This window comes from Chelonia mydas, chromosome 9, assembly GCF_015237465.2.
Source record: "Chelonia mydas isolate rCheMyd1 chromosome 9, rCheMyd1.pri.v2, whole genome shotgun sequence".
NCBI lineage: Eukaryota > Metazoa > Chordata > Testudines > Cheloniidae > Chelonia > Chelonia mydas.
Window position 1 is genome coordinate 47,368,311 of NC_057855.1, and position 564,088 is coordinate 47,932,398.

General features: G+C 43.1%; 4 protein-coding genes and 4 long non-coding RNA genes across 16 annotated transcripts; 3 read left to right on the forward strand and 5 right to left on the reverse strand.

The window, feature by feature from the left end:
* Positions 1-1,493: 1,493 nt before the first annotated feature.
* Positions 1,494-40,139, reverse strand: EFHD1 (EF-hand domain family member D1). The gene is made up of 4 exons (XM_037909253.2): positions 39,667-40,139; positions 18,251-18,398; positions 5,007-5,141; positions 1,494-3,231 (listed from the first exon to the last, which is right to left on the reverse strand). Exons 1-4 carry the CDS (start codon positions 39,975-39,977, stop codon positions 3,097-3,099), a joined length of 729 nt encoding a protein of 242 aa, XP_037765181.1. The 5' UTR covers positions 39,978-40,139; the 3' UTR covers positions 1,494-3,096.
* On the forward strand, positions 14,525-75,393 carry LOC122461692. The gene is made up of 3 exons (XR_006283796.1): positions 14,525-14,571; positions 58,105-58,261; positions 73,866-75,393. It is a non-coding gene; the product is annotated as an uncharacterized LOC122461692 (long non-coding RNA).
* On the reverse strand, positions 63,648-77,691 carry SLC35G2 (solute carrier family 35 member G2). 3 transcript variants are annotated; one of them, XM_007052599.4, is made up of 2 exons: positions 77,141-77,690; positions 63,648-67,207 (listed from the first exon to the last, which is right to left on the reverse strand). In XM_007052599.4, the coding sequence occupies exon 2, from the start codon at positions 67,182-67,184 to the stop codon at positions 65,949-65,951; it is 1,236 nt and encodes a 411-aa protein (XP_007052661.1). In that variant the 5' UTR covers positions 67,185-67,207; positions 77,141-77,690; the 3' UTR covers positions 63,648-65,948. The 3 variants fall into 3 exon arrangements, with proteins under 3 accessions (XP_007052661.1, XP_043378481.1, XP_037765425.1); XM_043522546.1 differs by having other exon boundaries at positions 63,729-67,207; positions 76,036-77,691; XM_037909497.2 differs by lacking the exon at positions 77,141-77,690 and adding an exon at positions 70,270-70,430 and having other exon boundaries at positions 63,729-67,207.
* A 22,048-nt stretch (positions 77,692-99,739) lies between these two features.
* Positions 99,740-464,941, forward strand: STAG1 (stromal antigen 1). 4 transcript variants are annotated; one of them, XM_043521994.1, is made up of 36 exons: positions 99,816-100,003; positions 112,019-112,080; positions 138,235-138,286; positions 168,659-168,799; positions 176,172-176,274; positions 190,110-190,277; positions 207,993-208,089; positions 242,123-242,199; positions 249,542-249,746; positions 254,983-255,134; positions 267,985-268,058; positions 278,192-278,315; positions 293,595-293,693; positions 300,686-300,765; positions 307,406-307,513; positions 316,406-316,520; positions 320,946-321,063; positions 329,059-329,162; positions 343,661-343,753; positions 343,862-343,951; positions 344,137-344,340; positions 350,764-350,834; positions 364,230-364,317; positions 366,482-366,562; positions 379,388-379,480; positions 401,175-401,349; positions 404,260-404,399; positions 415,567-415,668; positions 424,148-424,296; positions 425,943-426,071; positions 438,919-439,124; positions 446,475-446,646; positions 447,643-447,753; positions 460,729-460,843; positions 462,519-462,599; positions 462,691-464,941. In XM_043521994.1, the coding sequence occupies exons 4-36, from the start codon at positions 168,771-168,773 to the stop codon at positions 462,712-462,714; spliced, it is 3,777 nt and encodes a 1,258-aa protein (XP_043377929.1). In that variant the 5' UTR covers positions 99,816-100,003; positions 112,019-112,080; positions 138,235-138,286; positions 168,659-168,770; the 3' UTR covers positions 462,715-464,941. The 4 variants fall into 4 exon arrangements, with proteins under 4 accessions (XP_037765076.1, XP_037765074.1, XP_043377929.1 ...); XM_037909146.2 differs by lacking the exon at positions 112,019-112,080 and having other exon boundaries at positions 99,747-100,003; XM_037909148.2 differs by lacking the exons at positions 112,019-112,080; positions 138,235-138,286 and having other exon boundaries at positions 99,740-100,003.
* On the reverse strand, positions 207,978-211,626 carry LOC122461603. The gene is made up of 3 exons (XR_006283605.1): positions 211,566-211,626; positions 209,173-209,265; positions 207,978-208,093 (listed from the first exon to the last, which is right to left on the reverse strand). It is a non-coding gene; the product is annotated as an uncharacterized LOC122461603 (long non-coding RNA).
* On the reverse strand, positions 404,393-411,030 carry LOC119567088. The gene is made up of 4 exons (XR_005226804.1): positions 410,800-411,030; positions 408,749-409,615; positions 406,276-406,451; positions 404,393-404,880 (listed from the first exon to the last, which is right to left on the reverse strand). It is a non-coding gene; the product is annotated as an uncharacterized LOC119567088 (long non-coding RNA).
* A 20,617-nt stretch (positions 464,942-485,558) lies between the features above and the next one.
* Positions 485,559-492,378, reverse strand: LOC119567140. Its single transcript, XR_005226928.2, has 3 exons — positions 492,246-492,378; positions 489,112-489,251; positions 485,559-488,360 (listed from the first exon to the last, which is right to left on the reverse strand). It is a non-coding gene; the product is annotated as an uncharacterized LOC119567140 (long non-coding RNA).
* On the forward strand, positions 492,261-541,933 carry PCCB (propionyl-CoA carboxylase subunit beta). 4 transcript variants are annotated; one of them, XM_037909731.2, is made up of 15 exons: positions 492,261-492,770; positions 499,385-499,504; positions 502,556-502,624; positions 506,715-506,771; positions 507,549-507,662; positions 511,545-511,655; positions 516,438-516,546; positions 518,457-518,577; positions 521,772-521,853; positions 524,515-524,638; positions 530,366-530,473; positions 533,902-534,002; positions 538,451-538,549; positions 538,784-538,877; positions 540,201-541,933. In XM_037909731.2, exons 1-15 carry the CDS (start codon positions 492,603-492,605, stop codon positions 540,320-540,322), a joined length of 1,599 nt encoding a protein of 532 aa, XP_037765659.1. In that variant the 5' UTR covers positions 492,261-492,602; the 3' UTR covers positions 540,323-541,933. The 4 variants fall into 4 exon arrangements, 3 of the variants coding, with proteins under 3 accessions (XP_037765659.1, XP_043377930.1, XP_043377931.1); XR_006283604.1 differs by lacking the exon at positions 540,201-541,933 and adding an exon at positions 535,356-535,512 and having other exon boundaries at positions 492,565-492,770; positions 524,467-524,638; positions 538,784-538,820; XM_043521995.1 differs by having other exon boundaries at positions 492,567-492,770; positions 524,467-524,638.
* The last annotated feature ends 22,155 nt before the right edge of the window (positions 541,934-564,088 follow it).

Consider the following 564,088-nt stretch of genomic DNA (forward strand, 5'->3'; position numbering starts at 1 on the left):
CCTTCACCAGTAGAAACAGGTAGGTGGTAGAAGGACCGTGCGACCCAAACACAGGCTGCCTCCTGGGTGGACAGCAACCTGTCACACTGCGTCAGTCCCTTATGTCATCCCGTTACCAAGCAGATTAGCTTGTGGTCATGTGACCCTTTCCCATTCTTGCCCTTTGAAACTTCCTGCCTTTGTTCTGTTACTGGGCAGGATTACTTAGGCATTAACTAATCAAAACTGGACACCACAAAAAGGGCACCAAACTGAACAAGAAGATGGTGCACAAAAATGGAGGGTAAAAGACAACAAGAAAAACAAAATGGCTAAAATCCCCAACATGCTGATGGACCCTCCCTGCGTGGCTCATCGCTGCCTGTGACCTTCCCGAGGCTCCCCACCACCTCCCAGGCTGGGGAAGGGCCTCCTCTCCCCTCAAACCATGTTGAGTCCAGATGCAGTGCTCTTTCGGGTCAGTAACTGTCAACCACAGGAGTATAATTGAAGCTTTTTGAGGAAAGTGGATGTGGGAAGTTGTTCTGGAGACTTCTTCTGGTTCTCTTCTTGAACTCTTCATTCTGATTTCTTGTTGCTTGTCTCTGACTTTGTAGTGTGAGACAGCAACACTTAATGTATTGTGGAAGCTAATGTTTGTGAAGTGCTGTTATCTTCTGATGGAACGTGTTAATATACAGCAAAGATTAAAGGGAAAAAAAATGGTTCCCAGTTTACATAACAACCTGGGAGATTGGAGGACTAAAAGATTTTAGGAAAATGCACTCTAACCAGTAGTCAGGGCCATGGCTATAGAGAAGACCTATGCTGTTACACTGTTGGATATGCTATTAATACCATGCCACGTTTCACCATGTCAGCCTTCAGTAAGGACTGTTAGTCCTCTCCTTCCCCCTCCTCAGCCATGCTGGCAATCAGCATACATGAACAGAAACACAGTAGGTTCTCTGAGGCACTCCATCCTCAGTATGATGCTTTTATCTACCACCTACACAAGGTTAGGCCTCTTTACATGTCCTAAAACAAAAAGGAACCTTTTTAGCTGTAAGTACCACCATGTCAAGATTTCCTTACAGAAGCATTGTGCATCAGGGAATTCAACTCAGACTGCCAAGGGTGAAAACCAATCAAGTCTCCCTCCCCCCATCTGTCAGCATCTTCAACTTTTTGCTGAGGCACTGGTGTGGGAGAGAGAGGACACAGCCTCCATTTTAAGATTTGAAGCAACTGACAAGGACCAAATGTGAACATTTTTCAATAGACAGCATTTCACATATTTATACAATACTGTCCCTTGGAAATTAACATCATTAGCCTTTGCATAGCCACAGTACTGTGCTGTAGTGGAAATATCAGGAGGGGGGCTGAGCACATGACAGCTGTTCTGGGCTTTAGAGTAGCGAATAGGCACATTTTAAGAGTGGGATCTGTGCTGAGAATTCTTAGACAAAATAGTATGTTCGAGGACTTAAAATAAACCCATTGACAAGATCTGAGGTATTAAAGAAAGTTTTATTTGTACATTTTAGCAACAGGAGAAATAATTGAAGATAGAGTTATCTGCTTTGTTGTAAAGAATAAAAACATTTAATTATAAATATTTAGCTAAAAAAAGCGTGATTTATAAAATATAATCTGGGGAGATATATACACAGTTTAATTGTTTAGCAATTCTCCCACCTGACATTAAAGATTAGAGGTTTTTCTATTTAATATTCCACACTCACAGTTTAGTGCTCACAGTTTAAGAAGCAAAACAGACAGGTGAAGACACAGAGGGTCAATCAGATAGACCACTGGTGTGAGTCTTATCTTGGAAGGAATTTGGACAACAATAGAGAGGCAGAACATTAATGCATCCAGAGAGGCTTTGCAAAGAGGGATTGTTCCCCTTTTTGGCAGCCTTCAGAATATAGAGACATGTACCTGCAAGTTTTTAAAACTTGTGGGCAAGTCTCTTGTGCTCATAAGAAATGGATACCATTGGCTAAGGTAAGGTATCATGCAAGCTTACTAAATTCAACTCTGCCAAATGCACCTCAGTCTTGATTTGTAACCCATCTGCTATTCCCTTTCTGAGCAGAAACTGCTCATTGTACCAGATTGGTTTCATAGAGTAATGACTTTAAGGACTTCATGAAAGTCACTTTTGCACTTACAACCTCAGCATGTGAACAGATTTCCAGAGGTGAGAGGCTAATGCATCATCCAATTGTACTGCCCAGCTGGCAATATTTCTTAGACATAGATACACCTACTTGCTTCTTCTAAATTTAAGGGCCTAAAAAAGTCTAGTGAGGCTATGGAGTGGATTAATAAAATGTAACGTGACAGGTCAAAAACCCCATCAGTTTTCTATTCCATCTCTAAAGTAGTGCTAATTTTTCTCCTGCCAAAGTCGAGGGTAAGGTGTTCCTTGAGGAAGTCCAGCTTCTTTTACTGAAAGCATTATCAATATGGCATTTCAGAGGGTAAAAGCTGGAAGGCTCCAATTATACTCTTGGCTAATAGAAAAGGTATGTGACTGTCCATTTCATTCACAGCCCTGCTGACTATCCTCCGTGTTCACAGTGCTGCCTCTAAAACCTGTGTATTTGGACTCTGAGGGGGGGAGAGAGGGGAGAAAAGAGAAAAGTAAAGGACGTATGATATTCCTACTAATGTTCAGTGGAGGGTAACATACAAGAAAGTAATCTGTATTTTGTACCTCCTGATTTGCATAAAGACATCATGGGAACTAAACAGGAGGAGAGGGGTTATGAAAAACAGAAACCAAGGAAAAAATATAGTCAAGAAACATGGTCATTCTTTTTGGGTTAAGGAAAGCTGATTGGCTACCTGGTTCTTCAGCATTAGGATGAACTTTAATTTCCCTAAGCACTACCTGACAGTTCAGAGTGATGAGTATGTACACAGTTCTTATTGTTCATACCATATGAAGACATGGTAGTTGTAAGAGCTGTACCCTTTGGAATTGAGTTAGAAGCTTCTGTCTGAAAGGATGGTGAAGTTCTAGCAGGAGATACTCTCCAGGCACAGTCGTGATTCATGGAAATGTACCAAGTTTAGAGAAGTCTCTGGTGGTAGAATGGATGGTTACTGGCTGAATGCAGACTTTAGCTCCCTGAATGCTGCCCGACGGTGTTTCTTCTCTTCCTCCTCCCGCTTTCGTTCATCCTGCTCTGCCTTGATCTCTGCTTCAAACTTACTGGCTGAAGAAAGGGCTTGAACCTGTAAAGGAAAAGAGCAGACATGAGCTATGGGAAGCATTAAGAATTTGAACTACCTAGCAGCACATCTGTCTGCCACATCTTCCTCCAGTTACCATATTCAGTGGTGCCAAAATTGATTAAGGGTTAACAATACTACAGTAGCTGGATATTTACACTGAAGACCTGTTGGTTCAGTTTTATTCTCAAATCAAGAGGATAGTTTCATTTACCAAGTCACTTTCCACTGGAACTGAGCCAGACAGAAGGAAAATTGTGTGGATATATTTATTCCAACTCATAGGAAATATTATTGCAACTTCTTTATGACCTTTTGGGTGAAATACAAAATGAAGCTAAATGCAGCTAAATGCATGAATTGACTTTCAAGATTTATAGCACAACTGTGTTGACAAGTTCCGTATCTCCCTTCCCTAATCACAGGAACTATGTAACTAGCCATTACAGCATGAGTCATGAAAACACAATGAACTTTCTGCAGTGATAAAAATTCTTGCAGAAAATTTGATAATTCCAAATTGGGACCAAATAAGAGGACCTCAGTCTGTGGCCCATTTACAGACCAAAGAAAGAGGCATAGTTTGAGAGTTGTTTTTTCAGCTCTACTTTCCAACCTTTGTTTTAACAGCTCTGCTATGCTATTCCCAATGAGTATAACAAACATCTATTTTTGTCCATAGAATTCCTTTCCGACAGTGTTTTACCAGCTCAAAAAACCCAGTCCAACCAAACATGAAGATAGAGCTTTGTCGTGTTATTCAAATCTAATGCTTTATGATGTTATTCCAACCTAGAAAACTGAACAGACAAGGAGAGCAATCTCAAATATTGTATTCAGAACTAAGCTCTGTGTGCTGGTGCAGGAGAAGAGGAAATTCCTTGCAGTGAATATTAAAAGTTGGTCCAGGAGTCCTGGTCTGTGTGGTATTCAGTGATCACCCAAAGCTTAAGGTGCTTGTAAAAGCTCTGCTTTATTCTGTGACCAGTTCCAACTGACTGTGTTTAAGAACAAAAGCTTCACAGCACCCTGGCCCAGACTCTATGGGTATGTCTACACAGCCATCAGGAGGTGTGACTGCAGCATGTGTAGACATACCCAAAGCTAGCTCAATTAACAATAGGAATGAAGCCACAGCAGCACAGACAGCTGCATGGGCTAGTCTTGCCTGACCAGGATCCCAGGTAAATAGTCAAGCAGCCACCGCCCATGCTGCCACAGCTTCACTGCTGCTATTACTTGAGCATGCTGCAGTCACACCTCCTGACTGCACTACAGACACGCCCTTTCTCTGGGAAGCTTAGCCCCTAATATCTCAGTCTCCAAGATATTTTGTGAACTATTTTTGGATGACGACTTATTTAAATGGCTATTTCAGCCACTGAGATGATGGGCAGGAGCACAAACGGAATGGATTAAGTAAGACATCTACAGGGTGCTTGAAGGGGAAGGAACCACCACTTGAGCAAACCCTGGCAAAATAAGCCATTTTATGGTTCATTTATCAGCAATGAGTAATGCTCAGTGGGGCACAGCATACAAGTCTGAACAAGAAGTGGCATAACCCAGCACGACAGTGAGGCTGTGTACTCTGTGTTGAGGAGGAAAATTCACAGCTTCTTAAACTGGTGGAATAAGTGGATATAATCCCTGGTGACACTGGCATACTGTCCAGCAGTCAAGCATAATGTCCATTCCAGGGGACACATTAAGAAGAGAGAACCAGGACTTGCATAGCAAGCTTTTTCAGCTTCCCCAACTCCACTGCACCACCATACCTTAGCTTCAAAGAAGTTCTTGGCTCCTTTAACTCCCTCAGTGGAAACATCTATCTCAGAGAGTTTTGCCAGAGTCATCAGCCCACTGTCTTCCTCAAGCTCTCCAGCTGCAGCTTTATGGAAAATCAGCAGGAACTAGCAAGGAAACAAAAAATAGACTCACCAAAATTCATCACTGAGGCTCAAGCTTTCAAAGAGGTTTATAACTATTCCAAGCACTTGAACTACAAAAGCAGCAACTGATGTACGAACCCCAGGGTAGGAATTTGCAGTTACCACCACAGAAAAACATTTTATAAACAGAAAGGAAAAACGTATTTACAATAAGCTGCCTCCAACACTTTGGCTCCAGTACTGCACGCTCTCAGGCTGGAGAGAGAGGGGCCTTTAGGGAAAGGAGAAGGGGCTTCCCACAGACCAGAGCTTTGGCAGCAGTGTGGTTCATGCATTGCCTAATCACGGACACCACCAGGGCCCAGAGGAGAGGATGGTCTCTTCTCTCCCCTCCCCCAGCTGAGCGAGTAGTACAGCTGCACGTTGCGATTCTCTGGAGGGTGCAGCTGCCTCAGTGTGTGCCATAAAGCTGCCACATGTGCTGTCACCCCAAGCCATTCTGGTGGCCCTTATGTCAGAGTTCACCACGCTATGCATTATAGGGTCTCAGATCACACTGCATAATACGTAACACACGGAATAAAAGCATGAGAACAGAAGGCTGTCCCCACCCTCAAATGAATCCCCACCTACTGTCCACAGTTGTCCAGATAGGCTCAATGGAACCTACATCACACAGGACTCAACTCCATAGACAGGACTGTGCATTGTACGCTAGTGCTTGGAAGGGATCAGGGAGAGCTTTTGACTCCCACGAAGATTCCCTTTAGCTGTGCAGGCCAGTCCAACTTCACTGTACTATATACAGTAGTATAAAGACCATCTCAGGTCAAATGTACCTGAACACTGGAGTATGAGTGTGGACACTTCAATCTTTACTCTTGTGTAGGATCAGGGAGAAATTATGGAACCCAGGACACCCATCCTTTACTTGAGGAACTACCAAGTAGTTCAAGCTCTTAATATAATGCCCTTCTGCCATTGTAGAGAGGGCTGGAGCACTGGATCATTTTTTAAGAGCATGTTAGACAAACACTTGTCAGGGATGGTCTAGATAATACTTAGTCCTGCCATAAATGCAGGGGACTGGATTAGGTGACCTCTCGAGGTCCCTTCCAGTCCTATGATTCTATGATCATGGATCAAAGCCAAATTCCCAAGAGAAAAAATGGTTACTGACCTTCTGTAACTGTTGTTCTTTGGTGATCTTCCAAGAGAGAAGTAGTAGAGGACATGACACTAGAGGTTCAAATGGAGGGCCTGTGAGCCTTGACAGGACCAGGTTTAAGTCCCATGTAAGGATTGGCTCATGGACCTGAGGATAGAGTCTCTCCAAACCCTTGAGAAATTGGACCATCATCTGATGAGAGAACACTGACCAGCTGTTCACTGGTGGGTGGAAGATAGAGATTGCTGCCAAGTGCACCTTGATAGAAGCAAGGGCCAAATCTTGCTGCTTTAGATAGAGCAAGTAGTCCAAGATAGCCTGCAGGGAAGAATGAACCAGAGAGAGACCTCGTTGAGACGCCCATCTCAAGAAGCACTTCCATTTGGCCACATACATAGCCCTAGTTGACTGTTTCCTACTACCTAGCCAGACCTCTCGAACCAGCTCTGAAATGTCTGCTCCTCCAGATTCAGCCATGTAACATCCATGTTGTCAGGTGAAGGGAGGTGAGATTCAGGTGGAGCACAGGTTCAGCACAGCTTCAGTGGCTATAGTCTTGTGTGATCAGGTCCAGACGGAGCTGAAGTGGAAGCGTGTGCCAAACCAGTGTTGATGTGGCCACGCCAGAGCTACAACTCTCCGCTCGATTTTCAGGAGGTCTTTGTGAACCAGAGGGACGGGGGAAAAGCACAGGCCAGGGGCCCTGACCGTGGGAGCAGGAAGGCATCAGAGATGGAGCCAGGACGGTGCCTGCACAGCAAGAAAAACTGATGGCGCTTCCTGTTCTGCTTGCTCTCAAACAGATCTACCTGGAGAGATCCCCACCTTTGGAAGATTAACCTGGTGATCTCTGAGTGAAGGGACCACTCGTGGTGAGAGGAAAAGGATCGGCTGAGGTGATCCGCCAGTGCATCCTGGGAGATGTGATGCCTTGAGGTGAATGGAGTGCTTCACGCAGAATTTCCACAGACAGATGGCCTCCTGACAGGACTGAGGATCGAGCACTTCCCTGTTTGTTGATATAGAACATGGCCACGGTATTGTGGGGGAGATCTGAGATCTGGGGGAGGAACACTTGGCAGGCTAAGCATACAGACCTGAATTCCCTGACGTTTATGTGCAGGGAGAGTTCCTCTTGGGACCATAGACCCTGAGTCCTGAGGCAGTCGAGGTGGGCTCCTCAACCTAGGTCTGACACATCCAAGACCAGGGACACTGACGGCTGAGGGGCGACAAAGGGTACCCCCATCATTACCAACTTCGGGTCCTTCCACCAATCCAGGGAGGTGAGGCCTAAGGGAGGAACAGTGAGCACCGGGTCCAAGTGGTGTCTGTTTGGGAAGTAGCCACATCTGTAGGGGTCTGAGGCGGAACCTTGCATGCTGAACCACATAAGTACATGTGGCCATGTACCCCAGAAGCTTCAGGCAAACTCAGCAGTTGTAATTGGGTGTACCTTGACCTTAGATATCAGGTCCAACATAGTCTGGAATTGGGCCTCTGGAAGGAAGGCTCTGGCCTGGGTTGAAATGAGCACCACCCCAATGAATTCTATTCTCTGAATTGGAACAAGAGTCGACTTTTGCTCCTTTAGTCAATAGGCCCAGCACCCGGAAGGTGACTTGGACCATGCTGATGCTGTTCAACATGTGAGTCTCTGACCGACCTTTGCTCAGCCACTTGTCAAGGTATGGGTAGACCTGGATGCCTCACCATCCAAGGAAGGCTGCTACTACTGCCATACGCTTCATAAAACCCAAGGGGCTGCAGACAGGCTGAAGGGAAGAGCAGTGAACTGGTAGTGTCATTGATGCACAATAAATCTGAGAAATCTTATGTGGCCAAGAGTGAGAAATGTGAAAGTATGCATCCTTTAAGTCGAGGGCGGCTTACCAGTCCCCTTGGTCCAGGGAGGGAATGATGGAGGCCAGAGAGACCGAGCGGAACCTCAGTTTCTTGAGAGATCTGTTGAGACAATGCAGGTCCAGAATGGGCCAGAGGCCCCCCTGGGCCTTTGGGATTAGGAAATATCGGGAGTAGAGCCCCTTTCCTCTCAAGTCTTGAGGAACTTCCTCCACAGCCCCCATGCATTAGAGGGATCGCAACTCCTGGGTGAGGAGTTGCTTCTGAGAAGGGTCCCTGAAGAGGGATGGAGATGCAGGGTGGGAGGGAGGGGATGGATAAAAACTGAAGGGTATTGCCCATTGTCACTGTATTTAGCACGCAGCGGTCTGATGTTATGCGGAACCATGCTGGGCTGAAGTGCAATAGACGGTCCAAAAATAAAAGGGAGGCAGGAACTGGTATAGCACCCTGGGGCACACCTTCAAAAGGCCTGCTTGAATCCACTGGAGGACCTGTGAGACCATAGCTGGGAGTTTGAGGTGAACAGGAGTGGCTGATGCCATTTGTAACCTCTCCCTTTCCTTTTGTAGGGCTCCTGTCTCAGAGATGGTGCCGATAAATGAGGTGGCTGTTGGAGCTTGAAGTGCTTCCTGGAAGCAGACAGAGCGTAGAGACCCAGTGACCTGAAGGTGGGTCTAGAGTCCTTCAGGCCAGTCATGTCTTGTCTGCTCTGAAAATACTGAGGCGCTTTCAAAGGCAGGGTCCTGGATGGATTGTTGGACCTTGTGAGGTACTCCTGAGGACTAGAGCCAAGAACAATGCCTCATGGTGACAGCATAGGCCGTTGTCCTCTCTGTCACATCAGCTGCATACAGAGCTGCCTGGAGAGAGGTCCTGGCCACATTCTGACTCTCCTCTAAGAGGGCAATGAGTTCTGCCTCCAATCCTGAGGCAGAGAGAGTCTGAACTTGGACAAGGAGTCCCACAGATTATAATCATATCTCCACAGCAAAACTTGCTGATTAGATATGCAGTTGAAAGCTACTCATTGAATAAACTTCTCCCCCAACAGATAACAGGTTTTTTTGCATCGTTTGTTTGTCGTGCTCATCTGGCCCTGCATGTCCCTTTTGTTAGCTGCTGACACAATGAGGGACCCGGGGTGAGTGTGCATGCGCGAGTACAGGTATTCAAATCCACTTGCTGACACAATGTTTTTTTTCTGCCCTCTTTGAGGTGGGGTGCAGAGGAGTTGCCGCCACAGGGCCTTGATCAGACCTATTACAGCCTCATTAATGGGTAAGGCCACTTTGGAGGGAGCTGCTGTAGACAGAAGGCTGTGGGATGTTTCCTTAAGCGCCTCAATTTCCAGCCACAGGTTAGCTGCTATCCATGTCAGAAGGTCCTGATGGGCCCTGGAATCGTCTTGCAGAAGTGAGCTACTAGGCCCTGAGATGGCCTCGTCTGGAGCACGAGGAGGTGATGGGAGCCACATCCTGAAAGTCGGTATCAGGGTTGGTACCGGAGTCAGGGCCTGACGCTGAGCGGGAAGGGGCGATACCCCACCTCTTGGAAACTTCCAAGTAGGATCAATGGGAGGAAGGGCCCGATACTGGGGGAAAGCCCCAAAGGTTCCAGTACGGCCATTGCATAGGCCTCTGACCCATTGCTCAGGTGCTGGTGGGGCAATCTGCACCGAGGTCCGGTGGCACATAGGCTGCGTACCTTAGGCTGCATGTAGGGTTCCCCTTCAGATTCAGATGAAGAGTCCTCTCCCGGTGACTACAGTGGAGCTGTACCCCTCTCTGCCCCCACATGCTGCCAAGGGTCCAGGGACCAGCGGTAGACTGGAGATGGTTGTGATGATGGGGATCAGGGCTGGCTTGCCCCTAGAAGGTGCTGTTGGGGCCGGTGCCGGCAAGGAGTTCGACGCTCTCTGCTCCTAGTCATTGGAGCCGGCAGTTGTCTCATCAGCATCGGGGGGACTGAGAGTGATAGTAAACCTCTGAGAGTTTGCTGAGAGTGTCTCTGGGGTCAAAGACAGTCAGGCTGCTGGTACCGCAGTGGTTTCCGGGTGTTGGCAGAGGGTGCAGCACCAGACAACACTCTGGGTGGAGTTGATGGTGCCACCATGGGACCAGGGGTGGAGGAGTGGCCCTGAACCAGTCGCACTGTACTGCCTTCCCACTGCTTGTCATTTTTCTGCACCAGTGAGTGCCCTCTGCCGGTGCGCTGCTTTTTGTGTTTCTTTCTCAGCATCGGAGATGATGAACGGTGCCAGGAAAAAAACAGTACCAGAGGAGCACCTCACACTGAAGCTCTTGGTGCAGAATCAGAGTGGCTTGGCTCTGAGGCTGGTTGAGAGTGGCTTCCGTTGGGATAACCTTGAGCCTTATATTATGGTCCTTTTTAGCACAGGGTCCTGGCAATTCTGGCACTTGTGCGTCATGTGAGTTTCTCCCAAGCACTTTAAGCAACTGGAGTGTGGGTCACTCACGGGCATAGGTTTGCTGCAGGAGGCACAAGGTTTGAAGCCCAGGGACCAGGGCATGCCTGGCTCCTGGGGCAAAGAGAGTCCCTCGATGATAGTCCTTAATGCTAGCTACAATATCTATCTACTCTAAAACTATGTTTAAAAACAACAAAGAATTAGAGTCCAAAACCCACTGGGAAGAAGCCTTGCCAAAGCAAGAGTGGTCATTCCAGCAACTGTCACAGGTGGTAAGAAGGAACTGAGAGGGTGCGTGGCCGGTGGTGCCCCTTATACCTGTGCATAAGCATGTGGCGCCAGAAGGCACTAGCGCTGGCCTGACAGATACCAGTGAGGGAAAAATCTCCAGCAATGGTGCACACACCCCTAACATGGAATGGACAAGAGCAAGCACTCGAAGATGAACTGTTATCCATATTAGAAAAGAGAATGCCTTCTGACATTTCATAGACTGATAGTGGGAAGCAAAACGATTAGGGATTTTTTTGGTTGTTCTGGGGGAGGGGAGTTAATTTTGTCCAGCTCTAGTGTTAAATCACTACTCAGCATTCTCCAGAACACAGAGAAGATGTAGGACTGCATCACAGCTTTAAGACTATCACCTTGCTAGGCTATTATTTGGACAGAAGGAGGTTTTCTTCTATTGTGTCCATTAAGAATATAGGAGATTTGCTATAGCAAAGGTCCTTCAGTGGTCATAATACAGCTATACCCTGTCACACTCAAGGACAGTTTAAAAAGTGATAGAAGTGCCTATGCAACAACTCATTTTACAACCCTTACAAGAGCACTTAACTAGAAATGTTTAAGGTACCAAGAGGTACCTGACCAGAGTGCCTGCCAGGTTATTTAAACTGTAAAAATCAGCTTTTTTGCAACATCTGAGAAGCACATTTTTCTTCCCCCAAAAGGAATTCAATGATCTTCTACAAGGCCTCAAACTTCCCGATGGTGCACCAAGTTTCAGTTGAGGAAAATCACATTTATGTTGCAATCCTCTGAAGCCAGGATTTATGATGCAAACACTAATACATGCAACATTAGTCTTGTTGAAGTACTGCTGTAATTATGTCTCACCATTGTGCTCTCAGCTATTTTGTAGCCTACACACTGGCTTTCACACAGATTCACCCCTGTGGAGAGGAACTTCACCAGACCTTATTGTACCACTAAAGTCCAGCATGGAGGGGTTAAGTAACATGTAGGAGCATGTGTGCTCCCTTCATAAGGAGAGATTTCAAACCATACCAAATGTTAAAGGAGGTTCAGTTCTGTATTTCCTCAATCGGACAGGATTTATGACTGTTCCAGTGCAGAGATCACACTCTTCCACTAGAGGACAGCAGCATCTCAGCAATCTCAGCCAGTTCCTTTTCCTTTCATCACTAATGCATCAGGAAAAACAGAATTGTTTATTATTTCAAGGACAGTTACTGAGCAGCCGATGGAGGTGCAGCAGTTTGAGAGTAGGGTGGGCAGCATAACTACAGTCCTGGCTACTCTCTACCACAGCATCCAAGTTTAGCAGAAGAAGATTTACGCAATAGCCCTGTAAGCTTGGTGTGCTTATTAAGGTAGAGCACACAGAAGGCAAGCTGTTTTATGGGGAAGCTTCCTACCTTCTCCAAACAAAATTTAAAATTAGGTGAGGTTTAGCTAAATGAGTAGATCAGCCCACTCAAAAACTTGAGAAGACCTCCTTCCATTCTATTCAAGTCTGTTTTGTCCTCTCTTCCCTCTGCTAAACAACCCAGATATCGCTTTGGATCTTTGATTCACCCTGAACCTCTGGTTGTACTAGTATTAGTCAGCTGTTCCTCCTCACTGTTCCAACCCCACCCTTGAAAGCCAAATTTCCTGGCATCCAAAAAGTCTACTAGAAACAAAACAGCCCAGAGGTCTGTTGCAAATGCAGTCCAGGGAAGGGTAGGTCAGTGCCTGGAAACACCCAGCCATGACCAATCACAAGAACGTGTGCGCATGAATCACTCTGGTACAGGGGAATCAGGCAGCATTCCTCTTATGGAAGATGGGCTGTTACAGCTGGGAAAATATGCTGCTTTACTAGCTACTTCAGCCAATAAAAGGCATGTGAGACTTACTCACCCAGACAGAAAAAGTTGGAAACATAGATTAGGGTGGCCATTTACCAGCTGGTGATGTAGAGGAGAAGCAAAGTGCATAATTCCAGAAATTTTAAAGACTCCGCTGAGAAGCACAGAGAGCAGGGCACACACTTCCAACCCCATGATCTTGACACCAACGCTCTCCATGATTCTTAGTGACCCAGCACACACACTCCTCCTCTGTCAAAAAGCCATATTACAGTTACACAAACCCAGACAGAGTGCCTGCTGATCTGCAAAATGACAGCAACATGGCTACTGTAATCCTTGCCTGGTGTGTACAGCATGAACCTTGAGACATGAGGAGAGGTATTTAATAAACTGAAGTGGAGAGGCACTGGGCCTTGAAGCAATCTATGCACAGCTGAACACAAACAGTACCCCGGGGAATCTGTAATTTACATTAACCCAGATTTCAGAGTAGCAGCCGTGTTAGTCTGTAGTCGCAAAAAGAAAAGGAGTACTTGTGGCACCTTAGAGACTAACCAATTTATTTGAGCATAAGCTTTCGTGAGCTACAGCTCACTTCATCGGATGCATACTGTGGAAACTGCAGCAGACATTATATACACAGAGACCATGAAACAATACCTCCTCCCACCCCACTCTCCTGCTGGTAATAGCTTATCTAACGTGACCACTCTCCTTACAATGTGTATGAAAATCAAGGTGGGCCATTTCCAGCACAAATCCAGGTTTTCTCACCCCCCCACCCCCATACACACACAAACTCACTCTCCTGCTGGTAATAGCTCATCCAAAGTGACCACTCTCCCTACAATCAAGGTGGGCCATTTCCAGCACAAATCCAGGTTTTCTCCCCCCCCCCCACACAAACTCACTCTGCTGCTGGTAATAGCTCATCCAAACTGACCACTCTCCTTACAATGTGTATGATAATCAAGGTGGGCCATTTCCAGCATAAATCCAAGTTTAACCAGAACGTCGGGGGGGGGGGGGGGGGGTGGGAAAAAACAAGGGGAAATAGGCTACCTTGCATAATGACTTAGCCACTCCCAGTCTCTATTTAAGCCTAAATTAATAGTATCCAATTTGCAATTTGCAATTTCCAATTCAGCAGTTTCTCGCTGGAGTCTGGATTTGCAGTTTTTTTGTTGTAAGATAGCGACCTTCATGTCTGTAATTGCGTGACCAGAGAGATTGAAGTGTTCTCCGACTGGTTTATGAATGTTATAATTCTTGACATCTGATTTGTGTCCATTTATTCTTTTACGTAGAGACTGTCCAGTTTGACCAATGTACATGGCAGAGGGGCATTGCTGGCACATGATGGCATATATCACACTGGTGGATGTGCAGGTGAACGAGCCTCTGATAGTGTGGCTGATGTTATTAGGCCCTGTTATGGTGTCCCCTGAATAGATATGTGGGCACAGTTGGCAACGGGCTTTGTTGCAAGGATAGGTTCCTGGGTTAGTGGTTCTGTTGTGTGGTATGCACTCATGCAAGTTGGGTCAGAGATTGAACATTTTACTAGTACAGGCACAATGATCCTAAAATGGATTTTACTGATGCTAGATATGGACAGAGTTAAGTATTGCTGTTACAGCTATTATCTGTTCTTTTCTTTGGTGGGTGGGAGTTTGAGCCTAGGCATTGTAGAGTAGTTATGCTTCTCTTTTTAAGCATAAGCTGTTTAACCTGAGTCTTAAAGAGGAACTTTGTGGAGTTAATTGATGACATATTTATGGACTCATGACAAAGGTCATAGTACAAGTCAATTTTATAAAAGAACATGCCAGTCAGGTGCAATAGGAATCCAGTGTAATACAAGAAGAGAGTCGTTTACAGGCTATCGAGGTAAGCAATTCACATCATGCGATTTACAGTTTCTTCTGCTCTGATGCAGGAGTTGAGCACTGTGGGGACACATAGGAGGGAGCAGATACTAGCAGCTATGGACTCCCGCATAACGTCCTGTGACATGCTGTTGTCCAGTGCAAGTGGTACACAGTGAATAGATGCAGGGGTCTGCTGCTGAAATCACTGCGAGTTGGCTTTGCTCTAAATATGTTCTCATGGAACTTCTGCTCCTGTAGCCTCTCCTGCTCTGGAATTGCCTTGGTACAGCAATAGTCACTGAATTAGAAATAATAAATCAACAACTGCTGTTCAGTTTCCAGTTCTAATACCTTCCCACTCCCCAGTATCAGCACCCTGTAAGGACATAAGCCACTTTCTTCCAAGAGAAAGTGGGGAGAAATTGGATTTTTTGGGCGGGATAGGTGCAATTTGCAGCAGCTGCTAAAGGTTACCTGTTGCAGACTAATGGGACCTTAGGAACTGTGTCCTGAGGGTTTTCAGCAAGAGCAAGGAAAGCCTTAGTCAAGAGGGGCCGGTGAAGGCGTAGCAAGGCTGAGAAAATGTGTATTTGTTATTCTCAATTATCTGAGGATGCTCTGAGGCTGGAAAGGCACAGGGACCCTCCATGTTGGCACAGCTAAATTAGACACACACACACACGCACGCACGTGCACCTCCCACCCCAAACTGTTAAAACTAGAACACTGGTTTTAACCAAGGCTTGCCAAGATTACTCCAAAGAACCAAGAGAAAATTATGGCTAACATATTAACATGGTTCCTATTTGTTGACTGTCAGCAGAAGGGAAGCAGAGTTGGACAAAGCAACAACTGATTCCACCTCACTTGCCAGTGGGAGATGTAGAGAAATTTGCTACCAGATAATGCTTGTGAGTTATACAGAAAGGCAGAATCAAGTGCATTTGCAGCTAGGTAAGGGCAGATAGCGAAGCATGGACAGGAAGTGTAGCATACATACTGAGACTCATTTTCCAAATGTGTAGTTTATTACAGTAAGATTTAAGAGTGCCTCTTATTTAAGAATTTCATTGCTTAGCCATCATTTTGCATCTGGCTACATGACACAACAGAGCCAGCTGCTGTGCACAGTATTTCAAGTGTTGACAGAAATCTCCCAAAACAGTCTTTATGACTGAACACAGAGGGGGCTGCTGAAGCCAGCAGGGTTTGGGGAAGCTGGAACAAGTGGGTGGAGCAGGGAGTAGGCAGTTGCCATTTTTGCTATGGCAACAGCACAAGGAGGGAGCTTACTGACTCAAGGAGGAAGAAGGGACACGCACCCTCATGGGAAGCTGCATCTGTCCATTTTAATAATGGCAGTGGTATCTACATGACACCAGAAGTGTTCTCTAGTCCACACATATGCAAAACCAGGCCGCCAACTGAAAACCAAAAAAGTAACATATACCTGTTGTAGAGGGACCCTGGCCCCTCAAGCAGTCGCTTTTGTGAACCTGGAACTATCTTAAGAGGTCTTGTCATCCCAGCAAAGCATCCATGCAGTTTCCATTTCTTGTCTTCACCCCTAGTCTCACCTGGGGCCACAGACGTGGTGTTCTGCTCCACCAGATTCCTTGGTACCATCCAGAATTCTCTCAGGCTCCATTGATAGAGCCCTCAAAGAGAGTCCAGTTTATTGTAAAATGGGTAGGCTTTGTTCCCTGCCCCAGAGCCACTGCTGACCTAGACTCAGAGACAGACTTTCAGTTCTTCTATTTTTCTTGCCAGAACCAGTAATACCCTGCTCTCTAACATGTTTGTATCCTTGTTCTGACATCACTGTGTTCTTAAAAAGTTAAGCTGCAGCTGGTACCCCCTCCTGCTCACAAGTGTCCAGCCATCTGCTTTGGGTCAGCTGGCAGCAGACTTGCCAAGTCCATTGTTCCAAGACATGATCACTGTTCCAACAAGCCACTTTTCAGTGTGCACAAGTGGATGCTGGTGAGAAAGTAGCATGCAGTGGGATGTGTTTAGGTGAGGGGCTTCCAGAAAACCTGACCTCCTATGCCACATAGACAGAGTACTTAAGCAGTGACTGGTGAGAGGACAGTTTACATAGCTGAAATTAAAACAGCACTTCCCACCTATACTGGGATTTCATCTGGTGTAACTGACACAGTGGTTACCCTCATTCTGAGTAAGTCTGTTCCATCAGATGATGGTAGGAACACTCGTGCAACATAGAAAATAGTGTGTGCATACATGGTGCAATAGGCATGTGCTATAAGTATGTGGCTAGGGACATGCTGAAACAGAGTCTAAGCCAAACAGAAAAGTAGACAGGCAGTATTTACATTTTTCTGCATTTAAAAAAAAATTGATTCCCTGCTTCTACCACATTAGATTTCCCTGTAGTTTCACAATACAGTCAGCCTTTTTCAACAATGCACTGACTGAGACATCATCAGGCTGCTCTACATCTCAGCCATTGCCACAGGAGGAATTGATGTTTTACACTAATTAGTGACCAACTAGTTTACAATGTAAACTATCAGCAATGAATTTTTCACAATAGATGTGGGGGCAAACAAACCCAACTGGATACAGAGACTGCGTTTAGAGTTGCTGAGAAAGCTGACTTTTCAGAAGCAGTATCCTCAGAGGTGCTAGCATTGAGACCCTACAATGTGACTGTAACAGCTGCTGGTTTCCTCATCTTCACTCATCTCTGTTCATGTCCTTTGCCAGCCAAGCAAGCAGCTGTCTGCACTCAGTTGCTGCTGTCCTAGTCTACTCATGCCCCTTCCTACCCAACATACTGCATCTGTTAGTGTCCAGCTGCTGCCTACCCTTTGTTCACACCCTCTTGCACAGCAGCTGCCAGAATTCCCTGGCACTTTTGAATTGAAAGTTACAGGTCCAAACAGTTCAGGGTTCAGAGTCTTGGTTGTGGAGACAACAGAAATCCCCTTTGATAAGTTATGGAGCCCTGCTCTGCCTGCTTGAGGCAGGAGGATAAGCATTACCCCTTTTAGGGGCAGAGAGGGCAGAAGAAAGCTCCCAGAAACAACACAACTCCCTTCAATTGATCAACACTTGCCACGGCATCCTAAAAAAGGGATGGCTATAAGTATATTGGATGACACTGTTGCTCAAGTCAACACTAATTATTTAACTGCTAAATCATTAGGCTTCAGTTATCCTCAGTCAGAAGTAAAAACTGTTCCCATCCAGCTCAGAGCTGTGATAAGTGCATTAAACTGCATTATACACAGGGCTTGAGATAGAGATCAACAAGTTTGCAGACATACTTGTTGACAAGTATTTCAAAATAAATTACCAAAATAATTGAAACTGGCATGATTATATTGTGTTATTTTGACAAATAAAATATGCAGAATTATAAAATATTGTGTGCAGAATTAATTTTTTGGCAGAGAATTCCCCAGGAATAAAGAGTTGCATCTTGTCATTCAGTTACACAGTGCTTCATGCAACGGAGTCTGCCTACTTCTCTCCCCTGCTGATTGCACCTTCACCACTGCATAGCCTATCAAGCTCTCTCAGGCTTAGAAGAATCTTGGCCAGGTTAGAAGAAGGAAGGAAGATCTAGCACAGTCCAATTCAGAGAAAGGATGCACCGGCAGTGTTCCAGATTGCTACTGCCTTGGCTATGCAGCTCCCCGCCCATTAGATACTTCTTTGCTAACCCTTACCTCACGGAAGCTGAGCTTGCCATCAAAATCCTCATCCACTTCCTTGATCATGTTTTTCAGGCCCAGATGGGTCTGAGGTGCTCCCAGCTTCTCCATCATCAGTTTCAGCTCCATTAGGTCTATATACCCATCTTTTCCAGAGTCATACCTGAGGGGACAGGGGGTAAAGGTCAGTATTTGTCACACCCCCTGCTACACTGACAACACAGGGAATTTTCAAAGCTTGGTTTCACAACATAGGTAAGCGGTAGTCTAATTACTGACATGCTAGGCAATGTGTTCTTAGGACATTCCTCCAGAGAATGAAGTGTGAAGACAGAAATCCACCATCGATCCACACTCAGAGACATGGTGACCAAACCAGCTGTTAAATCTGTTAAGTTTGGGGAAGTCACATGAGGCCTTTGAAATTAGCTTCCTAGGATAAAAGCAGATTAGTCTGTAGGGAAAAATGCACAAGTGACTTCAGAGCAACTGTGCCAGAAATATGAAGGGAGGGAGTAGGGAGGAACCCACACCACCACCACCACCAGACTTTAGGCCCTTGCCCATTGGTAATGTAAATACACATGCCTTGCAGTCCTAGTGAAGTGTTTATCAATCCATGCATTCCTACAACTCTACACCATGCACAAATGTACTAGAGGATTCAAGTCAACATTGTATGCCAGGCACATACCAGAGAGCTACCCAATGCCACACCTAGAAATATCTATTCCAGCCAAGGTCTTTCACACTACTTTAGAATTTAAAAAAAGATGGGATTGTCACTCAACCAACAGGAAGCCAAAATACTCTGACACAAGTATTTTACTATTTGAAGGGCTCCCTGTAACAGACAGAGATGCTATATAATCTAAGAATACTGATTCTGTAATAAATTTTATGAATACCGTGTGTGACCTGGTCAATAATGTTACTGTATAGTAATTACTGAGTTAAGACTTTTCTGCATGAATGTACTGAGCCAGCTTACTAGGTGACTATTGGGAAGACCATCAGAGAAACAAGAGGATAGCTATAGCTAAACAACCTCTCAAATACTTGGGGGGCAATTATAGGACAGTGGCCTACTTCCAGGCTCCAACTTGAAGTTATACAGCTGTTTTGCCAGCATTGGGAACTAACAGATCAAAGGGCTATGAAGAGTTATGAAGTGGACTTGTTCTCTGAGAAGAGAGGTCAAAGGACAGGACAAGATTTAAAGTGACACTCTGGTGCAGGGGAAGGAGAGAATTGTTTTGTCAGTTAAGGGAAGAGACTGGTCACCCAGACCCTAACAGTTTTGGGGGTCCATAAGAAGCTTAAACCTACCAGAAGCCCGATGTGGGAGATGGGGAGGCACCTGGTAAGGTAAACGTGTGTACACTGTTTATCTTTTACAAGATCTTTTCTCTGAAACACTGTTGTTCAAAATACATACATTGGTCATTGTCTTAACCACTGATCACTGCTCCTGGAGCGAACAGAACTGCAGGTATTGAAGAAAAGTCAGGCCTACTGAGATAATCGTGGTTACCGCCCAGGGAGTGCAACTCAAGGCTTGATCTGAGAGTTGAAGAATCACAGGATTCCTCCTCTAAAAAGGAGCTAGTTAGAGCCCCTGGATCTGAGAGAAGGTATACCCCAAAGAGACCAGGAGGGAGGAGAGGAGTGGATAGCCCACTAACTGTGACACTCACTAATGGGGGGCTAGTAGGAATTTTTAGATTGAGGAGAAAGGTGAGAGTCTGCTCCTTATGCAAAATAAAGGATCACTTTAGGAATGCACAAGGATCCAGAAATGGGAGTCTGCTGCAGGGTATCTGGCAAGTTAAAGGAGAGAAGTATGGAGCAATCTACTGACTTTCAAACAAAAGGTTTGTGATAAACAGATTGAAGGTAGCCGCTGGGTGCAATAAACTGAAGACAAGCAGCTCTTGGTGCAGACACAGACTGCTGTTGGCTAGACTGTTACTTCCCTAGATTCTGAAAGAGAAGAGAGCTCTTCACTGGTAAATTTCATGTCAGCAAAACTGCTGTTTCTCATAAGTCAGCAGAGATCCCAGTTCAGAAGGAAGCAGCAAGATGAAAGCTAAGACATTAAATGGACATACTATGCTGGTCTGATCTTTAAATTAAATAAAAAAATAAGTTCCTTGATTTTCTAGCAGCATGTGCCATGCCAACTCTTTTACAGTAGTGCCTTTTCGTGCTTTGCTGTGGGCTTTAGGCACGTGCTCATAAGGCTTTTACTCTTCCTTTAGAGGGGAACAGCAATACCTGCTGGGTCTTCAGTGGTAGAAGCCAATGGATTTAAAGTGTTAATACATGAACATGAGACTTTTGATAATTGAGGAGACTTAGGACCACACAGATTCCCCACTGGTCTTCTTCCTTATACCTAGAGAACCACATTGACTCCAGGAGAGATGGAGAGGAGAAGGAAGTGCATTGTAATTAAGGCAATAGGGGTGATGAGTGAATTGGAGCTGAGAAAGCAGAGAAAGGAGCTCTAATGCTGAATGAATAAGGAAGGGATCTCTGCCAGTTGCAGCACTGGCTAGCTGACAAGAGCACAGCATCACTCTGGATAGGGATTCAGTGCGTAACTTAGATAAGAAACCACTGCAGAATGGCCGGAGCTGGGTGAGTTTCCTAAGTGGAAGGAAGAGGGGGGAGGAATCTGACTGCAGGCAAACAACACTACTGTATATCCCATTTTTTCCCTTTACCCTATACTCTTCTCCCTAATCCATTCTCAGCTTCATTCCCTTCCAACATTTCAGAATTCTTAAGTTTGTTCAATACTTTTGATGGCTTCAGAAAGAAAGTCCCAGTCACAGCTTTTAAGCTTTCCTCTTTGGCCAGAGCAAGTCAAATCTTCCCATCCTTCATGTTTCACTCACCAGGAGTTACGTTACAACAAAAACTAGCCTTCCCAGACTTTAAGAGCAACATCATCACAGTTCCCTTGAAAGAAGCTCAGTCCAGTTAAGAAGCTTACACAGTCAGAAAAAAAGCTGCATTAAAAACAAGCATGAACAAAGCTGCTGGTCTCTTAGCTGTTGCATGGAGTGAGCAGAGTGAGGTGGGGGTATAACCAGGACTGTCCCCCATCTATAAGAATGAATACTTTTCCCATTGTGGATCCACGGATGGCACCCTAAAAGGAATCCCCAGCACCCTCCCCTTTTCCAGCAGCTTGAAGGGAGGAGGAGGAGAGTTGGCTTGGCTTCTTGCTTGACCATCACTCTTGGCTAGTGCCTCTTCCACCAAAAAAAGCTTTTAGATTCGTCTATGGTCAGTAGATTTAAGGTAAAATTTTCAGAAGCACTTAGTTACTTAGGAGCCTAAGTCACTTTTAAAAGCTTTATGCATAGTCTCCTGGCTATTATATACTTGATAAAGTTTCTAGCTGCATGGTAGCGGGTGCATGGATTGGAGCATATGATTGGTGGTGAGCGGATGCACTGGGTGGTTGAAGGAAGGAGGCATGAAGGAAAATGCTGATGGGGAAGTATAGGGCTTGTCACTTTCTTCCAATGCTGAAAAAGGAATTGATTGGAATAAAGGAAAGGGTACGATCCCTGAAGCCCTCCCGTGTTCGCTTCACCGCAGAACCCTCCTCAAGCTTCCCCACCCCCCCGTTTCCTGTTCACACCTTTTTACAAGAGTATATGAATCCACAGCGGTATACAGAGCTTTTGGGGAAAGGCGGCGGAAACAGAAGAAAAATAGGGAAATTGCTATAGGGACCGAGGAGTGGGGGGGAGGAGAGAGAGTAAACAGACATGACAACTCAGGAAAAAAGCTACAGTATGGTTCGATACAGAAAAAATTGAGTGAGGCCAGGAAGTTTACCAATTTACCTAGATAAATATTTTCTAGTGTATTACCTGCCTTAGTATTAAGTTGCATTTTAAAAAGTGTCACAGCAATTTGATTGATATGGTAACAAAATATAGTATCCAATGGTTATTCTTTTTTAAGTGCAGGGAAAGGAGGCGCATTAAGTGGCAAGAGGTCTGGTATTTCTCTGTGGCTAGAAAGAAGCATGGTGTGTTTTTCAAGCCCTGACCAGAGCATCCAGTGCTGTCTCCATGACATGTATATCTGAGGCCTGACTAGAAATACGATTGGAATGAATATTCACCATCTGGATTTCTGACATAGGACACATCACCTTTTAAAGATGTGTCCATTAATTCAAAGCTGAAGCAGAAGGATGACAAATGCCTGGAGTTCCTCCACTCCTCATAAAAGCGATGGACTGTGCGCAGACTCCCTAAAAGGCAGGGGATGATCTCACTCTTCAAACAACTCATTTAGCATTAGCAAGTTCATCTGCTGTTAGACAACATGCAAGACTTTACAATGTCCATCCTGCCAGGCTTGTAAATATCACTATAACAGGGAGTCCACATGTCACACCCAGCAATCTTTGCTACTGAATGAAACATTTGTTTCCAGATTGGGGTCTTTATCCTTAGCTGGAAGGCATTTCCCAGTTTGATTAGTGCACCTGTGGTGATGGGGAATAAAGCAAGGCAGCATTGGCATCCCTGATTATCGTTCACACATGACTCCTTAAAATGTGGGTTATATAGTTCCAAAAGAAACTGATGTACTGTACATCGTGTACTGTATGCTCACTTTAGCATCATTTTAGTCTAAAAATTAGACATCCCACTGCCAAAAACTCAGTTTGACTCTGGCTTCTTATTCCATGATATCAGGAGGCTAGTTTGTCAGCTATGACAGCACTCATTTGACCCCTCAGCGTGCTAAGCCAGCCTTACAGTAGAAGGGCTGGCCCTGGAAGGGTTAACCAACTGTACTTGGGTCCTGGAACCATCAGGCACAGTTTCATGGCTGCCAGCAAACAGGCAGCACAAAGCTGGGATTGTGAGAAATTAGGTCTTGTCAGTAGTGGGCTGAGATGGCAAAACGACATTGTACCAGTAGCACAATAGGTGTTCAGTTCGCAGAGCCAGGTCCAGCCTTCAGAGCAGGGCTTTCCAAAACAGTTTAACCTCTGGATTTTCTGTAACCACTCTGCTCTCATTTCAAGAGAGAGGCAGGGGATAAGAACAGCTCAGGAATACAGTATCAGAAAGCATTCCTGCTTACAGAGCCCTCAAAGCCAACTCTGAAACACAGGAATAGTTATGAACTGTACAGTGTATTCGATAGCTGGCAAGACCTCTTCCCCAGATGGATGGGGGGGTGGGATGGGGAGGAGGGGAAGAGGACTTGTTCTTCCAGACTCGAAAACTCATTACAGATCCTGCAGAATTAAAATTGCATCCTGTGAATCTTGGATTACAAGCATACCACCACCCCAAACAGGCTTAAGATATAATAATATAATCTTGGTAAGGTTACTCCGGTACTTCAGAGCCACAGGACCATGCTATTTAAGAGAGATACACTTGTATGATTCAACAGAGATACATGCATCCTCGTGTTTCACTGAGGCCTCTGGTTCTGCAGCTAGCCTTGTGGGCACAAGTACTCAAAGTGTTAACAGGAAATACAACCCACACAGCCACAGATACATCTCTATTCAACCTGATGAAATCAACCCTTTGATCCTGATAGTTAGAGCCCTGCTTGCTCCTTGGCCCTGCGGCAGCACCATTTTGTATGCCACCTGCCCTTGTGGAATCTCCTCTTTAGGGACTTCATTGAAGCTCCTTCCAGATCCCTAAAAAGCTCTCATGCTTATTTTATTGCAAATTGAGTGGTGGTGCAGCCATCCACCATCTACAGAGCGTTGGAGGAAGCTAGTCAATTGAGTGCCATATTGAGGAGCAGCAAAGAGGAGAACAGGAGAACCTTAGAGGTAAGTGGATTTACTTGGGCATATGGGGGGAGGGGAGAAGCTATATCAGCTAGAGCGCCTGTTTTCAGAGCTCATGTTTGTGGGAGATGGTGGGGAGGCAGCGCCCAGATACTCAGGGCAACCCCCACTAAAACAAGTATTTTTGGAGGAGGAGGGGTGCCATGGAGGGACATATTTCAAAAGTCACTTGTATACAGAATTGTATTTTTCATTATAGGTTGGGCCCTTTGTTAATCTTGCAGGTCCTGCTGGGAGCACTCAAACCTGCAGGCAGCTGAGAAGAAAATCCTACATAGTCTGCATTTGTACTGTACCCGTAGAGAGTCACAGCAGTGGAATGCACAGTAGATAGCCTTGCTCAGAGCAAGTGCCATCCCACTGGTGTGCTTGACACTCATGCACTTCCACAAGCCCTTGTGTTGACTGTTACAAATGTGGGAGGTTTGTGACAAAGGCAGCAGTGTTGGAGTTCCATACTGTAGATAAGGTGTGGGATAGGAGCAATGACAAGTTATGTATCTGATTTTTGCCAATGTAGATGCACCCGTATGGCTACACTACTCTTGCCACTTCCTCTGCTAGTCCCAGCAGGGAGACTGTAGTTCAGGCAAAGCAACCAGTAGAGTCAGAGTAGAGGCCTATCAGAAAGAGCAGCAGATAGCAGGGTATGAGTGCTACTCCCATGTGGGCAATTTGATGGTGGCAAAGGGAAGGAAAAGGAGGAAGGAGGAAGAGTTGAGGTGCGAGAAGAGATGAGAGAAGTCTCCTACACTGAGTAAGTTTCTTATTTAGTATTGGGAAGGCCAAGAGGTACGCTACAGAGCCATGAAGTACTTCCCACTGCAGGGCTGAGTGTTTCTATTTACAACACGCAAGGAGAGTTTAAAACTAATTCCTTATCAGTTTAGCACTCAAGGAGCAGGTTTAATTGATATGTGGTAAGAACACTGGAGCCTTACTGACATTTTCCGCTCCTATTAGGGTTAAGATGAAACAATGGGCATTCTCCCCACAAATTCCCCTGAAGGAGACATGGCATGGAGGACAGAGGATGAAGTTCAATTCTCAGATTCACGTCTCTACCCTGTAGCACTGGGCTGCCATTTACGCAGGCTAGAAGATTGTGCCAAGGTGAGCTGTAAGGCTTAGACTCTCCAGAGAGTTTGTAAGAGTCCAAGAGGAATTGATTATAATGGTTAAAATAGTATTCTCATATTGTTAAAATAAAGAGCTAATTAGGTTACAGATTATAATTAGTCTGAGCTGCAGACTTCCTGGTCCCTCTGCCAGAAGAGCATACATTAGTTCTTGCACTCACCAGAGGCCTGTCTACACTAGCACTGATTGTTAAGGGGTAAGTTTACTGTAGACAAGCCCTGTAGCTCCCACTGCTAAAATGGCTATGAACAGTGTTGGATGACGTAGAGTTCCCACCACTGCTACCCTCAGCAGCAGGAAATTATAGGGGGGAAAATTCAGCATTGACAACCCAGGGGAAAGGGAGGGAAATGGGTGTTTGGTATTATATAACATGCAACTGTGAGTTTCCTCCCAAGGGACATGAGAGTCTGAACAAAACTGAGTCATAACTGGGCAAGCATTAAAGACAATTCTCTCTAGACTAGAACCCCACAAAAAACAGAATCATTTTGCACCTAAGCTCAGGTCAGTGTAGACCAGTGATACTCAGACTGAGGCTCTTGAGCCACAAGTGGCTCTTTAATGCGTCTCCTGTGGCTCTTTGTAGCCCATGATATTAAAACACTAAATTTAATTAGCAGCCAATCAGGATGCTTTTACTATATAATTAACCAATTGTAGTTGATAACATAATACTCGGGCAGTCATTTTGCTGTGAAAATAATACATAAACTAAATATTTCCCCCGCCATACTGTTTAAATATGAATACACAGTACAATAGTAAATAGAACAATGAATTCACACTACTGTGGCTCTTTTGGGTAATGTTGCTCGCTAATTTGGCTCCTGAACCACTGAGGTTTCAGTATCACTAGTATAGACCCTCTTCCCTTCACTTCCAGGGTCTTCTACCGCCTGGGTTTAACTCAGAGCTCCTGTCTGTCCCACAGTGAACCTGCACTTGAGCCACACAAGTCATAGGAGCAGGGCCTTGAAGTTTAGGAGAATTTGCTTTTAACTACCTTTTTTTTTTTTTTTTTTTTTACTGAGTTTTAACTGCCAGAGGCAGTAACAGAAGCCACAGTGATGGGTGAATTCCACACAAACAAAGTTGCAGAGTGAAGCATTAAGAAGTTAGGAAATCCCAGAATTAAGGTACTCATTGTTGACATTAATAGCGTTTGCTACAACTAAAATCTGGGGAAATCATAACTAGAGGAAACACCATTATGTCAATACTGCAAGTGCCCTTAACATGACTCAATATGGACTAGATGGACTATAGGTCTGATCTACTATGTCAGTCCCATGTTCCTATATTAGAATTAAAATAAAAGCAGGGGAGAACCTCCTGGGCTTCTTTATATACACCAAAAAAGCCAACCCATTTTCCCCACTTTGCAGGACACATTTGAGATGGGAGACCATGCAGCCTAACTTCTACTAGGGTTCTGGCAAAGAGAAATTAACATTCAGCTGGGACGGTCTTCATGATGCAAGAAATGTTTTCCACCTAAGTTTAACAGATAATTAGCATTCAAATACAAATTCTACATTTCACACTTATACCGGATCTGTATTTAATGGACTCATTGTTTTAAACAGCCTGTATTTCAGTTCTCCAAGTTTAAACTTTTTAACATTGTTCCTTTGCTTAGCCTTACATAGGAAGTACCCATGTACATTTCAGGTAGAGAAAGTTACAGCTGCTGGTTATCCCTATCTTGGATTCTCCAGTTCATGTGGATAGCAGGGCAGTTAAAACATGAACATTGACGTTAAAGTTGTTTAGTTGTATGGGCTGCCTTCCCTCATTTCTAGGAGATCAAGGTACTCAGATTTTCCATAGAGTGGATCACATCTTAAAGGGCAGTTTGGTGCCCAACTTCCATTTGCATCTTTGAGAGTCTCCTGCAGACCAGCTCCCTCCCCATTTATAATTAGTAATGGGAGAGGGAGGGCAGCCAATCCATATAATCAAACATTCCTGTTGCGACTACAGCAGTTGCTTATGCAGGATACATAGGTCTTGTCGACACTCAGCAATCAGTGGCCAATTAACTGTGCAGCTGCACTAGGGCTGACCCTAAACATACACAAGATCAAGCCAGAGTTTGCACCAGCTGAGCCTGTCTTGCTCCTGTCCATACTTAGGCATCAACTACTGTACAGCTACACAAAGAGTTGACAGATTGCTAATGACGGCTATTCCCCGAAAACAGACAAGGCAGGGACATCAGTGGTCCAGTGGACAGGGCACTGAGTGGGATGCAGGAAACCTGGGTTCCATTCCCAGCTATGCCTCTAACCTGTAGTGTGACCTTAGGTAAGTCATGTCACATCTGAGTCTTCCCCTCATCTTTACTACTTGGCCTTTACATTTTTCATGGCAAGGACAGACCTCACAACGTGTTTGGTAAAGCACCCAGCACAATGGAGGTCATATTCTTGGTTAAGACCTGTAGTACCTATTGTAACACAAATACGAGAAAGCTAAAGAGCTTCCTTTTATGTATTTTAGAAGTTCAAAGCAAGGAGGCAGCCCAGCAACGTGTGACCAGCCAGCTATCCACAGGTCACTGGTGGAGCACGGGCCACAGTTTGGGAACCCATATTTTGTGAGAACATCTAGGTAGAGGAATGCCGTTCTTTTAGCAGAAGAGGCAACGCACCTCCCCCTTTTTCAATCTACTTTAGCCACTGGATATAGCTCCGTAGAGAGTTTCAGGAAGGAGGGGGATTATATAGCTGAAGATTACCTCTATTTATTGCCACCCTATGGGGCAAAGGAAGTCAGTTTTGTAGTTACAGACCTGGAAAAGAACACGAAAGTCGTACACACCTGATTGTCTCCCCCTTCCTATGTAGTCTGTTTTTTTAAAATCATGGATTGTAAGCTCTTTGAGATGGACAATGTCTGCTTGTGTACGTGGCTAGTGCTTAATAAAGCTTACAGAGTAGGCCTGGAGACTGAACTTCCCTCTCATGGCCTGCCCCCTCTTGAAACAGGCTGGAGCACCTGGGTAACAGCCACATGGAGATCCTTGCATTGCCTATGGTGTGCCTCTGATTACAGTTAAAAGGAGTCAGGTCTCCAGGGTTGCATGTTAATAATATCATACACCCTAGAGGCTTTGTGTGTTCACAGAAGAGGAAGTTTAATGGAGCGTCGTATCACAAAGGCCAACAGCCCAATCTCATCCTTCAGACATGATACATTGTGCCCTATCATTCTCACCTCATTCGGGCTAAAATCCAACTGAAGGAGCACAAGATGGGGCCTATGGTGAACACAGGTGATTCAGAGACAACTTTTATAAATTCCACCAATATTCCTAATACAGCTTCTCTGGTAAAAAAGAGTTTCTGTTTATACTAGTTGTTTTTAAGTGTTGCCCATGGCAGTTTAAAATTTAGACTAAATCTTCATATTGGAAGGGGAACTCTCCTTGTTACTTTTTCGTTTCCTCTTTCTTCAAGGCCAGATTAGAACAGCAGTAAGAGAAACTTCATTACATGGTGTGTGAAAGTATACAAAGCTTATCTGAAAACCAAGGGAAGCCACAGAGCAATTGACTATCTTGCAGCTAAGAAAAGAACCAGAAGACCAGCTGTAGTTGCAAGAATAAGTACCGTATATACATGATCATAAGCCAGTTCGTTTATAAGCCGACCCCCCCCTCAAATGGATAGGTAAAAATAGTAAAAACTGTATGACCCTTTCATAAGCTGACCCTATATTTCAGGGGTTGGCAAACTCTGGCTCCCAGCCCGTCAGAATAAGCCGCTGGCGGGTCGGGACGTTTTGTTTACCTGGAGTGTTCGCAGGCACAGAGCCCCTCAGCTCCCAGTGGCCGCGGTTCGCCATTCCCAGCCAATGGGAGCTGCGGGAAGTGGCACCACTTCCTGCAGCTCCCATTGGCTGGGAATGGCAAACCACAGCCACTGGGAACTGAGGGGGTCCATGCCTGCAGATGCTCCAGGTAAACAAAATGACAATGTATTAGATATTCAATTCCATGATTTCACAGAGTTTAAAATCATCAAATTTTGGTGTAGACCTGTTTATAAGCTGACCCCCGCTCTTTGATGCGTCACTTTTTTATCAAAAATATTCGGCTTATGAATGAGTATATACGGTACTAGGGAAACTGTGAGAAAAATATGTTTGAAGTCCCCATGTGGCTCATGAAAGCCAGTTTGCCGATTGCACACCTGGCAATGGAAAGTGGGTACTGATGATACAACATTTCTGAGATTGAATTCCATAAAACCTTTTGCAAGTTGATAACAAGCAAGTGGAGGGAGATGATCTTTCCTACCAAATGGCTAACCAATGCTCAGGTATGGCTCCAGGACCTCACAGCACTCTCAATGCACACAGTCACATGGAAGTTTCTCCAAGATATCTTTCCTAGTTCCTATTCTAGGGATCCATTTACTTCTGTTTTTCACTTTGAAAGTGGATTAAACTAAAACTCAGATAAAAAGGCACTCATTCTGGAGAAAGAGTGTCCATGTGTGGGGTCATACTAAAGTAACTGTTCTGGAATAATTACTCTGGAATGGCTATTTTGGTAAATTTCCAAGTGTACACAAGCCCTAAACCTAAAGGAGATTTTCAGTTTTCATTTTCATTGACTTCTGACACTTTCCCTTATGAAGGCCACCCAAGAGCACAAAAACTTATCTCCAGGACTTTTCCTGAAGATCGTAGGTCATTCACACACCGATATGTGAATATCACCCAAGGTCAATCTTTAGGACCCATAGACTTGCAGTCATATCCCCCTTTATATGTGGCAGGAGCAGACCAATTCAGAGTTGTGAGGTAGTTCCACTCGGAGTGTTACTGATGGTGCTAGGGCCACCACATGTTCCCTCCTGGCTGCCTGCCTTGAAGCAAACTCCTCTGATGAGGCGTTATTGTGATCTCCAGTCGTTATGAAGGGTAGCTCAACAGCACAAGAAACAACCCAAGATAATGAATTAAGCACAGGAATGGAGTTCTAATCCTAGGTCTGATACCATCTCAATAAATGCTCTAGTCAAGTCACTTAACCCTTGTGTTCCTCCCCCTCCTTTACTCTGCCTCAGAGGTGCTGGACCTAGGGGTGCTGGGGTTCTGCCACACTGCCTAGCTTGAAGTAGTAACAACCACCCAAATACATTGTTTCCAGCTTCAGTACCCCGCTATAAAAATTGTTCCAGCACCACTGCTCTGCCTACTTCATGGAGGTGTTGCATAGATTATAAAGACTAATAGATCATTGCAAGTGTTAAAATTCACCAGAATGCAAACAAAATTCTAATGGCTGAGAGCTAGTGGATCCCAGATCTGAGAGCTCATTTGGAGAAATGTCCACGGAAATGCTTAAGTGTTTGGCAACACATGGAGCTCAACACAAAGTCATGCTTCACTTTTGCAGCAGGAGACTGAGTGAGCCGTTCCCGATGCCTTGTTTTTAAAATAAAGTAAGGGGTGCCATAGATTTTCATATTACAGATTCTTCCCAAAATCCCAGGGCTGCCCCTTTGCATGCACGTATGATCATACTGAACAGTTCGGGGAGGGGGAAGGGAGTGGACTGAGAAATTGTTTCACAGGTCCTCCTTAGAAGGACAGCTCTGTGGGAGAAGAACAAAACCAACCAACCAGCAGGAAGCAAGAAACAGCAGAATGATCAGAGCGGTCAATAGGCAGCCTTGGACAGTACTAGCACAGAATGTCAATCAGTAGTCCTTGTACAGACCCACATACCAAGACACTGGCTACTTTAAGTGACACCTTAAAAGTACAGCACTACTCACCAACTAGTGAGAGCCCTTAGTGCCAGACTATGTACTTGAATACACAATTCTCATTTTAGTCAAAGCATGTTGCTTCTGTTGGGGGTCTAATTTGGCTCCAACGATCACTTCAACACTACCCATTATACCCTCTCCTCTGAGAGTCTGTCCTTTCAGTCACTGCTCTGAGGCCATCTGTCCAAATAGTCTCTCTAGCCAATCTCCTTCTGGAAGTTACATGCCCCATTTTTATTTATGCACTTGCACTTGTTTACGAGATAGACTCCTGTTTGCACAGACTCCAACATGCCTAAACTCTGTAATTCAGATTCTAATCTTCCTTCACTTGGCTCTTGCTGCTGCTAAGACTCTTCATGATACTGTTGGGTTGCTTTTTGGCCATCTTCCCAGTTTCTCTGGTTTGCAGAATTCTAATCTAGTTTGCCATTAGTTCCTGGAGGTGCCTCAAGTTTTCTCAGCTGGTACCCAAGAGCAAACAAACTAAATGAAACTGACTCACCATATTAGCTAGATGTTAAATTCCCTTCAGTGCTATCTCACTTCCATAATGAAGAAGATCTACTCCGCGCTTATGGTGAGTAGGAGCATATTCCAGGGTGCCTCAATTTGACACCTCACTCCTTACATTCTCAGTTCAGTCTACCCTACAACATTTTGCTGGCATAGCTATGTCAGGCAGGAATGTGGAAAAACCTCACCACACTTGACACAGCTGTGCTGGCACAACCCCCATTGTAGACAACTATGCTGACCTAAGTGCTTCTGTTGCTATAACTAATGCAGTTTGAGGAGATGGTGTGGCATATGCCAGCAGAAGAAGTTTTTCTGTTGGCACAGTAACATCTACGCTAGGGGGCTAAGCCAGTATAACTATACCAGCAATGCATTTGTAGTACAGACAAGGCTCAGTCTTGTGAGCTTTCATTGCCTAGATCATCATCCCCAATGTTGGTCTTACTGGTCTTCAAAACAACCTTTCCAAATTTTCAAAAGATGAGCCTTCTCTAGGAAGATGGAGGCAAACTGTGCCACCTCTTCAACTTGTGTTGAAGGCCTACGCAAAGTGAGCACTTGAAGAATATGTAGATCCTTTATAGTGGATTTCATTCTCTCTTTCATGCTTTGATAAGCAGTGTGATAGGCCATCGTCATAGCTTATTGCTCCAAAACCGCAGCCACAATCTGGTGTCATCACTTATTGTGAATAGTTCCTTGGGAGAACAGGATGTTGACAGAAGGCACCATATCAGGCAGTGTCCAAGTGTTTGCTTCGGCTCTCCACAATCACATTTGGGGTCATTTCTCAGCTTCCACCTCAGTCATATTGTCACCAGTCTTTACCAGCCCAGCTCCTGCCCCAATTTAGAATATACCAGTGTTTTCATTTAAGGTCAGTGCCTGGAGGGAGTTGTTTTAAAGGAACCAGGTTCTCCAAGACCAGCAGCATTTTGCATCATTTTGTTATTCTATAGCCTTCCATCTTGGTATTTTGGGGAAGGGATTTTCAGGGGCAAAGCTCTTTCTGGACTTCAGCCTCTTGAGTGGTGGAATGTATCTATGCAGTGTGTGTCTTGGATCATATACCTGTTTTTGTCTCTCCTTTTTACTGAAGACATTCCACCTCACTAATAGTGGTGCAACTGCTGCGAGGCAGGATAGTGACAGTGTGAGAGTCCATTTCAAAGTCCCTGTGAAAAACCTACAGTACTGATAAAAAGTTCAGTATCAATTCTGTGTGCGTGGCTTGAGCATGACCATAGTGGCATGCTGTATTCTGGAGTTGAACAACACAGGATGAGACTAGTTGCTCTGAGTGTTTTGGGGTCAGCTCCCCAGTTTGTGTTGACCAGTTTCCCAGAGTTCACTTTCTTTTTCAACTTCATGTGCTCTTTGAATGTCAGAATTTGGTCTAATGCAACCCCAGTGTACACCGGATGTTTATAGTACTCAAGGGACTGTACCATCCCAGAGTGACTGGACTTTTTGCTTGGCCTGTCTGTGTTTTAGGTGGAAGGTATACACTTATGTCTTACTTGGGATGGCAGTCAGGAACAACATGTGATAGTATTCTCCAAGTACACTCAGGGGGCCAGTTAGAATGCACTCAAAGTTCTCAAATCTTTTGACTGCATGGCAATGTAAAGGTCATCTGTATAAGTTAATTTTCACACACAGGGAATTCTGACTGTTTATTTCTGTAGACAATAAACAGCAAGGGTGATAGTACTGAACCTTAGGGCAATCCATTCCACTGAGTATGCCATCTGCTTTTCTGACCATCTGTCTTGATGAAGTAACATCAATTCTTGAGCAGAGAGCACATGACCTGGACCATTTTGCCATTTCTCAAAATTGCCAGTTTCAGTTCATAGTGTCATAAGCAGCCAATAGATCAACAAATAGCTTCAAAACCTGCAAAATGACAGGGGCTATCTTCAATGTATTGAGTTAGGTTTACAACTTAACCACAGAATGAATGTCTTGTGTGGAAACCAACTTGGTCATCAGTCAGCTGCCCTTCCACTATTATGCAATTATACCCATTTTCATTCAGTCATATGCTTGTAAGTTGAGCAGAGTAAGGATATTGGTCAGTAAGTCTTTGCAAGTTCAGTTCTATATGTGGTTTATGTGCAACCACTTTAGCTTGTCTCCACAGCCTGGGTATTTGCATTGTCTCCATGTTTGATAAATGAAAGGGGTGGGGGTAGCTCCCTTTTATGAACGCCCAGCCAGCCAGCTAGCTATAAAATCCCTCTTAGTAGTTGTTCTCTACTTGCTTTACCTGTAAAAGGTTACAAAGTCTCCCTGCATAGGTAAAAGGAAGTGAGTGGGCACCTGGCCAAAAGAGCCAATAGGAAGGCTAGAACTTTTTAAACGTGAAACAAGACTCCCCTTTTGTCTGTCTGTTGTTGCTCTCTGGAGAGAGGGGACAGAGCAGCGGTGCTGTAAGAAGTTTTGGGCCAGGTATGAAAAAAATCATCAGATCATACCTAGAAACTACTCATTTGAAAGCCCAGATATGTAAGTAGATCAGGGAATGTCTAGGAAGACACGATTAGGTTTATTTCTTTTTTATTTCTTTATGGCTTGTGGACTCCTCTGTGCTAACCCCAAATGCTTTTGTTTTGCTTGTAACCTTTAAGCTGGACCTCAAGAAACTATTTTTGATGCTTAATCCTTGTATTTGCTCTTTTAAAATCTAGCAATAGCCTGAGTTTCCAGATGTATTTTCTCTTTTTGTTTTAATAAAATTTACCTTTTCTAAGAACAGGATTGGATTTTTGTGTCCTAAGGGGTTTGTGCACATGTTGTTTAATTAGCTGGTGGCAACAGCTGATTTCCTTTGTTTTTCTTTTTCAGCTTTTCCCGGAGAGGGTGTGAAAGGGCTTGAGGGTACCCCACAGGAAGGAAATCCCAAGTCAACCTTCCTGGGTTCTCAAAGGGGTTTTTGCACTTGGTTGGTGGCAGCATCTACCCATCCAAGGTCAGAGAAAAGCTGTAACCTTGGGAGTTTAATACAAGCCTGGAGTGGCCAGTATTAATTTTTAGAATCCTTGTGGGCTCAGAGTGCCAGAGTATGGAATCAGCCTTGACACCATGCAAGAATTCAAGAAATCAAGTGGCCACTTCTTTGCTCTCATCCCAAAGTGTAGAAGTAGTTCAAATAGATACACCATTGCATCCAGCACCCTTTCCACACTTCAGGATTTTCATGGCTACTGCCAGCTCCACAGTGTTGACCTGCTCATTGAGGAATCTACAATCTCTCAAGTGACAGCAGAGTTCCTGCTTAGCCTGTTTTGTTTTGCACTTTGCTTTGTGGGCTGGTTTACCATTTAGGATGAGTTGGTGTGCAACTTGGTTGGGAGAGACTATGACGATAGGCTTTGGTTGATGTCCATCAGGGTTAAGTTTGCAAATGGTGACCCATGCTTTTTGCTATTATGGCACAGGCTTGTTGTTTCAATCAGCTCCCCCGGAGGTTGTGCCACTCCTTATTTCCCTGAACCTGATGGTTTCTTCACTGAAGGGATCCAAGTCAAACAGTTCTGAATCTCTCTTATATTGTTGGCTGGTTTGTTCTGAAAGTCCAGGCACATCTAGTGTCTGACATCTCCTGGAGATGGGCTTTTGGGCAATCTTCCACACTAGGAAGACAAGTTTGCCAGAGTGCTTGTGGGTTGGAGTATTACTACCGACAGATCCATCCCATTCAGAGGGAAAGCCTTCCCAGGTCAGCTTTTTGGAAGTTGAATCTCATCAGGTGCCTTGTTTTCCTGGATTATACTGCAGCCTCTATTGTCACTTACACTAGTCTGTGCTGCCATCTTGGGAACACCTCCCTTCTGAAGCTCCCTATATTTTCAGAGGTGACAAAAGCTATGTCGGAATGAGGGGTGCAATCCCTACATGAGCTTTGAAAGGTACATTTATCCTTGAAATTGTACAACAAGGTCTAGTTTGTTGCCTCCCACTTCACAACTTCTTCCCCATTGTAGTAGTATCCTCAGATGGTTGTGTGACTAGGGAAGTCGCCTATGACAAGGCACGATTTTTCTGACAGGGGAACGTCAGTTGGCCATGCAAATTGTTCACTAAGTGGTTTGCAAACAAACTACTGCTATTTGGTCAAGCTCAATGACAAGAGTCCCACTGTAGATTGATGTTTCACAGCAGTATTTTTCATCTATCTTTTGTCACATACAAGTAGTGTGCTACTATAGGTGTTGCTTTTGATGTTCACTGCTTTATGCATACCAGGGACGTTTGGTGCTGTTGTCTCTGTCTTGCAGGCACAGGAGGTCCGCTTTCTTGCCAGATATGTCAGCTTTCTCTGTAGAGAATCCCTCCACACTGGAGTTACTCAATAGACTCAGACTTTAAGGCCAGAAAGAACCATCATGATCATCTAGTCTGACCTCCTGAAACATTGCTGCCCACAGAACCTCACCAGTCCCCTTCACTAATAGACCCATAACCTCTGGCTGAGTTACTGAAGTCCTCAAATCATGATGTAAAGATTTCAAGTTACAGAGAATCCACCATTTACACCAGTTTAAACCTGCAAGTGACCTGTACCCCATGCTGCAGGGAAGGTGCAAAAACCAAAACCAAAACAACACAGGTCTCTGACAATCTGATTCAGGGAAAATTCCTTCCCGACTCCAAATCCAGCGATCAGTTAGACACTGAGCAGGTGGACAAGACCCAGCAGCCGTACATCAGGGAGAGAATTCTCTGTAGTAACTCAGAGCTTTCGCACCTAGTGTTCCATCCCTGGCCACTAGAGATATTTGCTACTAGCAGTCGCAGATCAACTACATGCCATCACAGGCAGTCTCATCATACCATCCCCTCCATAAATGTATCAAGCTCGGCCTTGAAGCCAGTTAAGTTTTTCAGCCCTCCCCTTGGAGTTTTTCAGTACTCCCCTTGGAGGGCTGTTCCAGAACTTCACTCCTCTGAGGGTTAGAAACTTTCATCTAATTTCAGGCCTAAACTTGCTAATGGCCAGTTTATATCCATTTGTTCTTGCGTCAACACTGGTGCCTAACTTAAGTAACTCTTCCCCCTCCCCAATATTTATCCTTTGACAACTGCAATTAGGGTCATATTTTGAAAATTGTTTGCAACAATAACAGCTTTTTTTTGTTTTAAAACTGAAGTAGAGACTCAGAGAAACTGAGAAGCCAACCCATCCATATCTCCACCTGAGCCAGTCCTTCAGGGAAACGGCCTACTTAGGTAAATGCTGCTTTAGAGAATGTGCAAGAATTGCCAAGTGGATGCCAGCTGAGACTTGATTTATTGCCACCACTCAAAGCTCAGAAACTTTTGTCACCAAGGGACATCATTACTCAAGAAAGGTCATTAGTTGGCCTTTCATTTCCAATTGCTGCACGAAATCAAAAGTTGGTCTTAACCTAATAAAAGTTGAAGAGGTCATGCACTTCTCCTGCATAATACGAGAAGAAGCACAATGACTTGCACTGAGTACACACAACTCTCCTGTGTATTAGGTTGAAAATTCTTCTATCCCATCCTCTTCATATGTACAAAAAAAACCCTAAGAGGGCCACTATGCAATGCAATTAAACAATGGACAGGAGTTCGTCCTTTTCCAAAGTCATCACATTAAACAGAGCTACCAGCAGCTGCTGAACTTTGCAGCCAGATAAGTTTTATAGGCAAGAGCGCTGTTCAGATTTCCAAAACTGAATGCAGTCCTCTTGCTGAATCTCTCATGTTTTATATTTTAATTGTTTTGTTTGTCTGTGTTATTTGAGCTGGAAGAGACTCATTATCATTCATTTCCACCTGGATTTGCTCTCTTCTTCCCCCTCCCCCAGATTAATTGGTTTAATTAGCAAAGCATCTCATTCGACTGGCAAAGGGTCTTGTTCCAAAACAATGGTGACAAAAATAACCATTGTTTTACTCAAATTAAAGATGAACTGCAAAAAAAGTTTCAGCAGCAGCAGCATGGTTTGAAAGCCCCACACCCCGCACTAATCCGTCTTGGAGGAGCATACAGCACGCACGCAAGCGCTAACCCTAACACACACATCATTTTAAATTCTCTAGAGTCACCCTAGCTAGCGCCTACTCAGCTACAACACCCCTTTGTAATGTCACAACTGATAATTATTGGTTTATAGACATAGGGCCATCACTAATTGGATAATTTCTTATAGGCATGATGCTAGAGCTGAATGCAAAGATATTTAAAACAAAACAGAAAATCCAACTGAAAATCCAAGCGGGGAAACTCAGGACTAGCAGCGTAGGCATTCTGAGTTCAGAGTAGCAGCAAGTGGAGCTTCTGAGGGTGGGCAACGCCAAGGAATGTTTGTATTTTGAGAGGAAGATGCATACAAGAAAGAGGGAGGAGTTGAGAATGAGGGCAAGAAAGATCTGTAGTAAAAGTCTGTCTCCACACTGCCAATTTCAGCGCTAAACTTTAGTCATTCAGGGGTGTGAAAAAACACATCCTTGAGCAACAAACGTTTAAGCGCTGAAAAGCGCCAGTATAGACAGCTCCAGGCGATAAAGCTACCACCACTCGTTCAGGGTGGTTTTATTTATTTATTTTAATCACTGGGAGAGTGATTAAAAAAATTGCATGAGAAGCCCCACTGATAAAGCACGTTTACATGGGCAGTGTAGACATCAACCTGTACCTGTTACTCTGGGTAAGAGCCAGAGGTAGACAACAAACAGGCACCAATGGAAATCAGGGAAGGATCTGCATGGGGATTGTGGGAGGATCTTGTTGAAAAAGTTGGTGCAGTCTTCCACAAAGAGAAAAAGAGGGGCTATGGCAGGTGAGTGGAGAGAAGTAAGGAGGGAGTCACCAGGTAGTAGATAAACAGCTGGAATTGTGGGTGAGATCAACAGGAAGATTAAAGTTAGGAGAGGGAAAAATAGATGGGGAAGACAGGCTGTGTTAATAGCCACTCAGAGAAGGAGCAGAGTTAGTGCTCTTTGAGGCTCAGCTTTCCCATTTTGTGCACACAACAGTTTACAAAGTGTATTTAAAAGTTTTTTTGCAGTGTTTTAAAAGCTTTTAGAATAGAAAAACCCAGCACAGCTTCCAAGAACTGCACTATATCAGTGATTCAGTGGGAGAGACACTACAGCAGAACTGGCAATTGTGACATCACAGACACTAAAAAGAGGTTCGTTTTGTGTGCAGAATACTCCACTTAGCCTGCTTTAAAGGTGAACTTAAAAGGAAAGTATCAAGGAAGCCCTTTATTTCAATAGTAAACTTCTATTATTGCTTCCAGGCAACTCAAGATTCAGGCTCACCACCCAGTTATGAAATAAGATAAAGCATTCTACAGGAATGAGGTTTATATTTTTACAGAGCCAAGCTTTGGAGGAATGCCATGGAATATTTTTCAGGAATCTGCAAAACAGCATGTTAACAAACATAAAAAGCCTGTTTTCAAAGAGTGTTTGAGTTACTAAAACAAATGGCAAACAGTCACTTTTAGAGGAACATGCTAAATATAACTGCGGTTTGATGCTAGAGGCAGGGAAAGTAGTGAAGAGTCAAGTGTTTCTGCTGCAATGTGACTTTTCTGGAATGACAAAGTGGCAAACACTTGCCAAATCAGACATGATTCAGAGAGGAAGAAGCAACGGGTGGTACGGAGGGGTGGGGGGAGAGGAGAAAAGTTTTCGTCTCCGATGCAAATACATTAGGTTCTGCAGTCGGAGTCTCATGCACAGTCAGCAGCAGCCCAATTAAGCCTATCAATTCCCGGAGTCAGAGCAACCTAACCTCATTCATTCGCACCCGTAAAGTGTGTTAAGGGCTGCAATGCAAGAACCCACATTTTAAATGCTAGTTTCGTCTCAGCTCGGTCAGAGCTCGAGCAGGACTCAGCAGGGCCTGTCTGCAGAGGATTCCCGAAGTCACCCTCTCCCTTGTGTCTCTCGCCAGCCACACTGGGGCTGGAGGACCGCTCCCCAAAACTCAGCCAGCCAGCCAGCCCGCCCGCCCGCTCACCGGCGCCAGCCAAAGGCACCCCGCGTCCTGGGCACAACAGGGGCACGGGGCTAGCCCCCTGAGCACTCGCACGGCCGGCGGCTAGGGTAGGGGGCAGGCGCGGAGATCTGCTTACAGTCGGAACATCTGCTCCATGTCCTTGATCTGCCGCCGGCTGAACTCCTTGAATTCGGTGTAGGGGTTGAAGACCTTGGCCTGGCGGGGCCGGGCTGTGCCATCGTTGATGTCCTGCCTGCGGCTCAGCTTGGCGCCCAGCTCCGAGTCGGCGCTGGCGAGCATGGAGCTCCTGCTCTCCTCCTCCTCCTGGCCGGCCGGGCCGGCCCCCCAGCCCGCCGCTGCCTCCTCCCCGCCGGGCGCGGGCTCCGGGCCGCTCTCTTCTAGCAGCAGCCGGCGCTGCAGCTTCTGGGCCAGCTCGTCAGTGGCCATGGCGAGGCGCGCTGGGGACAGGCGGGAGCCGCCCTGCGCTCACACGGCGAGTTCCCAGCCCGCGCCCGGCGGCCGCCGCTGAACTTTATTCCCAGGCTCCAGGAGCAGGGCGGGGCGGAGAGTTAAGGACGCGCCGGAAAGTTCCCTCGCGTGCCTGGCACTGGGGGCCCCAGAAACAGCCCCGAAAGCCAGGCTCTCCAGACACGCCCCACTTACCCCTCTCCTAGTCGAGCCCCCCACTCCTAGCCAACCCCTTCCATACCCAGCTCCACTACCTCACACACCCTGACCCAGCCCAGCTCACCCCACTCCTAGCCCAGCCCCTCCCACCCCCAGTCCACCTCACTCACCCCAATACCCTATCCCTTGCCCCGCTCCGACCCAGCCCCCCAACCTCATTCCCCCTACACCCAGCTCTGTCCCAGTCCCCCTGCACTTACCCTGCACAGCTCTCCCACCCCACTCAGCCCCCACCCCCTGTCCAGCTCACCCCACTCTCCCCAAAACCAGCCTACCTCACACCTTGCCCTTCCCAGCTCTCCCACCCCACTTCCCCCACACACACACCCAGTCTGCACCACAGGCTGCCCAGCTCTCCCACCCCACTCCTCCCCCTGCCCTGCTCCACTCCCCTCACACCCTGCCCTGCCCTCTTGCCCTAGTCCCCCTATCCTCCTCCCCCCACACCCTGCCCACCCCACTCCCCCACATCCATTTCAGATCAGCCTTCTCCACCCCACCCTGAGCAGACACTGCTGCGCAGGCCAGCACTGTGGGCAACGCAGGGGTCAGCTCATCTCTGGAGGACCTTGATAAACGTACAGCAGCTGGCTCTGCTTTGAGCTGCGGGCACCTCCCAGCCCTGCTCTAGCATCAGCCCAGCCTATGCTTGGGGCTGCCCACCCTGAGGGAGCAGGCCCATTCCTCTGCAGGGCCCAGGATAGCACCTGTATGTGCGCCCTGTCCTGGGTGCCTGCTGAATGGACTCTCCTTCCTGTGCCAGGCACGGCTCAGCAACCTGCACAGCATGAGGAATGTCATTTCCATGGAGCTGAGATACTTACCCTGCCACGCCAGCATGAGGACACACAAGTGTAGGAAGCCATACCAGTCCAGCAGCTGGTTCCTCTTGCCATCTGGAAGCTGGCTACCCTAATCTGCTGCAGGCAGGTCAACTATCAGTACTGTGGTGGAGGCTGGTGAAGCAAATATTGCTGTGGTTTACCAACAGGTAGTAGACATAGCTAATATACCCAAAATAGAATCATAGATGTGTAGGACTGGAAGGGACCTCAACAGGTTATCTAGTCCAGTCCCCTGCACTAAAGGCAGGACTATTATCTAGACCATCCCTCACAGGTGTTTGTCTAACCAGTTCTTAAAAACCTCAAAAGACAGGGATTCCACAACCTCCATGGGCAATTTGTTCCAGTGCTTAACTAGCCTGACAGGAAGTTTTTCCTGATGTCCAACACTTGCTGTAGTTTAAGGCCACTGCTTGTCCTATGCTCAGAGGTTAAGGAAAACAATTTTTTACCCTTCTTGTTATAATAACCTTTTATGTACTTGAAAACAGTTATGTCCAGTTTGTTTTTCAATCTTCCCTCATGCTTCACGTGTTCTAGACATGTAATCATTTTTTTGCTGTCCTCTGGACTTTCTCCAATTTGTCCACATCTTTCCTGAAATGTGGTGCCGAGAATTGGACACAATACTCCAGCTGAGGCCTTATCAGCACAGAGTAGAGCGGAAGAATTACTTCTTGTGTCTTTCTTACAACACTCCTGCTAATACAGCCCAGAACATAGGTGCCAACTTGCCCTCTGCCCTGTGGGTGCTCCACCCCCCCGTCCACCCGTGCACCACCCTCGCCCTGCCCCAGTTCCACCCCGTTCCCCCAAGTCCCCACCCACACCCCGCCTCTTTACCGCCTCCTCCCACAAGCGCGCCACATCCCTACTCCTCCCTACACCTCCCGGAAAGTCCTAAGCGCTGCCAAACAGCTGTTAGGTAGCGGGCGGGAAGTCCTGAGAGGAGGAGGAGTGGGGACTCCATGCTCGGGGATGGGGGGGGGAGATCTTGGATGCCAGTGGGTGTGGAGCACCTGCTAATTTTTCCCCGTGGGTGTTCCAGCCCCGCAGCACCCACAGAGTCAGCGCCTATGGCCCAGAATGATATTTGGTTTTTTTGCAACAGCGTTACACTGTTGACTCATATTTATCTTGTGATCCACAATAACCTCCAGATCCCTTTCCTCAGTACTCCTTCCTAGGCAATCATTTCCCATTTTGTATGTGTGCAATTGATTGTTTTTTCCTCAGTGGCGTACTTTTCATTTGTCCTTATTGAATTTCACCCTATGTACTTCAGACCATTTCTCCAGTTTGTCCAGCTCTTTTTGAATTTGAATCCTATCCTTCAAAGCACTTGTAACCTGTCCCAGCTTGGTATTGTCCTCAAACATCATGTACTCTCTATGCTATTATCTAAATCATTTATGAAGATATTGAACAGAACTGGACCCAAGACCGATCCCTGTGGGACCCGATTTGATATGCCCTTCCAGCCTGACTGTGAACCACTGATAACTACTCTCTAGGAATGCTTTTCCAACCAGTTATGCACCCACATTTTTCATAGCTCCATCTAGGCTGCATTTCCCTAGTTTGTTTATGAGGGACAGTATCAAAAGCCTTACTAAAGTCAAGATATACCACATCTACCACAAGGCTTGTTACCCTGTCAAAGGAAGCTATTAGGTTGGTTTGATACGATTTGTTCTTGACAGACAAATCCATGTTGATTGTTATATATAACCTTATTATCTTCTAGGTGTTTGCAAATGTATTGATTATTTGCTCCATTATCTTTCTGGGTACTGAAGTTAAGTTGACTGGTTCGTAATTCCGCAGGTTATCCTTATTTTCCTCTTTATAGATTGGCACTATATTTGCCCTAGTAGATTAGCTGGATTTGAAAGAATAGTTTCCTGAATGGTGCTGAGTCATCAGTGGCACATGCGCCTATAGTTTGCCCACTACAAGGAGTGCATGATTGTCAAATGGAAAGGCTACTGCTCCATCATTCTGCAGATCTTGGTCAGTATCACTGTTACTTTTAGGGGTCTCCACTTAGTTTTTACAGTCCGGGCTTATAAAACCCAATCCTGATGACAGAAGACTGTTTAGAGACACTGAGCCATTACAGGATGGTGGAAGAATGTACAGTAGAACCTGAGATACCTTGGGAATGGGGATTGTTCTTAACTCTAACACTTAACAAAACATTGTTTTTTTCAAAAGTTTACAATTGAACATTGCCTTATACAGTTTTGAAACTTTACTATGCAGAAGAAAAATGTTGCTTTCCCTTTTTTTTAGTAGTTTACATTTATCACAGTACTGTACTGTATTTGCTTTTTTTTTTTTTTTTTTTTTGGGTCTCTGCTGCTGCTGCCCGATTGCATACTTCTGGTTCCAAATATGGTGTGTGGTTCACTGGTCAGTTCATAAATCTGGTGTTTGTAACTCTGAGGTTCTACTGTATAGGCAAGATAGCACTGCCTACAAAACTATGGGGCTCCCCTATGCCCAATCCCATAGTAGTGTGGTATGCAGTACAACATCTGCAAGGATAAAGGGAGAGAGTTTTTGCCAGGAATAGGCTCAAGCCATGACTGGTTAGCAGGCCTAATATAGGAAAACAGAAAGTGCACTTGTCATCACTGGAGCTGGATGTGGGTAAGTAAGAGACATAAGCGATGGTAGGTGTACCTGTAGCTTCACATCACCTGGTGACATTATTGCAGAAATATGATAAACTATGTATTTCTGCAGTATGCAGATCACTGTATTTGCTATTGCTTGTAAGCAATTATAAGAGTTTGATTCTTTATTAAAAACTTTGGATAAGCCTCCTGCCTCCTCTTTTCCCAAGCACTCACACTAGTTTAGTGTACAACAAAATCTTTATTAAAAAATAAAAATTAATACCAACCCCTCTATTTAGAATTATTATAGGCATCCCAGCAGGAAATAACTAGAAGTCAAACATGCATAGGTGCCAACTTCATGAGTGCTCCAGGGCTCATGAGCCACAATGTTTTGTTTTTTTATGTGATAAGTTTATTAAAGATGTCAGTTGGAAGTTACTTTGTCTTAAACTGACATTTTACAATGGCACCAGTAGGTGGCAAGAGCGTGTACATGGCACGCAGTGAAACTGGAAGACGAAATTATTAGACCCTGTATATAGTATACTGTAGTATACTGTTATTCACGGTTAAGTAATGGATGTGAGTAGGGCCAGGTTGAAAGATGGATAAATTTGTGTTGAAAAACCAACAGCGGGGAACCTTCAGGAACTCAAAGTGCTTCAGCAAATACGGTAGAATCTGCTACAACAGTGGACGATCTGACTGCTGAATCTGCTACCAGTAGTTTTGATAACAATGAGAGCAAACAAAACACCAAAGAAAAACGAGGCAAAGGGAGATCTTTTCTAGAGAGTTGGGGAGGATGTGCGCAGTATAAATGGACAGAATATGGTAGTGTGAAGGATTGTGTTTCCTGCTCTGTTTGCTGCAAAGCAGCTATGGCTAGACATTTTCTCCCATTTACAAGTAGAGACAAAGAATCATTAGCAGCTTTTGTGAATAATGGGTTTTGCTCATGGAACAAAGCATTAGAAAGGTTTTCATCCCATGAAAAGTCTTGTGTACACTAAGCTGCTGCTCAGAACGTATCTGCGTCTGAAAAAGAAGAATATGTAGATAGCCTTATGTTGGCAGGCAAAAAACCTGATATGCAGCATACAAGGATTTCACTGCTGAAAATTATAAATTTGTTGCAGGTTTTAGCAGCACAGGTAGTGGCCTTTCACACAGATGAAAATCTGAATTTCATTCAATTGTTACATTTGCATGCTGAGAATGTACCCGAGCTTAAGAGATGGCTACAGCGAACATCTTATAAATGGATGTTTCACGAAATCATCAACAAAATACCCTGATGTCAAATGATGTGCTGCAAAAGCTATGCACATTTGTTCAAGAAAGTCTTTACTACACACTTATAATTGAGGAAACAGCAGACAGTTCTGTTAAAGAGCAAGTGTCCATATGTTTAATAAGAACATAAGAATGGCCATACTGGGTCAGACCAAAGGTCCATCCAGCCCAGTATCCTGTCTACTGACAATGGCCAATGCCAGGTACCCCAGAGGGAGTGAACCTAACAGGTAATGATCATAGAATCATAGAATATCAGGGTTGGAAGGGACCTCGGGAGGTCATCTAGTCCAACCCCCTGCTCAAAGCAGGACCAATCCCCAATTTCTGCCCCAGATCCCTAAATGGCCCCCTCAAGGATTGAACTCACAACCCTGGGTTTAGCAGGTGATCTCTTTCCTGCCATCCATCTCCACCCTCTGACAAACAGAGGCTAGGGACACCATTCCTTACCCATCCTGGCTAATAGCTATTAATGAACTTAACCTCCATGAATTTATCCAGTTCTCTTCTAAATCCTGTTATAGTCCTAGTCTTCACAACCTCCTCAGGCATGGTGTTCCACAGGTTGACTGTGCACTGAGTGAAGAACTTCCTTTTATTTGTTTTAAACCTGCTACCCACTAATTTCATTTGGTGGCCCCTAGTTCTTATATTATGGGAACAAGTAAATAACTTTTCCTTATTCACTTTCTCCACACCACTCATGATTTTATATACATCTATCATATCCGCCCTTAGTCTCCTCTTTTCCAAGCTGAAAAGTCCTAGCCTCTTTAATCTCTCCTCATATGGGACCCGTTCCAAACCCCTAATCATTTTAGTTGCCCTTCTTTGAACCTTTTCTAATGCCAGTATATCTTTTTTTGAGATGATAGTTAAAGATGATTTTTCTGTCGATGAGCTTTTCTTTGGATTTTATGAAACACCTCTGTCTGATGCTAATACGCTGTTTACTATAGTGAAGGATGCACTGCTCTGGTTCAGTTTTGACATTAGAAAATGTTGAGAACAGAGTTATAATGGGGCCACAAATATCAGCACAGTGGTGTATTGACTGGCATACAAGTTAGGACCAAGCACGAAGAACCAAGAGCTGTGTATGTACACTGTATGGCACACTCATTAAACCCGGCTGTGCAAGATGTGATGCAACAAATACAGCCTGTTCAGAACTTCTTATCTCTAATGTGTGAGTTGATTGGTTTTATCAGAAGCTCTCCAAAAAAAAAAAAAAAAAAAGGTGGCCAGCTTTGAGACCTTACAAGAAGCAGAAGCTCCTGCTGCTCAATGTCTTTGCTCTTTCTGCCCCACAAGGTGGTGTCTACATGCTACATGCCTGAGATCAGTGGCTTCGAACTACGGTATGCTGCTGACCTTGTTGGAGGAAATTGACAGCACTTGTTTCTCTGATACTGGAGGAAAAGCTCATGGATTTGTTACTCAACTTCATAAGTTTGAGACATTTTTCAATCTGCAACTGGTTCTACTTATTCTCGACCAAGGAGAATTAGTTAACACGAATCTACAGAAAATCAGCCTGAAGTTTCAGGAAGCACAAAGAATGATTTTTCCTCTGAGATGCTTCAGCTATTGAGAAACAATGGTTTTGAGGATCTGTGGAAAGAAGCTTCTGCAAAGGCTGAACAGTTGAATCTTGAGGAGCCCTGCCTGCCTAATGTAACGAAAGCATCAAGGCGAACTGATGAAGGAAGGAGTGTGCATATTTTTGCTACACCTATGGATGTGCACGGAAAATTACTTAATGAAGTTTTCAATCCGGTAACGGGGAGTCTTGACTTAAGATTTGAATCTGACATTCAAGAGCATTTGACACAAATGGAACAGTTTGTGAAAATACAGTTTGCGACTGGCAGTGAGATGGTTAAATCAAACAAGTAACAGACTTTTATGCAGACAATGTATATAAACAGAGATTGAAAGTACACCGTGACATGTTCTTGGACATAGCTCTGCAGAAAAATATAACAGTCTCCAGTGCTGAGGATGTTGTCATTTTTAAAAACGGAAGGGAATGAACATTTGAGCACTATACTTCCAGAGTACTGCAAATTTTATAAGAATCCTTCTCACTGTGCCAGTATCATCCTGCACTGCATTCTCCAGCCTCCGAAGACTTAAAAATTATCTCCAGTCATCAATGGGACAGACGTGACTGAATAATGTAGCTGTCCTTAACATGCATCAAGACCGTACCAGGGAACGAGATTAAATAAGATTGCTGACAGTTTCATCCAGAAAGTTACAGTGAGATGCAATGTCTTTAAACTGGGACGTTAGTGAAGACAGCTTGTAGGTGAGTGCAATGATTTTTATATATTGTAATTCATGATAATGTAATTATGTAGTTCATTACTATTTTAATAATGATTACATTAAGATACCAATGATAGACACACATTCAATAATTAGAATATGAAAGAAGTGTATAAATATGCTGAAAATAGCCTCCTCCCAAAACCGGCAGAGCCACCCTCTGCCCGCAAACACACACACCTCTTCAAAAGCATTCGCCAGCAAAAACAAAAGTCAGTGCCTGTGCACACATGGTAAGAAAAATTGTCAAGGGTTGCATGCACTGTTCCCTCTAAACTGTACGCGTGTGCGTATGCACACAGATCCTAAACCCTGCACACACTGCAAAACACCATACGCACAAAAATTTGTACAGAAGCACAAAAATTTGCACAGAAGAAATTTTTTGCACACACGGCCTGTCAAAAATTAGAGGGAACATTGTTTTGCCTTGTAAATTGAACAGTGATCCCAAGCAGCATTGGCTCACTGGTAATGGAATTGGCAATCTCCAGTGTAACAGTTCTTCTTACCCCCTGGTTGTACAGGAGTAGAGCAAACCAGGTACAGTTCTCTGTGCACACTGCCATGCCAGAAGTTCTAACTGATGCCCTCCCAGGTCCCAGTCTGTCCAGTGGCTGCAGGACATGGGAGTGTGAAGGTGTCTGCAGGTGATGGTGCCAGGGGTGGAGCGGGATCTGGTGCTGGAGCAGGTGCCACAGCTGTTGGTCAACAGGCTGCAGACCACAAAGTGAGCAATAAAGATAGTGGGGGCCTTTTACCCAGCTGTGGCTCTGGCACCACTGCCCCCTTCTCTCCAATCTGTTCCCACCCCTAAACAGATCTTCTGAATATGGCCTCAGGACATCCCTTAGCCCAACTGGCTGCACTTTCTGTTTTGGGGTCTGTACCTGCTCCTTCATCCCCTCTGCCACTGGGTCTCCTCCACTGTGGTTCCTGGCCTCTTTGGCCCCCTTGAGGTTTAATTCTGACACAGGACTGCCATCTCCACTCTTCCACCAGGCTCTTTGAGATGCTCCTGTAGAGATGCTGATTTGGGCACATCTGCCAAAAGTCACATTCCTTGCTGTATTGAAACCAGAGGATAACCAGAAACCTGTTGTGATCCTCTAGCCAGCTAGCTTCACAGTGTATGGGGGTTTTACCAGCTGGCATCTCCTCATGCTGTTTGGCTGGGCAGAAGTAGAGTAGGCCACATGGAATGAGGGGTAAATGCTGACCATGTATATAAAAGTCAGCAGATAGTTTCCTGTGGATATGTGGTGAGTAGGTAGAAGGGCTGAAAAATACATTGCCTACCACCTCATAGGGAATTGTGGGAATGGATTAGAACAGTGCTTTTCAACCTTGTTGATACCTGGGACCTTCTTAAACTGTGTGAGGGAGATCCCAGGGACCTGTGCCAGTCCACAGACTGGTCGTTGAGGAAACACTGGATTAGAAGACTATCACAAACCCAAGCTCCATAACCCAGGCTTCACGTGAAGCCTCATTGCAAAGTAGATGGGTTAGAGCTACACATAAACCTGGGTTTAAGATTTGTCTGGCGATAGTAGGGTGGTTTGGGGTCATCCTTGGGTAACAGCCTGGGGTTAAGGCTGCAGTGAAGACATACCCTTACTGTCCCCTCCAGCTAAGGTTCATTAAAGTGTCCTCAGCATCAAACATTCCCCCCCAACTCTTGTCCTGAGTCTTATCACAGCTCAGACATCATTTAGCCATGACCCTCCAAGTACCCTTCACCCCTGACAGCAGTAAAGAGCAACCCAGGTGATCCAGGTAATAAGCTTTTGTGTGTCACATTTGACATCCCAAATCACTAGTCCTTTCTGAAGACTTAGGTCATTAGCATTTATCACCTAGATCACAAAGCACTAAGATAAGGAAGTAGCTGTGAGCTGGTAGTAGTGTTTTCAGCAGACGCCCCTGGACTCTAGTACTCACTTCCCCTGCTAGTACTGTACTAAGGAGCCCCATTTTTAGGCTTCCAGGGCACAGTACTAGCACCACAGATTGAGGCTTTTGCTCAAGGGTGATGTTGAAGTATCTATCTGGAAAGCATGTTTGCTAGTTTGGTATTAGTATTTTGGGGCACATTTTAAACACTAACAAATTTATTTGAGCATAAGCTTTCGTGAGCTACAGCTCACTTCATTGGATGCAAGTAGCTCACGAAAGCTTATGCTCAAATAAATTTGTTAGTCTCTAAGGTGCCACAAGTACTCCTTTTCTTTTTGCGAATACAGACTAACACGGCTGCTACTCTGAAACCTGTCATTTTAAACACTGAAGATTAACTATTAACTATGATTTGTAACCTGTCCTTTAAATCAACTTTTGTACCCAGTGACTGGAAGATAGGTAATGTTATGCCAATATTTAAAAAGGGCTCTAGAGGTGATCCTGGCAATTACAGACCGGTAAGTCTAACGTCAGTACCAGGCAAATTAGTTGAAAAAATAGTAAAGAATAAAATTGTCAGAAACATAGAAGAACATAAATTGTTGGGCAAAAGTCAACATGGTTTCTGTAAAGGGAAATCATGTCTTACTAATCTATTAGAGTTCTTTGAAGGGGTCAACAAACATGTGGACAAGAGGGATCCAGTGGACATAGTGTATTTAGATTTCCAGAAGGCCTTTGATAAGGTCCCTCACCAAAGGCTCTTACGTAAATTAAGTTGTCATGGGATAAGAGGGAAGATCCTTTCATGGATTGAGAACTGGTTAAAAGACAGGGAACAAACGGTAGGAATAAAAGGTAAATTTTCAGAATGGAGAGGGGTAATTAGTGGTGTTCCTCAAGGGTCTGTCCTAGGACCAATCCTATTCAACTTATTCATAAATGATCTGGAGAAAGGGGTAAACAGTGACGTGGCAAAGTTTGCAGACGATACTAAACTGCTCAAGATAGTTACGACCAAAGCAGACTCTGAAGAACTTCAAAAAGATCTCACAAAATTAAGTGATTGGGCAACAAAATGGCAAATGAAATTTAATGTGGATAAATGTAAAGTAATGCATATTGGAAAAAAAACCCCAACTATACATACAGTATGATGGGGGCTAATTTAGCTACAACTAATCAGGAAAGAGATCTTGGAGACATCGTGGATAGTTCTCTGAAGACGTCCACGCAGTGTTCAGCAGCGGTCAAAAAAGCGAACAGGATGTTAGGAATCATTAAAAAAGGGATAGAGAATAAGATGGAGAATATCTTATTGCCCTTATATAAATCCATGATACTCCTACATCTTGAATACTTCATACAGATGTGGTCTCCTCATCTCAAAAAAGGTATACCTTCATTAGAAAAGGTTCAAAGAAGGGCAACTAAAATGATTTGGGGTTTGGAACGGGTCCCATATGAGGAGAGATTAAAGAGACTAGGACTTTTCAGCTTGGAAAAGAGTAGACTAAGGGGGGATATGATAGAAGTATATAAAATCATGAGTGGTGTGGAAACAGTGAATAAGGAAAAGTTATTTACTTGTTCCCATAATATAAGAACTAGGGGCCACCAAATGAAATTAGTGGGTAGCAGGTTTAAAACAAATAAAAGGAAGTTCTTCTTAACACAGCGCACAGTCAACCTGTGGAACACCTTGCCTGAGGAGGTTGTGAAGGCTCGGACTTTAACATTGTTTAAAAGAGAACTAGATAAATTCATGGAGGTTAAGTCCATTAATGGCTATTAGCCAGGATGGGTAAGGAATGGTGTCCCTAGCCTCTGTTTGTCAGAGGGTGGAGAAAAATGGCAGGAGAGAGATCACTAGATCATTACCTGTTAGGTTCACTCCCTCTGGAGCAGCTGGCATTGGCCACTGTCAGTAGACAGGATACTGGGCTGGATAGACCTTTGGTCTGACACAGTATGGCTGTTCTTATGTTCTTAAGATTAAACCTCTAAAATATCTGCATCAATAGAGTTCAGCATATTGGTCTTGTAATGAGTCAGTCCCAAGGCCTGACTAACCCCCGCCCACCCACCCCTCCTTTGAGAGCTCTTGCCTGTTTGACCACTGAACAGGGAGGGAAGACTCCCCTGGGTTGGAAAACGTGGAGAATATTTTAGCAGAACTATTGTATGCATGGAAGAGCCCCACTGCTGCAGACTCTGTGGTCTCAGATATTCTCTTGCAGGGTGAAAAGTAGTCTGTCCTAGGAAATACAGGCAGTCAAATGACACCCAGTGCTTAATCTCAGATTAGTTACCAGTTACATGGACACAGCTGGTGACCCTGAATGTTTGTAAGTGAAACATAATATGTTACAAATAGGATAATGCAATTGTAGTACAAACTTTCCCTTTGTTTTAGTGTTGTTATCAGGACGACAAGTTTTACGCAGTCTGAAGGGGTAGGGAAGAGAAGGCTGGATATGTCACACACTTTCCCCTGATTTAGGGTTACACAGCAATCGGAATCCAGCTCTTGATGTAAGGACTTTTTCAATTGCTCACTGAAAGCAAGTCACTATTTTTACTAGTGATATTGACACCTATGTGAGTTCATTAGCATGGGACAAGGGTGCCCTCTGGTGTATGTGCACCAAACTGACTCACGAGCAGGGATAATAAAGTGTAGATCAGTGGTTCTCAAACTTTTGTACTGGTGACCCCTTTCACATAGGAAGACTCTGAGTGCAACCCCCCCCTTATAAATTAAAAACACTTTTTAATATATTTAACACCATTATAAATGCTGGAGGCAAAGCAGGGTTTGCAGTGGAGGCTGACAGCTCGTGACCCCGCATTTAAGAACCTCACTGCTCCCTGAGGGGTCCCGACCCCCAGTTTGAGAACACCTGGTGTGGATTGTCCTACTTTCATCTCTTCAACCTGTGATGATCTTTCTATTTCCCTGCTCCTATAAATTGTGGAAGATACCCCATATTATTCTGAAAATAAGATTCCGACATCTAAGAGAGAAAGTGCTGTTCTAGACAGTTTTCTTTCAGTTTCCAAACATGCCATATTGGGGTAGTCAAGGTCCAAATTTCTTGATCAAAGTATAGTCAAAGTTCAGACTCCAGAAATTTTTTTAAAAAACTACTATGATAATAAGTAGTAAATAAAAAGATTTTGGGGTCCATTCAAAAGCATCTGGCAGTCCAGATTTGGCCCATGGTCTGCTTGTTGACTATTCCTGTATATGATTGCATAGCCCATAAGCCTACACATCACTGACATCATATCACATGGTTTACAGGATGGGATAATCTTTTCAAGTGTTTTACTTGTAAATTAAGAGATTTTCATTTTGCAGACTTACATAACCATTAATACTATTACACACGCTTTAAATATTTATACACCAATTAAAGGGTTACAGAAGTACAGAATGTTTCAGGGGACTGGAAGTGGGATAGAGATGCTCATTTTTAAGTGACCAGTTCAACTCCAGTTCTTTCTGGTAGTGACTGAAGTTGTAGCCATCTGACCACTCTTCAGTAATCATTTCCTATCTTCATGGTCAAGTGTTCACATTCTACACAAACCCACCATATATGCCAAAGTCATATAGCAGACTGTGAGCTCAGATCTGGATTTAAGATTCTACAGCCCCAGACCTTGCATTTCAAGTCCTTTTTACAGAATCAGAAGAAACCAGTAAAGTAAGAAGTAGGTCTTATCACCTCTCATGCTTATGTCAGGTGGAACCATAAGACTCTTATGCCCTTTCTGTGGTATGAGGTGATGTGCCATAACACTGTTACTTACAGGCAGATTGAACAAGGTAAATTGCACTATCAGGTGTACTTGTCCCTCCATTTCCCCTCACTGCTCCACAGTCTCCCACTCCTGTATGATACTTTTCATCTCAGTTTCTTCTTTGAGTGGTTGGGTGACACTGCCTTCTGGCCATGTAGTGTTCCCTTTGAGACAGGGGAATGAAACCATGAGGCTTCTTTGACACCCTCAGACTACACAGGTGGTCTTTCTGGGCTTCAAGCTCATACTGTACCAATTGTCACAGCAGTTTCCTTCATCTGCATTCATCACAAAGCCACCGTCTTCATCCCTCCATCCAGGGCTCACATGGTCCTTTATCCAAAGCACCCATGCACACACACACACAGGGTTCCATTGCCGCCTTGTCACCTCTAGGCTGCCTCCCCAGCTATTTCTAAGCTCTGGTCCACAGACCTTTCAGACTTCTGGACCAGCTGAGAGTGGTATTGCTGCACCCAGATTCTTATTGGGGGTGGGACCTTTCAGCAGTCTTTCCTCTTCCCTGGCTTCTCCAAGGAGAAACTGCCAGGTACTCCCTAGGTCTATAGTCCCAGCCCCTTGCCCAGCAAGCCTTGCTTCCAACCTGCAATCCCCCATTCCCTGAATTCTAGGGCCAGCGGACCATGTGACAGACAAATAACTGTGAATCCACAGAAGATAGCATGAAGAGAAAAGAGATGCTCAAGTCTCCTTTCAGCATAGGAAGCCTGACAAAGCCCTGTTGGAAAGAATAGGTGGGGCATAACCCAGAAAAGTGAGAAGGGTAACACAGACACAGGTTTAGAGTTTTGAATGTAAGTGACTAAAGTCAAGCTGCTAATTGAAAGCTACCTATTTTTAAAAAAAGAGAAATGCTGAAGTGAAGAAACAAATCGACAGAGCCAGAAGAGTACCCAGAAGTCACCTACTACAGGATAGGCCCAACAAAGAAAATAACAGAACGCCACTAGCCATCACCTTCAGCCCCCAACTAAAACCTCTCCAACGCATCATCAAGGATTGACAACCTATCCTGAAGGACGACCCATCACTCTCACAGATCTTGGGAGACAGGCCAGTCCTTGCTTACAGACAGCCCCCCAACCTGAAGCAAATACTCACCAGCAACCACACACCACACAACGGAAACACTAACCCAGGAACCTATCCTTGCAACAAAGCCCGTTGCCAACTGTGTCCACATATCTATTCAGGGGACACCATCACAGAGTCTAATCACATCAGCCACACTATCAGAGGCTCGTTCACCTGCACATCTACCAATGTGATATATGCCATCATGTGCCAGCAATGCCCCTCTGCCACGTACATTGGTCAAACTGGACAGTCTCTACGTAAAAGAATAAATGGACACAAATCAGACGTCAAGAATTATAACATTCAAAAACCAGTCGGAGAACACTTCAATCTCTTTGGTCACTCGATTACAGACCTAAAAGTTGCAATTCTTCAACAAAAAAACTTCAGAAACAGACTCCAACGAGAGACTGCTGAATTGGAATTAATTTGCAAACTGGATACAATTAACTTAGGCTTGAATAAAGACTGGGAGTAGATGGGTCATTACACAAAGTAAAATTATTTCCCTATGTTTATTCCCTCCCCCCACCCCCACTGTTCCTCAGTCGTTCTTGTCAACTGCTAGACATGGCCCGCCTTGATTATCACTACACAAGGTTTTTTCCCCGCTCTCCTGCTGGTAATAGCTCACCATACCTGATCACTCTTGTTACAGTGTGTATGGTAACACCCATTGTTTCGTGTTCTCTATGTATATAAATCTCCGCACTGTATTTTCCACTGAATGCATCTGATGAAGTAAGCTGTAGCTCACGAAAGCTTATGCTCAGATAAATGTGTTAGTCTCTAAGGTGCCACAAGTACTCCCTTTCTTTTTAGTGGTAAGTGTGTAGCTTAAGGAAAGATACATCACAGCAGGTGGTTAGTACGCTCACTGATCAACCACCTTAACTACACTGTGAAAAGACGGTCAGCCCAAAGTTAGCAGATACTACAGAGGAGGAGGATACACAGTCTTCAGGATGAGTTTTGCCATTAAATATGTCTCCCTCCCACTACATTCCCAAAGAGCATGATTTATGTCATGCAAAGTCACAGCAAAAACAGAGGTTTAATCTTCAAGGCTGCTTCCCAACCACCTAAGAACATCACACAGCACCCAATAAACAGTACAGAAAACCAATCCTCTATGCCAATTCAGCCTTACAATCCTCTGAAGACTTTTAAAAAAAGAGCCAACTAAACTCATATATAGAGAGAGAGGAGACAGACCCTCCCTTCTACACAGCTGTCTGCACCCTCTCTTGAGTGGCTGCCAAAAGGCAGACATCTCTGGCTCTATTTAAGGAAAAGTGGTTAACTGTTTCTCTGCCAACCCAGGGCCAGGGTCTGCACAGCCTGTCCCTCTCCAAGACTGGGATTACATGCAGCTATTTAAATTAACTCATTTAAAAAGTGAGTGTAGTTTCCCCCCGCTTGCCGGGTGAAGAACCCCCATGTCTCTGCTGGTGAGCACAAAAGTTTTCCGTCTATTTTGCTAGGGATCCCTCTCATCCCTGACCATTCCCTTACCTCCTCCAAGGTCCTACATTTTTCTGGCAAGCAGGAAGGGACAAGACTTCCCTTGTAATCTGTCAGTAACAGGCCATTGCATGCTGTTCCATTCAGCCTCACAGATCATAAAGGTTACACAGACTCTTTATTGATAAGAACAGGCAAAAATATAAGAACACATCATCTACTTTGACCTACACCAACTGTTTGCACCTTTCTCCATTCCATTCATGTTCCAGAAATCCCCACAGCACTTTAAGCCTAAAAAGCTGAGCAAACCTGCTGAACTAAATATGTCAGAAACCCCAACAAATCGTTTTCTTCCCCTTCACAAAAGTCCTGAGAAGTCACATCACAAAGTCATTTAAAGGCTGCACCTTTCATCAGATGTGCATCCCAATCCTGAAAACACTTCCGTATGTGTAACTTCACTATCATGAGCAATGCATTGATTTTAGTGGAACTACTCATGGTAGCAATAAACATGCACATAAGTGTTTGCAGGATTGGGGCTGGAGATCTGAAAGAAAGGATGAAGGATTGATGGAGTTTCCACAAACGTAAATTCAGAAATTTGGTACAACTCTCATTTCTCATGGGCCCTGCGGTTATAATGGGCTCACCTTCACGGCCTGCTCACATGCAACTTCTAGTCTATTGTAGGTTTAATGCCCTATGATAATTTAAGCTCTTTCCCAGGATTCCATCACTGCAAACCCAATTAAACCTTAAATCTATATTATTAGAACAGGAGGCTTTGGAGTCAGATTGTTGTCATGTGGCCACTTTGTAGATCTTGTGACTGGGGCCAGGCTACAAAGGGGAGGCTCACGGGTGCTCTTCTGTTTGCCATATCATTTTTATACTTTCATTACATGCCAAATATTGCTCCTACAGTGTGGAACGGAGAAAGTACTATGTTCTTTGTCTTCTGTGGTGAAAATATGTAATTTAAGGTGTACCTTGCCTCACCTGGGGACAGTGCTCTATCCTATCCCAGCTGTGTGCCCCCTGCATTAATTAGAGTTAATGGAAACTGCTGGAAAGTATACTGGTGGGTGGAATGAAATATTTCATATAGCCCTCTGGGTTTCATGTGGTCCCTTTTGTTATTGTAGATACGTTATTCTGTTGTACTTAAAAGCTAGAAACTGTATAATAGATCTAGGTAGGGAAGCCAGGGGAGAGACTCATCATGTGTATTTTTCAGGTCCATCTTGGTAACCCTAACCCTAGCACGGGGAGCCCTAGTGACCCCAGGTGCAACACTAGCATGGAAGCACCTTGTCTTAGTAACCTAACCCTGGAGTGAGGATACCTACTGGACACAAGCCTAACCCTAGTGTGGAGACCCCAACCCTTGGTAACACCAGTGGAGAGGCGTACTTTTAATAAACATATTTCTAATCCAGAGAGGCCTAGGGACCCCAGGGTAACACAAGATGGATACAAGTTCAGAGTGACTGCTGAGAATTCAGATATGATCAGTTTCAGAAAATTGCTGATTACAAAATACTTTAGAGTGACTGATGACCAGTCAGGGATGAAAAGTTCACAAACACTGATTGCAAACAAGTTAGGAATAACTGCTGACCATTTCGGCATGATCAGTTCTCCAAATTTGTTGATCCATGGTGAGCCCTTTGCCTCTTGAGCTAATGGACTTACTGATAGCAGTAGGAAATTGTAATCCTATATATAGAGTAGCACTAGAGGGGGATGGGACAGTTTCCCAGAGGTTTTTGCTGACAGCAGCGGCATGGTGAAACTCAGGGGTGTTGGGTTCCATTCCTGGCATTGGAGGAGAGTGTGCTCTAGTGAGGACAGACTCTTCTGCCTGTTTCTCCCACTCTTGGCCCCTTAGGCAACTTCCCATCCAACCTGTCCCTGTTCTAGCCCTGTGTCTTTCCCACCCCTAGTCCCAGTCTCCATTTAGGTTTCTCATCCCAGTCCCAGTCTCTTTGCCCTGCCTGTACTAGTGTCCCTCTCTGGACTTCCCATCCCAGGTTCCCCAAACATCATCCCCCAACCAGTCCCAGGTCCCTGCTCCTGGCTCCTCATCTGATCTGTCCTTTTCCACCCACCCACTGACTTCCACTCATCCCCACACCCTCTCTCTCCATCCCCACTGTCTCCAACTCAGTCTCTCCCCGGGCTTCTTATCCAATCTTACTGCCCTCCTAACACCCATCTCCTTGACAAGGAGTCCTTGTCTGTCCCCTTGCTTGGCTAGTCCCTGTCTTCCACCCAACCCCCCATCTGATTTTAGTCTCCCTCTCTACCCTCTGGTTACTAGTCTCCCAGCATTTTCCTCCCTGGCTCCCAGGCCTCCCTTTCCCAACTTCCAGTCCTAATTCCCACTTCACTAGCTTTCCCAATCTCCCCAGGCACCTGCAATGTTTCTTGTCCCAATCTGCTCCCCTACCCATTCCCTCCCCCTCAGCCTGACTCTTGTCCCTTCTGCATTCTATTCAGACAGCTTCCTCCCACATACTACCAAGACCTAGCAGGGAGACAAGTGAGTGCAGAAGTGAGGCATTTTCCCTGCTCTTTGTACGAGACCGGTGCCCAGACTTGGCATGGCCTAGAGGAGCCAAAGTCACAGCTTTCCAGGACAGATTTCCCTCATGCTGTAAGTATAGCCTACAGACTTTGTTCCTAAAAGTATACATTTACATTTTGCCATTACAAAGCATAATGTTTACTTACATCCAGCTTTCCTGCACACTTGACTAAGAATTTATTTTATGATCTCAGGAGCAGGAGGTCAAAACTACCTCTGGTTGGCATGGAGCATACTTCTGCTCAGCAGTAGCAGATGTTGTGGACTTACAGGTTGGTTTCCTGTTGCAAGAGAAATCAGTGCTGTGGAGTCTTGGTATTCTTAGTGTAATTTGTTTATTTATACTATGTACAAAAGTCCTGGAAAATAATTGGCTGCAACCAGCATTCAGGAAATCCCCTACTTAGGAAATTTTGGCCCAGACCACCATTGTCCAGCTCCCTTGGAGCAGCGCCACCCTGATAATTGCTCTGCTTCAAGAGATCAAGGCAGAAAGCAAACTCTCCTGCCTTAATGACAGGTTTCAGAGTAGCAGCCGTGTTAGTCTGTATCCGCAAAAAGAAAAGGAGGACTTGTGACACCGTAGAGACTAACAAATTCATTTGAGCATAAGCTTTCGTGAGCTACAGCTCACTTCATCGGACGCATTTGGTGGAAAATACAGTGGGGAGATTTATATACACAGAGAACATGAAACAATGGGTGTTACCATACACACTGTAACGAGAGTGATCAGGTAAGGTGAGCTATAACCAGCAGGAGAGCCGGGGGGGAAAAACCTTTTGTAGTGATAATCAAGGTGGGCCATGTCCAGCAGTTGACAAGAACGTCTGAGGAACAGTGGGGGAGGGGGGTAAATACAGGGAAATAGTTTTACTTTGTGTAATGACCCATCCACTCCCAGTCTTTATTCAAGCCTAAGTTAATTGTATCCAGTTTGCAAATTAATTCCAATTCAGCAGTCTCTCGTTGTAGTCTGTTTTTGAAGTATTTTTATTGAAGAATTGCAACTTTTAGGTCTTGTGACAAAGCTCTTTCCTTGCCTCCATGGGTCCCGCATTTCCTGGCAGATTTCGCTAGCCTCAGAGACTCACTGTGACCCTCCATGTAACCCTTCTCTCTCTAGAGACAAGGGTCACAGTCTACTGAGCCATTTTCATCATAAGCCAGTGAGGGGAGGTGAGGAGAAGTTATCCTTCCTTGCACAGTCTCTGTTGTCTCCCAGTCTCAGTGATTAATCAGGGGGCAAAGGTTGGGGGGGAGCCCAGGCCCACCCTCTACTCCGGGCTCCAGCCCAGGGACCCTATTAGTATCAGCTATGGTAGCTGACCTTTTAGAAACATGACATGTACAATTCCCTGGGCTATTTCCCCCACACAGCAGCCCTCACTTCCGCAAGCTCCACTTCACCCTTACCTCAGGGCCTCCTTCCTTATGCCTGGTATGGTGTGTACTATTCAGTCTCTCCAACAGTGCAACTTCCTCCCACAGCTCCTGACATGCACACCCACCTGACTAACTGGGAGGCTTTTAACTAGTTTCAGCCAGCCCCTGATTGGCTTCAGGTGTCCCAATCAACCTAGCATTCTCCCTGCCTTCTGGAAAGTTCTTAATTGGCCCCAGGTGTCTTAATTGACCTAGAGCAGCTTCCATTTCACTTATCCTGGTACCAAGGATTTGTTTAGCCTGGAGCTAATATATCTGTCTCCCACTACTTTTCTATAGCCATCTGGCCTTGCCCCGTCACAGTCTGTAATCGAGTGACCAAAGAGATTGAAGTGTTCTCCGACTGGTTTTTGAACGTTATAATTCTTGACGTCTGATTTGTGTCCATTTATTCTTTTACGTAGAGACTGTCCAGTTTGACCAATGTACGTGGCAGAGGGGCATTGCTGGCACATGATGGCATATATCACATTGGTAGATGTGCAGGTGAACGAGCCTCTGACAGTGTGGCTGATGTGATTAGGCCCTATGATGGTGTCCCCTGAATAGATATGTGGACACAGTTGGCAACGGGCTTTGTTGCAAGGATAGGTTCCTGGGTTAGTGTTTCTGTTGTGTGGTTGCTGGTGAATATTTGCTTCAGGTTGGGGGGCTGTCTGTAAGCAAGGACTGGCCTGTCTCCCAAGATCTGTGAGAGTGATGGGTCGTCCTTCAGGATAGGTTGTAGATCCTTGATGATGCGTTGGAGAGGTTTTAGTTGGGGGCTGAAGGTGATGGCTAGTGGCGTTCTGTTATTTTCTTTGTTGGGCCTGTCCTGGAGTAGGTTACTTCTGGGTACTCTTCTGGCTCTGTCAATCTGTTTCTTCACTTCAGCAGGTGGGAATTGTAGTTTTAAGAATGCTTGATAGAGATCTTGTAGGTGTTTGTCTCTGTCTGAGGGGTTGGAGCAAATGAGGTTGTATCGTAGAGCTTGGCTGTAGACAATGGATCGTGTGGTGTGGTCTGGATGAAAGCTGGAGGCATGTAGGTAGGAATCGCGGTCAGTAGGTTTTCGGTATAGGGTGGTGTTTATGTGACCATCGCTTATTAGCACCGTAGTGTCCAGGAAGTGAATCTCTTGTGTGGACTGGTCCAGGCTGAGGTTGATGGTGGGATGGAAATTGTTGAAATCATGGTGGAATTCCTCAAGGGCTTCTTTTCCATGTGTCCAGATGATGAAGATGTCATCAATGTAGCGCAAGTAGAGTAGAGGCATTAGGGGACAAGAGCTGAGGAAGCGTTGTTTAAGTCAGCGATAAAAATGTTGGCATACTGTGGGGCCATGCGGGTACCCATAGCAGTCCCGCTGATTTGAAGGTATACATTGTCCCCAAATATGAAATATTTATAGGTGAGGACAAAGTCACAAAGTTCAGCCACACAGGTTTGCCATGACATTATCGGGGATACTGTTCCTGATAGCTTGTAGTCCATCTTTGTGTGGAATGTTGGTGTAGAGGGCAACATTCCACACAACGATGGAAAAAACCTTTTGTAGTGATAATCAAGGTGGGCCATTTCCAGCAGCTGACTAAAACGTCTGAGCACAGCGCAGGGGGGGGGGGGGAGGGGAGAGGGGGGAATAAACATGGGAAAAACACCATCCTAGCCACTATGGATGTAGAAGCCCTCTACACCAACATTCCACACAATACTCCTCCCCCGCTGTTCCTCAGACGTTCTTGTCAGCTGCTGAAATGGCCCACCTTGATTATCACTACAAAAGGTTTTTCCCCCCCGGCTCTCCTGCAGGTAATAGCTCACCTTACCTGATCACTCTCGTTACAGTGTGTATGGTAACACCCATTGTTTCGTGTTCTGTGTATATAAATCTCCCCACTGTATTTTCCACTGAATGCATCCAATGAAATGAGCTGTAGCTCACGAAAGCTTATGCTCAAATAAATTTGTTAGTCTCTAAGGTGCCACAAGTACTCCTTTTCTCCTGCCTTAGTAGAAGCTCCCCTGAGAGAACCTGAATCAAAAAACTAACAATACATTTTCTCAAAGACTGTACTGCTCAAACACTGAGTCTTACAAATTCTTTTTCTATGTGTAACAGTGCACTCTGGTGACTCCTGCCAGAACACCATGCAAATTACACTGCTCTAACTTGGCCTGCTGGGCTACATTTCCTGGGCAAAGGGCCCCTATGTGTCCAGCCATTCCACCATCTGGAGGACATACCAAAATTAGTTGGTACCAAAATTAGTCGCATCCGATGAAGTGAGCTGTAGCTCACGAAAGTTTATGCTCTAATAAATTTGTTAGTCTCTAAGGTGTCAAAAGTACTCCTTTTCTTTTTACAAAATTAGTTGGTTATGTGAAAGGGTTAGTCTTACCACTGTTGTCTTATGAGATCCAGATTTGCTGAAGGCTGAAACTCATATAAAAGTACTAGTATCAACTGGGAGATGGTCCCCCTGCTTTTAATTCCTCCCCCACTTTAATGATTATATTCTCCTCTTCTTGCTCATCATCCATGGTGGGAACTCTAGGACTTCTTGTTCTGGATCAAAGTCACAAATTATTTTGTTTGTGTTTAAAAAAAGAGAAAGGAAAAACCCAAACAAACCTTTTATAACATTTTCATTTCACAGAAGTGTTTGACATTTTATTCCAATTTGGACCTCACCTAATTTTAAAATGTGAAAATTTCCCATGGAACAAATATTCGGTTTCCAACCAGCTCTGCTTATAACTCAGCCAATTTGGGTGACTTTTCACAGAAACAGCAAACAGCAACTCCCTGATCCCAGGGCTACCATTCTGCAAAATTTCAAGGGCATAGAGTTTCTCAGAGCAATGATTGTAAAAGTTATTTAACATGAGCAAAAACCCCACCTATTTTCATCCTAACTCATTCTCTGAAATGGATGAACCATTTTTGCTGAAACTTTCACAAAACAATTATTCTCAAACAGAGACTCAGCATGGAAAAAATTCAGCCCAAACAGATTTTGAAAAAAACTGTAAACTAAGTCTTATAATGAAATATGTTAGATTTAACTAAAGACATCACTATGTTGACCATTGATCACTGTCCTGACTTTGGAGGGTTTATAGTTTAGGGTAAATATAAGCTATCTGCTAAGCATCCTTATAGAAATAATAATGAAAGTTATTGAAGCTGTAACAGGAAGTAGAAGAATCAAAATATCCCTATTAAAAGTAGGCTTGGCCATAGGTGGTGGAACTAAGGGTGCTGCCACTCCCCCTGGCTTGAAGTGGTTTCCGTTTGGTTTACAGTTTACAGTGGTTTACAGTTTGGTTCCATGACTCTCAGCATCCCTAATATAAAAATTGTTCCAGCACCCCTGGTTTGGCTATAGCTCTTAAGCATTACGTTTCTATGACTTAGATGAGGCTTAGAAGTTGACAGTTGGTGTAACATAGTATGAGTATTATATAATTGACCAAAGATTATGGAATGCTTGACCTGATGTTACAGAATCTATCAATAAGCATGTTGTGATAGTTTACCAGTGAATTTGGTGATAAACAGATATACCCCAAACAAACAGATAGTCGTGTCTCAAGGGCTTTTTGCGGTAAGAGCTAACTGCATTGACATATCAAAACTATTGGGAAAGGGACTGATGCAAATGGTTGGGTTAACTGCTGGAAATGTAATTATGGTTAACTGGAACGCCAAATATGAACAACTGGAACCCTAAAATTGGTCTCCTGGAATACTAAATATTAATATGGGCTGAGAATTGACTTGATCATATATGGTCCCAGATGTACATGGATGGAACAGGAAAAAGTGTAGAAAATTTTGTCAACCCCATCCCTAGCTGGGACACTGGGATGATAACATGGGATAATAGGGTAGGAAGCATGTCCCAGCGCCTTCCTCGTTGCGTGATCTCCATTTACCTTTTCTTCTCTCTTTGTTTCTAATGGTCTCCATAAGGTTGCAACTATGCACACTGTAAGATTGGAAGCATGAACAATGCACAAAACCACTTTATTGTACTTATTTTATTCTTATGTATATTGATTTTTCTATTATTTCAATTATATTTGTCTGTATTAACTAAAGATCTTAAAGATTTTGTGTATGCTTCACCAGTTTCATCTTTTTAATTAACTAGAAGTAGCTGCATGAATAAAGAACGTGAACCCTAAATCTAGGGTGCACTTTGGGCCCTAGATTAATTGCAGGCACAACTGTCAGCTCCAACTTATATTTTATAATACTATTTTTGTATTTATTAATTTAGCAGTGAACAAGTAAACCCTAAGATCTGGACCATTGCTCTGTTAGATGACTGCAAGCACTGCGCATGTGATGTGAATGATATCATCAACTCGTGTAAATCAATACAGTTCTATCATTATCATCTTACAGCAAGTGAAGCCAATGTAAACTTCGTTATTAGCTTCAATAAGAGCAGAAATAAGCCTTTAAAACGCCTGGATTGCTGCTAGCTCAGCAGACTGAAAATAGGTTATGGAACCATTCACTTCAACTTTCAATTTTAGCACAGTTTGGCAAAAAACACAAGTAATCATTACTGGCAAATTTTCATACTTGGGTAACATTTTGGCACCTAAATATTTATTTCGAGACCACACATTAAAAAAGCCATACCAACTTTTACCTTAACAAGTGTGTGACAGAAGATCTGCCAATGATTTATATTTCATGGCAAGGAAAAACAGAGATAAAAGGTTTTAAACAGAGGCCTGGATAGACTAGATACAACCGCACTCAGTGATCTGTGGAAGGCTGTACTTGAATTTGGCATGAGAGAGGCTGCATTACTCATTGTTTAAATATATCTCCTCTGCTGGCCATCTCTGGCAGGATGGATCATGCATTTGTTCACCAAGCTTTACTGCGTGTGGATGTCTTGAGAAAATTGGTTTGGAAAACAAAGAGAGCTGCCTTGGACTGAAATGGGAGGGAACATAATGAGCGTATGCAAGGCAGTGGGATAGGAAAGACCTCTCTGGGCACAGCAGCAAGGTGTCATTCTGGCCAGGGACGTCAGAGACTGGGCTTGCTCTTTATACCTGTGAGAGCTTCCTTTTTATTCTGTAGCTAAGCAACCAGAGCCTGCCTCTCTGGGTTTGGGAAATTACCCAGATAAGGCATGTGATGCAAACCGCTGCTTTTAATTTAATCTGATTCTCTGTCTCGCTCTGTCTATTTTTAACAAATCTGTTTTCCCCAGAAACTACTGTCAGGGAAGGGGGGTGTTTCATACCATGCAACCCAGACATGAGTGAATTTCTTCAGCCTCTAGGGACAAAGAAGGCAAATCTGTGTCTAGGAGTAGGTCTCTGCTCCAGACTTGGGTAAGAGGCATGGACAGAGGTGTCCTATCTGAGGGAGGCACATTGCCTGGGGCTACAGTGGGCATACACAAGGGAAGAAACCGAAGATTCAAGGAGAAGGTGTGAGTCAATAGAGGGAAAGATAGCTAGGTGGATTTTCTGCTTATTGAAGTGATGCAATAATGGTCATGGCTAGAAACATTTCTGAGTTAAAAACATCTGAAACTAGCTTCTAAGTGCATTTCACTCTGACAATTCCAAAATTGCCTCACATCTTTCTTTTCATTTTTGCCCGTGAATATCTTTTTCTAGTTTCATGTGTTCCAGCTTTCAGCTAACAGGGAGTTTTAGGACCAAGTCAAGGATTATTATGGAGATTCTGACAGCACCTTTACTATTAGAACACAGAGAACATCACTTTATTTATTACTCTTCTCCCAGCAGATATTTAAAGAATTATAACCATATACATGTTAAAATTCTTACTTATAAAATATTACATGCTTCAACCAAGTGATGTATACTGTTACTGTGGAACATGAATTTCCTCCTTCAATGGTGAATGTCAACATATGACTTTCTTGTTGCCATAAAATATTCTACAACTGCAATGCCCAGAATGACTAACAATAGTGAATCCTTCTGTCTCAATATTATGTTATACAAGGAGGACTATGACAGAAAGACTCCTATGACAGAATTCGCTATATCTAATCTTAGCAGCTACTGCATACCAGCTGAGAGTAAAGCTAAGTTCACATAATGAAACATTTAAAATTATTTAACACATTGGGACAAATTCGTCTCTGGTGCAACTCTACTGATTTCAACATCATTATGTCAGGTATGAATCTGGCCCATTTCTGAACAAGAAAGTTAGTACTCTGTCCACTCTACTAGACAAAGGACATTGGTAAATGAACATTCATATTGACATGGTGGTGCAGAAACTGTTACAATAAAGACTAAAACAAACTGACACTCATTTAATGGAAGAATCCAGTATCTCCTGATAATCTTGCCTTCCTAATTTCTTCCAGGACAGCTTATAACATGCAAGGAAAACAACAGTAATCATAATAATGGTCCCTCCAATGAGGTCATAGATGCTGGGAAAGATGCGTAGCACTGCGAGCTGCAGAATCATGGCTATCACAATCTCTAAATGTTGCACTGTGCTGACCAGAGCTGGGTGAAATTTATTCAAGGCATAATAGACACCCAGGAAAGCCACAGTCGAACATATGCAGATGGCAATGAGATAGCTCCAGGTTTCTCCATCGAGTGGGATAATTGGTTCTTGAAGAAAAAACATGGTGGAGGCTCCCCACACAGTTCCAGTCCAACCAAAAGTAAACAGTGCAGTCCACATACTGACCCTATCTTTGATTGACTTGTAGACTATCATGGAAAGAGCTGTAGTTAAGCCTGCCATAACTGTCATGGTGTAGCCAAAGGCTTCTTTCCAGACACTGAGCAAAGAGTTTTCTTCATTAACAATGTTGGGGAACATGACCAGGCAAACACCAAAGACACTACTAACTACTGTCATTATGTCTATATAAGCCATTCGTTCATCTATTAGTAAAAAAGCCAAAATGGCACTAAAGACAGTGGTGGTTGCTCTCCACATAATGGTCCCATTGGTTGGGGGTACGATAGAGAAGGAGGTGTAAGCACAGGTAATGGAGATAACATTGCAGACACCGTAGAAGAAGAGCTGCATTCTGTATCCTTTTGGTCCAAAGGGGTCCTCGTGGTAGTAACACACAACAACAACAGACAACACCTGTATGACTGAACGAATGAAAATTAGTTCTAGAGATGGCACTTTGGAACGATCAGAAACAAGTCTAGTTATCAGAGCAACACAGCCATGAGTCAAGGCAGAGGCAAACAGCACTATCCAAGTCTTTCTGGACTGAAATATGCTTCCTTCTGTAAAATTCTGGTGTTGTCCAGTCTCATTGGCTTTCATCTCTTGGGCTGGCTGAGGTTGGATATCCATAGTCCCAAAGAAGGCTCTTCCTTTCCTTTTTCTGTCACTCAGCAATCTTTTCTTTGGATTGTCCTCCATAAAGCTTCCGATATCTTCACTGGTTTCATCAGAGCCCTCTTCTCCAGGTTGGGGATAATGGGATGTATATTTCACTGTCACTGTGTTGGGATGGATTTTCACTCGTTTTTTGACTGGACATTGTTTGGAAGAAGTATCCATTTCCTCAGAGAACTAGGTCTGGTCTTAAAAAAAAAAAAAGTTATTTTTATTCAACCAATATTGTAAAATTCATTTGCATTGCAGTCTTTTGACCATTTAGAAATTATTGGCATGAACCTAACCAAGTTGCTCTTGTCCTCCATGAATTCTCTCTATTTTTATTTCATAATGGAAGTTGCTCAGTATCTTTGGAAACCAGGTCATTTTTATTTAAGTGCCTAAATATAACTTTAGGGCCTAACTTAGGCACTCACTTTTGAAAATGATGCCTATTATTACATTGCTTCTTAAAAAGAGACATGCAAATTAATAACAATTCTCATTACACTGAGAATAATTTCCTCTTTGGACCCTTCAGGTCAGTTAGTCATTCTGTAATCATTAATGGTTTTTATTCTTTACCAAGTGCTAAGGGGCAAAGAGAAATACAGACCGAAAATGAAATTTAGGTTAGAGAAGACTAGAGCGATTTTTATCAATTCAAAGTGAAGCAACTCAGAGACAGACAGATGGCATCACTGAGCACGTCAGTGAACTAAGCACCTGGTGGACCAGAAAAGTGTAAAAAGTACTACAGTAAATTTTCAAATTCTCTGAAGCTCTTTTTGCATATTATTATTTCCAAAAACTGTTGACTATCAATTTGTTTTCCAAAGGAACTTCAGTTGGAAAAAAAGACTAAGAAATGTTATGAAAAGAAGCTATCCACTCCTTGGCAGTGTAGAGAACAAGTGGATTTTGCTACTGTTATGAAATGACAGAGATATCAAACTTATATTCAGGCTGCCTAAAGTGAACATTTGCACATTGTTCTATTCTACCTCACCTGGATGCCTCATTTTTCATCCAACATGGTTGAATTGTTACATTTACTCTATAAACAAGAAAATTAATATATTAACAGATTTTCAAGGCCTTGAAGAAACCATTATGATTTCTATTGAATCTGATTTCCTGCATGACACAGGCCAGAGAATTCCAACCAGTGATTCCTTCAGTGTAGGAAACATTTATTTCTTTTTATAAGTAAACATATCAAACCCAATAACTCATGTTGGCAGTACAGCATGTCTTTTAAAGTCACACATTCCAAGGCCTGAAGAGACAGACCATTGTGGCCATCTAGTATGACCTCCTGAACAACACAGGCCAGAGAACTTCGCCATATTAATTCCTACAGCAGATCTTTTAGAAACCCAATTTGATTTAAAAATACTCAGTGATGGATAATCCACAACAACCCTTAGTAAATTGTTCCAGTGGTTAATAACTGTTCATTTATGCTTTATTTTTAATCTGAATTAATCTACCTTCAACTTCCAGCCACTGGATTGTGTTAGATCTTTCTTTGCTAGACAGAAGAGCCCATTAATAAGTATTTGTTCCCCATGCAGGTATTACAGATAAGGCTGGCAGGATTTGATAAATGGTTAGTCTTCAGTAAATGTTGATTTCTCATGACACACAGAAATAGACAAAGACATCCACCTATAATAGTCAGCAAGCACAGCCTCCCTCTCCCTTAGCATACACAGGAATCCAGTGTCCCTGGCTCCACAGCCATGCAGTGAGCCCTATGAAGCCCCACTGTCATGGCCCATTTTATTCAATCACTGGCCAGAAGGGCCGTCCCTACCCATATGGAAACTACGCAACTGCGTAGGGCACCAGGAAATTTGGGGCACCAAAACTGCCCCAAATTTCCTGGTGCCCTATGCAGCTGCGTGCTGCATCCAGCTCCAGCAGCCAGCCCGATTCCCCCGGACGGCAGGGCCCAGGAAAGCTGCCTCCGCCACACCACTTTCCCCCAGCCCCTGCCCCTGCTCCGCCCCCACCCATCCTCTTCCCACCCCCGCTCCGCCCCAGCCCTGCCCCCACTCCGCCCCTTGCCCCAAAAACCCCATCCTGTAAGCTATGCGTCCCAGGGGACCGCAGCAGGGGTCGGGCCTGCCCTGCGCTCACTGGGCGGCGGGAAGTGGAGTGACCCAGCCCCAGGCCGCTCCACTATGCCAACTCCCAGCTGTGCCACTGGTGAGTGCTGGGGGGTGGTTCCCCCCGTTCCCGCAAGCCTGGGAGCCAGAGCGGAGCAGGCTGGAGCCGGGTCGCTCCACTTCCCGCCACCAGCCCGACCCCTGCTGCCTTCCTGCACTGGCTGCTCCTGCCTTCCAAAGCCCTTGGGTGCAGCCCCTTCCCACCCCCTAGCAGAGGCCTGGTATGCCTCCTTCCCCCTCCCCCCCCCGCAGAGGCCTGGGGCCAGTCCCCCTGCAGGGGGGCTGCGTAGGGCACCACAATCTCTATGGATGGGCCTGCTGGCCAGGAGTGTGGGGCTCTTCCCCGGGCATGAGCCATTCAGCAGCAGGGAGTCCTCTCATGCAGTCAGGGGCTCATCCTGCTCCTTGCAGTCCTGGCCAGGTGTCTCTGCTCCACCAGGCCAGAACCACAGTCTTCCCCACACCTTGTGCCTCAGTATCTGCAGCCTTATTGTCAGTGCTGGGAGCCCCTGGAGCCCTGCTGTCAGTGCTGCACTAACTCTAACACCAAGAGATAACCCCTCCCCCCCCGCACACACACCTTAATTTCATGCAACTGAGAAAATCAAAATAGTTAAAAATGAAAAAGCTTTAAAATAAACATTGACGTTAATCATTTGAAGTTACAAAAATAAATAAATACACTGAATTCTTCCAGGCCTATTTATAAAGACAAGGTGGGTGAGCTAATATCTCAGGAAGCACTGAATTCTGTTGGTGAGAAAGACAAGCTTTTGAACTTTCTGTGTGTCTCTCTAATATCCTGGGACCAACACAGCTACAACAATATTGCATACAAGCCTACTTAATTACAGTCTGTAAGTCACCCCTTAACCTTCTCTTTGAAAAGCAAAACACATTGAGCTCCTCACATCTATCACTAGGAGGTATGTTTTCTAAACCTTTAATCATTCTTGTGGCTCTTCTCTGAACCCTCTACAACTTAACATCCTTCTTGAATTGAAGGTACCAAAACAGGACCCAGTACTCCAGAAGCTGTTGCACCAATGCCAAATATAGAGGTACAATAACCTCTACTCCTTCTTGAGACTCACCTCTTTATGCATCCAAGGATTGTTGTCCCCCTTTTGGGCACCGCATTGCACTGGGAGTTCATGTTCAGCTGATTATCCACCACAACCCCCAAATCTTTTTCAGTCATTGCTTCCCAGAATAGAGTCCCCCATCCTGTACGTATGGCCTGCAGTCTTTGTTCCTAAATGTATACATTTACATTTAGCCATATTAAAACACATTATTTGCTTGCACTCAGCTTACCAAGTGATCCAGATCACTCTGAATGAGTGACCTGTCCTCTTCAGTATTTACCACTCCCCCAATTTTTGTGTCATCTGCAATGATGATTTTATGTTTCTTCTAAGACATTGATAAAAATATTTAATATCCTAGGGCCAAGAATCCATCTCTGCGATACCCCATGGGAAACACATACGCTCAATGATTATTCCCCATTTACAATTACATTTTGAGACCTATCAGTTAGCCAGCTTTTAATCCGTGTAAAGTGTACCATGTTCATTTTATGGCATCCTAGTTTTTTAATCAAAATGTTGTGTGGTACCAAGTCAAATGCCTTACAGAAATCTAACTATATTACACCAATACTATTAGGTTTATCAGCCAAATTTGTAATCTCATAAAAAAAAAATCAAGTTAGTCTGACAGGATCTGTTTTCCATAAACTCATGCTGACTTGCATTAAATTATGTTACCCTCCTTTTAATTCTCCATTAATTGAGTCCCCTAACAGCTGCTCCATTATCTTTCCTGGAATCTATGTCAGACTGAGTGGCCCATAATTACCCCAGTCATCTTGTTTACCCCTTTTAAATACTGGCACACCATTAGCTTTCGTCCAGTTTTCTGGAGTCCCCATTGTTCCAAGATGTATTGAAAATCAACATTAACAGTCCAGTGTGCTCCGCGGCCTGCTCTTCTAAAACTCTTGGATTCAATTTACCTGGATCTGCTGATTTAAACATGTCTAACTTTAGTAGCTGTGTTTAACATCCTCTTGAGATACTGGCATGGACCAGGGCATGGATGGTCAGAGCAGTGGCAGTCAAGCCTAGTGGTCAGAACTGGGGTCAGCATCTGGGAACAGTGCCAAGGGACAGAGATGGAGTCAGCAACCAGGGGTCAGAGCCAAGGATCAGAATCGGAGGCAGGAACTGAGCAGGGCTGGAGAAAGGCTGGGAACAAGGCAAGCACAGGAGCTTAGTTGGGTCAGAGCCAGGCTAGGAGGCAGACATCTCTAGCTTGCTGCAGGACTCTGGACCAGACTCAGGACTCTGGACCAGACTCTAAGCTGCCCCCAGAGGAGACCAAGAGTGGGGAAGAGCTGCTGGGACTGCTGTCCGCCACTTACCCTGAGCAAGCTGAGGACCTGCCGACTACAGAGCCACACCAATGGACTGTGATAGAAAGTAGCCCAGGGGAGCCAGACATCAGTCAGGTTGTACTGTCACCATATGATTCAGCATGTTTCAGCAGGATTCCCACTGACCCAGTGGCGGGATCCCCTGGCACTTTTAGGGATCTGGGTTGGAACCTAGTAGAATAGGGATAGCCTGGGTCCCCCCAACCCTCTGCTGAAGCCTTCTCATCCTAGGCCAGAAGACCTGTGCCTTGTTTGTGATTTGTCCCAGCCAGAAGGCTGCAAGCCCCTAGACTGTGTTTGCTGTCTGCCTTATCCAGGAGGCTACGCTAACGATTCCTTATTGTTCTGCCCTGCCCAGGGAGTCAGAGCCTAGACTGTGTTTACTGCCTGCCTGTGACAGGATGGACTAGGTCCAGAGGCCCCCCCCGCTGGAGGCCAATTGGTCCTGCTTCACCATGCCCCAGAAAAGAGCAGAGAAGTCCTTCAGGCAGCCTAGAGTGGCTGCAGAGAAGCAGCCAATCAGAGGCGATGTTGGAGCAACCAATTGGGGCTAGAAGGGCCATATGTAAGGAATCAGCAGAGGCAGAGCAGTCAGGTGCTGCCTGGAGATTGAAGAGGGAGAACTGGGAGCCTGGTTGGTAGAAAGAGCAGCAGGACTGCGGACAGCTCACTGCAGGTGGGACAGAGCCCAAGGAAGGCTGCTGAAGATGGGGTGCCTGTCTGGCTGGAAGATCACCAGGACTATGGAAAGGTTAGAGCGGGCAGGCTGAGCCCAGGGGACTGAGCCCAGAACCTAGCCAGACCAGGTGCGGGTACCGTGATGGACTCTGCTGTTCTGGTTGAAGACTGAGTCCAGTGAGGGCTGCTGAAAGGACACCAACTGAGGGTACTCAGACGGGCCCCTGTTGCACTACTACAGAAAGCAGTGCCTCTGGGGAGGGAGCCTTGGTACTATGACCCCATACCAGGGCTGTGAGAAAGAACTAGAGACTGTATACCTGGGAAGTGGGGGATAGTGTGTGTGTGTGTGACTTGGGCTAAGTCGCTGAAGACCTGCCAAACTACCATTGGCCAGCGGGGCACTTGCAAAAGGCAGGTGCCACCCCATCGTAAGAACTGAAAGAAAAACAGGCTCCCACCCAACCAGAAAGGGGGTGCCTGCAAGAAGTAAGAGCCACCCTGTTCAAAAACGGAGTGATTGCAGGTACATAGTGGCTAAAACAGGGGCGCTCATGAGAGGTGGGTGCTGACCCCATTACACTGCCTTAGCCAGAAGCCTTAGGCTAAAGACTGCTTATTGCTCTGCCCAGCCCAGAGAGTCACAGCCTAGCTGTGTTTATTGTCTGCCTTAGCCAGGAGGCTTGAGCTAGAGTGCGCTGATTAGCTTTTGTTCATTGCCTGATGCAGCAAATCAGAGTGGCCTCCCTCAGAGCCTGAGACAGAGGGACCACCACAGATGCAATGAGCCCAGTTCCTCTGCGTGCAGAGGGAACTGCAGGCCAGATGAAGGCATGGGGGCGGGGCTAGACTTAGCCCATGTTTGACATGTCTGCTCTACCTCAACCACAGGCAACTGTGCTGAATGCAAGAATCACTAGTGACGCTGGCTGGCCAGGGTGTCAGCATACATCATCACAACGCTCCCTTCTGGCCTGAACCTGTGACTATAGGATTGCTGGGAAGGAAGAAAAGGGGTTTCTAAACAGTGTGCACCCAGACACCCTCTCAGGATGAAGGTGTGTGACTGTGTGTGGTGAATGGACTGTGGTACCCACCCTGACACGTGGCAGAATGGGATTGTGTGACTAGCCCATTAAGAGGAATTTGACTGAGTCTGGGCACCCACACAAAAAGAACTAATGGGGAACTCACAGCCTTCCCAGAGGGAACAGCTTTGAGTCTTGTATTATGGTTTTAGTGTCTATTACAGTTTAAAGGTCTACTAGTCTGTGTGGGTTTTTTTGTTTGTTTTGTCTGTTTTGTTTTTTATGGGTTAGTGAGTTTAGTTTAACAGAAAGTTTTAACACAACAGGAGTAAATCCTAAAGTCCATCAAGGTTTCTGCCACAGATGAAGTTGGTGATGTACTCTGGCTCAGATTTCTTCAGTCAGAAGCCCATTTTCATTCTTGGTAACTGGTATCAGGCAACTGATGAGTTTGCACAAGGGGTACAGGCACCCCTGCATGGCTCCTGCAGCTCTCACTTCACTTTTTTTGTCTCTCATATTTGTGCTTGATGTGTTTCCACAGTTTCCCATGGTTGAGACGCTCGTAGAATGCGTCCACACCCTGGTCGAAGGTGCGTTCAAAGACCAGGGCCCCCAGAACGATGGTGAGGGCAAAGGTGGAGGTGCGGCAGAAGAGCACACTGTACAGCCGGGAGCACAGCGGTACGGTGGCCTCCTCCGGCAACACCAGATGTACTGTAGCATAACTGGTACTGCACAGGCCTACTGTACAAGCTGCAGAGAACCCAGCCACCAGATGCATCCAATGGTAGTAAAAGTCTTATGGGGGCCTCTGCAGTCCCCACACCACTCCTGTAGTGGAGCTCAGTTACTGTGGTGAGCCAAGGGGAATGCAGATCCCAGTCTGAGTTTGCATGTAGGAAAAGTATCATCTTAATCCTAAACTGAGAACATCTGATACAGAATTGATGTAAGCAGAGAGATGCAACCGACAGGGTGAAATTCACACCCCATCAGCCCCTCCACCTCAGTTACACAGATACAGTGGTCCCAATACCCTGTGAAAAAGTGGATCCACAGCCCCTCCCCAGATTGCCATGGACCATTTGCAGTTTGTCCCAAACTGACCTTCTATGCCAATCCTGTGTGGGCCATTCCAGAGGGCATCTCCATGGTGTAGGCACCCCTGCATGGCCACACAGCCAGCTGACCCCCAACTCCGTCTATTAGGCTTACATGGTATGGAGTGCCTCACACTCACTCCTGCACCTAGCACACATTAGGGTGACCAGACAGCAAATGTGAAAGATGGGGGTGGGGGTAATAGGAGCCTATATAAGAGACCCAAAAATTGGGACTGTCCCTATAAAATTGGGACATCTGGTCACCTAGCACAGATCTTGCCCATATTGCATATTATATACAAAATAGAGTTTTAAATTATTTCAAATGGGTTGCACTAGGATAGAAAATACAGTGTTAGAGCCACGGAGATTACACGTAAAAAAGAAAAAGAGAGATTACGTCTGAGTAAAAAAATAAGTTCTGTTTTCTAAAAATGGTAACTCTCCTACATATCCCTTGCAAACTGGACACCATGAAATTAGGCCTGAATAAAGACTGGGAGTGGATGGGTCACTCCACAAACTAATTTCCCCATGCTAATATTTCCCCCTACTGTCACTCACATCTTCTTGCCAACTGTTTGAAATGGGCCACCCTGATTACACTGGCCTCATTACCACTACAAAAGTGATTTTTTTCCCTCCCTTGGTATTCTACTGTTGAGAATAGCCCAATTCCACTTTAACTGAATTGTCTCGTTAGCACTGACACCCCCCGACAACTTGGGAAGGCAACTCCCCCGTCTTTTCATGTACTGTGTATATATACCTGCCTACTGTATTTTCCACTCCATGCATCTGATGAAGTGGGTTTTAGCCCACAAAAGCTTATGCCCAACTAAATGTTAGTCTCTAAGGTGTCACAAGTACTCCTCATTGTTTTTGCTGATAGACTAACATGGCTACCACTCTGAAAAATTAAAGATTGTGTCTGGAGGGTGAAATAATGCGAGTGGCATGATAGTTTAGTAAAGAGCCTTTCTCTGATTTTTCTATTGAAAAATTTGTTGGAACAAGAGCAACAAAAATATTGTCCAGTAAAATAAAACAAACATGAAGGCCTAATGGCAAACTGTTTTGTTTAATTATAGGAATATAGAAAATAATTAATTTAAAAGCATAGATTAATTACTTTTTAAAGGAACTTATGCCTTTAGCTCTAATTTTTTACTTTATACACTTCATAAAATATATGCTGTATTTGCTGCAGTGATGTGTTCCATATTAAATGTCATCTTTTTAATCACATAATCATACATTTAATTTTGTTCTTTTTAAGAAGTAGTGACTTACTTTTTCTTCCATTACTTTACATTAAAATGACCTAGCCAACAAATGAAAGAGAGACCAGAAAAGAAAACTACCAGATAAATACTCCCCAAAGAAACAGATCCTGAGCATTCTGTTATGGGGACTCTATACAAATTATTGCATAACAACAGTTTAATTGAAATGACGGGAATGTTCACACTGGTAATTTGCATAAAATCCCAGACTTTATATTACAGTCAATGTATCTTGTGGGGAAAAGCAGGCAGATATATTACTAGACTTAACAGTATTTCAAGTTTCTAAAATAGTGGTAACGGAATGGAATTTTACTCATACCTTGGGGGCAAGTAGGCATTTATTTAGCTAAACTCAGATGGATTCAAGAAGAGTCCAAACTTCATAAGTTAAAAATCTGTTGTGGAAAGTTGATTCTGTGAGAAAATTTACACTACACCGTTTCAGCAGCAGCACTATGTGCCTTTTTGTCGCATATTCTAAATCTCCCCCGGAAAGAAAACTGGATATTTGGCTCCTCCGCCAAAAAAAAAAAAAAAAAAAAAAAAAAAAAATCAGCATCTGTGCTTTAAAGCCTCCTTTTTCTTACAATTCATAGGAGTCTTTATTTTGAATGCGTCAGCCTTTCTCATTGAAATATAAATACATCTTTGTCCCAGAATTAAAATATCAAGTGGCTTAATCATAGTCTGTGCCGACGAGAGAAATACCGTGTGTGGCAAAACAAACAAAAACATAGTAAAGTAAAACTATTAGATCTTACGGGCTGTTCGGGAACTCTTCCACCCTGCTAATTAAAAACGCTACGTTGACTGATAAACTCAGCCCTACTGTGAAATTCTCTACAGCTTCCTCCAGCTGCGCCCATTGGTCACACCAGCTTTAGGAGGAACATTTCCTTGCCTTGTGATCTCCTGGAATGAGCCGTATTTCTTTGAAGGGCGGGTTAGTAAATCCTAGAGCCTGGGAGAGAAATGAAAGGGCTTCGATCTCCCTGAACGCCGCAAAGCTAAACTGGAGAGGTGAAAAGGGAGAGTAAATGCAGCCCACAAGCCCCTCTGAGCTGCTGAATGACGACGAGAGAGATTTCAGTACCTTGGACACACAGCAAATGAGTTTAGCGCTGTTCCCTAATGATACATAAAGCGGCGTTACCAGTCCTGGACTCTGCTCTTTACCCATTTACCATTTTTGTCTATATTTATGGAACCGGATCAATTGAAGTCACTTTGAGAATCCATATCTGGTCTGAACAAACGACAGCCTCCAAATCTCCGGCCTTGTAAAGCGCAGTGAGCGTTAATAACAGAGGCCGGAGGTTGTTACTTGAATGAACTGAGCCTGTATACCAGCTGGGATGTCTGCCTTATCATGCAATAGACCAGTAAATACCAGAACGGAAAAGGGGGAAGAAATCTCTATTTACCTCTCGCTTAGAAGGAGCTGGTCAAGTCCAAACAATGATGCCTTTAAACAATGAGGAGGCTGCGTGATGTTAAAGGAAAAGAAGGGAGGAAATCTGCTCTCCGGAGTTTGTCAATCCTTCCATCTTTCTCACGCTGTAAACGCCCAGAAGGCAGGACAACGCCGTTAATCCCAGTGTAATGTGCAACACTCAGCCTGGCGTACTCCAGAAAAGGGCGTTTGCAGAACTAGCCTTGGTTCTCCTTTCTCCACTCGCCCTCTTCTCTCTGCAAAGAGGGGCCTGGAGGAAAAGACTGAGGCGACAGCAAAAGACTCAGGCGAGAGCGTCAGAGCAGGAGCAAGTGAGCATGCCCAGTAAGCATAAGGGCCTCTGACGGTAGTACTGTACCAACATTCATTTGTATTTAATGTATAGAGAGAGAATATTACTTGCAGTAGCTTTCTTTTTCCTGGATTTTAAATATCTTTTCATGGATATAATGCTTATTGGGATTAAGCAACTGGGTTCAGTCAGGGAGAAAAACAAAAACAAAAAAATAAGCATATAAATACAACTAGGTGTATCATCAGAAGTCAAAATGCATCTAATTTATTTCCAGTGTCCAGGGCTGAAAAGATTATGGTGTGCTGTTCTCCACTTACAAAATCTGGGTTGTTGTTTTTTTTAAAATAATTTATATAGGCATGTTTTGGCAGATGTATAAACAGCAAGAGGTCTAATAATAACCTGCTGTTTGTATAATGCCTGTTCTGTTCATTACCACAAGTCTGTCTGATAAAGGAAATGTATTTTGATATGATAAACTTCTGTAAGACAGTTAGTACCACACAACATTCTGATTAAAGAGATTAGCACAAAAGAACCTCAGTATGGTGCACATATAAAAGGGATTAAAAACTATCTGACTGATGAAATATGGAATTGTTAATTAGGAATCATTATTGATTAGCAGTGTTTCTAGAGGGATTAATTTTCAGCCTAACACCCTTTAATATTGATGCTTCAGAAGGAAATATTAAAGTTTACAGATGATACCAAGATGGGTCATATGGTAAATAATGATGAGGCCATCCAGAGAAATCAAGATCACTTTGTAAACTGGGGAGTGGGGAGAAACAACCATCGTATGTTTTAATACAGCGAAATGCAAGACCATGAATCTAGGAAGAAAGGAGGCCACATTTACAGGATGGGGTGGGGGTGGGGGTTGTATACTGGAAAGCAATAACTCCGTAAATAACTTGGTGTCCTGTTGGAAAGCAACAGAACGTGAGCTCTCAGTGAATCTGATGGCTAAGAGGGTGAATGTGATCCTTGGATCCATGGGAAGGGGAATATCAATTAGGAGTAGGGAGGTGGTATAACCTCTGTATACAGCATGGGTGAAGCCATTACTGGGATACTGTGTCAATTTTTTTTGCCCACTGTTCAAAAAGCATGTTGAAAAATTAGAGCAGATTCAGCAAAGACCTCAGATCATTCTTGTGGATATCAAATGCCTGCCCCACAGTGAGTCTAAGTTAACTCAGTCTGTTTAGCTTATTGAAGAGAAGGTTTAGAGATGACTTGACTGTGATCTATAAGCGCCTTTATGGGGACAAGATTTCTGATAATCTAGGAGACAAAGGCTTAACAGGATCCAACAACTTGGTAAAGCCAGACATTCAAACCAGAAAAAAGATGCACATTGTTAACACTGAAGGTAACTAACAGTTAGAACAGCTCACAAAGGAATGTGATGTATTCATCACTTGAAATCTTTACATTGAGATTGGATGTGTTTTTTAACAAATATGTTGTAGCTCAACCAGAAGTTATGGACTTGATTCAGGGATTGCTGAGTGAAATTCTCTGGCTTGTGCTATACAGGAGGTCAGACTACATCAGGGGTCTCAAACCCGCAGGGTTATTTTCTGCAGCCCGCCAGCTCCCCGCAGCCCCCCCGACCGTCCCAAGCATTTACCTAGAGCGGCTCCGGTCTGGTGTGCACCAGGGGCAGGGAAGGGGTTGGAATGGGGGCAAGGAAGGGGTGGGAAGAGGCGGAGCAGCGGTGGGGCCTCACGGAAGGGGTGGAGTGGGGGCAGGGCCAGGGCAGCGGGGGGTGGTGGTCAGTGGTGCAGCCCTCGGGCCAATGTACTAGTCCTCATGTGGCCCTCGTGGTCATTTGAGTTTGAGACCCCTGGACTACATGATCATAACAGTCCCTTCTGGCCTTAATGTCTATTAATTTTATAGAAAAGGTGCTATATACCACATACATGCTTCTGCAGCCTTATGACAAACTACAGAACCAAGAAGTCGGTGTGAGCTGCCAGGTGCTCACTGTTTAGGAAAGAACAATGATGAATCTCATATTGATCAATTTGCATAGATTGGGATTTGACTACACAAGACAACATCAGGATAAAGCAGGTCCCAACAGGAACACAAAGACCACTTCAAGAAAAGAATTGCAGCTGACTCCTGGGTAGTAGCGTGTGGTGCGTTCCTGAAGGCAAGCAAGAAATTGGACAATTTCTTCTGCTTAGTCAAAGTAGACTCATTGGCAATTAAGGCATGCTTAAGTATCCGTATGAAGCAGTCTGCTAGTTCATTTGTCACAGGATGGTATGGTGCAGAACATATGTGCTAAATTCTATTTGAAGCTCAACTTCTGAAATTCTTTAGAACAGCATTGAGGTCCATTGCCACTCACCATCTGTAACAATAAGCCAAATTGGCTAAACAAGGCACAAAGATGCCCAATATTTTGTCTGGGTGTCACAGTTAACGGTGAGCTTCACTGACATGGTGCTCAACTGTCCAAATTCTGTTTCAAAAGCTTTGGAGTGTCTGCCCAGTATTTCTTGAAGATTTCAAGGTGTTTTTCATGATCACCTTGATCTCAGTCCAATTCGCCTTGAGCTTCTCAAGCCAAGGTTTGCCAAATAATAGTGGATACTTTCCTTCAATCACATACAAGAGTAAAAGGACTGATGGTCCATCTGGTTGAACCTGGAGTATCCCTTTTGGGACTAACTTTCCCTTTCTAACCCTGGAGACGATGTTGGAAGGACTGGGACGTGGGTAGGAAGCAACCCATTACTACCCTATGATGTCCTTATTGTCTGTCAACCATTCTTGGCCAGTCTTGTCCAGCATCTGTGTCTCCACAGGGTGCAGCACCGGTGTCTGTCTGATGTTTGACCAACCATCACTCCTGACAGAGGGTGCAGGACCACTATCGCCCCTTCCTGAGGAAAATGTGGAAGGCAGTCCATGAGTTGCTAAAGGTGATAGCCTTAGGGGTTGTGGGGGAATCCCAGAGCAATCAGAGGAGCCCCATTATTGAATCTAGGATCTAAACCAGAGAGTTTGAGGTTTTGCATTGTCTTTAGGAGGGCTCTAGCTTTGACACCTACCCCATGTAGATGAGCTACTAGAAAGGCTGGGGAATGCTGAGTGTATATATCCACCCTAGACTTGACTTGATAAAAGGGTACTGGCATATTCCCCTGGCAAGGGCATCCAGGGAGAACACAGCCTTTTCCACTCCCTATGGTCTTAACCAGTTAGTGACCATGCCATTCGGCCTGCATGGAGCCTCAGCCACCTTCCAGCAGCTAAAGGATTGACTATTGTGACCACATAAGCAGTATGCTGCCACCTATATTGACAATATAGTTGTTTACAGTGTCAACGGGGAGGACCACCTATACCACCTCACCGGTATTTCAAGCCCTTGAGGAGGCAGGTTTAACTGCTAATCTGGCTAAGTGCCACATGGGGGAAAAGAAGTGACCTAGCTCAGGTACTCTATTGGGTGGGGATGGCTACATCTCCATGTGGCTGAGGTCCAAGCATTGAGGGACTGTCCAGCCCCCACGACCAAGAAACAAGTATGACAGTTTCTCAGATTAGCAGCCTTTATAGATTATTTGTGCCCAATTTAGAAATGATAGCCACCCCTCTCCCCATGGACCTCATAAAAGGCCCCAGGCCATGGAAGATGCAATGGTCAGAAGACTGTGAATGAGCCTTCCAGTCCTTGAAGGATAGGCTGAATTGGGGGCCTGTCCTCTTCCACCCCAACTTTACAAAGTAGTTCATCCTCCAAACAGATGCCTCCAGAATGGGCCTCAGGGCTGTATTATTCCAGGAAGTGGATGGTGAGGAATATCCAATACTGTACTTGAGCTGGAAATTATTCCCTTGAGAGACTAAGTACTCGACAATTGAAAAGGAAGCGCTGGTGATAAAGTGGGCAGTCAAGGCTTTGAGTTACTCCCTATTGGGAAACCACTTCCAGCTCATTGTAGACCAGGCCTCTCTCCACAGGATCAATTCCATGAAAGACACATGCCCAGATCATGAGTTGCTACCTCTCCCTCCAGCCCTATGATGTCAAAGTGCTCCACCATCTGGTGAAGGTGCATGCTAACACTGGTTTCTTCTCATGGGTGGGGAGGAATAGGGGGAAGAACCACCGACAGGCCCTAACCTGAAGGGAAGGGTGTGTGATGGAATACCAACTCTGCTTTGAAGAGGTAAGAGTTTAAAAACAAAACAAAACTGCTCTGTACCCAAGAGGCCCTCTTGTCTTTGCTGGACATTCTCCCAGTGAAGGGACCATTCAAAAGGGAGCAGTTCAGCTCAGTCTGGGCTGACTGAGGAGAGCAGTTGTGTGCAGCAGCCTCCTGCCTCCAAGCCACCATGATCAAGCCTCCTAGCTGCACTGCAGGAAGCCAGCTGATTGCAGGAACTGAAGGGAATGACTTGCTGTTGCCAACAGAGGAGCTACCAGAGACGAAGCAAAAGGACCACAAGAGGGATCCCACTTCCAGCTCAGGAGACAATGCTAGAGGAAGTAGGATGAAGGTAGGAAGTGACCTAGGGAATGCACTTGGGGGTATTGGGACCTGAACCCTATGTCAGGGCAACTTGTTTTGAAGGGCCCTGGATCAGAACCTGGTGGAGTAGGATGCACCCGGGTTCCTCTACCCTCCCCACTCTTGCCACTGGGTGATACTATGCCTGTGATATTGTCGCTAGGTAAAGTGACCCCTTGGACTCTCACCGCTAGAAGACACTACCCCTGGGATCCCACTATTGGGTGTTGTATCCCTGAGTGTCACCATTAGGTGGTGCTGTTGGCCCAGAGCACACTGCCAGCCCCCAAATAGAGAGAGATGGGTACTTCAACCAAGGGGGTTGAAGGATCTTGGAACTGAATATAGGTGAGAAACCTGCTTAGGCAAAGCTATTTCACCTACGAAGACCATGAAAACAAGCATTTTGTACTTCTGTGGAAGATCTTGACTGATGAAAGGACAGACATGGCTGGAAAGAAAAAAGATTGGTAAGAAATATACCTCGAACCAAGGCTGTAGCTCTAAGTCTTAGACATCAGAAGCATATTTTACTTTTATTTGCTTGTAACCATTTTGTTTTTATCCCTTCTACTTGCACTCACTTAAACCCCATCTTTTTGAATAAATAAACTTTTTACTTTTATTCTAAATCAACCCAGTGCTGAGTTTGATCTGAAGTAATTATTAACTCCAGTTAAAGCAACAAGCTGCTGTGCTTTTATCTCTTTAAAGGAGTAACAGATCTTACTACTACTCTGAACGTTCCAGTAGAGGGCTGGACATTTCAGGGCAGACAGTTTTGGGGAAATTCGGGACTTGGGGATGTGCTGGAGTCACTTGTCTAGAAGTAACCAAGACTGGTAGAGACCAGAGTGTGGCTGTGGTATAACAAGCAGGCTGCTGGAGTCAGAGTTGCTGAACCAGGTCTACTCAACACACAGACATTCAGTGCATGCTTGTGTGCTGGCTGGGAGCATCTAGACAAGGATGCAATAGCAGAGCATTTTAATGGACTCAGGATTACAGGACAAGCCTCATGATACAGTCTCTCACTGGTCTGGGTTGAACCCCAAAAAGTGGCAGACTGCTTTCTTCTGAAAGAGGAAATGCTCACCCTTTACTGAAGTTAGGGCTGAGGAGATGTGTGTTTGCAGTGCCTCTGGCTGGCTCACGAGATCATAGGCGGAAGAGGATTCTGACATAGCAGCTTCTTGTTCAGCCAAGCCAGTCCTTCAACACAACCACCATTCCTTCTTCTCAATGAGCTCCTTCCAACCCATATATTGGCAGGCACTTGGGAATCAGAGCTACTCATGGGTCTTCTAAGTGTGAGGAAATGAGAGACGGCAAATTAGTAAGGTGACCAGACTTCCAAAGTGAAATAACAGGACATCTACTCGGTGGTGGCAGTGGCACTGGGGTATGATAGGACAGAGGTTAAAGCAATAATTTTTCAACTAACAGCTTGTCTACACACAAGCTGTACTGCTTTGATTGTACTGGTATAGATAAAGCAGTAGAACCCTTGTTTCCTCTGTAATATGGTTGCAATTATACCAAAATAAAGGTGCTTATGTCAGTATAGTTATTCCTATGTAGGGTGACCAGATGTCCCAATTTTTATAGGGACAGTCCAGATATTTGGGGCTTTCTCTTACATAGGTGCCTATTACTCCCAACCCTCTGTCCTGATTTTTCACACTTGCTATCTGGTCACCCTATTCCCATACAGAAATGGGAATAAGTTATATCAATATAAGGCACCTTTTTTTACCTGTATAATTCTGTCTATAACTAGGGGGTTTACTTGTGTAACCCCTTAAAATTAAAAAAGAATCATACCCTATCCAAAAATAACTATACCAGTACAAAATCTGTGTTGAACAGACCTTAGGCCTTAAGTACCTTAGTCACCGCAACAACTGAACAGAAGAAATACAAAAGACTGCTCCAAAATTTCCCCCATATCAATATATTATTTTTAAAGACCTATTCTTTCACATAGCAGTATTAGTGAGCACTGTGCATTAAATTAATTTTGCAAATATCACCATGTACATAAGAACTAGAAAACCCAGAAAAGTATTTGATTAAAAATGGGATGATAGTCCAAAATTAATGTAATCATAAACATACCTCCCAACATTCCCACGAGTTTACAAATGCGGTATAATTGCCCATTTGGGGTTTCTCCTTTAGTAGGATACTGACGGACCAGTCTCTGTAGCAGGGATGCTGGTTATTGGTGTGGTGGGATAAGAAATGTGGGCAGCCTGTGGCATGAGAGATCAAGAGTGTATTTTTCTTTTTGAGTCTTCAAATTTTAATTAGGGTAGATGAAAGAGAAGGATCTTGAGGTGTGTGTGTTGTTTTTTTTGTTTTTGTTTTTGTTTTCTCTTTGCTAATTCCATGACAGTGGCAATGGCAAGGTTGAGATGAAGTGACCCTAAGAGAGGGTGACTGTGTTTATGATCCTCTCTGTGTTTATAGCCTCTGGCCCTCATAGTAGCAGCGTGTGGACCTGGTTTTCTTGGACTAGATAGATTTTAGGCAATTGGATCTTCAACCTGTGTCATGGATTGACCATTACCTTCTGCATTTTGAGGTTGTGGCTCATCTTTCCATTTGGGGTTAGGGATCCATTTTGATGGTCCACCCTCTGAGATTAATGGAATCCAAAAGGTTCCACTGAAGACCCTTCTCTTAATGGCTTTGTAGGACATTATGATACAACCTTGTCCTTCAGTGAGCACTCAAGTAGTCCTCTTCACTGGCTTCATTCTCACAGGTCACCCTGGTTTATGAATGATCTGCAACAACTGAAGTGTCAGAGAAGATGGCTGGAGTGACAGTGGCAGAAGTCTCATACCAACGCTGATTGGTTGTGGCATAAAGATTTTTTAAAAAAACAACCCACCTCTCATGCTGTGGCTGTGTGGGAAGAAAGAAAGTTTTCTTCCTCCACCACAACACCCGCAAAATCTCAGACACCAGATTTATTTTTTGGGGAGGGCAGCAGACACTCTAGTAAATCCAGATTCTCTCAACTCAGTAGCTAGTCTGAGTCCTGCCTGTTGTGAAATATTTGCTCATTAATTTGCAGATAAAAGTGATCAGATTAGGGTTTGGCTGTCTGCTTCTGTGCTGGCAGAGCAACGTCTTGAGGGAACAAGAGCCTCACCTCCTCTGCAAGAGTTCCAGCCAGTGATGCTCACTGAAGTACTGGAGGTGAGAGTGTTTCCTCCCACAGCTTGCACTTTAGATCCATGTCCTTCCTGAGAGGTGAAGGCCAATGGGAAGTATTGGGTCCCCTCCTTGTGAAAACTCTCAGTGCCTTTCTTAGAAAGGTCAGACTTCATATCAATCTGAAGGAAGTACTAGTGTGCCTTTACTCAACTCATCACTTGACACTGACAGTCTAGCTAACAATCATCCAGTATCATATCTTTCCCTTTCTGGGTAAGATTGTGGGGAAGGTTGTGGAGAGACAACTCTTAGTATCTAGATGCCTTTGATCACTTTGACTCTCATCAATCTAGGTAATAGACCTGCCTTTGGCAAAGACCCTTGTCAGGGTTCCCTCCCTACTCTGAACTCTAGGGTACAGATGTGGGAACCCGCATGAAAGACCCCCTAAGCTTATTCTTACCAGCTTAGGTTAAAAACTTCCCCAAGGCACAAATTCTTCCTTGTCCTTGGAATGGTATTGCTGCCACCACCAAGTGAGTTAGACAAAGATTTAGGAAAAGGACCACTTGGAGTTCCTGTTTCCCCAAAATATCCCCCCAAACCCCTTCACCCCCTTTCCTGGGGAGGCTTGAGAGTAAACAAGGTGAGCACAGACCAGCCCCTTGGGTTTTGAGGACACTAAAAACCTATCAGGTTCTTAAAAGCAGAACTTTATTATAAAGAAAAAGTAAAAGAAGCACCTCTGTAAAATCAGGATGGAAGGTAATTTTACAGGGTAATCAGATTCAAAACACAGAGGATTCCCCTCTAGGCAAAACTTTAAAGTTACAAAAAAACCCAAGAATAAACCTTCCTCTTAGCCTAGGGAAAATTCACAAGCTAAAACAAAAGATAATCTAATGCATTTCCTTCCTATTACTTACAGTTTGTAAACTTAGATGCTTAGTTCAGGTATGGCGTTAGGAGATGTATTTTCCCTGCCCTGGTTCCTTGCTGCCCCGGAAGAGAACACAAAGAAACACAAACAAAAACCTTCACCCACAGATTAGAAAGTATCTTCTCCCCTTATTGGTCCTTTTGGTCAAGTGCCAGCCAGGTTATCTGAGCTTCTTTACCCTTAATCACACACTCAGGGTGCAACCTGCATGCTGGCAGACTGTTTGTAAGCAGCCCTGGAATGAGCTACAGCAGTAAAGCATTGGGAGGAACCCCAGGTTGTAGGGCAAGGGTGACACAGCCCCTCACCGTCATGCACCCTAGAAAGTCATAGTTAACTTACTAATTTTAATGCTGGGTTCTTTTCAGGTCAACTTTAAGTTAAACAGTATTTTTCAAATCAGGACACTTGCTTATTCTTAACCAACAATTTACTAATTAATCCAGAACCACATTAGTATACAATCAACAGTTCACCATTCAAATGTAGACAACCAATGTTGGCAGCTATGTACTACACACACACTACAATCTTGCAAGCAATTATCACAGACGAGAGTTGAGGCTTATCACAGATGAGAGTTGAGCCGGTATATCAAGGAATAATTCAAATTACCAAGATTTCCTATTACATTTACTCACTATCATTAATTTTCAAGTCTTTAGTACCTAACATGTTTAATACACAACCCAAGGATGCACTTAACTTTAAGACACTTTTAACAGTATGGTTACTACTACTGTTTGAATGAATTGGTCCAAAAGGAAGAAATTTTCAATATTAAAAGCAACTGCTTAAAGTTATTGTTTTCAATCTCTTAGGCCAATTTGTCTGGACTTATAAAGGAATTAAAATATAAAATATGGGTACTTGAGGTCTCACCAGCGTGGAGACTTAGCAAGATAACCTACACTTACTTATATTAAAAAATAGAAGAAGAAATACAATCTCTGAAATCTCCCCATTTCTTATTCTACTAACTATGGGATGGGAGAGAGTCTTTTCCACACTGCTAGTCTAGGCATTAGGTGCACTTAGACTCAGAGACTTTTAAAGGGACCATCATGATCATCTAGTCTGACCTCCTGCACATTGCAGGCCACAGAACGTCACCCACCTACTCCTGTAATAGACCCCTAATCTCTGGCTGAGTTACTGAAATCCTCAAATCATGGTTTAAAAAATGTCAAGTTACAGAGAATCCACCATTTACACTAGCTTAAATCTACAAGTGACCTGTGCCCCATGCTGCAGTGGAAGGCAAAAAGCCCCAGGGTCTCTGCCAAATCCAATCTGACTTGGGCAGGGGCAGTGAGTTATATGGGCCTGTGGTGCCTATGCTCCAGCAATATTCAGGGCCAGGTCTCTCCCCCAGCCCCGCCTGCCACCCTCGCACGCCTCCCTCGCATGTCCCTTCCTGTGCCCTGGGGCAGTGGGCGACTGTCCCCTGCAGATCCAAGCTGTGCTCAGCTCTGCCGGCTCCCGGCATCAACTGCACCCCCCCAACCATTAGTGCCAGGGCTGGCTGACCCTGACCTCCTGCCACGGACAGACCCTTCCCTTTTCCGGCTGGACCTTCCACCAGCACTGGGGGGGCCCCCCTGCCTGCAGTCACTGGTCCTGCCCCACACTGGGCCAGGGGCAGCCCCATCCCTCCCCTACCCCAGGGGGGGAAATTCCTTCCCAACCCCAAATATGGTGGCCAGTTGGACCCTGAGTATGTGCCAAGTGAGTGCTTGGATTTCAACACTTACTTTCTCTGCTGTTTCCGTCAGCTTCCAATAGATGGGGTTTGTGCTCAACAATTTTCTTTGATTCTCTTATGGGAGGCTTTTTCGATTTGATTCATTTTAAGGATTCTATTTCATTATCAGCCCCTAATATCAGTTGGGACTTCACCCTTTTAAGAAATTGCTCTTAATAGTCCAGACTTATACTCTGGCTTCTCTTTTAACATTCCTTCTTCCTTGTGGCAGACAACTTCTACTAATTCTGGAGTGCAACAATTATTTACAATGAAAACCAACAAAATCCCTAAATCGTCTAAATTTGGAAGATGTACTCCAAACATTCTTTGACTGTAAACTGATAATAGGCATTGTTGACCAGAAATCTTAGGAATCTCCTGTGGTTTTGATGGACATGGAAATATGCATCTGTCAAGTTGAGGGCAATGCACCACTTGCAGGGATCGAGGGAGGGGATAATGAAGGCTAGAGTGAGAATACAAAATCTTATTTTATTATACATTTGTTTAGCCCTCATACGTCCAGTATGGGTCAGAGACCTCCTTTTGCCTTTGGAACCAGGATGTAGCATGAATAAAACCCTTTCTCCAGGTGGAGAAGAGGAACCTCCCCAATATCTTCCCAAATGGAGAAGAGACTGGACCTCCTTGAGGAGGACAATCTTGTGAGAGTGGTCCCTGAAGAGGGAAAGAGAATGGGGTGGGAGGGATTGAAACAAACAAAAGGGTGTATCCCAGTTCCACTGTACTTCCCACCAATTGATTCGTGGTAACATGGTCCAAGCATATGGACTATGGGCTAGACTTTTGGAAAACAGGGGTAGGAGAAGCTGGAGTAAGCAAAACCAGTAAACTGCCCTCAACATGGCAGTCAGACTGCTTAGCACTTCTGGGCTGCCTAGAAACAGTTTCCAAAGGAGAGCACAGAGGTAGAAGTCTCCTCCTATGATTCTTCCTGGACTGGCCAGATTGTCTAAGCATAAAACAGTGGTATCATTGAGATGACTGAGGGTGGAATTGTTTCTCTTTAGGGAATGGTTTGTAAATCCCCATTGATCTCAATGTAGCCCTTGAGTCTGTGAGATTCTGAAGTTTCTCATCAGTTTGCTGGGAGAAGAGGATTCAATTCTCGAAAGGGAGATCCTGTATAGTGTCCTGGACCTCATGTGGAAGACCTGAAGTTTGAAGCCAGGAACGCCTGTGCATCATTACTGAAGATGCCATGGCTCTGGCTGCTGGATATGCCCCATTCAACACAGCCTGGAGAGAGGTACTAGCCATGAGTTTACCTTCCTCCAATATGGCCTGAAACTCCTGCCTGGCATTCTTCAGTAACTTGTCTATGAATACAAGAACATTATCCTAGATGGAGAAGTAATATCTGGCCAGCAAGCCTTGCTGATTTGAGATAAGAAACTAAGACAGAAGTAGAATAAATCTTTCTACTGAACAGGCTGCATCTCTTTGCCTCTTTTGCCTTTGGAGTAGAAGGATGCGTCCTTCATGCTCCCTTTTGTTTGCTGCCAAAGCAGCCAAGGATCCTGAGGGTGGAAGGGATGCAGAAATGTTCGTATCCTGCAAGGAGGAATATGGTATCTCCACACCATCCTCTTGGCTGATGGCAGCAGAAATGATGGCATTTGCCACAATATTTTTGTGGGTTACAGTAGTGCTTTGTTTATAGGCAGACCCACACAGGAAGATTCAGCTAACCCCAGTATATAGATTCCAAGGCCAGAAGGGACCACTGAGATAATCTAATCTGACCTCCTGTATAACACAGGCCATAGAACTTCCCCAAAATAATTCCCACAGCATATCTTTTAGAAAAACATCCAATCTTGATTATCAATTATGGAGAATCCATCACCGTGCTTGGTAAATTGTTCCAGTGGTTAATGACTCTGTTTAAAATGTATGCCTTACTTCCAGTCTGAAATTGTCTAACTTCAACTTCCAGGCATTGGATTGTGTTATCCCTTTCTATTAGATTGAAGAGCCCATTACAAAACATCTGTTCCCCATATAGATACTTACTGACTGCAAATCACTCAACCTTCTCTTTGTTATACTAAATGCACTGAAGGTGCTCAATCTATCTCTACAAGGCATTTTTTCTAATCCTTTACTCATTCCTGTGGCTCTTCTCTGAATAATCTCCAATTGAGTAACATTCTTCTTGAATTGAGGGCACCAGAACTGGACACAGTATTCCAGCAACAGTAGCACCAGTGCCAAATACAGAGGTAAAATACATGCTAACTCCTACTTGATATTTCCATTTATGCACCCCAAGACTGCATTAGCTCTTTTGGCCACAGCATCACAGTGAGAACTTATGTTCAGCTGATTATCCACCATGACCCACAAATCTCTTCAGTCACTGCTTCCCTGGATAGAGTCCTCCAGCCTGTAAGTATGGTCTGGTCTTTGTTCCTAGACATATACATTTTCCTATACATACATTTAGACATATTAAAATGCATATTGTTTGCTTATTCCTAGTTTACCAAGTGATCCAGATCATTCTGGAGCATTGATCTGTCCTCTTCATGATTTACCACTTCTCCAATGTGTGTGTGTGTGTGTGATCTGCAATCTTTATCAGTGATTATTTTATGTTTTCTTCCAGGTCATAGCATAGGGCCAAGAACCAATTCCTGCAGGACTCCACTGGAAACACTCTAGCTCAGTGACCATTCCCCATTTACAATTACAGTTTGAGGCCTATCAGTTAACCAGTTTTTAATCCATTTAATGTATGCTATGTTAATTTTATCATTCTATTTTAATCAAAATGTAATGTGGTACCAGGTCAAATATCTTACCTCAGCACTATTACATTTATCAAACTTGTAATCTCCCCAAAAAGAGTTAGTTTGACAGCATCTATCTTCCATAAACCCATCTTTTTAACATTAATTAGATTATCCTTCTTTAATTCTTTATTAATTAAACCACATATCAGCCCCTCCATTATCTTGCCTGGAGAATTGATCTCAGGCTGACAGGTCTATCCTTACCCAGGTAATCCGATCAGTCTATGGGAGTTTTCTTGTACTACCTTAATCTAGATAGCCAAAAAGGAAAAAACCCAGCTAAATCCTGGTAAACCCTGTGGTCATCCTGAAGAGGGGAAGACCACCCAATGAGGCAGTGGTGTCTGTGGTAAGAGGAAGAGCATCATAAAGGAGGCTGAGATGGAGTCTTCTGTACTTTCGCACCCCCAAGGGAGGTTCTGGTGGGCAAGTTTGCCTATGCTCAGTACTCAGTACCTGATACTGGGGGAAATGTCCTGAGCCTTTTCCCAAAAAGTACACCAACATGTGGGGGATCTGGAGGAAGTAAGAAGGACTTTGTGGTGAGAGGAAACTCCTATGTGTTCCAGTATGGTTATTGATAGGACACAAGGCCCCCACTCCTACACATCGAAATACCAGGACTCTTGATCATCATGGGACCTCTGCTGGGTACCAAGAGCGGAATTCCCCTTCTATCCTGGGAATAAGGGTATAGGAGCATATTTCCAACTCCGAGGAAGAGCCCAAATTGCCCAACCATGAAGGCATGGTATGCTGCACTGAAAGGGACCAGTGATGCATCCCCGGAGACACCAGTACCAAAGGCAGCATGCTGGACTTGCCTCTTGACAGCACCAAGTGAGAAGGCATTGGATGGTCCAAAGCTGGCCACAGTACTGAGAGTTGGATGCTACTCACAGGTAAGCTGAATGAGGTTTGAGGATCAATCAGTACTGGATGACTTGACTCTTGTACCACTGGAGAATCCAGTACCGAGAAGCATAGTAGATACCATGCTGCAGCAGATGCCTCTGGTGTTGTCAGTACTGAGATGCTGCTGCTGTTGCATCAAAGAGGTCTGTACCGCAGTATGGGTTGGCCTCAATGGCACAAGCACAGATGCCAGTGTTGGCGACCTGGTACCAACTTCATCTCATATGAGGGAGTGGTTCTCCTCTGCAGACACTCTACCTAGCCTTCCAGCTTTTTTAATAGTAGCTGGTATAGGAGACCTTGATCTCTTGGTAGAGGCTGGCTTCTTGGAAGCATACTGTGTATTTCTTCTTTGGTACTGGGGAAGGGGAGCTGTGCAGAGTCTCCAACAATGTCTGGAGGGACACTTCTGAGGCAGAAGTGCTTGGTGTCTCCCCAAATGGGAAGGCTGTGAGGGTGGACACAAGGCTGCCTCCATGAGGAGATGGTACAATCTCATCTCTCTATCATTCTTAGTCTGAGGTTTGAAGTCTCTACAAATTTGACACCTGTTCTGGATGTGACTCTCACTGAGGCATTTCAGACACCTTGAATGATGGTCACTCACTGGCATCGACTTCTTGCAGCCAGTACAATACTTGACGCCTGGCGCCCAAGGCATTCCTCACTACTGAGAGTCAGTACACAGAAAACACAGAAAACAATTGTCTAAATACAAATAAATAAAATAATGAATTAAACTTATCCTAAACTACTAACTATATACAGGAGAAAAAAAAATTCCTGAAAGGGAGAACAGTTGCAAAGCAAGCCACTACACTCGGACTACAGATCACGGGCCGTAAAATGGAATTGAGGGGCGTCAGGGGCAGCTCCGCTCTTCATAACATTGCACAGCAGCATGAGGTGGCAGAGGGCACATGTGCCACCCTGCTAGGTACCGCTAAGCAAAATATCTGTGCTGCTCATGCACTGGGCATGCAAACACCTCAAATGGAATGGACATGTGAGAAATTTCAAAGAAGAACATCTGCAAACATGCCTCATTCTGTATGTTCCTTCTGAGGGTATCCAAGATGATCCTAAATAAGAAAGGACGCAATGCTGATTCCTGATGCACTCCCAGCCTTTACCAACAATTTGTCTGTTAAACCACTAGAAGTTCCAACTATTGACATTGCACCTACATTCATGGCTTGGACAAGCTTCACATAATATTTTTCCCTCAAACATCACCAGGTTACTTCCCTTCTAACTTGATCAAAGGTCTATTCCGAATCAATAAGCATCATGTGAATATCTTTTTTTCCTCTAAGTTTTTCCATTTGCTGCCTCAGTGGAAACCCCCCAGCATTTGTTGATTTTTTCCTAGAATAAAGCCATAGCGACTTGCAGTAATACCTACTCCACTTCTCAGTCTCCTATCACTGATTCTTGCCCACAATTTTATTTTACGACTCATCAACTCTTTACCTCTATAATTTATAGAGGTGCCAGTGTCACCTTTTCTATTATACATTGGCACCACTATGCTTTTCCTCCATCGCTCTCATCCAGAACCAGGAATTGAACTCAAGATTCCTCTGTGCTTTAGTAAATAGTGGTGAAATACATTAGCAAAATGTCTCTCATTCCTGACAAGTGAAGATCAAAAACATGCTACTGCTATAATTGTTTCAATAGCTCAAGAGGTAAGGGACAGCACTGCGGATCTGAAGGTCCTAATATCATATAGTGGTCAATATGATTTCACATGAGAGCATTTCCTACATTTTTAAAAAATAAATCAGAAGTTGCATTTAAAGAAACCTACCTGGGAAGAATGTTAAGGATGCAAAAATAGTATTCTAAAGTTAGAAGACAACAGAATTAAGAAAAGGAGTACTTGTGGCACCTTAGAGACTAACCAATTTATTTGAGCATAAGCTTTCGTGAGCTACAGTGAGCTCACTGTAGCTCACGAAAGCTTATGCTCAAATAAATTGGTTAGTCTCTAAGGTGCCACAAGTACTCCTTTTCTTTTTGCGAATACAGACTTACACGGCTGTTACTCTGAAACGTAACAGAATTAAGGTTGCCTGCACAACATTAATTCAGTCTCCTTCTGCATATGCTTTTGACAGTCTTTAACTATATGATCACATACTATTTATTTCATAGGACCCCTATGACAAAAATGTAGAAAGTGTATTATTGTAATTATAACTTTCCCTCCATTTTTTTTCTTTACTTAGGATTATTGTAAGAACAGATCTTCTGTTCTGTGGAGACTTTACAGTCACAGTATTGAAGCTCCTCTCTTGAGAAGGTATTAAGGCAACTGTATGCTAGGAGTCCCAATCTAAACAGGCCACACGTAGGGTATGTTTGCGCAGCAAATAAAAACCTGTGGCTGGCCCATGCCAGCTGACTCAAGCTTGCAGGGCTCAGGTTGCCGGGCTGTTTCGTTGCTGTGTAGATTTCTGAGCTCAGTCTGGAGCCCAGGCTCCAGGACTCAGCAGCCCGAATCCCACAAGCCTGAGTTGGCTGGCATAAGCCAGCAGTAGGTTTTTCTTTGCAGTGTAGACGTTCCTATAGGCTACCTGGAGGCTCAGTCTAGACCAATTGACAACTGGGGTCAGGGAAAACTGCCTTCTTCTCTTTTAAAGTTATCTAGATGTCAGGTCATAGTCATAGAGTATAAGGCCAGAAGGGATTACCAGATCATTTAGTCCAACCTCCTGTACACCATAGGCCACTTAACAACACCCCGCCACTGCCACACCAAATCCAACAACCAGAACTAGACCAAAGTATTACAGCTCTCAGGAGACTAAATTATTCTGTGCCACAGGCAGAGAACAGGAGCGACTGAGGGGTACCAATGCCCGAGGTCCCTGCAATGGCAGGCAACTGATTCAGTCAGATATACCCAGAAGATCCTAGCAAGTGACCCACACCCCATGCTGCATAGGAAGGTGACCTGCTCTTTCTCTCCCCCTCCCTCCCGAGATCCTTGCCACTCTGACCTGGGAGAAAATTCCTTCCAATGCTGCACATGCACATCAGTTAGAGCCTGAGCATGTGAACAACACTCACCAGCCAAGCATCTAAGAAAGATAATTTTCAGTATCGCCTCAGAGCACTGACCCACCCCATCCAGTGTCCCATCTCCAGCTGTGGCCATTTCTGATGCTTCAAAGGAAGGAGGGGAAAACCCCCCCAAACCTCCAGAATATATATATATATATATATATACATACATCTACCTTTCTGATCCCTACAGATGACCAACTGAAGCCTTGAAGCATAACATTTTAGACCTCTAAGATGTAAACCAGAGGGGACCGCCAAGACTGCCAAGCCTCCCACCACTGCAGGCAACCACATCATACACTTTACTGAAACGTACCAAGCTCTGTCTTAAAGCTAATGTAGGCTGCCTGCACCTACAACTCCTATTGGAAAGCTGTTCCTGAACCTCAAACCTCTGAAGGCAAGAAACCTTCTAATTTCCAGTCTAAGTTTATTCATGGCTAATTTATACCCATTTGTTCTTGAGCCAATATTGTCCTTTAACTTAAATAGCTCTTCTCCCTCTCTGGTGTTTACCCGCTCCCCGCACCGACGTATTTATAGAGAACAATCCTACCCCTTTCAACCTTCATTTTGCTAGATTAAACAAGCCAAACCCTTTTAGTCTCCTCTTGTAAAATAGGCTCTCCACTCCTCTGAACATCCGAGTAGCTCTTCTCTGCATCTGTTCCACTTCCTCTTTCTTGAGCATAGGTGACCAGAATTGTGCAGAGTAGTCTGTATGAGGTCTTACCAGTGCCTTCTATGGTGGAATGACTACTTCCCTATTTCTACTGCAAATACCTTGACTGATATATCCTAGGATTCCATTTGCCTTTTTTTACAGCTGCATCACATTTATGGCTCATAGATATCCTGTGATTGACCAACATGCTTAGGTCTGTCTCTTCCTTTGTCACTTTCAACAGTTTAGCCCCTGGCTTATACCAGAAATTCTTATTAGTCCCTAAGTGCATGACTTTGTACTATTAAATCCCATCCATTTCTATGACTCCCCACCTTAAGGTCATCCAGTTCTTCTTGTATAATGCAATCTTTCTCTGTATTGACAATGCCTCCCAATTTGGTGTCATCAGAATATTTCATTAGCACACTCCTACCTTTTGTTCCTAGATAATTGATAAAAGTATTAATGAAGTTCAGTCCCAAGACGGACCCTTGAGGCACTGCACTAGTAATCTCCTTCCAGCTTGACAGTTCTCCTTTCAACACAACCTATCATCTTCCCTTTAGCCAGTTCCTTACCCACCCTACAATTCTTGAACCAATCCCCATATTCTCCATCTTAACTAACAATTTCCCATGTGATTTCGTAGCAAATGATGTACTAAAGTCCAAATACATTAGATCCACTGCATTTCTCTTACCTAAAAAAAAAAATTATCTTCTCAAAGAAAGATATCAGTTTAGTCTGGCACAACCTACCTTTGGTAAACCTTCGTTACATTACATTCCCTTTTCCTAATGAATTTAGTTATTCTTTCCCTCAAAATTTTTTGTAAGCTTTGCATACTACTGAAGTCAAACTAATGGACGTGTAGTTGCCTGGATCACTTCTCCCCCATCTGCTCCCTTCTTAAATATAGCTAAAGAGTTATTCATTCTCTAGTCATAAAGTAGCACCCTCCACAATGATAGATTTATTAAAATTCCTTGCTACTGATTTAACCATTTCATGTGCCAGTTTTCAGTAGTTTGGAGTGGAAACTATCTGATCTCCACAATTTGAGTGTCTTAAGCTCTTTAAGTTTTGCTTTCATCTCAGATGTGGTAATACACCCCGACCCCCCTCCCTTCCCCCCCCCCCCCCAAAAAACCAGGGTGAGCTGAGATCAAGTATACTCAGTGAATGTCAGAGAGATCCGAAGAGAACACTCAGTGAGATAAGTGGGGCAATTCACACCTTTGGGGGCCTCCTATGTTGCAGATTGGCGTGCCAAGTCCGTTCACTGCTCCCTACACTAGCCTCAGAGTAGGAACATTTGGGCCACTTCCTGCCTCCAGTTGGTAGATGCACTCCTCACAGCCCATTGGCTACCACCTTCTCTCCAGCCCTACCAGGGAGACATGGAGGGGCTGTGAGGAAGGCAGAGCTGGTAACCAGGTAACCCAGGAAGCCCCCTTGTGCCCTTAAACTGTACCTTCCTCCAAAAATGAAGGGAATTTGCTGCAAAAACGTGGCCCCCCCCATACAATCTTAACTTTGCTCCTTTTGAGCGATACCCCAACCAATACCTCAGCAATCATAGGCCTGTATCCTTCTGGAGCATGTGGAGAAAGTGGACAAGAGTAGACCTTGTCTTGACTAAGATAAAAGTCAATTTTAGGACAGGCTTAGCAAACGTGAGCTAGCTAAAACCAATCTACACTCAACAAATGGCCTACTGCCAAATGGCCTGGCAAACCACCAAAAACTTGCCAGATGTTAGCAGCTATACATCCTTGTCCTAAAGATTCCTGCTGAAACATCACTCCCATAGAAGCCCCAGGAGCAATAGCATGGAGAGCAGAGAGGTGCACACATGGCGTTCTGGTGGGTACTGAAAATATTTAAGTGTTAAAATAGGGGGAAACACTCATTCTCTTATCTTCATGGATTCCAAGGCCAGAAAGGAACATTACGATCACCCACTATAACCTCCTGTATAACATAGGCCAAAGATCTTCCCCAAAATAATTTCTTTTGAACCAGAGCATATCTAAAAAATAAAATTCAGTCTTGATTTTTGAAATTGCCATTGAAGGAGAATCTACCATGATCCTTGGTAACCTGTTTCAATGGTTAATCACCCTCACTGTTAAAAAATTTATTCCTTATTTTTAGCCTGAATTTGTCTTGTTTCAACTTCCAGGCACTGGATCTTGCTATACCTTTGTCTGTTAGACTGAAGAGTCCATTATCAAGTCATACCTTAACCTTCTCTTTGTTAAGCTAAACAGATTTGTGCTCCTATCTATCACTATAACACATATTTTCTAATCCTTTAATCATTCTTGTGGCTCTTCTCAGAATTCACTCAAGTACCAAATACAGAGGTAAAATCACCTCCCCACTCCTACTCAACACTGTCATTTATGCATCCAAGGATCACATTAATACTTTGGGCCAAAGAGTCGCACTGGAAGCTCATGTTCAGGTGATCATCCATCATGACTCCCTTATTTTTTCCAGTCACTGCTTCCCATGATAGAGTTCCCCATCACTGTAAGTATAGCCTATAATGTTTGTTCCCACATATATACACATGGCTGTATTAAAACACGTATTGTTTGTTGCTTGTCATACTTCCTAGCCCTTAGATTTTAGAGCAAGGGGGTCATTGTGATCTTCTGTTTGGATCTCCTGCATAACACAGGCAGAAAATAGGAGCTGCAGCTACATCTCTTCGCAAATGGCAGGGCAAGCTCTACCAATTTTCTGCAACTCATCCCTAGATCAATTCAGCTACATCTAACATAGTGAGAGTGTATGAAAATGAATGACAGAATAAAACTGTGTTGAACACAACATGCACATAGATTTTTTTATTAAGGATAGGTGAAGTTTTGGTTTTGTCTCAATGCTTACTGCCAGCTCCAAGCAATGCTAAGGGAGTGTGCAAGACATTACCTTAACTCCGCATTTCTTGGTTTTCAGAGGTTAAGGTTAATTCTGGAATGGCCCAAGGTAGCGTTAGACAACCCGAACTCTAGATTAACAAAGTTTTTGGTAGTGAATTATAGGTCTATTGCAAGTACCAGCATGACACTTGGTTAGATAACGTCACTTTTTTTCTCCCCTTTCTGTCCACTGGACCCAGAAAAGACAGAATAGGAGAGCCAGGGATGTCTGTCTTGAAACTGGAAGCCAACCCCAGAGCCTAGGGGGAGATGAAAGCCTTGTTACTAGCTTGACCACACATCCATTGAGTGAAAGAAGTCAGAGCTGCTTTGGTGTGGGGGGAAATCTTCTTCCTCTGCTGGAGTCTGCACTTAGATAGATGTCCCCCCATTAATTACATTTGGTTCATATCTAAAAGCTTCCCACATCAGCCAACAACCATAAAGGCTAGAAACACAGCTTTTCTTCATGAAAGCTAAGATTCTGACTCATCACAAGACTGGGAGGCAAAGCCCAAGGTACATGCCTATGGGGCCTCAATTCTGCTGACGGGCATACCTCAACACCACTGAAAGAGACCAACAAGGGCGGTGGGATCTTATTTGAAGATCTACACAACCTGTGGCGACAACTATTTCATTCTCAGGTCTCCAGTGGCTTGTGGGAGGACCAGAGAAGAAAAACACCACTTTCCCCCCTCCTAATTCAAGCCACGGTTCTGGCTGGTTGGGTCAGAGGCAGCACAGGATGGCATACCAGAATCAGTTCACGCCAGGATACCAGTGCTATGCTGTACAACAACCTGAAAGTAGGCCTGGGGTCAGATGCAAACGAAACCCTGCCAGGTCTGCCTTAGAAGGCAGCTTGGAGCATCCCGACAGCCCAAGTACCGTCCCTAGGCAGAACAGGCGCCAAGAGGAGCAGGGGACGAGGCAGCACATTAGGGACCACGAGCTCCAGACTCGCTTCCACCCCCAGGGGCGATTCCGTCCTTCACACAGCAAGGTCCAGCGGGAGACAACCCAGCTCCCCGGGACGCCGCTTGCTGCGGGCACTACGGGCCTCAGGTGAGTGCGGGGCTCGGAGGAAGCGGGGCGCGCGGAAGGAAGGCGCGAGCCCTACGCCCCACCCCACGCACGCGGCCCGGCAGGCGCCACCATGGCCCCTCGCACACGCTCCGCCCACCAGCTGGCGCCCTGGAAGAGGAATTCAGGCGGAGGGGCACGGGAAGAGCGAGCTGAAGGGCCCCCGGGTTCTTTCCTGTCTCCCAGCCCCAAGGGCAGGCCCCGCCCACCGCTAAGCCGAGACAAACACCGGCAAACCGTGACGCTTTACGCTCGTCAGGATAGCGTGCGCGCACACGGCTAGTGTCCATGAGGGTGAACCGGCACAGAGCGCTCTGCGCATGTCCACGGTTTTCGCGCGAAAGTGGTTTGCGGCGCCCCGCCCCCGAGTGCCGCGCTCAGACGGAGGCGGGGCCGATCGGCTAGTTCGGGAGCGGGTAGTGGCGGCGGTCGGTCGGCAGGGGGCGCTCGGGCTCCGGCGCGCGGCGGCGGCTGCGCCATTGGCGGGTCGGAAATGCCGCCAGATGGCGGTTTAGGATTGCAGCTCCGCTGAGCGCGGCCCCCGCGAACGCCACCGCCCCGGCCCCGGCCTGGCTCCGGCCCGCACCCACCTAGACCCCACGCGCCAGTCGTAGCGCAGGCTCCAGGGGCGCTGCCCGGCCCGAGGTGAGCGGGGCGCGCGGGGGGGGGACACAACTCTAAGGCGCCGATCCAAGATGGAGGCGCGGGGGGCGGGGGCAGCGGGTTGGGGCCGCTCGCTCGGTCTCCGCGGCGGCTGGGCCGGGAGCTGGCGCTGCCCGTGCGGGGAGGGGAGGAGAGAGCAGAGGAGGCGGGGCGGCGCGGCTCCTGCCGGAGCAGCGGGTCCCCCGGGCGGGGCGATCGCCGCCATCTCATTGTCTCCGGCGGGGCTGCCGGGGGCGTCGGGCGGGCAGAGCGGCCTCTCCTGCCGCTGGGCCTGGGCCTCAGCGGCGGCGCGGGGCTAAGGTCCCCCTGTCTTGCGTTGGGCCAGGCCCGCTGTTTCCTCAGCAACCCCTGGAGCTGCGACCCGCTGCGGGTGGTGGGAGCGCGAGCGGGGTTGGCTGCTCTGTCATCGTAGAGGGGGCGGCCGAGGGGTCGGCGGCTTCTGTTAGGGGGTGGGGGCACGGCGTTGTGGACTGAGGGAGGGGGCAGCAGGGGACGACGGTCCTGTGACCTGGGGTGGGCGGTGGGAGTGGGGTTGGTAGGGCTCTGACCTGGGGTAAGGCTGAAGAGTGCGAGGGGGGTGTTTGGCGGTGCTGTGCCTTGGGGCAGGCTGTGGGGTCAACAGCGCTGTGACCTAGGCTGGGCTGTGTGGAGCAGGGGGTGCAGAGCTGTCACTTGGCTGGGGCGGGTGGTGAGGGCTGTAATGCTTTCAGATGGGGCAGGCTGCGGGCAGTGGGAGCACAGGCAGTAGTCCTGTTATCTGTGCTGGGTGATGGGAGTGGGGTTAGTGGCACTGGGCGATGGCAGTGGGATTGGGGTTGGTGGTAGTGCTGGGATCTGGGTGAGAGGTGGGCAGTGGGATAATTGGCTGCACTGTGAGTTGCAGAGGGAGCTGGGCAATATGAGTGGGGTTGAGCAGTGCTGTGACCTGTGAAGCAGTGTGGGCAGCAGGGGTGGGATTGAAGGTGCTATGACATGGATTGGGGGATGCGTAGCAGTAGTGGGTTGGTGGTTCTGTGACTGGAAGGGTGATGTGGGTGGGTAGCAGGAGCAGGGTGTTCGGCAGTGCTGTAACCAGGGGATGAAGGGGCAGGTGGTTAGTAGGGGTGGGAGGTGTGCAATGGAAGCAAGATTGGCAGCAACCCTGGGCAGGGATGTGGGCCATGGTAGCAATGGTGGTGTGATATTTGGGAGGTGGACAGCAGCAGCAGTGGCTGGAGGAGGACATAGGAAGCAATAATCTGGGGTTGTTGGGGTTAAGGATCATTGGCAGCCTCACTGTGACTTGGAGGGGGCAAGTGGGGAGATATTTCTGACAGGGTTGTCACTTGGGAGGGACATAGTGGGTAGGAGTGTCATCAGAGCTTTGACCTTTGTGGATTGGGTGGAGGTGTAGTGATTTCCATGTCTGGGAAGTGGCAGCAATGGCACTGTAACTTGGTGGCACTGTGACCTGTGTGAAGAATTGATTGGCAGTGGTGGTGGCGGCAATACTGTGAGCTGGGCAGGGAAGGGGGAGGTGGACAACAGGGCATGCCCTGGGACCTGGGGGTGAAGTGGGCAGGAATGGCACTGATGCTGTAGCCTTATGGGGTGGTGGGCAGAAGCGCACTGGTGGTACTGTGACCCATAGTGGTAGGAGGGATATTGGCAGTAGCAGTGGTATGGTGGTGGGGTGAGCAGTGGTGCTGTGACTGGGCTTGGGTTATGGTCTATTGTGGCTTTGTGACTTGGGAAGCAGGGTGCCATCATCAGCATTACTAGCACAGTACCTAGTGAGGTGGGGTAGTGGCAGCATCAGCAGCTTTGTGGCCTGGGAACAAAAGAAAACACTGGGACTGGGAGCACTGAGATCTGAAGGTGAGGAAGGGGCAGGAGCAAGGTGACATGGTGTTAGCAGGGGGAAGAGGTGATGCTGTGATCTGGCAGAAAGGATAAAAGCAGCATGAGGGGTGGGAGCAACAGCAGCAGCAGTGTATTGACCTGTGGATGAGAAGATAGGGGCTGCTGAGACAGGGTAACTCGCTGTGTTTCCAGGAATTGTTTTTATTTCTCTTTGATGGCCTTGTACCACTCAAATGCCCCTCGTTCCCTGGTAATCTGCAGGGATTCCCCCTCCCCACCCCTGCTTGTTTTAGTGGATGGGAGACCTTTGGCTTCTCACAAGGGGAATGTAAAGTAGTTTGCATTATAACTGAAATATACATATTTATGGTTTGAATTCGGTTCTTCAGGTAGGTTCGGTCTCTGAGATTAGGGGAGGCAGGGATAGGTGAAGGCCTGAGTACATAGGTAATAGGTCTTGCTATTTCTACTTTCCAAGACTGCCGAAAGGTAGCTGTTGGAGGTAAAGCCTTGTCTAGAATAGAGTTACCTGGGTTTTTCTTAATTTGAGTTGGGTATCTCAGTTACAATAACATAATGGATCACATCTACACACAGTAGTCATGTGTCTAAAATTTTAGTCTCCTTCTATGTACATTGTTGCATCATTCATTCATGTTAGGGTCAATGATTTATGCATTCCAGAGTTCCTGGGCCAAGCTGATTTTGTGTGCTCTTTTGAGAGGTCTCATTTGTTCATTTGTGGATTGTAGATAACTAGATGACTTTAATAAATGATCTCAGGAATTCCCCGGGGCTGGAAGGCTGTACCCTTATCTGCTACCTGGTTGTGAGCACCTTTCCTTGCCTGAGAACCTGGATTCCTCACTTGAGTGCCTCTTGCTGCACTTCACTGCAATCTTATTTTTTCTCCAGCCAATGAGAGTTCCCAGTGAGGGTGTCCTGGGTAGATTGCTGATCCAGGAATGGCAATCCAAACAAATGTGAATTATAGGTGAACAAGCTGCAGGAGATACTTATCAGTTATTTTGATTTCTTTATTGGTTAATGAAATGCAGTAGATTGAGTGGTGGTCTGGGCCTAGCCCTCAAACATAGTGTTGGGACTATTGGTTCTGGTGACCTTGGATGACCAGTAGTGAGTGCAGACTTTCAGATGAACAAGGGCACGTTTTTGAAGTTGTCTGAGGATCCATCAGGCTCAGATGACAAGGCCTCAATATCAGGTCAGATGGGTGTATGTTACCCTCTAGTAAGTGTCAGATGTTGCCAGTTTCCTGTCTGTTGGGAATAAGTTTAGTGTTGGTAGGTTCATTGTGAGTGCCCTAGTCTGTGGTGCTTTGTTTGGCCATAAAAGTGCTGGGCTGTAGACATGTTGTGAAGGCGACTACTGTCCCTGAAATCATTGAGGTGTTCTTGCAGCTGGGATTCCAAACTGTACAGGAGTTATACATGCCCATAATCTGCTCTCCACAGAGTGCAAATGAGTATATTAATAAAAAGGGCTGTGACTCAATCATGATTCAGGTGTTTTAGACCATTGGGAGTGGTTTATGGGTATAAATACTGCAAGTACTAGCAAAGTGTAGGACACCAGGATGTTTAGGAACTCTGCAGTATTTGTTTGTGAGCAGGCAGGAGCGCTTTTCTGTAGAACAACATATACGTCAATGTTCCCGCTACTATTCTTGGGGACTTTGCTACCCACGGTTTCCCTGGGTCATCACGAGACTTACCCTGACTCAAGGCACTCAGATAGAAGACGTTGTAACTACCACCTTGGCAGATGGATTGAAAGTGCTTCTGGATGGCTCAAAACATGATGGAGAAGCTTACTTAATCATAATGACTGGTCACTACAAAATGTTCTTGCGGTGATAGGAACGTGTTTCTTTCTGCATATTTGATTTTTCTATCACAGTAGTTGGGAAACACAAATGCCTTGCAAGCAGCTTTCAGCCAGCCGGAAAGCAGACAACTGACTCATGGGTTTAGCACCAGGTGAGCTTTGGAAATTCGTATGGAGACTGTCAACGCACTTTATGATTGGGAATGCATTTGCAATTACCATGGATTTTGTTGGGAGTTGTGTCTGTCTCATGTTTCTAGCAGTAATGGCAATTCATTCTGTGTGATATTACCTGTACATTGTCAATAAATGTATTTGTGCAGAGGCCCCTCAAAGAATAATCTGGGGATGCACCAACTGTGCATCTTGCAGTGGTGGAATCTTTTAGTAGCAATGACGGTTGGAGCATTCTTGTTTTTCCTTTCCCTTACAGTTCTGAACATTTGGAACTGAGTGCCTCTGTTCCTTCCAACTGTGGTGGTAGACAGACTAGAAACCTCATCATGTCCTTCAGAATGCATTGTTCCCAGGCCTGCTGCCATGTTTCTAGTATGCTCAATTTTTAAATTTTATTTGTTTGTTGTTTTTTACCAAGGATTTTTGGTAGATTTTGGTTGCAATGCCTAACTGTTTTTTAGGAGCCTAAATCTCATTTTCAAAAGAGATTCAGGCACTTAGGAGCCTAAATCCAAAGTGCCTAAAATCACTTTGGAAAAAGAGATTTAGGCTCTGAAATCACATGTTATAATTGAAAACTAAGGAACAAGAGTTCAAGGTGTTCTTCTTGCCCTGGCACTTTGCTTGATTCATATCCACAGGTGCATGGTTTGGCCTGCTTACGGAAGGTCATTCGCCTTCTTGTTGCTCTGTGTGCAGTGCCTTCACCCGAGGACCAGAAAGGAACATCAGAATTGCCTCCAGGCTGTGCCATTGCAGGAAGTATTAGTAGCTAAACCTTCTGGCTCTGATATTCAGGAATCCATAAGTGTTGGGAGACCAGTCTTGGTTCTGACCATTGAAGGAGCTAAGAAGTCTGACAGTGTCTTGCTGCAGATATCTGCTTCCTTGACTGAAGCTACACCAACCGTTCCAGTCACTATGAATCCACAAAGATCAGCTTTGACTGAGCACAAATGCTTGGTCTGCTGAAAAAACCAGTCCACAAGAGCATATCTCAAAGAATCTGCTTTCCCATTTCTGCTCACTGAAGTTCAAAAGCATTCTCATAAGGCTCTGACCTCTAAAGACCTTTGAAACCTCTTTATAAACCTGTAATTAACCTAATGCTTCCTTGGAGATATCAGATTTTACTAATTCCTTGGTTACTATGATGGCTCTGATTCATCACATAGAGTTCCTTGAACTCCTTTGTTTAGATATGCCTTTGGATTGGGGTCCCCCATTACAGCGCTGGATAAGTTTCTATCAGTGTCCAAAGGTAGAGGAAAGAAGCGTAAGGCATTGGAGCCAGTTCTTCCTTCTCTTTCTCCAGGAAGGAAAAAATCTTGCAAGATTAAACCTGTTTCCTTAGCTATGCAAACCTCCCCTTAAGACCTCAACTGGTTCTCCAGGGAAATATGTCTGAGCTTTTCAACTTTGCAGTTACTCGAGCTGCTGTTCTTACCTTTAGAGACTTCTTTGATCTGGGCTTTGGATTCACATTCAGATCCGCAATCAGACCATAACTGGTCTGATACCTTTCCTTGCTTTCTTCCCAGAAAATAGATTAGGGAACCTACAACGCATTATCAAAGCTCTTGTTTCCATCTCTTCAGACTGCAAGATCATCATCTCTCTCCCAGGGATTATGCTGGGGAGTTACCTGTTGGGTGCTGGCAGGACTGGGAGATACCACATGGGCAGTGTGGTCATATGGGTCTTTCCTAGGTATTATCCTAATTTTAAGAGGTCTGAAGAAAAGTAGCTGCAAAGCCTTCTGCCAGGGTTTAATACAAATGTCATGCACCAGATCTGTTCTTCCCAGATCTATCGCGGTCATTGATATTTAGGGAACCATCTCCTTTTACTAGTCCTACACATACCGTCTGAAGAGGAAGTAGAACATCTTATTGAATGTCTGAATGCAGATACAGCTGCTGATGTTTAAACTTCACTGGATGACTTTTTGGGTGCAACATCATCTTCCTCTCTTTCCAAAGATACGCTCCAATTTCATGAGTTCATAGGAAGGATGACTACCTTAAAAATCCCTTCAGTAGCATCAAAGAAAACTATACATCCAGTTTTTGATGTTCTAGTTTCATCCTCCAGGAGTCTGTCCTTTTAGACAGTTTATTACAGCCAGTGAAAAATACTCACTTAAACCCTGCATCTTGGCAACTTCTAAAAAAGGAGACAGGTTGTACCAACTCTCTCCTAAGGGCTTTCCACACCCATCCTTCTCAAAATTCATTAGTGGTGGATCTGCAGCTCAAAGAGGTAATGGGACTCAAGTCCACTCTGCAGTCTCTGACAGAGAAAGTAAGAAGCTAGATGCTCTGGACATTAAAATAGCTAGTTATCAGGCTGTGATGTCCTATTACTAATATCATTTATAGGAGGAAAATAGCACTTCTGATCTAGCATCTAAAGCTGTAGCACCCTCGGTTACTTTGATGTGCTACTTGTGGCTATGCTCATCTGGACTACTCCTGGAAGGAAGAACCTGGATAGAGACTTACTATTTGATAGTGAAGGGCTGCTTAACTGTAAAAGAGAAACTCCTAGAGAAATTAAAAGATACAAGTCTACAACAAGGTCTAGGGGTACCAGTGTTTTGTTACTAGGGATAGTCTCTGCTTTCTGTTCCTTTCAGGGAAATAACACCTCAACTTCAATAGACACACAAATCCTACAAACTTTTAAGTTGAAAGGTAGATCTGCTGCTTCATCTACCTCTGCACTGGCCTCTTGGTTTGACAGGATTCATGAAAACACCAAACGGGGTTTAAACCTGCAAACAGCCTCTCTTTCATTTGGAAACGGTCTCCCATTTATTACAGCCTTGGAGTACTGTCACCACAGATCGTGAATCTTGGAGATTAACAGGATTATTCCATTCAGTTTGACACTAGCATTCTTCCCAACTCCTGCTTCCTCATACCTCTTCAGGGATCCTTCTCATGAGAACTTGCTAAGATCAGAAGTTGGTTCACTACTAGAGTTAGTTCCTGAAGAGTTTTGGGGAAGGAATTTTATTGCAGGTACCTTTTGATCCCCAAGGAGGCTCCAACTCATTGTAGACCTTTGGAAGCTCAGTTCTGTCATAAGAAGATTCATAGAATCATGGAATCATAGAATCATGGAATCATAGAATATCAGGGTTGGAAGGGACCTCAGGAGGTCATCTAGTCCAACCCCCTGCTCAAAGCAGGACCAATCCCCAATTAAATCATCCCAGCCAGGGCTTTGTCAAGCCTGACCTTAAAAACTTCTAAGGAAGGAGATTCTACCACCTCCCTAGGTAACACATTCCAGTGTTTCACAGTGTTTTCAGTGATTCAGATTTCTCATGCTTACTATAGCTTCACATCCTTATCCACCCAAGATTGGGTTTGGGTTCTCGATTTGCAAGATGCTTATTTACACATCTCAGTCAGATATTTGCATTGAAAATACTTGAAGCTTGTTGTGGGGGAGATGATCAACACAAGGTCCTATCATTTCGTATGTTTATGGCACCTCAAGTGTTCATAAAACCTTTTTCAGCAGTACAGGCACAATTAAGACGTCAGGATACCCATATCCTGACTTGAATGTTTGGCACCTCATGGTATCCTAATAGAAGGATCTGGAGCAAAAGCTATATTATAAATACATACCTCATTCAAAATAAATTGGACAAAATCACACCATTCAGAATTGCCAATAAAAGTCATGATCTGGGTTGGAGCTCTCAAAAGGCAGTGCTTTCCTTCTGGAAGAAAGGTACTTAGAAGTGGAACAGGAGAACTCATGTTATACGGTGATTGATGTTCTTCCTTACACAATTTGCCTTATGGTGATGTACGTAACTCTGTGCGTATCTAAAGATGAGCTCTCTTCATTGGCTAGCAAGACACTATATATCATGTACAGATGGCATGTTTATGAAATTGATATTGCATTATTGAGAGATGCATCCTTCATATGTTGGGCTCTTGAGCCCTTTCTACCTCAGCTGCAGGGCGGAGTGGTTTAGGTATTGATTATAATGTTAATGTATAATCTCATTAATGTTAATGTACATGTTAATGTATAATGTCAACAGACAGGTGGAGCACATTCCTGTCAACTGTGCAGAGTTGTATAGCCCTGTGGGAGTTGTGCATAGTCTACCAAACTAATCTTATAGCTCTACACCTTGCAGGCATGGACAGTATATTGGCAGACAAGCTGGGCAGACATTTACACAGTCAGCATGAGTGATCATTCAAGAATTGGTAGTGAACAATATTTCCCTCTGTGGGAATGTTTGGCAAGATGTATTTCCAGATGCCAGAGATTTTGCTTCACAGTACGAGCAGACAATCAGTTCATCTTGGATACATACTTTCTAGACTTTTTGGGTAGATCTCCTCTCTGCATTCTTCCAATTCCTCTAATTCAGAGAGTTCTCAGGAAAATCAAATATCACAAAACCAGGGCTGGTGTTATAGTCCCAGGTTGGGCAAGACAACAGTGATTCTCAGATCTACTGTGACTATCACAAAGGGTTGATCTGTGTCTGCAGCAATTCCCAACCTATTGACTCAACAGAGTTCAAATTTGCTATCAGTACACAGAGTCTCTCCACTTGACAGCATGGACCATTGGACTTTGACAGAAGTAAAAATGTTGTTAAAGTTAATTTTTAAAGTCAAATTTACACAAATTAAGAAGCAAGGTACTGTACATCTGGGGTCAGGCTTGGGTTATGAGGGATTATAAGTGTCGGTTACAAGGTTCATAAAATATATACATAGTACATAACCAGCATAAACCCAGATTGGGAAGCGGGAGTTCTTAAAATGTCAGTGGATAAGTGATCTCGGGTATGCCACCCATAGAATGTATTTAGAGTCCAGGTCTGTATTGGTGTAGTGAATAAGTACATGGGTGGGGTGTATCCCTTGGTTCGTCAGGGAAGGAAGGAAGTGGGTTATTTCTCTGACTGGTGTTCTTGATTACTTGACCTGGTACTCTCGGTGTCCTGTGATGTGCTCCGTGTATTACTACTTACAAACTCTTCCCAGAGACCAGTGTAGTGTGCAAAGAGCACTTATAAAATGGCTGTGGTGTATACTGTGGGGATGAGGATGTGAGTGCAGGCATAGAACCAAAGTGGTCAGGCTAGTTGTCTACTCGTTTGCATCATTAGAACTGGAAAGATCTGCCTGTCCTGCACTTCCATTTCCTGATCATGTATGTATTCTGCATTTGTTGTCCTCAGTCCTGGCTTTGGTCTCTTCCATCAGCTCTTCAAGCATCTTTGTCTTTTTTAGCTCCAGCTGATAACACTGGTCATATTGACCAGCAGTTTCCCTTTGGAACTCTTGTAGCACGTCTGTCCTGATTCTTCATTGCTTGATGAGGCGGTCGCTCAATGTTTCTGAGGCATTCATGGGTCTCTCTCTCTCTCTCTCTCTCTTTTTTTTTTAAAGCGTAACCCTGGAGATGTCCTGGGAGGAAGTAGAGGGAACTTTTTTTTTTCTTTTTAAAAAGGGTGGCTCGGGGAAAGGAGTAAATAAGCATAATTTCTATAGTTTATCACATTTTTCTTACTTTCCAGCAACATGGGTGCTTTTATCTATGGTTTCACATGCCAAACTTAACTTGAGGCATTTTTCTCACCTTCTCCAGTGTTAGGGTGGTAGACACCCTTTTGTTACTAGTTTACTTTTCTAAATTTAGATGAAGTAATTTTTTAAAAATTTAATACTAATGATCAGGTGGTGGGGTCAAGGGAGAAGCTCAAAAGCCGAGGGGAACAATGGCAGTAAATATTCCACATCATTTTAGGTAGTGGCTACTGTGAACTATAGCAGTATTCTGGAGTTGCCAAAGTGGAAAAGGGAACAAATGTTGCAGGGAGTTGGACAAAATTCAGCACCATTTGCAGTTGAATTTTTCATCTCTTAGATAACACCAGACTACTGGAGGAAAGGTATAGGCAAGAGTTCTGTTTGAGATGAGATGTGGGGGAGGAGGCGGCAGAGGCTGGCTTAGCTTTCCACACAATTTACTTGATCCCTTGGAGAATTTGCTTAGTGAAAAGTTTTCTCACATTTTTTCACAGGCATAGGCAAAGATAAGATCTAAAATTAACAAGCTTTTAAGGTAAAGTCTGTTACTGGTACTTGCAGAATGCAATACCTCCTCTTCCCCATCACCACCACTCTCCGTAACTGCAGGTGTGTGTTCGACACCTTTTTTTTGTGTTTTTGGTTTTTTAGGTGTGTGGCTTATGCTTTGCTTTATGGAGGAAAACTGTTTCCCTGTATTGCTTTTTTCCAGCATATGCCGTAACTACCATTTACTGGCACAGTGGCACATGTGAGCTGTATATGGATTAGCATTTCCTTATATGGCTAATGAATTATGACTTGCTGTTTGCATGTATGTCAGTTGAAATCTGCCCATTACTGTTGTAACAATAAAAATACACTTGGTTAAGCATCAGACCTTTTGTGTGTGCACTTTTCTGTTCCCCCCCACTTCCTTGTCATTTATCAGGAATATGTCTATGTGCAAGGATTGGGGGTGGGGAAAGCAGGGAGGGATGAGGGTGAAGGGACACGTTACATTTTACAGCAAAAATGTTACATCTGCAGTAGTAAAGCTTTTAACAGTGGTCACCATTACTCCCAGACCACATCTTTACAAATATAAAATTATAAAGGTTATTTACAAGCCTGAGAAGATGTGTTCTCATCATTGTTGAAGTCTGGATCTACCTCCAGTGGTGTGTGTGTTTGAAAGTTACTAGAAGTTCTGGGATTCTGGCAGCGTTTTCCCAGGCCATGAAGTTTCAGCTGTGGTGGGCCCTATTTCAGTGGTATCAGCCACAGTGTTCTGTGACTTGAAGCTTGGGGTCATTATTGTCCCATTTTAGTAGAATGACAGGCCTTACTGTCCATAGTATATTCTGGGATTGTGTTAGGGCATATGCTAATTATATAGTCCATTTCATCGTAAGATTGAAAGTAAGGCCCCTTCCATATTTGGCGTTATCCTTAGCTTTTTGGCAGGTATCTTTCAGGCACCTTATCCCCTCCCTGAATTGGTTTCCTGTCTAGTGTATCTCCATCTGGACGAGCTTCTTTGCAATGCCATTGTAATAGGCTTTTATTCCTATTACTGGAACCAAAGTCATGCACTGAGGGCACCTCACTCCAAAAGTTTACTGGCACTTTTTATGAGTGCCTCTGGCCAGAAGGCAACCTGTAATGCCTTTTGCTAGCCATGTATTTGAATCCAGGACCTTGTGGAAAGAAAGGTTGACTGATGTAAACAGCTCACGAGGAAAGGCCATAACAATGTGCTGGACAATATGTACCGATTTGTATCTTCTAAACCAGGGGTGGGCAAATCTGAGTATGGAAATTGTATGGCAGGCCATGAATGCCCAGTGGGGGAGGAAGACTCTATGGGGTGTAGCATGGGGGGGCTCTATAAGAGGGGGGAGTGGGGACTCATGGGGTGTGTGTGTGTGGGGGCTCTGCAGGATGATACTGGGGACTCCTAGTTTGCCCACTCCTGTTCTAGACCCTGTGACCTCTTGACCAAGGAGAACTTGGTGGGGAGCAGATGGTCAGGCATCCTCACTGGTCATTTTGAGGGACTGATTTAGGTTTGTTTTAATCCTGCATTGACCTGGAGGTACACTGACACACTGAGCCTAAAACAGGGCTAAAGCCTAGGCCTTGACCTGGATTAGCTGACACAATTTGTAATTTATCAAGCTCACAATTTAGAGATTTGGGAATATGGACAGAGGGTGAATTATAGTTGAGGGAATCACTGAGCTATAACAACCATAAATCCTAGTCTAGATGAGGCCCAGGTGTCAAAGAGAAATGAACCTGAAGGTTGCCAGATCCTTTTCCCATGTCATGCGTCAAGCTCCATGCAATGGGGTAGCTGTGTCAATCCAAAACTCAATCTTCCCACTCCTTTCAACTGTATCTTTCAACAGCTTGCTTGTGGTGCATACCCCCATCCTTTCTCCAAATCAGCAGAAATACTGTGGGCTCCCCATTAAGTCAAAGCTTTAACAAAGGATGCAGAAGGAGGGTGACACCACTATCCCAACTTAGTTTAACTAGAATACCACTGTTTTCCTAACAGGTCTTTGTGTCTAACCTTATCAGCAGAATGCAGCAGCCCCTCCCTTCTAACAGGAAATTAAGGTAAAGGGGCTGAGATGTTAAAACAAAAAGAACCAAAAAAGAGATTAAAATGAAGGGTTAAAAAATGGACATCTGAATATCTTGTGAAATTTTAAGTCACTTCTTCTGTGTATGCATTATACATTTTAATTATAAGAGTCCTTTTTGCCACAGGATTCCGAAGGCCCGATATTTAATTCCTTTCCTACTATCTGCACTTTTTTTTAACCAGTTTAAGTGTATGTTCTTTGAATGTTACCTCTAAATATGTTTGCTTTTATATACTTGTAAACTACAGGATGGCTTACTTGATATTCAGAGTTCATAGTGTCACTGAGATTTAATCTTGAAAGTGTCATATCTTGCTACATTCTATTACTCTTTTATATATATATATATATATATATATATATATATATATATATATATATATAGTGTTTTGCCAGGAGAGTAAACTAACATTAATTTTTATCCATTACCTCAAGTAGATGAGATGAGTAGATTTTGTGCATAAGTAGCTAAAATTTCATGAGAACTAGTGATGACCAATGGCTTTGCTGCTCAAATTTATGGTTTTATTGTAAGTATGAGTGAGGGTGGGTGGTGAGTGTGTTGTTCTGAGACACATTGATTTGTGCAGGTGGAAAATGAGAGGTGTGTGCACTGCAGGGGTTTTTGTGTGTGCTGGTTATAGTGTTGTGCAGGTGGTTCTGTTGATTTGTGTTGGGGGAGGATTATGCTGGGTGATTTTGGGTTGTGGGGAGTTTGTTTCACCAACCGCATAACTCAATACACTCTTTGAAGAACTGTGGCAGTTGGGCCAAGTAATCCACCATCTGTGCAATCTCTCATATTACTGACTCATTACCTCCATTATAATTGTTGCATGTACATTAGCTGTAGCTTAAAGGTAGTGAGTGTTATATTTGGTATTACAGTGGTTTAGGACTGTTGGCATAGGTAGATGCATGCCATACTGTTTTATTATATATAGACATTGTGTGCACTAACTTTAATGCTTTGTGACTCTCTTACAGTGCTGTAAGATGAGACTTTTCTGTAGTAAATGACATCATTTGTAAATATGTGAGAATTGGTTTAAATTAAACTCAAATCCTGAACTTATTTAAACAAAATTCCTTTTATACTGTGTATTTGCTTCCTGGAGAAGTTTTCGTTTTCTTTTATTACTGAAAAAATCTACCCCCTGGATGCTAATGTCACTGTCATATTGATTTGCAGTCTCCTGTAAAGGGAATTTGCGAAGATGGTGATAGGTTTCATAGCAGTACTTATTTCTGCAGTGTCATAGTTGTATGTTGAGCTTGATATCCATAAGACAGGGTCCTACAATGCATGAGGTTATCACTCAGTAAGACAGGAGAGACACAAGCGGAAAACACATGGGGAAAACAGTGCAAGGGAAGGTGCCAAAACCCTGCAATAGACTGCTGCATGGGAAGTGTGGCTGTGAATGTGCATATAGATTCTGTTTAGCATTTGGAAAAAGTACAGAGTTTGTAAGTGTAATCACTTTGTCTGACAATACAGACAAAAGAAAACTGTAAATTGAGTGAAGGAACTCTGTTCCAGTGATAAACCATTGTGCACTGATTCCATACAATAGTAGTCACGGTAGACAAACTAAACTATTACATTGAACACCAGTGGCACATTGTGTACAAGTTGGATACAGATGCTGAAATCGTATATTACCACATGATCGTTGTGCAGACTGAAAAACAGACCTCCACTGATTCAGCAAGCGATGGATTCCTTATTTCTGTGGCGGTAAGCTGCTGCTTCACTCCAGTATGCGGAAAACAGAGAAGTTAGGCACACCTGTGTCACTGTCACAGTGGGGACAGAACACCTATTTTACATCTGGAATCAGGCCAGCAATTGGGTCTTGTGAAAATACAAGCTACCCTGTGAATGGTCAGGGCAAAACAAAAAGAGACTTTATAAGTGATCATGAGCGTATTAACTTTGTTGGGAAAGTTCATAGATAATCTAATTGATAAAACTGTGCATATGAGAAGATTGCTGAGGCTCCTGAAACAGTGAAAATAAAAAAAATATTACAGTACTCGTCTCTGAATTTGCATGGCAATATTTTAATGTTTTTTGACATATAAAAAGTTCTTTGCATGCCTCTAAAAACGGACTAGGTGTAGTACTGCTGCAAAGGAAAGACTGACTCGGGACCTGTAGTATAGGCATTCAGAACCTTCACAAACACAGAACGCAGATACATGCAATTTGGAAAGGATACTCTAATCACCTTTGGTTGCAAAGCTTTCCACAGCTATGTCTGTTGATTGTGACTGAAACTGATTGCGAGCTGTTGCTACTTGTTTCTTTCAAAGAATCTGTTGCAAGCATCACATAAGTTTCAAAGTGTCTTACTGAACTTCAAAAATATGATTGATTTCAATCAAGGAAATCTATTTAATTGTCCAATATTTGGGAGGAATAATTCCATCAAGATCAAGAGCCAGAAACTGAATCTGATGTCGTCCACGTCAACTGGGTAGAGTACTCAGGTGCTGTCTAACCTCACGTGGGAAAAGTAACAAGGTGATAGAGCACAGGATGAGACACTGCAGTCTGTGATATATGTTGTACTTCTCAGATGGAAAAAAGCGTCTAACTACTATGTACCTCACAGGCATAATTTCTCTGTGGTAGATGGTGTTCTCCTTAAAGGAAGGTAAGTGGTGTAAAGTAGAGGTGGTGTGGTTTTGTGCAATGTTGGTCCATCTTCTTTGGGGAGAGGGGACTGTATAGTTTGGATGGCTTCCACCTCCATAGAAGGGGTACCAATCTCCATTGGGACAGGCTGGCTAGAGTAGTCAGGAGGGGGTCAAACTAGTAGCAAAAGGAGAGGATAAAAAGAGGGATGATATGAGCACTTGAGATGATACCAAAATTAATCAAAACACATGAAGAGAAGAAATTCTTGAATTACCTTACACCAATGGCAGAAGCTTGAGTAACAGACCAGAGAAATTAGTATTGCTCATTTATCAGCATACATTTGATCTAGTTGGTATTACTGAAACCTGATGGGATGATCCACACAATTGGAATGTTAAAATCAATGGTTCTAACCTATTTTAGAAGATCGAGTAGGCAAAAAGGGAGATGGAGTGGCACTCTGTCAAAAATGGCATTACCTGTTTCTGAGTCACTGATAATTTGGAAGAAAATAACCTTTGAATAGTTATGGATCAGTCTCCTAACAGATACAGCACTAGATGGGATACTAGCTGGTGTCTGCTACAGACCATCAAATCACACTCAGAACCAGGATGACTGTCTCCTTAGGCACCTCTTTCTAATGTATCGGGGGAAAAAGCCTTGCACTTCATTGGGGGATTTCAATTTGAATGACATATGCCTGAGATCTCATGTGGACAGTATTAAAGCATCCTTGGAATTTCTAATCATTATAGATGACAATTTCCTAATTCAAAAAGAGTTGCAGTCAACACCAGGGAATTCTTTATTAGCTATGCCTTGTCCTAACAGATAAAGAGGAATTGATAACAAAACTAAAAATTAATGGTAGCTTAGGTGCAAGTGATCATGAATTGATCAGATCTATAATATGAAGAATAAATCCAGACCAGTCTTTATATATTCTTGATGCTTTAATAGGTCCAGTTTCACAAAACTGAAAACAATTATGAGCTAAATCAGTCAGGAGGAAGAATTTAATCAGAAAAATGAATGATAATTGAGAATCATTTAAGAAAATCTTACTAAGATGCTCAAGAAGCTAGAATCCCACAATCAAGGAAGAAGGCCGTACTAGTTAAAAACTGACTTGGTTTACAGGGGAAGTGAAAGCAGCTATTTAAAAAAAAAAAGAGGTGGGGGAAGAAAGGGGAAATTATTATTAATGAATATAAATCAGAAGCTAGGAATCGTAGAAAATTCATAAGGGAAGCAAAAAGACACCAAGAAAAATCTGTGGCCAGCAGAGTTCAGGACAATAAAGAGGAGTTCTCAAAATATATTAAGAACAAAAAGAATCCTGACAGTGGTGTTGGTCCTTCTACTAGATGGAAATGGTAGAATTGTCAATAATAACGCAGAAAAGGCAGAAATATTCAGCAAATATTTCTGTTCCGTATTGGAGGGAAAACAGATTATGTAGTCTCATCATATGATGATAACTTTATAGATAACTGAATCTTTCCATTCCACTCGTATCTCAGGAGGATGTTAAACAGCTTCTATTAAAGATAGACATTTTTAGTTCAGCAGGTCCAGATGACTTGCACCAAGAGTTTTAAAAGAGCTGGCTGAACAATTAATTCCAATTTTCAGTAAGTCTTGGAGCAGTGGGGAAGTTCCAGAAGAGTGAAAGAAAGCTAATGTTGGGTCAGTTTTTAAAAAGGGTAAATGGGATGACCAGGATAATTATAGGCACATCAATATAGATATAGATCCTGGGCAAGATAATGGAGCGGTTGATATGGGACTCCTTTAATAAATAATTAAAGGAGAACGCTATTCAGCATGAGTTTATGGAAAATAGAATCTGTCAGACTACCTTAATACCCTTTTTAATGAGATTACAAATTTGGTTGATAAGGGTAATAATGTTGACATAATATATTTAGACTTCTCTAAGGTGTTTGACTTGGTGAAGCATGATATTTTGATTAAAATCTAGAACCGTATAAAATTAAAATGCACGTTAACTGGACTATAAACTGGCTGATAGGTCTCAAACATAATTGTAAACAGGGAGTTGTCATGGAGTAGGTGCATTTCCAGTGGAGTCCCACCGTGATCAGTTCTTGTCCTTATGCTATTTAAGATTTTTATCAGTGACCTGGAAGAAACATAAAATCATCACTGATAAAATTTGCAGCTGACCCAAAATTGCGGGTGTGGAAAATAATGAAAAGGAAAGGCCACTGATCCAGAACGATCTGGATCACTGGATAAATTGGGTGCATGCAAATAATGTTCATTTTAGTATGGCTAAAAGTAAATGTATACATCTAGGAACAAAGAGTGTAGGCCATATTTACAGGATAGAGGACTCTATCCTGGGAAGCAGTGACTCTGAAAGATTTAGGGAGCTATGGTGAATAATCAGCTGATCATGTACTCCCATTGTGACATTATAGCCAAAAAGAGTTAAGGCTATACTAGGATGCATAAACAGGGAAATCTAGAGGAGGAATAGAGGTGACTTTATTTGTCACTAGTGTGACCTCTGCTGACCACTATGTCCAGTTCTGGTGCCCTCTATTCAAGAAGGATGTTGATATATTGGAGAGGGTTCATAGAAGAGCCACAAGAATGATTAAAGCTATAGGAAACATACCTTCTAGTGATAGACTGAGCTCTTTGAGTCTATTTTAGGTGAACAAAGAGAAGTCTAAAAAGTGATTTGATTATAGTCTGTAAGTATTTACCTGGGGAACAAATATTGAGTAATGGGCTCTTCAGTCTAGCAGAGAAAGGTATAACATGAACCAATGATTGGAAGTTGAAGCTAGACAAATTCAGACGGCAAATAAGCTATCATTTTATTACAGTGATCTTATTTAACCAGTGGAACAACATACCAAGGTTTGTGGTGGATTGACCATCACTGATCATTTTGAAATCAAGATTGGATATTTTTCTAAAAGATATGCTGTGGGAATTATTTTGGAGAAGTTCGATGGCCTGTGTTAAACAGAGGTTAGCCGAGATGATCAAAATGGTCCCTTCTGGTCTTGGACTCTGAATCTATGTAGGCATTTCGTGACACAGTTAAACTAGGGGAAAAAAGAGGACTAGCAGTAATATATTCAGCAGGTATGAACAAAGATATCATTGTTAAGGTAAATGTTTCTACCACATGCCAAATGTATAGAACACTGGTAGGTAGGGAACCATATTCAAGTTACAGACACATCAGTTAGAGTCTGGGATACAGATGAGGTGGACATTTTTGCTCTAGAGGCCAGAAATTATTGTGCTGTTATTGATGCGTATTCAAACTATCCAGAGGTGGCTCAACTAAAGAAACCCACACTGGCTTTCAGAGAAATAGTACAGCTTGGTTATATTATAGTTTGAGTAAAAACTCTTCCCCCCCCCCCCCCCCCCATGGAGATTCATTAGACTTGCTTGATAATGATGTGTCAGACACAGCAATGCCAAAACAACAAGAAGCAGTTGCATCTCTGGGTCCATCAGCTGACTGGCCTGCTGCAACTTCCAGAAAAACAGTGACAGAATGATTTAGTGGCCTCTCCTCCCCCTCCGTTCCACCAGCGACTTAAATTGATTTGTAGAATTAATTTGTTCATATAGATGATAGAGAATTTTTAATTATTTTTTTTATAAAAGTGTGGCACAGGTGCTATTGTTATGTACAGGTGTTGAGTGTGCCTGAATAATTCTGAGAGTTACTCTTCACATACCATCCTTGCCCATACATCCTTAATTTGGGTCCCCTGTGTGTATACATTGATAGTCTTTAATGATGACATTACATATTTTTTTCCACAGGATCCCTAACTTACTCAGCTCATAGGATGGCTTAGGGTGTGAATCTGAGTGATATTGTGAATGAGGCTGTGGTCTGTAGGACGCCTGCTTTGTTGTTTGTTGTGAAGAGTCAGGAGACTGCGGGAAGAGACTGGATGGTGGTCTAGTTAAGGCAGATGGCCTGTCTTATATTCTGGTTGATTAACTGGGGCCAGATGTGGAGAAGTGCTGAAAGGCTCATGATTTTGCCCGGGGGCGAGGGCGGGGATCGACAGCACAAGAGAGACAGTCTTCCTGCTCCCAGTTCTGGCACTACAGTGGAAAATTGTAGCTCAGCCCTTGTAGCCCTACAGTGGAAGATGCTCATTCACTTTGTTGGGGTAGTGCATGTACAATCTGGGCTCATAAAAGCTGTGTGGGGATGGAGCATGCACAATACACATGAAAACTTGAAGCCTCTCCTCAGCACAAACTGACTTTCAGAGGTTTTAGAACTCAGCCAGATCACAGTGGATTTTCACAAGGATAGCAAAAGGCACATCCCTGACACAAGGGCAGTCATCACCCTCTCTATCCCTGCTGCATTTAAAGTCCACACACCAAATTTTGGAGGCACTAGAACTTAATTGTAAGAACATTTTAACATGTGCAAAACAATATAGTTTCCCCCTAACTTCAGTCTGAGAAACAGCTGAACTGTTTTTTAATTGAAACTTTTCAAAACAGTTCAGCCCTGGGCAGGCACCCCGCAGGGAAAGTTTCACCCCAAACAGTTACAGCTTGTAAAGTTATAAGCAAATTAAAACATGAGTTTACAATGGGAAGTGTTTGGCACTGGCAGCCTCTTATAACATCAGGGTGGAGTGGAGTGATTTAAATCAAGGAACAATATAAGCTGCCTTTACCTGACTAAGAGCTTTGACAAACCTCTAGTCAACAGTGTTTAGGTCAGAATTGTTAATACCAACAGACCAAAATGTTTAAAATCAGAGGACGTGTGCATGTATGGACCTTTATTATTACTTATCAGTTTTCATGGGAGAAGGTTGCTATCTGTTGCTTTTCTGGGGAGCATTTGGTAATTTGCTTATGCATGGCATCAGTATCATGGCCAGCACCATCACCAATAGGTGAAACCCAGAGCTATACTGTCATACCATTGTCTTTTTTTTTCCTGATTCTGAAACATGCTCTGACCAGATGTGTTGAGGAATCAAATCAAATGATACTCCATCCTCTGTAGTGTCAATTTCTTCCCCTATCTTATTCCTCCTACCTTCTTTTCTCATCTTTTCTTCCATCTAATAAGAGTCAGCTTGTCTAGGACAGAGTGAACCTTGCAACACTTTCCGATGACCAAAGAGGCAAGCTAAACGATGCTTTAGCCCAGCTCTAGTTAAGTTTCCCAAGTCCTTGGGTGGGTAATAAGGTAGGACTGTCAATCGATTAAAAAAATTAATCACACGATTACAAAAATAGAATACCATTTATTTCAATATTTTTGGAAGTTTTCTATATTTTCAAATACATTGATTTCAGTTACAACACATAACAGTGTACACTGCTCATGTTATATTTATATTTGATTATAAATATTTGTGCCGTAAAGAACAAAAGAAATAGCATTTTTCAGTTCCTCATACAAGTACTGTAGTGCAATTTATCATGAAAGTTGAATTTACAAATGTAGAATTATGTCCAAAAAAATCTGCATTCAAAAATAAAACTGTAAAACTTCAGAGCCTACAAGTCCATTCAGTCCTACTTCTTCAACCATTCACTCAGACAAACAAGTTTGTTTACATTTGTAGGAGATAATGCTGCCCGCTTCTTGTTTACAATGTCACCTGGAAGTGAGAACAGGCGGTTGCATGGCACGGTTATAGCCCGTGTTGCAAGATGCGCTAAAGAGTCATATGTCCCTTCATGCTTCAGCCACCATTCCAGAGGACATACGTCTATGCTGATGTGGGGTTCTGCTCAATAACAGTGCAAAGCCGTGCAGACCGACGCATGTTCACTTTCATCATCATGAGTCAGATGCCACCAGCTTGAAGGTTGATTTTCTTTTTTGGTGGTTCGGGCTCTGTAGTTTCCAGATCCGAGTGTTGCTCTAAGACTTCTGAAAGCATGCTCCACACCTCATCCCTCTCAGATTTTGGAAAGCACTTCAGATTCTTAAATTTAGGGTCGAGTGCTGTAGCTCTAGAAATTTCACATTGGTACCTTCTTTGTGTTTTGTCAAATCTGCAGTGAAAGTGTTCTTAAAATGAACAACGTGCTGGGTCATCATCCGAGACAGCTATAACAGGAAATATATGGCAGAATGCGGGTAAAACAGAGCAGGAGACGTACTATTCTCCCCCAAGAAGTTCAGTCAAAATGTAGTTAACGCATTATTTTTTTAACAAGCGTCATCAGCATGGAAGCATGTTCTCTGGAATGGTGGCTGAAGCATGAAGGGGCATACGAATGTTTAGCATATCTGGCACATAAATACCTTGCAATGTCAGCTACAGAAGTGCCATGCAAACGCCTGCTCTCACTTTCAGGTGACATTGTAAATAAGAAGGCAGCAGCATTATCTCCCGTAAATGTAAACAAACTTGTTGCCTTAGCGACTGGCTGAACAAGAAGTAGGACTGAGTGGACTTGTAGGCTCTAAAGTTTTAATTTATTTTGTTTTTGAGTGCAGTGATGTAACACAAATAAAATCTACATTTGTAAATTGCACTTTCACGATAAAGTGATCGCATTACGGTACTTGTATGAGGTGAACTGAAAAATACTATTTCTTCATTTTTACAGTGCAAATATTTGTAATAAAATTAATACAAAGTGTGCACTGTATACTTTGTATTCTGTGTTGTAATTAAAATCAATATATTTGAAAATGTAGAAAAATATCCAAAAATATTTAATAAATTTCAATTGGTATTCTATTATTTAAAAGTGTGATTAAGATTGCGATTAATCATGATTAATTTTTTTAATCCCGATTAAATTTTTGAGTTAATTGCATGAGTTAACTGTGATTAATCGACAGCCCTTTAATAAGGTAATGTAATGTGTACTTTGCCAGTGATTTTCCAACAACTGAATTGCAAGTATCAGACAATTTTTTTCTCTTTTTCTGTTTCCCCTTTTTATTTGTTTTAAGAAGAAATGGAATTGGATTTTAACAAATAACCCAACGATTTACTACAGAGGGTATGTATACACTGCAGCTGGGAGCTTACTACTGCGTCGAGTAGTGTCTCTGTTTGTGCTTTACGTTAGGTATGCATGCACTTCTCAAGCCCTTGATTGAAGATTTCTAGCTAGCAGGGTCCGTTCTGTCACTGCATGTGCCCTATGCCTCCTTGTGGCAGATACCATGGTTACCTGGGCGACCTGCTATCAGTTCCTTCTCTACCACCTCAGTCTGAGATGGAGCCCTAGCGTGTCCGAATAGAGTGTACTTGGCCTTCTCTCTCTTTTTCCCAAAGTTAGTTTATTGTTGTATTTTAGTGTTTTGGTATAGTTAGTTTTAGGCGGGAGGGTTATTTTTTGTCCCCCCTTTCTTTTACCCTCCAGGAGATTTGTCTTCTCCTGGTGGAGTATGCCTGGTTTGCCAGGCTTCACATGTTGCCTTTTGCCTAGAGTCTGTACTCGTCAGCGACTGGCACTCTGTGTGTCCATTGCTTGGGGGAGTCTCAGGTCTCCTAGAAGCGTTCCTTCTGTTTGGCCCTTAAGTCCAGGGCAATGAAGAACAGGGAAATAAAGCTCACCCTCTGAGCAAGGTCGGGAGATCCCCTTGTATGTCTGTCCCTGGACAGATCGAGTGCCCTGTCAACCTCAGGACATGTGTCCGCTAAGAAAGAGAAGTCTTTGGCGCCTGCTGGGAAGACTCTCAGAAAGAGGAGCATAAACTCTATGAGGAGCCAGCTCCAAAAAAGACCATGTCCCTGTTGAGATCTGTCTCGGAGTGTACTGCTGAGGCATAGGACTCTTCCTTGGCTATGGGTAGGCCCACAAAGCCCTGGAGCTCCAAGGACAGGAAGCATGGCTCCGAAAGGGCATCTATACCCTCCACCAGTAAGGAGGGTGAGCACAGGGTACCATCGAGTTCAGCCCTGCCACTGTCACTGAAGGATACTACTGCATTGATGCCATCATGCGCTTTAACCAGCCATCTTGGTACTGATGCAAGCAGCTCATTCGGGGGTACCACTGCAAGTATTGGCACCTGAGATCTAAAATACCTGTACTATACCCATTATTGTAGGTGCCATGGGCCCAGTTATGGTAATGTCCTTACCAGAACCACAGGAGTTCTGATAATTGAGGGACATCTTGGTGTTGGATGAACCAGAGTCCCTGTTGTTGTTGGGTACCGAGTGTCTTGAGATATTTTTGTAGCTGGCAACGCTCTCGAGAGTGGTGATACCTATTAATGAGGCTCTCCTGGAACTGGCTAAGACGATGTGGCAAATGCCTGCCTATTCCACCAACGTGCGGCAGGCAGATAAGAAGTACCACGTGCCCCTTAAGAATTCCACCTCTTTATTTTCCCATCCCCCACCTAACTCCCTAGTGGTGAATGCAGTGAATCAACAGTATAGGCTGGAGATCTACCCTCACCACAAGAACCAAAAGTGGCTGGATGTCTGGCTGAAAATCTTTCACCTTTTGTGACCAATCACACAAGGATACTCCTCCACTGCTTCCATGATTGGCTCAGAACTGCCTATTTTTTGAATGGGGGCACCTTGTACAGGTGGATGATGGTCCCCTTGCACCTAAAGAACTCCCTAAACTAGAGGAAGGAGCAACTTAATGTCCGTGTGGATGTCCCTTTGTGTTGCCCAACCCCATCAGTAACTCTAACAACCCACACATCCCTGTTGGATGGGGAGCTCACCTCAACAACCTGGTAGTTTAGAGCAGATGGACAATTTACAAAACCAGTCTCTACAACAACCTGTTGGAGATCAACCAGGTTAGTCAGGAACTCTTGCCTCTATTTCCTGCCCCACATCTGGGGCAAAGCAATCAGGGTCAAGATGGAAAACATGTCCTGAATGTTTTACATCAACATGTAGGGAGGAGTAAGATCCGCCTCTTTGTGCATCAAAGCTATAAAGCTCTGGAATGGTGTATACCCTACCATATCCAGATTTCAGCAGTCTACTTCCTAAGCGTCCAGAATGCCCTTGGCAGGCACTTCTCCCAGGACTACGAATGTCAGCTGGACACTCAGGTTCTTCACAGCATATTCCAGAGATGCCAGAAATTGATCTTTTTGTCACCTCTGTGAACAGCAAGCCACCTGTCTTCTGTTCAGGGGGGCATGGATCACCATTCCCTTGGGGATGCCTTCCTTCTACCATGGCAGAAGAGTCTGTTCTATGCCTTCCCTTCAACAGCCCTAATTCTAAGGGTGCTGAACAAGATCAGGCAGAACAAGGCCAGTTATTCTCATAATACCTACCTGGCTGAGGCAAACTTGGTACTCTTACCTGCTTCAGCTGTGTCCAACTGCTGATCAAGCTCCTGACCATTCCTCATATCTTCTCGAAAGTGGGTTGCTCGCATTACCCCAGCATGGTGGTTCTGCGCCTCAGGATGTGGCTCCTGGATGGTTCTTGGGAACGGAGGTTTCCTGATCTATAGAGGTGCACCAGGTGTTATTAAACAGTAGAAAAACATAAACCTGCACTACTTAGCTGAGGAAATGGAAGAGATTTGTCCATCGTCGCTACCTCTGGTCTGAATTCATTCCCCTTTCCCTCATCCAAGATTACCTGCTGGATCTGAAGACATCCAGATTATTTATCATTTTGGTCAAGGTATGCCTTGCTGCCATATCAGTCTTTCATCCCCTGTCAAGGAATCCTCCATTTTTGCTCACCCCGTATAGTCTAGATTTATTAAGGATTTGAGTAATCTCTTCCCCCGCATTAGGCACCTCAACCTGGTTCTCAGCCACCACATGAAACCTCTATTTGAACCAAAGGCTTTCCATCATGTTGCCTGGAGAGTTGGAGAGATTGGAGCCTTGATGGTAGATATCCCCTGTGCCATGTTTTTTAATAATAAGGTCTGTTTATGTCCACACCAAAGGTTACATTGTGTTTTCATCTTAACCAATCTTACCAGCCTACCAGTATTTTTTCCGAAAGCTCACGGTTCACAGTAGGAATCCTCTTTCTATAGAACGGCCTTATCCTTCCACCTGGATAGGATTCCATTTCAGAATCGCCCGGACTCTTCCTGTCCTTTTCAGATAGATCTAAGGGTGCTCCTGTTTCTTCTCAGAGACTTTCAAAATAGGTATCAGGTTGTATCTTTACCTGTTATGAGTTTGCAGGTGCTTGGTCCTCCTCCGCCTCCTGGGTGAGTGCACATTCAGACAGATTGCAGGCAACATCTGCAGCATTTTTGAAGAATGTTCCAGTATCTGAGATATGTAGAGCTGCTACTTAGACTTCAGTCCATACATTTTCAAAGCATTACGCACCGCTCCATGCTGTCAGATCTGATGCTCCACATCTACTCTCCTTCCCCTCTGCTTTGGTTATTGCCTTGGAGATGATTGAATAGAGAAGGAATTAAGGGTGATGTTTCCCTGAATGACCCTATATCACCTCGGTGTCTGCCACAAGGAGGTATAGGGCACATGTGCAGGCTGAGCAGACACTGCTAGCTGGAAATCTCTGATCAAGGGCTCGAGAGGCACATGCCCACCTGAGCGGGAGCACCTATAGGCATACACATCTCGAACTACAGTAACTGTACAGGGCAAGTAATGTTTCGTTCTCAGCACGAGTAGACACACGCATGGTAGCTCTGCTCGAGCTAGTGGGCAAAAAGTAGCAGTGTAGTCAGGGTAGCATGAGTGGTGGTTTGGGTTAGCTGCCCACATACATACCCAGGATTTCCGGGTGGGTTTGTACTACTTTCATTGGACCAGTATTGTGCAGTCTCATCTTCCCCAGTGTGTGGTTGCGATAGGGGAGCCAAATGAGGTCTAAGACTCAGTATGTGCAAGATGGTTGATGCTGGTTGGCTGGGGTAACAGAGATTGATGCAATTTTGTCTTTTATCAAGATGTGTGTGATTTAGACATTTCATTAGTTCGTAGGCTGCTATTATATGATCAGGCAGTAACACTGGCTTTTTCCACTGGAACTTTTCCAGAAGAACTTACTTTTGCTTTTTGATATGGACTTGACCACAGTTGTCCATGTTTTGTCACTTGATTAGATTCCTATGATGCACTGTACATGAGATGACACCTGATACTATTTGAAAACTTCAACTAATGAGCTATGTGTCGTCTTGCTCACCCAGTGGTGGCTCTTGGAGGGAGAATGTAATGTTTGTGCTTCCTCATATATTTTATAGCTGTAAAATGTTAGTAACTTTGTGAATAAAACTAATAGAATATAGAAATACATTTTCTTTTGTTCAAACAGTAAAGTTCAATACTAATAATTTAGTGGTGAGAAAGGAAAGAATGAGAAGGTGGAAAAAGAAAACATAAATAGGATAAAAGTAGATGAGAGAGGTAAACTCATCCCTTTTATTTTAGGTGTTTGCACAGTCGTTTTTGTGGAAATAATTTGCTAAAAACTAGCATATGGGCACAAAATTATGCCTCCTTTTAGATTTGTATAGTTGTGTGGTTATAGGCCTAATGAATTCATTCCTTCCGGGTACAATTTGTGTTAATGACAGGGTGGGTAAAAATCAATGATTTAAAAAATAAATAAAAAAATCTGATTTTTTTTATTTAAATTGGATTTTTTTGATAAAATGCTTGTTGAGGAAAACCTACCTAAAGATAGCTTTAATTAAGATACAATATAGCTCAAAGATATCTCATCATGGAATAGGGATTATAAATTCTAATTCTATAGTATGAAACAATATATTCATGTAATGTTTAAGAAAAAGTTTGTGAGTTCCAATAGCTCATGGATTAGAGACCCAATCTTATGGGGCTCCAAGGGCTTCTGTACAGATTATTTAGGTTAATCTTTCTATCTACCCAATGTGGCTCAGTCTAGAAGATACCATCAGAGATGCCTAGTTTTGCAGTTCTCAAACTGTGGATTTGTGTGTCCAGAGATAATATGCTTGTTAACAGCAAAATTATTTTTAAATAAATAATATATAGAGGTGAGAAATAATAGACCTCAACCCTATTGTCCCTCTGCAAATTTGTGTACACAGAGTCAATCCCTTACCTCTCTCTAGAAGTGCAAAGTTTCAAAAAGTTCAATGAATAGAAAGATTGTTGGGGGCGGAATAGATCTGGACAAGGAGAAGAAGTCTGGAGATAAATGTGAGAAGGGAGGGACAGGCAGTAGAAACAAAAGTGAAACTGTTTGAGCAGCATATTCCAGAAGTCTTGAGGTCTTTCTGAGTGTAGCCTTCATTGATTTGAGATCTACCATACCATTCTCTCAGTAGAAGGGAAAACCTATAATGGCAGCAGGCTGTAAAAGAGACCCAGTTTGGGAATATTTTAATGAAGTTCCTCTACCTGTGGGTAAGAGAGGCACGCGTGCAAAATGCAAACAGTGCAACAAAGAAATGCAAGGTCTGGTTTCCCAAATGAAACAACATCATGAGAAGTGTTCCTTCTCAGGAGGAGGCTGTGTTGAAGATGATGAAAGGAACATGTCTGAACATGCAGGATCTTCAGGTTGGTAAACTTTATGGCATACTTTTTCTTAAGGACTGCCTGTCTTTGTTCTGGACTAGTCTTGAATTCTCATGTTTGAGCGAAAAATATAGTTATTACTCTACAATAAATTACTAAATTACTAAAAAAAAAAAAAAAAAAAATAGCTGAAATATTCAGATCTTCCTTTTACAATTTCAGCTTTAAAGTAGTACTGAGTGTCAGTGAATGCAATGAGTGATACTAAATGAGCAGTATAGTAATATTAATTAAATACCTGCATTGACTGACTTTGTTTAGGAGAATCCACCCTCAGCATACAGGATTCAGAAGACTATCCACCTTCAAGATCACCATCATTTTCTATAGTTTCAGAGTTAGCTGCCAATGATAGTGTGTCAGTCACATCATGTATGTCACATAGCCACAGTATATCACATGTAGCAAAAAGAAAAAAAAAATCTCCATCATCCAGAAACAACCGTAGATAGGTTTGTGATAAGAACTAGCAGATTACAAAATGGGGTAATTGATGAAAAAATTGCCCGGTTTGTTTCTGCAACAAACTCTACTTTCTGTTTGATTGAGAACCCACACTTCATTAATATGGTCCAGTCATTAAGACCAGGATACAGTCCACCCAACAGAGCAGATGTCGCAGGCAAATTGCTGGATAAAGTGCACGAAAGAGAAATTGAGCAGTGTGCGAAAGGTTTTGGGGGTGAAATTGTTAACCTGAGTCTTGATGGGTGGAGCAGTGTCCATAATGATCCTGCTGTAGATGCTTGTGTGACAACAGAAGAAGGGAATGTCTTCCTTACAGAACCAATTGATACATCAGGAAATGCACACAACACAGAATACTTACAAGAAGAAGCAGTAAAAGTTATAACAAACTGTGGGGAAAAAAAATTCAAATATTTAGTACACAGCTTGGTCACAGACAGTGCTGCAAACGTATCCAAGATGAGAAGAAATTATTTAGAAGAAAGTGAAGAGAGTCCCAAGCTAATAACATGTGGTTGCAGTGCTGATTTGATGCACCTCCTAGCCAAAGACTTCAGTGTTCCAGTAATAAAGGCTGATGATGTTGAAATTACAAAATACTTCCATAACAACCGCTTTGCAGCAGCTGCTCTGAAAAAAGTGGGAGGAACCAAGCTAACTCTCCCACAAGACGTGCGATGGAACTCAGTAGTGGATTGTTTTGAGCACTGTATCAAGAACTGGCCTAATCTGATGACAGTTTGTGAACACAATTGTGAAAAAATAATGGCACCGTTACAGCCCAAGTTCTCAACATTGGGCTTAAGAGAAATGTTGAACACATGCTGAGTACCCTGAAGCCTGTTTCTGTAGCCTTGAACAAAATGCAGGAAAATAGCTGTTTTATTGCTGGCGCTGTTGAAATTTGGAAGGAGCTGAGTGAGATCTTAAAAAGAGAAATAAGCAATGACAGAGTTAAATTACAATAATTAAAAAAACGAATGGGACAAGCACTATTTTCAGCTCATTTTCTTGCAAATAATTTCAATACTCGGTACCAGGGTCAAACTTTAACCGCTGAAGAAGAGGAGTTGGCTATGACATGGACATCCAGCAATCATCCCTCCATAATGTTAACTATAATAAACTTCAGAGCTAATGGTGAACCATTGAAGAAATGTGTTTGATGATGATGTTTTAAAGAAAGTCACAGCAGTGAACGAATGGAAGTCACTTAAGCACTTGGATTCAGAGACTGTTGAAGTGATGATCCCACTTTTAACAGAAGTAGCTTCTTCTGCCGGTGTAGAAAGAATATTTTTTTCCTTTGGATTAGTTCATTCCAAATTGAGAAATCTTTTGGGACCTGAAAAAGTAGGAAAGCTTGTTTTTCTTTTCCAGATTATGAACAAACAGGAAAATGAAGGTGAAGATGACTGAATCAGCTGCAGAAGCCAATATTTTAAGTTTCTCATGTTGGCCTGGCTGACATCGTCTATTTAATTTTTTTTAAAAATTCATTTAACTATTTTAGTTTAAAACAATTTTAAAAAAAGAAACCTGATTTTTAAAAACTTGAATGTTTAACTAAATTCAAAACTTCATATGCTTGTTTTGTTAAAATATTACATGTTTGCTGTTGAAGAAAAAAATCCAGAATACATAACATTGTTTTAGCTAAATAAAACAATTTAAATGTCTGTCTGGTGATGTTCTCCTCCTAATATAGCATGGCAAGAAATACCTCAAAATATTAATGATAGTTCACTTCCCAATGACTTCATAAATATCTGCTTCAGTTACCTTTGGTAAATGAAATAACCAAACAATCATTCATTTTCTGATATAGCTGTAAAACTAACCTGAAAAGTTTTCAAAATAAATCACTTAAAAATGTATAGTGTGTACCTTCTAAAAATGAACCCTTCATCTATCTCTGAGTTGCGAAGAATATGTCTTAAGGTTATAACAACCGACAAGAATGCACTTTTATGTAGAAATCCATGATTAAATCGAGTCTTCCTGACTAGTGATTTAAATCATGATTCAAATCAATTTGATTTAAATCCGATCTACCCTGGTTAATGATTTGGGTCCCTAGCTACCACAGAGATCGTCTCTATGCAGGATTTTCCCTGATGAAAAAGATAAGTCAGTACTCTTCAAAAAACCCAGCTTCAGATATAAATGTTGGGTCCAATGGCATGATTTTCTCAGTGAGTGATCCATGACTCCTGGATTTCCCTCCTTCTGATAATCTGGCAGAGGCTGAGTTCAACGTCTTTTTTTCCCTCAAGGCTTTTGTGTGGAGAGGCAGGCTGGAAAGATTGGGGATTATTTCTCAGGGAGTTTGCTGATGCTTTTAGAGTAGGCTGAGTTTTAACTTTGTCTGCTTAATTGGTTTGTATTATTTAACTGTGTTGTATTTTAGGTTTTAAAAGAGTTTATCTTACTCTGTAAAGCTACATGAATAAAATAAGATACTTGTAAACTTCATTGGATGTTATAGCAGTACCTACATTTGTCCAATCACATTTGGCAATTGACTCACAAGTCCTGTTTGTAAACTCGAGTACAGGTACTGGATGGTGTGTGCTGTTCAGGAGGAATTTAAATCAAGTAAAGGTGGTGTAGTGTTGTATATCTGTCAGTAGTGTGCTAGGCTGTTTTATCCATTCTATCACTTATTTCTGTACAGTCTGTTGAAGTTAAAATTGCCTTGGGAAAGGATAGAAAAATGTTCTATTGGGGTAGCATTAGTGGCCTTCTATAGGCCTCTGAGTTTTGATTTGAGTATGTATAAAGATCTCTTTAATATTACTAGAGAAATTCTTTCATTATGGGACACTAACTTCCCAGATATGGATTGGAGAGCAAATGTTAATAATGGTAGAGTCCAGTTATTCCTGGATGAAATAGATTTCTTTAACCAGTGAACCATCAGAGGTGGTCTGTTTTTTACTTGATTTTGATAAGTAGTAAGAACATTATAGAAAGCTGGTCATAGAAAATAAACTTGAATTGAGTGATCATGAGTTGATTCAGTTTAAATTAAATGGAAAAATAGTGTAAAAAAAAAAAAAGTGTTTGATTTCTAAAAGGGGCCATTTTGGGAAACTAAGAGAATGAAATCATCTGGACTGAAGAGCTGAGGGACTTAAATGTGAAGGATGCTTGGAATTTAAGTCAAAGATACAAAAACTGTTCGGAATATGCAACCGAAGCAAGAGGGAGGAATTTGTAGGGAAGGGCTCCAGACCTGATGTACTGAATAACCCCTCAGAAAAGATATTAGGGGTAAGCAGAGAGACCAAAAAAAAATGGAAGAAGAGATTGAGTTTAAAAAAAAAAAAAAAGAGGGGTGGGGAAGCTAATAGATATTGGAGGTCAAAAACTGTAGGGACAAAGTGAGAATTGTCAAAAGTGAAACTGAATAAGGCTTTGCATAGGAAATTAAAGCAATAGTAAAAGGTTCTTTAGCCATATAAATAAAAAGAGAGCAAGAAGAGAAGTGGGATTGCTGTGTAGCTGGGATGGCTAGGTAGGATGGGGTAGAGATTAAGGACAGTGCAGGTGTGGCCCAAAAACTAACAAATACTTTGCCTCAGTATTTAATAAGGATGATAATGTAGAACATGGAAGCAAAGGCAGGATGGCTAAATAGGAATGAGTATATAGAAATGTAAATTACCACCTTGAGGTGGAAACAAACTCAAAAAGCTTAACATTCAAGTCTGGGGGATTGGATAAATGTCCGTCCCAGTATGCTGAAAAAATTGGCACCAAATTTGTAATTTTTTTACATTAGCAGATCCAGATAACTTGCATCCAGGAGTTTTAAAAGAGTTGGTTGGGGAGCTCACTGGACCATTAATGTTGATTTTCAGTAATGCTTAGAGTAGCGGAGAAATTGCAGAAAACCAGAAGAAAGTTAATGGTGGACCAATTTTTTAAATGGTAAATGGGATGTGACCTGGATAATTATAGGCCTGTTAGCCTGATGTCAATCTCAGGCAAGATAATGATGCAGTAAATACGGGACTTGAGTAATAAAGAATTAAATTAGGGTAATGTAATGAACAAAAATCAACATGGGTTTATGGAAAATAGATCCTGTCAAACTAACCTGATTTCTTTTGAGATAAGTTTGGTTGATAAAGGTAATAGCATTCATGTAATAAACTTTTCTCAGTCATTTGGCTTGGTGCCACACGAAATTTTGATTAAAAAACTAGAACAATAAAATTAACATGGCATATATTAAATGGATTAAAAACTGGCTAACTGCGGAGAGGTTTTAGAGTGTGTCTATAAATGAGGAATTATCATCACGTGGGTGTTTCCAGCGGAGTCCCATAGGGATTCGTTCTTAGCCCAATGTTATGTAACATTCTTATCAAATACTTGGAAGAAAACGTAATATTGTCACTGATGATAGTGGATGACACGCAAACTGAGGAATGGTAAATAATAATGAAGAAGAAAGATCACTGATTCAGAATGATCTGGATTGCTGGGTAGATGGGGTGCAAGCAAACAATATGCTTGCATGTAAATGTATACATCTAGGAACAAACAATATAGGCCATACTTACAGGATGGGGGACTCTATCCTAGGAAGCAGTGACTCTGAAGATGATTTCGGTGGCTGTGATGGATAATCAGTGGAACTTGAGCTCCCAAAGTAATGCTGTGCCAAAAGAGCTAAGGCTGTTCTGGAATGTATAAATAATGGAATCTTGAGTAGGAATAGAGAAGTTATTTTACCTGTGTATTTGGCAGTAATGCAATTGCTGCTGGAGTACTGTGTCCAGTTCTGGTGTCCTTAATTCAAGAAGGATGTTGATAAATTGGAGAGGGTTCATAGAAGAGTACCAATTTGAACAAAGAAGGCTAAAAAGTGACTTGATTACAGTTTATAAATATTTACCTGAGGAACAAATATTTAATAATGGGCTCTTCAATCTAGCAGAGAAAGACATAATATTATCCAATGGCTGGAAGTTGAAGCTAGACAACTTCAGACTGGAAGCAAAGCATACGTTTTTCACAGCGAGGGTATTTAACCATTGGAAAAATTTACCAAGCATCGTGGTGGATTTTCCATCACTGACCATTTTTAAACCAAGATTGGATGTTTTTCTAAAAGATAGGCTGTGGGAATTATTTTGGGGAAGTTCTGCATTATACAGAGGTCAGACTGGATGATCAAAATGGTCCCTTCTGGCCTTGGAATCTATGAATTTGCAAGTCCAGTAGCAAAGTTTTTAAATAAATCTATCAAAACTGGAGTGGAGAATAACTAACATTGTAGCTGTATTTAAGAAGGGGAAAAAGGTGATTCAGGCAACTAGTGACCTGTTAGTCTGATTTCAATAGAATGCAAGACTTTTGAACCAAATTTTGAAGGAAAGAATAATTAGAAATATGGAGTTAAGTGAAAAATGGGACAAAATGCAACAAAGGTCTGCACAGGTAGACTGTGCCAGACTAACATGATACTTTTCTTTAAGAAGATGAATGATTTTTTTAGATAAGGGAAATATAGTAGGTCTAGTCTGTTTGCATTTTAATAAAGCACTTGGCCTGGTACCACAAGGGAAATTATCAGTTTTGTTGGAGAAGATGGGGATTAGTACAAGAATAATAAAATGAGTAAGGAATAGGCTAAATGGGAGATAACAGGTTATGCTGGAGGGAAGTTACTAGTCAAGTTCCTCAAGTATTTGGACCAATCTTATTTTAATGTTTTTATTAATTATCTTACCACAAAAGGTAGGAATGTGCTAATGCAATTTTCTGATGACACAAAGGTGGGAGGCATTGTCAATACCGAAGAGGATCAGAATATTATACAGGAAGAATTGGATGACCTAGAGTACTGGATGAAATTAGACAAAATTTAATAGTACAAAGTGCAAGATCGTGTACTTGGTAGCTATAGCAAGAATTACTGCTATAAGTTGCCGGTTCATCAGTTGGAAGCAGCAGAGGAGAAAAAAGACCTGGATGTATTAGTTTACAGGATAATTATGAGCCACCAAAGAAATGCGTTTGTAAAAAAAAAAGTAAATGTGATCCTAGGATATGTGAGGTGAGTTGGTAGATATAAGGAAGTATTAATGCTGTTGTACAAGGCACTGATGAGACCTCATCTGGAATACTGTGCACAATTCTAGTCATTAAAGGACAATGTTGGAACAAGAGCAAATGGGTGTGAGCTAACCATGAAAAAATTTAGGTTGGAAATTAGAAGAAGGTTTCTGACCATGAGAGGAGTGAGATTCTGGGATAGCCTTCCAATAGAAATAGTGAGAAAAAAATCTAACTTGTTCTAAGATGGAGTTTGATAAATTTATGAATGGGAGTATGACATGGTTGCTTGCAATATTGGGACTGGACTCGAAGATCCAGGAGGTCCCTTTGAGTCCTATGTAAGCACTAGGATATGATGGAATTATAATTAATAAGCAGCATGAATTTTCTAAAAACATCTGATTCCAATGATGAAGGCCGAGGGCCATTCTGGCTGAAGAAATGGACACAACAAACTACCTCCCAGCCTGTTCTTCTGCGCACATTCCCTTCATCAAGTTGTTGTTATTTCGGCATGTTTAATATAGTAGTTTGTGCTTCGTGGTGGTAGTTAATGAAGGCTTTACATGGATGGCATCACTAAAAGGCTGAAATTTACAGCTGTGGTCTTTGACGTACGGTCGTGGCAATGGTGAGGTCTGTCTGGGTGGAAGAATATAGCTTATATGCTGATAATTGTCTGAACTTCTAATTTCTGTACTTTTTGCAGTAATTAATATTTGTTTTCTTTGCACCCCATGATTCATGATGTTTGTGACTCCTTTAGTTCGCATTGCATAGCATTTGTACTGTGTTTACCACATTACTGTTGGTTATTAAATGGCTTCCAAATAATCTAACTAGTCTATTCCACAAGATTGATTTCTGTGCCATTATGATGAAGGCCGTCCAAACTCTCTAGATCTCTCTTCCATGTAACGTGGCTAACATTCCATGAAAACAAATCCCTCTACTCTATATCACTTACCTAGCCCAGAGGTTCACCTCCCCTTTGCTCATGGGATAAGAGGGATCTCCAAAAATATCACCTGGCCTTGCCTCCCTTCCAAGATCCCTGAAGTGTTCAATAATCTTTGAAGCATAATGTCATGTCACTCGTGCCAATTTGTTAAATTGCCAGCGGAGTTTTGTGCATCAACTTCAGAATGCCATCTTATCATATCTCTTCTCTTAATTCCGGGAAGACGGCACACAATTCTTCTGTCCTTTTGTCTCTTGCAGAATTTTTTACCCATTTTTCTTAACATGGAGTCCCTGAAAACAGGGACTGTTCTCATCTTCTCTTGAGCAGGTGTGGTGTCCTTCTGGATTGAGCTGAGCAGCCATCCTCATATATGTCCCTTGCAGCTCTTATTTTGTTCGTCTAGTGAAATTTCAAAGAGAGATTTTTCTGCAGATGCCTTGTAGACTACATAAGAACAGCCATGCTGGGTCAGGCCAAAGGTCCATCTAGCCCAGTATCCTATTCTCTGACAGTGGCCAATGCCAGGTGCCCCAGAGGGAATGAACAGAACAGGTTATCATCAAGTGATCCATCCCTTGTCACCCATTCCCAGCTTCTGACAAACAGAGGCTAGGGACACCATCCCTGCCCATCCTGGCTAATCGCCAGTGATGGACCTATCCTCCATGAGCTTCTCTTTTTTAAACCCTACCTGATGATGTATTCTGCTATGTAGAATGCCTTCTGGTTCACTTTCCTCTAGTGATCATAAACTGCCAATCCTCTTTTTCTGATTTCTACTTTCGACTCCTTCATTGCTAATTCCTTCCCTTGTTGAATCTGTGGCAATGATTTCTAGATCTTGTTGTTCAAGAAATCATCATTCTCTTTGGTGCTGTCAGGTAGATGGTTCTTCAAGACCACAAACCTTTTCTTCCCATCAGCTTGCATTTCACATTCAGGAAAACTCTTCTTGTGCCTTCAGTCAGGAAGGAAAACATGTACATCTTCTCCCAGGCTGCAAATACTGTTCCAGCGTTGTCCATTATTACTCATGTAGAAATGTACCTAGGTAGAAGATAAGCAAATTCCCTGCTGCAAATTCCTTCAAACACTCCTGTTAGTGTTTGCTTGTTCATAGAATCATAGAATATCAGGGTTGGAAGGGACCTCAGGAGGTCATCTAGTCCAACCCCCTGCTCAAAGCAGGACCAATCCCCAACTAAATCATCCCAGCCAGGGCTTTGTCAAGCCTGACCTTAAAAATATCTAAGGAAGGAGATTCCACCACCTCCCTAGGTATGCATTCCAGTGTTTCACCACCCTTCTAATGAAATAGTTTTTCCTAATATCCAACCTAAACCTTCCCCACTGCAACTTGAGACCATTACTCCTTGTTCTGTCATCTGCTACCACTGAGAACAGTCTAGATCCATCCTCTTTGGAACCCCCTTTCAGGTAGTTGAAAGCAGCTATCAAATCCCCCCTCATTCTTCTCTTCTGCAGACTAAACAATCCCAGTTCCCTCAGCCTCTCCCCATAAGTCATGTGTTCCAGCCCCCGAATCATTTTTGTTGCCCTCCGCTGGACATTTTCCAATTTTTCCAAATCCTTCTTGTAGTGTGGGGCCCAAAACTGGACACAGTACTCCAGATGAGGCCTCACCAATGTCGAATAGAGGGGAACAATCACGTCCCTCGATCCGCTGGCAATGCCCCTACTTATACAGCCCAAAATGCCATTGGCCTTCTTGGCAACAAGGGCACACTGTTGACTCATATCCCCTAGGTCCTTTTCTGCAGAACTGCTGCCTAGCCACTCGGTCCCTAGTCTGTAGCGGTGCATGGGATTCTTCCTTCCTCAGTGTAGGACTCTGCAGTTGTCCTTGTTGAACCTCATCAGATTTCTTTTGGCCCAATCCTCTAATTTGTCTAGGGCCCTCTGTATCCTATCCCTACCCTCCCGCGTATCTACCTCTTCTCCAGTTTAGTGTCATCTGCAAACTTGCTGAGGGTGCAATCCACGCCATCCTCCAGATCATTTATGAAGATATTGAAAAAACCGGCCCCAGGACCGACCCTTGGGGCACTCCACTTGATACCGGCTGCCAACTAGACATGGAACCATTGATCACTACCCATTGAGCCCGACAATCTAGCCAACTTTCTCTCCAGCTTATAGTCCATTCATCCAGCCCATACTTCTTTAACTTGCTGGCAAGAATACTGTCGGAGACCGTGTCAAAAGCTTGGCTAAAGTCAAGGAACAACACATCCACAGCTTTCCCCTCATCCACAGAGCCAGTTATCTCATCATAGAAGGTAATTAGATTAGTCAGGCATGACTTGCCCTTGGTGAATCCATGCTGACTGTTCCTGATCACTTTCCTCTCCTCTAAGTGCTTCAGAATTGATTCACTGTTCTCTGATTCAAAGTTCCCTTTGCAGCTGGCATATATAGGTTGTATAATTGGGTCAGCACAACTCCTTTGTTAGCAAGAAGAATTTTAAAAACACCTGGAGAGATCACACACATGGCCTGGAGAGGCTTGAAAACCCAATCACAAGGCCCTTACAGAAACATACCAAACTCACAAATTAGCCAAGGCTGTTACCTCTGAGCACAGGATATGCAATTACTCCTCAGAAACTCCCCTCTTACCCTGATATGGACATTCTAATCTATTGTACAGGCTGTAGGGAAATGGTGACCATTTTAACTTAAAGTAGCCTATAGCCTCAGTCCTACTGCAAGTAATTAAAATTTGCTTGAGCACACAAGATGTTTATTCCTTATCTCTACAGAACTGAAAGATTAACACCTGTGGGTGAATTCTTGCGTTAAACAGAAGAATTTGTCATCTTCAGAATCTGAAGATTGGTGGAAGATCCTTAGGTTCCTTTCAGAAAATTCCTCATAACTAACCTTTGGCTCATTTTACATTCTGTTATTCTGTCCACCACATCTGAAAATGGAGGATGGCTGTATTGGCAGTGATTAAACTATGAACCCAAAACAGGTACCAACCTGTGGAAGTCCTTGCCTGAGGAGGTTGTGAAGGCTAGGACTATAACAGAGTTTAAGAGAACTGGATAAATTCATGGAGGTTAAGTCCATTAATGGCTATTAGCCAGGATGGGTAAGGAATAGTGTCCCTAGCCTCTGTTTGTCAGAGGGTGGAGATGGATGGCAGGAGAGACATCACTACATCATTACCTGTTAGGTTCACTCCCTCTGGAGCAGCTGGCATTGGCCACTGTCGGTAGACAGGATACTGGGCTGGATGGACCTTTGGTCTGACCCAGTATGGCCGTTCTTATGTTCAAATGTTTGTTTGGAGAGCTCCTAAATTTCCATCTGGAAGTGGTGGTTCAGATTTGAGGTCATGCTTTATACCTCAAGCTTTGTTGGCACTGTGGAAATGGTTGGCAGGAGAAACCTAATACACGCTTGATTTTTGCTTTTCTAGGTATCAGGAGTGCCAGCCAGAGGCTCCATTGCATGTTAATACATTCTTAAAGGTAAGCTCCACTGATCAATCTTCCAGCTTCAAATAGCTAATGCCTTAGGGATACATAGTCTTGGTACAGATGCAAAACATGAATTATACCTGGTGACATTACAGAGGAGTTAATGTTGTGGTGTGGGATTTGTGATGTTGGGTAATTGTGATAATGGTAAAGTGTATGGTTGTGGCTAGAGCATCGAAGGGTATGTGCTGTAATGGCTTAACCTTTTTCTTTCCTCGCTTTTTCATGTTTGTTTCAGGTGTATTGTATGTAGTACAACTTAACTTGACTATTTTACAATTAATTTTTTTGTATATTAATGTGGTTTTTTCATGCTTAAAGGTAGATGATTAAATAAGAGGGGCAAATCTGTTGGGGATAGAGAAGTGTACACTTCACATCAGTGCTGTGTGCCAGACCCCCATATAGAAAATCTTCTGCCTAGTAGCATAGAATCTGACTGAAAAATGTAACTATATTGATGGAGTCTGTTTTTTATCTATAAAACAGAGAAGAAAATATTTGATAAAAATTTGTCATACATAGTTTCAACTATTATGAATAATTCTTAAAAATAACCCAAAATGGAATTATACGTAAATATTACATCAGATGTAAAGCAGAGGGATAAATCTCTCTACCTAATTATGTAGTAAATAGTTTCACTGTTAACAGTGAAAGGTTGGACTGCCAAGGACAAAGTTAATAAAAAGCCCAATTTCAGATATTCATTATTTAATTCAGCAAGAGAAAATGTGTAAAAACTAACCATGTGTGAAATTCATTCTAAAAGGACTTCTATATTTAGGAGAGAAAAAAAGATTTTAAATTCATTTTAGAACACAACCCTAACTAAGGTATAGCTACAAGGCTCCACTGTAATCATAATAATGGTAGCCATGGGAAGATGTGACAAGTAGATGAGAAAAGTGAGCTGGGTGTGAGGGAAGGAGGCTGGAGTGTCAAAAATAGGATATTTCAGCATAGTCTGAGACGATCCTCTTACTCTTTCCTCCTGGTCTAATGCTCAGAAGGGAATGGTACGTTACTGAACTAGAAATATCTTAACAAGCTTTTGTGCAAAGCAAATTAGACATGATCTGGTCGTTCAATATTAATGACAAAAACAGCCAATAGCACTTTGTGTAGTATAATACAGAGAAATTTCTTCACTGATCAAAAAAGTGACAGTTCTGTGTCTGACCCATGTCATATCACATCTAGGGTACTATTTAGAGTTCTAGGTCTCGGTATCCAAAAAATGCTGCTGAACTGGGGAAAAATATTTTAGCACCTGGAAGAATATATTTAGAGCTACTAAAGGTTTAAAAAACCTAAAATATGTACGGTGCAGTAACTAACAGGGATATAACCATATGTATGGTCAGTATTTAAAGGGAATGAAATACTCTAAGGAGGAGTAATTGTTTAGGGTTTAACAATGGCATGTCAATAGATGTAAGTTGATTAAAATTGACCAAAGGTATACTTAATAACAGAGAGGTCAGTTAGACTGGAGTAATCTCCTGCCACTTTAATCACTTAAAATTAGACTGGACAAATCATTTGAATATTCAGCACAATCCTTTATTGGCAGGTAGATGGGTGGATAAAATAACCTAGTAGGTCTTTGTTTCTAAATACAGCCGGGGGAAAATCTGTGCTCTTTGATATTCCTTACACTCACTGTTCATTGGTTTTAAATGAATAATTCCCCATTAAACGTGATAAACTACACTATCCCCATCCCATATGTAATGTGCGATGTGACTAGTATGATCAGTAGTTAGAGTTGGGGTTAATTTTTCTTGGCATGTTCTCTTGCTGCTGTTTATATTTCAGTTAATGGAGGAATATAAGATATTCTGTAAATTGCCTCATCATATCGCCTTTGGTGTTTGTAGTAAGATGGTTCCATATTAATGCTGTTAAATGAGTGTAGAAATTACTTGTAAACTATCTCCTATTTGTGGATGTGATATATCTTGACTTTAGCAAAGCTTTTGATATGGTCTCCCACAGTATTCTTGCCAGCAAGTTAAAAAAGTATGGATTGGATGAATGGACTGTAAGGTGGATAGAAAGCTGGCTAGATTGTCAGACTCAACGGGTAGTGTTTGACGGCTCAATGTGTAGTTGGCAGCCAGTATGAAGTGGAGTGCCCCAGGGGTCGGTCCTGGGGCCGGTTTTGTTCAACATTTTATTAATGATCTGGATAATGGGATGATTTGCACCCTCAGCAAGTTCGCAGATGACACTAAGCTGTGGGGAGAAATAGATACGCTGGAGGGTAGGGATAGGGTCCAGAGTCACCTAGACAAATTGGAGGATTGGGCCAAAAGAAATCTGATGAGGTTCAACAAGGACAAGTGCAGAGTTCTGTACTTAGAAAGGAAGAATCCCATGCACCGCTGCAGGCTGGGGACTGACTGGCTAAGCAGCAGTTCTGCGGAAAAGGACCTGGGGATGACAGTGGACAAGAAGCTGGATATGAGTCAGCAGTGTGCCCTTGTTGCCAAGAAGGCCAACGGCATATTGGGCTGTATTAGTAGGAGCATTGCCAGCAGATTGAGGGAAGTGATTATTCCCCTCTATTCGGCACTGGTGAGGCCACACCTGGAGTATTGTGTCCAGTTTTGGTCCCCCCACTACAGAAGGGATGTGGACAAATTGGAGAGAGTCCAGCGGAGGGCAACGAAAATGATTAGGGGGCTGGGGCACATGACTTATGAGGAGAGGCTGAGGGAACTGGGGTTATTTAGTCTGCAGAAGAGAAGAGTGAGGGGAGATTTGATAGCAGCCTTCAATTACCTGGAGGAGGGTTCCAAAGAGGTTGGAGCTAGACTGTTCTCAGTGGTGGCAGATGACAGAACAAGAAGCAGTGGTCTCAAGTTGCAGTGGGGGAGGTCTAGGTTGGATATTAGGAAACAGTATTTCAGTAGGAGGGTGGTGAAGCACTGGAATGGGTTACCTAGGGAGGTGGTGGAATCTCCATCCTTAGAGGTTTTTAAAGCCCGGCTTGACAAAGCCTTGGCTGGGATGATTTAGTTGGTGTTGGTCCTTCTTTGAGCAGGGGATTGGACTAGATGACCTCCTGAGGTCTCTTCCAACCCTAATATTCTGTGATTCTAAGGATCATGTCAGATGAAATGTTTGGATTACTTTAGTAAAATAGTTGTCTGCTGATGTAGGGGCTCGAATAGTATAGAAACTGGGTTGCTCAACCGCTGTATTATCTTGCCTGGGATCCAGGTCAAGCTCTGACAGGCTTATAATTACCTAGGTCATCTTGTTTACTCTTTTTAAAAGTTGCAGCAATACTAGCTTTCTTCCAGTCTTCTGGAACTTCCTTGCTGCTCCAAGATTTTTTTGAAATTCAACATTAATGGCTCAGTAAGTGTCTTTGGTAACCTGTCTAATCAAGGAGCTTCATCAGTTTGGACAAGGAAAGATTTTGGTACCCAGTTCTCCATCCAGGAACTGCTCTCGCTTTCCCCACCCTCTGTTCTGGCTTTGCAGGGATTACACTACTATCAGCGACTGACCTTAGATAATGGCAGCTTCTCTGCAGAGAGCAAGGATCTTGGTTCTATTCTTGGAGCCTGATTGTAGCTAGCCTTTTTGTGCCCTTTGTACTGCCTTGGAACACTTTCTCATCCAGTAGCAAAGAAGTCTAAGGCCAGCCCCGCTCCAAGGTAGTCACTGGGGCCTTGGCTGCTGCTAGAACCTGCCAGGGAGGCTATTAGGGGACCAAGTTGGGTTTTTGTTTCTGAAATTTTTTGATAATAGAGAATTTATCTGCAAAACCTATTGCTCCCTTAGAGCCTGTAGAGACTACTTATGAATTCTAAATCCAGAAGGGACCACTGTTCTGACCAATCTATTCTGACCTGTATAACACAGACCATAGAACTTGCCTGAAATAATTCTGTTTTATACTAGAACAGCTCTTTTAGAAAAAAGTCCTATCTTGATTTAAAAATTACCAGTGATGAAGAATCCACCATGACTGTCGCTAAATTGTTCTAGTAGTTAAATACCCTCACTGTAAAAAATTTATGCCTTGCTTCCAGTCTGAATTTGTCTAGCTTCAACTTCCAGCCATTGGATCATGTTAGACCTTTTTCTGCTACATTGGAGGAACCCATTATTAAATATTTGTTCCCCAGGTAGATAGACTATAATCAAGTCACACCTTCACCTTCACTTTAAGGTAAATAGATTGACCTCTTTGAGTCTTACCATTATAAGGCATGTTTTCTAATCTTTTAATTGGTCTCGTGGCTCTTCTACGTACCATCTCCAATTTATCAACATCCTTCTTCAATTGTGGACATCAGAACTGGACACAGTATTCCAGCAGTGGTTGCATTAGTGTCTAATACAGAGGTAAAATAACTTCTCTATTCCTACTCGACCTTCCCCTAATTATGCATTCTACGATAGCCGTAGCTCTTCTGGTCACAACATCACATTGGGAGCTCATGTTCTTCTGATTATCCACCACAGCCCGCCATATCTTCTTCAGGATAGAGTCCCCCATCCTGCAAGTATGGCCTACATTCTTTGTTCCTAGATGTAAACGTTGACTTTTACTACTTGTATTAAAACACACACATTATTTGTTTGCACTAGTTTACCAAGTGACCAAGATCGCTCTGGGTCACGCCTTTGCTCATGGGACAGGAAAAACCTCAGAGAAGGTTGCTTGACAATTTTTTTTTCTTAGAATGCTTCCGAGTGTCCTTAAGTAATCTGTTATCTGTGTGATATTCTGTTAGGCAGTGTCATTAGTGCTGATATGAACCATCACCAATGGAACCTTTCCAGTTGACTTCAGAAGCCTATCCAGTCTTGGAGTGACATCTTGTGTTTTGGCTCTGTGCAGGCAGCACACTGTCCTGTTGTCCACCTGTGACTTGAATCATAGAATATCAGGGTTGGAAGGGACCTCAGGAGGTCATCTAGTCCAACCCCCGCTCAAAGCAGGACCAATCCCCAATTAAATCATCCCAGCCAGGGCTTTGTCAAGCCTGACCTTAAAAACTTCTAAGGAAGGAGATTCTACCACCTCCCTAGGTAGCGCATTCCAGTGTTTCACCACCCTCCTAGTGAAAAAGATTTTCCTAATATCCAACCTAAACCTCCCCCACTGCAACTTGAGACCATTACTCCTTGTCCTGTCCTTCTCTACCACTGAGAATAGTCTAGAACCATCCTCTTTGGAACCACCTCTCAGGTAGTTGAAAGCAGCTATCAAATCCCCCCTCATTCTTCTCTTCTGCAGACTAAACAATCCCAGTTCCCTCAGCCTCTCCCCATAAGTCATGTGTTCCAGACCCCTAATCATTTTTGTTGCCCTTCGCTGGACTCTCTCCAATTTATCCACATCCTTCTTGTAGTGCGGGGCCGAAAACTGGACACAGTACTCCAGATGAGGCCTCACCAATGTCGAATAGAGGGGAACGGTCACGTCCCTCGATCTGCTGGCTATGCCCCTACTTATGCATCCCAAAATGCCATTGGCTGGGAGTATGGACAACACAATTAAAAACTACACTGCTCCAGGGAAGACAGCAAAAATTACATTCCACTGTCTCAATGGTTCCTGTCCAACAATCAGTCAAATTTAGAGTATCTGTTGAGATTGTTGATGGTGTGCACTGCAGTTGTATTAAATATTACTTTAAACATTTTTATAAGGGTTTTTCTGTGCCCTCACATTCAGAAATAGCAAAAGAAGTTTTTAAAAAATTAGGGAATGTGCCTCTTCTTTCTGATGATGCATGAAGCTTATTTAAAGCAAAATTTGCTCTTTTTTTACCCTTAAAAATAATAAATTTAAGTCTGTTTTTCCCTGTTTTTGTTGGAGGATTTCAGGTGAGGATTTATTGTAAGCTCTAATACTTAATTGAAGGGATTTGTGTGTATTGAGTCATTATTGAAAGCTTCCTTTAACTGAAGTTAATTAGCTGCTGATGTTAAACGGCCGTTAACAAAAACTAAGCTTTAAACGATCTGACTAAAAATCCCGTGTCTCAGTTGCCCACCTTTCACTCTCTTTGATATCGTGATTTCACCATTTTACTAGCTTCCAGTGCATCTTCAAGCCCAGATGAGCTTGAATTTTTTATGTGAAAAGCAAGGAAGGGAAATCTCTGAAAAACACAAGCAAACCGATCCCCACCTTCCATACACAGGCCTTTATGCATCTTTTTTTTTCCTTTGCAACCTTGTGTTTATGTATTACAGTAACCTATTACATGACCACATACATACTTTTTCAAATATTAGGTTTATTTCTGCATCCTTAGGAGATGTGTGTGTGCAATGACCCTGCATTGGTAATCAGCAGAGATGAAGCTGGGTTTAAGATCAGTCTTACTACAGTGCTGAATGATAAGGCCCTGATCCAGCAAAGTTCTTAAGTATGTGCTTAACTTTAAATATGAGAGCAATCCCATTGAAATCATTGGGGCTGTGCTTATTTATGTTCTTTGCTGGTTTAGGGCAAGACTTTTTAGTTCCTTGTAGAATCAAGCCCTGAAAGCTTAAGTCTCTACCACTTGAGCTAAAAGAATTGGCTGTGAGATGTAGGCTGTTACCCTCAATGTGAACCAGTCACTACAGGGAGGTATGGTTGCATATACTTAATCAGTGCACTACACTCAGTAGCAGAGCACAGCTAATTTACCTACTTATTGAAGATGCATGTGGGCCGAGGCAATTTCTCATACCCCTTAGATTTGCCTTTCTGATAGACATAGTATCTTTCAGAAGGATTTCAATGAACACCAATACTTTGCTGTTCAGAAAGATATAGCGCTCATAAATGGTGTGTCCTTTCTCCTGAAATTGAACACCTTTCATATCTTAGCAAGTTACTTTGTTACCTTTTGTGATGTATATTTAATCATAAAAAAGTGGTGGTTGAACTGCACTCTCAGTCTGCAAGAGGGACACTTTTCTAGGGAATTCAGAAACTAGGGCCCTGTTTATTTTGTACTATTCAGTGGCAAGGGACTTCCAAAGTTCTCATAAGCACACTGGCTTAGAGTTTGCGTTAATGAAGTGTAGGAAGTAAGAGGATCTCCTCATCTTCAGCTGCAAGTACCAACTGCTGTTTCATGGGTAAGAGCTCATGTGTCGCAGTTAAGGGGATAGTAAGGAGGTGCTTGGTACTCAATTCATACGTTTCATGGAACTACAATTTAACTTACTAGCATCACGGAGTAATGTCTTAGACTCTCAAGCCTTTAAATTTGCACAATTTAATATTTTTACGTTTCCCTGATGATGATGTTCCCTCGCTAGGATTACTAATTTACTATTTGTCATGGTTGTACATATCCTTTTACTAATATTAGACTCTAAGCTTAATATCTTTATTTTCTGTGTCAGAGAAGACTTGCTAATTTAAAGGGACACTGATTTTATAGATTGGTAGCTATTAATGTCAGAAGAGGCACCATTATAATCATATAGTCTGACCTCCAGCTTAACACAAGCCATAGGTTTCACCCAGTGATTCCCTGAAGTCTAGTGAGACTGGGTCAACCATATTTTCCTATTTTAAAAAATTCTCTCCCTTGTTGTGGAGGTATTTTGCACAAAACAAACAGCAGAAGCCTAAATTATTGTACCCTCCGATATTCACCAAATTCTTGGCTGATCATACAGAGGATTTCACACACTGGTCAGGCCTGTTGGTTATAAATTTCTGTCATTCCCTGTCAAAAATCATCCAGAGTATTTTTCATACTTTATGAATTTTGTGTGTGTGTTTCAGTAGACGTGTAAGTTTTACAGCCTGGTATTAAAGAAACCAGCAATTGTTTTTATCAATCAGGAGTCTAAATATAGAATGTATACCAACATACATCTCATTTTGTGTATATGGTGGACATAATGTTTTTCATATTTTGTTTTCTTCAGTGTCTCACTTTGATACTGTGCTATTCTGAACGTTGCTTATTAATTGACAAGACATGCTACACTGTACGATGGCACTTAAAATGCATAATATGTACTGCAGAAAGAAATCGTTGCTATAGCAACTTTCTAGTAGGTCACACACAATGTTGTGTATATATGATTTGGCTGTTAACGCAGACCAGTATGCCTGATGGAAAAATGGGAAATGTGGAGTCAGGGAAAAGGCAGCAAAAACCACTTAAAATCAGCTGACACAATAACACTGTTTCGAGTTAAAATGAGAATTATTTTTTTAAATTTAATTGAGTTATGGCACAAACTGGTAAGAAATGGAATTCCAGGAACTATAGTTAAATTTTATCTACTTTTACAAAAACTGCATAAACAAGCTATTTAATAATCTTCCCTTCTGATTTTTCCCTTTGAAACTGTGGCAGTTTAATTGAAAACTGCATTCCTTTTCGAAATAATTTTCAGAAGAAAATGTCAGTGCAATGGCTAACAAAGGTGATTTTCTAGAGGCATAGCAGATGTTACGTACTAGAATTATGGGATTTAAAAATAAACTGAGGGGCCATGCACTTTTCCCTGTTTCCGGGTATTGCTATTACATTGCAATAAGAAAAACAGTAGAAGCAATTTAGTAACTACGAGTAGCATTTTCAAAGGGGCTGAAGGGAGTGAAACGCCCATTTCCTATTGATATTTGCTTCTTTCGGCCTTTTTGAAAATTTCAATCTATATTGTGTAGCTGATTTTTCCCGTATTCTTTGTATGTAAATACAGACATTTCATCAAGTACAGTAGAACCTCAGTTACAAACACCTTGGGAATGCAGGTTGTTCTTAACTCTGAAATGTTGATAACTGAACAATACACTGGGCAGCACAGCATGGGGAGGAGGTGACCAGCCCTCTGTGGAGAAAGAAGTGGTTCGGGACTATTTAGAAAAGCTGGACAAGCACAAGTCCATGGGGCCGGATGCGCCGCATCCGAGAGTGCTCAAGGAGTTGGCAGATGTGATTGCAGAGCCATTGGCCATTATCTTTTAAAACTCATGGCGATCGGAGCAGGTCCTCAAGGAATCAATTCTGAAGCACTTAGAGGAGAGGAAAGTGATCAGGAACAGTCAGCATGGATTCACCAAGGGCAAGTCATGCCTGACTAATCTAATTACCTTCTATGATGAGATAACTGGCTCTGTGGATGAGAAGGTGATGAGGAGTGGATGTGTTGTTCCTTGACTTTAGCAAAGCTTTTGACACGATCTCCGACAGTATTCTTGCCAGCAAGTTAAAGAAGTATGGGCTGGATGAATGGACTATAAGGTGGAGAGAAAGTTGGCTAGATTGTCGGGCTCAACGGGTAGTAATCAATGGCTCCATGTCTAGTTGGCAGCCGGTATCAAGTGGAGTGCCCCAAGGGTCGGTCCTGGGGCCGGTTTTTTCAATATCTTCATAAATGATCTGGAGGATGGCGTGGACTGCACCCTCAGCAAGTTTGCAGATGACACTAAATTGGGAGGAGAGGTAGATAGATATGCTGGAGGGTAGGGATAGGATACAGAGGGCCCTAGACAAATTAGAGGATTGGGCCAAAAGAAATCTGATGAGGTTCAACAAGGACAACTGCAGAGTCCTGCACTTAGGACGGAAGAACCCCATGCACGGCTACAGACTAGGGACCGAATGGCTCGGCAGCAGTTCTGCAGAAAAGGACCTAGGGGTTACAGTGGACGAGAAGCTGGATATGAGTCAACAGTGTGCCCTTGTTGCCAAGAAGGCCAATGGCATTTTGGGCTGTATGAGTAGGGGCATTGCCAGCAGATCGAGGGACGTGATCGTTCCCCTCTATTCGACATTGGTGAGGCCGCATCTGGAGTACTGTGTCCAGTTTTGGGCCCCACACTACAAGAAGGATGTGGATAAATTGGAGAGAGTCCAGCGAAGGGCAACAAAATTGATTAGGGGTCTGGAACACATGACTTATGAGGAGAGGCTGAGGGAACTGGGATTGTTTAGTCTGCAGAAGAGAAGAATGAGGGGGGATTTGATAGCTGCTTTCAACTACCTGAAAGGGGGTTCCAAAGAGGATGGTTCTAGACTATTCTCAGTGGTAGAGGAGGACAGGACAAGGAGTAATGGTCTCAAGTTGCAGTGGGGGAGGTTTAGGTTGGATATTAGGAAAAACTTTTTCACTAGGAGGGTGGTGGAATCTCCTTCCTTAAAAGTTTTTAAGGTCAGGCTTGATAAAGCTCTGGCTGGGATGATTTAGTTGGGGATTGGTCCTGCTTTGAGCAGGGGGTTGGACTAGATCTCCTGAGGTCGCTTCCAACCCTGATATTCTGTCATTCTATAATTGATTTAATACAGCTTTGAAACTTTACTACACAGAAGGAAAACGCTGCTTTTAGCCATCTTAATTTAAATTAAACACAGAAACAGTTTCCTTATCTTGTCAAATCTTTTATTTAACTTCCCTGTATTTTTTTTAGTAGTTTACATTTAACACAGTACTGTATAGTACCTCCTTTTTTTTTTCTTTTTGTTCTCTGCTGCTGTGCTGCCTGATTGTGTATTTTCTGTTCCGAATGAGATGTGTGATTGACTGGTTGGTTCGTAATTTTGGTGTTTGTAATCTGAAGTTCTACACTATTGCAGGGGTGGGCAAACTTTTTGGCCTGAGGGCCACATCGGGTTTCTGAAATTGCATGGAGGGCCGGTTAGGGGAGGCTGTGCCTCCATGAACAGCCAGGCATGGCCCGGCCCCTGCCCCCTATCTGACCCCCCCCCCCCGCTTCTCGCCCCATGACGCCCCCCCCCCCCCCCCCCCGGGGACTCCTGCCCCATCCAACTCCCCCTGTTCCCTTACGGCCTGCCGGCGACCCCCTCTCCATCTAACCACCCCTTCTCCCTGACTGGCCGCGGACCCCGCCGCCCCTAACTGCCCCCCACTGCCCCATCCAACCCCCCCCTACTTACTGAATGCCCCCCCCCCCGGATCCCTGTCCCATCCACCCCCCCCCCCCCCGCTCCCTGTCCCCTGACCACCCCCAGAACCCATGCCTCTGACTGCCCCCCGCCCCATCCAACCTCTCCTCTCATTCCTGACTGTCCTCCTGGGACCCCTGCCCCATTCAACCCCCCTGTTTCCCGTCCTCTGACCGCCTCACCCCTATCCACACCACTAGCCCTGACCACCCCCCGAATTCCCCTGCCCTCTATCCAACACCTTACTGAATGAGGGAGGCAACCTAGTGACAGAGGATGTGGAAAAAGCTAATGTACTCAATGCTTTTTTTGCCTCTGTTTTCACAAACAAGGTCAGCTCCCAGACTGCTGCGCTGGGCATCACAAAATGGGGAAGAGATGGCCAGCCTTCTGTGGAGATAGAGGTGGTTAGGGACTATTTAGAAAAGCTGGACGTGCACAAGTCCATGGGGCCGGACGAGTTGCATCCGAGAGTGCTGAAGGAATTGGCGGCTGTGATTGCAGAGCCCTTGGTCATTATCTTTGAAAACTCGTGGCGAACGGGGGAAGTCCCGGATGACTGGAAAAAGGCTAATGTAGTGCCAATCTTTAAAAAAGGGAAGAAGAAGGATCCTGGGAACTACAGGCCAGTCAGCCTCACCTCAGTCCCTGGAAAAATCATGGAGCAGGTCCTCAAAGAATCAATCCTGAAGCACTTACATGAGAGGAAAGTGATCAGGAACAGTCAGCATGGATTCACCAAGGGAAGGTCATGCCTGACTAATCTAATCGCCTTTTATGATGAGATTACTGGTTCTGTGGATGAAGGGAAAGCAGTGGATGTATTGTTTCTTGACTTTAGCAAAGCTTTTGACACGGTCTCCTACAGTATTCTTGTCAGCAAGTTAAGGAAGTATGGGCTGGATGAATGCACTATAAGGTGGGTAGAAAGCTGGCTAGATTGTCGGGCTCAACGGGTAGTGATCAATGGCTCCGTGTCTAGTTGGCAGCCGGTGTCAAGTGGAGTGCCCCAGGGGTCGGTCCTGGGGCCGGTTTTGTTCAATATCTTCATAAATGATCTGGAGGATGGTGTGGATTGCACTCTCAGCAAATTTGCGGATGATACTAAACTGGGAGGAGTGGTAGATACGCTGGAGGGGAGGGATAGGATACAGAAGGACCTAGACAAATTGGAGGATTGGGCCAAAAGAAATCTGATGAGGTTCAATAAGGATAAGTGCAGGGTCCTGCACTTAGGACGGAAGAATCCAATGCACCGCTACAGACTAGGGACCGAATGGCTAGGCAGCAGTTCTGCAGAAAAGGACCTAGGGGTGACAGTGGACGAGAAGCTGGATATGAGTCAACAGTGTGCCCTTGTTGCCAAGAAGGCCAATGGCATTTTGGGATGTATAAGTAGGGGCATAGCGAGCAGATCGAGGGACGTGATCGTTCCCCTCTATTCGACACTGGTGAGGCCTCATCTGGAGTACTGTGTCCAGTTTTGGGCCCCACACTACAAGAAGGATGTGGATAAATTGGAGAGAGTCCAGCGAAGGGCAACAAAAATGATTAGGGGTCTAGAGCACATGACTTATGAGGAGAGGCTGAGGGAGCTGGGATTGTTTAGTCTGCAGAAGAGAAGGATGAGGGGGGATTTGATAGCTGCTTTCAACTACCTGAAAGGGGGTTCCAAAGAGGATGGCTCTAGACTGTTCTCAATGGTAGCAGATGACAGAACGAGGAGTAATGGTCTCAAGTTGCAATGGGGGAGGTTTAGATTGGATATTAGGAAAAACTTTTTCACTAAGAGGGTGGTGAAACACTGGAATGCGTTACCTAGGGAGGTGGTAGAATCTCCTTCCTTAGAGGTTTTTAAGGTCAGGCTTGACAAAGCCCTGGCTGGGATGATTTAACTGGGAATTGGTCCTGCTTCGAGCAGGGGGTTGGACTAGATGACCTTCTGGGGTCCCTTCCAACCCTGATATTCTATGATTCTATGAACACCACCCCCTCCTCCCCCCTGTTGCCTGCCCCCTTACCGTGCTGTTGGGAGTACCGATGGCTGGCAGCGCGGTTGCACCAGGACAGGCAGCCACGCAGCACAGAGCACCTGGTCAGGCCAGGCTCTGCAGCCACACTGCCCAGAGCATTGTGCTGGTGGCGCAGCAAGGTAAGGCTGCTGGGGAGGGGGAACAGTAGGGGTGGGGCCTCCCATGCCCGGAGGTCGGGGGCCAGGCAGGATGGTCCCGTGGGCTGGATGTGGCCCGCGGGCCTTAGTTTGCCCACTTCTGCTGTATCGCTGTGTAGTTTTATGCAAGTTAGTAGATATCAAGCCATTTGGATTGTTAAATGGAAAATTCAAAATAGATATAATAGTTTCAGACTTGAACACAATAAATGCAAAATCGTAGATTTCAATAGCATAAATTCTCTCACTGAACACATATACAGTGTTTTAACTGACTGGTTACTGTTAATTGTAAGCTTCTAATATGATACATTGTGTGGCAGAGTTATCACAAAACTTAATGTTTACGTTTCCTGACTTGTGTTCAGTTTTTGCTCTTTCATTGCATGTAGTTCTTCTTGAGCGACTTTTTTTTTCAAATTTTTAGACTAGTACATTCTTGTGTCAGACAGTTGAATATGGGACTTGAAAGGAATTTTTTAAAATTAAAAACTTTTTTTCTGGAGGCAGCCATATTACTGTTAAAAAACTGACCTGGGATGGAATGACTTTGTCCCACTGATTTCAACAAGAAAAATCAAGTCTAAGCTCTGTGTGGTGTTGTCTCTGTATTTCTGGGGCCAGATTTTTGAAAGTGCTCAGTATTAGCAGCTTCTGAAAATCTGTTCACTTCATTTAGGTGTCTAAACAAGAGCTGATTGCTTTTTAAAAGCCAGCCCCGTTGCGGGTGCTGAGCACACTTGAAAAGCACTAATTCTGCTTCAGTGGCAGGGATAGTAAATAAAGTTTAGAGTTTAAATTAATTTGTTAATTTCACAGGGAGATGGAATTTAGGCCATGTGCAAGAAAATATGTAAACTGTACACTTCCACATACTGAGAGTGGTCTCTGAAGGAGCCTTTCCCCTAACTTATGGTTTCCCACTATGTGGAAGGATGGGAGATTTCTCTGGCAGTTCTAATTGAAAGCTATATAATAATGGCTTAAAGAAAGTCAGTCTGCATTTAACAGGGAAGTACTTCAAGAATACTCTTACTGTAGCTACCTGGCAAGATCAAGTACAAACGACTGTCAATTTGTGCTGTTTTTTATTATTCAGTTTCATAAAGTGAAAACACTGTCAAGACATCTTCATCCCTGCTCAGAAGGTAGAGAAAAAGAGGAGACGGGCACAATCTCCCTTGTGGTTAAAGCATCACTTTCTCATCCCTTTCCTGCTTTCAAAACCATTAGTTTCTCCAACAGCTGCTAGCAAAGTAGCTATTGTCAATATAAAAAAATCTGTGGCACACAGAAAATAAAATTTATCTTTGTGGGCACCTGGTGCTCCATGATCCATTACAACTGGTTGTTCCTCCACATATTCCAAACACAGAGGCTGTTCTTTGAACATTTCTATCTAGTTGCACAATGTACCTCTAGCAGGTGAGCAGTTTGGAAAACTGACAGCTTTTCTAGCTCCCAATGTCTTGCCTCTGGTTGAAGAAGCAGGAGGTTCTCTTGGCCTCTTCCCTTTTAATCTCCAGGCAAAGAAGCTTTTTCCATTGGATTTTTTTTATTTTTGTCTTTTTTTCCTTACTAGGACAGTAGCGAGGAGGCTATTTTTGAGGGAACTGGTATTTGAGGAGGAAACATGGCAGCGTAGTAGGCTCAGCTAAGATCAAAGGGCCTCCTGCCACAGCCCGGCTTTGCAGTAACGCACTGCCTCCCTCACTGTGCAGCAATGTGGCAGGCAAGCCTTAAACTGATGGGCGGAAATTCATAACAGGAGCTGGCTTTGGAGAGCTCAGTCACTAGACTCTTGCTACTCAGAGCTCCAGACCAAGGTGAAGAATGACAGTAAGTGCTCACTCCAACAGGAGCAATATGTCAGGCAAGCCTTAAGCAGGAAATTCATCAGCAGGATTTGGCATTTTGGAAGTAATATGCCAGAGAGCCTTGGCTGTTTTTTCCTCTTCTGACTGCGGTGAAATACGTTGTCTTGGAGGCTGGTAAATCAGAGGGGCAGAAAAATCTCAGGTGCAGGACCCCATCCCTGAAACACCACCACTCCTTTCAGACTCCCCTTGTAACCAGGTATTTTTGCCCTGATTGCTCTAGGAAGGGCCTTAGCCAGTCTTGGTTGTAGTCATTATCCTGAACCTGTGGTGTCTCATGTAAAGTGCTTTGCATGTATTGGAGAAGGGCACTTTCTGTCCATATGCACCATCTGCTGAATCTTTATTCCAAGAGTCTGTAAGGACAGATGAAATAGGTTACAAGCAGTCTTGCTCCAAGAGTCTTTATCAGCAAAGCCTTATAGGATTGGGTGGGTCTAATATCATGGAACACAGAATGAAAAGATGTGTTGGCTCTGGGCTCAATACCGACTAAGACAAAGTTGCCTACAAAGATTCTAATATCAACACCAGAATTATCTGCAGAGCCTGCAGTGTGCACGGCACATAAGAGACTGGATTAGATGAAACTGAAACCCCTTTAGTACCCACTGTGCTCAGACTCATCAAAGTCAGAGCCATGTGTAAGACCATGGTCTGGTGTGGTTCCAAGGAAGGCAGGTAAGGAAAGAATGGCCACTATTGGCAGGGCTGGACTCCAGATGGGAGATTCTTCAGATCAATGGCTTCAGCGTGGCAGTACATGGAGCTACTTCAGTTGTCAGAGGGGATATACGGGATGTGGCCATTGTTACGGGATCTATTATTGCAACAACAAAGCAAGATCTTTTGTCCAGAACCTGTGTATTTCATAGAGTAGAATATCAGGGTTGGAAGGGAGGTCAGGAGGTCATCTAGTCCAACCCCCTGCTCAAAGCAGGATCAATCCCCAATTTTTGCCCCAGATCCCTAAATAGCCCCCTCAAGGATTGAACTCACAACCCTGGGTTTAGTAGGCCAATGCTCAAACTACTGAGCTACTGTGTAATAAGACTTGAACAAACCTTGAAAGATCTTGTTCATTGGATGTTCAGCAAATGTTACTAGCTTAAGTGGTCGAGATTTATGACATGGATGGACAACAAACCAGAGCAATCAAAACTGGCTTCTACTCAATATATTCTAGAATATTTACTGCATATGAAGACTGAGGATCTGTGAGATTATTTGCCGAAGGTTCATTTAATGGGTATATCTGCATACTACAAGTTGATAATAAATTGGTATTTACTCATGAGTCAGTTAAAAGGCTCCTGAAGGGACTTGGAAATCTTTATCCACTAGTGAAAGACCCTGTATCTGTTGGGGACCTCAGTTTAATGTTAGCACAGCTGATAAAATGCCATTTAAATCTTTGGTGGAGTGTACATTATTTCATTTATCTTTTAAGGTTGCCTGTATTATTATAACTGCAACGAGGCAGTTCAATGAAGTAAATGCCCTTCTGACATATCCTCCTTTCTCTATGCTTTACAGAGACCTGACTCAAGATTTCTAACCCATATTGTGTCAGATTTCAGTGGCAATCAAACTACAGCTGCCATTCCCCCCCACCCCCCAAATCACACAGTAACGGGGAATCCACGATTTGTAATTTTGATGCTAAAAGAGCCCTTGCTTATTATCTTAATAGAACTCAAGAATTTTACAAATCTAATAAATGGTTTTTCATATCTAGACACTCATAAAGGTCAGCCAATATCCTTTTTAACCATTTCTAGATGGATCAAATGTCAGGAAAGTTTATAAAATAGCAGCTCTCTCTTCCCACATGGGTATTAGGTTGCATTCTACCAGACCAGTGACCACCCCCATAGCTTGATTTAGATGTGCGTGTGTTGAAGGAATATGTAAGGCTGCCACCTGAGATGAGACTCTGTACCATGCGTTCGTGAAACTTTACATTTTAGATCTGGCTGCTAGAGCTGTACTTCAGTCTTCATTTTATTAGAACACTGAATCCCTTCTCCTGGTTGGGGTAGTGCTTGCCAAATTTATCCCATGAGTGGGAATATGCAGTGGACACTCAAAGAGGAAATGGAGGTTACTTGTAACCAGAGTTCATCCAGATGGACTTCGGATATTCATATTCCCCTCTTCTTGACATTGTAATAAACAATTTCTCTGAGGCAGAGTTGGAAAGAACTGAAGTGGTGGAGGTCACTAATGCCCCCTTTTGTAGCTGCCGACCCACATATACACAGCTATAGTTCTCTCCCCTCCCCACAAAGAACAGTTTTCTTTCAAAGCTTTCAGGCTTTCCAAATCAAATTTTAAAAAAATCCACATCCTGTTGGCCATTCTTCCTTTGGATCAGTAAATGGGCAATGAAGGACAGTGTTGCAGACTTCATTTTGCTGGAAACTATTATTCCTTTTCCCGAGGATATTTTTGAGGTGTTCATTCAAGATTATTCCTAATAGGAAGGAGAGTGGAGGGGTTTTCTGATAGAGATTGTACCTCAGGATTTTTCACTGTCCTACAGGAAGCTGTCAGTTTCTCTGCCACCATTGCTACTAGCACTTTGCAACATTGCAGACTCGTATCCAATTCCATGCAAAGCTCCTTGATTTCTCTCATGTTCCATGGTGTATCTGATGACCATTATATGACAGGAAATTCATGGATGACCTGTTGATAACCCACCCATATGAAATTAACCAAATCTTTCAACTGCTCAAGTCGCTTGGCTTCATCTATCTTCAGAGGAGCTGCTTAGTGCCCCCTCATGGTCTGGCCCGTCACTATCAGACTTTTCTTGTTCTAGTCCAGTTGCCCAAGGAAAGATTTCACAAGTTGTATTTTTTGCTAGGAGCTTCTCATGTATTTGCCCTCCAAGTAGTCTGTCCAATTTGTTTGAGTGGTAGCTTTGTAAGTCTATATCAGCAAAAAGAATGAGGAGTACTTGTGGCACCATAGAGACTAACAAATTTATTTGAGCATAAGCTTTCGTGAGCTAAAGCCCACTTCATCAGATGCATCCAGTGGAAAATACAGTAGGAAGGTATATATACACAGAGAACATGAAAAAATGGGAGTTGCCATACCAATTCTAACGAGACTAATTGATTAAGGTGGGCTGTTATCAGCAGGAGAAAAAAAAGTTTGTAATGATCAGGATGGCCCATTTCAAACAGTTGACAAGAAGGTGTGAGTAACAGTAGGGGGAAAATTAGCATGGGGAAATAGTTTTTAGTTTGTGTAATGACTCATCCACTCCGTCTTTATTCAAGCCTGATTTAATGGTGTCCAGTTTGCAAATTAATTCCAGTTCTGCAGTTTCTCATTGGAGTCTGTTTTTGAAGTTTTTTTGTTGAAGAATTGTGACTTTTAGGTTTGTAAGTGAGTGTCCAGGGAGGTTGAAGTGTTCTCCAACTGGTTTTTGAATGTTATAATTCTTGACGTCTGATTTGTGTCCATTTATTCTTTTGTGTAGAGACTGTCCAGTTTGGCCAATGTACATGGCAGAGAGGCATTGCTGGCGCATGATGGCATATATCACATTGGTAGATATGCAGGTGAACAAGCCTCTGATAGTGTGGCTGATGTGATTAGGTCCTATGATGGTGTCCCTTGAATAGATATGTGGACAGAGTTGGCAATGGGCTTTGTTGCAAGGCTAGGTTCCTGGGTTAGTGTTTTTGTTGTGTGGTGTGTGGTTGCTGGTATTTGCTTCAGGTTGGGGGGCTGTCTGTAAGCGAGGACTGGCCTGTCTCCCAAGATTTGTCAGAGTGAGGGATTGTCCTTCAGGATAGGTTGTAGATCCTTGATGATGCGCTGGAGAAGTTTTCGTTTGGGGCTGAAGGTGACGGCTAGTGGCGTTCTGTTACTTTCTTTGTTGGGCCTGTCCTGTAGTAGGTGACTTCTGGGTACTCTTCTGGCTCTGTAATTCTGTTTCTTCACTTCAGCAGGTGGGTATTGTAGTTGTAAGAATGCTTGATAGAGCTCTTATAGGTGTTTGTCTCTGTCTGAGGGGTTGGAGCAAATGAGGTTGTATCGTAGAGCTTGGCTGTAGACAATGGATCGTGTGGTGTGGTCTGGATGAAAGCTGGAGGCATGTAGGTAGTAATAGCGGTCAGTAGGTTTCCCATATAGGATGGTGTTTATGTGACCATCGCTTATTAGCACCGTAGTGTCCAGGAAGTGAATCTCTTGTGTGGACTGGTCCAGGCTGAGGATGATGGTGGGATGGAAATTGTTGAAATCATGGTGGAATTCCTCAAGGGCTTCTTTTCCATGGGCCCAGATGATGAAGATGTCATCAATGTAGTACGAGTAGGGGCATTAGGGGATGAGAGCTGAGGAAGCGTTGTTCTAAGTCAGCCATAAAAATGTTTTTCAGTCTCCCAGACCTATGTTACCAGAGGCTCTTGCTTTGAAACCTAAGAATTTTTACCTTCTGGAGCATAAGTATTCAGGAGAGTTAACTAACTTCCTGCTCACATCTAGAAACAAATCTAGTCTTTTCAAGAGATTCAGAGAACTTCATGATGCTTTAGAAAGGACAAGAATCTTATTTTGTCTCCCGGCTTGGACCCATTCAAGAGCCCTAGCCTTCTGTTAAGAGCTTGGTAGCACATCCTTTCCACTTCTAGGCCTTTTTTGCAGTACTTTCACACTTTCTAATGTTTTATTCATCTGGAATTCTTATTTGCATTGTTTTCCCAGATGAGGTGATTCTCATGTATGAGAATTTTCTTTCCTCCAAAATTGTTTTTCATTTCAACCAATCTACATATTTTCCTTCCTTGTGTTTCAATCCCATTCACAACTAGGAGAATCAGTTGCATACTTCAGATGTGGTCAGGTCATTCAAATTCTGTTTATGCAAAATTAATAATTTGAGGAAAATCAGATGCAACCTCAGGATTAGTTGTGTGATCTAGGAGAGGGTGCAAGACATCCATATTCACTATTTTCAGATGGACAGATTCAATAGTTTGTCAGGTCTATGAACTTCTGTATTAAAGATCCACCCTCTTTCTGAGAGGGCTTCCTCAATCAGGTACATGGTCATTTCCTGAGTAGAACAGCTTAGTAGTGCTTTTGGGTAATTTTGCCATATATTTGCCTTGTCTTTAATGAATTCTCTTATTTATCACTTTTAAAATAGATTGTCTGATATGACTTTTGAACATGGGGTTCTGGTGTGTATCTTCGTTTGTATTTATTAAAACCCTTCATATGGTAGGGAAAGGAAGAAGAAGAAAGACCAAAACAACCCAAAACCCACCAAACAAACCCCAAACATCCTCAAATAAGAGGTGTTTATTATCTTGATTCATTTTTAAGTTACATTCCTGTTTGTGGAGATTGGTTTTACAGCTAACCGCTTCCTTGTTGTAATGGATCACAGAGCACCAGGTATCCGTGAAGGAGAATGGTAAAACTTACTTACCTATCTGTAATTCTTCCTTCTCTGAGGCCATGTCTACACTACAAAACTAAGTTGATTTTATGTAAGTCGACATCGAGCCTCCGATTTAAGGAAGTCGATCTTGTGTGTCCCCTCTATTCTCATTGTGTCGGTGGAGTGCATCCTCCCTAGCAGGGTTTGCGTTGACACACGGAGCACTGCACTGTGGGTAGCTATCCCACAGTGCATGTAGCCGAGTGGATTTTTGGGTTGGGCTTGCAATGCCTTATGGGACCAAAACATTTGTGTGGGTGGTTATGGAAACATGGTGTTAGCCTCCCATGATGCACTTACCTCCCTTCCTCCCTCCCTGAAATCAATGGCAAACAAACCAAGCCTTTTTCTAAAGCCTGGGTTACCTGCGCAGAAGCCATAGCACAATAAGCATGGACGCTGCTCAGCTGTACACTGTTGTTGTGAGCATTACAAACACCTCGTGCAGTATTTACACAGCCAATACAGGAGTTGCCGTGCAGAACAATGTGATGCCACGCAAGCGGCCCTGCTGGAAGACAGAGCGGAGCAATTTACAGTTGCTGGCGACAGTCACGCATCACCTTGACGACACAGTTGAGTGCTGCTTCTGGGCTCAGGGAACAAGTGCTGAGCCACAGTAATGTGATGCTTATCTGTTTTGTTCCTTACCAAACTGTCCCCTTCATTGCGTTATCGCCCCTGTAACCTCCACCCCCACTAACTGCCGTGTGTTGAATGAATAAAGAGTCTTTTCTCCTCAATATGTTAAGTTTTATTATGCACACAAACACACAGAGACAGCAAAGAAAAGTAAGATAACCTGAGTCAAAAGGGCTGATAATGCCGGAGGGGGGTGGGGGGGGAGAAAAAAGGACAGCTTGCTTACAGATGCACTGCAATAACGATCAAAGGTGTGGGAATGGGTGCCTTCTGGTCCTTGTACCCTCCTCTGGAGGTGGTTGGGGGAGGAGTATGTGGAACTTGGCAATGATGGCAGTAGGTTCAGTATAGGCTGCAGAGCTACTCTAGCATCCAGGTGCCATTCTTGAACCTCAACCAGACGCCTCAATGTGTCTGATTGCTCCTTCATAATCCGCAGCATCTCTTCCTGTGTGGCATACTCTTTGTTCCCTGCATGCTCTCCTGTCCTCCCTGTCCATGTCCAGGTTCTCGGACAGTGTAATCCTCCATGCTCTGAGCTCTGTCTTGTCACTCTCGGAGGCGCGCATTAACTCATTGAACATGTCCTCCCGAATCGTCTTTTTCCACCTTCTAATCTGGGAAAGTCTCTGTCCCGGTGTGGAGGATGCACCGACTGATAAGGTTTCAGATGCAATACAAAGCACAAGGGTAGCATTGACAGTGTATACATTGCTTCTGGTGCAAGGTTAATCCTTTTTATAAAAAAAACGTACCCCTCAATGCACTTCACTGCAAGCTGTAGCGTAATCACAACTGCTGGCTACTGCAAGAGTCGGATTGCTGCTCCAGCCATGGTGAGTAAGACCACGAGGCATGGGTGAGAGGTCTTGTGCTACAGCTTTTGTGAAGGCATCCTTGGGATCACTGGTTGGAACTTCCAAAAAGCACCCTTTCCCCTAGCAACCTGTATGGTGCTTGAGGACAGGCACTAGTGTAAAGCCCCCCCAAATAGTTCGTTTTTTACAAAAGCGACATGGGTTTGGGGAGGGAAGGGAGACAAACAGGAAGCCACCCCTCTTTTTTTAAAAAGCTGGTTGCAATGCTCAGTGATCCTTTCCAACCACAACCATGGCACGTTTGGGAAAGCGTGGTTGTGAGACTCAAATTTCACAAAACAGGGGCAGATTACTTGTTGAATTGTTTGTGGTTTAAGGGTTAGCATTGAAAACTTCCCCTCTTTCCCCTAGGTGACCATATGCGATATCACTCTCCTTGGGGTAACAGAGGTGGCAAGGGAGCAGATGCTGCAAGTGTTTGGGTACAGACCTCGTCCTTATACTGCAATGCTATGTGCTGCAATGATGCCAGCAGAGTTAATACTGGAGTGGCGCGGGAAAGTGTCCTGCCGTGGTGGATGAAATAAGGCAGCCCTTCCCAAAAACCTTCTGCAAAGGATTGCAGAGTACCTCCATGAAAGCTTCCTAGAGATCTCCATGGAGAACTTCAGGGTCACTCACATGCACATAAACAGTCTTTTTCAGAGAGCACCCTCTGCAGAGCTGGAGTGGCCACCGATACCCACTGCACCTACTTTTTTGTTCAGAATAAACATTAAAAATAACAGCATGTAACCCCTACGGTTTGATTGGAAGTGTAAACTCACCAGAGCTGCCTTTCCTGGCATCACGCTCTGCCGCCAGCTGGTCCTGTGAAGGCGTGGGCTCCAGGGTTAAAGATAGTTCTTGGCTGTTGGGTAGAATGGATCATCTGATTACTTGCCACACATTCTGCTCCTCCTCTTCCTCATCAACAATGTGATCCTCATTGCTCGCCGTCGCCTGGTGCTCCTGGGGGTATCTACGGAGCACTTTGGGGTAGTGGTGGGGTCGCTGCCGAGAATTTAATGCAGCTCGCCATAAAAGTGCTATGTCTGTGGGGAAGAATGATTGTTCGCCTCCCTTGTCTTCTAATACACTTGCTGAAGCTCCTTTATTTTCATGTGACACTGCAGTGTATCCCTGGTGTAGCCCTTCTCCTTCATGCCCTGCATGATTTTGGCATAGATGTCAGTGTTTCTTCTGCTGAATCGGAGCTCTGCCTGCACAGACTGTTCTCCCCACACAGCAATAAGATCCACCACCTGCTGCGTATTCCATGCTGGAGTGCGTTTGTGGCCTTGTGTCTCCATGATCATGTGTTGGTGAGCTCTCCACGGTGAGCAAACAGGAAATGAAAATTCAAAAGTACCTGGGGCTTTCACAAGGGAGTGGCTGTTTCCTGTGTACCTGGCTGACGTGCAGTGGAATTGAAAGCACTCTCCAGAGCGGTCACAGCAGAGTGCTGTGGGACACCTTCTGGAGGCCAATTCATTCGAATTACCCAATGCAGTGTCTACACTAGCCCCATGTTGACCTGTGGATGTCAAATCAAATGCTACGCCTCTCGCGGAGGTCGAGTACAGAAGTCGACTTTACAAGCCTCTTAAGTCGGTGGAAAGGACTCAGTAGTGTAGACACATCCGTTATTCAGTCGAACTAACACAGCTTATGTCGACCTAACTTTCTAGTGTAGACCAAGCCTGAGACACTACCCAGGACATTGCCAATTTTTGCATTAAGTGCCAGTTGGAGGGGAAATATCTCATTTTGTTTTTCCTTATGGAGCATTTTTACAGGGAGGGAAAAACCTTAGAATTCTTTCCTATTGGGATCTAACTTTACTGTATAAGAAATGAATAAGTAGGTAGCTAATCTTTTAATGTTTATTAATCAAAATTGATAATTCCCCTTCTCAGCTTGGACTGGTGACGGGCTTCAGTTCTCTGAACAGCTCCCCTTGCTGGGAGCACATTATGAAACTTGAAAGGAATGTTTAAAATAAAAAAGGGGGCTGGAGTCTCTGGCTTGGAAGTTGAGGAGGAATAAATGAGTTGTAATGGATCACAGAGCATCAGATACCACTTCAGAGAAGAAAAAATTATGGTTAGATAAATCATTTTTTTACTGCTTTGGAGCAGCATAAAAAATGTATTGTTAGTAGTACTGTTTCAGTAGTGCCTCATGACCAACGGAGATCAGGGCCCATTGTGCTAGGTGTGATACAAACTCAAAATCTAAAAGTTTCCTGCTGCCAGCTGAATATCTGGCTGGCTCCTCCTAGGAGTTTTTCATTTCCAAACCCATGTGGCTGAAAGGGGAGGGGTGGGAATGCGTGGGCCCTGGTGACCCTGGTTGGGGAGGGCTCACTCCTGCATGGTTCTGAGTCCCAGAGTGGAGGGAAAAGGCCTATCAAAATAACAAAATGCATGCTGTGTCAGTTGTATTGTTCATTTTCATACTTAATCCTGTAAAACTGTCCGTTCTTTTTTGAGTGTCCTCTGCATATTCCCATTCAGGGGATGCACCAGTTGGTTCAGGCTAGAGAGTGGAAACATTCTAGTAGAAGTGCCTGTTAGATGCCCCTCCTAGCCCTTCTTTCTGTGTTTGTTAATCTACTGAATGTAAGGCTGTAAATGGGGTGTGACTCTCCCACCTCAGTTCTTTTCAACTGCACCAGAAGACAGAGGTGAACCTCTCCAGGTCCTTTGGCTCCACATTTGTTTTCAAAGCAGGTTTAGAGATCTTAGTACTAGTTTTATTGCTAATCATAGTTAGGAGAGCTTAATAGTTATAACTTAATTCCTTCGTTATAATTAATAATAGTTAGCTCTTCTGTTCCATCTCCAGTTCCATGTTGGAGTTGAAGAATTTAAAAAAGTGTGTATCCTGTCAAGTGATCTTCCTGGTGTCTGATGCTCAACCTAGTGTCTCGTGTGCCTGGATGAGGGCCATTCTCTATTAAGGCGTTCAGTTTGCTCAACATTCCCTCCACAAACTCAGAAAGATCTACAGAACAGGCTGCAAGGCTTGCTACTTCAAGAACTGTTGGCTGTGTTGTGTTGGTTACAAATTTGAAAAAGTGCCCAATGCTAAGGACAGGAGTCCTGGCTTGGCTCCTGGCAAGTTCAGATTCAAGGAGAGAGAAGTTCTGTATAAGACATTGGTCTCTGTACCAGGCTCTGGATCCAAGGCAGTATCTGAATGGAAGGAAACCTTTCAAGCCATGAATGAAAGTAAAGCGTTCTTCAACTTTGTCATCTCTGTCAAATATCAAGTCACAAGTTGGACATGGGTTTGCAGCTCTTAATCCTCATCAACAGTGTATCCACTTCCCCGCCATTTGGAAGCCGGCTTTCTCAATTCCTCCAGACCTGAACCTCAGTCACATTGGACAGTTGTGTTTTGGAAGTAATAGAGAAAGTCTCTGCCTTTGAATTAGAAAACCTTTATCAGTCCCCTTCCTCTCCCTTTTCAGGGATCTGTCCCACGAGAACACATTAAGAAATCCAGTCTCTGATTCTATTAGGAGCAATAAAGGAGGTTCCAAGGGGGTCCAGAAAGGGGTGTATTGCACAAGATATTTCCTAATATTAAAGGAAGTTGGAGGTCTCCATCCGCTATTAGACATGAGAAAGCTTAACACACATAGCAGGAAGTTCTAGAGTCATGTGTTTCCTCTGGTGTCTATTAACCATTCCCTTTTGACTCTAAGTTGGTTTTCAACTTTTGAGGTAAAGGAGGATGCATATTTCCATATCTCTATAAGACTAAATCTCCACACACATCTACACTTCGCTATCTGCCAGGATAATTTTCAATACAAGGTTCTATCTTTTGGCCTTTTCTGCTGCACAACCATTTTAATGTTAGTTGTGTTAGCAGCTTGTCTGAGATGGTATTGTTACGATATTTTTGTCTGTCTATATTTGGATGATTGGCTTCTCAAAGTTTCAACAAAAGAAGGCCTTATGAAGAACATCTGCCTTACGTGTACTCTTTTGTGGAAAATTTAGGACTTGATGAATATGAAAAAAATCTCCTCTTTCCTACACAAAGAATTGCATTCATAGGGGGCAGATCTTGACTTTCAAGAAGGCAAAGTCTTTCTTCCAATGGCGAGATTTCTAAAATTTCAGTCTATCATACAGATATTGATACAAAATCTCCTCTCAAAAGATAATTTTCTTTCAGGGGCTTTGGCAATTTATGTCACATTTTATGCCAGACTCAGAATGAGACCTTTTCAGCATTAGTGGCACAGAATTTCAACCCAAGCAAAAGGCTAGCCTGTTCAGAATTGTCTCTCGCAAAAGCAATTCTAGTGTCCTTGTCGTGGTGGACTCAACCAGAGAATGTTCTCAAAGGAGTATCTTTCAGTCCTCTCACTCCTTTGTTGATGATCACTTTGGATACTTCCAAGAAACGATGGAGAACGCATGGAGACTATATATTGATTTGGAAATGTTGGAGCTATGGAGAAAAGGCATTACATATAACTAGGGCCCTACCAAAATCATGGTCCATTTTGTTCAATTTCGTGGTCATAAGATTTAAAATTTTTAAAATTTAATGATTTCAGCTATTTAAATCTTAAATTTCACAGTATTGTGATTGTAGGGGTCCTGACCCAAAAAGGAGTTGGGGTGGGGGGTGTCGCAACATTATTGTGTGTGTGTGGGGGGGGGGGTTGCAGTACTGCTATCCTTACTCCTGTGCTGCTGCTGGCAGCTGTGCTGCATTTAGAGAAGGGCAGCTGGAGAGCGGCGGCTGCAGGCTGGGAGCCCAGCTCTAAAGGCAGAGCTGTCTCCAGTAGCAGCACAGAAGTAAGGATGGCATGGTATGGTATTTCCACCCTTACTTTTGCGCTGCTGTCTGCAGAGCTGGGCCCTCAGTCAGCAGCTGCCACTATCCGGCCACCCAGCTCTGAAGGCAGCAGCACAAGTAAGGATGGCATGGTATGGTATTGCTACCCTTACTTCTGTGCTGCTGCTGGCAGGGTGCTGCCTTCAGAGCTGGGCACCTGGCCAACAGCCGCCCAGCTCTGAAGTCAGCGCAGAAGTAAGAGCAATTGTGGCAATACTGTGACATCCCCGAAAATAATCTGGTGACCCCCCCCCGCAACTCCCTTATGAGTCAAGACCCCCCATTTGAGAAACGCTGGTCTCTCCAGTGAAATCTGTGTAGTATAGGGTAAAAACATACAAAAGACCAGATTGCATGGGGGGGCGACCAGATTTCATTGTCCGTGACACGTTATTCATGACTGTGTATTTGGTAGGGCCCTACATATAAATATGCTAGAACTGAGGGCTATCAGTGTAGCTCTGAAATAATTTTCTACGCCATATCCACAACGAGGTAATACAAGTCGTCATGGAAAATACAGCAGCTGTGTCATTACCTGAACATGTAGGAAGGAGTTCACGCATCTCAACTATACAAGGAGGCAATCAAACAGTCGTGGGACTGGTGTATGTGCAACAATTGCTCTTAACTTAGCAGGCAAGGACAATGACAAAGCAGACCAACTCAGCAGAGACCTTACACAGCTGCATGAAAGTTCTGTAAAGGATTCACTAATTCAAAACATATTCAGCTTTTGAAGGTTTCCAGAGAGAGTTCTCTTCACCGACATGCAGTGCCCTATTTCCAGACAGAAACATTCTATCCATTGTCCTCATGTTTCTTCTGAATTGGGGGAGGGGACTGTTGTTTGTATGCTTTGCACTGATACAAAAGGTACTGGGAGAGAGAAGACATGATAGGACCAAGGTAATCTTAGTAGCTCCTCCATGGTCAAGGCAACAGTGGCGGGTGTTTGCCTACTACTGAAATCTATGAAAGGCTCTATCTTTAAGGATTTAGAGAATTTCAGGCCAGAAGGGATCATTAGATCATCTCGTCGGATCTCCTACATATCATAGGCCATTAAAATTCACCCAGTTGCTTCTGTATTGAGCCCAGTAATTTGTGTTTGACTAAAGCGTAACTTGTGTTTTGACTAAAGCACATGATCCAGAAAGAGGTTATAGATCTTTTGATTTGAAGACACCAAAAGATGAAGAATCCACCACGTCCCTTGGCAGTTTGTTCCAATGGTTAATCGCCTTTGCTGTGAAAAACCATGAATGTGTGCCAATTCAGAGTTTCATAAGGATAAATGTTATATTTAATCCACACAAACTGCAGAGGCTGAAAGAAAATGTTGTAAGTATTTTGTTATTGGTTACCCATTTTGTTTGCTGGTGTTGCACATTTGTAGGTTTGAAGGTTGAGAGATGTGCTTCGCACTGACAGGAATGGGGAAGCACACTAGGCAGAGCTGCTGCTGCAGCCACTTCTGACTGTATCCATTTTCCAGAAGTGGGAAAGGTTATGGCATGTTGTCGTCGCTATTAAATATGATGTGTTGCTCCTGGTATATCTACTTTCAGTAACTTTTAAATGGTGATAAAATGACACGGAGACAAAAACCTTCCTAATGCATGTTGCAGCTTCTCATGCTGTTGAAGAAGTTTGACACAAATCATAGAAGCAGCTTCATCAATGCAGTTTCTACCTTTGTTTCCCAGGCAGGTGCAGCTCCCCGTGTCATTAATCTTGTGGAACCCACTTAAGTACATCAGCCAAGTATAAAAGTTAGGAAATTAATGCAAAAAATCGCTTTATTTTATTGACTCTTTAGGGCGCATCCTGATGGATCCTTATCAACCCAAAGCTTTAAAGGCATGGAATGAAGATATTTAAGGGAAAGTTCCTAGCATTCATTTCCCCCTGCACAGTGACTGCTAGATTTTCTGTAACACACTGCAGCACTCCATAATTAAGGCTACGTTTTAGTCATGAGTAGTTTTAGTAAAAGTCATCGACAGGTCACGAGCAGTAAACAAAAAATCACGGCCCGTGACCTGTCCATGACTTATACTATATCCCTGATAAAATCTTGAGAGGGCTGTGGGTGCTTGTGGGGGCCCCACAAATGCTCCGGGGATGGCAGCCCAGGGGGACTCCAGTGGTGCTCAGGTGGGAGCAACCCAGGGGGTGCCGCAGGTGCTGGGCGGGGTTGGTGGGACTTGCAGGCTCCCTACCTGGCTTCTCAGAAGCGGCAACATGTCCCTCCCTAAGGTCCTAACTCCGCAGCTCCTATTGGCCGGGTACCGTGGCCAATGGGAGATGCGAGGGTGTTGCCAGGAGCTGAGGGAGGGACATGTTGCTGCTTCTGGGGAGACCCCCAAGGTAAGCACTGCCCAGAGTCCTCACCCCCTTTCGCGCCCCAGCCCTGAGCCCCGTCCCACACCCAAACTGTTGGTGTTTGGGGGGTGGCCCGAGACTGCCCCAGCAGCAGCCAGTGTGGCTGGCCCAGGGGCTGCAGCAGCCGCTACAGAAGTCACGGAGGTCACAGAAAGTCATGAAATCCATGATCTCCGTGACAAACTTGCAGTCTTATCCAGAATGCATTCACTTTCATTTCCCACAGATACTAAAAAACAGCACACACGCTTTATTTATCAAACTCACATCTAATGCAACAACTTTACAGCAATCCCTCATATTCTGCTGTATCAACAGATCAGCCCATCTGAGTTTCACACAGTCCATTAATTTGGAAAGTTGTTCCGTAGAAGTCGCCTTTGTGATGTGATTATCTCCCTAGTCTCCAGACTAGAGGGTACCTCTTGTGAGAATGCATACTTGTCTCTTTTATTTCAAGTTCTGCCTTTCTGTGTAAAGTGGATGATTTTAGCCCTGTTTTTGGAATCTTCATGGTTAAAATCCTTTTCAGTACAGTTAGACATTCTTGTATCTGCTGTTTGGATTGCATAGAGGGAACAATCATCTAAAATGCTCTCATCCTGCATTTTATTAGCTAGTCTAATCAGGCAGCTGGAGTTCTAGGAAGGGAATGTTAACAAGAAGAGTTTTGTCTTAAGGCCTTCTTCAGCTCAGGATTAACTTTTGGTTGAAGTTAAACCCTATTGAATAGGTTCCGTTTTTCCTGGGTTGAATAGAAAGTGCGTTCACTAGTCCCTCACACTCTATGCTCTTATATTTACATTTATTTTGTATTGTTTGTATCTTTAGTTTTTTGTTTTCTTCGAATATTATGTAACACAAAACTATGTTAATGTGACTTCAGCATGAATATATATCTAGGAATACAAAATGCCATACATGTAAATTCTTAATGTCATATTGTCTAGTGTTCAGATGCATGTTGCTGGGCCCAGTTGTAATGATATAATGTAATATATGATAATGCAAGGATATTGCCAAGTTGCCATGGTGTATTCATTCTGAATTTTTGGAGTTTCATATGATTGAAATAGTCAACTTAATACAGAGCTAACAGATTTTAGTCTATAACAATGTTTCATTTAATATATTGAACGTCCGTTTTGAAATCATGACTTTAACAAGTTTTCACCTTTTTATTTTATAGGTTGGACTTTGAGATTAATGAAAATAGTTACCAGGAAGTTGTCTTGTAACGTCACCACTAGAAGAAATTCTATGTAGTTCTAATATTTCATAGAGGGTGCTGTGCTACAAAAATGATTACTTCAGATTTGCCGGTGTTACAGTGAGTAGTTTAAATTTATTTTTCTTTTTTATTTGAATTCTTCACATTACCAAAAATATGAAGAAGAATACTTCTTGGGGAGGAAGGGATGGCTTTGTGCTTAAGGTTGAGACTGAGATTAAGGTGCATATTTATGTTTTTGGTACAGACTTCCTGTGTGGACTGTAAGTCACCTGAAGTAGTAGTCTACTTTGAAAAGTGACTATGTAAAAGTGGCACCATCTCACTGAACAGATATGTTTCTTCCTTTTCTTCCTGCATCAATAATCAAAATAATTTTTCACCATTTCTTATTTCTGATAGCACTGCAGAGCCAGCAGAGCTGTGGAAGTACGAGCTGGATTCTAGTCCTCACTTGTTTTCAACAAAATTGTTAATTATTCCAATTGTACATTCTCCTTTATAGCCAGGTCTACATATCTCACAAAAGATCTTCAGCGTCTGCTTTAGATAATAGGCTGGCTGTGTTTGCCTATAAGCACCCCACAATGTTTGCTGGGGAATGTAAGCTGGTTGTGAAGAAGAAATGAGTCAAATGGATCTCCACCTACATAAGGTGCAGAGCAGTAGAGTGGATTGAATGGAGTGGCTGTCCAGAGTGTGAGCTGAGCAGATTGAAGGATGCAATTCTGGGAGTATCCAAGTCTGGGTAAAAGTTGGGGCAGAACTTTGTTGCCTTGTTAATATTTTTAATAAAAATCAAACCCTATGGAGGGGTCAACTTAGATTTTATGTAGTGTGGACTGTGTGTGAGAGCAGGTTAGGAAAGGCACCTGCTTACATGCTGCTTGGAAGCAGAAACTAAGCTCTTCAGTCATTTCCTGAGGTCTGGGCTCCAGCCTTGGATTGCCTACCAGTTCTCTCCTATCTTTAAATGGCAGGAGGACAACATATTTCCTTCTCCAAAGCAAGAGCAGTTTTTTAAAAGTATATTCTAGAATTTTAATTTTTTCTATTTCATTTGGGACATATTTGTGCTTGGCTGTCTAACTTTTCTAAGCAGGACTACTCTTCAAGATTTGCTGAAACCTTGAACCATCTTTCTCTCCCGCAGCTCAGTGTGCAGACAGCACACTTGGGATAAAGAAGCCACGATCTTTCTCTTCCTAAAGTGACTAGACGGGAATTTTTGCCGCTGATGTTCCCAGGTGCCTTCTGCCCAAGTAGAAGAGAGAAGTAACTGTTCAGGCTTCCTTGCCCTGCTGGCAAATTCCCTTCCCCCAGCATTCAAGCAGACTGTCAAGAAGCAGTCAAAAAAGATCACTTCAGCCTACCAACCTGAACTGTGGTCCTGGGGAAACTCAAACAAAGCTCAGCATAGCAGGAACAGACTGCTGCACCTCCTGAGAAGCAGATCCTTCATAACAAGGCAGACATTGGCTCAGGAATGAAAGCCTCATTAATAAAGGGAGGTACTTTCAGCAGCTTTTTAGGGATCAATGGCCACAATAATGTCCAAATGACTATTTCCTTCTTTGTGTCTCAAGAAATGAGCCATCCATTCTGTCGTGTAGGAACCTCTTTTAGATTTTCTGCCCTGCAGCTTGGGAGTGGGAGAACCCAGATAGTTTTGCTGGCATTAAGACCCCATAGGCTCAATTTCATCTAGTCCATCGTACCCAGCCATCTCACCCTGTGACCTTTCATCATGGGGTTAATACCTGTATTTTTGCTGGCACTCCCTGTTTCAGAAGGATTCCTTCCAAAGAGAAGTCTCTTTCTTCAGAATGCAAAACACCTGTGCCTCAGAGTACTCCAAGGCCAAAAGCAAGGTCTTCTGCAGGTGCTCTTGTGAATCCTACAGAGAAGATGCTACACAACAACCTGAATTCCTAGTCTGTTTCTGAGGTGCTGCAGAACAGCCCCAAAGAGAAGCAGAGTTCATTTCTCTTTCTTTGACCTGTCTGACCCTTCCAGAGATTCCAGGCAGTGTCTCAGGCATTCGAGGAAGGGCACACCCTCCTTTAGTGCTTTTCCAGGTGACTTGGTCTGATGGTAGCAAGTACCGCATTTACCCCTGGCAAAACTTTAACAACCTCAGCAACATTAGCAAAAGTCCATTATTGACGTAGATGCACAAGTTAAGGGTGTGGTGTGTGTTCACAGCAAAAATGTGAGGTTATCGCTAAGGTTTGGTTTGCAGTGTAAAGTGTTGTGTAGTATGTTTTTTTATCTGTTTGAGGCAGAAGGGAGTTTCTTGATGATTTGTGTAGTCTGTTGTTCTTAGTAGAAACCTGCTGTGTGAGGAGTCTGATACAGTTAAGAGCTGTCCAATAACCTGGCATTTCCTTATGACCATTAACTTGTCACCAAGGGTTTGCACTTACCCAACCTTAACTGGCTTAAAATTAAGTTTCTGTTTATGCTAATGTGGCATTTCTAATAGAGGAGGTGTAGGAGGCTATTGGGGACACATGGAAAAGTGGAGAAGGGATGGCTCTCCTCACTTTTCCTTATGGTGTGAGGAAAATGACTGGAGCACAGATGTTTATGATAGTGGAGAAAGCAGAGAGTCAAGTGAGGAGGGTAGGAATGGGTTGAGGAGGGCAGGAATGGGTACAGAAATATCTCTGTGTATCAGTTGTCACATCATTATTGCAGGGCTAATGAGGTAGGTAATGTTCACCTGAGAAAAGACTTTTCCCTGTGAATCTGCAGGACCTGTTGTGGGATGGAGGAGGTGAATGCCCTCCAGTTCCCCTACTTATCCCATCCCAATTTTATGGAAAGATGTAGGTAAGGGTGAGGTTATAGAAGATGCCCCACTTCTTGTTTGACTTATGAGATGGCAGGTTAAGGCACTTTGTGCATTCTTCTCTCGTGGCCTAAATCTTACTCCAGCTCAACAATGCCTGTACCATTATGGGAGAACCTGTCCTATGTAGCATCTGCTCTGCCAAGCCATTCAAGGCTCTTCAGAGTAGAGGAGCCTCTCTTGAAGCCACAGAGCTTTGAAAGAAGCTAGGGAACCTCTAGCACTGGAGCTCATAGCTCCTGTACCCTGGGAATCCTGGCTGCTGCTTCCCATGAGTGGGCCTGGGTTCACAGCATACAGGAGCTAGGGACCTCAGTGCTGGGGGCTCTCCTGCTCTTGTGGGAGGTCTGTGGCTTTGACAGAGACTCCCAGGCTCTGAGGTGCTATGTATGTTACATATGACAGGCTGCCCTTGCCAAGGAGTGGAGGCTGTTCTTTATGTCATGTCCCCACTACATCAGATGGAAGGGAGGCTGTGGGGAGCACATCTTCCCACCTGACCATGTGCACCATTGGAGTCCTCCTTGAGCCCTCACTGCTGCCCCCTTTGCAGGAGGACTCACCTGCCTCATTAGACTGACAGTGTCATGTGGTGAACTTCTTCTGATGAGGATCCCTGCAAACCAAAAGTATCTTGCTATCCAAGAAAGGTGATTGAGGAGTGGGTCTATCAGACAGATTAAGAGAGTGCTTTGCTTCCTATAAAGAGTAGAGGGGGGAGGATTGTAAATTATTCAGTTGTTCCTTCCACACCCACCATACTAATGTGATGGTCTCTATCTTGTCTGACATATCAGGGATTGAACAGAGACTCTCCAGATCTTCAGCAAAGAGCCAAGCATTTGGTTTAGGGCTGTAGCAGACTTACACCTCCTGTTGATTGGGTAAAAAGGGGACATGTAACACTTATTGACTAGTGGAGTTACGCTTATGCTTTATATGTCAAAAAATGTGACCATGCACCCTAGAGCTAGGAGTGCTATAGGATTTGTTGAGGCTAGGGGAAATTTTTGGAGATTAGGAGATCTGGAGGCATGCTGTGGCAAAGGTAAGGGGAAACTACTGGGGACCTTCCTTCCTTCCTCCCACAGTCTCCTGGACCCCATCTCCTAATAGTTTTCTGTCCATTTTTGTGAGCACCGGGCTGGTCATCTTCTCTGAGGCCATCCTGGCTTTAGTCCTATTGGAAACAATATTAGATGGTAGGCATCTTTACAAAGGGCAGCGTCACTTCCACATGCAAATGGTGGTTCCCTTAGGCGGTGTATGGCTTCAGTCACGTTTGGTCACAGCAAATGGTGGCTGCTTTGAATAAGTCAGTTAGCTACATAATAACCATTGCCAGTATTATAGACATAAAGAAAAGGAGTACTAGTGGCACCTTAGAGACTAACCAATTTATTTGAGCATAAGCTTTCGTGAGCTACAGCTCACTTCAGCTTATGCTCAAATAAATTGGTTAGTCTCTAAGGTGCCACTAGTACTCCTTTTCTTTTTGCGAATACAGACTAACACGCTGCTACTCTGAAACCTGTTATTATAGACATAATCATCAATGCCACTTTTGCTGTACTGCTGCAAACTGGTTTGACACCACTCAATTAAGTAAAGTAGTTAATTGTTAATCATTTTTTCTTTGCATGGTTTTTCTTTTTCTGAGAATAAAGAATTCTTTCTGCGTGTATTTTCACAACAACAAAAGTGTTCCAAAAAAAAAAGTGACACCCTTTCAGAAAATCACTTTTTTCAGATTTTTAAATACTCTGATATTTGACAACTACAAAATCTTGGAACTCAAATACACTTTAGAAAATTCAGACATATTCAGATTTATAATATCCATTACTTTTCTCCAAAAATATTTAGGTGAGAACAGAATTACAAAAGTCTCAAGGGGAGATTCTGACACAACCGTAACTATGATGTTCATATAGTTAAATGTTTGTTCTATTTTATTAGTGATGTTCCCACCCAAATTTACGGAACATTTTTGATAAAATCACATTGGAGGATCTGTGGACCTGGCCCTGAAGGAGGATGGTGCCAGATCCACAGAACTGATCCACACTTGTTTGTGTTTAAGACTGTATAATCTTAGCTAAATTGGCCTGATTTTCCCTTCACACCTAATTTATACCAGTGTAACTCCCTTGACTTCAGAGGAGTTACCCATGATTTTCATTAATGTGAGATAAAAATGAGATCCTGATAATTCTGAAAGGTGGATCTGGTGCTCTGCCACAAGTGGTCTTTGACCCATAGAGATATTGTTGAATTAGTTTATTGGTAATACAAGTGAAAGTTAAAATAAATTCATTCATGTCATCTTGAGAAATAATCTCATTTATGAGATCTTCAGGGGCAGAACCCAGTACTCCAGGGGATGAGTGACTGGTCTGGGGTTCTTCAAGTAGCAATCCTCTGGTTGAAGAGCCATTGTAGGACCCGTGGACCTGACTTCCAGAAGAAAGGACATTTTTGGGTAGCAATTTTACTATTTAAAGTGTGGTCCTGCTCTAAAAAGTGACACTGTGGGCTTCCACACTTAGGGCTGGTCTCCACTAATTAACTAGGTTGACATAAGGCAGTTTATGTCAACCTAATTATGTCAGTGTCTACACTACAGCCTTCTTCCAGCTGATGTACATTCCCTATGTGGCAGGACACCTCCTTCATCTCTCCGGACTTAGCACTTCTTCCTCTGGTGATGGTGGGCCTGGGGTAATCAGCCTCATTTAGGGCAGAGTTTGCCTTCCCTCTTCTGTGCTCCTTTGGTTGTATTTTCAGGGTCGGCCTATGGGGTGATCCTCCACCAAACAAAAAGGAAACTGCCTCATAAACACAAACACCCCAGGGGTATACCTTTCGCCGCCTCCTTGCTGGTGCAGGGTGTCGTCCTGTTGATTGCCCTGGGGTGTCAGTCTTTCCTCTAGCAGGCGCTCAGGTTTGTCTGTTTCCCCTATAGGAAGGAGCACAGCCTCTCACCCTGGCGTAGGTTATTTTCCTGCTGCCACTAGCCTGACAGGAGCTTGTCTCTCTCTCTTCCCCCTTTCTCTCACCAGAGGAGAGGGTTTTAAAAGATCTCAGGCAGCCCTTAATTGGATTCAGGTGTCTCTAATTGACCTAAGGTAGCCCCTTCTCAGCTAGTAGGGAAGAGGGCCTTTAACATTCTAGGGTTAACATATCTGCCTTCCAGCACCCTCTTGCAGCCTGTCCGGCTTGACTTTGTCATACCTACTACATTGACATAATAACTCCACCTCCACAAGAGGTGTTAGGCTCATGTTGGTGTAGCTAGGGTGACCCAGGGTCTGTGTAGACACTGCGTCCCTTCCGTCGACTGTTGGCTGTCTTGTCAATTTCATGGAAGGAGCCCAGCTGCTTCCTGGAGAGCTGGGCAGCTGGACCCTGCTCCCAGCTGAGAGCCGAGGTGAGAAGCCCTGGCGGCTTTGGAGCTGCCGGGAGTCAGGGTGAGAAGCTTCAGACCCTGCTGGGCGCTGGGCAGTCTTGTTAATTTCATGGCTGGATGAGATGTGAAATTGATAAGGCTGCCCAGCTCTTGGAGCGGGAGTGGAGCCAAGAAACAGAGGCAACTGAACCTCAGTCTATGGGGGTGAGAAAGCTCCGGGCGGCTTCCCCCATTCTTCCTGGGGATCGGTGTGTGTGTGTGTGGGGGGGGGGGGGCAGCCCACTGAGAGCCTGTGGGGCAGCTGGACTCCCGGCAGGGAGTTGCCGGTGGAGTGGAGAGACTGGGCTCTCAGTGCCCCATGCTGCCCTTCTTAGGTCAGTGGAAGCACTCCTCAATGAGGATGCGCATCACCGACCTAAGGAGACGGTAGTGTGGACATGCAGTAATTACTGTGGTTGCTCTATGTTGACCTACTGTAGGTTGACTTCTACTTCTAGAGTAGACATACCCTTAGTGTCTCAGTGACTTACAGATCAGATTTGCTCATTGTACAAGTGAAATGGTTTTCCTAAGTCCCAGAATCACAATCTCAACCTGGGATGAGAAAATCAATCTGACTGTCTCTCTGATTTGTGCATCATCACCTGCAATAAAGATTCTTCAGGATAAATCCTGCCCTTATTTGCACTGTGCAATCCCATTGTCTTTGAGTGCAGTTGAGGTTAGAATTTGGTCTTTAGTTGGAATTTACATAACCACTTTAATGAAGTGAGAGCTAGAATAGAATCCAGCTTGCTTACCTGATATCTGTATTGGCTCTCAGGGCTAACGAGTAAATAGTAGTAAAATCTTATTTTGGTCATGAGCACAAGCTGATACTACTGAGTACACACATGAATGGATCTGTTAAGAAGGTGCTGTTTAATGTAGTCAATTTTCAAAGTAGAATTTCACTTTAAAAGAGCCAGTTATTTAAATGAGTCTTCAGGTCTGAGAGGATACAGTGTAATTTCTAACTTCATAAAACTTACATAGTTTAGCATTCCTCCATACATAGCAGTGTTTGAATTTGCAGAGTGAATGCTGCACAAAGCTTTTAAAGGATAATTTGTTTTATTCTATACTATACCTAAATATTTAATCAGTGTCAATTATAAATTAATAACTTGTTTTAAATAATTTTAATTTAACTAGTATTTTTTCCCTAGGGATTCAACAAATGAAACTACTGCACATTCAGATGCTGGCAGTGAGCTTGAAGAAACAGAAGTCAAAGGAAAGAGAAAAAGGGGCCGTCCTGGCAGGCCTCCAGTATGTGGTGTTTAGTTTTGTGTTGTTGTGCATCAATTTAAACTTGACTGCAGATTGTTCTCCCATCCTGTCCTCTTAGTGATCACATTGTAGGTTTGCAATGAACAATTTGTCAAACTATATGAAGATTTATAGTGCATAATACATGTCAGACTGATTTGAAAAAATTGTTTGCTGAAATAGAAGTATAGCATCTAATTTAAAAGATAAGCTGGTAATAGCCATTAATATTTTTTCCTTTACATACATACATATTAAAATTTTACATTTTGTTATTTGTCCTATAATATTCTTCCCAGGCATGAGAGTAGTTTTATTAACCATAACTTCTTTCTACTATTAAAATTTGTAATGGATACTTCACTTAAATGTTGTGAAACGATACTTGAGTCATCTTTAAGTGGCTTTTAATTTCTTGTGAACTGGAAAGTATGCTCACGCTTTTAATATAATGTTTAGTTGTTCCCTAGGAAGATCTGTTCATGTAGGTTAAAAGATTAAGATAAATGAACATATTTTGTGTCCTGAATCCAGATAAGGAGCTTTGTTCTTTAGTATAATATAGTTATCGCTAGATTTGGTATCTGCTGTATAGGTATTTACTAACAGAAGGTTCTTCTTCAGGGGCCTTTGTACATTACCACATCATGAATGGGAATGTACCTAGGCAATTCAAAAACTTACAGTAACTAGTAAGTAACCCTTTTTATGTTTATAAGATATTTATTCATAAGAGAAGTAACTTCCTCAGCAGGCATATATAACTGTGGAGGCTATGTTTTATCAAGCTGTTCACTCTAGGTAGATTGTCAGTCATCACACGTATTAATATTAATGTTTGATTGTATAATCAGAATTACACAGTATGTAATAAGATTTTTTGTAAGAGTTTTACATAATTTTTTGTGAGCTTTTAATATTTTTGTCTATTTGCCAATTTGTTTCTTCCTCATGACTGTTCTGGTATCAGCTCAGCTAGAGTAGGTTAATGGAATATATGTTATAAGCGATCATGTAAGTATATAGAACATATCTGGTGTTTTAGAATATCTGGTTCTAAAAGATGATTATAAAGATTTGAAAATCCACCCAAGTACATGTACAGTAGGAAAATTACATTGTTTTCCTGTAGAATTTTAATCCTTAATTATCTATTGGTATGTTAGGTTTGTAGTTAACAGCTCTATCCACTGAAGGACTTCCAGCTTACCAGATCCGTTTTGCAAATGTTTCAGAATCTGTTGGAAGCATAGGACTGGAATGGACCTCCTGAGTCATTGAGTTCAGTCCCTTGCTATCGCAGGCAACCCTGTCATAAATTTATGAACAGCAGTTTATCAAGATCCATCTTAAAACCAGTTAGGTTGTATGCTACCACTATGCCTATTGAAGAATGTTCCAGAACCTGACTTCTCTCATGGGTACAGGGAGCTTCTCACACTGGTCTGGTCATGAATGCTGAGTATCTGTCTTGCATCCAGAAACCACTTCAATTATTTTTTGTCTTAAGCTTTCCAGCTGATCTTGCTGTCACATTTGTATTGTTTCCTTGTGAGTCCTCAGCTGAGTGTCCATGTGCTAGAAAGCAGCAGTTTCCTCTCAGTGCTCTTTCTGAGAGCGTTTTTTGTAGGTTTTTTATTTCTTCTCTCCTTCCCATAATTCCTAAAAATATATATGGAACTCTTTAGAAGGGATTCTAAGGGCAGCCTGGGGGAAAATCCTTGATCCAGTGGCATTTCCTTCTTGTGGTCAGCACAGCAGAGGCTCAGCTGCACTTCAGAAGACTGCTCTCTATAGCAGTTTTCCTGCTCACTGAAGTCTGGAAGTATGGCCTCTTCATAGTGGCCCAGGAGAGCTTTTTTTTAAACACACACAGGCAGCCTCCTACCTCAGTGAGATGTAGAAAATTTCTCAGATGGCCAATGACAGAAGGAGAAAATGCTTTAAATGTACTGGTGAGACAACACCCCGTTTTCAGTGGTGATCCTTAGGACCAGCACCTGCAAGCCAAGAGACTTTCTACTCTTTATCTCTCCAAACTCCTGTGTTTTTTCCCTCTGATTGCCACCTAAGGGCAAGTTCCATTGATCCTCCATGGCTTCTCTCTTAAGTTTGAGATGGAAATAGTTGAATTTCTCTTTTGAGAGGCTGAACAAGAACTCTCCTGTCCAAGGGCACCATCCAAATCAGACGTGGAAGGTTCCCTTCATTGTCCCTTCCCAAAACCACTGCCTGCAGATCTTCCTTGTATTTGTCAGAGCGCTCATCTGTTTCGGTGGCCTCTTCCTACCCAAACCAAAAGACCCAAGCTGCTGCTGCAGCTGCTGCTGCTCCTCCTCATCTGAGGAGTATACCACAAAGAAGGTCAACATCAAAAAGCAATAAGCCCGATTCATTTTTCTGGGTTTATCACAACAACTAAGTCAATTGTTTTATAAATCGACAGTCCAGCCTACTGTAATATTATCTGTTCTACTGGTCGCCTCTCAGAAAGGATATTTAAGAATTAGAGAAGGTTCAGAAAAAAAAACGTGATTTATTAGAGGCATGGAAAAACTCTGACATGAAGAGAGATTGAAGAGATAGGGATTGTTTACGTTAGAAAAAGGCAAGTAACGGGACATGAAAAAAAGAATAAAGGTAGATTGGGAGTATTTCTTCTTTCCTGTCTCGTGACACAAGAACAAGGGGACAGTGAATGAAACTGAAAGGAGGAAATTCAGAACTAAGAAAAGGAAATACTTTTTCACACAACACCTAATTACACTGTGGAACTCCTTGCTACAGGATTCCATTAAGGCAAAGAATCTTGCAAGTTTCAAAGAAGGATTGATCATTTACATAAATAACAAAAATATCCACGGTTGTTATGGTTAATGCTTAAAGTTTTGAAAAGGATATGAAACGACATACTTCGGAGTTCAACCACACTCCATTTGGGGTTAGGGTGAGACCTTCATGGGTGACAGATTATCCCACATCTGCCGAATGCAAAGTTTCATAGATTCCAAGGCCAAAAGGGACAATTATGATCATCTAGTCTAATCTCTTGTATAAAACAGGCCATAGAACTTCCCCAAAATAATTCATAGCTTATCTTTTTAGAAAAACATCCAGTCTTGATTTAAAAATTGTGTTGTTCCAATGGTTAATTATTCTCATTGTTAAAACTTTATGCCTTATTTTCAGTCTGAATGTCCAGCAAATGCATTTACACATTTCTCTGCTAGAATGAAGAGCTCGTTATTAAATATTTGTTTGCCATGTAGATACTTGTAATCAAGTCATCCTTTAATCTTCTCTTTGTTACGCTAAATAGCTTGAGCTCCTTAAGTCTATTGTAATCCTTTAATCATTCTTGTGGCTCTTCTCTGAACCGTCTTCAGTTTATCAACGTCTTTCCTGAATTGTGGGCACCAGAGCTGGAAACGGTATTCCAGCAGTGGTTGCACCAGTGCCAAATAGAGAGGTAAAATAACCTTCCTACTTGAGATTCATCTGTTTAAGCACCTTCCTCTGAAAAAGCTGGTGCTGGCCACTGACCGAGACAGGATACCGGACTAGATGGGCCACAGACCTGATCCAGTATAGCAATTCCTATGTTCTTGAATTTTGGCTGCAGGGACATATTTTTTTCTTTTCCAATTAATCTGAATCAGATATAGAAATCTCCTTTGGAGGGAGATGACCTGGATGGCTGAGCTGTTACATACCAATCTGGAGATCAAATAATAATCTTTTATTCATTCAGTTCAAGAAAGACCTCCCTCTAAATGCAGTTGAAAGAAATGAAAAAGTAGTTTTTCTGATCCTTAAAAGGCTTGAGAAAAAAAGTGGACCCTGTATGGTTCTATCCAGCTAAGAGGCCCTCAACATAGTATTTTTAACAATGCATCAGTTACAACAGGATCTGTGATCTCCCCATTAATTCTCTATGCTCTTCTTGATTCAAATACAGAAGGGAATAACTAGTTGAGAACTAAAGGCAAAATCAAATTAAAAACTCAAATCTTATAAAATAGCTTTTCATAAATTAATAGATTTTAAGCCCAGAGTGAACCATGACCATATAATGGGATTCCGTGAATATCACAAGCCACAGGAAAGCTTCACCCAGTGTTTACTGCATGAGACCCAATAACCTGTGGTTGAGCTAGTGTGTATTTCCTAGAAAGACTTCAGATCTTCATTTAAATACTCCAAGTGATGGAGAATCTACCCTATTCCGTGGTAATCTGTTCCTGTGGGTAAATACTGTCACAGTTAAAAATTTGCACCTTATTTTCAGTTTGAATTTTTTAACTTCTGTTTTTGCCATTGGATTATCTTATGCTTTTGTCTGCTAGATTAGAATGCTCTAATAATAAATAACTTCTCTTCATATAAATATTCGTATACCATGATCAAAATCCCTCTTAATGTTTTCTCTGATAAACTAAATATGTTGTACTCCTTAAGTCTCTCATTGTAAGGCATGTTTTCCAGACCTCATGTTGTTAGCTATCTTGTACATTAAAGCCTGTGGCGGCATTGTATTTTTGGACAGAGTTGTCTTCGCTCTAGATCACAGAAATATATAGCTGATAATTTGGGATACAGATATCTCCCCTAGAGAAAACTTCATCCCAGCAATACTGATGGCACAAAACTACTCTGCTAATCCCTCATTAAAACCTTGAAGGATTCCTCAATGAAGTAAGTCCAGAAAACTCAGCCAGAGAACCTAGGAGCAGTTACAGAACAACCCGCCTTAATTCCATGTGCTTCTAATGCAGACAGAGCTGCATGTTCTTTAATCCCTCTATTCCTGTGGCACTGAAAGTGTTTCTCCAGCAGTCGTGAAAAGGGCTCTTCTTGTGGGAGGGTGGTGGTGAGGATGCTGAGCCAGCTGGCCCAAGATTTTCAGGGGTCAGGGTGAAAAAAAATGTTCATGCTTGGACAAGTACAGCCACGTAGGCTTTAGAAATGATCAAAAAGGGATATCATAAAGATTTTCAGTGTTCTCCTCCTATTGCATTCCTTTTTCCCCACCCAGAGAAGTAGTAAGTCATACTGGACTCAATTCAGAACTTACTATATCCATCAGCAGAAGAGAGAGGAGCAGGTTTATACTTCAAATTCTGTGTTATCACTAAAAACAAACAAAACAAAACTGGAGGCTTCCACCCATTACTCATTTTCTTGTCTTTGGATCTGCAGATATGGAAAGCACAATTTGGATGGAAATGTTAGCTCTCCATATTTTGGAAATTGCCCCCTCGTGATATCCATTGTTCAGCTGATCTAAGAGAAGTCTTTCTCTGTGTCCCCATTAACTCCTGCCAATCAATATTTTCTCCAGTTTGCTATCCAGAATCAATGTTTGCAAATTAAGACTTTGCCACTGAGTCTCTCACTTGCCGCTCGGATGTTTCTGAAACTGATGAAGATCCTAGTACCAAGTCGCACATAGGAGGGACTCATATCTTTCATTACCTATTTAACCTCTTGGTAAAAGCTTTGTCCACAGAATCAGCAGTCCAGCACAAATCCAGGACAACTCAGGTTCATAGTTTAACTTACAGTGTAACTCCTTAATGCCACTTCAAAACACCCGCCACTTGGGGACCAAATAAAGTCCATCTTGGGCCTTGTCTAATTGTTTTGTGAAAAAAGCCTCAAGACACATAGTACGCAATAGATCAGTTTCTCAGTACTCCACAGTCTTGACATGGAGCTGCTTTTGGTTAACTAGCTTGGTAGTCTAATATGCAAACATAGTCCCATTGGCAGTGCTTTTTCTGTATATGTCTGAATAATGTTCTCATAAGAAATGGGAGGAACTTCCTTCCTATCTCTTGTAGGGTCGGGGCTGGCATCTCGAGTCCATATGCTCGCAACTTCCTGATCCTATGCCGCCTAGCCTCAATTTAAGTTAGAGTTCTGAGGAACAAACAGCCCTAATGTATGCCACTGGTGTAAGGTCCCTCAGTGACCTTAAACCATGGGGTATGAGGCACAGTTGTGCTCTACTCTGCCTTGCTCCTCCTCCTTTCTCCTAGCCCACCCGCTGGCACGCATCTGACTCACCGTTTCTTCCTCTTATGCCAGGGGTATGGAGAAGGCTGGCACAGAAGTCAGTTCTTCAGCCTGCCCAGGCTTTTTTCCAGGTGAGAGTTTCCCTGTGCAGAGGGAATTCTCTGCTGGGCATATCTGGCCATTTGAAGTCCACATGTTGCTGCTATGTTCAACCATGCCAAATGGATTTAACAAACCATAGACTATGACCCTTAATGCTTCATTCTATGCTTTGTGGAAGTCTAGGCACAACCTACTCAGCATCAGTAAACCCCTGGTGGAGCCTCTATCGAGGCCTGGATGAACAGAATGTTTTTCTATGTTTCAAGGCAAATAGTCACACCAGGAGACTTTCTACAGAATAAATCTTCTTCTTTGAGTGCTTCCTCATATCAATTCCAGTTAGATGTGCGCACGCTGCATACACAGCCGTTGGAGAGTTTTACCCCAGCAATACCTTATGGGTCGGCTGTAGAGCTCCCTGGAGTGGCACCTTCATGGCGCTCGATATATACCCCAGCCTACCCAGTGCCTCCTCAGTTCCTTCTTACCACCCTTGACAGTTGCTGGAACTGTGGAGTCCTGCTTCACTTGCTCTCCACTCTCCCTAGTGTTTATCTAATAGTTAATAGTTTATAGTTGTTGTTGTTAGTTGTAGTTGGTTTACTTCGTGTTAGTGGGGTTGGGGGGAGGGGGTTGCCCTTCCTCCCCGATTCTTCTCTTGGTCTCATGCCCAAAGCTCAAGGATTCAAGCCCTGCGGTTCCTGCTCTAAGCCCATGCCAATGGGTGACCCCCATGACTCTTGAAGTGTTTCGGGGAGGCTCATCAAGCAGAGAAGTGCAGGATCTGTAAAGGGTTTCGTCCCCAGACTAAGGAGGAGCGGGATTTTTGTTTAAAGCAGCTCGTCATGGAGGTGGCTCTCAGCCCTCAGCATCCTGCGGCGTGCCAAGAACCAGCACCGAGCGCCTCGGTGAGCAGCAACCTGGCAGCAGCAGCAGGAGTGGCACCGCAGTTCGACTCTAATCGAGACCCACAGCACTGATGCTCCCCGGCACCGCAACTGGCAGCATCGGCCTGGCACCGCTCCCATTCTCCTGGCCAGAAGCAGCACTGGAAGCAGGAAAAGGGTGGCCCGCTTCTGCAGAGACCAGTCTCCCTGGAACCGCCGGTGAAGATGCGTCCTGGAGGGGAGCGTCTTGGGGCACAGGCTACGACCCTGGCACTGTTGACAGTGGCTCTCTCCTCAGGGCCATTGAGTCCGGTACCGCTGGACTCCCTGGCATGCAGCATGGTTGAGACCCAGTTGCCGTCTACCCCAGATACTTTTGCGTCTGCAAGGGATCTTATTGCCATGACGGCATCGGCATCCCTCCCGTGGCACCATCCCAGGGCAAGCCGACCCTGAATCACCCATCGGCACCATTGATGGAGCTACGTCACTGATCCCGCTCTTGGCACCATTCCCAGTCCCGCCGCTTGCAGTCCCAGCACCGCTCTCCTTTGTGGCGCCGGTTGTACTCGCGGCGGTACTGCTCTTGCTCCTGTCGCCAGTCCAGATACCGCTCTTCCCGCTGGTTGTTGTCAAGGAGCAGATCCTGGACTTGCCACCATTCAACATCTCTGCCCAGATCCAGGCGCTGTTCCAGGTCTCGGTACCGGTCCAGGTCCTGGAACTGCTCCCCAGCCTCGCAGCACTGTTCCCCATCGCCGTAAACCGGCGCAGATCTGCTTGGCACCGGCTTGGCCATCACACTCTGCTTCTCACTCTTTGGGATCAGAGGTGGGGTCGTGTTTTTCGGACCTTAGCTTCCTGGAGGGAGGGGTAGGATCTTGGCGGGCGCAGGGGCCCAGTCAGTGGCCGTTCTGGATGCCATGGGCATACCGCCAGGCCCAGGGTTCTCCGTCTAGGGCTTCAGTCCCATCCGAGCTGCGAGTGCCAGAGGCTACTGCCAGCCGGCCTGCCCCGGGGGGCACGGAGACTGTGGTGGCTTCTCTCCCCGCTTCAGGACCTCCTCAGACACCAATTCCTGGACTGGCCCCCAAGGTCAGTGGCACAGAACAACTAGCCCCAGCTCTGCAAGGAACCCTACACCACCCTCTCCCCCGCGTGGCCGCCTCCTTACCCGACGAGGCAGTAGCAGGCACTGCTGTCTCGGGTCCCACTCCGATAGACCTCCGTGCCCACCAGGACCTCCTGTGCTTGGTGGCACGGAATATGAACCTTCGGGCGGAGGAGGTGGTAGAGGTGGAGGACCCCACTGTGGACATTCGGACTGCAGAAGCTCCATCGGGGTGGCCCTGTCCCTTATTCAGACCATCCAAGATAATGTCAGGACAATCTGGCAGACTCCTGCGTCCATCCCCCTGACTGCTAAGGGGGTGGAGCGGAAATACTTTGTCCCCTTGAAGGGGTATGATTATCTGTTCACCCACCCACAGCCCTGTTCGCTCGTGGTTGCATCCGTGAATGAAAAGGAATGACATGGCCAGCCGTCCCCAGCGACCATATCAAAGGACACCAATCGCCTTGATTTGTTTGGACACAAAGTTTACTCTTCGGGGGGACTTCAGCTCAGGATTGCTAATCAGCAGGCGCTCCTGAGTCATTACAATTTTAACTCCTGGAACTTCATGCTGAAGTTTTAAGGAGTTGGTACCTCCTGAGTCCAGAGAGGAGTTTGGGACTCTGGTTGATGAAGGCAAAACAGTGGCACGGACCTCTTTGCAGGCCTCGCCGGACCCTGTGGACTCTGCCGCATGTACTTGGTCTTCAGGGATCGCGATGAGGCGTATCTCCTAGCTACAAGCCTCCGGCCTGCCCCCAGAGCTTTAGCAAACACTGCAGGACCTCCGCTTTGATGGCGAGGGCCTGTTCTCGGAAAAGACTGACTCAAGGCTACATAGCCTTAAGGATTCAAGGGCGACAATGAAGTCCCTGGACCTGCACACACCAGCTACCCAGCAGAAACCCTTCAAGCCTCAACAGCCACAACAATGCGCATATCGTCCTCAGCTGAGATAGGACTTCTATAGGAGGTGGGGGCATAATGGCAGGAGGAAACCCTCCAACCCCCCATCAGGACAAGGCCAGGGCCCGACCCAGCCTTCGTCGGGCTCAAAACAGGCCTTCTGAAGGGACGCCCGAGGATGGTGTACCGGACCTCGCTCAGGATCCTTTCTTGAGGCGTTTATCCAATTTCCACCATGCTTGGTCTCAAATAACCACGGATCGCTGGGTCCTCCGCATGGTGGAAGTGGGATACTCTCTCCAATTTTCTTCCTCCCCACCCTCCTTCCCCATCCCTCTTCAGGGACCCTTCTCATGAGCAACTCCTTATTCAGGAGGTTCAGACGCTCCTTGCCATGGGGGCAATCGAGGAGGTTCAGAGGGAACTAAGGGGCAGGGGTTTTTACTCCCGATACTTCCTAATCCTCAAGACAAAGAGCGGGCTTTGGCCCATTATGGACCTGCGCAGACTCAACAAGTTCATGGTAAAGTTGAAGTTCTGCATGGTCGTCTTGGGCACGATCATACCTTTCCTGGAGACTGGTACGCCACCCTCGACGGGAAGGATGCGTATTTCCACATAGCTATTAATCCGGCACAGAGATGCTTCCTCTGCTTTGTGGTCAACCACGAACACTATGAGTTCATGGCCCTCCTCTTCTGTCTCTCAGCGACCCCCGAGTGTTCATCAAATGTATGTCAGTCGTGGCGGCCTTCCTTCGTCAACGGTGGGTGCAGGTATACCCTTACCTCGATGGCTGGCTAATCCGAGGATGCACTAGGGAACAGGTGCAGTCCCACCTGTTGGTCATGGACACGTTTTTTCGGCTGGACCTCCTCCTCAACGTGGCAAAGTCGATTCTAGAACCGACCCAGAGATTAGAATTCACTGGGGCGGTTCTGGATTCCATGCAGGCACAAGCCCTCCTGCTGGACGCTCGTTTCCAGGCTATAGTGGGCCTCGTCTGGAGCCTTTAGAGCTTCCTGACCTCGTCGGCAAGAAATTGCCTGAGTCTTCTCAGCCACATGACTTCCTGCACATATGTAACCAGGCGTGCCAGACTTCGACTCCGCCTGTTGCAAGCCTGGTTAGCATCAGTCTATCTCCAGGTCGAGACAGCCTGAACTTGGTGGTCACCATCCCGGAGTGGGTCCTGGCCTCCCTCTGCTGGTGGCTAGATTGCCGGGTGGCATGCAAAGGAGTCCCATTTCAGAGCCTGCAGCCCTCCTTGTCTCTGGTCATGGATGCATCAGCCCTGGGATGGGGCGCCCACCTCGGGGACCATCAGACGCGGGGCCCTATGGCCTCCGTCCGCGCTCTTCCTTCATATCAACTTCCGAGAGCTGATGACGGTTCGCTTTCCCTGTCAAGCTTTCCAGGAGCGGCTGCAGGGTTGTTGTGTGGTGGTCCTCACAGACAACACCATGGCCATGTTCTACATCAACAAACAAGGGGGGCCCACTCCTTCCTCCTCTGTCAGGAGGCCGTTGGACTGTGGGAATTCTTCATAGCCCACTCTTATTCACCTGGTGGCATCCTTTCTACCTGGGGTCCAGAACACGCTGGTGGACCGCCTGAGGAGGTCCTTCTGCTCCCACGAGTGATCGCTTCAACCGGATGTCATCCACCCCATCTTCCGAAGGTGGGGGTTTCCCCAGATCGACCTGTTTGCCTCCTGCAGCAATCAGAAATGCCTGGCTTTCTGCTCCCCGGGCTCTCTCACAGACGCCTCCTGCTCCCATGGACTGGTCGTCTATTTTACGCCTATCCCCCATTCCCCCTTGTGTACAAGGTCCTGCTCAAGCCGACTCTGGGGCTGGAGCACAGGGACAGGGCGCGAGTGATTCTGGTGGCTCCAGTGTGGCCCAGACAGTGTTGGTACACCACGCTATTGGAGCCGTCTGTGGACGCTCCAGTCCCATTGCCTCTTCTTCCTGACCTGCTTACTCAGGATCATGGTCACCTCTACCATCCTGACCTACAGTCTCTCCACCTCACGGCATGGATGCTGCATGGCTGAACCTTCAGAGCATCTTGTTTGGAATCCATACAGCAAGTACTGATGGGCAGCAGGAAATCCTCCACTTGGGCCACATATATGGCTAAGTGGAAGAGGTTTTTGTGCTGGTGCACCCAATGCAGCTTGCCCCCTCTCCAGGCGTCCATGCCTCTCGTTTTGAACTACCTCCTGGATCTGAAGCAGCAAGCCCTGTTGGCATCCTCTGTCAGAGTTCATCTTGTGGCCATCTCGGCGTTTCACCTGAGTGTGGATGACCGCCCTGTCTTTGCCAATCCCATGGTTGGCAGTTTTCTCAAGGGCCTGGACCACCTCTACCCTCAGGTTCGGCAGCTGGTCCCCACATGGGACCTTAACCTCGTCCTTTCCAGACTCATGGGGTCCCCGTTTGAGCCACAGGCCACCTGCTCCCTCCTCTGTCTCTCCTGGAAGACGGCTTTCCTTGTCACTATCACGTCAGCGTGGAGTGTCTCCAAGCTGAGAGCCCTCACCTCGGAACCCCCTTACAGTTTTCCGTAAAGATAAGGTGGAGCTTCAGCCTCACCCAGCCTTTCTCCCAAAGATGATGTCGGCCTTCCATACCAGCCAGGACACTTTTCTCATGGTTTTTTATCCAAAACCACACGCCGGTCCCTGGAAACAGTGGCTGCACTTCCTTGATATCTGTAGGGCCCTTGCCTTCTACATTAAGCGCATGAAGCCGGTTAGGAAGATGACCCAGCTCTTCATTGTGGTGGCGGACCGGATGAAAGGCCTCCTGGTCTCCTCTCAGCAGATCTCTTCATGGATCACTTCCTGCATCCGCGCTTGCTATGATCTGGCTGGTGTACCGACCCCAGCCCTCACCGCTCACTCCACAAGGGCTCAGGCCTCGTCTGTGGCGTTTCTGGCCCAGGTACCGATCCAGGAGATCTGCAGAGCAGCAACTTTGTCCTCAGTGCACACTTTTGCCTTGCACTGTGCCATTGTCCGGCACGCCAGAGACGATGCGGTATTTGGTAGAGCGGTACTGCAATCCATGTTACTTCACTCCGACCCCACCGCCTAGGTAAGGCTTGGGGGTCACCTAATTGGAATTGATATGAGCAAGCACTCAAAGCAGAAAAAATGGTTACTCACCTTTGTAACTGTCATTCTTCGAGATGTGTTGCTCATATCCATTCCAAACCTGCCCCAGTTCCCTTCTGTCGGAGTAGCCGGCAAGAAGGAACTGAGGAGGTGGTGGGTCGGCTCGGGTATATATCGAGCGCCATGAAGGCGCCACTCCAGGGTGCTCCACAGCCGACCCACTGGGTGTTACTAGGGTAAAACTCCGTGCATGCGGCGTGCGTACACCTAATTGGAATGGATATGAGCAACACATCTTGAAGAACACCTGTTACAAAGGTGAGTAACCGTTTTTTCTGGAGCTTTGAGCAGCAGTAAGCTCAGTAGAGAACTTTCTTCACAAAATTCCCCAAAACAGTTTTACCATTCACATGGCAAGTGATAACAGAACGAGAGTGGCCTGTGTACAATTATGCCATCAGAAGATTAACTCTTTATAAGGGACTAACTGTCTTGAGCAAAATGATTTACATACATGGCAAGGCTGATCTCCAAGCTGTTTGGATCAGGTAGACCACACAAAGGGGAGCTATAGGTATGAAGGAACTAAAGAAATCTTATATTAAATGACATAGATTCATAGGTAGAACTCCTGTTGACTTCAGGAGGGCCAGGATTTCCACCACAAATTTAGTGGCAAGAAGTGACCATATCATCAATTGTATTTGTCCGTATAAATCCAATTATTGATTAATTTTAGTGGTGTGGAAAGAGAACAGCTAAGCCAGGGGTGGCCAACATGCGGCTCTTCAGAAGTTAATATATGGCTCCTTGTATAGGCACCGACTCCAGGACTGGAGCTACAGGCGCCAGCTTTCCAATGTGCTGGGGGGTGCTCAACCCCAGGCTCTGCCACAGGCCCTGTGCCCACTCCACCCCTTCCCGCACCCTCCCCTGAGGCACTGCCCTCGTTCCTTCCCCTCTCCCCCAAAGCTTCCTTCACACAGCGAAACAGCTGATCAAGAAGTGCAGGGAGGGAGGAGGAGGCGCTGATCAGTGGGACTGCTGGTTGGCGGGAGGCACTGGGAGCAAGGGGTTGGGGGGAGCTGATGGGGGGCTGCTGATGTATTACTGTGGCTCTTTGGTGATGTACATTGGTAAATTCTGGCTCCTTCTTAGGCTCAGGTTGGCCACCACTGAGCTAAGCCTTTCTTATGGGCAAATAAGGAGCTAATAACAAGCTGTAGTTGGATGGTGATGAAGGGGAAGAACACATTTTCAGAAAAACAACATGCGGTTGGTCCCTGTGAACTTGGTAATTGTGTCCTGAGGTAAATAGGATGCAGTAATTCTGTAAATAAGATTCACTAGTTATTGTGTAAGTGAGTATATGACAGATATTTTTGTTACATTGACCATAATTTTTAATTTTCTTGACTTTTATGCATAATTGCAAGCATGACATTGCATTGTTTTATGTATTTATTGTATTGGTTAAGACTGGTATTATGGAATATGTCCTGTTAACTCTTTGGTGCTAGGAATTCATACTTCGTAACTTGACATTACACATAAAATGCCTACCAAGTACTTATCACAACAGTTGTTTATTGATATGTATAAATGGTTTACAAGACATTTTGAATTAATTCATTCAAATGTTATAACTACACCCAATTTTCATTATGCTGTTCCCTTTATCTAGTCTGCCAATAAGAAACCTCGAAAGTCTCCAGGAGATAAGAGCCGTTCTGAACCTGGAACTAGAGGAATAGGTCGTGGAAGAGCTAATGGTCACCCTCAACAGAATGGAGAAGGCGGGGACCCTGTCACTTTGTTTGAGGTGGTGAAACTGGGGAAAAGTGCGATGCAGGTAAAATAACTAATGTGGTGTTTGTTCATCTTTGTTACAGCTTGATCACTCAATATTTTCACTAAACTGTAACAAACAACTTTTGTAAACTAGTGTATAGTAGTTGTCTTTTGATGATCTGTATCAGACTGATGGAATCTCTGGGTATTATGTTAAGATTTTCCCATCAGCTTGTATGTTGAAGTAAATAAAGAAATATGGAATGTGATCAAGCTGGAGATTATATGTGGAATAACCATAGTCCTAGAAGAAGTCTTCTACTTCAGTTAATTTCTTCACTATTTTGTTATTTTAAAATGGAAAAACAAGTGAGTACGAATATTAGGGAATATATTAAAGCAGCTTTTTATGAAGGTTATCATGTATTAAGTATAGCAAGGCAGAAAAGATGTGAGATGTTTAATCACAGCAGGTAAACTTTTCAAAAGTACTGAAATGGCTTAGAGCCCAAGTCCCATTTTCAATTCTAGGGAAAAGGATTCACAGCCTTCACCTCCAGGATTACAGGCTTTTGGCTAGTGGAATCATTCCACTAGAATGGGCTAGTCAATTATTTTTTGTCAAGATCCAGACTCCAGAGAAAATAATTAAATTATAATAATATAAGTAAATAAAAAGATCTTGGGGTCCATTCAAAAGTGTCTGGATTTGGTCTGCCATCCATCTGTTGACTACCCCTGCACTAGAGCGTTGATTTTCACTGTGGACCCCTAGGACTGCAGTGACCTTCCTGGTTCAGTGTAGGAATGAAGTATTTTGACAACTGAGTAGTAGAGGATTCAGATATTGGGAAGGAAGGTAAGTTTATGAGAGAAAGCTGTGCTTGGTCTGATGCTTATATACGTATGATCATCTCTTAGGGAGGTTTAGGCTAAGCCACTTAGGTGGTTTTGAAAATTTTATTCTAAATGACTTAGGTGAAGTCCTAATTTCAAAAATCACTTAATGAATTTAGGACTCTAAGACTCATTGACTTTTAATAGCACTTAGGCTCCTAAGTGCCTGCGTCACTTTTGAAAAAGAGACCATCTGAAGTCACTTAAGCCCTTTTGAAAATTTTACGCACCAGACATTAATCCATGATGGGACTGGATTGTGGATTAAAGTAGAGAATGTAGCAGTAAACCTGAAGAAAATCAGAATTCTAAAATCTTCTACATTTTGTGAATTTGGGGATGTAGGTTTTACCCTTCTTATCTAGTAGGTGAAAACAGAACAAATTTTCTCATAACAGAACTATGGAAATCTTCCTGGTTCATTTTCTTCATTTTGTTTTACTGCATCAGAGCTATCACTTCTGTTCATTTTCAACACATTTTCAGTTTTGTTTTGGCAGGTTATTCCAAGGTTATTTTGGAATTTGTTTTCAGTTTTATTATGAGGTAGGAAATATGATATGATCTGTGTTGGGTGTTTATCTGAGAGCCATTGATATAAATGGAAGCCAGAGAAAAGGTACAAATGACTGCTTTGCTGGTGGAGATTTTTTTGATTTTTTTTGTGAGTGCCTTTGTGAGTGGAACTCAGTTGTTTAAGAATAGTTGCATTGCTTCTGTTCTGAATAGGATCCATAAATATAGCAAAACATAAAGGTGGTAGGAACACAGACTCCAACGGTACAACCTGTTCTTGGCAAATTTCAAAGGAGAAATTTGTGTGTTTTGTGACACTTTGGGATTCAATTCAGAAGAAACTGAGATAGGGAAAGTAGCAGTTCGTTCTCTCTCTCTCTCTCTCATGAAGGACGTGTGCTGTGCTTGTAGGAAGAGGGGACTTGTTAGAGGGCAGGAGCCCTGGGCACATGAAGAAAGTAGTAGTGTGAGCGAGGTTGCTCTCATGCCTGCGATAAAATTTTCAGAAATGCCTAAGTCCCATTTTCAATAGTAGCTTAGGCACTTAGGTGAAATTTTACTCTGGTCAACAGTAAAAAATGACTCATTACTGACAATGGGTGTTAGTACACATAGATCTGAAATTATGCATAACACTTGTTTAGTTGCAAGTGTAGACAGAGAAAAACCACGTTCACCAGTGTTTCAGAAACCAAGGTTAAAAACTGGTCAGACTTGGATATATATATATGCCTTTTCTCCCCTTTCATTCCTTCTGAGGGCCTCCATGCTGACTTGTAGAGATTGTTGTATGCAGTGTTGTTGTAGCTATGGTGTTCCTGGGATATTAGAGAGACAAGGTGGATAAGGTAATACATTTTATTGGACCACTTCTGTTGGTGGGAGAGACAAGCTTTCAAGCTGACACAGACCTGAAGAAGAGCTCTATGTAAGCTTGAAAGCTTCTCTCTCACCAACAGAAATTGGTTCAATAAAAGATATTACTTCACCCACCTTGTCTCTCTTATAGAGCTCGTGACACGATCATTTGGAATGGACAGAGTTGTTGTTAGTGGCTCTTTCTGTGCAGATCTTTGCAGTGCACAACAGTAACATTATTGAACCTACCAACTTTCAGAAAACGCCATATATTCTTGTGTTGGTAAGATGGCACTCTGTCTACATATACATGTGCACAGATGTGTTTTTTTTTTAAATGAGTGCTGGGTAATATCTCTCTTCCTATAATGGAAACTGAATCTTTTCAATCAATAACATAGTCTTTGAAATTACAAAGCAACTTTACTGCTCTTCTGCTTCATGTAGTTTTATTTTCAGGCCGTCGTCCTGTTACTGTTTACCCTCAGGAGATCTCTGTGCTCCTAGATTTTTCTGGCATTGTCTTTGCGAACTCATCAAGCTCAAGTGAACTCACTTCACATTCATTGCAGACCTTCCCTGTATCTTGATCTGTGGTAGGATTCTGTTGTGTCTTCTGTTCAGGATAAGGTTCTTCTAAGGGAATTGTAATTGCAGACGTAGAGTTGTTTGTATTTCTACGATGTGCTACTCTTAGCAAATATTCCCTGCCCCTGTCTGTTGTCTTTTTTGTTAGGTGCTGTCTATACTCATATTGACTGTTCTATGTGGAATTCAAAGAGCCTTTTGGTATCTGTGTCATAGTAGTATTTGGCTTGTTGTCATTGCTGTTTAATTTGTTCTCTCAACCTTTCCACTGCAGCTTGGTCAAAAGTTGTTCTGTAAGTAACAGTCTGTATGTGGTGTGACGTGAGATGCCATGCTGGCCTGCTCTCCACGCCTTCTGTTGGTGTATTTTCCCAGTCAGGTGATGCTGTCAGTGGGTCTTTGTCATGCCTGTGCGCCTTTTTTAGCAACTACTTGGCAATCTTGAGAGCTGCTTCTGCTTTACCATTAGACTGGCTGTGATGCAGAAAGGATGTGATATGTTCAAATCCTGCTTATGCTGCAAACTAAAAATTTACTTACAGGTCTACTGAGATCCATTATCTGTAGCTACAGTTTATGGGATTCTATGCTGATTCTTCATAGCATTAAGTGGTAGAAACTGCTCTTGTGTGCATGGGATTTTTTCCTAATAAAATCAGAAATTATAATCAAGCATTCGGAGGGATACTTGATTTCCTAATAAACATAGATCCATGCCTGACTTGCTCTGCGGTAGACCAAATATTTAGTGTATCATGAGAGATTTGCTAGGAATTCATGGCAGATACTTCACTGGTGTATGAAATCTTTGACTTCACTGCTTATGTTTGGCCAACACAGGACATCTTAACCTAATGTAAACATGCTTCAACACCAGCAGGCTTCAGTGAATGAAAGCTAGCATTTCAGGATTTCAGAACTTTAGATCTTTACCCTACTGTCTTTATATAGAATACCATTTTGTAGTGTCAGTATATTTGAAGTGAATATTGGCTAGACAAAGAAAATCTAAGTGGCTGAGCAGATGTCTTCCTGTCTGGTCATCCTGACATAAAGACTGTTCCAAATGCTTAAAATTGACTGTGCATTTGGGTATGTCGGTATCTGGGTCACTTGCTTAACTGTCGCACAATAGAAATCTGCTTGGTTGATGTTCCTGATGAAACTCCGCCTCCTGGTGCATGTAGAAGATTTCATAATCTTCTACATGCAAGGGCTGTCAAGCTGTCTTTTGGCATTCGTGCTGTGGACAAAAGGTATGCACAGTCAGAACATCAGGATGAACATTGAAGACGGTCTTTTGCATTATACATCCAAGTGATATTTTTGATGATATTTCAAGATACTTTGGAGCTGTTAACAATAGCTTTTTGAATATTGATTCCAAAGGTTTGTTGTCTGTTTCTGCATGGATATGATCATGGCCCAGGAGATACTGGTCAAACTTGGTGTATGAAAAAGTAGTGAGTAGGAATTCTCTCTGTATTTGAGCATGGGTTTGCTTTGTTGGAAAGTGTGTCCTGGAAGCAAGTGATGACTTGCTCTGACTGATCATTTTGTAATATTGCTGCACCCATTCCACATTCAGTAGCATTATATTAAATTATACCATAATATTTCAGGATCAGATGGTTAATTGCTCACTTTTGGACCTGTTTGAAACTATTTAGCTTATGGATTTCCCAACACCATCCTACATCTTTTTTAGTCAGTCTTTTAAGGGGTTTACCGATCTGTGAGAAGTATGGAAGAATTAATAAATCTCAAAAAGGACTATATTTTTTGCACATTTTTGTTGACTGGGCATGTCCAAAGTTACTCAAACCTTTTTGTGGTCTGGTTTTCATAGATTTTTGAATCCAAAAGTGACCATTGTTATAGGAGAGCAAAAGAACGTTGAGACTGGTTTTCTGTTTCAACTTCACTTTTCTAAGTGCTCTAAAATCTACAGTTACTTGGATTGTATTAATATCTGGTGTGCCTCATAGGGATGCGGGGTTCTGATAGTGATCCAAATTTGGGCTGACTGGAAAACTGCCTCTTTATCACAGGTCCAGGGTTGGTTGTTAGGGAATGTCCTGATCATTGAATCCAAGTTCACCCCTGGCATTGAGAGCTGAAGTCCAACCCAGGGCAGAAATCTGAATTAAAAAAAAGAAGCAGGCATATTGCGCCAGTGATCCTCTAGCAAAGACAATTTTTATTTTGAGGAAGTGCAATCCAAGAAAAGCATAACATTCAGAAGGTACGAAAACTTTTAAAAAAGAAAAAATAAACTATACAGGCAAATGCTCTCTGGGAGGGGAGGATGATTAGGAGTGGAAGAGTAGACAGAGGGAGGGGTTGGTTGGTCAGGTGATGGGGCAGGGAAGAGGACTAGAGGGAGTGGGAAGAGGATGTGTGGGACATTGGCAATGGAAACGTGGGGGTGTTGAATTCTCTTATTTAATTTGTTTCTCTCGTCGACAAACCTACATGCATTTGGTTGGAGGCATTCTTCTTTCTTATATGTTCTCACCATTACTGTAATCCTGGCTGCATCCACACTTGCTTCTTTGAAAAGCTTCCATTGTTCTTCTATGCAGCGTTGTTGTAGCCATGTTGGTCCCAGGATATTAGACGAGGTGGACGAGGTAATATTTTTGTTGGACCAACTTCTGTTAGTGAGAGAAACAAGCGTTCGAGCTTACACAGAGGTCTTCTTCAGACTCTAGTTTTTCTATGTCATCTGTCAGTGTTTTTAACTCTACAAATCTACTGGGGAGTTGCACCTTGAAACGCACCTTTGCTGACACATCTGCTAAATTTCTCCTATTATGCTTACTGTCTTGAGTGAATATGTCATCTTTAGTTTTATTTTGATTGTCCCAGTGACAAGATGGTCACTTCCAACATCAGAGCTTGTACACACCCTGGTGTGCAACAGTTATCTTCACCAACACCTACTAATGACAACGTGTTCAAGCTACTTCTGGATGAAGACGACATTTGATCTTCATGTCAGTTTGTCTGTTCTTGTGTGAGAATAGTGTTTCCCCAAATGCAAAGATGATCTTGTCCACAGAGTTCAACAAAACATTCACCATTTTCATTCTGCCTTAGGATGCCATATCTGCTCATAATGTGTTCATATCCAGTATTATCAACAACAACCTGTGCATTTAGATCTCCCATCAGGATAAGGATGTCATATTCCTTGGTATTGCCAAGGATACTCTGCTGTCTCTCATAAAAACAGTCTTTGATCAGTTTGTCATTATTTGTTAGTACTGAACAACTGTGTCTTTTGCATGGATCGTCAGTGAGCAGTCTGTATTCTTAAATTAACAGGTTCCCATTCTTTCAGTAGCTTCCTTACTCAATAATAAGCCTTCTTATTCCTGATGTTTATCATCCGAATAGGAAACAGTCACACTGATGATAATTTGCCTTTTCCAGTCCATCTCATCTCACTCAGTTCAAGTATAATTAGGTCAAAGATTTTTATTTCTCTGATAACTCATGGCAGTCTGCATGTGCTCCAAAGCGATCTAACATTCTAACATCCAATTCTTTTCTTAACCTTACTTGTGAAGATACTCTGTTTAAGATGGAGAGCTTCCTTGTGGCTTTGATTCTCCATCATCACAGTGTTGGCTAGATTTACTGGTTGGTGAGAACTATCTTGTCTTCTGTCCAGTGGATTGTAGTTCTCCACAGTTGGTGTTTGTATTTGCAAGTCTGACACTTGCCTATGATTTTTGTTTCTGTAACAGCATTTTTTACATTTGTTAGCCTGACTCTCAACAACCTACCAGGAAGGTATGTTTAATCTGGCTTCTACCCTTTGACCTATCTGTCTTTGGTGACCCTACAAAGAATTACACTCCGTCCAGCATAGCTTTCAGGGTCTTCAGAGCTCTCAAGCCTTCCCATCATGTCAAGGTACTGTCCCAGCTATTCTAGAACAAAAATATGCCAATAAAGACAAGGAAGTTAAAAGATCAGCCAGAAGAGATGAGAGAATAGATGGAAAGCAAAGCAAGAGAGGCTGAGAAGGTGTACAAGAGAGGGGATTATAAAAAGCTTTTTCTAGTATCCAAATACCTGACATCACAGTTCTCAAATTGTGGAGGCATTGTGAAGGCTTTAGACGGTACACTTTTAACATAGTAGAAGCCTGTTGGATGAAACATGTCAAGGCTGTGCTCAACCAGCCAGAACCATTAACACACATTCAGTGATGCGAAGAAATAGCAAACTTACCTGTATTCCCTGAGAAGATTTATTGAGAAAAGCTTGGAATACCTGCAGAAGATTATTTTTAACTTCACTGATGTTACAAAAGCATTTGTTAGTGTTCACAGAGAAGCATCTTGACACACTACGGAATTCTAGCAAAGATTGTTGTTTTGATATGTCTTGTATGACAAGTCTGCATGCTGCATTAGGCTAGAGAGCAGACACAAAGAATAGTTTTAAGATTTTCTGGTTTAAGTCAAGGTTGCCATACTATCCCCGCTTCTGTTCTGCATTGTCATAGACTTTGGGATGAGAACAGCGATGGTTGTTGCCGAAGATACCGCTATTGTTTGGGCAAGAGGTAAACTGCCTTCAAGTGTATGTGTTTAACTACCAGGCATTACTTTCAAAATATGACCTTTTAAACTGGGATTTCATTACAGTATTTGACAATCTCCCAGAGGATGTTTGAGAAGAGTTTAATTCCTTGGTTATGGAGGGCCATTTTGTTGCAAGGACTTCTTTTCAGGCAGCACTTTTTGCTGCTGACACAGCTTCTGGGGCAGTGGTGACATCTGTCACAAAGCGTAGAGCCTCATGGCTTTAGTTGTCTGGGATCCCTATAGAAATACAACAGACTCTTGAGGAACTATCTTTTGGGGGATGCAGTCTCTTCTCTGACAAGACTGATGAAGCGTTGCATTTTCTCAAGGATTCTCAAGCATCACTACTTGGCTTGTTGTCTTGGGTTTTGTACAGCAGCCTTACAGAGGAGGCAATACACATCTCTGTATAGACAGCTTTAGTACGCTTCCAGACAGGCTGATAAGTCTCAGGGGCATCTTAAAACTCAGAAGGCCACCAGATCCTACTACTCTAGACACATCACACCAACACTCATCTGTTCCAAAGCAGTCTGTGACTGCTTTCCTCCCAATCACTTCCCTTGGAAACAAGTTGTGCCATTTTTTTTGGATCAGTGAATTCTGAGAACTGTGTAGATAGGTTACATGATTTAATTTGTCTGTCTTATCTGCTATCCGCCATCCCCGTCACTTTTCAGCGACCCCTCTCATGGGTCTGCACTTTGGGAGGTGCAGATTCCTCTGTATCTGAGCTAGAGAGGGAGTGCTCTTTCAATATAGGGGGAGGGATTTCTACTCTCAGTACTTTTTTATGCCTCAGGTATGAGGACTGTCCTAGATTTGCAAAAGCTAAACACGTTTATCAGCAAAATGAAATTTCGGATGGTATCCCTTGCTTCCATTATTCCTTCCTTGGATCCTGATGACTGATGTGCTGCTCTTGATTTGCAGGGTTGCAAATCATGTGGGCATCTAACCGAGCCATAGAGAGTATCTGAGGTATATAGTGACAGGTCTCCACTACCAATATACTGTCCTCCCCTTTGGTCTGCCCTTGGCTCCAAGGGTCTTCATCAAGTGCATGTCAGTTATAAGTGGCTCACCTCAGGAGAATTGGCAGGTATTTCTGTATCTGGAAATACAGAAATACCCACTATCTGTTTGATCTACGGCCAGTTCAGTCAAGAAATGGAGGATAGTGTGCAATAAACTCACTCCCTTTTGTTCAGTTGGGTTGATTAATAAACTAGGACAAATCAGTTCTGTTAACTGCCATCTTATGCTAGGATGTTCCATTTTTTCCACACTGTGGTAGGTTTTTTTAATGGATTATAAGAATTTACCCACCAGTTAGAAGAAAAGGAGTACTTGTGGCACCTTAGAGACTAACAAATTTATTTGAGCATAAGCTTTCGTGAGCTACAGCTCTAAGGTGCCACAAGTACTCCTTTTCTTTCTGCGAATACAGACTAACACGGCTGCTACTCTGAAACCACCAGTTAGAGATTCAGTTCTATCTTGAGACTTAAACCTGGTGGTTCTTGGTTCTTTCTGTTCTTAAACCTATTATGATGTAATTAAAGTATTGCCTTCTCAAAAATTATCGGCTTATTCCGCCAGAGCTCAGTAGCATTTCTAAGACATATATGCCACATGGACATTTGCAAAGAGACAACTTAGTCACAGTACATACCTTTTGTAAAGCATTATACCATCACAACTGGTTTGAGGGCTGATCCAGATATTGGAAAATTTTTATGCAACCTTCAGCTCCCACCATCAGAAGGAATACTATCTGAAAGTCATATCTGTTCCATTTTAGGTGTATACAGGTACTTGAAGAAAAAATGGTTACTTACCTGTACTGTAACTCTAGTAATTTGAGATGTGTTGTGCACATATTCATTCCACAACATGCCTCCCCTCCTTCCTTCTGTGTTAGTCTTATTACCATCATGCTTCTCAGATGAAGGAACTGAAGAATGATTGTGTGGCTCTGCCCCTTTTTACCTTCAGCTGGTGTGATGAGGCAATAAGAGGTTGTATAAACACATTAGAAACAAGAGACAAAGGAAAGTGTAGTTTCGCTATTTAGGAGGGAAGGAGAGCTAATAATGGATGACCTTAAGAAGGTTGAGATGTTTGCTTCAAGAAAAGGAGTACTTTTGGCACCTTAGAGACTAACAAATTTATTTGAACATGAAACAATGTTCTCTATGTATATAAATCTCCCCACTGTATTTTCCACTGAATGCATCTGATGAAGTGGGCTGTAGCTCACGAAAGCTTATGCTTAAATAAATTTGTTAGTCTCTGAGGTGCCACAAGTACTCCTTTTCTTTTTGCGAATACAGACTAACACGGCTGCTACTCTGAAACCTGCTTTGCTTCAGTCTTCACTAAAAAAGTTGTGTGACCAGATACTTAACACAGTATTAACAACAAGGGGGAAGGAACACAAGCCAAAATAGGGAAAGAACTGTTTTAAAAGAATATTTAGATAAGTTAGATGTATCCAAGTCAGTAAGACCTGATGAAATTCATGATAGGGTACTTAAGGAACTAGCTGATGCAGTCGTGGAACAGTTAACAATTATCTCTGAGAACTCATGGAGCACGGGTGCAGTTCTACACAACTGGGGAAGAGCAAGTAGAGTACCCCCCTTTAGCAAGGGGGAAAAAAGAGAACCCGTGGAATTATAGAACAGTCAACCGAACTTCAGTACATGGAAGGATACTAGAACAAATTAATTAAAAAATCATTTTGTAAGCCCGAGAGGATAATAGGGTTATTAGGAATAACCAGCATGGATTTGTTAAGAAAAAATTATGCCAAACCAACCTAATTTTCTTCAACAGGGTTACTAGCGTAGTGGATGGGGAGAAGAAACAGTGATATATTTTGATTTCAGTAAGGCTTTTGACACAGTCCTACATGTGCATAAGCAAACTAGGGAAATGCCATCTAGATGAAATTACTATAAGGAGGGTGCACTGCTGGTTGAAATCTTTTATTTGGAGTGGTTATCAACAGTTTGCTATCAATCTGGGAGTGCATATCTAGTGAGGTCACACAGGGGTCGGTCCTGGGTCCAATACTGTTCAGTATTCTCATTAATGACCTGGATCATGGAGTGGAGAGTATGCTTATGAAATTTGCAGATGACACCAAGCTGGGAGAAGTTGCAGGCCCTTTGTAGGACTGGATTAGAATTCAAAATCACCTTGACAAATTGGAGAATTGGTCTGAATTCAAAAAGATGAAATTCAATGAACTGGAAAGTACTTCACGTAGGAAGGAAAAATCAATTGCACAGGTACAAAATGGGGAATAACTGGCTAGAGGGTAGTACTGCTGAAAAGGATCTGGATGTTCTAGTGGATCACAAATTGAATACGAGTCAACAATGTGATGCCATTGCAAAAAAGGCTAATATTTTGGGGTGTATTAACAGGAGTATCATATGTAAGACATGAAAGGTAATTGTTCCCCTACTCGGCACTGGTGAGTTCTCCACTGGAGTACTGTGTCCAATTCTGCACGCCACACTTTAGGAAAGATGTAGATAAATTGGAGAAAGTCCAGAGGAAAGCAACACAAATGATAAACAAAATTTAGATAACCTGACCTCTGAAGAAAAGTTTAAAAAAAAATTGGACATGTTTAGTCTTGAGAAGAGAAGACTGAGGGAGGAACCTGATAAGTCTTCAAGTATGTTAAGGGCTGTTCTAAAGAGGACAGTGATAAATAACAGTCTGGTCTCCATGTCCACTGAAGGTAAGCGAAGAAGTAATGGGCTTACTCTTCAGCAATTGAGATTTAGGTTAGATATTAGGAAAAACTTTCTAATTATAAGGATACCAAAGCACTGGAATAGGTTTTCAAGGAAGGTATGGAGTCTGTCACAGGAGGTTTTTGAGAACAGGTTAGACAAACATCTATCAGGGATGGCCCAGGTATACTTGGTTCTGCCTCAGCACAAGGGTTAGCACTAGATGACCCCTCAAGGTCCGTCCAGCCCTATCATTTTTATGATTCTTGATTCTATGAGCAGATGTGGGGCTCAAGAGCCACCTCTTTGGGACTGGTAGTGAAAACTCTCCGACTTGAATACACTGGGCATGCATGCACTTAAAGTGGAATAGATATGTGTACAGCACATCTTGAAGACCAAGAGTTATGCTAATTAACATGTAAGTAACCATTTTCCTGGTCTACAGGGAGTAAAATAGACACCAGAGCACTTAAGTATCAGGGAACTTGCTTCTGCCTCCCAGCCGCCCAGGCAGATTAAGATTTATTGCTGATTTTTGCACAAGGTGTGGACCGTGTAGCAGAAAACCATGTGCTATAGTAAACAAAAATTAAAGCTGCAGAAAGGATAATTATTAGAATGTTATGTGAAGGCCTTTTCCCTCCATCTGTTTAGTGGTGCCTTCATGCTCGGTATGTTTGTTTACTGCTAGCACCAACCCTTTGGTTAGGCTTGCTGGCTACGCACTCATCAGACAGAATGTTTTAATCTTACCTGTAAGTTATTTTCTCTGATAGGCATTCAGTATCCCCCTGCATGAGAAGGAATAGAAGATTTTTTTCCACTGATAATTCTTTGGTGTATGTCTGTGAATAGTGCCATAATAGAGGCTCAAACTAATTGTATACTCCCATATTTAAAAAAAAAAAGTAAGAGAACAAAAAAATGCCACCATGGCTAAACAGAGAGAAAGAGGTAGTTAGAGAGGAAAAAAAAAAATTTAAAAATTGGAGGTCAAATCCAATGAAGGAAAATAGAAATGAGCATAAATTCTAGCAAGTCAAGTATAAAAGGCCAAAAAATAATTTGAAGAGCAACTAGCAAAAGACACAAGAACTAACTGCAAAAAACTTAAGTACACCAGCTGCAGGAAACCTGCCAAACAATCAGTGGGGGCATTGGACAATCAAGGTACTAAAGGAGCACTCAAGGAAGACTAGGCAAGTGCAAAGAAGCTAAATGAGTTCTTTGCATCTGTCTTCACTGCAGAGGATGTGAGGGAGATTCACGCACCTGAGCTATTCTTTTTAGGTGACAAAACTGAGGAATCGTTGCAGATTGAGGTGTCAGTAGAGGAGGTGTTGGAACAAATTTATAAATTAAACTAGTAAGTCATCAGAGCGTATAGCATTTACCCAAGAGTTCTTAAGGTACTCAAATATGAAACTGCAGAACTACTAACTGTGATGTGTAACTTATTACTTAAATCAGTCTCTGTACCAGATGACTGGAGGGTAGCTAATGTGACACCAACTTTTAAAAAAGGCTCTAGAGGAAATCCTGGCGATTACAGGCCAGTAAATCTAACTTCAGTACAAGCCAAATTGGTTGAAACTATAGTAAAGAACAGAATTATCAGACATAGAGATGAACATGTTATATTGGGGAAGAGTCAACTTGGCTTTTGTAAAGGGAAATCATGTCTCATCAACCTATAAGAATTCTTTGAGAAGGTCAACAAACGTGGAGAAGGGTGATCCAGTGGATATAGTGTATTTGGACTTTCAGAAAGCCTTTGATAAGGTCCCTCATCAAGGGCTCTTAAGCAGAGTAAACTGTCATGGGACAAGAAGGATTCTCTCATAGATAAGTAACTGTCTGAACAAAAGGCAGGACTAAATGCTCAGTTTTCACAGTGGAAAGAGGTAAATAGTAATGTCCCCCAAGGATCTGAACTGGTACCAGTACTGTTCAATGTATTCAAAAATTATTTGGGAAAAGGGGTAAACAATTGGGGGGATGCGGGGGGAGAAGGGGCAAAGGCTGCAGATGATACAAAATTACTCAAGATAGTTAAGTCCAAAGCAGATTGTGAAGAGTTACAAAGGGATCTCACAAAACTGGGTGACTGGGGAACAAAATGGCAGATGAAATTCAGTATTGATAAATGCAAAGTAATGCACATTGGAAAACATCCCAACTATACATTCAAAATAATGGGGTCTAAATTAACTGTTATCGCTCAAGAAAAAGATCTTGGAATCATTGTGGATAGTTCTCTGGAAACATCTGCTCAGTCAAGAAAGGTAACAGAAAGTTAGAATGTTTGGGAAGGGATAGAAAATAAGACCAAAAAGATCATAATGCCACTATATAAATCCATGGTAATCCTCATCTGGAATAGTGTGTGCAGTTCTGGTCTCCGCATCTCAAACAAGATATGTTAGAATTTGAAAAAGTATAGAGAGAAATGCAACAAAAAATAATTAGGGGTCGTCATAAATATAAAGGGAAGGGTAACAACCTTTATGTATGCAGTAAAATAAAATCCCTCTGGGCCAGAGGTACAGAATCACTTACCTGTAAGGGGTTAATCAGTTCAATTAACCTAGTTGGCACCTGACCAGAAGGACCAATAGGGAAAGAAGATACTTTCAAATCTGCCGGGGGGGGGGCCAGCGGAAAAGAGGTTTTGTTCGTGCTCTTTATTTTGCTCTCTCTGGAGACAGAGAGAGAGACCAAACAGGTAATCCAACTCCTACTGAAATGATACAACTAAAATTACAGAAATTGTAAGTAATAGCAAGGAAATACGTTAGATTATCTTTTGTTTTAGTTTGTGAATTTTCCCTGTGCCAAGAGGGAGGTTTATTCCTGTTTTGTAACTTTAAAGTTGAGCCAAGAGGGGAATCCTCTGTGTTTTAAATCTTTTTATTACCCCGTAAAATTACCTTCCATCCTGATTTTACAGAAGTGCTTCTTTTACTTTTTTTTATAATAAAATTCTTTTTTTAAGAACCTGATTGGTTTTTAGTGTCCTAAAAACCCAAGGGTCTGGTCTGTGCTCACCTTGTTAACCTATTTGGTTGGTATATTATTCTCAAGCCTTCCCAGGAAAGGGGGTGAAGGGATTTGGGGGGGATATTTTGCCGGGGGAGGGGGGGAATAGGGCTCCAAGTGGCCCCACCCTGAATGTTTGTTTAAATCACTTGGTGGTGGCAGCAATTCTGTCCAAGGACAAGGAAAGGAATTTGTGCCTTGGGGAAGTTTTTAACCTAAGCTGGTGGAATATAAGTTTAGGGGGTCTTTCATGCAGGTCCCCACGTCTGTACCCCAGAGTTCAGAGTGGGGAAGGAACCCTGACAGGGGTATGAAACAGCTTCTGTATGAGGAGACTAAAAAGAATGGGACTGCTCACTTTTTGAAAAGAGAGGATTGGTGCGGTCCTGGGGGGGATATGATAGAGGTCTATAAAATCATGAATGGTGTGGATAAAGTGAATAAGGAAGTATCATTTACTCCTTCACACAGGTGTCTCCCAATGAAATTAATAGGCAGCAGGTTTAAAACAAACATAAGTACTTCTTCACACAAGGCAGTCAACATGTGGAACTCTCCCAGCACTCTTAAAAAAAACAAAACATCTCCATGAGAGGCGTAGCTACCAGTGCTGGTGCACTGTTTACACTGGCAGTTTACAGCGCTGAAACTTGCTGCGTTTTTTCAGTGTAGACAAGCCCTCTGCCTGCAGAAGTTGAAACTGCATGACAGGATGGATCACTCGCTAATTGCCCTGTTCTATTCATTCTCTCTGAAGCATCTGGCATTAGTGAACGTCAGAAGGCAGGATACTGGGCTAGATGGACCATTGGTCTGACCCAGTGCAGCCATTCTTATGTTGTAATGATATAAGACTGGTCTGTTGAACATGGCAATTAGCGAGTGATCCATCCCCTGTGATGCAGTTTCAGCTTCTGGCAATCAGAGGCTCAGGGACACCCAGAACACAGGGTTGCATCTCTGATGTAGAGACAAAATTAGAAAGGCCAAGGCACAAAACAAGATCAAACTAGCTAGAGACATAAAGTGTAACCAGAAAACATTCTACAAATACATTATAAGCAAGAGGAAGACCAAGGGACAGGCCTGTTACTCGGTGGGGGGAACAATAACAGAAAATGTCGAAATGGCAGAGGTGCTTAATGACTTCTTTGGTTCGGCTTTCACCAGGAAGGTTGGTGGTGATTGGCTGTCTAACATAGTGAATGCCAATGAAAATGAGTGGAGGCTAAAATAAATTAAGAGCTTGTTAGACAAACACCTGTCAGGAATGGTCTAGATAATACTTAGTCTTACCATAAGCTCAGGGGACTGGACTAGATGACTTCTTGAGGACCCTTCCAGTCCTGTGATTCTACGTTGATTATTGTGAAACAATGTCACATGGTAAGCTTTAGAAAATTTCATGTGGCTACATGGGTAGAGGAGACGCACATCAGGTCTCAGCCAGTTTCAGTTCTGAAAACAATTTTTAAACTCCAACATATGTGAGTGAGGAATACCTATGTCATCATTAGAGCAGCATTTCCCAAAGTGTGCGACACACTGCTGTGGGAGGGCACAAAATATTAGATGAGAGGAGTGGGAAGAGAGCTTTTAAATGTTCTCTAGAGTTTTAGCTTTCATTTAAAAAAAGCAGTCTCTTGCTCTTATGGTTGCAAAGAAAGCCTAAAAAGTGTGAAGTGGGTATAAGTGATACATAGATATATGCTTGAGTTTGTAGAGAGGCTGAAAGAATAGCTCTCAGGTGTGAACTGCATCATTCATTTTTATGGGTGCTAACTCAGATGCCAGTGATACTTTAAACCTCAACTTTAACTGTTTCACTGCTCATTAAAGAATGTAAGAAGGGCGAGGAAGTATCATATCATGAAGATATACTCAAGCATTTTTCAAAGTATGAGGCAGGTTGTAGGGAAGTTGACCAAATTAAGATGGGTATCCCTTCACCTACACAAATGTGAGGTTAGGGCGGGTACAACTGATTTCATTTTTTTGAACTGAGGACTCAGTTTGAGAAACACTGATGTGGGAAAGTAATACGCTACCAGTTCATAGAACATATTTTTAAATCAAATGGGAATCCACACAGAAAATACCCGCGCAAAATGTAATGATGCAGCGCAAAATGTAATGATGCAGCACAAAACTGATATTTTAGTTTGAGGCCAAACTTTTCTGCCTTGTTTTATTTTGCAAGTAGAAGATCCAATAGTTTATGTAAGACTTCTCAAGGAGTGTGTGTGTCTGAGTGAGTGAGACCGACTAAGTGGCTGATAAACCTCTCAAAGCCAAGGCTTCTCATTATGAAACGTGCCAAAGCACAAAGCCAGAGAGAAACTCTGAGTGCCAAGCGTCTCACTTCTCTCAGAAGACACAGATTTCATGGTAGCGGGGTCTAGAAGAACCTCATACCCTCTTCTTGCTCCTTCAGAGAGGTTGATGCTTTTTCCTAGCTTTTTTCCATTGCCTCCGCGTCTACCATTTTCCTTGCCTGCATCAGCTGCTGTAATACCATGTGACACCTCTGCTTCTGCCCCAGCAGTTATAGAGTACCAGCGTTAGGTTTTTAGGATTAAGTTGGTGCATGGGGAACAGCTGAATACATTTCTAGTGTGTGTCTTTGCACACTTTCTAGCTGGGTTTGTGTCTGTGCCATACACTCTCTTACTCCTTGATTGCCCTCTTCCACTGATGGTCAGTGTTCATTTAGTGCCTTAACTTATCAAGCAGCTGAGCCTGCTCTTCATCCATGGTGACCTAGCATATGATAGATGTCAAACAGCTCTTGTCCTCTGTCTACTTGTCTGTCCCCCTCCCTGCTATCATAACTGTTGATGGCAGACTTTGTACACCTTGTTATGAGTAATGTAAATGTTTCCCCAATACTGTGGTCCACACTTGAGTTCTTTGAGACCATTGCTCAGTTTTTTGTTGCAATGCTATAGGTGGCTCTTTGGTTGTCAGCCACAATCAGCATAAAGACGTTCCACCTATTATATTTTAGTTTAGAATGTTTCCCATCACCAACTGTTTAATCAAATTATGTTATTATATTATCTATTTTAAAATTGTGACCCATGGCTCATTGACCATTATCAACATTAGAAGACTTCCATCTTGCAAAATAAATGAAATGCTTATCCCCAGAGAGTGTTACCCTGCTGAAAATGTTTTCTTGGAGGAGTTCTGAAATAAGACAGAATGTTTCTGTTCTCAACAAACTTGTTAGATTGAATAAATACCTCAAGCACAGTTTTGGTTTTTAAATTATTTTGCCTTTGAACAGCTAACTATTTATCCTAGTATAACACTAGAAAACAATGCATGTAGACCTGCGCTCTAGCGGTATTTATTCTTTCTCCACCGGCTAAGGGAAGGCATGTTGATTTCTGAATTTGTACTCACACAGTTGTGGGAAGTACATTCTCAGTTATAAAATTACTGTCTGAAAAGTCATTTGCATTTATAAATCTTTTTAAGAGTATCTGATACGTTTTCTCTTTTTCTTGACAGTCTGTGGTGGACGACTGGATTGAATCATATAAACAAGACAGGGATATAGCACTTCTGGATTTAATCAACTTCTTTATCCAGTGTTCAGGATGTCGAGGTACCTTGGAAACAAGTGATTTAAAATAAATCTAAACTAGGTGACAGTTATACAATGTATATTTCAGTGTAAGTGCTGCTAAACATGCAGGAGACCTGGGGTCAAAACTCCTCATGCATGATTTAGTTAGGCAGTTGTTGTATTCTTTGTATTTCATGGAATGATTCCAGCTAAAGTTTGTTTGTCGAGAGCGTTCTCTCTCTCTTTCCCCGTCCCCATTCTAAAGAGTACAGATCCTCAGAGACTGGTATGACTCCATCAACTAGCAAAAAAGGAGACAGGATTTATTAATCAAGGTAGGTATGTATTTATATATCCCTGACTCCCCATTTCTGTTACCTCCCAAATCTTTTTTTTTTAAACCAGAAGCCCTGTGTGCAGCTGTATCTTAACTTTTTCCTTATTTCTTTCCCTCTAGGAGTTAAGTTTTGAAAATTGAAGAGAGAGGATTCTTGCTTATGCTTCAATTACCATCACATTAACAGCAAAGACCACTCATTTGGGGATAGGGCACCAATCATGTCTGTCTCAAATTCCCTTTCAAGCTATCAGGGATAAGGCAATTATCCTGTCCCACCCTCAGACTTTATCCATTGCTGTGGGAGTGGCAGCCCTTGTAGGATCTCACCTGCCACCCCATCTTCTTTGTGAGCATACACTAGGTCCATGGTTCTCAACCCAGGGTCTGGGGCCCCCTAGGGTGGCTGCAAGCAGTTTTCAGAGAGACTGCCGAGCATGACCAGTGTAAGACTCACTAGGACCCAGGACAGAAAGCCTAAGCCCCGCCGCGCGGGACTGCACCCTGGGGCCCCGAGCCCTACCACCTGGGGCTGAAGCCAAAGCCTGAGTATCTTAGCTTCGCAGTGCCCCCTGTGGCGTGGGATCTTGGGCATTTGCCCTGCTTGCTATCCCCTAATGTTAGCCCTGGCTTTTATATACAGAAAAACAGCATTGTGGCACAGCTAGGCTGTGGAGTTTTTATAGCATGTTGCAGGGGCCTCAAGGTTGAGAATCCCTGTGCTAGGTGTCTTTGTTCTTTCACTTATCCTAAATAAATAAATAAATAAAAAAGGTCCTAGTTACCTGTTAGTAGATAGCAGCAGGAGAGAGTGGGTTACCCTTTGCAGGCTCTGGAGGACTCCAAGGACTCAGGATCTCACTTTCTGCTTGTTTTGGCTGGAATGGAATAGTTAAACCAGTGATACTTAGACTGAGGCTTGAGAGCCACAAGTGGATCTTTAATGTGTTGCTTGTGGCTTTTTGCAGCACATGATATTAAAACACTGTGTGATTTAATTGTTAACCAATCTAAGTTATTAACCAATTGTAGTTGATAAAATAATATTACTGGGTCAGTCATTTTGCTGTGAGAATAATATATATAAAAATAGTAACTGGAAAAATGAATTCACATTACTGTGGCTCTTTTGGATAATGTTGATTACGAATTTGGCTCCTGAACCACTGAGGTCTGTTTGAATGCAATGGTACTTTATTTTTTTCCCCCAAGCAGTTTGAGAGACAGTTTTAGGTGCAGTCCCCGTGTTCTCTCAACAGTCAGAGGCATCAGACCAACAGCATTCCCTTTCTACTCCTAAGGAGCTTGCCTCAGCAGACCTTTTGGCAGCATGGGAGAAGGGAACTTCTGTTATAGGCTGTACAGCGGGGTTCTCCTGGGATTTGGGGCTCTCTTTTCCGTGGTGATTCAGGTTCAGATCACCACTCTGTGTCAGTGGCTCTAGTACCTCTGGCTGAGGAGATTCCTCAGAGTGTTTTCAAAACTTGTTGGGCAGCTTGCTTCAGAGTGGTTATATTCTGTCTGTTTGATCTCTCCCCCCTCCCTCCTAATTTCCATTTGCTGTTGGGATCCCTTTATATTGATTTTGGGCTGGCATATTAAACGTTAGAACCCTAAGATATGTATATTCATTATTGAAGTTTTAAGGTGGGGGATGGGCACTCATTCTCTGCTGCTCTCCCCTAATCTTCTGAATGGCATTCCATCAAGCTCTCCCTGTCAGGGAAAGCAGCAATTCTAGATCTGAGACACTATTTTTTGATCACTGCCAGAGAGTGATGCAGGTTGAGTGACACCAACACCCACAAGCTGCTGGAAGAGCCCCCACCCCTTGGGAAGGCGTCCTGTCACCACTGACTGGTAATTACAGTGCTACAGGTGCCTGGCAGCAATTTACTCTCCACAGGGGGAGAGAAAAAGTGTTGTCATTGCTCTTGAGATGGCTTTGTCTGTCCATTTCTCTATACTCTTATCCTCTGGTACCCATGGTGACATCAACTTCAGCTCAGTTGCTCTCAGTTTAGTTGCTTATTACACACAATTGGGGAAAAAATGGTGTTCTACTGAGGATAGCAACAGTTGGAAAGAGGGTTCAACCCCCTGGTGGCTCTCCGGCTGACCACACACAGTTCTTTTCCCTTCTTCAATAACCTGCCTAATTTCTAAAAGGGAGAAAGTATTTTCTTCACCTATTAGCTCTGTGCCTTCATATTGATATATAGGCAATATTTAGGATGATATATGAATGGGTGGAAATCTCATACAGAGGAGAGTTAGATTCTTTGTAACCCAGGCTCTTTGATTAACCATCTACTTTGATTAACCAACTGGCCTGTATCCTTAATCTGAAATACTTTTCTTCACAGGCAGATGAGGACTGGGATCATATTCTGAATATACCTAAGATTTTTTTTTGTTAATTTTGCCATTCAGGATGTGCTATGCATGGAATATATTAACACTGAATTTAGGATTTTCACATGACTTTACACCCTTCTTACTGTGGCAAATATTAACAGAGATAAGAAAGAGCAAGGCAGCATTATACTCACAGTGTCTTATTGTGGGTGGAGAAGAACTTCCCATCTATATTGTTGGAATTCTGAACTCTTCAGTTGACTGGCTGTAACATTCATATCCAGGTGTGGAAATCGCAACTGCACTAATTGGCATTCTTCTATGTTCATTTTCATCCTTTAGTCCTTGATAAGGCTACGTTTTAGTTACGGGTATTTTTAGTAAAAGTCACGGACAGGTCACGGGCAGTAAACAAAAATTTTCCCAAAAGCATTTTGGAAGTATACACATGAGGTCAAGATCTTTCAGGAAGTCCTGTTCTTCAGGACCAGTTTTATTAACTCAGAAGAAAATAAAATAATTTCTTTTACCACTATCACAGGGACAAATTCAGTCTTTTCCCAGCCTTTCTGTCTGGGCAAGTTTGATCTCTTTCCTGAGGTCTTCATAAAGTCTACTCTGTTGGGTGTTAAACTAATGAACACAAAATCCAGCTGTCTCAGACCTGAAATTTAATCAGTTCAAAGTCCAGCTGTCTTGGCCCACTGTTCCAAGTCTATTTTCATAAGACTTACCAGTCTACTCCCTTTGTCCAGCAGGAATCCACAAGATTCCCTAAACCCTCCTCTTCAGGGTTTCCCCACAGGAACCAATCTCTCACTTGTTGGGTCTGTCTCAGGCTTGTACTGGGCCCCAGCCTTGTGTGCCTCAGGGCTCTCCTCTCACTCAGCTACTAACTTTTTATTTCTTCTTTTAGTTTCTCCCCACATGTGGTATTAATCACTTCAATTAAGCTCCCTTGTTAGGAAGGTACTCTAATCAAATGCCCTTGCTCTAGGGGCCTAATTAATCAATTTAAGGGGTATGCTGATCTGGCACAGGTGCACTGGCCCTATATTACCCTCAGGAGTCAGTTACCCTGTGACAACATGTGACAAAATTTTGCCCAGTGAGTCTGTATCTAGCCCCAAAAACTTGTGGTTGAACTAGAGTATGAACTCCCCAAGAAAATTAGGCTTCATATCCCTGTGGGGGTTGTCCTGGTTTCAAACAGAGGAAAGTTTTGGATTCTTCAGCTTTTGAATAGCCCTTCTATTAGACATCTGTTTATTCAAGAAAGCGTGTGAATTCAGAATTGCCAACCCCAAGCGTTGAAAAATCATGTCAGGACCCCCAAAATTGAAAAATTAAAAATAATAAATTTTGGATTCTTTCTTTCGTTTTGGTTTTTGAGTCATTTTGGTTCACATGTTCAAGCTTGTTTCCGAAGTTGAATGATCATAGGACTCCAGGAGCTGGGAATTGAAGAAAAACACTAAGTATCACAAGGCTTATGATAAAATCATGAATTGAATTGGCAGCATTGTTTCAAGCTCTGCCAGGGGCCTTCTAGCCACAGACAAACTAAGTAGCTGCCTAAAGTGGCAGATTTCTGGCAGAAGCATTTTTTTTTAATGTTCATGGTCTGTACCTCTCCTGCTGCTGCCAATACTGCTCTCCTGGAGCTATCCCTGTTACGGGCACACCTGTTGCCTTCAACCACCATGCTGTCAGCCCTCTGCCCAGAACTCTGCCCACTGTACCATACAGCCCCCACTCACCTTGCATAGAAACTCTCAGCTCTACCTGCTGTATCATACCACCACACACTGCACCATAGAAGTCTGGCCAGTGTACTACGTAGCCACGTAGTACGCTGTATAGAGCTCCACTTGTTGTACATAGACCCCCTGCCCACTGTATTTAGCTTTGCCCATAGGGGCAGCACTCTGAAGTTTTGCCTAGAGTTACAGATTGTCTTGAGGAGTGTTTGAGCTCTGCCCACTAGGGATTCTTAACTGGAATTTCATTAAGAGAAATTAGTGATTAAGCATGTTCCCAAGGTGATTTCCCTTTTCAATTGGCTCAGGAAGCCTCTCTCTACCTTATTTTGTCCATCTATTCTTGAATGAAAGGAACTTCCATTATCTGTTTTTATCAGGTGTCCCAAAAAAGTCCAAGTGCTTCCAAGGCTTCTACGACTCAGTGGGTGTGGATTACATGAAATAATTTTATACTGCCTGAGAGACGGATGCTCTGCCATCTATCAGTGCTTTTCTCTGAAGGCCAATGACTGAATCAGATTTGTGGGTTGAGAGAGGAGTTGCAACCCTTTGGAACCGAATGAAAGCATCTGTTTTTTTTAAATATCTTTTCATATCAGACTTCACAAGTCAGTTTTGATGGACGCTCTTAGTAGTTTTGTTTAAAAGTGATTAACTAGACATTAGATAACTTGGCTCCATCAATTTATTAAATCAGCCCAAGCATAGAGGTTTATACATTACCAGTCTGCAGAACAGTCTTGCAGTAATTAAAAAATGTAACATGTCCCAAGATATGAGCTCAATTACTTGTTTATTACAAGTAGAAAATTCCACTGTATTATTACAGACCTTACTACTTTTTTCTTATTTAGTTTCATACCCATATTTTAGTGTACAAAAACATCTGTACCGACCATCCCCAGCCTAGGTAATACCTAGCATACTTCATATTTGGCAAGCCTCAACAAAACATATATCTTGTTTCTGATAGATTTTCTATATATGAAGAACAGAGGGTATGGATATACAGTTTAATTACTAGTACATTTCCACAATAATGCTTAGCATGAGTACAAGAGATACTGGAAATATGATAATTGGCTAGCAGTACTTTCTTTGGGAAATGGATCTTGCATTATGAATCCATTTGCCTTTCAAGTTTTCTTTGTGGCTTACTCTGGTTATAGTTAACTCCATCTAGGCTAGAAATGTTTGTTCTAGATCAAAGGAGTGGTAAGTGTCCACAATAGCCTTTATAAATGTGCTAAGTGCCTGAACGAAAGCTTATGCTCAAATTTGTTAGTCTCTAAGGTGCCACAAGTCCTTTTCTTTTTGCGGATACAGACTAACACGGCTGCTACTCTGAAACCTGAAGATAGTTGGCAGTCAACAAACTCATGGTAAAAGTCTAGTGTAGACAGATTCTAAATTTTATAATCCTGAGGGCATTCTGTGCCAATACATTAAAAATTCTGCATGCAATATTTTAAAATTGTGCAAAATTCTGCAAATTTTATTTGTCAAATGTGGAGGCTCCAGTATGGCATTGGGGTGCACAGGCCACTGGCTGCACAGAGGTGGGAGATCACTGTGCGGCTCCTCCCCACCCCAGGACACGGACTCAGCGGTGAGGCTGCAACCAACCCTGTCACAGCGCAAGGACCCAGCCTGCCCCAGAAACACCCCAGGGCCCTGCCCCTCAGTGTGAGCAGGCAGGCTCAGCAAAGCACGATCCAGGTGTGGAGGGGCTTAAGGTGTGGGCATCCAGATGTGGGTTGAGAGGGTTCTGTGTGGGGCAGTCTGGGTGTGGGTAGTTCAGTGGGGGATCTGGTTGCAGGGAGGATCTGGATGCATAGGGGCTTGTTGGAGGTTCTGGGTGCAGTAGTAATGGGACTCTGCAGGGGGGTCCAAGTGAAGATGGTTGGAGCTCAGTGGGGTGGGATTCAGGTGCAACTGGTTGGGGCTCAGTGCTGAGGATCCAGGTGCAGGTGGCTCATAAGGATAGTCCAGGTTCCAGGTGAGTGGGGCTCATTAAGGGTGTTCTGAGTGTGGGGGGTGAGGCTTGGTATATGGGGGTCTGGATGCATGGGGTTTGGGCGGATGGGGGAGCAGCTCCCCCCGCTGCAGCTGAGGAGGAATGGGCACAGGAAGTGGCGGGATGGGGGTTGGGAGGGAGGTTGCAGAGTTTCCTGCATGTGGGAGAGAAATCTGGGGGTGGGTATGAGCCAGCTCCAGATGCTGTGCAGCATAAGAGGAAGTTTTGTCTTTCCTAGCCCAGCTGTGACTAGCAGCTGAGCCTGGCGCAGGGTAGGAGCCACCAGCCAGGTCTTCCTCAGTCCTGCCCCCTCCCGCACAGTTATTTACTTCCCTGCTGGCTGCTCCAAGCACCCGAAACATATTGCTGGGGAGGGTTGCCTGAGTGCTCTTTTGGCTTCCCTTTGCTTCCCCATCAGAAAGTAATTTTTCTGCGGGAAAGCAAAGCAATCTGTGGAGGACATAAATTCTGTGCATGCACAGTGGTGGAAAATTGCTCCAGGAGTATGTTACAGTATTACTAAGTGGATAGTAAAAGGAAGCTTTTTTTGAGTCTGACTCTTCTCATGTGGCCAAGCCCAAAGTCCTGTCTCGATGCAGGTATAATATACCTCATCATACTATACTTATCTTTTCCTTTTGAGACTTAAGTGAATCTGAATTTTCTTGTTTTTCCATAACATCACATATTTTCTGGTTCATATAATCTAGCAGTTACTAGCAGATGAGATCAATACTTCATTTCTTTGATTCTGAGCATTTTTGCTAAGAAGCCCCAGAAGGATTAGTAAAGGATCATTTGGTAGCAGTTTACTAACAGTTTGTAATATTGGGGTATAAACAGCATCCCAATACTCTCTTTAATAATTGGACACTGTCACTGAGTGCAGAAGGTGGGGGCCCGGAAGGATTCTAAAAATTAATACTTGTCACTCCCAAAGTTAAAGCTTTTTTCTGACCGTGGCTTGGTGAACGCTGCCACCACCCAAATGCAAAAAAAAAAAACCCCTTGGACCCAGGAAGTATCACTTGCGAATTCCTTCCTTTGGGTACCCTCAAGCCCTTTTACCCCCCACCCCGGGAAGAGCTGAGAAAGAAAACAAAGGAAATTAGCTGGTGACAACCGCTAATCAAACAGCATATGCGCAAACCTCTTAGGACACCAAAAATCCAATCCTGTTTTTAAAAAAGGTAAATTTTATTAAAAACAAAAAAAGAAGGAAAATACATCTGGAACTTAGGCTTTTGCTAGATTTTAAAAGAGCAGTTATGACAATCAAGCACTCAAAATAGCTTTCTTGGGGGTTCAGCTTAAAGGTTACAAACAAAACCAAACCATTTGGGGTTAGCACAGAGGAGTCCACAAGCCAATAAGAAATAAAAGAAATAACCCTAATTGCGTCTTTAGACATTCCTTAATTTTTCTTACATATCTGAGGCTTCAAAAAAGTAGGTTTGATATGAATTGATAATCTATAATCATAGTTGGCTTAAAGCTGTTTACAGCATTACAGCTGCATATCCCTGCAGCCCAGAGAACAATAGACAAAGTTTCTTTCCCAATTTTAAAAAGTTCTACCTTCCCATTGGCTCTTTTGGTTAGGTGCCCACTCCTTTTCTTTTACCTGTGGGCTTGTTAACCCTTTACAGGTAAAGCAAGCAGAGAACAGACCAAGAGGGATTTTACAGCCAACTGGCTGGTTCACTGTCCATCCAAGGGAGCTACTCCTCCTCCCTTCATGAATCACAGACACATTCACCATATATGCATAAAATCATCTCTTATCACAGTTTCTCAAACAAATATCCCCACTCAATCTATATATCTTTTTTAACTTTGCTATGTTAAACTCCTGAGATTTCTGTCTTTTAGGAGGAAAACATAACCATGAAATCTGCTTTAGGTAATGAAAACCATGAACGCTCGGCTCTGATTTTCAGTGTGAAGTGGCCTATAAAAAGAATTCTCCAATCCCTAGAGATCTGCTCAAAGACCTCTGCCATTATGGTTCACTCTCTAGGAAGAATCTTGTTTTAATGTAGCCAGCCTGCTGTACTGTTAAGGTGCTTCAAATCGCTTGAATCCATGACAATAAACAGGGCCAATACATGTTAAAATCAGTGCCAAGTGGTCATGGTTTTTGCAGCAGGTAACGAGACCCAGCAGTGCTGGCAAGATCATATTTGATTTGCATAAGTCTCTGACTTATACATGTCTTCCTCTTCCACTTGTATGGAGGATCCTAAAGAAGACTGCTTGTCATGAGACTCCTCTAATCCTCATTGTCCTGGACTGTACAAGGTGGGATTTTTACATGGGTCTGCTGATGTTCTCCCAAGGGGTAAGAATCCATTTGCTTTAGGCCACGTTCTCCTTCAGCAAGGCTCAGTAGTGCCTCCAAACTCAGGTGCCCCAAGTCTCTTGGCTTGGTTTGTGAGAGGGAACTACTGAAGTGTGTCAAATGTGTTAGACAAAAAAGAAAGATCAGGGATGGTGTGGGTCTGCTGCTCAATGGAGAATGTGAGCTGGTAATGGAAGATGATAGGAAGACAGAGCTGCTCAATGTCAACTTTGAGTCTTCTCACAAAAAATATTTGACAGATGATTAGCAAAGTTACAATAGAAAATAAAGGGGAAGGGGTGCAGATCGGGATAAGTAAAAAATCCAGAGGTCATCTGACCAATTTGAGTGAATGCAAGTCTACAGAGCCTGATGCTATTCACCCCAGGGTACTGAAGGAATTAGATGAAGAAATCTCAGACGCACTGGCAATAACATTTGCCAACTTGTGGATGACAGGAAAGGTGCTGGTAGACTGGAGAAGGGCACTATATTAGCCTATCTTTAAAAAGAGGGAGCTGGGGAACTATCGACCAGTCAATCTGACTTTGATACCTGAGAAGTTACTGGAGCAATGTATAAAACATTCAATTTGCAAATACCTGGAGGATGAAGCGGTAATTACTAGCAGTCAGCATGGATTCACTAAGAGCAAATCACGCCAAACCAGCTTGATTACCTTGTCTGACAGGATAACTGGTTTGGTGGATAGGGGGAATGCAGTGGACATAATATATTGGACTTCAGCTAGTCTTTTGACGCAGTGCCACATGGCATTCTGATAAGTAAGCTGAAGAAATGTCTGCTCGGCATCCCTACATTAAGTGGATACATTGATGAAACAACTGCAGACAAAGAGTAACTATTAATGGAATGATGTCAGATTGGATGGCGGTCTCAAGTGGGGTTCCACAGGGATCTGTTCTGGGTCCAGTGTTATTTAATAACTTTATTTATGAGTTGGATGTAGGAATAGAGAACATATTGATCAAATTTGCAAATGACACAAAGGAAGGGGGTGTTGCCAACACTTTAGAGGAGAGAGCTAAAATTCAGAGGGATCTTGATAAATTGGAGGACTGGACTATAGACAAAATGAAATTCAACAAAGACAAATAGAAGGTACTGCTCTTAGGGAAGAAAAAACATGCACAGATACAGAACGGGGGAATAACTGGCTTAGCACAACCTCAACAGGAGTCAGGAATGTGATGCTGTTGCAAAAAACACACACATGCAGTTTTAGGTTGAATTAACAAAGGCATAGCATACAAGTCATGGGAGGAGAGAGTACAACCCTACTCGGTGCTGTGTAGGCTAATGGTTCTCAAACTTCATTGCACTGTAACACCTTTCTAAAAACAAAAATTACTACACGACCCCAAGGTGGGGATCCAAAGACTGAGCTTGCCCAAGCCGCTGGTGGGGGGGCCAAAGCAGAAGCCTAAGGAATTCAGCCCTAGGCATGGGGCATGTAACCTGAGCCTCACTGCCCAGGGCTGAAGCCGAAGCCTGAGCTCCACCGCCCTGGGCTGAAGCCCTTGAGTTTCAACCCCAGACCCCACCAAGTCTGCTAGCCCTGGTGACCCCATTAAAATGGAGTCGGGACCCACTTTGAGGTCCCCAACCCACTGTTTGAGAACCGCTGGTCAGTTAGAGGTACTGAATCCAGTTTTGGTCACAGCTATATAGAAAGCATGTAGAGAAACAAAAGGATCCAGAGGCGAGTGACAAAAATGATCTAAAGGATGGAATGCAAGCCATATGAGCACAGGCTGAAGTAATTGGGTATGTTTACTTTGAAAAGAGGAGATTAAGAGGGGGTATGATTGCGTTCTTCAAATACTTGAAAGGCTTCCATAAAAAAGATGGAGAGAAGTTCTCTTGCCACAGAGAGCAGGACAGCAGGCAGTTTCATTTTTCCATTTAGTAGTGGATGCAAACAACCATCTGGTTACATACCAATCTATTATGGGTTAATTGGTTGGCTTGCAAAGTTTCTTTATTGTGGAGGAAATGGGAGGACTTGGGATATTTGTAACTACAGTAGAACCTCAGAGTTACGAACACCTTGGGAATGGAGGTAGTTCGTAACTCTGAAATGTTCATAACTCTGAACGAAACATCATGGTTCTTTCAAAAGTTCACAACTGAGCATTGACTTAATACAGCTTTGAAATTTTGCTATGCAGAAGAAAATTTCTGCTTTTAACCATTTTAATTTAAATGAAACAGTTTCCTTAACTCCCCCCCCCTTTTTAGTACATTTAGTTACATTTAACACAGTACTGTACTGTATTTGCTCTTTTTTTTGTGTGTGTGTCTGCTATGCCATCCGATTGTGTACTTCCAGTTCCAAATGAGAGGTGTGGTTGACCGGTCAGTTCGTAACCCTGAGGTTCTTCGAGTGATTGCTCATATGCATTCCAATAGGTGAAGCATATTCTCACCAGCAACTACACACCGCACCATTGTAACTCTTAACTCAGGAACCAATCCATGCAACAAACCTCGATGCCAACTCTGCCCACATATCTACACCAGCGACACCATCACAGGACTTAACCAGAACAGCCACACCATCACTGGTTCATTCACCTGCATGTCCACCAACGTAATCTACGCCATCATGTGCCAGCAGTGCCCCTCTGCTGTGTACATTGGCCAAACTGGACAGTCTCTACGTCAGGGGTCCCCAGTGCGGTGCCTGCGGGGCAGCTGCGTGCGCCCGTAGGACACTGCTCCACCAAAATGCCGCCGAGACGCATTGCTGTTTCTCGGCGGCAGTTCGGCGGTAATGCTTCTTGCTGCCGCCACATTTCGGCGGCGGGGTGTCAGGTGCCTGCCACAGTCTTCTGGGAATAGGAATATGCTATTCCCACAGAAAGGTTGGGGACCACTGCCCTACGTAAGAGGATAAATGGACACATCAGATATTAGGAACGGCAATATACAAAAACCTGAAGGAGAACACTTCAACTTTCCTGGACACATAATAGCATATTTAAAGGTAGCCATCCTGTAGCAAAAAAACTTCAGGACCAGATTTCAAAGAGAAACTGCTGAGCTTCAGTTCACTTGCAAATTTGACACCATCAGCTCAGGATTAAACAAAGACTCTGAATGGCTAGCCAACTACAAAAGCAGTTTCTCCTCCCTTGGTGTTCACACCTTACCTGCTAGAAGAGGGCCTCATCCTCCCTGATTGAACTAACCTCGTTATCCCTAGCCTGATTCTTGCTTGCATAGTTATACCTGCCTCTGGAAATTTCCACTACATGCATCCGACGAAGTGGGTATTTACTCATGGAAGCTTATGCTCCAATACATCTGTTAGTCTGTAAGGTGCCACAGGACTCTTTACCGCTTTTACAGATCCAGACTAACATGGCTACCCCTCTGATACTTAATCAGAAAAGAAGGTTAGATGCTAAATGATTGTCAACATCAGGTAATGTTTTTTGGGGTGATTATCCATACACCATCCTTCATAGAAGTTGGTAATCTCTCCTACCCAAATAAGGTGTTGATAATCTCCATCAACCCTGACCCTAACTCTTCCCTGATGGCCTTCACCAGAAGAAAAGAGAGAGGTCCATAGCACTCGTGCGATAAAATATCCCTAGTATCTCAACCAACAACAGTGACCTAAACTAGAGAAGAGAAGAATTAATGTTTGTCTCCTCCAAATATTGTTTTGTGTCCATAAAAGCAGGCATTCAGTCTGAATCTGCTTGATTTTATCTGGAAAGTAACAGTTTCTTCACAGTGAAAGGAAGTCATATAGTTTACCGAATGAAGAGAGCTATGTTTAATTAGGCTGTCTGCTATTCAAAGGAAGTCCACTGTCAAATTTATCAGGCATGATTGTAAATGTAAAGAAACTTTACCTTCGCCATAGTCATGGAATAAACTACATAAAAATCTTTTCATGCAACTATTGAGATTTAGGATGTGAATTCAACTATCAGAGCCCTAGTCATATTCCCTCCATCTTCAGTTATTGCATGTCACCTGTAAATCATTGTGACCTGTGAGGACAAAACTATGGAAAAGAATGCCTAAGGGCAACTAAGCAGTAACTGAGGACAAAAGATCACTGTAAGGTCCTATCAGGTATTAAGTAGAATGGTTGATTTTCCTCAGACTCTGAAAATGATCAGTTTTCAATAATCTCAGGTGGAAGACCATCAAAACACTCTGTGCACCAACCTCAGATCACAGGAGATAATGAGTAGCCAATGAGTACAATCAAATTTCCAGTTGCCCCACTTATATTCTCTGCTCCAACACTAGATCAAAAATATGTGGCCAGTATATGAGTTGAGCCAGCAGTCATCCAGGTTTTAGTGGTGGCTACAAAATCTGAAAATGTCTCAGAAGAATGGCAGGTAAAATGGAAATTAGGAGGAGTGGAAGTAAATCTCAAGATCAGATATTGGAAGCCTGAAGCCTGCAAGAGAATGGGTCTGCTAGAACTCCAGGGAGCAAAGAGTACAGCTAAGATAAAGATATTGCAGAGAGGGTAGCTGATTTATTTGCATCAGTGTTCACAATATAGAGCATGTTGGGTAGGGTACACACACTATAATGCAGCAGAAAAAGAGATAATGAGATCCAGAGTTTGTAAGGTGAAGCTAGACAGATTCAGTCTAGATATAAGGCACTTTATTTTTATTTTTTTTTTTTTTTTTAACAGCGAGCGTAATTAACCATTGGAACAATTGACCTAGAGCTGTGGTGAATTTTCTATCATATGAAGTCTTTAAATCAATATTGGATATCTTTCTAAATTATATCATATAGCTCAGGCTGATGATTAGCGTGGGATTCTTTTACCTGTATGGTGGAGGAAGTCAAATTAGATCATCATAATGGTCCCTTCTCACCTTAAAATGTATGAATATATGAATCTGTACCTTGCACCCGATTTTTTCAGTTAATAAAGACATACTGTCCTAGATTGAAGTACCAGAAGAGGAAGTGTGAAACAAACTCTCACATTGAGTATCAACAAATTACTAGGATGAAGCATACTGAAGCACTTTAAGAATGAAGTGGCTGCACTGCTAACAAAAATATGCAATGTCTCATTATAATCAGCTATTATATGAGAGGATTGGAGAGTTGCAGGTGTTTTACTTATATAATTCCCAGTGTTTTTATAAAAGATATCAGCAGTCTTTACTTCAGTATCAAAGTAATTGGTTGGAAATATAATTAATGAATAAAAGAATTAAAAAGACGTAGAGAAATATGATAGTGACAAATCAGCATGGCTTTCGTAAATGAAAATAATGTGATCATAATCTAGTCAAATATTTTGAAGATATGAAGAATGAAGTTTATAAAGGAGAATGAGTTGGCATTTATCTGAACTTTCCACAAGAGGCTATTAAGGAAGCCAGGACATATGGTGAGAGAACTAAAGTGCTGTCATAGATTAAAGACTAAGAGAAAAAGAATAGGAATATATGATCAACTGTTAACATGGCATATGGTTAACAGTGGTTCTTCTTCAAGTGCTTGTTCATGATGATTCCGTTCTAGGTGTGTGCGCGTCCACTTGTAGTCGGAGACTTTTGTCTTAGCGGGATCTGTAGGGTTGGCTGCGGCGCCCCCTTGATTGTTGCGCTCATGCTTCGGTGTATCAGGTGCCACTGACCCTACACCCTCTCAGTTCCTTCTTACCGCCCGTGATGGGTGGTTGGAGTGCCTTGCCTTGTATTGCAAGAGTGCTCATGGTTCTTTCAGCCCATTGTTCTGTCTCTTTTGTAGTTAGTCTTCAGGTACTTGGTATGACCATTAACCTTTAGAGTCCTGGCTGGGACTTCGCCGCAGAGTGGGGCATGCCCCATTCCCCAGGCTTTAAGCCATGTTCATCATGTACCTGGCTGATGCCCATTAGTGACCCACACAATAGCTGTTTGAAGTGTCTGGGGGAATCACTCAGTAAAGACAAGTGCAGAATCTGCAGAACTTTTGCCCTTGAACTCAAAAGAAACGGGATATCCACTTGAGGGCCCTCCTCATGGAGGCTGTGCTTCATCCTGCCTTGGAGCCCTCCCGGTCGGACTCCACGCCTAGTACTTTGGTGTCGGCATGCACCGCACCGCCGGCACTGGAACCTGCCCAGTATTATTCCCCTTTGCCAGTGACAAAAGTGGCTGAAGCCGAAGGGCCTGTCGGCACTGCAGGACAAAGAGGCTATGGGCAAAGGGTCTGTTAGGCCACATGCTCACCCTGGAGCTGGGTATCGCTGTGGTCAGACCCTCTAGCCCAGCCAGGGATCTGCTTCCGACTCCTGGGAATGGCAGGGGATCTCGGCCCTTCGTAGGCCACTTGTGCCAAGGACCAAGTAGGCCGGCCGGCACCGCAGATGCTAAGCCAGGTGATGGACCCAGTTAAGGCCCAGACCTCTAAGGGCAAGATGGTTATGGGACCTCGCTCCAAAGTAACGGAGCATCGCTGGACCGCAGGCGTAGATCCCTGTCATTGCGACCTAGGACCCTGGCACCGCAGCCTTGATCTGCGGATAGAAGACCCAGGTCTCTAACACCAACATCGGCACCTACGAGGCATGGGATGCCTGAGTCATGACACCGATCCCCATATCTGTGGTACTAGCAGGCCTCCTGCCAGAGATCGCCGTGACGCAAATCACCATCACCTAGGCAATCCACCTTGCATCGATCCCCTTCGGTGCGGGAACACTGCACCAGTCTCCATCACCCTGGTACCGCTCTTCAGGCAGACACTGTTCCTTGACCTTTCCTTATCAGTCACCGACAAGAGTCAGCCGACAGACTCAGGCATCTATGGCTCCATCCTGGTCACTGGAAGGCCAGTGGTCTGAGCTGGAGGGAGAGTTCAGCCCCTCACCTAGGAGAGCTGAATTGTCAATGGCCTGTAATGCCTGTCCTGTACTCCCACCATTCCTCCCAGGCCGCATCGGACAAACTGCCTCTGGCCCAGCTGGCACTGGCATTAGAGCATGGTGCAGCGTCTGACCCAGGAGCAGCACAGTGGGACGTGTAAGGAGCCATCCCTGGACAGGCCAGGGGAAGCCGCCCCTCCCCCTGTGGTACAGTCATCTTCATCATCCCTGGACGAGGTGGTGGTGGGCCCCTTGCAAGTGAGCAGTCCCCCATATGATTTCAAAGAGCACCAGGCACTGCTCAAAAGGGTGGCTGCTAACTGGAAGCTGGAGGTCGAGAAGCTAGCGGAGGAGTCCAGCTACCTCTTCAGCGTCATACTCTTCCTCACCCCGGCCCAGGTTGCAACCAAAATCTAAGGGTCATTTCTGCTCCCACTATAATAATAAGACTCAAAAGTGAGAATCAAGTGGAGGGTTTCTTCAGAGAGCAAAAATTACAAGTAAATAATTTCCTTTTTTGTCTACCTAAATTCATGGATATAGCTGTATTTCAGTAGTGGATGAAATCATCCCTGTTTGTAGTTCATATATCTATTTGTGAAGCACTTGAGAAACAGTAAAATAAGACAAGACATAAATGCAAAATATTGTTCCTTTCTCTCTGGATGGTATTAAGATTTTTGAAAAGTTTTTTCACTATCAAGCAGGAGAATTTTACCCTTAATACGAGAGGAGAATCAAAAACATCCCAGTGAAGGATTTTAAGGTCTTTGGTCTAAACCTGCTAGCAGCCTGCCTATGGAAAGGAAACTGTACCAAGTTTACCAAGTACCGGATTTGAACAAGAGATTAATATTTTTGGTGAAACTTGGGGGTTGAAAACAATTTTTTGTGGAAAAATGTTTTTGATTTAAATTTTGAATTTTTTATTTCAAACTTAAAATTTTTGTTGGGAAAACTGAAATTTTTGATCATGGGGGAGAAATGCCTACTATCAGTTTTTTTTTCAACTAGAAAAATAAGAAAATTTAAAAAAGAGTAGCATTTCTTTTACTTTTAACTTTTCTTGCTGTTTAAATCAGAGAAAGTGACACAAAGTAACACTTTTTAAAATTTTTCCCCACAGGAAAAAAAGTCGAGTGTTTTTCCCCATACACACTTTTTACTAATTTAATTGTCCCCCCTTTTTTCTGCTGAAAAATTGTTGGGATGTTTAAAAATTGAGAGAAAGTGTGTGTTCCCCAATTTCTTGCACTTTTTTGCTCCCTCCACTTTTTTACCAGAGGAAAAAGGGGGAGGGTAAAGAATTAACAAGTGGAGAGAGTCTGCATTTTCCTAATCAAAACCAGACCAAAACATTTTTTTAAATTTAATTTTTTTATCAAAAGAAAATTCTCAAAAGTGAAAATGTTTTCTATTTTTAGATTTTTTTTTTTTTTGTGGAGAGAAGAGACCACTTTCTCTAGTTATTGTCTCGTCTGTTTTTAGACCCTGCTCAGAAGATGAATAAATGTAGTCTCAAACAAATTCTCAAAAATAGCAGTAATATTTTCTAGAGGAAGTTCTGCTTTAGTTTAATCAGGGAGATCCAGTTCCCTAAATCTAAGTCATTTCAATAGAATATTCTTAAATCTTCATTCTTTTGTTGTGAAGTGTACCATCCTTTATCAGACTGGTTCAGATCTTATAACTTTCTACTGTAATTCTGTTTACAATGTTTCTGTGTATCTGTTTATTTTAATACCCTTACTCAATATAGCAGATAATTTACTACAGATTAAGCATGTGGATAGAATGAGAATTATTCTGACTTCTTTATGGCTTTCAAAATTGTGTCTTGATTGGCTCCAAATCGCCTTTGGGATTTCTGAAAGTGGCCATCCAACCAGGGAACTAGCATTTTGGCACTATATGGAGACTGCAACTATCAGTGCTCTCCTCCTCCCATCACTACTTCCCTTCCACATGTTGGGATAGTTAGTGACTTTAAGGTTGATAAACTTTTAGAGTACTGGATTTGTCCTTTAGATCACTTTTCAAAGACATATTAAAGCTGCTACTTCTTAGCATTTAAATAAATAAAGATCAGTTGGTTGGAGGGAGAGGAGAACTAAAAGCACCATAGTGTTGTTCCTCAGAGCTGAAAGAGGCTAGCATGTCCAACCCTGCTGAGCTCTGTCAGAGCTTTAGCAACTCCCATGATTCAAGCACAGCAAATGGAAAGGACTGGCCTCATGGGGAAAGGAATTGTAGGTGTCTGAGACCTTATTCATGTGTAGTCTGGGAGCCTATAAGATCCATTGGGAGGCTATAGTTAAATCCTTTTCTTTTTGTAATTTCTTTTTAGGATCTCTCTTTCGTCTTCCCTTCTTCTTTACTACTACTGAGAAACACTGAGAAATAGGGCTAGAAATAAAAGTAACAGAGGACTGAGCAAGGACTCAATACTTCCAGCAGGGGAAGCAAAAAAGACTGAGGGAAAAGAGGGTGGAGCCTGGCTATATATTCCTCCTGTGGTTGTCTTTTGCCTCCTAGCTTTGTGGTAAGTGGAGGTATAATGCTTGCTGTATGGAATCTTGTTTTGTACAATGGGAGAAATGGGAACATATGACAAGAAATTTACTTGTCTGATATTGGGGGGGGGGGGGAGAAAACCTGTTAAAAACAAAATTGGGCCAGCTTATGAAGAAATTTAGGAGTAATAGTATTACTGGCATGAAGCTACTATGCTCACAATAGCTATCTTGTCCAGGCTGCACTGGCAGTTATGGTTTAGTTCAGCCACCATGTGACTGGGATATTGGAGCTGGGGTTTGGTAGAGTTTCCCTTTTCAGGCTGATTCACCTTTGGAACTGGGTTAATACATTACCAAACTTCCTCATGGGGTTGAAATAAATCACTAGACAATGAGACATTTCCCCCCTCTCTACTAGTCTGAGCTAAGTCACGGGGTTGATGCAGAGCAGTAACATTTATTTGTATTTATTTATAGCTCCTGTGCATCTGCCATAAATTATAAAAACCATAAATAAAACTAACTAGCCAGCAGAATACATTGCACCCCTCTTCCCCCAACACATCAGAACCCACCAGCATGTGGAAATAGATTCATCTTCTAGCATGCCCTGCTGGTCAGTTGATCAGAGCTATTTCAGTCTAGTTTAGGAAGCTGTTCCAGACCAGAGGGCTCCTCACAAGGAACATGAATGCTAGCCTCCTCTGTTTGAAATCAAGGGGATCCAGCTTAAGTATTTCTGCTGATTGCAGCTGTGGTAGTATGACCCGGAGAGAAGAGGACTCAAGTATGAAGGTCCCAAAGCCATTTATGGCTGTAATAATCCCAACATCGTAAATTCAGTCAGAAGCTGATAGATCAGGGAGCACTAGCATCATGTGCTGCCACTGAGAAGCTCTGCTTAATTGGTAGGCTGCTGCATTCTGCACCAGCCTACGTAACTGGACTGATTGAGGATGTAGCCCTACATAGAATGCATTGCAGTAATCCACTATAAAGGTGGTAAAGATATGGTCACATTAGCAAGGTCCACTTCCAAAACAAACAGTTGCAATCTCCTAGCCCCAGGCAGAGGTAAGAGAGTTTGGAAAAATCCCAGAAACTTCCTGTTTTTTCTCAAGGCCTGGAATGGAAAAATTAGAAATGTTGGTTTAAAAAAAGGAAGAAACTCACGGGAAATATTTTCTCTCAGAATGAACAGCAAAAGAATTTTTAGATTGTTTAAAATGACATAATTACTGCTGCTGCTCTTTAGTCCTTCAAAATGCTTTCTAATAACTTCATTTGAAATTATTAGCTAAATTTTAAAAATTTATAGTATTAGGCAATTACAATTCCTATATACCATAGGCCTATATACTGTATATAGCGATGTAATCCTCCAGGGCATATTATTACAGTCCACAGTCAGTAGAGGGCGCTTCCATGTTTACTGAAGAACAGGAATGAGTACAGGGCCTTTTCTTATGGATTGCTGCTTACCTGCGTCTGGTGACTTCTGCCCTGGACATGGAGTTTAATGTGGAGACAATGTGAGCAGGAGGGGAGAAGCAGCTGGTAACCTAAAGCTGCTGTCCTCTTGACTAGCCCCAGTGAGAAGCCCACTCATCTCAGACATTGTTTCAACCTCCTGCTGAGGGGAAGCAGTCTGTCCTGCCGGGAAACAAATGTTCTGCTGCTTGCCTGTTTGTGTAGGGTCATTGGGGCAGATAGCAAGAGGCCTATGCTTGTAGGGTCTTGAAGGAAAATCTTGAGGGGCTGGAATGGACCCTGCCTGAGAGTCTTGATCCTGAGATCTACAGGAGGAATCAACCACACCCAACACGGAGGAGGTCTCTCCCCCAGCAAAAATAGTGCATCCATCTTCTAACATATGGAAGTATTCCCACACTGAAAAGTCATTCAGATTAAAAAACAAAAACAAAAGAGACTTGTATTGTGCAAATACTGCCAAATGAAATACCAGATGTTACCAGTATTACCAGACACAGCCTTGTGTATGAAATGTCCTGCAGACATTAAAAAATCCTCCATGAGTGGAAATAAAGGCCAAGAATAAAAAGTGAGGTAAATGGCACTGAAAGTGGTTGCAGTAGCAGCCCATGTTCTCAATCCAGAAGTCCAGCTGGTGATATCAAAGAAACAGAAGGAAGTGTTGTACACTCAATTTCAGCTCTTCAATCATCAGGGAAACAGGCATCTCAACCAACTATATCCAAAAGACTCCCAACAATGACTTCCTTTGTAGACATGACACCTGAATATTAACAAAAAAAATTGACCAGGCCCTCTCAAGAGCAACATATGCTTCCAGTAGTCAGTTATCAGTCATTGAAATGAGTTACTGGCAGGCAGCATTTAAACTATTAAAGCCATCATACTTTTTATCCAGCAGACATTCCAGCTGCAGAAGAGACTTGCTCAAAGAACATGAATGTGATTCAAACTGTGCATAAAAAAAAATAATCACTGAAGCATTTTGTCAGTACTTACAGATGGGTGGACAAATGTACAGGGGGAAGGAATCAATCTTTGTGATAATTACACCTCAGTATTTTTTACAAGAGCATTGGAGCAGGAGAGAACAGGTAGATATACTTCAGAATTTGTTAGTAGTGAAGTATGTGAAATACTAGAGAAGATTGCTAGTGGGAAAAAAATTGGCTCTGCTGCCTGACAGTGCCAGTAATATGAAAGCAGTATGGGACATCATAATGGACAAATACCCACATATTGCAATAGGATGTGCTTCCCATGGCCTAAACCTGTTTCTTAATGATTTCATGAAGTTGGGCACACTGGGAGAGAGAAAAAAAAAATCTATAGCAGAGCAAAGTATGTTATAAAAATATATGAAAACTACTCATACTGAGGTACAATCTTTAGGAAGAAGCAGGAAGTACCGTATATACTCATTCATAAGCCGAATATTTTTGTTAAAAAAAAGTGACGCATCAAAGAGCGGGGGTCAACTTATAAACAGGTCTACACCAAAATTTGATGATTTTAAACTCATGAAATCATTGAATTGAATTGCGAACAGTGAACTGCGACCACAGGGAGCTGAGGGGCTCTGTGCCTGCAGACCCTCGAGGTAAACAAAACTTCCTGACCTGCCAGCAGGTTATCGTGATGGGCCAGGAGCCAAAGTTTGCCAACCCCTGAAATACAGGGTGGGCTTATGAAAGGGTCATACAGTTTTTACTATTTTTACCTATTCATCTTGGCAGAGGGGGGTCAGCTTATAAATGAACGGGCTAATGAACGAGTATATACGGGTATGTTAAGAATAGAATGGTAACACTGAAACTTTCTAGCAAAACAAGATGGGAAGGTGTGGTGGTGATTTGAAAATTAAAAAATTAAACACAAAAGCTCTTCAAGAACCAGTGATAATGTTGCCTAGCTACCTCACAGAAACCTACAGTTCCTTTGTCTTCATTATTGAATGTTAGTTATCTCACTGTAAAATCCCCAACTTTTTGGCAGTGCAGACAGTCTCAGAGAGACTATGTCTACACTGGCCCCTTCTGTCAGCTCGTGTGTATTTACCAGCCTGGCCCCTTCTGTCTCCCATCCAGGCTGGTAAATAGACACAAGCTGCAAAAGAAGATTCTCTGACAATTGGAGACTGAGGGAGAGCCCTTAGAAGGAAATGGGGCAATGTGACCAGCCATTAAGAGCTTCTTTTCACTCTGTCACTCATTTCGGGATGACAGATGCAGTGAGGGATGGGGAGGATTTTGCTGTTTGTATTGCATGTGAAGGAAGTTGGGTGACTGATAGAGAGTGAGTGTTGGGGATGGAATAGAAAATGGTCCCACTTATTGACACTGCTACAGACCTGGCAGAAAGTTCTTCTCACATGCTGTTCCTTTCCCAAAGACTATATTAACAGACAAGTTGTATTTTAATTTGGATAAGACACTAGAAAACTTTGAAGTATGGTAAGAAGCAGGTGTTAGAATAAAAACAAAAAAACCCCCACACACCTTATGAGACAAAAGAATTAAATGATTGGGAAAAAAATTTCAGTGCTCTCTATATTTATTTCATGCACGTGCCTCTAGACAGAATGCCATAAATAGCATCCTAAAAAGAATACAAAGGAGAAGCTAGAGAGCAAAGGGCATTCATTTCTGGAAAGGCATGTGAAAAATAAGAAGGGGCACAGAGCGAGAAATCCAAAAGGAGTTCATTTTTGGAGTAAGAACATAAGAATGTCTATACTGGTCAAACAGATGGTCTATCTAGCCATTTATCTTATCTTCCTACAGTGGCTGCTGCCAGATGCTTCTGAGAGAATGATCAGAAAAGAGCAATTAGTGAGTGATCCATCCAGTCATCCAGTCCCAGCTCCTGGCAGTAAGAGGTTTAGGGACACCCAGAGCATAGGGTTGCATTCGTGACCATCTTGGCTAATAGTCATTGATGGAGCTATCCTCCATGAATTTATCTAATTCTTTTTTGAACCCAGTTATGCTTTTGGCCTTCACAACACCTCCTGGCAATGAGTTCCACAGGTTGACTGTGCATTGTGTGAAGATGTTCTTCCTTATGCTTATTTTAAACCTGTTGCCTCTTAATTTCATTGGGCAATCCCTGATTCTTGTGTCATGTGAAGGAGTGTATAACACTTCCTTATTCACTTTTCCCACACCATTCATGATTTTATAGACCTCTATCATATCCCCTTGTGACAGGGTTGGGACTCACCACCTCCTGTTGGTATCTCTGGTAATTAGCTCAGTCCATGTGGAACACCCTCCAGTGGTAATGTCCCATCCAGCTCTCACCCTCTGTTGGCATCTGGACCTGCGTTGCTCCTTTCTTATGGCATCCTCTTCAGGACACTGCCCTCTAGCAGTGCCCCCTAGTCCACACTCACCCCCTTCTGGGGTGGGGCAGTTAACACCAGTCTTTCCACATTGCCCCAGCAGCCAACCACACCCCCAAAGTCTAACTCCTTTTGTCAGGGGTTGGGTGCAGACTGCTATGACCACTTCTAATAGCCAGGTGTAACTGCAAGGGGGAGGACCCAGGCCCACCCTCTACTCTGGGTCATGACCCAGGGACCCTTTAGTGGCAGCCTTCCTGCCTCCCCTCCTCCTCTCCCTGGGCTGTTTCCCCTTCGGCCGCTTTTCACCTGGCAGGTACCGGGCTGGAGTTCCCTTCTGCTCCCCCCACCGAGTACTGCATTGTCTCTGGTGCTAGTTTCCTCACACAGGAGACAGACCTTCACCATCTGAAGGCCTGGGAGAGACTGCCTGCCTCTTGCCTGGGCAGGCTTTATATAGGGCCTAGCCTGGCCCTGATTGGCTCCCCACAGGCCCTCCCTGATTGGCTGCCTGTCTGCGCAGCTGCTCTGGCCTGCTGTAGCCCATTCTGGCCTGGGGGTGGGGCACCGCCCCACCACACCCCCCTTAGTCCTTTTTTTCCCTAAGATGAACAGTCCCATTCTTTTTAATCTGTTTTCGTATGGAAGCTATTCTATACCCCTTATCATTTTTGTTGCTCTTCTCTCTGCCTTTCCAATTCTAATATATTTTGTTGAGATGGGGCAACCAGAAATGCATGCAGTATTCAAGGTGTGGGCAAACCATGGTTTATATAGTTGCATTATGATATTTCTATCTTATTGTCTATCCCTTTCCTAATGGTTCCGAACATTCTGTTGGCATTTTTGACTGCCTCTGCATGTTGAGTAGATGTTTTTGGAGAGCTATACACAATGATTCCAAGATCTCTTTCTTGAATAACAACAGCTAATTTAGACCCCATCATCTTGTATGTATAGTTGGGATTATGTTTTCCAATGTGCATTACTTTGCATTTATCAATATTGAATTTCTTCTGCCATTTTGTTGCCTAGTCACCCATGTTGTGAGACCCCTTTGTAACTCTTAACAGTCAGCTTTGCACTTAACTATCTTGAGTGATTTTTGTACTGTCTGGAAACTTTGCCACTTCACTATTTTACCCTTTTTTCTAGATCAGTTATGAATATGTTGAATAGTATTGGTCAAAATACAGAACCTGGGGGTGTGGGGCATCCTGCTATTTACCTCTCTCTGCTGTGAATACTGACCATTTATTCCTACCCTTTGTTTCCTATCTTTTAGCCGGTTACTGATCCGTGAGAGGACCTTCCCTCTTATCCCATGACCGATTACTTTGCTTAAGAGCCTTTGGTGAGGGACCTTGTCAAAGACTTTCTGAAAGTCCAAGTACATTACATCCACTGGATCACCCTTAACCACGTGTTTGTTGACATCCTCAGGGAAAGATTTCCCTTTAGAAAAGACATGTTGACTCTTCCCCAACGTATCGTGGTTCATCTATGTGTCTGATAACTCTGTTCTTTAATATTGTTTCAACCAGTTTGCCTGGTACTGAAGTAGAGGACTATCTTCCTGAATCTGAAGTAATAAGAAAAAATTGCTTTGACATTCTGTAATAATGGCATCTCTCTCAAATAAATCTTACATTGATTTATGAAACTGGCAGCACTGTCTCTGGGGAGTGACTATAGTGAGCAAGAACTTTTTTTTTTTCTTTACATGGTGGACTTGCACAAGGATTGCATACTGCTCGTCTATGATGGAGGAACAAATACAGTTGGTAACCAGTAGGTATTCTGCCTATTGATCCATTGTTTGTACTTCTGTTTTCTCAAAAGCTGATGCTGAAGTCTTGGATGAGTACATTAACTAACATTCAAAGCAAGGAATTATTTAAAAAAAAAAACCTAAAATGTTTTGAACATTGATAAAGCAGGCTGGACATGAAACAGAAGAAAATGGGCACTATTGAAGTCTTCAGCCATGTGGGAAATAAAGTCCTGCTAATTAACAGAGAAAAGTGTATTTGTATAAATAGGGCAAAGGGAGATCTTACCAGCTGTGAAGAAACTCTGAAAGCAATACATATCAGACAGAATTATAATCATGATTGGTTCTAGGTAGGTACTTCATAAACTGTTTGTTTTTTTTTTCTCTTTGTACTATACAAATATTTCCATTTGTGAAAACGAATAAAAAGTTTTATAAAAAGTCGTTTTGTGACTGGATTTTGTTTCGGCGTCTTTAGATTATTACAGATTGAGTGATATAACTGTTATTAATAACTTTCATATAATCATTATGAGAACTGATTTGTTTTTAGATTGTGAGGGAGATTTTTAGCTGGAGTCAGGTGCCTGTCAGATCTTTGTGCCTTTGAAAAACTGCCTCTTTAAATCTCTGGGGCAGGGACTGTATTTTTGCATATTGTATAGTGCCAAATGAATTGTTGGCACTAAATAAAGAATTATTGTACTGTTTCATTACAAATAATCAAACCTTTACATTGTAACCTTCCAAAATAATCTGCGCTGATTTTAAGCGTTATTTTTCTGTAGTCTGAAAACTTATTTTGAGCAGGGTGCTGTCCATAAGCAATAATAATGATCATTGTTTCTTTCACGTCTTTGATGAAATGTGTTGAAAAGACTTGTAGTTTAAGGTAGTCACAAAACAGTGTAGCAGTGTTGAATTAAATTAAACACTATTCTGCTTTGAAAAATCTTAGATTCTTCTAAGGCGGAGACCATTATGTTCACCTAATATGACTACATTGTATTTTCACTAGTTATTCCTTTGTCAAGGCTGTAACTTCTGATTGAGTTAAAGAGTATTTCTAGAAAAACATCCAATCCTGATATAAAGACTTTAAGTGATGGAAAATGTATCATATCTCTTGGTAAATTGTTCTAGTGGTTAATTACATTGCCTTAAAAAAAATCCTATTTTTAGCCACAATTTATGTAGCCTCAGCTTCCATGTAAGTTGTTCTGATGGCAGCTAAAGATCATCTGGCAGTCTGATATTTTTCTGTTAAGTACAGAAAATAAGAGATCAGATCTATAGTCTCCACTATTTCCGTCAGCCCCTCAGGTCAGGCCTCTGCCTCTCTTCTGTTTCTAAATAATCATTAATAGCTTTATTCTCAGATCCTCTCAAAGCATCTGTGTGATGGCATCCAGAATTCCCTTCTTTCTCCTAGTCTCTTCTCTCAGTCTTGCAGCACTTGGATCTCCATGCTGTTTAAATTATGCCCCTTAAGACTCTGCTTCCACTTTATAGAGATGCAGCCTCTTCACTGGTCATATCTAATTATGCAAACCTGCATTGCATTTTGCTTCTCCATGGAACTCCACTTCCAAACACCTTACTGCATCTTGGTAGCTCCACAGGTGTCTATTTTCTGGCTCTCTAGTGGCTGTTCCAGTTAATATGAACAGTTCGCAGTTTATTTTAATTTTTTTGCCAGTAACTTAGAACACTACCCTAAAAAACTGGTAGGCTTGAGTACATGAAAGTTTCCCTCTGACTGTGTCCTAGAGTTTCTTCCAAGGTTTTATTCCTTTTTATGGGCTTCACTGCTCTGAAACTCTAAAAGGAGTATGAAGCTGACTGTGTATGTACAAGTCTGTCAGCTTGTTTCTGCTGCACATAGTAGGCCAGATTTTCATAAGTGTAAAGGCTACATCATCATGTTCACAAACCCCAATAACGGCACAAATATCTAGTTTAGCATGTGCAATTTTGAAAGTCTGGCCCTTTGATCAGGTTCTCTGACAACCTCAGCAAGATTTGACTACATTTTATTCTCTTCCTTCTATTCCTCCCATTAATTAACTGGGCAATGATAGTTTTGTTCTCATTCCTTTCTAACCAAGAAATGGCATTTTTCCTTTATTCTTTAAATCCAACTGAGATCATCGCAAAATATCCTGCTTGTCACAAATTCCATATCTTTTGGATTGAAAACTGCATAACTGATGTATCTCAAAAAGTAATTGTTAATAGGTAATCCTCATCAAGTGGGGTTTTTTCTAGTGGGGTCAATAGGGATCTGTTCTTGGCCCAATGCTATTCAATATTTTTATGAATGCTTTAGAATTACATATAAACCCATTGCTAATAAATCTTGCAGATGGCACAAATATTGGTGGAGTGGTAAATGACACAGACAGGTTACTGATACAGAGCGTTCTAGATTGCTTTGTGGTAGCTGGGTTGAAGCAAACAATATACATTTTAATACTGGCAAAGGCAAAAATTCATAAATATAGGAATAAAGAACATAGGCCAAATTTCCAGAATAGGGGACTGTATTCTGGAAACAGTGATTGATGAATCCAGTGAAGTGAGCTGTAGCTCACGAAAGCTTATGCTCAAATAAATTTGTTAGTCTCTAAGGTGCCACAAGTACTCCTTTTCTTTTTGCGAATACAGACTAACATGGCTGCTACTCTGAAACCAGTGATTGAATAGGAGTTAGAGGTCATGATATATAGCTTATGGTCAGATGGTTCCCATTACAATTCTGCTGAGGGTAGGAGTAAAAAGGTGGTGTTACCTCTGCGTATACCATTATTGGAATACTGAGTTCAGTTCTGGTGTCCACACCTAAAAAATTATGTTGAAATGTTGATAAGCATCCAGAAAAGAGTTACATTAATGATTTGAGGTTTGGAGAACTTGCCTTACAGTGACAGACTTAAGAAGCTCAATCTGTTAGTTATAAAGAGGATGGTGATCTGTTGTACTCCATGTCTGCTGAAGGTAGGAGAAGTAATGGGCTTAATCTGCACCAAGGGAGATTTAGGTAAAATGTTGGGGAAAACTTTCTAATTATAAGGGTAGTTAAGCTCTGGAAAAGGCTTTCAAGGGAGGTTGTGGAATCCCCATCATTGGAGGATTTTAAGAACAGGCTAGACACATACTTATGTCGAGGTCAGGGATGGTCAAGGTTTACTTCTTCCTGCCTCAGTACTGGGGGCTGGACTTGATGACTTCTCAAGGTCCCTACCAACCCTATATTTCTATGATTCTGAATTAAAACATTGTTTGCTTGCACCCAACTTACAAGTGATCCAGATTGTTCCATGTCAGTGACTTGTCCTCTTCAATATTTATTACTCCCCCAGTTTTTGTGTCATCTGCATACTTTATCAGCGATGATGTTATATTTTTTCCAGGTCATAGAATCATAGAATATCAGGGTTGGAAGGGACCTCAGGAGGTCATCTAGTCCAACCCCCTGCTCAAAGCAGGACCAATCCCCAACTAAATCATCCCAGCCAGGGCTTTGTCAAGCCTGACGTTAAAAATATCTAAGGAAGGAGATTCCACCACCTCCCTAGGTAACACATTCCAGTGCTTCACCACCCTCCTAGTGAAAAAGTTTTTCCTAATATCCAACCTAAACCTCCCCCACTGCAACTTGAGACCATTACTCCTTGTTCTGTCATCAGCTACCACTGAGAACAGTCTAGATCCATCCTCTTTGGAACCCCCTTTCAGGTAGTTGAAAGCAGCTATCAAATCCCCCCTCATTCTTCTCTTCCGCAGACTAAACAATCCCAGTTCCCTCAGCCTCTCCTCATAAGTCATGTGTTCCAGTCCCCTGATCATTTTTGTTGCCCTCCGCTGGACGTTTTACAATTTTTCCACATCCTTCTTGTAGTGTGGGGCCCAAAACTGGACACAGTACTCCAGATGAGGCCTCACCAATGTCGAATAGAGGGGAACGATCACGTCCCTCGATCTGCTGGCAGTGCCCCTACGTATACATCCCAAAATGCCATTGGCCTTCTTGGCAACAAGGGCACACTGTTGACTCATATCCAGCTTCTCGTCCACTGTAACCCCTAGGTCCTTTTCTGCAGAACTGCTGCCGAGCCATTCTGTCCCTAGTCTGTAGCGGTGCATGGGGTTCTTCCGTCCTAAGTGCAGGACTCTGAAGTTGTCCTTGTTGAACCTCATCAGATTTCTTTTGGCCCAATCCTCTAATTTGTCTAGGGCCCTCTGTATCCTATCCCTACCCTCCAGCGTATCTACCTCTCCTCCCAGTTTAGTGTCATCTGCAAACTTGCTCAGTGTGCAATCCACACCATCCTCCAGATCATTTATGAAGATATTGAACAAAACCGGCCCCAGGACCGACCCTTGGGGCACTCCACTTGACACCAGCTGCCAACTAGACATGGAACCATTGATCGCTACCCGTTGATCCCGACAATCTAGCCAACTTTCTCTCCAGCTTATAGTCCATTCATCCAGCCCATACTTCTTTAACTTGCTGGCAAGAATACTGTGGGAGACCGTGTTAAAAGCTTTGCTAAAGTCAAGGAATAACATGTCCATCACTTTCCCCTCATCCACAGAGCCAGTTATCTCATCATAGAAGGCAATTAGATTAGTCAGGCATGACTTGCCCTTGGTGAATCCATGCTAACTGTTCCTGATCACTTTCTTCTCCGCTAAGTGCTTCAGAATTGATTCCTTGAGGACCTGCTCCATGATTTTTCCAGGGACTGAGGTGAGGCTGACTGGCCTGTAGTTCCCAGGATCCTCCTCCTTCCCTTTTTTAAAGATGGGCACTACATTAGCCTTTTTCCAGTCGTCCGGGACTTCCCCTGATCGCCATGAGTTTTCAAAGATAATGGCCAATGGCTCTGCAATCACATCCGCCAACTCCTTTAGCACTCTCGGACGCAGTGCATCCGGCCCCATGGACTTGTGCTCGTCCAGCTTTTCTAAATAGTCCCGAACCACTTCTTTCTCCACAGAGGGCTGGTCACTTGCTCCGCATGCTGTGCTGCCCAGTGCAGTAGTCTGGGAGCTGACCTTGTTCGTGAAGACAGAGGCCAAAAAAAGCACTGAGTACATTAGCATTTTCCACATCCTCTGTCACTAGGTTGCCTCCCTCATTCAGTAAGGGGTCCACACTTTCCTTGACTTTCTTCTTGTTGCTAACATACCTGAAGAAACCCTTCTTGTTACTCTTAACATCTCTTGCTAGCTGCAACTCCAAGTGTGATTTGGCCTTCCTGATTTTACTCCTGCATCCCTGAGCAATATCTTTATACTCTTCCCTGGTCATTTGTCCAATCTTCCACTTCTTGTAAGCTTCTTTTTTGTGTTTAAGATCAGCAAGGATTTCACTGTTAAGCCAAGCTGGTCGCCTGCCATATTTACTATTCTTTCTACACATTGGGATGGTTTGTCCCTGTAACCTCAATAAAGATTTTTTAAAATACAGCCAGCTCTCCTGGACTCCTTTCCCCCTCATGTTATTCTCCCAGGGGATCATTAATAAATATGTTAAATTAGCATAGAACCAAGAACTTATCCCTGTGGGACCCCACTAGAAACACATTTAATATGTGCTATGTTAATTTTATATCATTCTAGTTTTTTAGTGAAAATGTTATGTGGATATCAAGTCAAGCAGTAAGCTGCTCTTTGCTTCATTGATTGTGCCATTGACTCTGTCTGCTTGAAGCTTAATAGTTGAGATACTGAACTGTTTGTTGCTGGATGACACTTGTACAACAGTTACTTCACAAAGCAGATCCCTTGTTGCTCTGATGGCTCAAAATGAGGTTACCACCATGCACACCATCTTTGTCAGGTACAGCTGCAAAGTTTCCGATTGAACTAAACCACTGAAGCAAGTATCTGCGAAGCATGACTGCTTTGAACAAAGTTAGTAAATGAGGCAGTGCCTTATTCCTATATAGTCTTGGTGCAGCTGCACTTAATGAATCAGAGATATCAGTGCTTGGAAGTCTTCAAAGCGGGTACATTGTGCCCTGAATTATCCCTCAGTTCTTTATAATGAAATTTTTTCAAGAGGCTCATGGCCCTCAGAGCCCATCCTGAGCCAGAGGTGTTGAAATGAATGAGCAGAAAGAAATGGAAGTGTTTGTAGAGACCTCATATGGCGACATGGTGGAGCAGGACCACCTCAGAACTGACTCCCCTGATTTTCTTTTTGAGAAAGGTTGTCTCATGATGGAAAGGCACCAAGGAGGCTTGCAGAGGCACACCCCCTTAGATGAGGCCTACCTTCTCAGTGAGATAGAGGAAGCTGATAATTCTTCGCACAGTGAGAAGTTTGCTCCAGGAGATGGGATTACAGTTGGGACACAAAAGCTAGGCTGTGTTGATGGGCAGTTTGATAAACAGGAATATAAACAGCTACGTGTATAGTGATTGGAAGGTAACTTTCACTTGCTTGCCTGCCAGACGTAAAGATAGCAGATATCAAGGGGAGGAGAGGGTGATGAATTGGAATGTCTGGCAATGGAAGAGGGCCTTGATATAACTGGCATTACAGAAATGTGGTGGAATGACAAAAATCATTTTGGGACACTGGCAGTATGTGGGAAAGACAGACTAGGCTAAAGAGGTGGAGGAAGGTCATTGATAGGATTCCATAGAACATAGTGTGATATAATTCTGAGTGGAGTGAATCACATAGTTGAATCTGTGTGGATACAAATTCCAAACTGTAAAAATACAAATATTCTTGGCAATAGGGTTATACTGCCAGCCTCTAGCTCAAGAAATGGATATTGAGGGTATGTCTGCACTGCAGCTGGGAGGTGTGATTCCCAGCATGGGTAGACAGATTTGCATTCGCTCAGCTTGATGGATGATAGCTGGGTGGATGTTGTGGCACAAGCAAAGGCTTGGGCTAGCTGTCTAAGCCTGCCTAACCCCCTGGGTCTGAGCTTGGGTGCTAGCCTGAGCTGCCTCCCAGGCCACAACATCCACATTGCTATTTTTAGCACATTAGCTCAGCTCGAGGTAGTGTGTGTGTCTCTACCTGTGCTGGGAATCACACCTGCCAACTGCATTGTAGCATACCCTGAGTTCACAATATAGTAAGAGAGATGAGAGGCACCAAAGTCTAACAAAATGTTAGTACTTGGGGTCTGCAACTATTTGCATATGGATTGTTTAGAGAAACAATTTTTCAATGCTTCCAGCAAGTGCTTCTTGGAACAGCTCGTTCTAGAGTGCACACAAGGAGAAGCTATTCTTGACTTGGACTTAAATAACATGCAGGAGTTGGTTCAAAAGTAACAGTAACTGAGCCATTAAGTAATAGTGACCACAATTTAATTATGTTCAACATCCCATTGGGGAGGAAAGATAGCTAAAACTAAAAGTGATGCTGGACTTTGAAAAGGGAAAGTTCAGTAAAATGAAGGAGGCAAAGTAAAAAGCAAGGAAAGTAAAATCCTTAGATATGGCCTGGATGCTACTTTAAGATTACAATAATAGAGTCTCAGAATGCATAAATAGCTCTGAACAAAAAGGGAAACAGGAGGGTAAGAGTAACCCACCATGACTAAATAGCATGGTTTAAGAGGTTATTTGAATTGCCTGGAGTTTCTTCAAACTTTGGAAAATTAACCCTAGTGAAGCCAGTAAGAGGAGCATGAATTACAGTAGGAGAAAATTTAGGAGGGTTAAAATGGATTTCAAAGAGGAAATAGCTAAAAATATAAAAACAAAGCACAAGAAATTATTTGTGTATCACAAGTAAAAAAGTTAAAATAGAAGAATTAAAATATAAAAAATGATTTAACATTGATATTACATTTCTTCAAATTATTAGAAGTATCTCAAGGTAGCATTTTGGGATTCTTGTTTAGTGTTCGTTCATGAGAGTTTTAATAATTTCTTAAATGAAAGGAAATTACTGGACTAAAAAACTGTATTAAGATTGAGTGCATATCGGTAATCTCAGGATATAAAATATTACAGGGATGTTGTGACTATTTCAGAAACAAGTAGTACAAATCCAGGAAAGCTAGAGTTAATGTGAAACTGTATTTCCATATTTTGGATTTCCTGTGTTTGTAATTCTTGTTCTGGGGATAATGTCAACATCCCTGCAACAGTTTATACCCTTAAATTATGGATATGTGCTCTCAACCTTAAGTCTAAACAGATTTTTGTCTGGGACTATAATAGCATTTTTCCCCCAGAAGCTAGGCTTCTATCTCTTTATTTGAATTTTGTGGATGTAAAGATGAGGGCTTTGCAGATCTGGTGGAACTTTTTGCAAAAGTAAGGGTGCTGTTCCTAATGTAATTAACTAATTTGGAATGTGGGTATGATGTGTATAGAATGTGGGCAGGATATGTGGCTCCATAAATATTCCTATATAGTTTGTTTATATTTTTCTTCATTTTTTCTGTTAAAATATTTTCATGCAGTGAATGCAAAGCACAGAGAGGCTGCTGAGTTCCAATCCAGAGTGCACTCCACTTTAGTGGTGGGCACTTAGTCAATTGCACTAAATTGATGTAAAGTTATTTGAGTCACATATATTGATTTTATTTTTCATCAACAAGTTTAATATATAAGTATTACATCATGCTTGTTTTAGTCGTAGTTTTGTTTAGTTCTGACAAGTAATCTTGATGATTAATATGATAATGGACACTGAATCAGAAAGATAATATTCATTTGGTTTTACCATAAAACTTAAAATGTTTTACTCTGAAAACTAATTGAAAAAAAGCATGTGGAGTTCCTTATATATTTATTTTTTTCAATGACTTCCATATCAAATATATTAGTTGTACAAATAAAAAGATGGGGGATATTCTAGCTACCAGTCCGATAGTGTTTCACAGAACAACTGGTGTATAAGCAATTCTTGAAAAATGTTTTGGAATTGTTAACCTCTATATGAACAACCACAAGCAAGCATATTATGGGATATTAACTTCTCATTGAAGGAATAACACCGCCAACTTTACAAAATGCCACCAGTAATGGCTCAGGGGGAGGGCACTCTGGAGTCTTACAACTGTCCGGGATTCTCCCTCTCTTGATGTCAGGTTCTGTCATGTCCTGTTAAGAGTATTCCTGCTAACATTACTGCTAGATAAGCTTTCAAACCAATTTCAAATTGCATAGCAGTGGAAAAACTTTAAAATGGACTGATATTATGAATGATGTATAGAAGTAAAGTGGACTAATTGTAATTGTTCATTCATTACATCACAGGTACTGTAAGAATTGAAATGTTCAGGAACATGCAAAATGCAGAAATCATCAGGAAAATGACTGAGGAATTTGATGAGGTATAGTATATAAATATTTACACTGAAGAGTTTTTGAAAACTGGAAATATAAGAGTGCAATATATTTTCCTTCAAAACTGCATAATTTTGTTTGATGGGCACTGGGGCTTTTCAGAAATCACTGGGCTTTATTGTAATGTATAAGCAATATCTCAGTACAAGAAACTGTACTGACTGAGGGGCTTGTCTACAGCACGCAGCTTTTAGCGACAAGGCTGTGTCGACACAGCCTTGTTGCTAAAAATCAGTTTGTGTACACTCTCTTTTTCGGTACTTTGAGAGTAGAGAGACAGATGAAGTGACCATTTAAACAAGTACATAAGAAGTTAGAAGGTTGCATTGTATGGAAAAAGTATAAGCAGAGACTATCAGAGGAATAGAACGAAAATACTAAAAATGTGTAAATGGTAGTTTCTAGAAACATCAATCAGAGACACAAAAGGACACTTAAAAAAACAATTATCCCACACCACTGAAGTCAGTGGTACTTCTGCAATGGTAGTAGGATCAGGCACTGCTGGTTAAAGGATAGTTACAGCAAGGGGTCACAAAAGGAAAGGATCTTGCCTAAGAAATCTGAAGTTATTTTTGCATCGTGGAGTTCTGCATGGAGTTTGGTGTTTTATTTATTATATATAAAAAACCCTTCTGCCTTGAATTGTTTGAATGTTCAGAGAGTGTGGGGTGGGGTGGGGAATCAAATGGCTAGTGACAGCTGATAGATATCCAGTCAGAGTTCTTGAAACTCAGAAGGAGGAGAATCAGTGTTGGAGAAAGGAAGCTAAAGAGTGTAGGAGGAGGACTGGCAGGGAATGAAGAGGCAGGGCTTTTCAAATGCATTTCTATATATGGTGTGGACACTTAAGGGAAGTGGGATAATAGATCCTTTATGTGGGTCAGATAGTAGCAGCCTTTAATCTTTGCCTCAGTAAGTATCCAGTAACTCAGTTATTTCCAGATCACTCTTTTCTTTGTCCATCATCCTTCCCCTTTCTCTTCCAAACATGACTTGACATGAAATGGTTTCTCATAATCAGGAGATAAGGTGGGTGAAGTAATATCTTTTATTGGACCAACTTACACAGAGTTCTTCTTCATAAACATAGCATTCTGAGGCTTTTAACATGTATCATACGCCAACAAAATGCACATGGTAATATGCACCACAAATGAAATAAGCCTTGTAGGATGACAGACCCAAAGTGCATGAGATCAAATGGAATCTTAGAAGTTAGGCATGCAATAGTCTTATCAGATGACCAAAAGTTGCAAGCAGTGGAGTTTCCACCACTTCTTTTGGGAGACTACTCCACAGTGTAATTCGTTTCACGCTGAGGAGGTATTTCCTGATATTCAACTTACATTTTGTTTCTCTAAATATAGCATCAGTACAGGATGTTTAGTCATGGGACTCACACTTCCAATGTGAGACAGAATCCTTTAGCTGAAGAGTTTTGTGGATTCCTTTGTTTGACTCTTTGAGGTACAGAAGTGCTAGATAGTGTGCAAGGCCATTCTGGCTAACAGTACGTACTTTCACTATTTCTGTCTCGAGAAACATGAGAGTTTCTTGATCTCATGCAGTGAAGGAAGTCCCCAAAGTAACTATAGCTTGACACCACGGACTGCTGCTTTGGCTCTCTCCTGATCATGCAGCCATAGCTTTCTTGCTTTTAGACATGCCTTTTCACTTAGATCCATAATAATGTAATTATTTTTGTTGGCCTGTGATGCTTACTCAACACTCTTGGTCTGTTGATCCTGAGAATAAAGGCCTGTTCAGCCCTGTGACTCATCTGCAGCTCGTCTTGCAGCAGCCACTTCATTTCTCCCGTTGGAGCATTTCCATGTTTTATTAGTTGTTTCATGGTATTCAGAGGCTTATTTTTCCATGCCAGAACTTTGCCATTTGTTTGACCCTTCTTACATGTTTTTCAGCATGTTGGCATATTTTGTCAGAGGTTCAGTGAATGTTGTTGTTGTTTTGCTTCACCACAGACTTTCAGTGCTACTTACTTTCTGCTAGTTGTTTTGGAGCCCTCTCTTGGTCTTTTGCTGTCTTCTTCCTCAGTGCTCCAATGTGTGTTTCTCTCAATGCTTTCTACTTTTTAGGATTTTATCTGCTGTCTCAGTCCCTGTGGAGGAAGGAAAGTAGCTCAGCAGTTCATGAGGTGGAAAGATTTCAGTCATGGATGATGTGCTTGCAGGTGCCACCTAGAGCTATCATGTTTCATAGGGAAGACTCAAATCCCTCCTGGAGGAATTACAAAGAGGCTCTCAAAGTCTGGTTCTTCTTTGAATGATGGTACCTATTGTATTCCACTGAGGGTTACGCATGCATACCATGCGCCCAGAGTCAGAGAATTTGGAAGTACTGTCTGTTGGTCAGCACATGTGCCCTGGCTCACCTCATGTTTCCATCTGAGGGGGTAAAGGGTGGGGTGGACCCTTTGTCTCTCCAGTACCTTCTTATCACCACATGGTCCAGTCAGAACTTTCAGTGTCCTCATCTCTGACACACTTCTAAAAAAGGATATTTGTAAATAGTTTTTAGATATTTTTATAGCAGTTTTACCACTTTTATATTCTTCTTAGTTTAAGCGTTTATAGTTTTAGCAATTGCTTTAGATAGACTTTAGGGTTTTCACTCTTGCCCCTCCCCCCCTTCCCCATATGGGTACTGGAGTATGGCCAGAACTCCAGGCTTCAAACTCTGTGCCTCCTGCCCACAATCCTTCTCAGTCAGTGACAACAGCCAATGCTGCCTCTACTGCCTGGGAGAAACTCACATCGCAGCCAGCTGCAGTGTTTGCCACTCCTTCCCCAGCCACACCCGAGAAGGCCAGGCACTTCACCTCTGGAAGCATCTCATGGCGCTTGCCATGTGACTGCACTTAGACCCAAGCCGGGAACCTCCTCTGTACATCGGTCTGATTCAGGGAGGAGTTCGCCTCCCACTACTACATCCAACTCTCATGCTGGCAGAACCAATCCCACAGATCCCATGGCAGGGCCTATTTGGGAGATAAAGAAGCACTCCCATAAGCATAGGACTTCGCCTTCCTCCAAATCCAAGATGGACACTCCCTTCACGAGCTTGGCCCAAGGAGACAGAGTTTGTTCCAAGTCCCTCAGGCATGAGAAAAAGATCCCATAAACAATGGGATCCAGAGAGATCTGGAGCCGTGGCTGCACCTCAAGATGTCTTTGCCTTGCTGGATCCGGAGTCTCCCCCTCCATCAGGTCCCTCCACTTCCAAGGAGATCATATCCCCACCATGGGATATGCCTGTGACACTGGGTCCCTCACCCTTTGCTCCTATGCTCTACACTCTCCCATTGGCTCTGATAGTACTGTCATTGGAATCAGAGTCTGCCTTTTCCTCTTCTGATGAGTCAGAACTGGGGGAAGAACCACCCTTACCATACTACTCCTGTGCATGATCACGGAGACCAGCATGTCCATGCAACAACTGCTTCCTCATCTATTCCAAAGCCACTGGTATCCCATCCTATGGGGACCCCCACAATCTCAGGCGGATCCAGCCTGTTGGTCATATTGAGTACCATCACCTGCTTTCCCCCTTGAAGTATCATTCCAGCAGGGACATGGATGTTATGGTGGAAGACGAACTTTCTAGCCCAGTCCCAGCGGTTCCACCGGAACTAGCAAGATTCCCTTCTTTTTAATCAAATGAAGCAGTTGCTATATCATCCCCTCCCCACCTGATGACTTCAGACAATTCCAGGAGCTTTTGCGGAGAGTTGCAGGGTGCTCTTGGTCAGTGGCGAACATCAACGCTGCCTCTATTGCTTGGGAGAAGCCCACGTTGCATCCAGGGGCGGTATCTGCCAGTCCTTCCCTAGCCATACCTGAGAAGGCTGGGCTGTTCTCCGGAAGCACATTATAGAAGTCACCATAGGCCTCCCTCGGACCCAAGCTGGCCAGGGGATTCCCTCTGAAACAGCCAGGAGCACGCCTCCTGCTACTGAATCTGGATCTGGTACTAGCGGACTATGGACCCCACGCCAGGACCTAGTTGGGAGGTAAGGAAGCATGCCCATAAACGTGGCTTTAAATCGTCCTTGAAACTGAGAAAGGGGATGCTCCTTCCATGAGTTCGAGTCATGGAGAGGGAACGCTCTCTAAAGCACATAAACACAAGACGAAGTCTCTCAAGCAATGGGATCCGGCGATCCCGCATACCAAACTGCAGGTACTGTAGACATCAGCGTCCCATAAAGTGCGGAACCCATCCACTCTGGGGAAGTCCACTGTTCCGCCACTGGTGCTGTGTAAGGAGAGGGCACCCTTAACACCAGGGAGATCAGGAAAAGCACTTGAATACCAAGACATCTTCAAAGAACCAAGATCGCTACGCTTGCTGGGAACCTGCACTTCTTGGGAGACTTTCTCTCCCACTCATGACATCACCATTACGAGACCCCTTACCTCCTGTTTCGATGGTTTCCACACTTCTGATGGAACCAGAGTCCGCTTTTTCATCCTCGGAAAAGTCAGACAATGGGCAAGGACCATCCATCCCCTACCACCAGTACAGGTACTCCAGAAGACCATCTACATCGTGTCAATATCTTCCATATCCACCACGGGGCCCGCCACAACATCCTGCATCCAGCATACTGGCCCTGTTGGGGGCCCTAGTCCCAATACTCCCCCTCACCCCCCAAACCCGTCCGGTCCCCAAGGGAAATTTAACCTGCCTCCCCATTAAGGGTGCCTTCGAATAGATGATCAGAGCCGATGCTGGAAGAGGAGCCTCTTAGCACAGTTCCAACGGTGCCACGGAACTAGAGAGATTTTCTTCTTCCTCACCAGATGAGGCAGTAACCTCAGCGTCCCCTTCGCCTCCAGATGACTTCAGAAAATTCCAGGACTTCCTCTGTAGAGTGGCAGGGGAGCTTCACATCCCCGTAGAGGAAATCCAGGTTACACAACGTAAACACCTGGATACCATTCATTCATCTGCAGCAGCTTGAGCTGCTTTGCCAATCAATGATGCCATCCTCAAGCAAGCTAGGACAGTATGGCATACATTGGCCACAGGCATGCCTATCCCCAAAGCGGGGTTCCAGCTAAGGGGTCTGAGTGCCCCCCCAATTCAGTTGTGGTCCAGCAACACCCACTTTCCACACCATGCAACAAGAGGGCAAGAAGTTGGACCTTTCAGGCTGCAAGGTCTCTTCCTTGGCCAGCCTTCAATTCAGGATTTCAAAACCATTAGGCTTTACTAGCTAAATATGATTTCCTGAATTATAGCAAACTGGAGTAATTTACTGGAAAACTTCCACAGCAAGACCAAGCTCGCTTCCAGGTGATCATGGAGGAAGGAAAACTGGTGGCAAGAACAACACTTCAGTCAACGGTGGACATGGTGGATACATTTTCCAGGTCTATGGCTTTGGGCATAGTCATGTGGAGGGAGTCATTGCTCCACTCCCTTGGTTTCCCTAGGGAGGTACAGAACACCATCAAAGATCTCCATTTTGATGAATCTTATCTTTTTAATCAGAAAATGGATGATTCACTTCAGACCCTCAAGGATTCCAGAGTTACCCTACATTTGCTGGATATTTATACACCTGACCTGAAGAATAGGTTCCGCTGCCCACACAATGCTACAAGTCCTCCCAGTTTTTCCATCAGAGACCTTGTGAGCCTCCACAGAAGCAGTAGAAGACAGAGATCCTGGCCCCAGGACCACCTTCACAGCCTTCCTCCATACAGGTGCAACCCCCAGCTAAAAGATATTTCTGGAATATTCTCAAGAGCCAGCAACCATGCCTACCACCATGCGACCACCCTTCCGCCTTCCCTTTTCCCCCAAGCTTAAATGCAATAACAATGGACAAATGGGTGCTAAATGTCATCCACCATGGGTATGTGATTGAGTTCATCACACTACCTCATCTGCAGCCCCCCCGATCACTCCTCAGGGATCACACTTATGACAGCAACTTCACCCAAGAGGTGAGCTCCTTATTGCAGTGAAGAGTGATAGAGTGCGTTCCTGTGGAATATCAGGGCAAAAAGTTCTAGTCAGCTTACTTCCTGATATCTAAGAACAATGGCGGATGGAGACCAATTCTGGATCTGCAGTTTCACAAGTCCAAGTTTCTTATGGTCACACTAACAGCGGTCATCCCATCCTAGAAAAAGGCATGTGGTTGTCTCTTGATATGCAAGATGCTTTCACATTGATGTCCATCTGGCCCATAGTCCGTTCCTGAGGTTCATGGTCGGCTCGCCCCATTTACATTATGCTCTTCCATTTGGACTCACTACCATTCCCAGAGTCTTCACCAAGGTCTTCACTGAGGTTTTTCCATTCTGTGCACTGAATAAGGCAGTGTCTTGTGGGAAAAAAACATACACGATGATGTAATTAAAGACTGTATCTTAATGCATGTACCTGGGGAGAGGGGATGAATTAAGGTTGCACAGGCGACCAGAATTGTGGCATTTCACAGCTTTTATCTGCTTGACTTTGCAACCTTAATGTTCTTTTAGGTTTTTGTGTGCATATTTGATTTGTATAGAGAAAATATATTATTTTAGTGTTGGCTGCCAGATAGTAATTGTAGTGTGTGCAGCTTTCTTCTGCAATACTAACAAGTTATATGAAAATAAGAGTTTCACATCTGCTTATTTACATTGCACATTTCAGTCTGCTGTGAGAGAGGAGTCCTAAGGGAATAATAGCATTTTGATCACATAATTAAAGGCTGTATCAAAATGCATATGCACAAGGAAGCAGACTTAAAGCTCCACAGAAACTTTAACTTTGGTATTGCCTGACTTTTGAGCATTTAATTCTGAAACCTTCAAGTTTCATAGGGTTGTTTTGATGGAATACATAATCACAGATATTATGGAGAGACGACAGTCACTCTATAGTTAACGCTGCCACTGAGTTTATATTTTACATGTAGTCCTTTCACCTGTGAGGATAACAAAGCACTTGCAAACTGTATGTGCAGTGCCATTGAAATGCAGTGATGTCTGAGATGATGAGGTTGGGAGGATAGTAAAGGAGAGGTGACTGATCGCACTGAACTGAAGGTTTCACACTCTCACTCCTACCATGTAATGGTGACTAAGAAGTGGGACTAGAAAACTGGTTGCGTGCCCAGTGCAGTCAATAGTAAAGTTCCCATTGCTTCAGTGGTGCAGGATCCAGCCCTAAGAGAAAGGGAAATCCATATGCACAAGAGAAAATCATGTGTGTTTTCCTTTTTGTAGAATACAAATTCTGTGTATAAAATAGGATTGAATGGGAAGCATTTGTAATATAGAGTATAAACGTTTTCTCTTTTTTCAGGACAGTGGTGATTACCCGCTTACCATGCCTGGGCCACAATGGAAAAAATTTCGCTCAAACTTTTGTGAGTTCATTGGAGTGCTCATTCGACAGTGTCAGTATAGCATCATTTATGATGAATATATGATGGATACAGTGATCTCTCTTCTGACTGGTTTGTCGGATTCCCAGGTCCGAGCTTTCAGGCATACCAGTACTCTTGCTGGTAAGTAAGCACAAAGGGGGGAATTTTCCATATACTTATTGGCCTAAGTCTCTCCCCATTGAATTCAAAGGAAGTTTTACCATTGACTTCAATGGAAGCAGAATAAGACATACACGAAATGCTTTTGGAAATTGCACTCAAATTCTAAATATCACACATATTTTAATTGTACTAAAGTTCAGTTTTCCTAATTAAACACATGTACATTAAATATAAAAAGTAGGAATTATTCAGAAGTATGTTTAAATATTAATAGACAATTGAGTTGTTTTCTGTTTCATATTTTTCAATGCAGTGGCTTATATTTATACAGCCTACTGTATAGCTTTCCAATTCTCATGGCATCTTTGATGTTTTAAAACATCATTTTTGTATGAATGTATTGCTTGAGAAAAATCCTTGACTGTCAGTCTGAAAACTGAAATGCTCTGCTTACCTCCCAGCCATATACAGTACAGGCAGTAGTAGTGCAAACTGTTACTGATGGTTCCCCGCAATGTGCCACGAACCGGTCCAGAAAGCTCACTTCGTGTCTCTGAAGGTTGCCACTTACAGTGAAGGCAGCTTTCTGACATAGACTCTTGTCCACAAAGGACTGAACTGAGATGAAGTCATTTCACACACACCATTGACCAACATTCAGTTCTTTTTCGAGTGATGGTCCATATTGTATTAAGAACATAAGAACGGCCATAGTGGGTCAGACCAAAGATCCATCTAGCCCAGTATCCTGTCTTCCAACAGTGGCCAATGCAAGATGCCTCAGAGGGAATGAACAGAACAGGTAATCAAGTGATCCATCCCCTGTCGCCCATTCCCAGCTTCTGGCAAACAGAGGCTAGGGACACCATCCCTGCCCATCCTGGACCTACCCTCCATGAACTTATCTAGTTCTTTTTTGAACCCTGTTATAGTCTTGGTCTTCACAACATCCTCTGGCAAGGAGTTCCACAGGTTGACTGTGTGTTGTGCGAAAAAATACTTTTTTTTGTTTTGTTTTAAACCTGCTGCCCTGTTAATTTCATTTGGTGCCCCCTAGTTCTTATGTTATGAGAAGGAGTAAATAACACTTCCTTATTTACTTTTTCCAAACCAGTCATGATTTTATAGACCTCTGTCATATCCCCCCTTAGTCGTCTCTTTTCCACGCTGAAAAGTCCCAGTTTTATTAATCTCTCCTCATATGGAAGCCATTCCATACCCCTAATAATTTTTGTTGCCCTTTTCTGAACCTTTTCCAATTCCAACATATCTTTTTTGAGATGGGGCAACCATATCTGCACACAGTATTCAAGATGTGGGCATACCATGGATTTATATAGAGGAAATATTATATTTTCTGTCTTCTTATCTATCCCTTTCTTAATGATTCCCAGTGTTCTGTTAGCTTTTTTGACTGCTGCACATTGAGTGGATGTTTTCAAAGAACTATCCACAGTGACTGTAAGATCTTTTTCTTGAGGGGTAACAGCTAATTTAGACGCCATCATTTTATATGTTTAGTTGGGATTATGTTTTCCAATATGCATTGCTTTGCATTTATCAACATTGAATTCATCTGCCATTTTGTTGCTCAGTCACCCAGTTTTGTGAGATTCCTTTGTAACTCTTCGCAGACTGCTTTGGACTTAACTAACATGAGTAGTTTTGTATCATCTGCAAATTTGCCACCTCACTGTTTACCCCTTTTTCCAGATAATTTATGAATATGTTGAACTGTACTGGTCCCAGTACAGACGCTTAGGGGACACCACTATTTACTTCTCTCCATCCTGAAAACTGACCATTTATTCCTACCCTATGTTTCCTATCTTTTAACCAGTTACTGATCCATGAGAGGACCTTCCCTCTTATCCTATGACTGCTTACTTTGCTTAAGAGCCTTTGGTGAGGGACCTTGTCAAAGGCTTTCTGAAAATCTAAGTACACTATATCCACTGGATCACTCTTGTCCACATGGTTGTTGACCCCCTCAAAAGACTCTAGTAGATTAGTGAGGCATGATTTCCCTTTACAAAAAACCATGTTGACTCTTCCTCAATAAATCATGTTCATCTATGTGTCTGATGATTCTGTTCTTTACTATAGTTTCAACCAGTTTGCCCAGTACTAAAGTTAGGCTTACTGGCCTGTAATTGCTGGGATCGCCTCTGGCGCCTTTTTAAAAAATTGGTGTCACATTAGCTATCCTCCAGTCATCTGGTACAGAAGATGATTTAAATGATAGGTTACACATCACACTCAGTAGTTCTTCAATTTCACATTTGAGTACCTTCAGAACTCTTCGGTGAATACCATCTGGTCCTGGTGACTTATTAATGTTAAGTTTATCAATTTTGCTCCAAAACCACCTATAATGACACCTCAATCTGGGAAAGTTCCTCAGAATTCATTTAGTTTCTCCTCAATGGCCTTATCATCCTTGAGTGCTTCTTTAGTATCTTGATTGTCCAGTGTCCCCATTGGTTGTTTAGCAGGCTTCCTGCTTCTGATGTACGTAAATTTTCTTTTTTTGCTGTTACTTATGGAATCCACTGAGGGTTATATGCATGCACCATGCGTCCAGAGCTGGAGGTTTTGAAAGTAGTAGCATCTCTTGGTCCACGCATGTGCCCTTGCTCCACCTCATGGTTTCGTCCAAGGTGATAAAGGCCGGGGTGGACCGACCACCCCTCAGTTCCTTCTCACTGCCTCCCTTCCTCTCCCCCTTCATTCCCCCGGGACTATGGCCAGGATTCCATGCTTCAAAAGCTATGTTTCCTGCCCGTGCTCCTTCTCTATGAGTGAAGAACACCAGCGGTTCCTCTACTGCCTGGGCGAGGCACACATGGTGGCACTTTGCACCATCTGTAAGTCCCTCCTGCCCAGGATCAGGGAAGCCCGTGAGCTCTGCCTTTGCAAATATCTAATGGAGGAAGCAATGAGGCCCTGGGTGCACTAGGATCCAGGCCCAGGAAACCCCCCTGTACAGCAGCCACCACTGGCAGTGAGCACCCCTCTGAGCACCGCACATGCCTTGGAACCAGCGGTACTGAAGACTAAGAACAAGTCCCGATATGAGAGCAGAAGACAGTCTCATGGGCATAAGAGCAGGTCCCCGCAGTGGACTGCTCCCAAGCACAGCGTTTCCTCCCCGAGCTGATCCACGTTGGGTGAGACGTTGCTCACAGAACCGGCTGGACTGGATTCCCCAGATGGAAAGTAAGGCCAGGCGCAAATGGGATCCGATGGGGATCACACCACACAAACAAGCAGAACGCTCACTGGTACATGCACCACCCACTATGCTGGTGCCCATATGCCTGCCATACAGACTGGCCCACCAGACACCCGCCAGGCCCCTTCAGCATCTCCACTGGTGCTCCATGGACCCCTGGCCACTCAGAGACATTCTTGACAGCGGAGGAGTTAATCCTCCCATCCCTGCAATCTCTCCAGCTCTCTGTTCACCTGCAACATTCCTACTCCTAAGGATGAGCTCCTTCTGCTGCTGACAGAGAAGCCCATCTCTCTGACTCATCACAGCACTCTGGTATGAACAGTCTTTCGAATCTGAGGAGTTCTCAGAGCTGGACCAGTCATTTTCCTTGATGTTGCACCAGAGTCTTGGATATATGACCCAGACTTTCCTTCCCTCTGGCATATGACCCTACAAAAGGGGCCTGGTACTGTGTCCCATGGACCCCTCTTTTTGGCTGTACTGGGGACCCTGGGATCCCTGCCACAGACATCATGTACTATCTCAGGCTGCTAGCTCCACCGGTCCCACCTGGCGTATCCTCGTCACCAGATGAGGTGATCATCCTTTTCCTGCTCTCTCTGCCGGATCATCACTGACAATACAGGACTTGTTGCAGAGGGTAGCGGCAGACCTGGGAACCCCATTGGAGGACATTCAGGACCCACAACGTTGACTCCTGGACATACTCCAACCCCACGGTGGCCATCCTGGAACTGGTGTGGGCCGTGTGGCACACACCAGCCACGTGTGCCCCCACACTTATGTGGGTGAAGAGGAGATACTTTGTGCCAGCTAAGGGGGCAGATTTCTTGTTCTCCACCCATTCCCCAGCTCCCTCGTTGTCCAAGTGGCTGCAGAACGAGCAGAGTAGCAACTACAGAAGTCCACTCCTTCAGACAAAACAGCTAAGAGGCTGGATCTGCTGGGCAAGAAAGTCTATTCTTCTGCGGGCCTACAATTCCACATTGCCAATTTCCAGGTCCTTCTAGCCAAGTATGACTAACAACTACAATAGGCTAGCAGAGTTCAAGGACAAGATCCCTCTGGAACACCAGGAGCAATTCCAGGCACTGATGGACAAAGGGAGGTTGGTCCTCCAGGCAGCAGTACTTTGTTGCATGCGGGACTGGGTGGGCAAAAAAACAGACTGTGGTCATTTGCAGGAAAACGCTAAATCTCTCGTCAGTTTGTCATAAATAGAATTTCAGCAATGTAAAGCAAAAAAAATTTTTTTTTAAATAAAGGTTTTAATACTTACATTTAAGTGAGGGATAGAAAGATTTCATGTCTATTATAACAGGAGTTAAAGTGTTTTTTTTTTTACATGGTTTAAGCATGAGTTGTTTTATTCTTTTAGTGGTAAATATTATGTCGATTTCTATTTTTATATATATATATTAACCGATGGTGTTGGGTTTTTTTTAGTATCATGGGGGAATCTCTTTTCCAGGATTTGCAAGATCTTAAGGTTTTTGTGGGTGGTAACAGGATAAAAATGCAAGAAAAAATGCGGGAGTGGGTATTTTGGGGTGGGACGGGAGCGGGATTAAAAAAATAGTCCCGTGCAGGGCTTTACTTCAGCTCTCTTGAACAGAGTTGTTATTCATATTCATTCTCCCTGGTGTGTCAGGATCAACACAGACAGTTTTCAATGGAGAAAGGAAAGTTATTTCCAGTAACTGGACTTCTCCAAGTATATTGATTCTGTAGAGCCACACTCACTTACTCACTTGCTGTCCTTCCGCAGCCGGGAATTTTAATGTTACTCTGAATATTTGGGAAGGAACAATGAGGGTTGTTTCTTATATACTCTCAGTTCTAATGTTTGGATCAGTGAGGGGGATGGGTGTGACCTTGATGGGAACTGTTTTCCAGATGGTTCTGTATCCATGTGTCAAGGGTTGCTCACGTCCCATGAGTGTGAATCTGCAGAGGCAATATGCTTGAGCTTCAGTTACAGGTGAGTAACGTTCCTTTATTTTCCACTCTTTACAGCTATGAAGCTTATGACTGCTCTTGTGAATGTTGCCTTAAACCTGAGTATTCACCAGGATAATACACAGAGGCAGTATGAAGCTGAGAGAAACAAAATGATTGGTAAGAGAGCTAATGAAAGATTGGAGCTGCTGCTTCAAAAAAGGAAAGAGGTAAGTCAAAGAACCAAAGCTATTTTCCTAGTTATATCATTCACTGTTCTGAAAACCTGTAAAAGAATATCTAATTCACAAGTTATTTCCTGACAAAAATGTAGCCTTTTATAGTATTTATAATTTTGAAAATATGAGTGTGTTTTTTGTTCATAGTGCAGATTTTCAAATTAGTGTATAGTCAGCCTCTTGTTTACAAAGGGGAGCAAATCAATCAAGTACACCAAACAGATTTTTGAAATTTAAATTATTCATGCTTTCTTGTGCTGTACTTGGGGAGAGAGTTTGGTTTTGTGGTTCAAGCACAATATTAGGAAGCAAGAGATGAGTTCTGTCAAAGAATTTCTCTGTGGCCTCGAGCATATTACTTAGGGCTGCATCGTCAAGTGTTGGGTTTACACACACAGCTAAGATTGTAAGCAATAGCTCTTCTGCACATACAGAATGATGGCTATTTTCTAAGATTAATGTACGTGATGAGGAAAGCAGAAAATTAGTCCAGAATTGTGCATAGCATGCAGATTTTCGCTAAACATAGAAAAATGAGATTTTGAAGTGGATTCTGTGCTCCATCCAACTGTATTGTCTGCTTCTCCCTTCCCCCCGCACAACTGTAGCTCAGAGAGTGACATTACTTCTTTTTGCAGCTACTTTGAAAGAACACCAAACTAAGGGGATATTAAAGTCACTCGGTAAATGCCAGTCTGGTACTAGGTGAGAAAAAAACATTACAGGGATGACGTAATTATCCAATAATCAAGTATTAGATCCCAGGAAATTCAGAGTTAAGTTTGCACTTAAAAGGAATCAAAATATGATAAGTACGGAAGTGCACAGATAAGTCACCCAAACAACTTTAAATGTACCCTGTAGTGATGCCATGCAAAAATTATATGATTATGATAAAGGCATTTTAGTGTTTGTTGTCTTAGATTAAATAAAATTGATTTAAAAAAATAGTTTTAAAATAATTTCCCCCTCATGATATCACTACAATGCAGAGTTAAGGTTGGTTGGGTGCCTTAACTGTGCATATATTTTGGATTTTTTGAAGTGTAATCTTTAAGCTGAATTTCATTCATTTATAATGCTTGGGTTTGGGATATATATAGCTTCCCTGTGATGTTTTTACCCCTTTTCATAGATTTGAAGATCATAAGGTTCTATTGTGATCATCTAGTCTGAGCTCCTGTATAACATGGGCTATAGAAATTCTCCAAAATAATTCCTACAGCATATCTCAGAAAAACATCCAATCTTGATTTAAAAATTGTCTGTGATGGAGAATCACCACTAACCTTGCAAAGTTCAGTAGTTAATTACTCTCACTATTAAAAATTTACTCCTTATTTCCTGTCTAATTTTGTCTAACTTCAACTTCCAGCCATTGGATGATGTTATACCTTCCTCTGGTAGACTGAAGAGCCCATTATTAAATATCTGTTCCCCATGTAGATCCTGTAATCAAGTCACCCCTTAAACTTCTCTTTGTTAAATTAAATAGATTGAGCTCCTTGCGTCTATCACTATAAAGAATTTTTTCAAATCCTTTAATCATTCTTGTGGCTCTTCTCTTGAATTGTGGACACCAGAACTGGACACCATATTCCAGCACTGATCTCACCAGTGCCAAAATAGAGACAAAATAACGTGTCTACTACTACTTGAGATTCCCCTGTTTATCCATCCAAGGATTACATTAGCTTTTTTGGCCACAGCGTCTCACTGGGAGCTTTTATTCAGCTGATTATCCACTACAACCCCTATATCTTTTTCAGAGTCGTTGTGTTCCATGATACAGTCCCCCATTGTGTAAGTATATGTAGTTGGGATTATTTTTTCCAGTGTGCATAACATTTATAAGTGCAAAGTAGAATTTCATGTGCCATTTTATTGCCCAGTCACCCAGTTTTGTGAGATCCCTCTGTAACTCTTCACAGTCAGCTTTGGACTTTACTATCTTAAATAATTATGTATCCTCTGCAAACTTGTCTTTGCACTGTTCACTTCCTTTTTCCAGATCCTTTATGAATATGTTGAACAGCAAAGGTCCCATTACAGATCGTTGGGAAACCTGGCTGTTTATATTTCTCCATTGAGAAAACTGACCATTTATTTCTACCCTATTTTTCCTATCTTTTAGCCAGTTACTGATCCACGAGAGGAACTTCCCTCTTTTACTTGACTACCTAGTTTTCTTAAGTGCCTATAGCTCTGTCAAAGGCTTTCTGAAAATCCAAGTACACTGTATCCACTGGATCACCCTTATCCACATTTTTATTGACACCCTCGATGAACTCTAATAGATTGGTGATGCATCTTTTCCCTATACAAAAGTGGTATTGACTCTTCCCCAACAAATCGTGTTTGTCTGTGTGTCTGATAATTCTGTTTACTATAGTTTCTACCATTTTGCTTGGTACTGAAATTACGTTCATCAGTCTATAATTGCCAGTATCCCCTTTGGAGCCCTTTAAACAAAATTAGTGTTACGTTAGTTCCCTTCCAGGTATCTGGTATGGAGGCTTGTTTCAGTGATAGGTTGCATACTACAGTTAATAGCTCTGCAATTTTTATATTTGAGTTCCTTCAGAACTCGTGGGTGAATACCATCTGGTCCTGGTGACTTATTACTGTTTAATTTATCAATGTGTTCTAAAATCTCTTCTACTGATACATCAGTGTGGGACTGTACTTCCGATTTGTTGCCCAAAAAGAAGCTGTTTCTGCTTCTCTCTCTCTCTCTTTATCTTCTTGCCAGCTTGTCAGTTCTCACCGATGTCCTGGCCTATTCATTTAACCCCTCTATCCTTTTCTAAATCCAGGGTCCTCTAATATTTAGTATCCTCCTTTTTGGTCCTAGGCTTTAGCCTTGGGAAGCATAAGCTGTTCTTAATCTGACTGGAGCCAAGTAGGGTGTATTTCTCTGTAAACAGATTCCAAGGACTCTTATCTGTGTCATAATTTTACGTTTCCTTCTTAGTTCCTTTAATAAAGTAGCTCTCAACTGTTCCAGACTACTGTACCCCTTTCAGGAATCTGATTTGTCTTGCATACACTCAAGTTTCACCTCACTTAAAAACTACTTTCTTACAAAATCAGACATAAAAATACAAAAGTGTCACAGCGCACTGTTACTGAAAAATTGCTTACTTTCTCATTTTTACTATATAATTATAAAATAAATCAATTGGAATATAAATATTATACTTACATTTCAGTGTACAGTATATAGAGCAGTATAAAGTCCGTATGAAATTTTAGTTTGTACTGACTTCTCTAGTTCTTTTTAATGCAGCCTGTTGTAAGACTAGGCAAATCTCTAGATGAGTTAATGTACTCCCTGGAAGATCTCTGCATACCCCCAGGGGTATGTGTACCCCTGGTTGAGAACCACTGCTTTAACAACCCCTTTTAATCTAATTCCATATCAAACAATCCATGTTAAACAATTACATAGAAGGGCACACTGTACTTCTTAGAAATAATACAGATATTTCCCAGTTCATCAGACTGTTATTTAGATCATTCTGGGCAAAGAAAAGACTGACACAGATGTTAAATTTCTCAAAGGAACCATTTTAAAATTAAATGTAATACATAAATTCATTAATGGATTTACTTGTAAATTCAGAGAAAATGTATTCTGGACTCAAGTTACGGGGAAACTCAACTTAGCCTTAACTATGGAACTGCAACTCCTGCCTCCATAATAGGTATACAAGAAACAGGTAACATTTTACCACTTCTGCAGGAATGCATGACAAACCTGTCAAAAAGATGATGGCCACGTGAGATGCATGACACTTGGCAGGCCTATGAGGTACTAGTGTTCGTTGGTGAAGAGAATAGGGATCTGTACAGGGTTTGTATGGACCACAAACCCGACTATCTGTATTTCTAATAGTTACTATTACCATTACTATTACCTATCTCTTCCTAATAACTGGGATCCCCACCCACACAAGAGGATACTGTGACATCATCTGGACTGAGGGTCCCAACTATAGGATCATTTCCCTCTGCTCCAGCTTGATGTTCTTTTTCCTTGAGACTTTCATCCTCCTCAACAGCACAGAGGCAGTAAAAGTGAGGGTGAGATTGCTCTGCTGTGGCCCTGAAAGTCTCCTCTATATATACCTCTCCAGTTCAGCCACTCAGGTCTCAAGAATCTGTACTTGGTCTCTGAGGGGAATGAGCCAGGAACACAAAAGGCAATAAGAAGAGGCTCTTTAAATGCATTAGGAACAAAAGAAAGACGAAGGAAAGTATAGGTCCTCTACTTAGCAGGGAAGGAAAGCTAATTATTGATGTCATCAAGAAAGTCAAAGTGTTTAATGCCTATTTTGTTTCAGTCTTCACTAAAGAGGCTAACGGTGACTAGATACTCAACGCAATTAATATTAACAACAAGGGGGAAAATAGGGAAAGAACAGGGTAAAGAATATTTAGATAAGTTAGATGTATTCAAGTTGGTAGGGCCTGATGACATTCATTCTAGGGTACTTAAGAAACTAGCTAAAGCAATCTTGGAACTATTAGTAATTATCTTTGAGAACTCCTGGAGGATGGGTGAGGTCTCAGAAGAATGGAGATGGGCAAGCATAGTACCTTTCTTTAAAAAGGAGAACAAAGGAATAAGAGATCAGTCAGCCTAACTTTGATATCTGGAAAGATACTGGAACAAACTATTAATCAGTTTGTAAGCACCTAGAGAATAATAGGGTTATAAGGAATAGCCAGCACGGATTTATCAAGAACAAATCGTGTCAAACTAACCTAATTTCCTTCTTTGACGGGGTTACTGGGCGTGGGGGGGGGGCAATAGATGTGATATATCTTGATTTTATTTCAGAGTAGCAGCCATGTTAGTCTGTATACGCAAAAAGAAAAGGAGTACTTGTGGCACCTTAGAGACTAACCAATTTATTTGAGCTCAAATAAATTTGTTAGTCTCTAAGGTGCCACAAGTACTCCTTTTCTTTTATCTTGATTTTAGTAATGCTTTGGACACAATCCCACATGACATCCTCATAAGCAAACTAGGGAAATTCGGTCTAGATGAAATTGCTATTAGGTGGGTGCAAAATTGATTGAAATACTATGCTCAAAGAGTAAGTATCAATGGTTCACTGTCAGACTGGGTGGGCATATCTAGTGGAGTCCCACAGGGGTCAGTCCTTGGTCCAGTACTATTCAATATTTTCATTAATGCTTGGATAATGGAGTGGAGAGTATGCTTATAAAATTTGCAGATGGCACCAATCTGGGAGGGATTGCAAGGATTTGACAAATTGAAGAATTGGTCTGAATTTAGCAAGATGAAATACAGTAGAGACAAAAGCAAAATGCTACATTTAAGAAGAAAAAAATTAAATGCACAAGTACAAAATTGGAAATAACTCTTTAGGTAGCAGTACTGCTGAAAAGAATCTGGGGTTCCATTGGATCATAAATTGAATATGAGTGAACATTGTGATGTAACTGCAGAACAGGAGTGTTGCATGTAAGATATAGGAGTAATTGTCCTGCTCTACTTGGCATTGGTGAAGCCTCAGCTAGAGTACTGTGCCCAGTAAGGATAGATGTGGATGAAACGAGAGAATACAGAAGACAGCAACAAAAATAAAAGATTTAGAAAACCTGACCTATGAGGAAAGATTAAAAAAACTGTTTATGTTTAATCCTGAGAAAAGAAGACGAGGGGAGGGAGGAGCTTCTCTTCAAATGTATTAAGTTCTGTTAGAAAGAGAACAGTGATCAGTTATTCTCCATGTCACTGAAAGTAGGGCAAAAACTAATAGGTTGGCTCTGCAGCAAGGGCGATTTATGTTAGATATTCGGAAAAATCTTTCTAACTCTAAGGATAGTTAAGCACTGGAATAGGCTCCCAAGGCAGGACATTTAAAAAGAACAAGTTGGACAAATACCTGTCAGGGATGGTCTAGGCCAGGAGTTCTTAACCTTCATTGCACCATGACCCCCTTCCAACAAGAAATTTACTACATGACCGCGGCGGAGGGCCAGAGCCCGAGCCCCAACTGCCTTGGGTGGGGGGAGTGATGCCGTCCTGGATCAGGGGAGTGGGGGCCACAGCCCAAGCCCCACTGCCCTGGATGGGGGTGGAGCTTAGGCTTCAGCTTCAGCTCTGGGTCCCAGTGAAGTCTAATAGTGGCTGTGGTGACCCCATTAAAATGGGGTTGTGATCCACTTTGGGGTCCCGACCTACAGTTTGAGAACCGCTGGTCTAGGTTTATTTGGTGCTGCCACAGCACAGGGGTTTGGAATTAATTCCAGCCCTACATTTCTGTGATTCTATGAATTGGCATGTCATACCTTTTAAAGCTTTTTGGGCTGTCTGCTGAGTCAGGAAGACAACACTGCACTGGTTTGCACTTGATCCATATTTGTAAGGTTTTCTTTGCAACCAAAAGGACTGGAAACCTAAGCCAAAATTTTTAAGCCTCGGTGCCTAAAATTAAGCACTTCAGTCTATATTTAGGAACCTAAATAAAAGTGTCCTGATATCAAAAGACACCCAGCGTCTTCAGCCCAAATTGACTTCAGAGGTGCTCAGCACCTCTGAAAACTGGGCCACTTTAATTTGGGTCTAACTTTAGGCAACCAGGTTTTTAGATGTATGAATATATAGATTCTGGATTACATTTGTGCAACATTGGGTAGATTCTGCATCAAATTCCATGGACTTGAAAACTTAGAATACACAAGGCTCTGAAAATATCTCTGCTGAATAGCCCCCTTCTCTCTTGATGCATCTGCACCAGTGAGATGGTCGTGAGCTCCTGTTAACCCTTACTGCTGTGTTTTGTCCCTGCCAGGCTTGTTGGCTTCTCTCTCTTGTCCGTCTACTTGCTCCCTTGTGATCCGCTAGCCAGAATTTTCAAAGGAGGTGTTTAGTGAACAGGTACGAGGTGGCTAAAGGGACAGCCAGTGATCATATGAATGTCTGTTCACAAGGACATTGTGCTTTAAAGATTCCTGAGAGGAGCCAGAGGTAGTAGGGCACACCAGCATGCCCAAATGATTGACAGATATTCAAAACATGGGTGCCAGTTTGGCAGGCTACTTAGGGATATGTTGCTGTGCCCATACCTGCCAGTGTAGCATGTGCTGATAGATCATTAAGATGCAGATTCACCTGCACATAGAAAATCACCTGCTACAGAGTTGGACATGCTACCAACAAGCCTGACAGTGTTGCCTTATCTGTTTTGGTGATGGTCCCAAAAGATAGCAAAAAGAAGGTTCAGTTCCTCACTGAGAAATGTTGGTGCAGGAACCAAGGCTTCTAGAGATTTGCTCTGTAAGATGAACACTGATCAGAAAAAAATAACTGACAGCGTCAGTGCTATGGATAGGCCCTGGAGGATTATGAGGAGATCAGGGATGACAGAGGGACTTGCATGTACATTCCATATGACCATAAAGAGTTGTGAATGGTGAAGGGCCATCTAGCTAAGTTGAGGGAGAACAGCAGATAACTCAGTAGGTGGTCTAGACCATCATAACAAAGTCATGCAGGAGATTGCTGGTCTGGACACATTAGCAGTGAGCAGCTAGTGACAACATTAGCAGAAATAAACAGGTATTTTTTAATGCATCACTGGCTGGTTTTGTGACCAAAACAAAAAGATTAGAGGCTTCTTTGTTGTCCTGTTGGTGTCCCAGTGTCTGTGTTTGCCAGTTCATTTCTTATTGACCAAGTGATCTTTATTGCTCCTTTGGTTTTCATGTGTTGGCAGTTTCTGCCAGTCCACAACTTGCTATCTTACTAGATCCTTTAGCTAGCTGAGGCGTCTGATGGATGGAGATTCTTACCTGGCCAACACTCCGTCTGGGGGAATTACCCGGGGGTGGAGACTGATCTGGTAATTTATAAGTAGATTCTGTATTTCCTCCTGGATATTAGAGAGGAACATCCAGAACTGGGCCAAGAGAGGTGGCAGGCACAAGGGAGATGCTTTCTTTTACTCGTGCCAGTGTCATGGCTGATGGTGCGGAAGCCCTGACAATGGAAAATAATCTACAAATCTCAAATTTCATCAACGGTTGGCTCAGAACATAGTCTCTCATCAGCTCTTAACCATGTTGAGATGGCAGAGACCAACATGTGGCCTCATGGGGGCATCCCACCTCAGGCTATCCCACCTCTGTGACTCAGCATCAACAGCACTAGCTGTGAAAGGGGCCAGTGCCCTGCTGTGCTTCCACTTGCTACTGCTGCTCAACACAGTGGCCAGCTATTGTGGGTCCATTCTCAGCTAATCTCAGAGCCACTGTGGAAAACACTGAGAAAAAAAGGAGGAGTGAACCCTCCACTCTGTCCCATGACCTACCCCATTGAATCTTATACATTGCAGCTCATTTTCCCATTTGAACAGAATGTCTGTGTATTGCTTTGTGCTCTTTTTCTGTACTCACAAGAACAGCCATACTATCTAGCTCTGTATCCTGTCTTCCAACAGTGGCCAATGCCAGGTGCCCCAGAGGGAATGAACAGAACAGGTAATCATCAAGTGATCCATCCCCTGTTGCCCATTCCCAGCTTCTGGCAAACGGAGGCTAGGGACACCATATCTGCCCATCCTGGTTAGTAGCTATTGATGGACCTATCCTCCATGAACTTATCTAGTTCTTTTTTGAACCCTGTTATAGTCTTGGTCTTCACAACATCCTCTGGCAAGGAGTTCCACAGATTGACTGTGCATTGTGCGAAAAAATACTTTGTTTTGTTTTAAACCTGCTGCCCTGTTAATTTCATTTGGTGCCCCCTAGTTCTTATGTTATGAGAAGGAGCAATAACACTTCCTTATTTACTTTTTCCAAACCAGTCATGATTTTATAGACCTCTGTCATATCCCCCCTTAGTCGTCTCTTTTCCACGCTGAAAAGTCCCAGTTTTATTAATCTCTCCTCATATGGAAGCCATTCCATACCCCTAATAATTTTTGTTGCCCTTTTCTGAACCTTTTCCAATTCCAACATATCTTTTTTGAGATGGGGCAACCACATCTGCACACAGTATTCAAGATGTGGGCATACCATGGATTTATATAGAGGAAATATTATATTTTCTGTCTTCTTATCTATCCCTTTCTTAATGATTCCCAGTGTTCTGTTAGCTTTTTTGACTGCTGCTGCACATTGAGTGGATGTTTTCAAAGAACTATCCACAATGACTGTAAGATCTTTTTCTTGAGGGGTAACAGCTAATTTAGACGCCATCATTTTATATGTTTAGTTGGGATTATGTTTTCCAATATGCATTGCTTTGCATTTATCAACATTGAATTTCATCTGCTATTTTGTTGCTCAGTCACCCAGTTTTGTGAGATTCCTTTGTAACTCTTCGCAGTCTGCTTTGGACTTAACTATCATGAGTAGTCTTGTATCATCTGCAAATTTTGCCACTTCACTGTTCAGCCCTTTTTCCAGATAATTTATGAATATGTTGAACTGTACTGGTCCTAGCACAGACCCCTAGGGGACACCACTATTTACCTCTCTCCATTCTGAGAACTGACCATTTATTCCTACCCTATGTTACTGCCTCCCCCATATTATTTACAAACTTCACTCTTGCATCCTTAAATTTTCTTTGGTACTGTCATGGGGTCCACTTACCGTTGATGGTGCCTCCTCCTGGGGATTAGCTCTGTCAGGTGTCGCCTTCCTCTGGTGGTGTCCCTACCTGTTGTCCTTTCTCACTCCCAGGCCCATCTCCCTCTGGGAACCACAGCCTCCTCTTCATGACTCAGCGTTCCTTCCAGGTCACTATGTAGTTCCCCCTTGCGTGCCCCACAAAGTATTTCCAAAACAAATTTTCCCAGCCAGTCCACTGTCCTTTGCCTGGTCTGTGCCATGTGCTCAGGGGCTGTTAAGGGAACCAGGGCCTGCCTTCTACTCTGGCTTCCAGCTCAGGGGCCCTCCAGTCAACAGCTAAGGCCTGCATTGTCCTACCTTTCTGCTTTCCCCCTGAGCCTTTTCTACCTTCCTGGTTCCCCCCTGGTTTGCCAGCCTCCCAATTCCCTTCTCCAAGGGAGTTACTGCAGCCTACTTCCTACAGCCCCCTTCTGCTTTCAGGGTTTTATACTGTTCCTGTCTAGATAAGCCTCCCTATTTAATCAATTCCCTGTGCCCTGGCTCCTCCTTCAGGTGCAGCCTGGACAGTTAGGTAGGGCCAATAACCCCTTCCAGTCTTGTGTGGGGTGAACATCCCATCACAAATACTTACCTCATTTCTGCATAAATTAACAGTTCATTTCAGAATTCCTCCTTGGGTTCCAATTCTTCCTCAGAGTGGACAGGGCTCTGTGCTCATCTTTATCCTCATTGTCCTTCTCTTCTTCTGCCTCATCTAGGATGACTCCAGCCATATGTTTGTGTTCATGTGGCTGACTATCTGGGTCTTGTGCCTCAGCTGCTGCTTCTTTTGTATAGCATATGAGGTCAGCAAAGGCAGTGCTGATTGAAAACTAGCTCAGCCTATGCCTTTGCGGCTTCATGTGCTTAATCCTCTAATTTGTGTGTCTAAATTGGCTTGAGTTGGAAAATACAGTGTTGCCTATCCTTGAAGCCATGCCCACAATCCTGTCCTTTTGTGTATACTCATCCTTTTGTACAGGGGCTGTACGTGCCCAACTATCCCTTTTGCACTTATCCCTTGCTTGCATTGTGGAATAAAACGTGCCTATGGGGATTTGTGGGCGCATTTTTTTGAAAATTTAGCCCTTAACTCCTGTGTACCTCAGTTTTTCCATGTATAAGGTGGTGTATAATGATTTCTCTCCTCTCAGGGAAGTAGGGCTGCCAACCCTCCAGGATTGTCCTGGAGCCTCCAGGAATTAAATATTAATCTTTAATTAAAGATTATGTCATGATGAAACCTCCGGGAATACGTCCAACCAAAATTGGCAACCCTAAAGTGTGAGGCTTAACTATTCATTTTTACAAATTACATTGAGATTTTCACATGGAAGGTAGTATAGAAATGCTAAGAATTATAAATGAAATCACTTGTTGAAATTATCTGGTCTGTGCTATGCAGGCGGTCAGACTAAATTATCATAATGTTCCCTTCTGGCCTTCGTATGTTGAATCTATGAAAAAAATGTTAATTATTTTATATTTTATATATATATATATATATATATATATATGTGCAATCTGTACTGGCAATCCTATATTGTGGCTTTGTACTGAAGATGTGAAATATTTTCATTCCTGCACTTTGTAGTGTTATACTTTGATATTAAGAAATGCTGTGAATGATAAAAAGGAAGAGTTAATGCCCTCCTTGATGGAACAGTTATGATTTTTGTGTGATAAAGGCAGTTATGCCTTGAAAAAGGATTATGTAAAATGGGCACCTTCTTTCTCAGCAGATCTGTTCTTTTTGTGTAATCTGGATCATATTTACTTAATTTAGTGACAAAAGTAAGATTTTACTGTTTTTTCTTGTTAGGCCTTGTCTACATACAATTTTTGTATTGGTGTAATTCTGTCAATTGAGGAATACTTTTTTAGTTGTGGTTATACGGGAGCAATCCAGAGTGGATGCAGTTATATTGGTATAAATGTGCTTATACAAATGTAGCTTATTCCCCTTTACATATGGGAATAAGATGTAGTGACATAAACATATTTATACCATTATAACTGTATTGACATTTGGGAGAGGGGGAGGTATGCCACTTTATCTGTAGTTTTGTATGTAGAGAAGCCCTAAGTCATGCAAAGCCAACACAGCTAAAACTGAGTGAGCTGGATTTTATTCACTTTTGCACATGATCAGTAGAATTACTTACTAATTTCCAGTTAGTTATACCTGTAAATCCCAATTGGAAACACCAGAGTTATACAGGTGTAATTGGAAGACATAATTTGTCAGTAGATTTAATAGTAGTAATGGTGACATGCAAGATATCAATAATTCATTTGAACTCTTCCCTGGGACAAGTTTTCAGAACAGGAACTCAGAAAAGCAATTTTTTACTTGTAAAATCAGCATATTTGATACAGAAATCAATGAGGGAGAATAAACATGAATCCCCATTATGCCATTTTTTAAAGAGTCTGTTTTTACAGTAGATCTTCACGTTAGGGCACAAGGCTGGGTGTCAGGGGACTAGCCCCAACTTTAAGCACCTAGGTGTCAATTCTAGAAAGTTTCCCTATTCAGTAAAGCAATTAAGCATGTGCATTGAAGTCAGTGGCAGTTAAGCACATACTTAAAGTCAAGCAGATGCTTTAATGCTTTCCTGAATTGGGGCCACAAGTTTGAAAAATTTATTCTTTTAAATTCATAATTAGGCGTTTTAAGTTTTTAAGGCCCGGCTTGACAAAGCCCTGTTTGGGATGATTTAGTTGGTGTTGGTCCTGCTTTGAGCAGAGGATTGGACTAGATGACCTCCTGAGGTCTCTTCTAATCCTAATATTCTGTCATTCTATGATTTCCAGAGATGCTTGAGCACCTGCAGATCCACTTACTTAAATGAAGATTGAAGGTGGTCAGCAGAATTGGGCACTTAATCTCTCCTTGCCTCAATTTTCTTTGCAAAAAAGGGGGCTCATACTTAGTCAAAGGGTTGCTTCTCAGTCTAAATTCATTAATGTTTGTAGAATGTGTTATCTTCCTTCCATGAAGGCACTATATATGTATAAAATGTTTTTATTTATACCTGTTGGGAAGAAGAGAAATGCAAATTATAATACCTTTGAATGAAGCATACTTCTCAAATCAAGTAGTATAATGTTTCAGGATGCTAATACTATAAATTATCAGGATGCCAGTCTGAAATATTAGTGATCTTTTATTTCTTTTTTGCAGCTGCAAGAAAACCAAGATGAAATCGAAAATATGATGAACTCTATTTTTAAGGGCATATTTGTTCATAGATACCGGTAAGAGAATGAGCATTGTAGAGGGCCTTATTTGCTGAATTCAATAAAAATTTATGTTGATTTTTCTTGTGGTGTAACATTCTAGGTCCCACTGAAACAAAACTAAAACCATTATAATCTTTGAAGTTAAGGAAGAGAATTTAGGTGTCTCCCTTTTTACCCAAATAAATAAGATACCCAGACAACCTTAATTTGGTCCTAAGTAACACCATAGGGGAGAAAAAATGAAAAAAGTGAATCCACTGTTAAAAAGCCGTTTCAGCTAAGGTGGGACCACAAAGACTGAAATGCCATAATAATAATAAGCATATGGTTATTTCATGTTGTACGGAGCAAAAAGTTAATTGGGTGCCTTCACTGTCCATTTAAATGCCTTAATGTTTTGGATGTCTTCTAAGTTTAACCTTAACTCTAAATTTCCTGGATTTGTAATTCTTGTTTTAGCTACAATTACAAACATTATTATAGTGATTTTTGTCCTTAAATTACTGATGTGTACTCTCCATCTTAATTCCAATTTAACAATGTTTTTACTTGGGAATTTGGGGGTGGGGGGCTTTAAATAAGTTTTAGAGCCAGATAAACCAGCAGGTTCTGGCAGCTTTGTGCTAATTTGGAGCAGTGCAAATCAATTAATTTACAATGGCCAGTTAAAATTAATTTACGGCTGCTTCACATCACAGATAGTGCAAAGCAGCTGGAGCATACTGGTGAATTTGTTCCTTATTTTACAACTGATTGCTTGGCTTATTTATGTAAGATAAGATAATATTTTAACATTGTAATTAATTGTTTAAAAACATGTAAACTTGCGAAGTAAGCTTCCAGGATATGAAACTGTGGAATTCAACTGTTTTAGTCATAAAGAAACATATGTTGTTCAACTTTAAAATTTTGCAAAAAGAAAAGGAGTACTTGTGGCACCTCAGAGACTAACAAATTTATTTGAGCATAAGCTTTTGTGAGCTACAGCTCACTTCATCGGATGCATTTTGGTCATCTATGAAAGCCTTGAGACAGACTGGGCAAAAAGAGAACAGTGGGTGGGTAACAGTGGGGCTGCCTGGGGGGTGTGAACAGAAATATGTGGGGATGTTAGGAAGTTCATAGAATCATAGAATAACAGAGTTGGAAGGGACCTCTGGAGGCCATCTAGTCCAACCCCCTGCCCAGAGCTAACTAAATCATCCCAGCCAGGGCTTTGTCAAGCCTGACCTTAAAAACTTCTAAGGAAGGGGATTCCACCACCTCCCTAGGTAAAGCATTCCAGTGTTTCACCACCCTCCTAGTGAAAAAGTTTTTCCTAATATCCAACCTAAACCTCCCCCACTGCAACTTGAGACCATTACTCCTTGTCCTGTCATCTGCTATCACTGAGAATAGTCTAGATCCATCCTCTTTGCATCCACCTTTCAGGTAGTTAAAAGCAGCTATCAAATCCCCCCTCATTCTTCTCTTCCGTAGACTAAACAATCCCAGTTCCCTCAGCCTCTCCTCATAAGTCATGTGTTCCAGTCCCCTAATCATTTTTGTTGCCCTTCACTGGACCCTCTCCAATTTCTCCACATCCTTCTTGTAGTGTGGGGCCCAAAACTGGACACAGTACTCCAGATGAGGCCTCACCAATGTCGAACAGAGGGGAACGATCATGTCCCTCGATCTCCTGGCAATGCCCCTACTTATACATCCCAAAATGCCATTGGCCTTCTTGGCAACAAGGGCACACTGTTGACTCATATCCAGTTTCTCGTCCACTGTCACCCCTAGGTCCTTCTCTGCAGAACTGCTGCCTAGCCATTCGGTCCCTAGTCTGTAGCGGTGCACTGGATTCTTCCGTCCTAAGTGCAGGACTCTGCAGTTGTCCTTGTTGAACCTCATCAGATTTCTTTTGGCCCAATCCTCCAATTTGTCTAGGTCCCTCTGTATCCTATCCCTACCCTCCAGCATATCTACCACTCCTCCCAGTTTAGTGTCATCCGCAAACTTGCTCAGTGTGCAATCCACACCATCCTCCAGATCATTAATGAAGATATTGAACAAAACCGGCCCCAGGACCGACCCTTGGGGCACTCCGCTAGATACCGGCTGCCAACTAGACATGGAGCCATTGATCACTACCCATTGAGCCTGACAATCTAGCCAACTTTCTACCCATCTTCTAGTTTATCCATCCAGCCCATACTTCTTTAACTTGCTGACAAGAATACTGTGGGAGACCGTGTCAAAAGCTTTGGTAAAGTCGAGGAATAACATGTCCACTGCTTTCCCTTCATCCACAGAACCAGTTATCTCATCATAGAAGGCAATTAGATTAGTCAGGCATGACTTTTCCTTGGTGAATCCATGCTGACTGTTCCTGATCACTTTCCTCTCCTCTAAGTGCTTCAGAATTGATTCCTTGAGGACATGCTCCATGATTTTTCCGGGGACTGAGGTGAGGCTGACCGGCCTGTAGTTCCCAGGATCCTCCTTCTTCCCTTTTTTAAAGATGGGCACTACATTAGCCTTATTCCAATCTTCCGGGACTTCCCCCGATCGCCATGAGTTTTCAAAGATAATGGCCAATGGCTCTGCAATCACATCCTCCAATTCCTTTAGCACTCTCGGATGCAACGCATCCGGCCCCCTGGACTTGTGCAAGTCCAGTTTTTCTAAATAGTCCCGAACCACTTCTTCCTTCACAGAGGGCTGGCCACCTCCTCCCCATGCTGTGCTGCCCAGTGCAGTAGTCTGGGAGCTGACCTTGTTCGTGAAGACAGAGGCAAAAAAAGCATTGAGTACGTTAGCTTTTTCCACATCCTCTGTCACTAGGTTGCCTCCCTCATTCAGTAAGGGGCCCACACTTTCCTTGACTTTCTTCTTATTGCCAACATACCTGAAGAAACCCTTCTTGTTACTCTTAACATCCCTCGCTAGCTGCAACTCCAGGTGTGATTTAGCCTTCCTGATTCCATTCCTACATGCCCGAGCAATATTTATATACTCATCCCTGGTCATTTGTCCAATCTTCCACTTCTTGTAAGCCTCTTTTTTGTGTTTAAGATCAGCAAGGATTTCACTGTTAAGCCAAGTTGGTCGCCTGCCATATTTACTATTCTTTCTACACATCGGGATGGTTTGTCCCTGTAACCTCAATAAGGATTCTTTAAAATACAGCGAGCTTTCCTGGACTCCTTTCCCCCTCATGTTATTCTCCCAGGGGATCTTGCCCATCAGTTCCCTGAGGGAGTCAAAGTCTGCTTTTCTGAAGTCCAGGGTCCGTATTCTGCTGCTTTCCTTTCTTCCTTGTGTCAGGATCCTGAACTCGACCATCTCATGGTCACTGCCTCCCAGGTTCCCATCCACTTTTGCTTCCTCTACTAATTCTTCCCAGTTTGTGAGCAGCAGGTCAAAAAGAGCTCCGCCCCTAGTTGGTTCCTCCAGCACTTGCACCAGGAAATTGTCTCCTACAGTTTCCAAAAACTTCCTGGATTGTCTGTGCACGGCTGTATTGCTCTCCCAGCAGATATCAGGATGATTGTAGTTGCCCATGAGAACCAGGGCATGCGATCTAGTAGCTTCTGCGACTTGCCGGAAGAAAGCCTCGTCCACGGCATCCCCCTGGTCCGGTGATCTATAGCAGACTCCCACCACGACATCACCCTTGTTGCTCAGGCTTCTAAACTTAATCCAGGTTTCAGAGTAACAGCCGTGTTAGTCTGTATTCGCAAAAAGAAAAGGAGTACTTGTGGCACCTTAGAGACTAACCAATTTATTTGAGCATGAGCTTTCGTGAGCTACAGCTCACTTCATCGGATGCATACTGTGGAAACTGCAGAAGACATTATATACACAGAGACCATGAAACAGTACCTCCTCCCACCCCACTCTCCTGCTGGTAATAGCTTATCTAAAGTGATCATCAAGTTGGGCCATTTCCAGCACAAATCCAGGTTTTCTCACCCTCCGCGCCCCCCCCCCCCCCCCCCCAAACTCACTCTCTTGCTGGTAATAGCCCATCCAAAGTGACCACTCTCTTCACAATGTGTATGATAATCAAGGTGGGCCATTTCCTGCACAAATCCAGGTTCTCTCACCCCCCTCCAAAAACCACACACACAAACTCACTCTCCTGCTGGTAATAGCCTATCCAAAGTGACCACTCTCCTTACAATGTGCATGAAAATCAAGGTGGGCCATTTCTAGCACAAATACAGGTTTTCTCATCCCCCCCCCCTTTTTTTCAAAAAAACACACACACACAAACTCACTCTCCTGCTGGTAATAGCTTATCCAAAGTGACCACGCTCCCTACAATGTGCATGATAATCAAGGTGGGCCATTTCCAGCACAAATCCAGGTTTTCTCACCCCCCCCCCCCCCCCCCATACACACACAAACTCACTCTCCTGCTGGCAATAGCTCATCCAAACTGACCACTCTCCCCACAATGTGCATGACAATCAGGGTGGGCCATTTCCAGCATAAATCCAAGTTTAACCAGAACGTCTGGGGGAGGGGGGGGGTAGGAAAAAACAAGGGGAAATAGGCTACCTTGCATAATGACTTAGCCACTCCCAGTCTCTATTTAAGCCTAAATTAATAGTATCCAATTTGCAAATGAATTCCAATTCAGCAGTTTCTCGCTGGAGTCTGGATTTGAAGTTTTTTTGTTGTAAGATAGCGACCTTCATGTCTGTAATTGCGTGACCAGAGAGATTGAAGTGTTCTCCGACTGGTTTATGGATGTTATAATTCTTGACATCTGATTTGTGTCCATTTATTCTTTTACGTAGAGACTGTCCAGTTTGACCAATGTACATGGCAGAGGGGCATTGCTGGCACATGATGGCATATATCACACTGGTGGATGTGCAGGTGAATGAGCCTCTGATAGTGTGGCTGATGTTATTAGGCCCTGTGATGGTGTCCCGTGAATAGATATGTGGGCACAGTTGGCAACGGGCTTTGTTGCAAGGATAGGTTCCTGGGTTAGTGGTTCTGTTGTGTGGTATGTGGTTGTTGGTGAGAGAGACTCTCAGGTTTTTCTGCAGTTTCATACTTGAGCTCTGAGCAGTCATACTGCTCCCTTACATACAGTGCAACTCCCCCACCTTTTCTGGCCTCCCTGTCCTTCCTGAACAGTTTATACCCATCCATGACAGTACTCCAGTCATGCGAGTTATCCCACCAAGTCTCCGTTATTCCAATCACATCATAATTCCCTGACTTTGCCAGGACCTCCAGTTCTCCCTGCTTGTTTCCCAGGCTTTGTGCAAGTTGGTTGGAGATGACAAGGGGAAGGGGAATCCGAGGTTTCTGCATGGGTAAGGTGGACAGAGGAATTTAGTGGTAATGTTAGATTAGAGGTAGAAGACCAGACATGTGCATGGGTCTTATGGAGGCCTGTTATGTGCAGAGGGGCCTGGGTTAGGAAGAGCAATGCTGTGAACTAGGCAGATGTCGGAGGTAGGCTCTCAGGCCTTTGCTGTCAAGGCATGGTGCTTGAAAGGCTGCCCATGGCAATGTTGCCTCAGCTTGACTGTAGGAAGCTAAGGCAGGAACGTAGGGGGAGCCTTTAAAAGACAGAGGGACTGCGACTCAGGGTCTGGGATCTCCCCACCTCTTTGAATAGCACTGATTTCCCTAATACAGCCCTCTTCTCTACAAACAACCCTTTTGCCCCTAGGCTTTATGCACAACCTTGCTTCTTTTTGCCCCACACATCTACATTCTGTCCCCGTCTCCCACATAGCCTCATTTACTATCTGCTTGGTTCTTTCAACACTAGAAAGCAGCACTATGAAAAACAGGAGAGTTGCCAAGTGCTTGGAGGGCAAGGATGTGTGAATGAAGATGTGAAGGGGCACAAGGGAAAGGACAGCAGGTCTCTGATATGTTGCGAAGTAGAGAAGAGGATGTCCAGGGTCGTGGGTTAAGTGGGGATATGAGCATGATACTGCATTCAAAGGATTTGAGGTGGGTTTTTTTGCATTTGTGTTGTGATGGAAATAGGGTGGCTATCCTGCTTCCATACTTACCTCTCAGGGTCTGGGATTGTGATTTGTCAAGTAGTCTACAGTGAAAGAGATGAGCTGGCACTGGGTCTGTGGCATTGTGTAGCCAGGTTTGATGGTGCAGACTAGAACATGGATCTCTTATTGGTAACCAGATTATGAACGTCAGAATTCCTCTGCCCACTGACATTGAACTGCATAAGCTGAAGCTCTTGAGCTTGATTGTGCTCTGATGCCTCATTGTAAAGACATTAGAGTTATACCATTGAAGTGGGCATAACCCTAACCCTAAAACTGGTCTGAGAGCAGAATCAGACTGTGTTGGTATGTGCCTTTGCATTAGCTCTAAATGAGAACTCCAGATCCATCTAAGTAGGAACGCAAGCTGACGTGTAATGGATTTATTAAGTGTTGGTCTACTGCTGGACCAGATGCCTTGGATGAGAGAGATTTGCTTGACACTCCCTAGCATTATGTTGGTGTCATGATGCGGGAGGAGTCAGAGGTTGCAAATCATCTTCTTTTAGTGCAGAAAGGGGTCACAGAGGTATTTTAGGTTTTGAATTACATAACTAACATGAAGATGGGGGATCGTGGTCTTATCACCAAACAGAGGGAGGAAAAAGCTCTTCTCTCTGCTAGTAGCAGTTTTGAGGGATTTTGCAGCCCTCACCCCCACCCACACATTGTGGTGGTATAGCCTGTAAAAAAACAAAAAAATTCCATACTCCATTGGATGGAAGATTAACACTTAAAGCTGACTTACTGGCCCATTCTCCCACTGGCGATGGTGGTGGGAAATAACTGTAGCTGCCGTTGCTGCTAAGGGATAGCGGAGAGGAGTAGATAGTTTTTCAAAGACTCTCCTGTCAATCCAAGCATCTTCTCATGCTGCTGCCAGCAATGAAAACCCTTGTTTCTGTCAGTGTTGTTTTGGGAAGGAGAAACCTGATGGATGACTTCTTGTCTGCGGACAAGGGGCATATGCCAGTATTTACACAGCTGGCTCTATGAGATGTTTGCCGCCACTGATCATGGGATTGTGCTGTCTCACTATATAGATTTAGCAGAGGTTATGGGAATGTGTTGAGAGGGTGATAATAGGCTGCTCCTGTGCCTGTCTGCAAAACCCTTACCTGTGAAGTTAATCAGGGATCCATCCTCTCTCCAGTTTCTTCAATTTGTATGGAGCCATTTGGAGAGATAGTGAGATGACACAGACTGAAATGCCAGCAGTATGTGGACAACATAATGCATTACATCTAATTCCAGCTGCCCCAGCTCTGCTGGTGCCCAAGGAACATACAAACTTGAATGAAGGGTAGCTGACTGAAGCCAAACCCAGGCAAAAAGAAAGTGATGTTGGTGAGGAGAGGGAAGCACTTCAAAGAACTCTCCACCCCTATAATGGCCTTAAAGCTTTCTTCCCTCAGATGATCAAGATGGTCTGTAGACTTGGGGTCCTTTTAGTCTCCTCCCTCCATGTACAGGTAGTTATGATTGCAAAAAAATGCCTTTTCTATGGACAGTTAGCTAGGACATTCTTCCCCGTCCTGATGGATTCATACTTGGTCACAGTAATCTATGCATTGGTGACTTCCAGGTTTAATTAGGAATTAAACTTTTGACCTTAGAAAGGTTCAGCTGGTTTGGAATACAGCCTGCCTGTGTAGCAACACAGGGTGTTGTCTATTATTCTAGTCCTTTACACTGGCTTCTCTTTTAATATTAAGTGAAATGGAAGATTTCAGTACTGATAACTTATTGGAAAAGGTACAGAGAAAAGCAACAAAAATGATTAAGGGTATGGGACGATTCCATCTGAGTAGAGAGTAAAAAGACTGGAACTTTTCAACTTAGAAAAGAGAAAACTAAGAGGGGATATGATAGAGGTCTATGAAATCATGAACGGTTTGGAGATAGTGAATAAGGAAGTGTTATTTACTAGGTTCAAGGAATTCAGGAAATCACAGAGGCTGTTTGTCTTTTATGGTACTGAGAGTAAAAGACAGGCAATTACATCATAGTGCCTAAGTGAGTTAGGCTTTGTACAGAGGAATGTTACAAAGAAACTAGGGCTGTCGATAAATCACAGTTAACTCACGTGATTAACTAAAAAAAATTAATCGGATAAAAAATAATCACGATTAATCACAGTTTTTATTGCACTGTTAAATAATAGAATACCAATTGAAATTTATTAAAGGGGAGAGAAAAGAATAGCAAAGAGAGAAAGTGCAGCTTCTGTCTCTGATGTTGATTTTCACTTGCATCCTCATTGCTGAAAAAAACAGATGCAGCACATGGTCTAATCAACCACTCTGAGACCTTGCAAACTTTACCAGCATTGAAGTGTTTAGGATATTGTTTTTAGTTGCCTTTTTGGTCACGACTCATACCAGTGTTACAGAATATGCAGTCTTCAATGGGTGAGCCAGACTCTCATTAGACAAAAGAAAAAGGAGAGGGATATAAGAGAATAAATAAGTGGGGAAGGAAAAGAACACACAAAGGTGTTTCAAAGGGGGGAGGGATAGCTCGGTGGTTTGAGCACTGGCCTGCTAAACCCAGGGTTGTGAGCTCAATCCTTGAGGGGGCCACTTAGGGATCTGGGGCAAAAATTGGGGATTGGTCTTGCTTTGAGCAGGGGGTTGGACTAGATGACCTCCAGAGGTCCCTTCCAACCCTGATATTCTATGATTCTAATGTGTCACACTCACACACACACAAAGTCTCACATCTCTTGTGGTATTCAGGATTTAGCCAAAGCTGGTGGAGATGGCAATGTCATCTGGCTCCATCTCTCTGGCCAGGTCTGGTCAGGGCATCTTTCAGGATTATGATGAAGGAGATCTGGATTCCCAGGAGACTGTTGGTGTGGCAACCATTATGGTGAAGCTTACTCCTTTCTCTTCTCTTGCCTTTCCATCAGCCAGCATCGTGTTAACCTCCATCTGTTCATCTATATTAATTTTGTTTAAGGGAATGGTAGGCAGAATGGTCCATCCTCTCATTATTTTGTCCTCCAATAAAACCACTTTTCAACATACCAATTTTGGTTCATTAATTTTTGGTCTCACACTGTTCTTGTTTACCAGATATAACCTTTACGCAGTCCTTGAATTATATCTGTCGGCCTTTTTGTTTGTACTAATACAGTCTTTCTCTCTCCCTTTTGGAACTTTTCCCATCATTGTTTATTATTATAGGCTATTCTGGCACTTTAAGAATGTTCACACACTTTTTATAGTTGAGCTTACAATTAGGGTAAGTTTTTAGACCCAGTTATCACAGCAGATGGGACCCTTAGAACCACCCAAGACCAGTAGGTTGGGCTGCAACCTGGGTGTTCACATCCACAACTTCCCTGACTGCAATGAAGATCTCTGGTCCTCTCTCATGTGATCAGTTTGTATGCAGTCCTGTGGCCTGCCCCTGCATCGGCTCCTTTGGTCTCTCTGCAGGCAATGAATCATAGGACTGGGTCAAACCTGGTGGCTTTGCAACCTTCAGCTTCTCTCCCCACCTTGGAGTCATCCAGCACCTCCAGTTCCTCACGTTCATCTCAGGAATGAAGATCTGAGCAGGGTTCTCTGGCTGAAAAAAACTAGGTTGATTCCTCCTCATTGCTTCCAAGCTTTCAGGCTCCTCTTCACAAAAGGAGCCTGAACACTCATAGAAGTATCCAGACAAAAAAAGAGTCAAGCAACCAGATAGATCTTTGTAGATCACATTTTGGAAACATGGAGTAGACGAAGTCAAGACATTAAGATCGACAGCTACTTATGGAACTTTGAAATAATGGAAGAAAAGAGATGGAGTAATTGAGGAGTGGAGTAGAGTGAAAATCTCTCTTTAGGATGGCAAAAACAGCATACTTAAATACAGAGGGGATGGGATGAAACTGTTAAGTTGGTGTGTTTGAGGATGATAAGTTTAGAGACATCAGAGTTGAACACAAAGATAAAAGAGGAGAAAATCAGAGTATGGATATGGTGGAGAAAGTAAAAACAGACCCATAAATATTGTGGTATTATAAGGTGCTAGTAAATTGTCACTAGACTAATGGGGATGAAGGGAAAATTGTATTTGACTAGAATCTTGTTAAAGAGTATTATTTTTTTTCTTTTTCTCTAGTGATGCTATTGCTGAGATTAGAGCTGTTTGTATTGAGGAAATTGGAGTGTGGATGAAAATGTACAGTGATGCCTTCCTGAATGATAGTTATTTAAAATATGTCGGTTGGACACTACATGACAGGGTAAGTAATATTTTCCAGAGTATGACACCAGGAAAAGTGAATGTTTCCTTTTCTTGTTCAATATATCACCTTTTGATTTTTCTTCCTTTCATTTATTTCTTGACTGATATATTTCTGTAGTCGTCATCTTTTGTGTAGCTTAAAACCAGCAATGTTAGATGTCCAGGTCTAGGCTGGTAATCCAGTTGATTGCTTCAGGTGACATGGAATGGATGACAGAGAAACTACTAAAATATGATTGTTTGGGACATTGGCTGACATGATGTCGCATAGTTTGAAGTTCATTTCCATACTCACAAATAGGTTTGGATCTTAGTTTCCATTTATGGAGGCGGTTAGGTGCCTCTGATTTTCACGGGGGAAAAACCCTGAGTCTTTGAGCTCTTGCACTGCAAGCCAAAAAGGTTTTCTGGATTTAAGTCAGAGTCTTCAGATATTATTTAGGTCTTCCTGTATTGGGAGATCCTTGTTCCCTCAAATATGATGGGATCCCTGCAGGATTCCTCTGTTGCAACAAATTTGGGGTGAGTGCATGTACACCAGTACAGGAAGCTACGGTTGTGGCTTTGATCTGTACTATGCCTGTAATGATATGCATGACTGTGTTAAGTTGAGAGTTGACAAGTGATGTGTGGGAGCTATGTGCCCAGATGGGTGAGCAGTATTCTGCAGTATAGTTGACAAGGGCCACTGCAGAGGTCCGTAGAATTTTTTGCATCAGCTCCCCACGTCATTCCTGCCCATTTTTGGATAAGATTTATACGCATCTTTATTTTATCATGGATATTTTTCAGGTACTAGTGATTTTTGAGATTTTGGTCTATGGTTACACCAAAATATTTTGGGATAGGATCGTATCTTACCTACTGGCCACAGAAGTCCAAGTACAATTCTGGTCTACCTGTTTGATTGTTTAGATTAAATGCTGATACAACTATTTTAGTGGGGTTTGGTTTTAGTCAGAGCAATGTCATCAGCACAGACAAATTTCTGTGATGATGTTTGAGGAAGGTTGCTCGTATAGATATTAAACAGAATTGGTGATAGGGCTGATCCTTGTGGTAGACTATCATTGACAGTGCATGGCCTGCTGACCTGGTCACCAAGGAAAACATGAAATCTATGATTGGTCAGAACTTCTCAGAAGAATTTTATCATTGCATTGCATGGAATAATTTTGCTGGCTTTTAGAAGGAGGCAATAATATCCCTCATACCATATTGTATGCCTCAAATAAGTCTAAGAAAGCTGCCTCAGTTGTGAGTTTTCACTGGAATTCCACCTTTGTGTGGTGTTAAGGCTAATACTTGGTTAGTACAGCTGCAGCCTGGTTATATACCTGCTTGTTTGGTTGGTAGCATTGCTTTTAAAGGCAGTATGATCCTTGCCAGTAATATTCTCTCCATAAGCTTGTATGACATGTAGAGGAGTGAGATAGGCTGGTACTATAAAGGATTACCGGTTAGCTTCCCAGGTTTGGCAGCCTCGCACCGGATTCTCAGGACAAACACTGAGGAATGGATATTGGAGAACAGTATTGCCAGCCATTTTTTGTACTTAGCTCTGAGATTTTTAACACATTCTGGCAAAACACCATCAGGTCCTGCAGCATTCCCAGCTTTCATGAGTGAAAAGGTCTTATTGACCTCCTCAACAGTGAAGGGCAGTGGTAGCAGGGCGGAGGCAAGTAGTAAGATGACTATTTGCCAGAGTATTCTGCGCACATTGCGCTCAATAAACCTGTCCTGTGGTGCTTTTTATGTGCATAAGAAGTATTCCTGCAGTCACATCAGCTGAGACTTTAGTATTTCACTGTTTTACTGGCTTTGCAGGCCCATGCTGGTGCAATAATATCCAAGCTTAGCAACTGGAGTGAGTAAAGTACAGAGCTTCAACCATTTCAGTCCATCCTTGGCGGTGCACTAACTTCAGTGACTCTAGTAAGGATGTTGAATATTTACATAATCAAACACTTGGCACTCCTTTCTGTTTTCTTCATTCCACAATAAGGTATATCCTTTTCAGTGGCCATAAGGGATGTTTTTTCTTATACCTATTTAGATGATTTGGTTGAAACAATCAAAATTTTCAGGTGTTGTTGGAATCACATAGATGGTAGATTCAGTTGTCACAGTGAATCCTGGACAGTTTGCCTTTTGCAACTCCCATTGCAATTTAGGCAATGACATGATTACTGGGAGTCCAGTCCCAATATGGATTATCACCAGTCGATGCTGACTGCATGGAAAGTTGCCAAGAATATTTTTGGAGGGATTCTGACAGATTCTGAACTAGTCTTTGGTGAGGAAACCTAGATCTAGGTTTCAGTGGGTTCCAATGGGAAGAATGAGAAGTGTCTCTCTCTGTCTTTCACACTGAAAAGGAGCTAGACGTCTTCATTTGATGACCATTCCAGAAGTGCCTTGCCTGCAGTATCATAACTAAGATAGCCCCACATTGCGTGGTGGCTATTGAAATCACCAACATATATAACCAGGTGATAGGCTGTAGGTAATGGGGGAGAAAGCTCGTCAACATTCTGTGATTTATACACATTAACTACTGTTATATTGTTGATTCTTATTGAGATGATAAAGATTCCAGAGTTGCTCCTGGCATCTGTTTTGTCATAATCCTTAATGTCCTTCTTGCGTATATAGCAAGACCAAGTTTTGGGTGATAGGAGAGGTGACGAGATTGTAGCTGGCAATATGACAGCGTGATTCTTGGATGTCATCTTTGATATGGGTTTCTTGCAGAGTAATGTCTTTGGCTATGTCTATACTACGGACCTTATATTAGCACAGCTGTACCGCTGCAGCTGCACTGCTGTAAAGTCTCCTGTGTAGCTGCTCTATGCCGGTGGGAGAAAGAACTCCTGCCAGCATAATTCAGTCACCCCCACTGAGCGTCGGTAGGTATGTTGGCAGGAGACACTCTCCCGCCGACATAGCACTGTCCACACTAGCGCTTTTGTCAGTGAAACTTTTATCAGTTGGGGTGGTTTTTTTTTCATACCCTTGACTGACAAAATTGCTAGTGCTGACATAGCCTTTGATCATGCATTGCATACATAATGCAAGCTAGGTAGTTGCTATTAGATTAGGATGCACCTTCAACATTCAACTGGCAAATTTGAAAGGCTGAGGCTTATGATTCTCTTAGAGTGGCTCTGGAAGGAGTCACTTTTTGCAGGATAACTATTTCCTTTGATCAATCCAGGGTTTTGCTGAGTGACATTTGGATGCTGATTTGATAATCTTGGTTATATCTAAGTATGTGACAGGGCAAACCATGAGAAGGTTGTCATCACCTGCACATATCAGTAGTTGAATTAAATAACCGCGTGCTAGCTGATGTCTGAATTTTTTGATGAGTTTTGTCTTCACTAGAGTGTTTATCAGCTGTTCCCTTCCATATTGCTTTTCCTCTGGTCATGGGAAAGGGGACTGGTCTTCCAGGGATACCTCTGAGAATACTTGCTATCTGGAATGGTATGGAAGGAGAGACTTAAATAGTGTTTTGACTTTATTACATGCTGCATTAGTCTTTCAGTCAGCTGGCAATTGAGAGGAATAACCTGGGCCTCCAAGTCATCTTTACTGAACAGGAGGAGACAGTGATCTCTGGTATCCTCCAATCTAGAGAGAGGAAAAGCAAAGCTTCCTATACATCCTGGGAATAGACCATTTACTGGAAGCCAAGAAGAAAGCAGCTAAAGGTTTCATTGAAGAGGGCAAGCTTGTTTCTCAACATTCCCTGAAAGCAGCCTATAATGCTTCCAATGAAACAGCTAGATCTTAGGCTACAAACATCACATTTCGGAGATACTCCTGGCTGTTCTTGTCAGGTATCTGTGGGTGCCCGGATAAGAACTGAAGTCCTTTTCTTAGAAAGACAGCAAGAGAGAAGGTGTGTTCACTCACAAAGTGGATGAACCCTTGCAATAGTAAATGAGACTAAGTTTCATAGATTTTAAGGTCAGAAGAGGCCATTAGGATCATCTAGTCTGACCTCCTGCACATTGCAGGCCATAGAACCTTGCCTTCCCACTCCTCTGATGTGACCTCTGGCTGAGTCCCTGAAGTCCTCAAATCATGATTTAAAGATTTCAAATTACAGAGAATCCAGCATTTACTCTAGTTTAAACCTGCAAATGACCCATGCCCCATGCTGCAGAGGAAGGTGAAAAACCTCCAGAGTCTCTGCCAATCTGACTGGGAAAAAATTCCTTCTCAACTCAGTTGGACCCTAAGCACATCAGCAAGAACCACCAGCCAGGCACCTTTGGGAAAGAATTCTCAGTAATAACTCAGATTCTTCCCCATCTTGTGTCCCATCGTTGGTTATTTGGGATATTTTCTACTAGGGTGGATTTCATTTAAATCGTGATTTAAATCACTAGTCAGGAAGACTTGATTTAATCATGGATTTCTACATAAAAGTGCATTCTTGTTGGTTGTTATAACCTTAATACATATTTTTCACAACGCAGAGATAGATGTAGCATTCATTTTTAGAAGGTACACATGATACATTTTTTAAGTGATTTATTTTGAAAACTTTTCAGATTAGTTTTACAGCTATATCAGAAAATGAATGATTGTTTGGTTATTTCATTTACCAAAGGTAATTGAAGCAGATATTTATGAAGTCATTGGGAGGCAAACTATCTCCAGTTCAACAGGTTAATCATTAATATTTGGAGGATTTTCTTGCTATGCTGTATTAGGAGGAGAACATCATCAGACAGACATTTAAATTGTTTTATTTAACTAAAACAACAACGTTATGTATTCTGGATTTTTTCTTCAACAACAAACATGTAATATTTTAACAAAACAAGCATATGAATTTTTGAATTATTTAAACATTCAAATTTTTTAAAATCAAGTTTGTTTTTGTTAAAATTGTTTTTAACTAAAATAGTTAAATGAAATATTTAAAAAAACAAAAAACAAAAATTAAATCAACTATGTCAGCCAGGTCAACATGAGAAGCTTAAAATATTGGCTTCTGCAGCTAACTCACTCGTCTTCACCTTCATTTTCCTGTTTGTTCATAATCTGGAAAAGAAAAACAAGCTTTCCTGCTATTTCAGGTCCCAAACGATTTCTCAATTTGGAATGAATTAATCCAAAGGAAGAAAATATTCTTTCTACACCGTCAGAAGCAGCTACTGCTGTTAAAAGTGAGATTATCACTTCAACAATCTCTGAATCCAAGTGCTTAAGTGACTTCCACCAGTTCGCTGGTGTGACTTTCTTTAAAACATCATCAGCAAACACACATTTCTTGAATTGAGCAGGGGGCCCTGCTTTGAGCAGGGGTTTGGACTAGATGACCTCCTGAGGTCCCTTCCAACCCTGATATTCTATACTATGATTCTATGAATGGGTCACGCTTAGCTCTGAAGTTTATTATAGTTGGCATTAGGGAGGGATGATTGCTGGGTGTCCATGTCATAACCAACTCCTCTTCTTCAGCAGTTAAGGTTTGACTTTGGTACCAAATATTGAGAGTATGTGCAAGAAAATGAGCTGGAGATAGTTCTTGTCCCATTCGTTTTTTTAATTATTGTAATTTAACTCTGTCATTGCTTATTTCTCTTTTTGAGATCTCACTCAGTTCCTTCCAAATTTCAACAGCGCCAGCAATAAAACAGCGATTTCCCTGCCTTTTGTTCAAGGCTACAGAAACAGGCTTCAGGTACTCAGCATGTGTTCAACATTTCTCTTAAGCTCAATGTTGAGAACTTTGGCTGTGACAGTGCCATCTATTTTTTTCACGATTTTGTTCATAAACTGTCATCAGATTAGGCTAGTTCTTGATACAGTGCTCAAAACAGTCCACTACTGAGTTCCATCGCACGTCTTGTGGGAGAGTTAGCTTGGTTCCTCCCACTTTTTTCAGAGCAGCTGCTGCAAAGTGGTTGATACGGAAGTATTTTGCAATTTCAACAACATTAGCCTTTATTTGTGGAACACTGAAGTCTTTGGCTAGGAGGTGCATCAAATGAGCACTGCAACCGTATGTTGTTAGCTTGGGACTCTCTTCTAAATAATTTCTTCTCATCTTGATTACATTTGCAGCATAGTCTGTGACCAAGCTGCATACTAGACATTTGAATTTTTTTTCATAGTTTGTTATAGCTTTTCCTGCTACTTCTTGTAAGTATTCTGCTGTGTGTGCATCTCCTGATGTATCAATTGTTTCTGTAAGGAAGACATTCCCTTCTTCTGTTGTCACACAAGCAGGTACAACAGGATCATTGTGGACATTGCTCCACCCATCAAGACTCAGGTTAACAATTTCACCCCCTAAACCTTTCACACACTGCTCAATTTCTCTTTCATGCACATTATCCAGCAATTTGCTGCGACATCTGCTCTGTTGGGTGGACTGTATCTTGGTCTTAATGACTGAACCATGTTAATGAAGAGTGGGTTCTCAATCATACGGAAAGTAGAGTTTCTTGCAGAAACAAACCAGGCAGTTTTTTCATCAATTACCTCTTTTTGTCATCTGCTGGTTCTTATCACAAACGTATCTGTGGTTGTTTCTGGATGATGGAGATTTTTTTTTCTTTTTGCTACAGGTGATATACTGTGGCTATGTGACATATATGATGTGACTGAAACACTATCATTGGCAGATAACTCTGAAACTATAGAAAATGATGGTGATCTTCAAGATGGATAGTCTTCAGAATTCTGTATTTTGAGGATGGATTCTCCTAAACAAAATAAGTCAATGCAGTTATTCAATTATTATTACCATACTGCTCAGTTAGTATTACTCATTGCATTCACTGACACTTAGTACTACTTTAAAGGTGAAATTGTAAAAGGAAGATCTGCCTATTTCAGCTATTTATTTTTTAATCACAACTGTATCTAAAATGATAGTACCATAGAGTAACAACTATATTTTTTGCTCAAACATGAGAATTCAAGACTAGTTCAGAATGAAGACAGGCAGTCCTTAAGCAAGAAGTAAGAAATAAAAAAGTTTACCAACCTGAAGATCCTGCATGTTCCTTTCATCATCTTCAACACAGCTTCCTCCTGAGAAGGAACACTTCTCATGATGTTGTTTCATTTGGGAAACCAGACCTTGCACTTCTTTGTTACACTGTTTGTATTTTGCATGCATGCCCATCTTACCCACGGGTAGAGGAACTTCATTAAAATATTCCCAAACTGAGTCTCTCTTACAGCTTGCTGCCATTAAAGGTTTTCCCTTCTGGTGGGAGAATGGTATGGTAGATCTCAAATCAATGAAGGCTACACTGAGAAAGACCTCAAGACTTCTGGAATATGCTGCTCAAACAGTTTCACTTTTGTTTCTACTGCCTGTCCCTCCCTTCTCACATTTATCTCCAGACTTCTTCTCCTTGTCCAGATCTATTCCGCCCCCAACAATCTTCTATTCATTGAACTTTTTGAAACTTTTCACTTTTAGAGCAAGGTAAGGATTGACTCTGTGTACACAAATTTGCAGAGGGACAATAGGGTTGAGGTCTGTTTTTCTCACCTCTATATATTATTTATTTAAAAACATTTTTCCTGTTCACAAGGATGTTATCTCTGGAGACACAAATCCACAGTTTGAGAATGGCAAAACTAAGCATCTCTGATGGTTTCTTCTAGTCTGAGCACTGAGTCCCATTGGGTAGTGTGACAAAGTTCCTACTGTACCTTGGTGGGTCTTGTGCTTATTGGCGGATTTGCTCGCCTTGGAGCTTCACAGCAGCCCTCAGCTTGGCCGTTTTTCTGAACCCACAGTCCAGGTCGACTCTTCCTGTGTCTGTCCAGGAGTTGGGAGGATTTGGGGGGGTCCCGGGCCTGCCCTCTACTCTGGGTTCCAGCCCAGGGCCCTGTGGAATGCAGCTGTCTAGAGTGCCTCCTGGAACAGCTGTGCGACAGCTACAACTCCCTGGGCTACTTCCCCATGTCCTCCTCCCAACACCTTCTTTATCCTCACCATAAGACCTTCCTCCTGGTGTCTGATAATGCTTGTGCACCTCAGTCCTCCAACATTCCACGTTCTCACTCTCAGGTCCAAGTGCCTCTTGCTCCCAGCTCCTCACACGCACACCACAAACTGAAGTGAGCTCCTTTTTAAAACCCAAGTGCCCTGATTAGCCTGCCTTAATTGATTCTAGCAGTTTTTTGATTGGCTGCAGGTGTTCTAATCAGCCTGTCTTAATTCTCTCCAGAAGGTTCCTGATTGTTCTGGAACCTTCCCTGTTACCTTACCCAGGGAAAAGGGACCTACTTAGCCTGGGGCTAATATATCTGCCTTCTATTACTCTCCTATAGCCATCTGGCCTGACCCTGTCACAGTAGACAGAAAGATTAACCTAAATAATCTATACAGAAGCCTCTGGAGCCCCATAAATTTGAGTCCCTAATCCATGAACTATTGGAACTCATTTACAAAACTTTTCTTAAACATTACATGAATATATTGTCTCATACTATAGAATTAGAATTTATAATCCCTATTCCATGATGAGATATCTTTGAGCTATAATATATCTTAATTAAAACTATCTTTAGATAGGTTTTTTTCCCAAAAAGCATTTTATCAAAAAAATCCAATTTTAAATTTAAAAAAATACAATTTTTTAATTTTTTTTTAAATTGATTTTTATCTACCCTGTTTGCTATTAGCAGTTGCAGATTGGCTACATGCCACTTTAGGCAGTCTCATCATACCATCCCGTTCATAAACCTATCAAGCTCAGTCTTGAAGCCAGTTAGGTTTTTTGCCTTCACTGCTCCCTTTGGAACGCTGTTCCAGAACTTCATTCCTCTGATGGATAGAAACCTTTGTCTAATTTGAAGCCTGAACTTGTTGATGGCTAGTTTATATCCATTTGTTCTTGTCAACATTGGTGCTTAACTTAAATAACTCCTCTCCCTCCCTGATATTTATCCCTGTGGTGTACTTATAGAGAGCAGTCATATCTGCCCTCGGCCTTCATTTGGTTAGCTATACAAGCCAAGCTTTTCGAGTCTTCTCTCATAAGGTAGGTTTTGCATTCCTCTGATCAACATAGTAGCCCATCTCTTCACTTGTTGCAGTTTGAACTCATCTTTCTTAAACGTGGAAGACCAGAACTGCACGCAGCATTCCAGATCAAGTCTCACCAGTGCCTTGTATAATGGCACTAACACTTCCCTATCTCTACTGGAAATACCTCACCTGATGCATCCTAGGATTGCATTAGCCTTTTTCACGGCCACATCACGTTGGTGGCTCATAGTCATCATGTGATCAACCAATACAGAGTGTCTTACTCCTCCTCTGTCACTTCCAGCTATACGTCGCCAGTTTATAGCAAAAATTCTTGTTAGTCTCTCAGTGCATGACCTTGCACTTTGCACTATTAAATTTCATCCCAATTCTATCACTCCAGTTTTCATGGTCATCCAGATCTTCTTGTATGATATTCCAGTCCTCCTCCATATTAGCAATACCTCCCAACTTTGTGTCATCCACAGTTTTTTTCAGCACACCCTTGCTTTTTGTACCAAAGTCATAATAAAAATGTTAAATAAGATTGGTCCCAAGACCAATCCATGAGGAACTCCACTAGATACCTCCCTCAGCCTTGACAGTTCACCTTTCAATATGACTTGTTGTAGTCTCCCCTTTAACCAGTTCCTTATCCACCCTTCAATTCTCATATTAATCCCCATCTTTTCCAATTTAACTAATAATTCCCCATGTGGAACTGTATCAGATTCTTTCCTGAAATCAGGTAGATTAGATCTACTGCATTTCCTTTGTCTTAAAAAATCAGTTATCTTCTCAAAGAAAGAGATCAGGTTGGTCTGGCATGATCTACTTTTTGTAAAACCATGTTGTATTTTATCCCAGTTACCATTATTCCTCTATTTTCTTAACTACTTTCTCTTTCAAAATTTGTTCCAAGACCTTACATACAAATGAGGTCAAACTAACAGGCCTGTAGTTACCATGAGTTTGAAACATCGTGCTCAGCTTTTAAAAAGGAATACTCCTTGTCCTCAAGCTCCTGTTATAAAAGGCAATGCAATGTTCCCATGTCAACATTCTGAGACTTTTAGTCATTCTCTCCAGTGTACCAGAAAGCAGTCTAAAAACCAGTCTGCAAGACACCAGTCTCCAGGAGGTCCCTCCCAGTCTTCAGCCTCCTCAGTTTTGATGCATTTGTCAGGAGTACAGAACCAATTTCATTGTGTTCTTTACCTTCCTTTAGGGCCACCAGGCCCACTACCAAACAGCTTGAAATCAGATCGTGCAGAATGGCTACTGCATCCTTTTCAGTTTTCACTGCATCCTTTTCAGCTCTAGGCTGCCTCTAAATCCTGCTTCCACATCTCTTCAGGGATCCTACTGATGAGATATTACTTCTAGGTGAATTCTCTTCTACAGAGGGATCCATAGAACAGGTTCAGACTGTGTACCAAAGGAAAAGCTTCTACAGCAGGCACTTCCTCATCCGAAAGAACCTCTCCCCCATATTATCTTGTGGAAACTGAGGAGTTTCATCAAAAGATAAATTCTGCCTGCTGTCTTTGGGAAACATCACCCCCATCCTCCCGCCCTCTGACTGTCACAGTTCTTTCACCCTAAAGGACACGTACTTCCATGTACTAATACAGTCATTTAGTGTGAGCAACAGACACTTTCAATACAAGGACCTGCCATTTGGACTGTCAGCAGCACACACAGTTTTCACCAAGTGCTTGGCAATGATGGCTGTCCACTTAAGATGAAAAATCAATTTCTGTCCTTACTCACACAACTGGATGACAAGAACTAGATCCAGTAACCTACTCAGGTTATTAATTCAGACAGCCTGCAGTATCTTCAGATCAGCTGGGAAAAGTTTTCCCTGGTTTCCACCCCACATATATCCTTTCTAGATGCAGTTCTGGATTCCATACAAGTCAAAGGAGAGGCCTGCAGCAATCTCGCCGTATCAAAATCATTTTATATCTGCAAGATTTTTCCTGATAGCTTTAGCCATTTATGTCACCTCTTAGGCTTGTCTCAGGAGGAGACCTCTCCAAGATTCGATGGTCTAGAATTACAATAACCTACCTTATGTTTTCTATACCACAGAAATCACATTGCAAGAGTCTGTCATCTCTTAAGCTTCCTCTGCAATAGTAATCACAGAAACATCCAAGCTAGAGGGCACCCGACGAAGGACTGACAATAACCAGCCTCTCATGAGTAGAAGTATGCAAAAGCTCACCAAAAGGAAAGAGGTTACTTAATAGCAACTGGTTTCATAGTGGTAGCCATGTTAGTCTGTATCAGCAAAAATAACAAGGAGTCCTTGTGGCACCTTAGAGACGAACAAGTTTATTTGGGCATAAGCTTTCGTGGGCTAAAACCCACTTCATCAGATGCATGGCATGGAACATACAATAGGGAGGTATAAATACACAGCATATGAAAAGATGGGAGTTGCCTTACCAAGTGGGGGGTCAGTGCTAATGAGCCAATTCAATTAAGGTGGAAGAGGGCTATTCTCAACAGTTGACAAGAAGGGATGGAAATCTCTTTTGTAGTGCTAATGAGGCCAGTGTAAACAAGGTGGCCCATTTCAAACAGTTGACAAGAAGGTGTGAGTATCAGCAGGGGGAAATTAGTTTTTGTAGTGACCCATCCACTCCCAGTCTTTATTCTGGCCTAATTTGATGGTATCCAGTTTGCAAATTAATTCCAGTTCTGCAGTTTCTCGTTGGAGTCTGGTTTTGACATTTTTTTGTTGAAGAATGGCCACTTTTAAGTCTGTTATTGAGTGTCCAGAGAGATTGAAGTGTTCTCCTACTGGTTTTTGAATGTTATAATTCCTGATGTCAGATATGTGTCCATTTATTCTTTTGCTTAGAGACTGTCCGGTTTGGCCAATGTACATGGCAGAGAGGCATTGCTGGTACTGGGAGTGGATGGGTCACTACAAAAACTAATTTCCCCTGCTGATACTCACACCTTCTTGTCAACTGTTTGAAATGTGCCACCTTGTTTACATTGGCCTCATTAGCGCTACAAAAGTGATTTCCACCCCTTCTTGTCAACTGTTGAGAATAGCCCACTTCTACCTTAATGGAACTGGCTCGTTAGCACTGACCCCTCACTTGGTAAGGCAACTCCCATCTTTTCATATGCTGTATATTTATACCTCCCTACTGTATGTTCCACTCCATGCATCTGATGAAGTGGGTTATAGCCCACGAAAGCTTATGCCCAAATAAACTTGTTCGTCTCTAAGATGCCACAAGGACTCCTCGTTGTTTTTAATAATAACTGTAGTTCTTCAAGGGTTGCTTCTGTGTACTTCTGTATATTATTTTGAGCAGCCGTTGAGGTCCAGCAATGAGCACAGCATAGGCAGACACAAGAATCAAACCCTGTCTTTTTCATGAGGTTTCAGGGACTTGTATTATTTTTCTGGGGTGCCTTATGCCTACTTTGATACCTGGAAATATATGGGAACAATTATTAAACAATCAATTTGTAAACACCTGGAGGATAACAGGGTTCTAAGGAATATCTGGCATCGATTTGTCAAGAAGAAATCATGTCAGACCAACATAATTTCCTTTTTTGGGTCACTGGCCTAGTGGATGGAGGGGGAAGCAGTAGATGTGATATATCATGATTTTTAGTAAGGCTTTTGGCAGAGTCCCATGTGGCATTCTCATAAGTAAACTAGGGAAATGTGGTCTAGACAGAATTACTAAAAAGTGGGAGCACAGCTGGTTGAAAGACATACTCAGAGTAGTTATCAATGGTTCACTGTCAAACCGGGAAGGTGTATCTAGTGGGGCCCCCGGGGGCAGTTCTGGGTCTGGTATTAATTAATATTTTCATTAATGACCTGGTTAATGGAGTGGAGAGTATGCTTATAATTTATAGATAACACCAAGATGGGCTGGATTACAAGCACTTCGGAGGACAGGATTAGAATTCAAAATTACTTGACAAATCGGAGTATTGGTCTGAATTAAACAAGATGAAATTCAATGAAGACAAGTGCAAAGTACTTCACTTAGGAAGAAAAAATCAAATGCACAAATATGAAATGGGGAATAACTGGCTAAGTGGTAGTACTGCTGAAAAGAATCTGGGGGTTCTAGTGGATCACAAACTGAATGAGTCACCAGTGTGATGTGGCTGTGAAAAAGGCTAATATCATTCTGGATGTATTAACAGGAGTGTTGTGTGTAAGACATGTGAGGTAATTGTCCCACTCTACTCGGTACTGGTGAGGCCTCAGCTGGAGTACTATGTCCAATTCTGGACACCCCACTTTAGGAAAGATATGGAAAAATTGGCGCAAGTCCAAAGGAGAGCAACAAAAATGATAAAAGATTTAGAAAACCAGGTAAGATTAAAAAAACTGGGCACATTTAGTTTTGAGAAAAGAAGGCGGAGGGCGAACCTGATAGCAGTCTTCTAACATGTTATAAAGAGGACAGTGATCAGTTGTCCCTCATGTCCACTGAAGTTAGGACAAGAAGTAATGGGCTTAATATGCAGCAAGGGAAATTCAGGTTAGATATTAGGATAAACTTTCTAACTTAAAGGATAGTTAAGATCTGGAATAGGCTTTCAAAGGGATGTTGTGGAATCCCCATCATTGGAGCTTTTTAAAAATAGTTTGGAGAAACACCTGTCAGCTATGTTCTAAGTTTAATTGGTCCTGCCACAGCTCTGGGGACTGGACTTGATGACTTCTGGAGGTCCCTTCCAGCCCTACATTTCTATGATTCTATGATATTTTTACTTAGATACACTGTATTATGAATTTTTAAGCAGTAAATTCCCCATTATAACCTTTTCATTGCCTGCACATGGTATTTTTCACCATGGATTCTTAGAGCTTATAAATCTTTGCAGATAACTTTTTTGCCAGAACCTGGTGCATTTGATTAACTGTAGTTTGTTTCCTGATGATAGATAGGTTCACTAGATTGGCACTTATCTACCCCCATCTCCTCAGAGTTAGAGATGATGGGTTTTTCTTTTTTATATTTCTTAGCTTTGTTTACCATACATTGTGTTTGAAAAGGCATTGAGAAGAGATCGGTACTTGTGGAAATTTTGCACAAGCTGACCGATGCCCCCTGCTAATGGCTGTTCTCCAAGATCACAACATGGAGCAAAGTCAAATCAGCCTTTCATATTGTAAAGAGAAAAAATTCACTAGGGGGTCAATCTTTTGCATATTCAGTGTACATCTTCAGAAGACATTGTTAGAGATGGAAAGCAGGAGCAGGAGGACCCAGAGGTGGAGTGAGTAAACGGACTTCTTTATTGCAGTACTTGTTCCCCTCGACCCAATTGTCGAGTAAGCCCCGAACTAATCATATCACACTCTTTTATCTAAGTTAATATGTAAATACCCACATTACTACAATGCCCCCCAAAACCCTTATTTAATAATGTGAATGCCTATATAGTGAATATTAATAGCTATATACTGAATATAATTATACTCACCCCTGTTTACAGCATTAAGCATATTATACAGACATTTTTACCCTGCAGATACATTTCTTTGCAGTAATTGTAGCCACAAGTTCCCTTAACCAGCAGTTCACAGGGGAGGGAGGAAGGGGCCATGACCCTGAGCTCGTTGATGTAGCCAGGAGAGGAAGGGATGGGGGAGATAACACTTCTTCACGCAAAGGGTATCCTTCAGACAACCATATTCCTTATGCAGCTGCAACGCTTATCTATCCTTAACAAGCAGAAGGGAAAGGAAAAGGATGGCAACTTCATCTATCAAGCGAAGAAATAGTGCTTGCCTGTGCCTTACTGCCTGTTACCGTGATAGCAGTTACCCAGGTCTTTACTTAACCCTTAGATACCCCAACAGACAAGAGTTTCAAATTATTTTTATATTTTTTTTCCTGGTTTTCAGTTTTTTTGTTTGTTTGTTTTGTTTTGAACATCAACTGAAAGAACCTTTAGAAGCCAACTTTGCACTCCGTCCTGCCTCCATAAACTTCGGTGGTGCAGGTTGGGTCTTTTCTGTATAGAGAAGCAGAAGAATTATAACACTTGTTTTTGTAGAACATTCCCTATTATTTTTGTACATTTTAATTTAACTGCTAGATTGTTTAACAATGTTGGTTTTGGTAACTTATTTACATAGAATTTTAAATGAACAACAAAACTAGAGATTACTAGGTGGATGCTACTTAATCTTCATGTGCGTTTCATTAGGATATTTTGGCTAATCTTAGTGTGTTTTTTCTTTAGCAAGGTGAAGTGAGGTTGAAGTGTTTGAAAGCTCTACAGAGTCTGTACACCAACAGAGAGTTGTTCCCTAAACTGGAGCTATTCACTAACAGATTCAAGGTAAGAGTAGAAAGAGGAAATGTGCTTTTTGAAAAGACTATAGAACTGTAGAATTGTGTCTCATCTATCTAGTTGTTTCACTTCTCTTAAGTCATGTGCATTAAATTATGTGAAGGAGACTCACCTGCTTCTGCCAGTGATTAAGTACTTTTCATGGGGACTGTCCAGCTACAGTGGTGAAACTATCATGTTTGCTGTTTTCAGTAGGAAAGGGGCTCTTGGTCTTTTAAATTAAAGAAATGTGACTTATTTCAGAAGCAGAAGTATTTCTGAATGAAATTTATGAGGGTGATACGAGCACATTTATTTTTGAAGTTATTTATCAAACATATATCACTAGATCTGGGCATGATTCTTACTTTCCCACTTGTCCTCTCACATTACCAAATAATCCTATGATTTTTATATTTTAATCTCAGTGAATTGTAGGGCTCATTGAAGGTTTTCCCATGTACTATAATATTTACTTTCATATATAAAATACATATATATACTCTCTCTCTCTCTCTCTCTCTCTCTTTCGAAGTGTGTGTGTGTGTGTGTATATATATATATATACACATACACATTTTCTAATATAATATAATTAATAGATTAATATAGAAAGGGATGCTGTGAAGATAACTCTTTAATGAAAATGTGTGAGAGCATGAATGAATGACTGACCGACCTCAGGGCACACCCCAATGAGGCGATATCTACATCATAAATGTCATTATAATTGAAATTAACATGCAGTATGTTAATTAGTAATGTAAAATGTTCATCCAAGGGTACTTCTCTGGAATGATTCCACACTATTCTTTGAAAGGACAACCTAATAGGTTGTTTCTGACTGGGTGATGGAATTGCTGGGATTTACCATGTACCTTATTTAGTTATTAGCTATTATAAAAAGACTATGTGTTTATAGACAGATGGGCTAATTTAATAAAATGTCATGAAAAAATAATTTAAATGAAAAATAACTTTTCTGTAGTGCTCCCCAGAAAACAATTCAAGGCAGAGCCAACACTATAACCAGCCCAAGATGTCATCCTACATGGCATCTGGGGAGGGGAGTGGGAAAGAATTAGAGCACATCATGTGACACAGGCCTAAGCTTTTATGTGCCTGCGGTATTAAGACCCTTTGGAACAATCTGGCTAAAGTTATAGCCATTGACATATTTTTAATTCTGTAGGTACAAAGTCCTTCTGGAACCATCAAAGCATTAATAAATTAACTATGGGAACATTCACACAAACACACATTCACACTCTCCACTGTAGAGATGTATGTGCGTCCAATGCATTCAGGTCAGAGACTTTTGCCTGCAGTATTAGTGACACATGCACCTTTGCTATGCTCACATATGGAGCTGGAGTATAAAAGGGGTGTGGCTGCCACCTCCCGCTCAGTTCCTTCTCACTGTCCATGGTGAGAGTTGATGCTTCCTGTTGCTCTTGAGCTTTGTTTTTCCTTGTTAGCCAGCTTCTACAAAACCTTTATAAATAGTTGTTGATAATGTTTAATGCAGTGTAGTTGTAGCCATGTTGGTCCCAGGATATTAGAGAGGCAAGGTGGGTGAGGTAATATCTTTTATTGTTCGTTTTTGTGTTGGAGACTATCATCAGTTTTTTTGTTTTTTTTTTATATAGTTGTTTTGGATTTCTTGTGTGATTTCCAGGTAGCATTCCTGGGTTTTGTTTTTCCCTCTAGTGTATGGGAGCATGTGATGATTTCTGGTTTGTTTTTGTGTTGGAGGCCGTCATGAGGTTTTTTTGGTCCCTTGAATGATCTTTTACAATATGTGCTAACTACTTATGCTAAGCAATATGTTTCACCTTGTACTTTGCTGTGTTGCTGGGAGTTCCTTTCCTAGACCTGAAGAAGAACTCTGTGTGGCTTGAAAGCTTGTCCCTCTCACCAACAGAAGTTGGTCCAATAAAAGGTATTACCTCACCCACCATGTCTCTCTGATAGTGTTTAGTGTTAGTTTATTTAGGTTGCGCTGGGGGTGTCTTTCCATGCAGAGATCCTCAGGATTTGAGCAGTGTGCCATTTGCAGGACCATGATTCCTGTGAGTAATAAACTTGTGTTGTCTAGTTTGTTCAGATCAGGAACATGTTAAGGACAAATATTCAATATGTACCTCTCTTTTCCAACAACAACAAAAAGCAAAGGAACTTCAACCTTAAGGTACGTTTACTAGAAAAGGCAGGTGCTACATCCCTTTTCAGAGCCTTACCCTGACCATGAGAGGATGGAGGCTTCTTCGATGAGGAGTGCACCTCTGGTTGCTCCAGCCCCCAAACCAAAATCGGGAGAAAAAAGATTCTCCTCTTCTTCTCCCGTGGCCTCCTCAGAATACTGAAAGCCATCATTTTTGGCCATCATTGAGTCTGGTATCACTTTTTCAGTCTGAGGAGCACATACCGCCAATATCAGTAACTTCAATGTTGGTAGGCATTCTTCACAGCAAAAGACCTTTTATGCCTTCTTGTGCCTGACTCTCCAGTATTGCACCATGAGGTATTATTAATAGCACCGGCTTCATCTACATAAATGCTGTTGGCACTGTGTACTTTGTAGCACTGCCTGTAATATTGGCACCATCAACATAGTCTGGATATCAGTCAGCATTTCACCTTCCACAGCTGCTTCCACCAGGGCCAACAAATCCAGCTTCAGCATCAGTACTGCTGGTGCAATAGCATGCATTGCCCATGCTAAGACCTCCACCAAAACAGTTTCAGATTTGGAGCATGACAAGGTGTTTCTCCTAAAAGGCCTGTTAGTTCTCCTGATAGATGACATTTGAAGGACTCCATCTGTGACATGGAGCAAGAGCGTTACCCTTACAGGGATGTTCCTGCCCTCCACCATAGACTGTGCAGAGACTGGACTACCCACTTATGCCATACTGGGCTCCTTGGATTGCTCACAAAGCTTCCAGATACCCATCTGCAATGTGGTCTAAGAGAAAGTCACCTTCTCCTGTACCTGTTCCAGTCAGGGAAGACCTTCTCCTGGTTTGTCACCTATCCCCAACTTAGAACTGACTAATGAAGAGGAACTGAGGGAGAAACCCACACATCTTCTACCATATGTGTCTTTATTTTTGCCTGATGAGACCATTTGCTGGAGTCTTCATCTCCTCCTGAAGCATTTAAGATCTTTTCAGATCTTAGGAGGAGGGTGGCCATATTGCTAGATGTGCCAGCAGGGGTTCTGCTGGACAACCCTCACAAACTTTTTGACATTTTATAGACTGCAGCCCTGGGAAGGGTTGCCCTTCCCATTAATGAGTCCCTGTTAGACTGTGCTAAAACCCTATGGCAGGCCCCAGAATCTGTACCATCCACTGCGAGATATGTGGACAGACTTTATCAAGTTCCTCAGCAGGAATTTGATTATTTTTTCAGCCATCCTGTACCAGAACCCTAGATAGTCACTGTGGCCAATGAGCACTGAAGGCAGACTCAGTCTAGGGCTACCGAAAAGGGCAAAAAAACATAAGATATTAGACTTATATGGTAGAAAGGCCTCTATCACTGCAAGCCTTCAAATGAAGGTGTCTCAATACACGTTTACGAATTGGGTAGCAATGTGAAGGAAGGATACATCATCCAGTTCACTTCCTTCCCTTTCCCCACCATCCCTGTTCCTTTTCAGGGACTCATCTCACGAAGCTGTATAACTTCAGGATGTGCAGTCTCTTTTGGAATTGGGAGCAGTAGAGGAAGTTCCTTACCAGCAGAGAGGGAAAGGTTTCTATTGCCATTACTTCCTGATTCCCAGTATAGGAGGTGGTCTGAGGTCCATTTTGGATTTGAGAAAACTGAATGGATCCATCAAGAAAATGAAATTTCAGGATGGTTACCTTCACATCTATCATTCCTTCTTTGGAGATTGGCAACCGGTGTGCTATATTCAGTTTGCTTAATGCTTACCTTCATGTGACAATACATCCAGGCCACAGAAAATATCTTTGAATCATAGTCGGGAACACACACTAGCAGTACACAGTGCTGCCCTTCAGTCTGTCCTCAGTAGGAGGGTGATGAAGCACTGGAATGGGTTACTTAGGGAGGTAGTGGAATCTCCATCTTTAGAGGTTTTTAAGGTCCAGCTTGACAAAGCCTTGGCTGGGATGATTTAGTTGGTGTTGGCCCTGCTTTGAGCAGGGGATTGGACTAGATGACCTCCTGAGGTCTTTTCCAACCCTAATATTCTATGATTCTATCCCATAGGGTGTTTACAAAGTGTATGACAGTGGTAGCAGGCCACCTTCGTTATACTGGTGTTCAAATACTGGGATAATTGACTAGTCCAAGGAACGTCAAAGGGACAAGTCCAAAACAGCATCTTCATTATCAGAGATCTGTTCTCTTATCTGGGCTGAAATTAAAGGTAGAGAAATCAATATTACTACCAACACAACAAATATATTCCATGGAGGCAGATCTTGATGCCACAACGGCGATAGCTTACTTCCTGACAGATGGGTTCCAGTCCATAGTCACCCTTTGTAAAGTCCTCAGGTTGCACTTGAGGTTAATAGGACATTCTTACCTCCAACTTGTGGGGCACATGACTGAGCATGCCGGACTTCACCTCAGATGCCTGCAGGCCTTTTCTCAGTATACTGTTCAAACAGGCATGTTGATTTGCACACCTATATGAGTGCTTCCAATCCTAGACTGGTGGATGGCTCTCCAGAACATCTGCAAAGGGATTCAATGTTGACTCTTCTAGCAGATTATATGCATCATGGGCTTCGGTGCGCATCTGGGATGCATTCAGGCTCAGGAGTTATGGATGACACGGAAGGTTATTCTCCCTGTAAATATATTGGAACTTTGAGCCATTTATTGGCCTGCGAGACATTCATCACCACCATCAGAAGTTCTTTAGCTCCCCCGACAGTGGCCCATGATATTGTGGTATTTAAAATTTGCTGTTAGAGGTTATGTGAACTTTCATTTGATCCTTTGAGGACAGTAGATTTGAATTTCCCTTTCCCTGAGATTATTTTCTTAGTGGCCATTTCCTTGGCCAGGACTAAGAGGAAACTAGCAGCACTGAGGTCTCTTGCCTTACATCTAACCACTAAGGACAAGATGGTTTATCATATCGATCCCAGTTTCCTACCAAAGATGTCACTGCATTTCCCACTTAATACAAAATGTTTCTTTTCCAAGCTTATGCCCTTAACAGTAGTTCACAAAAAGAAACTCTTACTCAATCTGGACTTCCACAGAACTTTCAAATTGTATTTGGAAAGGAAATCTCCTTTCTGGAAAATCATGCCTCTGTTTTCTTCTCTTTGTAGGCTCCAAACAATCTTTAGGAGCATCTAGATATAACAGAGATACCTTGTCCCATTAGGATCAAGGATCACTCTCCTGAAGCATGATCAGCAAGAGGCAATGCTTCCATTAACAAACTTTTTAGGGTAGCCACTTGACACACCTTAAATATTTTTACCAAGCATCACAGGTTAAATGTGCAGATGTCAGCTTATGCTTTTGGGTACTTAGAGCCATTGTCCCTTGGAATTCTGGAAGGGCGTGGGGACCAGGAATTGATTTGCTCAATTCATGGTCATTCTTAATTTCACTCCCTAGTCCCTCTTTCATTCCTTTTAGTTAGCTCTCTTCTGTTCTTTCTCAGCCCAGGTATTTTAACAGTAGCATTTCACAAAACCCAAGGTCTGTTCTAGAGTAAGCCAAGTCTCAGAAAACCATGTCCCCAGTTTGTTTTCTGTTGCTTGAACAATGTATCAAGACCCAAAAGAAATTGTGTTCCAGGGATCAACAGACATCTCTGCAGACAAGGAGGGTGTTTGTTTCAAGTTGAAAGAAATCAAACTGGGAAAGGAAAGTAAGGAACCAGTAGAGGAACTCCTCAAAAGCGTGAAAATCCTGCCATTGAATTGGCCATTGGTCTGCTGGTGTTCACAGAGAGCGGAGACGGATTAGTGTTTTGTGGGGCCCTGGACCAGAGCAAGTGGGGGCCCCTTCCCACCCCTTCAGCCTGCAGTCCCATCCCCACCCCCTCCCCGCGCTGCTGCTGGGGAAATGTGGTCAGAGTGCAGGAGCTTGCCCTGCCCCCACCCAGCACTGCTGCTGGGGAGCTGTGTCAGGGTGCAGAGGCTTCCTTCCACCCTCCTGGCACTTCTGCCAGGGAGCGGGGTCGTGGCTCAGAGGCTTCCCCCTCATGAGCACCAGGCAGGCAGAGTGGGGCAAGCTCCCCTGCCCTGACTCCACTCCCCGGTAGGAGCGCCGGGTGGTGTGTGTAGGTGCCCATTTTTCTGGGGCCCCCCCAGTTGGCCAGGGCCCCTGAGCATGGGCCCCGTTGGTCCAGTGGCTAATCCACCACTGACAGAGAGAGAGAAGGAAAATCCATAGTTGTACCACCAAATTCCTCACATTTCTTATGGAAGGCATGTGGGATAATTATTGAGGCCAGATGGTGGCTTAAGTCATGGGCATGCAAAGGGCCATGCTGCAGCAGCTGCTTCAGGTGAGATTCTCTGCACAGTGCTCCTTCACATGCATACACCCTGACCCAAATGCACTACTGAAGCTCTATTGGTCATTGTGAAGGAAAGAAATTGGGGCCACAGCCATGCCCTCATCCAGCCCAACCCCATCCCCTTTCAGCAGGCTGGTACTGAGGAGACACTAGCTCAGAGTAGTGCCTCAGTTCCCCAGCCTGAGTTTGCCTGACGTCTGCATGGGATGGTAGGAGGGGAAAGTTCCTTGACACATGTTCCCATTCCTGTTGCATGTACAGTGTTAGATTCAGGACATACAGAACCTGACATATCTATCACCACGAAGGCACATTGTACTAGATGAACTTAGCATGTTCTAGAGAAGTCAAATGGTTATCATGTTTCTGTGGAAAGGTATATCCATCAAAGACTGTTTATTTTGTAACTTAAATATTCATTTTCTGAAAACGTTGTGTGTGTTGTCGTTCTAATACAACTGCTTTTCAGGATCGCATTGTATCAATGACACTTGATAAGGAATATGATGTTGCTGTGGAAGCCATTCGATTAGTCACTCTAATACTTCAGTGAGTATTTTTCAAAGCTAGCATAATTCACTATGAGAAGCACTTTTGCCAGGAATATGTATCAGGTTTAGATTTCTCATGCGTATTATGAAGGACTTGTAGCACTGAAGGTGGATTAAATGTGTCATAATTTCACTGAGCAATTTTTGGAGAAGTTGGAATAGGATAAATGGCTGCATAAAAATACCCTGGTGAAATTCAGAAATTTACTAACTCCTTGATGTCAGTAGTTTCAGTGTGTCCACTGTTACAAACAAATCCAGACTGGCAAAATAGACTGACGGTACAAGCAGATCATTTTAACTATGTTCTCTGTTCTTTTTTTCTTTTAAATGCCAAAAGCTATTTGCGTGCGAAGTTCAACTGAGAATTTAACCACACTAAAGTCAGGATATGCTCTGGTAACCTTAACTTTGCAACTTTAATTCTGTTCTGTTTTCAAGTCAAAGATACAAAAACACAATAGGAAATTTCCAAATTTAAGAATATATTTCATAATATAAAATGCTGCATCTGTACATGCGCATACATGAATGAAGAAAAACTGTAGTGTCGTATTATATTCAGAACTACCAGAAGGATCTTCATTTAAATTGATTAAAAAAAAACACAGTGAAGCATAAAATGGAAGATATGTTTTTGTTAAATACACACTGAAAATCCCTAATTTAAAAAAAAAAAATCATTCAGTATGTAATATTGTTTGTGTGTTCAGGTCTGGCAGAACCTAAAGTTCTCATCCTTGGAAGTGCCCAATATTGAATTGAGACCAATACTTGTTATAATTCAAGAAAAATGACTTTTCAAAATATTATGATGTTTGTGTGCTGTCACTGTAATATCTGAAAAAAATAAAGATCATGATTTACATAAAACAAAATGATGGCACATTATCTAAATTTTTTGAAAACTCAATAAAAAAAAATTAATTCCCCAAAATTGTGATGACAATTCTGGGCACAACTCTACAGTTAAGGTTGAAGCAAGGATTAAGCATCTCTGTTAAATGTTAATGATACAGTGAATTATTTCCAGATTTATGGTACTCAAAGTATAAGTATAGAATGAATTTTCAAAGAAATCTGATAATTAGTTTGTTAATATACCTCAACATGTTTAGATTTCTTTAGTTTAACCTTAACTCTGAAGTAAAGATACTTCATGTTAAATTCCCTGGTTTGTATCTAGGGAAGGAAACATTGCTTGAAAACTGGGATAGGGAGGATTAAGGCAGTATGAGGTAAGCCATGGTCTTGACTGTATGATAACAGGAGAGATCAAGCAGGTTTTTGCTGCTAGGAGGAATGTTTCATGAGGCTTGTCCTTTGGGTCATGATCCAAAGCCCAGTGAATTAAGTAGGAATTTTTCTACTGACTTCATTGAGATTTGGATCAGGTCCTTGATGAAGAATCCAAGTAGGTTTCTAGAGCTAAGAGATGGGGTTCAAAACTTGCAACGTGAGTGGGGATAATGTAGGAGAGTGGTAATAAGTGTCTAGTAAGATTTTCACTGGAGGATAACATTAAGGCTTCCACATCTGTCTGGGTGTGGAGCATGGAAACAGGGTTTGAGAATCATCCAGAATGTATGAAAGCTGTGAGAAGTGTTGCTTGGCTCTCTAGGGCTGGGAAGTAGATAGCAATCAATATAAATTAGAAGTTATGATGTGCAGAAAATACGTAAGGGAAATGAAAGAGGTGAGGGAAAAATCTCTGGCTGGCAGGACTAAGGACAATAAGGAGTTTTAAAAATATATTAGGAAAAAGGGAAATAATAGCAATAGTGTAGGTCCATTATTAGATGGAGAGGGTAGAATTGTTAATGATGCAGAAAAAGCAGAATGTTGAATAAATATTTGTGTTTTCTATTTGGAAAGTAGCAGGATGATGATGTACCCATATCTAGGGGTGGCAAAGCTTGATTTTTACTTTTTTTTTCTGGTTTTAACCATTTTTATCAATTTTTATTTTTACGATTTTTCCCCCCTATTTTTAACTATTTTATTTTAGAGTTGTGGGGGGGTGGGATTGGGGTTAGGGCAGCTCTGCCAGTGGGAGAGTTCCCAGTGCAGCTGTGGGGCATGACACCAGGGCTCCAGGGTAAGGGAGACTGTGGTCCTGGCTCGGAGGAGCAGAGGCCCCTGGTCACGGGGAGGCCACCCAGCTGCTGAACAGTTATGGCTCCGGGACCATTCCCATGCTTTTGGCTGGTGAGTGATGGAGCAGGGCCATGACATCAGAGTTGCAGAGGACTTACCTCTTAATCGGTGACACCTGATCCCTGGAGGCGCAAGATGCGGGGAAGGCTGCAGGGTCAGAGCAGAGCCCTCCCTGCCAGGGCTGTGAAAAGGAAGACAAGTCTCTGTCCATGGAGGCGGGCACAGAGTCATTCAGCAGTGGGTCAGCCACCTCTGCAGCTGGGGACAATGATGACTCTTCTTCCTCGCGGTCCTAGCCAGGATTTTCTGCTCTGCTGGGTCAGGATGTGCACAGTGCCCCACTCACTCACCAGCCTGAAGTGCAAGAGCTATTCCCAGCTGATGAGTGAGAGGGGGCTGAAGAGAGCTCCCTGCCCTATGCCAAGAGCCATTAAGTAGTGGGGTGTCCTTCCCCCTGACCAGTGGCTCATCTTGCTTCCCCTCCTTGCTGTCTTGGCCAGAGGTATCTGCTCTGCCCTACCAGGACTGCAGCCTTTCCCTGCACCTTGTGCCCGCAGGGATCAGGTGTCGCCTGCCCTGCGGCCATGCAGGGAGCCCTCTATAACCCCGCTGTCACAGACCCGCTCACTCATTCTTGTGACAGCTTCTCGCTAGTGAGTGAGCGAGCGAGCAGGCCGTGACATCAGAGTTGTAGAAAGCTTCCTGCATGGCAGGTGACACACAATCCCTGCAGGCACACTGACTGTTACCATTTGATATTTTTTTCATTGATCTCATTGTGTCAGCTGAAATTGACCTTTACCAACAGATATCTATTAAAATTGAAATCTGCCAAGCCTATCCATATCATATGAGGATGATGACATATTTCCCAATCCATTAGTAACTAAGGAAGATATTAGACAATATCTACTAGGGATAAATGTTTTGAATCAGCCTGCCTGGATAACTGCACCTAAGAGTCCTAAAAGAGTTGGCTGAGAGATCTCTGGCCCATGAATGTTAATTTTTAATTAATCTTGGAATTCTGGGGAAATTTCAGAAGATTGGAAGTGAACTGACCTTGTGCAAGCATTCAAAAAGGACAATTGGGGTGACCCAGCTAACTATAGGCCAGTGAACATGACATGAGTCCTGGACAAAATTATGGAAAAATTGATACAGGATTCAAGTGATAAAAAAATTAAAGGCCAGACATATAATTAATGCCAGTCAAGATGGTTTTATGAAAAATAGGTCTTGTCAAACAAACCTGATTTCATTCTTTGATGAGACTGCAAGTTTGGTTGATGAAGTTAATTGTGTAGATGTATTTGACTTAATAACACATGACATTCTAATTAAGAATTAGTACTATGCAGTATCAGTAAAGCACACGTTAGGAACTAGATAACCGATAGATATCAAAAAGTAATTAATGCAGAATCTTCATTTAATGAGGGTGTTTATAGTGGGGTTCCACAGAGATCAGTAGCCTATTCCATGTTTCTTCAGTGATCTGGAAGTAAGCATAGTATTACTGCTGATAAAATATGTAACTGGCACAAAGATTGGTTGATTGGTAAACAATTATGAGGACAGGACAGACATACTGAGGGTACATCTATGCAGCAAAGGAAAACGCACGGCTGCCCCATGCCAGCTGCCTCATGCTTGTGGGGCTTGGGCTGCAGGGTTCTTTCATTGTTTTGTAGACTTCCGAGCTTGGGATGGAGTCCAAGCTCTGGGACCTTCCCACCCCGCAGGGTCGTAGAGCCTGGGCTCCCACCCAAGCCCAGAAGTCTATACAGCAATGAAACAGTCCCACAAGCCAGAGTTAGTTAGCATGGACCAACTGCAGGGTTTTTTTTGCTGTGTAGACACATCCATAGTGATTTGTGTCACTTGGTAAACTGGGCCCACGCAAACAAAATTTGGTTTAATACAGCCAAATGCAAGGTCATACAGCTTGTAGCAAGGAATGCAGGTAATACCTACAGAATGGGAGATTATATGCTCCAAAGCAGTGGCTCTGAAATGTGTTTAGAGGTCATAGTGGACAAGCAACTAAACATGAGCTCCCAGTGTAATGCTGTGGCAAATAGGGCTAATACAATCATGCGATATATAAATAGGGGAGTAATGAGTAGAAGTAGGGAGGTGATTTTACCTCTGTATACAGCATTGGTGAGACAGATATTGGAATAATGCATACAGTTCTGGTGTCCACATTTTAAAATGATGTTGAAAAACTGGAGAGTGTGTAGAAAAGAGCCACCCCCACTCCCCCAAAAATGCTCACAATGAGGGACTTAAAGAAGTTCAATCAGTTCAGCTTATCAAAAAGAAGATTGATAAATGGCTTGATTACAGTGTACAGCTACCTTTACAGAGTGAAAATACTGTGTACTTACAGGCTTTTTATCAGAGAAAGGCATAACAAGACCCAGTGGCTGGAAGCTGAACACAGACAAATTAAAATTAAAAATTAGGCACACCTTTTGAACAATGAAGGTGATGAACCACTGGAATCAAATATCACGGAAGTGATGGATTCTCCATCTCTTGATGCCTACAAATCAAAACTGGGTTATCTATTTGGAAGATACAGTTTAATCAAACACAAATTATTGGATTCAGTACAGATTTGTAGATTCTAAGGCCAGAAAGGACCGTTGTGATCACCTAGTATGATCTCCTATGTAATACAGGCCGTAGGACTTCCCAGAATAATTCCTACAGCATATCTCTTAGAAAAACATCCAATCTTGATTTAAAAATGGTCAGTGATGGAGAATCCACCGTGACCTTGTCTGTGATGGAGAATCTCCCATGACCCTTAGTAAGTTGTTCCAATAGTTAATTACTCTCACTTTTAAACATTTATGCCTTATTTCCAGTCTGAATTTGTCTAGCTTCAACTTCCAGACGTATCACGTTCTACCTTTCTGTGCTAGAATGAAGAGCTCGTTATTAAATATTTGTTCCCCATGTAGAGACTTAGAGACTGTAAACCAGTCACCCGTATTCTTCTCTTTGTGAAACTAAATAGCTTCAGCTCTTTGAGTCTATCACTATAAGGCTGGTTTTCTAATCCTTTCATCGTTCTTATGGTTCTTCTCTGAACACTCTTCAATTTATCAGCATACTTCTTGAATTGTTGACACCAGAACGGGACACAGTATTCCAGCAGTGGTCACACCAATGCCAAATACAATTATAACTTCTCTACTCCTCTCCAGATTCCCCTGTTTATGCATTGCCAGAAGCTGGGAATGAACAACAGGGAATGGATCATTTGATGATTAGCTGTTCATTCCCTCTGGGCCACCTGACATTGGCCACTGTCGGAAGACAGGATACTGGGCTAGATGGACCTTTGGTCTGAACCGGTATGGCCATTCTTAGTTCTTATGATCCCATTAGCCCTTTTGCCACAGCGTCACACTGGGAGCTCATGCTCAGCTGATTATCCATCAGAACGCCCAAATCTTTTTTTATAGTCACTGCTTCCCATGATAGAGTGCCCCAGGGGTGTCTGTGTAGAATGTTTTGTCCTGTGATATACAGATCAGATGATCTACTGGTCCCTTCTAGCCTTACACTCTATGGATCATCAACAATGTTGCCAATCTCAAGAGAGGAAAAATCATGATTTAGACCCCAAATAATCAGTTGAGGATTGACAAAGCAAGAGCTCCGCCCCATCCCTATGCGAGAGTGTTGGGGGGAGGTGCGCATTGCCCTCCCCTCTTCCCGCTGCCAAGGAGTTCTAAGCTGAACATTTACAGCAATCCAGAGCAGTGCAAAGGGGATAGCTGAAAATGGAGATTCTGGCCCCAAGAGTTTTATCTTCGTGCAAAAGGTATTGTGATTAGATCACTCTTTTGGTTTTGATTTTAAGTTCAGGGTTTTTTAATGGTTATCTCAGAAAGGTTAAATGGATTTTGAGCACACTTTCCAAAAATAGTTTATCTTTGGCTGAATCTATGTGTGTGGCATCTCAGCCCAAAAGAAATTTTCTGGGAGAAATTAACGTTCAAGTGTAAATGAACATTTACAGTGCCTTCTCAGTCTGAACTACTGCATTAGCTGTAACTATTTTGGTAAATTCTGAAATGTGTACTCTTCAATAGAAGCAAAATTTTAGATTTTTTCCCCAAAAGAAGCCTCTTAAAATATTGGCAAATTGTTAAATTTGAATGGCAACATTTTTAGTTCTAAGAAAATGTTTAACCATTTCCTAGTGTACTACATTCCTAAGAAGCAGCCACTTTAACTCGAAGGTGGGTTTTTTTTGGTGGTGAAGTGTTTAAAAATTTTGGGGGCCTAATTCAAAGCGCATTGAAGTTAATGTCCCATTAATTTCTGTGGGGTTTAGATGAGGCCCAGGTAACCCTGTATTTATATAGACTGTCTATCATAAAAGTTACTTATGGGAGGTGGTGGAACTGAAATTAAACATTTGTTTTGGTTCAGGTGTTACTTTCTGACTTTTTCAGTGGAAGTGAAGAAGCTCTGTCCAATGAAGACTGTGAGAATGTTTATCACTTGGTGTACTCAGCACACCGGCCGGTTGCAGTAGCAGCTGGAGAGTTCCTTCACAAAAAGTAAGCTACCTCTCATCCTGGAATGAGAAACAGATTCATGATAGCTTCCTGAGACCAGAAATGCCTAGTGAGATCTAGAAGTGACAGGTTGATATATAGTAAGTGTGGCCTGATTCAGCAAAGCACTTAATCACAAGCTTAACTTTTTAAGCACTGACTTTCAATAGGAGTACTTGCATGCTGTGACAGGGTCGGGCCAGATGGCTACAGGAGAGTGATAGAAGGCAGATATCTTAGCCCCAGGTTAAGTAGGTCCCTTTTCCCTGGGTAAGGTAACAGGGAAGGTTCCAGAACAATCAGGAACCTTCTGGAAACAAGACAGGTTGATTAGAACACCTGCAGCCAATCAAGAAGCTGCGAGAATCAATTAAGGCAGGCTAATCAGGGCACCTGGGTTTAAAAAGGAGCTCACTTCAGTTTGTGGGAGCAAGAGGCGCTAGGAGCTGAGAGTGAGAACGTGTACTGTTAGAGGACTGAGGAGTACAAGCATTATCAGACACCAGGAGGAAGGTCCTATGGTGAGGATAAAGAAGGTGTTGGGAGGAGGACATGGGGAAGTAGCCCAGGGAATTGTAGCTGTTGCACAGCTGTTCCAGGAGGCACTCTAGACAGCTGCATTCCACAGGGCCCTGGGCTGGAACCCGGAGTAGAGGGCGGGCCCGGGTTCCCCCAAATCCTCCCAACTCCTGGTCAGACACAGGAGAAGTTGATCTGGACTGGGTTCACGAAAACGGCGAAACTGAGGGCTGCCGTGAATCTCCGAGGCGAGTAAATCTGCCAATAAGCACAAGACCCACCAAGGTAGAGGAGGAACTTTGTCACAATGCTTAAAGTTAAGCATCTACTTAAGTGCTTTGATAAATCAGGATTTATATCATGCTTTTCTTTCTGTACAGTTTAGACAGTAATTTCTATTAATTTAGGACATTAAAGTATAAACAAATATGATTGTATGTACTTGTTTGTAAAGATTTGTTAATTTATGTGCAAATCCCTTGAGTTTGTGTTGGGTTTTTATTGTAGCTTCTGGTACTACAAATTGTGGACATGCCTACATGATTGTATAATATACAGTTATTATTTTAAAGGCATTTATTTTACTCAACTTTGAAATAATAGGATACCAATTTACTTCCAAATTTAGCAATTTTAACAGGATTTTCTTATTTTAAAAACTACCTCTCTGGTCATTTTCTTGCATGTCAAAAAATTGAGTGAATTATTAGTGGTAGCTAGATACCTTTGATGCCAGGTGATCAGAGGTGTTGAAGTTTTTTCCTTCACTCTGCTGTATAGCATGGGAGAGCAGCTAACTCAAATACAAAGGGCCAGATCTCAACTGGTTGTTCCTTTGCAGTTTAGACCAGAACAATATTTTTAACACTCTGAAGTCTTTAATATTAATTTTCCCATCCCCATTTTTAGAATTGTTAAAGATTTTTGCAACTTTTTACAGAAATTTTTTTGTATAAGAATTCATTTTAATGGAATTTTTCAAACCAGAAGACACTTGAAAGAAAAGGCCTTATATACAACCAGCTGTTTATTTCACCAGCGATATTTTGTGTTTCCTTTGTTTGCATTTTGAAAATGAGGGTGTTTTTTTCCCCCAATAATACCCTAGATTTCCTCCTTGATCAGGCACAAAAAACATGATTCTGTGCTTGTGGTATCAGTCTTCTACTATGAAAGTGGATGTGATGCAAATTCAGTAATATGACCTTACTGCATGATAGATAATGGAAAAGAGTTCTTTTATACATTGTAGTAAAATATCTTCAGTAATTAACAAATATGGCAAAACAACTATGAAAAAATCTGAAAGATAAATTAGTTTGTCTAACATGACAATTTCTCCAAGTGTGGAAAGTCTCTTCTGAAAGTCTCTTTTGAAAGTAATGTTATCCTATTTCCTATAAACAGGCCCGCCAAAGTGTGTGGGGGGGGGCAAAGGGAGCAACTGCCCAGGGGCCCGGGTGATTTAAAGGGCCTGGGGGCCTGCGGTGGCAGCAAGGAGCCCTGGGCCCTTTTAAATTGCCCGGGCAGGCTGCAGGGCTCCTAGACGCGCGAGACCACACTGGCCAATCGCACTGGTCCGCGGGGCCCAGAGCGGTCGTCCACACCTAGGAGTGACAGGCGGTCCCAGAAGTGACAGATTCGTCACTTCCGCCATGGGCCCTGTCCCCCTTAGGGATAGCCCTGGCGCCCAGAATTTCTGTTGGTGGGCCTGCCTATAAATGTGTCCTTGAAGGACAAAAGTATTGAAGGAAAAACCATAACTGTGTTGCTCAGTTCTGCAGTTTACAATGTTTGCAAATTAGAAAAAAATTGGTACCATAAATAAAATGTGAAATGTATCTTTCATCACCACCTTGCCCACCCTCAGTTCCTTCTTGCCGCCAGTGACGGTACTGGAACGTCTGCTGCTTCAGCTAGCGTTATCTCGTTCTCTGTTCATACAAACTCTGTAGAACTTGTAGTGTAGTTGTAGATAGTTGTTGTTACAGTTAGTTACCCTTAGATGTAGTTCTTGAAGTTCTCATAGTCCCTTTTGAAATGCACCCCCAGACAAGACTCTTCTCCACCACTGCTTGTTCTTCAGTGTGCCCTCCACTCTTGGTTTCACATCCCCACCCCCATCCCCATCCACCTGTTTTTCCTCCAGACTTCACATGCAAATGGGGCTTCCGTTACGCTGGCTTAATTTACATGTGACATGTTATCTCCTGTCTGGAAAAAAACCTGTTGCAACTTGTCCTGGTTATACAGATTACAACATATTTTTAGTATGTACACATCACTCTCTACATACCAACTTTACATACGTCTCTCAATGTTTATGATGACCAGTTTTATATAAGCTTTCATTTGATACCTCACACAACATTCTAGATAGATAAATTCTATGACAGCAATGTTTTTGTTGTAATGAATGGGGTTGCTGACACAGAATAGTGAACGCTTTGTTAGCTTCTTCTGTGTCACAGCAACACCTAAAATCTGCAGGAAAAATTTGTGGTGATGTGATGAGGAGAGTACCTGAAATCCCTATCAAACCAGGTAGGGTCAGTAAAATTCCTACAGCCAATCCTCACTTCTTAGGCATCTGCCAACACAGAAGAACACAGAAATTGGTATACCAGATAAGGCCAGAGAGTCCATCTGATCCAGGATCTTGTTTCTAATAGTGGTCAGTACCAGGTTTTTTAGAGGAAGTGTAAGAAATGGCATAATGTATAATTATAGATTAGTTTCTTCCTAACCCCAAGCTATTAGTGATTAGCTTGTGCCCTGAAGCTTTAGGTTCTTGTTCGAGTGGTTGCTCATGTTCACTCCATATTAGGTGTGTGTGCTCGCTACATGCACCGGTGCCAGAAGTTTTTCCCTCAGCAGTATCCGTAGGGGACTGGCTCTGGCATCCCCGGAGCGGTGCGTACATGCTGCGGTATAAGGGGTGCTGCCGGCTCCCTCCACCCTCAGTTCCTTCTTGCCGCCAGTGACGGTACTGGAACGTCTGCTGCTTCCGCTAGCGTTACCTTGTTCTCTGTTCATACAAACTCTGTAGAACTTGTAGTGTAGTTGTAGATAGTTGTTGTTACAGTTAGTTACCCTTAGATGTAGATCTTGAAGTTCTCATAGTCCCGAACGGGACTCAGCCAGGGGATGGAGCATGCCCTGATCACCCAGGCTTTAAGCCTGCAATCGCTGCAAATGGCCTGTGCCCCTCAGTGATCCATATACCAGCTGCCTAAGGTGCTTAGGCGAGGGGCCATAAGCGATAAGTGTCATATCTGCAAGTCCTTCAAACCTAGGACAAAGAAGGAGCGCGATATCCGTCTAAAAGTGCTCCTAATGGAGTCAACACTTACTCTGGTACCAGAACAGCAGTTCGAGTGTGCACTGAGCACCATGGCCTCCGTGCGCAGTGCTCCACCGGCGCTGTCCACAAGCCGGCACTTGTCTTCCTCCACAGCTCCAGTCAAGAACCCGAAAAAGACTGTGAGGGGAACATCTCCTACCTCCTGCAAGGGAAAGGAGAGGGCTGGGCATGATCCAAGACCTGTGCCAGGCAGCTCAACGCTCCCTTCAGGAAGTCGGGCCCTAGCGCAAGTCGAGTGGTGCAACCCATCCCATACTTTGCCCGCGACTCCAGATAGCTTTGCAGGCCCTGGCTAGCTTCAGGTGCCATTGACACCCGAAGTCCTTCAAGCAGCTCAAGAGATCCTGATGGTCCCTGTGCCACCCACACTGGCTCTAGTGGTACCCCAGTCTTGGGAAAACCCATGTTGGGACCTATGCATGTGTCGCCGCCGAGGGCCTGGTACTGATCATGGGACCGATCAGGGATCAGAGAGAGCTGATTGCTGGGCCATCATCGCCTGTCTCCAAGAAGGAGGTCGCCTTACTCAGGAAGATCCTCCCAGCAATTGGCTCATAGTAGCTCCCGGTCCCATTTGACGTCCCTGTACCAGTCGAGTAACGTGAGGCATGGATCGTCGGGTGTCCAACGCAGATCCGCCAAACGCCATCGGTCCCTGAGACCCTGACCGGCACCGGTCAGACAAGAGCCACCACTCTGCCGAATCCTGGTCACCTGGTACCGACTGCTCTTCTTATAGCTCCAGCATGGAGCAAGGTTCCCTGACTGCAGGACAAGCCCCGATTCCTGTGGTGCCGCCTATATCATCAGCACCGAAACTTGTCCCATGGCCCCAAGCGCAGTGGCCGGCGCCATGGTACTCGTGAAACCCTTGGGGGTTCACCCATCATTCCCAGGCTGCCCGATCGGTGTCTGGAGCTTCGGAGAGGCCAGTGGTCTCGGTATCTCGTTCCCCTCTGCTGTTTGAGGCTTGGCGGGGTTGGGGGTAAGACTCCACAGGTCCAGAAGGATCCAGGGAAGCAAACTGGTGGACTACCAGTGGAAGTGGAGATTCTCACGGCACCAGCATCGTCCTCGTCATTGCCAGACGAGGCTATCACAGGGCCCCCTCACCCAGTTCCTCAGGATGACACCAAAGCACACTGAGAACTTTTGAAGATGGTCGCTTCCAACCTGGGGCTTCAGGCAGAGGAATTGGAAGAGCCCTCGGACTCTCTGTTTGACGTCTTCGGCTCCTGCCAAAATGGCTCTACCGCTTCATGAAGGGGTTTCTAAAATCACTAATGCCCTGTGGCAGACTCCCTCTTCCCTGGCCCCTATCTCAAAAGGGCTGAACGCAAGTACTTTGTGCCTACCAAAGGGCATGAGTTCTTATACTCCCACCCAGCCCCCAATTCCCTTGTGGTCAAGGTAGTTAACCACAAGGAGAGGCAAGGACAATCTGGAGCGACCCCCAAAACTAAAGCCTTGAGGAAGCTGGATCTCTTTGGACATAAGGTTTATTTGTCTTCCAGCCGTCAGCTGAGAATGGCCAACCACCAAGCCCTCCTTGGCCGATATAACTTCAGACATGGCAAGCCTGTCATGTCGAAGGGTCGCTCCCTGAAGCTTCCAAGAAGGATTTTCAAGTGATCTTTGATGAAGGCATGACTGCGGCCAGGGAGGCCCTCCAGGTGGCATCAGATGCTGCTACTCTGGCTGCCTGCGCCATGGCTTCCGCTATCTCCATGCGGGGAGCCTCTTGGCTGCTCCTCTCTGGGTTGTCCACCGAGGCCCAGCAGTCAATGCAGGACTTTCCCTTCAACGGCCAAGCCATATTTGTGGAGCAAACAAACAGCAAGTTGCATGGCCTCAAGGACTCCTGCACCACCCTGAAAACCCTGGGTCCCTACATCCAGGGGAGCCAGTCTTGGCAGGACCAGCCCCACAAATGAGCCAAGGTCTACAAACACTGCCTGAGCCACCCACATCCACCCTCTGCCCAATCGGGCTTGACCCGTAACAAGCAAGAGGCCAAACGGTCGTTTTGATGGTGCGCCCCAGGGCAACCTACCAGACTATTCCCTGGATCCATTTTTCCCAGTGTTCTCCAACTATCTTTCCTTTTTCCTCCCTGCTTGGACTGCTATAACTTTGGACCGCTGAGTCCTTAGCACAGTGGAGCAGGGTTATACCCTTCAGTTCCTTTCTACCCCCATTCCCACCCACCTTCCAGGTCTCTCTTCAGGGACCTTTCTCACAAGAGTCTCCTCGTGCAGGAGGTAAAAGGGTTACTACAGCTGGGTGCGGTCGAAGAAGTTCCTCTCGAGTACATGTTCTGTTCCCGGTACTTTTCAATCCCAAAGGCCAAGGGCAGTCTACAGCCCATCCTGGACCTGAAAGACCTCAACAGGTATATGAAGAAGCTTACATTCCACATCTCCCTGGCTTCTATCATCCTCTCCCTGGATCCGGGGGACTGGTATGTCGCCCTCGACTTGAATGACGCATACTTTCACATAGCAATCTTTCAAGGATACGGACGCTTCCTCCAGTTTACGGTGGGCCCCCACCGCTACCAGTTTGTCGTCCTCCTGTTCGGCCTGGCGACAGCACCGAGAATATTTATCAAGTGCATGTCGGTGGTAGTGCTGAACTCAGGTGCCAGGGTATCCAGATCTACATGTACCTCGACGGCTGGCTGGTCAAGGGCAGCTCTAGGTCTCAAGTCCAAAGGTATGTCGTGGTGCTTCAAGCCATGTGCTGCTCCCTGGGCCTCCTGGTAAATGACAGAAAGTCGATGTTAGTGCCGGTGCAGAGGATACAGTTCATTGGAGTGGTCTTGAACTCAACCCGCGCCAGAGCGCTCCTGCTGCTGGAAAAGTTCCAGACATTAACAGACCTCATTGTGGAAGTCTCTGCGTTCCCCCTGACTAAGGCCAGGGTCTGTCTGCATCTGCTGGGTCACATGGCAGTGTGCACTTACGTTGTCCGCCATGCCAGGCTCCAGATGCGGCCCACGCAACGATGGCTGGGGATGGTTTATTCCCAGTCCTGGAACACCCTGGAAAAGATTGTTATCATTCCCCGGGCAATACTTACCTCGCTGTGATGGTGGACCGACAACAGGACAGTCCTAGAGGGGGTTCCGTTCGACAACCCCCCTCACTCCATCGAGTTGATGCTGGATGCCTCGGACCTCGGCTGGGGGGCGCATCTTGGCGACTTCTAGACACAGGGGATGTGGTCCCCGGAGGAGGCGAAGTTGCACATAAACGTCAAAGAGCTCAGAGCAGTTTGGCTGGAATGCGGAGTCTTCCTATCCCACCTTTTGGGCAAGGTGGTGCAAGTCCTGACGGACAATACAGCCTTGATGTTCTACATCAGCAGGAAAGGGAGAGCACGCTTGTTGGCTCTCTGTGAAGAGGCACTCCATCTGTGGGACTTCTGCATAAGCCATGAAATCCACCTAGAAGCTTGTCACCTTCCCGGCGCTGGTGGACCAGCTCAGCAGGGACTTCTCCTCCACCACGAGTGGTTGCTCCACCCGGAGGTAGCCTGCATGATCTTCCAGAGGTGGGGAACTCCCCAAGTGGACCTGTTCACCACCAGACAGAACAGGAAGTGTCCCTGGTTCTGTTCTTGGCAAGGTCTGAGCAGGGGATCCATCTCTGACACCTTCTTTCTGTCATGGTTGGGGGGACTGATGTACGCGTTCTTGCCGATTCTGCTCATCAGCTAGGCACTGACAATGATCAAGAGAGACAAAGCACAGGTTATCATAACCCTGGCATGGCCTCGCAAACGCTGGTTTGGCACACTCATGAGCCGGGCACAAGGCCCCTCCCTGGCCCCTGCCCAACCGTCTGGACCTGCTGTCACAGGACCACAGTCGGCTATTGCATCCCAATCTCGCGTCCCTGAACCTCTCAGCCTGGATGCTGCGTGACTGAACCCAGAGGAACGGACCTGTTCGGATGCGGTTCAACAGGTCCTCCTAGAGAATAGGAAGCCCTCAACCAGACTGACTTACCTGGCCAAGTGGACGAGGATTTCCCACTGAGCTTCTGAGCGTGGCATCTCTCCCTCGCGTTCTTCCGTTCAGTCCATCTTGGACTACCTGCTTCACCTGAGGAACCAAGGTCTGGCACACTCCTCCATTATAGTGCCCCTCACAGCCATCTCCGCTTTCCATCCTCCGATCCAGGGCCAGATGGTGTTTTCTCATGACATGGCGGTCAGATTCTTGAGAGGCCTCAAGAGACTCTTCCTGCAGGTGTGGACCCCTGTCTCACAGTGGGATCTTAGCTTGGTCCTCTCCAGGCTAATGGGCCCACCCTTTGAACTGCTGGGCTCCTGCTCCCTTTCCCACCTGTCACAGAAAATCTTTTTCCTGCTGGTGGTGACGTCGGCAAGATGAGTTTCTGAGATTAAAGCCTTGACCTTGACCCGCCGTACACAGTCTTTTACAAGGACAAGGTTCAGTTGCAGCCATACCCAGCCAGTTTGCACAAAACTAAGTAAAAGTGAAGATTAAAAAACATACAAAGGTTGGACTGTAACTCATTTTTATCCTCAATATTTTTATGAAATAAAGGTCAGTGTTGGGGTGGGGGGAAAGCCTCCTTTCATAGTTAGCATTTTGTTTAAATACTTGAGTTCGGTTTATGATTACTGAGCCATGGTTAAAGCAGGCTGCAATCCAGTTTAGAGCCTCCTACATACAGTTAGTTCTTATATTGGTAGTGTCACAATAACATTGTTTTTCAGCAAGATAGCTATACCAGCACAAGACTTAAAAACTTTAAAATACCAGCTATAATATAAACATTTTACACTAGTACATTTCATAATTTTTTCATTGTGTGAAGTGTTTCTGGCCCTGTGGTGCTGAACAAATGCAGTTTGTTTGTTTTTTAGGGGAAGTGGTTTGTTTTTTTTAATAGTATTTTATGAATGAACATGTTAGCCATAATGTTGAGCAAACAAAGCTGTTTAATATAAATATTATAACTCCTGTTACTTATTTCTAGACTGTTTAGCAGGCATGACCCCCAGGCAGAAGAAGCATTAGCGAAGAGGAGAGGACGGAACAGTCCAAATGGAAACCTCATTAGGATGTTGGTTCTTTTCTTTCTTGAAAGTGAGGTAAAAACATTTCTGATACCAATTTTATATATTTAGCAAAACATGAAACTTATTTAAGGTGATTGATCAACTTTTACAAACAGGTTTAATGCGAGTGACACCATATGCATTGGATCCCCTTCTCCTTGTCTGTAAAGTAAACTCAAACCAATATCCTCCCTAGGATTTGTTTTACTCTTGCCTGTCTTCAGTGTAATCAACTCTGCTGTCCCCACTCTGGCTACTATCGTTCACCAGAATGTATATTTTGGTGGTGCCTATTGCAGGACAAACTAAAAGAATGAGTCTGTGGAATGTGCTTTAAAAAAAGGAAGCAATCATATTTTCTGGGTAACTTTATTTTAACCAATCCCAAAAAGGAACAAAATCTAATTAAAGTCTCACTGCTTGAGTGTCTTCCAGATACCCTTTGGAGGCATTTATTTATTTATTTTATGGTCACACCAAATGTGTGCTAGTCACTTTCCGGACATTAAAGAAGTCTGGTGCCTATTCCAGGGAGCTCACAATCTAAAAACAGATAGACAGACTTGTAGGCAGAAGATACTAACAGGGTAACAAAAACAAGGCAATGTATATACAATTTAATGCCATTCACTGTAAGCTGCAGAGCAGAAATTGGTCTTAAAGGGGACTTAAATATAAGTAGGGTAGCAGCCTTCTGATGGGTTCAGGAAGGTTGTACAGTGCATAGGAAGTTGCATGATCAAAAGCATGGAGGTGACTGTAAGAAGTTGACAAACAGACGAGCCTGGGAACATTGGTGGAGTGGAGAGATAGAGGCAGCATAAAATTTGAAAAGGGAGGGACAGAAATGTGGAGAGCTTTGAAGGAAGCTTTATTCAATAGTAAGTAGATAGCAAAGGAAGGATTGGAAGAGGGGAATGACATGATCAAATCTGTGGACAAGGAAGGGCAATGTTTGTGTTTGAGAAGCGAGAAAGGAGGGTGTTTCAGTAGCATAGGCAGGATATAATGAGGGCTTGTACAAGAGGTTTGGTTGTGGGAGTGGAAAGAAACAGATGGATCTTAGCAATATTGAGAAGTAAGAAGGGGAAAGATTTGAATATAGTCCAATGGGTATTAACGTCTCCCAGAAACTCACAAGTAGCTAGTGGGGATCAAGGAGCCATGAGTGCAACCTTTAGTGAGATACTTAACTTATAACGTGGGCCACTGCTGTCTACAATGGTTTCTGCCACTGGAAGGTTTTGAAGCATAGCCCTATGTGGAGTAGATTGCCATATCTAATCTAGGTTTGTGATGGAGAGAGGTATGTATGTGTCCTCAGCATAAAATGATCACTGAAGCAAGATGAGATCTCCCAGAGACAGGGTTTACAGTGAGAAGAGAAAGGTCTAAGGGCAGAATCTTGGGTGACCTGCACACAGAGCAGAAGGGAGGAGGAAGCTCTGCCAGAAGGACACTAACAGAATGCTCAGAGAAACGTGAATATGTGCCTCAAAGTAATTACAGCAAAAATCATTGCAAAATAAAAACATAAGGAAATGGGTTTATTTGTTTGCTTCTTCCAGGAGAGAGGTCTCTAGAGCCTGATTCTTTCTGTGTCTCTCCCTTGGTCTGTCAAAGGTGCTGTTGTTATACATTCCTCACATTCCATCAGACCTTGCTGGAAGCTAGGTCTACTGTTATGGCAGCCATGATGAGCTTCAGTTCCCAATGTGCTTTGCTCCATTGAAACTCAGAGAGATTACCAAGAGCCAGCCTTGTCCCACCCCACTGAGGAGAGCGGAGAATTCAGCTCATGGAACTCTAGCCTTGGTCCCTAAAGCCAGGTTCAGCAAAACGTGCTTTCTTGTGTAAACCATATAGTTTCCCTGAGACCACTTCTTCTGCCTCAGTGCCAGTGTCTGCCTTTGCTGTCAGAGAGATGTTTCTTAAAGACAACCTAGAATAGTGTGGTGCTAGCTTAGCAGGCTACCCTTCATAAGGATTGTGAAGGACATGGGGCTGGTATGTAATAATTTATGAATACTGTATGTGACCTGGTTATTGGGCTCATAATTGTATAGCTATTTTGGCTCACTGGGAATTTTTACTGTACGCATGTGTGTCTTAGTTTAATAGCAGGAGGTTGGGAGATAAGCAGGAAGGCCAGACAATGGCTCCAGCTAAAATACCTCCTGGTAAACACTGCAAGGGCTAAGAGAGAATACCAGAACTATTAACTGTGAAGAACCTAATTCCTTGGCTCCAGCTAAATTACACTGTTTGTTTGCTCTGGCTGGGAGTCAAAAGATGAATAAGACAAAAAGACTCTCAGATTAGAATCAATCACAGAATCTCAGGGTTGGAAGGGACCTCAGGAGGTCATCTAGTCCAACCCCCTGCTCAAAGCAGGATCAATCCCCAATTTTTGCTCCAGATCCCTAAATGGCCCCCTCAAGGATTGAACTCACAACTCTGGGTTTAGCAGGCCAATGCTCAAACCACTAAGCTATCCCTCCCCCCTTAGAGGTGAGGTAGTTATCAGGGAGCTGTTCAGGGGGAACAGGCACACACAGAGACCATCCTTGGGAGTCTGAACAAATTAGGCTTTCCAGGGAGATGGTAAACTTTAGATAAGATATTTGTTTGTGGTGTTGGTTGTAGCTATGTTGGTCCCAGGATCTGAGAGAAACAAGATGGGTGAGGTAATATTTTGGACCAGCTTCTGTTGGTGGAAGATATAAGCTGTCAGGCTACACAGAGGTCTTCTTCCTTCCCCAGACCAGAATAAGAGTTCTGTATAGCTCAAAAGCTTGTACCTTCCACCAACAGAAGTTGGTCCAATAAAAGATATTACCTCACCTACCTTGTCTCTTTAGATAAGATAGACATCCATGTAGCCTTTTTATTGTTTTTAAACCCTTTTCTCTTACATTATGCTTTGTGCCTACTGTTGAAATTAAACAGTACTTTGATTTGAAAGGGCTGTCTGATTGCTTGTGTTTACCACTGGTTGCAAACTCCCCAAGGAAAGAACCAAAGATACCCAAACCCAGTCATACCTGTCCATACGATACTGTAGCCCAGGACCCAGTTTTAGAGTGGGAGAATACAGGGATTCCACTCCAGGAGAGGTAAAGGCACAAGGTCTGAACACCTATGGAGGTGCACTCGGGAGGGTGGGGGGGTGGGGGCAGAGGTACAGCTAGCCCTGTGACCATGACAAGCATCAAAGAGCTTTTATATCCCATTTCAGTTCCTCTTAGAACAGCCCATCAGTACAGAAGTTTATGAAAGCTGGCACTTACATCAGTCTCTAACACCCAAGGTTTCTTTCTTTGGGGGTCAGCACCATACTTGGTAATTAGTCAAATCAGGATGCTGTGGTCTTACTTGTTGATGGTAGCTCATGATTTTCTTACAAGTCAGTGGAAGCGAATGGCTATTCTTTCCAGAATGATTTTTCTCAGTTTAACTGAATGGTGTTATTATAAAGAAACTTCTGATGGGATTTTCAGAAACACTCAACATTGGCTTAATTCTGCACCCATTTAGGTAAATGAGAGTTTTACCATTACTTTTAATGAGACCCGAGTTAGGCCAATGCTGAGCAGTTTTGAAAGTATTGTCCATTATGTGTCCAGATCTCAGAGCTACACTCAATAGGTATTTGGTTCCTGTTCCGTGTGTATGCTGAAAAGTGGATAGGTCTGCACATAAAGTGAAAAATCTTTATAATAATTTCTTGTCCATAAATAATGCCTTTCCTCCTAAAATTTTTAACATTTCTTAGATAAATGTATCCGATCCAGTTGCTGTTGTTGAGCTATGTTATTAAACAGTAATCATTAGTTTCAAACTTTTAGCAGTCTAGTTGTAAAGTGTTATGTTGAATGAACACTATTGTGTAATTTTTCATTATTACAGTAGATATTGTGATGCTTAAGATGTATACTATATTAAAACTAACATGAAATTCCCTATGCCTATTACATACTGTTAATAAAAGAAAAATAAACACCTCGATAGAATGTGTCTCTTCTTCTCCCCCCATCCCCCACTGTCCACTGTTATGACACCTTAACTCTACTGAAAAGTGTGACAAGCATTCTGGTGGGATTGGGGGTTAGACTAGATGACCCTTGCAGTCCCTTTTAACCATATGATTCTATGATTCTTCTCTTGTCATGATACAAGCTGTGACCTGGAAGACACCTGCAAGTAAAGTGTCATATAAGAAAAGAGCCCTCATTTCTTTCTCATACTCCACTCACCCTTTCCATAAAATAAAAGTTTCACCATGGTTATGCAGTTACATGGCTTTTTGTTGGAAAGTGGACCTTCCAACATTAGTTTCAAATTTAGTTTTCCTTCTTAGTGATATAAGAACACTGTCCTCACTCAAACCATTATAATAGTTGATGAAGCCCTGTTTGAACCAGAAAGCTTTATTGACATTTGATTTGTTATTTCTAGTTGCATGAACATGCAGCTTACTTAGTGGATAGTTTGTGGGAGAGCTCTCAAGAACTGCTGAAGGACTGGGAGTGCATGACAGAATTGCTATTGGAAGAACCAGTTCAAGGAGAAGAAGGTATTTGTGTCACTTTGTTAAATACATTAAATTGATGTAATAAAACATGGTTAATTCTTCTTAATAAAAATGCTGTTAATCTTTGGATGATATGAATGTCTGATTCCAATCCTACATTTAGAAGTGATATGCAAAATGGAAATATTATATTTTAATTAATCTGATTTTTGGGAGGGGTTAATGCAGATTTTCAAGTAGAAGGCAGCACATTAAATGGGAACTGCCTTAATTCGTCCTCAAGACACAGTGATCAAAGGGACACTTTTCTTTTTGTTTCCTATTTAATTGAAACAATGGCATTACTAATTGCTCACTAGTTTTCATCTTGCTGTTTTCTTGCCTCCTTATTCTGACATTGTCTACAGTTAGAGGCCAGCACCTTCTTTTCTTATCTGAACAGTGATGTGACTAGCATGTTATTGGGCACTTTAAACTGGGTAATTATAATAATAATATGGCTTTGAATAGAGCCAATACTTCAAGTGATAATTATTGAATTTAAGGGTTTATATAAAACATTGCTTTATCAACAACAAGTTTATTGCTAAAAACAACTATGTCTGCAAAAGTGCCAGTTTATTCAGATGTAAAAACTAAATCTAGAACTATTCAAATGTTGAGAAAAGAGGGGGAAATGGAATCTTGCTGCTGAATTCCTTTGCTGAATCTAGTGTAATGAATGAAATAAAAATAGATGCCTGTGTTTGTGCATACCATCATGGGAATATATGTTAACAATAGACTTATCAAGCCTGAAAGACAATACTTTCCAAATACAGTTCTGTATCTCATATTGAATTCCTCTATTGATTTTTCTGACATTGTAATTAGGAAATCTACTATCTGAACAATCTATTAATGAACGTTAACTCTTTGCTCTTTGGTTAACAACTAAAAGTCGTTGCTAAGTTCAGTTTCTCTCCTGTGATGAACACTCAGGAGAGGCCATCAAGGAGTATGCTCCCTGATTTTGTGGACCATTCTGCACCTGCCCCAGTGCAAGCCAAGGGCCAGATGTATCTTATGCCAGCTGAGAATTGATGCAATAGAGCTGTGCTCCACTCCTTTCTGACTCTCTCTGTGCCTGTGCATCCCAGTGCCAGGGTGGAGAGAACAGTTGCTGCAGAAGCTGATTCTATGAGCTTTATGCCAGATGAGAGATCCTCTCTGCTGGGCCAATTCACAACTGGTCTCCTACAAGGAGATTCCAGCCCCATAGCACCAATCAGGTAGTGCAAAGGAACAGGATTGTTGTAGAGATTTTGGCCCAAATTCAAGTTCTTTAACGTTTCTTTGTAAATCATTGCTGTGATTAGGGAATTATGGTGGGTATTATAGTTGAGGCTCATTACTTTTTGAAACTCTCAACCTTGGGAATGAAATTTTCCATGTTTGGCCTCTGCCTCCAGGTGAATTATTCAGGAAAATTTGAATGTAAACAGTTCAAGTGTTTTTGAATGGGAGGTGAAAGGAAAATATGTATTCCCCCATCCCCATTTTTGGATCTTTCTTGCAGCTGAGGAGCCGTGCATGGCCTCATTTAAAGAAAGTTGGATTTAGTTTGATTACGTGATTATTCAAACATAAATAGCTCACTGAACACACACAGTAGATATTTTTCAATTGTTCTTTGAATGGCTGCAGACTTGTATTCCTCTCAGGTGTGTGCTGGCCCAGCGAGCTGAAGCTGGAGAACTTTGCTTAGCAGTTCCCATCAGGGTAGTCCATGCACTCTCTGGCTCTTCATGGCCCCTCCCGAGTTTATTTAAGGGTAGCATTGTCCCAATGCCCCTCTGTTCCTCCTCATGGCTGTGGCTTGAGTCACACCTTTCGGTGGGGTATGTTACGTTAGGCTTTGGTGTCACAGTGATTTTTCTGTGAATGTGTGTCCATAGTTATTTAATTACAGTTAGTAGTAGTAGTACACTTAGTAATTAGTTATGTTAATTATTTAGTTAAATAGTATTTAGCCCAGTGCAATGCCATCGCCAGATTTCAAACACAGTCCATAATGTGGGGTAACTATCCCTAATAGTGATCCTCACACTCGCTGTTTACTGTGTCTCAGAGAAGGGCAAACATAAAGGAAAAGTGTTCCATTTGTAAGTTGTTCAAAAAGAGAATGCATATAGCCAGAGACATACACCAGAAGCAGCACCTTATGGAGCAAACCAAGAGGCCCGTTTTGATGCTGGGAGCCTCCACAGATCACCTAGTCCCTCAGAGAACCTCAGAGCTGGCATAGGTGTTACCCGGGGTTTTCGGAACCCACAGCAGGGGCACTTAACTATTTCACTCCAGGCAGTGTCAGGAATAAATCAATAGGAACCCAGCAATTCTGTCTGATCAAGATTAAATACAAGTAAGCATGCTCTTATCTAACATGGCAGTTTATTAGATTTAAGCACACACAGACATAAGCAATAGGTTTAAAACATCCCAGATATTTACTTAACATCTGGAATGGTATTGAGTAATTAACAGCAGGATCGCAGTGGCCAGTTACTCACTTGCTGGGGAGAAAGGGTGTCAGGAAAAACGTCTCTCAAGATGGCTTCAGAGGACTGATCCAAAGTACACTCTATTATCTAGACTTTTATAACTAACTTCTACAAAACACATAGGTCATAATGACCCCTACTAAATTATCAATTTTCCTGCTTTCAATAAACTTTTAATATCAGAGGCGTCTAGATTCAACATTTTCCAACCACCAAGATTTTCAGTCTCAGTTGTTTACTTGTCTGTCCCCTGCCCCCATTCTGATTAGCAGAAACTGCCAGCTAGATATGACCTTGTATCTAAAAGCCCACTTCAAATTAACCCTTAACTACGTGGTGTTCTATTTCATTAATTCATGGTGGCTGAATGCACATAATATGGTTGAAATTGGCTTGATCACATTCTGGGGTCTACACACCCCTCAAATCCAGGGTAACACAGGCTGCTGTTGCCCAGCCATACTCTGACTCTTCTCTGAGGAGAAGAGATCATTCTTCCTCTGGTCCTCTGAGGAAGAGGACTTACAAGACTGACTGGAGCCATTCCAGAACATGGAGAGATTCCTCCTCTTCTAAGAAAAGTGCAGGCCATAATCAGGATTGCTTGGGTATGCAGGATAGAGCAGGGCTGTCTGCCTGCTTTCTTGTATTGAGACAAGATCAATTCAGCAGCACACAGTCAACTCTAGTACCATTTGCAGGTCATCCCTCAAGTTCAGTACCAAAAACATCAGTCTCAGTATCAACCATATTGATCCCACAGGCTTATCAGGAAGCATCAGACTTGCTTTACCTCTTTGTTAATTCAGGAGTGTTCAGCTGTGGTGGTTTCTTCTGCACCTTGGGCAAGCAGCCAATTTGATTCTCCTTTCGAGGGCAGCGTACTGCTTGCCAGCTTCCTGATTATATCCCGTCCATTTGGGGACAGGCTATCCTGCTTCTACAGGTCTTGGGAAACAGTAACTATGTACAAATGGATATTAAGCATTGTGGGATAGGGATATGCCATCTAATTCCTGTCCATCCACCTTTTTTCACCTCCTGCCTCATCCCTTTTCAGGGAACCCTGTCATGAGTCTCTGCTTCTTCAGCAGATTCAGACTCTGCTTGCTTTAGGAGCTATAGAAGAAGTTTCCCTTCAGCATCGAGGAAAGGGATTTTACTTACATTATTTCCTGATCTGCAAGTCCAAGGGAGGGGTGAAATCTATTCTAACCTTCAAGGTCTCAACAAGTACTTCAAGTATATGGGATTATGTATGGTAACCTTGCTATAATTATCTCCATATTAGATTAAAACAACTGGTTTTCTGTCCTCCATGTTCAGGATGCCTATTTCCATGTGGTGATTTTTCCCAACCCACAGAAATTTTCTGAGATTTGTACTGGCAGGTCAGCATTATCAATACACATTACTCCTCTTTGGCCTATCCTCAGCCCCATGTGTATTTACCAATGCATACCTGTAGGGGCAGCCTATGTAACATTATGAGGTGCAATCCAGACCAGTGAGAGATTGTGTCATTTCTTGTCCTGTAATCCTGAGTGCCCTAAAATGCACTGATTATGGAGATCCCTGTCTGGACATTCCCAGTCACCATACAAGCATGCACTAAGTATCTGTGTTTTAAGCATCCCTGGTTCAGCATCTCTGACTTCAGCAGCCTGCTTGTTACATCATAGCCAGACACTGATCTCCGTCAGCCTTGGTTACTACTAGCCGAGTGACCCCCAACACACACCCCAGTCCCAGATTTCCCCAAAACCATCTGCCCTGAAATGTCCAGCCTTCTACTGGAACTTTTAGGGAAGTAAAAGTTACCCCATTAAAGAGACAAAAACACAGCAGTTTGTTAACTCCAGTTAAAGCAACAATCACTTCAGTTCAAACAAACACTGGCTTGGTTTAGATTAAATGTAACATGTTTGTTGGCAAAAAGAGATAAGATTCTAAGTGAATTCAGGTGTAAGGGAGAAAGTCAAAAATGGTTACAAGCAAATAAAAGTGAAAAATGCTTTCTAATGACTTCAATCTTGGTTCAAGGTAACATTCTTACTACACTTCCTTCCAGTAAAATGGCTGATCACACCCTGGGTCAGAATCACAGTGGTCCACACTGATCTTAAGTCTATAAAATGTTTAAGAAATTGCCAGAAAATAGACATTATTTTCTGCCAATGAAAATGATGGAGAAAAAAGGATAGCAGAGAATATCATTAACCTCCAGACTTGCTGAGGCTGCTTTTCAAAAGTGAAGGGAAAATCCTACATCAAGTAAAATTGTTCATCCTTGTACATTCCCCATCAAAATATCCACATGGCTTGGTGGAAATATGCAGGGTCAGTTTTCCAGGTGGGGTAGCTGAGGAACAGAGCTAATGACTTGCCAGAGATTATAATTAGTAAATTTGTGGCAAATCTGGCACAAGACACCCTGGTCATTGAGGTGGCAAGATCCATAGAGTTTATACACTAGAGCACAATGACTCTTAGAAATTTGTTCAAAGCTCTGCCCTTGGTTAGTAAAATGTATGTAATAATTCATAACCTCATTTGTAAATTGATTTGATGGCTGCAGGTGAAGAAGCACCAGGTGAGTCCAAAATACGGACATAAAAATCAATGGAGTAATTTGGTGTAGAGTAATTCACTCCCTTTCAACCTAATTTTTCACTGCCATGCACCTTTTGTGGACATTTACATCTGTTTAAAATGAATAAAAGGTGGGTGAAATATGCAAAGGAGTAGAGAATGCAGGCCCAATATTTTCAGTGACATAATTTAATAGGCTAACTACAATGCTGTGGCCTAGTGGGTTTATCAAAGACTTTGGAAGCAGGAGACCTGGCTTCTAGTTTTGGATTTGATGCTTAATTTGCTATGGCTATTTAGTGAGTAGGTGAAAACAGACTTTGCTGTTCACACTTTCATATCTAAGTGACATATGTGAGGAAAGAACAAGAATATCTTGTCAGATGCGCACTGAAAAAGTAAGTGCTTAGCAGGAATCATTGTTAGCTTCACCATTTACATTTTTAATTTAAGTTGTTTATATTTTTAAACTACCTTCATTATCTGAAGAAACCAAAATATAAAACATGGGAAATTCCAAAACCAAAAAATTTTGTTTCAAAAGTCAGTTATGATTTTTAGGTATAGTTATCTATCACATTATTTATAAAATCCAAGCTCTTAAAATCTAATCCTGGTAAACATGATGAGCAAGAAATGTAGAAGTGCTTAAATGACTTAGGCAGACTCGCCTTGTGTCCCACCCTCCCAATTCTTAAGTCATTTAGGTGCCTTTTTAAAATCCCACTCAGTATTTACAAACATCATCATCATTTTAATGTAAAATACATAAAAACTAAAAGAAAAAAAACACATTGATGACTGCATTATTATAAATTTGAAATAAATAATAATATTGATCACTGTTGTAATAGCTTTTTCTAAAAGGGTAAACCAAGGCGCAGTAAAGTTAAGCGACTTGCCTAAAGTTACCCAATTCAATGGCAAAGTCAGGAATAGAAGTTGGGAGTTGTTGTTCTGAGTACACTGCTGTTATCACTAGACTACACAAAGGCCCCATCCAGGCAGACACCTGTTCCAGTGCAGAGCTCCAATGGCTTTAGTATTTCAAAGGCTACCGTGTTGATATTTAAAAGAGTAAAGGTGATGAACAGGTCTGTTACCCTGACATTGATCACAGAAATATGGTACAGCTGCTCTAAAATTCATCCAGGAAGGAAGGAACAGATGATCATAAATCCATGTTGAATGGTATTAATTTTAGTGAAAATGGATCTTGTTAAACAAACTTGATATCACTGTTTGATGAGACTGCAAGCTTTCTTGGTAAAGGTGTTGGACTATGGTGTACTTGTAAGCAATTTCACTTAGTACTGCAAGACATGCTAATTTTAAAAAACTAGCATTATGCAAAATTAGTGTAGTACATACTAAATTGATTAGAGGCTGGCTAACTGATAGATCATAAAATGTAATTGTTAGTGGTGAATTGTTATTGAATGTGTGTGTTTCTAGTGGGTTCGCACAAGGATTAGTCATTGACCTAGTGCTATTTAATTTTTTTATCAATGATCAGGAAGAAAGTATTAAATGATTCTTGCTAAAGTTTGCAAATGACAAAAATTGGTCAGGGGATGAATATGAGGAGGACAGGTCATTGTTACAGAGTAATCTGGGTAAACTGATAAGCTGGGCACAATTAAACAACAGTCATTTCAATACAACCGAATGCAAGGCCATATGTATGTAGGAACAAAGAATGCAGGCCATACTTACAAGGTAGGGAACAATATCCTGAAAAAACGGTGACTCTGAAAAGGACTTAGTGGTGATAGTGGCTAATGAAGTGAACCTGAGCTCTGAGAGCAATGCTGTGGTTAAGGAGGCTAATGCAATCCTTGGACATATAAACAGAAATTTCAAGCAGGAGTAGGAAGATGATTTTATGTATGTGGGACTCATGATTTCTAGCATCCATACTTTTTAAAAGGATGTTGAAAAATTGGAGAGGATTCAGAAAAGGGCCACAAAAATTATTTGAAGGCTGGAAAACCTGCCATAGGGTGAGAGACTTAAGGATCTCAATCTGTTTTGCTTGTAAAAGAGACAGTTAAGAGGTGACTTGATTACAATCTATAAGTGCCTATATGAGGAGAAGATCTCTGATGGTAGAGGGTCTTCTAATCTTGCAGAAAAACACAAATCAGGGTACAATGGGTGGATGGTGAAGTTAGATAAAGTCCAACTGGAAATAATTTATGAATTTTACAGTGAGTTTAATTAACTACTGGAACAATCAATTAAGGGAGTGTGATGGATTCTCCATCACTTGAATTATTTTAATCAAAGCCAGTTGCTTCTCTAAAAGATTTCTAGCTCAACCAGAATTTATGGGCTTAATAGAGGAATCACTGGATAGAACTCTGTAGCCTATGTTCTGTAGGAGTTCAGAGTAAAGGATCATAATGGTCCCTTCTGGCCTTAAAATCTGTTAAACCAGGAATTTCTAATAATGGTGAAATAGATTATTTTGAAAAGCTTATATAATGGTACTGAATAGATTGTATTCTAAACTAACATTTAGCCTCAGGGTAGAATTTTCAGAAGTACCTAAGTCCCATTTTCAACATTGACCTTAGGTCCAGATGCTCAAAGGTATTTAGGTGCCTAATTAGAATTTCACAAGCACCTAGGCACCTAACTCCTAATTAAATCAATGGGTGCTTGTTAAAAATCTCATTAGGCATCTCTCTGCATCTTTAGGATCCTAAATGCCTTTGAAAACCAGGCCCTAGATCACTTTTTGAAAATGGGATTATGGCTTCTAAATCACTTATATACTCTTGAAAGTTTTACCATTGACTAGTTTTCTACATTTTATGCACGCATTCAATAAAATCACCATGTACATGATTACCTTAATACAGATGATCAAATCTACTTTCCTTTTCTTTCTCCACAGCAATGTCTGACCGACAAGAGAGTGCTCTGATTGAGTTGATGGTGTGTACAATTCGACAAGCTGCTGAAGCACATCCGCCAGTGGGCAGGGGGACTGGCAAGAGAGTGAGTTTTATTGAAATAGATGGTTCAGACCTTTGTATTACTGTGAAATGTTTATGTTATAGGTATTAGATATATTGTAATACTTTTGTCTGTCGGGTTCAGTGTGTGGATGGTTGGGTGATGTTGGTGCCTGTGACATTTAGGAGGTCAGACTGGATGATGTGGTGGTCCCTTCTGGCCTTATACTCAATGAGTCTATGATATTATATTGATGTACTGTAGAACCATAGTGACAGATTGTTACAATTGACAAAAAATTTTATGGGACTTTTGTAACCATCTAATTGTGTTCTGACTTGAATTTTTTTTGGAGAAAAGTAATGGAAATGATAAATCTGAATATGTTTGAATTTTTTAAAGTTCTTTTGCATTCCTAAGTAATTAGGTAGTTGTAAAATTATATCTTGAGAAAAATCACTTTCTTCAGATTTTTAGACAAGGCATCTCATTTTTTTTTAATGCTTTTGTTGAAAAATGACAGGCAATACATTTTATTAAAATCATAGAAAAATAATTCTTTATTCTCTGATTTAAAAAAAACCCAGACAAAATTATTTACTGCTTGACTTAGGTAAGTATTGTCAAATCGGTTTGCAGCAGTATAGCAAATATGACAAAGGGTTCATAAATGTTAATTATGTCAATATTCCTCAGCTTCACAGAATAAGATTCAACTAGGGGTCACCAAATGAAATTAATAGGCAGCAGGTTTAAAACATACTAAAGGAAGTATTTCTTCATACAAAGTACAGTCAACCTGTGGAACTCTTTGCCAGAGGATGTTGTGAAGGCCAAGACTATAAAAGGTAAAAGAACTAGATAAATTCATGGAGGATAGGTCCATCAATGGCTATTGGCCAGGATGGGCAGGGATGGTGTCCCTAGCCTCTGTTTGCCAGAAGCTGGGAATGAGTGACAGGGAAAGGATCACTTGATGGTTACCTGTTGTGTTCATTCCCTCTGGGGCACCTTGCATTGGCCACTGTGAGAATACAGGATTCTGGGCTAGATGGACCTTTGGTCTGACCCAGTATGGCTGTTCTTATCGCTGTAGACTGTTGTTGAAATAGATCTTACAGTTCCGTCAAATACTGCAACAAAATTTAAGCACAGTAAGGGTCTCCTAAGGTGATTTCCATCTGCCATAATTGAGTTAGAGAGGAATTTCCCTATTTCACATGGTTTCCATTTCCATTTGATTTTTTTAAAGAAACCGTTTCTGTCTTCTCACAGAATTGATACAAATTACTCACTTAGAAGGGAGCATGCAGACTTTCCATTCCCCTAGCAAATCAACTGTGTTCATCCATAGATACTAGTCACAGCCAGTTAACCTTACTTAACTCTGCTCCGGGTTGAAAAGACGAACCCCATCCCTCAACAACACTCAGTACAAATAACAAGAAAATTAACGCTACCGAAGACTGCTCACCTACCTATGGTACTGAGGGAATCCTATAACAAGTGCTTGGTGCCAGCTGCAACAGTACTGAAGCCATCCTCCATAGGTTCCCACTCAGCCCAATCTTTGATACAGTCAGTATCTCAAGAGTTTACGTACCCTAAGGATCTGATAATACTTTCTGAGCCAGAGTCTCCTCTGTTAACAAGTGCTGGGGATTAGTCAGTTGTCAAGACTCTCTCGGTCACCGATCCCTCTATCATCTAGAACACCACATTGCCCTCATCTGCTCTGCAAGCTCAACAGCTATGAGTATGTGGAAGAGGACTCATCAGACTCTCAAATTTCAGGGCAGGTTTCTAGGACACATTGTTTTCCCTCCTACACTGACGGATTATAGGAGAATAGACCTAAATGACACCCACATGGCAGGAACACAGATGGCTGCCACAACCTATGCCATTTGGACCTCCTCAGTGGCCTTACTAAGATCTGTGGGTGTTCTATCACCAACAGTTTACATTGAGGTCCTCGCACTACCGGAGGGAACAGAGAAGAGTTCATTCTCCTCTCCCCCCTTTACCATCATCTACGCCAGAGAGATCTTTAAGGAGCAAGAGGCAAGGGTCGATAAGGAGGTGACACCTCTTTCTAATATATCCTACTTATGTCCTAATTAAGCTGTCATGTCTTCATCACCTTCTATGGCGGGTGACTTTGGGCAGTTTCATGCACTGATGAAGCAGATTGCTGACATTCTGCAGATTCCCTTAGAGGAGATTCAGGAGTCTCACCATAAACTCTAGTATGTTACAAACTTCAGAAGAGCATCTTGGCTACGGATGTTGGGCTTTACAAGAGAGGTGCAGAGTACTGTCAAAAACCTCACTTTTGATGTTCCAAGCTCTTTGGGGATCTGATGGATATATCTCTCCACACTTTAAAGGACTCGAGCTAAACTGCAACCCCTAGAGATTTACACTCCAGTAAATAAAAGGATATTTATTAGGTCTCAGATGACACAAAGAGCATGCCCATCCGCATTCAACGTATCGTAGACCTTCTGAACCTCTGTCCAAGAGACCAAGATACACAAAAAAGAAACCGCCTTTGGCTACAGCTACATCATCTTAGCCATCCATGTCCTCCAAGTGACAGTTTTGATGGCTTGGTCAAGAGTCTCAACCATCCAACTGACAAAGTCTTACAGTTGCACCATCTTACACCCTTCCTTCCTTTTGGATGCCCTCTCTCCCATTTTCAGGATGCATGGGAACATATAACATCAAACAAATGTGTTTTGGAAACCATAACAGCTGATTACACTATCCATTTCAAATCTATCCCTCCTACCCATTCCCCATCCCCAACCCTCTTCAAGGACTCCTCTCATGATCAGTTGCTAGAGCAAGAGGTGACCTGTCTTCTACATTTAGAAACTATAGAACCAGTTCCTATGCAACATAGGGGATTCTATTCAAAGTACTTCCTGATTCCCAAAAAGAATGGAGGGGGGTGAAGGCTAATTTTAGACCTTAGGTCTCTAAATAAATGTGTAAAGCAACAAAAATTCAGAATGGTGACACTTGCAGAAATAATTCCTTTGTTAGAAGTAAGAGATTGGTTTGCAACTCTCAAACTAGAAGACTCATTTTAATGTCTCTATTTACCGTTCACTACAAGAGATTTCTTTGTTTTCTAATAAACAATGAGCTCTACAAATACAAGGTGCTCCCTTTTGTTCTATCTTCAGCTTCAAGGATATTTTCAAACATTCTGGCAGTAGTTGCTGTTTACCTACGTCGTTTGGGTATAATCATTTTCCCACACATAGACAATTGGTTGATCAGGGACAGAGCATGTCAGGAAGCGCTGACGTCAGTAAAGATCACTTGTTCCCTGTTTCACAGCTTGGGCCTTCAAATTAACCTTAAAGTCCTTTTTGACCCCTCTACAGCGTTTAGATTTCATAGGAGTTTCCCTGGATGCACTGACAGGCAGAGCATAGCTACCATCCAACAGATTTCATGCATGAGCAAATCTCATCTAAAAGATTCTGGGTGGTCCTCAAGTAATAAAAGATTGTCTTCAGCTGCTAGGACACATGTCAGCTTGTGTCTTTGTAGTGTGCGGCATGCCAGATTACACCTCCGAGATCTACAGGGTATTACAAACCAAACAAATGCAGTTTAGGCAGATTAATATCTGTACCTCAATGGGTTCCTCACTCACTCAACTGGTGGAAGGACCAAACCAAAACCTGCACAGGTGTTCCATTCTTGTAGATTTCCCCTACCATACTGATAATATCAGATGCTTCATTTTTGGATTGCGGGTTACATCTGGGACCTCACAAGATTTGAGGAAAAATGGACACTACAAGAGCAGCTTCTGTACATTGATCTTTTGGAATTGAGAGCTGTCAAAAATGCTTGTCCACACTTTCTACTGCTAATCAAATCAAATTCTGTAAAGATAATGACCGACAACGTGGCATGCATGTATTATGTCAACCGTTAGGAAGGTGCATATTCCCCATCTCTCTGTGCTGAAGTGATAAAACTCTGAAGTTGGTGCATAGCCAACCACATATTCATTTCAGCTTCTTGCCTCCCAAAGTATTGAGAACTCTATGGCAGATGACCTCAGCAGACATGTCTTTCAAAATTACGAATGGGAACTGAACTACTGAGTCCTTCACAAGATATTCTCAGCCGGGAGGTTACTCTGTTTGCCATGGCAGCCAACGCAAAACGTATCAGTCTAACAGTCCGTATCCCAACGTCCACCCCTTTTTCAAGACTATGATAAATTTTGTACAAACTATGCATTGTAAGTTATCATCTGAAAACTCATGATTTGCTGATCATTATTGCCCTGGTCAAATGTGTGTGGCAACATTGTATGTAAAGTTATAAGATTATATTGTATGCAGTTAAGACATATTCCAAATCTGGGAAAGTAGCCATAAACCAGTTCCTTGGAGACAAAAGGCAAACTGATACCTCAAGTAGTGTCGTCAAAATCAAATGGACTATCGTCTGTTTAAACAGCCATTCTTTGGCAAGAAAAAGGATGTGAGCAAGAAATTTACAAAGAAACAGCTGAAGGTTCCTGACCCCACAGATTTTCTGTCTCCTAAACCCCAGCTGGAGATGGTTCTCAAAGTAGAGGAAAAAGTATAAAGAATGAAGAACAGATGCCCAAATCATTTTTTCCTTCGACTCTATTCACGGCATCGATAACACTTGAAGGACAAAGGAAGCATCATTGGATTGGGGAGGGATCCTGGCAGAAAGGAATTCGGCCAGTAAGACTGCAAGAACACGTGGTGAGAGAGTTTTGCTTTGAATTCACTTAGCTTGTTAAGTTAGGTGTTAGTTGTGTTTCACCTTTTATTTCTTTGTAACCAATTCTAACTTTTATGCCTCATTACTTGTAATCACTTAAAATCTATCCTTCTCTAGCTAATAAACTTGTTTTATTGTTTTGTCTAAACCAGTGTGCGTGGACTGAAATGTTTGAGAAAATCCATAAAATGCCGGACTTTATATGAGCTTGGATTGCCCAGGAGGGGGCTGTGGAGTACCAGACAGACATTTCTGGGGAAAGTTTGGGACTGAGTGTTGCCTTGCAGTGTAATTCAAGAGTGACTGGCCATAGCACTCGTACAGTGTATCTGAGAATAATTTACATGCTGGAGGCTGTGGGCAGATCAGGAGAGGTTGCTCTCACAGCAAAGCAGTGTAAAAGGCACCCCAGGTTGGAGAATTGAGAGGATACAGCTGTTAAACAGCCCAGATTGTACCCTGGGGAATGTCACAATCAGGTAGTGCTCCATGTGATACAAAACATTCTCTTCATCTCATGGATGAAAGGACTTCTCTATGTGTATCCACTGACACTGTTACTGTTAAAGGTTCTCAACAAGATGAAACAAGATCGAGCCAGAGTCATATTGATTGCACCAATGTGGCCCAGACAGGTCTGGATCCCTATTTGATCAGACTCATTTCTCGCCCTTCCTGGAGGCTTACAATCAGTCCTCACCCACTGACCTAAGATGCTGGTTGAACACTTCACTCCCACCTGCAGATTCTGAGGCGCCAAGCATGGTTCCTTGATGGTTCTTGGCAATAGAGATATCCTATTTGTCAGAGGTGCAACATGTTTTGTTAAATAGTAGAAAAGAATCTACAAGAAATACTTACATCCCAGAAATGGAAACAATATTATCTTTGGTGTAACAGTTGTCAGATTTTGGCTACTCACTCTCCTTTTCCCAGGGTATTGGATTACTTATTGGAACTGAAAAATCGGGGTTTTCTGTGAATTCCATTAAGGTTCACTTAGCCTTCATGACAGATCCCTTATTTATGGTATTCACCAGAGAGAAAGAATCATTATGTGCACATCCAAGATTTTATCTAAGGGGTCTTCAGAATTTCGTATTAAACCATTCATCTCCCAGGGTTTTTTTCCCCAAACCACCGGACTACTCAAGAAGCCATATTCCATAGCCTAGATGTCAGAAGGGCATTGGCATTCTACCTTGATAGGACCAAACCATTTAGAAGATCTTCAAGACTATTTGTCTCCATTGTGGACAGAAACAATGGTTCAGTACTTTAGAAACAGAGGTTATCAAAATGGATCTCCAGTTTTATTAAGATCTGTTATAACAGAATTCATGTTCACACCACTTCCATAGTGATAACACATTCCAGAAGAGCACAGTCTACATCCAAAGCCTTACTTACGGATGTACCTCTGTTAATCTTTTTTTAATCATTAAGCTTTGGTACCCGTGGCAAAATCAGATGCTGCTGTACGCAATGCAGTTCTCTTCTGTATTGAACTCTGTTCTGAACTTCCACCTCCTTAATGGGATGTGATACAGCATGGCCAGAAGGCAGCAGGAGAGTGATATAGGAGAGCTATGTAAGTCCCAGAACGAGGAGAAGCCTTATTCCCTGTAGAGGGAAGAAAAGTTTCTATAGATTAATTAAAAGCACCTGAAGCCAATTAGAGCATCTGAAACTAGTCACCTGATAAAACCCCCCTGCTTCAATCAGCCAGGGGAAAGAGTTGGAGCAGAGAGCAGTTTGGAGGAGTTGGAGCAGAGAGCAGTTTGGAGGAGTTGGAGCAGAGAGCAGTTTGGAGAAGTGCCGTGGCTGGCTAGAAGACCAAGACCGTAGGTAAAGAGACACCCGGCTTGTACAGAGAGAGAGGGCAGGAAGCACCACAAGCTGAAGAGCAGGAGAGGGAAGTAGCCCAGGGGAAGGAAGCACTAGTTCAAGTGGTTTTCCACTATCCCTAGGGCCCCTGGGCTGGGACCCAGAGTAGAGGGCAGGCCCGGGTCCCTCCCTCTGCACTACCCTTCTCTGGGTTACTAGTTGGACAGTAGATTCCCTAGTTCAGGGGCAGGAAACTGCGCCCTGAACCCGCCGCCCCAAGAAGAGGAAGCGCGGGACCCATCATAATCGTACCAGCAATTTGCCACAGGGAGTACTGCATGGGAGTCACCTGAATAGGAGCACTCACAGAGACATTACTCGAAGAAGAAGGAGAGATTACTCACTTTGTGTAGTAACTGCGGTTCTTCAAGATGTTTGTTCCTGCATGTGCTCCACTACCCACCCTACTTTCTCTCTGCTTTGGAGTCTGCCTTGTGGGTCTTTGTGGTGGAGAAGGAACTGAGGGTGGTTAGTCTGCTCAGCCCCATATAGCCTCAGCTTGAGGCACAAGGATATGTGGGGCACATGCATGGGCCAAATGGACACCGCTACCAAAAGATTCTGACTCAAGGGACAGTGCACAGGCGCACCTGAAGTGGAGCACCCATAGGGGGAGACACCTCGAAGAACTCAAATTACTGCACAAGATGAGTAACCTCTTCTGACAGTGAGAGTGGAATCATAGGTGTCTTGGCATGCCATTGGTCTGTTTACTTACAATCCAGATTTGATTTACAACATTTGGTTTCTTTTGCCTAAACACCTTGAAGTTATCCATATTTTTATCAAACTATCACAACCATGGAATGCTATGTAGTACTTCAGTAATAGCCCGCCTAAAATCTGTAAGTATAACCACTTTCCCATCTCTCTTTGGTCGAGGGGAAGGGTCTTATGCTTTCCTATAGCAAATTACATACAACAATATGTAGAAAGAACATTAAAGTTGCAAAGTCGAGCACTCAAAGGTTAGGAAATGCCAGTGTTAAAGTTACCTGTATAACCTCAATTCAGCCCCTTGAGCATATGCATTATGCTACAGTCTTGCACAATGTCATTTACTGATCCTGTGGCAGGGCCAAGGCTAGAACCCATCTCTGCGGATTTCCAGCCCAGTCTCAAACGTAAGAGAACATCTTTCCTCTTCTTGTAACCCTCTGCCTCATTTTACAGTCCATCCTGTGCACTGAATAAGGCAGGGGTCCTGTGGAGCAAAAAGTATGTGATCATGTGATTTAACGCTATCATAATTCAGATGTACAAGAGAGCCAAATTAAGGTTGCCATGCTGCCTGAAAGTGGGGGAGGAGCAGAGTGTCTCAGGCTCACAGCCAGTGGAGGCAGACAGTAGATGAGCTGCACATGTGTACTCTGGTACGCTCCCTCACCGAGGTTGCGATGAGATGTGTAAACTCTGCTCCAGGCAGGAAGAAGTTAAGTTGTTGCTCTGGGCTGGAGTGGCCCCATCCCTTCCATACCTGCAAGTCCTATCAAGAGTGGAGGAGGAGCAAAAGAGGAGGGGAAGCTCAGCTTCACAGAGGGTAACTCTGGGAGCAGAGCACTGAGTTTTCCAGCTCACAGGGAGAGGCCTGGCAGCAAGTAGAGCCTGTTCCCTTGCCTAAAAGAAAACCCCAAGTCCCCTAAGCTGAAGGGGGCTGAATCATATTCCTTATGCTGGTCACCCAGCAGACTATGAACTTGATTGCGCACCATCCAAGGCCCCTCTGAAGGAAGAGAGGCTAGAGGCCCAACTGGGACTGACTGTAAATTCCTTTTCCTTCATTTATTTTCCTGCTCCTAAGTTTTTTTTGTTTGTTGGGTTCCCAGAAGGGGTGAGCATCCAGAGAGATTCAGCTGGAGGGTTGAGACTCTGTCCCCTTCAGAATGCTTCCACTTGAGTGACTGGACCTGGAGTCAGGATAGAACCCCATTAACACCTCAAGGGGACACTGTTGAAACACCAGAACCCTGACAGAGGTCCATAAATTAGCCTGACAGAGCAGGAGGAGGAAAATTGTGGGCAAAGACTGCCTTGTAAGACCCAAGGTCTGAGTCCTTTCCCAAGTGATGTAAGCAGAGAGAGCCCAGTGAGCAGCTTTTGCCAATACAGAATTAGAATACTGGACTTGCGATGCAGTTACCAGGTTTATGCATGGGCAGCTGTTCAGAATTTTAACGTCTTAATTGGAGAATTGTCCCTGTGAGTGCCTGTGGGCATGGTGAACCCCATAGAATGTTCCACACATAGAACTGGAAGGAACCTCCTGCATCATCCATTCCAGTCCCCTAATGTCATTGGCCATACAATCATATAATCTTATCATAAACTTATCAAGATCTATCTTAAAACTAGTTAGGTTGTTTTCCTCACTACTCCTGTTGGAAGGCTGTGTCCAGTTCTGGGGCCCACAATTCAAGAAGAATTTTGATATATAGGAGAGGGTATGTATGAGAATAATAATTAAATTTTTAAACTAAACTTTATCAAACTTCGTCGTGTGCACTAGATAACAGTATGGATTACTTCATAGCACAGGTATGAACTTTTGAAAACAAGAGTGGAAAACCAGCTGTTGTGACTCTTAACACTGTGAATCTGGTTCTCTGTGCATTTTTGAAAAAACCAATTAAAACATTTTCAAACAGTATCTGGTATTTCAGATAACTAAGCCAATGGAAAATAAGTTCTAGAGTCAATGCTTAACTTGCTCATATTTTTGCTGCTTCACCTCAGTGCAAAGTGGCCAGAGTCTGTCAGTGAATGTGGCCATAAAAGTTACCTTAAAAAACTGAGATTGATACTTCATATCTCTCACTCATTGTCCATCTCACATGGTTGCATTCTGTTTGGGTTTCTTTTTCAACATTCAGATATGAAATTTTAATAATTATAATAATAAAGAGAAATTCTGAGACTTAAGTATGTTAAGCTGAAGTTAAGGATGAGAGAATAGATCGGTAATATGAGGGTAAAACACATTACATGCATGCTGTAATTATCTCAAAAACGAGCATTTCAAAACCAGGAATTTCAGAGTAAAGGTCAAATTTAAAATAAATCCAAACATATGACACCATTTGAGGGCTGAGATAAGGTTGTTTCTATGCCATGACTGTGCATTTCCATGCCATGAAGTGTTTGTATGAAGGAACGCTTACCTCATTTGTTACCTAAGTGCAGTTTTGCCTCAGCTTCCCTCCACTGCTAGACTAGTTTGGCCCTTCAGCCAAACAAAAAATCCTCCTCTTCCAGGGTAAAGTATCCTTCTCCACATGGTCAGAGGCTCAGTAGTTTCTGCTCTCCCTGGGCTAACCAGACCTTTCCCTTCAGTCCAGGGCCTTCACTGTGACTCACTGGGGTCTCGAGACTGCCATTCACCAAGTTGTGGGGGCTGGCTACCATAGTCCACAATTACCAATACATAGTATCATAGAATCGTAGGACTGGAAGGAACCTTGAGAAGTCTCCTTAAGTGCAGGGGACTGGACTAGAAAAGACTAAGTATTATTTCGACCAACCCCGACAGGTGTTTGTCTAACCTGTTCTTAAAAATCTCCAATGATGGAGAGCCTCCCTAGGGAATTTATTCCACTGCTTAACCACCCTGACAGGAAGTTTTTCTTAATGTCCAACCTAAACCATCCTAGCTGCAATTTAAGCTTCCTGTCCTATCTTCTAAGGTTAGAGAGAACAGATTTTTCTCCCTCCTCCTTGTAGCAGCCTTTTATGTACTTGAAAACTGTTATCATGTCTCCCTCCCTTCCCCCAGTCTTCTCTTCTCCAGAGTAAACAAACCCACTTTTTCAATCTTCCATCATAGGTCATGTTTTCTAGACCACTAATCATTTTTGTTGTTCTTCTCTGGACTTTCTCCAATATTTCCAAATCATTCCTGAAATGTGGCACCCAGAACTGGACAATATACTCCAGTTGAAGTCTAAACAGCTTGGAGTAGAGTGGAAGAATTTCTTCTTGTGTCTTGCTTAAAACATTCCTGCTAATACATTCCAGAATTTTATTCCCTTTTTTTTTTTTTTTTTTTGCAACAGTGTTATGCTGTTGAATCATATTTAGCGTGTGATCCACTATGTCCCCCAGATCCTTTTCCACAGTACTCCTTCCTAGGCAGTCATTTCCCATTTTGTATGTGTGCAGCTGATCCATCCTTCCTAAGTGGAGTACTTTGCATTTGTCCTTACTGAATTTCATCCTGTTTACTTCAGCCCATTTCTCCAGTTTGTCCAGATCATTTTGAATTTTAATCCTATCCTCCAAAGCACTTGCAACCCCTTCCAGCTTGGTATCGTCCACAAACTTTGTAATTGTACTCTCTATGCCATTATCTAAATCATTGATGAAGATATTGAAGAGAACTGGACCCATTTGATATGCCCTTCCAGCTTGACTGTGAACCACTGATGATTACTCTCTGGGAATGATTTTCCAACCGCTTTTGCACCCACCTTATAGTAGCTCCACCTAGGTTGTATTTCCCATGCAAGACAGTATCAAAAGTCTTACTAAAGTTAAGATATACAACAGCTACTGCTTCCCGCCTATCAGGAAAGCTTGTTATCCTGTCAAAAAAAGGTATTAGTTTGGTTTAACATGATTTGTTCTTGACACATCCGTGCTGACTGTTACTTATCACCTTTTTTATCTTCTAGGTGTCTGCAAATTGATTGCTTGATCATTTGTTCCATTATCTTTCCAGGTACCGAAGTTAAGCTGAATTGTCTGTAATTCCCCTGATTGTCCTTATTCCCCTCTTTATAGATTGGCGCTATATTTGGCCTTTTTCAGTCCTCTAAAATCTCACCCATCTTCCATGACTTTTCAAAGATAATTGCTAATGCTCAGATACCTTCTCAGTCAGCTTCTTGAATATTCTAGGATGTATTTCATCAGGCCCTGGTGACTTGAAGACGTCTAACTTGTCTAAGTAATTTTTAACTTGTTCTTTCCCTATTTTAGCCTCTGATTCTACCTCATTTTCACTGTCATTTATTAAGTTAGATGTCTAATTGCTACTAAAGTTTTTGGTGGAAATGGAAACAAAGTCATTTAGCACTTCTGCCATTTCCACATTTTCTGTTATTGTTTTTCCCCCCTTACTGAGTAACGGGGCTACCCTGTCCTTGGTCGTCTTCTTGCTTCTAATGTAGTTGTAGAATATTTTCTTCTTACCCTTTATGTCTCTAGCTAGTTTAATCTCATTTTTGTGCCTTGGCCTTTCTAATTTTGTCCCTGCTTACTTGTGTTATTTGTTTATATTAATCCTTTGTAATTTGACGTAGTTTCCACTTTTTGTATGACTCTTTTTTGAGTTTCAGATAATTGAAGATCTCCTAGTTAAGCCAGGGCAGTCTCTTTCCTACATAGTGGTATAATTTGCTCTTGTGCCCTCAATAATGTCTCTTTGAAAAACTGCCAACTCTCTTAAACTGTTTTTACACTTAGAATTGCTTCCCCTGGGATCTGACCCACCAACTCCCTGAGTTTGCTAAAGTCTGCTTCCTTAAAATCCATTACTTTTATTAGGCTTTTTTCCTTCTTACCATTCCTTAGAATCATGAACTCTGTCAACAATTTCATGATCACTTTCTCCCAGCTTGCCTTCCACTTTGAAATTCTCAACCAGTTCCTCCCATTTCTCAAAATCAAATCTAGAACAGCCTCTCCTGTAGTGCCTTTCTCCATCTTCTGAAAGAAAACATTCTCTCCAATACATTCCAAGAACTTCTTGTATAATCTGTGCCCTGCTATGTTATTTTCCCAAAAGATATCTGGGTAGTTGAAGTCCCCCATCACCACCTAATCCTGTGCTTTGGATGATTTTGTTAATTGTTTATAAATAGCCTCATCCACCTCTTCTTCCTGGTTAGGCGATCTGTAGCAGACCCCTACCATGACATCACCCTTGTTTTTTACCCCTTTTATCCTTACCCAGATATTTTCAACAAGTCTGTTTCCTATTTCCATCTCAACCTCAGTCCAATTGTATACATTTTTGATATATAAGGCAACACATCTTCCCTTTTTTCCCTGGGCATACTAATTTTCAGCTGCATTTTTCTCAAAGAGACCATCAAATCAATGCCTACCTCTCTCCAAAGGAACTTCCACTCATGGTAAAAGGCTCACTGGTGTCTTCAGGCCCCCCCGGATGCCACTGATCAACAAATCAGGATACACAGATATAATCAACTTCCTTGCACGTTTCTAGAAGAAGAAAAAAATAGGCCAGGAGTCTGGATGTGTTTCTCTCCCTTCCTAGAAGTACTGGGAAAAGAACTCCCTGCACCAGTTGCAAAAGTTATGTTGTCACAACTCAGGGCACTGGAAGTTGTGTGGTGACTTCTCCTGTCTGATTATTCCAGTCTACCCAGTCTACAAGAATAATGACTAGAGTCTAAAATGGGGATATTGATTGACTTGTTGAAGGTCGGCCACATTCCTGTTGTCCTTGGCTATCTTATTGTAAGTCTGTCTTAGACCCAGAATGTACCAGTGTCATACTGATCACCTGGACTGGGACTATGAAATTTTAAGGCCCAGGACCAGCAGCAACTCGGGAGTGCCTATAATGGCACACCATGTAAGGGAACATACTAATATGTTTTAGGGTGTTTGCAGTAGAAGCTGATAAGGGGTTCAATTTGGGTCATTATCCATTCTAGCCCTACCACTGGGACAGACCCTTCCTAGCAGTATGCCTGTTGAATCCCTGCCTGACTTCTTACACCAAAGCCAGGCATCTTACTGAGTACTGTCAGGAGAGACTCTGGTCTGATCTTGATGCAAGTCTTAAGACCTCCATGACCCTAGGATCTTGGAAGGAGGCCTGTCTGTGGGTCTGGGTGGAGCTGTTGAGCAGAGTCTCTGCACCCCACTTACTATGACTCACAGTGTGATGCTGTGGCCAATAGAACTAATGTGATTCTTGGAGGCATAAACACGAATCTCGAGTGGAGAGGTTATTTTACCTCTGATTTGGCACTGATGCAACCGCTGCTGAAATACTGTGTCTGGTTATGGTACTCACAACTCAAAGAATGATTTTCATAAATTCAAGAGGGTTCAGAGAAGAGCCATGAGAATGATTAGAAGTCACGACTTCTAGGGATAGACTCAAGGAGATCAAGCTATTTATCTTAACAAAGAAAAGTTTAAGGGGTGACTTAATGACAGACTATAATATTTACATGGGGAACAAATAGTTAATATGGGCTTTTCAGTCTTACAGAAAAGGTCTAACACAATCCAATGACTGGCAGATGAAGCTAGAGAAATTCAGACTGGAAATAAAGTTGTACATTTTTACAGTGAGCGTAATTAACCATTGGAACAACTTAGCAGGGGTCATGGTGGATTCTCTATCGTTAACAATTTTTAAATCAAGTTTGGATGTTTTTCTAAAAGATAAGCTCTAGGAATTATTTTAGGGGAAGTTCTATGGCCTGTGTTATACAAAAGGTCATACTGGATGATCACAATGGTTCCTCTAACAGCCAAATTGGTCTGTTGGTCCCATTATAGGCAATAGCAAAATTTTCATTAACTTCAGTATTGCCAAAATGGCCTCAAAAATGGGGGATATATGGAGACAATATCACAATGGAGGAAATGAGGTTTTCCCTTAAGGTAACTGGAGTTCTTACTGCTTTCCCATTCACATGCTCTGCATCCCTGATGATCTCTTTTTTTCTTCCTTCCTTCCTTTCTTTAAAAAATGCCTACACTGGCTTTCATTTTGAATTAGCTTACACTTTTGGGATCTTGACCCTTCGATTTATTATTGGATTAATGACATTAAGACATTTAATTATTTTATAGCACATTTTTCCTTATTTTTACAGGTGTTAACTGCAAAAGAAAGGAAAACTCAGATAGATGACAGAAACAAATTGACTGAACATTTCATTATTGCGCTTCCTATGTTACTTTCAAAGGTACAGTTTCCCACAAAATATATTCTTTACTGATAATGTATATAATTTTTTCATTCTGTAGTGTAGACATTAATTGCTCTTCATTTTCTTTGTTTCAATAATCTCTAGTATTCTGCTGATGCAGAGAAAGTAGCAAATCTTCTGCAAATCCCCCAGTATTTTGACCTGGAAATCTACAGTACAGGCAGAATGGAGAAGGTATGATACACTATGCAGGCACTCTGATGGCTTTCAACTGACTGATTAGTCATGTTCATATTAAATGGCTACATTTGGAATAGGATGTAGTAATCTTTTACTGCTTAACATTGTCTTCTTGAGTTTCATTGTTTATGTAATATTCTATGTAATGTGAAAACTGACTTTTTTTGTCTGATCCACAGCATCTGGATGCCTTGTTAAAGCAGATTAAGTTTGTTGTGGAGAAGCATGTAGAATCAGATGTTCTAGAAGCCTGCAGTAAAACCTATAGCATCCTGTGCAGTGAAGAATATACCATTCAAAATAGAGTTGACATAGCCCACAGCCAGCTGATTGATGAATTTGTGGACCGATTCAACCATTCGGTAGAGGATCTGTTGCAGGAGGTTTGTTCTTTAAAAATTAACCTTGTTTTATCATCTAGATTTGCATCTTTGATCCTTTCTCCATTCTGTAATATCCATTGTCAGTTTTCTGCATCACCATCAACTACCTGATGAGTTGTCATATGCATTCACAATAACACATTGCTCAGTTGTAAATCATGATCTATAAAGCAAAAGAGGTGACCCCCCCATAGAAGAGTAAATGAAAAACTTCAATTCCAAAGTGGTATAATTACATTTCAGTTAAGATTTTTTCTAATTAGGTGTCAACCCTTAATGCTAATCCCCTAACCTTAACTCTAACCCTTTCTGTCTGTCTTTCTTTCTATAGCAGTAGCATCCAAAGACAACACATACAGAATAGGTTAGGCATTGTGCTAGATGCTGAAAAATAATTGACTCAATGAAAGACAGGTAATAGTCCATCAGCCTTGTTTACTCCTTGCTGAGGCATCAGCTTGCCCATTGTCTCGGAGGAACTGGTTTGGCTACTCCCCAGGCTTCTACTTTTAATCTTGATCTCAGCATATGTCTATAACTGCACATATAATACTGCTGTGTGCATTTTGCCATGATGATATTAAGTAAATTATGAGTTTTTAAATGACATCTCACAAGGCATACTTTGTTCAAAGATTATTACGGTAGTGTGTAGGGCGTCGACACCAGGGTACATTCTGTTACAGGAGGTGGGATATTGTGTTGTTTTACATATTGGAGGCATCTGGGACTTAACTTATAGAAGGATGGAGTTTGGAAGAGAGTTTGGTGTGTGATGTGTGGGTGTTACAGTATGTTAAATTCTTTCTGGAACCCTTAGCTGGACATTTTCTTAATTAAAGGGTTTGTGTAGGCTGAGTGTTAACCTTATGCAACCTTAAATATTCTTTAAAAATGTTTAATAATTTCCTTGCTTTTTAAGGTGAATATAGTGGATAAGTGGAAAATAAGATCTCTTTTCTCCCCTTAATAAAGTTATGTGAACTTGCACATACCATAGTAATTTTGAATAAGCCATACAAGTCTAAAAGGTCAAATAAATTTTTATATTTTATAATTCTGTACTAAAGAGAAGAAACACTTTAATGTTGTTTTCCTGAGAGAGGTGGAAAAAACATATTAAAGGAAGAGATCTGCCTTTGAAAGAGTAAATGTATAGCTTGGACTTCAGAACATGTACAGAAAAACTCTAAAAAGCGTATCAGTCCCCTTTCATCATATATTATTATAATTGCCAAAATATTAATCTGCCTTTTTATTTTAGTTTGAGGTTGGCTTTTTGAAAAACGAATACAACTTTTTAATCATTTTTCAAAATAACATATAATATGAAAATAACTAAAAGAGATATCACTTAGTAGCCACCGTTGAAAACATTGGCTTGATTAACTTGTTAAAGTTCCCGTAGGAATTTTGAGGCAGAGTTAAGGATAGAACTTGGTTATCCAGACATAGCCCAGTGCTTTAATCACAAGACCATCACATAGAGAAAATAGTATCCAATAATTTATTTAAAGACTATCATTTATTTGTATGTCAGTGTTTTGGAGAGGTTAATATGCAGGAATAGCCCCATTTTTGCAAACAACATAGCTAAACACAGATTTGGCCTACTGTTTTTGAAAAGCAATGAAGTTAAATACTCAACACTTAGTTCTAACATGGTAGAGACATGAATTCTAGTTCTGGCTGTGTCAGAAGTATGGCAAAATTGTCAAAAGTGCCTAAGAGACTTATGAGCATAAGTTCCATTTTCAAAAGTAACATGCACTCTTGCCTCCTTAGCCCTTATTCAATAATAAGGGCTGGAAGCACACAAGAATATTAACACCAGTCCATGCAAGCACTGAGACTTGAACTCTTGGCCTTTGTGGCTTCTAGGCCAAAGCATACTTTGATGGAGAGCTCTCTCTCTCTTAGAACCTTCCTAGGTAGTGAGGCTATGTCAATATTGCTGAAATTCAGGAGCCTCATTCTGATGTTTCTTTCTAGTTAAGTAAAAATTGTCTATTTTTGAAGAGATGGGCCAAAAGATTTCAGAAAAGAGGCTTGTAGTTCTGTGAACTTTGAAGTAACTGGATGCTGTAGTTTTTGAACAAAAGAGGTACAGAATTTCCACACATCATACAAAATTTCTGTAAAATGATATTTTAACTGTTTATTTTTCTAGGAACGTTTGCTAGATACCATAACACCCCCAAAATACCCAGAACCCTTTAGGAGTACTTTCCAAGTTTTGTTTTTTTACATCAGGCCATTGTTTCAGTTCTAGAGAGGTTTTAATGTCCTACCAAAGGTAAAATCCAGCTCCATTCCTTACAGTGGAGCCATTATTAGTCCTTCTAGAAGATTCCCTTAGGTTTGGTGGTTTTTTTAAACTTTTTATTAAGGCAAAGTTATAATAGAAAATTAACATACTATTTCATATATTATTTATTCAGGATCAGGTTAATATTTAATGAACCTGGCTAAACAGTCTGGTTTGCTGGCTGAAGAGCCCTCCTCTTTTGAGTACGCTTGATAGGGTGACCAAAAATTTCTACATATCTGTCCTATTTTTGGCACTTCTCTTGTGTACATACTTGGTGGGAGAGTTTTTCCATTACAAGGACAATCCATATTTTACTATACCTTAGTGCCATTGTAGGAGGGGGAATCACATTTTTTCCAATAATGTTCAATACAAAGTCAAGTTGCTAACAATAAAAAATGAAGTAATTTGCCTTTCTGTTTAAAATGTACATTTTTTACTGTAGCTTTTAAGTAAGCAGGTCAGAGGATCTCTAGGAAGCCAGCATTTAGTCATAAGATGAATCTTTTTAATAATTTCCATCCTAAACTATCTAATTCCTGGACACAATCACCAAATGTGCAAGTACATTCCGCTTTCCCTGCAACTCCTTCAACTAAGTGCTTTCCTAGTAACAAAAATTTGATGGATCTTAACTGGAGTCAAATGTCATCTGTACAGTATTTTTTGAAACAATTTCTTTAAGAAGTACACAAATTGAGGACATATATCAATATGTGTTTAACTACTTATGCTAAACAATCTGTTCCATCTTGTATTAGCTGTGACACGGAGTAAGCTTCCCAGACCTGAAGAGTAGTTAAGTGTAAGCCCGAAACTTGTTTCTCTCACCAACAGAAGTTGGTCCAATAAAAGATATTACCTCACCCACCTTGTCTCTCAGATTTATCATAGTTTATTTTGAAACCTTGATACCTGCCCAGATTCCCAAGTCTCTTGTTCTATAATTTTTAATGAGGATTCTGACTCCTGCAAATATAATAAGACATCATCGGCAAAAAAAGCTATTTTGTGATCTAATCCAGCAGATGTTTTGATATCCTTTACAAAGAGCCTATTTCTCACATTTATTTCATATGGCGCCATTGCCAAAGCAAACTACAGAAAGGATAGTGGGCAATGCCTAGACAAATTAAAATGAGGGGATTGATGACCATTAACCAAAGCAGACATTAGAAGATGAACATGTAGGGCTGATATGCCCCTATAAAACTGGCTTCCAAAACCAAGATACTCCAACTCCAGTGAGTCAAAGGCTTTGTCAGCATACAAAGAAAGCAGCACATAGGAAGAATTGCTAGAATTAAAATTATAGATCATATTCAGAGTTCTTCTGATGTTGTCAGATAGATGTGCTGCCAGCAAGGAACCCAGATAGGTCAGGGTGAACATATTTGAGCAAGATAACACTGTCTTTTTTCTAGCACTTTATCATAAACTTTAGCAGGCACATTAATTAAAGAAATACGTCTACATGATACATAACTGGTAAGAATTTTTCCGTCTTTAGGAATAACCATGCCTCTTTCCATGAATCTGGAAATTCATTCCCTGCACTGTAGCATTAAACAATTCAGTTAAAATACGGATCAGCACTTGCCTTAGAGCTCTATAATATTCCCCAGCAATCCAATCAGGATCTGGAGCTTTCTTGGATTTTAAATTCTTAATTACATCTGCAACTTCCCCTGCAGCAATTTGCCTATCAGGAGCTGCCACATCATCCTCTGAGATCTGAGAAGTGTGTAACTATCTCAGTGATTTATTTATAAGTTCAGGATTTGGATGTTAAGTGTACAAAGTGTGGAAAAACTTAACACTTGTTTCAGAGATCTAGTTGATACCAGTTACTAAATCTCCCTTTTTTTTTCTTTGAGTTACTGCACATGTCGATCCTACTATGGTGTTTATGTGCCCCAGCACAGGAGTTTGGAACAGTTTCATTAGCAATGACTAGTGGGGTTGCACATGCACCCTGCATGCCCTCATGACCCTCTCCCCCAAGGGCAAACCCAGTCTCTTTGCATCTCATAACCTGGATAATAGCTGGATGTCTACAATAGACATGGAGTGTTCTTCAGAGGTGCAGAGCATTCTTCTTCAGAGTAGGAAATTATCCACTAGGACTATCTACACTGCCAAATGGAAACATTTTTCTTTATTGGCAAAGTCTACAGGTTATACTCCATGTCGATATTCTATTCCAATAATATTAGATTATCTCTTATTTTTACAGCACTAAGAACTATATGTTTTGTCAGTCAAAATCCATTTGGCAACAATATCTGCATTTCATCCTCCAGTAGTGGGAGATACAATTTTCTCTCATCTGTCAGTGAATAGATTTATGAAAGGGTTTGTCCACATTTTTCCTCCTGTGAGAAAAATTGCTCCAACATGGGACTTCTGTTTAGTGCTGTCTTCACATATGAACCCTTTGCACCTTTATGAGATTGTCCAATTTATCCACTATCATTGATATATACTTCAGATGTGAAAAGGTTGCTGTTATGGCTCTATACATAAAACATCAAGACTTTTCATTGCTGATGGTAGTAAATGAAAAGGGATGGCTGTTTCATCACAGACACTTACAAAATGTGTATCGGATTGTATTAAAACTTCTTATATTAGTGAGTCCTCCACCAAATATCTAAACTGACTCCACCAGAGTGCAAGCTGCATCAATAGCATCTTAAGTTGGGTTCCAGGATTGGAAGTATGTAGAGCAACTCCCTGGCCTTCACTTCATATATTTGTGAAACATTATTAGTTAGTAACCACTTCAAGATACGATGCTAGTTTTGGAAGAACTATTTTAAAATCTCTTTTCACATAACTACTAGCTTCCCACTCCTTAAAGATGACTACTAGCTAATTACCATACGTATGATCCACAGTAACTCAAAAAAGAAAGAATGGATACTTATCTGATAGTAACTATGGTTCTTCGGGATCTTCTGCACGTGGATCCCATGACTTGCCCTCTGTCCCCACAGCTCAGAGTCTTATAAATGAGGATTTTGGGCAGTAAAGGAACTGACTGATGGTTGGGGTTGCTGTGCCTTTTATGCCCTTGGGGGAGGTGGGGCTTAAGGGCATTCAGGGTGCATGCATGACCCCTATTGGACACTGACTGAACAGAAGTCAGCTGTATATACAGATAATAGATTTCCAAAGGGGTCCACACCACCATTCGAAATTTCCAAAGAGGTCTGCATCTCCATTTGAAATTTTTTAGGGGTCCACAAATGAAAAAAAGGTTGAGAACCACTGGTTTAATGCACTAAGATGTGTAAGGCACTCTGTTAGTATGGTGATGGGGGCAGGATAAGGACCTGAACTAAATTAGAAAGTCTGCCATTAGTCTGTGTAAACTTCTGTTGCATCAGTGGAATCTCTGCTATGAACTGAGGATTGCATTGACGCTGTTCTTCTAGTCCCAGCTCTCAGGCTATAATTAAAACACAATAAATCCTTTTTACAGAATGAGTTTGAAACTCTGCCTCAGGTTTTTTCCTCGGGAAATGACTACAGTAAAAGCTGTTTTATCTGGCATGTTGGAGGAATTGGGGGGGTGCCAGTAAGTGAAAAATGCCGGTTAAGTGAGAGGGAGGGCGTTTGGGTGTAGGAAGGGGTGCAGGGCTGTGGGTTGGGGCACCCCAACTCCCTCCCAGAGCCCACATTCCGCACCCCCTCCTGCGCCCCAAACCCCTGCAGGCCCTGCGCCAACCAGACTATAAACCGGACTTTCAATAAAGATCAGAAATGCTGGTTTATAGAGCATTCCGTTTGGTGAAGTGCCGGATAAAACAGCTTTTACTGTTCTACTGTAGGAGGTTGTTTGTGTGAGTATTAATACTGTGATGTTGCTTAATGCAGTCAGACAAGTCTTGCTGATTTCTTAGTACTACCCAATGGTTATTTAAAATGTCCATTATTATTATTTTACATTGAAATCAAGAGTCTAGGCACAAAATAGTGATTGTGGCATCATGAATCAGTTCAAATGTCAACATAAGATACTGTGTAACTATTAATTGTCCTCACCATGCAAAGAGAGAAGCTTATTTGTATTGCTGAATCCATGATGAATATGCTTTCATTTCCAGGGAGAAGAAGCAGATGATGATGATATATACAATGTGCTTTCCACTTTGAAGAGATTAACTTCTTTTCATAAGTATGTGATTTTACTTGGATCAGCTTTGTCTAATGATGATATATAATGTTAGCCAATAAAAGATGATACTCAAAGTTGGGAAAGATGGGGAAAACGATGTGCTAAAATAGGAAAAACAATCTGAGTACCAGGAGACATACAGCAACAAGGAGGGCTTTGATTCAGCAAAGTACTTATACACATGCTTAAGTCCAATTGAAATCAATGCCTTATAACTATTTTGGTTGGGCGTGTGATGTTTTTATTGAAATAGTTATGCTGTAAAACCCTCTAGGTGACTTTTACTGGTAGAGTTTATTCTCCAGTCTTCACAGCATTAGCCCTCTCTCTGTCCACGTCAGCTGGGGGCAGAACAGAGCTTTGCTCTGAGCCAAGGCTTAAGACCAAACCTTCAGAAGAACTCTCCAGAATTTTCTGCCTCCGAAAGTTGCACAGCAGACTGAAGGACTCTCTTTGTGTCAGAGCTTTCATAGGATTTTTAAAAGACTTTTAACTAAAATGTCAGTTTCTTCATTGGTTTGGAGGTTTTTCTCCTCAAAACTGCAGAACTAAAAAAAAAAAGTGGCTTTCTGAAGAGGATCTGAATGACAGCACTTTGCCTCCCTTTCCCCCAGTGACAGCAGGCCACAGGAAAAGACCTGATTCCCAGCTAGCTTGTGAGAGAAATCCATGCTGAGACAGTTGAGCAAGGCTCTATGAAAGTTCTCTTCAGTGAAACCAGGCCAGAATCAGTGTCAGGAATTGAGCATTCTTTAAAGCCCTACTACCTGTCCCGTAAGTCCTAATCCCTCAGCCTGCAGAGGAGGTAGGTAGCGAATCCAGCCAGCATGTAGGCAAGGTCTGTGCTGAGATGACGACAAAGCATCCCCTTTTCCATAAGCTGCTTTACCTGCAAGGTTTTAGCAGCCATGAAAGGTGCCAGTGCCTGAGACCTCACTGATACCAGTGAATCACTTGTCTCCAGTGGCACTGGCTCAGTCCTCATTCTGTGCAGTTAGTTCAGCGTGGATCCAGCAGCAGGGAGCATGGTCTGGTGTGATTCACATCCCCTTCCTTGTGTGGTGGACCTACATCCTCTCCCCAGCCTCCAGGGATCACATAGGAGGTCATAAAGTATCTACTGTTTTCTGTAGGGCAACATGCAGGATACATGCCTGCAGACTGTCTTTTCAGTCTCCTCAGTAATGCCCTCTCTCTCACAGGGCCCTTCCCCCTTTCTCTCAGGGGTTTGACACAAGGACTAGTGAAGGATATTGCTCATAATCAGCTCCAAATGGGATAGCACAAACTCTTAAAATCTCTCAGGAGAGTGTATCCCCTCTAGATTCTCTAGTCTAAAGAAAAGGAGAGTTCTCTGAAACAGGGGTTTTGAGCAAGATACCTCAGACTTTCAATTAAGCTTTCCAGAGTTCAGCACAAATTGGAGGAGGAGGGAGTTTGACTTCACAGGTAAGTTTTTAGAAAATGAAATACTGGAGGGGGAAAAAGGGTAAAGTTGGGGAAAAGCTGTGTAATTCTTCCTCACCTGGTTCATGCAAGACTAATTAAGGTGGAGTGAGAATTCCCAATCAAGACTTACTTATACCCACATTCTAAAGGGTGTTCTGTATTCTGGCTAAGGTTAAGCCTGCTGTAGAATACTTTGTAAAATGCATAGTCATACCAGCTGAGAGAGTATTCCTGCCAGACAGGAGTATAAGATTAACACTCAGATCAAACTTGGATGCAGTAGCAGCGGCCCTGAGAGTATTGGCTGCAGTCTCTTATTGGGGAGGTCTGTGCTCAACTTGGAGGCCATTGTGAGCATCCACAAAAAAAAAAAAAAAAAAAAAAAAAAATCTATTTTAAACAAGATTTCCCTAGCAGGGTTTTCAGGACTGATGCTTCACCTGACTCTGATTTGCTGTGTATTCAAACCTCACAAAAATACATCCTGGGGGCAACTATAGCTCCACTTGAAGAAACTAGACTTGCAGGCTAACATCTGGTGTCCTTCCAGATATTTTGTTGGTAGACTTGTAGGATTGAATCTCAAAGCAGTCAGTAAGGAAAAGAAAGCCTCCTCCTTCTTCCAGTGAGAGAATCTTAAAACTTCCTTATCTCAGCAAGTATTTCCTCTGTAGCCACTGCTCTTCCAGGTTCTACTATAGAGATTACACATTAGGAGGAAGCCATTGCTACATTTCCTGAGGCTTGGAAGATCTAGGCTGGACTCTCTCGAAAACTGTCCAACTCCAAAAACTTCTCTCTGATTTTGAGTGTACCATGTCTTCGGCGATCCCCCGCACCTCCTTGGGGTGTTTCAGTTAAGGCTGTCATCTGGGAGTGAACCACATCCGAAAATGGGGGCTTGAGGTAATCAGAAGATGAAGACTGAGTTCTGTGGAGAGAAAGATTTTTGGAAAGGACACAAGATTCTTTGTGGTTCAAAAGAAACAATAGCATGCAGCCCACTTCAGATCTCAGGTCCCTCAACAAATGCATAAGGAAATCAGTATTCCAGGTAGAAATATTGAAATCCATCATTAAAGAATTTTCTTCCCAAGTCTTCAGAATATGAAAATAAATCCCTAGAAATGTACTGAAGATATGATCAGGGAGAATTACACACAGATATAAAATCATAGGACTGGAAGGGACCTCAAGAGGTCATCTAGTCCAGTCCCCTGCACTCATGGCAGGACTAAGCATTATCTAGCCCATTCTTGACAGGTGTTTGTCTAACCTGCTCTTAAAAATCTCCAATGATGAAGATTCTACAACCTCCCTAGGCAATTTATTCCAGTGCTTAATTACCCTGACAGGAAGTTTTTCCTAATGTCCAACGTAAACCTCCCTTGCTGCAACTTAAGCCCATTGCTTCTTGTCCTATCCTCAGAGGTTAAGAAAAACAATTTTTCTCCCTCCTCCTTGTAAAAAACCTTTTACGTATTTGAAAACTGTTATCATGTCCCCTCTCAGTCTTCTCTTTTCCAGACTTAACAAACTGAATTTTTTCAATCTTCCCCCATAGGTCATGTTTTCTAGGCCTTTAATAATTTTTGTCGCTCTTCTCTGGACACTCTTCAGTTTGTTCACATCTTTCCTGAAATGTGGTGTCCAGAACCGGACACAATACTCCAGTTGAGGCCTAATCAGCACGGAGTAGAGTGTTAGTTTCTGCCCCAACAAGAGGCATTTTCAATACAAAGTATTCCCTTTTTGGACTTGTAAGTTCTACTCAAATGCTATATCATCCCTCCCTTCAAGTGAAAGGGATGTCTGAATGACATTCTCATATTACACAGAGTCCAGTAGCCATTGCTAAAAGCCTTCAGAAACATGGCTTTGAGCAAACAAGTGTAAGGGCCAGTTACAACCTTCACAAAACTCCAGCATCTAAGTTATCATCCAGCACAATCTTTATTTCAGAAGGGAGATGGCAGAAGATAGTGTCTGATTTGCCAAACATTAGCATATCTCTCCTAAGATGAGAGTTTCTGCCTGAGCTTCTGGGGTTGTTGGTTTCATATGTGGATAACCCAGCCCAATTCTTACTTCTCTTCAAGCCAGCAAATCAGTATATAAAGATCTTGGTCCAAATCCAGAACTAGTATCCCTTGGTGAATTCATTCTTAATATTATTTAACAACTACCTGATGTCAGGCCCAAAGAAGCTGGCCAGCAAAACAGATACCAACAGACTCCATGTAGGGGATACTCATGGCCCCCACAAGGAGACATGGAATATAACCTGTCTCATGCTAAGGCCCATCAAACTCACATCTCCATTTCCAGTAGATGACTCTTCAAAATCATGGTCTGTATGTAACTGCTAAAAAGAAAACATTCAGCACTGCTTAGGGAAGTAGCTTTGTTCGTGTCTTGAATAGAAGCTGTCGCTCTGTTCTTCAGGGTTCTACAGCAAAAAGTGTAGTCAGTCAGCTGGCTCAGCAAGACACACTTAGAAACAAAGGATTGCAGTCTAGATCAGCTAGCCTTTCAGTGTATCACAGGACAATTGAAAGCCTATTGATTAACCTATTTGCATCCAAGTCCAGCTAGAAAAGCAAAAGAGGTAAAACATTAGGAAGAGACATTCAAAAGCAGAGGCAGTGATCCCCTTATCTCAGAAGTGAGCTAAAGGGCTTTCTTTATGCCTTTCCTCCTCTACCCCCCAAGCCCCTGAGAATAAAGATGATGGTGAAGGAACAGACCACAGTGATTAAAATCACCTTGTTAACTCTTGAGTCTTAGTTCTCCGACAGATATAACTGTAACCTCCTCTCAAACTTGCAGCATGCACACACCCACACACACCAGGGATCTGTCATGAACCAATAGTCCGTGCTACCTAACCCATCAGCTGGGAAGCTGAGAGGAAGCAAGTACAGCTACTCATTGTAAGAAAGTGATTAACATCTTCCCAGCATCTTAGAGGAAATTCAAAATTATGTATATGTATCATCTGATGTTGAGATATCAGTCTAATATGGGATACACATCAAGCCAAAGTCAGCTGAAGCAAAGGACATTCTGGTGTTTTTACAACATAGCCTGACCATGGGGCTCAAGGCCAACACTTTTTGGAAAGACAAGTCAGTGACTGCAGGAATGTAGCACTGTAAGAAACCTATAAGAATCCTTCATCATCACATAACAGATATCTGAGGACCACCAACTTTATCAGTTTTCTGGCATAGGAACAGAAGAATGGCCATAGTGGGTCAGAACAGTGGTCCATCTAGCCCAGTTTCCTGTCTTCTGATGCTTCAAAAAGAATGAACAGAACAGGACAATTGTCAAGTGATCCATCCCCTGTCATCCAGTCCCAGCATCTGGCAGTCAGAGGCTTAGGGACACCCAGAACATGGAGTTGCATCTCTGACCATCTAGGCGAATAGCTATTGATGGACCTATCCTCCGTGAAGTTATCTAATTCTTTTTTTATCCCAGTTATATTTTTGGCCTTCACAACATCCCCTGGCAACAAGTTCCAAAGGTTGACTGTGCACTGTGAAGAATGACTTCCTTTTGTTCATTTTAAACCTGCTGCCTATTAATTTTATTGGGTGACCCCTGTTTTTGTGTTATGTGAGGGATAAATAATACTTTCGTATTCACTTCCTCCATACCATTTGTGATCTTATATACCTCTATCATACCACCCTGTAGTCATCTCTTTTCCAGACTGAAGAGTCCCAGTTTTCTTAATGTCTCCTCATATCGAAGCTGTTCCATACTCCTAATCATTTTTGTTGCCTTTTGTTGTACCTTTTCCATTTTTAATATATCTTTTTTTTAGATGGGGCAACCAGAACTGCCCGCAGTATTCAAGGTGTGGACATACCATGGATGTATATAGTGACATTATGATATTTACTGGCTTATTATCTGTCCCTTTCCTAATGGTTCCTAACATTCTGTTAGCTTCTTTGACTGCCGCTGCACATTGAGCAGATGTTTCCTGAGTATTATCCACAATGACTCTAAGATCTTTTCCTTGAGTGGTAACAGCTAATTTAAACCCCATCATTTTGTGCATAGAGTTGGGATTATATTTTCCAATATGCATTACTTTGCATTTATCAACATTTAATTTGGTCTGCCATTTTATTGCCCCATCACCCAGTTTTATGCGATCCCTTTGTAACTTTTCAGTCTGCTTTGGACTTAACTATCTTGAGTAATTTTGTATCACTGCAAACTTTGCTACCTCAGTATTTATCCCTTTTTCCAAATAATTTATGTATATGTTGAACAGCACTGGTCCCAGTAGAGATTCCTGGGAGACCCCGCTGTTTACCTTTCTCCATTCTGAGAACTGACCATTTATTCCTACCTTTGTTTTCTTATCTTTTAACCAGTTACTGATCCATGAGAGGACCCTCCCTCTTATCCCATGACTACTTAATTTGCTTAAGAACCTTTAGTGAGGGACCTTTTCAAAGGCTTTCTGAAAGTCCAAGTACAGTACATTCACTGAATCACCCTTGTCCACATGTTTGTTGACCCTCAAAGAATTCTAATAGATTGGTGAGGCATGATTTCCCTTTACAAAAGCCATATTGACTCTTCCACAACAAATCGTGTTCATCTATGTGTCTGATAATTCTGTTCTTTACTATAGTTTCAGCCTTTTCGCCTCGTGCTGAAATTAGGCTTACCAGCCTGTAATTGCTAGGTTTGCCTCTGGAGCCTTTTTTTAAAATTGAGGTCACATTTGCTATCTTCCAGTCATCTGGTATAGACACTGATTTAAGTGATAGATTACATACCACAGTTAGTAGTTCTGCAGTTTCATATTTGAGTTCTTTCCGAACTCTTGCGTAAATACCATCTGGTTCTGGTAACTTGTTATTGTTTAATTTATCATTTTTTCCCCAGAACTTCCTCTGTTGACACCTGAATTTGGGACAGTTCCTCAGATTTGTCACCTAAAAAGAATGGCTCAGATGTAGGAATCTCCCACACATCCTCTGCAGTGAAGACCAATGCAAAGAATTCATTTAGCTTCTCCACAATGGCCTTGTCTTACTTGAGTGCTCCCTTAGCACCTCAATCGTCCAGTGGCCCCACTGACATGTTTGGCAGGCTTTCTGCTTCTGATGCACTTAAAAAAAAAACAACTGTTTCTTTTGAGTTTTTTGCTAGTTGCTCTTCAAATTCTTTTTTGGCCTAACTAATTATACCTTTTCATTTGATTTGTTAGAGTTTGTGCGACTTTCTATTTTCCTCAATAGATTTTGACTTCGTTTTTAAAGGATGCCTTTTTGCCTCTAACTGCCTCTTTTACTCTGTTGTTTACTCATGATGACATTTTTCTGACCTCCTTACTGTGTTTTTTTATTTGGCATATACCTTTCCCTATGTCATTGGTCCCAATATGCAAATTCATAGATTCATAGATATTAAGGTCAGAAGGGACCATTATGATCATCTAGTCTGACCTCCTGCACAATGCAGGCCACAGAATCTCATCCATCCACTCCTGCAATAAACCTCTCACCTATGTCTGAGCTATTGAAGTCCTCAAATCATGGTTTAAAGACTTCAAGGTGCAGAGAATCCTCCAGCAGGTGACCCATGCTACAGAGGAAGGCGAAAAACCCCCAGGGCCTCTTCCAATCTGCCCTGGTAAAAATTCCTTCCCAACCCCAAATATGACGATCAGCTGAACCCTGAGCATGTGGGCAAGGTTCACCAGCCAGATACCCAGGAAAGAATTCTCTGTAGTAACTCAGATCCCACCCCATCTAACATCCCATCACAGGCCATTGGGCCTATTTACCATGAATAGTTAAAGATCAATTAATTGCCAAAATCATGTTATCCCATCATACCATCTCCTCCATAAACTTATCGAGTTTAATCTTGAAGCCAGATAGGTCTTTTGCCCCCACTGCTTCCCTTGAAAGGCTATTCCAGAACTTCACTCCTGTGATGGTTAGAAACCTTCATCTAATTTCAAGTCTAAACTTCCCAATGGCCAGTTTATATCCATTTGTTCTTGTGTCCACATTGGTACTGAGCTTAAATAATTCCTCTCCCTCTCCGGTATTTATCCCTCTGATATACTTACAGAGAGCAATCATATCTCCTCTCAACCTTCTTTTGGTTAGGCTAAACAAGCCAAGCTCCTTGAGTCTCCTTTCATAAGACAGGTTTTCCATTCCTCGGATCATCCTAGTAGCCCTTCTCTGTACCTGTTTCAGTTTGAATTAATCGTTCTTAAACATGGGAGACCAGAACTGCACACAGTATTCCAGATGAGGTCTCACCAGTGCTTTGCATAATGGTACTAACACCTCCTTATCTCTACTGGAAATACCTTGCCTGATGCATCCCAAGACCGCATTAGCTTTTTTCACGGCCATATCACATTGGCGGCCCATAGTCATCCTGTGGTCAACCAATACTCCAAGGTCCTTCTCCTTCTCCATTACTTCTAATTGATGCGTCCCCAGCTTATAACTAAAATTCTTGTTATTAATCCCTAAATGCATGACCTTACACTTCTCACTATTAAATTTCATCCTATTGCTATTACTCCAGTTTACAAGGTCATCCAGATCCTCCTGTATGATATCCCGGTCCTTCTCTAAATTGGCAATACCTCCCAGCTTTATATCATCCGCAAACTTTATTAGCACACTCCCACTTTTTGTGCCGAGGTCAGTAATAAAAAGATTAAATAAGATTGGTCCCAAAACCAATCCCTGAGGAACTCCACTGGTAACCTCCCTCCAGCCTGACAGTTCACCTTTCAGTATGACCCGCTGCAGTCTCCCCTTTAACCAATTCCTTACCCACCTTTCAGTTTTCATATTGATCCCCATCTTTTCCAGTTTAACTAATAATTCCCCATGTGGCACTGTATCAAACGCCTTACTGAAATCTAGGTAAATTAGATCCACTGCGTTTCCTGTGTCTAAAAAATCTGTTACTTTCTCAAAGAAGGAGATCAGGTTGGTTTGGCACGATCTACCTTTTGTAAAACCATGTTGTATTTTGTCCCATTTACCATTGACATCAATGTCCTTAACTTTCTCCTTCAAAATTTTTTCCAAGACCTTGCATACTACAGATGTCAAACTAACAGGCCTGTAGTTACCCGGATCACTTTTTTCCCTTTCTTAAAAATAGGAACTATGTTAGCAATTCTCCAGTCATATGGTACAACCCCTGAGTTTAGATTCATTAAAAATTCTTGCTAATGGGCTTGCAATTTCATGTGCCAATTCCTTTAATATTCTTGGATGAAGATTATCTGGGCCCCCCGGTTTAGTCCCATTAAGCTGTTCAAGTTTCACTTCCACCTCAGATATGGTAATACCTACTTCCATATCCTCATTCCCATTTGTCATGCTACCATTATGCCTAAGATCCTCGTTAAAGACTGAGGCAAAGTATTTGTTTAGATATTGGGCCATGCCTAGATTATCCTTAACCTCCACTCCATCCTCAGTGTTTAGCGGTCCCACTTCTTCTTTCTTCGTTTTTTCTTATTATTTATATGCCTATAGAACCTTTTTACTATTGGCTTTAATTCCCTTTGCAAGGTCCAACTCTACTTGACTTTTAGCCTTTCTCACTTTATATCTATTCCCAGTCTATATCTGGGAAGTTAAAGTCTCCCATGATCACGCAGTTTCCATTAGTATTTACTTCATTAAAAACATTAAAGAGGGCTCTATCCATATCCAGATTAGATCCCGGCGGTCTATAGCACACCCCAAGCATTATCACAGGGGAGGCTCCAGTAGTTTTCTTCCCCAGTGTGATTTTTGCCTAGAGGGACTCTGTCTTATCCATTCCATTGCTTCTTACTTCTGTACATTCTACCTCATCATTGATATACAATGCTACTCCACCACCTTTACCTTTATTTCTGTCTTTCCTGAACAGCACATACCCTTCAATACCTGTAGTCCAGTCATGACTACTATTCCACCATGTTTCTGTTATCCCTATAATATCTGGTTTCACTTCCTGCACCAGTAGCTCTAGTTCCTCCATTTTGTTACCTAGGCTCCTCGCATTTGTCTACAAACATCTTAATTTTTGCTGTTTGGCCTCGCTCACATTCTTTACCCATTTAGACATGGCCATTCTACAGCCAGTATGACCTATTAGACTGGTATCCACACTGCCCTTCCTCCTTATGTCCATTCTCCTACCCACGGCTGAATCTTTTCTTACTTTGTTTTCTTCCCTCTCAATGCTAAAATCTGGCATAGAGATTACCTGGACATCTCCCAACCATCTCCCCCAAATTCCTAGTTTAAAGCTCTCTTAATCAGTTGTGCCAGCCTCCATCCTAGAAGTCTTTTTCCTTTCCTACTCAGATGAAGTCCATCCCGAGAGAACTGTCCTCTGTCCATGAATGCCTCCCAGTGGCCATACATCCCAAAGCCCTCCTTATAGCACCACTGCCTGAGCCATCTGTTGATAGTCATAATCTTGTCACACCTTTGTTGTCCTTCATGATCTTAATCTGTGGGCTGCAGGTCCTAACAACAGCACCTTTCAGCTTCATAGTTGGTATGTCTTCTTCTCACTGAAAGCGTCTTGCCTGCTCACCACCTTCTTGCCCCAAGTGGGGGTTGAAGCTTAGTGTGCTCTCAGTGAAACCTCAGTTTACATGTTCTATGATACACAGTTGTACTATGAACTAAACATGCTTTCATCTCTAAGGTCATCTCAATTTTCCTCATATAATAGGAAATTGTATTGTTACCCTACTGGCTGAATCCATACATTCTAAGGAAGCAGAAATGCATAAGTTGGGTGTGAACAGAGCCTACAATGGAATAAAGGTGCATATAGCAGAGGCATTCAAAGCCTCCAGTACAACTGCCATTACCAATATAAAAAGAGGAGTGGTCTTGTGGACAGAGAAATACACTCTTTTATAGATTCCGAGACCAGAAGGGACCATAGTAATCACCTAGTGTGACCTCCTGTATAGCAAGGCCAGAGAAATTCCCCAAAATAATTCCTACAGCATGTCTTTGAAAAACATCCAATCTTGATTTAAACATTGTCAGTGATAGAGACTCCACCATGACCCCTTGGTAAGTTGTTCCAGTGGTTAATTACCCTCACTGTTAAAAATTTGTCTTATTTCCAGTCTGAATTTTTCTAGCTTCAACTTTCAGCCATTGAATCATGTTATAGCTGTCTCTGCTAGACTGAAGAGCCTGTTATTAAATATTTGTTCCCCCGGTAGATACTGATATACTATGAGCAAGTCACCCCTTAACCTTCTCTTTGTTAAACAAAATAGGTTGAGCTGTATTTCACTAGAAGGCATGTTTCTAATCCTTTAAACATTCTTGTGGTTCTTCTCTGAATTCTCTCCAATTTATCTACATCCTTCTTGCACTGGGGGTATCGGACACAGCATTCCAGCAGCGCTCACACCAGTGTCAAGTATAGAGGTAAAATAACCTCTTTACTCTTACTCGAGATTCTCTTATTTATGTGTCTCAGGATTTCATTAGTTCATTTGGACACAGCATCACACTGGAGCTCCTGTTCAGCTGATTATCCATCACAACCCCCAAATCTTTTTCAGAATCACTGCCTCCCAGAATAGTGTCCCCTATTCTGTAAGTATGCCCTACTTCTTTGTCCCTAGATGTATACATTTACGTTCAGCTTAATTGAAACACATATTGTTTGCTTGTACCCAGTTTACCAAGTGATGCAGATCTCTATGAATCAGTGATCTGTCCCCTTATTTACCACACCCCCAATTTCTGTGTCATTGCAAACTTTTGAGGAGGGCCTGTAAAGTTTATACATGGCCTTAAATCCTCAGTTTTCCGTTGACATCCTCTCCCTGCTAATGCAGCATTTGGTAGAAGGGTGTTTCAGAACAGGGTGCCCCAGTAACCCTGAAATGTCTTTTCAGTTCTTCATACATAAATTGAATCTTCCCTCCCTAGGGATGATTTACTGCTTTCTGCATCCCACTGTAAAGACTGTCTGACATGGAGGGAACTAAGAGGGAAAATTCTGTCTTATTAATGAATTTTCATTCTTCAGTACCCTCTGTGTCAGACAGTCTGACCCTCCCTCAGAGTATTGCATTATGACCAGGTTTTCTTCTGGCTGTTGTTCATTGGTTAACTAGTTTGGAAGGGAAGAGGGTGTTCCTCCAGGAAGTCCCAAAATTTCATGTCAAAACTCTTCTGCAAATAGTTTGAATTGAATAGTACTTTTAAACTTTTGTATAGTTAGTACTTTTCCAGCTTTGGAGGTTATCGTTCTGGAGAATTTTTCCTGAGGGGCGGACCTAAGCCCAGGCATAGAGCAAAGATCTGGTCTGCCTTCAGTTGCCATGGAAACAGAGAACACCCCCTGTGAAGACTGTCTGTCATTGAGGGTCCTAGAATGAAAATTCATAAACAAGACAGAATTTTTATTTTCTCCTTCCCTACAGAAATAAACTGTTTCAGCATGACTGCATCTACATTAGGAGGTTGTGTACCGCTTTAACTCTGTTGGTATTATTCAAATGGTACAACTTTTGTGTGGACAAGTCTTTGTGCTTTGTTGAATCAGGGTCAGTGTACACAACAAGATTATTCAGAGACAGTAACCTGGGGGCCTAGAATTTATATAATACACATCTTATTGTCATGGAGCCAAGCCTACCTGAAATTCAACTTTTATGTGCGAGGGTTTGTTGTTTTTTTTGTCTTTAGGGTCTTCTACAATTCTGCTATTCAAGAGCTTTTAATTAAATGACAATATGAGTGGTTACAAACCAATAGCAGAGACTGCCCCAGTATTTCCTCACTTTTCAGTACAAGAGGATTAGTTTTTATAACTGCGTATAATAATCAGTGCTTCAGCAATAAAAGTGTACATTTACATTACATTAAGGCCACGTGTATATTTACTGTATATTACTGTGTATATTACTTTACATTAAGGCCACGTGTATACTTACTGGAGATCTATGCTGCTGTGATGGATGCAGCGAGGGTCGATTTAGAGGGTCTGGTGAAGATCCGCTAAATCAATGGCATAGTGCTCTCCAGTCGACTCCACTACTGCATCAGAATGAGAAGAGTAAGGTTAGTCGATGGGAGAGTGTCTCCCATTGACACACCACGGTGTAGATACCGCAGTAAGTCAACCTAAGCTACGTCGACTCCAGTTAACATTCACGTAGCTGGAGTAGTGTAACTTAGGTTGACTTATCATGGTAGTGTAGACAAGGCCTAAGTCATTGAAATCCTTGAGGTTCTACATAGGTGCAGGCATCCACCCATATGCTTCTCTTTGCAGGATCAGGCCCTTATAACCTGAAGTGAAGTGACGGGTCTCATGAGCTTTTCTCAGTACTCTTCCTCTCCAGTCTCCTGTGACTAGATCCCTTCTGTCTTACATTAGATGTTTTAGAATGCTTACTATTTTAAAATTAAATATTTTATTGGAAATAACTAAGGAAAAATACCTAAATTTAGTTTGCCTAAAAAGTATTTTTCATTTAAAATATTCTATTTTACTTCCCTTGTGGGTATCTGCCACAATGCCTGAGAAATGTCTGCTGAAGTTCCAGCAGTGTTTAGAATCACAGAAGTAAGCTGATTTAGAGGCAAGTTCGAGACATGGTAGTTTGACCACGATTCAGCTACCTCTGTGTATATATAAAGGTGTATGGTTTGCATTGATTTTAATTCTGCATTAGCAAAAACCTCTTGTGGTAAAATATTCCTAATTTATGAAAAAGCACAACTTGAAATTTTAATGTAGTGTGAACTAACTTATACAAGTGTCTTTCAAACTGCTCTGTTGTCTCAACATTGCAAACAAATACTGAACTATTGATTTGAGTCGCAAAGACCGTTTTCTTCTCATGAAACTCAACTAATGTCTTTTTATTGCCTCTTCTTTTAGTGCTCATGATCTCACAAAGTGGGATCTGTTTAGTAACTGCTACAGATTACTGAGGACTGGAATTGAACATGGAGCTATGCCAGAGCAGGTACAATTAACAATATATACATTATATCGTTTGGGGGAGTTAAACGCTTTATGAGTGTTAGTAGAATAATCATAGAGAAGCACAATAAGTTGATGCCCTAGCTTTTAAACCACAGTTTAAACCATGCTTTTTGGTCACACAGTGAAATTAATTTTAATGAAATTCCTGGATTTTCAATGAAAGGCCAGTATTAGTGAGGTGCAGGGCCGGGAGTCAGGAGACTTGGGTTCTGTTCTTGGCTCTGCAGCTGACTCACTGTGTGACTTTAACCAAGTCACTTAGGCCCAGGTCTTCAAAGGTATACAGGCATTGCTATGCCTAAATACCTTTAAAAAACTGGTCCTTAATCTTCCTGTGCCTCAGTTTCCTCCTCTATAAAATGAAGATAACATTATGTACTCTGCTATGGAATGTGCTACATACATGCTAGGTAAGATTAGAATTATGATTACACTGTAATGCTGGCTCAGTGACCATTTAAGTATTTGTCCACAGTGGAACAATCACTGGGCCAGAGAGCAAGAATGACTTTGTAGTCCAGTGGTTAGGACACCCATGTAGGAGACCCAGCATCCAGTGCCCCTGCGCCAGTCACTCATTATTCAACAGGAGACATGGAAGGAGCCCCACCTCAGAGTATCCCATAGCTTAGTGGTAAGAGTAGTCTTCTGAGGGGTAGGAGACCCCAGTCAGATCCTTTCTCCCCCTCTGATGGAGAGAGGAATTGAACCTGGATCCCCTAAATCCCAGGCCAGTGCTCTAATGACTGGGCTAAAAGTTATAAGGTTGGCACCTCCTCCTCCAATAGCTTCTTGATAAAATGGCTTAAGGTGCCTAACTCTAAAGAAGGTTCCTGGCTTCAGAAATGCAAGCGGAGCTAGCTGCTTCCCTGGATCCCAGACTAGGAAGCCTGTCTCTAGCATGCACTCCTTGTCAGCATCTCCCATTCGCTGTCTTAGGTGGCTCCCCACCTACCGTTCTTGCTTTTATGAATTGCAGTTTAAGGCACCCGTCTCTCCTTATTCATCATATAGGAGCTTAGGTGCCTAAGTCAGGCTTTGGCAATCACAGTGATTTTTCCAGGCACCTAATAGTTAGGCATTGTGACGCTGAGCGTGACAGCACCTAATTCCTTTTGAGCATTCAGCCCTATATTTCTGAGCTGAAACACCCTCCTCAGGTCTCTCTAAAGCTGCTGCTGAGAGGCTACAGAGGGGTCAGCCAGCAGGACAGCCTGGTTCATGCTGGAACCATGCTGCCCAGGGAGAAGAGACTGGCAGAGTAACAACTGTCTTTATAACTGTCAACTGTCCTTTGGTTCTGTGTTTTAATAGGGGTGTGACCCCCTTCCAAATTGTCCCATTTGAGGGCCAGTGGAAAGAAAACACTGAAAAGTGAATCTCATAGAGTTTTCCTCACGAGCCCTCAACAGCGGTATTTTTGCAGAATGGGATAATTTGGCCCTTAGTACTATCCTCACATAAAACTTCATTGTGAAGTATTTAGGGCTGCCACAGACATAACATACCTGACAAAAAACCTCCAGCATAGAGAAATAAAAAGTTAAGTGCTCTTCCAGTATAGCTTCTCTGCCCATAGACATACTTCTATGTTCATTTCTGCTGATTGTGGGACACATCGCTGATCTGGACAAGATTTTGAGGGGAAGTCACCGTTGTCCTTTAATTTTCTTACTGAATTACAGGTGACACTTCCCACTGATATCTCTGTAGCACTAATATTATCTCCATGAGACGTGTGTTCTCTTTGATTTGCGTCATGTTACCAGACTGTCATACTGACAGTTTAAGAATTCGATGCATTAAAACATGCTTTTACATGGAGATATCCAGATGCTGGGTCACACTTTTGTCATGTTCAGACTTGCCTCTGTGCCTTTCTTTGCTCTGCTCTGACAGACAAAGACTCTGTTACAGTTTTCCTTCCCAGCACCTACAATTTTTTTCCCCACCAAATACGGTAAATGATCTTTACTTATACTAAGACGGCTAAGGGGTAAAATCATACCTTTGAAAATGAGAAGTGCTACACAAGAGCTATTATCACTTCTTTTCCAAAATTCTTCATAAACTCTAACTAAATTTTAGACTTGTACTTGATGCCTTCCCGTTTATTGGCATTCTTTGTGTTCCCTCTATTACAGATAGTTGTTCAGGCACTACAGTGTTCCCATTACTCTATTCTCTGGCAGCTGGTGAAAATCACAGAAGGCTCCCCCTCCAAAGTAAGTAAAAATTCCTATATATACAGCTGTTACTGAAGAAGTTTAACCTTGCTTAGGTCACTAAGTACATTGGGCCTGATTCCCCATTCCCTGCATTATGTGCAGTCATTTTTACACCAGTGCAAAGTGGGTGTAAATCATTACCATTCTGATTTACTAGCATTTAATACCCACTTTGACCAGACAGAGTACAGGGCAATGGAGGATCTGCCCCTGTTCTGTAGTGGAAGTTGATCCTGGTTGATTTTTCATTTCTGAAGATGTCTAATACACTTCTCTAAGGGCACAGACGCCTGAGCCAGAGATTAAGTGTTGGTGATACAGCTTATCTAATTAGAATGGATTGCAGTTTGGGAAATAATGTTGATTTGTAGCATCACAGATAACTGAACATCTACATGGTATTTAGTTTTTAATGAATAACTATATTTTTAATGTTGCCAAAGGCAAATCTAAGTTTGCTAGTAGTGGATGTTACTAATGAAGCACTAAGCAATAACTATCAGCATTATTAAAGCAGAAAGGTCTCTTTGTAATATTAATGTTATTGTTTTAAAACAATGGCACAAAACTAAACCTAATTATCATAAAACCATGGGCAGCAGCAAACACTTTGCACACACAAAGTCCTGGACTGTCCAACACCGTATCTCTATACACGCATCACCTCCCGAAAGACCCCTTGTGCTCCTGACTTGCATTGCAGTTTTTTCTTTATGTAACAGATACAGCCTTCCCATGTCAAATGAAACTCTTACAGTTTATTCCTTAGTCATATTAATAAAGAGCCTGATTAAAAAAAGCATCTCTACTCAGGACAGGACTTAAGCATATGTTTAAGTGTTTCTGGAATGGGGCCAAAATGTGAAGCAATGTCTGCTATGTCAGTGTAACTGTGCTATAAAACTGGGACACAAAGAACTTTTCCACCTTCTAAGGATCAGCCTCTTTGTAAAATGAAAGGAAGTTGTAGCTCATTATAAAAATTATTTTTAGTACCCTATATCAATGAATAAGCACGTACTAAATATGATTCTGACACAGGAGGTAAGAGACAACTGCATGCTAGCATGCGTAATTATCCAGTAGGACACATTAAAAAAATCCTACAAATGATTTTAAATTATTTTATTTCAGACTCACTTTGTAATGCATATATTTTAATTCATAAAAACAAAAAAGAGCTCACTTTCCCATCTCTCTTTGAAAGAAAGAAATGCACAAGTAGGTTAAGATATCCCCAGTAACATTGTATAAAATGCTGAGTCTAGACAAGAGGCAAATGCAAATTTTACTGTAGAAAGAGTTCTAGGAAATGACTCATGCTCTAAGCAAGCAGGAATGCAAATGTTGTGAAGATGTTCTTGTATATGTATACTTATTCAAACTAATTTTTTTAATAGTAGGTTAATCCATATTACATTGATGCAGCTAGACAGGCTTGAATTAGAAAAAGTACCATTCCTAGAGTTTTTATATATTTGTAATTAGATGGCACAAACTGTGAAAGACCATTTGCAATATAAATTAATTCTACATTTGGAAGCCTGTAATTTACCTTTTTTAGTTTTATTAGTTTCTAAATTTTCTGTTCTAACTTTTGGACTTTTCCTTTCCTATATGTACATTGATCGTGTGCTGAATCATTTAAAAGTAATTGGATAGAATTTTGAATGACATCATACTAATAAGTAATACAGCTGTGGAGCTGTTACTATTTGGATGGCTTGGATTAGTCCCCAGAATGGCACAAAGTCTACTGGAATGTGGCTGAGGTTTGCTCTTCCTGATCAAATGAAAAGGAGCATTATGTTGTCTTTATTCCAAAGCCAGAGACAACATCCTTCATCTGGTGACTTCTGCTCACTTTTCCAAAAACCTCAGCCTGGCTAACAGCGGAAGGCAAGGTAAAGGGAAGCACCTCAGAGAGAAGCGAGGTGCAGCATCTGTTCCTCATATGTGCTTTCACAGATTCTAAGGCCAGCAGGGACCATTGTGATCATCTGGTCTGACCTCCTGTATAACACAGACAATGGACGTTCCCCAAATTAATTCCTAGCGCAGATCTTTTAGAAAAACATCCAAACTTGATTTAAAAATTGTCGGTGATGGAGAATTCACCCTTGGTAAATTGTTCCAATGGTTAATTACCTTTACCATTAAAAAATCGTGCCTTATTTCAAGTCTGAATGTGTCTAGCTTCAACTTCCAGCCATTGGATTGTAGTAGACCTTCCTCTGCTAGACTGAAGAGCTCATTATTAAATATTTGTTCCTGTCAGAGGGTAGCTAGTCTCTGTGGATAGACTGAGCACTGCTCCCCTGGACTGGAGCAGGTGAGCTTAATACAGCTAATTAAAGAGCTGGGTTATACCTGGGTCTATGAAGGGCTGCTAGTAGGCAGCTGAGAGGGAAGGACTGTGACGGGCTGAGTCCTGCTCAGCAAAGGCCACACAGGAGTAGAACTCACTCCTGTGGTGAGTCCCTGGAGTAAGGGAGGGTTTGGGGAAGCAACCCTGCGGCAGCTGCTCCAAGGCGGGAGCAGAACTGGCTGAGGCTAGGAAGATGCCAGGAGCTGGGCGTGGTTGCCATGAAGACTGGGGCCAAGTACTGACTTAAGACTGCATTCTGGTTGGTTGGTTGTTTAACCTTTATTGTAAAAGAATAAACCTCTGAGACTGGGCTTGGCAGCCCATGTTTGGAGCCAAGGTGAATCAGCAACCATCCCAGTGATACCTAATCTACCCCTAGACTAAGTGGAAAGATGGAGTTGGTGATCAGCCTGTTAGTGGCAAGGCAGCAGCAGCAGGTAGCCACTATGCAGAAAGAGCAAGAACACCAGACCCAGACTTTTCTGATGCAGATGATGGAAAAATCAGCAGAAACAGCAGGAGGCCCGGTTCACTACACAACAGAGTTGGCAAGAAGTCCACTCCAAACAATAGGCGTGGATACAGAAGTGGTTGGGCTGTGTCACACCTGGTAGTGCAATTGGTGATGGGACTCGGGTCCAGTTGGCTCCGGGCCTTGCAAAGCTTTGACCACAAGATGACCCAGCGGCCTTCCTCCAGACATTCGAGTGAGTGGCAAAAGCAGCAGACTGGGAGGAGTCTGTTTGGGCAGTCCACATAGCACAGTTTCTGAATGGTGAGGTGCAGGTGGCTTACTGGGTAATAAGTGATGAGCAGGCAAACTCCTACCCGGTGGTGAAGGTAGCTATCCTGGACTGGTTAGGGCTGACTCCAGAGGCTTATAGGCACAGGTTCTTGGTGGAACCATTCCCTCAAGGGGCACATCTGCAGCCTCTTGACGTGGTGTGTCTGCCCAGAGACCAGGTCAGGGGAGGAAGTTCTGGATCAGGTGGTCCTTGAACAGTTCCTGAAAATTCTGCCCAAAGGGGCACAGAGCTGGGTAAAGTGCTTCCAGCCAGCCCCAGTGGAGGAAGCGGTGGAGTGAGCTGAAGCCGTCTCTGAGTGACCAGGACAATGTAATAAACTGAGGGGAGTTCACCAGGGGATAACCCAGGGAAGCCCTCAAGTGGGAAAGACCCTGAGTATCCTAAACTCAGGAGGCACACAGCACCTCCAAGGGTTCTGGGGAGCCCTGCGGATTACTGGAAATACTAGTGGGAAGGGACCAAGGGGCCCTGGGGTTTGCTTCCCTTGTGGTCAGGCCAGGCATATTAAAAAAAAATTTCCCAATTATGAACTGTGACTACCTAAACTGTTACTACAGTGGGACCAAGCTGTGGGGTCCACTCTGAGAGTCCAGATGGGCACACGGTGGGTAGTAGCAGTTAAGGTGGGAGGAACTGTAGTTAAGGGACTTGTTTTGGGTGCACTGTCATTCTGGAAGACCAGTTGAAGTTAAATAGCCTGGACAGACACCTCCCAGTGAATGTCTCCTGTATCTATGGTGAGATCCAGATCTACCCACTGCAGAAGTTGAGCTGGAGGCACGGAGTTGGAGAGCTTGACTGCATGTTCGGGTGGTAAAGGGCGCCTTGGCCCATAGTTCTGGGGAGAGACTGGGTGGGTTTCTCAGCCCTGATGCAAAAGGGGCTAGGACAGCAGCCTGGGACCAGGAGGGTCCAGGACCATCTAGGAAAGGAGGTAAAAGGGCTGGGAGCCAGAGTAAGGATGGCAAAGGGGGACTGAAAGGGAGAATACAATTTTCCCCGAGGCCTGAGGGACCGTCTTAGGAAGTGCCAACAGGAGTTGGACAAGGTAAGTACCTTACCGGAGAAAATCATCAGCCAACTTGTCAGGTTAGAACAAGAGTTGGTCCGGGTGCAGGTGGGAGCCAAGGGGCAGAGGAAACAATGCTTGGCCCTGCACAAGAATTGGCCCAGGTCCAGAGAGGGGAAACTCAGCAGGATACAGTGAGGACGCAGACGGAGCCCTAAGTGCAGCAGGATACAGCAGGGACCCAGACTGAACCCCAGGCGTAGGAGAGTAAAGTGAGGAACCAGACGGAGACAGAGAGTACAGTGGGGACCCAGGTAGAGTCCCACGCTCAGCAGAGTACAGAGGGGACCCAGACAGAACCCTTGGTTCATCAGGATACTGTGAGGACCCAAACAGAATCCCAAATTCAGCAGGGTACCTTAGAGACCCTGACAGAGTCCTGAGCTCAGCAATGTACAGCAGGGACCCAGACAGAATCCCAAATTCAGTAGGGTGCCGTGGGAACCCAGGCTGCACTACCTGCTGAACAAGCTAGCATGGGGACTCAGACAGGACCCCTCCAACAGGGAGAAGTGCTAGAAGGAGGCTGGGGTAGGAACCAGGATACCAGGGCAGGGAGAACCAGAATTGGACTCAGTATTCCAGCAGTAGTTACACCAGTACCAAATAACGAGTAAAATAACCTCTCTACTCCTACTCGAGATTCCCCCATTTATGCATCCCAGGATTGCATTAGCTCTTTTAGCCACAGCATCACACTGGGAGCTCATGTTCAGCTGATTGTCCACCACAACCCCCAAATCTTTTTCAGAGTCACTGCTTCCCAGGATAGAATGCCACATCCTGTAAGAATGCCTACATTCTTTGTCCTAGGTTTACATTTAGCTGTATTAAAACACATGTTGTTTGCTTGTGCCCAGTTTACCAAATGATCCAGATCACTCTGTATCTGTGATCTGTTCTCTTCTTTATTTACCACTCCCCTAGTTTTTGTGTCATCTGCAATCTTTATCACTGATGATTTTATGTTGCTTCCAAGTCTTGATAAAAACGTTAAATGGTATAGGGCCAAGAACCGATCCCTGCAGAACCCCACTGGAAACAGACCTGCTCGATGACAATTCACCATTTAGAGTTACATTTTGAGACCTATCAGTTAGCCAGTTTTTAATCCATTAGTTTGTATAGCAGGCCTGAGATATGGTATGCTGACTGAGCATAAATCCAGTCTGCTGTATGTCTGCCTTTCCTTCATTTTGGGAGCCATTTGATCCATGTTCTTTTTGCCATGGGTTGGAATTACCACATTTCAGTGTGTGTTAGAGATTATTCACTTCTGATGGGTAATCCAATTCCATCCTGTCAGGCAAAAATCTGGTCATAGTAATGCATGCATTTGTGACCTTCCAGGTTTGACTGTTGCAACTCCTTATAGTGGGAATGAAGCCAAACTTGATGAAATAAGCTGAAACTGCTACAAAATGCAGCAGCCCATTTGTTGAGTAACACAGATGGCTATGAACATACTGCCTCTGCTCTGCTCTCAGCGTTGGCTTCCCATCACTTACAGAGCCAAATTCAGTTTCTGTCATGGTATTCAGAACGATCCATCAGATTGTCCCAATTCTAGGAGATCATCTGTTCTTCCTTGACCATGACTTCCTACAACAGCTACATTCCATCAGAATTATGACCAACGGAAGATGGAACTTTCTTGAGAGTGGGACCCAAATTTTGTAAGTCACTTTTAGAGAGATAAAAATGGTCACTAGCCTCACAGCTTTCAAAACTAAATGCAAAACCTATTTACTTGTGTTACCACATGTCTTCATGTAATCCTCACATATATGTGGAGGAGAGAAGGAATGAGACAAAAAACATTCTAGTTTTCAAGCTACTTTTACAGGAAGGTAAAGAGAGAGAAAAATGTTTGTTAGTTGTAGTTCTTATATTTAATTGGGAGGTGCTCAGTCACTACAGTGAAGAGGAGCATATAAGTACCTAGACAGATTTTTCCCTGCTTGGGTTTTGAGCACTGTCACTCACAAGGTTCTGGACACATTAGTAGAACATTATGCCACATCTTGTGTGCTACATCCTTCTCCTTTTTGCTGATGGGGTTGTTGATGTTTCCTTTTAGGAAGACAGGGTGCCAGTTGCTTTAAAGCAGTGGTTCTCAACCTTTCCAGACTACTGCACCCCTTTCAGGAGCCTGATTTATCTTGCATACCTCCAAGTTTCACCTCACTTAAAAACTTCTTGCTTACAAAATCAGACATAAAAATACAAAAGTGTCACAGCACACTATTACTGAAAAAAAATGCTTAATTTCTCATTTTTATCATATAATTATAAAATAAATGGATTGGAATATAAATATTGTACTTACATTCCAGTGTATAGTATACAGACCAGCATAAACAAGTCATTGTCTGTATGAAATTTTAGTTAGACTTCACTCGTGCTTTTTATGTAGCCTGTTGCAAAACCAAGCAAATATCTAGATTAGTTGATGTACCCCCTGGAAGATCTCTGCTTACTCCTAGGGGTACGTGTACCCGGGTTGAGAACCATTGCTTTAGAGGACTCACTCTTGTCCTCTGCTCAAAAAGTCATCTTTTCACATTGGGAATCTTGCTAAGCATTAACCCGAATCTAAACTTCCATTTTTGGTTACAAATATGAAAAAGGTTGTGATCATACAACTTTTGAGTATCTTGATCTTGTCAGTCAGGACTCCTATCTGGGTGCAGTACAGAGACTGTATTTATCGTGCTGATCAATGGTCTTCACCTAATGTTGGATAAAGATTTTGTGCCCAGCTGATATTAGATCTATCAGCTGCCTTCAAAACTGTGGATTTTTAACATGACTGTGGAGCCTGGCAGGAATGGATTGGACTGTCCTTGGATTGCTTTGTGATTTACTCACATGAAGATCCTGGAGAGTAGTATGGGCAATTGCTCTTCTGCACTGAGGGCCAACATGTGAACTACCACAGAGTTCTGTGCTGTCCCTGTCTTATTCAATGGGTGTGCAAGGTCATTAAGAAAGCCATTTAAAGAGATGTTTAATATGTTGATAACACACCAGTGCTGTCCATCTTGCCCAGGCGAAGTGTGCTCCTGGTGACTGGGCTAGAGTAGTGAACTTCAGAAAAGTTACAAAATTTTCCTTTTGTTGCTCTGTAACTTTCCAAAGTTGAGGAAAATGTTACAGAGTGGAAAATGAAAAAAACATAAAAATGAAGAAAACTAAATCCTGGACATTATTTATTCTATTGCGTCTTGGACAAATGTTAATTATAATCTTCAGTCTCTGTACTGAACTCATAAGTATTTTATGGAATCTAGGGCTGGAATACGATCAAAGTTATGTCAATATTTAAAAAGAGTATACAGGATGACCCAAGTAACAAATGACTGGTTAGCCTGATATTAATCACAGGCAAAATCATGGAATGGCTGATACAGTACTCTACCAATAAACAGTTAAAGGTCAGAAACAAAATTAATACCAATAAATATCACTGAATGGAAAACAGACAAACCTGATACTGTTCTTGACATGTTTGCACGTTTGGCTGTTAAAGATAACCATACTGATATAATGCATTATGGCTTCTGTTTAAGATTATACAAACTCACTGTGGTCCGTATTCAAAGGATTAAAAACTCCTTAACTCTTAGATCTCAAAAGTAATTGTAAATGGAGAACCACCATCATCCACTGAGGTTGTTTCTAGTGGGGTCCCACAGTGATCTATTCTCAGCCCAATACTATTTAATATTTTTATCAATGACCTAGAAGAAAATGAAAAGTCATTTAAAGACTGCAAATGATACAAAGATTGGTAGTAAATAATGATGAGGTCTGGTCACTGTTACAGAGTAATGTGGATCACTTGAGAAACTGAATGCAGCTAGACAACAGGCATTTTAATACATCTAAATACAAGAACCTACATCTGGGAACAAGAATGTAGGTCACAAAGGATCGGGGACTCATCCTGGAAGCAGTGACTTTGAAAAAGTTTTAGGGGCCATTGTAGCTAGCCAACTGTACATGAGTTCCCAATGTGATGCAGTGGCCAAAAGGGCTAACACGATACTTGGCTATGTTAATAGAGGAGTCCTGAGTAGGACCAAGGAGGTGATAATACCTTGGTATATGTCATTGGTAAGACTACTACTGGAATACTGTGTCCAAATCTGGTATCCACACTTTAAAAAGTCTATTGAAAAACTGGAAAAGATTCAGAGAATAATTCATAAATAATTAGTGGTCGAGGAGCTAACTCTATTTGCCAAAGAGAATATTAAGAAACACCTTGATCATGGACTACACAGGCAGAAGATATCTAACACTAGTGGCTGGAATATGCTGGGGAAGAGTCAACATGGCTTTTGTGAAGGGAAATCTTGCCTCACCAATGTAATTACTTGAGTGTCAACAAGCATGTTTTTTTTCTGTTTTACTGTTTTACTTCGTTAGTCCTGAAAAATAAGTATTAAAAAATACTTTGGCAGGTACAGAACCTTCATCAAAAGTGGTGGCTCGTTCAATTAAATCACAGGCAGCTTCTGCAGGCTTTCTGGCCCAGATGCCCATCCTGTACATTTGTAAGGTGGCAACCTGGTCTTCGATCCACACATTTACTTCCCACTGTGCCATCGCTCCTCAGTCTAGAGATGACGCCAGATATGGACAGGTGGTCCTACAATCCTTGTTCAAGTAGACGCCAAACCCACCTCCAGCTTGAACTGTGTGTCACCTAAAGTGGAATGGACATGTGAATCACTTTTGAAGAATTAAAAACAGTTACCTGACTTTTCCATAAATACTGTTGTTTAGGGAATGTTACACATCTCCATTCCACCATCCACCCTCCTTCCACTGGAGTCTCTCCAGGACAGGGATGGCCAACCTGAGCCTGAAAAGGAGCCAGAATTTACCAATGTACATTGCCAAAGAGCCACAGTAATACGTCAGCAGCCCCCCATCAGCTCCCCCATCCCGCTCCCAGTGCCTCCCACCCACCAGCAGCCTCGCTGATCAGTACCTCCCCCTGTCTCCCTGCACCCCCCAATCAGCTGTTTTGTTGCATGCAGGAGGTTGTGGAGGGGAGGAGCGAGGGCACGGCAGGGAGGGGGAGGGGGCAGGAAGGAGTGGAGTGGAGTGGGGGCAGAGCCAGGGGTTGAGGAGTGAGCACCCCCTGGAACATTGGAAAGTTGGCGCCTGTAGCTCCAGCCCCAGAGTCGGTACCTATACAAGGAGCTGCATATTAACTTCTGAAGAGCCACATGTGGCTCTGGAGCCACAGGTTGGCCACCCCTGCTCCAGGAGGAAGGAACTCAGGAGGGTTGGGGGCAATGGGGCCCTTTATAACTGCATGCACTGGTGCAAGGCAGGGGCACTCATGCTGCCCTGACAGGTACTGCTGAGCAAAAAACCTTTGACAACTATGAATGAGGTATTCACACACCTACAATGGAATGGACATATGCAACACATATCTTGAAGACCAACAGTTAAGGAAAAGTAGGTAACCATCTTTCCCATCGCCCAAATCTATAATTCCATCAGATGTCCCCCCGATCCATCAGTTACCCACACACTTCCCAATGCACCATTCCCAGTGAATCCTCCGTTCTCCAGTCCCTCAAACCTCCCTCCCTCTGGTCCCCAAGTCGTTAATTCCTGTTCCTGGGCCAGTACGTCAGCAGGTTTTTCTACAAAGCAAGCTTGCCTTTCTAGCTCCCCTCTCTGCAGATTGTTAGGACCTTGTGATGTTGTTGGACTTGATTCATGTTTATTGATATTTAACAGATTTTTCTTTTCCTGTTGAATTATCCTGGTACCAAGTTCTAGATAAATACCATGTAGGTTTACTTTGTTGTCTTAAATTTTTGTTTGAAAACTTTTAAAATTGAAATCTAAATTTAAAATTCAAGCTTGTAACTGGTATCTGTATTTAAAAATATCTTGGATGTGGTGATAGTATATTCTTATTATTGTTTATTATCAGAGTGGTACCTAGACCCCTTTGCAAAGTTCCAGTTGTGCTAGGTGCAATACAGACAGTGCCTCTCCAGAGAGCTCCTTGTTTTCTTTTCAGTGCCTCTCCATTTTTGCTTGGAGAGCTGTAGGCTTGATTGTGTGTGAAATTATTTGTCAACTCTTTTATTTTTCTTGTCCTGGCAATCTATTATTAATAGATTGGGAATGTGGGTTTAATATATTATTAATAATAGGGGGGGAATACCAAAGAAACCCACCATAATAGCATTTAGCTTCAAAAACAGGAACTACACAAAAATTAGGAAGCTAGTTTAAATGGAAATTAAAAGGAACACTCAAAGGAGTGAAATCCCTGAAAACTGCATGGAAACTATTTAAAAACACCATAATAGAGTTTCAAATTAAATGTATATTGCAAATAAAAAAAACGGTAAGAGGACCAGAAAAGTTCCATCATCGCTAAACGGGAGGAAGAGAGGTGGTTAGAGGCAAAAAGATATCCTTTCAAAATTGGAAGTCAAATGCTAGTGAGGAAAATAGAAAGGAGTATAAATTCTGGCAAGTTAAGTGTAAAAATATAATTAGGTAGACCAAAAAGGAATTTGTAGAGCAAATACCAAAAGACCCAAAAACTAATGCAAAAAGTTTTTTAAAGTAATCAGAGGCAGGAAGCCTGACAAACAGTCAATAGGACCTCTGGAGAATCGAGGTGCTGAAGTAGCACTCAAGGAAGGTAAGGCCGTTGTGGAGAAGCTAAATGAATTCTTTCCATTGGTCTTCAGTACAAAGGATGTGAAGGAGTTTCCCACACCCAAACTATTCTTTTTAGGTGACTAATCTGAAGAACTCTCCTAGACTAAGGTGTCAGTTGAGGAGGTTTTGGAACAGATTGATAAACAGTAATAAGTCATCAGGGCCAGATAGTATTCACCCAAGAATTCTGAAGGAACTAAGATATGAAATTGCAGAACTACTGACTGTTATGTAACCTATCACTTAAATCATCTTCTTTTCTAGATGACTGAAGGTTAACTAATGTAGTGCCAATTTAAAAAAAATGGCTCCAGAGGCAATTACAGGCCAGTAAGCCTAACTTCAGTACCAGGCAAATTGGTTGACATTATAGTAAAGAACAGAATTTTAGACCCATAGATGAACACATTATGTTCGGCTTTTCTAAAGTGAAATCATGCCTCACCAACCTATTAGAATTCCGTGAGAGTGCAACAGGCACATGGACAGTGGTCCGGGGGATCCAGTTGATATAGCGTATTGGACTTTTAGAAAGCCTTTGACAAGGTCCCACACCAAAGGCTCTTAAGCAAAATAAACTGCCCTAGGTTAAGGAGGAAGGTCACCTTATGGATCAGTAACTAATTAAAAGATAGGAAACAAAGGGTAGGAATAAATTATAAGTTTTCACAATGGAGAGTGATACATAACAGGGTCCCTCAAGGATCTGTACTGGGATCGGTGCTGTTCAACATGTTCATAAATGACCTGGAAAAGGGAGTAATGAGTGAGGTGGCAAAGTTTGCAGACAGTACAAAATTACTCTAGATAGTTAAGTCCAAAGCTGACTGCAAAGGATTACAAAGGGATCTCACAAAATTGGGTTACTGGGCAAGAAAATTGGTGATGAAATTCGATGTTGGTAAATGCAAAGTAATGCCCACTGGAAAACATAATCCAAAAATACGTACACAATGATGGGATGTAAACTGGCTGTTACTTCTCAAGAAAGAGACTTTGAAGTCATCATGGATACTACTATGAAAATATTCACTCAATGGGCTGCATTAGGCAAAAAAGCTAACAGAATGTTAGCAAACACTAGGAAAGGGATAGTAAATAAGACAGAAAAATACCATAATGCAACTCTATAAATCCATGGGATATCCACACCTGGAATACTGCATGCAGTTCTGGTCACCCCATCTCAAAAAAGTTGTATTAGAATTGAAAAAAGTATAGAGAAGGGCAACCAAAATGATTAGGGATGTGGAACAGCTTCCATATGAGGAGACATTAACAAGACTGGGACAGCTCATCTTAGAAAAGAGATGACTGAGGTGGTATGATAAAGGGCTATAAAATCATGACTGGTGTGGAGAAAGTGAATAAGGAAATGTTATTTACTCCTTCACATAACACAAGGACCCAGGGATAACCCAATGAAATTAATAAGTAGCAGGTTTAAAACAAACATAAGGAAGTACTTCTTCACACAAACACAGTCAATCTGTGGAACTTGTTGCCAGGGATGATGTGAAGCCAAAACTATAACTGTGTTCAAAAAAGAATTTTATAAGTTCATGGAGGATAGGTCCATCAGTGCCTGTTAGCCAAGATGGTCAGGGACACATCCCCACCTCCAGATTTAGGGTATCCCTAAACCTCTCACTGCCAGAAGCTGGGACTTGATGACAGGGGATGGATCACTCACTAATTGCCTTGTTCTGTTCATTCCCTCTGAAGTATCTGGCACCAGCCTCTGTCAGAAGACAGGATACTGGGCTAGATGGACCATTTGTCTGACCCAGAATGACCATTCTCATGATCTTATGTTTTTGTGCTCTAATATTAAAGAATATTATCCCTTTTTGATGTTTATTCAGGAGGACTTGTTGGTATTGAGGAAAACTGTGAAATCCTTTCTGGCTGTCTGCCAGCAGTGCCTATCGAATGTCAACACTCCAGTCAAAGAACAGGTAAGAAATGCACTCACATGTTCTTTACAAAAGTTTGATTATTTAAGCATAGCAAGAACCAAGAAGAGGTTTTTATTAGATCAGTCTTGTGATGAAACAATCTTCTGTGCTGTTCTTTTTAATAAACCGAACAAACTGTCCATAGAAATGTATTCATACAGACTCTTTCTGAGCACACCATAACACATCTAGAGCCAAATTCATCCTGCACCATAGGCAACAAAATGCAATATCCCATGGGTACATGCTGTGACAGTTCTTCACTTCTGTGTCTGTGCCAATTTGAGAGTGGAGAACTCTGATACTTCTAGAGCTGCAAGCCATTGGCTCCAGTAAGGCATGCTGCACGCTTCCCCAACAGGAGAACCAGTGTCTCCCATAGCAGTTCTTTTATTGCCGCTATATATAGGAATACCCTGGAGGACACTGAATCAGTGATCTCAGATGTTGTTTTGCAATAGTCTTTCTATTTACAAACAGCCACTTCTTCTTAAGGAAAGCTCAGTTTTTCTTAAAAATTGATATATCCTGTCAGTGTCTCTTCCTGTTAGTTCCTAATTCAAAAAATCATATTTGGGGAATTTTTTAGTTCTCATAATGTTCACTTCCTTGAGACTCAGGGCTTACTGCTTCCTTCCCTGTTTCCCAGGTTGGTTGAAATTCTGTGTGCGTGCGCACATGCATTATGATTGTATGGGTAGGCAGCAGATTTTCATAGCTGAGTGTAATTGCCCATTACTGTGTATTAGATATTGGAAGGGTCTCCTGTCAGAACTGGCCCTTATATATAAGGGTTTATCAATATTTTGTGCAATCTCATCAAAAGGCAATATAAAGTTTGCTTGACAATATCTATGTTCTGTAAAACTAGGTTGGTTTGCATTAATTTTGTCAGTATCCTTTAATATATTCCTGAAGGCTTTCCCAGGAACTTGCCCAGCATCAATATGAGGCTAACCATCCTGTCATTACCTAGATTATCCCATTTATCCTTTTTAAATTTTAGCACATTATCTTTTCTCCATTTCTCTGAAACTTTCCCGGTGTTCCAGGATTTGTTAAACATCAACAGCTCTGAGATTTCCTTAGCCAATTCGTCTTAAACTTTTGGGTACAACTATCCCTTTCTGCAGATTTAAAATATTTAACTTTAGTAGCTGCTGTTAACGTTCTGCCTAGTTACTGTTGACATAAAGCATATTTCATTATCACTGTAGGATGTGAATATGTCATCCAGCTTCTTTTCAAATTCAGATCAGAAATATTTATTGAACAGTTCTCCATTTTCTATATCAGCACTGACAATTTTACCATCCTTATCTAGTAATAGACCTATACCTTTGCTAGGATTTCTTGATTTTGTTCCCAAGATCTTTTTTAAATTCCTTTGTATTGTCCTTAACCCTAGTGGCCAAAATTTTTTTCACTGATATCTTTAGCTTCCCTTATCAAATTGTCTGTATTTCATAACTGCTAACTTATAGTCATTGCTGTCAACTTCCCCCTTTTCCATTTGTTTGAGTGATAGAATTTTATTACTGCATTCATTTCCCTTCTTATCTAGGATGGCTTTTTACTCTCATTTTAAATCAAAAAAGCCTTATTTTGTGATTGTCAGATTGTGGGCTTTTTGGTGTATCTGATAAAGTTTTCTTAAACAACTGCAAATTATAATTCACATTGTTTTGTCTAAGTTTCTCCTCCCGGTCAGTTTTGTTCATAATTGTTTTCAACTTCGGACAATTGGGCCTTTTAAAGCACTGATTTTTAGAAGCTCCAAGGACATTTCACAACTGTAGCGTTAATCCTCCATCATATGTCCCCCAGACTGAAAGCACCCATGATAATTCAGTTTTTCTTTCTACATGGTATAAATAGATGTTTAAAGAGCTGTTCATCCTGTTGTCTAATCTTATTTGATGTCTAAAACAGATGTTTAGCTGGTTTTGTGCTTTATCATTTGGAACTCTGAGCCAGAAGCATTCCAGGTCCTGCATTTCAGAACTGTGAATTATTCAAAAGCTGCTAATAGTATCTTTGATGTACAGTGACATTGCCCTTCCCTCCTGCGTGCTCTATTTTTCCCAATAAGGTGTAGCCAGTGATTTTAACATTCCAGTCATGTGACTCATCCTACCAGATTTCCATAATACTATTTGTGTCAAATTTCTTTTAAAAAATGAGTATTTCTAATTCCTGTTGTTTATTTCCCAGGCTTCAAGCATAGATATGTAGACAATTAAAGAATTTCTTCTCTTTATCCCTTGACACCTTGATCCTTCACATTCATGATACCTGGAGTCTGAGTTATGTGTTTTTGTATTTGCATTTTGCTTCCCCCTTAATACTCTTCTCTTTTGTTGCTAGTTGAATGCTCTGCTGACTAATCAATCCTTGGTTCCCCATCTACTAAATCCAAACCACTCTGGTGATTTGGGGAATAAGACTGCACAATTTATGAATTGTGTGTGAGATGATGAATTCCTAGAATTCCAAAAGGATAACAAAGGAGGTATATTGACTTAAGTGAAGACATACTGAACTCTATACAAAAGAGTCTCTGGCTCCCACCCAGGAGAACTGGTTTATCAGGGGACCAGTGACCTAGCGATGAAGTCAGCTGGTAAGAGTCTGGGATCACTTGTTGAAACTAAATGGAGTCACCTGACAGAGGAGACTGCAAGGTTATACAGAGCAGAAGCTGCTCTACTGGCTCTCTCTCTGGCTATTTTTATCGGCTTAAGATGAGGGAAGCTGCTGCAGGAGCTGGATGAGGTAAGGGGGCAGAGGAGCTGACTATCTGAAGTCAGATGGTCCCCCAAAGGAAGGGTGAGCTAGAGAGAGAGAAATGCATGTAGGGTTTATTATTTTTGTGTGGGTCTTTATATTTCTCAGGTGAGTAAATAAAACCCAATAATGTGTTAAATGTCTGTGCAGAGTGTGTGTTTGTTATGGGCTACATCTACCACATGGCTCCAGAGAGACCTAAACTGTAACCCAGCAGGCTCACACATTCAATGGAATTCTGGCAGAGGCTGTGCTTAAGCTGCAGGCAGAGTCTAAGTGGTCAGTGCTGGCTCCAGGGGCTGGGCAGCTGGGTCCTGTGCTTGCAACTCTCAGATAGGAGTGTTAGACAGAGGATCTTCACTCTGAGTGTGTGCCTAGGGGCCCCAAGACTGGGATAGTGCCTGGGCTCTGTTCAGACTCTAGAGCAAAGATCTCAAACACGCGGCCCGTGGGATTATTTTCTGCGGCCCGACAGCTCCCCGCGGCACACACACACCCGCCCCCCAGTGTTTACCTAGAGCTGCTCCAGCCCGGTGCCCCCGCGCCGCTCCAGGAAGCGGTTCCCCGTTCCTGGCCAATGGGAGCTTCGGGGGAGGTACCTGGAGGAGTGGCCAGGGCAACACATAGACCCCTGTGGCCCCCCCAGGTCCCAGCCGCTTCCCGGAGTGGCGTGGGGGCAGGGCAGGCAGGCAGGCAGGGAGCCTGTCCTGCCCCCAGTGTGCATCGGGCCGGACCCACCCCCCGAATCCCTCCTGCATCCGAACCCCCTGTCCTGAGCCCCCTGCTGCACCCCACATCCCTCCTGCACCCCAACCCCCTGCCCTGAGCCGCCTGCCGCACCCAGATCCCCTGACCCACTCTGCACCCCGACCCCGTGCCCTGAGCCCCCTGACACACCCCTCCTGCACCCCTGCCCTGAGCCCCCTGATGCACCCTGCACCCCCTGGGGGCAGGGAGGGGGTGGAGTTGGGATGGGAATTTTGGGGAAGGGGTTGGAATGGGGGCAGGGAAGAGGCGGGGCGGGGTGGGGCCTCATGGAAAGGGTGGAGTGGGGGTGGGACAGCCCTCGGGCCAATATACTAGTCCTCATGTGGCCCTCGTGGTCATTTGAGTTTGAGACCCCTGCTCTAGAGATTTAAAACACGTGGGTAATCAGATCTCCACACAGCCGTCTGGTGGGCTGCAGCAGTGGGAGCTCGACCAAATCTGTGACACATATGTTGTCCTCTCCCCATAAAAGGTGACCCAAAGTTCCACATATATAAAATCCTCTACTTTTGCCTAGCCACTTATCTAGCCAACAGTTCACTCCAGTATCATCTCTGTCTTATTTTGCTCTGTAACAGGAAGAATCCCAGAGAAGAGCATTTGGACTTTCTTCTCCTTCAGCTCCCTTCCGAGATCCCTGAGGTCTTTGAAAATCTGTGAAGCGTCATCTGAAGTTCTCATTTATACCAATATATAACATATGCAGGTGGAGCCTTGCCCACTGTCTTCTGGATCCCATCCAGTCTTGCTTATCTTGTCTTCACTATAGGAAGAGAGCACACCATCCTTTTGTCCCTTGCAGAAGATTCTGTCCCTTCTTCTTAATGTCATGCCTCCATTGAGGATTATCCGTCTTCTTTGGACAGTCAGAAATCTTTTCCTGGTCATGCTTGCCATCCTCGTCGATTGGGCTGAATGTCCATCCTCCAGTGTGGCCCATGTAGACTCCTGTTCCTTTCCTCTGGCTAAATCTTCAGAGACATATCTGCAGTTGCCATGCTGAGTACCTGATAGTGATGGGATACCTCTAGATGAGTAGAATTCCTCCTGTTTCTCTTTCCTTGCATGGTCACAGACTGCCCATCTTCTGCTTCTGGCCATGTTGAATGCTTCCTTGTGCTCTTTCCTCAAGTGGCCATGAATTGCCAATCCTCCACTCTAGTTTCTATTCTATCCTGCTCCCTCACATCCTGTTCCTTTTTCTTGCTGGATCTGTGGTAGTGATGCCTGAATTCAGTTGTCCAGGAACTTTTCTGTCTCTCTGATGCAGTGCAGGGTCTGTAGTTCTTCAAGAACATGACTCTTTTCTTCCATTTTATCCATCAGCTTGCACTTCATGCACAGGAATTATCTTCTGACAGGAAACAGAACATAGCACATCCCATCCATTGCAAGTCACAATAATTTTTCCATTGCTGACCATCATCTTGTCTGGTGTAGTATACGTGTACCCTAGACAGAACAGTGTCTAACCTCCCTGTGACAGAGTGTACTAGGCATTGACTATTTGCTGCCAGAGGCCCCATCATCTTGGCACACCTCGCCCTAAGAAGGTGCCCTGCTGGTAGGGAAGAGCAGGGAGTTCATATCTCCAGGAGAGAGGCCTCCCATGATCAGCTGCAGGCAGAACCAGAGTTGGTCCTGTGGTACCTAGAAGGGCCAAGAGTAGGCAGAAGCCAATTAGAGCCCAGCATGCGAGATAAAAAGAGCTGACAGCTTCCACTAGGGATGAATTCTGAGTTAAGCCAGGACAGGGAAGGAACATTCTCCCTGCACTAACTCAGGTAAACCGCATAGTCAGGAGCCTCACCTTGACAACATTGGCCTTAAGTATCAGGGGATAGCCATGTTAGTCTGTATCCACAAAAACAACAAGGAGTCCAGTGGCACCTTAAAGACTAACAAATTTATTTGGTCATAAGCTTTCGTGGGTAAAAAACCACTTCTTCAGATGCATGGAGTAAAAATGACACATGCAGGCAGTGGTGAGCTGGAGCCGGTTCGCACCGGTTCGCTAGAACCGGTTGTTAAATTTAGAAGCCCTTTTAGAACCAGTTGTTCCACGAGGGACAACCAGTTCTAAAAGGGCTTCTAAATTTAACCGGCCAAAAGTGGTGCCTTAGGCGCTGACTCCATGGGTGCTCCAGCCCTGGAACACCCAAGGGGAAAATTTGATGGGTGCAGAGCACCCACCGGCAGCTCCCCGGCCCCAGCTCACCTCCGCTCCGCCTCCTCCCCTGAACGCACCGCCCCGCTCTGCTTCTCCGCCCCCCCAGGCTTCCTGCGAATCCGCTGTTCGCGCGGGAAGCCGGGGCAGGCTGAGAAACAAGCGGCGGCTTCCCACTCAGGCCCAGGGAGGCAGAGCGGAGGTGAGCTCGGGGGCGGGGGCGCAAGGAGGGCTGCCCGCGCTGTAACAGGTAACTCGGGGGCGGGGGGGCACAGGGGAATCGCTCCCTGCCCCAGCTCACCTCCTCCACCCTCGGCCTGAGCAGGAAGCTGCGGCCTGCTTCTCAGTCCTCCCCGGCTTCCTGCCGAACAGCTGATTCGCGGGAAGCCGGCGGGGGGGCACGGAGAAGCAGAGCGGGGCGGTAGGTTCAGGGGAGGAGGCGGAGCGGAGGTGAGCTGGGGCCGGGCACAGGGCGGGGAGCTGCCGGTGGGTGCTCTGCACCCACCAATTTTTCCCCCTGTGTGCTCCAGCCCTGGAGCACGCAGGGAGTCGGTGCCTAAGGCACCACTTTTGATGTGATCAGTGGGGGAACGGCCGCTCCCCCCTAGCTACGCTCCCCTGCCCCTAGGAGCCAGAGGGACCTGCCAGATTCTTCCTGGGAGCTGCACCAGGTAAGCACCGCCGGGACTCCCCACCTCGCCCCCCCAGCAGGTGCCTCTGGCTCTTAGGGGTGGGGTGGGCACCCACTACGGTGGCCCACGAGACCCTCCTGCCTGGTTCTGGGGGCAGTCAGGGGACAGGGGAGGGGGATGGATGGGGCAGGGTTTCTGGGGGGTGACGTCAAGGAACGCGGGGGGTTGGATGGGGCAGGAGTCGTGGGGGTGGGCAACGACCCCCTCGTGGGGTGAGGAGGGAACTCATTGTTAAGATTTTGGCAGCTCATCACTGCATGCAGGCATTATATAATGACACATAAAGAGAAGGGAGTTACCTCACAAGTGGAGAACCAGTATTGACAGGGCCAATTCGGTCAGGGTGGATGTAGTCCACTCCCAAAAATAGATGAGGAGGTGTCAATTCCAGGAGAGGCAAAGCTGCTTTTGTAATGAGCCAGCCACTCCCAGTCCCTATTCAAGCCCAAATTAATGGTGTTGAATTTGCAAGTGAATTTTAGTTCTGCAGTTTCTCTTTGAAGTCTGTTTCTGAAGTTTTTTTGTTCAAGTATAGCTACTTTTAAATCTGTTATTGAAGTGTTCTCCTACTGGCTTTTGTATGTTACCATTCCTGATGTCTGATTTGTGGCTACTCAGAAATGCTCCTGTTTGTCTTCTTCCCTGTTTGCCACATAGAGGGTGCATTAAAGATGCATATTTGCTGATTTAGAGCAGAGGCCTGCTGTGTTCCTTCTCACCAATTCCACGCATCCCCCATGATGATCAAAAAGATCCAAGCCCCATCAGTCTTGTCATCTTAGTGGTGCCAGCATAGATAAAACAATGCTGGTTTTCAGACTTGCTGGAATGGTCAGTGTACTTTTATTACCATCTCCTAGCATCCCAAGACCCGCTAACAAAACCAAATGGACTGATCCAGGAATCTCTTTATCTAACAGCTTCAGACATGGAACTCTAATGACCAGTGATTTAATTTGCTCTGGGTGGTACAGGGTATACTATTACAGAAAATTGTATGCACAAACATGGAGCTGATAGCTTTTAGTGTGACTCAGCACCAGTCCCTCAGCTCTTTGACTGACTCTTGGCCCTCATGTTCTCTGGGCTTTCTCTTCAGTCAAGTTCCATCTATCAGATATCTTGGCCTGTCATATTCCTTGGGACAGATTCAAGTTATCTACTGTCTCTAGATTCATGAAGGATCAACTTAACTGCCACTCACCAGTGAACCTGAAACTAGTCCTCACAAAGCTGTGGGATATCATTTCAAACCCCTAAGGAGTACACCTTTTAATACCCACCTCTGAAAACACTTCACTGTGACTATCAGCTGCACCAGAAGAGTGAGTGAGCTTCAGGCATTAATGGCTGGATTTCCTACAGAGTCCGCGATTTTAAAGCCAGACCTTGACTGTCATCTAGTCTGACCTGTTCCATAATACAGCCATAGTTTTCACACACTGTGTTCCTGCATTTAGCCCAACAACTTGTGATTGAATAAGACCATGCCGTATAGAAATATACCCAGTCTTGATAAAACTCTTGTTAGAGAGCTTATTCCTTCACTCTCCCACTTCCCTGGTCCTTCTCGCATGAACAGAGAGCAACAATACCCGAAGTCCGAAGGTACAAACACTTAGATGTTTATTGGGGTGAACTTCCAGCAAGCTTAAATCCAAGTTTCTTTTTCCTTATTTTCGAATCCCAACTTACTTCCTGTTTGCCCCTAATTTATATAGTAATATTCTTAGCTATACCTTAACCAATCATTCTACTGAAATTTAACTAACCAATCCTAACATATTGTAACATGATTAGCTAACCAGTTATATCCCACCACCTTAATTAGTTTACACCCAGCAAAATTAATTATACAACAGACAGAAGCAATCACAGAACCAGACAGAGACCATGCCAATAAACGATAGCAAAGTGGGAACTATAATGACAAAACAATACAGAAGTGAGGATTTCACAACTACATCTGTAAAGACATAAGAGTTTCCCAGCTGTGTCTGTTGATAAGTGAGTTCTTACCACACAGAAAACTATCAATCTAAATTTCCTTTTACATCTTCTAGGCACTTCCCTTTCTCTGGAGGTGTTAGGCACTATCAGGACAGGATTGTATTCCTAACAGCCCAATAGCACCTTCTTTCAATGTGACTAGTTTGGAATGTGAGGATGTGAGCGGTCGCTTCCCAGCTTATGGCTGCCTCTGTCGCTTAGCCAAAGGCCTTAGCCTAAGAACAGGGCCTAAGACTGTCACAGTAAGAGAAGGACCTTACACTGGCAGACAGTGATTTTGATTGTTTCTTTTATACCTCTAACTAGCCAAGTGATAAGAATACACCTAAATTCTTAAAGTACAGGCCTTTGCAGACAGGCCTGAATATCTATATCCTAACAACTCTAGATCGGGGTGGGCAAACTGGCCCGAGGGCTGCATCCGGCCCTCCAGACGTTTTAATCCGGCCCTCGAGCTCCCGTTGGGGAGGGGAGGCAGAGGTTTGCCCCACTCTGCGGGGCTCCCGGAAGCAGCAGCATGTCCCCCCCCTCCGGCACTTATGTGTAGGGGCATCCAGGGGGCTCTGCACGCTGCCTCCGCCCCAAGCGCAGCCCCTGCAACTCCCATTGACCAGGAACCACGGCCAATGGGAGCTGCAGGGGTGGCGCCTGCGGAAGGGGCACCGCGTAGAGCTGCCTGGCCATGCCTTCATGTAGGAGCCAGAGAGGGGAAATGCTGCTGCTTCTGGGAGCTGCTTGAGGTAAGCACCGCCCAGAGCCTGCACCCCTGACCTCCTCCCTCTCCTTAAGCTCCTGCCCCAGCCCTGATCCCCCTCCCACCCTCTGAACTCCTCAGTCCCAGCTCAGAGCATCCTCCTGAACCCCCAACCCCTCGTCCCCAGCCCCACTCCAGAGCCCACACCCCCAGCCAGAGCCCCAATTTCGTGAGCATTCATGGCCTGCCATACAGTTTCCATACCCAGATGTGGCCCTTGGGCCAAAAAGTTTGCCCACCCCTGCTCTAGATGATGGAGAATTCAGTACATCTCTTGTTAAGCTGCTTCAGTGATTAATTACCCTCACTGCTAAAATGTACATCTTATTTCTAGTTTGAAATTTTTAATCTTTGAATTTCAGCCACTGGATCTTTTTATATCATTGTCTTCTACTTTGAAGAGCCATCTGTGATCAGGTACTTTCCCTCTTTAGGTACTTATATACTGTGATTAAGTCACCTCTCATCGTCTCTTTGGTAAATTAAACAGATAGAGATCTTTTAATCTCTCATTTCAAGGCACATTTTCCAAACCTCAAGTCATTCTTGTGGCTGGTCTCTGAATCTTCTCCAGTGTTTCAACTTCCTTTTTAAAAGTGTGGTCATCAGAATCAAACATGGTTACATAATATGCTAGTAGAGGTCTCACCAGTTCCATATACGGTGATAATGCCACCTCTCCACTCCCACTAGATAGTCCCCTAGTATTACATCCAAGGATTGTGCTCACTGCATTGCACTGGGAGTTCATGTTCAGCTGGTTCTCTTAGATTACCTCAAAGCCCTTTTTAGAGTCCCCACTTTCCAGAATACAGTCCCGTATCCTGTAAGTGTAACTACATTCTTGTTCCTAGATGTAGGACCATGCATTTGAGCATATTTCTTGTTTTAATTGCATCTAGATTACCAAGCAATCCAGATCACTCTATATAGTGACCTTGTCTTATTATTTACCACTCCCCTAAACTTTATCAGCAATGATTTTATACTTTCTCCTAGCGCTCATTGAAAAAATACTGTACAGTGTTGGGCCAAGAACCAATCCCCAGAGGACCCGAATAGAAACACCCCCACTAACTGATGATTTTTCATTAACAATTATATTTTGTGATTGATCAGTTGTCTAGTTTTTAATCCATTTAATTTATATATATAAATAATATTTGGTTTTGTTTTATAAGGACAATATTGTCCTCAGGCTTCATTCTAAGGTGTTTTGGGATTTCCACATAAACCAGAGTACCTCAATACAAGTATTGTTCTCTAAATCCCATGCCCATTGTAAGAGAGCACTGAGGACTGACAGATGGGTCAGCACTCTGAGCACTGTAGCCTCAATTAGTTCCCTTAGAAATGGCTCATTGAACAATTAGGTAATCAAAAGCAGAGGCTGGATTTAAGAAACTAATTAGCCCTCAGATGGCTAACCTGATAAAAGCTAGGAAGGAAGTGTTACAAAGTAGGGGAGGACATGGCTAGTTGAGCCTGGAATGAAAGTGATCCCTAGAGGGGGAGATCTCTTTTCCTCCTAGGGGCCCTGGGAAAGAGGGGCTGAAAGATATAAGGATTTAAAATGGTGATGTTTCACTGTCCTGGTGTTGGAAGGATTTAGAATAAAATACATGCTGAACACTAAAAGAAAGTTGGTCTGAGCAGTTTCTGGGACATCAGAGGACTGGGACAGAGCATTGCCCCGTCACATCCTGCGGAGGAGAGTAAGGTAAACGGCTTATATGTTAAAAGGGAAGTTAACTTTTATGTAAATCTCTTACGTATGTAAGGAATCCCTCAAATTATTTGTATGCTATGGAGAGCATTGTCAAGAGAATGTCACTTCTCTCCAGAGGCTCTGTAAGTGGATTACAGTGTGCATTGAATTGTGTTATACTCTGGCTAACCTTACAGCTCCTTTAGGCCTTATAGTGTACCCCTCCAGCACTACTCACTGGGGGTGTCAGGGTTCCCTCCGCACTCTGAACTCTGGGGTACAGATGTGGGGACCGGCATGAAAGACCCCCTAAGTTTATATTCCACCAGTTTACGTTAAAAACTTCCCCAAGGCACAAATTCCTTCCCTTTCCTTTGGACGGTATTGCTGCCACCACTAAGTGATTTAAACAAACATCCAGGGAGGGGCCACTTAGAGCCCTATCACCCCCTTCTCCCCTTCCCCCCCAAATATCCCTCCCCAAGCTCCTTCACCCCCTTTCCTGGGGAGGCTTGAGAATAATATACCAACCAATAGGTTAACAAAGTGAGCACATACCAAATCCCTGGTTTTTAGGACACTGAAAATCAATCAGTTTCTTAAAAGAAGAATTTTATTAAAAAAAAAAAAGTAAAAGAATCACACCTGCAAAATCAGGATGGAAGGTAACTTTACAGGGTAAATAAAAAGATTTAAAACACAAAGGACTCCCCTCTGGACTCTACTTCCCAGTTACAAAACAAAGGAATAAAACTACCTCTTAGTATAGGGAAAATTCACAAAATAAAACAAAGGATAATCTAACGCATTTCCTTGCTATTACTTACAATTTCTGTAATTTTTAGATGTATAAGTTCAGGATCTTTTTAGGAGCTGGATTACCTGCTTGGTCTCTCTCTTTGTCCCGAGAGGGAACACACAAAGAACACAAACGAAACCTCCCTTCCCCCCCCAGATTTGAAAGTATCTTCTTTCCCCATTGGTTCTTCTGGTCAGGTGCCAACTAGGTTTATTGAACTGATTAACCCCTTACAGGTAAGTGATTTTGTACCTCTGGCCAGGAGGGATTTGATGTTACTTAATACATAAAGGTTGTTACCCTTCCCTTTATATGTATGACAGGAGGCGTTATTCAACAAAGCATTTTAGCATTGTTTAAGTCCGTCTCTATCCAGCAAAGCACATACGCACGTGCTTAACTTTAACCACAATCTTTAGTTTAATTGAAGTCAGTAGGATTTAACCACATACATAAGTAGGGATCTACTTAAATCTCGAAGAAATCACACATTTTTCGTGGGTTGGTCACAGCATAAATAGCAAATTTCACAGATGTGTTCCTACAGTGTGTATATATACAACAAGTATTGCATTCAGAGTAACAGCCGTGTTAGTCTGTATTCGCAAAAAGAAAAGGAGTACTTGTGGCACCTTAGAGACTAACCAATTTATTTGAGCATAAGCTTTCGTGAGCTACACATCGATGAAGTAAGCTGTAGCTCACGAAAGCTTATGCTCAAATAAATTGGTTAGTCTCTAAGGTGCCTCAAGTACTCCTTTTCTTTTTGCAAGTATTGCATTGTACTACAGTTACATTTGTAAGTTTCCCTGGATAAGGGAGCCTGCTAAATCAGGGTTTTTCAAACTTTTTTCTGGGACCCCCTTTGAAAATATTTCAGGCTGTGATGACCCCCTCCCCCCCCCCCCCCCCCCCCCCAAAAAAAAAAGTTACGGGCTTCCCTTTCTCTCTTCCCCCACCCCCCACCCCCCACACACACACCATGCCACCCTTATTTCTGCACTGCTGCTGGCAGCGGCACTGCCCTCAGAGTTGGGCACCTGGCTATCAGCTGCCGCTCTCTGAAGGCAGTGCAGAAGTAAGTGTGGCAATACCGTGATCCATTAACAATAGTCAAATTTCATGGGGAGACCAGATTTCATGGTCTGTTATGCTTCTTTCACAGCCATGAATTTGGTAGGGTCCTGTACATAAGTTCTGCACTGAATAGGGATGGTCTGTTGAACTGGGATTTGGTTTCCTGCTTAGAAACAGCAGAGTTGTTTTAGTCTCTTTTCACCTGAGTATCAGAGGGGTAGCCATGTTAGTCTGCATCCACAAAAACAACAAGGAGTCCGGTGGCACCTTAAAGACTAACCGATTTATTTTGGCATAAGCTTTCATGGGTAAAAAAACCCCACTTCTTCAGATGCATGAAGTGAAAACTACACATACAGGCATAAATAGGCGGGCACATGAAGAGAAGGGAGTTACCTTACAAGTGGAGGGCCAATTCAGTCAGGGTGGATGTGATCCACTCCCAATAATTGGTGAGGAGGTGTCAATACCAAGAGAGGGAAAATTGCTTTTTTAGTGAGCCAGCCACTTCAGTCCCTATTCAAGGCCAAATTAATGGTGTTAAGTTTGCAAATGAATTGTAGCTCTGCAGTTTCTCTTTGAAGTCTGTTTTTGAAGCAACGCCTTGTCAACACTGGTTCTCCACTTGTAAGGTAACTCTCTTCTCTTCATGTGCCAGTATATTTATGCCTGTATCTGTAATTTTCACTCCATGCATCTGAAGAAGTGGGGCTTTTTATCAACGAAAGCTTGTGCCCAAATAAATCTGTTAGTCTTTAAGGTGTCACTGGACTCCTCATTCTTTTTCAACTGAGAACTCTTCAACCCACTTTCCCCTGGGAAGTGTGCCTTCCAGATTGCCTTGAGTGGGACCATACAGAGACTTCCAGAGAAAGAAAGATTACTAACCTGTAAGCGCTGCTGTTCTAGGAACATCTCTGTTTATTCAAACTACCCACCAATATTCCCTTCTTCCTTAGGTTCTCTATTATTCTTAGACCCTGAGACTGAGGAGAAAGGAACAGAGGTGGTTGAAAAGCTGCACTCCCTTATAGAGACTCAGGAGCTGAATATTCACAGGCACCACACGGCACTTATGCAACGTAGAGTTACTAATTGTAAGCTGCTGGAGCATGGGCAGCCTACCTAGTGGGTGGAGCAGGACCTTATCTGGTCGTTGTAGTAGCAGTTCAGAATAGTGGTGGGCATAGATCCAGGAGTCAGGTGCCGGCTGAGGGTGAAGCTGGAATCAGGGTCGAGGATCCAAGCCAAGGGTCGGAACCAGGGTCACGATCAGGACACCAAGCCAGAGGGTAAGTTGAACTCAGGGTCAAGAAGCCAAGCCAAAAGTTGGAACTGGAGTCAGGATCAGGAACAAGGCAGGGCATCAAAGACTAGACTGGAGAGGACAGGGGGTTGGGCTGGAACAAGGGCTGGAGGAAGGACCAAGACAAGCCCAGCTCCGGGTGTGGTACACACTGAGCAACCACTATGCTGCTGTCGCTGTAAGGCTCAAGTGGCAGGCTGCTGGCTCCCCTGCCCAATCAGGAAGCAAGGCCATTTGGAGAAGGCTCATTGGGCCTGCTGGGCTTGCTGATTTGCCTAGCTATCAGTCAGGGAGCTAGCTGTGCTCCTGACTGCCCCTTCCCCTAGGGGACCTTCCAGGGGCCCTGGTCTTGGTTTGTTGGAGTTTTGCTGGTGAAATTCCTATAACAGGAAAGGGGTATGGATGTTTTCTGTGGCCTCCCAGGATTGCTTCTCCAGTCCGTACCCCTTCCAGTCCACTAGGTATTGGAGCTTACCCTGATCCATTAGGAATCAAAGATTTGATGGACCTCATATTCTTCCTGCCTTGGACCATTATGGGTGATTGTGGTGGATCCATCTGATTGGGGAAGGGGTTGTTGATTGGTTTAGGTGGGAGAAATGAAAGATGGGGCGGCTCTTGAGGGTCTCCAGGAGCTGGAGTTTGAAGATCACTGGATATATTTTCTGGGTGGTCTGAAAAAGCTGGAGATAATTGTAGTTGAACTTGGCAGAGGGATGGGATGACTTTAAATTCTGGGCTGGAAGACAGACCTTATTACCTACATTTAAGTCCAGGGCAATATAACAATAGTGATCAGCATAGCTCTTAGAAGACTCCTTGGCAGCAACCAAATGCTCTGTAAGCTCTGATGAATTTGCTGAAGATGGAGGGCCAAGTCCATGGCTGCCAAAACAGAAGGGGCCTTCTGATAGTTCAGGCTGAAAATGGGGGAGAAAATCAAAATATCCAAAGAATGGGCTTTGCTGGGTGGAGGCATGGATTGCATTATTATAAGCAAATTTGGCTAGGCATAATGGGGGAATCCAATCGTCTTGGTAAAAATTCAAGAAACAGCAGAGGTACTGTTCCATTGTTTGGTTGACCCTTTCGGTCTGGCTGTCAGTCTGAAGATGGTAGGCAGTTGAGATGAGGGGTTTGGTGCCAAGAAGGCAGAGGAATTCTTGCTAGAACCAGGAGACAAATTGGGTTCCCCAATCAGAAATTATGTCCATGTTCCAAAAAGAGCTGTGCCATTTCATGGCCTGATTGAAGGGTACGGCAGGGGTGAAATGGGCCATTTTTTTCAGGAGGTCCACAATTGTCAGGACCACCAAGTGCTCTTGAAAGTGAGGCAACTCCACTATGAAATCCATTGAGAGGGTAGACCAGGGGTGTGGAGGCATGGGAAGGGGCTAGAGAAGGCCCAGTGGTCTCATGTGATATTTTTCAGTGTGGGCACAGAGATCACACATCTTAACATAGTCCTTGATGTCTTTTCATTTGTTTGCCATCAGAAATACCTTGAAATCAGATTCTTAAACTAGACAAAATATCCTGCCCTGGGGAAGTCATGGCACAACCTCAGTGCTTGTAGTTGGGGGTCTCCTTCAGGAGTGTAATGGTAATCACTATGGGTAGAGGAGGCCTTGACTCCAGGGAGGCATAGGGGTTTTCCAGGGACTGGCAGATTGGTGCCATAGATAGGTCACTGGGGAGCAGATGATGGTCATTAGATGGCCTTTGCCAGTCCCTCTGATGAAATGGGAGGGTTTGATAATGGTGGTCAGAGCTTTCTCCTCTACTTTGTAGTGCTCGTTCTTGTGGGACAGGGCATCTGCCTTCCCCATTTTAGTCCCTGGGTGTAGGTGACTGTAAAATTGAATCTGGATAGAAAAAGTGTACACCAGATCTGGCGTTGGTTTAACCGTCAGGCTGTCTGTATGTATTCTAGTTTTTTGTGATCAGTCCAAACTTGGACAGGAGTGTGGGCCCTTTTGAGGAGATAATGCCACTCCTCAAAGACAGCCCTCATGGCCAGGAGTTCCTTGTCTCATGTCATAGTTTTTCTCCATTAGGGTCAGTTTCCAGGAGAAAATGGTGCAGAGGTGAAGTAACTGGTGGGAAACTGCAAAGTGGGAAAGAACTTCACCTATTGCAGAGTCTGAGGCATCAGTTTCAATGATTAAGGCCTGAGTGAGGTCTAGGTGGGTTCAAATGGGGGTGGATGTGAAGGGTCTTTTCAGGTGATCGAATGCGGCCTGTGTGTCAGTGGACCAGGTGAATCTGGCCCTCCTCCTTGTGGAGGGACATTAAGGAAGCGACCAGGCTGGAAAACCCCTTAATGAATCGCCTGTAAAAATTTGCAAAACCCAGGAATCACTGTGTCCCACACACATTTGAGGGTGCCTTCCAGTGTCATCACCACTACCTAGCAGGGGTCTATGGCGAGGCCTGCTGGGGAGATGATGTAACCCAAGAAGTACACCATCTCCTTGTCAAGTTCACACTTCACAGGCTTGGCATAGGGTTGATTCCGTAGCAAAGCCAATCTAGAATGATATGTACATGATGGTCATGGAGCTCTTGATTTTCAGAGAAGATGAGAATGTTGTCTATATAGATGGACCATGCCAGCTAGGAAGGTGGAGGGACGAATAAATTGCTTCCATAGGTTTTCCTCTAGGTAATTCCGGAAAGGTCTGTGTAGGTCTGGCTCAGAGAGAGTGTAAATGCCTCCAAAGAGAAGCTCCACTCCCCAGATGGAGTTTGATAGGGCAGTCATAACTGGTGCAGTGGTAGGGTGTCCATCTTCTGTGTGTTGAACACCTTGGTGAACTCCAGGTATTTGACAGGAATCTTAGGTGTGGTTGGGCCCACTGTTTTGTGTCTCTGGGAGTCTTGGGGGTTGGAGCGCACCATAGAGTGTGGTCATCTGAGGACAGGGGCTCAGGACACATTCTCATTGGCATTGCAGGGAGCAGAAGAGAACTGTCCTTGACTGCCAGCAAATTAGGGGGTCACGGGCAATGAGCCATGGGGCACCAACAACAACTGGTGAATGCAGGGCACGGATCACCCCAAACTACATGTTTTCCTGGTGGCCACTGCTGGTGGTGATCTCTGTGGGCACCATCTCATATGTGATGGGCCCTAAAGAGAGGGGTGACCCCTCATTGGGCTCAACAAACTCAGGAGAGTCTTTGCGGGGGGTAGGAATCCGATGATTTTTGACAATTTCTTGGTTGACACAATTACCAGATGTGCCTGAGTCAACAAATGCCTCCAAGCAGATGTCAGGCATCATGGAGTGCCAGAGGGAGGGGAAGATGTGTGATGTGCTGGTTAGGGATTCTCAAGATTCCAGCAAAGTGGCAGCAGAGTGGCTTACTGTGAGGTGAAGTGAAACACTGACCCAGACCCAGACCCCCTATTGGGACTGGGTTCTGGCGTTTCCCAACCTGGAGGAGTTTTGGTTCTTGGCTGAGCATGTTACAGAATGCTTGGATTCCTCGCAGTACAGACAGAGAACTAGAGCTATTTCTCATTGTACTTTTTCTCATTGTAGAGTTGGGGTCGAACTTGGTCACTCTGCATCAGCTTGGGGTCTGTTGGATTACCCAGAGTTGCATATGACAGAGAGGTCCAATTTGATGAGGTTCAGGGACTGCCCTTGTTCCATTAGCCCATTAGCAATCAGGGTGGATAAAAATCAATGATTTTTTTTTTAAAGAAATCAACAATTTTTTTTTTTTAAAAAAATTGGATGTTTTTGATAAAATGCTTTTTGAGGAAAAAACCTATCTAAAAATAGTTTTAATTAAGATACGTTATAGCTCAAACATATCTCATCATGTATTAGGGATTATAAATTCTAATTCTATACTATGAAACAATATATTCATGTAATGTTTCAGAAAAGTTTTGTAAATGAGTTCCAATAGTTCATGGATTAGGGACCCAATTTTATGGGGTTCCAGGGGCATCTGTATCGATTATTTAGGTTAATCTTTCTATCTACCCAATGGGACTCAGTGCTCAGTCTAGAAGATACCATCAGAGATGCCTAGTTTTGCAGTTCTCAAACTGGATTTGTCTCCAGAGATAACATGCTTATTAACAGCAAAAATGATTTTAAATAAATAAATAAATACTATATAGAGGTGAGAAAAACAGACCTCAACCCTATTGTCCCTCTGCAAATTTGTGTACACAGAGTCAATCGCTTACCTCTCCCTAAAAGTGCAAAGTTTCAAAAAGTTCAGTGAATAGAAGATTGTTGGGGGTAGAATAGATCTGGACAAGGAGAAGTCTGGAGATAAATGTGAGAAGGGAGGGACAGGCAGAAGAAACAAAAGTTGAAACTGTTTGAGCAGCATATTCCAGAAGTCTTGAGATCTTTCTCAGTGTAGCCTTCATTGATTTGAGATCTACCATACCATTCTCTCAGTAGAAGGGAAAACCTATAATGGCAGCAGGCTGTAAAAGAGACCCAGTTTGGGAATATTTTAATGAAGTTCCTCTACCTGTGGGTAAGACAGGCACACGTGCAAAATGCAAACAGTGCAACAAAGAAATGCAAGATAGAAAAGAAAAGAAATCCAAATGAAACAACATCATGAGAAGTGTTCCTTCTCAGGAGGAAGCTGTGTTGAAGATGATGAAAGGAACATGTCTGAATATGCAGGATTTTCAGGTTGGTAACAACCAACAAGAATGCACTTTTATGTAGAAATCCATGATTAAATCGAGTCTTCCTGACTAGTGATTTAAATCAAATCCACCCTGTTATCAATCCTAATGTACAGCTTGATCGGGGCCCCCTAGGGCACGTGTGGGTTCTACCTGAGCTAATTCATCTTTAAAAGGATCATTGAGTCCTTGCTGGAAGTGATTTTGTTGCACGGCCTCATCCCAGCAGGGATCAGCTGCCAGGCGTTGAAACATGGTTGCATATCTGATGATAGGCTGGGACCCCTGCCAGAGGGCTTGGAGTGCAGCTTCTGCAATGCGCTCTCTGTTAGGGTCATCAAAAATACTTGCCATTGTCTAGACAGACTCCTCAAAGTGTTCAAGAAGAGGGTTAGACGGCTCCAGTAGTGGGGAAGCCTATACCAGGGCCTCTCTGGTAAGCAGACTAATCACAAGTCCTACTTAGGAACAGTCTGTGGGGTATGATAGCAGTTGCAGTGCGAAGAGCCGGTGATATTAATTCGTAAACCCCCAGAATTGGGACAGTCTCCAATGAAAATATCAGATGGGGGACCTTGGGCTCTCAGGTAGCAGGTGTGAGGGTCGGGAGCCTGCAGGCACCATCCTGGCATGTACACCTGAGCCTGAAGGACTGCATTCTGTTCTAAAAGTGTGACTTCTGATCCTTGTGGACTGTTCAAACTGTAAGCTCCCAGGGTGTGGTTGGCCTTCTTAGGGTGGAGTGGGACCTTATCTGGTGGTTGCAATGGCAGTTTGGGATAGTGTTGCGCGTCCATCTAGGAGTCAGGTATCAGCACAGGGTGAAGCCAGAATGAGGAGCCAAGCCAAGGGTCAGAACCAGAGTCAGGAGCAGGGCTGGGAGCCAAAGACTAGACTGGAGCTAAGGTGAAAGCTGGAACAAGGGGTGGAGGCCAGGAGCAGGGCACAAGCACAGCTGGGGATGTGGTATGCACTGAGCTACTACTCTACTGCTGCCGCGTCAAGGCTCATGTAGTGGGCCGCAAGCTCTTCTGCCCAATCAGGAAGCATGGTCATTTGGAGAAGGCTCATTGTGCTCAGCTGAGCTTTCTGGGTTGCCTAGTGATGAAGCTGGGGGCCAGCTGTGATCCTGACACTAATAACTGAGATTTAGTCATGGGTATTTTTAATAAAAGTCATGGACAGGTCACAAGAAATAAACAAAAATTCACAGCCCATGACCTCTCCATGACTTTTACAAAAAATACCCATGACTGAATCTCTGCTCCTGGGCCCTGCTGCTCTGGGGGGGCCCTGCCCCAGTGGTAGGAGCTGATTGCTCCGGGGGGCCCGCTACTCCGAGGCTTCCGGGGACCACTCTCCCGATGACCCCGGGACCGCTGCTGCTCAAGTGGTCCCCAGGGCCACCCTTGGAACTGATGCCTGGTGCTCCCTGGAGCCACTGCTCTGGCCACTCCTCGGACCATTGCTGCTGGGGCACTCCCCAGGACCGCTGCTTGGGTGCTCGCTGGGGCCAGCTGCCCAGGGACACTCCATCACTGGCCAGAACGGCTGGCCCTGGGGCCGCTCCAGCAGCGACTGGCCGCGGGGTGCCCGAGCAGCTGGCCCCGCGGTCAGCCACACTGGCTCCTGCAGCTGTGGAAGTCAAGGAGGTCGTGGAAAGTCATGGAATCTTGACAGAATCACAGCCTTACTAATAGCTAACCTCCCCTCCTTTTGTTTCCAGGAAATCAGTACCTAAAAAAGCAGTAAATGCGTATATCATTGGCAGGCTGGCATATTCAAGAACATGTGAAGTTCAGTTTTGTCCTAGAATTGTCATCTTCTGCAGCCAACTTCAAACAGTTTTTATCTCGAAGATTTGGGGCAACAACACATATCTTTAGAAAGAATTATGGCTGAGACTCAGGCTCACAGCAAGAATCAAGGATTTGCTTAGTTAGCAGTGTTTTTTTTTAATTCCTTTTCCCAGACTAGTGCCTTAACTCATCAATTCCCTCATAATTTATTTCATTTTGGATGTCATTCTAGTTTTTCTACCTAATTTTTTTAGAGGTAACTATCTATCTCATTATTTTAGTTTTATGTAATTCTTTGAACCTGTGTACATTCTATCTTTTATCTCAGTTTTCCCCTGTTGCAGCATCTTAACTTTAGGGGGGCAGTGCAGTCTAGTGGATAGAACTCTAGACTGGAACTCAAGTGACTAGGACTCAGGAGTCCGTCACTAGCCTGCTGGGTGACCCTGAGCAAGTCATTTCAACTCTGTACCAAAGTTTCCCCATCTGTAAAATAATACTTGCCTCTGTTGCATACACTTTAAGAACTATGCATGAAAATCTAGGACTTATTATAGTTACTTCACTGTTGCATGTTTTATTGAAATTCTCCAGGAGCTATAGAGTGTCAGAGTAGGGATCTGTCACAGTATGTATCTCTGCAGAAGAGATAATTACCTGCTGCCTACTCATCCCTGCAAATGAGCATGTTCAACTTCCATGGATTTCAAGGAAAACTGGGCACTTTTGATCTTTTGTTCTTGTAAGATAAACAGCTGATAGATCTTCATTCACTAACCCACCCTCCCATCTCAGTGTTGGGAGTTTTGTTAACTCTCATTTTTCTTTTTTTCCAGTTCTAATTTTTTTGTTTCAGTAATAAAGAACTGGCAGTTCAAGGCAGTGGGGGTCCACCTGATGACACTGGAAAGGTGGCAGACCATATCCTGTCGGAAGTCAAAGGCGTAAAACTTAAGAGTTATAGAAATTCCCTGTGATCTCCTTCACAAAACATGGACCCACGAGTATCAAACTATCACAACTCTGCATTGTTGCAGAAGGGCAATTACCACTTAGTGGTGGGAAAATGTCTAGAAATTATATAAACAGCATATTTATATTTTAAAATTATCTTGACCCTTATGGGTTAACTGAATGAAGTAACTTTGTGTTTCAGGCTTTCATGCTGCTCTGTGATCTCTTGATGATTTTTAGCCACCAGCTGATGACTGGAGGTAGAGAGGGTCTTCAACCTTTGGTGTTCAATCCAGACTCTGGGCTCCAGTCTGAACTCCTTAGCTTTGTGATGGACCATGTCTTCATTGACCAAGATGATGAGAACCAGAGCATGGGTATGTTTAGCCATCGCGTTTTGTACTTGTCCTCTCTCACCCAACACACAAGACTTTTGCACTGCAAAACTTAATCTGGTCAAGTACAGATTCTGTTCAGGTGATGTCTAAAAAGGAAGACAAATTATACCACATACTCCAAGACAATTTCTCATATTTCCCCACATATCCAGCCATGAAGTCTTTGGTTGTAGAGGTGGCTGTACAAAGATCTAAAGATGGACAGGTGCATTCTACTCCTTCAAATAAGTCTGGATTTACTGGGGAGAAAAGTCTCTCTTCCTCTATTTTAGGTTTAAGGGTGATGAATTACCAAGCTATAGTGGCACACTACCAATATCCTCTTTGGGGCAACATGTCAGTGTTCACCAAATCTCTCCAAGATAAACATAGAAAACCCTCATGTGCCATCATTACGGAGGGACATTAAGTTGTCAAACATGCCCTGAGAGCATTGTTTGATTCTTCAGGTTCTGCAGTTAGAATCTGCAATTTCCATTGGAAGGTATGTTTTGCTTAGATCTTCAGGCTTTCTCTGAAACCAACTCCAAGGCTGATGATTTGCCCTTTAGGGAAAAGGATTGTTCAGTTCCGGAACCAATGAGTTTCTGGAAAAATGAAGGAGCAGGTACAGACCTAGACTCTTGGGCATTTATCAGCAGTCCAGGAAGAGACCTGGAGTATCAGTTCTCAGGTACCAACACAACAAAATTCATCATCTTCTTTTTCCTCACACATTACCCAAAGGAGACAATAGTATCATCAACAATATCGTCCTCAACAGTCTTCTCAGCAAAACAGAAGGAGCTTTAAACCACAAACAGGAGGTGAACCAATTATCTTCACAAGCTACTGTGCCAGGCCTTAGGTCCCAAGTTTGACATAGTGTTTGACATAGCTGTGGTCCAATTTTAATCTAGTCTCATTCCATTCAGAGACCATCTGCATCTAAACATCTATTACCACAGACAAATAATTTTAGAAATTATTCACAAGTATCCAATAGAATTCAAAATTATTCCTCCTCAATCCCCTCCTCCGATCCCTATCCAGGGACCCCTCTCAGAAGAACCTGTTGAGATCAGCGCTTCTGCCCTTCTTGCCCTTCTCAAATACTGCAGCTGAGGCCTCACCAGTGCCAACTAATGTGGGACAGTTAGCTCCCGTGATTTACATACGACACTCCTGTTAATACACCCCACAATGATGATATGCTTTTTTGCAACTACATCACATTGTTGACTCATATTCAATTTGTGATCCACTAGAAACCCCAGATCCTTTTCAGCAGTACTTCCACATAGCCAGTTATTCTCCATTTTGTATTTGTGCATTTAATTTTTTCTTCCGATATGTAGTACTTTGCACTTGTCTTTATTGAATGTCATCTTGTTGAATTCAGAACAATTCTCCAATTTGTCAAGGTTGTTTTGAATTCTAATCCTGGCTCCAAAGTGCTTACAAACCCTCCCAGCATGGTGCCATCTGAAATTTTATAAAGATACTCTCCATTCCATTATCCAAGTCATTAATGAAAATATTGAATAGTACTGGACCCAGGACTGACTCCTGCTGGTCCTACTAGATGCATCCTCCCAGTTTGACAGTGAATTATTGATAACTACTCTTTGAATATGGTCCTTCAGCCAGTCATGCACCCATCTTATAATAATTTCATCTAGACCACATTTCCCTAGTTTGCTTATGAGTATGTCATGTGGGACTGTGTCAGAAGCCTTACTAAAATCAAGATGTCTCACATCTAATCCTCTGTTAAGGTCACCGTTTTTTTTATACTTACCTGTGGGCTTTTTTCACCTGCCCCCTTTGAACCTAGGTTAAAGCCCTCCTCGCTAGGTTGGCAAGCTTAGGCAGCAGTACTGCCTCCACAAAGCAACTCTGACCCTTCAAGCCTTCTCTTCTTCAGGGCGCAACTGCAACGCGAGCTGGAGGCAGAGGGAATTATGGGAACATTGGTGGGGTGCTATTCATGCCCTTGGCCCAGAGCAACCAGGGCTTGAGGGACATGCCCATCACTACTGTTTGAAAAAGTTCTGTTCCCAAGTAGCTGGTTCTGTAGAGGCAATATAGTTAGAGAACAGGTGTTACAAAAGGTAAATGCCCCCCTTTTATATACCAGTTGTTTCAGAGTAGCAGCCGTGTTAGTCTGTAGTCGCAAAAAGAAAAGGAGTACTTGTGGCACCTTAGAGACTAACCAATTTATTTGAGCATAAGCTTTCATGAGCTACAGCTTATGCTCAAATAAATTTGTTAGTCTCTAAGGTGCCGCAAGTACTCCTTTTCTTTATACCAATTGTGTTTCTTTAATCTGGTTGAATTCACTCCACAGTGAAGTGATCACTGTTCTCAACATGTGTATCTAACGTACTTCTTTACCGAATTGGTGGAATCTCATTTATTATGTCATGGTCTGTTATTTTCACGTTTGATTATTATATCTTGTTATTTTCATTGACGGAGGGAGTGCTTATGTTGCATTTTATGTTAATGTTTTTCACAATCAAGTGACATTTCTCTTCTATTATTTGTTGCTATTTTGGAGTGCCAGGAATGTCAAATCAAAGCATGTACTAGAGATTTTGTTGCAAAAATCATTCTGCAATGTGATTGTTGTTTCTGATTGTTCATATGTGAAATACATAGGTTCAATGTAACCAGATTAAATAAGCATCTGTGAATTGTTCTCTTGCCAAGATCGTTAACAAAAAACAGCTTGAGTTTCACTCTCTTTGGTTTTAGTTTCTCCTGAAAGTACATTAGATACCTTTTTGGCAAGTTTAATTTTACAAAAACTGTTGATTTTATTAAACAAAAATAATTGGGTTTTGTGTTGCCTTAAAAAACAGCATGTTTTAATATGTTAATAAATATTTTCTTTACTGTATTTAGAGGGAGATGAAGAGGATGAAGCTAACAAAATAGAGGCTTTACATAAAAGAAGGAACCTTCTGGCAGCCTTTAGCAAACTTATTATCTATGATATAGTAGACATGCATGCAGCAGCAGATATCTTCAAACACTATATGAAGGTATGAGTCTATATTTTTATCTTCTCCTCCTCCTAAATGAGCACAGAAATTGTAGCTGGAAAAGTCTTAAAATATTAGTCCATTCTTTTCCTCTACTATTTTCTTTCCTGTTGAATATTCTTGAGTGCTGTCTCCAGTCTGATTTTAATTGATTACTGAGATGCAGAAAGCTCTGTGATCAGGTTGCAGAAAATATATTTTTGAAATCAGAGCCAGGTGTTTAACTTCAGCTTGTATTTCTGCTTATTTTTACCTAAGGCTTAAAGGGCCCTAAGTGCTTCCTAATAAAATATATATTGTATGGGCTTTTATGTTAGCTTGGCTATTATGGTAGAAGAGCAATTGAGGAGCAGGAGTAGAAACCTTAAAAAAAATTCCTTAAAACTAGAGACACAAAATATGCAAATAAAGCAGTGCCTATTTATGAAATAGGCCAGTTGGATCATTTCACTTTCTTCATAAAATCTCCAGATTTCGGGACCTGTAGGCATAATAAGTAAGTAGGGACTTAGTAAGAGAAGCCAGAATCCAGCTTAGAGTTCTTTAAAGATTCAGACCTGGTCTTTACTAGGAAACTAGGTCAGTATAACTTTGTCGCTCAGGGATATGAAGAGTCCACACCCCTGTGTGACACTATTAAACCAACCTAACCCCTGATGTAGACAGCATTAGGTTGACAGGAGAATTCTCCCACCGACCTAGCTACCACGTCTCGGGGAGGTGGAGTACCTACACTGATGGAAGAATCTCTCCTGTCGGGGTAGGTAGTGTCTTCACTGAAGCACTACAGCAGCGCCACTGCAGGGTTTTAAGTGTTGAAAAGGCCTCAGTTTGAAGTATAGATATAATTTTTAAGGTATATTTAGCTATCTATATAGGGTTTTATAACGCCGCCTATCATGATCCCTGGAATGCATACTGTCTTCATCATTACTATTTAAATGGTCACAGAGTGATCAGCATAGTAGAAGACACAATGTGAAAGTAGTTCTTACCCCAGATTGTTTACAATCTAATAGAAACAGAGAAGCAGGTCACATTGTGAAAGCCAGAGGAACAAATAACATGGAGGGTTTTTTGCTTGTCACTTTTGGTGGACACTGAAAGAACTGCAACTTTAGGAGGGAGGGTGGATACTCTGACTCTGCTGGATGGATAACTCTGGCTTTGTATGTGAAGATAAGCTGCTCCTTTTATTGCTGTTTAAGTTGTATGTTTTTAAGTATTTCCCAAAGTACCTAAAGCAGTGGATATGTACTGTTTATATTTTTGCTCCCAACCTCTTTAACAGTCCTAGTTTACAGTCACAGGTAGGAAGCATTTGTGGGTTTTCGGTGTGATACTGTCCTCTTATTTCTAGGTTTCATAGAGCCACTCTGCTTAAAACACAGCAAACAAAAAATCCTTCAGAAACCTGTACCTCTTCCATAAAACCTTAAGCTTGGTCTAAACCACCTTTGCTCTCCTCCCCGCCCTGCCACCCTTGAGCTGTAGCTACCACAGCTTTAGAGATCCTGACTAAAATTTTCAAAAATAAGAAGCTAAAGTTAGAGTCCTAAATCAATATTTAGGTACCTGAAGGTCAGTGGGGCTTCTCATTTCGGTATTTTTGAAAATTCCTCTTCCAGGCACTTTTATACGGACTTAGGATAAAATTTTCAGAAGTGTTTATGTGACTTTCCATAAATTCATAGATTCTAAGGCCAGAAGGAGCCATTGTGATCATCTAGTCAGACCTCCCGTAAAACACAGACAATAAAACTTCCCTAGTATAATTCCTAGAGCAAATCTTTTAGAAAAACATATTGATTTAAAAATTTGTCAGTGATGGTGAATTCACCATTACCCTTGATAAATTGTTCCAAAAGTTAATTACCTTCACTGTTAAAAATTTACTCTTTCTTTCCAGTCTGAATTTTTCTAGCTTCAACTTCCAGCCATTGGACTGTGTTATACCTTTCTCTTCTAGATTGAAGAGCCATTATTATTTATTCCCCACGTGGGTACATACAGACTGTAATCAGGTCACCCCTTATCCTTCTCTTTGTTAACCTAAACAGAACAGAAATATTTATTGAACACTTCCACCTTTTCGGTATTATTATTGATAATTCTACCATTTCCATCTAGTAATACTCCAACACTATTATCAGGATTCTTTTTGTTCCTAGTATACCTAAAAAAAAGTTTTTAACGTCTGTAACTCTGCTGGCCATAAGTTTCTCCTTGTGTCCCTTTGCTTCCCTTATTGATTTTCTACAGTTTCTAGCTTCTGAGTTATACTCATTACTATCGATTTTCCCTTTCTTCTATTTGTTATGGTTTTGGGGTTGTTTTTTTTTTACAGCTTCCTTTACTTCCCCTGTAGATCAGATTGATATTTTTAACTAATATGGCATTCCGACTTTGTGGGCTTCTAGTAAAGTGTTCTAAAACAATTCCCAATTGTGATTCACATTTTTTCTGATTAAATTCTTCCTCCCAACTGATTTGGCTCATAATTGTTTTCAGCTTTGTGAAACTGGCCCTGTTAAAGCACCAAGTATGTATGTATGTGTGTGTGTGTGTGTATCTATAATATATTACCGATCTGGGCTTTATTCTGTTTCCACATTAAAAATATTATCAAGTCATGATACTTAAGGTACCCAAACTACCGTTAATCTTCAGTTCTGTGATTAGTTCCTTTTTATATATCAAGACTAAATCTAATATAGAATTCCCCCATGTTGGTTGCAACACTTTTTAAAATAGGAAATAGGCATCTATCACATGTAGAAATTCCAAGGAAGTTTTAATACTGGCAGCACGAGACCTTCAGAGTGTGTCAATCAGATTGAAGTCCCCCATAATAATGCAGCTTTTTTCTCTACAAATGATAGATAGGTGCATAAGGAGCCAGTTATCCTGTTCCCTAGTGTGATTTGGTGTTCTGTAGCAGACACTAACTGATACCCCATCTTGTGCTTTATCTGTTAGAACATTGATAAGTATTCAAGATAATTTTCGTCTGAATGATCAGTGACTTGAAAACAGGAAATACCATTTTTGACAGAGTGCTACTTCCCCTCCCCTTTTGTTCACTCAGTCCTTCCTAAATAAAACATAACCTGTGATTTTAACATTCCAATTTTGCAAGTCTTCCTACCAGATTTCTGTAATACTGACTAGGTTGAACTTATGCTAATAAATGAGCAATTCCAATTCCTCTTGTTTGTTACCCTCCCCTTTTATTATTAGTTTACCACCCGGGTGACTACTTTAGCCATCCTGTTCCTGAGGATGTTATACCAATAAAATAAAAACCAGCAGGATCTTATTAAAGGGAAAAAGGCAAAATACCACATTTATTGTGAATACAGAAAGAATCGTAGTAAGTAGTTGGTTATAGCTATAACATTCTATTCAATCTCATATTTATTCACACATTCATTCATGCGCACACACACACACAGGTTCTGCAAGGTTGTTATCATAGTTACCAGCCTTAGAGTTGCTCATGCCAAGCCACTGGCCAGGTGGCCTGGACATGAGGAGGGAGCAGGGCCTTGTCAGATGCTCATTTGATGCTCCTGGAAGTTGGTTTGCAGAATCAGACCCCAAAGTTCTCACTTTCTAGAGTCCATTTTTATAGGAATTTCTTCCTAGGCCAGTCTATGGGAATTGCTTCATCATGCTGTTGCTGAATCAATCAGCAGATGGCACATTCCTGACGGCTCAATGCTGCTAGATGTTATCTTGTTCTTTGGTTCTCCCATTCTTGAGGCTGTTGGGTGGATTCCAGTCTGCCCTCCGGGGGTCCTCTGGTTATTTCCACTTGACGCCTTCTTCAGCCGATGGACACTGGATTCTTAGTCTGGCACCTCCCTGATCATTCAGTTATTATCCACACCGAGCATCCATCCACATACATCTTCTATCTCTATTTTAATCACAATTGTTAATACAACAAAAGGGCGGGGAGTCTCTGGGTGCTGTTTCTGTTGTTACAGAGTATTGCTTTGAGTCTCTCTATCTGTGGATTGCTTTGAGAACAGACTCTGTCTTAGAATGTACTAACGCAATTAGCAGCTTGCAAGTTTCACACATAGAGGGAGAGAAACAGTACCAAAAAACCAAGAGACCTCTTAATTAGTAATACCCTGGAATTTAAACTATGGGGAATCAAACTCATTTGTGATTTTAATACAGAACTTCTTTAATAAGATCCTGCTGGTTTTTATTTTATTGGTATAACAAGGAGACTGGTTCCCCTTCTACTGAGGTGGAAGCCATCCAAACTGTTGAGCCCTTTCTCCCCATAGAAAGTGGACCATTGCTCCACAAAACCAAAACCCTCCCCCACTTACCTACGCAGTGGTTCTCTTCCAGAACCTTCTGCCTTCTGTCTTTTTTCAGTCATGGGACAGGAGGGATCTCAAAGAAGATTACTTGAATATTCTTTTTCTTCAGCACGCTTCCAAAGTCCCTGAAGTCATCAACTATCTGTGAGATACCCCGCGGGGCAGCGTTGTTAGTGCTGATAAGAACCATCACCAGTGGATCTTCACTTGTCAACTTCAGAAGTCTGTTCAATCTCAGAGTGACATCTCATGTTTTAGCTATGAGAAGACAGCACACTGTCCAGCTGTCTGCTTGTCCTTTGCAGAATATTCTTTCAAATGTTCAGTAATGAATCCACAGCAAAGATCGTCTGTCTTCCATGGACAGTTGGAGAACTCTGTGTGCAACCTTGCTTTTCTTACAGGTTGGGCAGACCTACCATCTACAAGTGTACCCAACTGCTATGCTTTGTACCAAATGGATCTTGAGAAGTATCTTTCACGGTTTTCATATTGACGACCTAGTATCCGTTGGAATCCTCTTGCTGTGTGGAATTCCTCCTGGTCTTCTTATCTCTGGTGGCCACAACGTGCCTATCCTCATCTGTCTCCAGCCTTGAAGAATGCTGCCATGACCTCTTGCCTCTGGTTACAAACTGTGAGGGGTTGCGAACCGCGAGGGGTCCTCTCTGATTTCCTCTCTCTCTAAATCTTTAGTGACCAGTTCCCTTCTTCCTTGAACGTAGGGTACTGATGTCTCCCAAACCTGGCTGTCTAGGAACTCCTTAGCATCTCTGACTCTCAGTAGCGTCTCTACTTTCCTGTTCAATCCAAGAATCTTTTCCTCCAGCACAGCCATCGGCTTGCACTTTTTGCACAGGAAGTCTCTTCTAGCTTCAGGCAGAAAAGAAAACATGGTGCATCCATTATAGATTACCACCACTGTTCCATTGCTGACCATCTTGAAATTGTGCATAGACCTCAACCTGGAAGGAAAGTCTCTCACATTCCATGTCTATACTCCCTCTGAAACTCTTCTGTTAGCTGCCTCTGTTCATGGCATTTGAGTTTGCCTGACAAGTGACTTTTTATACCAAGAACATAAATCCCATTTCAGAAGCACCTAAATCATTTTAGGAACCTGAGTCCTACTGAAAGACACTTAAGCACTTTTGAGAATTTTATGCTTTAGAATCTAACTTGAGGCTCCTATTTTTGAAAAATTTGACCTATGTCTGTGTCAGGCTGTCTGAAGTGTCTCACAAATGTGGGTATGAACCTCAGGGCACACTGTTACTAACCAGGGCACAAACCCCAAACTGCTTGTGAGTTCTGTACTTAGACTTCTTCAAGTATCAAGTGTGAACTCCTCAAGCACTATAACTAGGGCCCTACCAAAGTTATGGTCCATTTTGGCCAATTTCAGGATCATTGGATTTTAAAAATCATAAATTTAATGATTTCAGATATTTAAATCTGAAATTTCAGTGTTGTAACTGTAGGAGTCCTGACCCAACTCCGAAGGCATCAGCGCAGAAGTAAGGGTGGCATAGTATGGTATTGTTGCACTACTGTTGGTGGGGCGCTGCCTTCAGAGCTGGGCGCCTGGTCAGCTGCCACCACTCTCTGGCCACCCAGCTCTGAAGGCAGCACAGAAGTAAGGGTGGCAATACCATGACCTCCTACAATAACCATGCAACACTCCATCCCCACCCTTCCCAATCCTTTTTTAGCACGGGACCCCCAGTTTGAGAAATGCTGGTATTCCCTGTGAAATCTGTATAGTATAGGGTAAAAGTACACAAAAGACCAGATTTCATGGTCCATGACGCATTTTTCATGGCAGGGATTTTTATTCCCTTCCCCCGGAGTTCAAGCTGTGATGGGACATGTCTACCTGCACATCTCCCTTCATGGGCATTGGGCTGGGGGGAGCAATCAAAGAGGATTTTCACTTAGTTCAAGTATAAAAGGATATAGTTAGAAATGGTTGAAAGCAAATAAAAGTGAAAAATGCTTTCTAATGGCTAAGACTAAATACAACAAGCTACACCCTCTGTTCAAGATAGTTTCCTTACCAATCTGCCTTCCAGCAAGATGGCTGTCAATCCCTCTGGTCAGGATCTTCAAAGTGCTTGATTCCTTTGTCTTTTTAGGTAAAAGATAACTTTGTGCCTCTCTTTTATAGTACAGTGAACATTTGAAATTGATTCTTCTGAAGGTCCCCCCCGCCTCAAAGTAAAGTTTATTGAAGCTGTGAGGAAGATGACATGGAGGTTCCTGGTGAAGGAAGTTTCATGCATGTTTCTTCCCCTGCTGCTGTTTGCTAAAATGGAAATTTATCTGTTTCCTGCAGTCTCCTCCCCCTGACATGATGCAGAGTGGTTATCTCCTCCTTTTGTTGCCTTGATGGGTCTGTTTACCTTTTATGCAAATTGCATTCCCACTGTTTCTTAATGTACTTTGGAAATATCTTCAAGGTGGCAGAACTACATTCCTTTATCTATAATGAGGCAACTTCACCACAGCCTGTCAAACACACTCTAAGAACATAATTCCCAATATGTTTGTAATTTTGAATTTCTCCTCCATGCATACACCCGGCAATAACATTAATGATCAGTATGTTGTCACTTTCTATTGATATCGTACGTGACCTTTTTTTTAGATACAGGTTATGACATTAGTGAGTGGGTACACTGAACTGGTCAGTCCCGCTGAACCTCACTACCACTTACCAGTGAGCCCTCTGCCTCTTGCATTGGGGTGCTGTTAGGATCACACCTGTCTGACACTCTGGCCAAATGATAAAATTCAATATCTATGGAGATTTGCACAGTGGCCACATGGTGCTCTGCATATCTTCTCAAAGCATTACAAATATGGTTTGTTTGCCTCCTTGGGCAGAGTTTTTGGCAGGTGTGTCCTAAAGGAGATAGTTCATATAAATATTTCTTTAAAAGATGTCTACAATACAAGCTAGGGGAGTGATTCCCCTGCTCATGTACACATACTCGCACTAGCTCTCATCAAGCTGGCATGAGTATAAATAACAGTGTAGCCACGGTAGTGCTGGTAGTGGCAGTGGAGGCATGTCTGAGCCACACCAAGTACAAACCCAACTGGGTGTGCGGTCCCATGGGGGATACCTAGTGACTTCTAGATGGTTCAGTAATGTCTGCAGTTTCCAACTTCTGGATCTTCCATTCTCTCTTCCATTCTCCTACTCTGTGGACATGTGGCAGGGTGATTGTTTCATAGGCATGGCATGACCTGTATTGATCTTATGCTTGTCTGAACCATGTAATAGAATATATAGAACATAGAATATCTGGACAAAATATTCTAATCTGACACTAGTTGCCAGAAAGTCACCTTTTGACTTTGTGTTAATTGGGCTCTTGCACAGTGACAAATCTCTAAAACACCTGTCACAATCCTAGGCTCTCTGCTCTTGAATGGAAACCCACCTTCCTTCCCCTATCAGACCCTAATTAGATCAAACCAACATGGAACATCTTACTTTCTGTTATCACAACTAGATAATCTCTTTGCAGGTCTAGTAGCTATAAGAAACAACCAGAGAAATGCCACATCCAGGACTACAGGGACTATTAGTCACTTGGAACCCAAACTGAACCAAGTCTTAATAAATAACTTGGAAAAGTTCTGTAAGAAGACTGACATTTCTACAGGAAAAAGCCTGACTTAATCATCATCCAATATAGCTCAAGAAAGAGGGTTCAGGACTCCATCCACATAATAAACTAAATTCTATGTTAATTATTACTCATTAAGAGTAAATAACCAAAAGAGAGAGATCACGATGGAGTACAATTCCCTTGTTCTTACATCACACTACAAAACCAATCCAGAAGCAGATTATGGGGGATTTCACCTTCCATTCAGTTACAGGCACTCATTTGTCATTTACAGAAAGAAAAAGAAATTTAGGCAAAAGTTTCTTAATGCATTACTCAAGTAATATATTAAAAATTAAGTTATTTAACAGTTACTCTGGAAGTCACATTTTATAGTATAAGAGTTAAAGCATAAAAATGTCTCTTTTCTCCTGCAAACAGGGTTTTTAGGTTACAATTTTAGAATCTGCAGGTGAAATTCTGACCACATTGATGTCAGTAGGAGTTTTGCTATTGACTGCAGTAGGGTATTTCACCTGGAGTGTCTTAAAATATTCTTAGGTGGAGCTTAAGCTGTAAAACCTTAGATGTTATTCCAGTGAGGCTTTTATAGTTGAGGAGTGTGGGATAATATTCAATTTAGTTGTAGTTCCCAGTACAAAATCAGACTGCAGACACTTACGTGTGGCTCAGTTTGGTGGTTCTCCCACATACTGGTCTCAAGTACTAGATGCATAGCTTTCTTCCTCTTGGATTCCATCCTTGGACTCTACATGAACTGGTGGGCGTGCAAGGTACAGAGATGCCTTTCTCTGACCCGGGAGTGAGGGGGAGTTCTGCTTCTTGCTTGAAAGGTGAATTATCAGTCCTCAGCTCATGCTGACAAGATCTAGGAAGAACTTTTAACTTCCAGCCTGGTTTTCACCCTGTGTTCTTTTATAGTTGCATACTGGTTAGTCTTACTTTCATTTTACCTGTTACGTTCACACCAACATATGCTGGGGCGTCTCCAATTTCCCAACTATAACTTTCAACAAGGCTCCACCAACTGCAGGAATCACCCGCCCCATTCATGCTTCAGTTGTTTACAGACTAGACCCCTAGTTCACAGACTACTTCCTCCTTTTGCCTGGGACTAAATTGGACAGTAGGCACAGAGATGACCCGATATTATTTAACACTTTACATGAAATATTTCCAGTGCCAACATAGATGGTCACTGTGTAGTGTAGGTAAACAAAATAGCCAATAATGGCCCTGTGATGGGGTATATAAACCTTACACTGGGATAGAAGAGAAGTTAAGGTACTGTTTTGGGGCTCAAGTGGCCACACCCTACCGCACCTGCAAAGCCTGCTCCAGCTGGAGGAGGTGTTTAAAAGAGAGCCAGAAAGCAAAGAAAGGGGGAGGATAGCAGGGAAGGATAGCCTTATCCTAAGAGCTCCTGAGTGGGGGTACAACAGGAGTCCTTTTTGCAGGAAAAGGGTGTCCATAAATGGCAGTAGCTAACTTAAGCAACAGAAGAGGGAGTAGCTTGTCCTTAAGAATTAAGAAATCCTTCTCTCTGTCCTGTGTTGGATTGTTTGGGAGACTCTCAAAGGTGGTATAAATCCCCTTGAGATAAGGTGAATAGACACCGTAAGCCCTGCAGTAGGTGTGTGAGGCCTTCAGGGTCCGAGAGTTGGTCCAGAAACTCCTTTTTGGGGAATGTTAGATTTTGTTACCCAAGAAAGGCATGGACATGAAGGCCAGAGGACTGAGTTACTGAATGCATCTGATGAAGTGAGCTGTAGTTCACGAAAGCTTATGCTCAAATAAATTTGTTAGTCTCTAAGGTGCCACAAGTACTCCTTTTCTTATCTACCAGAAGGGAGACCAGTACTGTGTCAGAGCACCCACCACAGGGGAAGCTAAAGACGGGGGACAGTTGTGACCCAGAGATCCAACCACTGGTAAAGCCAGCCCTGTCACAAGCTCGCATTTGTATTGTATGGTCCAGACCCATACTTCAGTGCTCCTTTGCACTGGTGTTCAGTGGCTGCTGGTGATTTGCTTGGTCTGTCTTCACAAATATTTGGTGATACCCTGCCTGCAGTATGTGCCCTCAGAGGTATTAGTCAGAGTCACCATCTGATAATGTGTCCTACTTAACCTGGAAGTTCCTCCTACAGCCTTGGTTCCCCTTCTGCTGCTATCTCAAATGTAAATTTCTTGTCACCACCTTCAAAGCTCTAGATAACATTGTCCCTCCTTGCATATCCTCCTCTGTCAAGCATTACACTGATCCCTGTCGATTCCTCTCCAACAGCATTCCCAGCCTTGTGCTCCTGTTGGTCAGCATCTCACAATCACCTCTGTTTCTTCTGTTAGCCTGACCCCTGTGTCTGGTCTGACCTTCCAGAGTTCATTTGTGTGGCCTCTAGCCTGCCCATATTTAAATCCCTCTTAAAGATCCAGTTCTGCTCTGCTACTTTTAGTGAATCAAGGTGACTTGTATATCAATTGTATATGATTTGTCTATTTTTGTTCATGTTCCTGTTATCCTATTCTACTTGCTTCTTCATAGATTGTGAGCTCCTTAGAGCGAGAACCATCTTTCTGAGTGTTTGGAAAGCACTTTGCATGCACAGTGTAAATACATGATAAATAATAACAGTAATAAAGGGAGAAAAGTAGCCCAACCATCCCATCTACAGGGGTTTGTTGAAGTTTGTTTATAGTAGAGGTATCATGCCATCCGTTCACTTCTTATTTAAAATATAAAATAATTTCTATTATTTCTGTTGATACTTCATTCTTTGGATACATGTGTAATCAATTTTGAGCTGCCTAATATAGTCCTATTTTAGTTTCTAAGAGTGAGATCTTTTGAAACCTAATTTTTAGGCAATCACCTTCAAACTATCTTCCCAGCACAGTAGGCAATAATTTTGATTTATATTTTTCATTCCATTTTTTAAAAAGGAACTGACAGTTAAAGCAATTGCTGACCTCATCACTGGGTAGGTGGGTCCCAGGCACTGATGAGTCTGAATTTACGTATCAGGCCATCTGTCACATGGATTCAGGAGCAGGGCTTTATTGTAACTACTGCCTTCTCAAAACAGGAATGACAAGTAAACTGTTTTTATTATGAAAATCATGAAAGTTATGCTGAATAATAAATTCTGCCTTTAAAAGTTTATTTTTCCCCTTTTCTCACAGTACTACAATGACTATGGCGATATCATTAAGGAAACATTGAGTAAAACAAGGCAAATTGATAAAATCCAATGTGCGAAGACACTGATTCTCAGTTTGCAGCAGGTAAGAATATTAGTTTTTATGCTCGTATAATCCCTCATTCCAAAAAATCCCTGTGCATGGCTTTGTCTAATGCCCTATACTCCCAATCAAAGGCCAGTCTAATGCCAAAAGGATCTCTCATTCCTTTCTCTGTCAAAGATTTAGTCAGCAGGACAGAGCTTCAGACAGGAAGAAAAGGAGAGAAGAGGGACCTTGAAGGCTAGTCTGGGTAGTGGTGGTTCCTACTGTGTCCACCCATCAATGCCCAGGGGGTCTAAGTGGATAGTGATGGTGGTTTCTCCTTTCACATAAGAAGCTGGAAGTGCTGCATCATGTTTTCTCTAAATATGGACTTAAGGAACTCAGGCAACATTTTGAAAAACAGGAACCTAAAGTTGGGCTCCTAAGTCTCTAACTATTACAAAGCATGTTTTCCAGTCCTCAGATCATTCGTGTGGCTCTTTTTTAATCCTCACCAGTTGTCCTACATTTGAAGTGTGAGCACCAGAACTGGACACAGTCTCACCACTGCCATACAGAGAAATAATATCACCTCCCCACTCATACTCATTATTCCCCTGCTTATACATCCAAGGATCACACTACCCCTTGTGGCCACTCATCACACTGGAAACTCATGTTCAGTTGGTTATCTACTATGACTGCTAAGTCCTTTTCAGAAGAACTGCTTCCCAGGATACAGTATCCAACCCTGTAAATTTGTCAGGCATTCTTTATTCTTGAATTTGGCTATATTAAAATGTGTTATTTGAATGCATCCAGTATACCAAACAGTCTATATAAATGACCTGTCCTCATCATTATTTACCAATTATCAATCTTTGTGTTGTCTTCAATTTTATCAATAGCAATTTTATATTGTCTTCTAGATCACTGGTAAAAATTTGAATAACATTGACTTGAGAACCAGTCTGTGCAGGAGCCCACTAGAAGCACTCCCCTTGTTGATGATCCCCTGAACTCTTTCCTTCAGTGTATTAACAGGGAATATCAAGTAGTGGGGAGGTTAAATTCACCACTGTGCAGAAGGTCTGTGTTGGGAAGAGGTTCTTTCTCCACCTATTTCAAGGGCAAAAGGGCTGGGGCTGGCCATCAGCACAGCAGTGAATTTCACTCTCTGAGATTATCATCAGTGTCACTGATCCAAGATTGGTAATAGCTGAACTACATAAGAATGGATGTACTGAGTCAGACTAATGGTCCATATAGCCCTGTATCCTGTCTTTCGACAGTGACCAGTACCAGATGCTTCAGAGGGAATGAACAGAACAGGGCAATTAGTGAGTGATCCATCCCCTGTCATCCAGTCCCAGCTTCTGACAGTCAGAGGTTTAGGAAGACCCAGAAAATGGGGTCGCATCCCTGACCATCTTGGATAATAGCCATTGATGAACCTATCTTCCATGAACTTATCTAATTCTTTTCTGAACCCAGTTATACTTTGGCTTCATAACATCTCCTGGCAATGATTTCCAGAGGTTGACTGTGTGTTATATGAAGATATACTTCCTTATGTTTGTTTTAAACCTGCTGCCTATTAATTTCATTGGGTGACCCCTGTTTTGTCTTATTTGAGGGAGTAAATAACTCTTCTCTCTTCACTTTTTCCACACCATTTATGAGTTTATAGACCTCTATCATATCCCCCCTTAGTCATCCCTTTTCGAAGCTGAACAGTTCCAGTCTTTAGTCTCTCCTTATATGGAAGTTGTTCCATACGTCTGATCATTTTTGTTGCCCTTCTCTTTACCTTTTCCAAGTCTAATAAATCATTTTCTGAGATGGGGTGACCAGAACTGTCTGCAGTATTCAACATGTGGGCATACCATGGATTTATATAGTAGCATTAAATTTAATATCGTTTTCCTAATGATTCCTGACATTGTTAGCTTTTTTGACTGCTGCTGTACATTAAACAGTTATTTACAGAGAGCTATCCACGATATCTGTCTTGAGTGGTAACAGCTAATTTGGAATCAAAATAAATAGAAATCATCAACTTTCTCCAGAATAACCTCTGTTCTTCTCATCATATCTCTTACCAGGACCTCGCATGCAACATACATTTGCTTTTATCTAGATTACAAATGGCCTTGGCCGTATTATTCACTAGCAAGTCACCAAAAAATATTATTCATCTCTATTTCAATAGCTCCCTTTTATCAATTATTCTGCCTCTTCTCAGTTTTATCTTCATCTAAATTGACTGGGGGAGGGAGGGTGTGACAGAATTACAGGGTTTGCCTGTTGTCTATCTCTGTTAACAGATGTTGGAACCCTCCAGGGAGATACCAGTTCATTTCTGATGACTCCTAGTAGATGTGGCCATTAACTCCACCTGAATATAAAGGAGGTGGAAGTAGCTCTTTGGAGCAGAGGGGTTTAGTGTTTGGGACAGAGAGGTCCTATAGAAGACACCTAAAGATTAGTCAGGCCTGGAGAGATGGCTTGCACTAGAGTTTATATTGAGTTGTTGTTATTTATCTTGTCAATAAAGCAAAAACCCAGGGAAGGGAAAGGAAGGGAAGGGATGAGTGACCCCTGATAAAAGTGTATTCCGACTTTGCAGCAGGGTGGGAATGCCACTTGCTTGCAGGGGGAATATCTTTTGGGGATGCCAATGATCAGTGGTTCTGTTCATGTTTTTTCCTTCCCTTAATAGCTGTCATATGTCCTCCTCCACATCCCTGTCATCCACAGTCTAAACACATCTCTCCTGACAGTGCATCACTTCATAATCTATTTCCCACATATTTCTGTGACTTCAGCGCTTGTTAGCTCCCTCTTGATTCTTCTCCACAATGCCAATCAGCCGTCACATTTTCCACATAAGGCATTGTGGCCTAGTGAAGAGGCCATTGGGCTGATACTCGGGATATTTATAAATTCTTAGGCCAAAAGGGACCACCATGATTTCCTGTGTAACACAGACCACAGAACTTCCCTGAAATAAATTTCTGTTTGACCTAGTGCATATCTTTTAGAAAAACACCCAACCTTAATTTAAAATTCACTGTTGATAATGAATCCAACACAACCCTCGGTAAATTGTTCCAGTGAGTAATGACTCTGACTCTTAAACCTGCATTCTATTCCCAGCTCTGCTGCTGGTCTGCTGGATGACCTTTGGCAAGTTACTTTCCCTCTATCTGCCTCTGTCACGTGCTTGAAGTTAATAACAATTTGAGATTGCAAATAATAGGCTCAAATGGAACTTTTTAATCAAAGGGTAACAGTCTGAGATTAGTACAGCACTATGCAGAATGCAGAAAGAATAGGTACATCATCACCATTGGAGTAAGCTAAAGAGCCTCTGTGTCTCTCTCCTCTGTAGCTGGTGGGATTTGCACTCCTCAACTTTACCTTTCAAGCCCCTCTGTCTTTTATAGAGTGTGAGACAAAGAAACTCCATTTTGGAGGGGAAATTGCTTTCCCACACTTAATTTCACTGTTTCTGTTTCTGACATTTTCATTTTACCTATTTATTTATGGATTTTTTATGTTATCTTTAGGTTACATTAAGACAAAGGGAATTCTATTCCACTCATTATTACTGACAGCTGTGACAACTGGCTGTTGTCACTGAGTTAAAAACATCTTTCAGTGGATCCTTATTTCATCCCTTACAGAAAATATCTGCAATAATAAGTGCCTGTTATCCATCATAGAACATAATTAGGTTATAGGCACCCCTTATGAATCACCCACTCTTGTTTACACCATATTTCTGTAGACACTTTTTGACAGTTTGAGGGGTCTTTTCCTTAGACATCTATATTCCCACAGATTTGGAGGCACGAGAAATAATGAGATACAGTCCAATACTTGAAAACAACGAGGAGTCCGGTGATACCTTAAAGACTGACAGATTTATTTGGGCATAAGCTTTCGTGGGTAAAAAATCCACTTCTTCAGATGCAATACTTGATCATGTGAAGTTCCTGAATATAAGTCACTTACAGATTAAGAACCAACGCTCTGGGCCTTAGAATTCAGACATCCTTTTTGCTAATATTGTAAAAGATTGTAGGAAAATACTGAATGTGCAAATTAATTTAATATGTGAGAAGAATTGGAAAAAGGATTAATATTTACTAACAGTTTCTGCATCTGTAAAATAGGGATAATCAAACTGACCTCCTTTGTGAAGTGCTTTGAGATCTATGGATGGAAAGCACTAGATATAAGAGCTAGGTATTGTTGTTGTTTTTCATAAAGAAATAGGTCATGGCACAACATCTGTCAAGTACTGCTTGGGAGCACCAGAGCTCCTGCTTGCCAAGTTACCATGGGAATTTGAATACTACTCAATTGTGAACTCCCGTGGCCCTTCTTCTACTTATACATAGCTTCCAGACACTGGGTCTTGTTATGCATTTCTCCACTAGATTAAAGAGCCCTTTAATACTCAGTATTGTCTCCTTGTGAAGGTACTTATACCCTGTAATCAGATCACTTAGTCCTCTGTTTGATAAACTAAACAGATTGAGCTCTTTACATTAAAAGATTTAAAGCATTTTCTTCAGCCCTCGAATCAGTTTTGTGGCTCTTCTCTGCACCTTCTCCAATTTCTCACAACATTTTGGCACCTGAGGCGGGCACCTCAAATTACTCCCCCATGCCCCCCTCGCTTGGGTCCAAACTTTGAAAGGTCTCAATTCTGCCTTCTTCCTGTTCTACTCCTCTCATGGTACTGCTCTGCTACCTACCCCAATAAAGGAGAACTAACAACTTAAAATGCCTTGTTCAAAAATTTTAAGTAACACTTAACTTTCAAATGCCTGAACAGCAAATGTAACTTTTCTTGTCTGCATTGTAAACACCGGCATTTTTATCTGTTTGAATAATCAAAGTGGTGCTTTTCGTGCCTTCTTGGTTGCAAAGATTTGAACTGCTTCCTGAAGGTCCACAGTCTGGGCCAGCTCATACTCTGTTGAGATGGTTGCAAGGCCAACTAGCCTCTCCTGTGTCATTGTGGAGTGTAGAGGTGTCTTTATTAATTTCAGCTTGGAGAAGCTGCGTTCTCCACTGGTAACTGTTACAGGAAGTGTTAGAAGTATGAGCAGAGCAACAAAAGCATTTGGAAAGAGGGTGGTCATCTTATTTGTGCACATATATTCCAGAACAGCCTTTGAAGTTGATCCTGCTGAAATGTATCTTGAAAGGGCTTTCAGTTCATCACTTAAATCACTCGCATCAATATCGCGCATGTCATCATGTGTCAACACTATCTCCAGTGCCCTGCATTGCTGGAGTAGGTCGTCTTCAGGTATAGTGAGGAGTTTTGGAATATACCACAACATCCCAAATATACTGCTGTGTTCCTTGAGCTGCATGAAACGTTCAACTGACTGTATTGCACAATCTAGCACCTAGTTAAAGAATTCAACTTTGAATTGTTGTTTGGGGTCTCTTATGGGATTATCCCATGCCTCGTAATCAAAATGTCTTCTTCAGTGACTCTTGTATTCTTGAATGGGTGGGAAAATAGCTTCAGTGTGAAGTTCCTCTGCCAACTTCTGTGCACTCTTCAGAACGTTTTGAAATCCCTCATCTGACCAGTAAGACTGTAGGTATGACTTTGCTTTGTCCAGTTGTTCCATTGCTCCAGATATATCAAGGTCAACACTTTGGAGTCTCTTGCTTACAACATTTATTTCAAACAGTATGTCATGCCACAACACTAAGCCACACAGAAATTTGAAGTTATGTGTGTTTCTGGTGATTCCATTTCCCTCTGCCAGTGTTCTCCCAAACCGTTCCTGTCGTAGCATTATCCTCCATAATGGCAACTATGGCATCATCTATCTTCCCAATTTGGTGTTTGATAGGCTTTATCGCCTCCACCCGACTTTCCCATCGTGTGGCACTCAGGGGTTTCAGTGTCTGAGAGGATGTTCCCAGATATTGCTTCAAAATTTCCCATTGATGAGTTGATGCAGAGAAAAATACATAGATGCTTTGAATTACATAAAAAAATTCAGCAGCCTCACTAGAAGCTGATGCTGCATCACTGACCACCAAGTTCAATGAATGAGAACTGCATGGGACAAAAAAGCTAGAGGGTTTAACTCTCGGATCCGTGTCTGCACTCCTCTGTTGTTTTCTCTCCTGTTGGCACCATTATCGTAGCCCTGACCTCTCACGTCAGCTATCGCAATTCCCGTATCTTCCAGCTTTTTAAGAAGCACATTTGTCATATCAGCTCCTATAGTATCGTCAATGTCAATAAATTCTAGAAAATGCTCTCTGACAGTCACCGTTGCAGGGACATTTTCACTAGGTTCTGTTGTTACAAAACGCACCATTAAAGTCATTTGTTCCGTATGGCTGATGTCAGGTGTGCAATCCAGAATAAGAGTAATATCTTGCTGACTTCAGATCTGCCACAATCTTCTGTTTGACTTTTGTTGCCAGTAACTGTGTGATCTTATTTTGAATTGTTTTTCCAAGGTAGTGGTGTGTGTATATTTCTTGGGTGGTGACTCTTCTTGGATGCTCCTGGAGTACAGCATCAAACTCAGCCATCAGCTCCACAATTTTAAAGAAGTTTCCATTGTTTGGCACATACAGCTGATCTGAAGTGCCACACAGTGCTAGGTTTTGGGTAGCAAGCATTCTCACAATGTTTTCAGAACATTTTGCCAGTAAAGAGACTCTGATGCAATCTTCTCTTCATGCTGATCATCTATGGTGGCCTTTAACCTTCGTCTCATCTCAAGCTCTTTCCACCTATGGAATGCTCTCTGGTGATTTGCTGCCGTCTCATGGCATGCCAGATTTCTAGCCAGATTTTTCCAGTCCTTTGTTCCTGTAGAACCCAATGTGGCAGGAACATTAGCCTGGAAGAGTTGCAACAAAAACAGTATGCAGCATTCTGGGTTTTTGAGTACATAAGCCATGGCCTCTCCACTTTGTCACCATTGGGGATTTCTTGCCAGTAATGTGTTGGATGGAAACTTCTATTTTCATTGTCTTTGGGGAGCATGAAGTTTTTCACTTGCTGTGGCCCATGCAGTACAAGGAAGTCCCTCAGGCTACTGCTGAAGTGGGTCCACAGTCCTGGATCATCTAGACTTAAGGAACTAAACTCAGCAGCAGCAGCTGTTTCTTGCGCCTCCACCATACTCTTCTCTGATCTACACTTTTCTTCAGAAATGTGCATGGCTACATCCATTTGAGATGGAGATACGGATGCTGCAGTAGCTGCCAGGTCACCTGCACTGTGACAAACTGGCAGATCAGGCATCTCCTCACCACTCACATCCTCACCAGGGCCGGAAGGCTCACTGTGAACATTTGTGTCTATGTATCTCAGGAGAGCTCTTTCCTGCTTAGATAGAAAAGTTTCCTTTGCTTGCTTTCTCTTTCTGAATGCTGCCCCAGAGGGGCGTTTTCTTCTTTCACTCATGACTGCTGTTCTGTGCCAGCTATAGTGGCTCTCAACACTCAATTGAAGGGGATAAATAAGCAGGCTGGTAGCAGGGCCTGAGTGAGGGAAGATATCAAAGTCTTAAGGGCCTAACTGGCTCCTACTACTTCAGTTGACTGCCTGTTCTCCTCAAGTGGGTTCAGGGAAGCAGCAGGAAACAGGAAGCTCCCTGGGAAGCTGGTGTTAATCAGTTCAGGCTCCTGGGGGTGCTAGAGAGGTACATAAGAGGCTGCTTCTCCTCTCTCTCCCTGCAGCTCCTGCTGCTTTCTGTTATTCCCTCTCACCTTTTCTCCTGCCTGCCTGTTATGTCTCTTGTGCCCTCCTTCCTCCAGCACAGCACTCCACCATCTCTGTGCATCTAGAGCAGAGAGAATACATATGCACCAGCAGCAGACACAATTTTCTACACTCTGGGTCCTAGTGGCACCCCCCCCACACACACACACAGAGGCTGGCACCTGAGGCAATCGCCTCAGTTCGCCTCATGGTAAGGCCAACCCTGATTGTGGGCCACCAGTTTTGGTCTCACCAGCATCTCCTTATGCCTATTCACTACTCCCCTTTATGAACATCCAAGAATCACATATCTTGTTTGAATGGGCCAGTTTACCAACTGATCCAGATCACTCTGTATGGCTGCTCTGTCCTCCTTATTATTTACCACTCCGTCAATCTTTGTCTCATCAAATTTTATCAGTAGTGTCTTTATATTTACCTGCAGATTATTGATTAGAATGTTGAAAACAGGCCTACCACTGATCCCTGTGGAACCTTATTAGAAACACCTCCATTCAAAGATGATTTCTTAAAATGAGGTTCTTTATCAGTTATTTAACCTATTTATTCAGAAATGTTACATGAGTGAGAAATTTACACTGAGAGCCACAGCTTTCCACTGTGATTCCTGCTTCAGGAGCTGCTAAAACAGGGCCTGATCCAAAGCCCATTGAAGTCGATGGAAAGGCTCTCATTTGTTAAGGTAATCATCCTTCTTTAGAAAAATGTTTTCTATCTCATGGGTTTTTAACACTTCATTTCTTTCTCTAGCTGTTTAATGAGCTTGTTCAGGAACAAGGTCCCAATCTGGACAGGACGTCTGCCCACGTCAGTGGGATTAAGGAACTGGCCCGTAGGTTTGCCCTCACCTTTGGGCTGGATCAGATCAAGACAAGAGAGGCCGTGGCCACGCTGCACAAGTGAGTGGTGTGAAATATTCAGTCTTCAATTAAACTAAAAGTTTGCCTCAGCATATTCTTCCCAAAAGGAGAGAGAGTGTGTGTGTGTGTGTGTGTGTAAATATAATACATGTGCGTGAATGTGAACATAGAGAGGCTATTTGATGATGACATGAATACAAAGCTTTTATCATGATGAAATTGAGATGGCCATGTTGCACATGTATTACAGTGCCATATGTGAATTATGCAGGCTGTACCAAACAAGTGCTGATAAAGTGCTTTATGCCACATCATCATGGATTCATCATGCGCCACATTTTATTTAAAAAAAACTGTTTTAAAAATGTTTTGGAGACTTAATTTAAAAATACAGACTGTTTCTTTTATCTGACTAAATGGTTCAGAGATACAAGGTTAGTGAGGTAATACCTTTTATTGGACCAATTTCTGTTGGTCCAATAAAACATATTACCTCACCCACCTTGTCTCACTGATATCCTCGGAGCAACACAGCTGCAACTACACTGCGTATCTGGTTCGGAGGGAGAAAAAAAACTGGTACATCTAAATTACTTCTTAAAAGTAGCTCAGTTAAGTTTAACATTTTTATGTGTGGAATAGTTTTAAAGTTCACTATCTCAGAACCACCCAGGGCTATAAGCAAATGCCTCGACTCATTGGAAAGATGGGAATCTCCATTTGGTATAGAAGTCCTCTTTCTAGACCTGCAGGGTCACACTGCCAATCCTGTACCACAGTGTATTTTAATTAGGTGTGAGGAAAGAATTTCCACATATTAATCTCTCACATTTTTGTGGCAGGTTAATTTTTTAAATATGGTGTAGTTTGAATTTCCTCGGAAGTTTGTAATATTTGAATAATTCTTGGAAGAGTGAAACATTGGTGGACAGAGTGCAGTTGATAAGGTCAAAGGCACATGAATGCATATGTTATTAAAGGCTGTACCATTATGCATACACACAAGGAGTCCCAATTAAGGTTGCACAAGCAACCGTAATAAATGGCATTTCCCAACTGTTGAGTGCTTGATTTTGCGACCTTAATAATGTTCTTTTAATGTAGCTTTTTTTTTGGTGTAATATATAATAAATAAAAATACAATATGTTACACTTTTATTTTTGTCTCTATAGCTAACGGTTATAATGTATTCCCATTATAAACAGAATTATTAAGTACCGCATGTAAAAGAGCGTAAAGTATTTTAATTAGTGTACTAAATTGAACTACTGGAATAATAGAAATATTTTCTAAAATGTTTAGCATTTCTTTACTTATTTTAATTTGACACAAGCTGTTTTCAGGAGGACGGGAAAGACATGAACAAAGAAAAAGAGACAGAAAAGATGAAGAGTAAATATAAAGAGAAAAGAGGAAAAAATAAGTTAGATTAAAAAGATGGAAGAGAAAGAGAGTAAAATCCACAAATACCTATTGTGTGTGTTTGATATGTCACTCAAAACATTATGAATTTTAAAAGTTCCTTTGACTTCCCTATCTGTTTCTTTAAAAATAAAATACGTATTTTGTATTTGTGGCACTAGAACTAAAAAAGTCTGAGACTCTTAAAAGGAATGAAAAGCTTACAGCAGTACAGGAAATTGTTCACAAAATTGTAAACATTTTACATCTTTCTTTACTATAGAGATGGCATAGAATTTGCCTTCAAATACCAGAATCAAAAAGGACAAGAATATCCACCTCCTAACCTTGCTTTCCTTGAAGTGCTTAGCGAATTTTCTTCTAAACTGTTGCGGCAGGACAAAAAGACTGTGTAAGTGATATTCTGTTGCCTTGTTACGGGCTTTGCTAAACTGTATTATTCATCATTGTGGTGGGTGGTTAAACTGTGTGCTTTAAGGTATTTGCAATCAAAGGGCCTGGTCCTGCAAATATGTATACCTGTGCATATGAGTAGTCCCACTGAAGCCAATGTTTGAACTTAAACTTAACCATGTGTATGTTTACAGGATCAGTGCTTTAGGCCCAGATCCACAAAGGTACTTTATGCACCTAATACCCAAATTTAAGTGTCTGTGTCCCAGCTTTAGGCTCCACAGCAATCTGCAAAACTCCAACTCGGTTGCCGCCTAACCATTGATGTAGGTCTAGATAGGGCAGAATGGTGTTGACCCTGAAGGCTAGAGCAGGAAGGCTGAATTTGACATGCAGGGCAATGGATATGGAGGAACAAATGAAGTGATTCAAAGAGAGGGTTGATGTGATATGAATGATGGGTAAGGGCGATTATTTTAGTGGCAGCATTTTGGAAAGGCTATAAGCAGGAGATGTGGGTATCGAGAGGAGAGAGAATGTTGCAATAGTCAAGGCAGGAGATTAATAGAATGAGGACAAGATATCAAACATCAAGACAGATAGGAAGAGTGGGATTTCTAATATATTGTGGAAGAAGAAACATCCGGATTTTGTCACAGCCTGGATGTGGTCTAAGGAAAGTGAGGAGTCAAAGATTACACCAAAAATGTATTCCTCTTTTACAGCAGAATTGTCTGTTTTTGTGAAAGATCAGAAATTCAAGATTTGGTCATTAAGATTTGTGATTGCAAAGAACTATCTAGAGGATTTCTGACCTCAGTGGCTCTAAGGCGGGGTGGGCAAACTTTTTGGCCCGAGGGCCACATCAGGGTGGGGAAATTGCATGCAGGGCCATGAATGTAGGGTTGGGGCAGGGGGTTGGTGTGCGGGAGGGAGTGTGGTGTGCAGGAAGGGGCTCAGGGCAAGGGGTTGGGACACAGGAGGAGTGCCGGGTGTACGAGGGGGGCTCAGGGAAGGGGGTTGGGATGTTGGAGGGGGTGCACAGTGCGGGAGGGAGCTCAGGGAAGTGGTGCAGGGAGGGGTATGGCGCGTGGGAGGGGGCTCAGGGAAGGGGGTTGGTGTGCAGGAGGGGGCTCAGGGCAGGGAGTTGGGGTGCAGGAGGAGTTCGGGGTGTGGGCTCTGGCCCGGTGTCGCTTACCTGGAGCGGCTCAGGGATGGCAGCAGCGTGCACCAAGACCAGGGCAGGCTCCCTGCCTGCCCCAGCCCCACGCCACTCCGGGAAGCAGCCAGCCCCACGTCCCTGTGACCCTGGGGGAGGTGGTGCAGAGGGCTCCGTGCACCTGTGGGTACCTCCCCCAAAGCTGCCATTGGCCATGGTTCCCCATTCCTGACCAATGGGAGCTTCGGAGGAGGTACCCAGGGGCCGCAGGGACATGGTGCCAGCTGCTTCCCGGAGCAGCGCAGGGCCTGCGGCACCACGGGGGTGGCAAATCTGCGGGCCGGATCCGGTCCACGGGCCGTAGTTTGCCCACCCCTGATCAAAGGTCATTCTGCAAAAAAAATTCTCAGGTGTGCTATCAGTTCATGTAGTGTAAAAACCACTTCCTTTTCAGTTTATCATTGTGAAAATCATAGGCCTGGTCTGTGCGAGAGGAAAAAAATCGAACTAGCTAGCCTAGTTAAACCTCTAGTATAAACACACTTAAACCAGTTTAAACTCTGTTTATGTCAATTTAGCTTGCATCAGTAAATTACCAACTTAAGATAATATAAGACAGGCTTAAACCAGTTTAAGTATTAGGAGTTTACGCCAGTTTAGCTACATTGAATTTCAAATAGAATTAATTAAACCAGTGCATTTGTCTAGTATGCACAAGGCACTCATATCAGCTGCCCTGCCTTGTGTTGGAATTTGTATGATTCTTTTCCTGAATGACTGATTGATCTAGGGCAGTTAGGCCAAGACTTTAAAGGGCATGTCCAGAGTGAAGGAGGTATTTGAGGATTTTAATCATGAGAGAAATCACTCCATCATGCCGCCCGTAAACCTCCATCTGGTGACAGAGACTGTCTCCATTTCCCAATGGAGTAGCACCTTGTTTCTGGTCTGAATTTGTCTAGTTTCAACTTCCAACCTTTGAATCTTTGTCTGCTAGATTGAAGAGCCTTCCATTATCAAATTTCTGTTCCCCACGTAGGTACTTGTAGACTGTAATCAAATCATCCCTTAACTTTGTCTTTATTAAGCTAAATATATTGAGTTCCTTGAGTCTGCCATTAAAAGGCCTGTTTTCCAATCCTGTAATCATTCTTGTGGCTGTTCTCTGAACACTCCTTTATTTATCAGCATCCTTCTTGAATTGTAGACACCAGAACTAGACACAATTCTCCAGTAGCAGTCATCCAGTGTCAAATATAGAGTTACTATAATCTCCCTACTCCTGCACAATATTCCCCTGTTTATGCATCCAAAGATCGTATTAGTGCTTTTGGGCATAAGGTTGCACTGGGAGCTCAAGTTCAGCTGATTGTCCCATGGCCCCCAAGTCCTTTTCAAAGTCTCTACTTCCCAGGATTAAGTCCTCCATCCTGTAAGTATCTCCTGTGTTCTTTGTTCCTATATATGTGGCTTTACATTTGGGCATATTAAAATACATGCTGTTTGCTTGAACCCAGCTTACTAAGGTATCCAGATCACGCTTTATCAGTGATCTGTGTTCTTTGTTATTTGCCTTTCCTCCAGTCTTCGTTCTGCTAAATTTATCTGTAATGATTTTACATTTTCTTCCAGGTTGTTGATTAAAATGTTCAATAGCAATTTGCAGGACCCCACTAGAAACACACCTGCTCGGTGATGATTCCCGTTTGCAATTACATTTTGAGACCTATCAGTTAGCCATCTTTTAATCCATTTAATGTGTGCCATGTTGATTTTGTATTGTTCTAGTTTCTTTATCAAAATATTATGTACAGTATCATGTCAAATGCATTACAAAAGTCTAAGTATATTACATCAACGCTGTTACCTTTCAGAGTAGCAGCCGTGTTAGTCTGTATCCGCAAAAAGAGTACTTGTGGCACCTTAGAGACTAACAAATTTATTTGAGCATAAGCTTTCATGCATCCGATGAAGTGAGCTGTAGCTTACGAAAGCTTATGCTCAAATAAATTTGTTAGTCTCTAAGGTGCCACAAGTACTACTTTTCTTTTTGCTGTTACCTTTGTCAGTCAAATTTGTAATCTCATCAAAAAAGTTACCATGTTAGTTTGACATGGTCTATTTTCCATAAATCCATGTTGATTGGTATTTATTATATTATCCTCTTTAAATTCTTTATTAATTGAATTCTGTATCAGCTGGTTCCTACATTTTGCCCAGGATTGATGTCAGGCTGACAGGTTTATAATTACCTGGGTCATCCTATTTACTCTTTTTAAATATTACAACAACACTAGCTTTCCACTATTCCTCTGGAACTTCCCCATTGTCCCCAAATTTACTGAAAATCAGCATTTATGGGCCAGAGCTCCTCAGCCAGCTCTTTCACAAGTCTTGAATGTAAGCTATCTGTACCTACCGATTTAAAAATGTCTAGTGATAGTATGTTTAACATCCTCCTAAAACACTAGTGGGATGGAAAGTATTTCATCATCATTTGGTGTGACTACATCGTCTGACTTTTTCCCAAATGCAGAACAGAAATATTTACTGCCTTTTCTGCATTATTATTGACAAATCTACCATTTCCATCTAGTAATGGACCAATACTACTGTTAGGATTCTTTTTCCTTCTAAAATACTTTAAAAACTCCTCCTTAATGTCTGTAACTCTGCTGACCACAGATTTCTCATACTTTTGCTTCCCTTATTATTTTTCTACAATTTGTACCTTCAGATTTATATTCATTACTATGAATATTCATTATATTCATTCTCCTTTCTTTCATTAATTATATTTATATTTAATTATATGTTATAGTTCTTCTTCGAGTGCTTGCTCATGTCCATTCCATGTTAGGTGTGTGTGCTTGCCACATGCACCGGTGCCGGAAGTTTTTTCCTTCAGTGGTATCCATTTGGGACAGGCTCTGGCACCCCCTGTAGTGGCACCTGTATGGCGCAGTATAAGGGGCACCACCAGCTCCCCCCACCCTCAGTTCCTTCTTACCGCCAGTGACGTTGCTGAAACTTTCCTGTGCTTCAGCAAACCTTTCCTTCTCCATATCTGTTAGTTGCGAACTTTCTGTTGTAAATAGTTATATCAGTTAGTTAGTATTAGTTCCCTCAGTGTGTTGTTAGTTAGTTGTGGTGTCCCAGATGGGACTTAGCCGCGGGACGGGGCATGCCGCACTTCACGGTGTTTAAGAACTGCGACCGGTGTAAAAAGCCTATGCCAATCAGTGACTCCCACACCAGTTGTTTAAGGTGCTAAGAAAGAGAGGGACATTCGACTTAAAGTGCTCCTTACGGAGTCGGCGCTGACACCGGCACCAGAGCAGCCGCGATCAGGCTCTGTGCACAGCATCGCGGCTTTGGTGCAGAACACCCTGCTGGTACCATCATTGGACAGGCAAAAATCTACCTCCCCAGCACTGGCCAGCAAGAAGAGGAAGACTGGGAGAGGTCGGTCTCCTGTTCGCAAGGGCACGGAGAGGGCGGGAGGAGAGCCTAGACCCACAAAGGACAGCTCATCATCTCCAAGTGGGAATCTGGCCCAAGCCTCAGTTGAGAAGGTTAGCCCATCCTGGGATGTGCCCGTGGCCCCCTCACCCCCCTCCCATCGCTGACAGCGGCACAGGAGTCGGGCACCTGTAGATGCCGTTGACCCCGGAGGCCCTGCAGGTGATGCAGGATATCTTGTCCCTCCCGGTGCCACCCACATCAGCAATGGCAGCTCCAAAATCAAGGGGTAAGCCTGCCCTTGGACCACCCCCTCAGTCCCCTTCTGTGCAGCTCCGCTCGCCACTTCAGGGAGCATCCCACCACCCTCACCTGCTGACAGCCACCATGCATTAGATGTAGGGCTGTCTACTAGTTGGAGCCCTCGGTGCCAGTCTCTGGATTTCAGCCATCGCTCTGTGGGCTCGAAGCGTCAGTCACCGGTAGTGTGGCACAGACCTACCGAGGCATGCACGACCCCGTGACCCAGGTACCGGGAGCTTCATAGCCACTCTCCTTCGGTACGACGCCAATCCTGCAAAAGCCCCCGTCTGGACTCTCAGTACTGGTCACAGGCCTACAGATATAGGTCGCCACACCAGCGTCAACACTCAACAGCTCGGAGTAGATTGCCGGGGTACCACCGCGGGAACGCTGACCCTGGTCTCTGGGATCTCAATGCGGTGGGTCGTCGCCCATGTACGGATCCCACTCGGAGCATGGAGGTGGACGCAGTCAGGACCGAGACACCTGGTCAGCCTCAGTGCGGTCCTGGTTTCCGGAACACGGCCCTCCCTCTCAGGGCTCAGAGTTGCACCAAGAACCCCTGCAGGCGGATCAAGGTTCTCCTTTGACAGCACCGGTCCTCCCTGCGGCACCGCCAGGATTATCATGGTCCCAGGGTCAATGGCCTATGCCATGGCACCCCGGAACCCATGGGGGTTCCCGCAGCTGTCCCAAGGGGATAAATCAGTGTTGGGAGGCTCCAACAAGTCTTCAGCCATGGTCTCCCAGCCATCTAAGAGGGAGGCCACCATGCCTGGAACCCCCCAGATGCAACATACAGGGGAAGAAGGCCCTGCTGAGCAGGTCACAGGCCATGACACCTGCTGCACCTGCATTGTCGTCCTCGTCCCCTGATGAGGCCATCATGGGGCCCCCGCTTATAGTCCCCCAGGACAATGCCAAAGCTCATCAGGAGCTTTTGAGTGGGGTAGCCTCAAACTTGGGACTAGAAACTGAGGAGCTAGAGGAGCCCTCGGACACCCTCTTCAGCGTCCTCAGCTAGGCAGCCCCAGCTAGAGTCACGCTGCCAGTGCATGAAGGGATGACTAAGATTACCAAGGCCCTCTGGCAGACCCCCTCATCACTACCCCCAGTCTCCAAGCATGCAGAGCGCAAGTACTTATGTGCCTGCAAGAGGGTATGAAGATATTCATACCCACCCTGCCCCGAACTCTTTCGTGGTGTCTGCAGTCAATGAGCAGGAAAGGCAGGGACAACCGCAGGCTACTCCCAAAAGTAAAGAGGCAAAGAAACTGGACCTTTCTGGGAGAAAGGTTTATTCGTTGTCAAGCCTACAGCTGCGGGTGGCGAATCAGCAGGCCCTATTGGGCCTCTATGATTTTAATATTTGGCAATCAATGGCCAAATTTCGTGATTCCCTGCTGGAGGACCCCAGAAAAGAGTTCCAGGCCATCCTGGAAAAGAGGTAGGGAGTGGCGAGGGCAGCGCTGCAGGACGCGGCTGATTCTGCAGCACAGACCATGGCTTCAGCCATAACTATGAGGAGGGCAGCGTGGTTGCAGTCCTCACACTTGTCGTTGGAGGTCCAACAGTCCATCCAGGATCTCCCCTTCAAGGCCAAGCTCTGCTTGCGAAGAAAACAGACAGTAAGCTAAACAGGCTGAAGGACTCGCGCACTACGCTCAAGACCGTGGGCCTATACACTCCGGAGCAGCAGAGGAAGCCATTTAAGCCGTAGTCTCCCAACCAGCAGTGCAGCCAGCCTAGGCAATAGCCCTTTTAGAAGATGGGCAAGGGCTATAAACATAGTCAGGGCCAGCAGGCCTCTACATTGGCACAGGCTGGCTCGTCCTGCTCCCAGCAGGGGTCGAAGCAGGCATTTTGAGAGTGTGCCTGAGGGCGACATTCCAGCTACAGTCCTGGATCCTGACCCACTCCACTTCTCCAACCACCTTTATTTTTAAATCCTGGCCTGGCCATCTATAACTTCAGACCGTTGGGTCCTCAGTACTGTGGGTCACGGCTATACTCTCCAATTGGTTTCTACTCCCCCATTCCACCGTCCCTCTTCAGGAATCCGTCTCACGAGAGTCTACTGCATCAGAAGGTGCAAGGCCTGCTGCAGGTAGGGGCCATGAAAGAAGTCCTCCTAGACCTCAGGGGCAAGTGGTTCTACTCCCGTTACTTTCTGATTCCAAAGGCCAAAGGGTGCCTGAGTCCCATCCTGGACCTGCAAGACTTCAAAAAGTATCTTAAGAAGTTTAGGTTCCACGTGATCTCCCTGGATCCGGGGGACTGGTATGCCACCCTCGACTTGAAGGACACGTACTTTCATATAGCGATCTTTCAAGGACACAGATGCTTCCTCCGCTTCACAGTGGGATCCGCACGTTATCAGTTTGCGATGCTCCTCTTCAGCCTGGCAGTGGCACCGAGGGTGTTCACAAAATGCATGTCGGTGGTGGCAGCTTACCTTAGGCATCGGGGTATCCTGATCTACCCGTACCTCAACGACTGGCTGGTCAAGAGTCACTCCTGCTCCAGGATGCTGTCACGATGCTGCGACCATGTGCAGGAGACTGGGCCTGTTGATAAAGAAGGAAGAATCAACGTTTGTCCCTGTACAAAGAATAGAGTTTATCGGGGCGGTCCTCAACTCCACCAGGGCAAAGGCATTTCTGCTGCATGACAGATTCCAGACGATGAGGGACCTCATCGCCAGAGTCTCTGCGTTTCCTCTCATGACAGCCAGGGTCTGCCTATGGCTGCTGGGCCACATGGCTGTGTGCATGTACGTAGTTAGCTATGCGAGGCTCCGAATGCAACCCCTCCAGCCATGACGGGCCAAAGTCTATGCCCCGTCCAGGAATCACCTGAACAAGGTTTTCATCATCTCACCGGAGATACTCACCATATTGCAGTGGTAGACTGACTCCGGAACAGTCCTCGGCAGAGTCCTGTTCGACAGCCCACGTCCTTTGCGGATGCAAGGTACGTGGTCCGCAGGGGAGATGTTGCATATAAATGTCAAAGAGCTCAGGATGGCTCGCCTCGCCTGCACGGTTTTCCTCCCACAGTTATCCAGCTGAGTGGTTCGAGGCTAAGTGGTTCGCGTGCTGACGGACAACACGGCCTCGATGTTTTACATCAACAGGCAAGGGAGAGTGCACTCGTGAGCCGTCTGTCAAGAGGCACTCCGCCTATGGGATTTCTGCATCCAGCGTGTGATCCACCTGGAAGTCTATCACCTCCCCAGCATCAGGAACATGCTGGCAGATTGGCCTCGGCAGGTCCTTCTTTCCTCACCATGAGTGGTCACTCCACTCAGAAGTGGTCCAGATGCTCTTCCAGCGGTAGAGAACTCCCCAAGTGGACCTGTTCGCCACCAGGCAGAACAGGAGATATCTTCAGTTTTGCTCCCTGCAGGGCCTTGTCAAGGGTGCATTCTCAGACGCCTTTCTCCTGTCCTGGTTGGGAGACCTGATGGACACATTCCCACCCATCCCATTCATCAGCAGAGTCCAGTCAAAAATCAAGAGGGACAAGGCCAGAGTCGTCATGATCTCCCTGGCGTGGCCGCGCCAGCATTGATTCGGCATGCTGTGGGATCTGGCTGTAGCCTCCCTGTGGTTGCTGCCCGACCATCCGGACCTTCTCTAGCAAGACCATGGTCACCTCCTGCACCCCAACCTCACGTCCCTCCACCTCATGGCATGGATGCTACATAGTTGAACCCAGAAGAGCAAGCCTGCTCCAGGGAGGTGTAGCAGGTCTTTTTGGGAAGTAGAAAACCCTCCATTAGAGTGACTTATCTGGCAGAGTGGACGAGGTTCTCCCACTGGGCATCTGAACATAGCATCTCCCCGAAGCGCTCTTCTCTGCAGTCAATCTTGGAATACCTGCTCTTCCTGAAGAATCAGGGCCTGGCCCTCTCTTCTGTCAAGGTTCATCTAGCTGCCATCTAGGCTTTTCATCCATCAATCCAGGGTAGATTGGTGATCTCGCACGAGATGTCCGTCAGGTTCCTGAAAGGCCTCGAAAGGCTCTTTCCTCTTATTAGGGATCCTGACCCACAGTTGGACCTCAATCTGGTTCTCTCCAGGCTCAAGGGTCTGCCATTTGAACCCTTGGGCTCTTGTTCCCTTTCCCACTTACTGTGGAAAGTCGCCTTCCTGGTGGCAATGACATCGGCTAGATGAGTGTTGGAGATAAAAGCCCTGACCGCAGAACCACCTTACACAGTCTTCTTCAAAGACAAGGTACAGTTGAGACCCCACCCAGCCTTCCTGCCGAACATGGTGTCTTCCTTCCATATCAACCAGGGCATCTTCCTCCCAGTGTTCTGTCCTAAGCCACACAAGACCAATGAGGAGAGGCAGCTGCACACCCTGGACTTCCGCCATGCCTTGGCATTTTACCTGGAGCGTACCAAGCCCTTCCGCAGGTTGATGCAGCTCTTCATCACAACAGCGGAGAGGATGTAGGGCCTTCCGGTGTCATCTCAAAGGATCTCCAACTGGATTACCTCCTGCACCTGGACCTTTTATGAGTTGGTGCAGGTCCAACCGCCGCCTCTGGTGAAGGCCTTCTCAACGAGAGGGCAAGTGTCTTCGGCGGCCTTCCTGGCACATGTCCCCATCCAGGACATTTGGAGAACTGCAACATGGTCTTCGGTTCACACGTTCACGGAACACTATGCCATCACCCAGCAGGCCAGAGATGACGCTGGGTTCAGCAGAGCTGTTACAAGATTGTCAGGGTTCCCTCCCCACTCTGAACTGTGGGGTACAGATGTGGGGACCCACACAAAAGACCCCCTAAGCTTATATTCTACCACCTTAGGTTAAAAACTTCCCCAGGGCACACATTCCTTTCCTTGTCCTTGGACGATATTTCTGCCACCATCAAGTGATTCACACAAAAATTCAGGAAAGGTCACTTGGAATCCCTATTTCCCCAAAATATCCCTCCAAGCCCCTTCACCCCCTTTCTGGGGGAGGCTTGAGAATAATATACTAACCAATTGGTTACAGTGTGAACACAGACCAAACCCTTTGGTTTTTAGGACACTGAACATCAATCAGATTCTTAAGAAGAACTTTATTATAAAGAAAAAAGTAAAATAATCACACCTGCAAAATCAGGATAGAAGGTAACTTTACAGGGTAATAAAAAGATTTAAAACACAGAGGACTCCCCTCTGGACTCAGCTTCACAGTTACAAAACAGGAATAAAACTACCTCTTAGTATAGGGAAAATTCACAAGCTAAAACAAAAGATAATCTAACGCATTTCCTTGCCTTACTTACTATTTTTGTAATCTTAAATTAATAATTTCAGGTATGTTTTCAGGAGATGTTTTACCTGCTTGGCTTCTCTCTCTGTCGGGAGAGGGAACAAACAAAGAGAGCACAAACAAAACCTCCCTCCCTCACCAGATTTGAAAGGATCTTCTTTCCTTATTGGTCCTTTTGGTCAGGTGCCAACCAGGTTATTTGAGCTTCTTAACCCCTTACAGGTAAAGCAATTCAGTACAGCTGCAAGGAGGGATTTTATGCTACCCTTATCTTTATGTTTATGACAAACCTACGCATCCATGAACTCCTACCTGCCTCCGCTGGTACTGGTTGGGAGTCACCTAACATGGAATGGACATGAGCAAGCACTCAAAGAAAAGATAGTTACCTGTAACTAGTTGTTCTGTAACTGGTGTTCTTTGAGATGTGTTGCTCATGTCCGTTGCGTGACCCGCCCTCCTTCCCCACTGCTATTGTTTCCAGCAAGAAGGAACTGAGGGTGGGGGGAGCCGGCAGCATCCCTTATACTGTGCCATACAGACACCACTCCAAGGGGTGCCAGAGCCAGTCTCCTACGGATGCCACTGAGGGAAAAACTTCCGGCACTGGTGCATGTGGCGAGCACACACACCTAACATGGAAGGACATGAGCAACTAATCTCAAAGAACACCAGTTACAGAACAGGTAACTGTCTTTTGATTTCACTTTCTCTCTAAGCCAAGTTGATGATGATAAGGAGTGGCTTTCTTTCTCTATTATGGCCCTTTTAGATATCTATTAAAATGTTTTTAAACAATTTCCAGTTATTATTCAAACTTTTTGTGCACTGATTTGGCTCATCAGTTGTTTTCAGCTTTGTGAAATTGGCCCTTTTAAAGCACGAAGTATATATATTACTCATTTGGACTTGTTTCTGCTGAACATAACAAATGTGATCAAATCATAGTCACTTGTACCTAAGCTACAAGACAAGGTGTGATATAGAATTTCCCCTTGTTGGATTCAGCACTTTTTGAGTTAGGAAGTGTAATTATAGATAAAATTGTAGATACATCTATAACTTTCAGAAATTCTGAACGTGCTTTAGCATCGGCAGCATGAGACCTCTAGCATGCCACTCAGATGAAGTCCCCCATAATCACACAGCTTTTTTCCCTACATGTTATAGATATGTGCGTAAGGAGTCAGTCATCCGGTTCTCTAGTGTGATTTGGTGATGTCTAGCAGACACCATGTGCTTTATCTGTTAGGACATTGATCATAAGCATTCAAGATTATCTGCTTCAAGTCATCAGTGACTCAGAAACTGGTAATGCAATTGTTGACACAGAGTGCTTCTCCCCCTCTCCTTTTGCTCACTCATTCCTTCCTAAATAAGTTATAACCAGTGATTTTAACATTCTAGTCATGTGAACCTTCCCACTAGATTTCTGTAATACCTACTAGGTTGAATTTATGCTCATAAATGAGCCATTCCAGTTCCTTATGTTCATTATCCAGGCTCCTAGCATTGGTGGGGAGGCAATTAAAAAATTTCTTCTCTTCGCTTCCTTTGGTGTCTTGATTAATTTTGTTCTCAACATCTTGACTTTGTGCTAAATGAGTGCTCATTTGTTTTCTCTTTTCACCCTCCACACTTGTTTTTAATTTAACACCTTCCTGACTACTCTAGTTGGGTCCTGTAGCTCAGGCAATAGAAGCTCATACTTTTAGCTCCAGAAGTCCTGGGTTTGGCCCTCACTACCAATGACACATCCAGGGGTATTGTGTTAAATGACAGTGTAATTAAAGGTTGTATCATAATGCATTTCTCAAAAGAATAGAATTAATGTTGCCTAGACGTCCTGAATTCTGGGATTTCCTAACTTTTGAGTGCTTGACTTCACAAGCGTAACAATACTTTTTTAACATAGTTTTTGTATGGATTATCATATTAATCTGACTGGCTGTTTTAGATTGTATGGTTAAATAATTGAAAAAGACAAACGACAAAAAAAGCCCGAAATTCACCAGAATATACACAAAAACTTGTGGTTGGTGGAGATCTAATTTGGAGAATAGACCCTCAGTTTTTTTCCAAAAGTATGGCAAACATATATGAACTCCTGCAGGAACAATTGGGTTCCAGTGCTTACAGATCATCCATATCTTTAATTTCAAAATAATTGGTTGTGTTTGAGAAAATAATTCTCTCACTGTTCCTCTGAAAAAAGTATGCCAGTGCTTGGAATATTGCCAAGTTAAATCCATCTGTTTACATGGATGGAATATGTATGTTGATTGTATTGGGGATTGAGACTAGAAATAGCATTCAGGTATAGTATAAATGTAGTAAATTATTTCAGACCACTATGGGTGTGTTATGGGGGAAAGAGCACTTTGCATTGTTCCTCAGGGAATATTTGTAGACAATTAAGCAGCTGTTTTAACTAGTTCTGAAGGGAATTTTATTGAGTCATCTTCAGTCAGAAAGATGGTGCCTTGCCAGCATGTGTTTGTATGATTAAAATAGGAAGAAACAGCATGGGAGATCTTCAAGGCCTCAAGATAAAAGTGTGAAGAGGGCCCCTTAAGGGTTGAGCAGAGGGGAAATGATGCACAGAAAGTTGTTATTTTAGACATTGTCTTCTGTTTTCACAGTCATTCATACTTGGAGAAGTTCCTGACAGAACAGATGATGGAAAGGCGGGAAGATGTATGGCTTCCACTGATTTCCTATAGAAATTCACTAGTTACTGGGGGTGAAGATGACAGGATGTCTGTGAACAGCGGAAGTAGTAGCAGCAAAGCATCTTCAGTGAGGAATAAGAAAGGACGACCTCCACTTCACAAAAAAAGGGTGGAGGGTATGTATGGCTTTACATTATGCATTAATTAATACATTACATTAATTAACCCTTTTCTTTCATGAGTTCTGTCTGGCTTAGGAGTTGACACTGAAATATACACATACACACTGCATAGATAAAAAAAAATCTTGTTTTACAAATTCCTGTAGATTTTTCTTTTTCTTTATGAAATCGTTTACACTGATCCACACTCTTGAGGATATATGCTGAGATTTGCAGATCCAGACCCATTAAAAGCATTTGGTGGAGATAGGATATGATTACAAAGTTACATGTTAGCCCTACTGTTTGTTCCCCCTCTGATTTCTGTTTTTCTAATTTGTGTTCCGATCGGGAAATTACATTCTCTCACTAGCGTTGCCACACAAACCCAAGTGCTAAATTCTGACATAGCCTGACATTTTGGCAGAAACACAGGAAAAATGATAAAAAGGAAAAATATAAAAATTAGTAAAGCTTCAGAGAAAGGTGACTTACTAGTATCTAGTTCTTGGAGGTGATGGTCTATATTGGGCCACATTTGTCGGATGCACATTCATCCTTGTTACAGAGCCATCTAGAAAACAGTGTCCATTGCAACCTCTCACATTCTTCATAAAGGATCCACATGTTCATACATAATGGCGTATAGAGAGCCAACATCCCGAGCTCCATCCATTCCTTGTCTCCACCTACTCTAAGTTCCATTGTAAGACTCCAAAGAAACAGAGAAGTCAAGTGGGAAGTATCAAACAATAAGTAACCTTATCCCCTCCTAAGCAATGCTTGCAGGACTGCTTTCCCAAAGTGGCATCAAACCTAAAGACAAAATCGACAGAGTATTGCTGTGCCTTGATCTTCACTTAGAGACATTTCTGAGTCCTGCTGTGAAGGCAACTTTTGTATAGATTAAATGAGTTTTAAAACCTTCAGGTACAGACACTCTTGCAAAGTCATTGCAGGTTTTCAGTCAAAATCTGAGTAGAAATTAGTTACCTCTGTGTTAGTTTCTATATTCAGAAATTATCCAGAGGATTTACAAAAAAGCTTAATCCTTTCTAAATTGCTACTGAGGGCATGTCTTCACTTACTGGGGATCGATGCTGCTGCAATCGATACACCAGGGATCGATTTTAACGGGTCTAGGGAAGACCCGCTAAATTGACTGCAGACCAGACCTGTCGACTCTGGTACTCCACTGAATGAGAGGAGTAAGGTAAATTGACAGGGGATGCTCTCCCATCGACGGAGTGTGGTGTAGACACCGCAGTAAGTCGATCTAAACCATGTGGACTCCAGCTATGTTATCACGTAGATGGAGTTGCGTAACTTAGGTCGACTTACCCCGGTAGTGAAGACAAGGTCTAAAAATTCATTGGGAGCATGCTAGGGCAGAAGAAAATCATTACAAGCTGACCCTGTTTAGAGCAGCCCTGAAACTTCTCTACGTTTCATCAATAGTTGAATCAACCCCCAGCAGCCTTGAGGACCAGGAAGGTTGAAAGGAGGCAGAAAGCCCTTAAGGTATAGCTGAGGATTTGACCCCTAGGCTAGGCAGCCTCGCCTCTTCTGGTAAAATATGAGGCCTAAACAAAACACTGGTAAATTAATGGATCGATCTTGATGAAACTCAGTGAGTGAGAGCAATTTTTTATAGATACATGATACATGGAACCATCCCCTAAGGCTCAAATGGTGATTTCATAGGGCATGTAATTACCAAGTTCAAGTCACAAGAAGATGTGGATCTTTTAGTTACAGGGGACACTACCAAAATCTCTTTACAGTAGGGATAGTACTGCTGTCCTCTCTGTATTGGAGTCTCCAGTCTCGGATCCTGTGTGCAAGGGAACTGAGGAGGGCCAGGGAGGCACTGTCCTTAAATAGCCATGCTAGGGTTTACAAGGGGCTAGAAGGCGAATGCACTGCCCTTATGGGTACTACTAAGCAAAGTTGTTCAGCTTTAGCATGCTGGGTGTGCATATACTGGAGTGGAATACACGTCTGCACCCATATCTCAAAGGACAGTTACAGTAAAGGTAAGAAACCGTTTTATATGGTGCTAGACAACTTGTAAACTCTCTCAGAACTATGGAAAGACATAACGATAATAGTCAATAGTAATAGCAGTAATTAATAGCAGTAATTGCCCACAGAAAATCTGATGTATTTTCCATGGGATCATTTGGTTAACATTTGAAATTAGACATTGGCATTTGGCACTGGTAGCACTGAACCCTTATAAGCAGTTAATAAAGGAATGGGAGAACCTAGAGTCACAGTTAAGAACTAGAATCTTCAGATGTAATAATCTGAAATCCAGTATGGAATCAAGTCCTCCCTTTTCCCTGGGAATAAGGAATGACTATGACCCTATCTATAGATGTTTAAGTAGGATATATCACTGTACTATCTAAGTGCTGCATACTGATTAAAAACTTAGTAGGCCAGATTCTCTGGTCTTTCCTGTTCTGTTTTCACTATCACAAAGGAGATGGATTCAGTTCTAATTCCCCTTATAGGGATTCTTTGCATAGAGCACCATAGCCATCACCTACAACACTCTCTCTGTGGTCATTAGTGAACGGGATGTGTGTATCAACAGAAGGAGGAGCAGCGAGAGCTAATTGCACTCTGACTGTTCTTAACTGGTGGACAGTGTTACCAGAGCCATTAATAACGGGTGCAAAATAGAGCATCCTCCAAGTTGCTCCAAACTGTGCTGGGGCTAGTGCTGCAGCAGGAAATTAGGGAGCCATAACTGACTTACTTATGCTCCCTCTGCCCCCCCACTCCTCCCCCCCCCCCCCGCCCACACACACATTTTCTACTGAGCACAGAAGAGGCTCAGGCCCAGTATCTGCCTGGTCTGTCAGTTGTAGGAGAGCTATGAGCTTGCTGATAATTCTCTGTTTTGCTCTAAGATTAATCTTCGTCTGGTACTTTTTTGTGCTCCGAATTTTCTTCTGTTTGTTTCTTTAGGGAATGTTAGGGCAAAGAAGTGTGGTTTATAGTGTGACCTCAAGAGGGTGGTTTGTGGGGCTGTTTGTTTTCTCTTGGTGGAGTGTTCCAGAGTCTTGGGCCTGTTGAGATGGTTCTGGGTCCTGGTAAGTGTAGCATTTCTGATGTCTGCTGCTGTTCTTGAAGGAAAAGCCATCTGTGGATTCAGCATGGGCCTATCCCAATGAAGACTTTATAATCTTAGTACTAGAAGCTTCATCAGGATGCAGTTGTACATGCAGAGCCAGGGCAGGCTGTTTTTTGGCTCATTTCACTTAAGAGATAGGTAGCTCTGTTGTGTTGCAGTTGTAATTTCATTAATTTCTTCTTTAGACTGAAATAGAGAGAAGTGCAATAATGTAGCCTGTGGGTGACAAATACTTGGTTAACTGCTGTGACCAAGTCTTTGTCCAAGAGATGTGGACAGAATCTTCCCACCAGAGAGTAAGTGAAGTGACCAGCAAAACTGCATGCTATCTTAGCTGCTGGAGAGCATGTGCTTAGTAGCTTCTCCAAGAAATTCCAGTTTGCATTACTTCATATTCTCCTAGGTTTATTTTAAGCCATCTGATCTTCATGTGTGCTCCAGTCTCACCCAGACACTGTTATCTATGAGAAAGTAGTGACTGCACTGTTTGAACAGGATACATAAAGCTGTGTCTCATCGACTTGTGGTGGTCATTGCATCCCATGGAATCTCCCTGTAACCTTAAAAGGTTATACACAGATGTTAAATAGGAGTAATGATAAATCATTTAACCAGACTTACACCATTAGTATTTGTATCAGTGTTATTTGCATTGAGTAGCAGCTAGGATATGGTCACAGTAGGACCCCAGTGTACCAGGCACTATACAAACACGTAACAAAAAGTCAGTCCGCGCTCCCAGGAGTTTACAATCCACAAGAGAAAATAGAAAATAGATTCAACAGAGATCTAGTAAGGTTACACTGTGAAAGAATGCTGTGTGGCCAAATACATAGATTCATTCTTTCTCAGTTAGGAGAGAAGGAAAAGAATATGTCAACAAAGGGAGGAAGTTAATATCATATGCTGTGTTTCTGATTGTTGCCTGAAGAAATGTCTGGGATACCCAAACTGATAAATAATGTGGTCACTGATGTCTAATCTCAGAATATATATATATCATAAGGATGGAGGCATCGACTCCATTGTCTACAAGTATTTTCAGAATTGCCAAGTCCTTTCTCCTGTGTGGCTGGACTGAGATCAAGAACAATAGCAGTTTGGCCCCTTTAAGTTCTTTTTCTTTTATAGTACATGTAACAAACAGAAATCTGTTTCAATCCCTCTGATCAAATGCCACTATGACTATGATGATTCCTCTTTTAAAGGTTTTATGGGCTTTACTTATGAAATATGGTAGACTGTTCCAAGTAGATAAGAGATTTTACATCTACATTCAGACCCCCTTCTTCCTGCAAGGACAGCCAGCAGTCTGACATTTCTGAACCTTACTTGATTTTCTAAGGATTCCATTTACTGCAGTTGTTTTATAACATGATTCCATTATTCAGAGGTGCAGTTTTTAGATAACTGGATAGTATTGTCTAAGTCCTGCACTTTTCATTATTTTTTCCCATCTTGGCTTTCAGCTTAGTAAATACTGTATAGCAGAGATACCCTGAATTTAATTTGAACAGATGTGTTGCAGGAAATGTTTTAAGAATTTAGGAATGAAGTGGCTGTTCTGTAAACAAAAATATGCAGACCGTCAATAAAATCAGCAGTTGTGCCAGAACATTGGAGGGTAGCCAGTGTTTTACCTGTCTTTAAAAGAAGGCTCTTGAGATGATACTGGGAATTCCAGACTTACAAGACTTACTGTAGTATCTGGTGAACTTGTTGAAAGAATAGTTAAAGATAGAATAAAACACCTAAATAACTGTGATATGTAAGGGAATAACTAGCAAAGCTTCTGCAAAGGAAAATCATGTCCCACTAGTTTAATAGAGTTCTTTGAGCATCTCATCAGCAAAATGGTCGATAAAGGAGAACCAGCTTGATATAATTTGTTTGGACTCTCAAAAGGTCTTTGCCAAAGTCCCTAGGAAGATTCTATTAAGGAAATAAGTAGGCAGATGAGAAATTTATTTCATGAATTAGAAACTGGTCAAGAGACAGACAAGAAAGAGTAGAAATAACGAGCCAATTTTATCATAACAATTGACTAATAGCAGGTTGCCACAAGATTCAGGATTGAGGTATTGAATACTAGGATCCAATTCTAGGGTTAATGAGCCAGAAAAGTTGCTGGGGACCAAGACCAGGCAGGGGTTGTGGGCTGCGATGGGGTGAAGATGCAGTGGCGGGTGAGTGGGGTTGCAGGCTGGTGGGTGTGGAGTGCAGGGGACAAAGGGCAGGACTGGGCTGGGGCAGCCTGGTGTGGGCTGGGCCAGTGTGTGGGGGCCAAGGTGCAGAGACCCTGACTCTACCCAGTGGGAAGGAGCCTCCCAACTCCTGTGCTAGAGGGATGGGCATCCATGCTGCCCATTCACCTGGGTTCAGTGGGCTGGAAGCTGTCCCCCGCTGATGCCCATGTCCCTCTGTGGCTGAGCAGGGGCTTGCTCCCCTTTAGAGCCCTGGGCACCTGGTGCCAACCCACCTGGAAAGGGCACACATTGGGGTCTGCCTTGTCACTCTCCAATCTAGCTGCTTGAAGTTTGGGGGTGGGGGTTGTAGCATCAGGGAAGACACTAGGGGTCTTTTAAGGAGGTGGTAGGGGCGGCACACTGATGTTTTGCCTAGGGCAGCAGATCGGATCCAGTGGCCTCTGCCAGTGATTAGGCAGTTGGACTGTGGGGTCTCCGCTCAGGATGTGTTAGAGGATCCCAGCCAGGGGCAGTACCTGGAGTCTGTTCAGGCTCTGGAGGCTTAAAGAACACAGGGATTCAGTTTGGATCTCCTCACAGCAGTCTGGTGAGTATCCAACAGGGGGAGCTCAGCCAGATCTGGGACAGGCTCAGCCAACAGTCTGGTCCAAAGTCTATATATGGCTGATACTCGACACAAATCTGCCTTTTATATGGATTTCCACTGGCATTACTTCGTCCCCAAAGGAAACCAAGCACAAAGGAGGAACTGAAAAGAGACTGTGAGATAAATTTGAATGGCAGAGGTGCTTCAGGGGCATTTGTGTTAGGGTAAATTCAAGAACAAGCAGGCAACAGTTAAGCCCAAAAAGAAAAAGGCATGAGAAAAATGACAAAATCCAATGGGATCTCCCTTCCCCGCCCTCCTTTCCTAATTCCTCTCATTGCTTACTTCTCCTTTCTGCCATCACTGAAACTGAGATCTCTTGTCTGTTCTCCTCTAATCCCTCCGCCTGCCCCAGCAACCTTATCCCATTTTCTGATCTCCCTTGCCCATGCTGTCATCAGCTCCCTCATCTTTCTTCTCAACCTCTCCGTTCCCTGTGGTTCATTCTCTTTGCAGTACAAGCAAGCATCCTTTTGTCTCTCCCACGTTAAAAGAACTCATGGTTGATTCTGGTTGCATCTCCAGCTACCACCCCATTTCCCTTCTTCCCTGCGTCTGTAGGCTCATTGAACGCTCTGTCTGCAATTGCTGCCTGGAGTTCTTTTCCTCCACTTCCATTGTAAACAGAGACTCTCCTTTCTAGCTTCTGCTCACTCCACTCCCACCAAAGTCTCTGATTACCCATCCTTAGCCAGATCTCCATCTCCATCCTTATCTTGTGCTCCCCCTCATCTGTTTGTTATATCCATATGTTGTGTCTCATGTTATAAATAGATTGTAAGCTCTTTAGGGTGGGAACCATCTTTGCTATGTGTATGTTCAGCATGTGGTTCTCTAGGCACCACCTCAATACAGATATTTATGGTTGATTATTATTATTGTTTATTAGATATACTTGCTTTGAGGTTGAAATGTTGTTGGGAATACCTGGTAGTTCAAAGAAGGGGGGTGGATCCTGTTCCTAATCCTTCTTTGGCATAAGGAGTTGGGATCCTTCCTCCTCAGTACTAATACAGAATTAAATTAGAGCTGGAAATTAAACTTCTTGGAGATTAATCCAAATTGATCCATCACCCAGTTACCTATTTATAGTGTAAAATACTGAATTTGTAAATTTACAGTTTTGCAGAATTTGCTGTAACTGAGGTAGGGAGCTGTATCAAAATGTACCAGTGGATGAATACATAAATTCAAATCCTGAATTAGTACTGTATACGCATTCTAAAGCGTATACTTTATGCAATATGTGCCGCCAATAAATATCCTGTTTACAAGTTGGCCTGAATAAGTTATGAATCATAATAATATTGTGCTGAATAAATTCACTATCTCAAGTAACTAGCTAAATGTAATTTTTCTTTTTATAGATGAGAGTCTGGAAGGCTCATGGCTAAACAGGAACGACACCATTCAAACACCAGGGGCTCTGCAAACACCACAGCTCACTTCAACTGTATTGAGAGAGAACACTAGACAAATGGGAGAGCAGATTCAAGAGCATGAGTCAGAACATGGATCTGAACAAGATTTTTTACACAAGTATGTACCAAGATGTTAGCCTCAAATGTATTGTGCTGAACAAGAAACACATGCTAAATAAAACAGTTGGGATAGCAGTAGCAGTTATACAACATATTTGTGGTTTTACATTTGCAGCATATATTTTAGGGGGGGAAGTCTTTTGGCTGGTAGTTCCATGGGTTAGCCTGGTATAAATTGTGTCAAATAATATCATTTTTTAGATTCTCAGAAAAAAACTATGTTAAAACAAAGGTGGAAAGGGCATAGCCATAATTTAGGGAGGAAATATATTACAAGGATGCTGAAATTATCCAATGCAATAACAATATGATTATTTTAAGGCATTTTAGTGTCTGTGGCCCTCAATTAGTTTTAACTGATTTTTAAATACATGGAATTTTTCTTTTCTTTTTTCACCACCACAAGGCAGAGTTAAGGTTATTTGGGTGCCCTAACCGTGCATTTTCATAACTTGAAAAATGTTTGAATTTCTTTTAAGTTTAACTTAAAAGCTCTTTTCCTAAGCTTATAATGCTTGTTTTGGGGGATAATTATAACATGCCTGTAACTTATTTTACCTGAAATTACTGATCTTAACTCCAGCTTTTTTAGTTTGTCTTGGAATATCCTTGGTTATCTTAATTTAAAAGTTCATACATGAACACTGAACAAGAAACTTTGAGAATGCCACTATATGATACTTCTAATACTTTGAAGATATGTAATATCAACCATGCATTTTGTTTGTTTGTTTTAACTTTTATAGGCAGATTCACTAGTATGCTCTGGCTGCTTTGTCATTCTGGAGCAAAGCAGCCAGGCCATACTAGCCAATGAAACTGAGTTTACAGGAACTTTGTTTTGCCAGTGTAGTGCAAAGCCACCAGAGTATATGCCCTGTTCCTCCTGTCTTGAAGTTGGCCTGAGAAGGAATTTACTGATGTGGCATCTAAAAATCATAAATACAAAATCAGTGCTGTGACTGAGTTAGTAATGCTGCTCTCTATGTGTTAGTCCCCAGATGCAGATATCTTGGTTGGGCCAGCAGAAGCTAGAAGATTTAAATCGAAAGGACAGGACAGGAATGAACTACATGAAAGGGAGAAGTGGTGTAAGGCATGCAGTGTAAGTGTTCAAACCACCAAAGATCCTCTTCATGATGAGTAATTGAATCAATGAATCCATTAATGATGGACTTAACCCTGCCCTGTATAGTTGCTATTTTATTAGGGTTTGTGCAACATTTTATCTCTTTTAATAAAAGCACACTAACAGCTTTATGAAGTTATGATGTGCATCAGCAGAGGGAGGGTGGGCTAAGGTTTGGCACTCAGCTCTGCAAGACATTGATCTCTCTGGCCGTATCTATCAAAGCACTTTAAGCATAAGAGTACTCCCACCAAAGTCAGTAGGACCACTCAGATGCATAATCATTTGCTGAAGTGCTTTGCTGGTTGGGGCCAGAGTGCCTAGCACCTTACAAGATCAAGCCCTTAATGCTCAGGCCTGGGAATCAGTTTTGGGTTCTGTTCCCAGCATTCCTGGTGATTTACTGTGAAACCTTGAGCAAGTCACAAGACCTCTCTATACTTGCTTGCCCTATTGTAAAATGAAGCTATTACCAGTTGCCTGCTCTGGAGGGTTGTTGTAAGGTTTAATGCTTCGAGTAGCGTCCCTATGAGTGTTCCACTTCCAGCGCGCATGCACCTCTTGAGCCCTTGATCAGGGATTTTCAGTTAGCAGCGTCTGTTCGACTCGTGCATGCACCCTATGCCTGGTACCAGACACCAAGGCTATGCAGTTCTCAATCACCTCAGCCTGAGACAGAGCCTTAGTTGTGCACCTTGAGCATACCTTGGCTTTTCTATTTTTCTATAGTTAAGATAGTTAGTATTGTCAGTTGTAAGTACAGTTATATTAGTTAGATAAGCATTGAGAGGACTGTTTTTTCTCTCCTCTCTTTTCCCTTCAGGAGGCTTGTTTTTCCTAGCAGGGCATGCCTTCGTCGCCAGGCTTCAAATGCTGCCTCTCCTGCCGAGAGGTTATACCTGTAAGGACAGCCACTCTAAGTGTGTCTGTTTGTTGGGGGAGTCCCACATCTCGAAGAATTGCAACCTCTGCCTGGCCCTCAAGTCCAGGGCAAGGAAGAACAGGCAGATTAAACTCACACTATTGATGATGGAACACTACCTTCGGTCAGCTTTTGAGTCAGGCCAGGAGACACCTCTCCACATACCTGTCTCTGGACTGATCCAGTGCCCTTTCAACCTCAGCGCAGGCTTCCCCTAATAAGGTAAAGACTTTGGAGGCTTCATTGAAGACTTCTAAAAAGAGGAGCGCAGACTCTCACATTAAGGAGCCAGCTCTGAAAAAGCCCAGGAGAGTTCTACAGAGAGATTTACAGTCTCCAAAGCCTCAACCTCTTGACTTGATACCACTGAGTTGAAGGACTCCTCCTCTGGTACTGGGGAGGTGGTGAAGTCCCAAAACTTAAAGGAGAGACACGGCTCCTATAGGGCCTCGGTATCCTCTACCAGCAAGGAGGGCAAACATAGGCATTCTGGATTGGCATCATCAAGTTCAGACCAGCTGTTGGTACCTATGTATTCGTCACCAAGCAAGCATTGGTGCCAGACACCATCAGCATCTACTTCAGTACACTCTCCATCAATGGTACCATCAACTTCAGCAACTGCGTGCTCGGCTACTGCATCAGTAGTGATCTCCTACTCGGTACCACAAGAATTCAGACATACAAAGGATCTCTCTAAAACAGATGAACCAGAGTCCCTGCTCTTTATGGTTACCAAGTGTCTCTCGGTAGCAAGACCTCAATCTCCTGACCACCTTCCTCTGGTAATGCAGGACTCTCCACCACTTTCTGTGAGTGCTCCTCCTTTGGATGAGATGGAGGAGGATGAAGGAGACTTCCAGTTAGTCTCCTCTATTTCTGTTCAGGGTTCTCCAGCATATCCCTTCAGGAACCTACTCTCTGACAGTCACAGGGAAGATCATTATCAAGCCATGGTGGAACCAACCCTATATGCCATCCCCACTTCCACATGGGTCTCGCCATGGCCATACTTGGATCCCGGGGCTGCCTATTGGAAACAATTGGCCTGACCATCAGTACCATCTTATAGGAAGGCCAGAGTTATCTCCTCCCCAGCCAGCCCCCTCAAGACCACAGGAGGAGATGTTTGAGAAACAAGAAGCCAGGGCACATAAGGAGACCATCCCTCAAATACCTATTTCATCCTCTTCAGTTGAAGCAGTTGCCTCCACCATCATCCATGGCTGATGATTTTCAGCAATTTTAAGGTTTCATAAAGAGAGTAGCTGACTCTCTTCAAATTCTACGTGAAGAGTTCAAGGATTCACAGCACAAACTGTTGGATATCCTGCAGTCAGCAACACCCTTTAGAGTGGCATTACCAAACAGTGAGGCACTCCTAGATCTAGCTGAAACTGTACGGCAGACACCTGCTACTATTCCACCTTTGTGTAAACAGGTGGATAAGATATATTATGTCCCCCCAAGGATTCTGATTTTTTGTTCTCCCACCCTCCACTTGACTCCCTATTGGTGGATGCAGTAAACGAGCAAGGTAGGCAGCACTTCTCTAAGTCCACTGTATATGACAAAGACTAGAAAAGACTGGATCTCTTTGGACAAAAGTCCTATGCATCAGCAATCCTACAATTCAGGATCATGAATTATCAGGCAGTCATGGCCAAATATAATTTTACAAATTCACAGCTTTTATTGAACATCTGACACAGGAATATAGGGAGCAGTTCCAGTCCATCATCTCTGAAGGAGAATTATTGGCAGAACTGCTCTTCAAGCATCCTTAGATGCTGCGGACACTGCTGCCAGGTCCATCTCCATGATGGAGTTATGTGCAGGGCATCATGGCTCCAACTCTTAGAGTTTCAGAGAGAAGTACAGAACACTTTGGAGGACATCCCCTTTGAGGGTTATAAGCTTTTCTCGGGGACAACAGATGAGTCCTTGGACATGCTGAAGGATTCTAGGGCTACTTTACAATCCCTGGGTATATATACATCTACAAATAAGAAAAGCTTTAGTAAGTCACAGACTTCCCAGAGATTGTGTCCTGGATTTTCTGGATTCCATAGAGCTTCCAAACCACCAAGGAAAAGACACAGATTTCATAGAAAGAGGGCTGCCCAACTACCCTCCACATCATCTTTGAAGCAACAGTTTAGATGGGTTGGTCAGGAGTTTGAATCCTCCCTCACGTCTAATTTTACAGCTGCTCCCATTGGCCCTCCTTACCCCCTCTTTGGAAGACCAACTTTGCCTATTTCCAACATGCTTGGGGGAGGATCACTACAGGCAAATGGGTTATTAGTGTCTGTTGGTCTGCTCATGCACCCTTGCTCCATCTCATAGTTTTGTCAGAGGCGATAAAGGGCGGGGCGGATCGACTGTGGCCTCAGTTCCTTATCTCTGCCGCATGGCCCGAGTCGGAGCCTCTGCTGTTCTCTTGTCTCTTGTGATGCTCTTTCTAAAACACAGAAAAAAGACTGTTTTATGCTTGTATATAGTTAGTATTTTTGTTGTTTTTGCAGTAGTTTAATGTTAGTAGTAGTTTTTAGGATTTTTACAGACTTCGGGATGCCGTTTACCGGTCTGCTTTCCCCATCACCCTTCCCAGCACACATACCTGGGTATTGGATTATGCTGAAGATGCTGGGGTTCAAAATCTGCACCTCTGGCCCTCGCTTGTTCTCCGTCAGTGATGAGCACCAACACTGCCTTTACTGCTTGGGAGAAGCCCACATTGCATCCGGGTGCAGTATCTTCCTCTCCTTCCCCACCTGGGAAGGCCAGTTTGTACCTCAAGGAGCACCTCATGGAGGTCACCATGAGGCCACAGTAGGATCCAGGCCGGGGAACCCTTCCCCCCGCACCCATCCCCGTACAACAGCCTGAGCGATCTAGGAGCACACCTCCTACCACAGAGACCCAGTCTGGTTTCACTGGTACCAGTGCTATGGGATCCCATGCTGGGGCCTAGTCATGAGGCAAGAAAGCATGGCAGTAAATCTTCCTCCAGGCCCAAAAAGGAAACTGCACTGTCCACAACTTCCAGCCATGGAGTCACACACAATGCTGGATCCACCAATTCTGTCCACCAAGTCATATATCCCTTCCAGATCAGCACCACTAAAGTCAAGGGAACCCTCAGTCCTCCATTCCAGCTCCAGTTCTGACTGCAGAGCGTGTACCACTGACATTTGAGTTGGCTCCTGAGCCTCATGAACTCTTTGCCTCGGAGGAGGTGACGTCTCCACGTCTTCAGGTTCAGTCGCCACCTAAGGGGGTATGCTGTCCAACCTTGGACTTCAGATCATGTTCCTTCCTGCTCCCTTACATCTCCTGCAGTTCCAATGGTTCCGACGGTACCACCATTGGAACCAGGCTCTGACTTTCAGCATCGGAGGACTCAGATAAAGCACAGGATCTGCCCCTCCTGTACCGTCAATATAAGTATCTGAAGGTACCGCCGACTCAGTGGCAGTGCTCTCCCTTTCTCCAGCAAAGGAATCATTGGTACCCCACTTCTGGGGGCCTTCCGCAGCAACTATTGGATCCACCTTGTTGGCTGTACTAGGGGACCTGACCCCAGTATCCGCATTCGGAACCTTCCCACTCAGCTTGTGAGGAGTCCCCCATCTGGTTTCTTCAACTGTTATTGAGTACGCATTCAGAACCAGTGTTGGAGGATAAACAACTTAGCCTAACTCCAATGGTACCACTGGAACCGGAGAGTTTCTCTTTGTCAGCCTTGGATATTGCAGTGTCTTCGGCTCCCTCCTCACCATCAGATTACTACCGCCAGTTCCAGGACCTTTTAAGCAGAGTGGCTGAACACCTCCACATCCCACTGGAGGAAGTATAGGAAAAACAACTCCAGCTGCTTGACATCTTGCATGCCTCATTACTGACCAGAGTGGCTCTACCAATTGATGCCATTCTGCAACCAGCCCAGACTGTCTGGCATACTCCGGCCACTTGCGCACCCACCCCAAGGGGGCAGAGAAGAGGTACTATGTACCTGCGAAGGGGTCTGAGTTCCTGTTCTGTCACCTCCCACCCAATTCCCTCATTCTGTAGGTGGCGATGGAGCAGACCCGGCAACAGCACCCACACTCCACCTCAGCAGACAAGGAGGGCAAACAACTAGACCTTTTGGGTTTCAAGGTCTTCTCCTCTGCCAGCCTTCAATTTGAAATCTCCAATTACTTGATTCTATTAGCTAAATACAACTTCCTTACCTACAGCAAGTTGACAGACTTTGCAGACAAGCTTCCTCAGCAGGATTGTGCCCGCTTCCAGGCGATCTTAGTGGAAGGGAAACTGTTCTTGAGGATGACACTCCAGGCTGCAGTGGACAGAGCAGACACTGCTTTGTGCAAGATGGGTAAGGGAATTGTCATGAGGAGGAAATTGTGGCTACATTCTTGTTTCTCAAGGAAAGTATAAAACACCATAGAGGACCTCCCTTTCAATAAGTCTCCTCTCTTCAATCAGAAGACAGGCAGTTCCCTCCACTCACATAAGGGTTCCAGAGCCACTCTTCAGTCGCTGGGTATCTCCACACCAGCAGCCAAGTGCAAGCTGTACCACCTGCCACTGACGGAGCAATTCAGAATTCCTCAATTCTTCCATCAGCGCTCCTATGAGCTTCCTTGCATACGACAGAAGATCCAACAGCCCCGTCCTCTCTGTTCATCATCATAATCTTCAGCATCTCCTACTCAGTCTTCACAGAAGCAATATTTCTGAGTGCATCTAGAGAGCCGCCAACCAACTTGCCTCTTGCCATACACCCGACCCACTCCCTTCCAGGGGCATCTAGCACTCTTTTTATCAGCTTGGAGCATAATAATAATGGACAAGTGGGTTCTGGATGTCATTCAATGTGGCTATACAATCAAGTTCACAATGCTACCTCATCCACATCGCCCACCCTAGCCCCGCCTCAGAAGCCACTCTCATGACTCTCATGGGGCCGGTTTTGTTCAATATCTTCATAAATGATCTGGAGGATGGTGTGGATTGCACTCTCAGCAAATTTGCGGATGATACTAAACTGGGAGGAGTGGTAGATACGCTGGAGGGGAGGGATAGGATACAGAAGGACCTAGACAAATTGGAGGATTGGGCCAAAAGAAATCTGATGAGGTTCAATAAGGATAAGTGCAGGGTCCTGCACTTAGGACGGAAGAACCCAATGCACCGCTACAGACTAGGGACCGAATGGCTAGGCAGCAGTTCTGCGGAAAAGGACCTAGGGGTGACAGTGGACGAGAAGCTGGATATGAGTCAGCAGTGTGCCCTTGTTGCCAAGAAGGCCAATGGCATTTTGGGATGTATAAGTAGGGGCATAGCGAGCAGATCGAGGGACGTGATCGTTCCCCTCTATTCGACACTGGTGAGGCCTCATCTGGAGTACTGTGTCCAGTTTTGGGCCCCACACTACAAGAAGGATGTGGATAAATTGGAAAGAGTCCAGCGAAGGACAACAAAAATGATTAGGGGTCTAGAGCACATGACTTATGAGGAGAGGCTGAGGGAGCTGGGATTGTTTAGTCTGCAGAAGAGAAGAATGAGGGGGGATTTGATAGCTGCTTTCAACTACCTGAAAGGGGGTTCCAAAGAGGATGGCTCTAGACTGTTCTCAATGGTAGCAGATGACAGAACGAGGAGTAATGGTCTCAAGTTGCAATAGGGGAGGTTTAGATTGGATATTAGGAAAAACTTTTTCACTAAGAGGGTGGTGAAACACTGGAATGCGTTACCTAGGGAGGTGGTAGAATCTCCTTCCTTACAGGTTTTTAAGGTCAGGCTTGACAAAGCCCTGGCTGGGATGATTTAACTGGGACTTGGTCCTGCTTTGAGCAGGGGGTTGGACTAGATGACCTTCTGGGGTCCCTTCCAACCCTGATATCCTATGATTCTATGATTCTATGACAGTATCCTTGCCTTAGAAGTGGACTCCCTACTGAAAGGGGAGCAATAAAACCGATGCCTATGACCTATCAAAGCACAGGGTTCTAGTCCATGTATTTCCTGGTTCCCAAGAAGAAGGCAGGTGGAGACTGATCTTATACCTCCATGGTCTCAACCACTTCATACTCAAGCCAAAGTTTCATATGGTCATCCTAGCAGTCATCATACCTTCGCTAGAAAAAGACGTGGTTTATGGCTCTTGATGTGCAGGATGCTTACTTTCATGTAGCTATCCATCCTACCCACAGATGTTTCTTGATATTCACAGCAAGCCCTCAACACTTCCAATACAGGATTCTGCTGTTCGACTCAGTACTGCTCCACAGATCTTCACCAAAGTTTTCTCTGTGGTAGCAGCCCACCTCTGGAATCAAGGTGTCCTTATATTCCCTTATCTTGATGACTGGCTGCTAGCAGCATGATCCAAACGGGAGGTTCGAGCCTCGACCTCTGTGCTGCTCGTACTTCTCTCCTCCCAGGGGGTGAGCATAAATATTGAAAAATTGACTTTGATACTCACTCAGTCCCTAGAATTCATAGGGGCCTGCATCGATTCAGTATTGGTGCATGCCTATCTACCAGAGGACAGATTCCAGACCCTCCAAGAGCTTATTGATAGTGGTCTCCATTCCTTCTGTTCTTGCCAGGGGTTGCCTTTCCCTTCTTGGCCTGTACGTATGTTATCACCTTCACTTGTCTTCGCTTTCACTGCCTGCAGCTGTGGCTCCTGAGGGCCTGTTTTCCCACGCACCATACCATAGACTTCCTACAGACAGTACCACCCAAGGTTCTCTCCTCCTCAGGTCAAGTCTGCACCAGAATACTGTTCCTTCCGTCCTCCTTGAACATGATGCTCTTTACTGATGCATCGCTTGCTGGATTGGGTGCCCACATGAGCAATCACATGACATGGGACTTGGACTGCTCAAGAATCCTGGATGCACGTCAACATCCTGGAACTTCAGGCCATGCAGAGAGCATGTTGTACATGTCTCCTATCCATTCACTCCTTTCATGTTCTCATCATGTCAGACAACACCACCACCATTTACAGCATCAAGAAACAAGGGGCCGTGAGGTCGCCAGCACATTGTGCAGAAGCAGTTCATTTTGGGGATTGGTGCATTGTCAGCAGCATATCTTCCCGGGTCTCCAAACATAATTGTGGACTCTCTCAGCAGGAAATTTGTGTCCGATCATGAACAGGAACTCCACAACACCATGGTCGCATACATTTTCGATCTCTGTGGGACTCCAACCAGAGACCTCTTCACTTCCAACGCCAACAGCAAATGCCCACAGTACTGCTCACAGTGGGGGTGGAGGGGTTGGCACCCTCTCCCAAGGTGATGCCCTAGTCATACACTGGTTGGAACAGATCAGTTATTCCTTTCCTCCCCTATTGCTCCTGCCATGTGTCCTACACAAGATCCAGCAGGAGAGAACGACCATTGTGATCACCCTATTCTGGCCTTGCCAGTTCTGGGTTCCCCTCCTTCACTATATGTCAGTGCATCCCCCACTTCTGCTGGTAGTTTCCCTGGAACTCCTCACACACCATGGTGGCAAGATCAGATATCCTGATCAACAGACATTTCACCTATGAGTTTGGTTTTTGGGTGGACATCTTTGCTAGAGCAGTACAAGACATCATTTCGAGTAGCAGAAATGAGTCAGAGGTGGTCCTATAGGGCCAAGTGGAAGCGTTTCACCTCATGGGCCCAGCAGAGCGGTCTTGCCTCTGAGGATGTAGACATCCCTCTTATTCTGGACTACCTCCTGTCCCTGAAGGCGTCAGGACTCTCTCTCAACTCCATCAAGGTGCACATAGCCGCTATCAATGCCTTGCACCACCACCACCCTCCATGGAGGGGCACTCTGTCTTTACACACCCCTTGATTACCACATTTTGGAAGGGCCTCCTACAGACTTATCCACCTGTTCAACTCATTTCTCCCCAATGGGACATCAATCTTGTCCTCTTGGTGTTGATGAAATCATCATTTGAATCTATGGCCTACTGCACCCTGTCTCTCCTTTCCATGAAGGTCATCTTCCTGGTAGTTATTACTTCCGTGAGAAGGGTAGGCGAACAGGGGGCCATGATGGCAGACCCCCCCACACACTTTGCCACATTCCATAAGGACAAGGTTTCACTGCACTTGCACCCCAAGTTTTTCTGCCAAAGGTTGTATCCTGCTTTCATCTCAACCATCCCATACACTTACCTGCTTTCTTTCTGAAGCCTCACACCTCAACAAAAGAACGGCACCTTCACTCCCTCAGTGTCCACAGGATCCTGGCCTTCTACTTGCATAGGACGAGATAATTCAGGAAGTCCCCTAGACTGTTTATTGCTCTAGTGGAAAAGATTAAGGGGCAAGTGATCTCCACTCAAAGGATCTCTAAGTGGGTTTCGGGGTGTATTATGCTCTATCATTTGTCAGGACTGTCTCCACCTCTTGGGGTATGAGCCCACTCCACAAGGGCACAAGCATCAACTACAGCCATGCTTCATGACGTACCGCTTACAGACATATGTAGGGGGGCCATGTGAAGTTCGGTGCGTATCTTCTCTTCCCATTACGCCTTAGTATGAGACTGCAACGGATGCCTCATTTGGCATGGCTGTTCTCCATTTCACAGTTCCGTCATCTTCCTCATACCCTTGTCCTAACTAGGTGGTGTTTGTTAATCACCCTCAGTGGAATACAATAGGGACCATCGTTCAAAGAAGAGGCTGTTACTTAACTATAACTGGAGGTTCTTCAAGATGTGTGGTCCCTATCTGTATTCCAATCCCGCTCTCCTTCCCCTCTACTGCGGATCTGTTTCATTTGCAGTGGAGAAGGAACTGAGAATGTGGTTGGTCCGCCCCGCCCTTTATCGCCTCAGACAAAACCATGAGGCAGAGCAAGGGTGCATGCGCATACCAGCGGACACTACTGCTTTAAAAATCTCCGGCTCTGGACTCATGGCGCATGTTTATAACCCTCAGTGGATTACAAATAGGGACCACACATCTCGAAGAACCTCCAGTTACAGGTAAGTAACCTCTTTTTCTTTCACTAGAGAAAGGGGATTGGTCATCAGCCCTCTAACTACAAGATACCTATTTTTGTACAATGATTCACCCATCACACAGGAGCTACCTACACTTCAGTATAGGCCAGGATCATTTACAGTACCAAGTGCTCTCTTTTGGTCTTTCCTCAGTTCCAAGGGTGTTCTCAAAGGTCTTGGTGGGAGTGGCTGCTTACCTCCAACAAAAAGCGATCCCAGTCTTCCTGTACTTCAACAACTGGCTACTCAAGGGCTGTTCTTGTGAAGCAGTGCTATCTTCCACCCAGACAGCCCTTGCTCTGTTTCAGGAGTTGGGTCTGCAACTTAACGTAAAAACATCCTTGTTAACCCCTGTACAGAAGATAGAGTTTATAGGGATGCATTTAAACTCATTAACAGCCTGACCGTACCTTCCCTTAAACAGATTTGTAACTTTGTCAGGTCTGGTGTAGGCAATTCAAGGGAGCCCTTGGACCACAATAAGGAACTGTTGAGCTCCTGGGACACAGGGCACCTTACATCTTTGTGATCAATCACTCAAGGCTACGCCTCTGCTGCTTCCAGGGTTGGTTCAGAGACATCTTGTACAGACAGGTGATGGTTCCTCTACAAGTGAAAAAGTCCCTAGACTGGTGGAAAGATCAACTCAACCTCTGTTCAGGTGTTCCTTTCTGTCGCTGAGATCCATCAGTGACTTTAACAGACACATCACTTCTGGAATGGGGAGCCGACCTCAGCACCCTCACAACTCGGGGCAGATGGACAACTCAGGAAACCAGTCTCCATATCAATCTGTTGAAGATCAGGGCTGTCAGGAGGGTTTGCCTTCATTTCCTACCCCTCATCAAGGGTGAATCAATGAGGGTCATGATGGACAACGTATCCTGTACATTCTATATTAACAGCAGGGAGGAGCAAGATCCCTCTCCCTATATGCCAAAGCCATGAAACTATGGAACTAGTGCATAACTTATCACATCCAATTTCAGCAGTCTGCCTCCCAAGTGTTCAGAACACCACAGCCAATGTCCTCAAGAGGCACTTCTCACAGGACCATGAAGGGGAGCTAGACACCCATGTTCTCCACAGCATATTCCAAAGATGGTAGATCTCTTCGCCACCTCCAGAAATAGGAAGTGCCCTCTCTTCTGCTCAAGAGTGGGTATGGGCCACCAATCCCTGGGAAAGACCTTTCTTCTCTCTTGGAAGAATGTATTCTATGTGTTTGCGCCAACGCCACTGATGCTAAGCTTGATGAACAGGATCAGACAGGACAGAGCCAAAGTTATACTAATAGTGCCTACCTGGCCAAGACAAGCTCGATTCTTTTACCGACTTCACCTATGTGTCCAACCATAATTCAGGCTTCCAACCATTCTTCATCTCTTGTCGAAGGATGCCAGTCATGTGTTTCATCCCAACCTAGTGGTTCTCCACCTCAGGGCGTGGGTCCTCAATGGTTCATGGGTTTAGTATTCTCCTGCTCTATGGAAGTACAACCGGTGTTACTGAATAGCAGAAAGAGGTCAACTCATGCTATTTACCTGCAGAAATGGAAGAGATTCTTCCTTTGATGTTGTCCTCACTGCCTCCTGCCTGAGTTGAAGACACTTTCAGCCATCCTGGATTACCTCTTGGATCTGAAGAAATCAGGGTTATCAGTTACTTCAATTAAGGTTCATTTGGCCACAATATCAGCCTTTCTTCCTCTGGTAGGATTTTTGCTCACCCTGTACCTAGGTTTATTAAGAGCTTGAGGAATCTCTATTCCCAGATTAGGGACCCCACTGCAACCTGGGACCTCAACTGGGTATTTTGATACTGCCATAGGTTCAAATGGCAATCAGCTCTCTGTTCCATTTATCTTTAGCCTATTTAGTAGCCATCACATCAGCCAGTAGTGTCAGGGAGATTGGTGCTCTGGTGACCCTGCAGGAATCCTATTTTCATACCCTGGATGTTAGAAGAGCTTTGGCTTTCTACTTAGATAGGACCGAGCAATTTAGAAAGTCACCTAGGCTCTTCATCTCCTTCACTGATAGATCCAAGAGGTCCATAATCTCTCCTCAGAGACTATCAAGATGGATATCTCAATGTCTTATCACTTGCCATGATGCTGCAGGCATTCATCCCTACCAAAGGTGATAGCACATGGGACCAGATCACAGGTAACATCTACAGCATTACTTAAGAAAGTTCAGTATCTGATATATGTAGGGTGGCTACATGGGCTTCAATACATACATTTTTGAAACATCAAGCCCTGATCCATGCCACCAGATCTGATGAGGCACTTGGTATTGCAAGTATCTTCAGTTCTGCACTCACTTCCTAAACTCCTTGCTCCTTCTGGGGATACTGCTCAGAAGTCACCTGAAGCGGAGCACCCATAGTACTTGAAGAGGAGGTTACTCACTTTGTGTAGTAACTGCAATTCTTCAAAATGTGTCCCCTGATGAGTGCTCCACTACCACCCTCCCTTCCCTCTGCTTTAGACTGTTCTCTATGGGACATGGGTGGAGAAGAAACTGAGGGTGGTTCGCCCGCATGCCCCTATATCGTCTCAGTGTTCAGCATGAGGTGGCGTAGGGCGCATGTGTGGGCCGAAAAGACACTGCTAACTGAAAATCTTCAGTCAAGGACTCGAGGCGCAGGTGCACCTGAAGTGGAGCATCTATAGGGACACACATCTCAAAGAACCACAGTTACTGCAGAAAGTGGGTAACCTCTTCTTAAATGTTTGCAATGCGCTTATATAGGACTGTTTATCTTAGTATTTCAAAGAGTGTTAAGTTATTTTTACATCTGAGATCTCCATTCAGTAGCTAACATGATAAATGGGTTATTTTTTGTTTTCAGCCTACAGTATTAATGTTCAGCCCAAAGAGTAGAAGGCTGGTTGTTTGTAATTAAAAATTTAAAAAAGGAGAACAGAAAGCCATGGTTGGAAGTGTTAAATGCCTTGATAATGTTTTCTCTTTAATAATCAGACGGGGTCTAATGGAGGATGATGCTGAGCCCATCTTTGAAGATGTAATGATGTCCTCACGAGGTCAGCTAGAGGATATGAATGAGGAGTTCGAAGACACCATGGTTATTGATCTGGTCAGTAAGGCCTGAATATTAATAACAAGTTTTAAATGGGTCAGGATAGTTAGAGGGTAAGAAACTACAAAAACAGCTTCCCAAAATGGTCTGCCTGCCTTCTAGTTTTTTGAGCACCTGATTGAGGGAGATGATTGGAGGGCCATCAACTGTAAGTATGGACCCCACTGATCTCCTGATCGTAGAAGCGCAGGAACTGTTACTCAGCCACAGCTCCTTCCAGTGTAGTGTCCTATTCTAGGTAGTAACAAGTACCTGGTGCTTGAAGAAGGTAAAAAAAAAAACTCACCATAATACACCTCGCCAGTTGTGAGAACATTCTTTCCTAACAGGAGATCTGCTTATACCCCAAAGCATGAGATGTCATTTCCCTTGTATTGTTTTGATGGGTGGCTAATTATTCATAGTAGTAGCAGTACAAGTGCATCAGTCGTCCAAATGGTCTTTTTTAAAATCCAATAACTGCATTTGCCTCAGTGACCTCTTGTCACAGTACTGGCTGGCTACATACTGCCTAGTATTTCCTGTTATTGGTTCTGAATTTACTGTCATTTTAATTTTAAATGTGGTTGCTTCGTATTATGCAAAATGTGGAAAAGGAAGGACTGATCAGCTTTCACTGTACTATCTTTAGCATTTTGCATACTTCAGCCAAGCTCCTTTTATCCTATCCATCCTAAATAATCATAGGCCAAATTTTCAATCTTGGGTGTTTGAAGTTAGGTATCTAACTTTGAGTGCTCAACGTATTGTAAGATTGGGTCCTAAGAGCTCTGCTTTTCTGCAGGGATGTCACTAACAATTCAGTTGCTGCCTCAGAAGGCTCAGCTGTTATTAGCACTCGTATCCTTTTTTAAAAAATAATAATAAAAATCACTTTTCTATGGGTAATCCAATAAGAGAGGAGACAAAGGATTTGATACAGGTCCCATTCAGATCAATTGAAAACTCCCATTGACTTGAATAGTGTAGGATGAAGCCCAAAGGGAACAAATATTCCCTAACACAGACTACACTGTATTGAGACCTTTTTCAGAAGTCTGATTTATTTACTGTAGTTGCATTCCAATTTCAAAGCTGGACTGGCACGAGAAAGGTAAATCTTAGAAGTGAAGAGTACCAGAGAGTTTCATGAAGCCCAGTCTATGGCCCTGATTCTGGAAAGCATCCCTATTCAGGAAGGGCACATAAGCAAGTGCTTAAAGTTAAGCACATGCTTAAATCCCATTGGAAATAACTGGAGTTAAGCACATACTTGAAGATAAGTGTGTGCTTGAGTACTTTCCTGCACTGGGGCCTATATTAGGCCTGGTCTAAGCTTAGCAGTTAGGTCAACATAGCTATGGTGCTCCAGGGTATGAAAGATTCATACCCCTACACACTGTAGCTATCCCAACCTAACCCCTGGTGAAGATGCAGCGAGGTTGATGGAAGAATTCACTACAGTACCATAGTTGTGCTGCAATAGTGCCTATAGTGTAGATGTGGCTTTAGTATCTAGAAATCCTTGCCAAACCCAACTCAACAGAGGAAGCCACTAACATGCTTCTGTACATTGTATGTATCCTGTACATATATTTCTTTTAAGTGACATGAACATAGTATGTTACTCTAAATGAGGAACTGTTCCTACCTGAATATAGAGAACAATTCAATAAATGACTTCTTCTTCCAGCCACCTTCAAGAAACCGACGAGAACGAGCTGAATTGAGGCCGGACTTCTTTGACTCTGCAGCTATCATTGAGGACGATTCAGTAAGATTTTACTTAGCACTGTTTTCCATTTGTTTGAGAGCTTTTTATTGTACCTCCAAAGTTAACTGATGTTTTTTAATCATTTTTCTAGGGATTTGGAATGCCTATGTTCTGAAGTCTGGGGAAGACGTTTTACAAATTTGGAACTCTATTGTTTAGAGCTAGAGGCCTATATACTGTGATAGCTTGTATGAAAACCACATTTTTGATGTGATATGGTTTGATTTTTAACCAAATGATTACAGTCAATCCCATTTTGTAGTGAAAGAGGAGAAGAGGACCTTCTTAATGATACAAAGGAATGTTGGCCAATCCAATCACCTCAGAAAGGCTGACCTAAAAGAATCGTTTGTATCCCTGTTCTTGACTGTCCTTATACAGATGTTTTTTTTCTGGATGGGAAGGGAGTTTTAAATTGTTAAGACAGCTGTCAAAATAAACACTGTTCTACACATGTTTTCTGAAAACATTGAATGAAAACAAAAAACTTTTTAACTTTATTTTTCTGCTGTACAATTTAAAACTGTTTTAACATTTGCCTTTTTATGTTTTAAAAGCTAGCCATTTTTATTAAACCTATGCCTGTCAGTGACTGACTAGCAATGATGCTATAAGCAGGTCATCCTGGCTGCAGAAATGTGTTTTTAAACACACTGGATTTGATTAACAGTATGGTACGTGTATATCCTCTCATAGGCATTGAAAAGAGCAGAACACTCTTACAAAAGAGGTTAGAAATCTAATGAAGTGCATCTCTGCCAAAAAAGTCAGATTCTGATATGATAAACCCAGATTTTATACTCTTGAGAAGATTTATTTTTATTTATAATGGGGCATAAAATAAGAGATGTCCATGAAGCCACTTTTCCAACAGATGCTGTGTAACATTCATTTTATATAGCACATGGGGACACAAAAACAGTACATTTTCTATTGGTACTTGCTCTGTGCATTTTTAGCAACTTATACCAGCAAATAAAGTATTCTCAGTAAAACACACAAATGGTTCTCAAGTAGTCACTTTGCTGTTTTTACTACCTATTTCATGCCCTGCCAATCCAAGGTACATAAACAGCAACTTTCCTATATAAAATAGATCAAGGGGGGAAAAAAGGAATCGCTTTAGCATTCTAAAAGCAATTTTAATTGTACCATATAAAAATGTCTACTTTCCATGCCGCAAATACCCTTTTGTGCTATTTTTGTAAATTAATTTTGCCAGTTAGAAGTACTGTATGTGCTGCATAGAAATTTGTGCTTAGATGGTGAAGTTCTTAAGCTTACAATGGAATACAGCTACATTTTCAGTGTTAACTGTGCATATTAAGAGTAATTCTTTGAAAAAATACAATTTTTCAAAAAAGTAAAAAAAACCCAAAAAGTTCTCAGCTAATTCATTGTAATAAGAGATTTTCAGTGTCTTCGATGATTTGGAATCTCATTATGCTTAGATTTTATGACTCTGCCTAGTAGCTGCTACTGTAGTTTAAAACTGGCCTGACATTCAGAGGTGCTGACCACCCACAACTCCCACTGACTAAAGGACCTCTGAAAATCAGCACCAAAACGTTAATCTTCCTTTCTGAGTTTGAATGTTAGCATTTGAGATACAAAGCGTATTGACCCACTTCAAGCACAGCAGGTTTAGAGTTGCTTTTATTAGCAACTGCAAAATTATCATGGAGCTTTCTCTTTTACAAGGTCATTTGGAAAAAACCATCATGTACACATAGTACTTACCTTTGGGGAGGAAAAAACAACTAATGTAAAAACAAATCATTCTTTTCATTCTTTTAACAGCTGAGATTTTTCTCAATGTGTACAGTTCTCAGAAAGTCTTGGTTGCCAAAAATGTTTAACTCGGTAATTCAGCCATTCCTCAAGTGTAGATGGGTAACTATTGTAACAGCCTCTGAGGTTGCTAGATCATTTCTTTATAACGAGGGTGCAAGTTACCCCCAGGGGATAGAGGGTGGGCAGGAATGGCTGCATTATCATGTCAGCACTGTAGTTCTGTGAGCACAGTAGCATAATAAATGCTGCATGGTTTGAGTCATAGTCACAGACAAACCTCGTGCTTCGCAGTCCTCTGTGTGGAAAACTGAACCCTGAGTTATAGATTGTAAACTACTGTATAACACAACAAAGGTCACTTGGACGGCCCCTCCAATGGGTTTCCAGTTCAGTTCGCAGTCAATAGGTTTTTTGTATTGAGAGTGTCTCCTTGATTGGTTTTGCTAGTAATTCTGTAAATTGTACATTTACAATATGAGGTTTTTTTTTCCTTTTGTACAATTTAAAACTGATGCTTCACCTTTCCTTTAATAAACTATTCAAAGTCATGTGTGTGTGGTGAGCATCCTCTTCGCCATACATCATTTTAAAATAGCATCTGGCCAGTCATCACAGAACATTCCCGAAGTTAAGGTTGAAAGGCAGCTTTCACTTTAAGCCGCAACTCCCTCTCCAGACTCCATGTGGCTATTGCTCATGTTCAGGCTTAGGTCTCAGGGCAAAGGAGATTTGTGTGTGGTGTTTGCAGTAAATCTGATGAGTTGTCATTTGAGTCTGGGAATTTTGAACTATTACAGGCTTTCTCATTAGAGAACAGCAATGTCTTTGCCATGATTCAAAGACACATTTCAGGTGAATTACACTCCTTCCACTTAAAGCTCAAGTAACCATGTAGGTAGAGTACAGGGATGATTCAGAAATAAAAAGGTTTAACGTTCCAATAGGCTGGAGTTTGTGATAAAGATTTACAAATTCACCAAGGTGACTGTCTCCTCCACTGCTACTGAGAGTCTGAAAATCTGGCATGGCTTTCACCAATGCCAAGCTGTGAATGCACTCGCTTCTACAGTGTCAGGGAGAACTGAGATATCTACTGGTGAAGATGTAGTGTGCTGAGCTAAGATTCAGGGGACCTACATGTTGTTCTAGATCTACCATTAGCAGGTTGGGTGATCTTGTTCATGTTGCATCACCTCTCTGGCCTGGATCTACACAGGGACTTAGGCATTGCAATACTACGCAGCATGATACCTAGCAAATCACAGGAACACCACTGCAGTCCCCATAGCCTGAGCTAGACTCCTAGGCTCCCTATACAATGAATGGGGAGAGATAGGAGCTTTAGAATGTGATCCACAAAAGCCAGCACACTAGGCAGAGAGCTGCCTGAGCTGCCAGTGGGAGATGATGATACAGGTACATGCTAAGCCTCGCCTTTCTCTTGGAGAGAGGCACCTATCTCCGCTATTAAGTCACAAATGGAAACAAGCTACTTGGAGTCAGGCAGCTTAGGCACATAAGGCATTTCTTGTGGGAATGAGTTAGGCACCTGCCTCAGTCCATGCACACGGGAGGGGAAGGCAGGAGAAGAGGTGGTACCCACCTTATAACTTTTAACCCAGTGATTTAGAGCACTTGCCTGGGATGTGCAAGACACAGGGTCAATTCCCCCTCTCTGCCAAAGGAGAGGTGAAAGAATTTGAACAGGCATCTCCTGTCTCTCAGGAGGATGCTCTAACCACTGAGCTCTGGGCTATTCTGATGTGGAGGACATTCCCCACAAGTCTGTTCCATTGATGCCGTTCCAGTTTGGATAACTAATGAAATAGTGATGGGAGCACGGTGACTGATCCTAGTGTCTTCCACCTCCCAGGTGGGTGCCTTAACCACTGGACTACAGGATCATTCTCTCTTCCTTACTTTCTAACCTGGTGGGGGTTAGAAGTTGGGAAACTGAGTCACAAATCCACCCAATTTAGGCTTAATCAATTTTCCTATTTATAAACTTCAGACAGAATTATTGTCACGTATATGTCTGCACATACATTTATACCAAATAAATAGGGCTCTACCAAATTCACGGCCATGAAAAATGCATCACGGACCATGAAATCTGGTCTTTTGTCTGCTTCTACTCTATACTATACAGATTTCATGGAGGAGACCAGTGTTTTTCAAGTTGGGGATCCTGACCCAAAAGGGAACTGCAGGCGGGGGGTCACAAGGTTTTTTAGGGGAGAGGTGCAATATTGCCACCCTTAGTTCTGCTCTGCCTTCAGAGCTGGACGTCCGGAGAGTGGCGGCTGTTGGCCAGGTGCCCAGCTCTGAAGGCAGCGTACCACCAGCAGCAATGCAGAAGAAAGGGTGGCAATACCATACCATGCCTGCCTTACTTCTGCACTGCTGCTGGCGGCAGCTTTGCCTTCAGAGCTGGACAGGTGGAGAGCATCAGCTGCTGGCCGGGATCTCAGCTCTGACGGCAGCGCTGCCGCCAGCAGCAGTGCAGAAGTAAGGGTAGCAATACCACAATCCCTCCTATAATAACCTTGCAAAAAAAAAAAAACACTCCTTTTTGGGTCAGGATCCCTACAATTACAACACTGAAATAGCTGAAATCACGAAATTTATTATTTTTAAAATCTTATGACTGTGAAATTGACCAAAATAGACTGTGAATTTAGTAGGGCCCTACAGATAAATAAACAGCCCAAGTTACCACATTCCGGGTGGGACATACTGCAGTACAATCCAGACTAGTTGGGGAGCTGTGTCATCCCTGTCCTGCACCTTGGAAGAGGAGCGGGGAATCCCTGGGATCTTTGTCCCTCCTTTTTCTGCTTTCAGTCCCTATCTTGAAAAACATTTCCAGCTTAGATCCAGGAGACAAAAAGTCTATGTGGAAGAATGTTCCTTACTCAGCTTTTTTGCCTGTTCAAATTTCCTGTTTTCCCACTCTGCTTGACCCTGTTTACTGCTTAAATGCAAATTAAGGCAAGCATACATTCCTTCCTTTATTTAGGACAGACGTGACTTCTGCTTCGGCAGAGCTGTGGGGTTTGGAACATGTGTTAATAACATCATAGAGGGGAATCTTGTAACTGCCCATACAATGTTGCCACATGTTTTTTACCATGACAATACTGACCAGCAAATTAAGAATTTTCAAATGATACCTTACAAGTCAAACTTTGTACAGAGATTATTACAATAGCTTGTAGGGTGTGAATACAGAGGTGCATTCCATCTCACCTCCCTCCTTTAAAAAGCTGAGGTAGGATTAGCTATTGGCTGACCTGGAGGCAGCAGGTCAGGACCCTCTTTCCTGGACAAGGCATTTTCCACCATCTTTTCTTTTCCCTTTATATACACAGTTTGCATATCAAATCCCTTTGAATCCTAGCCTAGTGTCTGAAGCATCTGTACACAGTTCGAACACTTGGTCAAAACCTGGACTAGCGAGGAAAAGTTTTCCAGACAAGATTTTTCTTTACCTTATCAAAACCCTCTTGACATGTCTTTGTCCATACTACTTTGTTAGGCTCAGTCTTTTTACATAGATCTGTGACTGTAGATACAATGTCACTGAACCCACACGCAAACCTTCTGTAATAGTTTACCAGTCCTATGAAAAATTGGACCTGATTTTTAGTTTGGAATTACAGACCAATTTACAGTGGCTTCAACTTTCATGGGATCTGGGGATATTTGACCCCCACCTACCCAGTGTCCCAAATCAGGAATTCTGGCTGCTCCAGTTTTTTACACGTAGAGGATTTTATGGTTAGGCCTGCCTTTTTGAGTTTTGACAGCTCAATTTCCAAATGTTTTTTGTGATCAGATCAAGTGTTGCTAAACACTGCATATGCCCTTGCAATATTCTGCAAATCATTTCACACTTGGTTGACCAGCCTCTGAAAAGTGGCTCCTTCATTAATTAAACAAAATGGCAGCATTGTGAACTCAGAGTCCCATATCAGTGATGAAAGCAATTTTTTTCTGTGCTTCCTTATGTAAAGAAATTTGCCAGTAACCTCTAGTTAAATTCAAAGAACTGAGATACTTAGCTTTGCTCAAAATGTCCAGCATGTCATCAATTCTAGGCCTGGGACACACCTCTGGTACTGTGACAGGACTGAGTTTTCTATAATCAACCCAAAGCTTTACAGTGTTATCTTTCTTAGAGACCAAGCCAACAGATGCTGCCCAAGAGCTGTCATACTCTTTAATTACTTCCAGGTCTAACATGTTTTGTATTTCTAAACGAATTTGTTCCTGCATCTTGCCAGTGGCACTGTAGGGTCATCTGGGAAGTGGCTGTGTCCTTGTGTAATGATTTTATGAGTCAGCAAGTATATCCTCCTCCATCATGTCTTTTAACTCTTCTCTGAACTTTTGTACATATTAAGTTACTGGCTCGCCATCTGCCTCAGTGTTAGAGCTACTGCCTCAGGATATATGGTGGCAAAATCCACCACCATCAAGATATATTTCTTCACCCTTTGGGTAATACGTGGCAAAGGCCCCACACTGTCCATTGCTAGCCTCAGAAATGCCTCTTGTAATACAGGCAATGGGTGTAGGGGAACTTTCTCCATATGTTCCAGGTCAGAGCTTCTACTCTCATCTCTCTGTGACGCATTAAAAAAAAAAGCCAGTTTTTAGTATTGTACCTACGTAGTTAATTTTTGTTGTTGTTTTACTGTAGTTTTAGTAGTAGTTGTTTTAGGACTTTAGGATGCCGTTTTTGATGGTTCCTCCTCCCCACAATCGCCACACACGCACCCCTGGGTTCTGGATTATGCCAAAGATGCCAGGAGTTAAGATCTGCACTTCCTGCCTGCACTTGTTCTCGGTCAATGCTGCCTTTACTTCTTGAGAGAAGCCCACATTGCAGGTGCAGTATCTGCCTCTCCTTCCCAAGCCGCACCTGGGAAGGTCTGACTCTCTGCCTCAAGAAGAACCTCATAGAGGTTGTCATAAGGTCACAGTGGGACCCAAGCCAGGGAATCCCCCCATACATCAGCCTGAGAAACCCAGGCATGCACCTCCTACCACGGAGACCCAGTCTGGTTCCACCAGTATCAGTGCTAGGGACCCTGTGCTGGGGCCTAGTCATTAAGCATGGCACTAAGTCTTCCTCCAGACCCAAGAAAGACAATGCACCTTCCACAAGTTCCTGCCATGGAGAACCCGCGCTTTCCAAAGCTCACAAGCATGACAAGAAGTTGCACAGACCCCCGGACCTACCGGTTCTGTCCATCAAGCCATGTATGCCTTCCAAGTCGACACGCCCCTAAGTCAAGGGAACCTTCAATTCCAAGGCAGCTCTCTGTTCCAGTTCTGGTTTTGGCTGTGGAGCGTGTACTGTTGACACCAGGGAGACTAGAGTTGGTGCCCAGGCCTCATGAAATCTTTGCTTTGGAGGCAAGGTCTCCACGTTTTCCGCTTCAGCTGGTGCCAGAAGAGGTACGCTCTCCACCCTGGACTTACCTACTTCAGGTCGTGTTTCCACCCACTCCCCTATGGCTCATATGGTTCCACCAGTACTTATGGTACCGCTGTTTGAACCAGGATCTGATTTCTTGCCATGGGAGGATTCAGATGGAAGGCAGGGGCTGCCCCTCCCCTACCGTATATACAAATATCCAAAGGTTCTGCCAACAAAGGAGTCACTAGTACCCTGTTCCTTGGGGCCCTTCGCACCATCCGATGGATCTGTCTCCTTGGCCATAATGGGGGTCCTGGCCTTAGTATCCACCTTTGGAACCTTCCCATTCAGCCAGGGAAGAGTCCCCCATCTCTCTTTGGGCAACCTTGTGTAGGCATTTGAAACAGGTGTTGGAGGATGAACCGCTCAGCCTGGCTCCAACAGTACTGCCAGAACAGACGCAGTTCCCTTTGTCGTCTCCAGATGCCATAGTGTCTTTCGTTCCTTCTTGCCCCTGGATGACTACCACCAGTTCCAGGACCTCTTACACAGGGTGGCTGAGGCCCTCCATGTTCCACTGGAGAAGGTACAGGACAAACAGCACCAGCTTGTTGACATCTTGCATGCCTCAGTACCAACCAGAATGGCTTTACCAATCAATAATGCCATTCTTCAACTGACGAAGACTGTCTGGCACACTCTCGCCACTTGTGCACCCACCCCCTAGGGGGCAGAGAAGAGGTACTGTGTACCGGTGAAGGGGTCTGAGTTTCTCTTCTCTCACACACACACACCCAATTCTCTTGTGATACAAGCAGCGATGGCACAGGTCAGGCAGCAACACCCACACTCCATCCCAGCACACCAGGAGGGTAAATGCCTGGACGTTCTGGGTCCCAAAGTCTTCTCAGCCAGCTTTCAATTCTAGATTTCCAATTACCTGGCACTAAATACGACTTCCTTACTTGCAGCAAGTTGTCAGACTTTGCAGACAAGCTTCCACAGCAGCATTGTGTCTGCTTCGAGGCTATCTTAGAGGAGTGCAAACTGGTTGTGAGGATGATGCTCCAGGTCACTGTGGAAATGGCGGACACCTCTTCCTGCAAGATGGCTACGGGGATCATCATGAGGAGGAAATCGTGGCTGTTTTCATCTGGTTTCCCCCAAGAAGGGCAGAATAACATAGAGGACCTCCCTTTCAATAAGTCTCATCTCTTCAATCAGAAGACCAGTGATTCCTTCCACTCCCTCAAGGATTCCAGAACCAGTCTACAATTGTTGGGTATTTACACACTAGCGCCAAAGTGAAAGTTCTACCACCAGCCACCGACAGAACGATTCAGAATTCCTCAGTTCTTCTATCAACGGCCCTATGAGCCTCCTCACAAGAACAGAAGACCCAACCGCTCCGTCCTCCAGGCTCCTCCTCATAGCCTTCAACATCTCATACTCAGTCTTTGCAAAAGTGATATTTCTGAGTACACTTAGAGAGCCACCAACACCTTGCCTCTCCCCATACACCTAACCCACCCCCTTTGGGGGACACCTAGCACTCTTTTTACCAGCTTAGACAGCTATAGCAATGGATAGGTCCTGGATGTGATTCAACATGGCTATACAATCTAGCTCATGATGCTACTCACCCATACCCTGACCCCACCTCAGGGACCACTCTTATAACAGTATCTTCACCCTAGAAGTGGACTTTCTTCTACAAAGGGGAGCAACAGAACCCATTACAGTGACTTACCAGGGTGCATGGTTCTATTCCATGCAGGGTGGATTTGATTTAAATCAATTTGATTTAAATCATGATTTAAATCAATTTGATTTAAATCATGATTTAAATCACTAGTCAGGAAGACTCGATTTAATCATGGATTTCTACATAAAAGTGCATTCTTGTTAGTTGTTATAACCTTAATACATATTCTTCACAACACAGAGATAGATGTAGGTTTCATTTTTAGAAGGTACACACTATACATTTTCAAGTGATTTATTTTGAAAACTTTTCAGATTAGTTTTACAGCGATATCAGAAAATGAGTGATTGTTTGGTTATTTCATTTACCAAAGGTTAGTTCACCTCCCAATGACTTCATAAATATCTCCAATTCATCAGGTTAATCATTAATATTTGGAAGGTTTTCTTGCCATGCTGTATGAGGAGGAGAACATCACCAGACAGACATTTAAATTGTTTTATTTAAGTAGAACAACAACATTATGTATTCCGGATTTTTTTCTTCAACAGCAGACATAACATTTTAACAAAACAAGCATATGAATTTTTTAATTTAGTTAAACCTGATATTAAACAACTTGAATGTTTGTTTTTGTTAAAATTGTTTTTAACTAAAATAGTTAAATGAAATATTTTTTTAAAAAAATTTAATCGACTATGTCAGCCAGGTCAACATGAGGAATTTAAACTATTGGCTTCTACAGCTAACGCAGTCGTCTTCACCTTCATTTTCCTGTTTGTTCATAATCTGGAAAAGAAAAACAAGCTTTCTTGCTTTTTCAGGTCCCAAAAGATTTCTCAATTTGTAGTGAATTAGTCCAAAGGAAGAACATATTCTTTTTACACCAGCAGAAGAAGCTACTGTTGTTAAAAGTGAGATTATCACTTCAACAGTCTCAATCCAAGTACATAAGTGACTTCCACCAGTTCACTGGTGTGACTTTCTTTAAAACATCATCAGCAAACATATATTTCTTGAATGGTTCACCCTTAGCTCTGAAGTTTATTATAGTTAGCATTATGGAGGGATGATTGCTGGATGTCCCTGTCATAGCCAACTCCTCTTCTTCAGCAGTTAAGGTTTGACCCTGGTACCGAGTATTGAGATTATTTGCAAGAAAAAGAGCTGGAGATCGTGCTTGTCCCATTCGTTTTTTTTAATGCTTGTGATTTAACTCTGTCATTGCATATTTCTCTTTTTAAGATCTCACTCAGTTTGTTCTGCATTTCAACAGCATCAGCAATAAAACAGCGATTTCCCTGCATTTTGTTCAAGGCTACAGAAACAGGCTTCAGGGTACTCAGCATGTGTTCAACATTTCTCTTAAGCCCAATGTTGAGAACTTGGGCTGTGACGGTGCCATCTATTTTTTCACAATTTTGTTCACAAACTGTCATCAGGCCAGTTCTTGATACAGTGCTCAAAACAGTCCACTACTGAGTTCCATCGCACGTCTTGTGGGAGAGTTAGCTTGGTTCCTCCCACTTTTTTCAGAGCAGCTGCTGCAAAGTGGTTGATATGGAAGTATTTTGCAATTTCAACAACATTAGCCTTTATTTCTGGAACACTGAAGTCTTTGGCTAGGAGGTGCATCAAATGAGCACTGCAACCGTATGTTATCAGCTTGGGACTCTCTTCTAAATAATTTCTTCTCATCTTGGATACATTTTCAGCATTGTCTGTGATCAAGCTGCGTAGTAGACATACGAATTTTTTTTCAGTTTGTTATAGCTTTTCCTGCTACTTCTTGTAAGTATTCTGCTGTGTGTGCATTTCCTGATTGTTTCTGTAAGGAAGACATTCCCTTTTTCTGTTGTCACACAAGCACATACAACAGGATCATTGTGGACATTGCTCCACCCATCAAGACTCAGGTTAACAATTTCACCCTCCAGACCTTTTGCACACTGCTCAATTTCTCTTTCGTGCACTTTATCCAGCAATTTGCTGCGACATCTGCTCTGTTGGGTGGACTGTATCCTGGTCTTAATGACTGAACCATGTTAATGAACTGTGGGTTCTCAATCATGGAAAGGAGAGTTTCTTGCATAAACAAACTGGGCAATTTTTTCATCAATTACCTCTTTTTGTAATCTGCTGGTTCTTATCACAAACATATCTGTGGTTGTTTCTGGATGATGGAGATTTTTTAATCTTTTTGGTACAGGTGATATACTGTGGGTATGTGACATACATGATGTGACTGAAACACTATCATTGGCAGATAACTCTGAAATTATAGAAAATGATGGTGATCTTGAAGGTGGATAGTCTTCAGAATCCTGTATGTTGAGGATGGATTCTCCTAAACAAAATAAGTCAATGTAGTTATTCAATTATTATTACCATACTGCTTATTTAGTATTGCTCACTGCATTCACTGACACTCAGTACTACTTTAAAGGTGAAATTGTAAAAGGAAGATCTGCCTATTTCAGCTATTTCTTTTTTATCACAACTGCATCTGAAATGGTAGTACCATCGAGTAACAACTATATTTTTTGTTCAAACATGAGAATTCAAGACTAGTCCAGAACGAAGACAGGCAGTCCTTAAGCAAGAAGTATGAAATAAAAAAGTTTACCAACCTAAAGATCCTGCATGTTCAGACATGTTCCTTTCATCATCTTCAAGGCAGCTTCCTCCTGAGAAAGAACACTTCTCATGATGTTGTTTCATTCAGGCAACCAGCCCTTGTATTTCTTTGTTGCACTGTTTGCATTTTGCACACATGCTCGTCTTACCCACAGGTAGAGGAACTTCGTTAAAATATTCCCAGACTGGGTCTCTCTTACGGCCTGCTGCCATTACAGGTTTTCCCTTCTAGTGGGAGAATGGTATGGTAGATCTCAAATCAATGAAGACTTCACTGAGAAAGACCTCAAGACTTCTGAAATATGCTGCTCAAACAGTTTCACTTTTGTTTCTACTGCCTGTCCCTCTCTTCTCACATTTATCTCCAGACTTCTCCTTGTCCAGATCTGTTCCGCCCCCAACAATCTTCTATTCATTGAACTTTTTGAAACTTTGCACTTTTAGAGAGAGGTAAGGGATTGACTCTGTGTACACACATTTGCAGAGGGACAATAGGGTTGAGGTCTGTTATTTTTCACCTCTATATAGTATTTATTTATTTATTTAAAATCATTTTCCTGTTCACAAGGATGTTATCTCTGGAGACACAAATCCACAGTTTGAGAATGGCAAAACTAAGCATCTCTGATGGTATCTTCCAGACTGAGCACTGAGTCCCATTGGGTAGATAGAAAGATTAACCTAAATAATCTATACAGATGCCCCTGGAACCCCAAAAGATTGGGTCCCTAATCCATGAACTATTGGAACTCATTTACAAAACTTTTCTTAAACATTACATGAATATATTGTCTCATACTATAGAATTAGAATTTATAATCCCTATTCCATGATGAGAGATCTTTGAGCTATAATGTATCTTAATTAAAATGATCTTTAGATTGTTTTTTCCCTCAAAAAGCATTTTATCAAAAAAATCCAATTTTTTTTTTTAAATCATTGATTTTTATCCACCCTGATTCCATGTATTTCCTTGTACCCAAGAAGAAGGGCGGATGGAGACCAGTCTTCGACTGCATCATCCCAATCAGTTCATATGCAAGCCCAAGTTTCATATGGTCCCTTTAGCAGCCATCATACCATCACTGGAAAGAGGCACATTGTTTAGGCTCTTGATATGCAGAATGCCTGTTTTCACACAGACATCCATCCAACCCACAGCAGGTTCCTAAGATTTGCTGTAGGCCATCAACAGTTCCATTACAGGGTCTTACCATTCGGACTCACCACTGCTCCGTGGGTCTTCACCAAAGTTTTCTCTGTAGTGGAGGCCCAGCTCCAACGTCAGGGGGTCCCTATACTCCCCTAACTTGATGACTGTCTGCTCGCAGCATGATCCACAAGGGAGGCTCCAGCCTTGACTTCCATACTGCTAGGACTCCTCTCCTCCCTAAGGGCAAGTGTAAATGTTGAAAAATCGGAGCCCACATAAATGGGATCTTGGCACAAGCCTATCTACCAAGGGACAAGCTCCAGATGTGACAAGAGCTGATTTCCAAGATGGTCACCAGTCCTTCTGTTAAAGTCCAGACTTGCCTTTCCTTTCTTGGCCACATAGTGACATGCACGTACATCACCACCTTTGCTCTTCTTCTCCTTCACTGTCTCCAGCTGTGGCTCCAGAGGCTCTGTTCTCCCTCACTACATACCATGGACCACCCATTGACCATTTCCCCAGAGGTACTCTCCTCCCTCAGTTGGTGGATGGACCCAAATCAGGTCTGCACTGGAGTATCTTTCCTTCCATCCTCCCTGAGCATGACTATCATCATGGGCGCCTCACTCCCCGTATGGGGCACCCACATGGACAGGCACATAACACAAGGGACTTGGATCGCTTGGGAATCCAGGATGCACATCAACATTCTGGAGCTACGGGCGGTGCAGAAAGCGTGCTGCATGTTTTTCTCATACCCCCACTCCCATCATGTTCTGGTCATGTCAGATAATGCAACCACTGTTTATTACATCAACAAACAAGGGGACACGTGGTCACTAATGCTTTGTGCAGAATCAGTTTGTCTATACTAGGATTGATGAATCATCCACAAGGTCCTGTTGTCAGCAGCTTATCTTCTGGGGACTCAGAATGTGCTTGCATATTCTCTGAGCTGGAAATTTGTGGCCAACCAGAAATGGGATCTTCACGACAACATTGTCAGCGATGTTTTTACACGATGGGGGACTCCAACCAGGGACCTTTTTGCCTCCCACACCAACAGCAAATGCATCAGGTACTGCTCAAAGGAGGCCTTGACACCTGTTCCCAAGGTGATGCCCCCGTCATCCACTGGTTGGACCAGACCAATTATTCTTTTCCCCTGCTACTGCTCCTGACATGTGTCCTCCACAAGATCAGGTGGGAGAGAGCCGCAGTTATTCTCATCGCCCATTTTTTACCTCACCAATTCTGTTTTCCCCTCCTTCTCTGCCTGTCAGCGGCTCCCCCGCTTCTGCTGCCGACATTCCCGGAATTGCTCCAGCAATGCATCAGCAAGATCAGGCATCCTGATCCACAGACATTTCACCTCAGAGTTTGGGTTCTGAATGGACATCTTCGCTAGAATGGGAATGTTCATCGGCAGTACAAGACATCCTCTCAAGTAGCAGGAAAGAGTCCACAAGGCATTCCTATTGGCCTAAGTATAAATATTTCACTTCCTTGGCCCTACAAAGGGGCCTTGCCCCTGAGGACATGGACGTTCCCGTTCTTTTGGACTACCTTCTGTCCCTGAAGATGTCAGGATTCCTCTTCAAGTCCATCAAAGTGCACACAGCGGCTATTAGTGATTTCCACCCACCTGTGGAAGGGCACTTTGTGTTTACACATCCATTGACAGGTTTTGGAAGGCCCTCCTTTGCACCGATCTACCCATTCAACCTGTCACCCCCCAGTGGGACCTCAACCTCATCCTCTCAATCTTAATGAATTCACCCTTTGAGTCTTTGGCCTAATACTCCCTATCTCTCCTTTCCATGAAGGTTGCCTTCTTGGTAGCTATTACTTCTGCGAAAAGGGTAGGCAAACTGAGGGTCATAATGGCAGACACCCCCCCCTTATCATATTTCATAAGGATGTTTCCTTGCATCTGCACCCCAAGTTTCTGCCAAAGGTTGTATCCCACTTTCTTCTGAACCAACCCATACTCTTACCTGCTTTCTTCCCAAAACCTCATGCATCAGTGGAGGAATAGCACCTTCAATCCCTCAACGTCTGCAGGGCCTTGGCCTTCTACCTGCAGAGGATAAGACCATTCAGAAACTCTCCTAGAGTATCACTATAGCTGAAAGGATTAAGGGACAAACAATTTCCACACAGTGGATTTCTAAGTGGATGTCAGGGTGCATTATGCTCTGCTATCAGTTGTCAGAACAGTCTCCCCTCCTTGGGATATGAGCCTACTCCACGAGAGTGCAAGCATCAGCTATGGCTGTGCTTCATGATGTACCACTTTCAGACACATGTAGGGCAGCCACATAGAGCTTGGTACATATTTTGCTCTTTACGCCTTTTGTGCAAGACTCTGCAACAGATGCCTCGTTTGGCATGGCGGTCCTCCATTTGATGTTTTCATCATCTTCCTTGCAACCTACTCTTAGTTAGGACTGCTTGTTAATCACCCCAGTGGAATACAATAGGGACCATCATTCCAAGAAGAGGAGGAGGTTAATTACCTGTAACTGGAGATTCTTCAAGATGTGTGGTCCCTTTCTTCCCGCCTTCCCCTCTCCTGCAGATCTGTTCTATTTGTGGTGGAGAAGGAACAGAGGACTCGGTCAGTTCACCCCACCCTTATTACTGCAAATGAAACCATGAAAAAAGGGCATATGCACAGACCCATGGATAGTACTACTATAAAATTCTCTGGCTCCGGATGCAATGGCACATGTGTATACCCTCAGCGGAATATAGATAGGGACCACATATCTTGAAGGACCAGTAACTTCCTCTTTTCTGTGCCCGCAAGTGATCAGCAAAGGGACAATCATGCTAGTAACATTAATTTTCCACAGTGCTGGGCAGGCACAACCAAATGATGAAAGGGTTGCCCAAGGCTTTTGTTTTTTTCCCATATTCGCCTCCCTATACAATCTCCCATCATCAAAAAAAAAAAACCCACCATCTCCCCATTTTCCTTTTCTGGGGCTCCCTCTAGAACACATCCATGTATGTTCTCTAGAGTGGGATCTATCCTTTTTTCAAAGGCAAAATGCTGGCAGCTGATATCTGAGACAGCTTCTTTAGTCACAGAGGTCATCTCCTTCCCCCCACCCCAAAGGCATGCTGCTTTTCTCTGCCATGCAGGAGCTAGCCTTAGTCCCTGGAAACGCATTGTTTCCTTCTGCTGCATAAGAGTTAGAGAGACCTTCCCTTCTCCCCTCAGCAGTTTCTTGAACTTTATCACTCCCCTCTGGGATCCCAGCACAATATTCCCTTTTGCTACAGATTACCACATTAATAGCCTTAGCCATATGCAAAAAATCATCCCAATGAGCATTTAAATGGCGATACTATCCAGCACCCCCTACTGATACCTTCCGAATCTCCCCATTCCACATACATCTTGGCTAAAGGAACAGGAATCTTATGTCCTCCCACGGCCAGATTCTCCACTTCTTGGTCAAGTAACATGTCAGTCTTTTGGACCATGCTTCCCTTGACCAGAGAGATCTGGGCTCCGGTGTGTCTCCATCCTATTCACTCCTTGTTATTTATTCTGGCAGCTTTAATAAATTCCATATATACTCCTGTAAGGGCAGTCCTCATCAGGTGAACTGTAGGTACCTCTAGGGCTTCTGTGCATTAATATGGGTTGGACGGGGCTTAGTTCTTTTTAGCTCAGGGCCTTGATTTCTCAGGTACTGAGTGGGGTTATACTGGAACCACCTTTTTAGATCCTTTTCCTTCACACGAGGTTTGCAATAAGTATTTCCAGGTGAGGAACCATTCTCGGGGAGAGAGTGCTTAGGCTTCCAACCACCCTGCTTCTTCCTGGGGTAAAAACAGGATTCCCCCAGTCCTTTACACTGGGTTTGTAGCCCTCCTTCTGTGGTTTCCTCTCATTAGATATCTGGGCTTGCACAAAGGAATCAGCGAGGGTCGCCATTGCTTGCACAGAATTTAAAGCAAATTATGAGTTTTCAAATGATACCTTACAAGACATGCTTTGTACAAACATTATTACAATAGTATGTAGGTTGTGAATACAGAGGTGTATTCTATCACATTCGGGCACTGGGAAGTCCTTCCATGATAGTGGTCGTTTTCTGTGATGCTTTGATCTAGTCCTTCAGTCCCATTCTTCAGTTTAGGGGCCAATATTTCTCCAGTTTGGGCCCACATTTGCTTAAGTCTTCTATACACTTCTACATAACAAATTACTTAATCTTTATCCAATTGGCTATTAACTCTTTGAGTTTTTTGTAAGCCGTACATTATGCATGTGCAAGCTTCAATTACCAACTTCTCCAATTTTTCCCTGCTGGGTTTGCAGTTTCTTGGTCATGTCATTTTTATGTCACCCTACTCTGGGCCTTCCCAAGGGGGAAAAAAAAGTGGGGGAGGGGCGGGAGGGGGACGACAGATATGGTTGTTGTGACAGGTTTGTGTTTTTAACCTCAAAACTTGCAGCACATTACGTTACCTTTGTTCTGTTAGCAATAATATTATTTTAAGCACATCAACAATTTTATGTAAAATTAGTTGCAAAACAAACAAAACACACACACACACACACACTTATGCCAGCAAGGCCTTGGCCTAAGTATTACCTCACCTGTGGTATAGGTAATATACCATTACTCATTAACTACCCATAATTACATATCATTTGGAGAGCATGCCATGATTCTTTAATGTCAACATTTCTTACTTTCTTTAAATATGGGGTTTTCATTCAAAGATCAAGTTTCTTTGTGAATCATTACAAAGAAAAGTCATGAGAAACTTTCCTGTGAATGCATTTTGGTGGGTGTCTTGATTTTAGAGATTTGCTATTTAGTTGATTTTAATGGTACCCCAACATCCACCCTGCCCCACAACACGCTTGGAAATATATTTGCAAAGGTGTCACTTATTTTACATGCTGTAAAAATAGTACATTCTAACACTAGTTTCCTTTTTAGTTTCTTTAGCAATCTTTTAACATACACTTTATTTTACAGCACATTATAAGCATTACTACAATTATCAACATTTGTATACAAAATAATAGCTTAAAACTAAATGGCACAGCGGGATATTGTCCAATTGTATTTATTTGATTTCACCAGCTAACTGGCTTTAATAGTTGTTATAGTTGATTATTAATAAATAATAAAACATCAATTGAACTGAACATACCTTCTGTTAAGGTTCTCTCCCCACTTTGAACTCTGGCATACAGATGTGGGGACCCACATGAAAGCCCCCCTAAGCTTATTGTTACCAGCTTAGGTTAAAAACTTCCCCAAGGTACAAATCCTTTGTCCTTGGACAATATGCTGCCACCACCAAGTGATTTAAACAAAGAATCAGGGAAAGGACCACTTGGAGTTCCTATTCCCCCAAAATATCCCCCCAAGCCCTTACACCCACTTTCCTGAGGAGGCTTGAGAATAATATTCTAACCAATTGGTTACAAAGTGAGCACAGATTAACCCCCGCTGGGTCTTAGGACACTGAAAAAATTAATCAGGTTCTTAAAAGAAGAATTTTATTTAAAAAAACGGTAAAAGAATCCCCTCTGTAAAATCAGGATGGAAGATAACTTTACAGGGTAACAAAAGATTTTAAAACACAGCAGAACTCCCTCTAGGCTTAGTTTTAAAGTTACAAAATACAGGAATAAACCTCCCTCTAGCAAAGGGAAAATTCACAAGCTAAAACAAAAGATAATTTAATGCACCTTGCCTTACTTACTTACTCTTTTTGCAATATTGAGACTCATTTTAGGATGGTTTATAGGAGAAGGAGTTTTCTGACCTGATGCTTTTCTGCTTCCCAAGAGAACACATAAACAAAGCCTTTCCCCCCACCAGATTTGAAAGTATCTTCTTTCCCCATTAGTCCTTTTGGTCAGGTGCCAACCAGGTTATTTGAGCTTCTTAACCCCTTACAGGTAAGGAGGAATTCTAGGCTATCCTTAGCTGTATGGTTATGACACGCCCCCCAAATCACAGACAGTGCTGGACAGCCTGTTCCACACTGCCTGTGATTTCTTCCTGGAGCTGTAGGAGAAAACAGAGTTAATAAGACACATGCACCTTTAGATATACTACTGATTATATAAAAACTAACAATATGTTCCACATTTTAAGGACAATTTTAACCAGTTGATTTTGGGAAACTTTTACAGGAGAGTGCATCAGCCACTTTGTTAGCAGTTCCTGGAATGTGTTGTATTTTAAAATTAAAATTTTGGAGAGCTAAACCCCACCAAAGAAGTTTTTTGTTATTTCCCTTGGTGGTATGAAGCCACTTTAGCACAGCATGGTCAGTTTGCAGGTGGAAACGCCATCCCCAAACCCCTGGGTGTAGCTTTTTCAGAGCATACACAATGGCGTAACATTCCTTTTTGGTGATTGACCAGTGGCTTTCCCTCTCAGACAGTTTTTTGCTGAGAAACACAACAGGATGGAATTCTTGATCCGGTTCTTCCTGCATTAAAACTGCTCCCACACCATGCTCGGACGCATCTGTGGTTACTAGGAAAGGTTTGTTAAAATCTGGGGCCCTTAGCACAGGGTCAGACATGAGTATCACTTTAAGCTGGTTAAAGGCCTTCTGACACTCTTCAGTTCAGTGAACTGCATTTGGCTGTTTCTTTTTGGTAAGGTCTGTCAGTGGGGCACAAATCGCCTGTAATATTTGGCCAAGCCTAAGAAGGATTGGACCTGTTTCCTTGACTTTGGGACAGGCCACTTTTGGATAGCATTTACTTTGGCCTGTAGGGGGTTGATAGTTCCTTGACCCACCTGGTGTTCAAGGTAAGTCACTCTGTTTAGGCCTATTTGACACTTTTTAGCCTTAACAGTTAGTCCTGCCTCCCTTATGTGCTCGAAGACCTTTTGGAGATGCTCCAGGTGTTTTGCCCATGAATAAGAAAAGATGGCCACATCGTCAAGGTAGGCAACTGCATGTTTCTTCAATCCCACTAGGAGACTATCTACAAGTTTTTGGAAGATGGCGGGTGCATTTTGCAGCCCAAAAGGGAACACATTAAATTTATACAGCCCTACATGGTTGATGAAGGCTGACCTTTCCTTGGCGGATTCATCCAGCGGTACTTGCCAGTACCCTTTGGTTAAATCTAAGGTAGAGATGAACTGGGCACGTTCCAGTTTTTTCAATAGCTTATCTGTGCATGGCATTGGATAGTTTTTTGGATGAGTTGCAGCATTTAGCTTACGGTAGTCCAAGCAAAAGCTTATTTCCACATCCGGTTTGGGAACTAGAACCACTGGAGATGCCCACGCACTGTTAGAGGGGCGTATTACACCCATCTGTAGCATGTTCTGGATTTCCCGTTCTATAGCAGTTTTGGCTTGAGGAGCCACCCGGTAAGGTTGGGCTCTAATTGGGCAAGCATTATCTGTGTCAATGGAGTGGTACGCCCTTTCGGTCTGTCCTCGGGTGGCTGAGAACATCGGTGCGAAGCTAGTGCACAGCTTCTTGATCTGCTGGCGCTGCATACGTCCAAGGATTATTGAGAGGTTTACCTCTTCCATGCCACCATCACTTTCTTTTTCGTAGTAGACACCTTCAGGCCACTCAGCGTTATCGCCTTCCTGGTCTGTAAACTGACAAACCTTTAATTCTTTGGAATAAAAGGGCTTTAGAGAATTAATATGGTATGCTTTAGGCTCTAGGTTTGATGTGGGAGATGCTATGAGATAGTTAACAGCTCCCAAGCAATTTGGACCATGAATGGCCCTTCCCATGACACTTCCATCTTATGGGCCTGGAGCACCTTTAAGACCATGACCTGGTTCCCTACTTTGAAGGAACACTTTCTGGCATGTTTATTATACCAGGCTTTTTGCTCTTCCTGAGCATCTTTTAGGTTTGTTTTAGCAAGAGCTAAAGAGGTTTGGAGGGTGTTTGGTAGGTTGGTTACAAAGTCCAGAATGTTAGTTCCTGGAGAAGGCGTAAACCCCTCCCGTTACTGCTTCACCAATTGTAGTGGCCCCTTAATCTCATGGCCATACACAAGTTTAAATGGTGAAAACCCTAAACTGGGGTGTGGTACAGCCTGTAGGCAAAGAGCAACTGCTGCAACACTAGGTCCCAATTATTGGAGTGCTCATTTACGAATTTACATATTATGGCCCCCAAAGTTCCATTAAACTTTTTCACCAGGCCATTTGTTTGATGGTGGTAAGGGGTGGAAACCGAGTGGTTCACCCCCATGAGCTTCCCATAGGCTTTTCATGGTCCCTGCCAGGAAATTAGTTTCCGAATCTGTAAGGATATCAGAGGGCCAACCTACCCTGGCAAAAATGTGTGTTAATGCCTGGCACACACTTCTAGCCCTGGTGTTGCTTAGAACTACTACTTCTGGCCATTGGGTGGCAAAATCCATGAAAGTCAGTATGTACTGCTTTCCTTTGGTGTCTTTTTTGGGAAAGGAGTCAGAATATCCACAGCTACTTGCTGAAATGGGACCTTAATTATGGGGAGTAGCTGGAGAGGGGCTTTGACCTGGTCTTGGGGTTTTCCCACAATTTGGCACACCTTACAAGACCGGACATAGGTAGAAACATCCTTGCCAATTTCCTCCCAGTGGAACGACTTCCCCAAACAGTCTTTGGTCCTGTTCACCCCAGCATGGCCACTAGGATGATCATGGGCTAAGCTCAAGAGCTTGACCTGGTACTTAGTTGGAACTACCAACTGTCTCTGAGGATGCCAGTTTTCCTGGTGCCCACCAGAAAGAGTTTTCTTGTATAAAAGTCCTCTTTCTACAACAAACCGGGATTGAATAGAAGAGCTGAGAGGTGGTGGGTTGCTCCGTGCCGCCGTCCAAGCATCCTGGAGGCTTTTATTTGCTTCCTGTTTGGCCTGGAACTGTTTCCTTGATGCTGGAGACATCAGTTCCTCACTGGATTGTGGACTTGGGCTTGGTCCCTCTGGAAGCAATGTAGGTGATGGGGCAGTTTCCGTTGAGTGTGAACCGCTCTTCACTGGTGCACTATGTTGTAATTCAGGCTCTGGCTGAGCCTCTTGCATAGGTTAATTTGCTGCTGCCAGTGCAGGCTCAGTGTTACCCTCTGGCCTTGGAGCTGTAGACGGGGTTGCAACCACTGGACTCAGTGCTGGCAATATTCTTGACAGTATTTTTAATACCTTGATGGCTGCCAGTGTGTATATCATGACACATAAATAAAAGCGATTTTACATTTCTCTGGTACAATCCAAAATCATTGATCACTGGGTTTGGCTACCCAGATTGAGTCTCCATCACAGGGTTGTACAATCATTAAGGGACCTCCTTTCTATTCTTTTGAATCTCTGTCTGGGCTCAATTTAGCTTGGTTTTACAATCTGGCCAAATCAATATTCCCCTGTTCAGGTGTAACAGCCCCAATGGGCATCTCAGCCTGTAGCATTTTCCACAGAGAAGCATCCACAGATGTTGTCTTGGCTTCCAACTCAGCCTCTGAGTTCCAGCATGCTCTTGGGGAATTTTTCACCTGTGCCTTTACCTTTACTACAGCCAGCGGGGCAGCCTTAGCTCTTTTAGTTGCCAGATTTTTTTATATGTAATATTTTGTAGTGGGAAAGCATACAGGAGCTTGGCTTGTTTAGCCTAACTAAAAGAAGGTTGAGGGGAGAAATGATTGCTCTCTATAAATATATCAGAGGGATAAATGCCGGAGAGGGAGAGGAATTATTTAAGCTCAGTACCAATGTGGACACAAGAACAAATGGATATAAACTGGCCACCAGGACGTTTAGACTTGAAATTAGACGAAGGTTTCTAACCATCAGAGGAGTGAAGTTTTGGAATAGCCTTCCAAGGGAAGCAGTGGGGGCAAAAGATCTATCTGGCTTTAAGATTAAACTCGATAAGTTTATGATGGGATAACATGATTTTGGTAATTAAATATTCATGGTAAATAGGCCTAATGGCCTAAGATGGGATGTCAGATGGGGTGGGATCTGAGTTACCCAGGAAAGAATTTTCTGTAGTATCTGGCAGGTGAATCTTGTCCATATGCTCAGGGTTTAGCTGATCGCCATATTTGGGGTCGGGAAGGAATTTTCCTCCAGGGCAGATTGGAAGAGGCCCTGGAGGTTTTTTGCCTTCCTCTATAGCATGGGGCATGGGTCACTTGCTGGAGGATTCTCTGCTCCTCGAAGTCTTTAAACCACGATTTGAGGACTTCAATAGCTCAGGCATAGGTGAGAGGTTTTTCGCAGGAGTGGGTGGGTGAAATTCTGTGGCCTGCGTTGTGCAGGAGGTCAGACTAGATGATCATAATGGTCCCTTCTGACCTTAGTATCTCTGAATCTATGAAGGGTTTACCATACCTAGAGTGAAATCCATGGTAAATCCAATATGGCAATCACTTAGTCAATGCTTTGCACATCCGCAGTATTCAAATGAAGCCAAGCAACCACTTTAGACACAAATTTGGGGAATGGTCATAAAGTCACTTTTGTTCTTGGAGATTTGTGAATAAGGAGGTTCTGGCATCAGAGCCTGCAACTCTCAAACTCTCCTTACAGACCACTGAGCTGCAAGCAGAACGAAGCATCTTTGCTGCTACCAAGTGCACTGCCTGGTCATGAGACCACAGTCAGGTTCCAGTAAATTACTGGTACGAGGCAAGCAAAAAATTCAACTTCAGTAAGAGAAGTGACCAGAAATGACCATGCATACCAAGAAATAGCAGACAACCTGGCTGCACTGGGAATTCAACAGCACTGGTCACCAGTCTGGGAGTAGAGTAAGCAGCTCAGGAGAGACTACCAGAAAGCCAGGGGTGAGAACACCTCTGGGAACTCCCTGTCATCTTGTCTCTTTTGAGGACTTTGCCTGGGTGCTGGGAACTGCATCAAGCACTGAGCCCCCAGTGGTTTATGATAGCCTGGTCAGCCAGAGTCGTGACCTTCTGACCTCCAAATCTAGTACCAGACCAGAGAGGAGCCAACAGGTGCCTCATAGATCAAGCTAGCAAAGTGACTCTGGGGTTCCAACCAATCCCCGAGGAAGCTGTGCCACTGGAGCAGATGCAGCATGTCCTGGGCCCATACTCGGAGGAGCTGTTTGATGACCCCCTTGGAAGAACAGCCTGCTGCAAAACCAGCAGCAGAAACAGAAAAGGCAGAAAAAGCCCCGAAGGCTGGTAAGTGTTTGGCTCCTTGTTTATTGTTAATGATAATAGTCAAATGGGAGGGATTTCCAGTTTATGACCCATTGCATTTTTTATTACAGGACATAGGTAGTCATGTGTATCTACTAATGGTGGAATGTACCCCAGCATCTTGGCATCACTTTCCACACCACCACCACATGGCATTCAAAATGGAGACCAAGAAACAAACAACTGTTAAACAAGCATTTAACTTTAAAGTTTTGTTAGATACTCGCAAATGCTTAAAGATGTGCTGGGGTGTTAAAAGAAAGAATACTGCCTTCCCCTTTAGTATGCCATAGCATAACAAGCTACCTGTAAACAGTAAACTGTACATGAAGGTTGGGGAAAATGTAGTGAGTGGGTGAGTAAATCAATGTCTGAAATACCCCAGGGTGTGTGTGTGGGGGGGGGAAATTGTGTGCAGTATACAAATATATTGGGCGAAGGGGGGTGACTGTCCATGTAGTTCTTTGAGAGTCCATATTGTCAGGTGTGTTTGCATGTAGTCCATAGTATATTTAGTCAGAGCAGGCTGCGTTGTAAGCTATAGGGAGATAGTAAACCGTGTGGATGCTAACACAGCATCCTGTTGATTTCCCCTTTAATTTTGACCCAATCCTGGGTGCTGATAGCTGCAAACTTTTCGCAGAGTAGGAATTCCCAATGGGTAGTCTCATTTCAGGAAAGGGTATATTTTCTGGGCTCTCCTAATCAGGACTGTGGTCCACTCCACTCATAGATGTGCTGCTCAGTCACCATAAGCTTGAAACCTCTGTAGCATAGACAGCTGGCTTGCCACCGGTAGCATGGCATAAAATCTCTTTGGCATTCAGGAAACTCCAGGATTGTCATGTCCCCCAGACTGTGGAATGCCTGAAAGGACTGAGAAACTTTAGGTAGTAAACCATGGCATAGCCCCACTGCCCCTGGCAACAACAGTCTGCAATTTTTAAACATATAGCATTTGTAAATGTCATCTTACCATTATGTGTGCACTCTTTTCACTCTGCTTAACTCAATTATGGCCATGGAGCTTCTAGGAACAGAAGTATTCATCTGAGAACATAGTGAAGCTGAGTTTTACGAAGTATCATTTTTTTGGCCTTGAGATTCCACAGGCACTTTTTTCTGAGGATGCACTGAACTTTTTTTTGAAGTACTGAGACAATGTAGGTTTCAGAATAACAGCCGTGTTAGTCTGTATTCGCAAAAAGAAAAGGAGTACTTGTGGCACCGATGAAGTGAGCTGTAGCTCACGAAAGCTCATGCTCAAATAAATTGGTTAGTCTCTAAGGTGCCACAAGTACTCCTTTTCTTTTTGAGACAATGTACTGTTTGATGTCTGCTTTCAGGCACTTCCACCTCTGCCGCCCAGCCACGGTCCAGCAGGAGCCTCGGATTTTGAACGGTCAAGGAATGGTCAAAGAGGAAGCATTTCTGTAATTAACTCATAGTGGACATCCTGAATGGAGTCAACAAGCAGACACAATACTAAAGGGAAAAGGATTCATAGGAGTGGAAAGGCACAGACAGCCTGTAGAGCACACTGATAGACTGTCAGCGCAGCTTCTGGAGCAGGAATGTTGCTTGAGGGAGGAAGATTGAATACAGCAGAAAAGCCTGTTTGAGCAGCTGCTTGTGCTAATGGCTGCAAGAGTGCAAGCTCCTGCTCCACTCACACCATGTCCTGAGACCACTCCACAGTACCATGTCCTACAACCCAGGAACGCACAGGACAATGCCATAGTTGGGTGGCCCATGCAACCGGGACTCAATGCTTGTTGGACAGGGCAAATGTACCCCCAGAAGTCCTCTACGCCTCCGCAACAGCACCCATTGCATGCTACTTGTGCTAGAAAGGAAAAAGAGAACAGGGGGCCAGAGACATGCAAAAATAGGAAACTGGTTTCAGTGTTTTGCACTGTTTCATGTTCGCTATATGCACTTTATTTTATTACTGGTTTTGGTGTTCGTTTATTAGTGGTGTTTCATATTGTTCATAAAGAAAGGCTTTTATTTTACTAAAAAAATTTATTACTCCTGGGGGAATTCTGCACAAAAAAAATTAAAAATTCTGCACACAATATTTTAAAATTCTCCATATTTTATTTGTCAAAATAATACAATATAATCACTCCAGTTTCAATTATTTTGGTAATTTATTTCAAAACACCTGTCAACAATACAAACAGCAAAAAACATTCCCCCAGGAGTAAAGTGTTAAAGAAACCCCTACCACAACCCAGTTCCAGTTGGGGGGTGCTCGAGGAAGCTGTGTGGTGCCCCCAGATCCCAGACACCTGCACTCCCATCCCTCCAGACCCCCTGGCACAGACACCCACACCTCCTCCCCCCCACAGTCCAGCCATGGGGCACCTCCCAGCCCAGACACCAGTATCTCCCCTCCCACCAGAGCCCAGCCATGGGGCAGCCCCCTGACACCAGTCCCCACATCCCACAGAGTCCAGCCACTCACGCCTCCCCCCGCCCAGCTGTGGAGTAGCCCCTGGCCCGGAGCCCAGCCCAGACACCAGCACCCTTTACTTCCCCCAATTTCTTTACTCTCCAGCTAGGGGATGTGGTGTGGCTCTGCCCTTCCTCACCTTTTGCGACAGCTGGCTGGGTCTCCCAGACCCTCCCATCCCTGGGAGAATGAAGATCAAACAGCATGCAGCCTCCAGCCCTGTTATAGTCTTGGCCTTCACAACATCTTCTGGCAAAGATTCCACAGGTTGACTATGCACTGTGTGAAAAAATACTTCCTTTTGTTTGTTTTTAAACCTGCTGCCTATTAATTTCATTTAGTGACCCCTTGTTCATGTGTTTCGAGCAGTAAATAACACTTCCATATTTATTTTCTCCACACCAGTCATGATTTTATAGACCTCTATCATATTCTCCCTTAGTCGTCTCTTTTCCAAGCTGAAAAGTCCCAATATTATTACTCTCTCCTCATATGGAAACTGTTCCATACCCGTAATCACTTTTGTTGCTCTTTTCTTTACCTCTTCCCATTCCAATATATATTTTTTGAGATGGGGTGACCACATCTGAACACAGTATTAAAGATGTGGGCGTATCATGGATTTATATAGAAGCAATATGATATTTAGTCTTATTATTGATCCCTTTTTTTAATGATTCCCAACATTGTTAGCTTTTTTTGACTGCCACTGCACGTTGAGTGGTTGTTTTCAGAGAACTATCCACAATGACTCCATGTTGACTCTTCCCCAGCAAATCATGTTAATCTGTGTCTGACAATTCTGTTCTTTTTTTCAACCAGTTTGCCCACGACTGAAGTTAGGCTTACCAGCCTGTAATTGTCAGTATCACCTTTGGAGCCTTCTTAAAAAATTAGTGTTATATTAGCTATCCTCCAGTCACCTGGTACAGAAGCCGATTTAAATGACAGGTTACATGCAACACTTAGTACTTCTGCAATTTCACATCTGAGTTTCCACCTGGCATTGTCCACTGTCAGAAGACAGGATACTGGGCTAGATGGACCTTTGTTCTGTCCCAGGACGGCAATCCTTAAGTTCTCACTAGCATCTGGTCCTGCTGACTTATTACAAGCTGTCAAGAACACTATCCCCGATAATGTCACGGCTAACCTGGTGGCTGAACTTTGTGACTTTGTCCTTACCCATAACTATTTTACATTTGGGGACAATGTATACCTTCAAATCAGTGGCACTGCTATGGGTACCCGCATGGCCCCACAGTATGCCAACATTTTTATGGCTGACTTAGAACAATACTTCCTCAGCTCTCGTCCCCTAACGCCCCTACTCTACTTGCGCTATATTGATGACATCTCCATCATCTGGACCCATGGAAAAGAAGCTCTTGAGGAATTCCACCACGATTTCAACAATTTCCATCCCACGATCAACCTCAGCCTGGTCCAGTCCACACAAGAGATCCACTTCCTGGACACTACAGTGCTAATAAACGATGGTCACATAAACACCAACCTATACCGGAAACCTACTGACCGCTATTCCTACCTACATGCCTCCAGCTTTCACCCTGACCACACCACATGATCCATTGTCTACAGCCAAGCTCTGCGATACAACCGCATTTGCTCCAACCCCTCGGACAGAGACAAACACCTACAAGATATCTATCAAGCATTCTTACAACTACAATACCCACCTGCGGAAGTGAAGAAACAGATTGATAGAGCCAGAAGAGTTCCCAGAAGTCGCCTACTACAGGACAGGCCCAACAAAGAAAATAACAGAACGCCACTAGCCGTCACCTTCAGCCCCCAACTAAAACCCCTCCAACGCATTATCAAGGATCTACAACCTATCCTGAAGGATGACCCAACACTTTCACAAATCTTGGGAGACAGGCCAGTCCTTGCCTACTGACAGCCCCCCAACCTGAAGCGAATACGCACCAGCAACCACATACCACACAACAGAACCACTAACCCAGGAACCTATCCTTGCAACAAAGCCCGTTGCCAACTGTGGCCACATATCTATTCAGGGGACACCATCACAGGGCCTAATAACATCAGCCACACTATCAGGTGCTCGTTCACCTGCACATCTACCAATGTGATATATGCCATCATGTGCCAGCAATGCCCCTCTGCCATGTACATTGGTCAGACTGGACAGTCTCTACGTAAAAGAATAAATGGACACAAATCAGATGTCAAGAATTATAACATTCAAAAACCAGTCGGAGAACACTTCAATCTCTCTGGTCACGCGATTACAGACATGAAAGTTGCGATATTACAACAGAAAAACTTCAAATCCAGACTCCAGCGAGAGACTGCTGAATTGGAATTCATTTGCAAATTGGATACAATTAACTTAGGTTACCTTGCATAATGACTTAGCCACTCCCAGTCTCTATTCAAGCCTATTTCCCCTTGTTTTCCTAACACCCCCCCCCCCCCCCGATGTTCTTGTTAAACCCTGGATTTGTGCTGGAAATGGCCCACCTTGATTATTATACACATTGTAAGGAGAGTGATCACTTTAGATAAGCTATTACCAACAGGAGAGTGGGTTTGTTTGGGGGGGATTAGGGGGGAGAAAACCTGGATTTGTGCTGAAAATGGCCCACCTTGATTATCATAAAAAGAAAAGGGAGTACTTGTGGCACCTTAGAGACTAGTCTCTAAGGTGCCACAAGTACTCCTTTTCTTTTTGTTTAGTTTATGAATTTGTTCCAAAACCACTTCTGGGACAGTTTAGTTTATCAATTTGTTCCAACGCCTCAATCTGGGACGGTTCCTCAGATTTATCACCTAAAAAGAATGGCTCAGGTTTGGGAATCTCCCTCATATATATCCTAGAAAAGCTCCAGGCCCAGCTTGGTCCTTGCCCCAGCGCATACAGCCTAACAGCCCCAAGAGCCCTGGCCTCCGAAGGCGGCGGCTGTGGAGAAGGGAGTCCCCAGAGCCCTGACTCCAGCTGCGGCGGAGGCCGGTGCTCTGGGGGCTGCCAGGCTCCCCGGGGGGAGGCAGCTGCCTTTGCAACACTGGCAGGTTTCCAGCATAAACTTGCTTGTGTTTTGGCAAGAGTCTTGTGGCCTTTGCAGTAAGTTAGGCGAAGGGCCGGGAGTAGCTGCAAAGCTTCCCTCCCTCACCGAGAGACGCTGGGCCAATAAAAGTTATTCCCTCAGCCGCCTGCTCGCCTGTACATTTGCTCCAACAAATCAGCCTTTCCCCGCCAAACGGAGCGTATCCGACCGGCTCCCTCACCCCTCACGGCAGCGCCAGCGGCCACCGCGCCGAGCGGCTGGGGAACAAACGGCCGCACGTCACAAATCCCCAGCGTCCCGCCCGGCTGAGCGCCGACGGCGGGGCGCTGGCGGGCAGGGGAGTGCGGGGCTGGCCCGGCCAGAGCGGCGCTAGGGAGCCGGGACAGGCCCGCTCTCACTGGCGGGCTCGCCAGGGCTGCAGGCTAGGACTCAGCGTGGCCCACCCCGTCCCTTGTGGAGGCCACGGCCGGGCTGCTGCGGCCTTCCCTGGAGCTGAGCCGGGGGCGGGGCCGCGCGGCCTGTCAGACGCCAGGCCGCCCACAGGCCCCTGCGCACGCGCCGTGCTGCTCTCCCGGCCATGGCCGCGCTACGGCTCCTACGGCGGCTCCTGCCGGTCTCGGGGACGCGGCTGGTCCGGCCCCGCTCGGCCGGTGCCCCCAGCTCCGTGCCCGAGCGCATCGCCGAGAAGCGTCGCGCCGCGCTGCTGGGGGGCGGCCAGGCCCGCATCGATGCGCAGCACAAACGGGTGAGCACTTCGGCCGGCCTGGCCTCCCCCGACACAGGCGTGTCCCCCCCCCGCCACCCCGCGCCTCTCCCTGATCCCCGCCGGTACCCCTGGCCCGGACACCCGCCCCTCCCCCGCGCCAGGCTCCGATCCCGCCCCTCCCCCCGGTGCCTGACCCTGATCCCCGCCGGTACCCCTGGCCCGGACACCCGCCCCTCCCCCGCCCCAGGCTCCGATCCCGCCCCTCCCGCCGGTACCCCTGGCCCGGACACTAGCCCCCGCCGCCAGCATCGCTCCTCCCCACCCCGGTCCTTACCTGATCCCCGATAGGGTGGCCACACAGGAAGTTTATAAATCGGGACAGGTATGGGGGGTAATAGGGGCCTATATAAGACAAAGCCTTGAATATCGTGACTGTCCCTATAAAAATGGGACATTTGGTCACCCTGATCCCTGATGATAACCCCTGGCCCTGACCCCAGCTCCTCTGCCAGCATCGCCTCCACCCATGCCTGACCCCGATCCTGTCCCTCTTCCACGCTCCCTTCCTCCCCCAGCACCTGACCGTGGTCCCTGACAATACCCCCTAGCCCCTGACAGCAGCCTTCTTCTCCAGCCCCTGATTCTGGCCTCCCCTTCCGGACCCTGAGAACAACCCCACTCTTATATCCCCCTATCTTCCCCTGATCCCAACCCTTTCCTCCCCCGATCTGGCCCCTGACACTGGCCCACCCCTGAGACTGCTTCCCCTCCCACCAGCCCCTGACACCACCAACCCCTGAGACTGATTCACCCCCAATTCCTTCCCAGTCTCCTGACCCTACCCCCCATCACCTCTCCCTGACACTGACACCCCCTCCCCCCCGCAGTACAGACACTGACCCCTGCAGCCACCTCCTGATGGCTGTGACCCCTCCCTGCACTGATTCCATCACCCACTAAACCACTAGGCACCCAGCCCTGACCTTTCTGGGACCAGTGACCTGCCCCTGTATAACCTGAACCCTCTATCCTCAGCTTGGCAGTGTCCCCGTGGGGCTGGCACCCCTATCCCTGCCAATGGGGTCTGGGTGATTGTCTCTCTCCTAGCAGGATGGGCTATGGGGGGGTGAGTCTCCACTTGCTCTCAATGGAAGAGGCGCTAGCAGGGGGCTGAGTTATCAATGGACTGCCTGCCATTATGTCCGCAACCCACGTTTTTATTAAAGAATGTAGCAGCACTCTCTCCAAACATAAGACTGCAGAGGTCAATGCATGCATTGTGAAGGACACAAGTAGTCAGATTTGCATTAAGGAGCACATTCCACAGGCAGCCCTGTTCTTAAGCAACCCTAAAGTTACCAGCACAATTTTGTTTGACCTTAACAGATTGTTTCTATTAGGAACATTATTTTTGTTGGTACGATCAATAGTTGTTCATAACAGGTTTCACTGTACATATTCTGCTGCTGGAGGTGTTCGATGAGTTACCCTGCTGGACCTGTGTTTCTGGGTACCAGCCACTATGACATACCAGACTAATGAGTAGCTGTTTCACCCCTGGACTGTAACCTGGAGTGCCCTTTACAATGTGTTGCTGCTTGTAGCCTTCAACCTGGACTGCCAACAAACAGCCTCCAGCATGGAAATCACTCTCAGCTATGTCTATGTATGTGTGCTGCAGCCAGCCAGCCGACTAGCCACACTCTGGCTCTTACCAGCCTTGATTATGTTGCAGGGTGACCCCAATACATCACCAGTCCCAGATCTTCCCACAGAAATGTTTGTCCTGTACTGCCCAGTCCTCTCCTGAAATCTGTTATTCATTGAAGGGAACACAGAACCTAAGTTGAGACTTCACAGTTGATGAGTCTTCTCAGACATGGTTCCCTTTCTCCAGGAATGTCTCAGGCCCCATGAGCAGCATGCTGAAAACCACTTTCTTGGATGTACTCGTGCCCAAGTATACTTAACACTGGGTTGCCTCATGGGAGCATCTGATCTGATCTGATCCATGGATACTGGGAGCCACAGACTTGGATGGCTGAATTTTTTAGTTTTAGCCACATCACTGAAGAGAGGCCAAACCTTGTTCATGAGGCAGGCCATCAGAATGGTCATAAATGTCTTGAAGTGCACACACCTTTTCTTGTACAGATTATACTATATGTTCCTCTCTGCTCCGAGAAATCGGAGATCTGATCTCATTAAACTCTGTGCAATCTTTAGTGCTATTTTTCACCCATATAACCTAATCTGCCTTTCCAGTGTAATTATAGCCAGGAATGATGGAATCCCATTGATTATTTTGTTTCTCATTCTGCCATATTTCAATATTGTTCATTGTGTCTCAGTCGTCTTCTACTGTCAAGCATTCCATTTTACCTGTGTTTGATTTTAAGTTGTGTAGACATTTATTGTTTTATTTTTGACCATGTACTTATTTTACCAAACTCATTAGCTTGGCACCGTTTTCAGAATTTACCCATTCCTGCTTCAGTTCAGCTGTAATTTCTGGTCAGTCCTTTACTGGGTGCAGAGCTACGTTTGTATTACCGACGACCCTAACCAGATCCCCTTGTCTATCTTGTGTCCTCATCGGCTATCTCTCAATACAAGGATGATATCTGCCAGGGTGGAAAGTCATTGATGAGACTTAAGATGGCTGAGGAGTCCAATTCATGCTTTATAGGTATTTCCACATATGTGACAAGTGATTGCTTTGAAAGAGCACAACTGCTGGCTAGGATGCTATAGCTTTTCCTTCCTCCTCTGCTGTTTCTCAGCCTCTTGAGCAAGGCGATTGTCTTCAAAACCGGATGAGGGTTGATGTGTGATGCAGTACCACTGCAGTCTGTTGCCAGTCAATTCTTCCCAATTCATGATCACTGCCTCCTTTCTCCAGATATACTTTCAGGGTGTTCTTGCAGCATTTCCTCTGTCCCCACCATGGGTTCTCTTATCATGGCTAAGTTGAGAAAAGAGGTTGTGCTTCAGAAGACAAGTGTCAGCCATCTGCACACAATGACCAGCCCAGTGAAGTTGATGTTTCATACTCTTCGCCTCAACACTGGTGATTTTAGCTGCAGAGAGAACACTGGCATTGGTGCGATGGTCTTCCCATCTGATACTGAGAAGCCTCCTAAGGTAGCAGTGTTGGTACCACTCCAGATGCTTAAGATGGCTTCGGTATGTCACCCATGTCTTGCACCCATAAAGAAGAGTGGGGATGACTACTGCATTGTAGACCAGGATCTTAGTTTCCATCCGCAGATCTCTGTCAATAAAGACATAACGGAGCAACGTTCCAAAGATATGCTGGCACAACAGATCCTATGTTCAATCTCCACATCAAGATTGGCTATCTGGGCTCAACGTTTTCCAGGGGTTCACCACTAATGACAGTTTGTGGGAGAACGGGGGCAACTTGTGCTGGGGCAGGCTGGTGGAGCACCTTAGTCTTCCGAGTATTGAGGGAAAGTCCCAGGCTATGATAGGTGCCTGAGAAGAGATCTAGGTGGGTTGCAAGTCAGCCTTAGTGTGTGCGAGGATAGCACAGTCATCCCCATACTGAAGGACAGTAATAATAGTCCTGGTGACTTTAGTTTGAGAATGAAGACATCGCAAATTGAAAAGCAGGCCATCCATGCAATACTCATCCCATCATAGAGTAGCCTGAGAACATGAATGAACTTCAATGAACTACTGAACCTAGTCAGCACCTTTGATAATGCTTCACGATTGATTGAATCAAAGGCCTTAGATCAATAAATGCCATAAAGAATGGCTGGTGTCATTCTCTACACTTCTCTTGGATCTGTTGTGCAAAAAAACCATGTTGGTGGTGCCCCATGACAGTCTGAAACCACATTGGGATTCCTGAAGGACGTCTTCGGCAAGAAGGAGGAGACAGTTCAAAAGGATGCGAGCAAGGATCTTCCCGGCAGTGGAGAAGAGGGCAATACCTTGGTAATTCCCGTACATTGGCTTGTCCCCTCTATCTTGTGTACTGTTGATGTGGTTGGGGGGGGAGGGGCTTCATGCCCAACAAGGGATAAAATATTAATAATAGGCACCCACTGTGGAACTGGAAGCATGTCAGGGAATGCTACCCGTAGAAGCCCTATGCCTACTCCTTTTTGTTCACAGACAGTTGCTGCTTGATTTCAGAGATGGATTCTTGCATGCTAAGTCTGTATTTTTATCTAATCAGAACAAATCACAAGGATTGTCCTCCCCTCATCCAGTTAGTCAGCTGGACTTGCTCGCAGACCTGAGAAAAACCTACATTCTTGGAACTAGTCTATTTAACTTTCCAGGAGGCTAATTCAGGTCACACTGAACACCCGTTGTTTCATGTTCTCTGTGCATATAAATCTCCACGCTGTATTTTCCACTGTATGCATCCGATGAAGTGAGCTGTAGCTCACAAAAGCTTATGCTCAAATAAATTTGTTAGTCTCTAAGGTGCCACAAGTCCTCCTTTTCTTTTTTACTTGGACAATACTGATTGGTACAGATCTTGTCCCAAACTTTGCTTTGGTAAATCCTCTGATTTTCCTCCTCAGAGGATCTAGCTCAGGGGTCTCAAAGTCCCAGTCCACAGGCCATCTGCAGCCTGAGAACCTCCCCACTGCAGCCTGCAGAGGAGAGACGCACGCAGCCACACTGCTGGCAATGTCTGCTGCAGGCGTCTCCCCCCACAGCTCCCATTGGCTGCGAGAGAGGGACAGAGATACCATCACTAGTCGCCGGGCAGAGTCAGCCATGGAGTCAGTATCATAAGTTGCTGGGCAGCGTCAGCCATGGAGGCAACGTCACTTTTTTCCACAATGAATATAAACAAGTCAAAATACCGAACACAACTATCTGATGCACACCTTGCTGCAATCCTGAAGGTTTCAACTGCTCAGTCACTGAGGCCAAACATCAACAAACAAACTGACAGAACTGAAGTGTTGCCAGGTGTCTGGCAAGCACTAAAAACTCTCTGGCAGACAAAGAATTGTATAACGTTGTATGACAGCTTTATTATCTCTAAGAAATTTGAAATAAAAAATACAATATAAACAAGAGGAGGGGGTCTCCACCCACAAGAGAAAGTCTATTTAAGCCCGTGGGAGACCCCATTTTGTCTTCAGCTGGCTAAGGAGATAGCCTCTCCACCCCACAAGGATACCTGAAAGAAACTGGAACAAAGGACTGTAACTAAAGGGGGTGTGAGTGATTGCTGGACCCAGATTAGAAGGAGATTCATCTGTAAAAGGAAACTTACTGGAACTGACAGGTTTCAGAGTAGCAGCCGTGTTAGTCTGTATCCGCAAAAAGAAAAGGAGGACTTATGGCACCTTAGAGACGAACAAATTTATTTGAGCATAAGCTTTTGTGAGCTACAGCTCACTTCATCGGATGCATGGTTTTGTCTGCATTCAGTTTTATTAGACATAGACTTATGGGTTTTATTTTATTTTGCTTGATAATTTACTTTGTTCTGTCTGTTACTACTTGGATCCTTGGATCTGTTTGTTACACTTAAATCCTACCTTCTGTAATTAATAAAATCACTTTTTACTTATTAATTAACACAGACTTGGTGTGGCAAACAGCTGTGCATATCTCTCTATCAGTGTTATAGAGGGTGAACAATTTATACAGGTTAAAACGGATTTATTTAGGGTTTGGACCCCATTGGGAGTTGGGCATCTGAGTGTCAAGGACAGGAACACTTCTGTAAGCTGCTTTCAGTTAAGCCTACAGCTGTTAGGGGACAGGGTTCAGACCTGGGTCTGGGGTTGCAGCAGGCTAGTGGGTCTGGCTCAAACCAGGCAGGGCACTGAAGTCCTACGCTGACAGGGCAGGAAAGCAGGAGCAGAAGTAGTCTTGGCACATCAGGTGGCAGCTCCCAAGGGGTTTCTGTGATCCAACCCCTCACACCTCCATGTTATCCCTTTACCCTGATACCAAAACTGAGAAACCCACTTGCTTTGCTTATCTCTGGGAAAGAACACTCTAGACCAGTAGATTAAAGAGTCAACAACATGAAATACTATTTTGAATGTTCACATGATTTTTCTTTTTTCATGTATCAATTTAAGAAATCAAAGGTGATAGCCCTGGTCTACACTCAGGGCTGTCCCTAGGGGGATCCGGAGCCTGGGGCGGAAGTGATGGATTCATCTCTTCCAGGGCCTACTGCACCGGCCAACTGCACCAGCCCATAGGGCCCAGAGCAGTCGCCCCGATTCACCCTACCCAAGGGACGGCTCTGTCTACACTACAAACTTATCTCAGTAGAACTGCGTGACTCTGGGGTGTGGAAAATCCACATCCCTGAGCGACGCAGTTATGCTTACCTAACTCCCAGGTAGACAAACAATTGGCAGGCTTCTCCCATCGACATAGCTACCGCCTCTTGGGGAGGTGGTGTACCTACACAAATGGGAGAAGCTCTCCTGTTATAGGTAGCATCTTTCCTTATTTTAAATATTGTGGGGAAGGGGTCAAGCACCTGCTTAGTGAAACAAATATGGGGATGCTTCTGGACTCTTTGATAAATATTAATCCCCACGTGTTTTCTTTTAATTGTATTAAGTTGTGCCTTTCCAGGATGTTTAACCAAATGATGGTCCTGTTAAATGTCGTTTGCTGCATTTCAGGGAAAGCTGACAGCAAGGGAGCGAATTCTTCTGTTGCTGGACCCTGGCAGTTTTGTTGAGTATGACATGTTCGTGGAACACAGATGTGCAGACTTTGGGATGGAGTCTGATCAGAATAAGGTATTTCTGTTCAGTCTCTCTCTTGACCTTTTAATCCTTAGGTGATAAATTGTTCTCCTTATCTAGTGAGGACAGGACAAGAATTAAAGGGCTTCAATTGCAGCAAGGGAGATTTAGGTTAGACATTAGGAAAACTTCCTAAATGTAAAGGTAGATAAGCACTGGAACAAATTACCTAGGGAGATTGTGGAATCTCTGTCATTGGAGGTTTTAAGAACAGGTCAGACAAACACCTCTCAGGGGTGTTCTAGATAATACATAGTCCTCCTCAGTGTACGGGACTGGAGTAGATGACCTATCAAGTTCCCTTTCAGTCCTACAGTTCTGTGGTTCTTAGGATTCTGTGCTGTAGCCCAGTGGCTCTCAATCTTTCCAGTCTACTGTACTCCTTTCAGGAGCCTGATTTGTCTTGCATACCCCAAGTTTCACCTCATTTAAAAACTTACAAAATCAGACATAAAAATACAAAAGTGTCACAGCACACTCTTACTGAAAAATGGCTTACTTTCTCATTTTTACCATATAATTATAAAATAAATTGATTGGAATATAAATATTGCACGTGCATTTCAGTTTATATTATGTAAAACAGTATAAACAAGTCGTATGAAATTTTAGTTTGTACTGACTTCACTAATACTTTTTATGTAGCCTGCTGTAAAACTATGCAAATATCTAGATGACTTGATGTACCCCCTGGAAGACCTGTGCGTACCGTCATGGGTACACGTACCCCTGGTTGAGAACCACTGCTCTAGCCAACCCACCTATTCTCAAACAGGCTTCCTGCTTCTGATAGACATTGCAAAGAGTTTCTTGGTATTTGTCTTTATGTGTTTGGTTGCTTTTCAGATTCCTCTTTGCATTACTAATTTCCATTTTACCTGCTATAGTTATGCTCCTTTCTGTTGGCTTCACTTGGGTTGATTTTACTTTTTTTTTTTTTAAGGATACCTGTTTGCTCAAATAACCTCTAGAACGTTGTCTCAACTTCATATATAGCAGCTCTGAAACCTAGTGGTTAGAGCCCTGGCAATAGGTCACATTAGAAACAGAAACATAGGCAAACACACTTTTGTGTTTATATTGGGGTTGATGCAGAAATTACTAGGTGAAATCTGTGGTCTGTTTTGCAGATCAGGTCATAACGTCCCTTGTGGCCTTAAAATCTATGAAATGTGCATGTAGACCCTGGTAATTACTGTGGCAAGTGATTGGTGAATGAAAATATGACAAAATGGAAAGTGTCCAATTCAATATGTGTACTTGGCAAATATGTGAAATAGTGTATGTTGTGGTGTACATGACATAAATTTAAAAAATTAATGTTTGCTACAAGTGTTTTAAAGAAAGTCAAACAGCTAGCCCTGGTGGAAGCCACCAACTTAGCACCCTGAACTGGAGTTTGTTGAAGTGCTAAACCAGCTTTTCACAGCAGTAGCCTCTTCTGTGTGTGCAGAGAATCAACTTCTCTGTAGGAGAATAACTAAAAAATGCAAACCAAGACTGAAATCTATTACAGTATTTAGATCAAGATTTGCTGATTTAAAGCGTGATTACAACTGGTGATTTATATCACTTTGATTTAGATCAGGCCACCCTGGTATTAGAGCAACGGTGTCAAACTGTGGCATGTACTTAATTATGGTCTCGGGTATGAATTTATGACTGGGTATTCCCCTTGGTCCACAGCAGATTACCAATGTCAGTGGAAGGTTTATGCAAGGGACCAAAGGGAGTATGTGGTATTTATGTAATAACCATTAGTTAGTGTTTATTAAATGTATTGCAGTAATGCCTAAAGGCCATACTCTGTAGTTCCTTTACTCCACAGACAGACTGTGCAAATAAGTGGATTTAAAATCTGCAAACCCACAGTCTGCTGTCCATCATCAAAATGTCTCCCTCACTTATGTACACGGTGAAATGGGTCCTGGGCAAAGTTAAGATGGTTTGTGTATGTGACATCCAGCTTAAGGCACCCAGAACTGTGAGCCATTGTGTAACCCTTCTGCCTCAACAAGTGAATGCTTTGCTGCTGCTGCTAAACTGTGTCTCAGCTCCCTGCCACACCAGCCTGTCTCCGTTGCTAGCAAACTCTTCAAGACTCAGCCAATCTAAACCTTGCCTTGCAGATAACTATCTGAGAGCCCCAGTTCCCAAATGCTGCCAACACATCTTCCTGCAGAATTTCAGAAATGATTAGGTTTGCTGCCTCCAAAGAGACAGAGCACATGCTAGCCTGTTAGGTTAACCTTGACTTCAATACACAATGCTGAGATGATTTTGTAATAGAAGAAGTTGTTTATTAGCGAAGAACAAAGATTTAAGTAACGCCAAGCAAGGGAAAAAAGCTTGATACCTTTTTAAACATATATATAAATGTGCTTTCATTGTCCTCTGCCAGCAATCCAGACAGACAGACAGGTGAATCCCATTCCTTTGTCTAGAGTAAGCGTATGACGTATACACTACCTCCCAAACCTATTTAAGAAAATATTTCCAGTACACATATATCATCTTCTGAATACAACCTGTACATACATCACACAGTGATTTTCAGGATGTGGTCAGTTTACATATGGTACCGTACATGTCACCTTTTAGATACATGTTATGACAACAGTGTGTTGGGGGAAATGAGTGCATCAGGTCTGATATAGGTTACAGTATGGTGGTCCCTCAGCCAATTGGCATTGATGGGCTCCTAGGGTCACAGTGTGCCCATAACTATGTTTCCTTATGTTCTGATGTTTATTGGGGGGGGGGGTGTTTGGTGTCACCTTAACACCTTAACTTTTCTGAAATTTAAATAAAGCTACAAAGTTCTCAACATTTTTTCCCTATTAAGTTTTATTTATATTATAGTAGTATTCCGAATGTCCTTATCAGGATGGGGGGATGTTAGTGCCCAGCACAAACACAGAGGAAGAGACAGCCCCATTCCCAGGCTAACAAATATTTTGTCTGTGAATTCAGAAGACGTTGACATAATTTTTTAATGAACCTTATCACTGTTCTGACCTATGTGTTCTTTGCTCTTTCATGCAGTATCCTGGAGACAGTGTGGTAACTGGCCAGGGCCGGATTAATGGGAGACTGGCTTATGTCTTCAGTCAGGTATTCTTTTGCTTTGCGTCAGTTACATGTTGTGAGCTTGACCTTTCAAACTTGCTAATCTTTTGTAGATTTTGTCTAAATTGTTTGTCTTTTAGCGTATCTAAATTATGTAAATTGTCCGTTGAGTTAATATTGTTCCAATATAACAGTGTGATAATGCACAACACGTGGCAGCAGGGTAATAGGAATGTTTTAACAATGTGTAGCAATGGATGAGGGGGCAGTTAGGCAAGGAGAGGCTCGCAGTGTTGATGATAAACTCATTTTGTGAGAGATGTGATCAGGAACATGGGTGGTGAGAATATGGCCTAGAAGATGAGGAGACTGATGTTTGTAGAGGACAGGGAGCTAATGGGAATCTTTCAGGATGGGGGACCTGTTATCACCAATAGGTAAGAAGGCTTGATGGTGATACTTTAACAGACTGGAGTTTTGAAATGACTTGAGTTGGGAGTTTCAGTAATCAAGGCATTAATTCATGATCAAATGATTGAGCAGTGCATGGTGGGCTGGTGGCACGTACAGGATTTGACACTGATCCTGCAATGGGATCTGTGTGGATGGACCGCTAAACCTGCATGGGGCCCTGTCAAAATCAGTGGGGCACTATGAATCACTGCAGTCTGCCTGCTCAAATCTGATTGCAGGCTCAGGCCTTGTGTTTGTTACAGAAGTCATAGCCGGAATTTGGGATTGAGGATCCTCAGGCAAACTTGATTGCTTTGCCGGTTAGAACAACAAAATTTGTTGAAGGGACTACAGTAGATGGAATATTTGGATTTTTCCTTGAAAATATTTTTTTACTTGAGGTATAAAATACCAGCTTTTCGCCTCTGAGGCGGTATTTTGATTTTTTTTCTCATCGTTTAGGCAGCAGTTCTTAGTGCTGTTTCCTTCTCAAACTTCATGGTACACCCTTATATCTTGAGATTCTTCAAGGCAGTCCTAAAGAAACCTCGTAGGCAGCATCTTGTCTTAGTGGAATCTGTTGTAGTAATTTAGATGGAATAAGGGGACCCAAAGAGTCAAAGGTGTTAACATAACCCAGTTACTGCCCAACATTAAACAGTGATAAACAAAGTTCAGGGTTTGGTATGCAGAGACCTCAGCCTTCTTTGTATCAATGTAAACACACTATTAAAATCCTTTTAACCTGTAAACAGTTTAAGCATTTGAAATATGAAGTATTAAATAAGGCTTTTATTTTAGCAGCATCCCTTTTTGCCTTTCCCTTTAGCTGGAGAGTATTTAGAAAGAAGAAACCCCCTTTTTGACAGTGTCTTAAATGCTATTTAAAATGGTAATAACTGTCCTTTTTGGGCCAAGAGAAGAAGTTAGTTGAAATGGGCTGAAGTTGCTGCTGCTGTTAAAGTCCAATCTCATTTCCTAAGAAGACAAGACAAGCACACATGAGGGAGAGAAAAGAGAAGCAAAGATAGAAAATTGCAACTTTGGTCTCTGGAGTGAGTTGACTCTTGTTTGCAGCTTACTGCTGCAAAACATAGGCACAGCACATGGTCTTATAAGCCACTCTGAGACCTGGCAAAAATGTTGTATTAATTTAGATGGAATAAAGGGGCCCAAAGAGACAAAGGTGCTAACATAAGCCACTCACTGTCCAGCATTAAAGTGTGTCAAATAAAGTTCAGGGTTTGGTATAAAGAGACCTCAGCCTGCTTAGAACCATGGCAAATACACCATTAAATATCCTTTTAACAATTGTTTTAAAGTTCGGGTTTTTTAAAACCGTTTAGTGTCCTAAGAAGACAAAACAAGGCGAATGCACAAAAGAGAGAAAAAATAGTAAAGATAGAAAATTTGAGTTCTGTCTCTGGAGTTGACTCTAAGTTGCAATTTTACTGATGAAAAAACACAGGCACAGCACAGGTTCTTATGGCAAACTTGAACCAGCATCGGGCTTGTTAGGACATAGTTTTTAGTTGCCTCTTCCAGGTCACAGGCTTACAGCAGTGTTGCAAACTATAGTCTTATTAGACTCTTACTAGACAGAAGGACTGAGGAGAGGGCTGGGAAAGAAGAAAAAATAAGGTGGGCGGGAGAAAAGAACACATGGGATAGGGAAACAGTCGCACATCCCAGGTAGTGTTTGTGATTCAACTGGAGCTGGTGGAGGTGGCAAAGTCATTTAGGTTCCTTTGCTCTGGTCAGACACTTTTCAAACTTGGGACAAAAAATGTCCAGAGTCCCAATAAATGGTGGCAGCCATAATGGTGAAACTCACTCCAGTAGCCAGTTTTTGTCCCCAAAGCCACTTTCTTTTAAAAAACCCAAAAAGGGGCAAAATATCCCATACCCTCATTATTTTGTCTACCTATTCAACCTAGTTTTCAACACCCATTTTGGCTCATTAATTTTTGGTTCCACACTTTTCTTGTTTACCATTCATGGTGTCAACACAGTCCTTGAGTTATATTAGGAGGCCTTTTTTGTTTGGATTAATGCAGTCTTTCTGCCTCACTTTTGCACCTTTTCCAATCAACATTTGTTGTGATAGGTGATTGTGACATCTCATGAATTTACACTCACTTTTCACAGCTAATCTCACAGTTAGGGTAAATTTGTAGGCCCAGTTATCACAAGTCTTAATCGAGTCATAAAAGCATTGACTAAACCTTAATTCATGTCTGTATTTGACAGTGAAGATAAACTATCACTGTAACAAGCCAGGCCTTTCTTGGTTATCCCCTCGTGAGAGGATGTTACCCTGCAGGCTCCCAGCCTCAGTCCCTCCCCGTACTTCTCCAACTCACTCTCGGGCTCAGAACACCTTTGTCATGGGGTAGTTGTTATACATTATTATAAATGTCTCAAAGACATTAGCAGTGAAGTCCCATCTTGTAACTCAGACAGCTCTGTCTCAGCAGCCTTTTTCACTCTCAACTCTTCTATAGTCCCCAATCTTCCTTTAAACCGAGCGATCCTGGGCTTATCCCCATTGTGCTCTAATGGTGGTCAAAGGTTCAAATGAAGCAATAACACAACCAGTGACTGCCTGCCCTGGGCTTAATAAAAGACTCATGTCCTTTCTGCATTGTTTCCCAGCTCCCCAACACACTTCTGGCTCCAGAGACTCCATCTCATGCTGTCCATGCTTCCCTGCTTCTGGTCGCTCTCTCCTTTTTTCTTGCTCCCAAGCCTCCTTATATAGCTCCTGTTCCCAGGTGCTATCCCTCCTAAACAGGACCAGCCAGGGTGCATCTGTTCAGTCACAAGAGGACTGAGACCCTCTCCATTAATGGGGCTCAGTCACCCTGTGATAATTACATTAGCCAGAACAGTCATTGCTGTGTGAGCTTGGGCAAGTCACTTCTCTCTGTGCCTCTGTTTTCCCTTTCCCACTTCGTCTGATTTGTCTTATTTAGGTTGTAAGCTCTTTGGGGCAGGGGCCATATCTTGCTATGTGTGTTTACATCTTGTTGTTTGCTAGTGCAATAGGGTCCTGATCACAGCTGGGGCCTCGAGGTGCTACTGTAATACAGACGGTAGTAAAAGAGGAAAAGATACTCTTGTTGAATGGGAGAGAAAATAAAAGCAGGGGGGACACAGTACGTTCATTAATTATTTTTAATGTAAAGTTTAATGGTATAATACACATAAAATAGATGTCTGATGTGAGAAAAGTTGTATTTTTGAGGAAAAGCAAAGAGGCTGATTAATAATCAAGGTGGTGAGGAATGGAGATGGGAAAGCAAAATAAAATAGAATGGGAGGGGAAACACAGGTGGAAATACAGTGGGATGAGTTTACTGTTCAGTAACAACCGTTCACATCAGGGTGAGGCAAGTTTTCAGGTTGATTTGAGAATTGTTTTCTACAATGAGGATACCACTGGAAAGCCTAGGCTGCATGAATCTCAGAATGCAAGGTCAGATTCTGATCCCCCATTAGTTATATGCCAGAGGAACTCTACTGTAGTTACTATTGATTTATACCAGCGTAACTGAGAGAGAGAATCAGGTCTCAAATGTATGACCCCAACATTATCTTGAAAAAACTAACGCAAGAATATAATTTCATTTGACAATTGAACTGTTTCTATGTGCAATTTTAAAATGTGTTTTTCTTCCAGGATTTTACTGTATTTGGAGGGAGTTTGTCCGGTGCTCATGCCCAAAAGATCTGCAAGGTAAACATTTTAGAGGAGAAAAGAGCAAGTTTCCAATGCCTCTCTGGCAATATGTTGTGCTACTGCCTTGAATAACCCGATCTGAGAATGGCTTGGACTCTGCTATATGTTGTTATCAAGATGAAAGTTGCTGTTGCTGCTTTGGAGATCAACTGGCCCAGAAGAATATATCACTGCCCTTATTCAGCCCTTACCATCGTCTATTTTTGTACAATATTTATTTTCCTGGTCAGTTCCTAATATACTTTAAATTTATTATCCACTTCTCCCTTGTGCGTGTTTACCACATGGGGTCTAATTACATGATCGTGCCATATTCATTGCATAGGCTGGGCAGTGAACACTGCAAGGCAGTATGTACATAGAAGATAAGGCAGGGAGTTCTTGCATTCAGCACGGGTTAGATGATTCACTGTGAGGTAGGGGACCCTCACTGAACACTGACTCACTGCATGTGAACCATTTAACTTGCATACAGAATGAGACCAAAGGTTGTAACTGATCATGTAACTGAAGACTATGATAATCCATACACCAAAGGGCAGAGTTAAGGTTACACAAGTGACTTTAATTGTGGCGTTCCCTGACTTTTGGGTGGTTCCCTTTGTAACTGTATGATTTTTGTGTGGAATATGTAGTGATTTTATTTTGTTGGAAGTTTTAGTGGGGCAAATGCACATTAGTAAGTTTAATTTACCTCTGGTGATTTTCAGCTTGAGCTGGGCTGGTAGTGATTGTTCATCTTGTGTAATCAGCAGTTTGTGTGTTTATCTCCAGATCATGGATCAGGCTGTCATGGTTGGGGCTCCTGTAATTGGGTTGAATGACTCTGGAGGAGCCCGTATCCAGGAAGGAGTAGAATCTTTGGCTGGCTATGCTGATATCTTCTTGGTAAGTGGCCTATTAGATGAGATCTACTGATGAAGCACTATATAAGATTTATTATTATTATACAATGGATTTTTAAATTAGAGGAGAGGAAGGGACAATTTACTAAATATAATAAAATACCTTCTGAGTCACATTAAGGTCTATATTCCCATGAATATGTTGGGGTGTAGGTCAGGAAAGCAGAACTTTCTTTAAATGAGACTTACTCCTGGATCTCTGCTCTCTAGTGTGATACAGGTGGAGCTAGCCTAGCTGTTAAGGCTTTTTCCTAGCTTGGCAGTGCATGACGCTCCTTAATCATCATTGTGCACATCCTCACCTCTGACTGGGAATCTAGTCAGTTTCTTCTTGTTCGTAGTTATTGAATACAAACCTGGCAAGGAGCATTTTATAGCAGACACTCTTTCAAGTGCCTCTATAAACAGTAAAAGCAAAGAGATGCAGGAAGAAACATTCTACAGTACATTAGAACCACAGCGAAGACCACGGTCAGGATAGGCACCTTACTCAATGAGGGGGGTAAAACAATAACAGAAAATGTGAAAATGGCAGAAGTGCTAAATGACTTTTTTGTTTTGGTTTTTACCAGAAAGGTTAGGAGTGATTGGATGTCTAACATAGAGAATGCCAGTGAAAATGAGGTACGATCAGAGGCTAAAATAGGGAAAGAACAAGTTAAAAATTACATAGACAAGTTAGGTATCTTCAAGTCACCAGGACCTGATGAAATACATCCTAGAATACTCAAGGAGCTGACTGAGATGATATTTAAGCCGTTAGCAATTATCTTTGAAAAGTGATGGAAGAAGGGAGAGATTCCAGAGGACTTGAAAAGGCCAAATATAGTGCCAATCTATAAAGAAGGGAATAAGGACAACCCGGGAAATTACAGAACAGTCAGCTTAACTTCAGTACCTGGAAAGGTAATGGAGCATATAATCAAGCAATCAATTTGCAGATGCCTAGAAGATAATAAGGTGGTGATTAACAGTCAGCATGGATTTGTCAAGAACAAATCATGTCAAACCAACCTAATAGCTTTCTTTGATGGGGGAACAAGCCTTGTGGATGGAGGGGAAGCAGTAGATGTTGTATATCTTGACTTTAGTAAGGCTTCTGATACTGTCTCGCATGACCCTCTCGTAAATAAACTAGGAAAATACTACCTAGATGGAGCTACAATAAGGTGGGTGCATAACTGGTTGGAAGACTGTTCCCAGAGAGTATCATCAGTTGTTCACAGTCAAGCTGGAAGGGCATATCAAGCGGCATCCCACAGGGATCAGTTCTGGGTCCGGTTTTGTTCATCTAAATCTTCATCAGTGATTTAGATAATGGCATATAGAGTACACTTATAAAGTTTGCAGACGATACCAAGCTGGGAGGGGTTGCAAGTGCTTTGGAGGATTAAAATTCAAAATGAGCTGGACAAACTGGAGAAATGATCTGAAGTAAATAGGATGAAATTCAGTAAGGACAAATGCAAAGTGCTCCACTTTGGAAGGAACAATCAGCTGCACACATACAAAATGGGAAATGACTGCATAGGAATAAGTACTGCAGAAAAGGATCTGGGTGTCATAGTGGATCACAAGCTAAATATGAGTCAACAGGAAAACACTGTTGTAAAAAAAAAAAGTAAACATCATTCTGGGGTGTATCAGCAGGAGTGTTGCAAGAAAGACACAAGAAGTAATTCTTCTGCTGTAGTCAGTGCTAATTACGCCTCAGCTGGAGTATTGTGTCCAGTTCTGGGCATCACATTTCAGGAAAGATGTGGACAAATTTGAAAAAGTCCAGAGGAGAACAACAAAAATGATTAAAGGTGTAGAAAACATGACCTGTGAGGGAAGATTGAAAAAATTGGATTTGTTTAGTCTGGAAAAGAGAAGACTGAGAGGGGACATAACAGTTTTCAAGTACATAAAAGGTTGTTACACGGAGAAGGAAGAGGAATTGTTGTTCTTAACCTCTGAGGATAGGACAAGAAGCAATAGGCTTAAATTGCAGCAAGGGAGGTTTAGGTTGGTCATTAGGAATAACTTCCTAACTGTCAGGGTGATTAAGCACTGGAATAAATTGCCTAAGGAGGTTGTGGAATCTCCATCATTGGAGGTTTTTAAGGGCAGGTTAGACAAACACCTCTCACAAACGTTCTGGATAATACTTAGTCCTGCCATGAGTGCAAGGGGCTGGACTAGATGACCACTCGAGGTCCCTTGCAGTCCTACAATTCTATAAGAGGGGTTTGAAGTAAATATGATGCAAGTACTTCTCACTTGTGAAAATACCTGACAAGTTCAAATGAGAAACAAAAAATACAGCTTGAGAGAGTACCTCTTTATATTCAGTGGTATCTGAGTTAAACATGAAACCATTGAATGTACCACCACTATCAAAATGAAATTGCTGTGTACTATCAAACCAGGTACCATTGAACATAAAATTATTATCAAGGGATTCTGTAGAAAGAACAGTTTATCATAACACAATTCAACATGAGATTGCAAATACTAGTCGTAATCCACAGTGCCCATCTGAGTATTGAAAAGTATAAGAGCAGCTCATGATATGTCCTGTTCTGGATAGGCATGAATGCTGCCATCAAAAATACGTTATCAGTGTTAAATCCATAATCAGTACAGGAATTTAAATGTAACAAAAACCACTGATACGCTGAGATTCCTGATTGCCCTGGGTCCAGGGTTGGTGCAGATCTCTATTTCTAAGACCATAAGAATTGCCATTGGTGGGAAAGGCTCTGCCAACTCCCCACTGCTGAAGCCCATCTCCTCCTGGGGGAATGACTCTGGTATCTCCCCTCCGCTGGAGCATTTCCTCACCACAGGGAAAGACTTGCCGCAATGAAAGGTTCTGGAAAGGGGGAGGCAGCGGGGAAAGGCTCTGGCAGTGGGGAAAGCCTTTCCCTTCTGCCTGCCCCCACAAGACCCTTTCACTGACACACTGTAGTGTGGATGCAGCCTTCTTTTCACTGCAGCACATAGCCACAAATACCCTACACTCTGCTGATAGTGGTTAGTGTAGACGTAGGCTTAGAGTGGCAGGATTCAGTGTGTCCCCTTTTTTTGTTTTATTTTTCCTCCTTTCTGTTACCTGCAGCTACATCCTGAGCCACCCACATACATACATTGCTGTCCACTGTCTACTGCCACCATACCCCACCCAGTATAACCCACTCATCCACCCCTTCAATAGACATACTATAGGATAGGAGCCCTGCTTTTTGAAAGGCCTCGTACAGTGTCTCAGAGCTGGGCTTCCTCGTGCAGACCTCGTATGCCAATTCAATTTTAGGCTTTTAGTGCTCATTCAAATATTGAGAAATGTGGAAACCCAAAGCATTTCTGCTGAAAGTGTTTCAGCAGAGCCCAGCTAGTGCCCCATGCCAATACGAAAATATTGCTGATGCTTTTTGAAGAGGCAAAACGTTTTGACTTATGTAGTGGAGGGCTTGATGCCAGTATGGTGGTGGTGTAGGGAGAGGTTGTCAGTGGGGGAGGGTTGCTAGTGACTAAAACAGCTGGTCCTATAATGAAAGGTTGAGCTTTGTCCAGAATACAGGTATGTGGATCCTGCATGCCAGAATTAAAAGAGAGGATGGCACAGAAAATTCTTATATCCATTCTTCACATCCAAAAAGGCTGTCTGCATTCTCTTTTGTCATTTCTTTATTGTAAAATTGAGTGTGTTTGAGAAAATATATGTTCCTCTCCTGCCTGTCATTGGGGATTTTTGTGGAATCTTTGTAAATCTTATGACTTGCTTTTTTCTTCCCTTTGATGTATGTCTATTGGAAGCTTTTGCAGGGATGTAAGAATCAGGAGATCTTTATTATAATTGGTTGCTTCTTTGCTCTTGCAGAGAAATGTTCTGTGCTCAGGAGTAGTCCCACAGATCTCCCTCATCATGGGTCCCTGTGCTGGTGGAGCAGTCTACTCGCCTGCTTTAACAGATTTCACATTCATGGTGAAGGTAAGTGTGACCCTAAGAACCCCTCAAAGCCAACTGGCAAAGGGTTCACTATTCTGTAACAGCAACTCCTAACAAGCTTGACAAATTCACTACACCTAGCACACTGCTTTCATAGTATTTGTCCATAAAGACTGTCATATGAGGTCTTTAATAAAAGCCACAATCACACAGGTCATTAATAGCATTGTGAAATGTACGTACAAATACTGTGTAAGAAGTGATGTGTGTGTTTGAAAAAATATATAAAATATGTTCCTAAATGTCTGAATCAAGGCAGAGTTGACAAACAGGTTTCTGCCAGACAAAGGATATACTCACCTGTCTGCCCCGGTTCACATGTAAATTTAAGCATTGTAAGCCAACACAATGGAAGCCCCGTTTGCATACAAAGTCAGCACGAGGATGTGAAGTCACCATGCAGTCAGCACACCAATGAATAAGCCACGAAGATCATCTTGACTCTGGGGACAGACAATGACGTTGGGGAATATAAGGGAATGCAAAAAGACACCTATTTATCCTGCACCTGAGAAAGTAATCAGTTTGATTTACAATCATGAAAATGGGATCCCAACCAGCCTTAGTTGGAAACTCTGCAAGCAAGTTTTGGGTGAGATTCATAGATTCTAAGGCCAAAGGGACCATTGTGATCACCTAGTTTGACCTCGTGTATAGCACAGGCCATAGAACTTCCCCAAAATAATTCCTAGAGCAGATCTTTTAGATAAACATCTAGTTTTCATTTAAAAATGGTTAGTGATAGAGAATCCACCATGACCCTTGGTAAATTGTTCCCATGATTAATTACTGTCAACTTTAAAAATATACTTCTTGTTTCCGATCTGTATTTCTCTAGCTTCAGCTCCCAGTCATTGGATTGTGTTATACCTTTCTCTGCTAGACTGAAGAGCCCATCATGAAATATTTGTTCTTCATGTAGAAATAGACTGTAATCAAGTCACCCCTTCACCTTCTCGTTGTTAAACTAAATAGATTGAGCTCCTTGAGTCTGTCATTAGAAGGCATATTTTCTAATCCTTTAATCATTCTCATGGCTCTTCTCTGAAGCTTCTCCAATTTATCAGTATCCTTCCTGACTTGTGAACACCTGAATTGGACACAATATTCCAGCAGTGGCTGAACCAGTCCAAATACAGAGATAAAATAACCTCTCTAGTCCTACTCAAGATTTCCCTGTTTATGTATCCCAGGACCTTATTAGGTGTTTGGTCACAGCATCACACTGGGAACTCATGTTCAGCTGATTATCCACCAGGATCCCTAAATCTGTTTGAGTCACTGCTTCCCAGGATAACATTCCCCATCCTGTAAGTATGGCCTGTAGTCTTTGTTCCTAAATATATACAGTAGACCTCAGAGTTACAAACTGAACCAGTCAACCACACACCTCATTTGGAACCAGAAGCACACAGTCAGGCAGCAGTAGAGACACACCCCACACCCCCCCCAAAAGGGGCAAATACAGTATGTAAACTACTAAACTTAAACTACTAAAAAAAATTAAATAGATTAAATTTTAAAAAAAAAGTCTTGACAAGGAAATGAGACTGTTCCTGCACTTGTTTGATTTAAAATAAGATGGTTAAAAGCAGCATTTTTCTTCTGAATAGTAAAGCTTCAGTGCTATATTAAGTCAAGGTTCAGTTGTAAACTTTTGAAAGAATAACCATAACATTTTGTTCAGAGTTACGAACATTGCAGAGTTATGAACAACCTCCATTCCCGACGTGTTCATAACTCTGAGGTTCTACTATACATTTACATTTAGCTGTTAAAAAATGCATATCGTTTGCTTGTGCCCAGTTTACCAAGCAATCCGGATCAAACTCTGTCAGTGACCTGTCTTCTTCATTATTTACCATTCCCCCCATTTCTGTCTCATCTGTAAACTTTATCAGTGAATGATATTTTCCTCCAGTTCATTGATTTAAAATGTTAAATAGTGTAGTGCCAAGGACCAATCCTTGTGGGATCCCACTGAAAACATACCTTCTTGATGACAATTCCCCATTTATAATTAAATGTTGAGACCTATCAGTTAGTCAGTTTATAATCATTTTAATGTGTAACATGTTCATTTTTTAATCCAAATGTCATGCTGTACCTAGTCAAATGCCTTGCAGAAAGCTAAGTATATTACATCAATGCTGTTATCTTTATCAACCAAACATGTAAACTCATCAAAAAAAATATCAAGTTACTTTGACAGGATCTGTTTCCCATAAGCGCAGATGATTTGCATTAATTACATTACCCTTCTTTGGTTCATCATTAATCAAGATGAGATTGCTTTTGGACAGATGGTTAGCATGTTAAAGTTTAGTCTCTAGAAAGCATATATTGATTTTGTTTTATATGTCATCCTTCTGCTCCCAGTATCCTTACGATCTCATAAATCTTAGCCTTTTGTGACAAACTTGTGTTTGTTTTCCCTATAAATCTATCTCAGTGCTGTGATGTTATATGGGAACTATTGTCAGTAAATCAAACAAGCTGGTGTGTACACTGTCCCCTTGTGAATAGCAAACTTGGTATTTCTGTGAGTAGGCACTGATGGGCTGGATATCACAGGGGAATGCTTCAAAGGAGCTCAGGGAATGGGTTGCACCTACTGCTAACCTGCAAAGAAAAGTGAGGTCTAGCATTGCCCTCAGGACATTGCTTGGGTAGCTAGCAGGCTGTTGTTGTCAGGCAGCTGACACCCAGTTAAGCACCATCAAGTCTCACACTGGAGGCAGGGCGGGCAACAAAGTTACTCACAGTCTTGGGCACCCTGAAAGAGCACCGCAGTGGGAATATAGCATCTGTTGATAACATGGAGCAATCTCATCTAGATTTAGAATCATGGATGTGCTTTCATCTTTGGAACACCTTAGGAATTAGAATCCCCTACAGAAACTTCATTCATACAAGAGCTGCTAGCAATGGCGTTATGCCATATTTTAAATAAAGAACACTTGAATATTTTCCCCAAAAAGCAGTTTTATGCTTATTTTTTTGCATTGGAAATATACTGTCTTCCTTGGGTCTGTTGGATGTAGATTGAGAGCTTTCGCAGCCCTTAAATAAAGGGGTTGGGATGCTGAATATTTAACAAAGAAAGTTTTTTCCCCTAAAATAGCTATATAATTCAGAGGTTTAAACAGTCTAAATAACAATCATTTCCCCGCTCAATCAGTTGTACCAATTTTTCTAAGGGAAACAAGTTCTGAGTATTTTTACATTTAAAAAAAAAAAAAAACAGAAGAAGGAACTTTAAAAAACTTTCCAGTTTCCATCATATACAGTAACTCCTCACTTAACATCGTCCCTATTAACATTGTTTTGTTGTTACATTGCTGATCTATTAGATAACATGCTCGATTAAAGTTGCACAATGCTCCCTTATAACGTTGTTTGGCCTCCTGCTTTGTCCACTGCTTGCAGGATTCTCTGGAAGAGCAGCCCATTTTCATAGGGGCTTGGAACCAGGGTGGGCCAGCAGCCCCCCTATTAGTGCCCCTAAGTTCCCTGTGCTGGGCAGTTCAGGTGTCCCTCCCACTGCTGCCCTGCTTCTCCTGCCCTCTGCCTTGGAGCTGCTCCTGGGAGCCTCCTGCTTTCTGTGGAGGGGGGAAGAATTGTGCTGATGTCAGGGTGTCCTCTTCCCCCCCGCTCCTCCACAGAGGAGGTGAGGAGGGACATGACAGGGCTCAGGAGGGAGGGAGTTTGCTGGAAACTGCTGTTCTACTTAAAAGGGCAGCGTACTTAAAGGGACAATGCTCGTCTCTGTCTCTCTCACACGCGCACACACACGGTGTGTGTCTCTGTCGCACACACATGGAATCTTCTCAGGCTGGTGGCAACTCACTGACTGAAGCAAGGCCAGGGAAGAGTAGCTATTTGGGTGGGTTCTGCTGGGGTTGGGTTGGAGGAGGTGGGGAAGGAGAGAGATGATCTCCCAAGCTTTCCTCTGTATTTCCAGAAGCAGAATTTTGGCCCTGTAAAGGGCTGCAGACAGACACTTGTTATGGGAGTTGGTTACATCTAAGATTACCAGTAACTGAAAGCTATTAAAGGAAAAATGTACTGTCTCTTCTGTTGGTGTGCTTTCTGCAGTTGACTATACAAGAGACATATTGAAGCTGGCTATACACATATACAGAATTAGGCAGTTTTTCTAGCTGAAACTTTTGTGTGGCTTTCACAGAAAAAGTAGGTATTTTACTCTTCCCAAATCTCCTAATCTAGTACTGACAAGACTTTGTTTAGCTTAGTTTGGGACATAAAATAATTGCACTGTTGATGCAATTGTGTGTAAACCAGAATGAACTTTTGTCCCAAAATTATTTTTCTGCATAAGCTGAGAAAGAAACTGTGCAGACAGGTAAATACATCAAGAATAAAAGATGTGGGAAAATGCCAAAACTGAAGAGGCACTGGAGTGCCTTTGGATTAGGGATGGGTTTTGTTTTTCACTTAGTCAGGAATTCAGTCTCAGGCTTCATTCTCTGTCTTTAGAGAAAAATGCAGAGTACTCTATCCAAATTAACAACACACAATCTGTGGGAAATGGTTACATTTTCTGGGGATTTTCAACTAAATATGTTGCTTAATTAATCTTGACTCTAAAAAAACGGGACCTTGAAGAAATTTCTTCTCTGTTTCACCTTTTTTCATATCCCTTTAGGGAAAGTATGAGAGAGGAAGAAAATCACCTATATTTTTCTATCAGTGAAGTGCTGTTGCAGCTTGGAACTCACACTTCACAGTCTCCTTTTTCAGGACACATCCTATCTGTTCATCACTGGCCCTGATGTAGTCAAGTCGGTTACCAATGAAGATGTTACCCAGGAACAGCTTGGGGGAGCAAAGACACACACTGCAGTATCGGGTGAGAGCTGATGATTTTACTTCGTTAGCATATGATCCAGTTTTCCAAACTGAATGAATCAGCAGTTTCAGCATAGATGTTAGAACTACTTTTTCTCACTAGGAGCCACCATGTGAAATTCTTCACTAAAGGTTATGGGGTTTGAGGCACTGGATTTTGGGCACTGAACAATAGTAATTATTTTTGCACTTTGTAGTATATCCATGGAATAACAACTACTAGAAGTGCATTGAAGGTTTTAAGCAAGAATAATATGATGCTTTCACACATGAGCGGGAGTTTGTATATATTTTCAAGCCTTTTAAGTCATTTTAACTCAAGACTATAGTGTTTTACTGCATTATGGTAGCAAACCTGTGGCTGAATTTGCCATCCCTTTCCAGCATTTCTTTTCATTCCCTTCTAATGCTTCTCTTGCTCTTTTGGAACAAAGTTACCTATGTGACTTCTTGACTTGGAGATGACTTTAAAAAAAAAAAAAGAGAGAGACTAAACAAAATCTGACTAGCAGGAGTTGTATGGCTGTGAAAGTCTACTTTTTTGTTTAAAGAAAGAATGCTGAAACAAAAAAGAAATGTTGCCATAGTTACAGCTGAAGCTAGTTCTTCATTTTAGGCTTAATTTTGTCCCCCTTTCTAGCTTTGAGAAAACTGAATTAAACCCATGTGAACATGTCTGTGTGAGATGATGCTAGAGTTAGGTATTTTAAGGGAAGCTAAGGGGATGTTGGACAAAGTAATTTTTGGAGATGTGGTTATTAATATTTTAATAAAATTATCCATTCTTAGAAATTGTCAAGTCTCAGAAGCCTTTTTCTGGCTCATATCTCAGAAAAGACTTGGCATAGCTCCAAAACTGTCTTATTCTGTTGGCCTCTGTGAGGACTGGTGCCTTTAGCTAATTTAGTGGAGTTGGTTTGGTCAATCATTTACTTACTAAAAGTAAGTCTATGTGAACACTCTGCATCCCTGAATGGGGCCCAGACAGGCCTCATGGCCTTGTAGACTTTATAAGGCTCAGATCAGAGTAGGCTGTCCATTTGCAGAGGAAGGGGAATGTTAAGCATAGGAAGGAGGGAATGTGGTATGCATGGAATGTGAGCAAAGGGGTATATAGGGGTGCTTATGGGTATCACTGCAGACATTTACCATTTCTACTGCATCCATCGCTGTAGTATCTAGGCATTAAATACACCAACAAAGCGTGAGGAGCAGTGTCAATTGGTGTCTGGGAATGGACAACTTTTTCCACACCTCAGTAGTCTCCCCCATGAGTAGGAATATTCATAGGACACTTGAAGACGAAGTGAAGATTACATACCTGTAACTGGAGTTCAAGATGAACTCTACATAGTCACACTTCCCCAACTACCTTTCCCCACTTCCTCACAGTCCTGCTTACCAAAGAACCTAGGATTAAAGAGGAGAAGGAACTGCGGGGGATGGAGCACTCATGCCCCTTTTATATCCTTGCTATGCAATGTTCTGTGTTCACTATGAGGCCGAAGAAAGCGCACGAGTAACTGCTGGCAAGAGTTCTACCATTCAGGCTGTACTGGTCAAAGCCTGGCATGAGTGTACGTGCAGAGTCCATCTCAAAGAACTCTGATTACAGGTGAGTAACCTTCATTTGGGTCTAATACAACATCCTGGCGTCTAACCACAATGGGCTTCAAAAAGTAGTAAAGCTATTTTTTAAAATACAAAGATAAGGAGAGCTATCCAGAGCTGTCAAGGAGGAAGATTGACATGCTTAGATGCTTCTCAGACACTTCAGCCTTACTGGAGTTGAAAACTTGATGGCTCTGCTGGCTTCAAAAATGTTGATATGGTTGATGACTTTATTGACGTGTGTTAGAAAATCCAAATGGAAGCCTTATAAAGTAGTATTATTTTGGCTTTTTTCTCCAGGGGTCGCACATAGAGCCTTTGAGAATGATGTAGATGCTTTGCTCAATCTCAGGGAGTTCTTTAATTACCTACCTCTCAGTAACCGTGATCCAGCCCCAGTTCGCAAATGCCATGATCCTAGGTAAGTGAGGGGCTTGCACATGATCTCTCAGACGTTGATGTCAGTTTAATGTCATGTATTTTTCTGGCAGTGTGAATACAAGGAAATGAGCATCTTGCAGCTGGACTTCTGATTTTGGCCGCCTTCACTGATTAATTCCCTCTTCCAACATGTATGTGCGGACATGTTTTGTTAGCTCTTTGTTTAGGAAGTTTTATATGTATACTTTGTTTAGCAGTTTTATAAATCATTGTCCCTTAGCTACCAGAAATACAGTATTAACCATTACAAAAATGAACTGATCAGTCACTGTTTACAGATTCATCCTGTGATCCTGTCAGGCAGGAATAAGTTATAGGACAAATCTTTTTACCCAGAAACAATATCTCCAGGATGATGTGTTTTCTTAAACAGGAGGACATTTCTGCCTTTTCTGATATTAACAAACCAAGAAAGTCTATTATACTGATTAATATTCTGAGAAGTTTGTCACATGTTGTTTGTAGTCTTTTGCCATGTATGAACTCGATGAGTAAATTTTCCATATCAGTAGAATCCCATGTGGATTTTGTTTTTTTTAAACAATTACTCTAATATGGGGCAATTTATTTTTTTCTGTGAGAGGCTACCAATAACCTTGCAGCTACTAACAGATGAGAGCTTAATTCTCTATTTCCTAGACTGGGATCCATTTCCACTAGCAAGCCTCAGAAGGATTACCACATGATCTCTGTGTAATAAATGTTCAATAGTTTGTAATATGAGGTTATGAACTGCATCTCAGTGCTCTAATAATTTGACATGTACAACATATATGCATAAAATAACCTTTTTTACCAGAAATTTCTCCAACATTTCTTGCCATCCGTATTTTTTAATATTTGCTATTCAATGGGTACGCCAACATCTTAAATTAATTTTCTCATATAGTGCTATGAATCAAGATCGCTGGTCTTTTTCCCCCAAATCTAAGCCCATTTCTCTGAGGTAATATGTCTGCCTAAATCCTTGTCCTGTTATATATACGGATATTTTCTTGCAAGGAAAATTGTCAGTAAATGCTATTAAAATTAGTTTCCTCTATAAAAGTTTATTTACAGAGCTGAGAAATATAGGGTTTTATTCTATCCTCATTGAAGTCAGTGGCAAAGCTCCAATTAACTAGCTTTGATCAGGGCCATAATACCTAAATTGAAAGTACTCATCTCACGGGAAAGCAGGCCAATAAAAATTGGTGTTGTTTTCTAAAGGAGTTAGAAGACTCTCTCTTTAGTAAACAATCAGTCAGCCATGAATATTCCATTTCTCTTCCACTCTGAATAACTCTAGTTCATTGTTTCTGTTAAAGTCAGGACTATAGGCAAAAACTAAAGGGAGGCTGTCACTGCCTCTTGGTGCGGTCTTTCGAGGAGTCTCAGCCGCTCTTCACTGAACTTCCTTAGTTTATCCTCAGTCCGGTCCCTAACTGGACCCTCAACCTAATTAAGTCTATCAGCCCTCCAACTGGAGGGCTGGCAGTCTCCCTTACTCTGCTGGCTGTTTTCTTGGTGCGGGGCTGTTTTCTTTGTTATCCTTGGCCTTTCTGCCTCCCTTTCCTTCTCTGTACTCTCCCCTTTATAGCAGGTCTTGTTTACTCTGTTGGTTGCAGCTGTGGGTGCCTGCCTCCATGATTGGCAGTTCTGGCAGCTGCATGGGGGATGTGATCAAGCTGCTTGCTTGTAAACAGGAGGAACTGTTCTCCCCCCCCCCCTCTGTCTACGCTCAATATGAGGTTTATAGACCCCCATTATAGAGGCCCTTGCCAAAGGGTTCCTACAGATTTCTGGAGGTGTAATTTTATTAATCCTTGATAACCTAGAAATGTTACTGCAATTTTCTTGGTCAATAAAAACTAGTATTTTCCTGGATTAGAGTGCCTCAACCAACAACTGCCTACAGTTGGCTGGTTTGATAGTACCATATTACATTTGGAGCAGCTGGTCCATTCTGCGTAGTGGGTCAGTAGAAAGCTGCACCCATTCTCAGCCTTCTCTTACTTGTATAATTCTAACAGCGTCCTCTGGATAACTGCTGGAGTTTTATGATTTGAAGAAGGCTTTGAAACAAGACCAGTATCCTGGGCTAAAAGTTCGTTTTATTGATGGCTATTCTCTCTCACCAAGAGACTGTGGTATTCCTCCAGCACTCCAGAGCTCTGTGTATTTCCTGGAGTGATGGTTTGATGTTTCCATTGTACAGATCCTCTAGGTTACTTGAGATTGGATTCTAAGTATCTTGCAGAATTTTTTACCCATTTATACCCAAACATTTTCTGACAATTGATGTCTCTGAGTCTGTTAAATGTATATCTTATTTTAGTTTTAGCATGATTTAATTAAAACCAGTTGCTTTCTTCAAATTAAGGATTTCTTTAGATAATCATTTTAGGGAAACATTTGGGTAAAATATAACAGCCACATGACAAACTATTTTACTGTGTATTCCTGCCAGTTTTATTCCATTAATAAATGTATTCTCCCTTGAGCAAAAGACTTTGCGGCCAGTGGAGAAAGCAAAGGAGAGTAGTCCCGTCCCCACCCCCTTGCATAACTCAGACAGGAACATCGTCAGCCCATGGATTTGCATTACTGCTTTAGGGCTGATATAAAGAGGAGTAATGTTATTTATTTTAATTTAGACAGGTTGACTAGAGCTTTGTAAGGTTACAGGCAACTTTTTCCTCACCGGTGATTCTCTCCCTTCCCCCTCACACCCTCCAACTGTGTCCAGCCCAATGATTGGGGAGACAAAAATGAGAAGACTTCTCCCCTTTCCCTTAAAACATGGTCTCCTGCTGCTGCTCCTTCCCACTTAATACTTCCAAAACCAAACTATTTTCAGTCTCCCCACATCCTACTGTCTCTTGGTAGCAGCTGGCTCCTGTGTTACTGTGGCCAGCAGAGCCCGCAGCAGACGGAAGATGTACAGATCCTGTAGTCCTGCAAGAAGCCCCCCCCCCCGCTGTTCTACATCTTAATGCACAAGTAGCCAGGTTAAAACTAAGGAATTTTTTTCTCTGTGTTTGGAAGGCTTGGCTGAAGATGCCAGCATACAGATAGAGTCTTGCCAAGCAGACCCCAGTGGGAGGAGTTACAGGTGTATGTCTTCTGTATGGAAATTAATCTCATTTTGTGCATACTCATGTCATTTTTAATTGCTTTGCATTTTGTCTGAAGTAACCGCTTAGTTCCAGAGCTGGACACAGTTGTCCCAATGGAGTCTACTAAAGCCTATGATATGGTCGACATTGTACATTCGGTAAGCCTTCTGTTCTAAAAAAAAAAGTATTTGTGACAAATTATTAAATGGCTCAAAATGCTGGAAGCAAACTAACAGAATGCCACAGGAGACCTACTTAGAGTTAACTCTGTCTTCACAGTAGCCATTCAGATAATTCTTTCTCCATGCATTGATCATAAACCCAGAGGTAACAAAAATTGCAAAAATAAGGAATCTAATGTATGAAAGGAATTTTAGATTTGGGATTTGTCTTTAGGACTCATTTTCCTCTTTCAAATGTTCATCCATCACATAGAAGGAAGACAGTATTGTTCAGGTTTCTTTTCTTAAAAAGTGGTTGACAGTCCCCAGATAAAAAACTGGAAAATAGTACACCTTACTGCACTTATCTTTTTATTTCTCTTAAGTGTTTAAATAATGCTGTGTGTTTTACTGTTTTCCTTAATTTAAAGGGAAACAAACTTTATTTGGTGATTCCAATCTATTCGTAGAAATTTGAATTAAAAGAATTTTATTAAGTTTACAAAGTCAAGCACTCAGAAGTTTGGAAATACCAGAATTAAAGTTGCATGGAATGAGGCACAGGTGTCCTGTGGAAAAAAATAGTATGTGATGTGATGTGATGCAGATGTAGCATTAAGGTTACTTGAGCAATATTCATACTGGAGTTTTGTAACTTTTTTAGTGCTTTATTTTGCAGTCTTAATGTTCTTAACATATTTTTCACATTTTTTAACAAAAAAATAAATATCAAGCGATTGTTACAATCTCCCCTGCAGGTCATCATCAGGGTTTGAATTTTGCACCTCCAGATTCATGGCACAGAGCTCTACCACTTGAGTTAAATGTTTGCTGTAGTATGCTGTTATCCTCTGTGGACCAGCCACAAGGGGATAGTGTGCAACACACTGAAGCAGTGGGTTTCATGTACAAGAATAACTCAACTGTACTGGCAGCGTGCCTTGGCACGTAGATTTTCAGAGAGGCAGTGTAGAAAAAGAGGTGTGAATTGGCTCTTCCATATTAGGGTATAGTCTCAGGTTTGACAGAAGTGACTTTGTCCAGTCTCTAATGAGCCTGTAAAATAGGGGGTGAGGCTGATATTTGCCTGTCTGCTAAAGTAGAGTGTATGTGCATGGACTTATTAATATTGGTCTGTGGAAAAGCTGAAACCGCAGAAATCATGTTCTAATTCAGGGGTTCTCAAACTGGAGGTCCGAACCCCTCAGGAAGTCACGAGGTTATTACGTGGGGGGTCACGAGCTGTCAGCCTCCACCCCAAACTCCTCTTTGCCTCCAGCATTTATAATGGAGTTAAATATATAAAAACGTGTTTTTAATTTGGGGGGGGGGTTGTAGCACTCAGAGGCTTACTATGTAAAAGGGGTCACCAGTACAAAAGTTTGAGAACCACTGGTCTAATGGCTCCCAGCATTTTCCTCTAATCAAATGGTATTCTGATGGGGGAAAGCTTGAGTAACAGGATGCATTTTTATCTGGCAGTTCAGCTGTGGGGAACTGCTTCAGAATGGTGCCAGAGGCTCAGTGGGGTCTGGGAGCATGTTCAGTGTGGGTGGAATGTTCTGAATATTAAGGCACAAACCTCATCACATTCTGCTGCTAGAGCTAAAAGCTTGGCCACATGGGGTGAATTGTCATGGGGGTAAGCAAAGGACTTATCCTCCTGCCAAAATTCAAGCACCTGCTCCAAAGAGAGGATGGGATTTTCACAAGTGCCTTTGTGAGTTAGAGAGAAAAGTCCGACTAATTTTCAATAGGACTTGTGCTCCTAGGCCAGGTGCTGCTGAAAATCCCACCCTGAGGCACAGAGCTGTTTAAAATGTGGTCACGTATTTTTGCATTATTACAGCTGTCAGTCCTTTACCATGTACTCAGAAATAGCTGAACTGTTTTTACTCAAACTTAACAAAACATTCTGAGGCAGAGATCAAGCATGGAAAACTGCAGCCTGAATGATTGGTAGGCAAAGTTATTGTAAGCAACTGAAAACAGGGGGTCATGATAAAGTGTTAGGAACCCATCATATAGGTATCACTACGGCGGTGGGGCACAGAAGGTAATTGGGCTATGAGGGAGGTTTAAAGAACCTTCCTTGCCTGTCCCTGTAGGTGATAAAAGCAGAGCATGGCTGAGAATTGCTTTTCAGGGAGACAGCCCCGTCTTGTTTCTCTTACTGTCTCAGTTAGATAGATGCCATTGACATAGTATGTGCTGCTTCTGTGCAAATAAAATCAAGTCCCAGTTCTGCTCTGTTATGAGCCTCTTACATCCTGTGCAACCCCAATTACTTTGATGGAATTACACAGATTGCTTGTCAGGGAAGAGCATGATGCATTGATCCTCACAGATGAAGCAAAATGCTTTGAATTCACCTGAGTTAAGTATTAATGTGTTGCAAATTAGAAAAGTGCCCTTATTACAGTGGAATCCTTTGAAAGGTTTGTTTTGGTGTCATGCTGAAGGAGTACCCTGATAGAATATATTCAAAAGTAAATACAGCATCGAAAACATATTGACATATGCATTTGTAAAGAAGAGAGATTTATTTTTAAAACCTTCTAATTCCCAAGCAGTTTTTTTTTCCTCTCTGTAACATTGAGATTGTTGTAGCTCGCAGCATCTACCCCTGAGGATTCTGTCCAAATCTCATTCTTGCAGATTGTTGATGAGAGGGAATTCTTTGAAATCATGCCCTCCTATGCCAGGAACATCATTGTTGGATTTGCAAGGATGAATGGAAGAACTGTTGGAATACTGGGTAATCAACCCAAAGTGGCATCAGGTAGGAACTAGGTGCCTGGTGCTGGGAATATATATTTCTAACAAAAGGGTGTTTGTAAACTGCCTGCTAATTCTGTTTTGTTTATTATGCACATTGTGAGGACATATGTCACCATAGTAACTAGGTGTATTTTGAGTGTCTAAAAGTTGGGTCTATGATTCATTTTCCCCTAAAAGTTTAATAGTAGAACAGGTTTTGTGGTAGGACTAGTATTTTATGTCACATATTAATGATCTGGAAAAGCAGGATAAACAGTGGCAAAGTTTCCAGATTATGAGCCTGAATAATTTTGTGTCAAGATTAGAGAAACCAATGAAAAACTTCAGTGGGACTAAGCAAAACTAGTTAGACGGGCAGCATAGCATGATGACAGATAAAATTCCATGTTGACCAGTGTAAAATGATTTATATTGTCTGGAATAAAAACTATTCTCAACTGCTACCACTCAGAAAAGACAACTAGTATCTTTCTGGTCAGCTCAATGAAAACCTCTGCTCAATGTGCAGCTAAGGATGCATAATAAATAAGATACTACTGAAAGAATTCTAAATCCATACTATAAATCAGTAGTACCTCATCACATGGAATATAGTGTTTGGGCTTCTTAGCCAAACAGACACAGCTAGGATTGCCAACCCTCCTGCTTTCGCCGGGAGTCTCCTGGAATAACACTTTATCTCCTGGAGGCTACCTGAGCCAAACCGGGAGATTTTGGGCACTAAAAGTCCGGTGGTGCAGCAGAGCTAAGGCAGGCTCCCTACTTGCCTTAGTTCCACACCACTCCCAGAAGCAGTCGGCATGTCCCTGAGGCCCTGGGGGAGGGTTCCCTCCCAGAACCCACACCCCATCCTACACCCCAGCCCAAAGCACGCACCCTGCACCCCCTCCTGCACCCAAACTCCTTCCCAGAGCCCGCACCCACTCCTGGACTCCAACCCCCTGCCCTGTATCACCAGCCTGGTGAAAATGAGTGAGGGTGGGGAAGAGCGAACAAAGGAGGCAGGGAGGATGGAGTGAGTGGGGGGCGGGGCCTCGGTGAAGGAGCAGGACAGCGGCCTGGCCTTGGGAAGGGGTAGGGCATGGGTCTTTGGGTGTGCGCGATTAGACAGTTGGCAATCCTAGACAAAGCTGAAAGAGAGGATTTACAGGCAGCCAGCGAGAATGACTAGGGGCATAGAAAAACTGCCATCTGAAGAATGAAAAGATTAGAACAATTTCGTTTAGCAAGATGACGAATCTGAGGGACATGATAAAGTTATATCAGATAAACAGTATGGAGAGGGCAGTTTAGGTGCTTCTAGTCCTCTTTTCTCACAGTAAACAAAAATGGGAGCATTCAGTGAAATCAATAGCCAGAAAACTGAAATCTGATAAATGAAGTGCTTTTTTACATAACACACAACTAGCCTGTGGAGCTTATTGCCATTATATCTATGTATAATTAATTGAGGTCAAGAGCTTAACAGACTTGAGACATTTTGTTTGATAATAAGCACATCTGAAGTTACCATAGTAAGGATTCTTTTTAAAAGATGAAAAAATGTTGAAAGGCTATAAACTCTTGGGTTTCAGGGCATACATTAATCTGTAACTAACTGATGGGGATTAGCCCTTATTTCCCTTGCATATTTCTCTGACATCTCTCTAGTACTAGCCATAGGTTACTGTTACTGGATTAGAGAGACCCTTGGTCTGAGCTGGTATGGGAATTCTTAAGTTACTTTGAAGGGAGTTTTGTTTCCTGTATTAAATGAAGTTGTCTCTATGTGGTAAATTACATTTGAGACAATTAGATGGTCGTATGGCTACCCATGGTGGTTCTTTTTCTGAAGAACAACTTGACCAAATACAAATATTTGCTAAGTTAAATTGCTATCATACTGTTACCTGAGAAAATTAGCAGGTTTTACTGCTGTTTTGCTTTTGATTCAATAGTTTTAATTTTGGCAAGGATGTTTAAAAGCTCAAGGCTATCTCTGTTCTGTATCAGTTTTGTATAGTTAAATAAAATAAAATATATAAACTTTATTTGTTTTTTGGCATGGAAACAGAAAGAGAAACTTCTTGGAGTGTTTTAGTAAGTAGCGAAGACATAATAGCAGAGCTGGTCTTAGGAAGGAACCTTGGATCAAGTGATCACAGGTTGATTGAATTTAAATTAAATGGTAGGATAATTTAAACAAGGTCATCAACTGTGGTTTTTAATTTCAAAAGGGCAGACTTTCAGAGATTAAGGGAATTAGTTAACGAAGTCCGCTGGACTGAAGAGCTCAAGGACTTGGAATTTCTTCAAATCAATTATATAAAAACTATCTGAAATTTTCATCCCAAGAAAGGGGGAAAAACTTGAAGGGAAAGGCTCCAGGCCCAGCTGGATGAATAACCACCTCAAAAAGGTTATTAGAAGTAGGCAGAGAGCCAATAGGGAATGCACAGGGGGGTTGATTAGCAAACATCATGGAGGTTAGCAATTCTCACTTTATTCCTACATTTTCTAAAGTCAAGCTGCATTAGCTGTTGCCAAGGAAATTAAAATAAATAATATTTTTTTTAGTTATATAAATAAACAGAATAAAGAAGGATGAGGTTGGGCTGCTATGCAGTGTGAACGGGAAGGGGATAAAACTAAAAACTAAAATGAATACTTTGCCTCAGTTTTCAATAATGATGATAATGTGGAATATGTATATGGATGCAATACGGCTGATGGAAATGAGCATCTAGAAATGAAAATGATCGCATCTGAGGTGGAAGAAAAATTTAGAGCTTAATGCACTCAAATCGAGGTGGGGACTAAATAACTTCCATCCTAGAATACTGAAAGAACTGGCACATGAGATTGTTAGTCCAGTAGCAAGGATTTTTAATAAATGTATTATTTGGGGGTAGAACCATGTGACTGGAGAATAGCTAACATCATACCTCTATTTAAGAAAGAGAAGAAGAGTGATCTGGGCAATTGCAGACCTGTTAGTCTGACCTCAGTAGTATGCAAGGTTTTAGAGCAAATTGTGAAGGCAGGAATAAATAACATCATAGAGGTAAATGGTAAGAGGGATGTAATGCGACATGGTTTCACCAAAGGTCAATCATGCTAGACTAACCTGAGTTCCTTCTTTGAGAAACTGACTGATTTTTTTTTTTTTAGATAAAGGAAGTGCAGTATATGTAATATATCTGGACTTCAGTAAAGCATTTGACATGGTACCCCAGGGGAAATTATTAGTTAAATTAGGGAAGATGGGGATCAGCAAAAGCATTGTAAGATGGAGAAGGAATTGGCTAAAAAGGAGAAGACAGTGGGTTATGCTGAGAGGTGAACTATTGGGCTGGAGGGGAGTTATTAGTGGAGTTCCTCAAGGATCAGTCTTGAGACCAATCTTATTCAATATTTTTATTAAAGACCTTGGTTCAAAAAAGTATGAGTGTACTAATGAAATTGGGTTATGAAACAAAGTTGGGAGGCATCGTCAATGCAGAGGAGGATCAGAGTATTATACAGGAAGATCTGGATAACCTTGAAGACTGGAGTGATAGAAATGGGATGAAATTAAATAGTACAAAGAGCAGGGTCTTGCACTTAGGGTCCAATAATAAGAATTTGTGCTACATCAGCTGGAAGTGACAGAGGATGCGCGAGACCTGGGTGTGAGAATCCATCATAGGGTAACTAGGAGCACCAATATGAGGCTGTAAAAAGGCAAATGTGCCTCTTAGGATGTATCAGATGAGGCATTTCCAGTAGAGAGAGAGAGACTTATTAATACCTTTGTACAAGACACTGATAAGACCTCATCTGGAATACAGTGTACCGTTCTGGTCACCCATGTTCAAGAAAGTTTAATTTCAAGTGGAACAGGTGCAGAGAAGACTTATTAGGATGATCAGGGTAATGGAGAGTCTGTCTTATTAGAGGAGACTGGAAGATCTTGACTTGTTTAGTGTAACAATAAATACATTAGAGGGATAAATACCAGGGAGGGTGAAAAGCTTTAAGCTAAAGGACAGTGTTGGCACAAGAACAAATGGATATAAACTGGCCAGAACAAATTCAGGCTGGAAATTAGAAGAAGGTTTCTAGCCCTCAGAGGGGTGAGGTTCTGGAACAGCCTCTTAATAGGAGTTGTGCAGACAAACAACTTAATTAGTTTTGAGAGAGATCTGGACAAATTTTTGAGTACAGTTGTTTGACGGAGTTATGTGTGAGGTGGAGGTTAAGGCTCAACAGTCGTAGGGCTCATTTCTGGTTTATATCTTATGTTCCTAAAGTTCAAGCTTCAGAGTTTCAGCTGGCCACATGCAGAGGTCAGGAAGGGATCTTCTCCCCCCTTGCCCACTGTATTCTGGGAGATTTTTTATCTCCTTTCTGTGAAGCATCAGGGATGATCATGATTGGAGATGGGACTCTGCATGGGGTGGGCTAGGGCTCTCAGATGGTACCTGGCATTCTCTCTCTTGGGTGCTTGGCTTGACTGGTTCTTGCTCACGTGCCCAGGATTTAACTGATTGCCATATGTGGGGTTGGGAAGGAATTTTCCTCCAGGTCAGATTGGCAGTGACCTTGGGGGAGTTTCACCTTCCTCTGTAGCATGTGAGCATGGGGCACTTGTCAGAATTATCTGGATATAATTAATGGACCACTTCACCTAGAATGGTCCCTTAGACTGTATCTAACTACTTATGCTAAACTATCAGTTTGATTTTGTATTTAGCTGTGACACCAAGTGCCATTCCCAGGCCTGAAGACAAGTGCTTGTCTAGCTCAGCAACAATAAAATATTACCTCACCCACTTGGTGTCGCTAATATCCTGGGACTCACACAGCTAGAACACTGCAGATATCTCACTTAATTATTTCCCTGCAATTGCAGGGGCCTCAAGCACTAGTGCATCTCACTCCCTTGTGTTCTCTTCCTGTGGATCTTCTAGTTTGGTATTATTTCAGTTGTTGAGTTACTGTGTGGGTCCTGGGTAGTGCTGGTGGCCTGTGACATACAAAAGGCCAGACTAAATGATCTGGTGGTCCCTTGTGGCCTTACATTCTGACTGTATGAACTGAAAATGCTGGTGTTGCTATATGTGTCAGTGTAAATTTGTGGTTTTACACTGGATGTGGAGACATACGTATAATGGTTAATGATGAAGTTATCTAAGGTTTATGGCAATGAAGAGAAAAAAGGATACAAAAATACTTTTAAATGGTACTGTTTGGATTGTAAGCTCTTTGGGGCAGGAACTATCTCTCATAGTATTATACAGCACTTACCACAACACAGTCACAATCTGATTGAGGCCTCTCTGTGTGGTTGCAATGCAAAGAAATGATATGAAATGAATACAGATAGAATACATGTCACATTCTTAGTGTTAAAGTAGTACAACCCTGTAGCATGTTATATTATTATGGGAGAATATCCCATAATATTAAAAGCACCTAGTCTCTCTAACTTTCACCTAGAGTTAGGTGTTTTAAGGTGCTTTAAATTTTTTTATCCATGACCTTGAAGTGAAGTGAGGGGGGAAACATCATGAACCAGACAAACAATAGTCCTCCACAACTAGAAATACAGAAACAGGAATAATTTGGATGAAATACAAGATAATACAGCCAAACTATAGAGTGAGATCCTGGTAGTACCCTGAATACACTGTCAGAAGGTTAGAATTTATTAGAACAGTTTAAAAGCCCCATAAAATATGTCGTCCTCTCTGTTTTTGAACACTAGGGTGTTTAGACATAAATTCTTCTGTGAAGGGAGCCCGTTTTGTTCGATTCTGTGATGCTTTCAACATTCCTCTGATCACTTTTGTGGATGTTCCTGGATTTCTGCCAGGTAGGCAGTCCATATTTGTAACTCCCTATGATTGGGGTGGGAGGGCAGTTGGGCTAGAATATTTAATACCATTTCTCTTTGTTTCTTTATCGAAAGATTTTATTTGTTTCTTCTGTTATCAGGCAGTGTGTGTTCATCCCCTGCAGGTGCCAGAGCAGTTGCAAAGCCATCATGCAGGGCTCAGCCAAAGACTGGCTGCTTCCTTGCAAGCACCCCTTCGCAGCTAGAGCAGAAGTTATTTGCACTTCACTTGCTCTGCATTTCCTTGTTATTTTGAGATTCCAAGTACCTCAAAAAGGGCTCAGCTGTAGTGTTCCTACTCTGCCTTGTGTTAAGGTCGTGCAGAGCTGCACTGCCGCCTCGGGAGGTGTGAGAGGGATTGTTCCTGCAAAGGTGCAGTTGAGAGCAAACCCACTGCGTCACCTATTAGTTATCTTGACTGGTGATGTGGGGAGAAAGGGCCAGTGCTCCTAGGAGGGAAACCTATGGGGTCTGAATTCCCGGTTGACCGCCTGTGTCAGAACAGCTGCAGTATGTGCTTCCAGCAGTTCTAACTCCTCCGAGTCCTGATAAAAGAGACTACTTTCCCCTTTGGGGAGGGGGACCTTCCCCTACTACATACTGTTACCCTGGGGTATGCCAGGCTCTCTGGGCTTCAAGCGGTGCGTCTCTTGCTGGGAAGCCATCCTGGTCAATGATGGGCATTCCTGTTGTATCTGCTGCTTGGGAGAGTCTCATATCCCACAAAAGCACTCCATCTGCACTGCTTTTAAGGACAGGGCAAGAAAAAACCAGGAGCTAAAACAGACTCTTAATGATGGAGTGTTCCCTCCAACCAGCCTCAGATCCAGGCCAGGAGACGACCTCCTCCCCCACCCACCGACATCAGTGCTGAGCGAACACAGTGCCCTGTAAACTTTGGCACATTTACCTTAGTCTACCTGAGGTAAATCCACAGAGAATACCCACAGAAAACTGAGTCATTCCCACAGACAGATGCCACCTCAAAAAGGCCTTGGTCCCCACAGAACAAGACCCCTGTGGAGACCTCACATTCTACCCTGGGTACAGCTGAGGCTCCAGACACTCTTAGTAATGATTCTTTACGCAGGGCTCCGGACTCAGCAGAGAAAAAGGGCAGCAAGCATAACTCAGTAATGAAACCTTCAGTGCTGCACAAGCAGGACACTGCATCATCAAAATATTCCACCGCTCAGAGGACAGTACCCACAAATTTTTCATTACTGTCTACATCCAAGTTGGCCTCAGTACCAGGAAGGTGTCATGCCTCTCATACGGTCTCGGTGGCCCCCAAGGCATCCTCATCGATACTGTCTACTTTGACCAGAGTGGACTTGCCAGGGCAGCATATACCCTCAGTACCAACAACAGAATGGAGCCCTGCTCTTCAAACCCACTCAGTACTGCAGGAATTCAGATTCTCAAGGGATCTATTTCTTTTGGAGGCGTCTGAGTCTCCCTTGTTAGTTGGTAGTAAGAAGTTATCGGTACCGAGACAAGCATGGTCATGAAGTGGGACCTTTCCATTGTCCCAGGGCTGCTTACCATGTGGCTCCAGCATCCTCTTCTGCCCTTATGTCAGGGCCTCAGCCTGCAGGCCCTAGCAGCCAGCCAGGAGCTCTCTCTAGCTCCCCCGCTCGCTGCTTGCAGCACTGCTCTGTCCCAGGTGCTGGCGCTCCTTCCTCCTGCTAGGAGCCTGGTCTTCTCCCCTGGAGCTTCATTCAGCTACTGAACTCTGCTCTGCACTGCAGCTCTTCTTATATGAGCCTGCCTGGCCATGATTGGCTACTCCTCTCAGGCCCTTTCTAATGGGCTGCCTCTGGCACAGCCTTCCTAGGGCTGCTTTTAACCCCTTTTCTCCCACTGAGGGGTAGCTGTTCACAGGGTCCTCTGATGATTCGTTGCATACCTTTAAGGATTCCAGAGTCACTCTGAGATCTCTTGGGACTTACACACCTATAAACAAATGAAGGTTTAGTAGATTCCATATGGCTCAAAGATCCTGCCCCGCTTCATTCTCCGGATCCCAGAGACTGTTTGAACCACCCAGGAAAAAGTCGAGATTCCAGAGGAAGAGACCACCTGCTTCCACTACTGAACCATCATCCTCATCCAAGCATCAGTTTCAATGGGCTAGTTGAGGGCCCAGAACTGTCCCACTAAACTGAGCTGTATATACACTATTTTTCCCACCTTCCACCCTTCAGAAACTATCTCTCCTGCTGTCTTCTCACGTGGGAGAGAATCACATTGGACAAATGGGTGCTGGAGATTATAAGATCTGGGTATGCTATCCATTTTACCTTCCTCCAGTATATTCACCTCCGATCCTGTTTCTCTTCAGGGACCCCTCTCACGAGCACCTGTTAAAGCAAGAAGTCAACTCACTTCTGTGAATGGGAGCTGTGGAACTATTTCCTATTAAGCACAGAGGGAAAAGATTTTATTCCAACTATTTTCTGGTCCCAAAAAAGAATGGAGGGTGGAGACTGATTTTAGATCTAAGCTTCCTAAACAACTTTGCCAAGTCTCAGAAGTTCAGGATGGTGTCTCTTGCAGCTATATTTCCATCATTAGAACCAGGGGATTGATTCCTCAACCTTCAGGGGAGCCCAGGACCTCAGAGTGATGGAGGAAAACTCTTTGCCTGCCTGCTAATTTCACTTCTAAGAAAGGACATGTCAGCAAATCCTCCCCTTATGACTGCTTTATGTTGGGAGAAGTATAGTTAACATTTTTATCTATCATTCCTTTTCACAGTAACTCAGCAGAGCTGCTGTGTCTCCCTGAAGTTTTTTTACCCAAATTAATTGCAGTATGCCCATGGGAGCCCAGTATTTGTTTTTCAGTATGGCCTGAGATTGTATTTGCTATTTGTGTTTGTAATTATTCTCTTGTGTAGGATTCACAGCTCTTGCGAGTTCTACGAGGGAGTGTCTTTTCCTGCTGCTGACCCTGAATGATGGCTTTGAACTGTCCTTGAGTCTGAAGTGGAAAAACACACCCTTCTCCATGTCAGAGTACTACGTTTCCAGAAAAGTGAAATTAATGGATAAGGAGGAATTTTTCTCTGATAAATAGGTTGGGGTCTTGTACTATTCTCAGCTGAACCAAAATTTGCCACCAAATGGGAACCTATTAACAGTATTTTTATGGTATCGTGATGCCATATAGCTGCTGTTCACCTGTGGTATATGTTCACTGAGTTCTCCATATGAGTTTTCTTTACGCTCTTGTCCAGCATGGAGATGTGGAGAACACTATTGTACAGTAAACACTACTGATGGTGTGCGGCTTTGATCAGTGATAGCTGACCTGCTGGCAGCATCTGGAGACAGCTGTCCAGCTGAAGTGATGTGTTTTGGGTAACTTTCCTGAAAAGGTTTTTTGGTTCTCATAATTTTTAGGCACAGCTCAGGAGTATGGAGGAATCATACGTCATGGTGCAAAACTACTGTTTGCCTTTGCAGAAGCAACTGTCCCAAAAATTACTATCATCACCAGAAAGGTAAGGTGGCATTATTTCTTGGTGTTCTCGAAGGCCTCCTGTTCTGCTAGAAGTAATGTTATTCAGAGGCAACTTCCTTCTGGAGTCCTGTTGTCTCTTGCTTCCTCTCTCATAAGGCTTCTTTCTTTCAACTTTCAAGCAGCTTATGTGTCTACTCACCTGTCAGAATGTTGCTACAACTCCTCCATGCCCTTTGCCGCTAAGCTCCTTCAATATTCTGTCTGTTCTCACCTTCATTTCCTCGCTTGGCTCTCTTGTAGACAAGTGTCTGACCCCTCCATGTCACTGAACTTCTGTCAGTGAGGGCACAAATGACCTAACTCTGGCCAGATCCAGACATAGTCTCTGAACTTTTTGTCACTTTAGACAATTGAGTCCTATTGCCTCACCTCCTGGAGCTGCGGTGAGTCTGTATTCTCCTTCCTTCCTTCTCTGCTCCTCTGTTAACATCTCCTTACGTGGCTGCTCCTCTCTCTTATGCTTTTTCATTGTCCCTCAAAGCTCTGTGCTCGGTACCCTTCCCTTCGCCCTTCTGTTCCTAGCTATCTGTTCTTTGTTAGACTCCGTACTGATCGGTGCCTTGTAAATGCAAACTCTACATACCTTAGCTGCTCTCAGGGGTTCAGCTACCATCATCTCGCTCTTCCTTCTCTGTTCAGCCTCACCTTTGGAACTGCTTATAAGACACTCTTCCAACTCAACATGCCAAAACTGAACTTCTTATCTTTCTACCCTTCTCCCTGCTTTCTCTATTATTGTCAAAAACTCCAGAATCCTCACTTTCTCCTAAGGTTGCCACCCTGGTGTCATTTTGACTCCTCCTTGTAGCATAATACATTCACCAAACCCTGCTGCTGTTTCTTCCTGTCTAATCTCTCCCTTTTTCTTCTCTGTCCATATCACTAAGAACCTGCTCCTTGAGCCCCTTCAGATCCTCGTTTTGGGGGATGCATGCCTGACTCAAGGGTCCCAGAATGTTCAGAGCTGTGTAACCATGAGAGGGTGTGCATATGGGACCCAGTGTTATAAATCATGTCTGTTCCCTCTGTGTGTGCCATCAGGAGTGGTCTTGGGACCCTAACCATTCCTCTTTCCCTTTCTCTTGTGCACGTCTACTTGAACTGAAACTTAGTGTGTGTTTATTGTAATTCAACATTAGCAGTAGGAATGAATGAATGAATGAAGTTTGGTTGGCTGGTTCCTGATTGTTTGTAATGGCTGACAAAGTGAAATGCCCAGTCTTCAGGTTGTGGGCCTTGTGGAGTAAAAACACCTTCCTTCTCACATGCCAGCACTGTTTGTGTCAGGGGTATCCCTGTAAGCCTCTTTTGCTTGTGCAACATTTGCTTTTAGAATAAGGACTAGCAGAGATGGTTTTAGCTGCTCACCCTGTGGAAACTGCATTGCAACACTGAGGCATCTTTGGGTCCAGCACCCAGTAAAAAATCTGAATAATTGGATCGGGGAATATCAAGAGTCCGTGGAAGTACTGTTCTGCTGTCATGTGAAGGTAGGTTCTTCCAAGAGGACAGATGAAGAAAAACTTAAGAAGATGATTGAGTTCTCAGATCATGTCTTTGCAGCACTGTGCAGATTCTGCATCCAACTGGCTTCTCTTTGTTCCTGTCACAATTCTGAATCATAAGAGTAGAGCTGAGTGGTTTAGATCTCAACAGGCCTGTGAGAGTGAGTCTGCAGGAGGAAAAAAAGCAACTTTGAAAACATGGGGAGAAAAAGTGTATTCCATGAGGACAGCTACTGACTAAGCCAGAAGGATCGCCAAAAAGGATTGCAAAAAAAATTTTAAGTACCTCAGAACCAGTAAGCCTGCCAAATGAGCACTGGGGCCACTGGACAATCGAGGTGCTACAGGAGCACTCAAGGAAGATAAGGCCATTGCGGAGAAGCTAAATAAATTCTTTGCATCAGTCTTCACTGCATAGGCTCTGAGGGAGATTCCCACATTTGAGCCATTCTTTTTAGATGACGAATCTCAGGAGCTTTCCCAGATTGAGGTGTCAATAGAAGAGATTTTGGAACAAATTGATAAATTAAACAGCAATAAGTCACCAGGACCACATAGTATTCCTTCAAGAGTTCTGAAGGAACTCAAATATGAAATTGCAGAATTACTAAGTGTAGTTCGTAACCTATCATTTAAATCAGCTTCTGTACGAGATGACAGTAGGGATAGCTAGTGTGACACCAATTTTTTTAAAAGGCTCCAGAGGTGATCTTGGCAATTGCAGGACAGTAAGCCTAACTTCAGTATGATGCAAATTGGTCAAAACTATAGTAAAGAACAGAATTATCAGACACATAGATGAACATCATGTGTTGGAGAAGGGTCACCACGGCTTTGTAAAGGGAAATCATGCCTCATCACTCTGTTAGAATTCTTTGAGGGGGTCAACAAACATGTGGAGCAGGGTGATCCAGTGGATATAGTGTACTTGGATTTTCAGAAGGCCTTTGACAACATCCCTCATCAAAGTTCTTAAGCAAAGTAAGTAGTCATAGGATAAGAGGGAAGGTCCTCTCCTGGATCAGTAACTGGATTAAAAAACATGAAACAAAAGACAAAAATAAATGCTCAATTTTCAGAGTGGAGAAGTGAATTGTGGTATCCCCCAAGGATCTGTACTGGGACCAGTGCTATTCAATATATTAATAAATTATCTGAAAAAAGGGGTAAACAGTGAGGAGGCAAAATTTGCAGATACAAAATTACTCAAGACAGCTAAGTCCAAAGCAGAGTGCGAAGAGTTACAAAGGATCTCATAAAACTTGGTGACTGGACAACAAAATGGCAGATGAAATTCAATGTTGATAAATGCAAAGTAATGCACATTGGAAAACATAATCCCAACTATACATACAAAATGATGGGGTCTAAATTAGCTGTTACCATTCAAGAAAGAAATTTTACAGTCATTGTGGACAGTGCTCTGGAAACATCCACTCAATGTGCAGCACCAGTCAAAAAAGCTAACAGAATGTTAGGAACCACTAGGAAAGGGATAGATAATGAGACAGAAAAGTGACATTATAATGCCACTATATAAATCCATGGCACACCCACACCTTGAATAGTGCATGCAGTTCTGGTTGCCCATCTTATCAAAGATATATTAGAAATGGAAAAGGCACCCAGGGCAACAAAAATGATTAAGGGTATGGAACAGCTTCCATATGAGGAGAGATTAAAAAGACTGGGACTTCTCCTTTTCCAAGCTGAAATGACTAAGGGGTGATATGATAAATGTCTATAGAATCATGAATGGTGTGGAGAAAGTGAATACAGAAGTGTTGTTTACCTCTTCACATAACACAAGAGGCAGGGGTCACCCAATGAAATTAATAGGCAGCAGGTTTAAAACAAACAAAAGGAAGTACTTCTTCACATAGTGCACAATCAACCTATGAAACATTGCTAGGGGATGTTGTGAAGGCCAGAAGTATAACTGGGTTCAAAAAAGACTGAGATAAGTTCATGGAGGATAGGTCCATCAAAGGCTATTAGCCAAGATGATCAGGGATGCATCCCCATGCTCTGGGCGTCCCTAGTTTCTGTTTGCCGGAAGCTGGGAGCGGATGACAGGATGGATCCACTCGATGATTGCCTGTTCTGTTCATTCTCTCTGAAGCACCTGGCATTGGCCACTGTCGGAAGACAGGATACTGGGCAATATGGACCATTGCTCTGATCCACTGAGGCCATTCTTATGTTCTCATTAGTTGCTGCAAATTCACTGTTTTGTGGCTTGGCAACATATTATTTTCATGTAAATTCTGAACTCTTAAGATAGCTTTTGATTTCTCTTTTTTATATTCAGCATTGATTACACTGCTGACACCAGCAATATAATAATAAAGATGCTAAAATTGGAGGTCTTGATTCTGCACTAATTGGCTATTTGGTAGAACCATAAAGTTGAGGTTAGTATCAACTGAATTCTAAATAGATTCAGTTTTCTTTTCTCATTCTGGTACAGTTTTGCTCAGAAGTACCTTTCCCAACCTGCAACGACAACTTGTTTGTCATTTTCAAAAGGTCTTTCTGAGTCGAGACCAGCAGGCGTGTATTATGGCACTACTGTACTTTCAATACATTAACCCTTTCATGATAAGGAAGGAGGAGGCCCTTGTGATGGACACGTTTTATAAAAGCAGATATGAAAAGCACTACTTTCATGTCATTAGGTTTAGACACCTCTGTTGTCTCACTTTAGTTTAGTGTTTTTGTTAAATAAAGGTCAACCTTGACACAGACTTTCTGTGAATTTTGGAGCAAAGTTATGCCAGTGCTGAGCAGTTGCTCTCGAAATGGACCAACTTGAGCTCTCTTCAGTGCATCCTTGTCTCTGGAATGGCAATAATTGCAGAAGGGATTTCGTTTGTTGCTGTTGTGCACTTGTCTGATATCAATGACTTCCTGTCTCTTCCAGGCTTATGGGGGTGCATATGATGTGATGAGTTCGAAGCATTTACGAGGAGATGTTAATTACGCATGGCCTACAGCAGAGGTTGCAGTAATGGGTGCAAAGGTAAATGCAGGGTGTGTTTCACTTCTGACTTCCAGCAGCCATAGCCATCTCTGAAAATCATTGAGGAGGCTTGCTGAGATTAATACAACTGATTTTCTCTGAAGTATTTTACAAGTTTATAGCACAGCTTTTACTGTAGTGCTTTAAATCCTATGCCTTAAATAAAAGAGCTTTTTTTCACAGTGGATTAATTATTTCAGTCCAGTTTCAGGGCATGTTTGTATGTCTTTCTAGGGTGCGGTCCGGATCATTTTCAGAGGAAAAGAGACAGATGCAGAAGCAGAATATGTGAATAAGTTTGCAAATCCCTTCCCTGCGGCTGTCAGAGGTACCTGGGACTTTGGTCTTCGAGTTCCTTTCTTAAATTCCTTGCTTAAAGTCCTTTGAAAGTCAAATTTCACTTGTGTGGTCTGTGGTCACTGGCTAACACTTTGATCAAATATTAGGTTAATCACGCAGGGCATTTTAAAGACAAGGGATTTAGGAATGAAAGTGGTACTAATCATAGTTTGGAAATTATTCAAACACTCTTACTTTTTTGTTGTTATTATTATTATTTATTATTTATTATTATTATTATTTTATTTTCCAAATTCCAGCTACAAAACAACACATCTGAAGGGCTTCTAATACAATTTCTTTGAGGCACTGGTGAGATGTAGGTCACAGGGCCATGTCTGAGGTGCTGATAAGCATTTTAAAAATGTTCTAAATTGAGAGGCATTTCAAAACTTGGACAACTTCCATAGTACTTCAGAGCACTCTGACAGTTTGGGTGGAGTTTAATGAGGTGTGGTGGTCAACTTTAGAAGGGACCAGACTTCTGGCTCAGCTTCAGTTCCCCAACATACAATACTGCGCCCAGGTGGTAGGCACTTGGTTTTTGTTGTTAGTGGATTTAATTCTGTATTTCCATATATTTAAAAGTTTATTTCTTATAAGTTGAACCTTGAAGTGCATTTTTACTCTGAAAAATGTGTGTGTAGAAATGTGTCTTTCTCAATCAGACGATCAGTTCCCCGTATGTTTTACTTACATCTGTTTACTCTACTGATCAGTATATTCATTTGTACCACTTTTTAGTCCCGCCAGTAGCACAGTGTGGTAGCATGCACAACAAGATGGATTGTTTTCTGGCTAGTGGATTATCAACAGAAGTGTTAAATGTTTTCACTGCAGTGTTTATTGTTGGGGCTTGAGCCAGAAAAAAAACAGAATTTCACTATCAGATGCCAGGTTGAATTTGCAGAATTGACAGAAAATACATCTTGTCATTTGTAAACTGAACTGACTTGATTTGAACTGCAAGAGACTATACATATAGAACTTCCCAATGAAATTTACAGTTATTCTTGAATTGAGCCCCACTGTAAGTCTAAATTTCTTGGCTTTCTGTTGTTTACTTATTTGATGATAGAGTTTATGCAAGGCTTTTTAAGTTATTGAAACACATTGTCAACTTTAACTTCAGTTTAATTCAAATGCTTCTCTTGTGAGTTAAGTTACAAATTAGCAGTTGCATGCAGTTCTCTAATACATGAATTGTTTAGTTACTGTATAGTTTTGATGTTGCAAAGTAATTACAACGAGATATATTGTGGTTGGGAGGCAAAAGTGTTTGTGTGTAATTTGTTTTTGGTAAATTAAACAGGGTTTGTTGATGATATCATTGAACCTTCTACCACTCGAATCCGCATTTGCCGTGATCTGGAAGTGCTGGCTAGCAAAACGCAATCCAATCCCTGGAAGAAGCATGCGAACATTCCACTGTGAATATGATGAAGAATTGGTTACAAAATGAAGCCACTTTTGAGACATGCAGAAATGTTCTGAATACGTATATTCTTTAGTTAAAGTGGAGAACTTGAACTTAGCATTATGAACATTTCTTTTAATTTTAATTTCCTTAAGTATTATATAGCAATAAATTTTGAGAGAGTGATTTTATCTGGTATAACATGATTACTTTTAATTAACAGATTCTTTATTCAGCCAACAGTCCTGAAATTGCTTCCTCCTTAGAAATCATGAGTCCAAACGGATTCCAAGACCTTAGGGTCTGATCTTCTGGGATGGAGACAGGGAAGGAATGTCCCTTGAGTCCATTGGCTTTCCATCGTTGTTTGGCACAGACAGAAAGGGCTCCAATAGAGAATCATGCCTTTGTATCCAGTCAGACCTTGGTATAGTTAGGATTTGGGCAGGACAACGGTCTGGGAAGGATGCATCATCTCTGGATCCTGGCTTGTTGGTTCCGTCCCTGTATTACAGCACCCATCAAATTTGTTAGCCAAAACTCCCAGTATGCTCCCTCTAATGGTGCTGATGGTAGGGTTCTTATTGCATTTGGAACCATCCTGAATGCAGAGGCTTGAGGAATTTGCTCTTGGGCTCCATGGTTTCACTTCCTCTAATGTTCTCTCCAGAACAGCTAGTTTTACGCACCCATTGAAGCAACACTCTTTGGGTGAGATTGCATTCTCATATGTGGGTGTAATAACACTTGGTGGGTAGAAACTTAATTGTTTGTCTAATTAAAGTTGGATTTAATGAAAGGGGTAAAATGTGCAAAAGTATCCTGACATTGCTCAATTCATTGTTACTTTTATCACAACTTTCTATTGCTCTTTGTGACAAGAGCTTGACAGAAAGTAAATTAATATATAACAGTGGAAATTGGTGATGGATAATTGAAAATAAACACGGTGTGCAAATTACTGCACTCCAACATGCAGATTTGTGCATTTGGGGAATTTAAATAGCACACTGAGTGGTGTGTTAAGTGCTTTGTGTGTATGGGACTGATGCCTTGTTCCTGTGGGGTGTGATGTTGCGGATTGTCAGAAATCAAGACCTACAGCAGAGCCAGTCTCTGGGCAACCTAACAAGCGCAGCCAGCATGTAATAGGCTGCCTGATTGGCTTCACTGCCTGAGTGGTGGGAAGAGCCAGCAGACAGGCTCTTAAGTTCAGCAGCTGCTCAAAGCATTCACCCACAGCTGTGGTAGTTCCTACACCTACTTGTTCCCAGTCTTGCTCCCACCTTCTTCCAGCCCTGCTCCGGTCTTTCCCCAGTCTTGCCTTGCTTCAAGTAACAGGCTTTTGACGCTCGGCTCCAATTCCTGTCTTTTTTTTTTTACTCTGGCATTTGACTTTTGACTCTGGTTCTGACCCTGAGCTCCAATTCCTGACTATCTACTCCTGCTCCAACCACTAGACGCAACCACAATGTGCTGGTCTGTAACACAGATGTAGGTGTCATGTGTGAGGACGTTGGCATTGCTTCAATTATGTGATTTTTCGCTTTTTAATTTTCATGTATAAGGTTTATTTGTTGTATGTATGACACTGAGAAAATGAAATTAAAATCCACAAAGAAAGAGAACAATTGGTAATGTTTTCCACTATCAACACCGTGACATCAGACTACATGCATGTCTGCTATAAAACAGTACAGGGACGCACGCACACACACACACAAAAAGGTTGGGGGGCAGAGAGATGATTAGAGGAAAGAAGTAAGCAGGCCAAGGCGGGTTACACAGCCTCTGCTGTCAGCAAAGTGTACATCTCTGGCTGCAGCCAGCATAATCCAGCTGATTTAAATACCTAACTGTAGTACTGTGTGGTGGAAATGGGTATCTGAGTGCAAAGTAATTTTTATCTAAAAATTACTAAAGAACACCGACCAAATTATTAAAATTGATAACTGGGGAATTATTAACTGATTGTCAGGTGACTAGTTCAGGGAAACTAAAATCAAAATATCTATTTGTGTTTTTAGATAAGGGAAGTGCAATAAATTTTATATACTTGAACTTCAGTAAAATATTTGATAAGGTGCACATGGGAAATTATTAATTAATTTAGGGAAGATGGGGATCAGTGCAAGAATTGTAAGATAGGAACTGGCTAAAGGTGAGATCAGTATTATTTGATATTTTTGTCAATGACATTGGCACAAAAAGCAGGAGCATGCTGATGAAACAAAGTTGGCAGCATCAATACAGAAGGAAATCACAATATTATACAGGCAGATCTGGACGACCTTGAAGACTGTAGTGAAAGAAATGGGATGAAATTCAATAGTACAAAGTGCAAGGTCACTTAGGGTCTAATAATAAGAATTTCTGCTACAAGCTGGGGGCTCATCAGTTGAAAGCAACAGAAGAGGAGAGACACCTGGTTGTGTGGGTTGATCGCAGGATGACTATGAGCCATCAGTGTGACGCAACTGAAAAAGGCAAATGCTATCCTAAAATGTGTCAGACAAGGTATTTCCAGTAGAGATAGGGAAGTATTAACGCTATTATACAAGGCACTGGTAAGACCTCATTTGGAATACTGTGTACATTTCTGGTCACTCATGTTAAAGAAAGAGTAACTGGAAAGAGCTTGGCTTTTTTAATCTACCAAAAAGAAGTCTGAAAGGGTATATAATGGCTCTCTATAAATACATTCAGGGTAATACCAGGGAGGATGAAGAGGTATTTAAGCTAAAGGACAGTGTTAGTACAAAACCAAATGGATATAAGTTGGCCATGAAGAAATTCAGGCTGGTAATTAGAAGTTTCTAACCTCCTTCTCCAAGTTCCTGCACATGGATCCCACTTACAGTGTCCATGTGCCCCAGCACAGGAGTTTGAAGCATTTTCACTAGTAGTGTCCTGTAGCAGTCGTGCATGCATCCTGCATGCGCTTGTATCCTCATAAAGGTCATTCTTATAACTGTTTCCCATGACAGATGTCTGTACTGTCTGGGTGAGGAACATACCACTAAGCCCTGTTCTACATTAGGACTTTAGGTCGAATTTAGCAGCGTTAAATCGATGTAAACCTGCACCCGTCCACAATGAAGCCCTTTTTTTCGACTTAAAGGGCTCTTAAAATTGATTTCCTTACTCCACCCCTGACAAGTGGATTAGTGCTTAAATCGGCCTTGCCGGATCGAATGTGGGGTACTGTGGACACAATTTGGCGGTATTGGCCTCCGGGAGCTATCCCAGAGTGCTCCATTGTGACCGCTCTGGACAGCACTCTCAACTCAGATGCACTGGCCAGGTAGACAGGAAAAGAACCACAAACTTTTGAATCTCCTTTCCTGTTTGGCCAGCATGGCAAGCTGCAGGTGACCATGCAGAGCTCATCAGCAGAGGTGACCATGATGGAGTCCCAGAATCGCAAAAGAGCTCCAGCATGGACTGAACAGGAGGTACGGGATCTGATGGCTGTATGGGGAGAGGAATCCGTGCTATCAGAATTCCATTCTAGTTTTCGAAATGCCAAAACCTTTGTCAAAATCTCCCAGGGCATGAAGGACAGAGGCCATAACAGGGACCCGAAGCAGTGCCGCGTGAAACTTAAGAAGCTGAGGCAAGCCTACCAGAAAACCATAGAGGCGAACGGCCACTCCAGGTCAGAACCCCAAACGTGCCGCTTCCATGATGAGCTGCATGCCATTTTAGGGGGTTCAGCCACCAGGACCCCAGCCGTGTTGTTTGACTCCTTCAGTGGAGATGGAGGCAACACGGAAGCAGGTTTTGGGGACGAAGAAGATAGCTCACAGCAAGCAAGCGGAGAAACTAGTTTTCCTGACAGCCAGGAACTGTTTCTCACCCTGGACCTGGAGCCAGTACCCCCCGAACCCACCCAAAGCTGCCTCCTGGACCCGGCAGGCAGAGAAGGGACCTCCGGTGAGTGTGTACCTTTTAAAATACTATAAATGATTTAAAAGCAAGCATGTGAAAGGATTAATTTGCCCTGGCATTCGCGGCTCTCCTGGATGTACTCCCAAAGCCTTTGCAAAAGGTTCCTGTGGAGGGCAGCCTTATTGCGTTCTCCATGGTAGGACAGTTTACCACTCCAGGCCAGTAGCACGTACTCGGGAATCATTGTACAACAAAGCATTGCAGTGTATGTTTGCCGGCGTTCAAACAACATCCGTTCTTTATCTCTCTGTGTTATCCTCAGGAGAGTGAGATATCATTCATGGTCACCTGGTTGAAATAGGGTGCTTTTCTTCAGGGGACATTCAGAGGTGCCCGTTCCTGCTGGGCTATTTGCCTGTGGCTGAACAGAAATGTTCCCCGCTGTTAGCCACGGGGAGAGGGGAGGGTTGAGGGGGTAGCCACGCGATGGGGGGAGGCAAAATACGACTTTGTAACGAAAGCACATGTGCTATGTATGTAATGTTAACAGCAAGGTTTACCCTGAAAGAGTGTAGCCATTGTTTTATAAAATGTGTCTTTTTAAATACTGCTGTCCCTTTTTTTTTCTCCACCAGCTGCATGTGTTTCAATGATCACAGGATCTTCTCCTTCCCAGAGGCTAGTGAAGATTAGAAAGAAAAAAAAACGCACTCGTGATGAAATGTTCTCTGAGCTCATGCTGTCCTCCCACACTGACAGAGGACAGACGAATGCATGCAGGCAAATAATGTCAGAGTGCAGGAAAGCACAAAATGACTGGGAGGAGAGGTGGTGGGCTGAAGAGAGTAAGTGGCGGGCTGACGACAGGGCTGAAGCTCAAATGTGACGGCAGCGTGATGAGAGGATTCAATGCTGAGGCTGCTGGAGGATCAAACCAATATGCTCCAGCATATGGTTGAGCTGCAGCAAAGGCAGCTGGAGCACAGACTGCCGCTACAGCCCCTGTGTAACCAACCACCCTCCTCCCCAAGTTCCATAGCCTCCTCACCCAGACGCCCAAGAACGCGGTGGGTGGGCCTCCGGCCAACCAGCCACTCCACCACAGAGGATTGCCCAAAAAACAGAAGGCTGGCATTCAATAAGTTTTAAAGTTGTAAACTTTTAAAGTGCTGTGTGGCATTTTCCTTCCCTCCCCCACCACCCCTCCTCAGCTACCTTGGTAGTCATCCCCCTATTTGTGTGATGAATGAATAAAGAATGCATGAATGTGAAGCAATGATGACTTTATTGCCTCTGCAAGCGGTGATCGAAGGGAGGAGGGGAGGGTGGTTAGCTTACAGGGAAGTAGAGTGAACCAAGGGGCGGGGGGTTTCATCAAGGAGAAACAAAGAGAACTTTCACACCATAGCCTGTCCAGTCATGGAACTGGTTTTCAAAGCTTCTCTGATGTGTACCGCGCCCTCCTGTGCTCTTCTAACCGCCCTCGTGTCTGGCTGCGCGTAACCAGCAGCCAGACGATTTGTCTCAACCTCCCATCCTGCCATAAACGTCTCCCCCTTACTCTCACAGATATTGTGGAGCGCACAGCAAGCAGTAATAACAGTGGGAATATTGGTTTTGCTGAGGTCTAAGCGAGTCAGTAAACTGCGCCAGCGTGCCTTTAAACATCCAAATGCACATTCTACCACCATTCTGCACTTGCTCAGCCTGTAGTTGAACAGCTCCTGACTACTGTCCAGGCTGCCTGTGTACGGCTTCATGAGCCATGGCATTAAGGGGTAGGCTGGGTCCCCAAGGATACATATAGGCATTTCAACATCCCCAACAGTTATTTTCTGGTCTGGGAATAAAGTCCCTTCCTGCAGCTTTTGAAACAGACCAGAGTTCCTGAAGATGCGAGCGTCATGTACCTTTCCCGGCCATCCCACGTTGATGTTGGTGAAACGTCCCTTGTGATCCACCAGAGCTTGCAGCACTATTGAAAAGTACCCCTTGCGGTTTATGTACTTGCCGGCTTGGTGCTCCGGTGCCAAGATAGGGATATGGGTTCCGTCTATGGCCCCACCACAGTTAGGGAATCCCATTGCAGCAAAGCCATCCACTATGACCTGCACATTTCCCAGGGTCACTACCCTTGATATCAGCAGATCTTTGATTGCGTGGGCTACTTGCATCACAGCAGCCCCCACAGTAGATTTGCCCACTCCAAATTGATTCCCAACTGACCGGTAGCTGTCTGGTGTTGCAAGCTTCCACAGGGCTATCGCCACTCGCTTCTCAACTGTGAGGGCTGCTCTCATCTTGGTAGGCATGCGCTTCAGAGCAGGGGAAAGCAAGTCACAAAGTTCCATGAAAGTGCCCTTACGCATGCGAAAGTTTCGCAGCCACTGGGAATCATCCCAGACCTGCAACACTATGCGGTCCCACCAGTCTGTGCTTGTTTCCCGAGCCCAGAATCGGCGTTCCACTGCATGAACCTGCACCATGATACATGCATTGGCAGGGCCCATGCTTTCAGAGAAATCTGTGTCCATGTCCTGATCACTCACGTGACCGTGCTGACATCGCCTCCTCGCCCGGTATCGCTCTGCCAGGTTCTGGTGCTGCATATGCTGCTGGATAATGCGTGTGGTGTTTAATGTGCTCCTAATTGCCAAAGTGAGCTGAGCGGCCTCCATGCTTGCCTTGGTATGGCGTCCGCACAGAAAAAAGGCGCGGAACGATTGTCTGCCGTTGCTCTGACGGAGGGAGGGGCGATTGATGACATGGCTTACAGGGAATTAAAATCAACAAAGGGGGTGGCTTTACATCAAGGAGTATTTGAGGCAGGACTTCACGGAGGGTTCCAATAAGAAATGGTGCACCTAAATAATTGTTCTTATTGGAACAAGCCAGTTGGTCTGGCCTCTGATTGATACATGGCTAGATTTACCTCGCTGCACCTTCTCTGTGATTGACTGCAGTATGACCTAGAGGAATGAGTCCCCTAGACAGGGAAGGGGGGGAAGCAAATGAGTACAAAACAAATCTGGTCTATTTCTTGATTTGATTCACTCCATCTATCTTTTACATCTTTGGCTGGCAGCAGATGGTGCAGAAGGACTGCAAGCCATCCACATCTCATGGCTGCTCAGCAGAAGATGATACAATAGGCCTGCTAGCCATCCTCATCTCTTGCCTGCCCGGCAGAAGATGGTACAATAGGACTGCTAGCAATCCGTATCACCTGCCTGCTCACCATAAGATGGTTCAATAGGACTGACTGCAGGACTAAACTGAATGACCTGGTCAAGTCACTTCTAATGTAGTCCCTGCACCCATGTCTGCCCAGGCGCTCCTGGCCAACGTGGCCAGGAGCACCTCAGACATGACGATGATGGCTACCAGTCCTATTGTACCGTCTGCTGCCACAAGGCAAGGGGTTGCTGCTGCTGTGTAGCAATGCAGTACCACGTCTGCCAGTACCCAGGAGACATACGGTGACGGTTACCTGAGCGGGCTCCATGCTTGCCGTGGTATGGCGTCTGCACAGGTAACTCAAGAAAAAAGGCGTGAAACGATTGTCTGCTGCTGCTTTCACGGAGGGAGGGAGGGAACGGGGGCCTGACGATATGTACCCACAACCACCCGCGACAATGTTTTAGCCCCATCAGGCATTGGGATCTCAACCCAGAATTCCAATGGGCAGCGGAGACTGCAGGAACCGTGGGATAGCTACCCACAGTACAACACTCCGAAAGTCGACGCTTGCCTCGGTACTGTGGAAGCACTCCGCCGAGTTAATGCACTTAATGCACTTAGAGCATTTTCTGTGGGGACACACACACTCGAATATATAAAAACGATTTCTAAAAAACCGACTTCTATAATTCGACCTAATTTCGTAGTGTAGATATACCCCACGTGTGAGATTTGCAAGTCCTTCAAGAAGTGCACACAAAAGGAGAGAGAGTCCAGAATGAAGCTTTTTCTGATGGAAAGCTCCAAGAGAGCTACTTCAGACTCAGAGACTTCTGTTTTCACGTAGTCTCTCTCCAGTGCTCCTGTCACCAGAAATGTGACACCTAATTCTGGAGCAATTACGTAGACAAAAGAGACTCAGAAAGGTTTTTCAGAGAGTCAGGGACCTCTGCTGTCCAAGGACTGAGTGTCTGACTCTCAATTTCACAGCACTGAGCTCTGTCTCTGCTTCCAAGAGTCTTCAAAGGAGCCACTCGTGCTGGGGATTGCAGAACGGCTAGTGCAGATGAGCTCTTCCTGGTGTGGGGAAAAAGAGGAACTAGGCAGCACAGAGCTGATACAGAAACTACCCCCTTCTTCAGCTGAAAGATCTCAGGGAAAAAAAGGATCATCTGCCTTCCTCCTCTTCAGCACCATCTACAGCAGCACTGCCTCTCTCAGAACCAGAGTGCTCAGGACAGTCTTCTGCAGAGCTTCCCCTGTAGGCACTGGCAGCTTTGATCAAAGCCTGCTCAGCACCAGCAGGTTCAGCTGCAGAGGAAGCTTCAAAGCAGAGAGCGGCACCTACAGCATCCTCACTACAGAGACCTTTTACAACTACATTTTCAGCTTCAAAAGTTTCTTTTGTATCTTCACCAAACTTCAGGGTCACTCCAGAACCTCAGTCACCAGTCCTGGAGGTTTCCCCGATCTCGATGCCAGACAGATCGTCTCTTCAAAAAGAAGTGAGGGTACCTCTAATGAAAATGTCTTTGAACCAGCGTGTCAATGCAATTAAGGATTTGAGTACCATTCAGATCATTCAATCTCCTGCCATGGCTTCTGCATTAGAGGTTTCTTCCTCCAAAGTCTCTGATTCCTCTGCAGACTCTGACAGGAGCCCTCCACAAAAAGGGAAATCACACGGGTTGAAAGAAAATAAGTCTAGGGAGGCATATGGAAAAGAGCCTCCTAATAGTCCTGAGAATGCTAATTCTAACTCTGCTGCTTTGTTCTCTTCAAACTGGCCAAACATCCCTTTCTCCTATGGTCCACAACTGTGGCCATATTGGCCCTCATGTCCTCAGTAATCACAATTTCAAGGACAAATTCTCCCACAATATACAGGATCTATTTGTGAGTCACCTGCTGTAAACTCTTGTAATTCTAATAACTCTACTTGTCAAGTTCAAGATGCAGAGGAACAGCAGATTTCAAGTGATGGTGAAATACCAGCCCATCAAGACAATCCTTCTGATCCTGTACTTCATTCTTCTTCCTTACCATATAAAAACCATTTCACAGACTTCAGCTGATGATTTTAACACCTTTCAGAAATTATCGAAGCATCGACCTAACTACATCGGGTTAAGCACTACGCCTCTTGCTGAGTTGGAGTTATTAACTCAGTATAGTGGGCAAGTTACATCTATGTGAGCTGCATTTTAGTGTAGATACTTAGAGTTGGGTCTATGTAGGCTGCCTTATGTCGGCCTAACTCTGCAATGTAGATCAGGCATTACTGACTACATGTATTATGATGCAACACTCATCATGGCTATCTGTCAGTTTTACCAAAAGAAGTGCAAATGATTATTGAATATTTGCCCTTCAATGGTGGGAATCTATTCGGTGCCAAAGCTGATGAATCTCTGTGTTCATTAGAAGACTTGAGATCCACACTCAGATCATTGAATTTATACACTCCTTTCAAAAATAAACAATTTTGTCATCAATCTTCACTCCTCAGATATAGGAACACTCAATATCCTTCTTATTCATATTCCCAACAGCAGGGACCTTCTAAACAATCTGTAGAAGGAAGGCTAGATGTTGGAAGAAGTCAGCTCCACTACCCTCTTCTGTAAGTAATCAGTCAGATCAGACACAAAAACATCAAATTTGATGTGATGATCGAGGATCTTGGACTAATTTATAAAAGTGTTGTATACCCTTTACTTCACCCTTTGGTTCCCATCTATCTTATTTCCTGGAGACTTGGATGGCAATCACCACAGATCAATGGGTCCTTCAAGTAACCAGGGATGATTCTGCTGTTCAATTTCAATCCCTGTCTCCTTGCCACTCCCTTTCCTGGTCCCTTTTCAGGGACTACTCTCATGTGAGTTCCAAGCATCAGGAGATAGACAAACTGGTCAAATTCAGAGGAATAGAGTGAGTACCTCAGGAGTATTTTGGAGAAGGTTTCTATTCTCCCTATTTCCTCATACGAAAAAAGAAAGGTGGCTTATGTCAGATTCTAGATCTCAGGAACCTCAACAAATTCATCTGATATGCCAGGTTCCACATGGTAACTCTCGCTTCAGTCATCCCTAAACTGGATCCCATGGATTAGTCCATTATGCTCAATTTACAGGATGCTTACACACACAAAATATCTATGTTTTATGGCTCTGGGGAGTCAGTACCAATTCACAATGGTGCCTTTTGGAATTTCATCAGCACTGAGGGTGTTTACAAAGTGCCTATCAGTATTTGCAGCCCATCTGTGCAAACAAGGGTTGTATATTCCGCCCCCCACACACACACACACACGCCAGTAATCTACATAAGGGCGAAGTTGTGGCAGCAAAGAAAGTGATTCATTTATTTCGATTCCTGGGTTTGGGGATTAACTTTAAAAAGTGAAATCTGATTCCGTCAAAGTCCCCTGAGTTCATTGGTGCTCTCTTAGTCTCAATAGCAACGAGAGCATTCCTCCCACCAAACAGTTTCCAAATTTAAAAAAATAATTTGATTTTCCACTTTTGTACTCAAAATTGTGCCTCAAATTTCTTGGTCATCTGGGTTTATTATGTACATTTGTAACCCCATTTGCCAAGTTACATATCAGTCCATTTCAAGTGTGGATCAAGTCTGTTTACAGACCAGCAATCCCTGATATGTCAGTGAAAGTGCTGATTCCAGATCAAATTCTATCCTCAACGGAATGGGGTATGATAGAGGGAACTGTACGTGTGGTAATTCCATATACCCCCTGATTTGTGTCTAAAACTTTGATAATAGATGCATCCAAGATGGGCTGGGTAAAACATTTATATCGTATTCAGGCTCATGGCCTCTGGTCCAATCTAGAATCCATGATTCACATAAATGTACTAGAACTAAGGGCGGTGACATTAGTTTGCAAAGCATTTCTACCTAGCATAAAGAATTCTTCAAGTTCTCACAGACAATTCGACAGCTACCTATTACTTAGACAGGGAGGCACAACATGAGGCCTTCTTTGACAACAAGCCATAAAACTTTGGAAATGGTGCATTTAGAATCACACCAATCTGACAACTCTTTAATTCCGTGGAGAGAAAAATGGTCTAGCAGAAAAATACACTAAGCAGAAAAAAATACATCCTATGAATGGGAATTAAAAAATTCAGTACTAAACCAGATTTTCTGAAAGTGAGGGCTTCCCCAGATAGACTTAATTGTGTCAGTTCAAAACAGGAAATATCCTATATTTTGCTCTCAAGAAGGAAAGAGTCCAGGATTTCTAGCAGGCATATTCATGATTTCTGGTCACACCATCTGATGTGGGCTTTCCCTCCATTCCCACTGATTCCAAGAGCGTTGCAGAAAATAAGGCAAGAAAAGGCTCAAGTTATACTGGTGGCTTCCGGTTGGCCTCTGTCGCACTCTGGCATTGCGTCAGTGCCTGTCCTGGGTGCCTCACAATGCTTTGCTGCTGTAGCTCCCAGCCCAGGCTGCTCACACACAGTCTGCCAGCATGCAGGTCATACCCTGAGTGTCTGTGTGCTGGACAGCCCTGGATCAGCAGCTCTAACCCCAGTAGCCTTTCTACAGCCCCACTTTGGCTTCCACCAGCCTTGGTTACCACTTGCAGGTTGACCCCAACACACTCCCAGTCCCGGATTTTCCCCAAACCATGTGTTCTGCAATGTCCAGCCCTCTCTGGGACAGCTAAGAGGAATAATAAGGTTTGTTTGTTCTTCTAAATACACAAAAACATATCACAAATCTTATTAACCTAACTGGGTGTAAATATACCCTTCCCTTTAAACACCGCACTGTTGTTTATCGTTAAAATGAAGTGAATTCATTAACAAAATATATATAGGATTGAGTGAGCTCAGGAATAAGGAATGAAGATAGAGTTACAAGTAAAACAAAGTATGCTTCTGTCTAAAATTTAATATAGCAAGATACAGGCATTAGTCAAGATGGTTTCTCTCACCGGTCATTTTCTTACCAGTGATGGCTGACTTTCCATCAGTCAGGTCCTCCTAATTTCTCTTGTTGTCAAGGTACAACACGGTACTAATTTCTTCATCTTAGATGAAAGATCTTTACCTAAGCACATTTCACACATATATTCGATTCAAGAGACTTGAATTTGCTGCTTGGTTGAGGAACTCATCTTACACAACTTGCAGCTTGTGTCTGTCTAGTTATGGATGCCAAAGATGACTTCTGTTCTTGCTTATATCTCCCAAAGCTCAATGACTTTGCTTCAAGAGGCAGGATGACCTCATGCTGTTCTTCCCTTCTTGTGGGCTTCCTATCTCCCCATATTATTTCTGTGTTAATGGGGCATCCATTGTTTCAGATTCCACAATGCTTAATTTACGTATGAGACAGGTACATAGGTGTGACGTTATGTACTATCTGGGTAAACTATACAATGACTATCCATAATTCCTTACACAGTGTTAACACATATACAGTATTTCACAGTGATATTGATCACCAATATGTCATTAGCTTTCAGAAAAGACCTCACTCTGTTCACTTTTGTAACACAGTAATATTGTATACAGTCAGTTGGTTCAGTTGCTTATCACTTGAGGCTCTGGAAGGGCCGGGGCATTCAAACAGCTCAGGAGTTTTCAGAACCAGCTATGCAAATATTCCTGCCATATAGTCCTGTAGCCAGACCCTCTATTGCCTAATTTGTATGTGGAAATGAGGCATCCACCTAAGAAAATTACCATGCAGGAAAACCCAGCATGTAAGCAGGGTATTTTCAGAGAGTAGCTCAGTCCCTCAGCAGAGGGAGGATGGTTGCAGTTGGCACAGAATGCACAGGGCGGGGCAAGGCCCAGTGTGAGGGATGGGAATGCAGCCAGGGCAAAAAGTCCTATTTTTCTAATGATGGAATTGATGCACTGAGCTTGGAGGCAATCCCTGCACCCTGCGTTTTGACCAGCTGCTTGGCCTGTAGCTGTGGAACTCAATTTATTGTACAGCTAAGTAACCTCTCATTCTCCTTCAAGTATATGGTTTTATAAGTGCTCCACCATAGGAGACTCTGAAATAGTAACCCAGTGTGGAGTGGAGTGCTAAGGAGATAAATCCAAGATAGTTTGGAGGACTCTGTTACCAAAGTTGTGTCAGCCCTAGAAGCAGGTAAGATTGACGTAATGCTTGGTGAATGTTGAATGAAGGACCAAGTTGCAGTCCTGCAGATTTCTGCTGTGGGAACATCCTTCAGAAGGGCTAAAGATGTGGAATGGGCTGTCCTCTATGGGATGTGTGTATCCTAGTAACTTTATAGCAGGTGAAGATACAAACACAAACCCACTTGGGCAGTCTTCAAGTGGAAATTTGCTGTCCATTTGGCAAAGGATATAAAGGGTCTGGGAAAGGACCTAAAAGACTTAGTCTTGTTGAGCTAGAAGGAAAGAGTCCTCCTGAAGTCTAGTGTATATGGACTAGCTTCCTTCCTCGAGGATAAAATACCAGAAGACTAATCTTCTGATGGATCTGAAATTCTGATGAGACTGGGAAAGACGCAAGGGTAGGGATGTATAATGGCTCTCTCATGGTAGAAGATAGGGTGTGGTAGGTCTGCCATGTATACCCTGAGTTCTCCGTTCTTCTGGCCATTGTGATGGCTATCAGAAATAAAGTCTTGAGGGAGAGGTATAAGAGGAAGCACATAGTCATTGGCTCAAAAGACATTGAGCACAAAATTAAGGTCCAATGGGGGAGCAAAGTTTCAGATAGGAGGAAATAAATTATGTAAACCCTTAAGGAATCTAACCATGGTTGAGTGGGCAAAGATTGAAGCCCCTTCAGTAGGTGAATGGAAGGCCAGATAGTGACCAGAGGTACTCTGAGCTCATTGACAGACCTTGTGTCTTTTAGTCCAACAGGTAATTTAGGATCCTTGAAAGTGGGACTTCTGAGGCTTGCAAAGAGTGGTGAGAGCACAAGGAATGGAAACATTTCCACTTCTGCAGTTAAGTCTTGGAAGTAGTTGGTTTTCTGCTAGACAAGAGAACCAACTGAATGTTAGGAACTGAGCCTTCAGAGTTGAGGGGTTGGGATGGTTCAGGGAGCCTGAGTTCAGTGACAGGAGATCTTCCCTAAGGGGAAGACAGAGAGGGATTGTTATGGCAAGGCAAAGGAGATCTGAGGACCACACTTGTCTTGGCCACAACAGTGCTATGAGGATAACACACCCCTCCTTGTCTCAATCTAAGCAAGTTTTGAGGAGTAGATGTATAGGTGGGTAAGTGTAGCGTAAGATTTGGGACCAGGATATTAGCAAGGCATCTCTCAGGGAATGGTGGCCATATCCTCCCTTGTAGCTGAAAGAGCGACATTTTGCATTGGTTGAGGTTGCAAAGAGGCCCCAGGTTTGGCAGATGCTGTGGAAGATGGAGTTGTTTAACTCCCGCTTGTGGTCCTGCTCAGGGATTCCGCAAGTGTGTTCTGAAGGCTGGATAGATTATCTGCTGAGAGTTCTATCTGATGGGAGATGCACGAGTCGTAGTCGTGTCCAGCATTATCCGGATAGAGCGGCCTTCTATGTTGTGAAGAAAGTGGTCACAAGCATAGTGGACTGCCCTTAGATTTAGGATATTGATGTGGAGCACTATTTCTTGTAGGGACTATTTGCCCTATGCTGTGGCCCCTTGTAGTTTGCCCCACACAGACACCAAGAGAGAGGCATCCATTGTGAGGATTTTTGATGGTGGAGGACATAAGAATGGGTTTCCCACGCAGACCTTCAGTGGGTCTTACCGCCACTGGAGAGACTCTAGTACCTGCGTAGTCACCATGATTCGTTTGGAAAGACGGAGTCTGTTTAGGGTGTTCATAGTACTTAGTCATGCCTGAAGACATCTGAGATTCAGTCTCACATGTGGCTTAATGATTGTGGAGGCGAACACATGTCCCAGGAGTTGTACACAAGTCCTTGTAGTTGTTTGGGTGCTGTCCCGTAAAGATCAGGTTGGACATCATGGAGAATCTTTCCTTGGAGAGTTAGGTCCCGGTGGTTAGGGAGTTTAGCATGGCTTCAATGAAGTCTACCTGCTGGACTGGTATTAATGTAGACTTCTTTAGATTGATACAAAGTCTCAGGGACTAAATAGGACTAGGACCTTGGTGGTTGCTGACTGGGCCTCTTGTGTGGAATGGCCCCCTGAGAAGCCACTCATCCAGATACGGAAAAACTGGGTTGCCCCACTGATTCAAGTGAGCTACTACTGCTGAGGGCACCTTGGTAAAGACCCTCGGAGCCCTGGAGAGTCCAATGGGGAGGATGTAGTATTGGTAATGTTCCAAGTCTATGACCAAGCATAGAAAGTGCTTGTGGGTGGGGTGAATAGCTATAGGGAAGTAGGTATCCTGGAGGTGAAGGGAGACAAACCAGTCACCCGGATCTAGGGATGGGATTATGGTGGCTACTATTACCACCCCAGTGAACAGAAGCAGCAAATGCAAGTTTTTCAAGGGAGTTGTCCAGGTGAAGGAGAGACTACATGACCTTTAGGGTGAATTTGTTTGTTTGTCGTGTGCCTGCTTGATTGAAATTTATAGTGTAGTCTCTTGTGGAAGCTGTTTGTTGAGCCTTGAAATGGAGCCCTGCACAGATACAAAATTTGTATCCGCTTTCAATGTGCGATCTGCAAACATGGTCCGTGTATATCCGCATCCATGGTTTGCATATATCTTCATCCACAGGTACAAAATGGAGACCTGCAGATTTGCAAGGCTCTAGATGCAAAATTTGGATCCACATCCATCTGCGATCTGCAAACATGATCCACGGATATAAAGCAACTATCTACAGATTTGCAGGGCTCTACCTAGAAGCCTGGTAGGCAAGGCTGAGAGCTTCCTAACAAGGCTATAGCCTGCTATCCTTTGATCCCTAATCCCTTAAGGATCCCTTGATGAGGGGCAAGGGCTAACTCAGGGAGAACAGTGGTTTAAAAAGCCAGTTCATAAGTGACCAGAGGAGCTAGCAAATAGGAGCATCAAATGGGAATTTTGTGAGGGAGTTTAGAGAGGGACCATGATACACCACATAAACATTCTCTAAACTTAGGCTAATAACCCACCACCCCCAAAGGCCACTCCCTCCCTCCCCTCATAAAGAACAAACATTTAAAAAAAAAAACCACTGCAAGAGTAAAAATATTTCAGGCAGAAGTCCAGGAGCAGAGTGGCGGCTATCCAGTTTATTGCACTGAATGCAACATGTACAATTACCTACCTTGTAGAGAGTTAGCATACATGTGCCTTTGGTACAAGCAACTCTTGGCCTTCAGAGACCAGGTACAGGCTCTTGAGACCAGAGTGGCTGAACTGGAGGAACTAAGTGAGACAGAGAGGTACATAGAGGAGATTTTCAGGGGCACAGTAGAGCGGTCCTCCCCCCAGTCTGACAGCCTCTGTGATGTTGAGGGGGATGAAAGTCTTGGGGAAGGAGAACATTAAGCTAGAGTTGAGTGAAACAATCCCACAGTTGAGGGTCTCCTTCCAGAGGATGACATGGTATCCTCACGCACTGAGGATACCCCTTCAGGGGAGGGGAACCCAGTTATTAGGAAGAGTCAGGTAATTGTAATAGGGGATTCAATTATTAGAAATACTGGCAGTTGGCTTTGTGGTGAACAGAAGAATCGCAAGGTGAATTGCCTGGCAAATGCAAAGGTTGTGGACCTCTTGAGACATCTAGACAGACATGTGCAGTGTCAGGGAGGAGTTGGTGGTCATGGTACATATAGATACCAGTGACATGGGGAAGGATAGGAGAGAAGTCCTGGAGGCCAAATTTAGGCTGCTAGGTATGAGATTAAAGTCCACAGTCTCCATGGTAGCATTCTCTGAAATGCTTCCAGTTCCTCTCTCAGAGCCAGTTAGGCAGGCAGGCAGACTTTCAGGGACTTGGTCTGGGGAAGAGACGATGCTGTTGAGAGGAGGGAGTTAGCAACTGCAAAACCTTTGGGGAAGGATAGGCTCCACCTAAACCAAAACAGAACCAGATTCCTGGCATGTGAAATTAAAAGGGTCATAGAGGAGTTTTTACACTAACGGCGTGGGGGAAGCCAACAGGTGCAGAGGAACATATGGTTCAGAAAGACACATCTCTTAGGGGAGGATTTATTAAAGGGCATACTCAATATCCTAGTAAAGAGAAGAGGGTAGAAGTTGATGAAGTGCAGATAGGAACTAAGAGAAAAAGTCAAATGAAAAAGAGTCCCATTCAGGTATATCACATGAAGGCAGACCAATAATAACACATTTTAGAAGTGCTTGTGTACAGATGCTAGAAATCTAAATATTAAGATGGGTGAACTTGAGTGCCTGGTGTTAAATGAGGATATTGATAAATAGGTATCACATAAACTTAGTGGAATGAGGTTAATCAGTGAGACATGGTAATACCAGGGTACAAAATATATAGGAATGACAGAGTAGGTCATGCTGGTTTAGGAGTGGTACTATATGTGAAAGAAAGCATATAGTCAAATATAGTCAAAATCTTAAATGAATCAAATAGTACAAGAGAATCTCTATGGATAGAAATTCCATGCTTAAATAACACAATATAGCAATAGAAATATACTGCCGATCACCTGACCAAGATGGTGATGCTGACTGTGAAATGTGCCAGGAGATTAGAGAGGCTGCAAAAACAGAATATCCAATAGTACTGGGGGATTACAACTATCCCTATATTGACAGGATACATGTCTTCTCAGAACAGGGTGCAGAGATAAAATTTCTGTACACCATTAATGAGTGTATAGAAGCAGCTAATCCTGGAACCTACAAGGGGAGAGGCAATTCTTGATTTAATCCTAATTGAAACACAGGATATGGTCCAAGAGGTGAATATAGCTGAACGGCTTGATAATGGCGACCATAATGTAATTACATTTAACATCTTTGTAGGAGGAAAATATCAAAGAACCCGCCCCCCCCCCCCCCCCCAGCATTTAACTTCAGAAATGAGAATGACATAAAAATGAGGAGGCTAGTTAAACGGAACAGTCAGAAGAGAGAAATGCCTGCAAGCAGCATGGAAACTTTTTAAGAACACCATAATAGAAGTTCAAACTAAATGTATACCCCAAATAGAAAACAAAACAGTAAGAGGACCAAAAAAAAAAAAAGCCACCATGGCTAAACAACAGAGTCAGAGGTGGTTAGAGGCAAAAAGGCATCCTTTAAAATTGGGAGTCATATCCTACTGAGGAAAATAGAAAGGAGCATAAACACTTGCAAGTCAAGTGCAAAAGTATAATTAGGCAGGCCAAAAAAGAATTTGAAGAGCAACTAGCAAAAGGTGCAAAAACCAACAGCAATTTTTTTAAGTATCTCAGAAGAAGGAAGCCTGCCAAACAGATCAGTGGGGCCACTTATCGATCAAGGTGCTAAAGGAGCAATCAAGACCATTGCAGAGAAGCTAAATGACTTCTTTGCATCGGTCTTCACTGCAGAGGATTCCCACACCTTCAGCCAGTGGTTCTCAAACTTTTGTACTGGTGACCCCTTTCACATAGAAAGCCTCTGAGTGCGACCCCCCCTTATAAATTAAAAACACTTTTTATATTTTTAACACCATTATACATGCTGGAGGCAAAGCGGGATTTGGGGTGGATGCTGACAGCTCACGACCCCCCATGTAAAAACCTTGTGACCCCCTGAGGGGTCCTGACACCTAGTTTGAGAATCCCTGCCCTAAGCCATTCTTTTTAGGTGACAAATCTGAGGAACTGTCACAGACTGAGGTGTCAATAGAGGTGGTTTTGGAACAAATCAATACATAAAACAATAATAAGTCAGCAGGACCACATGCTATGCACCCAAGAATTCTGAAGGAACTCAAATATGAAATAGTGATGTAACCTATCACTCTCTGGTAATTAGCTAATGTGATGACAATTTTTAAAAAGGCTGCAGAGGTGATCCTGGCAATTGCAGACTGGTAAGCCTAACTTTAGTACCATGAAAATTGGTTGAAACTATAGTAAAAACAGAATTATCAGACACACATATGAACGCAGAATGTTGGTGACGGGTGAACATGGTTTTTGTAAAGGGAAATCATGATTTTTATAGATCTGTCATATCTCCCCTTTGTCATCTCTTTTTTAAATTGAACAGTTCCAGTCTCCTCATGCCTCACCAATCTATTAGAATTCTTTGAGGATGTCAACATGCAGCTTGGACAAGGGTGATCAAGTCTATGTAGTGTACTTGGACTTTCAGAAAGCCTTTGATCAATGTCCCTCACCAAAAGTTCTTAAGTAAAGTAAGGAATCATGGATAAAAATAAAGATCCTCTCATGGATCAGTAACTGGATAAAAGACAGGAAATAAAAGGTAGGAATAAACGGTCATTTTTCACATTGGAGAAAGGTAAACAGTGAGGTCCCGCAGGGATCTGCAGTGGGACCAACATATTCATAAATGATCTGGAAAAAGGGGGTAAACAGGTGGCAACATTTTCAGATGTTACTAAATTATATAAGAAAGTTAAGTCCAAAGTTTATTGCAAAGAATTACAAAGGGAACTCGCAAAACTGGGTGATGGCAAGAAAATGGCATATGACATTCAGTTGTTGATAATGCAAAGTAATATATACTGGAAAACATAATCCCAACTATACATACAAATGATGGGGTCTCTAAACTAGCTGTTACCACTCAGAAAAGATCTTGGAGTCATGGATAGTTCTCTAAAAACATCTGCTCAGCATGTAACCACAGTCAAAAAAGCTAACAAATGTTAGGAATCATTAGGAAATGGATAGATAAAAAATATCATAATGCCACTATAGAAATCCATAGTACACCTACACCATGAATACTGCATGTAGTTCTGGTCACCCCCATCTCAAAAATGATATATTCAAATTGGAAAAGTTACAGAGAAGGGCCACAAATATGATTAGGCATATGGAACAGCTTCCATATGAGGAGACTGGGACTGTTCAGTTTTTAAAAAGAGACGACTGAGGGCAGATATGATAGAGGTCTATAAAATCATGAATGGTGTGGAGAAAGTGAATAAGGAAATGTTATTTACCCCTTTCTACTCTCACTGGGAGATCAGTAATACAGCCAGCGGCCACTTGATGACATTGGTATGTTAGTGAATTTGCACAAAGCATGAAAAACACCAACATTTAACAGGTGCACCATGTGACGGTTGTCACATATCCCATATCAACCACCTCCAGGATCCAGGTGTCTGAGGTGATGTGCTTCCAGGTAGGTAGGAAGCGGGACAAGCAGTCTCCAAAAGTGGGGAATGAGATGATAAGAGTTGTGCAGCAGTGGATCAGGAGGGGGAAGTTGTTTGACACTCTTGTCCAAATTGTCATAATGGTCTAGAGGGATGTGCAGATCTTCTGGGGTCTGGATCTCCTCTTAAGAGTCTCGGAAGATCTGGGGTAGGCCGATTGTGGGAGGTACTGTTATGGTTGGGAGACCTGCTGAAACTTCTCTTTGTGGTAAGGATGTATATTCCCAGTGACAGAAGTGTTGCCCTGCTGCTTTAAGGAGGTGGAATAAGGAGTCCATGTCGTCGCTGAAGAGCTTGGGCCCTTTGAAAGAGAGGTCCTCCACAGTATTTTGTACCTCCTGGGAGACCAGAAAACTGGAGCCAGGGTGCTTGCCGTATAACCACTGTGTGGCTAAGGATTGTGACACCATGATGGCAGCCTGCAGGGAAGCTTTAGCTAGATAGATCAGAATGCCTAAGGGGACTGTCTGTGACTCCATGCTAAGGCTGTTACAGTGACTGAGGAGTTTACACTTGTTACTTGGTTGGTGAACTCACAACCAGTTTGGGGTTTGTGCCCTCCCTCTTACCTGTCTGCCCTGAGATTGGTATTCTTCCTTGTCAGCCGACATTGTGACAGAGGGATTCTGCCACATGCTTCATTAAGTCCTGAAAGGACCTAAAGTTGTCAATGTCGGAAAGTGGTGGCAGTGTTACCTCCCAGGGAAGGAGGAGGACTTGGCCAAAAAGGGTGAATCTTCTTTGTTCGATGGCTTCTGCTCCTCTTGGTCTCCTCAGGTGCTGAGGGGTGAATGGTATTGGCGGGCAATCTTGTGGTGCCTACAAGTGTTGCAGTACCAGCAGGTGGTGGTATTTCTTCTAAACTTGTACTTCGTAAAATTGGTCACCATAATCCAGAGGTTCCAGCAAGCCCTCTGAGGACCTAGGTCGGAGAAATGTCCTCAAAAAATACTTATCTGAGGGAGCCAGGACATCCGATGGGCTCTGGGAAGTCCTCTTCAGGGTAGGCCCCTGGAGGACTATGGTGATATAGTGCTGAAACAGAGTCCTGTATGGAGACCCCAGAGTCTGAGGATGTGTTATCCCCTGAGCTGAAAGGGTGGTTCAGACATTGGTGCTGGTACCGGCGGCAGGGGATCAGATCCCAATCTGATGTGGGAGGGCTTAGTCACCAGCTATCAAGGCAGTACTGGTGAAGGGGCCCTTGTGGGTCTCCTTAAGAGAGGGGACTCTGGTTCCTCCAAGAGGAGGAGAGCCTTGGGAAAAGCATCTGGAGGGTGCTGGAGAACTGTGATAGTGTGCAGTCATAGCCTGAGCTGGAACCAGAGCCCAAAACAGGGATTGATGCAGAGCTGGAGTTGTTGCATATGGTACCGGAGAGCCTGATGTGATGCTGTCTCTGAGCTTGGGGCACTGACGTTCCAAAGAAGACGGCACTGGGGAGAATGCCACATGATCATCTTAGTGGCTCCAAGATGATGATGGTACTGGAACCCTTTAAGTAGTTTTAGTTGTGCCTAGTGCTGAGAGATGTGAGATGTGCCAAGGCAGGAGCTTCTTGAAGGCCTCTCCAAGTGGGGCTTCTTAGGCATCAGCCAGACCCTCAGCAGTACCCATTATGGAATGCAAGGTCTCCCAAGAGTTGGTTTGTGAGGTGACCTACCCATCTTTCTAGAGTTGCTGACAGGTAAGTGGGTCTTCTTCCTTTTAGAGGTCTTCATCTCTGGAACCACCTCTGAGGCTCCAGAAGTCGACAGAGTGGCCTGAGAGATAGTGGCAGCTGTGAAGGGGTGAGAGGGAGAGAGCTATGGAGCATTCTAGCCTCTTTAGTTTTACAAGACCAGCCTTTGAACCGTGTGCAGACATTACACTCCAACGGAACATGAGCATCTCTGAAACACCAGAGACAACTAGTGTGCTCATTGCTACAGGGAAAAGACCTGTGGTAGGTCTGGCAGGGCTTTTACCTTCAGGTTTTAGGCATAGCCCAGGGAAATGCCAAAAGCACTAAGGCAAGAAGATGGGGGCGGGAGGGTGCTGGGGAAAAAATAACTAAAATAATAACAATAAACAAAAGGAGTAAGAGAAAGGTGTAAGCAGTGGACAGCACAACTGCTGTCTCAAGCCACAGACATTTGAGAAGGAGCTGAATGGTGGCAGGTCCATGCCGCCTTACATGCCCTGGCATCAGAGCACAAGGTGATGGTCTGTGCAGGTACAGACCTGCAGATGTTACTATTTACAATCTCCAGTTTAGAATGCACAGGCATGCACACCTCCTACATTGGAGCACCCATAGGGACAAATATTCAAAGTGTACTTGCTTTTCTTTTGAAATCCAGTCACTGGTAGAACAGTTGGTTTAAAAAGAAAATACTTTTAACATAGCTCTGGTATAGCACTTTCTATCTGGAGCTCTCAAAGTGCTTTACAAAGGAGGCACATATCATCAATGCTGTACTACAGTTGTGGAAACCAAGGCATGGGCCTAAACCCCAGACTTAGATTCTACAAGGGGACAACACACTGCCACACAACCTTATCTAGATGGTAACTGTGACAGTGCCTCCCATAAGGCTTTATGGAAATATGCTTATGAATGTATATAGAATATGTTTTATGCTACATATGCCATGTAACATATCTCTGTAAAGGTTATCATCTACTGAATCTATTAATCCGATTTTATGCATGTATCATTTTTGTATTTGAAGTTATGAATATTGGCTGTATACTTGTTTGATTTTAAATAACCTTAGTAAGGCATTTGGTCAGCATCTTTAGGAAGGAATTTGCAAGCTAAGTGTCCAATCAAGAAGCACTTAATGCACAATGGATCTTGTAAGGCTCCAATCCACATAGGAAATCTACCTGAGGATGTTCAAGGTAGCATGTAAGCAATGGCTGCTGCCTATAAAAACTGAGTCATGCATGGACATGTGACTTGCCCATGTGACTCCAAAACTCCATCTTGGAGCTGGACTTTGCATAGGAGAAAGGAGGGGGTCTCCACCCACAAGAGAAAGTCTATTTAAGCCCGTGGGAGACCCCTCCATTTTGTCTTCAGCTGGCTAAAGAGAGAGTCTCTCCACCCCCCAAGGATACTGGAAAGAAACTGGAAGAAAGGACAGTAACTACAGGGGGTGTGAGTGATTGCTGGACCCAGACTAGAAGGAGACTAGTCTGTAAAAGGAAGCTTACTGGAATTCCTCTAAGGGTGAGGTTTTTTTCTGCATTCAGTTTTCTTACTGTATTAGACATAGATTTGCGTGTTCTATTTCATTTTGCTTGGTAATTCACTTTCTTCTGTCTGTTACTACTTGGAACCACTTAAATCCTACTTTCTGTATTTAATAAAATCACTTTTTACTTATTAATTAACCCAGAGTATGTATTTATACGTGGGAGGGCAAACAGTTGT

Bases quoted from the DNA above. Each gene is read 5' to 3' on its own strand.
- EFHD1 (XM_037909253.2), bottom strand. From the start codon at position 39,977: ATGGCCACTGACGAGCTGGCCCAGAAGCTGCAGCGCCGGCTGCTGCTA. The intron at 18,399-39,666 runs GTAAGCAGATCT...CTGTCCCCTCAG, and splicing joins ATGGAGCAGATGTTCCGACT to GTATGACTCTGGAAAAGATG. The intron at 5,142-18,250 runs GTAAGGGTTAGC...TTTCCTTGCTAG, and splicing joins GCAAGCTCAGCTTCCGTGAG to TTCCTGCTGATTTTCCATAA.
- SLC35G2 (XM_007052599.4), bottom strand. From the start codon at position 67,184: ATGGATACTTCTTCCAAACAATGTCCAGTCAAAAAACGAGTGAAAATC.
- PCCB (XM_043521995.1), top strand. From the start codon at position 492,603: ATGGCCGCGCTACGGCTCCTACGGCGGCTCCTGCCGGTCTCGGGGACG. The intron at 530,474-533,901 runs GTAGGCAGTCCA...CATAATTTTTAG, and splicing joins TGTTCCTGGATTTCTGCCAG to GCACAGCTCAGGAGTATGGA. The intron at 538,550-538,783 runs GTAAATGCAGGG...ATGTCTTTCTAG, and splicing joins TTGCAGTAATGGGTGCAAAG to GGTGCGGTCCGGATCATTTT.
- STAG1 (XM_037909148.2), top strand. From the start codon at position 168,771: ATGATTACTTCAGATTTGCCGGTGTTACA. The intron at 249,747-254,982 runs GTAAGTAAGCAC...CACTCTTTACAG, and splicing joins GCATACCAGTACTCTTGCTG to CTATGAAGCTTATGACTGCT. The intron at 379,481-401,174 runs GTAAGAAATGCA...TTTGTGTTTCAG, and splicing joins ACACTCCAGTCAAAGAACAG to GCTTTCATGCTGCTCTGTGA.